Below are 576,716 nucleotides of genomic sequence, written 5' to 3'. Positions count from 1 at the left end.
TTAGCTTATTCTAGGGGTAGGTTTCATTCTTTTACTAGGGTTTTCTTGTTGGTTGATGTGCCAGTTTGAATGTATTATGTCCCCCAGAAAAAATCATATTCTTTGATGCAATCTTGTGGGGCAGACATTTTAGTGCTGATTAGATTGGAATTCTTAGAGTGCTTCCATGGAGATGTGCCCCACCCAACTGTAGGTGATAACTCTGATGAGATAATTTCCATGGAGGTGTGGCCCCACCCATTCAGCATGGGTCTTGATTACTGGAGCAGTATATAAGCTCAGACAGAAGTAGCAAGCTTGCTACAGCCAAGAGGGACACTTTGAAGAAAGCACAGGAGCTGCAGATAAGAGGCATTTTGAAGACGGCCATTGAAAGCAGACTCTTGCTCCAGAGAAGCTAAGAGAAGACAAATACCCCAAGTGCAACTAAGAGTGACATTTTTGAGGAACTGCAGCCTAGAGAGGAACGTCCTCGGAGAAAGCCATTTTGAAACCAGAACTTTGGAGCAGATGCCAGCCACATGCCTTCCCAGCTAACAGAGGTTTTCCAGACACTACTGGCCATCCTCTAGTGAAGGTACCCAATTGCTGATGTGTTACCTCGGACACTTTATGACCTTAAGACTGTAACCGTGTAACCAAGTAAACCCTCTATATAAAAGCCAATCCATCTCTGGTGTTTTGCATTCCAGCATCATTAGCTAACTAGAACAGTTGGCTTTGTTCTCTTTGTCTTTTGGTGTTTGGTTCAGTTTATTCTAGACCTCTAGCATAGCTTCTGTTTAACTGATCAAAATTTTTCCATTCTTGTTATTCTGGTTCTTGCCCTACTACCTATATGGAACTTTTTTTCTTTTTTTTTTGAGAAGGGTCTACCCAGATATGATTGCCTCCAAACAGATTTTCAGATCTCAGGAGGAGAGTGTAATCAGTATCAAGCTTCCTTGAAGATGAGACCCAGAAGGTTGTCAGACAAATTCACAATTGTAGTGGGAGATTTCAACACCACCTTCTCAGTAATTGATATTAACAAGTAAACAGACTCCAGTTACATATGTGCTGGACTAGTTGATCTTATCACACAAGTTAGTGATGCTTTGATCACTTTTCCTCAGTTTTCTCTTTATGCTTCATTTTGGATAGTTCTATTGCTATCTTCAAGTTCACTTATCTTTTCCCTTGAAGTCTTTATTCTACTGCTAATCCCATTTAGTGCTATTTATTTTCAGGTATTATTATTTTAATTATAAAAGTTCAATTTGCATTATTTACATGATCCATTTTCCTCACATCATGTTCCAGTTTTTCTTTATCTTCTTGAATGTGTGGAGAGTATGTAAAAAGATGTTTTAATGTATTTAGTTGTTAATTCCCATCATTTCTATTACTGCTGTCTGTGGTTTTATTGATTTATATTACTGCCAATTCTGAAATCATATTCTCCTTCTCTATATACCTAGTAATTTTTTATTGGATGCTGGTTGTTGCAAATTTTATATTCTTTTTGCTGCATTCAATTGCATTCTTTTAAATTTTGTTGAGCTTTTTTCTAGCATGCAGTTGCATTGTATGAAATCAGTCAGATCATCTAAAGCTTTCTTTTAAACTTTGTTAGTATGGGTTCAGAGCAGCCTTTAATCTAGGGCTAATTTAGCCTGCTACAAAGGAGATATCTTTCTTAGAACTTTACCCATTACTCTTTGTATTATGAGGTGTATCCACACTCTGCTGAGAACATAAATTATCCCAAGACCTTTATGACCTCTACCTATTTCTCAGTTGTTGTTTCCCTGGTCTTAGGTAGCTTTGGTCCTAATGAGCAGGTCAGTATTCAACTCTCCAGGCAGCTCTTTCTTTGCAGTTCTCTACTCTCCAATATTCTAGATAGCAAATTCTAGCTTCCTTGTCCTCCTTAAATTCCAGTCTCTCTCTGTTCAACTCAATGAGACTTCTGGACTCTGATTGGCTTTTCTTTCCTTGTATTGTAGACTAGAGACTCCCTTCAGGCTGTACACTAATACAGTCATAGCACAATCATTGCTCTTTTCCCTCTTTCAGGGATTTCTCCCTTTTACTGCATGTTGTTCAGTTTTCTTGTGGTAAATCCCATATCTCTTACACAATGACAACTAGACTCAGAAGGTAAAGATTTTAAATTTAATTATAAATACTATTTTACTAAAGCAAATTATCTTTGTCATCTGTTTCTTAATTGTAGATTGTAAACAGTTTTTAAAGTTTTAGTTCCTATTGAAAACACTAACCAATGCAGTCTTTGTTTAGCTCTCATCTATTTGTTCTTTTGTGTTTGCCTTCAGCTATTAATCATTCAGTGTATATTCTTTAGGTGCATAGTGTATGCTCATGCAATATCCAATGGGTTTTAGCAGCAGCACAGTATTTATTCATATGTTTTTTTAAAGGACATTCTGAAGACTGTTTTACAAGGAAATTTTGAAGCTAAGGCTTCTTTTTCTGTGTAAATTCTCAACTTTCATCTTGCCATCTTACTCATTCTTCTTTCAAACACAAAAACCAGAACTTCTGCCCTTTGGAAGGGAATAAAGCTGAGGTGATCATTTAGTGTAAATTTCTACTATATGTGGAAAAGGGGACCTAAAATATGGAGAAATCTATTTCCACTTATGATTGTACCATTTGGAAGGTTTTGGAAAAGATATATTACCAAACAGACACATTCTGATTTCTTACCTTGGAAAAAACACAAAAAGCATTTGAGTCACATATTGGAAGGATAGAGCACTGGCATAACTGGTCATGGCAGGAAAATCCATCAAATCTTTGGAAAAATCATTTCTTTTTGTAGGAGTAAGTCAAGCTTTCTGTCCTTGGGCACTTTGTAGAAAGAAAAGTGGGTAATGTAAAATATAGTGCTTTCTTCTTTAATACATACCTTCATATTTCTTTTTATTAGCCTAACAAATCTGCTCTGTCTCTTGGTCTACTTGATTTTTAGCCATATCACTATTTTCCATCCTTGGAATTTTTTTCTGCTCCTCTGCCAGTTTGTCTACTCTGCCTTCAAAATTAGTGTTAAGATCATTTCTATTCTAGAAGCCTTCCTAGGACATATCCATTTCACTCTAGGTCCCTTGACTTAATATTTCTTCTTGATAATAATTGATAAAACATGCATAAGTAGGTAAAATGACTCAAGGGATCATAGCTGATTACACATAGGCATGGAATCTTAAAAAGTGTCCTAATGTTAGACAATACTTTTTTAATGAAATAAATAATAATGAGGAGGATATAAGTTCTGAGTTGTGCCTTTGTCTCTAGGATTGAAGAGAAAACACTAAATAGAAAACACTAAATTATTTAGTCTGGCATTCTTGGTTCCCCTGAATCTGATTTCAATCCTTTACAGGCTTTTCTTTCATTTTCTCCTTACATGTACCCACACTGAAGCTAACATTTACTTCATGTTTTCTTAACTCTGGACCTTTGCTCATCTTCCTTTGAAGACCATTTTCACTTATTTCTGTATTTTGAGAAGCACTTCCAACACTATCTTTTTTTTGAAAACCTTCCTAGTACCTTTATCATTAGTCAAGATTTCTCAAAATTATGGGCAGTTGATTCACAATAGCAAATGCAATATCTTTCCATATCCTGGACTTTAAATTTTTCTAGGCCTAGGAAATTATTTTCATTTAAAGATCTAGATTTTCAATAGCTTTCAGTGATATTTACTTTATCTTTTGAAGAATAATCTCCTTCTTCAAAAGGAGAGACAAAAAAAAATAGGGGTCTTCTTGTTTGTTTTGTTTTTGTTTTACGCTGAAAGTCTAGGCATTTAAGCTTTAATTTCTACCTTGAGCTTCCACCATGAATTCCTATACCAGTAATTATTTTCTTCTTAAAATTGTATTTATAGATTCTGATTTTATTTCTGCAAGATAAAATTGTAGGTAAGGCCAGGAAAGACTGTCAGACACATTTTTGAATTTACTGGTTATGTGGATAATTAGATCTGGTTAAATTTGCTGTCATTTTCTACATTTTCTTATTTCAGTTTAAAATGTATATACTTCTTTCGTGCAATGGTTTTTTTTTTGAATAAGGTCTCATGAAATAAAGGAAATAAGATTTAAAAATATTTAATTATTTTTCAATCTTTGTGCTTATATTAACTCCATAGTCTACCTGAAGCATCCATCTACCCATAAGATATTAAGATGATGACAGCAGGAAGGAAAAGAGAATAAAAGGGTTCGTCATCAGCTGTTGGCATTCAAAGAAGATTTTTCAGTATGGTCATTTGCTGAAAATCATATTTTTGAAAGAGAGAGGATTTTATGGGTTCTTTTCTCTCATCCTTCAAATGTCATATAGTTTGGATACTGAACTGAGTGCCAGTCGACCTGCTATGGGATCTGTTCTGTCAGGGGCAATAAGGGGCATGCAGGGTGGACAAACCAGACTAGGAACTAGCATCATATGGCAGAGGTCAGAACAACCTGCTGGGACACTCAGAGTTGAGGGAAGACTGACAAAGGCAGGGGGTGCTACAGGACTCTGACCAAGATCAGAGAGATCAGGTTATGAGTTTAGCTTTGAGGACCAGCTGGCCAAACAGCAACCCATTAGTCAAGAACTATCACCCCAGACACTCAAGGAGCCAGAGCACACCACCCCATCCCTTTTACCTCTAGATCATAAAACTTACTTACCCCATGTACTACATGCTGAAGCTATCTTGAAAATGATCAGGAGATGGAGACAGAAATTTGAAACTAGGCAGCTTTGCCTAAGAAGTCTGAGAATTACCTAAAGGGAGATGTTTTAATATCTCATCAGAATGAGTTTATCAGAGTAGACATTTAATTTTATATTCCTTGTATGACCAGCAATTGGGAACTTGCGAGAAAGAGCAGATCAGTTATAAGCAAAATTAAGGTGCTCCATTTTCTCTACATAAAAGAGAAGTATGGACAATTTTGTGACTCTGTCACAGTTACTGTGTAGTAGACCTTATGCTAAATTCTTGGAGTAAAGCAGTATATAAAGAGCCTTAATTACTCTCCTTATGGAGATTACAGTACAATGGGCTAATAAGTCAATAAACAAGGTAAGAAATAAATATTGTGAATCATGATCAATTTTACATAGAGGTAATGATGCAAGTGGAGGTTGGAGTCAGGAAAATGTGGAACTTAAACTGAGTCTTGAAGACTGAGTAGGCACCAGGCAGAGTTAAGGGAAGAGCATTCTAGTGAGAAAGAACAGCTCGTGCCAAGACCTCTAACCTGTGCCCAAACCAGGATGGCTACAGTGGTGTGAGAGGCAGTTGGAGAGGAAGACACAGGTGCCCAATCAGGCCAAGCTGTGGAGCCTCTGGGAAGAAGTCTGGACTCCAGCCTGAGTGCAATGGGAAGACCTTGAAAGATTTTGAACAGATGACTGAGAGAGATGATTAATATTTTAAGAAGATGACTATATGGATTGAGCATTGGGGCCAGGGAAGCAATGAGTATAAAATGATTTGGGAGGCTATGTCAATAGTTCAGGCCAGGTATGACAGTTGCTTGGACCAGGATGATGGCAGTGGTGAAGAAGTGAAGCAGACACACCCAGGATGTTCTTTCTTCTGCTGAATTCTTGAAACCCCAATTGCTGTTTCACCTTCTATGTCTACTCAGCTTTCCTTCAACAGCTTTGACTCACTCTTTTGTAGCATAATGGGGCAGGATTACTGTAATTTTAAGGAAAGAGCTTAAAATTGAATATTACACTTCTCAGTTTTTAAAGCCCTTTGGTCATTTGACTATGAAGAATTTCTCACTGGTGTCCTTTTCTTTAGGTTCCACTCTGTGGATATTTCCAGGAACTTCTTTGCCATACCACATCCCACCCTTTACTGGGTTATGATATCTATCTCTGATGAATTACTACAATTCCTCAATACTGAGTTGTCTTAAAATAAATTGAAACCAGACAAAGGCACAAGATAAGGGCTTTTACTATCATTATCAGAGATCAGGGAAGCTGAATTATAGTTCAGAGATTTCAGGTATTTCCGTCTCTCTACTCTAATATACCAGAAAGAAAAAAGAATATTTATATTGACTCCATAGTTACAATTATTCATTAAGTCATAACTTCTCAGTTAAAACCTCTCCCTCTCATTTGATCATTCTCTCAATCTTGAGGGATATCTGGGTGATGATTCTTCTAATTTCTTCATTCTGAAAAAGTGCATTGACATTATAGGGCAGAGGCATGAAACTGGTTGTTCTTGAGAAGACTGGTATTTATGGGTTTCAGGGATTATCTGACATAGGAACAATCCGGAGTCTTTAAGTCTCTGGAAAACAGAGACACAAAAAGTTTTAAAAAGGTTTAATAAGTAAAACTTTTACAGAGCCCAAGGTATCCTTTAGGGTTTCCAGTAGCACTCTTGGTTGGTGCTTGCCGTACTATGGCAGTTTGCAATATCTGACTGAAACTTGGATAAGAGTAACCTCCAGAATGACCTCTCCACTCAATTTGAAATCTCTTAGCCATTGAAACTCTGTTTATTTCTTCTCCCCACTTTTTGTCAACCAATCTCACAATGTCAGGGCCAGGCTCACCCTTGGGAGTCATGTCCCATTTTGTCAGGGCCAGGCTTATCCCTGAGAGTCATGTCCCACATTTCCAGGGAGACTTACACCCCTGGAATTCATGTTCCACATAGCAGGGGAGGTCACAGTTTGCCTTAGAGAGAGAGAGAGATCAAATCTTAGCAACAAAAGAGGTTCTCTGGGGGTGACTCTTAGGCATTAATTATAAGTAGGCTTAGCTTTGAGATTTACAAATATAAGTATCAAAAAGGTAAGCCTCAAGATTCAGGGCTTGGCTTATTAAATTGGGAGCGCTTATTGGTTAAAAGAATATCAGGTGGGACAGTTTAATAGTTCTACTTTTTCTCTAGTCCCTCAAGAGACTTCAGAGATACTTCCTCATTTTCTGCTCCCAAATAATCTGAAATGCATCTGGGAATGACATTAAATTGTACAGAATATTAAGATTTTTTTCCTTATTCTAAGTTACATGTCAAAAAAAGCTGAATGAAGTTGTTTAAATAAACTTACCAGGAAGGTTATGTTAGATGGTTTGTTACTGAAAATTTAAATTTTGAACAAAATAAACATCTCTTCCTTTGATGTCACACAGAAGTTAAACTATTAAAATACAGATAATATTATCTTTTACACTGTATTCTGATTTACCTTAGTATTAACTAGATCAGCTTCATTAACATCTCTAATGGAAGTCTGATCTCTTTTTCAGTTTCCGTAACAGTTGCTGTATGGAGTAATGCTGACTTTCAGAGCTGGAGAACTCTTAATTCTGAGTCTCGATGTCACACAGATACTTAAAGTTCTGGGGAACTACCAGGTCATACAAAGAGCAAAGCAACTCAGAATTTAGAAATAACAGTTAAAGCTCAAGGGTAAATGTTGACTGCTGTAAGAGCTTACAATGTAAGCCTTAATTTTCCTATAATCAATTTTAAATGAAGCTACTTTCAGAAATAAAAACATAAGACATTTGTCTTATATTGAGAAAACGTACCAGAAGTTTTGCCCTGTTTCACCTTTACACAATTACCAGAGTTATGTTAATTAACAGATAAAGCGTAATTTATATATTTATCTTGCTTCTCTTTTAAAGTCCATTTTTTTTGCAGGTGAAGTTCTGACTGATAGCTGACCACATATACTTTTAGGGAAGCATGAGAGCAAAGTAATGTGACTGACAAGTAAATTTGGTTGTTCCCATGATCTGTAGCCATTTTCTGAGAATAACTAAAACCATGACTAACACTATCATACCATTGTCTAGCATCGTACATGTCAGTATCAGGATATAACATGAACAGTGAGAAGTGTCAGGTCTTTAGGAATTTATGTACAATCTCTAAATATATGAATAATATTTCACCCATAGAAATTTAGCTAACAAAAGAATAGAAAATCCCCTTTAGTCACTGTAATACTTCCCAAACACCTCCTATGAAATATGTTAAACTATTTTGGCACCTCACTTTTACAAGGTGAAAGAACAAATCCTTTGTAACAGTTTTCCTTTAAAAGAAGACTTGTCTTCTGAAATAAGGGATATCATAAGGTCAAAATAAACATTAACAAGGACATTACCCTGATATAAAATCTTGTCTTCTAGACAGAGTACTCAGATGGTTAAGAAACACTTTTATAACTTTTCATTAAGAGCAGACTGAAAATCCACATTATTTTAACAGGGAGGAAACTAAACTGTAATTTTGCACAAAGACACAGTTTGACACAAAAGCCTTTTAAAAAAATATATTATAAACAGCCTTATCAAATTTTTGGTCAGCATTGACTATAACAAACAAAATTCACTTTTATAAACCTACAACTTTTCATATTCATTCAGGGCTTGTGGTAAGCAATGACTACAGCTAACAAAATTCACTTTAATCAGAGAATATAATCATTTTAGTATGGAAAAATAATAAAAATACTTTCCATCCTACCAATAATCTTTATCTATCCAGACTTCATTCAATTAGAAATAAATTTGATAACAAATTTACAAAGCTCTTTGAATTTGTGTACTACCTTCCAGTAACAGTATTCATGAAGAGAGAAGAGACAGAGATACTACAAAATAATGGAAGAAGGAAGGAATTTATGTGTGGTTTGGAACACAGCCAAACATTTGTATACTTTATTCTCACAGCATATTACAATGTACCTAAAATCTCTCAGCCCAATCTGGCACTACTTGCAAAGGTCAGAAGAGCCCTAATTCGAAATGTAATTAGTTCTTCAATAATTAAGGGATTTTTCTCTAGGAAAAAACTCAATTTTTTCTCAACATTATTCCTATGTATTAAATAATACTAGTAATATGTTAGTTCACAAAATTAAGTTATGGCTTTTTAAATGAAAACTAGTTCAGAGCTCTATTTATTCAAATTCTTCTTTCTTATTTAAAGGTCTTACAAGTGTCATCTCTTCTGTGAGGTCTTTTTAGGTCATTCTTTATCTATCTCCTTTTAAAATTCTTCCAGCATTTCTATTCCTTTATTACTACTTCCTTGTACTATGCCCTTGTACAAGTATATTCTAACTAGAATATAAACTCTTTGAAGCTAAGAATTATGTCTTCCCCATTCATGACAGCACTTACTAACAAAAATAAACTGACTGACATTAACAAAGCCACTACAAATATGAATTCTTCCACATACTGGGGTAACAAATGGCAAAATGATTAAAAAGCCAGATTTTTTGATATCCATGTAATCAAGGTTATGGAAATCTCATTTATATTTCTTACAAAACTGATTTCTTAAATAGGACATATTTGAAGTATCAGCATATCTTTCATTACCAGGTACATTGCTCAGTTTGTTCAATCTGTCTAGTTAGCCTATTTTTAAGAGGAATTTTGAGAATGTATTTATAATATCAATTGTTTAATTTGCCCAAGCCTAAATCCAGGAATACTTTTCCATGGCTCTCAAGAACCTTTCATTTTACCTACTGAAATTTGGCAATTAGATTTTATTCAATTACTCCTATGCTAAGGCCATTTATAAGCACTTTTTATGCCTACCATTTCTAATCTCCAGGCCCAGCTGAAAGACTTCTAACACCTCCCCTATCTTTCTGTACCCAGCCCTTCCCTCATAGCTGCCTTAGGTGGTCAGGCCCTAGGTGTACCTGTTGAGCTTGGTTTAACAAGTTTTAAATGAGGGCAGAGGGATGACAATTTCTATGCCCTTCTTTTAAATATTTTTTATTATTAGATCTATTTCACTTAAAGCTGTGACCTGGACAACTGGAAACGGTCTTTGCCTTTTCCTCAAGGCAGCTCTCTAGCAGCCCTCTGCTGCCTTAGGGAAACTTCAGGGGCTGATTTCTTTCTAATGTCCAGGTTTGTTTACAGTAATTACAAAAACTAAGTCATTGAATACTGCTGCCCAGAGGGTTTTTTCTTTTTTCCCCCTCTGGGACTCCAAGAGTACTAATTTATATATAAAGGTGTGTATTTATCTTTAAACAATTTGAATAGAACTCTTTAAGATTTTTTTTTTTTAATTTCCTATTACCATCCAGAGGTATGAGAATATACATTGAACAGGCAGACAGACACATATAGAAAGTTAGTCACAAGAAACAAACACAAACACAGAAGTACTTTTGAGAGGGACAAATAAAGGATTGAATATATATTATCTGATCCCATTTCTGCCCATTTGCAGAACAATTTTAGAGCCACTCTCAGGTTATTTCTCCCCTGATTCTAAATCATATTGAGGCCAGATTGTGTTACAGAAATAAACTTTTTTTTTTCTTAGACTCATAACTAAAATCTTTCCAATTTTTCAACACAGCACAAAGATTCCCATTTTAAAGGATTTCTGTCATCAGTAAACAATTAGGAATACTTGACCAATACAAATGCAGGAACACAAAACTAACAAATTTAAATACACACTTAACACTTCACTATATTTATGTAACACACCAATTAATAACTAGACTGAACACACTAACAATTAAACAGGCATTAAAAACCTAACACACCTGGTAACAATTAAACAAGCATTAAACACTGTACCTATGTAACACACTGACTAACAGTTAAACAGGCCTACTTAATTTCATTGAACACCAATTAATTGTTGGATTACTTATTTTCCAGGAGTAAACTCAGCAGACAAACTCAAGTCAGGGCCTCAAACCCCATGTAGAATGGTACCCAGAAAACAGAAAGGTGTAGAGGTCAGACAGGGGGATCTTTCTGGAAGCAACACCCAGGCCTTCAACCCTAGGTCTAGGGGACTTGAACCTCAGAACTAACTTTCCAATCCACTTTTGCTCCTTGATGACCCACTCACCCAGTCAGACATCTGGATTTGGAACTGGAAATAGTTTCTCTCATTGAAGCTTTCTAAAGCACCAAAAGGGTCTGGAGTACCTGCAGAAGAGAGAAAAACTCGAATGTCGAGCTTCTAGACTAAAGAAGCAAAACACATGGTAACCATGCTTACCTGTTCTACTGGGGCCCCAGAACCTTGGGCAGTTGGCCTCCTTGCTTCTTAGTACCTTTTAGTCCCCCTAGAGTCACCAATTGATGCTGGACAAAGGCACAAGAAAAGGGCTTTTACAATCAATATCTGAAATCAGGGAAACTGAATTATAGTTCAGAGATTTTGGGCTTTCCCCTCTCTTTCATAGATAGAAAGAAAAATGAATGTTTATATAATGACTCATTAGTCATAATTATTCTCAAATCATAACTTCTTGGCTATGAAATCTCTATGTACTTCTGAGATGAATGCCAGGAATCACCTAAAATGAAGAAACAAGCTGCTGCAGTAATTTGAAAGAATTTTACCATTAATGCTACATAAAGTGTGGGCACATAATACCAATCTAGCAAAATTGTTTTTAGGATTATAGGTTATATGAATAACAGTAGCCTGAGGATGATGATGAAAATGAAAGTGGTGCTGCTGATTGTATTATTATGCTAATGGATTGTCATATTCTGTGGCTGTGGGATCAGGAGAGGCCCAGATGTGTCTTTCATGGTTGTCTTCATTTGACAGAGGTGCCTTGGCCTTGTAATCACCAGAGTCCCAGAAGTGACCGTGAAACCTTGTGGTCTTGAACTAGAATGAACAAACCTTGTAGGTGTATAGTTCTGCCAATATGTGGGAACCCATTTGTCCCATTAGAGATCCCCACCCAGTTTATACATCAAGAAACACATTGTAGCAGGACACAGCTCATTCTACTCCAATGCTTATAAGACAATACAAGACAAGATACTTTCTGATTGCAGAGCTACCAAACTATTAATTATACCTAGAAAACATTATGCTTTTTTGTATTTCTGTTTGCTTATCTGATTCTTTTGCCTGGAATGCCCTTCTCATGTAAAAGAGACACTTAAATTTCTGCTCAGCTAATCTCAGCTCAAGTACTGCCTACTCTTTCCTGACTCTCCCCTTCTCATCTTATCTGCTGCACCCCATATTGAAGTATTCCTCCTATATTCTGCATGCATCTCATAAAAATTCCCATTATAGAATTCTTCACTCCAAGTTGTAATTTCCTGCTTTGTATTCCTGTTAAATTGTAAGTTCACCAAAGGCAGTCTTCTGATTTTTGAATCCCTTAAATTCAAACAACTTGCTTGACCCTTATTGAGTACCCTTATTGGGTACTCAAAAATTATTGAATGAATAAAAGAAATACATATGCCATTGTGACTGGAATTCCTGCAGTGTATTTGAGCATGATGGGTTAAATTCTTAAGTTTTCTATTAATAAGCTTAATCTGTTGTTTCTTCACTGCCTCCCCCTTCCTCCTTATCTTTCTGACCTGCTCTCTTGCTATGTCTGCCTCACACTATTTCAGCCACACAGTCTGCTGTTTCTCAAGTTACCAGACATGCTTTACTTTGCAGTGGTTGTTCTTTATGCCAGGAATGTGCTTTCCCTGATATCTGGATGGCTTGCGCTTCACCTCCTTCAAATCTTTGGTTATTCGTCACTGTCTCAATGGTTACAAACCTTTCCCACACCCTGCACTCTCGATACCCCGACAGTGTTCTATTTTCTCTCTTTTTATCCCATAGCACTAATCATCTTCCAGTACACTGCATAGTTTACTTATTTATTCCGTCAATTTGTTTATTATGTCTCCTTGTGAGAATGTAAACTTCACAAGTGTTGAGATCTTTGCTTGCTTTCTTCACTGATCTGTCCCCAATGCAACAGTACCTGGTGTGTTGGAGGCACTCAATATTTGTTGAATAATTAAAGTGTTGATATTCAAACACATTTCTACATTTCTGAGGGGATTCCCCAATAAGACATTACCTTGTATTAATAGCATAGTATAAAGTAATCCATTGGGTTTTCTAATAGATATTTAGGACCAGAAGAAATGAGATAAGGGCAGTACAGTTCAATGGGGGAATGAGAAATGGGAAGATTTGGACATTATCACATACTAAGAAAGGTAATCTGAAGAAAGGTTTCATGTGTGAGAATCCATGAGTAAACAGTTATAGCTTTAAAATATGGGAATGGGGAAATAGAATAGACAAGGTGGTGCCAAGAGGAGGAGTTCTATGGTTTGTAAAACAAATCTAGGCTTTTTCACAAATTTGCTTAGGTTAAACCCTACCTAAAATATTTGCTTTCATCACAATTTTCATTTGAATAGGTTAGCTGCATTTCAGGTATTGGCATATTAGACAGTGATCCAGTAAGGTCAGCTCTACTAATCACAGCACAAAATAGAAAAAGCATATGTTTCAGCTTGATGAACTTACAGAGAATTCTTAAAAATTTTATTCTAGAGCAAATGGACTCCACAAAGCAAAGAGGGTCTTAGGCAACATGAAAAGAGAGCTCAATGTTTTTGACCAAACGTTATTTAGACAAAGTTGAATTGAAATAATTAATTTATAATATGTAACACCTATTGCATAAAAAGGAAAGATGAGTAAAGCCTATTTATTATGTTTGTGTGTATATATGTGTATGGTATATTGTCCACCATTATATTGTCATGAAGAATCAAAACTACCTCAATATAGCAACATTTTCTCTTGTATTTAAGGGTCCGTTTTTGTTATACTTTATTTTTATAAGAATTGAAAAATAATTAATATTTAACATTCAGGAATCTTTCCTTGTCACCTATAGTATTTTAAGCATATGACACAGAAAATCATAACTGAGATATGGAATTGACTTGTATTGATATCTAAGATAAATGGAAAGAAAATATATCAAAATATATTTCAATAACTATACCATATGCTGATCTATGATGTTTTGACTTCCAAAAGAAAATTATATCTTTATCCTACAGGTTTGAGAAATCTATGAATACTCTAGGTTTCAGGTGCATGGTACAGTGCATCCTCCTTGGATTAATTTTGCTAATATGTCTTATTCAAGACTAAACAACAGTAATGCTCCATGTTTTTCATCACCATTGCAGAGGTAAAGATTAATATGATAATATTTAAAAAGAAAGTATTATATCTTGGAATGCTGAAAGTTCTTATTTGTTTTCTCTCTTGTTAATAAAAAGAAGCACTTTGGAAAAACTTATCTTTATGCTTCTGATCATAAGCTGATGGCATATTAAAGACATGAAAAAACATTTTCTTCTGAAATGTAGTGTAAACATTTGGACAGGTACACCAAATATATTTTCTTTCCTCTTCTTAAGTACTGTTTATAGAGACCACATTTGTAAAGTGTGTGCAGAATCATTTAGAAAATAAATCTATGACCACAACTTTCTGGTTCTGTAGAAGGGCTAAACCAGAATTCAGGTGTTCTTGCATGTTATATGGTGGGTGGCATGATGTTTATAATCTGCTTTACAATATTCCAACATAAAAAATGTGATGTAAATGTGTGTTCACTTTAATCTCCACCCTAGGGGCAGTCAGTTTTCCTAATCCAGCATTCACTCTCCAAGGTTGGTCAACTAGCATTTAATTAGCAAGGCCACACTTCAGAGGCACTATTACAAGTGCTGGAGTTTTCATTATCCCCAACACCAAAGATTACCTAATTACCATATTAGCGGTAGGCTTTCAGTGGCAGAATTAATCGCTTGTTAATTAGCATATGGGTGATATGAATGAGTTATGGTGGATGAAAGTAGTTTCAAAATATTAGATGGCTAAAATATTTTAGAGACATTCCTCATCTTATATAAACAGGATATAAAATTTTAGTAAGCCTTTCACCCTTCATGTTTCTTAATGACACCTGAGACTTGCTTCTGAAATGTTCTGGTGTGCTGTCATGACTTTGGAGAATTCTGATTGTCTGAGGCTCACCATCAGGTTAACTGAAACCTACTTCCATAATATTTTCATACATGCCCTCCCATCCCAGAGAAGTTTTTTTGCAATGTGTGGTTAAAGCACTTAAAGAGTCAGAGAGCTGGGACTTCATTAAACTTCTAGAACAGGTTTCAAAATTATTTTATGCCTGCTTGCTAATAAATGTATGTATCTATAGTTATGAATTACTTGTGTTCTTTATGATATGGTTTGGAGCATGAAAGGATGTCTAGGTCATCGATCCTTCCATTTATATATTTACCGTTTCACTTATTTATGCATTTAGTGAATATTGCAACAAACAATTATTAAAAATCTATTATTTACAAGGCATTGTGCTCTTTGCTGGAAATATAAAAATGGAGAAGATGCAGTTCTCCTAGGAGTTCATGTTAGTGGGAAATACACACAGATCCTTACAGATAAGTGCAGAGTGTTATCCATAGTGCATTGTAGAAAGCATTTTACACTATTGAAGGGAATCGAGGACTTCTTCCAGGAAAAGGTGACTTTAAAATCATCGTACTGGACAGAATGAATTTGGTTTATTAATGGAATAGGAATGGACTGGGTAGGAAAAACCAAACATTGGAGATGAGAGACGCACGGTTCAGGGCAATATGTCTAGAGATGAGGCCATAGAGATGGGTACAACATGGTCATGGAGGTCTGTGTGCTGTCCATGTTGGAGAGCTTGAACTTTACCTTCAGACTCTAGGGAGCATCTGAAGGACTTTAAGCTATAGAGATACAAGTCAAATTTGCATTTTAGATATTTGACAGCTGTATGAAGGAAGACTTGTAAAAGGGTATTTATTTAAGAAGCTGTTGTAGTGAATGAAGCAAGCAATTATACTAGGAATTAACTGGAAGCGATAAATTTTAGAAATATTTTAAGACAGAAATTTTGTGATTTGGGGTAGTGAAGGAATGAGAAGAGTTGAGGATAATTATCAGGCAGTACCTGAAAAAATGAGGTGGCCAAAGTTGCCCAGGAGGAGTTATTGAGTAAAATTAGCAGTGAGAAAAAGAATAATTATCAAGAACACCTGCATTTAAGTTCTGATCAAAGAAGAGCAAGTAAGGAGGTGAAAGTGTAGTAGAGAGGAAGGGAGAAAACTACAAAAAAGGGGGTATTCACAGAAACCCATGTGAGTAGAGAGACTCCGGGTGATCAGCAGTGTCAAAAATAGTAGAGAAAGTCCACCAAGAGAAAGGCTGAGACGTATTAATGGATTTGGCAATTATGAGGTCCTGGGAACTAGCAATGGGTTAACTGCTAGGCACCTAGGGAGCACTTGATCAATTTGTTTTGAGTAAATGTTATAATGAATTAGAGAAAGGGAAGTGAGGAAGTAGAAACATAAAGTGTGGATTAATTTTTTGAGGAGCTTGGAAAAGACTTGGAAGAAACTCTCTGTGCAATAACTAGAGATGGCCGAGAGGGTGAAGGAAGAGCTTTTCTAACAAGAAAGGCTTAAGCTTGCTTTTAGGTGAAGGGAAAAATGGTAGAGAGAGAACAAACATTGCATGCAAAGGAAGCTAAATGATGACAAAGGGAGCAAAATCCTGGAGGGAGGGAAGAAAGGAAGAAAAAAGAGATAGGATTTAGGTAAAGGATTTTGTCTTGAGTAGGAAGAGACCATTTCATCTTCTGAGAACAGAATAAAAGAAGCAAGGATAAATATGGGCTTAAATAAGGAGAGCTTGAGGTTGAACATGAACTCATGTGATGCCAATGATTTTCTTGATTAAATAACAAGGTCAGCTGCTGCGAGAGAACAGGTGGGCCTTGAGTAGTTGATGGATTCTTAGGTGGAGTAGTTTTTGGTGATCACAAGAGTTTTGCTGTGGTCTTGAGAGAAAGTCATTGATGTGAATTGAAGTGAGAATCATTGGAGTAAAGGCAGCTCTGAAACTGTGAGATGAGTTTGTTCCTAGGATTACAGTAAACATAGGGTGGAAAGAAAAAAGAGTGGAAAGAATCTAAGAAACTCAGTGAATGAGGAGGACATTCCTATTTATAACGGATGAATATTTCTTAGAGTTGGATGGCTTTCTCATATTAGTTACTAACATGAGGTCATGCCAGGCAGTGTTATGAGGGCTTGATAGCTGTTTACTCATTTAATCTGTTGCAACCCTCTGAACTAGGCATATTATTATTCCATTTTTTCAGTTGAGGAAACTGTGTCCTAGAGAGAGAATGTAACTTCCTAAGGTGACACAGCTTTATGGCGGAGCTGGAATATGAGCCCAGGCAGGCAGTCAGTTTCCAAAGCCCAGACTCTGTCAATTTGCCATACTGCCTTCACAAGGATAGAGAAGGAGTGGTGTGGAAGTGGCAATGGGGAGACTCTACTATCAGCACCCTAGAATTTATGTAGCCTCCCCAGAGAGTTAAAGCATGACAGTGCAGACTGTTCTTTTTAAAGGTGAATCCATAAAGGGGATTATAACAGAAGAAGGATTCTGGAGAGTGGAAGGGCTGGGGGTGGCAGTAGTTTATAAAAGTGAGACATTGGATATAACCTGTTTTCCATTAAAGCATCGGTTTTATGAACTATGGTATAACCACATGATAGAAAATTGTATAGTAATCAAAATGTAGAATGTTTAATGACATGGAAAATGCTCATGATGTATTCACTGAAAAAGTTGGTCACAAAATAACGTACACACTTGGAACCATTTTCATAATAAACAACTTTGTATGCATAGATCTGGTCAAGGACCACTGGCTGAGAAGAGGAGAAACCTACTCAATAAAGGGCATGGGGAATTGTTGCATAGATACCATGATCAGTTTTACAGATGCAGGGACTGAATTATCACAAGACCTTGTGAGAACCAGAGCTGAAAATCCACTAGGAGTGGGTATTCTACTATCTCAGTTCTCTTGTTTCTGGTTTCTGTGTTTCTTTCTGTCTCGACCCATCACACACATCAACTTTCTCTGCCTATAACACATACCAATATCAATGGCAACTGCCATTATCATCATGAGGCTCTGGGTCTCTGCTGAAATTTTAAAGACAGAACATGAAGAGAATGCAATTGGTTTTTAACTAGTGAAGAATTGGCTTTCTGATCCAATCGAAGATGACCAGGAGCCTGGGATCATGTGGGAAAGCAAAGCCTCCGATTCTGCCTCCTGAGCTGGGGCTGTGGATCAGGGAGGTTTTTAGAGGAGGTAATTCTGGATGAGACAGGCAATAAATGTATGTATATGGAATCAGTGCATATCTCTGGGCATTAGTATTCCTATGAATGCTTTTTATTTTCTTATTTCTGTTTTTCTATATTTTCTATGTTGTCTGACATAAATATTTGGTATTTTTTCATAGCAATAAAAAGTATTACTAAAGGAAAAATAGTGGTAGGATATGGAGGAGAGAAAGTACAGAGCAGTAAGTATTGAGAATGTTGAGAGTAGGTGGAAATAATTGACTTCAAATATGTTTGGTAAAGTTTGTTTGTGAATAACTGACTCAGAATTCTAGGTAATGTCTGACTGAATCTCAGAGGACTGATGAGGGCTGTCTTGAGGCTTCAGAAGAGTTATGAGGACTCTACTTAGGGTGATGGTTTACAGGAGTTTGGAAGTGGACCCTCCTGTTATATGTTACAAGTAACGAGTATTGCCTCATGAAGATTGCTAAAGTTATTGAAACTAATAATACAAAGTCTTGTATATATATATATATATATATGTATATATGTATATGTGTATATATACATTCTCATATTCTCATTTTAAAGCATCTTATTCTAAATCATTCTAAATCAAATGTTTTAAAAATCAAATATATGCTTTTGCAAAATAAGAGAATAAATTTAAAGAACTGATCATTTTTCATCAGCATGTTGCATCATTTGTGGGTGTAGATGTTTTCTTTGGTGTTACATCTTTTGTTCACTTATTTCTGCTGTGATGTTTGGCTTTGATGTTACTGTGTGGGAAACATCACACGGGAGGAACATGGGTAAAGAGTAAAGTGGAAATTATCTTAATCAATTGAGCAGAATAATTTCAGGATCATACCTTGGTAAGAATTTAAGTAGGATTGCTAAAGTCCTGTTGTGACTGGGAAGAGATGCTTTTGAGACCATCAAAAATACTATTTAACACATTGTGAAGCATTTTTAAACCAGGAATTCAAAATTTTACATTTATGTCTTTTATCTTCATATTATTCCATTTAAAGTGAGGATGAAAGTTACTCTTTCATCTCAAAGAATAAATGCAAAGATCAAAATCTATGAAAAATTTATAGGCTATGTCCGTTACTTGTATATAACACCCCCTCCTCTGAGATGAATACTCATATATTGCCTCCATGCACCATAATTTTATAGATTCATCTGGGTTTTGTCTATCTGACCTTTGCCCCATTTCTTGGATATTTACTTCTTACTTGTAAGTCTGTCAGTTTTCTTTCTCAAATTAATTCACCATCAAGAAACATTTGTTGAGCATCTTTTAATTATCCAGTGCTGTACTTGGTACTCAGGATGCAAAGATGCATAAGGCATACCTTGGACTTCTTAGACATCTGAAACTAGTGGGAGAAATATACTTGACAAAGATGCCCAAAACACAATGTGAAATTGCTAAGTAGTGCTACATCCCAAGTGTCATAGGAGTACAGAGGAAATACCAACTCATTTTTCCTGAGAAAGTCAAACTGTTTGAAGAGTAAGGGCCTTCTGTGTTGGTTTAGATGCATATTTCTTGGTTTGCCTTGACAGTTGGGTTTAAGCCTGTTGTCCCAAGGTAATTATTAACAGTCCCCTCTTTTAGTATCCTGGCATGAAAGGTAAATTATATGGTCACCCTACTCTTAAAGGTTGAAACTAAAGATGTAGTTTGGATCCAGGTTATAAAAACACATGTGTGCCCAAGTGAGCAGTTTAAATTGAGTTCCACAGGTTTGGGGAATCCTGGTTTCATCAGGCAGTGATGTGGTTAGTCATCTGTTTTAAAAGACAGCTCAGGTGGCAGTGTGGAGAATGGATCTGAGGAGGATGCTTGAAGAAAATAGTTTAGGTTGTCATTGCAATCATTCATGTGTCAGAAAATAAGAGCCTGAATTCTGACAGTGACTAGGGGAAAGGAAAATGGAAATCAAGGAAAAAACAGTCTTGAGATAAATACTCCCTTGTTAGTTATAAGATTACATTAATATGTTATAGTTCATTGTGGTTTAGAATTAGTACTTTTGCTTTCTAAATTATGATTGATATTATATACAATATCACTTTTAAATTCCTGTGATTATTTATGATAGTTATTCTAGTGTGGCTAGCTGACAGTAATTTTTTTTGTTTTGTCTTTTATTATTATTTTTTAAATTCAATTTTATTGAGATATATTCACATACTGCTCTAGTTTGCTAATGCTGCTGGAATGCAAAACACCAGAAATGGATTGGCTTTTATAAAAGGGGGCTTATTTGGTTACACAGTTACAATCTTAAGGCCATAAAGTGTCCAAGGTAACGCATCAACAATCAGGTACCTTCACTGGAGGATGGCCAGTGGTGTCTGGAAAACCTCTGTTAGCTGGGAAGGCATGTGGCTGGTATCTGCTCCAAAGTTCTGGTTTCAAAATGGCTTTCTCCCAGGATGTTCCTCTCAAGGCAAAATGTCACTGTTAGTTGTACTTGGGGTATTTGTCCTCTCTTAGCTGCTCCAGAGCAAGAGTCTGCTTTCAACGGCTGTCTTCAAACTGTCTCTCATCTGCAGCTCCTGTGCTTACTTCAAAGTGTCCCTCTTGGCTGTAGCTCCTCTTCAAAATGTCACTCACAGCTGCACTGAGTTCCCTCTGCCCATAAGCTCATTTATATGGCTCCAGTGATCAAGGCCCACCCTGAATGGGTAGGGCCACACCTCCATGGAAATATCTCATTAGAGTCATCACCCACAGTTGGGTGGGGCGCATCTCCACAGAAACACTCAATCTAATCAACACTGATGACGTCTCAATCTAATCAACACTGATAACATCTGCCCACACAAGATTACATCAAAGATAATGGCATTTGGGGGACACAGTACATTCAAACTGGCACACATACCATACAATCATCCAAAGTGTACAATCAGTTGTTTATAGTACCATCATATAGTTGTGCATTCATCACCTCAATCTATTTTTTCAACATTTTCCTTGTACCAGAAAAAGTGAAAATAAGAATATAAAATAAAAGTAAAGAAGAACACCCAAAACACCCCCCCACCCTATTTTTCATTTAGTTTTTGGTCCCCATTTTCCTACTCATCCATCCATACACTGGATAAAAGGAGTGTGATCCATAGGCTTTCACAATCACACTGTCACCTCTTGTAAGCTACATTGCTATACGATCATCTTCAAGAGTCAAGGCTACTGGGGTGCAGTTTGATAGTTTCAGATATTTACTTCTAGCTATTCCAATGCATTAAAACCTAAAAAGGGTTATTTATATAATGCGTAAGAATGCCCACCAGAGTGACCACTCGACTCCATTTGGAATCTCTCAGCCACTGAAACTTTATTTCGTTTCATTTCGCATCCCCCTTTTGGTCAAGAAGATGTTCTCAATCCCACAATGTCGGGTCTAGATTCATCCCCAGGAGTCATATCCTGTATTGCCAGGGAGATTTACACCCCTGGGAGTCAGGTCCCACACAGGGGGAGGGCAGTGAGTTCATCCGCCGAGTTGGCTTAGCTAGAGAGAGAGGGCCGCTTCTGAGCAACAAAGAGGCACTCGGGGAGACTCTTGGGCACAGTTATAAGCAGGTTTAGCCTCTCCTTTGCAGTGACAAGCTTCATAAGGGCAAGTCCTGTGACAGAGGGCTTGGCACATCAAACTGCTAGTCCTCAATGTTTGTGGGAGCAAGCTGATGGTAAGTTTTGCAGGTTTGCTTTGTGGAGGACCTAATTCAACTCAATACAAGAATATCCTTTTATTGTTCAAAGAAGCTTTGTGATTTTTAACCCTCATGATAAAACAGTAGTTTATTAACTGAAATAATTTGAACAAATTTATTCCATATCTTAAAATCTAAAGGTTTATCAGTTTATTCATTTTCCTTCCTACATACTTGTATGCAAAATTCTCACATTTACCAGTCTCAGCAGTGTTTGTTGGCAGTGAGCAGGCAGCTGTTTAACACATTTATGGGAGTCATAAATCCAGCTGTTTTCGTTTTCCATTACCCAAGTTCCTATAGTAACCAGTGACATTCAGTGCTGACTTAATGGTTCACACTGCACTAAAACTGCTTTGGCTTTTACTCAGATGAGTTTCAATTGCTTTAATACCCTCTAATTTCCTACCTCTTACATCTTTTCATTTCATACCCATCCTGTTCCAATCCTTCCCTCAACATGTTTCTTAGTTTGAAAATTTAGCAGTCACAGTTTTCCTCAATGTAATCACCTATTTCAGATATAGTGTTGAAATTCACTAAACACATGAATGCATTTTAGAGACTCTAGATGCCAACAGGTTAACCAGCAGCAATTCTTATAACATGGGTTGATACCTTAGGGATTTAATATATCTTTTAACTTGAATCACAGGAAAATTAATTGAGCTCTGTTGTGAGCTTTATGATTAGATTTTGCATTTGAAAACATTCTTATTTTTTTGTAATATAATTTGACCTTCCTTAGGCATGATCTTTTGCTGTTTCATAAAAATAGTGAAATAACTTTTCCATTTGCAACATTTAAGTATCAGGAATGTGATACAATAATTATACAAATTAGTACAAAAATCAATAGCTAATCTAGTCTTTCATTCTCACCTCCTTTATAAAATAATTTGCCTACTCTTATTTTTTAAGTTTATGTACCTCACATAATAAAATGACAGAATATTTTCTCTTGATCTAGTGAAATAAGTTGGGTCAGACAAGCATGGTTTGAATGTGAACTCTGCCACTTAACCAACTGTGTGAATTGGATAAGTGACCACCTTAGTTTTTTTAACTGTAAAAGAAATAAGACTAAACTATAGCCCATAAGGGCCTATGTGGTTTGGTTTCTGCTAGTCTCTCAGATCTCATCTGTGGCACCCTTCACTCCCTGTGACTCCCTAGCTCACTCCAGCACCCTGGAGCTTGCTGCCTGTTTCTTAAACATGCCAAAGCTCACTTCTACTTCAGTCTTTGCTTTTGCATTTCCTGGGTCTGAAATGCTCCTTCCTGGTCCTGTAAGCTGGGCTCTCTCATCACTCAGGTCTCAGCTCAAATGTCTTTTCTTTACCCAGATACTGTGATTAATATAAGACTGTTATTTTCTTTATACTGCTTATTGCTAGCTAAATTATGTTGTTTGCTTGTTTATCATCTTCCTTTTCCCATAAAAGTTTTATGAAGGAGAGATATTTACTGCTTGGTTCACAGCTGTATCCCCAATGCTCAGACAATGCTTAGCACATGGCAGGGTCTCATTGAATATTGAATGAATGAATGAATGGATGGATGAATGAATGAATGCTTACTTTTGCAGGGGTGTTGCAAGTGAAGCACTTGACACAGGATAGATGGTTACAGGATGGCATTTATTTTTACTGGTTATGCATATTCATTTATTCAATTTGCTCTTGAAAGTTGACAAGTGGTTATTGTGCAGAAATTAACTCAGTTATCCAGAAACAAAAGATCTTTATAAATAAACCTTCCTCACATTAGCTAACTTGGAGTCTGCCATCTGTTTCTTTTTGGAACTCTGACTGATGCATCCTCTTCCTTCACCAGATGAAAGCTTGCTTGTTTTTAAAATATTCTGCAATGTGTTTTCTGATATAACTTTTCTGGAGTACTCCTCTTCACTATTAGGTAGAAATAACTACTCTTTCCTTTATTGTTTTGATGTTTCTTATATACACTTGCCACAGCACCTACAATACTTTATCACATGGTGTTAAAATATCAGTAATCTTTACTAGACCATTCCCTTAAGGTCAGGGCTTGTGTCACATTTGTCTTGGTATCCATAATGCCAGCCACTCATTCATTACTTGTTGAGTGAATGACTCTGAAAAGTACCAAGTATCATATGTATTCCAGGGATTCATAGTTTTATCGTTAATGCCAAGACCTCAAATCCAGACTCACAATGCTGACTTTAGGGTTTTCAGTGGATTAGAATTTATTCTAAGAAGGTGATATTGATATGACACAATGCTACATTAGCTAAGGAAACAAGGGAAATAGATCAGGCTATTTGGTTCCAAACTGTGCCATTATTAATATGCAGTGAGGGCAATTAACAACAATAAGGAAGGTGGTAGAGAAACAATGCAGGAAAGAGTTGGAATGGCTGACAATATTTGAAATTTCAATACCAAATATATGTCAATAAATAACTAAAAGCAAGTCTTCTAAAATAGTGAACAAAACTAATTTATCATTAACAAAGTTTTGTGCTAAAATATTGGTCTTTCTGGTTTAGAATGAGGTTCCAGTTCTTTTCAGAAGGTATAGGCTTTGTCCTCTTCTTGAAATTGGTCCTACCTTTTATTTTACAGTTGGACCATCAAAGGGCAAACAACCACAATGGAATGTGTTTTGTAAAAATGATATGCTAAGGATGGTTATGAGTTTTGCTCCAGTTTTTTAATTAAATTCTGTTAGTTATTTTAGACAGAATTATATCTTTGCTATATGTAAGCAAGCTAGCAACAATTTAAATATACTCTAGTTGTCTAATTAATAGCTTAATGGTCCTAGCATTACTATTAGCAGGAATATGCACTATTCTCTGCTGCTTTTTTGTAAGGATAGAAAAGTAAATTAAAATTCACCTGCAGGGAAGAAGAATAATAAGAAAGCAGTTCTGTTACTTCGTTAAATGTTTTCTAAAATGAATTTACTCAACATATAATTCAAATAATTCCCCTTAATCCTACCAAGTCTTCAATGAGAGTCTTGTTACTGGCTTCAAATCTTCCAGGCCTAGTGCACATGAATGTGTACAGATAATTTTATTATTTTTTTCAGGGAATGACCAACATCTAGTAAGCATGTGAAGGCTTTAGTAGTAACCCAGTGAAGGTTTTAGAATTAATATTTCACAGAATTCTAAGTGTCAGATCTGTGCCTTTGAGACCTCAAAAGGTTAATATGTAACGACAGAGCTGGCCCTGGGCAAGGAAAAGTAGTTATGTTATGAGGGGAAAAAAAAGGCCTATCTGCCAAAATATATTTTCCCCATTAGCATAAGCTGATGTCTAAAATTTCTGTATTGAACATCACTAATTTTGAGTTAAAATAATCTCTCCTAATATGTTTTGATATAAGCATTTAACCTCCAGATAGTGAGATCCTATTAAGCAAGAAGCAACAATGAACTCATATGTACAGATTAGTTTATAAGTGAGAGTGGTGCTCCCTAGAATTCATCCCTGGTCTTCTCTCTTTCCACTCACATTCTTATGAATGAGCATTCTTTTTCACTCCTGCAAAAATGTTAGTATTTTCTAAGGGTGTCCTGAAAGCCATCTACTTCAGAATCACCTGTAGTGCTTCTGTTTTTGCTTCCTGTATTTTGGAACTCTGTTGTTAGGTACATACATGTTAATAACATAATTTTTGAGGCATTGGCCCCCTTAGCATTATAAAATATCCTTCTTTTTCCCGAGTGACAACTTTACCTGAAAGTCTATTTTGCCTGATATTAGTTTAGCCACTCCAGCTCTATTTTATGTTTTCCATACTTTTCCTTTCAACTTATTTGTGTCTTTGAATTTTAAGTATGTCTACCATAGACAGCATATTGGATTGTGTTTTTAAATCCATTCTTCAAATATCTGTCTTTTAACTGGAATGTTTAATTCACTTACATTTAATGTAATTAGTGATAAGGATTTATGCCTGCTCTTTTGCTGTTTGTTTTCTGTATGTCCTATGCCATTTTTTCCCCTCTATTCTTCCATAACTTTCTTTCTATGTGCTAAATAGATATTTTATAGTGCACAGTTTTAATTTCCTTCTTTCTTTTACTAAGTTTTTTTAATTATTTACTAAGTGGTTACCCAGTTACAACTGACATCTTAACTTATAAAAATCTAGGTTGAATTAATAGCAGCTTACTTTCTATCTGAAAAGTCCCTTGATTTGGAGTCTGGCACATATTGGAAGGCAGACTACAGATTCTAAAAGAGTTCCATTTTTCTCCACACCAATTGATCCATGTAAACCTGGGTAGGGAGAGTGACAAATACTAAGAAGATACACATCAGTCATATACTGGATCTGTCCCTTTTGATTGAAAGGATTGTGGCATCATCAGAAATTGTTGCTGTTTCTGTTTGTGAATTTATCAATGATTATAATGCTGGGGAGAAGTGTGACTTCATTCATCTCAAATGTCTTTCATATAACACATACTGTCAAAGACTTTATTATGAAAGCGATATTTTGCAGTTAAGAGAAGGAAGGTTGAGTGAACTGATTTTGAGTGGTCTTGATTTTTGTAAGCTCTAATTTGAAATCATAAGCTGAAAAAATGAAAGTGCAGTTGGGTGAGGGTACTTCAGGAAAGTGGAAATGGTTTGAGGCAAGTGCTATGGAAAATTCAGTTGTGGGAAGAAGTCAAGAGATGAGTTAAAAGGACTAGACACATTTCTGAGTGTTACAGATGCTCACACGGTTGCATGTCTTCTAATAGTAACATTGAGGATCTCCCCAGGGAAATGCTACTCAGTGGTGCTGGAAGTGGAGGCAGAGGATCAGTATTATTCTGAATTTACAAGAACTTGAGTCATAACTTAATGTTGTGTCTTGTGTTTATGCCTTTCTTTTAGTAAGTTTTTTGAATTAAGTTGAAAATTATATTAGAAATTTAATTATATTACATTGACAATTATATTAGAAATAAGAATGATTTGTTCAAAACAATACCACTGTTATGGTAGAATTTCATTCCCTGTGGCACTCAGGTGGAGAATATGCTTTGGGTAGTTTTCTTCTTGCTGCTTCTATCATCAGAGATGATGATGGGCCTTATTAGGCTCAGTATTTCGAGTGTGAAACACATTCTCTGTAGAAAGGTATAATACATTAGCAAATGGCCTCCCCACTAAATGGAACTGAACCACTTTCACAAGAACTTTGAGAGTACAGTAAAATGCTGTCTTAAGTCACTAACATTAAAAATGAGATTCTTCACCACCACCCTCAAGGATGGTGGTATATATTTCTTAGTAGAACTTTGAGACTATTATTTATATTTATCTTTTATTTATTTTTTCCTCCTTAATATCTGCCATATTTCTGTGGGTTTTTTTTTTTTTTTTGAATTTTTCCTTTCATGAAATTTTTCTTTTTAGAAGACTGAATAGCAAATTGGTTGGGGCAAAATAGTGCAAAAGTCACAGAGGGCTGCTTCTAAGCCACTGAAACCGGGATTTTGAAAAATGCGTTTGGAATTCTAATGGTTGTTTATATGGCACGAATTACAGTGAAGATTTTGTCATAGACTGAATTAGATTAATCCATGAATAGCTGACTTGTGATTGATAAAATGGGTACTTTGGAGCACAGATGTTTTGTTTGTGCCATGTTGACAAATCAGAGAATTGTCAAATCTCTATTTCACTATTGAAAAATACAGTCTGAATGAATATCTATAAAAATACTCACTTTGAAAAACAATAACGCTGATTTAGATTTAGTAAAACCAAATTCCAAATATAGGCTACTTTTCAATTACTTGACTAAATTAAATATTTTTTTCCAAACTTTTTTTATGAAGCTGAATATCAAAATATCCTCCATCTAATGCATTGGTGAACACTCCATTTGCCCTTGGAATCTTAAGCCCTGTGGAATTTTCTGCTTCCCTCAATTAGTATATCATATGTTTAGGCTAAGATTGTAAATTCCAGCCTGATGTGAAAGTTAATCTTCACCTCCACACCTCGACCTTCCAAAGTTATAAGTGCTTCAAGGTGGAGGATTTTAATGAAAGTACCTTTTCAGCCTTAGCTTTGCATCCACCCTGGCACTGGAATACCTATCATTGGCAAGTTGAAAAATTTTAAATCATGAAAGATTTACATGAATGATGTAGGTTTTGAAATGTTTTATGGCATGTTCATTCACACTAAATCAGCCTTTGCCTCTTTAGACTTTTCTTTCAAGACATTTATGCAAATCCAAAATGACAGGAATGGATTTAAAATGATTTCAGCATCTGAAGATTAGCAGAAAAAATGACAGATTCATAAAGCACTGTACTTTTTCTGAGGGTGAAAACTTTGAGACATCCTGGGCTGGAGCAGACTGGAATGAGAATAGATAAACAGATTGAAGCTATTAATTTCACCTTTGTTACTGAAGTAGCTCAATTCCTTACTCCCAGGATGTCCTCCCATTCCTTCTATGGGCACTGGAAAGTAATACCATTCTGCCCTGGTCAAAGGTTTTATCTTGTGTTCTCCTTATTATATTGTGTTGAACTAAGCATGGTAAAATTTTACATAGTAAATTTTTACTGTGTGACAAAGTGTTGAACAGTTACTTGATGAGCTTGACACAGCTCTCCAGAGAAACTGACTTCTCATAAAATAATAAAAAACAATTTTGGTACATATTTCCTAGCTATTTGATAAATATGTGATTACTAGGATATAAATCAAAATTTGTTTATTGGTGCTCTTTCTGGATTTCAGACATTTTGTTTCCATTTTCTCAGAGTAACTCCCTCCATCGAAAGATGCAGGGAAGTAAAGGGCCGAATTGTCAGTGAAAAACACTGTAAAGTGCTATGGAGAAGAATTACAACTATGGTGGTTGTGGCAGATTGTATTTTCCAAAGACAGCAGCAGCAATATCTCTCATCGTCCACTCTCTTCTGCAATGTGACCTTGACCTCTCCCATCAAGAGATGGAGTCTAATTCTATTTCTCTTGATTCTGATCTGGCCACAGGGACTTGCTTACAGCAATAAAATGAGGCAGATGTGATGCTGCAAGATTTCTGAGGCTAGATCAGAGGAAGTGTAACAGATGCTGCCCTGGAGTCCACTTGGAATCCACTCTCTCTTGGATACCCCCTCTCAGAATGTTTCCTTTTTGAACTCAGCAGCTTGAACTTCTGTTTGACCTGACACAAATGGAGTCCTTGATCTAACTGCCACACCTCAGGTAGTTCGTGTGCCTTAGAGTGCTTTTCTTGGAATTTTCTAATACCTCTCTGGTGCTGGGGATAGGCTGGATTGGGAATGCTGTTCATATGGGATACCCCAGGTTAGATATCCTGTCTGGATCTCATTACTGTTTATCCACACATGGGGTTGGCCAGGATACCTAAAGGTGCTCTAGGAATTACACCTATTGAGTTAAGCAAGAGCCTTGTGGCTAGGTCCAGTTTTTAGGAGGGCACCTCCTAAATGAGCAAATCACTCCTGCTCATCAGGATTATATTCCTTTCATGGGATAATGTAATACTGGCCTGTGAGAATGGTGCTGACAAGGTGATTTGGGGTGATGCACACTCACATTGGACATAAGATGGGTCCAGGTCTCTGGCTTAGTGACAGTCTGTCACTGACCCTTGGTCTTGAATTGCCATCCATGTTGTAACAGGCGCCAATCTATAGCACTGTGGATCTTAAGCTGGCAGGATGAGTGATGGGCATACCTCAAGCCAATGGGACTGTTCTCACTCTGCCTACAGCAGTCAACAGAAAATTGTGAGAGAGATGCATGCCCCATGTGTGCAACACACACACACACATATACAGAAAAGGCAAGGGAACAAATATCCAAACCATTGTCAAGTTATAAAGCATGCAACAGAATGAGATTGAGGTCTTTATGAGGTTGAATAATGAATAAAGTACAAATTACTGAGTGAGAGAGCTAAGAAGAAGACATTGAGCTTAGAAAGAAGAATGTTTGCATTTATTATCTCAGTGTCAAGGGATGACAAGCTAGATTATGAGCATAGAGGTGGATAGCTGAAGTGGAGTGGACTGCAAGTCATTGAAGCTTCCAAAGAAGTGGAGGGACCCAGAGTAGTAGCTTTAAATGTAAATAATGACATTTCAAATAGAATCCAAAATTAATTAAACATATAATGTCCCACATGAAGGCTGTTTCTCCTGTATACCAGTCTTAAAAGCAACTTAAATGCAACTTAAGTGCAACTATTAGCCAGAATTCTAGAATTTGGCATGAAAAAATAAGCTTTAAAGGATTGTATTTGATGATAAATAAACAAGAAACATGCCAGCCATGTTTAAATTTATGATTTAAATAATATTTCTACATTTGAAAATAAAAATAATATTGAGAATGGTGTTTTATTCCCATGTGACTTTTAGACTGTTTGTACCCTCAATATGTACTTTCTGCAGCAATAAATCTCCTTCTTGTGGACTGAACTTCCACATCAAGGGAAATGTAACATTTTAATTCATAAGTGAATCACTCATCTTATTGTTTTTAGATATTTTAATACTTAAAAGTTAAAAAAAATTTTTGCAACAAGTGTTGCATATAGTGTTATAATAGTTTCTTATTAAGAAAATAGAAATTACTATTTCTAATAGTAACTTCATTCAGTAGCTAATAATAAATAATTAAGTATGATTTGGAAATGAATAAAATTTCATCCCTTCTACCAAGGCTCAATTCCTCATTTTCCTCTTAGGTAATAACAGTACTTGTATATGTCACTGATTTGAAGAAGGAAACAATAATAAAAATAATTTAATTTGGTTCCTTTGTCTAGAAAGTACTCAGATAGGTACTTTACTACATCTAGGGAGGCATAGTTCCTGTCTTTTAAGACCTAATGGCTGTTAATTCTGTGACTAACAGCTCCAATGTGGGAATAATTGAAAGCGATCTCTGTACATTAGAGAAATGACCCATTGAAACCAAGATACATTATGACAGGAAGAATTTGGAGGCAGAATAACTACAAAGTTAAGACTCTCTAAGCTCAGTTTATAGCATAAAAAGACTCAGGAACTGTAATAAAATATGAACTATAAAATGAGCCAGCAGCATAGGGTTATATTCAGGAAAGCAAAGAGGATATTAATAAGTAAGAAGAGAAGGACAATCTTGTCTTAGCAATGAATGCATTCTTGATGATTATTAAAATGTCTGGTTTTGACCTCTGCATTTTAAATAGAATTGAATACAACTGGTGGGCTGGACAAAAGGTTAGAGAAGGACTTGTTAAATTTGTGAAGAGATTTAAATTCAGAGTGACTACACATCCCAGTTTATGCTTGTATTTGCTTGTTTGTTTGTCTGCGTGATTATCATTGAATGACAAACTGCATGGTCTTCCATTTCATGACTATTCTCAAGTAGGCAAAAATAGTTATAAAGAAGACATTCACAGGCTTTTCTCCATCTCCCCAGTGAGTTAAAATAAAGAAGCTGAGAAAATGATAAAATGCTTTTTTATATAGCTCCAGTCTGATTGTCTTGCAGTTCTCTGATTAAAACTCCTCAATGGTTCATATTTACCCAAAAATGAAGTTCAAAATGTGTAACACGGATTACAAGCCCTTTGTGGAACTACCTCTTCTTGCCCTCTTAGATTCTTTAACACTTCTCCCCCCACTCTTAGTTCTCCAGTCAACTCTTAAGAACCTTTTCAAACTAACACTCTTTCTTGTCTGGGTCAACAAATGTGCCCTTCTGGAATATTCTCTCATTCTATGACTGACACCCAGCACTTCAGTTTAGTAACTCCTAATTGCCCTAGCATGCTCAACCCATACGACTTTCTTCAGAAAGCAGTTCCTGGGCCACTAACACTTGGGTCAGGTGTTATCCATTCTAAGTACTTCCATAGCACTGTGCACTGACTACATTCATGGCACTCATCCCAACATGTTTTAATTCTGCATTTTCTTGATTGAATTAGACTGGCAGCTAATTAGACTTACTGCTCCTTGAGTACATGGCCTGTTGCATACTCAGTGCCTAGCACAGTATCTGGCTCATAATAAGCCCTTAGTGAGTATGCTGAGTCAGTTTGTTGAATCGGAGACACTCTCCAGTATAAAGAGTCTCTTGTTTTATAGAAAGTACTGGTCAGATCAGAACAAAAATAAATTTGAACTATTATCTGTAATTCTGGGTTGATCGATCATAGCTGTTTTTAGGCGTTATCAAGTCCAGCAGTGACTTTGCCTCAGACAGTGTCTTTCTTGCTTTTCCTTAAAATACTCAGTCTAACTAGGTGATATAAGATACTACCTTGTGTGCTTTGTGAATTAACTCAATTCTCACAACAACCCTTTGAAATAAGCATATCATTATACCCATTTTACAATTAAGGAATATAAATCCTAGGAATATTGTAAAACTTGTAATAGTTCACATAACTGCTAAGTAATAGATCTGGAATTTGAACCCAGGTAGATAAGCTCCAAGTCTAAACACTTAACCACTATCCTGTTAAAGCTATAGGGTTAAAAATAAATATTTTTATTAATAGATTAAAGAGAGGCACTTCTTACTTAGAAGTGGAAATCTCATCTGAATATGGTGAACTTACCTATGCAACAGAATAAAGAAAACTTAGTATGAATAATCAGAGATTCCAGGGGTTGGTGAACCAGGCCTACACTTCCAAGGAAGAAATCTACATGTGAAGATGGTAGACATTATAGATGGAATAAAATGGTGCATCACCAAACCTGTGTCCATTTATCCATCAATCCATTAATTTAATAAGAATTAATTGAAGTCTTTATCACATAATATGTGTATGTTCCAACACTAAGCACTGTGAAAAATACAAAATATATAATGTGACCCATTTCCCATAGTCTCTATTAAGAAATAGCATTTTAAATGTGAATAAACATAAGTGTTTTGGGATACTGTTTGATTTTGCTTTAAGATTAGGAGGGTAGTATTGATAACATAGACAGTATACCCAAAAAGTATAGCACAGAGTAATCTTTTCTCCACAAAGTAGTTACTTGAGTTAAGTATAGCTTCCCAGGTAATTTTTAAGCCCACTAAATTTTGAGAACCACTGAGACAATAATATTTAAGTTTTTTTTTGTAGTTAAGTGTTATGTTATACAATAAGGTTTTTGACTTTTTTTTTTCCCAGGTGTGGGTGGCATCCATCCCTTTGGTAGTCAAGTGAAACCTATGAACTTATTATTGAAAAACTTTTCTTAAAATGAATGAAATTTCAAATGTAGGGTTGTAAAGGAAACCAATTATAATGAAATGTATTTCTTTTCATGAACCTCTAGAGGGTTCCCAGGTTAATAACCCTTGTGTAGTTTGGATCAAAGAACATTTGGCAGAGCACAAGTGGGATATAGTCATGGTGGTGGAAGAAAAGGCAATCTTCAAAATTCTTCATTAAGTTTCTAAATTGTTACTTAAGTAGTAGTTATTTTAAAATCTGGTTGCCCAGACATGTTCTGGAAGTGGAGGGATAATAGTGAAGTAAGTTAATGATTAGGAAAACAATATCATTTATGGAGAATCAAATTATTTAGTATTAAAAGACCTGGCCACAAATTCCTACTTTGCTGTTTATTAGCTGTGTTACCTACAATACATTAACCTCTCTGAGCCTTAGTGTTCTTATCTGTTGAATAATAATGCTAAGAAATGTCCATTTATAAATGAAGATGAAAAGAAATATAACAACTCAAAACAAAACAAAACAAAAGACCAGCTTAAAAAAGTGCTAATTACCATGGTAAGTATTGAATAAATGAAAGCTCTCATATCAATTATTATTATTGTTATTATTCCTCAATTAGTAATGATTCCCCTACACAAAGCCAGCAAAACCAGTTTTATTATTTCTCATTATACTAGATATGGGAATCTTGCTTCGTTTGAAGGCTAGAAGAAAGTTTTGGATATATCATTATGAGCCTTACCAAGTAATTTATTGATAGATGCAATTATAGCTTTGTAAGTAAAATGATTTAACTTTTAAATAAATAGTTTATGTACAATCCAATGTAGCACTGACTTATCCCAGAAAGGAGGCTCACCAAATCAAACATTTCCAGTCTAGAAAGGTCTAACCCATAAAACATTTCTTTGTGTCCTAGAACATTTTACTTCATATATTCAAAGTAATGAACCCAAGAAATTCATTTTGACAGTATAAATAATACTTTCTTATTTTAGAAATCTGGAAAATATAAAGAAGAAAAGGAAATCATTCTTTACCACCTTACCGATATATTAAAAAACTACTGTTAACATTTTGATGTATATCTAAATTTGTATATGTGTAAATAAATAAATAAGGCTCTAGCTGCCCAATTATTTTGTAATTTTCCTTCTTCTACTTTTATATCATAAACATGAGTATCATTCATCCAAAATATAGCACTTAATAACTTCAATTATGTGTCCATATATTTGAATATTCTATAATTAACCAATTCCATATTTTATACATTTACATTGTTTTAAAGGATTAAAAAAACCATTGGAGTGAATGTTCTTGCACCTATTCTTTGTGAATGTCTCTGTTTCCTTACAATAAATTCCTGGAAAGTTTGGATCATTAATAGACCATATGAATTCTACTTATAGGTGACTGCTACATGAAAAAAATATCTAAGAAATCTGATTTGGCCTACATTTTTGCACAGAACCTACTTTGACTGAATTCAGTGAAAAATAAAGGTGTAATTGAATGGCCAAAAGTTTTACTACATATGGAAACTAAATATTTGATTTTCTGTTTTAGTGTTCCATAGATAAGACCTTTGTTCATCTGGACTGCAACCGGGACAGAAAATCTTCTTCATGGCCATGATCATTATTATAATAGCTAAAGTTTACCAAATGCTGTACCAGATGCTTTTTATGTATTATTTTAATAAAGCCTCCAAATAACCCTATGTGGTAGATATTGCTGTGTCTGTTTTGCCTAGGAAAAGCAGCTGAAGAAACTCCAATTTCTGAAGTCTCCCAGTAAATGGCAGAACAATCTAAGGCAGATTCTCAGTATTCTCAAATCGATTCACAGCTCAGATGAACTAAGATCTCTCTTCATTTGGCCCCCCCCCCCTGCACCTTCCTCCATGTTCCTCCCACCTCAAATCTGTACCCATACTTACTGAAATGATGCAGATTTGCTGTTAAATACCTGAACCATGGTAGCGTGTGACAGGCACATTTAACATCTATGCATTGGAGGAAAAGTAAGCTATGGCCAACCTTGCCCATGCCCCTGTCCCTGATGCTTCCTGGCAAAAGACTCTGTTCTATACTCTTTCACTCTCTTACTTTAGGACTAATCCAGATATTTTGTAATTAGAATTTATGTGAAAACATCACTGATGATGCCTGGGGCAGAGAAATATAGGTCTTTTATTTTCAGTTCAGAATGAGGAGCATATGTGTTTGATAAAATCTTGTAAACTTGACAAGCACCTCATTATAATTCCTAAAGAGCAATGTCAAAAGAAAATAGCCAGAAGATCAGATGTATTGTACAGAAATAAATTCTTTGCAATAAATAAAGGCAGGCAAAGGAAAAATATGCATTAGGAGAAAAAGATTTACACAATATTTTTGTTTTTTAAAAAAGTGTTATGAGGTATATGGATGTGTCCAAGCAATGCCAAATCCACAAATGAAGTTGTTCATTTTGATTTAAAAAATTAAGTACAGGGTTTGCATAACACCTTTCAAATAACTATTTCGGCATAGTTAGCCTGATTTATCTAGATTCAATTATTGAAAAATATATTTTATCCTAGTCTTAGGAAATATATTAAAAGGAAGTTTTAGATTTCAAAAGTGTACATCAGTCTTCAATATATTAGACCCTGCTCATACTTACAGAGTTTATGTTTTTGTCAAACCAGTAGGCTTAATGAAAAATGTCTACTTTCTTAAATTGATTTAGGTTTTAAATATAAATTTTAAGCTGGTATTTAAAGGGATTGTTTGTTTCTATATCTCAAGAAAATGAAAAAGATGGATTTCTAGAGTTCCTATTTATGTATTTATCATAATACATAAAAGAGAGAGAGTTGGAATTTTTCCCATTGTGAGAATTGTTTGCAAACCATGTGATGAGTGATGCTTGGCTAACTGTGGTGGTTCCCCAATAACTACTGAATAAAATTCAGATCTTCTGGAGTCAGAGGTGTTGTGTAGTGGATTTGGGGGAATGACATTTTGCTTTTGCCATATCTAAGGTATAGCATGATATTCTGGTTTATATGTTGAATGTGGCATCTGGAGCTGGAAAGAGTGGTTAGAACATAAAGAAAGAGCACCCATCACAATTCCTGGCACAGAAATAAATACTTTCTTTTTCCTCTAAAAGTCCCCCCCCCCTTAACTACTTAAATTAAGTATTAGGCTAAGAAGGGGAAATCTCTAGAGAAGTTTGTTATCACATAGGATGAAAAGTAGAATTGAAGATGGCAAAAGAGGAAATGAAATGCTTACTCTTGTCTCTCTCCATCTCACAAACCAATCATCAAGAGTTAACATAAAAAAGGAATTGTTATCTGGCATTCTTTGATAAGTAACAAATTAGTCTTATGTATAATTGTACCTCAGGCTTCACAAAAATCATATGTGAAATTATTTATTATTACATGATTAGCAGAATTCCTATAACAGTAGGCTCAGGATGATTAGGAGACAATCCTCCATGGGTGTCTTACATTTCTGCACATTTTGTATGTGAGTCACTGTTCCGGTTTGCTAGAGCTGTTGTTATGCACAATACAAGAAATGGGTTGGCTTTTACAAACGGGATTTATTAGGTTACAAATTTACAGTTCTGTGGCCATAAATGTGTCCAAACTAAGACATCAACAAGAGGATACCTTCACTGAAGAAACGCCCACAGTGTTTGGAACACCTCTGTCAGCTGGGAAAGCACGTGACTGGCATCTGCTGGTCCTTTGCTCCTGGGCTGTGTTTTGAAATGGCTTTCTCCAAAATGTCTCTGGCATCTGTCATAGCTCTGTTCTCTCAGCTCCTCTGTATCCTTTCTTCTTCCTCCAGGACATTTCTCTCTAAGCATCTGGGGGTCCTCTCTTAGCTTCTCTGGGGCAAACTCTCGGCTTCATCTCTTAGCTTAGCAACTGCAAACATCCTTCTGTCCATATCTCCAAGCATCAGCAAGCTTCTGTGTTGGCTCTTGAGTTCTCTTAAGTAATCCAGTGAACCAATCAAGACCCTCCCTGAGTGGGTGGGGTCCACACCTCCATGGAAATAATTTAATCAAAGGTTTCACCCACATGGGTGAGTCACATCTCCATGGAAACACCCAATCAAGGGGTTCTACCCAACAAGATTGGGTTAAAAGATCATGACTTTTGTGGGAGCGATAACATGTCCAAACAGGTACAGTCAGTAAGTGAGCTTTTTTCCAGATTGTTTTTTCAAGGATGACTGCATAGCCATCAGCCTTGCAAAACAGAGATAGTCTCCCTCAAGAGTAAAGGATAGGCATGATTTCTGACCATTATAAAAGACTCTCTTTCTATAAGCTTAGATTTCCTCTCCTGTAACGTAGCTGACTGCATGTGCTTGCATTCATCTGAGTCCATCCTTACCTCTCCATGGGACTTGGGAATAGGGGAACTGCAGCAAATATGCTTATGTTCATGCTGCTTGCTGTGCCATGAGTAATAAAGTTCTTTGTTTCTGACCCAGGAGTCTTGTTTCTTCTGCTAGCCTCTACAAACTTGGGAGGCTAACTTGTTTTCAAGTAGGGTAAAATCTTAAACACTTCATAGTTCTTACAGATAAACAACTTAACTGTGCAGCTTTTGGTAAAATAAAAATAATACTCAATTTACAGAAAGGTGAATTACAACTTTTAAGACATATTCTGGATAAAGCAAAGTGTATCTATACTGACTGGATTCATATTCTTGTTTTTCTGAGTTCAAAGATCATGTATGGAAAAATTCTGCTATTTGTTGGGATGGGAAGCAGACATAAGGCAGTGTGCATTGCGTAATTGCTATATAAGGAAAGATATCTGTATATTTTAGCATTCCTTTGTTATGCTGGATTCCTGCTGGCTCTATAGAGAATGGATGTTTATCACAAGTTGCAGCTCAGATGACCCTTCAGCCAGTAAGCCTTTTTAGATCAACCTAGCCAGAAATGTTTATCTGTTTTAGGAATACCTGCAACTTCTATCTGTTTCTGAACCCAAATTTTGGAAACTCATAACTTTTTGTTGTATATTATAGCTTGCAGTATGTGACTTCTAATTTTTATTACATAAAATTTTGTCTTTCTTCCTACATTTTAAATTCATTGGATTTTTAGTCATTGTTTGACTCATATTTGTAAGCCCTGTAACACATGACACATTCCTTATTCATAGCAAATACTCCAAAACTCCACCACTTAGTGATCTATCTATATCATCTATGTGCTTGCTCTATCTATCTATCTATCTATCTATCTATCTATCTATCTATCTAAAGACTTTAAGATCATATTGACTATAACATTTCAATGCACCATATTGGGAAAACCAGGTTGCATGATGGCTATTGCAATAATCACATGTAATGCACCACTTGGCAAATGCTAGCAAGAGGTTACAAAATTCTAAAATGCGTAATTAGAGACAAAGTTTGCTTTTTGAATTAGCATGTAGTGGTTGATCTATCTTTGATATTTCCAATACAGCTGGAAGCAGTCTTATGTGAATTAGCCACAAAGGGAGTTTGGTATCAGTTTTTACATTTTTAGCTTTGTTTTAAAATATATGTTTAATTCTCCTGTACCACAGTCTGTTAGGGTTGATTTTTATTAAGTTCCTTGAAAGGTAGGGCCCATGTTTTTTTTTTTCATTTCACTTCTGCATAACTCATTATGCCCATCAAGTAATTTCCAAATAAGTGTTTAATCAAGAAAATTAAAAATATTTGATTTATTTGAATTGTTAATATTAGTTATTTGGTTATAAAAAGTGCATATTCATTATAGAAAATTTTGGAAGTAAAGTTAGGTAGATAGACAGATATAGATAAAGATATAGATATATAAAGGCATAAAAAACACCAACAGTACCAATGCCAAGTAGCCACTTTTAATGTGTTAATGAAACTATTGCATTTCTTTTATTATCCTATGTATTTCAGGCTTTTCATTACCATATATATTTAAAGAATAAAATCATTGTTTATACTGTTTTGTAATACAATTTATATTTAATTAATACTATGTTCTGTATACTTTCCTATAGCATTCAATATTTATTAGTTGTTGGCTGCGTAGTAAGAATGTAGCACAATTTCTTTAAATAATTACCTAATTTTAGAAATTTAATTTCTTTCTCATCTATTTGTCATTGAAACACTGTTTTGAAGAATATCATCATTCAAAAAATTTGTGTATATCCATTGTCATTACCTAAAAATAAAATCCTATAAATGAAATTTCTGGGTCAAATATATGCATACATTGGGTTTCAGAAATAAGATACTTATCTAAACTACTATTAGCAGTAATAACTATTAATAAGGTATTGACATTTTAAATGCATATGCAGCCAATAATGGAAAATAACAGATGCAATCAAATTATAAAATTAGATTCACCTGTCTACTCCTTGTCCAACCTTACAACACATATATATGTTTTCCTGTTCTTATTTTGTATATGAGTACCATTCTACCATTTACTTTGTCTCAAATAAAACTGGTGAATCTAACTTACCAAATAATTTTTAAAATATCAGTATTTTTATGGATTGAAGTGTGTCTCCCGATAGGACATGTTCAAGTCCTGATCCCCAGTTCTGTGAATATGAACATATTTGTAAATAAGATCTTTGAAGAAGTTATTAATTAAGATGAGGCCAAACTGGATTAGGGTGGACACAATCTAATTTGACTGGTGTTCATATATTATATGTAAACACACAGATAGGTTAAAAGTAGAAGGATAGGAAAATATATACCATGCTGTTTTAATTTCCTGGCTGCTAAAACAAGTAAGACACACTGTTTTGGCTTAACAAGAGGAATTTGTTGGCTCATGATTTAAGAGACTAGAAGGCTTGCTTCCTCTTTGGGTTGGTATCTTCTGGCTAGCCAGCAATCTTTGGGGGTTCCTTGGCTTTTCCATCACATGGCATTTTCTTTCTGGGTCCAATTTCCTTTGCTTATAGGACTTCAGTCCTATTGGATTAAGGGCCAGCCTCATTCATTTTGGGCACACCTTAACTAACAACATCTTCAAAGTTCCTTTTTTACAAGTGGGTTCATATCCATAGGACCAGAGTTTAGGACGTAAACAAGCCTTTTGCGGGGTAAGTGATGCAATCCTCAGCACAAGCTAACACTAATAAAAATCAAGTTACTGTATTAGTATCAGAAAAAAAATTTCAAACTAGAGACTGTTACCAGAAATAAAGGATATAATTTTATAATGATAAAGGGATCATTTTATTAAGAGGACATACAATTCTAATTAGAGCTTCAAAAACATGGAAGCAAAAACTGATAGAACTGCAAGGTGAAATAGGCAAATCCTCAATTATAATCAAAGATGTCAATACCCTTCAATATTTGCCAGAGCAATTGAAGAGAAAATCTGTAAGGATTTGGAACTGAACAACACTATCAACCAACTTGACAAAACACATAGAATACTGCACCCAACAACAGCACAATACACAATTTTCATATTCATGAAACACCAAGATAAACTGTGTCCTGGACTATAAAAACATTCTCAATAAATTAAAAAGATTCAAATCATATAAAATATGTTATATGACCACAAAGGAATTGAATTAGAAGTCAGTAACAGAAATATCACTGGGAAATCACAAACATTTTTGGAAACTACATGGCACATTTTAAAATAACCCATGGGCCAAATAGAAATCAAAGGAAAATTAGAAAGTATTTTGAGCTTAATGAAGATTAAAACATCATGTTTCAGAATTTGTGATGCCACAAAGGCAGTAACTCAGGGGGTATCTATAGTACTAAACAACTATATTAGAAAAGGAGAAATGTCTCAATCAGTGTCCTCAGCTTTCACCTTAAACAATTAGAAAAAGAAGAGTAAAAGAAACCTTAAGATAGCATGAAAAAGGAAATACAAGAAATAGAAAATATCAGAGCAGAAAACAATAAAATGGAAAAGTAGCACAATAGAGAAAATCAATGAAATCAAATGCTTCTTTTTTGAGAGGATCTATAAAATTAATAAATCTCTAGCTAGATTGATGAGAAAAAGAGATTACAGAAATTACCAATATGAGATTCTATAGCATTAAAAGGATGATAAGAGAATATTATGAACAATGTTTTGCTGACAATTTGATAATTTAGGTGTCCTTGAAGCCAAGAGCTATTGAAACTCATCAAGAAGTAGATAAGCTGAATAGCCTGATTAAAAGAATTGAATTTGTAGTTAAAAGCCATGCCACAAATAGAATTCCAGGTCCAGATGTCTTCACTGGTGAATTCCAAACAATTAAAGAAGAAATAATATCAATTCTACTTGACACTTCTAGAAAATTGAAAAAAGAGGGAATGTTGGAGGGAAAACTGATTTTTGACAAAGGTGCTAAGGAAATTCAATGGAGAAAGGAGGTTAGTATTTTCAACAAATGGTACTGGGAAAGTGCAAATCCATATACAAAACAAAATTTAAAAACTATGAAGATCATAGACCTAAATGTAAGACTATGAAAATTATGAAATTTAGAGACAAAAAATTGGAATAAACCTTTGTCACCTTGAGTTAGGAAAGCATTTCTTAGCTATGGCACCAAAATCATGATCTGTAAAATAACAACTTGATATGTTGGACTTCTGAAGAATTAAAAACTTCTCTTGGAACTACATTGTTAAAAGAATGAAAAGGCAAGCACAGAATGGGAGAAAATGTTTGCATATATCCATTTATTCTGAGAAAGGGTTTATAGACAGAATATATAAAGTACTTTTAAACTCAATACGTAAACAAAAACCCAATGTAAAATTGGCAAAAGATTTGAAGTTACCCTTCACATGATAAGATATACAATGAAAAATAGACACATGAAAAGATGCTCAACATCATTAATTATTAGGGAAATGCAAATTAAAACCACCATGAAATACTATTAAGCCCCTATGTGAATGGATAAAATTAAAAAGACTGACCATGCCAACCATTAGTGAGGATGTAGAGAAACTGGACTTCCATACATTGCTGGGGGGATGTAAAATGGTACAACTTTGGAAAAGAATCTGAGAGTTTCTTAAGAAATTTAAAATATACCTTCCATATGATCCAATCATTCTCCAGATATTTACCCAAAAGGAAAGAAGCACATGTCGATACAAATACTTGTTCACAAATGTTCTAGAAGCTTCATTTAAAATAGTCCCAAACTAAAAGTAATCCAAATATCCACAACAAGCGAATGACTAAACACATTGTGGTATATCCATATCATGGAACACCACTCAGCAATAAAAAAAGGAAAGAATTGTTACACACAACAAAATAGATGATTTCCAAAATAATTATGCTGAGAGAAAGAAGCCAGACTGAAAAAAAAATACATAATGTATGAATCTATTTTTATAAAATCCTGGAAAATTCAAACTATCTACTGTGATGAAAAGAAAATCGATGTTTGCTTGAGGATGGGAGGGGTAGGGAGCAGATGGGAGGACTATAAAGGGGCATGAAAAAACTTTTGGGGTAAATAGTTATGTTTATTATCTTTTTATGGTTTACAGGTGTGTAAGTATGTTGAAAACTTTCAAATTGTATACTTGTCATTAGCATGTGATCATGTGCTGGAGTCATGTAAATTTCTACCTTATGATTTTAGTTTAAATCCTTTTTAAATAAGTAACTTTAAATAAAAGTATCTCTATAAGCAAGTCATTTTGAAGACTTAGCTAATGATCTGATACAATGAAGAAAATGATCAGAAGATATGCTCATCTTGGAGATGTCTCATTGCCATTTATACTGTAAGTTGGCATTTAATCCTTTTGGAATTTAAAAATATTTTAAATGTGAACAAGTTCTGGACAAGTGTTTGCATATCATTAAGGTCATGCATTTATTACAGAGTAATGCCTAGAATATTCTTGTGCTGCTATGCAGGAGAGGAGCAAAATATCCCAAGGTCCCTGCTTGGCAAATATGAAGAATAGAGTGTTCAAAAGATCCAGAGAAGGACAGTGTATTTCTCATGAGGGGTGATTTTACAAACTGACAAATCTAGGACACTCTCTTTGACTTTACACAGAACCAGAGTGAGGCACTAGCTAGCCTGTTTCTGTCCCTCATCTCTGACATAAAGAAGAAGAGGATCAAAAGTCTAAATCCTCTGTGCCCAGCCAGACAGATACGTTGTTGTGATGGACATCTCATGGCTATTCTGGAGACACCAGTTTAGGTTCTTCTGTTCCACCCTATCCTGATGGTTGAGTAAAATGTGATTTTTTTTTGTCATATTAATTTTATTTGGTCAAAATACTGACAAAATTTATATTGAGTGTGAATCATACTATGAGAAACTGGGTTATCAACTTCTGTTAGATTGAGTGAATGCCCACAATTTGTTAGGCATATGTAGAAATAAAAGTCTTTAAGATTTTCACATTGCAAAAATGTCTGAGGAATATTTTTATGAGCATGTTATTCTTTTCTAGACAAACTACTAATGATGACAATAGTATTTCTGTGTGTGGATGAGGCTGAAAAGACAATATAAAACTGTCACCTCTACACTGTGTACACCTGACATTTGCCCTTTCTTCATCTGGTAGCTGCAATTTGAGTATCCTGTTAGTTTATTCTGAGCCTTGGCTAAAGAATTTCCTTTATAGCTGAATGTCATTTTGATATGTCTATCACTGTTTTCCACAACTGCACCAAGTTTCTTGGAGATTTTAACAGATGACTCAGAAAGCTTTTCTTTAACCTTTCCTGTTTATGATGACCTCTCTTTGGTTCACTTACATAATAGCTGTTAGGTTCTCCAGCTGTTGTTTTTTCTTTGAAATTCTCAATCACCTCTTGGGGTTACCACATGGTATGAGCTTCTGAACTCTTCAGTGCTGGAGTGGCTGATTACTTTTCCAGAACTCATTACAGCTTATTTTATATTTCCATGTAAAATGGCATCAAAAGAAAGCTCAGTAATGAAACTGTTCCAAAACTGATCATGGTGATGAATGCACAACTGTTTTATGATACTGTGAGCCACTGCTTGTATACTTCGGATGGATTACATGGTGTGTGAATAGATCTCAATAAAATTGCATTAAAAAAAAAAAAAAAGAAAGCTCAGGACTCTGAAACAGTTGTATATGTAGGTCCAGGTCTTACTGCTGGAAAAAAAATGAGAAATGCTGCTGCTTCACAGATCAAGTTAATTAGTTTTGAAGCTGGTTTGGGGGCTACAATTTCCAAAGGAAAGTTAGCTTTATGATTTCAATATGAGACCAGAAGCTACATTTTAGTTATTCATTCATTCTTAATCACCACTTTGGGTCAGATACTTGGGCTTCAGTAGAGAGGAAGATAAGAATCTCAATTTATCATGGTATCATTACATCCAGTTATTTTATTCTTGACTGTCTCTTTTCCACAGGAGTTCAATAAGTTTATTGGGTTGGATTACTGCCTCTTTCCAGAATTTGTTTCTCTGAAATTGTCAGTTTTTTTTGGTCACTCTCTCCTTTCAGAATTTGATAGAAATCATGCCAACTTTCGAGAAGAAAAATTCAATGATAAAATCCTAGACCCTTGAAGTTGTAAGGTCCTTCCAAGATCTCTGATACAACTTTCTGCTCTTCAGTGGTTTCCCTGAACATGAGGGCCATATTGTGTTTCCTGCTGGAGTACTTACAAGAAAATGGGTGATTACTGTCTTACTAGTGATAAATTCCAATTCTGAAAGCTTATTAGAAAATTCTTTCTTCTACTGATCCTGAGTCATCTTCTCAGCTACTGACTTGAGTGAGACCATTTGGAGTTGATCCAATTGGCATAATGCTTCTTCTGCATGAAAACCCTGTAAATTGTTATTGTCATTGTTGTTTTTGTTGTTATTTGCCTTCTAAAAACCCACAGTCCATAAAGTCTCCACATTTAGCCAGGCAGCAAGCTCTTCTGATTTGTGTCTAATGATCCTTGGATTTTTTCACTTCTTTTTTTTTGTCCGTTTCCACAATAATTACTTTGGCCTATTCTAGTCCCATCTCATCATGTCCTTTTAATTTCCATTAACCTATTCCAAATTTTCAAAATTATCATCTAGCCATAATATAATTAACAGGATAATATTTGAAACACATTTCTATATCATATTTCACAAGGACTTATATGTTTACACTCCATTTCTTATGTGATCCACTCCAAATGCGCAGGCCAGTATTCAAGGCTTTTTATGAATAACCCTTCCCATAACTATCAAAATAATCTCTTGATTCTCTTGACTCTTCTCAATGTGTTCCTGCTGCTGCATGCTTTTCTTTTCCTATTTCAATCTGTAAAGTCTTAGTAGGGGTAGTGTTTCCCAGCACCATCTTTGGAAACAGACAGAACTTTGATTGACGTCTGTCTTTTCCAGGTGTGACCTTGGCCAAATTACTTGGTTTCCTGGAACTTCAGTTTCCTCATCCGTAAAGTGAGGACAGTGATAACAGATTTTACCTCACTATATTTTCATAAGGATTAAATGAGAAAAATGTAGGAAAAATGCTTGGCAAAGTGTTCCATGTTTAAAATAATAAATTGTAATGTTTTCAATCATGTTATTATTATTTCTGCACATTTGGCAAGATTACAATTTTATGTCTGTAAATCTTATTTCTGTTTGGAATTTAAAAGTTTTAGAGGCAAGAATCAAACCTTAAATTTCTTTTGAACTCTCCATAGCAATGGAACAATGCTGTCCACATAGCACTAAATTAAATCCTGTATTTAACAAATACTAGAAGGTAATTTTTCTTAAAATAAGGAGAGTAAGAGCAAGAGATATAGTGGAAACTTGACAGATGCTACAATTCAGATGTCACTCTCTTGTATCCTTATTAAGACATGTACAGATCTTTATTATAAAGGGGAACATTTATGTGTCATTAGGGCATGGTAGCAATATTGAAGCTGTTTGACAATAATATGGTCAGGGCATCAGTGCACCAGTTACAGGATGACTAATGATGTCTGCCTTTGGTCACATGGTGCAAATAATGCAAAACGCCTCACTGAGGAGGTGTTTTGAAAGAGTTCACTTTTGAGAATCACTGTGATGTATGTTACAGAAAAAGGAGTTAGAGGCTGTGATGTTCACAAAAATGTGTGTTCTGCAATGTGTTGATCATTGCATCTTACTGTATAACAAGTTCTACTTTAGCCATGATCTATACCATCATTTAATATTTAGGCAATGTAATTTAATATAATATAATGTAGAACAAATTTTGCTTTGATATAGAAATCAAGGTAGCATATTCACATATGGAGTATGAGCTCATCATTAATGACTATAAAGAATATTTAGCTTCATATTTGTCTAGCTAGCACAATGAGGTTTTAAAATTATTACCTGGAGTCTGTCTGCTGTACATCATTATTTTCACTGCTTGTTACGTGCCTTTTTTTTTTTTTTTAACCTCAATCCAACTTTTAAAGTGAATTCATTCATTTAGCAAGTATTTACTGAGTTCCTACTATACAAGATACAACATTAGGAGCAGGGGCGATGCTAGGAAACAACAGAGACACAATCACTGCCTGAAAGAACTTCAGTAATTATTTAATTTTATTTAATTACAACTAACATTAAACATGCCTTTACTTACAGAAAAGAAGCAACATAGACTATCTATAAATGATACCAGAAATAAAAAATTTAAAAGTCTAAAAATAGTAACTTGAATTGGCATCTTGTTATATCCCCAAATCAATATGCCTTTTAGAAATTTCGATTTGAATTACAATGTGTATTTAAAATCAGAAACATTATTACATCAAACAAGCACAAATACACAGTGAAATAGAATTAAAAATTGAGTGCATTTTTTTGGAATAAACTCTTTGTGTTTGAGGCATTTTACAATGTGTTTTTATGGCAAAGGAGGGTTCCTTATTTATCACACAAATTAAGATAGATCAATTCATAATACTTCTACATTTTCAGAATTCTTTGGTTATATTTATTGATCTATAAATTATGCCTTTAAATTCTGTAGTTTTAGGAATTAAAATGGAAATAAGCATTACTGATTTAAAATAATTTTGTAGCTGCAAAAACATTCTTTCAATTTATTTCTTTGCAATATTTCAATTTTCCTCTAAAACTTGAAAAGTGATGAGGCAGTTAATATTACTCTATAAAGCTAGATTTTCATGTGTTCATTAAATGTTATGTAGAAGATAAAGGGTTCTTTTTGTAGTGATATGCAGTGTCAATATTTTTCCACATAAACCAAGATGCTAAGACGTTATCTAATTTATAGAACCAATTTTATGAAATAGTAGAAGATTTTTATTAAATGTAAATTGATTAAGTAGTTAAATCTCTTAATGGCTATGTCAGAATTGGTTGAACAATGACCAATTGTCAATGTTTGTGACATTTGTTATTCTTTATTTTCTATTCCTTAAAAGTTAGGAAAATAAATAATGAAAATGTTTTCTACAGATTTTGGTTTACTCAGCATTCAAAAAGAATTCTCTATCATATATCGAGTCTTCTAAACACTAGTGGGGGTTATTTTTCAGGCTTGGCCTGCAGAATGAAAATATACCCTTGCAATGAAAATAAAATGACTATAATAATTCACCTTTTTCTTTTGGGGGACTTCGTATTTCAAATGGTGGGGTCTTTAGGCTAAGGTATTTCCTAGTGAATTAGATGTATACTTGGGAGTGAGAAATTTTATAAAATTCATATGTGGGTTTTCTAATTCTGCTTTTTCTGGATCTCATATAATCTCTGGTGGTATTACTTGAAAATACAAGTTACTATGTATTGTGATATGAATTATAAATTATTTTGGCTATATATTTTTTTCCTTTTCAATTTCTTTTTTATAGGCTCTTTTATTTTTCCCTGAACATCTTTGAAAAGGAGATAATATTTTCTCCCTGCCCTGCCACCCCCCAATTATTGACACTCTCAATATCTCCCTAGAGATGATCTATCTCTATATTACGGAATTGAACACTATCCAAGTGAATTTAATACAACATAATTATGTGAAATGTTATCCCAGTTTTTCTAAAGAGGTTGATCCTCACAGGATCCTTTAGAAATAGACTGAGAATATGAATTTGCAACTTCATATTTCTCATCTGATGTTTGAGATGTTAGGCCTCCTTTCCAATCCTCCATACAATTCTAGCATTTCAGAGTACCATATTGTGTAATTTAAAACTACTGAGTTAAGGCTTAACTCAAATATAATTATGATTTTGTCCACCAGTGTGGGCTTTTTCCCAAAATTCTTTTCCTACAAGTTTAGTCAGGTCTGTATGTAATAAAAGGATTTTTATTTTTATGTAATGGAAATGATCAGAAGGTTTATGTGCAAATATGAGATAAAGTTGTCCTGGGATGTAATAGTTATTATACATCTGGCAACAGGGTATCATTATTGACAAAAGACATCAAGAATAAACTCCAGTGTGAAATATCAGCCAATCTACTGGGATAGGCGGGCTATGTTTTAGGCACTGGGTTAATAAAAAATATGTGACAAAATTCATAAGAATGACAATAAAAATATTTTAATTCATGGAAGGCTTATAGGCCTTTGCTTATGCTATATTTTTCCCTGTCTGAGATACTCCTTGATTTTGTGCTGCTACCTGCTCAAATTCTTATTTTCTAAGGAATCAGATACCCCATCCTACAACAGTCTTTTCTTGCTGCTCCAGCACTCTAGAATATATTTGAAGGTCTTTTTTCTTATTGTTGTTGAAAAGTATTACTGAGAAGAAATATTGGGAAACTTGTCATAATGTTATTTTTTTCCCTCAGTACACTACTGTCATAAAGCAACATCACTGGTGCTCCACTGTTTTACGTTAACTTTATGTTTATCATTGATTATTTTGAGTTTGTTGAAGTCTAGTAATTCTTTCCTTTTGACAACTTATTTTGCCTTGACAGTTTTGTAAATGTTCTTAATTCCTGGTATGATTCTCATGAAGAATGCCTTTTGAATGGGGCAATTTATAGACACGGTTATCTACTCTGTGTTGCCTGGGTTTTGAAGATGATAAAATTCAGACCTGATTGTCAGTTATATAATAGACACATATTCTGAAGTTCTTTGGAAAATGTTTCTGTAGTTTTCTACTTTGGGAATGAAAAGACATGAGCAATCATTGTTTTATGTCTTTGAAAGCTGAATTATACAGAGTGCTACTATGCAATAAAGTCCTTTTAGCAAGAGTCACAAATCTTTACAAGTGCTTTAAAACTAAAATAGTTAAAATATTCTCAAACAGAAATGTTCAAGTGCATAAAGGTACATTCTTAAATAGCTACTAGTTGGACTTGATTTAAGGCACAATGAATACTGAATTATAGAAATAATGATCAGCAAGTGACAAAAGTCTTTGTATATAAACAAAAAGAAGTCAGTTCTTAAGCCTGCCCACTTTAGCTACTCGTGACACTAGGAGAATCACTTAATCTCTTTGAGCCTCTGTTTCCTGCTTTGTCAGTTAGGAGACTTAAACTAATAACCCAAACATAACTTCTCATTCTAAAATTCTCAGATACTTGGATTCTTTCAAATGGTATTTATTTCAGTGAATAAAACAGAAAGTAGTAAAATGAGTACGTAACTATCTAATATTTACTATCACAAAGCGAAGCCAGTTAAGGCAAGCTTAATAAATCTTCTAATAGATGATGGCTCCATGATTTTGAATGTTATTTGCTCATGAAGAAATTCAGTGAGACATGAAACATAATGGGTTCAGGACAGAGAATGAGAATTCTGTCTTTTCATCCCAGCCTTGCACAGAATATACAAGTATCCTTTGAATATAACCATCTAAGCCATGGCTTTATGAAAATAGTTCTTTTTCATTGGTTTAAACTGAGAATCATGCCAAGGACTCCAGTATTGATGTTCTTAATAGAATCACCTTCCTCTTCTGTTCTCTCATTCTACCTTCTGTCCCTCTTACAGAATTTACCACCTTTTGCCTTTTATCATGCATAGATTTAGTATGTGTCAATCTCCCTAACAGATTGAAATTAAAGTATGTTTTGATTACTTTTTTACTCTCCACATTCTTTAAAATTGTTCCTACAGATAGTCACTTAGTAAGCGTTTATCGAATTGAGTTTGTCTGCTTTGGATTATATGTCCCCCAAAGATAAGATTGAATTTTTTTTTATGTATTCATGGGATTATGTGATCTGTGAGATCAAACCAAATTCAGAATGGCATTTCCAGTAGCACCTGTGATCAGGCGTGGGTGGCTGGGATGAGTGGAATAGTCTACTGCTGTCTTCCAATCCAGGGTTTCAGTTGAGAGGTGACCAAAACCTGTGGTCTTAAGCCTGCCAACGCCAAGACTGCAAGGCTCATTGTTTCCACTATATTGTCCTTATGATAAGATGCTATCTGACATTTTCTTTATTATTTTCCTAGATCACTGAATTTTCTGTACTTTAGTTGTAGAATGACTTTTATTTAATAATTTAGATTCTCAGTAGGGAGCTAGGGGAAGGTAAAAAAGCAATGCTTTTCAAAAGTTCATGTCAGAAAATGAATGCAGACAAAATGTGTCACTAAAACTAAAGCCCAATCCGGGGAATTACCCTAATAGAAATCTGACCTGCATCCTAAATTTAATCCCAATTAACAGATCTTTACTGGTTCTTGGTTTTATGGTTCAGCCAAAGAATAAGATGATAATTCACATGTGTTATTAAACTGAAAGAATGGTCTGATGATTAGAATGAGGAATTTGAATGTCTGAGCAGTTGCCACTACTCAGAATGCACCCACGCTGAGTACACGCCAAGTGCCTGTAAATTACTATGACTACAATTGAAAGCACAATTAAATTGCCTTTGAGAACTAAGGAAACCTTGAACTACTATGTGTTCTTCAAGTCATTAAATGGCAGATATTTTCACGACAGTTTTGTCAATCTGAAAAAGAGGAATAAATCAGAGCTACAATTATTGTGATAAAAGGTAATTCTTAACAACTGAACTGGGTTTGAAGAAAGCACAAAGAAATCAAAGGTGCAAATTAAATTTCCTTAATGGTAAAAAATTTGCATGATATCAAACAGTGAGTTACCCTATTATCTGAAAAATAACCTCATTGCTATGTACCTTAGTCTACCTTTCTCACATTTCATGATAATTATTTCTTGCCTTGGAACATTTGCTAAGAAAAACATTCAACGCTCTCCAACAGAAAGATCACAGATACATTTTTGAAATTAAATTTTTGGATGAATCAAATAAATTTTTGATTTGTGCTATGTGCTGATTGTTTTGCTGACATGATTCCATGATTCCAGCTGATCTGTGACAATCACAAGAATGTTAAATCAAGTCAAATAATCAGATAATAGTGGAATAATTAGAATATTTTAATAGAGCTTTTATGCAGATGTGTTATTAATAATAACATCCAGAAGCAGTTCTTTTTGGAAACTTTTATTTTTGTAAACATTAAAAACTAATAGTTCTTGGACCAAATAACCAAGATGTTCATAAAGCAAACTTCCCAATTACTCTTTTGTACAACCCCGTGCCATTTCATTTTTCCATCCATTTTATTCTTTAGAAAGGAAAGATGCTCAATATTGAGGATGCTAGTCAATGCAAAGGTGAAAATCCAGGAACAATTGTGTGATTTTTATCCTCAATTTAGTTCATCACAGATATTAGAGAAAGATCAAGTTTACATTAGATATAAGATAGCTAATAGGGGATTGTGTTTAATGAAAGGAGAAAATGTGCAATATCATATCCCAAACCGTGTCCTCTGTTAGAATAATAATAACCATAATAAAAATCGTTTAAAGAATAATCATTATTGTTATAAAAATAGTTAACTTCTATTGAGCACTTATGTGCCAGACGCTGTGTTCAGATTGAAATATGCAAAAACCCTCTTAACAGCTCTGTGAACTATGAAGTAGTTCCTATTATTATCCCCATTTTACTGATGATCAGATCAAGATACAGGTGCGTGTGAGTATGTGTGTGCATGTATGTGTTTATATATGTATGCATATAGATGTTTACATATATTCATTCATGCACAGTGGAATAATCAAACTTACATATATTTTGAAATCTGCATTAATATGGAAGTATGTTAAATAAATTTTACAATTCAGTAAAGATATGATTCATATACTAATACTATTTTCAGATATTCAGGTTGCTACAATTTTTTCTGTTTAACGATTCTATGATAAAGATACTCATACACTTGTTCAGTTGTGTTTTTTATTAGTTTAAGTGGAATTGCTCAAAGAGTTGCATTCATTTAAATTTTGATACATACTATGAAACTGCTGTCTAGAAAGACTTTACCAATGTCCACTCCAATAAATAATGTATATGAGTGCTCATTTTTCCCAGTTTCTTACCAGAACTTGGTATTACAATCTCATCAATTTTTTTTTGAAGCTGTTTAATAAAAATTGGTAGAGGATCGTGATATTACTTTGAGTTGTATTTCTTTGGTTATACATTAAGTTTATTTTTTCATGATGTTCACTAAGGATTTTAAATATTTATTTTGTGAAATGCCTGCTAAAGGGAGAGATTTTCCTTCTTTCTTTCCTTCTTTCCTCCCTCCTTCCCTCCCTCGTTTCCTTCCTTCCTTCCATTTACATCACTCTGGACTTATGGATTTTTTTTTTTTTTTTTTTACTATGGGTTTTAGTGTGTTGCTCTCATTATTTATTTGGATGCTCAAATTTTCCCAGAGTTGGCCAGTGGGAGCCCTTTTAAGCTAGCTCCTGTGTCTTATTGATATTTGTCAGTATTTTTTAAATCATGCTTTTACTTTTTGGCACTACAAAATATAGAACCAATAACAGAATAAGAAAAATCACCATTTGGCAACCATCAGTAATGATTGTTTTAGGCAGAATCATTAAAGGATGCTAAAACTAGTAAGTGAAGGTGTGATGAGAACCTTGATGCTTACAAAGACTACATTACATAATCTCAAAATATCTCCACACCAGATAGTTATGAATTACAAATGGAAAATTAGTAACTTTAAAGTGAAGCAACCTGGCAGAAAACACCTAAATCAAATGATTAAAGTTAACATCACCAGTAAAAGGACAAATACGGATCAAGTACCTCCTGATAGGATGCACTGAAAAAGACATCTACACGGTTATAGTCCTTCCCAAAAGGCATAAACTCAACCTAATCTTGAGGAAACATCAGACAAATCCAAAGTGAGAGATATTATACAAAATAACTGGCCTAGATCCTTGAAAAATGTCAAGGTCATGAAAGACCTACAAAGACTGAGGAACTGTTCCAGATTTAAAGAGACTAAAGAGACATGACAACAAAATGCAACATTTGATCCTGAATTAGATCTTGGACCATTTTTTTTTTCCTGCTATGAAGGTCTTATCTGGGATGCTGGTGAAATTTGAATAGTCTCCAAATTAGTTCTGATTTTGTTGTTTTCTGATTTTGATAATTGTAACCATGGTTATATAAGAGAACAACTTTATTTTTAGGAAATACACGATGAATTATTTAAAGATAAGTGCATTGTGTCTGTAACTTACTCTCCAATGGCTCAGAAAAAAAATGTGTGTGTGTGTATGTATGCATGTGTGTGTGTGTGTGTGTGTGTGTGTGTGTATGTATGGGGAAGGGGGAGAGAGAGATAAGAGAATGAGAAGAAAGCAAATGTGGCAAACCATTTACTTTTGGGGTAAAGGTACCTGAGAATTCTTTGTACTATTTTTGTAAATTTTCTGTAAACCTCAAATTATTTCAAAATAAAAAGGTGTTTTTTTTTTTTTTTTAAGTTGATTGTCTTTTACTCTATTCTGTTTTCAGTCAGTTCTTATTGATTTGTATGTCCTGATTTTTAAAGAGTAACATAATGTTCTTTTGTGGAATCAAAATGTTATGGGTTTTCCTTTTGCTGAAATTTCTAATATGGGCTTCATTTTCTCTATAGTCTGGGACATGCATAGAGGATCAAACTGGCATTTTGATCTCCTGCTTACTTTTTCAGTAAATATAAACCTGAGAATCATGACCTAATTTGAGTACACTTATTCTTAAGAAAGAAGTAACTTAAATTTTTCTATTTGTATGTTTAGATTTCTCTGTATAGGCTATATGATATTATTCTAATTATATTAAAGTCATTAAAATATTAAAAGAGCCAAACATATTTAACATATTACTGATTTAATACCAGATACTGATTTTTACTTGTGCTGTATTCAGATAAAATTTAATGTCTTCTGGTGCTATCAATGATACTGTAGCTTTGATTTATGCTAGGAAACTATGTTATAATTCAGCTATCATCAGGTTCTTCCAGCACTTCCAATAATCAACTTTACAGATGGGGTTCAGGATAAACCTGCCTTATATTCAATTTCACACTAGAGAAAGTAAGACCATAGAGTATTTTAAGCTGTAAGAATAGCACGTTTTCAAGGATGAGGACTTATTTTAAAGTTTTTGGATTGCATTAATGCAGGATAGACCAACCATCCCATTAAAGAAAGTCAGAGGTGGGGCAGATGTGACTTGAAATTTGTTTTTAGTTATCAACTCCCCACTACTTAGAAAACTTGGGGCTATGCTGGGAAAAGGTATGGGCATATAGTGCTGAGGAAGGGTAAAAGTATAGAGGAACACATGTTCTCAAAAAGTAGAGCTTAATTAGAAATTTTAAGAAGAATACATTATATTATGCAACATAGACCACAATTAAATGTAATTTATAGTGACGTAAAAATAGTTCCCAATGTAGCAAAGACCAGCTATAAAAAATATTGAGTAAAGCCCAAGGTAGTGCTGATGCTTTGTGAAGCTTCTAATTGTCTTCTGAATCCATCTTTGGGTGATTTAATTAACCTTTATAACCCAGTCTTCAGCCAAATCCCCAGACATAGCTCAGCTGCTACAGAATTATGATCCTGTTCAGCAGTGGGTCACTGAATTGAATGATGCAAGTTTGCTAATTCTAGGTCTTTTTTCCTTCCCAGGGACTGTGGAGCAAAATGAACCATAAAGAAATTTTGGTGATCCGAGTGTTGTGTATTTTCAACAGTTTTCACTTCTCTTCCTTTATAATTGCCCTTTCCCAGAAAAAATAAGACACATTATTTGTAAAAATCTACTGGAAAACTCAGTAAATATATTATTTTTATTAATTTTTTTTAGAATGGAATAAATGGAATACTTGGGAGGTATTTTAAGATTATATAAAATAATGCAGTATGAATTCTCGATACTATTATTGGAACCAGTTAAGCCCTCTTAGTCTTGCCCCTTCTTCCTGGATTATATAGCATATGAAGAAACAGTTAGAATTAACCAGAGTAAACTGCTAATCCCCGAGTGACATGGTGTTTTAGAGAACCAGCTTGGCAAACATTTTGAATTATACTTTAAATTTCTTTTGGAGAATAGCATTGCACACTGTTATAAAACTAGGTAGGATAACTACATATTTCCAACTTCCCATCTCATTTTTCCTCCTGCATAGACTTTTGAAACCAGATAGTAAATATGGCTAGGTGGGGTTTTCATAGTTAATATCTCCTTAAGGAATAGGAATCACGTGTATCTGATTATGGCTGAGTAATGGCGAGAGTGCATTTCCCAGCTGCTTCTGCATGTAACTAGAATATGAGCTGACATGTCTCCCCACCAGTGTGCTCTTTCATGCTTTCTCTGTTTGCCAGTTTGATGCTGTCACCAAATGAAGGAACAGAGTTTCTGTCATCATAGGTTCCAAAATCACTGAGCAGAGCAGAGCCTTATTGCCTGAAACAACACTACCTAGGAATGTCAATGTGAGTTAGGAATAAATTATTTTATGTTGAGATACTACTAGCATTATCCCAACTAATACAGAGGGTAATTGTTAATAGCATGAAAAAGTACAGTTGAATTTAAAATGAAGAGAGAAAATATGCAGAAATAAAGTAAAAAAACAAAACAAAACAAAACAGTAAAGAAATAAAAAAAAATTGTATAGGGCAATGGTTTTACAATGATGTGAAATAAGAAATCAACATAAAATTGATGGAAGAAATAAAATCAAGTATTCTCCAAATATGCTTTAGTTTCATAGGGCTGCTGTAACAAAGTGTCACAAACTGGGTGGCTTAAAACAACAGAAACTTATTATCTCACAGTTTTTGAGTCTTGAAGTCCTAAATCAAGATTTCATCAGGGTCATGCTCCATTTGAAACCTGTAGGGGAGAATCCTTTCTTGCCTCTTCCTATCTTCTGGTGGTTTGTTGGCAATCCTTGGCCTTCCTTGACTTATAGATGTAGCACTTTAGACTCTGCCTCTGTTGTTACATGGCCATCTTCTCTCTCGTCAGTCTGTCTCTGTGTCCAATTTCCCTCTTCTTATAAGGATGCTAGTCTTACTGAATTAGGGTCCACCCTAATCTGGTTTGGCCTCTTCTTAACTAAGCACATCTTCAAAGGCCCTACTTCCAAAAAAGGTTGCATTCATCGGACCCAGGGTTTAGAAATTGAATATATCGTTTTGGGGACACAATTCAACCCATAACAAAATATGAATGGACTGATTATTTCCATTAAAAGGTATATTGCTAGATAGTGTTGGAAAACCAAACCTGGGTGCATACTATTTACAAGAAATAAACTACAAAATGATGAATAAAGATTGACAGCAAAGAGGTCTTGGGCAAAGATATATAGGACCAGGTAAATGTAAACATAAAAAAGGTAAAACTAAGATTAAGACTACTAAACAAGAAAAAAAGGACAATATATAATGCAAAAAAAACACACATGTTTTTGAAGACATTGCATTAGTAATAAACATGTATGAAATGTACTTGGCAACACAGGAAACCTTTGCAATATTACAGTCTTATTCCCTGTTCATAAGTCAATATAATTGAAATAGTTAATGAGAAATTGAACAAAATGTTTTAACCACTTGAAGTTAGAAAACACATATCTAGATAGCCTTTCCATCAATGAAGAAACTTAAAAAATAGAAAAATCACACAAAAAACAATGGAAAGGAAAATGGAATATGACAAAAACTGAAGGCAAGAAATACCTTATAGTTTTAAAAGCCTGCTTATTAAAGAAGAGAGAATTGAAATAGAGAAATTAAGTATTCGTCTTAGAAAATTAAAAGAAAAATGCACTGGCTAGGAATTCAAGTTATGTCATGTAAATTCCATGCCCATGGGAACTTAGTCTATTTCTTTAAGAAGTAATTCCAGAACCTAGAAGAGTTCATAGCTCACAATAGGCTTTAAGTAAATATTTGCCATATGAATAAACTATAGGAAACCCAACAACACCAATAGTTTTCATTACTGAGCATTTACAATCACAGCAATCTTATGAAGGTAGGTACTATTAGTGTCCAATTAATGGAAAATGGAAGCTTACAGAGGTTAAATGAATTGCTTCCTGAAAAGCTATCAAGTATCAGCACTGGGACTGGAACTAACCTCTTTGTCTTATTTCAAAAACTCATGAACTAAACCACTATTTACCAGAGAATGACAGAACTTGTTTAATTTTGTAAAAAGAGAGGATTACATTTTTTCTAATAATCAGGGTACATCAAATTTTAATATGCCTCACATGTCCAGTCATATTTAAATATTGAACTCTGAGAGTCCAGGTATCTAATCAAGAAAGGCTGAGCTTAGCTGACTGCTGCATTTTATGTCCCATCTGCAAGGAGCATGGGTCAATCAACAAACTTAATTGAGGGGCTGTATTAGTCTTCCATGTCTGTTGTAATGAATTAGCACAAGCTGGTGGCTTAAACCAACAGAAATTTATTCTCTCATAGTTCTGGAGCCAGAAGTTCACAATCAAGGTTGGCAAGGCCATTCTCCCTTTGAAGGTTCTAGGTGAGAATCTATTCCTTTCTTCCTATGTTTTCTAGTGGCTGTTGACATTCTTCAGCATTCCTTGGCTTGTGGCTACATCACTCAATCTCCGTCTCTAGCCTCACTTTGCCATTTCCTCTCTGTGTGTGGATATCTCCTTTATAAGGACACTTGCCATAGAATTTAGGGCCCACCTGGGTAATCTCATCTCAAAATCCCTAACTTTATTATATCTGCAAAGACCTTTTATTCAAATTAGGTAACATAAATTCCAGGGATTAGGGCTCAATATCTTTGGCCATTACTCATCTACTACAGGGACTTATCAAGACAGTTACAGGCTTTGTGACAGAAAGGAAGCACAAGAATTTGAATAGTTCAGATAAAAACTGCTAAAGGAATTGAGAACAAAGGGGAATCCTTTGGTCTCAGCTTTTGGGGAAAAACTTTTATGAAAGGAGAATGTGGGTGCACTATGAAGGCTGCATAGGATTTTGAGGAGAAAGGGTGAGCAAAGACCTAGAGATGGTTATGTCTAAGGTGAGTGTTCTAGTTTGCTAATGCTGCAGAATGCAAAACACCAGAGATGGATTGGCTTTTATAAAAAGGGGGTTTATTTGGCTACACAGTTACAGTCCTAAGGCCATAAAGTGTCCAAGGTAACACATCAGTAATTGGGTACCTTGGCTGGAGGATGGCCAATGGTGTCCGGAAAACCTCTGTTAGCTGGGAAGGCACATGGCTGGCATCTGCTCCAAAGTTCTGGTTTCAAAATGGCTTTCCCCCAGGATGTTCCTCTCTAGCAAGCTTGCTCCACTTCAAAACGTCACTCACAGCTGCACTGAGTTCCTTCTTTTTGAGTCAGCTCATTTATATGGCTCCACTGATCAAGACCCACCCTGAATGGGTGGGGCCATGCCTCCATGGGAATATCTCATCAGAGTCAACACCCACTGCTGGGTGGGGCACATTCCAGGCAAATCTAATCAGCACCAAAACATCTGCCCCACAAGACTACATCAAAGATAATGGCGTTTGGGGGACACAATACATTGAAACTGGCACAGTGAGTTTTGGGACAATGAGGAGGTCTGTTTGGAAGGATATGGTAAATATTACTCAGGTCAGCCAATATTCACCTACTGTTAAATAATTGATATCAAAGAATCATCTTTTGAAAACTGAGCATGAATTGTTACAATAAGAAGGCATTCACCAATAATTTCTGTTCTTTTGCAGATGTGGAAGTAGCAGTTCAGAAATCCCAAATGTTCCTCCATATGCACACTGAGAAGGCCCTTTGTCTCCCATATTAGAACTCAAAATATGCATTATCAATGAGGAGTCTCTGAAATCCTCAAGAGTGGAATGTGGTTGAAAGATACAAAATACCTTTATGAATATTTAGGTAACATCTAGGGATTTGAGAACTAGAGCCTCTGTTTGTGAAAGATCATCAATCTCTACTGATGCTGCTTCCTTCTAAATATGAATACTCATTTACCTGAGTTCTTTGCACAATGTTTTCAGATCAGTCCTATATCTCTCAGCAGCTGAATCACTTGGGGCTGAGAGAGACTCTGGTAACTTATCTTTGCAAAAGATGTATTTATTTTATTCTGGAATATCATCATTTTTCTTCATTCTCACTGACATTTTGTCCATTATATTCTGAGTTTGCCCATAAAACAGAAATAAATAGCTCAGTATTCTTTAAAGACAAAGTGCAAACTGAATAAATTTAGAAGCCACTTGGTACTCCTGATGCTGATCAAACTGTGCCTTTCTTCTATTTTCTCAGTTCTCCTTTATTCCAAAAGGAGACTATTTATTTTGGTCCATGGAGAGAGTTCTTGGTATCATGAATGAGCCAGAATAATTACAAGTAATAGCTGGATATCACTATAGCCAAGTAAATGCATCACTGAAAATCTGATTTACTCTCTGTTTTTTAAGGTAAAACAAAAAGCCCTTTAAGAGGAAACTTACATGTGTAACTTAGCATTTTAACTTTTAAAAATCCTGCTCTAGTATAAATTAATTGTGTGTGAGTGTGTTTCTGAGGAAAATATATTCTCAGTGTAGAGGTCTACAGTGTTTTCTGCTTTATTTTCACAGGGTGGGGGGAATCATCATTCTCAGGAAATTCTGGCTCCCAGTCACCTGTCAAATGGAGGATTCTTTTGCAGCAGCAATTTCACAGTGAAACTCTTGCTGTCTACAAGGATCAGAGTACTTTTACAGGAAGTGGAATTCAAGAATATCTTCAAAGCATCTTCTAGTCTTTCTTATCCCTCCTTGGCTTCTGAAGAATGGGACCCTGCTGCTTCTTTGAATTTTCCCAAGGTTCACTTCTGACCCTGAGACTTAGGTGGGTATTCGATCACCCAGGCGTAAGAAGGTGGTCAGGGAGTGAGAACAAATAACCTAGCTCCCTTGTGACTCTGATTTATGTTCTTGGATATTCCCTGCTGTCTTAGCCTACTACCCAATAAAGTTAAAAAATGATCTAAAGAAAATAAAGTTGGACAGCATCAGTTTTATGTATAAGAAATTTTAGAATTTAAACAATGCCAGAAAGGATGGGAACAGAATTTGCTAAGGGTAGAAAATGCTGAAAAACTGATGGCCAATTACAGGATAATTTCCAGTATCTATGTTTGCTCTGCTAATATGGGAATCTGCATAAAGTTTTCAAGGAGATTTCACACACAGTTTTCCTTCCATAATGCCAAGCTTACATATGAGACTAAGTATTATCTGATAGTTATGCTGTATTCTCCTTGATTTCACAGGCTACAAACTCTGCTGTGTGAGACATATAACTTAAAAAAATATATTTCTAAAATTGATTAATTTCTATCCTGAGCCATATTCTTTGTGGTAGCAGAAACTTCATCCTAGTCATTTCAAGATAAACTCATTCAATTAGGGATGTCTTAGACATTTTCATATTTTCCAGGTCAGTTCAGGGTTTTCTCTCTTCCCACTCTGTGGTGGGCAGAATTCTAAGATGGCTTCCAAGATCTCAGCCCCTGGTGTACACACGTGTTCTCCCAGTTATTCAATCAAACACTAATCTAGTTACTGCTTTGAAGGGATTTTGCTGATGTAATTAAGGTCCCCAATTAGTTGACTTTAAGAAAGGGAGATTATTTAGTTGCATAATTATCCAGGTGGGTTTGATCAAGAATTATTTAAATTCTGGGTCTAGCAGTCAGAGACGTGAAGCTTGGAAGGGATTCCAAACAAGGGAGATCTCCATGGCTTGCATTAAAGATGGAGGTGGCCACATAGCAAGGGATGTGGGCAGTCCCTAGGAGCTTAGAACAGCTCTGGGTGGCCTCTAGGAACTGAGAGCAAGTAGCACCTAGCTGACAGCCAGCAAGGAACAAGGACCTTTTTCCTTATAGTTGCAAGAAACTGATTTTCACCAGCAACCTGAATGAGCTTAGAGGCAGATTTTTCCTCAGTCTCCAAACAAAAGCTCATCCTGGCAGATACCTTTCAGCCTTCTGATACCCTGAGCAGAGAACTCAGTCTTTCTGTGGCAGACTTCTGACCTACAGATCCATAAGCTAATAAATGAGTATGATTTTAAGCTCCTAAATTTGTGGTAATTTGTTACTGCAATAGATAACTAATGCACTCTCTTTTCTCAGAGGTGTTGCTTTAGTTTCCTAGGCTGCTATGACAAATAATACACACTGGTTGACTTAACAACAGGAATTTATTGTCTCATGGTTTCTGAGGCTAAAGTCCAAAATCAAGTTGACAAGACTGTGTTTTCTACCCAAAGTCTGTAGTGCTCTGGTTCTGGCTTGCTGCAATACTTGGGGCTCCTTGGCTTGCATCTCTGCCTCCCTCTCTTTTGTCTGCTCTTCACTTACCACTGACTTCCTGCTACTTCTTTGGGGCCTTCTCTTTGACTGACTGCATCCAAATTTCTTCCTCTTATAAGGACTTGAGTAGTATACACCCTGATTCAGTTAGGCCACACCTTAATTAAGCAACATCTTCAAAAAGTCCTATTTACAGCCACATACAGGATTGGTTATTAAGGCTAAGAACATGTGTTTTGGGAGGGGAGGGGGGAGTACATGATTCAGTCTACCACAGGGATCATGTGAATTCCAATAGACCAACAGAATTTCCTGGTCTCAGTACAGGAGATGAATAATATCAAGTCTTCAGATACAACCAGTCCATGCTGGAAACCCATTGCTACTGCATCTTCTACAACTTCCCTCTTCCAGCTCTTGTCAGCAATTCTTCAACACTGGTGTCCGTTGGTCATTCTCAGTCCTGCCTATTCTCTGGTTATCAGCACATGCTTGTATCTGCTGCTGTGTCCCCCTGTCCTTACCTCTTGCCTCTTTGAGCTGATCTCTTGGGTCTCCGAGAGGTTGCCCTCAGGATGAGATGCCTGGAATACTCATGTAGGTATTTCAAATCCATCTTCCTCACCATTCTGGGCATGGAATTTCTCTACAAGGCTGGAGAAATTTTTGGATCTTTATTGGGAAGAAAAATAAAGTCCCCGCTACTCTAAAAACTCCTGACTTATTTGGGGTTGTATCATTCTTGGCTCTCCATCTCTTCCATCACCATACCAGAATTTTAACTCAGGAGATTATCAGGGTCAATTCCCTTTCTTAGCGCTCCTCACCAACATCTAACTCCATGGCATTCCTCTTCAGCATTTTCCAGGAAAATTTTACATTTTCTTAAATGGGAAAAACTTGGACAGCAAGTATTCTTCCAGTTATATTTATCTTATCTCTGGGCTTTGATGTATTAAATTTAAAGCCATTAAGTTGAGTCCTTTGATCTCTTGTTCTGCTGTGGCAACTCCATCTTAGAGCAATGAGTGCTGCATAAGTTTGATGAGGTATAAAAGAACTAGAGAGAAGAAAGGAACAGATCAATTGATGCTTTGACTATTCTCTTCTACATTTTTTTAGAGTAAATTAAGAAAGGTGGAGCTATTTACAAAGGACCCCAGGGCCTAGTCCACAATTAAAATCACATAAGAATAGTGACTGAAGTTCTAAAAGTATTCATTCTGGAACAACATATTTAAAGCAATATTGTTTTAGAAATGATAAAGAATGAGTTTAACACATCATTTCATAATATTTTTCAAATCCTAATATTTTATTAAGACTTCTCAAATATTTGAAAACACAATATTTTCTTTAACAAAGATTTTTCAAATTTTACTCCAGTAATATTCAATTTTTGAAAGTACAACTGATAAAGATGAAGCTTTGAAAGTTCTGAGGAAATTTTTCTAAACTTTCTAATTTTTAATGGGCTACTCTAATATATTGGGTCATCCGCGTTTTTCCTAGCCTGAGAGAATATTTTGTATTAAATAGTGAATATAATTGAACAAAATAATATGAGGATTTATAGAACAATAAAGACTTGTTGATTGTTTATAATTTCAACTATTAATGCTAGATGTGTATTCCTAATTTGCCTTTGTTTTTAAAGGGTATTTATTAAATTTCAGCCTATGTTGTATGTTACTGGAAGTTTAAATTGTGTTTAAGTCAAAGATTTGCAATTGATCTATTTATTAAAAAAAATTAAAGTTAAGTGTTTTAGATTTTAGTTTTTCAAAATTTGTTTTTATAAAAGTAATCTAGTTTAACATATTCCACTGGTCTATAACCCAGTTTATGTTTCTAAGTTTTGAAAACTTGTTAGCTTAGGTGAGATTTGTGTTAATAGGGCTGTCTGTCACAGACATTTTTTTAAATATTGAAAATGAGTTGCTAGATCAGGTTTAAGTGCTTTTGTATAAGCATTGAGCACAAATTAAAATTGACTGACAAATATTACAATTTACTAATTAGAAATATGGTTTCTGTATATGGTAAGGGGTAACGTTTGTGAATAGCAAATTTTAGCAACATTGTCTTATTCAGGCTGTGGTCACTCTATTAACTGGTGGATGTGGAGGTTAAATGCATCAGATTTGCCACTGGAAATGCAGCTGGCTTGGTCTGCTACCACTTATTTATCTTTTACGGGCATTTTTCATTGGTAGTTACGTAGCAAGTTAAATTCATAGGAGACATCAGGGATACAAGAAGAACATGGGTCTAGAAATTAGGAAACATATTATATTAGAATCCTTGCCACTGCAAATGTTAACTTATACAGGTCAAAGAAACAACAGAAGTTCAAAAAGCTTCAGGAACAGCCTGGAACAGTTTCCAATGATGTCAACATTTATTTTCTCTCCTTTAAGTGAAGCTTTTGTTTCAGAGCAGCAGCATCTCAAAAAGAGAGTAGACTCTTTAAAGAACCCTCAGAACTTTGCTTGAATCACAAATCTACCCCCAGACCAATCTCTGTGACCTGGAGGTGGGGTGGGTTATTCTGATTGATAGATGGAGTCACATGTACTCCCTCTTGTTGAAGCAAAGCACCCACCTAATTTACAACTCTACCCAAACTGCATCAAGTGGAGGAGATGTGGTTACCAAATGGGAAAGATCCCGATAACTAGGTCTTCTCTACTTGAATTTTTCTGTAGCTCTTTTATTAACTAGAATTGTGCCCTAGAGCAAGTCACTTAAATTTTCTGCACCTCAGTTTCCTCAGCTATGAAACAAAGTGTTGTGTGCTAGGGGTTATATTCCTCCATCTTTCCATCTATCCATTCTTCATTCAGTGAGAACTTTCTGCCAGGCACTGTGCTAGTTGTTAAGAAATCAAAGAAAATTAAATATGGCCCCTCCCCCATGATTTAGTGTGGGGGAATAGACAGAAGTTAAATAATGACAATGCATGCAATCTTAGGCATAATTATATGGAACACCGATAATGATAGTTATCATTCAGTGAGAACCAATTAATTGCTACTACTGTTCTAGACCTACACCATTACCAGATTTGATCCTCAGATTACATGACAAGGCAAGTACTGAACTAAAGTACATTAAAGAGGAATAAACTAAGAGGAATTATACAAGTTACTCAGAATCAGATGGCTGGAAGTTTTGAATTAATGCCAGATTCCTGTTTCTTTTCTCCACAACATAAGCAGAGAGGGAAAAATTCTTTACTGGCAAGGACCAAGGAAACCTTCACAGAAGAGATGACATTTCTACTGGGTGAGATGATAAGAACTTGCAAAGTGGAGAAGAGACAAAAACATAGAAGTGCTTGTCTTGTCTGGAAAACAGTGAGAAAATGATCCTGCAGAGAAAAGAGTTAGAGCCTGCTGAGAAACCACGGGAAGCAGAACTAGAAGAGGAGTTGGCTGAGAACATGTGAAGGGCTTTGACAAAGGATGTTTGGACTTTACTTGTAGGAATTGGAGATAACATAGAGGGTTTTCAGTCAGGGAATTGAAGAATCATATTTTGATTTAGATATATCATCTGAGGTCCTCTGGTGGTAATATTTTTTTTTAAATTAAATTCAGTTTTATTGAAATACATTCACACACCATACAATCATCCATAGTATACAATCAACTGTCCACAGTATGATAACATAGTTATGCTTTCATCACCACAATCTATCTCTGAACATTTTCCTTACATCAGAAAGAACCAGAACAAGAACAAAAAATAAAGTGAAAAAAGAACACCCAGATCATCCCCCCATCCCACCCCATTTGTCCTTTAGTTTTTATCCCCATTTTTCTACTCATCCATACACTAGATAAAGGGGGTGTGATCCACAAGGTCTTCACAATCACACTGTCACCCCTTGTAATCTACATTATTATATAATTGTCTTCAGGAGTCCAGACTCCTGGGTTGGAGTTTGGTAGTTTCAGGTATTTACTTCTAGCTATTCCAATACATTAAAACCTAAGAGGTGTTATCTATATAGTGCATAAGAATGTCCACCAGAGTGACCTCTCGACTCCATTTGAAATCTCTCAGCCACTGAAACTATTTCATCACATTTTGCATCCCTCTTTTGGTCAAGAAGATACTCTCAGTCCCATGATGCTGGGTCCACATTCATCCCTGGGAGTCATACTCTGCATTGCCAGGGAGATTTACACCCCTGGGAGTCGGGTCCCACGTAGTGGGGAGGGCAGTGAGTCCACCTGTTGAGGTGGCTCAGTTAGAGAGAGAGAGAGAGCCACATCTGAGCAACAAAGAGGTACTCAGGGAAAGACTCTTAGGCACAATTATATGCAAGTTTAGACTCTCCTTTGCAGTAACGAGCTTCGTAAGGGCAAGTCCCATGATCGAGGGCTCAGCACATCAAACCGCCAGTCCCAATGTTTGTGACAACATCAACACCAGTCTAGGTGAGGATGTCCAACACTTCCGCACCTTCCCCCAGATCCTCGGGGCTGGGGAGGGGGTGGCTGTAAATATATTTTTTATTATCTGCCCAAATTACTCTGGGATGTTGTCACTATTTCACTTCAGCCTATACTAACCTACCGTATCTCACTTCCTATTAAAAGTTTCTGGTGGTAATATTTTGTCATCTCATGCATTTTATTGGGTAATTTAAAACAGAAGAACTTGAAATATTAGTGTGGAGAACAAATTTTGTAGGTTTTATTACTTATAATGTCTGAGTTTGTAATTCTATAATGTCTTTCATATACGAGTTCTTATGCTCTCTTTTATTTTTCCCTATAACAATCTTCCCCTTGGTTGGTATTTCCTAAGCACAATATGAATGCAGAACATTTTAAGTTTTGTATTGGTACGTGGTCACCATGATTATTCAAATTTTTCATGAAAAAACTCAGATTCTGAAAGTTCTGGCCTGTCTGTAGTAATACTTACATTTGGGCTCTTGTTTTCAATTCAGTGCCCTTTTTATAGAGTACGTTGCCTCTGTGTTTATTAGTGAAGAGGATGATCTAAGTGTCCTGAGGGCCAATGTCTCCATTGGAAAAGACAATATGAGATGAGGATGATCAGAGTAGCTGTGCTTATCATACAAACTGCCATTGCATCAGTCTTATTTATTTTTAGAATGTGGACTATCATGAATTAAACGGAATAAGCAAATCAACTCACTGTATATTAACAATGCTGTTAAATTATTTTTGACTCATTTTGTCTGAGATGTAATTACATTTTCATGTTAAACCATTATTCATCTAAAAACACCCTCTGGTCCTTCTGGTGATGTCTCATTCATTACAATATTTTCTTTGAGTGTATCATATAAAAATTGTACTTTGGTTTTTATGGCTTTTCTTGAAATGATATTAACCCTGTGGCCTGGCACTGAAAATGCCTTGCCACTTTAAATAGATTTGACAATGTCTTGATGCATTTAATAAAGAATGGTCCTTCAAGATCCTAAAATTGCATGAAAGTAAAAGTTCATATGCTTCAAAAAATTAAAAGCACAACACAAGTCTATTGTTGTACTTTCATCTATTTTTCATGGTAGAAGGCATGGAATACACTGGTATTTTCATTTTAAAGGGAAGTTTCACTTTATTTAGATAACCAAATTTATTTAAGTTCTCTTTTTTGATCCTTTTTCTTTGACTTTCATTTCTGGATACAGAAGCTAGGTGACAATTCTAGTATCACAAATACATTGCAAGTCATATTAGGTGCAATATTAGATAAACACATTCAAAATTTAGGAACCATGTTTAGCATGTGGAATGGTTAGATCAAATTCATCTTGGAAAAAAAAAAAACATCCCCCTCTCAGAACTTATATATATGATTAGGCTTAATAAATGGCCTCAGGTCAATATACCTTACAGTCACATTGGGATTTTTTCTTTCAATAATTCTGTCTCTAGATACTTAAAGCCAATTCCTCCTTGGTTTGATTCCCAGTTTCACTATGTTATTCGTTTCTTGGTTTTATTAGATTTACAAATGTGCCCATGATTTACATGCAATTATATTTGCTCTGTAATTCATGGTGCTCAATGGGCACATTACAATTTCTCATTGTTGGCTGAAGGAGAGTTTTCTGTATACAATTATGCTTTATCACCCTTTGCTGGTACAGGAGTTCAGATAAGGTGATGGAATAGAGGTATACAGGGTTTTTTGATATTATATAATGCCCTTGCTGACTCAAGGGAATTTTATACATTTAGCAATGAAATTTTCTGTTCAGTGCCCAAATAAGCTAGGAAAAGCTAATCTTTAAACAGTATTGATAAGAGAAAGGCTGAGTGTGTGGAAATTATTTCTACCTAAGGGCATGGTAAGTAAAATTGAAGGGAGAAAAATGAGTTAAGGAGTATTGGCCTGGAACCTGGTTAAAAACTGGGTCTGATTATTGTACTTTGCCAGGTTAATGCTCATTTGGGAATAAGTGTTCTTCTGAAGAGACTCATGAAAAAGCAATGAACATTTTCATTCCTGCTTGTAAAAGTTTCTCAGACTCAGGAAGACTGCCTGAAAACTGCTTAGAATGAATTTTGAAAAATGCTTTCCCTTTTATTCTGGGAAATAATGGGAAGAGTCCATACTTGAAGAGCAGGAAGTGACACGGTAGAATACTGTTTACCTAAGGAAGTAGAACTGTTTCAATACATTTTAGAAACAGCTTAATCGAGGCATAGTTGCAAAATAAAGTGCACTTAATTAATGGGTACAGTTTTTAAAATATTCAACATTGAGTCATGATTTATAAATATTTTTTTTCACATTTGTGGCTTGTCTTTTTATTCTTTTAACACTATCTTTTGAAGAGCAGACATTTAAATTTGGTTGAAGCCCAATTCGTCAATTTTTCTTTTATGAATTGAATTTTATTGTTGTATCTAAGAAATCTTTGGGCATCCCAAGGTCACAAATTGGAGTTTACTTCTTGCGTATGGACGTCCAATGGTTCCAGCACCATTTGTTGAAAAGACCCTCCTGTCTCTCCTGAATTGCCTTTGCAAATTTACTGGAAATCAGTTGTCCTTATATGTGTGAGTCTATTTCTGGACTAACCATTCTGTTCCATTGGCATGTCAACCTTTACATCAATACCACACAGTCCTGATTACTCCAACTTTATTAGAAGCCTTGAATTAGGTAACATTAGTCTTCTGACTTTGTTCTTTCCCAAGTGTGCCAGTTTGGATGTATTATGTCCCCCCAAATGCCATGTTCTTTGATGCAATCTTGTGGGGGCAGACATATTAGTGTTGATGAGGTTGGAATCTTTAGATTAGGCTGTTTCCATGGAGATGTGACCAACCCAACTGTGGGTAATACCTTTGATTAGATTATTTCCATGGAGGTGTGGCTCTGCCCATACAGCATGGGTCTTGATCAGTTTACCACAACCCTCTAAAAGCTCAGACAGAAGGAGCTCAGTGCGGCTGCAGCTAAGAGAGACATTTTGGTGAAGTTTGTTGAAAGCAGACTTTTGCTGACGCTTTAGAGATACTAGCCCAGAATTTGCCCCCAAAAGCTAAGCCTAGAGACATTTTGGAGATTGCCATTTTGAAATGCAACCTGGGAGCAAGCAGATGCCAGCCACATGCCTCCCGAGCTAACAGATTTTCCAGACACCAATGGATTTTCTCCAGTGAGGGTATACTCATCTTTATGCCTTGGTCTGGACACTTTCATGGCCTTCAGACTGCAAATTGGTAACCAAATAAACCCCTTTATAAAAGCCAATCTATTTCTGGTAATTTGCATAATGGCAGCATTAGCAAACTGGAACACCATTAGCAAACTGGAACACAAATAACTTTTCCAGGTTATTTTCCTTTCTATGTGGATTTTAGAATGAATTTTTTAATTTCTACCAAAAATCTTATTGGGATTTGGATTGAGATTCTATTGGATCGATATAGATCAGTTTGGGGATAATTGACATGTGAATAATATTGAGTCAACTGACCCATGATCGTGGTTATCTCTCCATTATTTTAGGTCTTTTAAAATTTCTCTCAGCACTATTTTGTAGTGTATAGATATTGCACACATTTTGTCAGATTTATTCCTGGGTACATCATATTTTTGTGACTACTGTAAGCAGTCTTTCTCTTTTAAATTTCAATTTCCAGTTGTTTGTTAACAGTAGATAGACATGCAATTGAGGTTTATATATTGATTTATTTTTTTTATCCTGAAACCTTGCTATTAGCTTTTAGTAGCTAGTAGCTATATAGACTACATTGTATTTTCTATTATAATTCAATAATTTTACACTAATGGTTTCATCTGTTACTGTGTTTGATATTTAGGGGCCATCAGCACTTCATAGTTACTTCATCTAAGCTTGCTTGTGGAGAATTTAACAAACACAATAATTTACATTTAGTTCTCTAACAAAGTAAGCTATGATGCTTATGAGTTATGGCTGTTAAACCAAATTCAGTTAGGAATAACATAACCATCTTTGGCCAGAGAACCTGACTAACTCAAAATTTTAAAAAGCTCTTTATATATTGTTAATGCTCAATAAATATTAAATATTACTACAGTTAAGTGGGCTTAAATCTTCTTCCCAATATTGATTTACCTTCATATGACAATTTATCTTCTAAAGAAACAGAATAATGCATTGAGGAAATCATAATGCCTCTCTCTTAGATCATTATTTTCTGTTCTTTGTCCTTTGGAAAATTATAAAGGGCTTTAGTCAGGATTAGTGACAGTACTTCTACTTTTATCAAAGTACCTTTTTATGAAGGTGTTTGGGATATTTTTACCCAAATAATTTCAGGCATTAAAACTTTGTTCTTGTAGGATGTTTACAGAGAGCTATTTGTGCCAATAAACAACTTTCAGAAGAAATCTGTTCAAAGACAGATTTACATTGCAAGCATTCTTTTTCTTTGTCTATTTAAAGAAATGAAAATGCAGAATAAATTAATTCTAACTTGCATAGAATTTTTCAGGTAAATAGTTTCTTTTAATCACTCTTAAGGAAATAGCATTGTAATAAAAAGGCTTTTTAAATCAATTATTAGGCAATTAGGTAAGGATTTCTTTTGTGTAATCTTTCTTATCCCTTAAATCTTTATTAGACATCCTTCCCTGGTGCTCCCACAACTCCCTGTTCTTATCATGGAACTGCTTTTTTTTTGTGTTGGGATTTCCTGTTTCCAGGTTGAAAATCTCTCCAAGCTATTAGCTCTCTGTGTTCAAGAGCCTCGTCTGTCCTTCCTCCTACCTAGCAGAGACTGGAGACAGAAGGCATTTGACAAATACTACTATGTGAAATAAATTGCTTTAAAACATGTTTTTATAAGTATCTAGATTCTATGAACAATGTCAAATCACTAAGTCATTTAGAATTGTAGTGACCTAATTTTTATGCATTTAAGCATTACAAGTAAATTCAAATATTAGTGTGTGAACTGAGTAGAATAATTTTAATTTAAGATGTTTTTATGCTCAGGGAATGAAATATTTTTAACATCAAAGGTGCCAACACTCAAAATGGAATGTTAGTTAAGAATACTTTACTCTCCTAAATCACTATCTGTGATTAGCATATTGAAAATTGTTACTGCAGCATTTCTTCATATCATGCTACTAAATATGCAAATATCAATGATAAACGCATTTCAAAGGAATAGAAAGTAGATAAATTCATAACTAGCTGAATTTGTTTGTTTATAGTTCTAGTTAAAATTAAATGGAAATGAGTTTGAAACCAATATTAAAAGGGGGTTTATTCCTATTTGTAGATTTTTTTATTCATGCAATCTCCCCGATATAGAGTTCAAGGTAATGAGAAATAAAGGGTAAATTCTCATCTCCTTTGATTACCTAACATTTAGATCGTCTAATTCTTCTGATTCTAAATTTGCCAGACAAAGGAAGATTTTGCCTTTTTAAATTGATATACTATTGAACTGTGATCTAGTCATATAAGCACAACCTTATAAATTTCAAAGAGAATTTAGCTCTATGTCCAACCTCTCTATTTTACAGCCATGGAAACTGAAGGCCAGAATCACATATTATGTTTGGAAGTTATCTTTAAGGATTTACAGTTTATTTAAGTCTGTTTGACAAAATCTTCCAAGGTGAATGAAAAAATAAAAGAGAATAAAACCCCTTGTCTGCATGAGACAAACTCATATATAACTCAAAATCTCAATCAGGATGAATGTTTATTTGAATAATGGAATTTATTTGAACTTGAATGGCCAAAGGAAGAATTATTTATTCTAAATCATAAGAAATTGGGCAAGGAATAAGATACTAGAAGCTTTGGGAATATTACATGGGGTTTATTTCCATATTGCAGAGCAATGGGTAACAGGGCTGTTTTAGTTTCTTAGGCTGCTTAAAGCAGATACCATGAAATGGGTTGGCTTAAACAATGGGAATTCAGTACCACACAGCTTGAAGCCAAGAAGTGTCCAAATCAAGCCATTATTAAGGTGATGCTTTCTTCCTGAAGACTGACTGTCAGCAATCCTTGGGTTCTCTGCCACATGGCAAGGCACATGGTGGCATCTGCTGGTCTCTCTTCTCTTCCTGGTTTCATTGCTTTCAGCTTCTTGCTTCTGTGACTCTGTGTGTGTGTGTGTGTGTGTGTGTGTGTGTGTGTGTGTGTGTGTGTGAGTGTGTTCATTCCATTTGTAAAGGACTTAAGTAACATGATTAAGTCCCATCCTGAATGAGGTGGGACACACCTTAACTGAAGTCCCCTCATCAAGAGTTCCTAATTACATTAGGTTTATACCCACAGGTAGATTTAAGAACATGGTTTTCTGGAGGTACAGAAAGCTTCAAACCACCACAAAGGCTTAAAGAGGGATTGTATAGATGCATGTCTTGGTTTGGGTTATCTCAGAGAAGGATTTTGCTGAGTTTAGAGTTTTAGAAGGTGGTTCTAGAAAGAGGAGTTAGGGAGCAGTGAGGGAGAGATAGAGAGGGAAAGCCAATGGGCAGGTATCTTATCAAAATTGCTGCTGTGAGTAATGAGTACTAGAGTCCACTGGCGTACAGAATGCATCTCAGACATGTCCACCTGATGGTAGGTGGCAAAACATTTATATACAGAGTTGATGAGGGCTGTGCTTCAGGGTCCCTAATTGCTCCATGCTTCCAGGCTGCATTTGTGGGCAGATGAGCAGTCTCCTGAAGCCTCTGGGAAAGAAACATGATTCACACTTCAGGTAGGATGCTAGTGGTGTGAGGTGAGACTGAGTCCACAAAGCATTGTCCAGTAGAGCCTTCTGAAATCAGAAGTGGATTGATGTAAAGTTTCAGCAGCATCTTCTATAAAATGAGAACTTTATGCACTACAGAGTCCTAACACAATAAAGTGGAATAGAGATGAAGTAGGATAGAGAAGAGGAGGAAAGTAGCAATTAGATTGCAGTTTCTGAGCAATAAATAAGTTCTAAATCACTTTTGTGCTGCCTTACTTTTTGGTTTCTGGGATTTATCCTTGTAGAGTGAGCAGATTGCCAAAGTGAAAGTTGGAATAGTTTACAGTGATACCCATGGGGCCATTTAGTTTATATTAGAAAAGTAGAAATTGACTCTGAAAAGTATGCTGAAATAAAAAAGGAGAAAATATCAAAGAAGTTAAAAAAAAAGGGAGAGAGAGAGAGCTCAAAAATAACAGAAAAATTAAAAAAATTAGAAAATTGAGGTGGGAGAGCTAAGGAAAGAAATTGAAAATAAAATATAAGTATTACAAAGTTTAAAACATAGTAGGGGTCATGCCTCAATAAAGATGGTAGAGTGAGACATTTAGGGTCCCAGCCCTCCAGAGAAGTTTGAGCAACCAGCAAGATCTGGCAGAATTATCTCTTTCAAAACTACAGAAAACAGTTAAAGGACTTCAGTAATAAGGCAAGCACTGGATCAAGAGAAAGGCCACTTAAAAGTGGTAGGAGCTCATGAACTCCTGGCTGCCCCTTACTGGTTCCCCTTACTGGTTCAGAGTGAAGCCATCCTGCACTCCCAGTGCAGATTGCTGGTCCTCAATTCTAGAGGCAGCAAAGTAATACTAGAGTACATTCTGGCCCAATATGTATGGTGGTAGCCTGGTGATTTGCTGTCTCAAAACTTGCCCTGCCTGTAGAAGGCAGCTTACAGAGTGCTGCTGCAGAACAGTATGGGAAAACAGTCAAGTGGCTGCCTGGGGCAAGGGATGGCTGGCTGCAGGACATGCTGTACAGTTCCCAGGACCATGAAGAAACTGTTTCTTAGGGGAGATGGGACATTCATATCTATAAATATGGAAATTCTTGGGGTAATATGTACATGCCCAAGACAAGATGCATATGCAGAAAAGGATCAGGGCAGTCCCTATGCTTTGGCCTGGAGCTATTTTCTAAACTCATTGTATGGATAAGTTCTGAAGGAGACCATAGCACAGGTCCATGCAAAGGCCAGGAAGGCTGTTTTCTTTCTTTCATCCTTTTTAACTTTTGGTGGCTCCTGGCATTCAATGACAGCTCTGTTATAACACCAGCTGGATACAAGCTTAAGGAACAGATAACTAAGAGTCTAAATTCCAGTAATAACACATTAAAATATCAAAATTACCAAGTTTTGACAAAAGATTACAAAACATATAAAGAAACAGGTATGATAGCCCATGAAGTGGATTGATAGATACAAAGGGAGACATATGTATAGAAAAATAGATGGATTGAGAGATTAATGGATAGATGGAATGATATGGCAAATGTGGCAAAATGTTAAAATTCAGGGATGTGGGATCTAGGAAGTTAGGGTTATGATATAGTTCTCTCTATGGGGTTTGTATTATTTTTATAACTGTCCTGAAAGTTTGAAAGTATTTCAAAATAAAAAGATAAAAGAAAAACATATAATAAGCAGTAGAAAGCAAAATACATGATGAAAGAAGAGTCAGTGATGACTTATAAAAATGATAATAAAAGCTCATAATTATGGATAATACTAGATACCAGGAGCTAACTCTTGTAGGTTTGTTGAATTCTCACAAGACTTCCATTTGCTAGTATTATCACCTGGGTTACACATATGAGGAAAACTTGATACAGTCAGTGTATCCCAGCTACATCTTTCTTCAGAGTCCAGATTCTATAAAATAAATTCAATTTCCATACAATTTTCAGCCCTGTATCCCCACTACTAGGTGATATGGAACCAATAACATGCTTGAGAAAATTACATGAACAAAAAAAAGGAAAGTAATTAGCCATAAGGAACAGAGGGGGTGTTACAATACTTGTGTAATTGTTTCTGAATTAGAGATTGGAATAAACACAGAAAAGCAGTAATATTTTCCATATATGAGAGAAGAACTGAATTTACAAATCTTACTGGAACATTTTGTTCCAGGAACAACTAGAACAATCAACTCTAAAGACTAGAATGTAAAAATTAATAATGAGGATTAAATAAAGAGTACCATGGTCATCTATCAGAAAAATGCCTTTACCTTCAAGAGGGAAAATTGAAGTAAAATTCTGATTCCTCATAGCAATATGCAATGTCAAGAGACACTGGAGCATGTATACAGAATTCTGAGGTTATAAAATTATGATCCAAGAATTTAGTAGTTAGCTAAATTTTCATCCATGAATAAAGACAACAGGAAATCATTCTTAAATAAGAAAGCACTCAGGGAACATAATATCCATGAAAGATTCTAGGGGAAAAATCTTAATTATGAATCTTGTCAACCAACCACTATCTATTAGCTTTTGCTATGGAACAAATCACTCCAAAACTTAGTGATTTAAAATCATAACACTTTATTTAGTTTATGATTCTGGTTATAGGCTGAGTAGATCTGATCTGGCCAACTTAGCTTATCTCTGCTGGGTTCTTGTGCATCTGGCTTTTTGTTGCATGTCTTCTGGCAGCTGGATGATCTAGGATGGCCTCATTTATGGTTGGCAGAGTGTTGGCGAGGACAACAAAGGTGACTGGGTCACATGTCTCTCATCATCCATGAAGTTGTCCTAGACTTCTTTGCAGATGGAGGTGCAGCAAAAGTACCTGCTGAGACCTCAGCTAATAAATTTCACAAAATCATTTCTACTCATCAAAGCAAGCCGCAAGACTGACTAAGATTGAAGGGATGAGAAAATAGACTCCACCTCTTGTGGGAATAAGTTAAAAGTACTTGGCCAATTTTGGAATCTACTATCCAACTGAAAAATGTAAATAAATAAATAAATAAATAAATAAATAAATAAATGAAACACTAGGAAATGGGGACACTATAGTATCAGGAACTGGATTCAAGCATTGAATTCATATAAATATAGAAGTAAAAGTAAAATGTTATAGTTATTATGTTAAGAAATCAGAATATAAACTCTGTAAGTATAAAAATAATAAAAGTAATAAGGGGGGAAGAGATTTTAGGGTAAGTGGAAATGTCTATCTAATTTTTCTTTTAGTGTGGAGACAATAGATACTGTCTAAATTTGGTAATTTATAAAATTGAGTTTTAGACATATTATTTAAAGTTTTGAACATAACTGGCTTAAAAATTAAGAATAGATTTTTAATCTTCCCAGTTACTAGAAGGATACAATCGAAAATACACACCACATTGCAAAAGATAAGCAACAATAGAACAAAGGAAGAATTAAAGTCTGAAAATAAAACATAGTATGCAGACTCAAGAGCAAATATATTCACTGTTATATATATACAAATGGATTAAACTTAACTACTAAAAAGTAAAAGGCTATGCTATTGGGAAAAATTATCCAAACCAAGTATATCCTATGTACAAGAAACAAATTTAAAACAAAATTAATTACAGAAGATATAAAAGAAAGAGCAAATTTACACCAAGGTAAATGTAAAATATGAGAACAGGGGCAAGATGTCAAATAAGGTTGAAATAGATATAAAGAGGTGACTTCCTAATGAGTGGTTAAATTTCACACTAATGGTGTTTTGGTAATAACATATTGGCACTAAATTGTGGTATAAATATATGTTTTAAAAAACCTCAGAAAAGAGGATAAATTAAAAAAAAAATACACTATAAAAGTAGAAGACTTTATTTCCTTTCTCTCAGCCTATATCAAAATTTGTAAAGATGTTGAAGAACAAATAGACCAATGTTAGTATGTAGAAGATCTGACTTGACAATGATTGAGGTACATTTCATATACTCATTTATATGTATATATTGTGTATGTGTGCCTGGGTATATAGCTTAAAATCAGATAATTCACTGTTTTCAGTCAACTATAGGATATTTGTGAAACTTGATCACATATTTGGCTATTAAAAAGGGTCTATACAACAAAACATTTGGGAATTTCTCTTCTTTCAATGTCTTAAAACTAGAGAATTAGTTTGAAGTCCTTGGTAAAATTTACCACTTTTTAGGCAAAATTAACTCTGGAAGAGAAAGAGAGCAGAAACATGAAAGAATTAGTAAGGTGGGCGTGGTAGTTTGAAACTGTATCTATCCCAGAAAAACATGTTCTTAAATTTAATCCATTCCTGTGCATGTGAACCTATTGTAAAAAGGACCTTTTGATGAGGCTACTTCAGTTAAGGTGTGATCCATTTCAATTAAGATGGGCCTTAATCCTATTACTGGAGTCCTTTATAAGTGGCATGAATTTCAAACAGCAGAGAAAGCCACAGAGGGATCAGCAAGAAGCTGAAACTGACAGAAACTGGAGGAGAAAGGAGAGGCCAGAAGAGACAGCCATGTGCCTTGCCATGTGACAAGCTAAGGACCAAGGATCACTGGCAGTCAGCCCCAGAATACTAGTCTTTGGGGAGAAAGCATTACCTTGATGATGCCTTGATTTGGATTTTCTCTAAGCCTCAAAACCATAAGTAAATGAATTCCCATTATTTAAGCTGAACCATGGCTTGGTATTGTGCTTGAGCAGCTCAGGAAACCAAAACAGAGTCTGGTACCAGGAGTGGGGTGCTGCTATTGCTAATACCAAAAATGCATATATGGCTTTGAAATTGGGTAATGGGTAGAATCAGAAAGAATTGTGAGGTGCTTGATAGAAAAAGCGTAGATTGCTTTGAAGACACTGTTGGTAGAAATATGGATGCTAAAGTTACTTCTACTGAGGCCTTAGAAGAAAATGATGAATTAGTTATTGGAAACTGAAGGAAAGACCATCCTAGTTTTATAGCAGAGAACTTGGCAAAACTGAGTTCTGACATCATGTGGAAGGCAGAACTTGAGAGCAATGAACTTGGATATTTAGCTGAGATTTCCAAGCTAAGTGTGGAAAATGCAGCCTGGTTTCTCTTTGCAGCTAACAGTAAAATGTGAGAGGAAAGGGGTAGCTAAGACTGAACTCCTGGGCACTAAGAAACCAGAAGTCAATTGTTTGGAAAACTGAACTTCCAGAAGGTGAGTCCCCAGAGAATAGTGCTCCATGTGAGGGTTCAACTGAATATGGAACTAGTCAGTCATTTTAGGGAAAGTCAACTTTGGAAATGCGGTTATGTAGAAAGTATCTATGGAAAGCTGTACTGTGAACTATGTAAGGCTGACAAATTTTTTGCATAATTTGTATGAATGGAACCACTGCCAGTCTGGATTAAAAGGGACAGTGAAGGAATAAATTAAAGGAAGAATGACTTCAATGGCAGAACCATGGAAGCTGAGAACAGGACTGAAGAGATTTCTTTGGGCCAAGAGTGTGGGCCCACCTATATGTGTGGAAAAGGTGGGTCTGCCTTGGAGAGAGTGGGCCTTCCACCCTGTTGTTCAGGAAGAGTGCTGCCATCCCAATGCTCAGAGATGGTGGGGTGCCCCTGCATTCACAATCTGGCCACCACCCCAGTGCTCTGAGAGCATGGGGCTTTTACCCCAGTGTTTGTGGAGAGCCTCGCCACTGTCCAAGCACTTGCAAGGGGTAGAACTGCTGATCTATCAGGCCCAGAGGACAAAGCATTGATCTACAGATGATGCTCAGACCATGAAATGTAAAGGAGCTTGCCCCACTGAGCTTTAGATTTGTTTGAGACCTGTAATTTCCTTACAATTTCTTCCTGTTGGAATGGGAATGTCTATTATATGCCTTTCTCTTCACTGTATGTTAGAAGCAGATAAGTTGACTTCTCGATTTTATAGGTCCACAGAAATGGAGGTGAATTGTGCCCCAGGACAGACAGCACCCATAACCAATTCTGATGAGACTTTGTATATGCAGCATTGTTTCTGAAATGACTTAAGAGGAACCATTGCATGCTATTTGCTTGAGAAGCACAGGAAACTAAAAGAGTGGTTAAAAATGCTATACTGAAAAGTAAAAAGCACCTGGTTCAAATATGTTTTGCCTGAATTCCTTCACACCTTTCAAAAAATAAATATTACACCATGTTTTAGTTTCCTAGGTTGCTTAAAGCAGATACCATGAAATGGGTTTACCACGAAATGTGTTGGCTTAAACAATGGGAATTTATTAGCTTACAATTTGAGACTGAGGAAATGTCCAAATCAAGGCACATTAAGGTAATGCTTTCTTCCCAAAAGACCAGCTGTCAGCCATCCTTTGCAAGGTTCATGGAAGCATCTGATAGTCTCTCTTTTCTTCTGGGTTTCATTTTGCTTTTCAGTTTCTTGCTTCAATGACTTTCCTCCGTCTGTATTCATTCTGTTTATAAAGGGCTCCAGTAATAGAATTAAGTCCAATCCTGAATGAGATGGGCCACACTTTGACTGAAGTAGCCTCATCAAAAAGTCCTACTTACAAACAGTTATTTCTAGATTCTGAGATGCTGAGCTCTCATGTATAACCTGGTCATTCCTTGAACTTTGGGTATCTGTGTGACACCTGAGACTCAGAGCTGGAGTACTGTAGCTATGAACATAAACATTACCCCATACAGTAAATGTTAAAGAAGCTGAAAAAGAGATGAGACTTCAATTAGAGATATGAACAAAATGGCCTTGGTTAGGACCAAAGTAAATCAGACTAAAGGGTAAAGGATGATATTATCTTAGTTTCAAAACTTTTATTTGGTGGAAAATCTTTTCTGTAGCCTGCTATATAATTTACCTTATATGGTAAGTTTATTCAAATACCATAATTATGTGGAAACTTGAATAAAGAGTGAGAGCTGGCTGATTTGTACAGGTTAATGTGAAGCCCTGCTACATCTCCGAGTAAGTTGGGCAGAAGATGAAAAAAGTATTTAAAAAGCCCCCTTGAGAGACTGAGGGGGGAATGTGGAAATATTAAATGCACCCACCTGGAGAATTCCTTATATTCTTGCAAACATTGGGAAACTATCAATTTAGTAGGCCAAGCTCTCAATCTTGGAGCTTGCCCTTATGAAACCTGTTACCAAAAGGAGAGGCCAAGCCTACTTATAATTGTGCCAAAGAGTCACCCCCAGAGAACCTCTTTTGTTGCTCAGATGTGTCCTCTCTCTCTAAGCCAACCTGACAGGTGGACTTGTCTCCCCCCACTACCCATATCTATGTGGGACATGACTCTCAGGGGTATAAATCTCCTTGGCAATGTGGGACGTGATTCCCAGGAATGAGTCTGGATCTGGCATCATGGGATTGAGAAAGCCTTCTTGGACCAAAAGGGGAAGAGAAATGAAACAAAGTAAAGTTTCAGGGGCTGAGAGATTTCAAACGGAGTCAAGAAGTCATTCTGGAGGTTATTCTTATGAATTATATAGATATCCCTTTTTAGTTTTTAGTGTATTAGAATAGCTAGAAGGAAATGCCTGAAACTGTTACTGCAACCCAGTAGCCTTGATTTTTGTAGGCCGTTGTATAACTATGTAACTTATACAGTGTGACCCTGTGATTGTGAAAACCTTGTGGCTCACACTCCCTTTATCCAGTGTATGGACAGATGAGTAGAAAAATGGGGACAAAAAGTAAATGAATAATAGGGAGGCTTGGGGGGAATGGGTTGTTTTGTGTGTTCTTTTTTACTTTTATTTTTCTTCTTATTTTTATTTGTTTTTTCGGAGTAATTAAAATGTTCAAAAATTGATTGTGGTGTTTAATGCAACTATATGATGATTTAACTATATGATTGTATACTTCGTATACTTTGGATGATTGTATGGTATGTGACTTGATTGTATGCTTTGGGTGATTGTATGTATGCGACTGTATCTCAATAAAATTGCAAGGAAAAAAAATAACTTACTTATAATGGGTTTATACCTGCAGGAATGGATTACCTTTAAGAACATGCTTTTCTCGGGTACATACAGCTTCAAACCACCATACACTAGCGTGGTCATGTCTTCAAGTACAGGAAAACAAGATAAAGCTAAAGTTCTGCTATTAGCAAAAAATTGCCACCAAAACCTGACAATGGTAGCTCAGAAAATAAAGAAGACCAAGCTTATTAATGAACTTCAAAGCAAAATTATACATAAAGTATTAGAGAGTAGAATTTCACAGACTTTTAAGAATAGATGCAGTTTTTTTTCACTATCTTATATTTGTCAGAATGACACAAAAACCAGAACCCTCCAAAGGAAAGTTTAATTAACTTGATTACATGTTAAATATTTGCCTTTTGACTTATTTTCTGCTGAAATCTTGACTATTAAATTCTAGCATAAAAATATTTTGAACAAGATCAAATGTCATTTATACAGATAAAAAAGGCAAAAACAAAAAAAATAAAATATGGGAAGTGCTAATTTCCCATTTAAAACAAAAAGTCATTATAAATTAATAAAGGAATGATCATCAGTTTTATTTTTTAAACATTTTATTTTGAAATAATTATAGATTAACTGTAAGTTTCAAAGATTACACCATACAATTTACCCCAATGATTATATTTTACCTACTATAGAAAAATTTCAGAACCAGAAAACTGACTGGTAGAATATGTGTGAATAGTTCTGTACCATTTATCACATGTAGTAGTTCTTATAACTACCCCTGCAATCAAGATACACAACTGCTCCATCACCAAAATGATCTCTCCCTCTAGCCCTTTACAATCTACACAAAACCTGTACATGACTGCTCATAGAAGCTTTATTTGTAATAGCCAAAAACTGGGAACAACCAAAATGTCCTTCAGTAGGTGAATGATGAAACTGTGGAACATTCATACCATGGAATACTATTCAGTAATAAAAAGGAACAAATCATTGATACATGAGACAACTTGGATGGATCTCAAGGGCATTATGCTGAGTGAAAAAAACAATCTCAAAAAACCACATAGTGTAATATTGCATGTATAGAGCATTCTCAAAATGACAAAATTATAGAGACAGGGAATAAATTAGTAACCATTAATTTGATTTTTAAAAAGGACACAGGATAAAAGTTTACTGGGAAAGAAATTGAAATTGGCAATCAGCATCTGAAAATATGAATTGAATGCAAATTAAAATACAAAGAGCCATGATTTTTCAAACTCTTAGACTGGCAAAGATGACAGAAAATTATACTACTAAGTGGTTGCAGGGTTCAGGAAACAGAAACTTAGACATTGTTAGAGAAGATGAGCTCCTAAAATTTGCAGTGCCCAGGACAAAAGTACAAATGGAAGCTCCCAGCTTCCAGTCTTCCCCTTTTCTTGTCCTACTCCAGTGTAATCCCATACCAGAAGGGGCCTTGCAACACATGTGTGGACACTTTAGTCTGTGCATTTAAGCTCCATTCATCCACCCTCACCTCTCAACAACTATCCTTCGGCCTCCCTCAAACCTGGGCTGTGCACTTGCATTTCACCCTGAGAAAGAAAGACCCAGAGAAAAGGCTTTTTCTGCTCTTGGAAGCAGGTTCAGGGCTGTTGGGGCAGGGAATTTTCAGGTCCCAGGTACTCTCAGATCATGATCTAGAAGAGAGTATGTGGGCTCTGGGTGGGCATATCCCTTTAACTCTGTGGTTTCCTTTGATTGTGGGCAAGGGCCACAGTTGAAAGCAGGGCTAGAGAGGGGACCTTCTTAGGTAGGACTTGGGACAGGGACCTGGTTGCCTAGAGATAAGGGTGGACATGAGTAAAAGTATAAATTAGCATCTTTATGGGCAGCCTTTCATACTTTCTATCCAAAATTAAAGCTACCTGAAATCCATTAACAGGTAGTTAAATTATATAGTACAGTCATACAAAGGAGTACCATGCAGCTATTTTAGATATTAAAGTAGGGTGATAGTGTATCATAAAGTATGACGCTAAATAAAACAACCACAACAAAGACCTAGGTGCAGACCAGTGCATTTGTGATCATACTATACACGTTTCTTTCCATTTCTACCACCCTAGCATATTATAGCAAGAGTTTCTATGTGATTTTCTTTTTCTTGCTTATGATTCATTTACATCTCAATGGTGGCTTTCTTTCTTACTTCCAGAACACAGATGTGTGTAGAAGAATAGATATCAATTAACAGACACTACCTTGGAGAAGTGAGATTTGGAAGTCAGAGAGAAGAGGAAGCAGGACTTTGATATTTTATACCCTCCTGCACTTTTCTACATGGAACATTCATTATTTTATTATCAAACATAACAGTAATAACTCGTGAAAGGAGATAGAACAAGTATTATTTTTCTTTTCTTCTTACAACTGAGGAAACTGAGGCTGAGAAGGATTGGGCTTACTCATGTGACAGTGATGGAACAAAGGCCAGCTGAGACAAGTGGGTGGAGATATATAAAATAACATCTTAAAACTCAATTGCTCCAAGAATAATTGACTTTGTGAATATAGTAATCAATGAAGTGTATACCCAATTTTCAATTTCAGTGAATCCTGGACCTAAACGGTGGTTGATCAGGGAAAGCTTTACAATTTAGAGGTGTGCCCTGGGTGTGATATGGGATGAGAAAGGAGAAGGTTGAAATATTTCTTTTTTTCCATTCCTTAGGCCTAGTTATGAGTGATTTTTTTATAGCCAATATTGGGGATACAGAAGGTGAAGAAAGAGACAAGGATTTTCTTCACTATTCCTGGAGAGTTATGAAAGGAAGGATAAAGGCCATCTTCCAAGACAAAATTATTATCTGGCTTTACCAAAATAAATAAAATCACAACTGTAGGTTTTAAGGTTGTGAATTAAGGTGATGGAAATGGAGAAAATAATTGAAATTTGGTGGATTACAAAGACTTCTAAAGAAACCCTGTTCTCTCTATTGACAGGGAGAATTCATATAGGCTATTTATTTCAACTTCCCTGCTTTTAAAATATAAACAGTGACTGGAATTTCAGAACAGAAAATATTTACCTTCAGAAAACAGACATTCAACTTTTAATTCCAGAAATAAATATCATCTGAGCATTCCAATACATATACCATCATAAGATCATGTACATATACATGCTTGAAATCAAAGACTGCCTTTTGGCTAAGAATTCCTTTTCCCTTTTGCACTTAGTTTGTGTGCAAGAGAAACAATGTTTCCAGTCAAATGCATAGCTTATCCTTGAAAGGAGAAAAGTCTACAGTAACAGCAATTTATCCCCTGAGTGTAGTCTTAATGGTTTTCTATGGATGTGGTTTTGTTCTAATCAACCCTGGAAATTCTGGAAAGAAGTGCATTAACTGGTCTCCCAGGATCTGATTTTCTACCCTGTCAACAGATTAGTCAGTATACATTAGTCAGCGGCCAGCTTTGACCATTGTGGTGGATAGTATTACTAAATCCACTTACAGTGAATTACTGAGAATAAAAAATCCATTCTTTTTTATAGTCAGGCATTTGATAATAGGCATTAAAAGACATCACTTTGATTACTGAGGTGGTGGATCAAGTCCATTTTACCCTGACCCCTGCTAGTATAACATCTGTTAATTTATCACCTCTCCCCCAATATGACTGCAGTGCTGATTAACTAAGCATGTGGCCCTCCTATTTGGTGACTCTAGAGAGCTCATATATCACTTAGCACATCAGAAAGCATGTTCAATTGCTTTTGCCTTCATTTATTACCCCACAGGACAGAAATGACTCTTAGCTTTCCTGATTAAAACACTGTGACCATGCTTTAAGTTTAATTGTATACATTGCTAGTTAATAACGAGCAATTCCCTTGGGCATAAACTTTTAAATCTCATTTAGATTGGCTCTGTATTATGAGAGAAGCTCCAGCTTGGGGAGGACAATGGTCATTACATCTTCCGTCTCCAGCCATATATAATTCATCCTAGAAATTCACAGAAAAACCAAATCCATGTACATTTTAGAGACACAATCCCAAATAAATTCCTGCAGAAATATACTTAATTTGAACAAAAAATAATGTAATTCTGCTAATTCATGTATAAATAAATCAGGTTTATTTACTTGGAAACTTTAAGAAACTTGGAAAGGGAATAAATAATTCTGGAAAATGTGATCAGTTGCAAACATTATGATCTCTGAAACTGGTGACTTTACCTTAATGGATAGAAAAAAAGACAGTAAGTACATGCAAGTCTGGAGGATGAACAATCTGAATTGTTAAATGAACTTAAGCCATTTTAATGAAGTTTTTTTTTAACATTCTTGGAACATAGTTTAAAAGACATTTTTATTTATGATTACCAATAAATATGAGAGTTTTAATGGGATTTTGGACCAACACTATTATTTTTAGCATTCAAGAGTTATTTGCATTAAGGAGCTCTTTTATTAGTTTTAAAATTTCCTTTGTTGTATAGGGAGCAAGTCCAGGGGACAGAGAGTTCTTACAATCAAATCTTCATCAGAAGCTGGTGTAGATCTAGAGATTTCTAAGTATATGTCCAAAATATTGACAGTATGTGATGTGCACTTACATTTACAGATAAAATGAACTTGATAGTAATCTACAAAATATACATTTTTAATGGACATACTTTTGGTGGGGTGATGTAAGTGGATTAACAAATTGTGTTATCTGATTAAAATTTTGACTTACTGAGCCCTCCCTTTTATCAGCTGATTTATTTAAATATAATGGAAGGGTATGGGATTCTTGTTGTTGATGTGGTTATCTCTCCTTTTCATTTTTTATTATTCTTTATGTTTTTTTCTCTTCTTTTCTTGTAGAAGAAATGGAAATGTTCTCATATAGCTTGTGGTGGTGAATGCATAACTATGTGATTATACTGGGAGCCACTGATAGTTCACCTAGGATGGATTGTATGGTGTGTGAAAAAAGCTGTTTTAAAAATAAACAGCATATACAAGTGCTGGAGAAGATGTGGAAGAGGGAGAGATATAGCTATTCACTATTGGTAGGGAAGGAGAGTGGTGCAGCCCCTCTGGAGGACAGTATGGTGGTTCCCCAGGAGGCTGGGTGTAGGGCTGCTATATAATCCTGCAAGCCCATTATGTGGCATATCCTTGGAAGGACTGAAAGCAGGGTCACAAATAGACAACTGCAGTCTGATATTTACTACAGCATTATTCATGATTTGCAACAGATGGAGGTGGCCTAAGGATACATCAATGGATGAATGGAGGGGCAAACTGTGGTGTATACATATAACAGAACCTTGAGTGGCTGTAAGAAGGACTGAAGTCACGAGGCATGCAACAAGGTGAATGAATCTTGAGGACATCATGTTGAGTGAAAGAAGCCAAAAACTAAGGGACAAATATTGTAAGGCCTCACTAATACAAACTAAGTATAATGAGCAAATGCTGAGGATTGAATTTGAGAGCATAGGTTATCTGGTGATAGAATGGGGGAAGAGATTTGGCAACTGATGATTAAAAAGTACAGAATGTTCAATAAGGCTTATTGTAAAGGTTCCTAGATTGTAAGCTCTTACAGCAATCACATCTATTCATGAGCTTTAACTGTTATTTCTAAATTATGAGATGCTGTGGTCTTTGTGTATAACCTGGTAGCTCCCTGGAAATTTGGGTATTCTGTGTGATACCTGAGACTCAGAGTTGGAGTTCGGCAGCCCTCTAAGTCAGCGTTACTCCATACAGCAACTGTTAAAGGGCTGAAAAAGAGATCAAACTACAATTAGAGATATGAATGAAGTGGACTTGGTTAGGAATAAGGTAAATTAGAATACAGGGTAAAGGGTGATCCTGACCGTATTTTAAAACTCCAACTTCTGTGCAAGATCAAAGGAAAAGAGATTTATTTTGTTCAAAACTTGTATTTTCTTTAGTACACTATCTAATTTAACCTGTTGGCTCAGTGTATTTAAACAACATGGAACCTAGAATAGGGAATGAGGTCTTGTTATTCTGTACAGGCTAATGTAATACCCCAATACATCCCAGAATATTTTGGGCAGAAAATAAAGAAGTATTTGCAAAGTTCCCTTGAGGGACTGGGGGAAAATGTGGAACTATTAAACTTCCCCACCTGGGGAATTCCTGCTGTTCTATTAATCAATAGGGGATCCCAATTTAATAAGCCAAGTCCTCAATCTAGAGGTTTGCCCTTATGAAACTTATTTCTCCAGTGGAAAAACTAAGCCTACTTATAACTATGCCTAAGAGTTACACTCAGAAAACCTCTTTTGTTGCTCAGATGTGGTCTGTGTCTCTAAGCCAACTCTGCAAATGAATTCATCACCCACCCCCTACATGGGATATGACTCTCGAGGATGTAATTCTCCCTGACAATGTGGGACATGACTCCCAGGGATGATCCTGGTCCTGGCATCATGGGATTGAAAATACCTTCTTGGCCAAAGGGGGAAAAGAAATCTAACAAAAAAAAGTTTTAGTGGCTAAGAGATTTCAAATGAGTAAAAGGTCATTCTGGAGGTTATTCTTAAGCACTAAATAGATACAGCTTTTTAGTTCCTAGTGTATTAGAATAGCTGAAAGAAAATACCTGAATCCATTGAACTGTAATCCAGTAGACTTAATTATTGGTGATGATTGAATAAGTACATAGCTTTTATCATGGGACCATGTGATTGTGAAAACCTTATGACTAACAGTCCCTGGATCCAGTATATGAGCAGATAAGTAATAAAGACAAAAAAAATATATAAACAATAGTGGGGGATAAGGGGTATGGGATGTTTTGGGTGTTCTTTTCTATTTTTATTGTATTTATTTTTATTATTTTTGAGGGGAGTAATGAAAATGTTCTAAGACTGATTTTGGTCATGAATACACAAACAAATGATGAGACAGAGCCATTGATTGTTTACTTTGGATGGTGTTCTAGTTTGCTAATGCTGCCAGAATGCAAAACACCAGAAATGGATTGGCTTTTATAAAGGGGGATTTATTTGGTTACACAGTTACAGTCTTAAGGCCATAAAGTGTCCAAGGTAATGCATCAACAATTGGCTACCTTCACTGGAGGATGGGCAATGGTGTCTGGAAAACCTCTGTGAGCTGGGAAGGTATGTGGCTGGTGTCTGCTCCAAGTTCTGGTTTCAAAATGGCCTTCTCCTAGGACATTCCTCTCTAGACTGCAGCTCCTCTTCAAAATGTCACTCTCAGTTGCTCTTGGGGTGTTTGTCCTCTCTTGGCATCTCTGGAGCAGAAGTCTGCTTTCAGCAGCCATCTTCAAACTGTGTCTCATCTGCAGTTACTCTCTCAGCTTCTGTGCATTCTTCAAAGTGTCCCTCTTGGCTGTAGAAATCTCACTCCTTCTGTCTGGGCTTATGTAGTGCTCTAGTAAACTAATCAAGTCCTTTGCTGAATGGGCAGGGCCACATCTCCATGGAAATTATCCATTGAAAGATTTCACCCACAGTTGAGTGATCACATCTCTAAGGAAGCATCCAATCAAAAGTCTCCAACCCAATCAACACCAATATGTTTCCTGCCCATACAAGATAATGGCATTTTGGGGGACATAATACATCCAAACCAGCACAGATGGTTTATATGGTGTTTGAATATATCTCAATAGACTAGCCTTTATAAAATAAAAAAATAATTTAAAAAGAGAGCTTTGGTTATAAGCAAACAATAAATGTAAGATAACTCCTTTGTTAAAGAAAATAGTGCATCTACAAGTGTTAACCTCTAGTCAACATATTAATACAGCATAGTTTAAGAGGAAAAAAAAAAAGAATCAGGTCAGAGAGGGAGCCAGGGGCCAGAGAAAAGCCTTATAGGCCATAGTAAGAAAAATGGAAACATTCTTCTAGAATGCAGATGGATCATTTTCCAGAATAGATCACATGTTAGTTCACAAAATGAATTTTAATACATTAAAAAATGTTGAAATCATACAATGTATGTTCTCTGACCACAACAGAATGGAGCCAGAAATTATTAACAAAGAAAGAAATGGAAAATTCTCAAAACTGTGGAAATTAAACAACATATTCCTAAATAACCAGTGGGTTAAGGAGGAAATCACAAGCAAAATTAGAAAACATCTGGAGGTGGGTGAAAATGAAAACAAAACATATCAAAACTTATGGGAAACAGCAAAGACAATGCTGAAAAGGAAATTTACAGCTTTAAATGCATACATTAAAAAAGAAGAAAGAATTCAAATCAGAGACTTAATCTCAAATCTTAAAAGAATAGCAAACTAAATCCAAAGTGAGCAGAAGGAGGGAAGTAACAAGTAGTAGAGCAGAGATAAATGAAACAAAAAACAGAAAAACTAAAGAAAGAATCAATAAAACCAAAAGTTGGTTCTTTGAAATGATCAATAATATTGAAAAAACCTTCAGCTAGACTGACAAAGAAAAAAGAGAGAAGGTACAAATAATGAAAATCATAAATGAAAAGAGGAACATTACTACCAACCTTGTTGAAATAAAAAGGACTATAAGAGGATACTATGTACAACTGCATGCCGACAAATTAGATAACCTAGATGAAATGGACAACTTCTTAGGAACACACAAACTACCTACATTGAATCAAGAAGAAAGAGAAGATCTCAACAAACCAATTATTAGTAAAGAGTCATCAAAAAACTCCCAACAAACCTCTTGTTGCTCACATGTTCTCCCAGAGGAATGTATCTCCCTGGTGACATGGGACATGACTTCCAGGAAATAAGCCTGGCCCTAGCAGTGAGTGAGTGAAAATGCCTACTTGACCAAAAGGGGGTAAAAGAAAGGTAACAAGCTGAAGTCACATTGGCTGAGAGATCCCAAGTAGAGTCCAGAGGTTATCCTGAAGGTTTCTCTTATGCAAGCTCCAGACATCCCAAATGGCCACAGTGTGCCAGCCTCTTACCAAAAGTAGTCCCCAAATACCTAGGTCACTATCTGAGATTCTGTAAAAGATTCACTCACTAAATTTTTTTTTTTTTCATTTTTATTGAGATTGTTCAGATACCATACAATTATCCAAAGATCCAAAGTGTACAATCACTTGCCCCTGGGTACCCTCATACAGCTGTGCATCCATCACACTTCATTTTTGTTCAATTTTTAGAAACTTTTCATTACTCCAGACAAGAAATAAAGTGATAGATGAAAAAGGAAAAAAAGAAAAGGAAACTCTAAACCTCCCCTATCCCTAACCAACCCCCCTCAATTGTTGACTCCTAGTATTGATATAGTACGTTTGTTACTGTTTATGAAAAAATGTTGAAATACTACTAACTGTAGTATATAGTTTGTAATAGGTATATAGTTCTTCCCTATATGCCCCTCTATTATTAACTTCTAATTGTATTGTCATACATTTGTTCCGGTTCATGAAGTGATTTCTAGTATTTGTACAGTTGATCATGGACATTGCCCACCATAGGATTCAGTTTTATATATTTCCATCTTTTGACCTCCAACTTTCCTTCTGGTGACATATATGACTCTGAGCTTCCCCTTTCCACCTCATTCACACACCATTTGGCACTGTTAGTTATTCTTACATCTTGCTACCAACACCCCTGTTCATTTCCAAACATTTAAATTCATTCTAATTGAACATTCTGCTCATACTAAGCAAGAGCATCTACATTTCTTCCACAAGGCAGGAGGGAGAGTCATAGAAGGTAGAGAGGCAAAAGAAAGAGGAAACAAAAAAATGACAGCTAGAAAGCAGCAAAAGGAAAAATAACCTTAAATCAAAGTAGAATAAAGAATCAGACAATACCACCAATGTCAAGTGTCTAACATGCCTCCACTATCCCCCCCTCTTATCTGCATTCACCTTGGTATATCACCTTTGTTACATTAAAGGAAGCACAATACAATGATTCTATTAGTTACAGTCTCTAGTTTATGCTGATTGCATCCCTCCCCCAATGCCTCCCCATTTTTAACACCTTGCAAGGTTGACATTTGCTTGCTCTCCCTCGTAAAAGAACATATTTGTACATTTTATCACAATTGTTGAATACTCTAGATTTCACCAAGTTACACAGTCCCAGTCGTTATCTTTCCTCCTTTCTTGTGGTGTCTCACATGCTCCCCACCTTCCTCTCTCAACCGTATTCATAGTTACCTTTGTTCAGTGTACTTACATTGTTGTGCTACCATCTCCCAAAATTGTGTTCCAAACCACACACTCCTGTCTTCTATCACCCTGTAGTGCTCCCTTTAGTATTTCCTGTAGGGCAGGTGTCTCGTTCACAAAGTCTCTCATTGTCTGTTTGTCAGAAAATATTTTGAGCTCTCCCTCATATTTGAAGGACAGCTTTGCTGGATATAGGATTCTTGGTTGGCGGTTTTTCTCTTTCAGTATCTTAAATATATCACACCACTTCCTTCTTGCCTCCATGGTTCCTGCTGAGAGATCTGCACATAGTCGTATTAAGCTTCCTTTGTATGTGATGGATCGCTTTTCTCTTGCAGCTTTCGGGATTCTCTCTTTGTCTTTGACATTTGATAATCTGATTATTAAGTGTCTTGGCGTAGGCCTATTCATATCTCTTCTGTTTGGAGTACGCTGCACTTCTTGGATCTGTAATTTTATGTCTTTCATAAGAGATGGGAAATTTTCATTAATTATTTCCTCTATTATTGCTTCTGCCCCCTTTCCCTTCTCTTCTCCTTCTGGGACACCAATGATACGTACATTATTGTACTTCTTTCATCCTTGAGTTCCCGGAGACGTTGCTCATATTGTTTCATTCTTTTCTCCATCTGCTCCTTTGCATGTAGGCTTTCAGGTGTTTTGTTCTCCAGTTCCTTAGTGTTTTCTTCTGCCTCTTGAGATCTGCTGTTGTATGTTTCCATTGTGTCTTTCATCTCTTGTGTTGTGCCTTTCATTTCCATAGTTTCTACTAGTAGGTTTTTTGAACTTTTGATTTCTGCTGTATACATGTCCAGTGCTTCCTTTACAGCCTCTATCTCTTTTGCGATATCTTCTCTAAACTTTTTGAATTGATTTAGCATTAGTTGTTTAAATTCCTGTATCTCAGTTGAAGTGTACGTTTGTTCCTTTGACTGGGCCATAACTTTGTTTTTCTTAGTGTAGGTTGTAATTTTCTGTTGTCTAGGCATGGTTTCCTTGGTTATCCCAGACCAGAACAGGCTCAGGTCCCAGAGAGAAGAAATATTCAGTATCTGGTTTCCCTGCGGGTGTGTCTTAGAAAATTGCTCCACCCTTTGATGCCTCAGTCACTGTGCTTTTCTGCCCAGCAGATGACACCTGTTAGCCTATAATTCTTGACTGGTGTGAGGAGGTATGGCCGTGTTCCACCAGACTCTGGGGTCTGGTTCTGAATGGAAAGGGCCCCACCCCTTTCCTCCTAGAGAAGACAGACCCCTCAGGTGGAGGTCATTAGCATTTCAATGGTCTTGCTCTCTGCTTGTGGTGTCTCCACCCTTCCCAGAGTCACAGCCCTGGAAACTGAAAATGACTGGGGCTTTCTTCACTGAGCCAAAAAAGAAACAGATAGTCCGTTCAGACCCAGTCCAAGACAACCCTCTGGCTCTCCCAGGTCAGTCATCACCCAAAGCCTCTGTCTGTTTTTTGGGGCTGCGTACCTGTAGTGAGCAGTTCACACTTGCTACTTAAAACCCCAGTTGGAGCTCAGCTGAGCTGTATTCGCTTGCTGGGAGAGAGCTTCTCTGTGGCACCAGGAGGCTCCGCAGCTCAGGCTATGGGGGAGGGGGTCTCCCGACCTGGTTCCGCAGGTTTTACTTACAGATTTTATGCTGTGTTCTCAGGCATTCCTCCCAATTCAGGTTGGTGTATGATAAATGGATGGTCTCGTTTGTCCCCCCGCAGTTATTCTGGATTATTTACTAGTTGTTTCTGGTTTTTTGTAGTTGTTCCAGGGGGACTACTTAGCTTCCACTCCTCTCTATGCCGCCATCTTGCCCGAGTCCTCACTCACTAAATTTTATCTCTCAGAAACTTAAATCCATCAGAGTGTCCCTAAACCAGACAAGTACTAAAACCCAGAGGCAACAGCCTCTTTAAGATCAACTATCATATGCAGCCCCTTCCCCATATTGTTGATGCCCCCTTTCAATATGAACAAGTTAGGGTGCTCACTGCTTAGACACCCCTGAAGATGGAGAAAGAGATTAAGTGAGAGGAAGGAGTAGCAACAACCAAGATAAGATTTAACAAAGGCCTATGAATACTGAAACTTTGTATAAATAAATAAATATAAATATATATATATTTAGGTGCTGGGGTGTTGGAATAGCTGGAAGAAGGTAAATGACATGGTGGAACTGTAACCTCTAACATCCTTTGAAATTTGCTCTATAGCTACTCATTGAATTGGGCTTTGAAAGTCTTCACCTTTCTATGTATATTCTATATTGCATAATAAGGAAAGAACTGAAACTGTGGAACTGCAACCCATAACAATTTTTGAAATTACCTATATAACTTCTTGTTGATCTGTACATGGAAAGTTAACACCTTTATGGATATATGTTATATTTTACAGTAATGGAAATGGCTGAAGTTGTGGAACTGTGACCCATGACATTCTTTGAAATTTGCTTTCTAACTACATGTTAAATTGTATTTTGAAAGTTATCACTGTTATGTAAATATGTTAAAGTTCACAATAAAAAAATGTATTGAAAAAAGAAGGTAAAGAATAGACAATTTGAAGAGGAAAGGTAGGAACTACAAAAAGACAGGGACGATCAATGAAATAGGGAAAGAATCAGAAATATACAATAGCAATAGAAACCAAAGGAGATAGGTTTCAGGAAAGAAAGGACGGACAACATCAAGTGCCAAAGAGAGCTAAGATGGTGGGAGAAGACTGACAAAAGGCTCATTTGATAACTAGGAAACAAACGATGCCTTATGGTCTTTAAAAATAAAGTATGGAAACAGAGAAGCACATTTGAAGGCAGAGTAAAAAATGCTTTACTATCAATTCAAGTGATTTTAAAAAGATCACACTGAGAGAAAAATTTTCATATACAATGGTGAAAAAATTCCTGATAGAATGGAAAAAAAAGTGTTAACTATGAGTTTACAAACCTGTGTTTTAGTTTTGACTCTACTGTATCTTGTTTTGTGAGCTTAAGTAATTCATTCAATTTCTCTAAAAAAAAAAAAAAAAAACAGAAAACCTCCCAACAAAGAAAGCCCAGGACAAAATGGCTTCACAGGGGAACAGTCCCTAATTTATTCTACAAGGCCAAAATCACCCTCATATCAAAGCCAGATAAAGATACCACAAGGAAGGGAAACTGCAGACCAATATCTCTTAGGAATATAGATGCAAAAATCCTCAAAATCATACAAGCAAACTGAACCCAATGTCATATTAAAAGATGGTGATCAAGTGAAATTTATCCCTGGTTTGCAAGGTTGGTTCAATATAAGAAAATCAGTTAATATAATATACCACCTTGCAATAATGAAGTATAAAAACCACATGATCCTCTCAATTGATGCAGAAAAGGCATTTGACAAAATCAAGCACCCCTTCTTGATAAAAACACTTAGAAAACTAAGAATAGAAGGAAATATCCTCAACACTATAAAGGGCATATATGAAAAGCCCACAGATAACATCTCATTTAATGGTGAAAGACTGAAAGCTTTCCCTCTAAGACCAGGAACAACACAAGTATGCCTACTGTACAATGTTATTCAACATTGTACTGGAATTTCTTACCAGAGCAATTAAGCAAGAAAATAAATGGCACCCAGGTTGGAAAGGAGGTAAAACTTTCTCTATTTACAGATGATATGATTCTATATACAGAAAATCATGGAAAATCCACAACAAAGCTCCTACAGCTAATAAATGAATTCAGCAAAGTGGCAGGGTACAAGATCAACATTCCCAAACCAGTATTGTTTCTATACACAAGCAATTGAGCCATCAGAAGAAGAAACCAAGAAAAACATTCCATTCACAACTAGAAGAATCATTTATCCAGAAATAAATCTAACCTAGGATGTAAAGGACTTGTGCACAGAAAACTACAAAACCTTGCTAAGAGAAATCAAAGAAGACTAAATAAATGAAAGGATATTCTGTGTTCATTCATGGATTGGAAGACTAAATATCATTAAATGTCAATCCTACCCAAAGCAATTTATAGATCCCATCAAAATTCCAACAACCTTCTTGACAGAAATAGAGAAGCCAATCATCAAATTTATACATAAAGGTAAGGAGCCCCAAATAGCTAAAGTCATCTTGAAAAAGTAGAAAGAAGTTGGAGGACTCACACCTTCCAATCTTAAAACTCATTACAAAGCCACAATAATCAAAACAGTATGGTACTGGCATGAGGAGAGACATATAAACCAATGGAATGGAATCAAGAGCTCAGAAATCCACCCTTACATTTATGGCCAACTGATTTTTTTTTAATTCAATTTTATTGAGATATATTCACAAACCATACAATCATCCATGGTGTACAACCATTTGTTCACAATACCATTATATAGTTGTACATTCATCACCACAGTCAATTTTTGAACATTTTCATTACCACAAAAAAATAAGAATAAAAATTAAAGTAAAAAAGAACACCCAAAACATCCCATATCCCCATCCCTGCCTATAATTCATTACTTTTTGTCCTCATTATTCTACTCATCTGCCCATACACTGGATAAAGGGAGTGTGAGTCACAAGGTTTTCACAATCACATGGTCACACCATGTAAGCTACATAGTTATACAATTGTCTTCAAGAATCAAGGCTACTGGGTTGCAGTTCAACAGTTTCATGTATTTCCTTCTAGCTATTCCAGTACACTAAAAACTAAAAATGGATATCTATATAACACATAAGAATAACCTCCAGAATGACCTCTTGATTCCATTTGAATTCTCTCAGCCACTGAAACTTTATTTTGTTTTATTTCTCCTCCCCTTTTTGGTCCAAGAAGTTTTTCTCAATCCCCTGATGCCAGGGCCAAGCTCATCCCCTTGAGTCATATCCCACATTGCCAGGGAGATTTACATCCCTGGGAGTCATGTCCAACATGGGAGTGGGGGTGGGGCAGTGTGTTTACCTGCTGAGTAGGCTTAGAGAGAGGCCACATCTGAGCAACAAAAGAGGATCTCTGGGGGTGACCCTTAGGCACAATTTTAAGTAGGCTTCACCTCTCCTTTGCAGTAACAAACTTCATAAGGGCAAGCCCCAAGGTTGAGGACTCAGCTTTCTAAACTGGTAGTCCCCAATGCTTATGAGAATATCAGTAATTCCCCAGGTGGGGAAATACATTTCCACATTTTCCCCCAATCCCTTAAGAGGGCTTTGCAAATACATTTTCATTCTTTGCCCAAATTACTCTGGGATATATTGGGGCTTCACACTAACCTGTACAAACCAAGCAGATTTCATGCCCTATTCAAAGTTCCATGTAACTATGGTGTTTGAATAGACTGACCATACTGGTTAAATTATATAGTATGTTATAAAAAAATATAGGTTTTGCATCTCATAAACATCTCTCCTTTGGTCTCACACAGAAGTTGAAGTTTTAAAATACCATCACTATCATCCTTTACCTTTTAGTCTGATTTACCTTAGTCTTAACAAAGTCCCTTTTGTTCATATCACTAACTGAAGTCTGATCTCTTTTTTAGACTCTTTAACATTTGCTGTATGGGGTAATGCTGACATTCATAGCTGCCAGTCCCTTGCTCTGACTCTCAGGTGTCACCCAGATACCCAAAGTTCCAGGGACCAACCAAGTTATAAACAAAGAGTATGGCCAACCGATTTTTGACAAGGAGGCAAAGACCACTTGATTGGGAAAGAATAGTCTCTTCAACAGATGGTGGTGAGAAAATTGGATCTCTATTTGAAAAAAAAGGGGGACCCCTGCCTCACTCTTTATAAAAAATGAACTCAAAATGGATCAAAGACCTAAATATAATAGCTAGAACTATCCAATTCCCAGAAGAAAATGTAGGGAAGCATCTTCAGGACTTTGTGTTTGGCAATGTTTGTTGGACTTTACACCCAAAGCACAAGCAAAAAAAGAATAAATAGATAAATGGGACTTCATCAAAATTAAAAATTGTATACCTCAAAGGACTTTATTATGAAAATAAAAAGATAATCTACACAATGGGAGAAAATCCATAAGGGTTTAGTACCCAGAATCTATAAAGAAATCCTTCCATTTAACAAAAATAGACAAACAACCCAATCAAAACTGGGGAAAAGAGTTGAAGAGACATCTCTCCAAAGAAGTTATACATATGGCCAGAAAGCACATGAAAAGATGCTCAGCATCTTTAGTCATCAGGAAAAAGCAAATCAAAACCACAATGAGAGAACAATTCACACCCATTAGAATGGCTGCTATTAAAAAATTGGAAAATGACAAGTGTTGGAGAGGATGTGGAGAAATAGGAACATTTATTCATTTCTGGTTAAAATGTAAAATGGTGCAGCTAGCTGTGGAAGACAGTTTAGCAGTTCCTCAGAAAGTTAAGTATAGAACAATCATGACACACCAATCCCACTACTTGGTATATACCCCAAAGAATTCAAAGCAGGGACTTGAACAGATATTTGCATACCATCATAGTGGCATTATTCACAATTTCTAAAAGGTAGAAGCAACCCATGTGTCCAGCAACCAATGAATGGATGGATAAATAAAATGTGGTATATATAGACAATAGAATATTATTCAGCTGTAAAAAGGAATGAAGTCCTAACATATGCAACAATGTGGATGAACCTTGAAGATATCATGTTGAGTGAAATAAGCCAGACACAAAAGGATAAATATTGTCTGATATCACCTGTTTGAAACAATTAGAATAAGCAAAGTCATAGAGTCAGAATCTAGAATACAGGTTACCAGAGGATAAGGTAGGTATAGGGAATGAGAAGTTAAGGCTTAAAATGTACAGGGTTCCTACCTGGAATAATGGAAATGTTTTGGTAATAAATGGTGGTGATGGTAGCATAATATTGTAGAGAAAAAAAAGAAATGGATTTTATTCTATATCTATGGAGCCATTTGATGACTTTGAGCAGGAGAGTGAAACAATCTTATTTGCATTTTAAACATGTCAATCCAAGTGTCTGTGGGCATAGAGTGTGAGTGGAGCAAGAATTAAAAAACAAAACAAACAAACAAAAAAACCCCAGCAAAACCAGTTAGGAGATTCTTAAAGTATTCTAAGACAGAAATGCTGGCGGCAGGACTAGGGTGGTGGCAGTGAGAGAAGTGATTGGGTTATTATTTATATGTTGATACATCTGATTATAGAACTGATAGAATTTGCTGATGGATTGGATATGGTGGTGGGTTGGTGGAGGAGGGAAAGACTCTATGGTTTTGGAGCAGACTAATGAAGTGGATGTTGCTCCCCAGTTTCTGAAGCAGGAACACTTCTGATACTGGGGTAGCAAATCAACAGTTCTGTTAACATTTCTGTTAAGTTTCAGTTGTCCATTAGACAAGCAAATGGAGATGTTGGGTGTGGCAACATTTATGAAACTGTCAGTTAAGGAAGAGTCCAAGCCCAGATATATTTCTGGGCCCGAATTGTCCAGTTGCTATATAAGTCCTCAGAACTGGACAAGTTCACCTGTGGTGTAATTTTAGAATAGAAGAGTGGAGCATGGTGGACAGAACCATTCAGAAGTGAGAAGAGGAGAAATCATCAATGGAGGCCAGTGAGATACAGGAAACCAAGTTTAATAGATGTTATCTGAAATAGGATGATTATAACTTGTTTGAGCTATTCTGAGATATACAGGAAGAGGTAGTTTGTTCACAGAAACAGAAGATACATTTTATGTACCTGGACCTTGTGTCCTGGTTTTTCAGTTTCATGGAGAGGGATGGAGACGGGTGGTATTTGTTTCTCCCCTCTGCTATGAAAATGATTGAATTCTACCCTCTGAGGGTACCTGAATCATTCATTACAAAGGCCAGGAGTATAAATAGTAGCATTGCCCTATTAGATAAAAATAGACCCTACTTAAACTTTAGCTGTTGTTGTTGAGTAAAGTGTAAGAAAGAGCGAGTGAGGACTCAAGGAAGCCCATGAGAAGGCCTCTGCAGTGTTCTAGGTCAGGGATAATGGTGGCTTGGGCTAGGGTGATTGTGACATTCTAAAAGGTCTTGGAATACAGCCGTGCTAGCCAACCTGGAACGAATACGATTTATTCTAATGCCAATTGGATTTAGTAGTTTTAGCACCTAAAGATGTTCTTCTAAAACAGAATTTAATAAAATAGCAGTATTTCTCAAGGAGAGTTAATCTGTTCTTTGGAATAAATTGCGTGTTTTTAGCCAAAGAGTTGTCTTAAAGAATGGTACACACAGTAGAATATAATTTCATATGTTTTATGTTACAACTCCGGTTTGGCTCCATTCCTTTTTCTAGGAAACTGGAGATATCCTTCTTTAGAAAAGGCACTTTAAAGACTCCCTCTTTGTTCTGGTCTAGGCATACTCTTCTTCTGTAATTTGAGTCTGTGTCACTCTCCAGGATGTTTGGTGACCCAGGGTGGTTCAGTGACCGATGAGTGTTGCATTGATTCATGCCCTGCCAACTTCCTTACATCACTATGGATGCAAAGAATTCTGCCTCTCTTACAATTGTTCACAGCTCAGTCTTCACAGTATATTAACTGAATTTCTGTTTCTGTGGTTATTTCTCCTGTGCAACGGTAAAATGCATTCAATGAAAATGTTTATGCATTCCACTTATCAAAATGCCTGCCAGAGGTGAGAGGGGGTTATATAGGAAACCTCCATGGAATTACTTGAGACAGAATAGCTTTGTGATTGATGGATCTGATATATATCTGTTGCCTATATGATTGATAAAATATAATTGAGTTCACCATCCCACTTTGCAGATATATATGCCTCTTCTTTTCCGACCAGGTACAGTTTTGCAGTAAATTACTCAATAGCCTGATAAGTAGTTAAAGATAAAAAGTAAAATCATGAAGTGGCTCGGGCATCTTTCCTGTCTTCTACCCATACATTTACTTACATCTTTGTTTCTATCTTGTGGTCAGAAACAGACAAAGCCATTAGGTGAAATGCTGACAAAATGTTTGCCTCTTTTTATTTACTTTCTTCTGGCTAATTCTCCAATTTAGGGAAAATACTAGGTATGCCCAGTGACATGCTTAATATCAAAAATAAACATTTGTCAAAAAACAGTGCATGCACTGTTTCAGTGCTAGAAGTATGTGGATAAAACCAAGGACTTGAAAGTAGCTTGAATATGATATTCATTAGGACAATTGTTTAATAATATATAAAACCAGTCAGTAACTATAGAGTAATATATATATAATATATCTAAAATGTCTTTTTGACATAAAACATAAGAAAAATTTCAAGACAATTTATAAACTAGAAAACTATTTGCAAAAGATATGACTAAACATTACTATTATTAATATAAATTAATATAAATGATAACATATATAAATACATTATTGATGGGTAATTCATAAATGGAGAAATATAAATGGCCAATACATATAGAAATATTCAACCTCACTAGAAAACAAACATTAAATTAGAATTCAAATTCAAATAATAAAAAATCAAAATTACTAAAGTTTATGTATATACGTATATATATGTATATATATACACACACATACACATATATCTACCCTGGTTTATGATGATACCAGGAAATAGGTACTGAATTAAATTTTTTGGAGAACTACTTGGTATATAAATTAAAATATCTTTGGGAATGTGCATCTTTTCTTATCTGATAAATCCACTATCAAACACAAGCTATAAAGATGTTCATTGCAGCATTAATTATAGTAGCAGTAAAAGAGAAAAACATCTCTAAATGTCTACCATATGGGATTGCTTTAAAAATCCCTCTGATCAGTGGCTGAGAGATTTCAAATGGAGTTGAGAGGTCATTCTGGAGGTTACTCTTACACATTATATAGATACCCCTTTTAGTTTTTAGTTTATTAGAATAGCTAGAAAGCAATACCTGAGCTGTTGAACTGCAATACGGTATCCTTGATTCTTCAAGAGGATCATATAATTAAATTGTAACTTATACAGTGTGATCACGTGATTGTGAAAACCTTGTGGCTCACACTGCCTTTATCCAGTGTATAGACAGTTGACTGAAAATGGGGACAAAAAGTGAATAAATATGGTGGGGGGAGTGGTATGGGATGTTTTGGTGTTATTTTTTTACTTTTATTTTCTTATTTTATTTTTTGGAGTAATGAAAGTGTTCAAAAATTGTGGTGATGAATGTTCACTATATGATGATACTGTGAACAACTGTACACTTCGGATGATTGTATGGTATGTGAATATATTTGAATAAAATTGCACTAAAAAGGATCAAATTTAAAAAAATCCCTCTGGTGAGCTCACAGAGTGGAATATGGTGCAGGTATTAACATGCTGTTAGGAGTTACTTAATTATATACAGAAACATACCTGATATACAGTTTGGTGAAGAAAGTAGGTTTCAAAACACTATATTAAGTATGACTGTGCATGTGTATTTTTATGTGTATGTATGTACGTGAAAGAGAGAGAGAGGGAGAGAGAGAGAGAAACATGCAAACTTGGCTGTGAAGCCAGACTGGGCTCACATCCCAGTTCCATCATTTTTGAACTGTTTTATCTTGAGCAAGTTATTTAAAATCCCTGTGCCTTAATTTCCTTATTCATAAGATGGGAATAAAAACAATACCATTCTCATCTGATTCTTGGGAGGATAAGGTAAGTTTGCTTATGCAAAACATTTAGAAGAATTACTGGCCCCAAATAAGCATACCAAAATATCATTTCTTATTTTTATCACCAAGTGTTAACATTGAGTATTCATTCATTTAACAAACATTTATTATCTTCATTGAGGGCATATTGTAGGAACTGTGCTCTTAGCAGCACTAGTGAGGCATTGGTGAACAAAACAGATGAAGTTCCTTCCCTTAAGGAACTTATATCTTATTGGAGGAGATAAATAATACGGAGATAAACAAATGAATACATAATATAAAGTTAGGTGGTGATAAGTGAGGTAGTGATAAGTGTTGTAGAGTTTTAAATACAGCAGAGTAAAAGGAGAGGGGACATGGAAGGGTGTTTGAGATGGGGTGCTCAGTGAGGGCCTCTCTGAGGAGGGGATGTTTGAGTAGAGACCTTGTCCAAGTGCTGAGTGAAGGCCTGTATCTGGGTGAAGAACATTCCAAGTCAAAGGAAAAACTGAGAATGCCCTGTGGTGGGAATGTGTTTGATATGTTGTAGGAACCGCAAGAAGTCTCCTTGGCTGGAGCCAGAGAAGCTAGGAGAAGAGTGGTGGGTAATTAGGTAGAGATAATGAGAGACAGACCTTGGAGCCTGGTCCTTGGGGGATACGTAGGCATGGAGGGTAATTTAGACTTTATTTTAGGTGTACCAGGGAGTCAGTGGAGGGCTCTGAACAGATCAATATTTTACAAAGATCACACTTCTTGCTTTGTATAAAATGAACTATCCTGGGGCAAGAGTGATTAGTGGAATAGAGGATTATTTAAATTGTCTTCTTTTTGTCCATCTATATTTCCGTATTACTTACAATGGACAAGTATTGCTTTGTTACAAAATTAACTTGTTTATTTTGTTATTTATAAACTGTTTAATGAAGGTTTTGGATAGCAGTTAGGCACATGGGATAATTATTGCTTTTCTCCAACTTTCAAAGGGGACTGATCTTATTGACATTACAAGATCTTCATGTCTCTTGGTGTTTTTTTTTTTTTTTTTAATTTTGGAATCAACTCTTAAACGTTATTTAGGAGAAGTATCCTTTATCTGATTTAGAAAGCACTTCAATCTTTTATTTTCCTTTTTGTAGACATCTGTCTATCATTGCACAAAGGCATCTTCACATCCACTGCAGAAAACATCACTTTTCATCACCTTTTTGCTTGGTTTTGTTTTCAAGAGCCTAATACAAGAAATTCCATTGCTGTCAAAAACACCTTCTCTCTGCAGTTCAGTCAATGTGAACAAGCCATTGCTGATTTTTCTAGACCAGTGGAAACTATGGTAGTTACTGCAGAAAAATAAAACATTTGAGCTATTTGAGCTACTATATCATCATCTGCTGTCTTTGGCAAAAAAAAAAAAAAAAAAGCAAGAAAACATCTCTCATGCTGGCAATGAAACATGGCATGTCACAAAGATGGGACTCTTTATGCCACATTGCCTGTGAGAACTGATGGTAGTGCTTGATCACCACTTGAAGAGCGTGGTTTGTAAGTAATAGTATCAGCACTTAGGCATTTACAATTGTGGAGTGGGTGTCTTTCTCATTGTCATTTTTTTGAACAGCTACTTCATATCTGACATGGATGCCCTTAGCCCAAATTCTTAGAAGCAAATTTAAAAACTATTCAGTTTAAAAAAACACACACACACACCTTATGGTTGATCCCCTGTCCTATGTATGCATGTGTTTAAAAATCAAAAAGGTAAATGAATAAAAAGAAGTTACATATTATGATCTGAGACACTTTAGATAACAGTGTTTTAAGTACATATAAAAGTATTATACTGCATATCGATATATCTTTAGAATAATGATAGTAGCTAATAATTTAAATTCAGATGAAATATGAGGGTATATTTGGAAAGATCTCTTTGTTTAACAACCATTTTCACACAAAAGGGTCTACTGCTTGCCCTGGACACTTAGAGAAGGGCAGAGGGACTGAGTCCTGGAAGATTCTGGGTAGATAAGAGAGATGACTCCGAATTCACCCTATTCTTGTTCTTTCTTGTTTTAGAGCACAAAGCAGTGCTAAGGGTGTTACATACATTATTTCACTTAGTCCTCTCAATAATCTATGAAGTAAGGACTATTATTATTCCTACTATACTCATGGGAAACATAGAAACCAAAGAAGTCACATAAATTGTTCAATGTTGCGCAACTAATAGGTAACAGAATAGGTGTGGAAACCCAGGCACTACAGCTCCAGATCCTACATTCACAATCGCTTTGCTGTTTGGTCTAGCAATATTCACATGTACTATTCTTGAAAGAAAAATATTGGAACTTCTATAATCTATTAATCACATCATATGCAGTAATTGCATTATTGGAATAAACACCAAATAATGACATTATTCATAATTTTTCTAGAATTCAGATTACACAGGTAGAATCTATTTACAGGCTTCAGTCACATAATTGTTTTTCATTAGCCAAGAAGATATTCCTGAAGATGCATACCTCACTTGGTTTCTTTTTAAAGAAAGATTTATCCCAGGAGCTACTCGTCTTCAATAAAATGCACCGCACAGTATTTAGGCTACCTGAGTCACTTGTGAATGGAGCTAAGGCATTAAAAAAAAGATATGTTTTTGCACTTTCCTTTGAACAGACTGAATAAGCTTCTATTATTGTCTCTTTGGTTTAGGAACCAGCTAGACCTACACACACATGCTTTCTCAATATACTCTAAACACACAAAGGCCCATTAAGCTCATGTATTATGTTCAGATGGATAATTAGAGTAATCAAAATCTACTCACAGCCTCTGCAGAATCATTTTTGACTAAAGCTACTAGCAACTGAATGTTTCTATTTAGACCAAGAAGAGAACGTGAATTTATTGCTTGTGGCAGCTCTTGCAGCAAATAAAGCCATTGCTTTTGTGCATGCTTACAACTTGTCACAAGTATGGGCAGAGCTGCTGTATGAGCCATGCTAATAACTGTCTGGGCAATGTGGTTATCCATTTAAAGGGAGCAACCCTGTTCTTATTAGTTTCTAAATTTACTTTAACTTTCATTGGTACAGATTAAAATGGGAATCTTGCTGACTATTGATTTTTTTCTCTCTAGAATTCATTTTTAAAGACTTTGCTGTTATTTAACTAAATATTGCTGGTTAACTAAAGTCTTGGCTTTTATAGACTCAGGAGAGCAGGATCTAACATAAATTAATCATGACTTAATTGACTGAACTAATTCAAGTTCCCTCCAGTCCACTGCACAACAACATCTTTGTCTTCCCAATGAAGGCTAAATGGTGCATTGCTCCAGGATATCAACTTTTACATCTTCAGCACAAGGGTTTTATTGAGAACCAAAGTTTCAATTTCCTTGGAATTATCTACAAACGTCCTCATAGATAGGAAGACTAAATTAATTGACCTTACATATAATACACAGCAGAGCTGAACTATTTCCTTTTATTATTTATTTTATGCATAGCCTACCATTTTTATTTGGTATTACTGTTATACACACACACACACATGCACACACATAAAATAACAACAAAAATAAACTCAATTGCAGTTTATATCTTTCAAAGAGAATTTAAAAAGTGCACTGAAGTCCTATTGCTACCACTGTTTTACTAATAAAAACAAAAGCATTTAGCAAAATTAGATAAATCATCTATGATAATAGTTTTCTCAAAATATGATTCAGCAGAATAGAAAGTACTGATGATACTGGGGAAGAAATTGTTCAAGAAAAATATGTTTTCTGGTCTTGAGTTTCCTAAGAATAATATCAAGAAGTCTGTCCTAGGCAACACAATAGTATGTAAAAATATAAAATATCCAAGTTCTTGATATTTTTACCTTCATATATTTTACCTTGAAAATGACCCACTAAAATTGTAGCCACCTTTAAGACTAAAAAAATCATTCACTCTTCCACAGGTGAGAGAGACCTACATGAAGAAAAATTGAATTTAGTGTATCTTTTATCTGCAAATCAGTTCTGCATTCATTTGAATACATGAAGCCTAAAAGAATGAAGATGAAGAATTTTATTTTATTAGAGATTAGAACAGCTATGCAAAAACTGGATATTTGAACAGCTTTTTGTTGTGCTTTCTGTGTTTAATTTTTTTTTAATTTAATTTTTTATTTGTTTTGTTTGTTTGCTGGTTGGTTGATTTGGTTCTGTGTTATTCCATTCAGGGTCCTCTCCCAACAGTGCTGGTTGCCCCTCTCTTAGAGCTTGCAAACAATTTAGAGTTACTAGAGTAAACTGAGTTCAAGGATGTCATTGGTTCCATAGTCGCTGTGATTGTAAGCATTAAAACATCAAACTACAATAGGAATTGACTGAGAGCAGTCCCCCAAAGGTCAGGGAATAAAGGACAGTAAAATGCAAATAATGTTTAAGCTTTAGTGAGATTTTCTTTGTATATCTCATAATATGTTTAGTATATCCTATTGAAAACCTTCTATAATATAAAATAAAAATAAAAATATGTGTAGTCAAGAGCTAAGAATTCTAGATGTATTTCTGCCACTTACTATGTTAACTCGGGCAAACCTAACCCATTTAAGCCTCCTTATCCTCATCATAAAATGAGATTTATGTACCTTATATGTTGGTATGATAAAGTGAAGCAACATTTAAAAGTACTTCATAAACAGAAACCATTATCTATTTGTGGTGGTTCTGTTTTGCCTTTGAGATGATAATAAACACTTATATTCAGACATACTTCAGTTATAAAATTACCCCATCAGAGATTAGTCTGTTTTAAATTTAGTGAACAAAAGCAAGCCTGCCATATGTGAACTGGTAGGTTTCTTATGAATTTTGGGTCAAGGGTTTTCTACATGTGTGTGATAGGTTAAGTGGCAAGTAAGACCTGCCACCCAACTACTGAAGTCATGATTTCTAGTACATATAAGAAATTTGTAGAGATAGCATTAAGTGTTTCCCCAACCACCTTTCCCTCTCCCCCCCTCTCCCCATCTTCCTCTATTGAATCTGCAGAGACTTTCCTATTTAATGTATGCAAATCTCAAAGGTGAAAGGCCAGATGGAAGCTGCAGACCTTTTACTGATTCTTGTTGAACTGCTGTGGCTGGTCTCACTATAGCATAGCTACTTCTGGTTTCCCAAGGTCACGATGGAGCACTGAGAAAGGTTAGAAGACGTGACCAGGCAGTAGGATGGTGCCTTCCTTAACTAGTTCCTTGACGCTGAGACAGCCGGCTTAAAATAAAGAACTTGACTTTTCACACAGTTTCATTTCCCTTAAGCTACAATTCTAACCAGATAATATCAAGTTTATATTAAAAAAAACAACATTTTTTCATATGTTGGAGTTTTCTGTATGGGGTTTGTATTACTTTGTAACTCTCCTGTATGTTTGAAAGTATTTCAAAATAAAAAATTTAAATATAAAAACCAGTGTGAAAGTCAATAGATGATCAGACACTTAATGTAATGTTTCAGAGATGACAGGTGGCGTTTGGAAAGTTTTGACAGGAGGGTAGGTGAAAATGGGAAAAAAAATGCCCTCTTAAGTAGACCAACATTTATAGGTAGTTATAAACCATTGTTTCTTAGATAACAGTAAGACTAAAATTGAATGCTCAAGTCCTTCATCTTAATATTAAAGTTTCTTTATATTGAAATTGATTTAAGGATTTCCTAAAATTGAATTAAGCAATTTCCTAAAATTAAATTAAGCAATTTCAAAGTTAGATACATATATGACTTTCACCTTTTAAAAAGCTTGACTTATTTTAAAACTTCAGCTTCTCTCTACTTCTTAACCATATTGGGATATTAACTCCTTGTGAGTATCTCAAACATATAAAAGTGATTAGTGTCATTGCCACTCTCCCACTGTCATTTATTAAGTTGAATCATATGAAATTGTTTTTTCAAGTAAAAAATGGTTAAATATTGGCAATTTCATATGGTTCAACATAATATCTTTGTTTCTACTATCTATAATCCCTTGTTGTGAAGGATTCTTGACAAATGGCACAAAGGGAATTTGACAGAAGCTATAATGCAATTTATTTAATACCCTTAGATCTATGAGTATTTTTAAATTGTTTTTACTTGGTTTCTTGAAAAGTTTATTATTAAAAAAAGGTTTATGTTAATGATAAGGACATATATTTTTGTGTTGAAATAAGAGAATGCATTTCTTCTACCTTCCAGTATTTTGAATATATTATATATTCTGGATTAAATATATTTAAAGTACTTTCTATTTCCAACACTTAATATTTTCCCTAAGGAATATTTTCATTATAAGGTTTATTCTCTTATATGTTCATTTTGGCTACAGGTCATTAATTACTGATAGAGAGTGTTATATTTTACAATTTTGGTGGTAACATTTAATTTCCTAGGAGTTTGTCTATATGATATGACTTATCATTGACAAGCCGAAGTATTTCTTTACATATCTTGAAAGCAGATATAAATGTTTGTGTGCTTTAATACAGCTGCATGTAATGAAACCTTAAATTTAATTTTAACTTAATAAGGTAGATGGTTTTTTATAATTGAAATGTCTTTTTCTCTCAATTAGGAATATTCCTGATCTTTAATTATATTTCATTGAAGAGAAGAAAAATAAAAATCAATTTATCTTCTGACACCTAGAAGAAAACTTTGAATACTTTCCATCAAACACTTAAAGAAGTTTCTAATAAAATCAATTAGAATAATTTGAAACTGACCAATTTTAATTTAAATTTCTCAATTTATAAATTGACTTTCATACCAAACCATGATACATAAACATTATTGTCGTATGACTGAAAGTTTGTTGAAGAGCTATTTGGATGTTTGAACTGAATATGGAAGGGAAAAAAAGAGGGACACCCAAATCCTTTCTGAGTTGATATTATTTTGTATTTTTATAACTGGATGGCTGGTAGAATAAAAAAATATTCTCTCAAGTTTTAAAATGCATTTTAGAAGTAACCACATTTACTATTGCTGATGAAATCCAGAGAATATATAAAGGAAAAGACAAGAGAATTGAATTCAGAGAAATGTAAACTATGGTTTTGCTCAGAAATACCCTTTTGAGCAAGTTTAGAAAGCTATACTTAGTTTAAGCATGTTGTACTTGAGATGCTTGATACGTAGGTATCTAGATATCCAAGTATAGATATAGAATAAGCAGTTGGACATAATTTCATTGCAGTACCAGCATTATCATTATCATCATCAATAATAATAATATATAACATTTATAAGACACTTGCTGTCAACTCTGGTTCTTTGAACTTTGAATTATCTCAATAGTGCCTGTGATGTAGGTACTATTATAATCTCCATTTCACAGATGAGGAAACTGAGACAAGGATGAGCAGCTTGCTTATGGTCACACACTGAACTGGGATTTGAATCAAGTCAGATGGACCCCATAATCTACCATTTTAACCATCATACACATGAAACTCTTGGAGAGGAAGGGGGTAGAAATGGAGATATTTGTGAATAGACTTGGATCCACTTACCACCTGCATCTGTACCATGTACTTCCCTTCTTTCCTGTTAAAGTTAGTGAACTGTCTCTGGGCCCATGAGAAGACAATTTTCTCTACTTGGTCACTAGATCCCTTGCCTTGAGTTTACTCAAGGACTTTGCTCCTGTAGTTTTAACTTATTTATTCTCATAATCAATACTCTCTCTTCAATCTGTAAATTACAATCAACATAAAAAACATATTGCAGTATCTTCCTCTTAAAAACAAACCCTGGTCCCCACATATCCCTCCAACTCCCACAAAACATGTATTCTACACACTGTCTCTGCTTTTCTCTCCTTCTACTCTCTCTTAAAAAATTAACAGACTTTAGGTTTTAGAGCAGTTCTAGGTTTACAAAAAATTGAGCAAAAAATATGAGAGTTTCTACATACCCACTCCTCCATCTGCCAGTTTCTCCTATTGTTAAAATTTTTAATTCATGTGTTAACATTTGTTACAATTGATGAACCAATATTTAGACATTGTTATTAACTAAAGTCTGTAGTTTACATTAGGGATCACAACTTGTGTTGCACACTTTTTAACAAATGCATGTCGTGTAACCCCCATTACAGTATTATACAGAATTGTTTCACTCTCCTAAAAATCTCATGTTGCACCTATTTATCCCTCTGTCTCTCCCCTTGAACTCCTGGAAGCCACTGATCTTTTTTACTCTCTCTATAGTTTTGCCTTTTCTACAATGTCATATAGTTGGAATCATACAGCATTCAGCCTTTCAGACTGATTTATTTTGCTTAGCAACATGCATTTAAGGTTTCTCCACGTCTTTTCTTGGCTTGATAACTCATTTCTTTTTACTGTTGAATAAAATTCCATATTATGGATGTGCCATAGTTTGTTTTTCCATTCTTCCATTAAAGGACATCTTGGTTGTTGCCAATGTTTGGCAATTATAAATAAAGCTGGTATAGATCAGATAAGTTTACAACTTATTTGGGTAAAAACAAGGAGTGTGACTGCTGAATTGTATGTTAAGCCTATGCTTAGCATTAAAGAAACTGCCAAACTACCTTCCAAAGTTGCTATACCATTTTGCCTTCCTACCAGCAATGACTGAGCATTCCTGTTGCTCCACATCCTTGCCAGCATTTGGTGTAGTCAGTGTTTTGGATTTTAGCATGCTAATAGGTGTGTAGTGATATCTCAGTGTTGCCATTTTCTTTTTAATTCACTAAAATAAAGCTTTGCCTATCAATCAACTGAAATTGCTTTTGTTAAAGTCACCAATATTTTCCATCTTGATAAGATCAATGGCTAATTCTGGTTTCTCAGCTTAGACATTCTCAGCAGTATGGACAGCTGATTACCCCTCTTTTTTGAGATTCTTTCTTTGCTTATCTCATGGAAGACTATTCTCTTTAGGTTTTCCCCCTATTTTTTATTCTCTTTTACTGGATTCTCCTTTCCTAACCTTTAAACAATGAAATAATGGCCTTTTCAAATCCACATCCTCTTTCTATATAATCTGATATAGTCCTGTGATTTTTAATACCATCTTAATGCACATGACTATTAAATTTATATGCCCAGTCCCAACCTCTGAGCTTCAGAATGATATATCTGCCTATCTTACCTATATATAAGCTCCATTTAGATGTGTAGTAGGCATCCCAACTTAATTTGTCCAAAGAAGAATTCTTGGTTTTGCCCCCATCATACTTTCCCATGATCCTGCACTTCTCCCAGCCTGTGGCAATAAATGTTGCCACCAGTTGCTAAAAATATATAGGAGTCACCATTGACTTCTCTTTTCCTCACATTCAATCCATCAGCAATTCCTGTCAATCCAACCTTTAGTATATTTCCCAAACTTTAATACTTTCGCCTTCTCCATTATTACTACCATATCACTAGTCTTCTAAATGTTCCTTTTGTCTCTAATCTTATCCCTGTAAAAATCAGTTATTTTGAAACATGTAACTCTGCTGCTTAAAATCTTCTAATCATTTCCCATTATTCAAAAATAAAATTCAAATTATTTTCCATCACCCCTGAAGCCCTAAATTATCTGGCCCCTACCTACTCTTGCAACTCTTCTCTAACCTGTTTCTTCTTCTCTGTCTACTTTAGTTGTTTTCCTCCAACATTCTAAGCTCATTCCAATCCTCAATCTTTACACTTGCTATTACCTCTGAAATTCCCTTTATGTTTATATTGGGTTGCAAGCCTGAGCCCTTTGCACCCTTCATCTCTCAGTTCAAATGATACTTCATTAATTGGGCTACAGTGATCCAAGTAACCCACTCACTCCAATTTACTGTCCATTTCTAACATATTCTTTCTTGTATTCTTCTTGCTCCTTAATAATCATATTGCATTTTATTCATTGTTTGATTGATTCATTCCTTTTTTGCTTGTTTCCCTACAACTACACTGTTAGCACCAAGTGTATAGGGGCTTTGTCTAGGACATAGTAAATGCTCAATAAGTATTTGCAGAAGGAATTAATTACATTAATTCATGTAATACTTTAGAATTGACAAGAGATTTTTATGTAAATAAAACTGAAATCCAATTAACAATTCTCAGCAAGAAAGGCAGAATATTGTCTCCTATCCTAGAGGCCCAACATAAATATGGTTTAAAAGATCATCTATTCCTATCCTACCCACTGTTACCATTAGGAAGACCTTGGTTTAGAGAGATTTAATTGACTTGCCTAAATGATAAGGAGGAGTTCAGATGGCACTTATTCCTAAACCATCTGTTGTAAAATTATTCAATGCCTTCCTGATATCCCACTTTTGATGGCTTACATTGTGATGTATTTTAGAAAAAGTACCAATAGCATCCATAAATTAACCTCTTTGATTAAAGCAAAGTATATTCAATATTAAACTTGACAAGATTAAGCAGCTGAAGAAGTAACATACTTGAAGAAATAATAAATAAATTTATGACTCTTCAGATTGGGGTATTTCTCAGTCTCCATGTCTGAGAAAAAAAAGAGTAAAAAATTAATCCAGTTTTGTTTAAAATGGTTTTTTATTGTCTGTTTTTTTAAATTTTTTATTAAAGTTAATTAAAAAAAATGAAAAAATATGCAGAGGCCCCCTGAGGAGCTGAGGGAAAATGCAGAGGTGTTGGGCTCCCTTACTTGGATGGTTGCTGATGTTCTCACAAATATTGAGTACTGACTGTTTGGTATGCCGAGCCTTCTATCATGGGACTTGCCTTTAAGAAGCCTGTTACTGCAAAGGAGAAGCTAGGCTTGCTTATAATTTTGCCTAAGAGTCTCACCTTGAATCCCTCTTTGGTGCTCAGATGTGGTTCTCTACTTCTTACTAAGCCACCTCGGCAGGTGATCTCACTGCCCTCCCCGTTACGTGGGACCTGACTCCCAGGGGTGTAAATCTCCCTGGCAACACAGGATATGACTCCTGGGGGATAAATCTGGACCCAGCATCATGGGATTGAGAACATCTTCTTGACCAAAAGGGGGATGTGAAATGAAGTGAAATAAAGCTTCAGTGGCTGAGAGAATACAAATGGAGTCAAGAGATCACTCTGGTGGACATTTTTACACACTATATAGCTAACACTTTTTAGGTTTTAATGCATTGGGATAGCTAGAAGTAAATACCTGAGACTATTAAGCTCCAACCCAGTAGCCTTGACTCTTGAAGACAATTATCTAACAATGTAGCTTACAAGGGGTGTCAGTGTGATTGTGAAAACCTTGTGGATCGCACTCCCTTTATCCAGTGTATGGATGGATGAGTAGAAAAATGGGGACAAAAACTAAATGAAAAATAGGGTCAGAAGGGGGGGTGATGCAAGTGTTCTTTTTAACCTTTATTTTTTATTATTATTCTTATTCTTTCTGGTGTAAGGAAAATGTTCAAAAATAGATTGGGGTTATGAATGCATAACTATATGATGGTACTGTGATCAATTGATTGTATATTTTGGATGATTGTATGATGTGTAGATAAATTTTAATAAATTAAAAAGAATTAATCCAAGAGTACCAGGGATTCCATCACTGATCAAGCTGATCAGAATGCAACCATACTCAGATTTAACGAATATTTATTGAATAAATATTGAATAAATACTATGTTATATGTAAGTGCTGCTTTCCTTTGCCTATGTTATCTCATTTAATTCTCACAATCATTTATTTCATTATTTTCATAATTTTTGGTTTGAAAGCCTTGTACAGCAAGTAAACTGTATCTATAGGATTTGTACTAAAGTCTTCTTAATTCATAATGAATTGCTCTCTACGTTCTATTTTACTGTCTTTGCACTATCAGGAAAATATCTGTGCAATATAATTAGAGTAAAGAATTTTGACATCTTGTCAACTGGATTGTAATGTACCATAATGTTGTTCTAACACCCAGTTTCTCAAGCCAAAAAACCCTGAATTTATCCTTCATTTCTCCCATTTTCACTTAATGCATTGCTAAATCATGATTGTACTACCTCTAAATTAGGTCTCAAATTGGTTCACTGCTCTCCATCTCCTCTATCATTGTGCTAGCCCAAATCCAGTCTTTAAACTGCACTAACCACTGCCTGCATCTCCACTCTTGTTGCCTTACAAATTATTCTTTGTAGGAAGTAATTAGAATTATCTTTTAAAAACCAAAAGCATATCATAGCCCTCTCTTCAAAATAACAAACTAAATCAAAAACAAACAAAATTAAAAACAAAAACAAAAACAAAAACAACCCTCTATAATGACTTACTATTGGATTTAGGATCAAACCAAACTCTCAAGATGACCTACAAGATATCACAGAGTCACCTATTCCATCTGTCTTCTACTGCCACCTCTTCTTCCCTGGGTTCCAGCTAAAGGGACTTTTTTTTTTTTTTTATCATACTCAAGTATGCCAAGCTCTTTGTGGCCTTGGAGTCTTCCCTTTGTTATACCCTTTTCCTTCAATGCATTCTCCATCATTTTGTTTTTCTATTCCTGGCTTATTTTCTTAATTTTGGCCTCACAAATATATTTTTTTAGAGAGACATTTGGTGACCCCTTCTAATAGTGTGCCCCTTGCCCCCAGTGGCCCTACAGTTACTCCTAAACACATCACAGTGTTTTCTTTTTTTTTTTTTTTTCCATTTGGCATTCTTTCGTGTAATTCATTTTTTTAAATTAAATTCAGTTTTACTGAGATGTATTCACATACCATATAATCATCTATGGTGTACAATCAGCTGTTCACAGTACCATCATATAGTTATGCATTCATTACCCCAATCTATTGTTGAACATTTTCCTTACACCAGAAAGTATAGGAATAATAATAAAAAATAAAGGTTAAAAAGAACACCCGAATCACCCCCCCTTCCCACCCTATTTTTCATTTAGTTTTTGTCCCCATTTTTCTACTCATCCATCCATACACTGGATAAAGGGAGTGTGATCCACAAGATTTTCACAATCACACTGACACCCCTTGTAAGCTACATTGTTAGATAATTGTCTTCAAGAGTCAAGGCTACTGGATTGGAGTTTACAGTTTCAGGTATTTACTTCTAGCTATCCCAATGCATTAAAACCTAAAAAGTGTTAGCTATATAGTATGTAAGAATGTCCACCAGAGTGATCTCTCAACTCCATTTGAATTCTCTCAGACACTGAAGCTTTATTTTGCTTCAGTTTGCATCCCCCATTTGGTCAAGAAGATGTTCTCAATCCCATGATGCTGGGTCCAGATTCATCCCTGGGAGTCATATCCTGTGTTGCCAGGGAGATTTACACTCCTGGGAGTCAGGTTCCATGTAGCGGGGAGGGCAGTGAGATTGCCTGCAGAGGTGGCCGAGCTACAGAGACAGAGAGGGCCACATCTGAGCAACAAAGAGTCACTCAGGGGGAGCCTCTTAGGCACAATCATAAGCAGATTTAGCCTCTCCTTTGCAGCAACAAGCTTCATAAGGGCAAGCCCCAAGATAGAGGTTCAGCATACCAAGCCACCTGTCCTACAGTTACTCTTAAACACAACATGGTGTTTTAATTTTTTAACATTTCTGATCATATTTTGGTTTGTCTTTTTTTCTTTTCTTGCCTATTTTCTGCCTTTCTTAACAGAAGAATATAAGAACGTGAAGTCAGGATCTTCTCTGTGTTATTTACTGTTGTATTTCACACCCAAGAATAGTGCTGAATACCTGTTTCTGGAATGAGTGAATCAAGAAGAGAAACATAAAAATGGTGTCATGAGAAATACAAGAATCTTTAAAATTTGTGAGTTTGCCTCCTTCACTTCATTTAACATCAACTCAGAAGATTAAGTCCCTAGTACTTAATAGACAATGAAGAGGAAAGGACAAATTGATTCTTAGGGAGCAATTTTGGTACTTAAGACAGAAATATGCCTTAACTGGTGAATAACAATCATCCATCTAGCCATGCTTGTAGAAACATCTTTTAAAAAATCCTTTCTTCCTTGCATTAATTCAATAATGTTATGATTTATTTTTCCTACTGGGAGTGAATTCCATTAGAAAATGACTCATATTGGTAATCTAGCCAGATATATCTCCCATTGTATATGATTGCATTGATGATATAAATTCAAATCACTTTGGATTTAATTGCATTTAATAAATTTTTTTCACAAAGAGATCGTAGACAAGGTAAACTAAACCTAGAGCTGATGATTTGAAAAGAATAAAATAAACCACTCTCTAGCAAGAAAGAAGGTGCAAAAACCAGTACTTGTTATAAATATAGGACATAGATTGTTACATTATACAGTTTCAAAATATCAAGAAAACACTCTAACTTTTAGCATTAAAGTAGAAAGCTTAGATAGAATACATAATTTTCTATAAAAAAACTGAAAGTATCAAAATGGTTTCAGAAAGTGAAAACCTGAAGAGAACAATAACTATTAAAGACATTGAGTCAGTGTTCCATTTCCTGCCCCCATCCCAAGAGCATTTTATAAAACTTTAAGAAAAAGTAATGGCAATCTAATTCAAGAGGAATAGATCTTCAAAAGCCTTCTGAAAGGCTGGTATAACTTTGCAACAGAACCTTTAAGAAAAAGAAAAATTATCGGCCAACAATTATGAACATAGGGGCAAAAATCCTAAAAAAAATTATTACCAATTTGAATCAAATAATACATAGAGAGAGACAAAGTACACCTGAATCAAGTAGAGTTTAACCCCCAAATGAAAGAATTGTTGAATAGTTGAAAATACATTTAAATTACTACAAACCGAACAGCTAGCACAATAATTAAAGTGTAAGTATTAGAAGCATCCCATTTAAAATCAAGAATAAGTGAGGATGCCAGCTCTATGACTTCTGTTCAATATTTTATTCAAGGTACTAATGAAGTAAGATTTTTTTAGGAAGTAATAATGATAGGAAAGGAAAACTATAAAGCTATTATTTGCTGATGAAACGGTTGCTGATATAAAAAATTTTAATAGTATCAATAGATAAAATAGTACAAAGGACAATTTTCTATGCACTGACAACTGATTAGAAAATGTATTTAAAAAAATACTTTTCACAATATCAACAAGACTTATGAATATAGTCTACAAAAAGACCTGTATGGAAAAATACATATAAAAACCATCACTAACAGGACATAAGAGAATACAGAATAAATGAAGAGATTTATGGATGCTTGTGTATGGGGAGATGCAACATTGTGAGGATGCTAATTCTTCTCATAATAATTTGTCTATTCAAAATAATTTCATTAAAAATCCAAACAAGATCTCTTCTGGAAATGTATCTATGGAAGACTAAAGAGGTCTAAAAGAACTAACAGAATTTTAAAAAATAAACTCTTTTCATCAAAACACACATAAAAGTGTTTCAACAATTAGTGTGAGTCTCAAAGAATTATCACTAAACAAACTAATTTAGGAAGTCATTTACACAGATCAAGTGATTAAGCATTATTTACACATCATCAGCCACCCTCATACTCTCCCCCACCAGCAGCTACCTTTCCAAAGCTAACCACTTTCTGACTCCTAACACCATATTTAATTTCTCCTCTTTTGGAACTATATTTAAATGATATCACAAAGAATGCATTATTCTACAATTGACTGCTTTTCCTCAACATTATGTCTGTAAGATTCAGCCATCTTTTATGTATAATAGTAATTTGTTTTCAATGACATACAGTTTCTGCTTTTTACAAGTAGATCTCAATTCATTTATCTATTCTACTAGTAATGGATACATGACTTGTTTCATGTTTTGAGTTATTGCAACAATACTATTATGAATAATTTTGTGCATGTCTTTGATACACACATACACACCCACATATACACACACTTCATACTTCTGGTATACATCCAGGGATGGGAAGGGATTTGGAGGTTACAGAGTATGTGTATGTTCAACTATAGTAGGTACTGCTGAACATATTTACAAAGTGATCATACAAAATTATATCCCCAATTGCAGAGTTCCCATTATTCATGAGCTTGTCAGCACTTGGTATTGTCTGCCATTTTAATTGTAGCCATTCTTGTGGGGATGTAGTGGTATATTATTAAGGTTATAATTTGCATTTCTTGAATAATGAAATTGATAATTTGGTTAGTGGCTGCTTAGACATCTTATTTTGTGGAGTGTTTATCAAATCTTCTTTTTGCCCATTTTCCTTTGAGGTTTTCTGTTTGTTATTTTATTGATTTATTTGAGTTATGTGTTTTTTTCTGGAAACATCCTTTGTCAGTTCTACATTTTGCAGATATTGCCTCCCATTCTTTGCCTTCCTTTTTATTTTGTTAATGATAACTTTTGATGAATAGATATTCTTAAATTTAATTTAAAAAAAAACAGTAAACCTAACAATTTGGAATTGAATGATTGTGTGTGTGTGTATGTGTGTGTAAGTTATCGGTTCAATGTTTTTTAATTTCAATATTTATTGAAATATCATATAAGTACCATCTCTGTCATAAATTAAGGCTCTGCTCTGTCTCTGAACTCTGCATCAGCTCCATTGGCTATTTGTTTATCCTTGCACAAATGGAATGCTGTCTTAATTATTGTAATGGTAACAAGAGTCACTGTATCTAGTTGTATATGTACTCCAATTATGTTCCTCATCTTCAAAACTATCTTGATATTTTTGGCACAATCAGCTCGTCAGCCTCTTACACCCATTCACCTTTCCTCTACATAATAACACAAAACCTAAGATTCTCATTGGTATTGTGTTGTATTGAATCTGTACTACAATTCATAGGAGAATTAACAGTTTTACAATACTGAATCTACAAATCCTTTAACATGATAATTCCTTCTGATTTATTTTGGTCTTTGATTTCTCTCAATATTTCATAGCGTTTTTTCTAGAAAAGACTTACATATCTTTGATTAGATTTTTATCTAGATATTTGATGTTTCTAAAATACTGTTGTGTATTTTTTGATACTGTTGTAAAAGGTGGTTAATTTTAAATTTCATTTTCTAATTTTCAACCTTTGTTATATAATTAATTTTCATATATTGATCTTGTATCCATGGGTCTTGCTAAAGTAGTAATTTGTCTGTAGATTTTATTAATTCTCTATGAACACAAACATGTCATTTTTAAATAATGAAGTTTTATTTCTTCCCTGGAATTTCCTTAAGCCTTTCCCAAGAATTAATCCCTTATTGTTCTGGATATGAATTCCAGTACAGTATTAAAAGTAGTTTTGACAGCATAGCATCCTTATTTCTAGTGTCAGGGGAAATCTTTCAATATTTCACTATTTAGTATAGAGTTGAAAGTGCTTTGGAGATAACCTTTACCAAATTAAGGAAGTTTGCTTTTATTCCTAATTTCTTAATAGTTGTTTTTTTTTTTTAATCATGAATGGGAGTTGAATTTTATTAAATGCTTTCTCTGCTCTCTATTTTATATGTTAATATGATTGATTTTCAAATTGATTGGTTTTCAAATTTTAAACCCTTATTAAATTTCTATAATAAACCCGCTTGCATCATATGTATCACCTTTTTTATATGTTGCTTTTTGTTGTTCACTAATATTTTATATAGTTTTTTTTTTTCATTGTTTTGTTCATGAGACAGGGCCTATAATTTTTCTTTCATTTCTTGTAACATCCTTGATAGGGTTTGGTGTTAATGTTTACCACCCTCATAAAACAAGTTTGAAAGCATTACTTCTTTTGTTATTCTCTGGAAAATGTTGTTTAAGATTGGTGTTATTTATTTTTTCCAAAATGTATTGTGGATTCACATTTGAATCTAGCTGGAATAGAATTATTTGTGTAGGGAAATTTTTATTGATTAAATCTCTTCTCAAATTTTGTGTTTTTCCCATGGGCCCAGTTTGGTAAGATGTGTTTTTTAAGGAATTCATCCATTTTATTTAAATTTTAATAGTGATTGTTCCAAATTACCTCTTACTACCTTCTTAAAAATTATGTGATTTGGAATTGTTTGTTTAACATTCGAATATAACTTTTTCTTCCATTTAATTTTAACCATTTAGTGTACTTATATTTACCTTGTTTTGTTAATGTGATGTATTGAATTACTTTTCTTGTGCTGAACTTCTTTCGCATACCTGGGATAAAATTCACTTGATCATGTTGTATAATTCTTTCAATGTGCTATTGAGTTTTATTTGCAAGTAAATTTTTTTTAGTATTTTTGCATCCATAATCACAAGAGATATTGGTCTTTAATTTTCTTTTCTTGTAGTGTCTTTATCTGGCTTTGGTATTAGGTTGATGTTGACCTCGTAGAATGAGTTAGGTAGTTTTCAATTTTTAGAAGAATTTGAGCAGTATTGGTATTAATTCTTCTTTGAATGATTGGCAGCTTTCACCTGTGAACCATATGGTCATGGGCCTTCTTTTTGGGGAGATTTTTTTTTTTGTCACTGACTCAATCTCTTTACTTGTAATTGGTCTGTTGAGGTATTTCTTCTCAAGTCAGTGTAGGTTGTTCATGTGTTTCTAGGAATTTGTCCATTTCATGTCGGTTATCTACTTGGCATATGGTTGTTCATGCATCCTCTTTTGATCATTTTTATTTCTGTGGGGTCAGTAATAATATATCCCCTCTCACTTCTGATTGTATGTGTTTACATGTTTTACCTTTCTTTCTTTGTCAGTCTAGCTAAGGGTTTATCAGTTTTATTGATCTTTCAAAGAGCCAACTTTTCATTTTGTTGATTCTCTCTGTGGTCTTTTTAATTCTCAATTTCATTTATTTCTGCCCTAAACTTTGTTGTTTCTTTCCTTCTGCTTACTTTGAGATTAGTTTGCTGTCCTTTTCCTAGTTCCTCCAGGTGAGCAGTTAGGTCTTTGATTTTAGCTCTTTCTTCTTTTTTAATGTGAATATTTAGGGCTATAAATTTTCCTCTCAGCACTGTCTTCACTGTGTCCCAGAAGTTTTTTTTTTTAATTTTGAAATAAATTCAAAGTTACATGAATAGTTGCAAAAACAATACTAGCCTCATACACAGAATTCCATCATACCCTGACCCCCTCCCCCGATAGCTCAATCCACCAACTTTAACATGCTGTCACATCGCTATTTGTTTCCCTCCCTCCCTCCCTGTCATCCATCATCTGTTGCTCTATCTTCTGAACATATGAGAGTTAGCTGCACACATCCTTGAACATACACTATAATTTACATATGTACTTCCCATGAACAAGAACATTCTTTTATGTAATTCCATTAAGTGCAGCTAAGAAGTATAAGAGATTCAACAATGATACAATGCTTACATTCTATATTTCCTTTTCCTTATGTCTCAACCATGTCCCTTCGAGCCACCTGTCCTCCACCCTCCAATCCCATCCAAGTTCATCCTTAGCATTCAATTGTCGTCTAGTTAGACTGTCTTTTTTTTTTTTCTTTTTTCAGTTGTGGAAACATATATACAGCCTAAATCTTCCCATTCCACCCCCTCCCTAGCCTTCCATTAGTGGGATTAATCACATTTAGAATGTTGTAATGCTCTTTCCCACCATCCATTACTAGAAATTTCCCTTCACCTCAAACAGCAACCCTACACTCCTTTCTTAACTCCCCATTGCCCCATCCCCCATTTCTCTTAACCCAAACTCTACTTTTCATCTCTATGGTTATATTTTCTGATAATTTCTTTGTGTTTACTGTGGGGCTTAAAATTAACCTCTTAAATCCCTATCAATCTTGTTTTTCTTTGATACCACCTTCCCTTCAATAGGGCACATAAACTATGTTCCTATACTCCTTCATTCCCCCACCTTTATATAGTTGTCTAAAATTACATATTTTACATTGAGTTCAAAACCACTGATTTGTCTTTAGAGTTTGTGTAGTTTTTATCATGCAGGAAGTAAATAGTGGAGTTATAGTTCAAAAATTATTCACTTCTATTTGTATTCCATTGTGGTTGGAGAATGTGCTCTGAGTATATTCAATTTTTTTTTTTTTTAATTTCTTGAGGCTTGTTTTATGTCCCAGCTTATGGTCCCTTCTGGAGAAAGATCTGTGATCACTAGAGAAAAATGAGTGTCCTGGTACTTTGGGATGTAAGGTACTATATATGTCTGTTAAAATTCTCTATATCTCTTTTTCCTTTCTTCGTCTCTCTGTTGGTGGGGCTTCCTTTAGAATCTGAAGTAGGGCAGGTCTTTTATTGGCAAAGTCTCTCAGCATTTGTCTGTCTGTGAAAAATTTAACCTCTCCCTCAAATTTGAAGGAGAGTTTTGCTGGATAAAGTATTCTTGGCTGGAAATTTTTCCCTCTCAGAATTTTAAATATGTCATGCCACTGCCTTCTCGCCTCCATGGTGGCCGCTGAGTAGTCAGTACTTAGTCTTATGTTGTTTCCTTTGTATGTGGTGAATTGCTTTTCTCTTGCTGCTTTCAGAACTTGCTCCTTCTCTTCAGTATTTGACAGTCTGATCAGAATATGTCTTGTGGTGGGTTTATTTGGATTTATTCTATTTGGAGTTTGCTGGGCATTTATGCTTTGTGTGTTTATGTTGTGTAGAAGGTTGGGGAAGTTTTCCCCAACATTTCTTTGAATACTCTTTCTAGACCTTCACCCTTCTCTTTGCCTTCTGGGACACCAATGAGTCTTAAGTTTGAATGTTTTATTTTATCTGTAGTATCCCTGAGATCCATTTCGATTTTTTTGATTTTTTTCTCCATTCTTTCTTTTGTTCTTTCATTTTCTGTTCTGTGAACTTCTAGGACACTGAGATGTTGTTCAGCTTCCTCTAGTCTTGTATTGTGAATATCCAGAATCTTTTTAATTTGGCCAACAGTTTCTTTTATTTCCATAAGATCATCTATTTTTTTATTTACTCTTACAATGTCTTCTTTATGCTCTTCTAGGGTCTTCTTTATGGCACTTATATCCTGGGCCATGGTCCTCTTGATGTCTTTTAAATCCTTTGCCATGTTTTCTTTCTTTGATTGTAGTTCTTTGATTAATTGTGCGAGGTACAATGTTTCTTCTGAAACCTTGATTTGTGTGTTTGGAGCTGGATTTTCCATATTATCTGGTTTTATTGTATGCATTAAGATTTTCTGTTGTTTTTGGCCACTTGGCATTTGTTTTGCTTGATAGTGTTCTTTCAAGTTGTAACAAAAAAAAAGGATATCGATCTAATTTTTCAGAGACACAGTTTGGTGACGTACACTTTCTCTAACTAACCAGCAGATGGCATCTGTGAGTCACCTATATCCCTCAAGTCAGTTCTCAACCTTTTTTCCATGGTGTGTGGGGAAATGATTCTTGTGGGTTCAGTTGGAGAACTCAGTTTGGTTGTGTTGCTGAAGCCGTCCGTCCTGAATGTGGGGCATGTGTACAGGTGGCCAGGGAGGAAGGGCAGTTCTACTGTTCAAATCTCCCGGGTTCCAGGAGATTCAAGGCTGCCACAAGAGTCTAAGCCTTCAGTTCAGTTCAGCCCCAGACCCTCTCTCTCGCTGTCCCACAAACCATCGGACTTGGCGTAGCCTCTCTTGGTTCTCCGTGCAGGTCCCCCCTCCCAGCCGCGATCCTTCAGGAGCTCAGCCAAGGGAATGCCGTGCTATGACATCAGTGTGTGCCGTCCCTTAAGGGAAGCCCTGGGCCGCCGGGCTGTGCCACGGGGGCTCTCAGCTTGTTTCAGAATGCAGAATGTCTGAGGCTGTCTTTACTGCAATGCCTTGCAGGCTGAGAACAGCTGAGGTTTTCTCCACAGAGAGCGAGCAAGGGACAGAAAAACTCTCAGATTCACCCGTCAGCCAGAGATAGCACCAGATTATCTGGGCTCCCTATCCTGAGACAGATATGTCCCCTGACTCTCCCAAGGTCAGTTGTCACTAAAAGCCTCTGTCTGCTTGTTGAGGATTCGCTGTCTGTATTGAGCAGTTAATATTAAAACCTCACTTGGAGCTGGGCTGAGAGAGTGCACGGCATGGCTTCTGTGAGGGAGGGGCTCTTGGCTCTAGGTTCTCGGCTCTCAGCACAGGTCCGCAGTTTTACTTACAGATTTTATGCTGTGATCTCAGGCATTCCTCCCAATTCATGTGGGTGGATGTTGAGTGTACAGTCACATTTGTCTCCCTGCTGTTATTCCAGGTTATTTACTGTTTTTTTGTTCATTTATGAATTGTTCTGTGGGAGACTAAGTCTTCCACTTCTTTCTATGCTGCCATCTTCCCAGAATCCCCATAAGTTTTGATATGTTGTGTGCTCATTTTCATTCATCGCAAGATATTCACTGATTTCCTTTGCAATTTTTTCTTTGACCCACTGATTATTTAATAGTGTTATTTAACTTCCATGTATTTGTGTATTTTCCAGTTCTCTGCCTATTACTGATTTCCAGCTCCATTCCATTGTGTTCAGAGAAGATGCTTTGTATAATTTACATCTTTTTAAATTTACTGTTACCTGTTTTGTGACCCAAGATGTGGTCTAGCCTGGAGAATGATCCATGTGCACTTGAGAAGAATATATATCCTGCTGTTTGGGGGTGCAGTGTTCTGTATATGCCTGTTAGATCTAGTTCACTTGTCATATTATTCAAGTTCTTTGTTTTGTTATCAATCTTCTCTCTGTATGTTCTCTCTATTGATGACAGTGGTGTATTGAACTCTCCAACTATTATTGTAGAGGTGTCTGTTTCTCCCTTCAGGCTTGGCAGTGTTTGTCTCATGTATTTTGGGGCACCAACATTTATGATTGGTATTTCTTTTGGTGGGTTGTCCCTTTTATTAATATAATGTCCTTCTTTATCTAAAAATTTTTGACTGAAAGTTTATTTTGCCCAATATTAGTATAGTTATTACAGCTCTTTTTTATTATTTTCATTGAATATCGTTTTCCAACCTTTCTCTTTCAACCTATTTGTACCTCTGGGTCTAAGGGAGTCTCTTGTAAACAATGTATAGTTGGATCAAGCTTTTTTATCCATTTTGCCAAGCTGTGCTTTTGATTGAGGATTTTAAGCCATTAACATTCAGTGTTATTCTGGTAAAGGCAATATTTACTTCAGTCATTTTGTCCTTTGGTTTTTATGTATCATACCTTTTTTTTTTGCTCTCTTTTCTTTATTGCAAACTTCATTTCTGTATAATTAATTTTTGTGATTTATCTGACTGATCCCTTTCTCATTTATGTTTCTGCATATTTTTAAATACCATTTTTGTGGTTCACTTGGGTTTATATCATGCAGACTAAACTACTAATTTGAAAAGATACCAATTTAGATTTAATAGAATAGATGTTCTCTGCTCCCATATCCCTCTTTTCTCCCTCTATATATTGCTTTTGTCCCAATTTACCACTTTAAATTTTGCATCCATTATCATATGATAATAATGATAAAAATCAAATATGCCTTTTTCTTGTTCAATTATATTTGGACTCTTGTAGGAATTAAAGAATAGAGTTGCATTTTGAGGATACAGTACCATCAGGTTTTGCATTTATGCTTTAGTTGCCCTTACTGATAATCTTCACTTCTTCACACTGTTCCACAGAACTTTCTCTTGCCTTTTCCATTCAACCTGCAGAACTCCCTTTAGAAATTCTTGTAGGACAAGAACAGGTCTTTTGTTGACAAACTTTCTCTGTTTCTGTTTATATGTGAATATTTTAAACTCTTCCTAATATTTGAAGGATATTTTTGTTGGATAAAGAATTTTGGGCTGGCAGTTTACCTTAAATATATTACCTTAAATATATTATACCACTGCCTTCTCACCTCCATGGTTTCTGATGAGAAATCAGCACTTAGTCTTATTAAGGACTAACCACTTTTCTCTTGCTGCTTTCAGAATTCTCTCTTAATCTTTGGCATTTGACATTCTTATTAGCATGTGTCTTGGAATATGTCTATTAGGACTTATTCTGTTTGGAGTACATTGCATTTTTTGGACATGCATATTCTTATCTTTCAGAGGAGTTGAGAAATTTGGGGCCATTATTTCCTCAAATATTCATTCTGTCCCTTTTCCTTTGTCTTCTCTTTATGGGGCATCCATGATGATATTTGCATGCTTTGTGCTGTTTCTTAAATCCAAGAGACACTGCTCAACTTTTTCTATTCTTTTCCCTATCTGATCTTCTGACTGTATGTTTTCTATTCTCCTGTCTTCAAGTTTGCCTATTCTTTCTTCTGCCTGTTCAAATCTGCTGTTGTATGCCTCTAGTGTATTTTTAATCTCTACTATTGTGTCTTTTATCCCCATAATTTTTGTTATGCTTCTTTCAAATTCTTCTTAATGCTGACATATTGTCTTCTTAATATTCTTTTTCTCTTTATTCATATTTCTCTTCATCTCCTTGAACTGATTTAACAGATTTATTTGAACATTTTTGATTAGTTTTTCCAAATTCTGTGTTCCTCTGACATTTTAATTTGTTCCTTTGACTGAGCCATTTCTTCTTGTTTCTTAGTATGGTCTGTAATTTTTTGCTATTATCTAGGCTTCTGATTATCTGATGAATTAACTCTAAAGGTCAGTTTCTCCCTCTTGTCTAAGGTTTTGTTGTTGATTATTTTGTTTTAAGGCTCTTATTTGATGCTTGGTACAACTTATTCTAGGCCTTTAGAATAGCTTGAGTTTAAATGACCAGATTTTCTCAAATTCTTCTTCACCTGATTCTTGCCCTGGATAGGTGGTGCAATTTTTAAGATTGCATTATTTTAGCACTTGGTTCACCTTCAGGAGAAAACTTCCTTTCCTCAGTTACTTCTCCAAAGACCTTGATCTCTTCTGTTTGTTTTTGTGAAGAATTTGCTCCCCAGCTCTAGTGATTTCTTTGACTTCTCTCCCTCCTTTAGTGCCCCATTTTCCTTATACTTTCCTTTTATGGGACCCTCTTGTCTTATGGCAGTTCAATTTAAACTGTCCCCTCCTTTTTTTTCTCTCTGTGTGGCTTTTCTGTCTCCAGTTTGTTCCCTGTTAGTGTATCCCACCCCAGGGAGCCATATGGATATGTCCAGAAAGGCTGGTCACACCAGAACTGTCTGCTTTGTGCTTAGGTGGTCCAGCCAGCAGAAACTGGATTTCTGTTGAAATCTAAATTTCCTCCAGTGAGATTGCTTAATAGATTGTTCTCACCATACAATGCAATTATTTTAGCTATTGTAGAAGACAAAAATTTTTTACAGTATATTTAGTTATAAACCAGGTGAATAAGCTATATAGTGTTCAACAAAATTTTTTTACTGTTTTACTAAAGTTTTAATGGGAATAAAAGAGGGAATAAATGTGTCACATTTTTTTTGGGCAGTTTACATACCTTCCGTGACAGCAAAAGTGATTGTAACTTGCATAAAGAATACACTTACGAACATTCCACTGCCTCCTTGGTGGTTGGGGCAGTGCAATTAATAAAACAACAACAAAATGACCATTATCTTTTAAGTAGGTGTCAAAAATTAGTTTTGACAAAGAAGATGAAAGGAGCATTCTCTAACTCTTGGATGCCGGGAAGCAGAGTTTTTTAAAATCAAAAATGAGGCTTTCTACTGCAGTCTTCCTCTCTCTCTCTCATATATATATATGTAATATGTATGTGTGTGTGTGTATATATGTGTGTCTATATATGTGTGTGTGTGTGTATGTATATATATATATATATATATATATATATATACTTCCCCTGAAAGCCCTTTTGTATGCTGTATGCAGCACTCCTCAGCAGCTTGTGTTCTGCCCTAGGTCACTGCAGACTTGGGTCCCTGTCCCTGGATATGCATGGGGTTCTAACTCACTGCTGCAAGTGGCTCTATAGGCTCTGTCTGCAGTGCAAGGGACCTGGGCTGCAGCCTCTGAGAAACTCCCAATCTGTCTGGGAATGAGTGAGGTGGAGGGAAACAGGAGTAGATTGATGGGTCCAGGATGGAAATTTACTATCTGATATTTTTTCTTTTTCTTCAATTCAGCATTTGTGGAGTCCTTCTCCAGACTCTACTGTCCTCCAGCATTCTAAACAAGTGGGATTTGTCCTCTTATTCATTGAATCTCTGGGGAGGTGTTTTCACGGGATGTCTTATGTTGCCATACTGATGTCACTCCATTGTCTTTCTTTTAATTGGTTTATTTGTTCAATGTAAAGTTAAAATAATTCATTATGAATACTATTTTAAATTTGTTTTCATTTTTGTCTCACCTCTTCTATTTTGCTTTAATTGTTTTGCCTTCAGTTAACAATGTTATTTCTTAATTATTCCAATTTTTCTTCTATTAACTTGTTGATTTGGCTACATGTTCTTTTCACTATTTTAGAAGGCACTGACAGTCCCACTTCTCAGACAAAGCAAGGTCCTTCAAATATTTCAACTCTATTTATTCCTTTTCAAACCCTGGTGCTATTGTTATAGAGTATTTTAATGCTATATGTATATAAACTCCCACCAGTCATTTTAAAATACAATTTGCATTTATATTTTCCCACATATGTAGTTTTTCCATGTACTTTCATTCTTTGTTGAATTCCTTGTTACTACTTTGCATCATTTACTTCTGCTTTAAAAACTTCCTGTAATATTTCCTTTAGTTTTACTCAGGCAATTCTGAAGCAATCAAGCAACAGGGATGAGAGTGTAAATTAGTAATTGACAAATTTTTCTAAATTTGAAGATGTACATAGGCTACAATCTAGGAACTCTACTTCTCAATATATAATTGTAATGATTTATTTCCTTTAAAAGAAAAGAAATATGAAATGAAAGTGACAACCTTAATATCAAATCTAGGTGGTAAATAACTCAGTCTTTCTGTATGTTTTGAAATACTTCTGTTTTTAAAGAGTTTTAAAAAATCTTTCATCCCTTCAACAGTTAAAATTTAGTTATTATGAAAATTCTCTGCTTATTAGCAGTGCATTGCATAAAGATGCCAATAAACAAGGAAGGAAAGACTCATATATCTAGTATTGGCCATAAGTAGATGGGCTATTGGTCCGTCTTTGGAATTTGATCCTAGTGTATGGAACACTGCAGCAGATTGTGTGATTTCTTCTGTTATGCTTGGCAACCAGAAGAAATGGAAATGACCTTAGGTAACTATTTCTCTTTAAGTTATTCTCTGCTAAATTTCTTCATTTGAAAAGTAATAATAGATTTTTATAAAGGATTTTTGTTAGGGAAAAAGAGTTGATAAATAATTGTGGTTTTTTAAAAAGTAAACATTTTATAATAACATAATGTAATGTACTTTTTTTAAGTTTGTCCAACAATGTGATTCAAAATTACCTTTAATTTTGTTTTTTTTCCAAATATTTCTAAGTCAAACACAAAAAGGTATACTATCTCATAAATGCAGTAAAAATATTCAAAATTATTTTAATGATACTATTAGTGCTCCTTGCAAGAAAGACAAAGAAATGAATAAAAGATCTATTTTACCTTGAAAGTTTAATCCCTTTTTGTTTAAGTTTTACTTATAGCTTTATAAGGTAAGAATTTTAGGAACCTAGAATTGTTTTTAAAAAAAGATTCAGCAGAAGAAGTTGGGATTCTCATATCAAACAAAAAGAAGGGGTGATACTAATAAATGAGATTATAGTTTAGACACCCTTTTATTCCCTTTTGAGAACAGTGATTCCAGGCTGAACCTTAAAATCAAAATAACTCTGTGGTGGATTGGTAATATGCAAAGGGGCACATGGGTACGTAGTATGTTTTCATCTTAATCTTCACAGTTACTTCCAAAAGCAGTATCATGTGAAGTGAATGTGAAGTTACCCTCCATAAGCCTGAATCAGAAGGAAAAAATTCTTGTTGCCCCAGGCTCCTGAGGATCATAATAGTCTATCCAGTGTTTTGTTGATGGAGAATTTGACTTGTGAAAACTTTTTAAACCCTTAAAGAAAAATATGATGTTCATTTTATGTGACATTCCTTTTTTTTAACTTCAGTTTTTTTGAGATATATTCACATACCATACAATCATCCATGGTATACAATCAACTGTTCACAGTACCATCATACAGTTGTGGATTCATCACCCCAATCTATTTTTGAACATTTTCTTTACAACAGAAAGAATAAAAATAAGAATAAAAAATAAAAGTAAAAAGGAACACCCAAATCATCCCCCCCCAGCCCAGCCTATTTTTCACTTAGTTTTTGTCCCCATTTTTCTACTCATCCATCCATACACTGGATAAAGGGAGTGTGAGCCACAAGGTTTTCACAATCACACCATCACCCCATGTAAGCTACATAGTTATACAATTGTCTTCAAGAATCTAGCTACTGGGTTGTAGTTTGATCATTTCAGGTATTTGCTTCTAACTACTCCAATATACTAAAACCGAAAAAGGGATATCTATATAGTGCATAAGAATGCCCACCAGAGTGACCTCCCAACTCTATTTGAAATCTCTCAGCCACTGAAAGTTTATTTTGTTTCATTTTGCTTCCCTCTTTTGGTCAAGAAGATTTTCTCAATCCCACGATGCCGGGTCCAGATTCATCCCTGGGAGTCATATCCTGCATTGCAAGGGAGATTTACACCCCTGAGTGTATAGTGACTTATTCTTACAATAATTTTTTTTAAACTCCTAGAAACCCTTTCCACTGCTCTTATGTAGGCCCTTGCACACTTGTAGGTAACTTAAACTATCTTTCAATTGATTTATCAGCTTGAGACAAATGCAATTAATGTTTACAAGTATTTTAAATAAACTGAAACATCAGTACTCTCTGAGAGAAATATTGAAAGGAGCTTTAAACATCATCTTTTCCACAACTCATTTTACAGAAGAGTAACTTGAGAATTTGATAGTTCATGAGACTAACCTGAGGTCAGGACCTGGATTCACAATGTAAATGCAAAATGCTCAAACACTTGGGATAAGCACCATAGAAAAAGTAATTAAATGAATGCAGGGTTTTGTCAGTAGGCTGAAAGGTTGAGGTTTCTATTGGGCATTAGGCCAGTAGTTTTGAGCATCTTAGGCAACGCACTGTGACTTATCCTACCATGGGGCACTGTGCTTGTCATATATTAGGTGGTCAGTACAAGTTCAATGCATGCATGAATGACTGGCTCTTGTAGACCCCAAATGCAGCTAAAATGATTTCTGTTTTAATGGTTTTATCTGGAATTATATTTTAGACATGGGGATTTGGTTGAACCCCAAGACCTTTTTCAAATACATTTTCTAAACTCTCTGTTTCCTAGATATGATACAAAGGCTTTAGAAAATTCTTGTCTATGAAACACTTTTAAGTGGTCTCTTTTGGATATAACTGCTATGATGTCTTTAGAATTGAATGAGCCTTAAGTATTTGAGATCTTGTTTGTAATGAATAATGAAGGTGAGAAAAATCACTGAGTAATGTACATCTTGCTTATTTGATGTTGGAGCACTGTTCCCCATGGTTTTGAGTAGTTGTAAATGTTTTTCAAAATTAAGAAGAGCAGACTAGCCTATTTACTATGGGATCTTTTTTTCTGCAGATGGATCAAAAGGATATACATCAAAATTACCTGTATTGCAGAATTAAAATGCCTGACTTGTGCAAAAAGTATCAATGCCTTCAATCATTAGTAACATGATGGCAGTTAGCCCAGCTTGTGAAAAGAAGGTCACAGTTTTGACTGTGTATGAGACACTGAAACTAGGCAGCAGCATCACAAAGATAGGAAAGATTGTGGACAGCATGAAACACTCCCCACCCCTGACCATATAGACACAATCTAAAAAGCATAAAGAAACCTTGAAATTGTCACATAGTAAGTGAACATTTTTGAAATGGAACTCTTCTAAAAATGCATGTTTCAGAAAAGATACACTGAACTTTAAAATTTTCTTACAAGTGTTAGTAGATACTTTATTTGCCAAGAATTATAAACTGGAGATTTTTTGAAAACTGAGATTTTGCTACTTCTAAGAGAAGCCTCTAGTAATTAACTATGTGAATGTTTGTATTTATTATTCTGGCAAGCCTATTGCTTGATATCATAAAAGATAGACTTGTCTCTTTCTTACCTCAAATACAATCTAATAGCAAATTCTGTCAGCTTTTCTTTCAAAATATACCTGCAGTCTGATCACTTCTCACCACCTACACCCTTCCCATCACCCTGATAAAAACCATACTGTTTCTCTTAATTGGTCATCCTGCTTCCATCTTTGCACCCAGCTCTCTACAAGCCTGTTCTCCGTTATGCAGCCAGAGTGATTCTTGTAAAGGAAATCAGATCATGATATTCCATTTTCAAGATTCTCCAATGGCTTTCTCCCTTACTCATGTAAAATTCAAAATCCTATCCACGGCATACAGACCCAAGCACTCCTCTGATGTAGTCCCATCATACTGTCCCTCTGTCACTCTGCTTCAGCCACACTGGCCTCCTTGATGTTCCTCAAAAGCACCAAGCAAACGTCAACCTGTAGCTTTTTGCTGCCTAATAGTTCATTCTTCAGCCACACCCCAGCACTAGCGCACTTTATGCACTGAGGTCTCTACCTCGTTGTCATTGTCTCCCCAGAGAGGCCCTCTGTATCCACTCTACTTTGAAACAGCAACTGTTCTTCACTCACTATCCCCTCACACTGCTCTTTTTTTACCCATAGAATTTATCACCCGTCTTATGGGTTAAATTATGTCCCCCAAAAAGACATGTTCAAGTCGAAACTTGTGCCCTGGAATGTGACCTTATTTGGAAATAGAATCTTTGAAGATGTAATCAAGTCAAAATGAGGTCCTACTGAATTAAGGTGGATCCTAATCCAACATGACTGGTGTCCTTACAAGAAGAGGAATATTGGTCAGAGACATACAGAAAAGAGAGAAGATGGCCATGTAATGACAGAGGCAGAGACTGAAGTGCTGCAGCTGTAAGTCAAGAAATGCCCAGGATTGCCAGCAAACCACAGAGCTAGGAATAGGCAAGGAAGTATTCATCTCCTACTGGTTTCAAGGGAGCATGGCCCTGCTGACACTTTGGTTTCAGACTTATAACCTCCAGAACTGTAAGGTGATAAATTTCTGTTGTTTTAAGCCACCCACTTTGTGTTATTTTATTATGACATCCCTAGGAAATTAAAACACCCATTCACATGTATGTTTATTTGTTTACTGTCTGTCACCTTTCATTAGTGTGTCAATTCCATGAAAGGCTCTAGCTTGTTCACTACAGAATCCCCAGTGTGTTGTATTTGGCACATAATATGGACTCAATAAACATGTGTTGATAAGTAAATTGGTAATCTAAAAACATTTATTTATAACTGATTGTCTATAAGGCACAGTGATTGGCACCTGTAATATAAAGACAAGGACAACAGTTCCAGCTTTTAAAGAGCTGATGGCTTAGTGGAATAAACAGATATGAGCACAAATTAGTACACAGTAAGATTCTTTCTATAAAATTAATTAAGTACAAAATGCTATGGGAACCCTGAAAATTTAACAATAGTCTGTTAGGGAGAAGGGATATATCAAGAAAAATTCTAAGCAAGAGGTGTTTATTTGATTAAAGACTTAACAGAAAAATACAAATGTTTTCCAAAATATTTCCAAGAAAATTTAACATAGTTTTCAAGACAATGTATTGAAGATTTGTGAGTATAGGCATTTTTATTTTTCTTTCTAAGAAAACACATCCTATGGAAGCTTGACAGCTGGTAGCATAATGGAACTACTGATTTAAATCTTATTCTCAATGTAATTTTCCCTTTTCCACATTATCTCAAGGACCTGACAGTAAAGAACATGCCCACCTTTATGTTAAGACCTAGGGTTACCCAAGATTACACATTTCTTTGTTTTTTTTTTATTTTTTCTTTCCCAAATCACCCTACAGTTGGGTCTAAGGACTACATTATATTGTAACTAGCACATATGACTATAAAGAGATAATTCATTCAGGCTCTAAATCCTATTATAATTCTATCTCCACCCTTCAGTGTATCACCTCTTGAAATAAGAAAATATATTCACAATGTACTTTAATAATTTAACCTTATTCAGACATAGTTATTGCACATTCATGCATAGTTATTCATACATAATTATTATACATAAACACATGAACAATGGACCAAAAGGACCCAATTTAAAACAGATTTATCAACAGGGACTTATGATCCTATATATTTTATATGGTTTTCTTTTAATATATTCTACTATATTTACAGCACCAAAATAGTATTAATAGAGCATTTTACTCAGGGAATGGAAATACTCATTGCATAGAATGACATGCTAGAATGATAGTCATTAAAAGGGGATTCAGTCTACTTTGGAGAATCACTCAGGGCAAAACATTAATTGCAGGTCAACATTTCATTTTGGACAATGAAGTAAATATTAGTCTGAAGTATTCAGTAGTAATTAAGAGGGATAAACTTCTTTTTAAAACATTGTAAATAAACACACTTTCTAGAGAGTCAGCATAAAATTTCTCAGTTATTTTCAAAGGTCCTGTAAGATGGTATTAATGATATATTGTGGTAGTCCATTCCTATATAGGTCATTAAGTCATTCTGATTCATTTAAAGTAAAGTCACAATGGCCTGAATCATTGAATTTCAATCATAAGCTTTATTCAAACAACATAATTGACCATTAACATTCTCATTTACTTCAGGCTTACTGTAGGTTATTTTGAAAAAAGTATCTAAAATCATTACCAGGAAGAGAGACATTAATCTCTTCTGCATTGCAGTTGATCACCCTTGAGTGATGCTTTTGCAATCTAATGAAATAGCAGTGAAGGCTATTGCAAAGAACAATTGACTTAGGTTACAGGAGAGTTGGATTCTATAACACAGATTTAGACAAAATGACAAATTTCTTTGTGGATCACCAATTATAAATTGGGAAATGACTTGATTCATACCTGTATCAGTGAGAAATGGGTGAATTTATATGAAGTGGTTTGCATTTCTCTCATGAAAGATAAGGCTGGCATAAATTCAAAATATCAGTGTTCCAAAGTAATTAGTTTCACTGGCCCCTGAAGTAAGAATATTCATGCATCATTATCAAACTAGACATTCAGAAGCTATTGAGTACTGCTATAAAAATAAGTCATGCTGATTCCAATACTCTTCAAGCACTTTGGAACCAAACTGCCTTGCATTTTTCAAGTATTTGGATTCTATGTTTTGTAAAACACAGCTTATAACTTTCTGCAAATTAATTCTTTGTAAATATTTCAAATACTTCCTAAGTCTTGTCTAAGACCAAAAAAACTCTTTAGAACATCAACCTACTAATGATGTGAAAATATATCCTCAATAAAAATATTTTCCTGGTTTATTTCTATTTCTTAAAATAGTTCTTTCACTGAGCTTAGAACTATTTTGAGTGGGGCTTCAGCGCAGCTTCCAATTTCATTGATTTCACCTAGTAGTTATTCAGTACACCTTAATGGATCACTTAAAAGAAGCAGTCCAAACATGGCCTTCAGTAAAATGCATTAGTTGGAAATGTTCTTATGGCAGTCTAAATGATTTTTTTTTTGCATGTTATTCAGTATTTAGATTTTTATATTCTGCTGGCCATATAGTTATATACCTAAATTATACTAATTGACTTGATCAACTCTTAGAAACTGATTAATTCAGAAACATTATGCCTCTGTGTATGTAGATGAAGCAATCTTGAAAACAGTTTGCCACATTTGTTGTGATGGGGCAAGAGAAATCCATGTTTTGCATGATTGGGTCTTAAGTTAGTCATCTGGGTAGCTGCAAAGTGGATGGTAGAAGGAAGTCAGAATCTGTGGGCTATTGATGAGGTTCTCAAAAATACAAAGTTCAGAGATAAAATCCAAGTTGGGAATTTTAGGACCATGAATCATGTTTCAACTGTGAAATGCAGATGACTTTTACCAAGTTCCTACGAAACTGCTTCCTGCCTGTGCAGCATTTGTTATGAAGAGATGCCTTGTGGGTCTCAGAGTCTGCCTTAGACGTACCCCTTTGGCAAGCTCTGACAATCACAACCTAGAGTGAAGAATTAATTAGCACCTTTTTCCCACTAAAATAGTCTGTTTTTCAATGTCTTGCCTTGACTAAATGTAAATAACCTTTTCTACCTTTAGTGTTTATAGTAAATTATGGTTCTTGAAAAGTTGAGTAGCTCTTTAGCAAACCTGTGCAATTGGCCATTTGGTGAACACATTAATTAATGAAGGGAAAATAGGAAATTGCCATGTTGTTTTAAGAGTGACTGAAATTCATAGAAAGATACCTACAGATACAGAAGATGAGATGTTTTCTAATGAGAACTAAAGAATCTAGAACTTTAAGGACTCAAAGAAAGTTATGTCATCAGGAGAGTCAGTTTTGTTCTCCATTTTGGAGGAACAAACTTCCCTGATTTTAAATTCCCAGGAAAGCAGCCTACTTTGATAACATCACTTTATTGAAAAGAGTGGGTACAGCTAGGTGCAAACTCACAAATCAACTATGTCTTTATTTAAATGCATTTTGACCTGGGAATATTCACCTCCAGTTCTGCCATTAGCTTGGGAGCTTGTGTGAGCCAGTCCCAGGAGGTTCCTGAATAATTACCCTGAAAGAGGTTTAGAAGAATGTCTATTCGAAGCATCTCCAGGTGAGATCATCCCAAATGGATTCAGCCCAAACCGAAATGCTATCCCCATTGAGAAATTTTTCTAAAGTTCACCATTAAAGTGTAGTAAACAGTAAGTGTGCACTATTTTAATCAGACAATTGATAGGCTAGGATTTTTTAGTTCTTTTTAAAAAGGGAAAAATTGAGAGAATATGTCATAAAAGTTGTAATTGTGAACATTATATTTGAGAGTATTTATATATGTTTGTGAGGAACAAAGGAGTAAAAATATCATTAATGGCAGTAATAAAAATAACAATAGTAATGATGATGATGATAGCTAACACTCATTGTGCATTAAGTATTTGCCAGGTACCCTTCTCTTCATACTCATTTAATCCTCACAACAAAATACAAGCAGATGAAGAAGCAGAGGCATAAGTAGGTAAAATAAATTTTCTGAAGTCACACAGCTAGTGAGGTTCAGACCTGGCACTCAGACATAGTCTGGCTCCAGTTAAACATTATGCTATAAGATTAATAATACAGAGAGTACTGGACATGCTGCAGCAAGAGGAGGGGGGCAGATTTATCTAATAGCAAGGATGGTGGCCAACATGCAGTGAACATTTATTAAATCCCAGGCATGATGCATTTGTTTCATTTACCCGTCACAACCACTCTATGGGGTTAGACTTTTATTCCCATTTCACAATATAGGAAACTTTGAAGAGGTTAAAGATGCTTCCCCAAGGCCACACAGTAAAGTAGTGACAAAGAAAGTACATGAATTCTGGTCTGTTTTCTAAATGACTATACTCTATTGCTTACCAATAATAATGATAATTATAATTGCATGTTTAAGACTTAATTGTTAGATGCTACAATGTTAATTCATAAGATTCCGACTATCCCGGCCCTTTTCACATTTGACTATATGTATTTGAATGGTGGGATTCATTCATAAGGACCACTGCTAAATATTAATTCTATTACAGGAATTTGAATAACTTATAATGTTGCCAACTGTCTCTACATAATGCATTTTGAACTCAATATTTACTTGGTTGCTTTAAACTGTATATTTAGGGCTAGAGGAGAGAGCAGTAAACACAAGGATATGACTTACAGAGAATCCAATTATTTTGTGGCTCCGTGAGAACTTTCTTTCTCCTAGCAGATGGACTCTGAGTCCTGAACTTAGGACTAACTGCTGCTACTCAGCCTATGGCATATCCTGCCATCTTCAAAGTACTGAAATATGCCCTGATTGGTACACAGTTTTCCTCCCGAATCTTGACTCTCCACATTTACCCAGGATGAGTTCCTAGTCTCAGATTTCATTCTGTGGTAAGAATTTTCCATGCTTTTATATAGTCATTGTAAGCAACTTTTAAAAACATCTGCACAGCATTCTTTTGGATGGTGTGCCTTTCTTTACTTAGCTGTTAGTATGAAATTATCTCATCTTATTCTCTTAATAAATCAATGATAAACATTTTTGTGCATAATTTTCTTATTATTGTATTTATGATTGTTTTCTTAGAACAGATTTTCAGAAGTGGAGCTTTACTGGGGCCAAGAGCAGTAAAATTTTTAAGACTTTTAAATGCTGATTGCTAAATTGTTTTCCAAAAGGGTTGTACCAATTTACCTGGTCATGATCAATCTATGAGAGTGTCTGTTTTACTGTACTCTCAACATATCAAAATTAAACAATAGGAATCTTGCTCATAATACTAAACCAAATCAAACTAAAACAGAAACTGGTAGCTTTTAGTTCATACAGAATTGAGCCAGTGAAGCAATAAATGGATTGTACAATCTATTCTGGAGATTTGCATTAATTATGGTGCACTGAATATACACATTCCTTGGCTCCCTGGAGAAATCTGGATAAAGTGGGAGGAAAGGAATAAATATGGTATAAACCTATAAGTTATCAGGGGATGGGAAATGACAATGCATGTTTAGAAGGTGGAGAGTTAATATGAGATATGGAAAGGGAATGCCAAGGCAAGCTAGATAGTTTCTGCTGGAAGGGCTCTCACAATGGAGGCAGGAGGTATAGCAGAGGTGGGATGAAAACGAGGGGGTTGAATAGAAAGTAGCTTTAGCAGGATGGCCTCTTCCCAGTCCTTTGCAGCCAAACAGCTGCTTCTCTTACTCTCTGTAAGAGAATAGAGGTTTATTTGTGGAGAAATGGAACTGGAGAGTCTCCATACCCAGGAACACCAAAGTACAGAAGGGAAGGGGAGAGGCTGGTAGTAAAAAAAGGGCTAATTAGTGGAAGTCTAAACACTTATCATCCATAATACAAAGGACACTGTTAATGTCTTAAATTGATAACTCAAGAAATAGCATTATAACTCTATTATTTATAACCAATAGGTAAATGTCAGGAAAAATAGCTAAAAAATTTAAGGGAGAGATATTAATGGATAAGAAGAGGTGAGGAAGGGATTAATTGTTTTAAATTATAGTTAGACTTTTAAAATTTTACATGTATTATATTTTTCTGCATATATATGCAGAAAAAGAAACTTGGTAATACAGGCTATTTGCCTGAAAGAACTGATAGACCAGCATTTATAAAACTGGGGATAGTTCCTGTGGTAGACTGAATTATGTACTCCTGCAAAAGACATGTTTTTAATCTTAATCTGTATTCCTGTGGGTGTGAACCCATTTGCCCATTTGTAAATAGGACTGTTTGTCAGTTAAGGTGTGGACTCATTTGTGAATACGATCTTCTACGCTCTTATTTAGGTGTGACCAAACTGAATAAGGGCAAGGCCTTAACCATTTGAAGAGAGGCATTAGGAGGAAATGTAGAGGCAGCCAGAGGAGCCAGAAACCAGAAGTCAATGGAAACCAGAAGAACAGACATAGGCAGAGACCAAGGACATCATCATGTGTCAAGGAACCTCAAGGATAGTGCAAGCCAGCTCCAGAACACTACAGACTTCAGGGAAAGCATAGCCTCGCCAACACCTTGATTTTAGACTTCTAGCCTTCAAAACCATGAGACGATAAATTCTTGTTGTTTAAGCCATCCCATGGTGTGTGGTATTTGTCATGGTAGCCTGGCGAACTATGCCGGTTCCTTACTCCTGTGTCCTAGGGGTGGGACGGAGAGCCGGCGACACAGCTAGTTGCCTGGGCTGCTGTAAACCCTTCCACAGAGCAGAAGGAGAGTGAGACTAGTCTTTTACCAGTCCTGAGTCTCTGGTTTCTTATGTCTCCTTCCAAGTAGAGAGGCCAATAAATTAACTAAGTGAAACAACACGAATATATGGAGACATAATGGATTTTTAAACTCTGAAACCTGCTGTAATGGTCACCAGAGAGCTCAGAAGTATCTTGAAAGGTTTCTCTCTGTTAGGTCTGCAAGATCAAGTTTGTCCTTTTATACATCATTCATGTCCTTTCCCTCACACCCTCAATTTGGTTCAACCTCAGCAAATGTTTTTCAAACACCTTCCTGAACCCTCTGATGAAGGAAGTCTACCTAGAATGAGTAGGGCTGCTCCTCTCACACTGTTTACCCTGCTGGAATGGGTTTGTCATTATGGTGCCATTTTGAGAAGGTGAAGGTCCTATTTCCAGGGTAATCAGGAATGGAGTGTGACCAGCTTTGATCTTTAATTCTCATATGCTCTAGAAGTTATTTTCTCTTGAATTTAAAATAAGACTAACCATTCCAAGGTTTTTCCCATTTCCTTCCTGGTTTTTCTCTTCCTCTCTAAGTTTCAGCAAACTAATGCAGTTTTTCCTGAATTTATTAACTCAGAACCTAGATGCTATTCCAAACATTTTATAAAGTAGTTTCTTCTTTTATAAATAATTTCCACTCTGTATATTCAGTTTGTCATATGACTGTAATTTTAAAAAAGGAAATCATCTGTATAAAATCAAAACTGTATATTCTGGATATCTGTCTCCAATATTGTTATGCACTTGGTTGTACATAAGAATTCACCTGAGGAGCTTATTAAAAATTCAGGTACCTGAAATTATCCCTAATTTTTAATTGGCCTGGAGCAGGTTCTAGGGTATCTGCATTTGTAACAAGTACTCATGATGATTCTGATACAAATGGATTGTGAAACATTTGGAAACAGTAACCTGAGTTTGAATTTTCTTTAGAGGGTGAGAAGGTAAAATGACTCTTCCTATGCAGAAAATATGCCATACTTGAAAATATGCAGTTTATCTAGCATGAATATGTGGGAATATCCAACCTACATGTGGAAATAAAATAAACAGTTCAGTTTCCAAATTATAAAAATCTAAATTGAGACCAAGAATAAAATAACACCAGTTTTATGAAACTCTCTGAAATCCTCTAAAATGAAGAGGAAAATAAGGATCACCCCATATTTATCAATCAAGTTAATATTTGCCTAATAAATGAAATATGATTGGAGATTTACAAGAAGCCAATATAATGGACTCTTTTAGAGAAAACCTTCATTTTTATGAAAGTGATTAGGAGAAAATACTACTGGCGCTAATTAGAGTTGAGGTAATTTGAAAGATACAAAATGGGAAAGATGAATAATATGTTAATTTTAATGATTAAGGATAATTTAACATGCTTCTAATAATTGTGATGTTTGTTATGCCTGGTTGAACATAGGGACTTTTTCTCCATGCTTCTAACTTCATTTCTTTATGTCTTGAAATATCTTAATTCTCTTACTCTTTAAAAACCAGTGATCCTTTCTGGCTAAATTTGTAAGAATGAGGGCAGAGTGATTTTGTTAATCATGCCAACTACCTCTTTTGTTCAAGTGCCAGCACAGGCTATGAAGCAGCCAAACTAACATGACCAATATGAACAGAAACGGTTCTTTTCTGATTGACCTTTCAGGGCATCTGCATTTGTCCAGGATGGAGACTGGAAATATTATACCCATGGAAGAACTGTGATTGAGATCAGCCTTGCACATCATTTTCTCTGCTTCAAATCATATCAATTTCAGTCTTCAAGCTGTAAATGACTGAAGTTTGGCATTCATTGATTTCAACTGTGTTGATAGTGTGCTTTGATATTATGCTGTGAAATACTTAATAGGCAAGGTTCTAAATTTTATCTTTCAATTTCCTGTGCCAAAATAAATAACCTGATTGGAGGGTGTGCTGGTTTGAATGTATTGTGTCCCCCAAATGCCATTATCTTTGTGGTCTTGTGGGACAGACGTTTTGGTGCTGGTTAGATTTGCTTGGAATGTGCCCCACCCAGCTGTGGGTGGTGACTTTGGTGGGATACTCCCATGGAGGTGTGACCCCACCCATTCAGGGTGGGCCTTGATCAGTGGAGCCAAATAAAACATGCTGACTCAAAGAGACTGACTGGAGTGCAGCTGTGAGTGACGTTTTGAAGAGGAGCAAGCTTGCTAGAGAGGAATGTCCTGGGAGAAAGCCATTTTGAAACCAGAACTTTGGAGCAGACACCAGCCACGTGCCTTCCCAGCTAACAGAGGTTTCCCGGACGCCATTTGCCATCCTCCAGTGAAGGTACCTGATTACTGAGGTATTACCTTGGACGCTTTGTGGCCTTAACACTGTAACTGTGTAGCGAAATAAACCCCTGTTTTATAAAAGCCTATCCATCTCTGGTGTTTTGCACTCTGTGGCATTAGCAAGCTAAGACAGAGGGTGAGAACCTAGAAGACTCAGCCAACTGCCAGGCAGTGTCCTCATGGTGGAGCATATAGGAAAGGATGGAGTTTAGCCTTCAAAGGTAACCAGAGGGATGTTTTCTCAAGATGCTTGACTTCCATTCCTCTATTAGGAAATTCTCTGAAGGCCTGCTGTCTGTCACATCATTATCTTGAAGTGTATCTATAGTAGTGTAGAAAAGAAATTCGTTTTTGCACAGCTCAAGAGAAGTTTCCATTAGCATTATTTCTTGGATATCAGACTTGGGATTTTTATTTCAGCAAAATCATATAGTCACAGAACTAAAAATGTAACTTCTGTTTTAACATTGAGGATAAAAAACAAACAAACAAACAAACAGAAAAAACAGCAATATGTAGGTGTGACTTGTCCAAGAAGTTGTCTAGGTGGCTTGAACTATGTAATTTGTGAGGTCTTAAGCTCCTAGCAAATGCTGTTTTTGTAACAAGACACTGTTTGTCAGATCATCCCTAATGTCTGTAGGACTTAGGAATCAAGTTGTATCTTGATTACAGTATAGAAGTTGGAATTTAAGTGCTAGTTCTAAGTATAAAGAATAAAATTGTGATGTTTTTGCACCTATACATTTTTAAATCCCCAGATATTTGATCAGTCTTAATTGGATTCAGTATTATACCAAAGGACTTGTAAAAGACAGGAACCCTGGCTTTCCATTTTATACCCTGAGGCAACAGGGCAAACATTTAGTCTTGGATGCCACTGTTGCACTTAGTCAGATGCTGATGGAAGTGGCACTTAATCCCTAAATGGAAAAGATAGGACCCAGTTTCTTTCAGAACTTACAGGCTGTTGGACTGGCTCCATTACTCTTTTCTACGACATCAATATAAACCAAACATTGAGTTGAGTTATGAGAATTCCTAACTCTTGCCTCTTCTCTTTGTCTAGCCCTTCTTTCTTCTGGATTGGTCCTGGGAAGTATGCCAGTTTGGATGTATTATGTCCCCCAAAATGCCATGTTCTTTAATTCAGTCTTGTGGGGGCAGATGTATTAGATTTTAGTGTTGATTAGGTTGAAATCCTTTGATTGTTTCCATGGAGATGTGACCCACCCAACTGTGGGTAGTACCTTTGGTTAGATTATTTCCATGGAGGCATGGCTCTGCCCATTCAGTGTGGGTCTTGATTTAATCATGGGAGTCCTATATAAGAGCTCAGACAGAAGGAGCTTGCTGCTGCAGATTAGAGAGACATTTTGGAGATAGCCGTTGAAAGCAGACATTTGCTGACTCTTTAGAGATACCAGCCCAGAGTTTGCTCCAGAGAAGCTGAGAGGACAAAATGCCTCAAGAACAACATTTTGAAGAATGTACAGGAGCTGAGAGAGGAGCTGAAACACAACCTAGGATCAGCAGATGCCAGTCACATGTCTTCCCAGCAAGCAGAGATTTTCCAGACACCATTGGTCTTACTTTGCTGAAGGTACGCTTGTGTTGATACCTTAACTTGGACAGTTTCATAGCCTTCAGACTGTAAATTTGCAACCAAATAAATTTCCTTTATAAAAGCCAATCCATTTCCAGTATTTTGGATAATGGCAGCATTAGTATACCAGAACAGGAAGAAAGGGAGGTATCAATACAGCTTGTTTATGATTTACTCATATCTCGAGTCTGTCTTTGGAGAAGGCTCACTCATTTAAACAAAAATATCCTTGTGTGTCCTCTTTCTTAGAACAGAGAGCTAGTTCTAATTAGACTAAAGCAAGAGAAGATCTGGAAATTAATTCTAAGTCTTCTGACTCTTGGAATATTGTCCTTTCCTTTTTGCTTTCACAGCAATGTGCTTATACTTTGAAAATGGATTTTATGCCATTGTCTCTTAGACTGTTCATCAGTGTCCTCTTCTAGATGGTGAACCTTTTGAAAACATGGACTGTGAATATCCAGAGCCTGGAAAGTAGCATATACCAGTTAGTATTTTCATGTTAATTGAACTTTGTAGATTTGTGCAAGTAAATTAAATCAACTAGCAATCTGGTGAATGCAATTTTGCCCCCTCCTCCTCCTTGTCATTGTCATCTCCATTGTCACCACCACAACTGAACATTTGAATGCTGTGATGGTTTGAAGCTATATGTACCCCAGAAAAGTATGCTCTTAAATGTAATCCATTCCTGTGGGTATGGGCCCATTTTAAGTTGGACCTTTTGATGAGGTTTTTAAGTTAAGATGTGCATGGCCCAGCCAATCAAGATGAGTCTTAATCCTATTACTAGCATCCTTTAGAAGAGAATGAAATTCAGACTGAGAGAGAGAAAGCCATAGAAAGCAAGAAGCTATGTCAGCAGTACCTGGAAGAGAAGGGAGAAACCAGGAAACACCGCCATGTCCCTTACCATGTGACAGAGGAGCCAAGGATTGCTGGCAGCCAGCCCCAGAATGCCACAGTCTTTGGGGAGAAAGCATTGCCTTGATGATGCCTTAATTTGGACTTTCCTTTAGCCTCAAAACCATAAACTAATAAATTACCATTGTTTAAGCCAACCCATTTCATTGCATTTGCTTGAGCTACCTAGGAAACTAAAACAAAAGCTATCTCTGTGGACCTTAGGCACTGGAACTGTGAGGCTCCCCCAGAAGGTCTAGCTCTCTGCAAGTCCTCAGTCAACATTCATGGACACTTACTCTGGGGAGCTCTCACCCTGACAGTTCTTAATCATTTATAAAAAGTATGCTTCAACGTATGATAAATGTAATAGACGGCTAAGAGTTTTTCTCCTTAGAGAATCAGTCAAACTCTAGATCTTGTACAGATCTTCTCTTTCTGTTCACTCATGCTCATTTTGAATCTGATCTTATCTAGATTGTATTGTTTTGCCCATGATCCTGCCACTTAGAGTTTTTCTTGATTACTTACTGAGATCCTAATTTATTTATTGAGCTTTCAATTTGTCCTGGCTCACTGGCTTCTGACATTGGTTTCATATTCTGAACTAGTGGTTCTTGCACTGGCCTTCTCCATTACGATATAATGTACAGTTGTAACCTCTTGACTGTCCATAAAGTTTTTATTTCAGTTTCTAGTATCTCAGCCTAGCCACCAGTCCTGGTTTTTCTGTCGTATGTTGATTACTCCTTAGAAAGGACTGAGACTATGAAGACACATGATGTAATTCCTTTTATCCTTTAAAAGAATTGCAGCCTGGCTGGAAAAAGAAAGCCTTAAAAGACTCCTAAAAATCTAGCATATTCCAGGTATAGTGTTTTGTATTCATTTTTTTTCTCATTTAAACCATATCACAAGCTTTTGTTGGAGGTTACACTATTTTATTGTATAGATTTTGAGACTGAGACTCAGGAAGCTAAGTGACATTTTCAAGGGCACACGGGATTTGAATCTAGGTCTGACTATCTTGAAAATCCATGTTTATTTTACCATTCTGTGTTAGTTACTAAATAAATCACATATTTTAATATTTCTGTTTTATAGCTAAAATATTTTATACCTTTCAGTTATATGTAGAAATAGTTAATGATGAAAAGCTTTTGAGTCAGTAGATCAAGATTCAAGTTGCATTAGACCAAAAGAAAAATATCAGTTTTTATTTAATCCAGTGAGCTTTAGTTTCTTATCTGAAAAATAGGGATGATAGTGCCTGTTTAAGATCTGCTCTGGTGTTTGTATGTGCTATGGAGGGAGGACAAACATTGAACCCAAGCTGCTGTCATAACATCACACTGATCCCTACTGTCCTGTTTTTTTTTTCTTTTGTTTCTTCACTTTTTCTATTTTTGTTTAAAATATGGTAAAAATCTGGCCCTCAATTCTCAAAGCAAAGAAGAAAAAATAGGGTAGCATTTTTTAAGAGGTAATACCTAGTAATGTATTTAGCTGGTATGGCAGTCTTTTTAAAAAATTTATAAATTCCACAATATCATCCTGATGAATAGTACCAGCGTTGTCAACCCACATTTTTATGTTTTGTGAAAGAGGTTTTTCTTCATTAAGAACTGCCGTGGGGAGTTTTCCTAGCATAGCAAATTGCTAAATAGATATTTCAGAATGTACATTTCCTGACTTCTCTACTGCTGCTACAAAACAGTAAAGGGTGTTGTGAGTTTTTATCATAGCACTGGTAATTTAACACATGCTATTGTTACTTCAGTTTCCAATGAACCATATAGGGTATTGTACCATTCATAGTCAGTTTTTTTTTCATCTTGTAGAGAAATTCCTTAAGGGATTTAAAAAATAATGAGGCATTATTTAAACATAATAAAACATACAGATATTCAGAGTACAGCCAGATAAATTTTTATATGTGTACATACTCTTGTAACCACCATTCAGATCAAGATATAGAACATTTCCTTACCCCAAAAGAGTCTCCCACGTCCAAGGGGTAGCCACCTGTTTTAGTTTTCTAGGCTGCTCAAGCAAATACCATGAAATGGTTCGGCTTATACAATGGGAATTTATTCACTCATATTTCTGAGGCTGAGAAAATGTCCAAAGCAAGGCATCATCATGGTGGTGCTTTCTCCCCAAAGACTGTGACATCCTGGGCTGGCTGCCAGTTATCCTTGGTTCCTCTATCACATGGCAAGGCACACAGTGGTGTCTCCTGGTATCTTCTTTCTCTTTGGAGTTCTACCTCAGCTTCTTGCTTTCTATGGCTTTCTCTCTCTGTGTCTGAATTTCATTCTCTTATAAAGGACTCCAGTTATAGGATTAAGACCCATTCTGATTGAGGTGGACCACACTTTTAATTTAAATCCCTCATCAAAAGGTCCTACTTACAGTGGGTTAATATCCACAGGGATGGATTAAATTTATGAACATGTTTTTCTGGGGTACATTCAGCTTCAAACCACTACACAGCTATCTGACTTCCAGCACCACAGGTTAGTTTTGTCTGCTCTCATACTTCATGTAAGAGGAGAGTCAAAGAATATGCTCTTTTGTGCTTGACGTCTTGAATCAACATAACATTTTTGAGATTCATCCATGTTTTATATATATCATCTGTTTGTTCTTTTGTTCCTGCTGTGTAGTAGTCCAATGACTGAAAATACCACAGTTTGGTTACTTATTCCCTTGTTGATAGACTATGGATTCTTTCTAGTTTGTGACTATCATAATTAAAGTAGCTATGAACATTCTTGTATCAGTGTTTCTTTAGATATTTGGTTTACTTTCTCTCAGGCATATAACTAGATTGGCATTACTGTGTCACATAGTAAGTGCATGCTTAACTTTATTAAAGAATGCCAAAGTGTTTTCCAGAATGACTGTACATTTACACTAACACTGCTAATGTCTGAGTATCCAATGCTCCACATCATTGCCAATGCCTAACATTGATCTTTAAACTTAAAACTAGATTGTTATGCACTGATAGAAACTATAGTTGGTTCCACTACAAACTCATGTTCTCCAGTCTATACTTATCTCTCAGTATTGCACAGAAATTATTCTATATAATTCAACAGTTCTAGTCCTATTTTCCCCAAACTATTCAAACTTCCCCCACTCTTTTGAGACCTTCCATCCCACTGTACCCAAAGTCTCAGGAGAGAGTTCTGAGGTCATGCAAGAGCTCCCTTGACTTCTGATGTGTAAATGCATCATCTATCCACACCTATGCTCACTTCTTTCCTGTCAATTCAATGGAAAAGGTGTTCCTCCTGCTCTCTAAGACAAAGTTCTAGATCTTCTTTTGGATCTCGCCTTCTCTCAACTCCCTAAGGATGTTGTTCTATCTATTCTTCCACACATTAAATTGTATTTCTCCAATGGCATTTTTATTTCAGTATAAAATAGTCCTATTTCTTTTATCTGTACACACAAAAAATTCTTCCTTCAATACTTCTTCTGCCTCTAGCTACCACTTTTTTTTTCCTTATGTCATGGGAAAAACTTTTGAAAAAATAGTCTGTACTGTTTTCATGTCTTATTTAGTTCTCTAGAATCTGGCTTCTACCCACACTAACCATTGACCCTGTTCTCCAAGGTCACAAATGACATTTTAGTTTCCCAAATCCAATGTGTTCTTTTAAATACTTTTTAATTGTCTTTGTAAAAGAGACAAGACTGTACTTGACACCGTGGTCCATTACTTTGGTATTGAAACTCACTTGGTGGATCTCAAAACACAAAATCACTCCTAACTCTCCCCCTATCTTTGAAGTAATTCCCTCTCCGGCTCCTGCATAAAATTTTCTTCATCTGCTTCCACATTCCAGCCTCCAAAGTTGGTGTTACTCAGGAGTCCTTACTTGGCCATATTCTCTGCTTGCTTCATACTTCCAGAATATATCCTTTTTCTCTTAGTATTGTGTCATTGAACATTAGTTTGGAGAAAACAAACAAACAAACGAACAAAAAGCCGTACTCATGTGTATTGGTTCTGCTACAAGGATAGGAGTTCTAGCTTTTACAACCTGGGCTCTAATTGGACATCTATTAATTTTGTCCTATTTGACACCCTTTTCATGTCTCCATAGAGTCTATTCCAAACTTTCACTTTTTCTTAAATCCTTGCTTTCAATTTAATTTCCTGTTTTCACTGGGTAGAAGTTAGGCCTCAGTCATGTAATTTACCTTGTAACAAATGCAAAAGAAATTTAAGTACATGGTGAAGGTATTATGTGGTGAAAGAATTGAATGCAGAGAGGTATCTTTCCCTTTAAGAATTTAAATATTGAATACAAAGCTTTTCACCAAACCTTTCTTTGGAAAGAATACCGCAAGCATGCTAAATGTTATATTTGCTTAATTAAATTAAGCCATTAAACCTTATTATATCAGAAAGCTCAAAAACAATTTAATTAATTACTAATGTTTGAGCTTAACACATTTTAATGTGAAAGTAAGAGGTCCTTTAAAAGCAATAATTCCTATATAAGTAAAAAAAATTGAGAGTATAACATTACTCTTGTTTTTGCTTTCATGCTGAACTTATCATGAAATTAAGGTTTAGTCAATAACTTTAAAAAGAAAGGCTTAGAACTTGCACAAAGACTGCAAAACCAATTTGGTTTTCAGCTGTAAAATGGAATTGTCTTCTTAAGCAGTGAGTACGACAGACTTTAATGATGGTGGCTTATTCAAATCAAAGTATTGACTGTAACATGGCACCAATTGTCCCTGTAATTATAGCTATAACATTGATAGTGAAAATATCTCTGATATTCTACAGATGACAGATAACAAAGGCACTATCTCTCTGTTTCTCATTACAATGATTCTGACATATGACATGAATTACAGTTATTATAACACTAGAAGCCTAGGGGCTTAAATTTGGAGAAGTAAGCACTTAGAATTTTTATGCCAGCAAGACATTTAGCCTGTAAATGGCTTCAGAATTGAGTTTGAGGATTTTAGATTAACAGAATGTGATCTAGTTAAAGCTGGAAATTATATTTTTGAGAGTGGGCTTTTGTACTCTTAGGGAGTTTGAAATCTACATAAATGAGAAACAGGCACACAAAAACATCCTTTCACAACCACCTTTGAATGGGAAGAAATACGCATAGTGCATTATTATAGAGATCCGATAGCCCTGTAAAATTAAGGTGTAGAAATACAGTCTGCAAATTTCAGGTGGATTATACGTTTTAGGATGAAATTTTAATTTGCCATTTTATGTCCGTTAAGGCATTTTCCAATTTCACCTTTTCACTTTTTTTTTTTTTAAATACCTTTTCACTTTTAAAGTACTACTTAAATAATTGCCAAGGGAGTGATCATAAGTGAGAGTATTGTTTGGTTTTCTGGTAGGGGATAGAACAATCTAAAACACATGTATCTTCATAAATGTCCCCAAAGCAAACTTTTCAGTTAAAGGTGTCCCAGCCTGAGGGTTACACTTTGAGAGCTGAACTATATCTTTAATATGTGTTTCCAGTGAAGCCACCACTTTCCCTTTGAAGAGCCTGAGAAGACCCGAGAACACCCATGCACAGTCCTTGGAGGATGTATCTTTCCTTGCCACCTATACTTTCCATCTGAGGCAAGAACCTGCTCGCTGCACCCTTCTCTTTCCAGTTTGTCTTTGTACTCTCACCACTCCAAAGCCTTTCTCTCACAAGGCATCCTGTCCCAGTGCATCTTTTTCCACTTCTGTGTCATTTGGGGTGTGGTAGGCAGAATAATTGTCCCCAAAAGATGGTAAGAGGGACTTTGCAGATATGATTAAGGTTAAGAACCTTGAGATGGGGAGATTATCCTGGATTATTCTGGTGGGTTCAATCTAATCATAGGAGTCCTTAAAAGTTCATGATGGACAGATCTAAGATGGTGGCATAGAGAGGAGTGGAAGCTAAGTAGTCCCCCTGGAACAACTGAAAAAAAAACTAGAAACAACTAGTAAATAATCCAGAATAACTGCAGGAGGACAGACGTGAACATCCAATCATCATACACCAACCTGAATTGGGAGAAGTACCTGAGATCACAGCACAAAATCTGTAAGTAAGAACTGCAGATCCAAATCGGGAGACCCCTCCCCCATAGCCCGAGTTACAAAGCCTCAAGTGGTGCCAGAGAGAAGCTTTCTCCCAGTGAGCGAATATAGCTCAGCTGAGCTCCAACTGGGGTTTTAATTAGTGAGTGTGAACTGCTCACTACAAGGTGCGAATCCCCAACAAGTAGACAGATGTTTTGGGTGACGACTAACCTTGGAAAGCTGGAGGGTCTCCTTAGACTAGCTCTGTTCCTTTTTCAACTCAGTGGAGAAAGCCTCAGCCATTTTGAATTCCCAGTTCTGTGACCCAGACAAGGGTGTGGCACAGGCAGAGAGAGACCATTGAAATGCTAATGGCCTCCCCCTAAGGCATCCATCTTCTCTAAAGAGGAAAGGGGTGGGGCCCAGCTTTACTGCCTGCCTTTCATTCAGAACTTACACCAGTCAAGAATTATAGGCTAATCTTTGCATCAGGCAGACAGTGTCCCTGCACGGCCCAGCGGCCCGGGGCTTAGCTTGAGGGATGACGTGCACAGTCTTCCCTCAGCAGAGGTCCTGGAAGATCACAGCTGAGAAGGGAGGCCTGCTTGGAAAACCCAGGGACCCTATGTCAATGCCAGTGGTATGTGGGTCAGTGACAGAAAATCTGGGGCAAAACTGAAATGAAGGCTTAGACTCTTGCAGCGGCCTTGAATCTCCGGGAACCTGGGGGATTTGAATATTAAAACTGTCCTTCCTCCCTGGCCACTCATACACACACCCCACATTCAGGGCAGACGGCTCCAGCAACGCACCCAAACTGAGTTCTCCAACTGAACCCCACAAGAATCATTTCCCCACACACTACAGAGACAGAGTTGGGGAGAACTGACTGGAGGCATATAGGTGACTCGCAGATGCCATCCGCTGGTTAGTTAGAGAAAGTGTAAGCTAACAAACTGTGTTTCTGAAAAATTAGATCAGTATCTTTTTTTTTACAACTTGAAAGAAACCTATCAAGCAAAGCAAATGCCAAGAGGCCAAAAACAACAGAAAATCTTAATGCATATGATAAAACCAGACGATATGGAGAATCCAACTCCAAACTCCCAAATCAAAATATCGGAAGAAACACAGTACTTAGCAAAATTAATTAAAGAACAACAATCAAAGAACGAAAACATGGCAAAGGATTTAAAGGACATCAAGAGGACCATGGCCCAGGATATAAGTGCCACAAAGAAGACCCTAGAAGAGCATAAAGAAGACATTGCAAGAGTAAATAAAAAAATAGAGGTTCTCATGGAAATAAAAGAAACTGTTGGCCAATTTAAAAAGACTCTGGATATTCACAATACAAGATTAGAGGAAGTTGAACAACAGCTCAGTGTCCTAGAAGTCCACAGAACAGAAAATGAAAGAACAAAAGAAAGAACAGAGAAAAACATTGAAAAAATCAAAATGGATCTCAGGGATATGATAGATAAAATAAAACATCCAAACTTAAGACTCATTGGTGTCCCAGAAGGGGAAGAGAAGGGTAAAGGTCTAGAAAGAGTATCCAAAGAAATTGTTGGGGAAAACTTCCCCAACCTTCTACACAATATAAACACACAAAGCATAAATGCCCAGCAAACTCCAAATAGAGTAAATCCAAATAAACCCACCGCAAGACATATTCTAATCAGACTGTCAAATACTGAAGAGAAGGAGCAAGTTCTGAAAGCAGCAAGAGAAAAGCAATTCACCACATACAAAGGAAACAACATAAGACTAAGTTGTAACTACTCAGCGACCACCATGGAGGCAAGAAGGCCATGGCACAACATATTTAAAATTCTGAGAGAGAAAAACTTCCAACCAAGAATACTTTATCCAGCAAAACTCTCCTTCAAATTCAAGGGAGAGCTTAAATTTTTCACAGAAAAACAAATGCTGAGACTTTGCCAATAAAAGACCTGCCCTACTTCAGATTCTAAAAGGAGCCCTACCAACAGAGAAACAAAGAAAGGAGAAAGAGATATAGAGAATTTTAACAGACATATATAGTACCTTACATCCCAAAGCACCAGGATACTCATTTTTCTCTAGTGATCACAGATCTTTCTCCAGAAGGGACCATAAGCTGGGACATAAAACAAGCCTCAAGAAATTAAAAAAAAAAAATTGAATATACTCAAAGCACATTCTCCAATCACAATGGATACAAATAGAAGTCAATAATTTTTGAACTGTAACTCCACTATTTACTTCCTACATGATATAAATTACATGAACTCTAATGACAAATCAGTGGTTTTGAACTCAAGTGTAAAATATGTAATTTTAGACAACTATATAAAGGTGGGAGAATGGAGGAGTATAGGAACATAGTTTACGTGTCCTATTGAAGTGAAGGTGGTATCAAAAAAAAAACAAGATTGATATGGATTTAAGAGGTTGATTTTAAGACCCACAGCAAACACAAAGAAAGTATCAGAGAATACAATCATAGAGATGAAATGTAGAGTTTGGGTTAAGAGAAATGCAGGAAGGGGCAATGGGGAGTTAAGAAATGAGGGTGGAGTTGCTGTTTGAGGTGAAGGGAAATTTCTAGTAATGGATGGTGGGAAAGAGCATTACAACATTCTAAATGTGATTAATCCCACTAATGGAAGGCTAGGGAGGGGGTGGAATGGGAAGATTTAGGCTGTATATATGTTTCCACAACTGAAAAAAAAAAAAGTTTAAATAGATGATGATTGAATGCCAAGGATGAACTTGGATGGGATTGGAGGATAGAGGACAGGTGGCTCAAAGGGACACAATTGAGACATAAGGTAAAGGAAATATAGATGTAAGCTTTGTATCATTGTTGAATCTCTTGTACTTCGTAGCTGCGCTTAATGGGATTGCATAAAAGAATGTTCTTGTTCATGGAAAGTGTACACGTGAATTATAGTGTATGTTCAAGGATGTGTGCAGCTAGCTCTCATATGTTCAGAAGACAGAGCAATAGATGGTGGTTGATAGGGAGGGAGGGAAAGAAATAGCGATGTGACAGCATGTTAAAGTTGGTGGATTGAGCTATCGCGGGAGGGGGGTCAGGGTATGATGGAATTCTTTGTATTGAGTTAGTATTGTTTTTGCAACTGTTCCTATAACTTTGAATTTATTTCAAAACAAAAAAAAAAAAAGCAAAGGACAAAAAAAAAAAAGTACATGATGGGGGAATGCAATATGCCATGATAGAAGAAAGAGAGAAATTTGAACTGGGAGAGGGACTAGCCTCACCGTTGCTAAGATGAAGGAAAAGGGCCATGAGCCAAAGAATATGGGTGGCCTCTAGAAGCTCGGAACTGCCCTCAGTTGATATTCAGTAAGGAGATGGGAATCTCCATCCTACAAATGTGAGGAACTGAATTCTAACAGTCTGAAGGAACAAGAAAATGGAGAGCCTTCTGAAAGGAATACAGCCTTGTCAACACTTTGGTTTTACCCCAGTGAGACCTGTTGGAATTCTGACCTTTAAAGCTATAAGATAATAAATTTGTTTTATTTAAGTCACTATGCTTGTGGTAATTTTTTAGGACTGCAATAAGCAACTAATACACACGGTCCCTGTACCATCACACTCTTTTATTTTTTAATAATAATAATAGTATTAACTAAAATATTATGTAACATTTATTGAGCACTTACTAAGGGTCGGGCATTGTTCTAAGCACTTACGCTTATTAACCTGATATAATTCTCAAATGATACTACAATAGTAATTTTAAAGAGGCATAAAGAGGTTAGGTAACTTGTCTACAGTCACATAGCTATTAATGCAGGAGTGAGAAAAACATGGTATCCTGAGACCATCTTACAATGATCCTCCCTGTCTTCCTTTGCAGTTACTTACTGTAGAGGTAGCTTATTTGCACATTAGCTACATACTAATTTATACAAGTGGGCTTATTTTCCTTTCTGCTTGTGCAGTACCCATATGAAGGAGGCAAGAGGAACAAAGCTAGAAAGACAAATACAGCCATACAGGGTCATAAATACAAAATCTTGTTTTTTAATAATGGTGATTCTACTTTGTAATTCATTATTTGTGGGGACAGTGATATTTAGCTATTAAGCCATGGACCATTCACTATTACTTTCTATTTATCTGAGTGACCTTGCAGCTTCTGATTCTGTGAATTTGTACTATTTCCTGCAATCCTCTGTGTCAGGCCTGTTCCGGCAGCTTTGACGTGTCCAGTCTGTCTCTTCCATCTTGGATTTTGGAATATACAAAAGCTCCCTGTTTTAATAAAATGCTGATAATGATCAATCCAGCCAATCACTTGATAACCTATATCACAACAACTGAACCTCCCTCCGAAGACAAACCTCCAGGTGCGGAACATATGAGGGTTTATGAAAAACATGAAGGAAGAAGTTCCTTGTGAAACGGTGTGAGTTTTGTCCTGACTTGACTGATTTAGGAAAGTATGTGAAATCAGTGAGATGCATCTTTCTTTTTTGATTATCTGGTATGTTTAGGTAACACCTAAGGCAATTGATCATTTTATTTGGGGTGGGAGAGATTATTTAATCTTTTTATTCAGATCATGTAGATGTTGGCTGTACCTTAGAATCACCTGAGCAACTTTATTTAAAAATTCTGACATCCAGAGAGCACCTCAGAGCCATTCTGTTAAAATCTCAAAGGGTGGAACTCAGACACCTAAGTGCAGTCAAGTTTGAGAATTACTGACATAGATCAAATGATGTATTCATTAGCTATAGTTTCCTCTCCTCAGTAAGCTTTATTAGTTTATCTGGATCAACTAATATACTATGCTTGTTATTGGTTTCCTCATCACCACTTGGAGTTTGTATGACCTTGGTCAATTTATCTCACAATTCTGAGCATCATTTTGCCAATCTAGAAGTTTGAGATGATACCATGTTTCCCTCAGATGGGCTTTGGGCATTAAATGAGTTAGTAACATATAGCCAATTTCACAGTGTCCAGAACTTACTAACCACCAGTGAATAAGGTTTAATGAATTGACGTCTCTTCTAGAATTTTCCTGTGAGAAAAATTGAGAAAATAGTCACTCAAATCATTTTGTGTTTTGTGGTTTGGATAAAGAATCCAGATTAAAGCAGACTACTATTGTGAATAATTTTCCAGGATTTGAAATTAGATAGACCTAGATCTGAATCTGAATTTGCTATCTGTGTCCTTGGAAAAGTTACTTAATCTTTCTGAGCTTCAGTTAGCTCATTTATAAACTAAGAATAAAATTCCTATGGTTGTTGCAAGAAATAAAATAGATGTATGCTAAATGCCTACCATAGAAGACAACTTGTAGCATGATCTCCTGAGATGCTATTGTTATTTTATAATTATTATTTCTCATAATAATAATAAATTTAGCATTATTTTTACCCCTGCCATTGAACAAGCTAGTGTTGTAGTACTGAAAGCAGGATTGGCAAAAGAATAACGAGTATGAGAAAAGGAAGATGATATAATCTGTGACTTTTGCCTTTGTTTATGACACTCAGCACTTTTGCTTTTCCTGTAGTTGCTGTTGGTAAGGATGACTTGAATTACAAGGTTAAGTAGTTAGAGAAAAAGAAATATCTAACAATATTATGGCCAGTGAGGAATACACATCATTTAAGAGATTATCCACCTCATAATGAGTGAATGCATGACTCAAAAAAATTGAACTCATAGAACTGAAGTATAAAGATATGAAAATAAGTGTTCCTGGTAGACATAGACATGAGCAATTATTTTTAAATTTTTATTTTTACTAAGATATTTCCCTTTCTGATACTTCACAATAACACTCAAGATTTTTCTTTTCCATTGAAGCTGCAGAATGGTTGTTTTAACATGAAAAGATTGATTACAAATTATTAAAACCTTCTCTAATTTTAAGACATGGTGATTTCTTTTCATAGTTTTCATAGTTTTTATTGTGCATTATATTGAGTGACTAACTTTTTGCCTTTAGAAATACTAGATTTGCTGAATTAGCTAAATATTCACTGCATAATGCATTATTTCCAAATTTGCAAATCAAATACGATAATTTTTCAGTCAAATTTGGAAATATAATTGTATCTTGATGTGTCACAAGATCAAGTAAAATGTTTCCTTTTATAGCTAGGAGCAATGAGTTATGTAGTTTCATACAAGTTCTATTAGTTCTCTCTAAATGATAAACTGATGGGGTCAGTAGATCTGTTATAGACCAGGCTTGGGATTTCAGCAATGGTGACTGGTGGAAGGAGACTCTAAAAAAGGCAACAAGGCCCTGGGATTTCCCAAATAAAACTAACCAAAGCTGGCGAGTTACATGCTCAGCATTTTTCCCGTATACCTGCACTATTCACTCCATGATATTCATTTTTTTCCTTTTAACTTTTTACTTTGGATAGAGGCGGGGCAAGATGGTGGACTGGTGAGCTGTATGTTTTAGTTACTCCTCCAGGAAAGTAGGCAGAAAGCCAGGAACTGCGTGGACTGGACACCACAGAGCAATCTGACTTTGTGCATACTTCACACAACACTCATGAAAACGTCGAACTGCTGAGATCAGCAAAATCTGTAAGTTTTTGCGGCCAGGGGACCCGCGCCCCTCCCTGCCAGTCTCAGTCCTGTGGGAGGAGGGGCTGTCAGCTCCGGGAAGGAGAAGGGAGAACTGCAGTGGCAGCCCTTATCGGAAACTCATTCTACTGATCCAAACTCCAACCATAGATAGACTGAGACCAGACACCAGAGAATCTGAGAGCAGCCAGACCAGCAGAGAGGAGACAGGCATACAAAAAAAACAACACGAAAAACTCCAAAATAAAAGCGGAGGATTTTTGGAGTTCTGGTGAACATAGAAAGGGGAAGGGCAGAGCTCAGGCCCTGAGGCGCATATGCAAATCCCGAAGAAAAGCTGAACTCTCTGCCCTGTGGACCTTTCCTTAATGGCCCTGGTTGCTTTGTCTCTTAGCATTTCAATAACCCATTAGATCTCTGAGGAGGGCCCTTTTTTTTTAATCCTTTTTTCTTTTTCTAAAACAATTACTCTAAGAAGCCCAATACAGAAAGCTTCAAAGACTTGCAATTTGGGCAGGTCAAGTCAAGAGCAGAACTAAGAGAGCTCTGAGACAAAAGGCAATAATCCAGTGGCTGAGAAAATTCACTAAACACCACAACTTCCCAAGAAAAGGGGGGTGTCTGCTCACAGCCATCATCCTGGTGGACAGGAAACATTCCTGCCCATTGCCAGCCTCATAGCCCAGAGCTGCCCCAGACAACCCAGTGTGATGGAAGTGCTTCAAATAACAGGCACACACCACAAAACTGGGCGTGGACATTAGCCTTCCCTGCAACCTCAGCTGATTGTCCCAGAGTTCGGAAGGTGGAGCAGTGTGAATTAACAAAGCCCCATTCAGCCATCATTTCAGCAGACTGGGAGCCTCCTTACACAGACCAGCAGCCCAGAACTGCCCTGGGGGGGACGGCACTCACCTGTGACATAGCACAGTCATCCCTCAACAGAGGACCCGGGGTGTGCAGCCTGGAAGAGGGGCCTACTTGCGAGTCTCAGGAGCCATACGCCAATACCAAGGACTTGTGGGTCAGTGGCAGAGACAAACTGTGGCAGGACTGAACTGAAGGATTAGACTATTGCAGCAGCTTTAAAACTCTAGGATCACCAGGGAGATTTGATTGTTAGGGCCACCCCCCCCCTGACTGTCCAGAAACACGCCCCATATACAGGGCAGGCAACACCAACTACACAAGCAAGCTTGGTACACCAATTGAACCCCACAAGACTCACTCCCCCACTCACCAAAAAGGCTAAGCAGGGGAGAACTGGCTTGTGGAGAACAGGTGGCTCGTGGACGCCACCTGCTGGTTAGTTAGAGAAAGCGTACTCCACAAAGCTGTAGATCTGATAAATTAGAGATAAGGAATTCAATTGGTCTACAAATCCTAAAAGAACCCTATCAAGTTCAGCAAATGCCACGAGGCCAAAAACAACAGAAAATTATAAAGCATATGAAAAAACCAGATGATATGGATAACCCAAGCCCAAGCACCCAAATCAAAAGATCAGAAGAGACACAGCACCTAGAGCAGCTACTCAAAGAACTAAAGATGAACAATGAGACCATAGTACGGGATATGAAGGAAATCAAGAAGACCCTAGAAGAGCATAAAGAAGACATTGCAAGACTAAATAAAAAAATGGATGATCTTATGGAAATTAAAGAAACTGTTGACCAAATTAAAAAGATTCTGGACACTCATAGTACAAGACTAGAGGAAGCTGAACAACGAATCAGTGACCTGGAAGATGACAGAATGGAAAATGAAAGCATAAAAGAAAGAATGGGGAAAAAAATTGAAAAAATCGAAATGGACCTCAGAGATATGATAGATAATGTGAAACGTCCGAATATAAGACTCATTGGTGTCCCAGAAGGGGAAGAAAAGGGTAAAGGTCTAGGAAGAGTATTCAAAGAAATTGTTGTGGAAAACTTCCCAAATCTACTAAACAACATAAATACACAAATCATAAATGCCCAGCGAACTCCAAATAGAATAAATCCAAATAAACCCACTCCGAGACATATACTGATCACACTGTCAAACACAGAAGAGAAGGAGCAAGTTCTGAAAGCAGCAAGAGAAAAGCAATTCACCACATACAAAGGAAACAGCATAAGACTAAGTAGTGACTACTCAGCAGCCACGATGGAGGCAAGAAGGCAGTGGCACGATATATTTAAAATTCTGAGTGAGAAAAATTTCCAGCCAAGAATACTTTATCCAGCAAAACTCTCCTTCAAATTTGAGGGAGAGCTTAAATTTTTCACAGACAAACAAATGCTGAGAGAATTTGCTAACAAGAGACCTGCCCTACTGGAGATACTAAAGGGAGCCCTACAGACAGAGAAACAAAGACAGGACAGAGAGACTTGGAGAATGGTTCAGTACTAAAGAGATTCAGTATGGGTAAAATAAAGGATATTAATAGAGAGAGGGAAAAATATGATAAACATAAACCAAAGGATAAGATGGCTGATTCACGAAATGCCTTCACGGTTATAACGTTGAATGTAAATGGATTAAACTCCCCAATTAAAAGATATAGATTCGCAGAATGGATCAAAAAAAATGAACCATCAATATGTTGCATACAAGAGACTCATCTTAGACACAGGGACACAAAGAAACTGAAAGTGAAAGGATGGAAAAAAATATTTCATGCAAGCTACAGCCAAAAGAAAGCAGGTGTAGCAATATTAATCTCAGATAAAATAGATTTCAAATGCAGGGATGTTTTGAGAGACAAAGAAGGCCACTACATACTAATAAAAGGGGTAATTCAGCAAGAAGAAATAACAATTGTAAATGTCTATGCACCCAATCAAGGTGCCACAACATACACGAGAGAAACACTGGCAAAACTAAAGGAAGCAATTGATGTTTCCACAATAATTGTGGGAGACTTCAACACATCACTCTCTCTTATAGATAGATCAACCAGACAGAAGACCAATAAGGAAATTGAAAACCTAAACAATCTGATAAATGAATTAGATTTAACAGACATATACAGGACATTACATCCCAAATCACCAGGATACACATACTTTTCTAGTGCTCACGGAACTTTCTCCAGAATAGATCATATGCTGGGACATAAAACAAGCCTCAATAAATTTAAAAAGATTGAAATTATTCAAAGCACATTCTCTGACCACAATGGAATACAATTAGAAGTCAATAACCATCAGAGACTTAGAAAATTCACAAATACCTGGAGGTTAAACAACACACTCCTAAACAATCAGTGGGTTAAAGAAGAAATAGCAAGAGAAATTGCTAAATATATAGAGACGAATGAAAATGAGAACACAACATACCAAAACCTATGGGATGCAGCAAAAGCAGTGCTAAGGGGGAAATTTATAGCACTAAACGCATATATTAAAAAGGAAGAAAGAGCCAAAATCAAAGAACTAATGGATCAACTGAAGAAGCTAGAAAATGAACAACAAACCAATCCTAAACCAAGTAGAAGAAAAGAAATAACAAGGATTAAAGCAGAAATAAATGACATAGAGAACAAAAAAACAATAGAGAGGATAAATATCACCAAAAGTTGGTTCTTTGAGAAGATCAACAAGATTGACAAGCCCCTAGCTAGGCTGACAAAATCAAAAAGAGAGAAGACCCCATATAAACAAAATAATGAATGAAAAAGGTGACATAACTGCAGATCCTGAAGAAATTAAAAAAATTATAAGAGGATATTATGAACAACTGTATGGCAACAAACTGGATAATGTAGAGGAAATGGACAATTTCCTGGAAACATATGAACGACCTAGACTGACCAGAGAAGAAATAGAATACCTCAACCAACCCATCACAAGCAAAGAGATCCAATCAGTCATCAAAAATCTTCCCACAAATAAATGCCCAGGGCCAGATGGCTTCACAGGGGAATTCTACCAAACTTTCCAGAAAGAACTGACACCAATCTTACTCAAACTCTTTCAAAACATTGAAGAAAATGGAACACTACCTAACTCATTTTATGAAGCTAACATCAATCTAATACCAAAACCAGGCAAAGATGCTACAAAAAAGGAAAACTACCGGCCAATCTCCCTAATGAATATAGATGCAAAAATCCTCAACAAAATACTTGCAAATCGAATCCAAAGACACATTAAAAAAATCGTACACCATGACAAAGTGGGGTTCATTCCAGGCATGCAAGGATGGTTCAACATAAGAAAATCAATCAATGTATTACAACACATTAACAAGTCAAAAGGGAAAAATCAATTGATCATCTGAATAGATGCTGAAAAAGCATTTGACAAAATCCAACATCCCTTTTTGATAAAAACACTTCAAAAGGTAGGAATTGAAGGAAACTTCCTCAACATGATAAAGAGCATATATGAAAAACCCACAGCCAGCATAGTACTCAATGGTGAGAGACTGAAAGCCTTCCCTCTAAGATCAGGAACAAGACAAGGATGCCCGCTGTCACCACTGTTATTCAACATTGTGCTGGAAGTGCTAGCCAGGGCAATCCAGCAAGACAAAGAAATCAAAGGCATCCAAATTGGAAAAGAAGAAGTAAAACTGTCATTGTTTGCAGATGATATGATCTTATGTCTAGAAAACCCTGAGAAATCAACGATACAGCTACTAGAGCTAATCAACAAATTTAGCAAAGTAGCGGGATACAAGATTAATGCACATAAGTCAGAAATGTTTCTATATGCTAGAAATGAACAAACTGAAGAGACACTCAAGAAAAAGATACCATTTTCAATAGCAACTAAAAAAATCAAGTACCTAGGAATAAACTTAACCAAAGATGTAAAAGACCTATACAAAGAAAACTACATAACTCTACTAAAAGAAATAGAAGGGGACCTTAAAAGATGGAAAAATATTCCATGTTCATGGATAGGAAGGCTAAATGTCATTAAGATGTCAATTCTACCCAAACTCATCTACAGATTCAATGCAATCCCAATCAAAATTCCAGCAACCTACTTTGCAGACTTGGAAAAGCTAGTTATCAAATTTATTTGGAAAGGGAAGATGCCTCGAATTGCTAAAGACACTCTAAAAAAGAAAAACGAAGTGGGAGGACTTACACTCCCTGACTTTGAAGCTTATTATAAAGCCACAGTTGCCAAAACAGCATGGTACTGGCACAAAGATAGACATATAGATCAATGGAATTGAATTGAGAATTCAGAGATAGACCCTCAGATCTATGGCCGACTGATCTTTGATAAGGCCCCCAAAGTCACTGAACTGAGTCATAATGGTCTTTTCAACAAATAGGGCTGGGAGAGTTGGATATCCATATCCAAAAGAATGAAAGAGGACCCCTACCTCACCCCCTACACAAAAATTAACTCAAAATGGACCAAAGATCTCAATATAAAAGAAAGTACCATAAAACTCCTAGAAGATAATGTAGGAAAACATCTTCAAGACCTTGTATTAGGCGGCCACTTCCTAGACTTTACACCCAAAGCACAGGCAACAAAAGAGAAAATAGATAAATGGGAACTCCTCAAGCTTAGAAGTTTCTGTACCTCAAAGGAATTTCTCAAAAAGGTAAAGAGGCAGCCAACTCAATGGGAAAAAATTTTTGGAAACCATGTATCTGACAAAAGACTGGTATCTTGCATATATAAAGAAATCCTACAAGTCAATGACAATAGTACAGACATCCCAATTATAAAATGGGCAAAAGATATGAAAAGACAGTTCTCTGAAGAGGACATGCAAATGGCCAAGAAACACATGAAAAAATGTTCAGCTTCACTAGCTATTAGAGAGATGCAAATTAAGACCACAATGAGATACCATCTAACACCGATTAGAATGGCTGCCATTAAACAAACAGGAAACTACAAATGCTGGACGGGATGTGGAGAAATTGGAACTCTTATTCATTGTTGGTGGGACTGTATAATGGTTCAGCCACTCTGGAAGTCAGTCTGGCAGTTCCTTAGAAAACTAGATATAGAGTTACCATTCGATCCAGCGATTGCACTTCTCGGAAGATCGGAAAGCAGTGACACGAACAGATATCTGCACACCAATGTTCATAGCAGTATTATTCACAATTGCCAAGAGATGGAAACAACCCAAATGTCCTTCAACAGATGAGTGGATAAATAAAATGTGGTATATACACACGATGGAATACTACGCGGCAGTAAGAAGGAACGATCTCGTGAAACATATGACAACATGGATGAACCTTGAAGACATAATGCTGAGCGAAATAAGCCAGGTACAAAAAGAGAAATATTATATGCTACCACTAATGTGAACTTTGAAAAATGTAAAACAAATGGTTTATAATGTAGAATGTAGGGGAACTAGCAATAGAGAGCAATTAAGGAAGGGGGAACAATAATCCAAGAAGAACAGATAAGCTATTTAACGTTCTGGGGATGCCCAGGAATGACTATGGTCTGTTAATTTCTGATGGATATAGTAGGAACAAGTTCACAGAAATGTTGGTATATTAGGTAACTTTCTTGGGGTGAAGTAGGAACATGTTGGAAGTTAAGCAGTTATCTTAGGTTAGTTGTCTTTTTCTTACTCCCTTGTTATGGTCTCTTTGAAATGTTCTTTTATTGTATGTTTGTTTTCTTTTTAACTTTTTTTTTCATACAGTTGATTTTAAAAAAAAAGGGAAAGTTAAAAAAAAAAAAGAAAAAAATCTTTTTACTTTGACATAATTTCATGCTTACTGAAAAGATGAAAGATTATGCAAATAATTCCTGTAAACCCTTTAACCAACCCCCCCAAATGTTAAGACTCTACCACATTTGCTTTTCCCTCTCCCTCTCTCTCTTTCTCTACACACACAGAATCACACACTCACACACATTCACACCACACACACATATACAATTATAATTTTTATTCTGAAACATTTGAGAATATTTTGCAGACTTTTATACTATATTTACAAATTTGCTTTATTCAAGAATATATGGAAAATAGTTTCAGAATTGCTAACCTATACACTGTGAAAAACAAACTTACTAGCTGGAATTCAATATTTGTTTACAGCTCTATAAATATCACGGTCAAAAGTGGTTTGGTTTTTTCTTTTTTCTCCCTTCAGGGAGGTTATGCTATTCACTTGAGATACAGTTTAACTAATTTATTTTGGCTTTTCAGAATTTTCCCACATCTAGTTGATTTTAAAAAAATTATTATTCTTGCATGTGTGAAATATTAACATGGTTCCATGGCCAATTGCCAGCCCCAGAATGTCACAGTCTTCAGGGAGAAAACATCACCTTGATGGCACCTTGATTTGAACTTTCTTTTACCCCCAAAACCATAAGCTAATAAATACTCAATGTTTAAGTCAACCCATTTCATTGTATTTGCTTAGCAGCCTAGGGAAAAAAAAAAACATATTTAGCAAAAGTTTTCTCTCAGTTTCTCAGTTGTCTTTGGAATTTTTGTGTATTTGACTTATAAAAAATTTTTTAATTATTTTTATGTAGTAGCATTTGCATGAAATTTATCCTGTCTTTTTCACAGGATTGTATTGTGGCACAGAACAGGAATTCAATAAATCTCTGTTAGACAGAATGAAAATCTACATAAAAATTAAAAGGGAACCTTTCTTGGAAAAATTATCTTAATTTTTACTTTCCAAGTATGATCTAGAGGAATTCAAAGTGTTTTCAGAAATTAAATAACTAAAAATAAATATGAATACACTCTGTTATGTAGTGAAGGAAATATTTAAAATCTATTTCACCAACCATCTTGCATCATTATTTATTTTAAAAAGTCAAACCATCCACCCATGGTTTTGTTCTACCACTCTCCTGCTGGAAAGTGTCTCCTTTCTTGTATGTGGCTTCTTCTTGGAGTTTTCTAATTATTGTTTTCCCTTTGTGAACATTTGTAAAATTTTGCATGATGTCAGTTCCAGAGAAAATTAAGACCACCTTGGGAAAGGCCACCACTTGTATTTTTGATGTGTTATTTGAATCTTAAATATCATATTACTCTGGCCCTTTCCAGGTTGTAGAGAAAATGGGAAGACCAAGCAAATGTACATCTCTAGATTTCAGGTTCTAAGATAGCAGCTGTTGATGAAGGCTGGGATGATAAAGAAAGACCATCACTAGTGTCCACATCCTTGACAGTTTTAGCCTTTAGGTCATTTCTTTGTTCTCTAAGAAGTTCTCTAATTTTAAGACATGGTGATTTCTTTTCATAGTTTTCAGTTTTTATTGTTCATTATATTGAGTGACTAACATTTTGCCTTTAGAAATACAAGATTTGCTGAATTACCCCTGCTCTAAAAATCTCAAAGCTTTACCTTCACTTCCTAAATGCTTTTACCAAGATAGTATACTTGTGCCAGTATTTTTCCCTGATAGCCACCTATACTCTTGCCTGGGTTTTTAAAAAAGTACATTTAAAAACAATAATTGCAAACTTTTAATAATTCCTTGCTAGGTGCTTGGCTAAATTCTTTATGTTAAGGACCTTATTTTAATCATCAGGTAATCCTATAAAGTGAGTATAACTATAAAGTTATTTTCTGAGGATCATATTAGATACCCATCTAAAGTAACAGGATTGAGAGCCGAGATTCAAGCAGAACTCTGTTTGACCTGGGACTGAAGGTTCTTAACTGCCCATTCATCCATTGAGAAGTCTACAGTTTTTGGTGGGAGTAGCTAATATGTTAAACTGAATACATCAACAAATGCTAAGTTAGTTAAAGATAAACTTTTGTTTAGAAATCTCATAGTGACAATAAGCTATTCAGGGATGAAAAGGCATTAACCTCTATGTGAGCCATGGAGGTAAACCAAACTTATAGGACATAAAAGCCAAACCAAGAAGAACTCAAAGGAATTCCCTAATGTGAAGCTTTTGAATTTACCACTGGGTAGAACCAAATGCACAGACCTCTTTTCTTCCCTTTAGGCTATGCTCATATAAACCAAATATAATATGTAACTGAATTAGTCTTCATATTTATAGACAAATCATAAACAGATTAAAGTGCAAGTATTACAAGAATGAAAACTATAAATCGTGGGAATAATTCTATCAGCAGATAAATGGCACCCGTATGGCAATATAATACCACAGTGAAATTAAGTGCTTCTGAGTCATCTGACATGACTGATTCTGCTTCTCTTTAATGGAGTTGAAATCAGACTGTCTGATTAATCTTTCACATGGCTGCCTTTCCAGCTATGTCAGGTACTATCAAATTTTGGAATCATCAGCCCAAATCTCTTTTGCAGTAGTTCATTTTAGGCTTTATAAGCTAACAGAGATGTGCCTATCACAAAATATAGGTGAATACTACTTCCTTTCTTTTCTTCTCCTTGCAGCCATTGTCTCTGGAACCTTGATGTGTTCAGGATATCTGTTGTACTGATCTGCCTCTTGGCATAAGCTGGTTTCAGGCATGAAAATGCAAAAGCCTGTATGAAAATATTGTAAGTGGAATAAACTCACAGTACCCATTAAATATATATACCTGTCTTGAATCTCAAGAAAAAATAGCTTCTCTTCTTTTTTTGTCTTTAAAAAATATGAATTACTTAGAAACATGACAGGCAGGTGGAAACTGCAATCTCAATTCTATAGAATTAAATTAAAGAATTTTTTTACTGTGGGTGTCACACCCAGATAGGCCACCATAAGCTACCTCCCTTGGGTGTTTAATTTAAATGTTCATTGTCATTATTTTTAAGACCTTTTATGTAGAAAATAGTAACCTTGAAAATCCTATAATGAGACAGATTGCCAAAGTTTACATACGAAAATTCAGCAGCTACTTGTTTTCAAATATAGTCAGAATTGTGTTAGCTAAGTATTTAGTACCATAAAATTGAAGTGACTGGGAATCAAGTCACTGAGAATTAGGATTCTCTTAAAATCAACAAATATTTATTGAGAATGTACTTAGTATAAGGCATGGCAACATAATGATTTCTATTTATTGCACACAGATTTATTATACACAAGCATTATTTTGGAATGCTTGTCCTAGGCAAGAAATGAAAGAAGATACTGATCTCTGCTTTCTTCCTTGCAGCTGAAAAGCTGGTGGGCAGATCCACAAAGTTATGACTTGGCTCATGAGTAAAATATTGATATGGATAGTCAAAAGGTTTGAAGAAAATTTAAGTTAAATTGAGATAGTTATTTTTGATCTTCATTGGAATACAAATGGAATCTTATTACACTTTATCAACTCATTTCTCTATTTTTTTAAATGCAATTTTATTGAGATATATTCACACAACCTATAATCCATCCAATCAGTGGCTAACAGTATCATCATATAGTTGTGCATTCATCACCACAATCAATTTTAGAACATTTTCACTACTCCTAAATAAAGAAAAAAAAAAAAAAAGAAAACCCAAAACAGCTCATACCTCTTATCCCTCATTATTTATTTATTTTTGTCTTTATTTTATTACTCATTTGCCCATATACTGGATAAAGGGAGTGTCAGTCACAAAGGTTTTCACAATTGCACAGTCACATGATAAAAGCTATATAGTTATACAGTCATCATCAAGAATCAAGTCTACAAGATTATAGTTCAACAGTTACAGCTATTTCATTCCAGTTATTCCAATACACCAGAAAATGAAAAGGAATATCTATATAATGCATAAGAATAACCTCCAGAATGACCTCTTGACTCTATTTGAAATCTCTCCACTGCAGAAACTTTATTTTGTTTCATTTCTTTTCCCCCTTTTGGTTAAGAAAGCATTCTCAATCCCATGATGCCAGGTCCAGGCTCATCCCTGGGAGTCATGTCCCACATAGAGGCGAGGGTAATGAGTTTGCCTGCAGAGTTGGCTTAGAGAGACAGGCCACATCTGAGCAACAAAAGAGGTTCTCTGAGGGTGACTCTTAGGCATAATTATAAGTAGGCTTAGCTTCTTCTTTGCAGGAATAAGTTTCATAAGGGTAAGCCCCAATATTGAGGACTTGGCTTATTAAATTTTGAGTCTGTAATGTTTCCAAGAACATCAGGAATTCCCCAGGTGGGGAATTTTAATAGTTACACATTTTTCCCCAGTCCCTCAAGGGGACTTTGCAAATACTTTTTTATTTTCTGTCCAAAATACTCTGGAATGTATTGGGGTATTACATTAACCTGTATAGAATAACAAGATCTCATAAACTATTCTAGGTTCCATGTAATTATGTTGTTTAAATAAACTGACCAAACAGGTTAAATTAGATAGTATGCTGTAGAGTAAATAAATTTTGTACCAAATAAACCTCTCTTAAATAACAGTTAAAACTCAGGAATAAATGTGACTGCTGTAAGAGCTTACAATATAGGAACTTTTGCAATAAGCCTTATTGAACATTCTGTACTCCTTCATCTATTTGTGAATTTTCCAGCCTTCTGCCTGTTGTTGATTTCCAACTTTCTTCCATTATGATCCATGAAAGTTTTTTGTATAATTTTGATCTTTTTAAATTTATTGAGACATGCTTTGTGTCCTAATATGTGGTCTATCCTGGAGAATGATCCATGAGCCCTTGAGAAAAATCTGTATCTTGCTGTCTTGGGGTGCAGTGTTCTGTAAATGTCTGTTAAGTCTAGTTCATTTATCACATTATTCAAAATCTCTGTTTCCATATTGATCCTTTGTCTAAATGTTCTAGCTATTGATGAGAGTGGTGTATTAAAGACTCCAGCTATTACTGTAGAGGTATTTATGTCTCTCTTCAGTGTTATCAGTGTTTGCCTCATGTATTTTGGGACACTCTGGCTCGGTGCATAAATATTTGTGATTGTTACATCTTCTTGATGAACTTTCCCTTTTATTAATACATAGTATCCTTTTTTGTCTCTTTTAATTGCTTTATATTTGAAGTCCAATTTGACTGATATTATTATAGCTTCCCCTGCTCTTTTCTGTTTGCTGTTTGCATGAAATATCTTTTTCCAGCCTTTTACTTTCAACCTATTTTTGTCCTTGGGTTTAAAGTGTGTCTCTTGTAGACAACATTTAGTTGGGTCTTGTTTTTTTTAATCTATTTTGCCAGTCCATGTCATTTGATTGGAGAGTTTATTCCTTTAACATTTAATGTAAAGGCAGTACTTTTGTCTACCATTTATCTTTTGGATTTTATGTGTCATATCTTATTTTTCCCCCTTTATTTTTGCCCTTGCTGATAATCTTTATTTATATAAGTTTCTCCAAACCTTTCTTTTCTTGCTTTTCCTATCTGCCTGTAGCCCACCCTTTAGAATTTCTTTTAGAGCCATTCTCTTGCTTGCAAACTCTCCTTGTCTGATAATACATTAAACTCTCCATCATTTTTGAAGGACAGTTTTGCTGGATATAGAATTCTTGGTTGGCAGTTTTTCTCTTTCAGTATCTGCAATATGTCATGCCACTGCCTTCTCACCTCCATGGTTTCTGCTGAGAAATTCATACATAGTCTTATCAAGCTTTCCTTATATGTGATGGATTGCATTTCTCTTGCTGCTTTCAGAATTCTCTCTTTGTCTCTGACATTTGACAATCTGATTCGTAAGTGTCTTGGAGTAGGTCTATTTGGATCTATTCTGCTTGGGGAACACTGTGCTTCTTGGATATGAAATTTTCGGTCTTTCATAAGAGTTGGGAAATTTTCAGTGATTATTTCCTCCATTACTATTTCTGCCCCTTTTCCCTTCTCTTCTTCTGGGACACCCATAACACATATATTTATGTACTTCATGTTGCCATTCAATTCCATGAGACTCTGTTCATATTTTTCCATTCTTTTCCCTATCTGCTCTTTTGTGTGTAGGAGTTCAGATTTCATGTCCTCTAGTTCACTAGTCCTTTCTTCTGCCTCTTCAAATCTGCTGTTGTATATCTCCATTCTGTTTTTCTCTCTTCTATTGTGCCTCTCATTCCCATAATTTCTGACATTTGTTTTACCAAGCCTTCTAGTTCTTCTGTATCATCACACAATGTCTTCTTTATATCCCTTATCTCTTTTGCCCCATTTTCCTTAAACTTATTGATTTGATTTAGAAGATTTATTTGAACCTTTTAAATTAATTATTTCAACTCCTGTATCTCATTTGGAGTGTTAGTTTGTTACTTTCTGCTTCCTGTTATGACTTGTGTGTGTGTGTGTTTTTTTTTTTTTTTTTTTTTTTTTTTTTTTTTTTTTTTTGCTAGTGTCTAGGCATCTGATTTCCTTGATTTGCTTATGCTGGGGTCCTTTTCTCTCAATATGTCATGCCACTGCCTTCTCACCTCCATGATTTCTGCTGAGAAATCCATACATAGTCTTATTTTTAACTTAGGGTTTTCTTGTTGTCTGGATTCATTCTCTATCTGTTCTTTGACATTCCATTCAACTTATTCTAGACCTCTAGCATAGCTTCTGTTTAACTGGTCAGAATTTTTCAGCTCTTGTTATTCTGATTCTTGCCTTGCTTATATGAAAATTTATTTGATAAGAGTCTCCCCAGATAGGAGCAATCCCAATCAGATATTCCCAGACAAGACAGGCCCAGAACTCAGGAAAAGAGTATAATCTGTATCAAGGATCCCTCAGGAGGAGACTCAGCAGATTTCCAGTCTTTCCTGTGAAGCCTGTTGATTCTGTGCTTTTTCTATCCTGCCCAGCATGTGGTGCTTGTCAGCCCACAGCTCCCCACCAGTGTAAAGTGGTATGGTGACTTTAATTCTCATCAGTCTATGTCTCTGTCAGGAGCATGGTTGAGACAGAGGCTGATGCAGGGGGTGGCCTTAAACTGTTTCTGTTTCCCAGTCCCCAGGGCCAGAATTCTCTGAATGAGAGCCACGACTTGTGCTGGGCCCTATCCCCTCTTTCTTGTGGCAGATACCAACTTAGGGAATTATCTCCTTCACCTGACTAGCTACTTTTTCTCTCAGATATTCCTTAACTCCACCCTTGCCTGGGGCAGTGCTAACAACTGAAAAATTCTGCTGCTTTCTTCATGCTAAAAAAGTGCCCCTTTTCTTGGGCACAACTATTTTCTAGTATTCTGTACCCAGCCAACCCTAGATGCCTTTTTTTTTTTGAAGTCAGCCCTGCCTCCTCTCTGCCAAGGAGAGAGCTCTGGGTTCCTTTATTGCTTTCTTCAGATTTCTGTGTGCTCAGAGCTTGTATTCAGCAGTCTGAATTTGTTCATTAAAGCCACAGTTGGAGCTTGGTTGAGCTACTTTCCCTTGTTCCTAGTAGAGATTGCTTCTTTTTCCCATGGGGAAGTGATTCCACATCAGCCTCCTGTGCTGGGGGAAGGATGCCAGTCTCCACAGATTGGGACACTTACTTACAATTCTGTGATGTGATCTCAGCCGTTCCACAAATTCCACACTGGTGTACAATGTGTGTCTGGTCATGGAAGTCCCCCAAATAGTTGTTTCAGACAGTTCCTGACTATCTACTAGCTGCTCTAAAGGATGAATGAAATTCCACACTTCCCTAAGCCACCATCTTGCCCCACCTTTCATTTTTCTGCTACCAAGAATGTCCCTGAAGGAGGGTGGCAGCTAATGTCTGTCTGTCTGGGGCCCTCTCAGCTGTGATAGTAAGTCCATCATTTCTGAAGAGGGATTTGGTTGACATAACACAGCACCTCCATAGTGGGAGATTTTAATGTGTATCTTAGAAATTGATAAAACAAGAAGAAAACAGAATCAGTATCAATATGGGTCATTAGGACAACATGATTAACACTACCAAGCTAATATCAGTAGAATGCTGCACCTAACAACAGCAGAGCACACATTCTTTTCAAGTGCTTTCAGAACATTTACCCATGCTGATTTTAAAATATTGTTTAAATGCTGAGGAATAATGCAAGAATTTCTTTCCACAGATTTAAAGGAGCTGAAATTATATAGAGTATATTTTCTAACCACAGTGAAATTAGCTAGAAACTAAAAACAAACTTATAACAAAAAATCCTCCACATATTATGATATTAAGCATACACTTCTAAATAACCCATGAGTTAAAGAGTGGTTTCAATAATAAATAAAAGTCAAGTTTTGACTGAAACTTAATGAAAATATAACATATCACAATTTGTAGAATGTTTCTAAAGTCATTATCATAGGGAAATTTTCAATCTTAAATGTAAATTCAGAAAAGAAGTCTGACAAAGCACCCAGCTCAAGAAGTTAGAGAAAGCAGAACAAATTAAACTCATTTTAAAATATGGTAATATTGCTGTTATGTTAAAGGTAGTTTTTTTTTTTCTTTTAGAGATATGTGCTGAAATATTTCAAGTAAAATAATTTTATTGCTTGGATTCACCTCAAAATAACTCAAAGTGGTTGGGGAGAGTAGTTTTGATAGACATGCATGTAGAGGGCTATAGATTATATAAGATAGGTCCTGTTTAAGCAGAGTAATTGGAAAATGGGTTTCATGAAACACAGAAGGTTATAAAGTAAAAGCATTTTGGCAGAAACTAGCCATCATTCAGTTTCAACGGAATGAACCAGGGACTTTAATTAGTAGTTTATGGTAGATTATGTATTTTCTTTCAATATATGTCTATGGCTCCTAAAAGAGATGACACCATTTTTTTTTAAGGAACTGTCATTCTGAGGCTGATGGGAATGCTTATACCATGTGGTCTATTTGACTCAAGTACACACAGATTTGAAACAAGCTAGACCACATATTACAATAGTGTATATCTAAATATTACATGAAAATTTTTGGAGAAATTGATAATGTTTTAACTGATGTTTTGTAATTTAGGGTCATTTGAGATGTTTTGATTAATTATCTTGAAACAAAATAATTTCCTATTTTTGCCAAAGCATATTATCTCTTATACTTGTAAATATTTCAATATAAGCCACTAAGTGTAGAGGTAAGAAGGCACATAAATATGTTGAGGAAAGTATTAAATTCAAAGAACTAATAAGTATTCCAACACACTGAGATATTTATTCCTTTCCTTAAAATATTTATGACCTAATTTTTAATGCTAGAACATTCTGTTATTTACACAAGCATTGACTTCCCTTTTATAATGAAAATTAGCTTTACTGATGCATATTCTAGTTTTCTGAATATTTCCGATATCTCTGAGGCAACCAGGAGTTCAATGCAGTTTGTATGAAATGAGTTCTTTGAAATTTGTTGTTTCCCTTTTGACTTTTCATGGCCAATTTGTATGAATGTGCCATGTCTAAAAAAAAAATTTATAGTTTTTATTTGGGAGGGTACAGATTTCTCTAGGTGATGATTAGACCAAGTTTGTTGATTGTGTTGTTAAATCTTCAATAACTTTGCAAGATTTTTGTTTTTGTTTACTATTTGAACTATCATTGCTTGAGGTGGACCATTGTGATTGAGGATTTGTCAATGTCATTGCCAAAATGACAGATTTGCTTTATTTATTTGAAGCTAAATTGTTAGTGATGTACACTTTTTCATTATTATATCTTCTTGATAGAGTTTTCCTTTTAATACTATTTAGCATCCTTTTTAAATTCTATTAATCTTTTTTGTCTTAAACGATATTCTTTATATAATATAGTTGTACCAGTTTAATTTAGTATTTGCATTTTGTGTCTTTCAAGTAATTTTTTTCAACTTTTCAGAAGTTTTTTATGTTAGTAACATAAAACTTGATATTTTTAATAAAATCTGATATCTCTATATTTACTATTGTGTCATATAATATTTTATTTCACATTTTTCGCATCTATCTTCCTCTCTTGTGCATTAAGGTCTATGAAATTTGAGACCATATCTTAGCTTTGTATATCCATTTTCTATGGTAGCAGGCAGTAGTAGACCTAAAATAAATATATTCCATGATCTATTTGTATCATTTACCCCATACTTCTACTTGAAAATCTCTCATCATTTGACCTTTGCGTTAGCACTTTCTTCTTCTTTGGCCCCTATTTTTTAACACTTCCCTTTCAGCTTTCATGGGTTGTTCTTCACCTTGACTTTTTTTTTATATTCATTTTATTGAGATACATTCACATACCATGCAGTCATACAAAACAAATAGTACATTCGATTGTTCACAGTACCTTTACATAGTTGTGCATCTATCACCAAAATCAATCCCTGGCACCTTCATTACCACACACACAAAAATAACAAGAATAATAATTAAAGTGAAAAAGAGCAATTAAAGTAAAGAAGAAAACTGGGTGCCTTTGTTTGTTTATTTGTTTGTTTCCTTTCCCCATTTTTCTACTCATCCATCCATAAATTAGACAAGGGATAGTATGGTCCTTATGGTTTTCCCAAACCCATTGTCACCCCTCATAAGCTACATTTTTATACAATCATCTTCAAGATTCATGGGTTCTGGGCTGTAGTTTGATAGTTTCAGGTATACACTACCAGCTATCCCAATTCATTAGAACCTAAAAAGGGATGTCTATATTGTGCGTAAGAGTGCCCACCAGAGTGACCTCTCAGCTCCTTTTGGAATCTCTCTGCTACTGAAGCTTATTTCATTTCCCCCTTTTGATCAAGAAGATGTTCTCCATCCCACGATACCAGGTCTACATTCCTCCCTGGGAGTCATATTCCACACTGACAGGGAGATTCACTCCCTGGGGTCAGATCCCATGTAAGTGGGAGGGCAGTGATTTCACCTGTCAAGTTGGCTTAGCTAGAGAGAGAGGGCCACATCTGAGCAACAAAGAGGCATTTGGGAGGAGGCTCTTAGGCACAGTTACAGGGAGGCCTAGCCTCTCCTTTGCAGCAACAGTCTTCCCAAGGGCAAGTCCTGTGGTAGAGGGCTCAACCCATCAAACCACCAGTCCCCTAGGTCTGTGAACACATGAGCAACCATCGAGGTGGGGCAGGTCAATACCCCTGCATTCTCCACCAGCTCCTGAAGGGGGCTCTGCATATTTTTTCCCTGTTTCTTTTTTTTTTTTAAATTAGCTTTTTTAAAATCAATGGTATAAAAAAATTTAAAAATTTAAAAAATTTAAAAAAGCATACAATAAAAGAACATTTCAAAGAGACCTTAACAAGGGAGTAAGAAAAAGACAACTAACCTAAGATAACTGCTTTACTTCCAACATGTTCCTACTCTACCCCAAGAAAGTAACCTGATATAACAACATTTCTGTGAACTTGTTCTTACTATACCCATCAGAAATTAACAGACCATAGTCATTCCTGGGCATTCCCAGAACATTAAATTTACCCACATAGCTTATCTGTTCTTATTGGATTATCGTTCCCCCTTCCTTAATTGCTCTCTATCTCTAGTTCCCCTACATTCTACATTATAAACCATTTGTTTTACATTTTTCAAAGTTCACATTAGTGGTAGCATATAATATTTTTGTGCCTGGCTTATTTCGCTCAGCATTATGTCTTCAAGGTTCATCCATGTTGTCATGTGTTTCATGACATCTTTCGTTCTTATTGCCGTGTAGTATTCTATTGTGTGCATATATCACATTCTATTTATCCACTCATCTGTTGAAGGACATTTGGGTTGTTTCCATTTCTTAGCAATTGTGAATAATGCTGCTATGAACATTGGCTTGCAGATATCTGTTCGTGTCACTGCTTTCAGACCTTCTGGGTATATACTGAGAAGTGCAATGGCTGGATCGAAGGGTAACTCTATATCTAGTTTTCTAAGGAACTGCCAGACTGACTTCCAGAGTGGCTGAACCATTATGCAGTCCCACCAACAATGAATAAGAGTTCCAATTTCTCCATATCCCCTCCAGCATTTGTAGTTTCCTGTTTGTTCAATGGCAGCCATTCTAATTGGTGTGAGATGGTATCTCATTGTGGGCTTAAATTGCATCTCTCTAATAGCTAGTGAAGCTGAATATTTTTCCATGTGTTTCTTGGCAATTTGTATTTCCTCTTTAGAGAACTGTCTTTCCATATGTTTTGCCCATTTTATAATTGGGCTGTCTGTACTATTGTTATTCAGTGGTAGGATTTCTTTATATATGCAAGATATCAGTCTTTTGTCAGATACATGGTTTCCAAAATTTTTTTCCCATTGAGTTGGCTGCCTCTTTAACTTTTTGAGAAATTCCTTTGAGGTACAGAAACTTCTAAGCTTGATGAGTTCCCATTTATCTATTTTCTCTTTTGTTGCTTGTGCTTTGGGTGTAAAGTCTAGGAAGTGGCCGCCTAATACAAGGTCTTGAAGATGTTTTCCTACATTATCTTCCAGGAGTTTTATGGTACTTTCTTTTATATTGAGATCTTTGATCCAATTTGAGTTAATTTTTGTGTAGGGTGTGAGGTAGGAGTCATCTTTCAATCTTTCGGATATGGATATCCAACTCTCCCAGCCCTATTTGTTGAAAAGACCATTATGACTCAGTTCAGTGATTTTGGAGGCCTTATCAAAGATTAGTCAGCCATAGATCTGGGAGTCTATCTCTGAATTCTCAATTTGATTCCATTGATTGATATGTCTATCTTTGTGCCAGTACCATGCTGTTTTGACAACTGTGGCTTTATAATAAGCTTCAAAGTCAGGGAGTGTAAGTCCTCCCACTTCATTTTTCTTTTTTACAGTTTCTTTAGCAATTTGAGGCATCTTTCCTTTCCAAATAAATTTGATTACTAGCTTTTCCAAGTCTGAAAAGTAGGTTGCTGGAATTTTGATTGGGATTGCATTGAATCTGTAGATGAGTTTGGGTAGAATTGACATCTTAATGACATTTAGCCTTCCTATCCATGAACATGGAATATTTTTCCATCTTTTAAGGTCCCCTTCTATTTCTTTTAGTAGAGTTATGTAGTTTTCTTTGTATAGGTCTTTTACATCTTTGGTTAAGTTTATTCCTAGGTACTTGATTTTTTTAGTTGCTATTGAAAATGGTATCTTTTTCTTGAGTGTCTCTTCAGTTTGTTCATTTCTAGCATATAGAAACATTACTGACTTATGTGCATTAATCTTGTATCCCGCTACTTTGCTAAATTTGTTGATTAGCTCTAGTAGCTGTATCGTTGATTTCTCAGGGTTTTCTAGACATAAGATCATATCATCTGCAAACAATGACAGTTTTACTTCTTCTTTTCCAATTTGGATGCCTTTTATTTCTTTCTCTTGCTGGATTGCCCTGGCTAGCACTTCCAGCACAATGTTGAATAACAGTGGTGACAGCGGGCATCCTTGTCTTGTTCCTGATCTTAGAGGGAAGGCTTTCAGTCTCTCACCATTGAGTACTATGCTGGCTGTGGGTTTTTCATATATGCTCTTTATCATGTTGAGGAAGTTTCCTTCAATTCCTACCTTTTGAAGTGTTTTTATCAAAAAGGGATGTTGGATTTTGTCAAATGCTTTTTCAGCATCTATTGAGATGATCATTTGATTTTTCCATTTTGATTTGTTTCCTTATATTGAACCATCCTTGCATGCCTGGAATGAACCCCACTTGGTCATGGTATATGATTTTTTTATGTGTCTTTGGATTCAGTTTGCAAGTATTTTGTTGAGAATTTTTGCATCTGTATTCATTAGGGAGATTGGCCAGTAGCTTTCCTTTTTTGTAGCATCTTTGCCTGGTTTTGGTATTAGATTGATGTTAGCTTCATAAAATAAGTTAGGTAGTGTTTCATTTTCTTCAATGTTTTGGAAGAGTTTAAGTAAAATTGGTGTCAGTTCTTTTTTGAAAGTTTGGTAGAATTCCCCTGTGAAGCCATCTGGCCCTGGGCATTTATTTGTGGGAAGATTTTTGTTGACTGATTGGTTCTCTTTGCTTGTGATTGGTTGGTTGAGGTCTTCTGTTTCTTCTCCAGTCAGTCTAGGTTGTTCATAAGTTTTCAGGAAATTGTCCATTTCCTCTACATGTCCAGTTTGTTGGCATACAGTTGTTCATAGTATCCTCCTATAATTTTTTAAATTTCTTTGGGATCCACAGTAATGTCACCTTTCTCATTCATTATTTTGTTTATATGGGTCTTTTCCCTTTTTGATTTTGTCAGTCTAGCTAGGGGCATGTCAATCTTGTTGATCTTCTCAAAAAACCAACTTTTGGTGTTATTTATCCTCTCTATTGTTTTTTGTTCTCTATGTCATTTATTTCTGCTTTAATCCTTGTTATTTCTTTTCTTCTACTTGGTTTATGTTTGGTTTGCTGTTCATTTTCTAACCTCTTCAGTTGATCCATTAGTTCTCTGATTTTGGCTCTTTCTTCCTTTTTAATATATGCATTTAGTGCTATAAATTTCCCCCTCATTACTGCTTTTGCTGCAGCCCATAGGTTTTGGTATGTTGTGTTCTCATTTTCATTCATCTCTATATATTTAGCAATTTCTCTTGCTATTTCTTCTTTAACCCACTGATTGTTTGGGAGCATGTTGTTCAACCTCCAGGTATTTGTAAATTTTCTAAGTCTCTGATGGTTATTGACTTCTAATTGTATTCCATTGTGGTCAGAGAATGTGCTTTGAATAATTTCAATCTTTTTAAATTTATTGAGGCTTGTTTTATGTCCCAGCATATGATCTATTCTGGAGAAAGTTCCATGAGCACTAGAGAAGAATGTGTATCCTGGTGATTTGGGATGTAATGTTCTATATATGTCTGTTAAATCCAATTCATTTATCAGATTGTTTAGGTTTTCAATTTCCTTATTGGTCATCTGTCTGGTTGATCTATTTATAGGAGAGAGTGATGTGTTGAAGTCTCCCACAATTATTGTGGAAACATCAATTGTTTCCTTTGGTTTTGCCAGTGTTTCTCTCTTATTTTGTGGTACCTTGATTGGGTGCATAAACATTTATGATTGTTATTTGTTAATGTTGAATTGCCCCTTTTATTAGTATGTAGTGGCCTTCTTTGTCTCTCATAACATCCTTGCATTTAAAGTCTATTTTATCTGAGATTAATATTGCTACACCTGCTTTCTTTTGGCTGTAGTTTCCATGAAGTATTTTTTTCCATCCTTTCACTTTCAATTTCTTTGTGTCCCTGTGTCTAAGATGAGTCTCTTGTATGAAACATATTGATGGTTCATTTTTTTTGATCCATTCTGTGAATCTATATCTTTTAATTGGGGAGTTTAATCCAATTACATTCAAGGTTATAACCATGAAGGCATTTCTTGAATCAGCCATCTTCTCCTTTGGTTTATATTTGTCATATATATTTTTTCCTTCTCTCTGTTAATATCCTTTAATGTACCCATACCGAATCTCTTTAGTACTGAACCTTTCTCCATGTCTCTGTCTCCTTTCTTTATTTCTCTGTGTGTAGGGCTCCCTTTAGTATCTCCAGTAGGGCAGGTCTCTTGTAAACAAATTCTCTCAGCCTTTGTTTGTCTATGAAAAATTTAAGCTCTCCCTCAAATTTGAATAGCTTTGCTGGATAAAGTATTCTTGGTTGGAAATTTTTCTTACTCAGAATTTTAAATATGTCATGCCACTGCCTTCTCACCTCTGTGGTGTCTGCTGAGTAGTCACTACTTAGTCTTATGCTGTTTCCTTCATATGTGGTGAATTGCTTTTCTCTTGCTGCTTTCAGAACTTGCTCCTTCTCTTCAGTATTTGACAGTGTGATCAGAATATGTCTCAGAGTGGGTTTATTTGGATTTATTCTATTTGGAGTTCCTTGGGCATTTATGGTTTGTGTATTTTTGGAGTTTAAAAGATTTGGGGAGTTTTCCCCAACAATTTCTTTGAATACTCTTCCTAGACCTTTGCCCTTCTCTTCCCCTTCTGGAACACCAATGAGCCTTCTATTTGGATGTTTTATATTATCTATCATATCCCTGAGGTCCATTTCAATTTTTTTTGATTTTTTTCCCCATTTTTTCTTTTGTTCTTTCATTTTCCATTCTGTCATCTTCCAGGTCACTGATTCATTGTTCAACTTCCTCTAGTCTTGTACTATGAGTATCCAGAATCTTTTTAAATTTGGTCAACAGTTTCTTTAATTTCCATAAGATCATCTATTTTTTCATTTACTGTTGCAATGTCTTCTTTATGCTCTTCTAGGGTCTTCTTGATGTCCTTTATATCCTGTGCCATGTTCTTCTTCATGTCCTTTATATCCTGTGCCATGGTCTTGTTGTTCAACTTTAGTTCTTTGTTTAATTGCTCCAGATACTATGTCTCCACTGATCTTTTGATTTGTGTGCTTGGGCTTGGGTTATCCATATCATCTGTTTTTTTCATATGCTTTAAAATTTCTCTTGTTTTTGGCCTCTTGGCATTTGCTTAACTGGATAGGATTCTTTTAGGATTTGTAAACAGATTGAAATCCTTATCTCTAATTTGTTAGATATACAGCTTCATGGAGTAAACTTTCTCTGACCAGCAGGTGGTGTCCATGAGCCACCTGTTCCCCTCAAGCCAGTTCTCCCTCGCTTTGTCTTTGTGGTGAGTGGGGGAGTGGGTCTTGTGGGGTCCAATCGGTGTACCAAGCTTGCATGTGTAGTTGGTATTGCCCGCCCTGTATATGGGGCTTGTGTCTGGGTGGTCGGTGGGGGGTGGCTCTAACAATCAAATCTCCCTGGTGTTTCTGGAGTTTTAAAGCTGCTGCAATAGTCTGATCCTTCAGTTCAGTCCTCCCACAAGTTTGTCTCTGCCGCTGACCCACAAGTCCTTGGTACTGGTGTATGGCCCCTGAGTCTTGTGAGTGGGTCCCTCTTCCAGGCCATGCACCCCCAAGTCCTCTGTTGAGAGATGACTGTGCTATGTCACAGGTGAGTGCCACCCCCCAGGCCAGTTCTGGGCTGCAGGGCTGTAGGGGCACTCCCAGTCTGCTGAAAGGATGGCTGAATCCACCTTGACTTTTTTTTAATACAATTTTATTGGGATATAATCACATAACATACAATCATTCAAAGTGTACAATCAGTTGTTCATGGTATTGTCATACAGTTGTGTTTTCATCACCACAAGCAAACTTGGAACATTTTCGTTTCTCCAAAAAATAAAATAAAAATTAAAATAACAAAGAACATCCAAAACATCCCATTCCTCTCTTCTCCCCATTGTTCATTTACTTTTTTTTATCTTCATTTTATTGAGATATATTCACATACCACGCAGTCATACAAAACAAATCATACTTTCGATTGTTTACAGTACCATTACATAGTTGTTCATTCATCACCTAAATCAATCCCTGACACCTTCATTAGCACACACACAAAAATAACAAGAATAATAATTAGAGTGAAAAAGAGCAATTGAAGTAAAAAAGAACACTGGGTACCTTTGTCTGTTTGTTTCCTTCCCCTGTTTTTCTACTCATCCATCCATAAACTAGACAAAGTGGAGTGTCGTCCTTATGGCTTTCCCAATCCCATTGTCACCCCTCATAAGCTACATTTTTATACAACTGTCTTCGAGATTCATGGGTTCTGGGTTGTAGTTTGATAGTTTCAGGTATCCACCACCAGCTACCCCAATTCTTTAGAACCTGAAAAGGGTTGTCTAAAGTGTGCATAAGAGTGCCCACCAGAGTGACCTCTCGGCTCCTTTTGGAATCTCTCTGCCACTGAAGCTTATTTCATTTCCTTTCACATCCCCCTTTTGGTCAAGAAGATGTTCTCCGTCCCACGATGCCGGGTCTACATTCCTCCCCGGGAGTCATATTCCACGTTGCCAGGGAGATTCACTCCCCTGGGTGTCTGATCCCACGTAGGGGGGAGGGCAGTGATTTCACCTTTCAAGTTGGCTTAGCCAGAGAGAGAGGGCCACATCTGAGCAACAAAGAGGCATTCAGGAGGAGGCTCTTAGGCACAACCATAGGGAGGCCTAGCCTCTCCTTTGCAGTAACTGTCTTCCCAAGGGTAAAACTTATGGTAGAGGGCTCAACCCATCAAACCACCAGTCCCCTATGTCTGTGGTCATGTTAGCAATCATGGAGGTGGGGTAGGCGAATACCCTTGCATTCTCCACAGGCTCCTCAAGGGGGCACTACATCTTTTTATTTCCTTGTTTTTCTTTTTTTTTCTTTTTTTAACTTTCCCTTCTTTTTTAAATCAACTGTATGAAAAAAAAGTTAAAAAGAAAACAAACATGCAATAAAAGAACATTTCAAAGAGACCATAACAAGGGAGTAAGAAAAAGACAACTAACCTAAGATAACTGCTTTACATCCAACATGTTCCTACTTTACCCCAAGAAAGTTACCTAATATAGCAACATTTCTGTGAACTTGTTCCTACTATATCCATCAGAAATTAACAGACCATAGTCATTGCTGGGCATCCCCAGAACGTTAAATAGCTTATCTGTTCTTCTTGGATTATTGTTCCCCCTTCCTTAATTGCTCTCTACTGCTAGTTCCCCTACATTCTACATTATAAACCATTTGTTTTACATTTTTCAAAGTTCACATTAGTGGTAGCATATAATATTTCTCTTTTTGTGCCTAGCTTATTTCGCTCAGCATTATGTCTTCAAGGTTCATCCATGTTGTCATATGTTTCACGAGATCGCTCCTTCTTACTGCCGCGTAGTATTCCATCGTGTGTATATACCACATTTTATTTATCCACTCATCTGTTGAAGGACATTTGGGTTGTTTCCATCTCTTGGCAATTGTGAATAATGCTGCTATGAACATTGGCGTGCAGATATCTGTTCGTGTCACTGCTTTCCGATCTTCCGGGTATATACCGAGAAGTGCAATCGCTGGATCGAATGGTAACTCTATATCTAGTTTTCTAAGGAACTGCCAGACTGACTTCCAGAGTGGCTGAACCATTATACAGTCCCACCAACAATGAATAAGAGTTCCAATTTCTCCACATCCCGTCCAGCATTTGTAGTTTCCTGTTTGTTTAATGGCAGCCATTCTAATCGGTGTTAGATGGTATCTCATTGTGGTCTTAATTTGCATCTCTCTAATAGCTAGTGAAGCTGAACATTTTTTCATGTGTTTCTTGGCCATTTGCATGTCCTCTTCAGAGAACTGTCTTTTCATATCTTTTGCCCATTTTATAATTGTGATGTCTGTACTATTGTCATTGACTTGTAGGATTTCTTTATATATGCAAGATACCAGTCTTTTGTCAGATACATGGTTTCCAAAAATTTTTTCCCATTGAGTTGGCTGCCTCTTTACCTTTTTGAGAAATTCCTTTGAGGTACAGAAACTTCTAAGCTTGAGGAGTTCCCATTTATCTATTTTCTCTTTTGTTGCCTGTGCTTTGGGTGTAAAGTCTAGGAAGTGGCCGCCTAATACAAGGTCTTGAAGATGTTTTCCTACATTATCTTCTAGGAGTTTTATGGTACTTTCTTTTATATTGAGATCTTTGGTCCATTTTGAGTTAATTTTTGTGTAGGGGGTGAGGTAGGGGTCCTCTTTCATTCTTTTGGATATGGATATCCAACTCTCCCAGCCCTATTTGTTGAAAAGACCATTATGACTCAGTTCAGTGACTTTGGGGGCCTTATCAAAGATCAGTCGGCCATAGATCTGAGGGTCTATCTCTGAATTCTCAATTCAATTCCATTGATCTATATGTCTATCTTTGTGCCAGTACCATGCTGTTTTGGCAACTGTGGCTTTATAATAAGCTTCAAAGTCAGGGAGTGTAAGTCCTCCCACTTCGTTTTTCTTTTTTAGAGTGTCTTTAGCAATTCGAGGCATCTTCCCTTTCCAAATAAATTTGATAACTAGCTTTTCCAAGTCTGCAAAGTAGGTTGCTGGAATTTTGATTGGGATTGCATTGAATCTGTAGATGAGTTTGGGTAGAATTGACATCTTAATGACATTTAGCCTTCCTATCCATGAACATGGAATATTTTTCCATCTTTTAAGGTCCCCTTCTATTTCTTTTAGTAGAGTTATGTAGTTTTCTTTGTATAGGTCTTTTACATCTTTGGTTAAGTTTATTCCTAGGTACTTGATTTTTTTAGTTGCTATTGAAAATGGTATCTTTTTCTTGAGTGTCTCTTCAGTTTGTTCATTTCTAGCATATAGAAACATTACTGACTTATGTGCATTAATCTTGTATCCCGCTACTTTGCTAAATTTGTTGATTAGCTCTAGTAGCTGTATCGTTGATTTCTCAGGGTTTTCTAGACATAAGATCATATCATCTGCAAACAATGACAGTTTTACTTCTTCTTTTCCAATTTGGATGCCTTTGATTTCTTTGTCTTGCCGGATTGCCCTGGCTAGCACTTCCAGCACAATGTTGAATAACAGTGGTGACAGCGGGCATCCTTGTCTTGTTCCTGATCTTAGAGGGAAGGCTTTCAGTCTCTCACCATTGAGTACTATGTTGGCTGTGGGTTTTTCATATATGCTCTTTATCATGTTGAGGAAGTTTCCTTCAATTCCTACCTTTTGAAGTGCTTTTATCAAAAAGGGATGTTGGATTTTGTCAAATGCTTTTTCAGCATCTATTGAGATGATCAATTGATTTTTCCCTTTTGACTTGTTAATGTGTTGTAATACATTGATTTTCTTATGTTGAACCATCCTTGCATGCCTGGAATTAACCCCACTTTGTCATGGTGTATGATTTTTTTAATGTGTCTTTGGATTCGATTTGCAAGTATTTTGTTGAGGATTTTTGCATCTATATTCATTAGGGAGATTGGCCGGTAGTTTTCCTTTTTTGTAGCATCTTTGCCTTGTTTTGGTATTAGATTGATGTTAGCTTCATAAAATGAGTTAGGTAGTGTTCCATTTTCTTCAATGTTTTGAAAGAGTTTGAGTAAGATTGGTGTCAGTTCTTTCTGGAAAGTTTGGTAGAATTCCCCTGTGAAGCCATCTGGCCCTGGGCATTTATTTGTGGGAAGATTTTTGATGACTAATTGGATCTCTTTGCTTGTGATGGGTTGGTTGAGGTCTTCTGTTACTTCTCTGGTCAGTCTATGTTCATATGTTTCCAGGAAATTGTCCATTTCTTCTACATTATCCAGTTTGTTGCCATAGAGATGTTCATAATATCCTCTTATAATTTTTTTAATTTCTTCAGGACCTGCAGTTATGTCACCTTTTTCATTCATTATTTTCTTTATATGGGTCTTCTCTCTTTTTGATTTTGTCAGTCTAGCTAGTGGCTTGTCAATCTTGTTGATCTTCTCAAAGAACGAACTTTTGGTGATACTTATCCTCTCTATTGTTTTTTTGTTCTCTATGTCATTTATTTCTGCTTTAATCCTTGTTATTTCTTTTCTTCTACTTGGTTTAGGATTGGTTTGTTGTTCATTTTCTAGCTTCTTCAGTTGATCCATTAGTTCTTTGATTTTGGCTCTTTCTTCCTTTTTAATATATGCGTTTAGTGCTATAAATTTCCCCCTTAGCACTGCTTTTGCTGCATCCCATAGGTTTTGGTATGTTGTGTTCTCATTTTCATTCGTCTCTATATATTTAGCAATTTCTCTTGCTATTTCTTCTTTAACCCACTGATTGTTTAGGAGTGTGTTGTTTAACCTCCAGGTATTTGTGAATTTTCTAAGTCTCTGATGGTTATTGACTTCTAATTGTATTCCATTGTGGTCAGAGAATGTGCTTTGAATAATTTCAATCTTTTTAAATTTATTGAGGCTTGTTTTATGTCCCAGCATATGATCTATTCTGGAGAAAGTTCCGTGAGCACTAGAAAAGTATGTGTATCCTGGTGATTTGGGATGTAATGTCCTGTATATGTCTGTTAAATCTAATTCATTTATCAGATTGTTTAGGTTTTCAATTTCCTTATTGGTCTTCTGTCTGGTTGATCTATCTATAGGAGAGAGTGATGTGTTGAAGTCTCCCACAATTATTGGGGAAACATCAATTGCTTCCTTTAGTTTTGCCAGTGTTTCTCTCATGTATTTTGTGGCACCTTGATTGGGTGCATAGACATTTGCGATTGTTATTTCTTCTTGCTGAATTGCCCCTTTTATTAGTATGTAGTGGTCTTCTTTGTCTCTCAAAACATCCCTGCATTTGAAGTCTATTTTATCTGAGATTAATACTGCTATACCTGCTTTCTTTTGGCTGTAGCTTGCATGAAATATTTTTTTCCATCCTTTCACTTTCAGTTTCTTTGTGTCCCTGTGTCTAAGATGACTCTCTTGTATTCAACATATTGATGGTTCATTTTTTTTGATCCATTCTGCGAATCTATATCTTTTAATTGGGGAGTTTAATCCGTTTACATTCAACGTTATAACCGTGAAGGCATTTCGTGAATCAGCCATCTTTTCCTTTGGTTTATGTTTGTCATATTTTTCCTCTCTCTATTAATATCCTTTATTGTACCGATACCGAATCTCTTTAGTACTGAAACTTTCTCCAAGTCTCTCTCTCCTTTCTTTGTTTCTCTGTCTGTAGGGCTCCCTTTAGTATCTCCAGTAGGGCAGGTCTCTTGTTAGGAAATTCTCTCAGCATTTGTTTGTCTGTGAAAAATTTAAGCTCTCCCTCAAATTTGAAGGAGAGCTTTGCTGGATAAAGTATTCTTGGCTGGAAATTTTTCTCACTCAGAATTCTAAATATATCGTGCCACTGCCTTCTTGCCTCCATCGTGGCTGCTGAGTAGTCACTACTTAGTCTTATGCTGTTTCCTTTGTATGTGGTGAATTGCTTTTCTCTTGCTGCTTTCAGAACTTGCTCCTTCTCTTCTGTGTTTGACAGTGTGATCAGTATATGTCTCGGAGTGGGTTTTTTTGGATTTATTCTATTTGGAGTTCGCTGAGCATTTATGATTTGTGTATTTATGTTGTTTAGAAGATTTGGGAAGTTTTCCCCAACAATTTCTTTGAATACTCTTCCTAGACCTTTACCCCTTTCTTCCCCTTCTGGGACACCAATGAGTCTTATATTCAGACGTTTCATATTATCTATTTTATCCCTGAGGTCCATTTCAATTTTTTCAATTTTTTTCCCCATTCTTTCTTTTATGCTTTCATTTTCCATTCTGTCATCTTCCAGGTCACTGATTCGTTGTTCAGCTTCCTCTAGTCTTGTACTATGAGTGTCCAGAATCTTTTTAATTTGGTCAACAGTTTCTTTAATTTCCATAAGATCATCCATTTTTTTATTTAGTCTTGCAATGTCTTCTTTATGCTCTTCTAGGGTCTTCTTGATTTCCTTTGTCTCCCGTACTATGGTCTCATTGTTCATCTTTAGTTCTTTGAGTAGCTGCTCTAGGTGCTGTGTCTCTTCTGATCTTTTGATTTGGGTGCTTGGGCTTGGGTTATCCATATCGTCTGGTTTTTTCATTTGCTTTATAATTTTCTGTTGTTTTTGGCCTCGTGGCATTTGCTGAACTTGATAGGGTTCTTTTAGGATTTGTAGACCAATTGAAGTCCTTATTTCTAATTTATCAGATCTACAGCTTCGTGGAGTACACTTTCTCTAACTAACCAGCAGGTGGCGTCCACGAGCCACCTGTTCTCCACAAGCCAGTTCTCCCCTGCTTAGCCTTTTTGGTGAGTGGAGGAGTGAGTCTTTTGGGGTCCAATTGGTGTACCAAGCTTGCGTGTGTAGTTGGTGTTGCCTGCCCTGTATATGGGGCGTGTTTCTGGGCAGTCAGGGAGGGGGGGTGGACCTAACAATCAAATCTCCCTGGTGATCCTAGAGTTTTAAAGCTGCTGCAATAGTCTAATCCTTCAGTTCAGTCCTGCCACAGTTTGTCTCTGCCAATGACCCACAAGTCCTTGGTATTGTCGTATGGCTCCTGAGACTTGCAAGTGGGCCCCTCTTCCAGGCTGTGCACCCCGGGTCCTCTGTTGAGGGATGACTGTGCTATGTCACAGGTGAGTGCCATCCCCCCATGGCAGTTCTGGGCTGCTGGTCTTTTTAGGGAGGCTCCCAGTCTGCTGAAATGATGGCTGAATGGGGCTTTGTTAATTCACACTGCTCCAGGTGTGTGCCTGTTATTTGAAGCCCTTCCGTCACACTGGGTTGTCTGGGGCAGCTCTGGGCTATGGGGCTGGCGATGGGCAGGAGTGTTTCCTGTCCACCAGGAAGATGGCTGTGAGCGGACACCCCCCTTTTCTTGGGAAGTTGTGGTGTTTAGTGAATTTTCTCAGCCACTGGATTATTGCGTTTTGTCTCAGAGCTCTCTTAGGTCTGCACTTGAGTTGACCTGCCCAAATTACAAGTCTTTGAAGCTTTCTGTATTGGGCTTCTTAGAGTAATTGTTTTAGAAAAAGAAAAAAGGATTTAAAAAAAAAAAAAAAAAAAGGGCCCTCCTCAGAGATCTAATGGGTTATTGAAATGCTAAGAGACAAAGCAACCAGGGCCATTAAGGAAAGGTCCACAGGGCAGAGAGTTCAGCTTTTCTTCGGGATTTGCATATGCACCTCGGAGCCTGAGCTCTGCCCTTCCCCTTTCTATGTTCACCAGAACTCCAAAAGTCCTCCGCTTTTATTTTGGAGTTTTTCGTGTTGTTTTTTTCTATGCCTGTCTCCTCTCTGCTGGGCTGGCTGCTCTCAGATTCTCTGGTGTCTGGTCTCAGTCTATCTATGGTTGGAGTTTGGATCAGTAGAATGAGTTTCCGATAAGGGCTGCCACTGCAGTTCTCCCTTCTCCTTCCCAGAGCTGACAGCCCCTCCTCCCACGGGACTGAGCCTGGCAGGGAGGGGCGCGGGTCCCCTGGCCGCAAAAACTTACAGATTTCGCTGATCTCAGCAGTTCGACGTTTTCATGAGTGTTGTGTGAAGTATGCCCAAAGTCAGATTGCTCTGTGGTGTCCAGTCCACGCAGTTCCTGGCTTTCTGCTTACTTTCCTGGAGGAGTAACTAAAACATACAGCTCACCAGTCCGCCATCTTGCCCCGCCTCTCTCTTCACCTTGACTTTTGTATTGGGGTTTCCACAGTTCTGTCTTTAGTCTTCATCTATTTTCACTTTACAAATTATCCTTGGAGAATATTATCTAAGCTCAAATTTTCAATTCTCACTTTCATGTTCAAACTACAAAATTTTTATCTCTGATCCAGACTTCACTCTTGAACTATAGATCCTTATTTCCTATTGCCCCTGAATACTTCCATTTAGAGATGCCATAGTCATCCTAAGTACAACTGTACAAAGCAAAAATTCCCATCCTACTTTTTCAAATGTGTTCCCTTTCCTTTATTCCCTGTGTTGATGATTTTTATGACCATTCACTCTGTGCTTAAGTCAGAAACCAATCCATCATTCGATATCTCTTCCTCTTTATTACTATTAGTTGCCAAGTCTGTTGCTTCCTAAATGATTCCTGAATAGGTCTCTTTCTCATCACCATGGTCTTGATCTTAGTCACACCCTCATTATTGTCTCACAAAGACAATTATATTAGCCTCCTTCTCTGACCCTCCAAATTTTATTTTCCTCAGTGCCTCAACAGTACACAATACAAAGTGCAAATTTGACTGTCACTCATCTGCTTGCTTTCAATCCTATGACAACTATCACATTTATCAGAACTATAAATTTCATAGTATGGTGTACAATTCCATGCACGTGCAGCCCCCTCCCAATCTTTCCAGCATTATCTCCTGCATGTCCTTTCACTCTTAATTGTACATATTCATACCAAACCATTTCTATTTCTTGAACTTTCCATGCTCTATCTCAAATCCATATTGTGTTAAATATTGCTGTCACTGACGGTAATCAATTCACCTTTCTTTAACACCTGGTGAACTTTTATTCATCCTTTCTGGCCAACTTCACCATTACTTCCTAGAACCTCTAACTATTTTCCTGAGGCTAGACGTGGACTTTGTTTCCAGTGTTTACACCTTGCTTTGTGTAAATATCAGTTTGAATATTTAACACATTGTATTTTGGTGATTTGTTTGCCTATGTGTCTCTAACACTAGATTCTGAGCTTACTGAGCCCATGAATGGTGTCTTTATTGATAAAATAGTAGCTATTAGATAGTATCTGTTCAATAAATGTACCTAAACAGATAAGTGTCTGATGGATCTTTAGAAGAAATTGTTGATAGTAATATACGCAAGCATTCTAAGTCTCTTCCTTAAAAGTGAAACACAGGTTGTCATTCATTACTCCAGTTGTGCCCCTAAATGGGTAGGAAGATTACCTGGAGATGTAAGTGAGAAGTCAATACAGGATTTGAAGTTTTAAAACATGACTGCAAATTTTTGACAGGTGTAAGGGTAGGCTTGTGACTAGGAGGATGTGTCAGGAATATGTGAATATGTGACTTCCAAGTTTAGGCCCTAAAAGGCCATGGCACTTCCACCTTGCTCCCTGGGTCATTCTCCCTTGGAGCCAGCATGCAAGATGTCAGATTATCCTAAGAATGATGTGCTGGGAAGGCGATGTGCACGTGCTTTGGTGAAGAGCTCCAGCTAAGTCCAGCCTTTCAGCTATCCCCAGAAAGTCACCAGACATGTGGATGAAAACCTTGTAGATCAGCCCATCCAGCAGCCAAACAGCACAATGTGCCCTCTATGGATGCCACATGAAATAGAAGAATTATACAGCCAAGGCTTGCCCAAGTTCTGAGCTATTAAATCAAGAAATATAATAAAACTGGTTGTTATTTTGAACCATTAAGTTTTAGGGTAATTTCTTACTCATTCACAGATATCTGAGTTAGAGTGGGGTACTTTTAGGAGCAAAATTATTTATTTCCACTATATGTGATTTCAAAAGGAAAGAGATTATGAAAACTAAAATTTAAGTCAGAAAGAGAGCTATAATCCGATGGACGGTTGTTCTAAGAAACCCAGGAGCCAGGACACCTTGAGTAAGAACCTTATAGAATGTTACACTGATTTTAGTGGGGCTTCAGGGAGAGCTGCATCAGATGCATGAAGTGACAAGGACAGCAACACAGACTGGGGCAGCAGTGTTTGGAATTCCATGGCTCAGGATCAGTACCAAACAGTGTCCAGCTCAGGGGCAACTAAGGACAACTAATCCAGAATTGGAAAGTCCAGCTAAAGCTACAAGATTAGAAGGTTGTAAAAGGGGAAGTAGGTGTCTATAGCAGCATCAAGAGAACTTAAAGCCCAACAAGGGAATGCCTGAGCTGTAATGGGAGGGGAAAGCCTGGGGTGATTCAGTACTACTGCTGCAAGGTGGTGCTGGGATGCAGTGGATCTGGTCTTGGAGCCTGGGCATCTTGGCTATTCCCGAACCCCATCTGGAAGGCTGTATCTGCGTCTCTGGCCTCATTAAGCCAGCAGCTAAAGCACTGTTTGCTGGCAGAGACTCTCAGCCAAAGACCTCCCTTTACTAGGTTTATTGTTGCCCATTCGCCTTTCTCAGACTAATGGAAAGTGGACACATTTATTTTTCTGGAAAATTTTCTTAAATGTTTAGAAAGAATGTATAACTCTATAAGTAACGCTACCTAAATCATTGAAAGCTATTTAATTACTCTGCCTCCTTTGGTGTTTTCCCATTTATATTTCTTCTTTAAACAAAAAACATAAATATGTCCTGGTTTTTAGAGATATTTTTTATAAACCTGGCAAATGGCTGTGGGTGTTCTCCTCTGAAGTCTCTCTCTATGAAACATGAAGTTAAAAGTTAATCACAAATCAGAGTGCCATAATTTCTCATGGTCAGAGCACAAAACAACATCACAAATACATACAAAACTCTTAACTCTGGTCTAGAAATAAATTATCTAAAATTCAGTTTATACTGAGAGGATAAAGGTAATGTTATTTGTGTTTCCTGGGCCAGAGAATGATAAAAACACCCTGGAATACATGAATATTCTCAAGACAAACACATTTGCTTCAGACTCAGAAAAAAGTGCAGAGATGTTTAAGCGTTTGTAGCAAAACTGATATATATGCAAATGATTAGTGGAGTCTGAACTTTGGAACTGGTAGCAAACTTGAAAATAAAAATGAATGGCTTACTACAGATTATATTGCTCTTAAATCACACTAGATCGTTGGAGCTCTTTTCTCTAGGTAAATATTTTTAGATGATATTACAAAAAGCCTCCTCTAATATCAGTCATGAAATAAATTGCATTATTTGGATCTGGAAAAACCTGGATTCAAGTTAAGTTCTGCCATTTACTGGCTGCTGTTGTCTGGTAGACACACAATCTTTCAGAATGTCCATCACCTAATCTCTAAAATGGGGCTTGCAAATAATATGTGTCACATACCACAGGATTACAAGGACACAGAGAACATTTACATAAAAGATATATATATATATATACACATACACACACACATATACACATATATATACTACAAAATACTCTATATTTTATATAGACGATATATCTAGAATTATATTTTTAAATCATGATCTATTTTTTTTCTCCTCAAATTCCAAAATTATAGAATCCCTGACCTAAGCATCATATCTTTCTTTAACAGGGGTACTTAAACATTATTTGCTAACTGATTCAGATAATAAGTACTTGTTTTATTTGTTTGTTTGTTTGTTTTGGAGTATCTTGCATGGTAGAATAAGTTTGTAGATGTCACCATTTGAAATGACATATGGTCCCTGAAAAATAAATCCTGCAGCCACTAATCTTCATTGATTGTTTTCTGGAGAAAATTTATTCTCCATTCATGGCCTAACTCTTGAATCATTGCAGTTCACTTATTCATTCACATTATCATTCATAGAAGACATTTTATTAAGGCTCATGCCACATTCCAGGCACTGGATTATGTAAATATGATGCAGCCCTGAACTCAAAGAAGCATCAATTTATTAGGTAGAAAGACAAACAAAAAACAACTAAAATGCAATACTGTAAGTGCTAGGATATAAGTATACAGAAGAAAGGTGTGAAGATGGCTTCCTGGGGAAAGTGACTTGGCAATTGAGTCCTCAAAAGTGAGTAGCATGTGCAGTTAGCTAAATGAAGCAGAAGGGTGAGGAGCTGGGGAAGGAAAGGCCAGTTGTAAGGAGGTACTTTCAAGGCAGGAAAGAGCATGTGTTTCCCAGAGGAAGGAGCATTCGTAGCAATAGAAATGTCAAATAATGTCTATGCCAGTAAAATCACTGGGACACTCATCTGCAAGACCCTCTCTTCCCTGTTATGAGTAGAGAGAGGAAAACACATGCAGAATCAATGGTAGGAGCACAATGTGGCTTGAGCAAGACGGGGAGAAGCAGAGGGCAGATCATGCAGTGCCATATGAAGAGTTTGAATTTTTCCCTGAAGGCTATGGATAGCTATTGAAGAATGTGAAGCAGGGCTGTGACTTGACAGGGTTTGAAATTCACAAGAATTAAAATCTGATAGCTGTGTGGAGAGTGGATTGAACATGACCAAGGGTGGAGGCTATTGCGGTGACCTGGGTGAGCCAAGCAAAGCCCTGAACTGAGATATTGCCAGTGGGAACAAACTCCAGAGAAGCTCAGGGAGTAAAGGTTGCCTCTCTTCTTAAGAACTATCAGTGACTTTTCAATTGCAATAAAATAAAATACAAACTCCTTACCATGACTTTAAAGTCCTTGCAAAACCTGGCTCCTATTTAAGTGACAATAGATGGCAATATAACAATGCTCACAGGCATCAGCGTGCCTGGATTTAAATCCCATCTCACCACTTATTATCTGTGTGACCTTGTGCAAATTACTTAACCTCCTTGTGACTTAGTTTCCTAATTACTATAATAAGGATAAACATCACAAGGTAACCATGAGTGAAAAATATGATTATCTGCTTAAATTCCTACCACAACAATTGGAACATGAAAAAGCTCTCAGTAAATGCTAGCTAATAAACACCTAAAATCATGCATTCGCTCCATCATTTACTATACTCCAGCTTCACCAGTCTTCAGACAGATACTAGAACACAGGAAGACTTCTCCAGCCTTGGAGTTTGGGCCTTTTTGTACTTTAACCCTCTTTGTACAATGGGCTGGTTCCCTTGCATCTTTCAACTCTTGGCTGGAATACCTCCTTCTCACAGAGACCTTCCTTGGATGCTAGATTTAAAATATACACCCTGCCATTATTCTTCGTCATAGGAAACCTGTCTATAGTCTTCATACCATTAGCAGAAGCTTGAATTATTTATTTTCTTACTTGTTAATTGTATTTCTCCCCAACTGGACTATAAGCTCCCTGAGAATTCTCTGTTCTCTTGCATAACTTTGTATCCACTGATCCTAGCCCAGTGTCTGATGCCCAGTAGGTTTCAATAAATAAATGTTAAAAAGAAGCAAAGTACAATTTATAAATTTGTGGCGAGTATGGATGGATGGTAAGGGACAAGTTATCAACAATGACTGGGAATTCCAGCAAGGGAAACTGAGTGTCTTTTCCAGGTTACTAGACACACACACACACACACACACACACACACACACACATACACAATTGAATATGGGAGTCAAAGAACTTTTGGTGATGAGAAGAGAGAAGCATTTAAATATATACCAATTTTTGGATACAAGTGCAGCTGCAGAGAAGGCATTTGGATATCTGGATCCTGGGACTGGATCACAAGAAGAGAGATTTGAATTTGAGATAGAGTCAATAAATGGTTGTTGTAGCCATGGAAATGATGCACTCACTTGGTAAGGGCTTTCTCAGTGAGGAGAATCAGGAGCTTGGTATGGAAGGCAGCACCACTCGTCATGATACAGATGGGGTAAACAGGGGCTCTGGTTAACATAAACATGCAAACAAACCGGGAGGGAGTGGTATCATGGAAGCCAATGAAGGAGTTAATTCCCTAAAGATGGCCTGATATTTCAGGTTTTCAGCCCTTTATTAAACCTCAGGATTCAGGAGCTCTTTCTGAAGTCTCACTATATCCCTGATGCCGTCCTGTCCTTAAGCAGGCCCATTACTCTGGGCTTTTGCCTGCCTTGGTCCCTGGGCATCCCTGGTCCCCATCTTTCCTCATTCTTTCCCTAGGTTTCATTAGGCAACATTCTTTTTCTCTCATTATTAATGTTATGAAGATTTAAATTCTGAGGTCTAGAAACTTACTTTTTGCTTTCAAGTCCTTTTCATTCTAAGACCACAAAAAAGGTTTCTAGAATATACAATTAAAGTTTCCTCAGATGCATTCACTCAGGGCCAGAGTTCTTCCTATGAGTGTGAACTTTAGGTCTTATTCCTGACATGCTTTGCCTATCACTGAGTTAAGAGAACACAGGCATGTACACACAGTGCATATACACAGACAGGACCTGTTTGATGGTTTGTTTTCCCAAAGCATGCCACATGAGCTAGAGATGTTGAAACTAGGTAAGTCAGCATGGGAGGCTGCATTGAAGAAAACCAGTAGGATTTTTTTGTTAAGAAATTTTTGTGATTATATTGAAACAAATGTGGTTTAAAAATAAATCTGAAACAGATTGTGAGGAAGGAAGTTCCGCCTAACTTCATCACTGTATTATTACATGATAACTCTTGTCTTATGAATGATTTTTGAGCATCTTAGATACAAAATCTGTTGTCTAACAATAGCCAAAAACACTATGTGAAGACTCAGCTGCCTGTTCCAACTGAAATTTGTCATCATTCCCAGAATTCCATCCAGATCTGCCTTAATTCGATGATTGAAGGAATTAGCTGGAGCACCGAGGAAGAGCTGGCAGAACTCTTAGTAATTAATAACTTTACATAATAAAGTTGATGCCTACTTGAACTAAGACCTTTGTTTGTTACTGCCCAACTTCTCTTTTCACCTCTAGCCCTTCTGAATATTTGTGCAGAGCAGCTTAATGCTAACAAAGCAAGTTGCAGGAATGAGTGCAGCATCAACATAGAAGAAACAGAAATAAAGGAAAATGAATAGAGGCTGAAGTAATTGTGCATACAGCTTTTTTTCTTTTTTTAAAGGACAAGATTATATAAAAGAATACCTTACACTTGCCATTATATGAAACCAGGAGACAATTTTTGACTCAATAGGCAGGAAATTAGACACTAGATTCTGGTATTGTTAATGTGACTTTCATACTTGAGTCCCAGCTCATTGTCATGAAAGTCACCTCTGCCTGTCCTGGAAGTATAGCTTTCATGACATTTTTGCTGAGCTACCCCTCTAGTCATTTAGTCATTCATCCTAATAGTCTATGGCAGCTCAGAGGCTACATCACAAGGTACAGACTTTCTGCTTCTGCAAATGAGTTCAACCACTTCAAAAGCCACTCCCTTTGTTCCTTGATTTCTTTTTGAGCTCCTAGCAACCACCATTGTGCCAGATTCTAAATTTAGCTGCATTACATGCATCTCTCTGAATCTCCAAATTACACTCCATCAGTGCACAACTGAAATTAAACCTTGGACTCGTCAGTCTACATAGACCGAACTATGGTACACTTATTTCTTTACACATGGAAGCCTTACTAAAGTAGATGCCCAGGAAGAAAAAGGCAAAACTGAGGTCTGTTACAAATAGCGAAGCTGCTAAACCAATCATCTGTTACTTTCTAAATATCCCCCTTTCTTCGCTCTTGGTTACTAAGAAATTCTTACAGTAAATTTCATATCTGATTTCTTAGCACCTCCCAAACAAATCCTAATTTCTAGTTAGATTGGCTCATGCAACCTGATAAGTTAAGTCAGGTGACCTCTCTTTAGAAAAATTTAACAACGCAGCAAATTTTGCAAGGCAACAAAGGCATTTATTTGGGGCCTTGGTATTGATTGTTAGACGCATTTAAGCTTCATAAAGAATTATACCAGTTCTTGTTAGAATTTGTCTGGATTTTCTCAATCCTATAGGAGAAGAAAGACTGGGAAGAAGTCTAATACTGAGCTGAAAACCCGAAGGCCTTGGTAAGTCACATGCCAACCAGGCTTCTGACCAAGTTGACGCCAAATGTGTGCATACTTGTATCAACTTCCTTTTCAAGATTTATATGCTAGAAAGAGATTTCCAAGGTCATCACCTTAATTTTCTTACCTCCGGGAAAACTATGATAATCTAAAATCTCTGACAGATAAGAATTTCCCCTGGTTTTCAAGATATTGAAGGAATAAATTGTCAGACCTTCAATAGGAATTAGTTCCAGCATTTCTACATTCAGAGGAACAGAAAATTCACAGGCAATTTCTTGGATCATCTTATCTGAGCAAGGCAATTATAAAACAAATATTTAGAAATATTTTTTGGGAACTTGACAGTGCGGCATTTAGAAATCAGCAAATATAACAACAAAACACATCTCCTTTACACTGTTGTAAGTACACATTTGTGACGTGAAGCACATAGGAAACACTGAGCAAACATTTGATGACTGAAAGATTTATGAAATAATTGCATATTGGTCGCTAAGGCAACCCGGGGGGCACATTTATGGATGTACAAGTAGCCCCCTGCTTCACTTCTTACCTCTTAACTGTTTCCAATGATGCTTCCTTCCAGTCTGTCATCTGGACTGCTTGGAAATTCACACTTTTCTTCCCTTCCCTTCCCTTCTCTTTTCTTTTTTTTTCTTTTGCAAGGGGTCTTGGTATTGTAGAAGGGGCACTTCCCAAATCTAGGTTCATCACTTGGTGCAGCCAATAAAAGTCACACCAAATGGGGATTAGGAGGGAAAAGTGTTTATTTACACTGGTGGGAGGACTGGGGAAGATTTCCCAAATCAGCCTCCCAATATTTCTTAAGATGCATGTTCTCCATGTAATAGACAAATGACAATTACTGTCATTCTTTTCCACATTCAGCAAATATTGGGTCCATGTTTTAAGCACACACTTTACTTGAGTCTAGAGATAAAGAAAAAAATACCCCTATAAGTACTGCATAATCTAAATGGAAGATATATAGGTAAATAAATGCAATAACTGCAGTAAAACCCATAATACTGGACTCTTCACAACTTGGGTTTAACAATCATACTTTTGGCTCTTTGAATGTTTCTAAGCCCATGACATGGAAACAATATTTATTTTTTGAGACGTTGATTCCCTGTGAGCTTTGTGAGCCTAGCATAGAGGAACAGGTCAGGTACTGAATGTGGCTGGCTCCATCTGACATCTCCGTCTCAGCAGATCTTTGCTTACCATGGTGTGATCATGACTTTATGCATGCAAGAACTCTCTGGAACTGTGATATTTGAAAACTAGGGGGTGAGGTGGGTGGTGGCTTCTTTGGGAGCCTATATTAGGTATCCCAGCTGAATAAATAATGGAGAAAAATAAACTCATTCAGGGTAGCCTAGACAAACTTCACAGCGGGGAAAGCTCAAGAAAGCCTTTTCAGGTACATGACTGGAAAGAGGTACTTCAAGTTCTGGAAATCTAACATAGGCAGATGCATGGAAGCATGAAATCTCCCAATAGATGACATATAAATGGCTCACTATGGTTGGTGCACAGGGCACAGGTAGGAAATGTTTTTGGAGGATTCATTCATTTGGTAGGTTGTGATGAGCAGTTGCTAAATTTCAAGTTGGGGGAAAAACAAGATAAGATGTGCTTTTAACATCACTCATGCAAAAACATTCTGAGAAGGAATGCTTTTTATGTTTTATTCTTTTGAGGAATTTCTTTCTTTGAGTTTCTTCAGAAGCAGACCTAAAGCAAGGATCTAAGAAAAAGAAGTTTTAAAAACACATATTTATTTAGTTTTCGGATGTGATCCCAGGAGACTGTGTATAGGTATCGGAACAGGGAAGCAGGGAATTCAAGCCAGCCAAGAGCTTGTTATCAGGGAATTTACCCAATTAGGTCCTTGAGAACTTATCCCACTGAAGAACTCTGAGAAACAATATAAAACACACATTTAAGAGCTTTTCTACCCAAGGGACACAGAAATGAATATATTTATACACTAACTCCACTAGTCATTGATTGAAACCTACTGTGCTGGGAGAGGGTTGTTAGGGTTAATTCTGGATTTCTCAGCAGGTTACAGAGTGAACTTCAGTGGCCACAAAAAGCCTCCTAGAAATGAAATGTGGGTTCCAACAGGTGGAAGTCATGAAGGTGGTAAGGGCAAAAGGCTATGGGGTGAACTCGGGCAAGATGGAAGCTAAGTAGTCCCCCTGGAACAACTACAAAAAACCAGAAACAACTAGTAAATAATCCAGAATAACTGCGGGGGGACAAACGAGACCATCCATTCATCATACACCAACCTGAATTGGGAGGAATGCCCGAGAACACAGCATAAAATCTGTAAGTAAAACCTGCGGAACCAGGTCGGGAGACCCCTTCCCCCATAGCCCGAGCTGCGGAGCCTCCTGGTGCCAGAAAGAAGCTCTCTCCCAGCAAGCGAATACAGCTCAGCTGAGCTCCAACTGGGGTTTTAAGTAGCGAGTGTGAACTGCTCACTACAGGTACGCAGCCCCAAAAAACAGACAGAGGCTTTGGGTGACGACTGACCTGGGAGAGTCGGAGGGTCGCCTTGACTGGGTCTGAAGGGGACTATCTGTTTCTTTTTCAGCTCAGTGGAGAAAGCCCCAGTCATTTTAAGTTTCCAGGGCTGTCACTCAGGGAAGGGCAGAGACAGCACAAGCAGGGAGCAAGACCATTGAAATGCTAATGACCTCCACCTGGGGGGTCTGTCTTCTCTAGGAGGAAAGGGGTGGGGCCCTTTCCATTCAGAACCAGACCCCAGAGCCTGGGGGAACACGGCCATACCTCCTCACACCAGTCAAGAATTATAGGCTAACAGGCACCACCTGCTGGGCAGAAAAGCACAGTGACCTGAGGCATCAAAGGGTGGAGCAATTTTCTAAGACACACTCGCAGGGAAACCAGATACTGAATATTTCTTCTCTCTGGGACCTGAGCCTGTTCTGGTCTGGGATAACCAAGGAAACCATGCCTAGACAACAGAAAATTACAACCTACACTAAGAAAAACAAAGTTATGGCCCAGTCAAAGGAACAAACGTACACTTCAACTGAGATACAGGAATTTAAACAACTAATGCTAAATCAATTCAAAAAGTTTAGAGAAGATATTGCAAAAGAGATAGAGGCTGTAAAGGAAGCACTGGACATGTATACGGCAGAAATCAGAAGTTCAAAAAACCTACTAGTAGAATCTATGGAAATGAAAGGCACAACACAAGAGATGAAAGACACAATGGAAACATACAACAGCAGATCTCAAGAGGCAGAAGAAAACACCCAGGAACTGGAGAACAAAACACCTGAAAGCCTACATGCAAAGGAGCAGATGGAGAAAAGAATGAAAATATATGAGCAACGTCTCCGGGAACTCAAGGATGAAACAAAGTACAATAATGTACGTATCATTGGTATCCCAGAAGGAGAAGAGAAGGGAAAGGGGGCAGAAGCAATAATAGAGGAAATAATCAATGAAAATTTCCCATCTCTTATGAAAGACATAAAATTACAGATCCAAGAAGCGCAGCGGTCTCCAAACAGAAGAGATCTGAATAGGCCTACGCCAAGACACTTAATAATCAGATTATCAAATGTCAAAGACAAAGAGAGAATCCTGAAAGCAGCAAGAGAAAAGCAATCCATTACATACAAAGGAAGCTTCATAAGACTATGTGCGGATCTCTCAGCAGAAACCATGGAGGCAAGAAGGAAGTGGTGTGATATATTTAAGATACTGAAAGAGAAAAACCACCAACCAAGAATCCTGTATCCAGCGAAGCTGTCCTTCAAATATGAGGGGGAGCTCAAAATATTTTCTGACAAACAGACAATGAGAGACTTTGTGAACGAGACACCTGCCCTACAGGAAATACTAAAGGGAGCAGTACAGGGTGATAGAAGACAGGAGTGCGTGGTTTGGAACACAATTTTGGGAGATGGTAGCAATGTAAGTACACTGAACAAAGGTAACTATGAATACTGTTGGGAGAGAAAGATGGGGAGCATGTGAGACACCACAAGAAAGGAGGAGAGATAATGACTGGAACTGTGTAACTTGGTGAAATCTAGAGTATTCAACAATTGTGATAAAATGTACAAATATGTTCTTTTACGAGGGAGAACAAGCAAATGTCAACCTTGCAAGGTGTTAAAAATGGGGAGGCATTGGGGGAGGGATGCAATCAGCATAAACTAGAGACTGTAACTAATAGAATCATTGTATTATTCTTCCTTTAATGTAACAAAGGTGATATACCAAGGTGAATGCAGATAAGAGCGGGGGATAGGGGAGGCATGTTAGACACTTGACATTGGTGGTATTGTCTGATTCTTTATTCTACTTTGATTTAAGGTTATTTTTCCTTTTGCTGCTTCCTAGCTGTCATTTTTTTTTGTTTGTTTCCTCTTCCTTTTGTCTCTCTACCTTCTTTGACTCTCCCTCTTGCCTTGTGGAAGAAATGTAGATGCTCTTGCTTAGTATGAGCAGAATGTTCAATTAGGATGAACTTAAATGTTTGGAACTGAACAGGGGTGTTGGTAGCAAGATGTGAGAATAATTAACAGAGCCGAATGGCGTGTGAATGAGGTGGAAAGGGGAAGCTCAGAGTTATATATGTCACCAGAAGGAAAGTTGGAGGTCAAAAGATGGAAATGTATAAAACTGAATCCTATGGTGGGCAATGTCCATGATCAACTGTACAAATACTAGAAATCACTTCATGAACCGGAACAAATGTATGACAATACAATTAGAAGTTAATAATAGAGGGGCATATAGGGAAGAACTATATACCTATTACAAACTATATACTGCAGTTAGTAGTATTTCAACATTTTTTCATAAACAGTAACAAACATACTATATCAATACTAGGAGTCAACAATTGAGGGGGGTTGGTTAGGGATAGGGGAGGTTTAGAGCTTCCTTTTCTTTTTTTCTTTTTTCATCTTTCACTTTATTTCTTGTCTGGAGTAATGAAAAGTTTCTAAAAATTGAACAAAAATTAAGTGTGGTGATGGATGCACAGCTGTATGAGGGTACCCAGGGGCAAGTGATTGTACACTTTGGATCTTTGGATAATTGTATGGTATCTGAACAATCTCAATAAAAATGAAAAAAAAAAAAAAAAGGCTATGGGGTGGAGCACCAATATCATCTGCTATAAGGGTGATTCTGAGGATACACTGACAAGGAAAAATCTGCTTATATTTTTACAAATCTATCACCACAACTAGAAAGATGTATGATACATGAGAGGTTCAGTAGCTTTGAATTTTCTACTCCTTTATATACTCCCCTACATTGTTGAGCTTTTACTACTTTCAAGAAGCTTTTGCTTATTTTAACATTATTTGATTCTCATATAAACCTCTGGATATATGTAAGGCTGACAGAATCATCACTGTTTTGTAACAGATGAAGAAACTGAGTTCAAAGGAATTAAGCACTTTGTGATATGTCTATAGTAAAAACAGATCTTCTGATTCCTACTGTTCTTTCAACTGCAGTAAAAGAATATTTAGCTCGCCCTTGGCTTTTTCAGTGGTGATTCATTAAAAAATTAAAGTTATTTTTATTGCAATTCAGAAACAATTCCAGTATTTATCACTTGCCAATTATTTTTCTACTAAGGAAAAATATACCATGCATGAAATTGTCTCCTTTTCTTCCTGGGGATGTGGGCCATAGATTTAGGGCAAATATGAAGACTGGGATTGGGAACAGTTGATCATGCTGGGTAGGGTCACTGGCTTAGGAGATGGATCATGTCACAGTAAGAGACAGATGAGTATTATGGAAACTAGATGGAAGGGTCACTGAGTGGATCAGGGCATACAGCAACCAGGCAGTCAGAAATATAGAAGGGAGGATATTATATAATCAGTGGGTCAGAAACCAAGTTGGCACACTGGAATAAGAGCCCAAATAGCAAGGATGAAATAGGTGATCAAAGGTTTGGAGGGTGAGAGATAAATCAAAATATTCTGAAAAATGTCAAAAGCATGACAAAACAAAGGCCAGTCATTAGGTAATTAATCTAGACAAGAGAAAATGGGATTAAACCATAGAAAGAATCAGAATTTTGTGGGTAGTATGTGAGTAGTATGGTGTGAAATTAAGGTAACAGAATTTAAGACCCTAAAGTTTCAACACTTTCTGGAAGCTTCCTAAAAATCTTCCTGCTTCCCAGCAGAAAGCAATTCCATGAATTGGCATTTGGGAATAAAACTGTTTTATTCACAGTTCAAAACATTTTTTATATATTCTGTTTCACAGAAAATAGATCATGTATAAAAGTAATGGGCTTAAAATGATTACTATTAGCTGTAAACTTTCATTACACTTTTAATTAGGAGAGAAGGTGTTAGTAATATTTTTCAAAGCCATTATTGGTAAAGAAACACTCAGGCCAGACCTAAGCTCAAGAAAGTGGTTCTTATCTGTAGCACTCACAGACAATTGAAAATCATGCAAGGTGAGCATTCATAGGTAGGAGTTACTAGGTTGGTTTGTTGGTTCCGAACACAAGAGTATTGGCTGCAACACACTTTGGGCCACTTCAGCTCAAACAGCTTGTTTCTGTAATACTGGAAAATAAATATTTTAACTTAAGACTTGAAAAAGACAAAAAGGGTTGCTCAACAATTATTTAGCCCAAACTGTGAAATGAATTATTCCATAGTTCATGTAAGAGTTACCGGAAACATGAATATTCAGCAGATTATAAAAAACATGTAGTGCAATTTTGATGGAAGCCTGCCATCTGTCCTTAGGCAGTTTGTTGTAAAGGTCTGTTTCCTGATATAGTTTGACCATCAATTCTTACTTCATTTGGCCTGATTCTTGCCCAATCACAATTTCTTTTCTGTGTCCCACACTCTGTGCCATTTGTATGTTAGAGTACTCATCTGTGTGTCATATTGTGTGTGAATTATCAAACAAATTGCATAGAACCCTTGGTTCCTGTCTGTAAATTGATTAAACAAATCCGTTCCATCTTTACTTCTGACCTCCCTCTTTTCTCTTTGGCTTCATTCAACTTAGTTTCACTGCTTCCCTCCTTTCTATTCCCCTCTATTACTGGTGCTGTGTGAAATGAAGGACTGAGGGGTGCACAGAAGAAAAGTTTTCACTGAGAATATTTTTGAACTACCAGTATAATTTATTCTAATTGTATAACTTTCAGGATGATTTTGCTTACTCCAATATCCCCTGAAAAAAATGTTTTCAACTTGTAACTACAAGACATATATTCTCCATATGTGCATTGCAACAATCTTTGTGTTTCGTTGAGCTGCATAGCTGTTTTAGAAAAGGAGATTTATGGTGCCTGGTTTTTGGCATGCAAATAGCATCTCCCTGAATTGATGTATCATCTGAACATTTCTCTCCATTCCTCATAAAGCATTGTAATTTCTAAGGTATCATATCAAACATCCTCCCAGTTAGCTCAGGATTCTATTCTTTGGCTTACTTTATATTGCCCTCTAAATTTTTCATGGGCTGAAGATATCTCCATACTCTGTTGATTTCCAAATTCTTCTAGGGTTAATGGAGATGCTTTGCATAGGAAAAGCTACCTTATTAGGAAAAGGTTCAAGTTCAGTTTAGTTTGAAACCAGCAAAACAGTTTATCTTCAGTTGAAAAGATGAACTTAAATGGATAGATAAATGAAGGATTTTTGTCTCCAATGTGTTGAAATTTCAGGTTGATCCTTATGGTGTAGAACTGCCAAACCTGACTCAAGGTGATTGGACAGAATCAATGTTTTTAGAAGACTTAAGCCTTAAGAGGCTATATTTTAGTGTTTCCATTGTACTATCACTGGGAAATTATGTTGTATGTTCAGCCAGAGGGTTTAACATAAGATAGCTTTGGAATGAGCATGTGTTCCATTTTGTTAATGCCTCCATTCTGCAAAACACCAGAAATGGATTGTCTTCTATAAAGGGAGTTTATTTGGTTACAGAGTTACAGTCTTAAAGCCATGAAGTGTCCAAGGTAAGGCATCAACAATAGGGTATATTTGTTGATGGCCAATGGCATCCAGAAAACCTCTTTTAACTCTGAAGACATATGGCTGGCATCTGCTTGCTCCCAGGTTGCATTTCAAAATGGCATTCTCCAAAATGTCAGCTTTCAATGGCCATCTTCAAAATGTGTCTCTCAGCTGCAGCACCTTCTTCTGTCTGTGACCACTTTTCTAGGACTCCAGTGATTCAATTAAGACCCATCCTGAATGGGTGAGGTAACACCTCCATGGAAATTATCCAATCAAAGATCTCACCCACAGTTGATTGAGTCACATCTACATGGAAACATTCAATCAAAGGATTCCAACTTAATCAACACTAATACTTCCACAAGACCGCATCAAAGAACATGGCATTTTGGGGGACATAATACAGCCAAACTGGCACAGCATGGATTGTCATATTTACTTTAAAATCCCATTTCAAATAAAGTCTACATGTTTATCCCTTTCAGAATAAACAAAACAAGTTATACAAAAGATATTTGTAGGTATTGGTAAGAAGTAACATTTTAAACAAAACATGACATATAATTATGTGTTTTACATATGTTACCATAATTTAAAAAAAAGTGACAACACTAAAAGTAGATCAGATTCTAACCACCTCCACAATAATTAATTGTTGAAGACATGATTTTTAGTAAAAACTAGAAATCAACAATAACTACCAATGTGAATCAATAAGTTAATAAATCTGTAAATCAATGTGGAGAAATTGCCAAGAGTTTTCCACTGTCCCTCCAGATCTGCTCTCTGCCCTTCTTAACTCTGCTCTCCACAGTGGGGGCTGAGTTGTATGAACTCATCAAAGGGCCTGCTTGACCTCTGCCTTGTGGTCAGATTCTTTGAATAATGTGGAGCACTAGTAGCTCAGAGGGAGGGAGGAGGGTGAGGTCAGGGTACTTACTTCCCTAGCCCCCTCTCTGTGGGGTTGCCATTGATTGGCTGTTTTTCATAACAAAATGTCACAGTTCCTGCCAGTCTATCTATACAAGTCTCTTTTTCTCCCTTTCTGTCTCCAAATTTGGGTCACCTCCTCTCTCCTGTTACCCCTTAGGGGTAGTAACAAAATCTTGTTGTTACTAGTCCCTGGATACTGCAGTATTCCTTAGCATTCTGCTATATGTCTCCACACCTTTGTACTCAACTTCCTTAAATTACCTATTTTGAATATAACATCACTTTCTGCCAAAACCCTGAAGGATATAGAAGATATTGGGCAGAATGAAGAGAAGCACTCCCAATATTTCAATTTATTAGGTGTATAAACTTAGGCAAATTATTCATCTTATAAACTTAGGCAAATTATTCATCTTCTTTAAGCCTCACTTTTCTCATGTGTCAAGGAGGATAATTCATTGCTATTTTTGTTAGGCAGAATAATGGGCCCCAAAGATGTCCACTTCCTGAGCCCAAGAACCTGTGAATATATATTATGTTACATGGCAAGGGCAAATTAAGGTTGCAGTTGGAATTAAGGATGCTAATCAGCTAACCATAAAATAAGAGATAATCCTTGGTTATCCAGGTGGGCCCATTGCGATCACAGGGGTCCTTAAAGAGGGAAGCACAAGAGGCAGAGGAAGAGCAGTGTGATGTGAAAAAGACTGGTCCTGCTATTGCTGGCTTTGAGGATAGAGGAAGGAGCCACAAATCAAGGAAGGTGGATGGTTTATAGAAGTTGAAAAAGGCGAGGAAATACATCATCTCTTAGAGACTCCTAAAGGAGAGAGCCCTGCTGACACTTTAATTTTGACCCACTGTGACCCTTTGCAGACTTTTGACCCCCTAGACTTGAAAGATAATAAATTTGTATTGTTTTAAGCCAACAACTTTGTGGTATTTTGTTATACCAGCAATAGAAAATTAGCACACTATTTTACTGCTTGTTTTGAGAATTGGATGAGATAACACAAAGCCCAGACACTGGAGTTAGATAGATGTGTTTTAAGCCTACATATTTCAAAATAGTAACTGTTACCTTGATTGAGTTGCTTAACCTCTCTTAGTTTCCTTACCTGTATGTAGGGAGATAATATCTGGAAATAGTAAATTTTTGTGAATTTCTTCTTAATACTTCCTTATACTTGATAATTTTCCTAGTTAGTCAGAGCTATACTCATTGCCTCTAGAATTAGAAGTGTATTGCAAATGAAAGGATCTTCTACCCCTACGTGGGACATGACTTTCAGGGATGTAAATGTCCCTGGCAATGTGGGACATGACTCCCAGGCTCCCAGAGATGAGCCTGGCCTTGGCATCGTGGGATTGACAATGCCTTCTTGACCAAAAGGGGGAAAAGAAATGTAGCAAAATAGGGTTTCAGTGACTAAGAGATTTCAAATAGAGTCAAGAGGTCATTCTGGAGGTTATTCTTATGCAAGCTTCAGCCAGATATTACAAATTGCCATGGTATGTCAAGCCCCAACCGACAGTATTCCTGAAAACCCTAAAGAAAACCCAGGGCTCTATCTAAGAGTCTATAAAAGTTTTACTTATTAGGTTTATTTTCCAGAAACTTAAAACCTCCATATTGTTCCTATGCCAGAAAGCCTTGAAACTTTGAGGTACCAATCTCTCCCAGAATATCAGTCAGTTGCATTCCTTTACCCCATATTGTTGACACCCCTTTTCAATGAGCAAAAGTTAGAATGGTCATTGCCCAAACATCCATGAAGATCAAGATGATGATCAAATGAGATGGAGGAGTTGTAACAGAGAAGTTAGGATTTAACAAATGACTATCACCACTTAATCATTATATAGATATTTCTTTTTAGTTTCTAGTGTTTTAGAACAGTCATAAGGAAATACCTGAAACTGTGGAACTGTAACCCATTCTATACTTTGAAATTTGCTCTATAACTATCTGTTAAACTGTATTTTGAAATGTTTCACTTTTCTGTATATATATGTTAAATTTCACAATTAAAAAATGTTTTAAAAAAAATCAAAGGATCTTGATAATCAATAGGGAAGGATTGAAGGAAGGTTGGGAAAAGAATTTATGCCACAATAGTAAAGTTGAAAAATAAATAGAGATAGAGTCAGACAACACTGCCTTCACTCCTTGAAGTCTAAAAGAGGACCTCGAGGATGGAGGTTGTGGGGAGGGAAAGGGGAGGTCTGAATTGGGGGGAGGGGGAGGTAGGAATGTGGGGAAGAGGAGCAGTCTCCCATCACCAACACTGATAGCTCCAGGGAAATGCGTGAAAAGGGTACCATCTGCAGCAAGCTACACTTCACCGTTCCGTGGAATGCTTGGGTCAGCCATGCAGAAAAACTGAGGTGGCTGTTTTGTATTCCGTGCGACAAAAGCCTTCCACTGAAGGAAAACCACCCATGATGATCCAGCAGAATGATGCTTTTCTTGAATGTAGTCTTTGCAGAAATTTGTATGAAATAAACTGTGTGGATGATTCTTTTCTCCAATCACCAATTCCACTGGCTTAACCTAAGCACCTCATTATCTCCAGAGTGCGGAGTCTCTGACATCGGGAAAAAAATGTGTATGGAGCTGAAAGGAAAATCCTGGCTCTTGTCTCAAGATTGAACAACAATGAAACAGCACCAGCCTACACCCCATACCACCCTCCACCATGTAAATGAGGATATAGTAATCCAAATACCTTAAGATTGTTAGGGGATTAAATGAGGTAACACACATCAAGTTCTTTTCTGAGGTTCTGGCAACAGCAGCACCAACACAAGGAACTTTCACTGAAATGTGGTTCCCTGGCATTCAAAAGAGTTAAGTTTCTTCTTCTTATTTTCTTTTATTTTGTTTCTTTTTTTCTTTTCCTTTTCTTTTTTCTTTCTTTCCTTACTTTTTTTTTTTTTTTTTTGCTAATGAAAACACTATGTATTAAAGGCAATAGGCTCAAAAGGGTGTACTTTAGAAAAAGACCTTTTCCTACTCCCAGCTTGCAATTTCCCTTCCAGGAGGCATTCACTTTCACAGATTCTTGGATCTTTTCAAAGCTTCTATATATTTATAAATATTTATTATTGTTTTCTCAGCACATCATACTGTTTTTCCCCCAACTCTTTTTATTTAATATATGTTAGAGTGTTTTCCATACAGTTATCTATAGTCCTAGTTTATTATTATGAAAGTGACTTGTAAACTGAACAGTTTGATAGTACTAGTTTTCATTAAGCCAATTGTATTTATCTGGGAACTAATTTGGTCCTAATAGGATTTTTATTTCTATTAATATTGATTATGATTCCAAATTCACATTAAGAATTCTTTCACTTTTGGTCCGATAGTTTGTAGATTTTAGCAGTAAATGCATCATGTGGTTTTAACCAGTTCTTTCTATGCTGGCTGTTTTTAGACTCAGAAATATCTTCCTCGTTGTAGAATTGGCAGCAAGCAAAAGGTAGACAAGGCCTGTTATATGCATACACTTGTAATAATTGCCACACTTTAGATTATTTACATAGGACCATGTTCATTCAAATAGACTCTTTAATTGCCAAGCAATGAATATAGACTAGAGAACCCATTTTAATCTATGACTGTAGATGGATGTTAACTCGGGGTTTGTTTTTATAAATGCACATTTCTTCCACAGTAAGCAGGATGAGCAGAAAAGTAGGAGGTCTAACCAGCTGCCACAAATGTGGGCCCTCAGGGCCTGATCACAGAGGCTGGATGGACTTGTCTGTCCTGTGCAAGTCCAACTTCTGCTTGGCTCCCTGCACTGCAGTCACTATCTTTTGGGCTGACATCCAAATTTGGCACCATTTATCTACATGAACAGGTGCTGCCATAAAATGAGCCACATAAAAAGCAAATGCTATGGCAGAGCTCAGTGATTTCTCACTTGATGTTTGTGTAGAGGGTATGTTTGGAGACAGCCAGGGTTTTTCTGCAGTCCAAAGAAGTCAAAGAAACATTTCCCAGCGCAGAATAGCTTAAACGTCTAGAAGGCTTGATGCTAAATACCTTCTTTAGAAACACACCTCTGAAGTCTGTCTGGATTTCAAATCTTAGAAGGATGAGAGCACTTTAAAACTTTTTGTTTAGAAATCTCTTATGAATTTCCAAGGACTGAATGACCCTAGTAGAGCAGAGGAACCATCCATTCTGAATAAACACTCATTTTCCAAGACATGTCCTGTTCATCTTGTTACCTCAACTCAAAAGACCAGATCTCATCAAACTCTAAGAAAAGAGGATAATGCCATATTTTAGGGGCAAGGGACACTTCAAAAATAAGTATAATATCCTTATATCATCACTTCCTGACTGTCAGTTATCACAAAACTAAAATATCTTGATCTCTTAGGAAGGAAAAATAAAACAAAAAGAACTGCTAAATTCTTTGGAAATAAATCTCCAAATTTTAATATTTTACTATTTAAAATGGATACTTTTTAGATTAAATGAAAACAAAAATTAAAATGAAATGCAAAAAATCAGAAAACTATTAATATATCTCAACTTATGTCATTCACATAAATAAAATGTTATCATGTAAGGTGATTGTATGCCATAAATGCAGTTTCATTCTGATTTCTACACATGAGTTTTGCGGTTTTTAAAGAAGTATAGTCTCTCTTTTAGCCACATGATGGTGATGCTATCTTTGACATTTTTAACATAAATGTAATAGCTAGAGTGACCTGCCCACCCCCAAGAATTGTTTAGTGACAAAGAGACAATTAGGATAGCAAGTTAAATACTCCAACATTCTCAAATATTTCAAACAGCATCTCCTGATATTGTTACACATCTTTTACAATACAGCCTTTCTCTCAGAGCTGATACCTATCCCTTTGTTTAAAATAAACAAAGAAAAGCTTAAAGTTGTCATATGTCCCACAGTTGTATGTTAATATACAATGGAAGAATCTTTGATGAAAAAACATTTATTTGCACATTGCTAAATACCTTATGGTTTAGAATGAAGGTAAATTAATGGACCCCCAGTAGCATGCAGTCACAAAAATGGAATTACTTTTTCAGTTGTCTGCTCATTGCAGTATTTAGGTGTCATGAAGTCACATCCACTGTCTTCCCAAATCAACCTTGCCTAGAAGGACAAAATATTTTATGCCTCATATTATTCCATTCATTAAATATGATTATGAGGAGACAGACATGTTGAAAAGGATGAGATGTGGTTTGATATCTGCTTTCTGGAAGGTGAAAATAGATGCGTCTTTAAAGGTATTCTCCAGATAGCAGTCTGTTCCCATTCTGTCTTTGAATATTTCCTGAAATTTAATATCAACTTTGCTTTGGGAGAGAAATGCCATATCTGGTGCTTATGTTCATGTCTTTAAGCAAGAAGCTCAATTACTGTTCTTATTACACTTGTTATATAATTGATTGGGAAGGGTCATCACCAAAGAAGGAAAAGAGATATATTTAGAGAGCACCTTTTCATTGTAGTCCCTTTTTTCATGGATTGATATAGTAATGAGATTGCTTTATATTGGGGATCTGTCTCTGGCCCATTATGATCTTAATGTGGTCACAGAACTGGAGCTTTATGATTTTTATTTCTAACTACATTTTCTTCTTTTACAACTCTGCAATATTTCTATGGACACAAGAAAATGATTAAAATTCTGATTATTAATATGAACAAAACAAAAGAGAACATCTTCAAAATTAAAATTCAGAGAGAAATTGAATCCCATAATAGAGTATTCATTTATATTCAGAGTATGCTAATAATCTTCAGTCTTTGTGCATGGCATCTAAGAATTCAATAAATCACCTTAACAACAGGACCCAAAAATGAAAAGGCAAAATAGATTTTTCCAAGTTAACCACTTGCTGCTATTGATCAAAACTTGATCTAAGTTCATATACCATTGACAAGCTGCAGATGGGATTTTATAGATTTACCAGTGTTAATGTATTATCAGCCAGTGTTTTGGTAATGTTTTCTGTTAGCTGTAGCTCTTGTTTATAACATGAGCAAACACAGTGACTATTGTCATTCCTTCCTCTGTTGTAATAATCATGCTCCAAAGGATGAGCAGCTTTAGGCAAGGAGGCGATTCATGTCTTTATTTGCCAGACAAATGTAACTCATTTGCTAGCATGAAGTACATTGGTACTTCCTGTCTTGCTGCTTACTTAAAGCCAGCTTCATTACCAACCATATTCAATACTGTTTGCTTCAGCGTTGGGGTATGAAGATATCATTTCAGATATAAAGTTCTCAAAAACAAAATGATGACAGAGAGTATTACTTTTAATGGTTGTTTTTGCAATGGATCTAGAAAACTGTATGAGAAAACACACACACACACACACACACACACACACACACACACACACAGATTTATAGTCCTTTTTTTTTAACCCCTTCTGAATGTAGGGGGTCGGTGTTGAGCAAATCAGTAAGACTCGGGTCAAACCAGAGTTGCAGGAATATCTAGGGTGGTTGAAGCCAGGGTGAGAAGATCTTTCATCTGCTGTAAGGTATCCTAGAAAACACAGAACATCTTTCCTTTCCTGTGTCCTGGCCTAGAAAGTTTATACTTGTAGACTTGAATAAATTCTACAGGGGTGATTTCCTGGTGACTGCCAAATCAGACATATGATAGAGGCTGGAGAAAAAATTTATTTCTTTTGAAGTTCTCTTCCCGCTAACGAGAATTGCTAGAGTGCTGGAGTATGTCAGAAGATAAGCAATAGTCTTTAAACAATGAGATGAGATCAATGTGTTGGTGATATTAAGCAGGGATTGGAGCTGGAGCCAGTCTGGTTAATATCTTCTGAAGAGGGCATGTGGCTCTTCATATTTTCAGGACATGCTATATGGTGGTTATATGTTTGTGTCATAACTATAGGCAAAAATTAACATAAGTTATCTAAAAAGAGAGCATGTATCTTCATACTTTTATCTTTTAACTCTGTACCTCCAAAGTGGAAAAGAATTTGCATGTTACAATTTTTTGATCCACTTTCCAATCTTCCTAAATACTATGCACAGATTAATCTCCATAGAGCACAATTCCGTTTATGGCAATCTCTTGCAAAAACAGCTTCCCGTTGCCTGCACAATTATGCCCAGACTTCTTGGTCTGTCCCTCACCTTGTGAGTTTCTTGTTCAAAACTACCTTTACAGTCTTCTCTCACTGTTCACCTTAATACAATTTCATCTTATAATATCCTATGCTCTGTGTTCTAGTTAGCTAATGCTGTTGGAATGCAAAACACCAGAAATGGATTGGCTTTTATAAAGGGGGTTTATTTGGTTATAAAGTTACAGTCTTAAGGCCATAAAGTGTTCAATGTAAGTCATCAACAATTGGGTACCTTCACTGAAGGATGGCCAATGGTGCCCAGAAAACCTCTGTTAGCTGGGAAGGCATGTGGCTGGCATCTGCTCCAGAGTTCTGGTTTCAAAATGGCTTTCTCCCAGAACATTCCTCTGTAAGCTGCAGTTTCCAAAAGTGTCACTCTTAGTTGTCCTTGGGGTGTTTGTCCTCTTAGCTTCTCCAGAGCAAGAGTCTGCTTTCTGCAGCCATCTTCAAAATGTGTCTTGTGGCAGCTACTCTCTCAGCTTCTGTGCATTCCTCAAAGTGTCTCTCTTGGCTGTAGCTCCTCTTCAAAATGTCACTGTCAGCTGCACTGAGTTCCTTCTGTTTTTCAGCTCATTTATATGGCTCCAGTGATTTAATTTATACCCACCCTAAATGGGTGGGGCAACACCTCCATGGAAATTATCCAATCAGAGTTATCACCCACAGTTGGGTGGGGTGCAACTCCATGAAAACACTCAAAGGATTCCAAAATCTAATCAACATTAATATGTCTGCCCACACAAGCTTGCATCAAAGATAATGGCATTTTGGGGGACATAATACATCAAACTGGCACACTCTGACAAAACTGATGGTTTCCTATATTTACACATTCTCACCCCATTTTGTTATTTTCATTCCCTTTCTTAGAATGCCCTTTCCTGATGTTACCTCTACCAGAATGAAGCTCTCTTTCCCTACAAATGTGGCCCCTAGAGTCCTGATATATATTTAAAATTTTAGGAGACACCTGAGATTATTTGACAGGCAGTATCTTAAGAGGCAGGTAATAGGGCATCTTAAACCTCTCTCAATGGTGCAAACACTTTACTCATTATAATGGATTTTCTAAATTCAATCTCTCTCCAGTGAAACACATAAACCCCATAGACTGTGTGATGGAAGTGGGGATAGTTGGTGGAGGAATGGAACATTATTAGGACAGATAGGACTAATCAGAAGTTTTCACTCTTTGCAATAGAGCTGGGGTATCTGATACAGCAGCCTCCGGCACATATGGCTATTTAAATTCAAAATATTTAAAATTAAACAAGAGTAAAAGTTCGGTTCCTCAGTCACACTAGCCACACTGCAAGTGCAAAATAGTCACGTGACAGTGCAGATATAGAATATTTCCATCATCATAGAAAGTTCCAAAGGATAGTCCTACTCTAGAGAATCCCTGACATTTGCCACTTTGGGCCTGTAGAAAAGATTTCTGAGACATTCCTTTTAAGAATCCTTGTTTCCTTTGGTTTTCCAAGTAAGCTATAAGCAGAATCTTCAGATGTAAAAAATATAGTAAAGTACTTATGAGTTTAATAATAGGTGAAATAAATGTTTCCTTTTTCCATAGGGGACAGTAACTGGTCCTGCAAAATTTCTCTTCATATTCACAAGGGTATACTCTAAATCTAGAAATGGGAAATAAAATGAATCAAGAAAAATAGTTGTCTGTTTCCTAGGGCTCTCATAACAAAGTACTACAACCTGGGTGGCATAAAACAACAGAAATTTATTGTCTCACATTTCTGAAGGCTAGAACTCTGAAACTGAGGTGTCTGCAGGGCCATGCTCCATCTGAAACCTATAGGGGAGGATCTGTCTGTGATAATTAATTCAACTTGATCAGTTTATGGTATCCAATTGTTTGGTGAAACACTGGTCTAGTTGTTGTTATGAAGTACTTCATAGATGCAATTAATACCTACAATCAGTTGACTTCAAGTAATGATGTAGGTGGCCTCATCCAATCAGTTGGAGGTTTTAAGATCAAGAACTGAGGGTTCCAGGGATCAGAAAGAATTCTGCTTTAAAGCTACATCCTCTACTCCTTCCTGAGTTTCCAGCCTAAAAAATTCGGGCACAAGACTTTAACATCACTCTTACCAGGATTTACAGTGCCTGGACTGCCCTATGGTATTCAGACTTGCCAGACCCCCAACTGCATGAGCCAATTCCTTATAATAAGTCATATGTATATATGTTCGTTCTGTCGGTTCTGTTTCTCTGCAGAACCTCTTCTGGTTTCTGGTATTTGCCATCAATCCTTGCCTAGAGGACTTCAATCTCTCCTTCAGTCATCACGTAACATTCTCCTTTAAAGTAGGTCTCTCTGTATCCAATTTGCTTTTCCCAAGGAAATCAGACATATTGGTTTATGGCCACCCTAATGCAGCTTGGCTCCTCTTAGCTAATAACATCTTCAAAGACACTATTTCCAAACAAGGTCACATTCACAGGACCAGCAGTTAGGACTCGAGCATTTCCTTTTGGAGAATAATTCAAACTACAACACCTATATGCCAATGGTTAGGGAAGGAAATATGCTTTTGTTCTTCTCCTTCTGCATGTGTATGTGGGGGTGGGTGGGTGGGGTATTTTTATGTTTTTTGTTTGTTTTTGTGAGAAGGGACTTCTTACAAACCTCTAGTCTCTTGCTTGATCTTTTTGCTCATTTCTCCCCTGATGAGGTGAAATGAGTTGTGCGATTGTGAATTTATGAGTTTGAGATAAGGAACTGGATCTCTGGAACTCAGGACTTCATTTCTTTTCCTTTTAGGGGGTCAGATGCCTGAGGGAAATAACTATTCAGGAGTGAGATGAGTTTATAGGGTAGGAATGGATAATATTTGTTTGATTTTCCTGGCTGCTAGACACAAATACCATACAATGGGTTGACTTAAACAGCAGGAATTTATTGGATCATGTTTTTAAGGCTAGGAGAATTCCAAAATCAAGTTGTCATGAAGGCGATGCTTTCCTCCAGACAACTGTGGTGTTCTGGGGCTGGCTGCTGGTGATCCTTGGTCCTCAGCTTTTCTGGCACCTGACAACGCACAATGTGGCCTCTCCTGGCTTCTCAGTTCCATTGACTTCTAGCTCCTAGATGCCTCCTCTGGCTTTTTCTCCGTCTGACTTTCACTCTGTGTATAAAGAACTCTGGTATTCTGGATTAAAGCCAACCTAATACACTTGGGCCACACCTTAACTGAAGTGACATCTTGAAGAAATCTTATTTACAATAGGCTCACACCCACAGGAATAGATTAAGTTTAAGAAAATGTTTTTCTGGGATACATAGCTCTAAGCCACCACAATATTATTCAGATTTTGAAATGCTTATTAAGATTTTTGTATTGTTCCCCAAAAGTAAAGGAAATCCTTAAATTGCTTTCAAGAAAGGAGTGATATTGTTATTTATCTTTGTAAACTCATCAGCACCTGTAACAGTATGTTGTCCAAGGCAGGCACACAGTAAATGCTCATTGAGTAACAACTGAGTAATAAAAGAGGAGATAGACTTCAGAAATGTGGGGGATTGAAGAACAAGTTAATGGTACTACAGGGAATCAAGCAGATGAATCAAAAATGTGAAACATTCTGTAAGACAATTGACTGAGTTTTGCAAAAAAGTTAATACCATGAGTAAAAAAGGAGGATTGAACGCTCTTGGTTAAAAGATACTTAAAGATACTTAAAACAGCCAAATGTTATACATCGCCTTTAATTTTAGAGATATCTTTTCCTATTGAAACAAAACGAGACGTATCCATGAGTTAAATTATACTGGACTATCTTGGTATGATTGTCCATGGCTGAGCCTACTAAAGCAGAAAATGTGAAATTGTGGCATAGAAAGAAACTGCCATAAATGTACTAGGTAGACACATAAGTTCTGGAATGGCCCCAATCTTAATGAGGTATTAAAGTTTCTAGGTATATGCCTTTTGTCTCCTCTTCATGAGCTGCACTGACAACCGAACTTCTAGCGGATATTGTTCTGGAAATGTGGATGCACTGGAAAGCATTATGACTCATTCTTTGTTTGCTGGCTTATCAGTAGACCAAAATAAAAGTAAGCCAAAATAGAAGCAACCTTGAACTGAGGTCCAACTTGCCATTCTTCATCACCCTTAAATCCAGGCTACAGAGTTCAAAGATGACACCTTGCTGGTCTGATCAGCTGGCAATTTACAAAACTTGACTTGAAGCATTTCGTTTCATCAATGCTCTGGCTGATAAATTCCTTGTTTAGGTCCACTTTTCTTCAGTGCAAGTAAGGCTAGTAGTGTTTGGCTCTAATAGAAAAGTTTATTCTGAATGAAATTAGTGCAGTCTGACCCTTCCAGTGTTATGGGCGAAATGGAGTATTTGGAAGGCTTGTGCCATCTCCTAAAATTCAGAAAGGCAATGATCATCCTAGCCACACAAAGGGAAAGAACAGGGCAACTCTAGAGTTCAGAGGAATAGGCGTTTGTTAATCTTGTCTTTCAAGTGCTGCCATCATTGTTTCTCAACCTCAAAATGTCCTAATTTTCCATTTCATGAAGTTTGCTAAAGCTGCTGGAATGCAATATACCAGAAGGGTTTCGCTCTTTCAATGAGGATTTATTAAGTTACAAATTTACAGTTCTAATGCCATGAAAATACCCAAGTTAAGGCATCAAGAGAAAGATACCTTCTCTGAGGAAAGGCTGCTGGCATCTGGGGTTCCTCTGTCACATGGGAGGGCACTTGGTGATGTTTGCTAAGTCCTTTTCTCATGGGTTATGGTTTCAATGGCTCTCTCCAAAATATCTCTGGACTTCTCTGTGTGTTTTTCTCTCTCTTATCATTGTAAAGGACCCCAGTAAAGGGATTAAGACCCACCTGAGTGGGTCTCACTCAGTTGAACCAAAATACCACCCACAAAATGTCTGCCCCCACAGGGATGGATTAAAATAACATGGTCTTTTGTGGGGTACATAATAGCTCCAAACCAGCATAATCATGAAATAGAGAATGTTTACATTTTTACATTGAGATAGTGGGTTGGCCAGATTGAGCAAACTAAAATTAAATAGCATTGTGCAAAATGATAAGAGCTAAAAGGCAATGTGGAACACTATTAACAAAAGTATATACTGAATAGAAAATTCATATTTATTTTCTCATGTGATCATCCTTGATTTAGTCTATATTTTTAAAACTAGGATTCAAAGTTTGATCCCCAGTTTCACCACTAAATAGTAACATGGATTTAGGTAAGTTACTTAACTTCTTTGTTCTCATTTTCATTATCTATAAAATGGGGAGAATAAATGTAGTACATACCACTGGGGGTTGTTATATGGATTGAATGAGTTAATATTAGTGAAGTGTTTAGAACAGTACCTAGTGCTTAGTAAACACCATGTAAGTGTTTGATAAGAACATAAAATAAGAGCTGCGTGTCCTAGTTTGGACTTAACTTCTCTGGACTGGCTTTTTCATTTGCAAATCAGGAATGATAATACTTGCCTTATATCTATTTAAGAATAGAATGAAATAATGGATGTGAAGTGGTAGTGATTTGAAATGCATAAATATTACAGAAATGTAATCTATTTTTCTTCTGTGGCTTGCTCGCCTTCTTGGTACTGCTTGGCAGAACCACTAGGCATCATGTAATAATTAAATCTTGTCATTATTCTCCAGGAGTAAACTAAGCACAGATTTCCAGATAAGATGAAGCACATTTCAAATTGAACACCACCATTTTAGAATTGATGTCCCAATTTTTTTTGGGGGGAAGTATACCCCTTACCCCAAGCTTATGACTCTTACATCAAGTCATTCATGAAAAGTTTACCCTTAGACTTTAGTACCAGCTGCTCTGGAGGATGACTACTGATCCCTTTAAGTCCCAGAGCTCCCAAAAGTGAATTCCAAAGATATACATAAACTACATTTTATATCAGATCATCCCAGATAACCATCCCACATTTGGTCAAAATCCATCCAGTGTTTTCACATGACATGTGATATGGCAGATTTATATACATGATCATCTTTTATCATATAAAATTTTTGAGGCCTCCTTTAGAAAACAGATTCAGATACTTAGTCCAGCCATTAAGTATCCTTTTGTGTGAGGAACATCCATCAAGACAATGGGAGGATGGTGTCCCAATCCCAACCTTGCCATTAGTGTCCTACAGCACTAGCTAGACTTCAGTTTCCCATTGCAGAATACAACACATATACATAAAGTGATAACTTTCCAAGTGCAATTTAACAAGTAGTTAGAGAGCAAACCTCAAAGAATATTATAGCTCACAGTTCCATGGTTTCAGCCATCCCTTCAATGTGAAATACAACATATACACAAAAAGGTAACAACCCTCAAAACATGATTTAACAAATTGCCATATAGGAAATTTCCAAAGTTATTATGAGTTATAGTACCACAGCCTCAGCCATTTTCCCACTGTGAAACACAACATACATACAGAAAGGTGCTAGCTTTCAAATTACAATATAACAAGTAGATATAAAACAAATCTCCAAGGATGCCAGGTATTACAGTTCTACCATTTCAATTCTTTCCTTCTAGCTATTCTAACACCTTAGAAACCAAGAAAAAGAAAATTATATAGAGGTTCAGTATTCATAATCTTTTGCCGAATTCATTCTTTTTTTCATTAATAATAAATTTTATTTTGAAATAAGTTCAATCTTACAGGAACAGTTGTAAAAACAGTACAAACCCCCTACATAGAATTCCATCATACCCTGACCCCCCTCCCCTGATACCCTGATCCATCACCTTTAAGATCCTGCCACACCATTCTTTCTTTCCCTCCCTCTCTCCCTCCCTCCCTCCCTAACACCCATCATCTATTATTCTATCTTCTGAACATATGGGAGCAAGCTGCACATATCTTTGAACAGGCAATATAATTCACATATACCTTTCCCATGGACAAGAACATTATTTTATGCAATCTTATTAAACGCAGCTAAGAAGTTCAAGAAATTCAACATTGATATAAAGCTTACATTCTATAGTTCTTTTTTTTTTTTTTTTTTTTTCCTTGTGTCTCAGCTGTGTCCCTTTGAGCCTCCTCTTCTCTGACCTCAGATCCCATCCAGGATCATCCTTGGCATTTAATTGTCATCTATTTAGACTGTTTTATTTTTATTTTTTTAATTTTGGAAAGATACATATAGCCTAAATCTTCCTATTCCACCCCTCCCTAGCATTTCCTTACTGGGATTAATCACATTTAGAATGTTGAAATGCTATCACCTTCCGATCATCCATTTCTAGAAGTTTCCCTTCACCTCAAACCAAAACCCCTACTCTCATTTCTTAACTCCCCATTGCCCCTTCCCCTACTTCTTGGAACCCCTACTCTACTTTTCATCTCTTTGGTCATATTCTTTGATACTTTCTTTGTGTTTACCATGAGGCTTAAATTTAACCTCTTAAATCTATAACAATCTTGTTTTTCTTTGAAACCAACTAACTTCAATAGGATATGAAAACTGCATTCCTATACTCCTCCATTCCCCCACCTTTATGTAGTTCTTGTCAAGAATTACATATTTTACATTGAGTCCAAAACCACCGATTTATCATTACAGTTTATGTATTTTAGATCCTGTAAGAAGTAAATAGTGGAGTTATAAATCAACCATACAGTAGTATTGGTCTTTATATCTACCATGTGATCTTTACTGGAAATCTTTATTTCTTCATGTGGTTTCAGTCAATTGTTTAGTGTCCCTTCCTTTCAGCCTGCTTAGGACTGATCTACTGGTGATGAAGTTCCTCAGCTTTTGATTGTCTGAGAATGTTTTCATCTCCCCCTCATTTTTATCTTTCAGGTGTTTGTGAATTCTCCAAGTCTCTGATGGTTATTGACTTCTATTTGTATTCCATTGTGGGCAGAGAATGTTCTTTGAACAAATTCACTTTTATATTTTTTATTTTATTAAGGCTTGTTTTTATGTCCCCGCATACAGTCCATTCTGGAGAAAGATCTGTGATCACTAGTGAAGAACGTGTGTCCCAGTGACCTGGGATGTAATATTCTATATATGCATGTTAAAAATCTCTATATCTCTCTTTCATTTCTTTGTTTCTCTGTCGGTAGGGCTCGCTTTAGTATCTGAAGTAGGGCAGGTCTTTTATTAGCAAACTCTCTCAGCATTTGTTTTTCTGTGAAAAATTTAAGCTCTCCCTCAAATTTGAAGGAGAGTTTTGCTGGATAAAGTATTCTTGGTTGGAAATTTTCCTCTCTTAGAATTTTAAATATGTCATGCCACTGCCTTCTCGCCTCCATGGTGGCTGCTGAGTAGTCATTACTTAGTCTTATGTTGTTTCCTTTGTATGTGGTGAACTGCTTTTCTCTTGCTGCTTTCAGAACTTGCTCCTTCTCTTCAGTATTTGACAGTCTGATCAGAATATGTCTTGGAGTGGGTTTGTTTGAATTTACTCTATTTGGAGTTCACTGGGCATTTATGCTTTGTGCATTTATATTGTGTAGAAGGTTGGGGAAGTTTTCCCCAACAATTTCTTTGAATACTCTTTCTAGACCTTTACCCTTCTCTTCCCCTTCTGGGACACCAGTGAGTCTTAAATTTGGATGTTTTATTTTATCTATCATATCCCTGAGATCCATTTTGATTTTTTCAATTTTTTACCCCATTCTTTCTTTTGTTCTTTCATTTTCTGTTCTGTGCTCCTCGAGGAGGTTGAGTTGTTGTTCAGCTTCCTCTAATCTTGTATTATAAGTATCCAGAGTCTTTTTAATTTGGCCTACAGTTTCTTTAATTTCCATAAGATCTTCTATTTTTTAATTTACTCTTGCAATATCTTCTTTATGCTCTTCTAGGGTCTTTTTTATGTCTTTCATATTCTGTGCCATGCTCTTCTTCAAGTCTTTTATATCCTGTGCCATGCTCTCTTTGCCTGTTTGTAGTTCTTTGATTAATTCTGCCAGGAAATGTGTGTCTTCAGATCTTTTGATTTGAGTGTTTGGGTTCGGGTTCTCCATGTCATCTGGTTTTATCATATGCTTCAAGATTTTCTGTTGTTTTTGGCCTCTTGGCATTTGCTTTACTTGATCTTTAATCTGTTAGAATTGCAGCTTGGTGACATACACTTTCTCTAACTAACCAGCAGATGGCGTCCATGAGTCACTTATTCCCCTCAAGTCAGTTCTCCCCAACTTTGTGGTGTGTAGGGATCTGATTCTTTTGGGGTCCAATTGGTGCACTTAATTTGGGTGTATTGTCAGTGCTGTCTGCCCCCAATGAGGGGTGTGTGCCTGAGTGGTTAGGGAGGAAGGGCAGGTTTAACAATCAAACCTCCCAGGTGTTCCCAGAGATTTAAGGCTGTTCTCTGCCACTGACACAAAAGTCCTTGGTATTGGCGTAGGTTCCCTGGGATTTCCAAGTGGTTCCCCCCTCCCTGCTGTGCTTTTCCAGGACCTCTGTTGGTGGCGGGGGGTTGTGCCATGTGACAAGTGAGCGCCGGCCTCCAGGGAAGCCCTGGGCCGCTGGGCTGTGTAGGGGCATTCCCAGCCCACTTCAAAGATGGTTGAATGGGAGGCGTTAACTTCCCCCTTTCTGCACAGCTCCACTCTCCCAGCTCCGGGACAATCAGCCGTGGGTGTATTCAAGGCCACTGTCCATGGCTGATATTGTGTCATGTGAGTGGTGCTGCGGGGAAGACTCCCTGTCAGGCTGGGTTTCTTGTCTTGGTTCTGTGCTGTGTGTTCGGCCCTGGGCAGGAGCAGCGCTGCCCGCTGGGGTGACGGCTGTGAGGCTGGGCCTCTCGGCTGGGCTCTGCACTGTATGCTCGGCCCTGGGCAGGAGCAGCCCCGCCCACTGGGGTGAAGGCCGTGAGGCTGGGCTTCTTGGCTCGGCTCTGCACTGAGTGCTCGACCCCGGGCAGGAGCAGCCCCGCTCGCTGGGGTGATGGCCGTGAGGCTGGGTTTCTCCCCTTTGTTTCCCTGGACCTGAGACAATCTGCAGTGGGTGTGGGAAGGGGTATCCTCCATCCCAGACACTGAAGTGCTAGTCCAGACTGCTCCTGTCTTATCTGCAGCTGTTCCCAGCCTTCTCTCTTTAAAAAAAAAAAAAACAAAAACCCCAGCCCAGCATCTCCCCCCACTGCAGCGTGGCCGACGGATCAGCCTGCTCACTCACTCATTTCAGAATGCAGACTCCTGGTTTCACCAAACACACGTTCCCTGTGGCTTTAGCAGAACTTGTCCGGCTGGTGCTACTTTGGAAGTGGTGTTCTGGGTCCTTTCTGGTTTTTTATCTAGTGTTTTCCATGGAGGTGTTTTTTTCTCTGTCTCACCTAGTCACCATCTTAGGTTCCTCTGCCAAATTCATTCTTGTCTGTTGTTACCCCTTCCTGTAGCTTAATCACTTTCTGATGTTCAGGGATGTCTAGGCAGTGACCACCCTAACTTGCTCATGTTGAAAAGGGGTGTCAACTTTATAAGAAAAGGGGACATATCTAGTTGATGTTCTTGAATGGGCTATTGACTAAGATTATTTTTTAGTTACCCAATATCACTGAGAAGAATTTCTTTTTTTCTATTATATAGCAGAAACTCTTAATTTAAGACATGATCATGAAGTTTATTTAATAAACTACTTCCTTATATTTGGACTGGAATCAGTTCAAAGAAATGTAAAATGTGTGGAGCCAGGCTCCAAATCCATCTCCCTTCAAGAAGGGGACATGGCATCTGTCCCTTGCTTGTATGTTGCACCCTTCACTAGACTTGCATTTTAGAATTGCCCAGAGGCTGCCAGAGTGGTTGTAATTCTGCTTTCAGGTAAAGGAAACTCATAACACTGCTGAGTGATTCATAAACTTTATCAACAAATGGAGTTAACATATTTCACTTCCTAGTCTTTGCATATGAAGATGTTCACCAGTTTTCAATGTACAGTAAGGTAGCCTGCTAAAATGCTTTTGTTCAGTTCTGTGTATCTGAAAATAGCAGTGTGTTCTATGGATTATTACTGTAGTGGCACTCTGTATGAAAAATAAAGACTTATTGCCATAAAAAAAGCCAAAATTACACAATTTGCTAATTGCATATGACAAAACTTGAAATTACTTTATTATGGGAATGAAAGGCACAATAGAAGAGATGAAAAACACAATGGAGACATACAATAGTAGATTTGAAGAGGCAGAAGAAAAAACCAGTGAACTGGAAGACAGGGCGTGTGAAATCTTACACACAAAAGGACAGGTAGGAAAAAGAATGGAAAAATATGAGCAGGGTCCTAGGGAATTGAATGACAATATGAAGTGCATGAATATACATGTTAGGGTATCCCAGAAGAAGAAGAGAAGTGAAAAGGGGCAGAAAGAATAATAGAAGAAATAATCACTGAAAATTTCCCAACTCTTATGAAAGACATAAAATTACGGATTCATGAAGCACAATGTACCCCAAACAGAATACATCCCAGTAGACTTACTCCAGTACACTTACTGATCAGATTGTCCAATGTCAAAGACAAAGAGAGAATTCTGAAAGCAGCAAGAGAATATGATCCATTACATAAAAAGGAAGCTCAATAAGACAATGTATGGATTTCTCTGCAGAAACCATGGAGGCGAGAAGGCAGAGGTATTACATATTTAAGATACTGAAGAGAAAAACTGCCAACCAAGAATTATATGTCTGGCAAACTGTCCTTCAAAATGAGGGAGAGATTAAAATATTTTCAGAGAAATATACACTGAGAGAGTTTGTGAGTAAGAGACCTGTGCTACAAGAAATATTAAAGGGAGTGCTAAAGGCCAATAGACAGGACGGACAGGTTTGGAGAAGAGTATAGAAATGAAGACTATTGGAAAGGGTAAAAGGGGAGAGAGAGAAAAAATATGATATGGCAAATAAAATTCAAAAGACAAAATGGTAGAAGAAAGTACTGTCCTTACAGCAGTAACACTAAATGTTAATGGATTAAACTTCCCAATAAAAAGATATAGACTGGCAGATGGATTGAAAAACAGGACCCACCTATTTGCTGTCTACAAGAAACTCATTTTAGACACAAGGACAAACATAGATTGAAAGTGAAAGGCTGGAAAAAGATATTTATGCAAACAACAACCAGAAAAAAGCAGTAATAGCTATATTAATATCAGAAAAATTAGACTTCAAATGTAAAACAATTAAAAGAGACAAAGAAGGATACTATATATTAATAAAAGGAACAATTCATCAAGAAGACATAGTAATCATAAATTGTTACATACTGAGCCAGAGTGCCCCAAACACTGACAACACTGAAGGGAGAAGTAGATACCTCTACAATAATAGTTGGAGACTTCAATATACTGTTCTCATCAATAGATAGAATGTCTAGACAGAGGATGAATGAGGAAACAGAGAATTGTACTATAAATGAACTAGACTTGACAGACATTTATAGAACACTACACCCCACAACAGTAGGATACACATTTTTTCTCAAGTGCTCATGGATCATTCTCTGGGATAGACCACATGTTGGGTCACAAATCAGGTCTCAACAAATCAAAAAATATTGATATTATATAAAACAAACTTTCTTAGACCATAATGGAATGAAGTTGGAAATCAACAACAGACAGAAGGTCAGAAAATTCACGAATATATGGAGGCTAAAAAACACAATCTTAAACAACCAGTGGTTAAAGGAAAAAATTACCAGAGAAATTAGTAAATACCTTGAGCAAATGAAAATGAAAACACAACATATCAAAACCTATGGGATGCAGCACAGGCAGGGCTGAGAGGGAAGTTTATAGCCCTAAATGCCTATATTAAAAGAGAACAACAACAATAACAACAAAAATAGACTTGGCAATATTAACTAAATTCTTGTGGCTGACTGTGCAACTTGTTTTAAATAAAGAGGCAGAAAGTTGTTAAATATGCCTCAAGCCTCTTTATCATGAGCAAAATATTTTGGTAATATCAATTGAATATAGTTATGAAAAGCAAACTGGTAGTTTGGAACAGTTATGTACCCCCGAAAAGGCCATGTTCTATTAATCCATTCCTGTGGGTGAAGTCCTGTTGTGAGTGGATCCTTTGGGTTAGGTTATTTCAATTGAGATGTGACCCACCCCATTCAAGGTGGGTCTTAATCCTTCTAATGGAGTCCTTTATGAGAAGATAAAGGACAGAAAAAGCCAAGAAGCTTAGAGAGAAAAGCCCCAGAGAAGCTAAGAGAGGACCCGCGTGACACAAAGAGGAAGCCACTGGAACCAGAAGCTGATAGCAATGAAACATGGTAGTGAAGGACCAGCAGACGCTGGCCATGTGCCTTCTCATGTGACAGAGTTGTCCCAGATGCTGGCAGCCTTTCTTCAGAGTCCAGGTATCATGCTGTTGATGCCTTAATTTGTAAATTTTCATGGCCTAAGAACTGTAAATTGTAAGTTTATAATAAGTCCCGATTGTAAAAGCTAACCCATTTTTGTATATTGCATTCCAGCAGCATTAGGAAACCAAAACACAAGCCAATGTTCAAAAGATTTTAAATAAAGTGGTTTTGAGTGGTTTTGTGAGGTTGTCTTCGAGGTCAATATTTAACATACATTTTTCTTGATTTTCTAGTATTATCTGGGAAACACATTTCCCAGCCACTAGGGAAGATGAGCTCCTCAGTGTTCCCATCACTGTAGCGCCCCTCACTGGAGTGGGCACATCCTCATTCCCAGGCAGGGCAGTTTCCTGTCTCTGTAGTCTATGTTAGTTTTGGCACTTCACTGTGAACAGTATGAAGTATACTTACGACACCTGACCTTCTGCCCCCCCGTGGGGGTATGCTCAGGGACTTGATAGCCTCCCTACCATCTGGATGCACAGACTAGATATTTTTAGATGACAGAAACAGAGGCTATGCAGTTTCTTTGATCTGCTTTCCTTGCTTTGGCGCCCTGAGCAAACTTTTTGTATGATTTGAGAGAAGAGGCACATATTGGGGTAGAGCTACAAATAAGCAGCACAAAGGCGCTACATACTGTTTGGAGATGTATGTGACCTTGGGGTATGGGCTAAAGTGTAGTTTTATCAGATTCTGCTCATTCTTCCCGCAGTTGCACTGCCAGAGACACTCAGCAGGAAGAATGTGGGAACCATTCCATTCCATTTCCTCAATGGCATGATAGTGAGAAGCAGAGGGAGTCTTGCCAATTGATACAGAGATGTGGGTTTCATCAAGCCAAGGGATCACACAGAACTGAATCTGAGACCAAATGCATGCATCTACTCCATGAGTCATTTGTCTGGGTTGCCAAAGCAAAGATAAAATACACACCAAGTCCAAAATCTGAGCAGTTAAGTATATAGATTTTGGAAACCCAGAGGGTCATCCCAGATGAGTAAAGTTCGTATAATGGATAACATATCTGGGGTCATCCCAGGCAGCAGAATGTAATGTGGACCAATGAACCAGAGCCACTTTGAGGCTGAAGAATGTCTAGTTGCTTCCTAATTGTATTCATTTCAGAAAGTCATGAATGAGGTTGCACATAACAAAAGGTTAATATACCAGTGGGGAACAAATGCTTCAGAATGATCATTTGCCAGGCTCTCACTCATTCTTTATGTTGGCATAACTTTTTTACTGATAGGTAGAAGTGCTTAGCTCCCATGAGCAGGTTCAATCCAGCCTTGTCTCTAGAACCAATCCATACCTTAGAAGGAAAAAAAATAAGCCAACTAAGGCTTAGAATCAAATCATTCAATCTCCAAGTCAACTCTTTATGATTTTTCATGTTCAATACTGGACTTGTTATTTGTTGAAAGATGCAATTCCATGTTGTCTCTAGCTTATGGATAACTCTGTGTTTCCCTCTAAGAAATCTTGCCTTGGTTTTTTTACTCAACCTTCCTAATTATAGGACAAGAACCTTGCTTACTCTAGTCTGCCCAGGTTAAGTCTGGTCTTGCTGAGAAGCCTGATTCTAAATCCCAGCACAGGCATTGCGCTGGCTTAAATTTAAAAATATCATCTAGCCTCATATTTCCCATATCAGGAATGACGATGAAAACGTATTACCTTCATTTATGTCTGAGTCTTGTGTGATGTCTATTAGCCTGGAGTTTCTCCCAGCATCTGTATCAACTTCAGTCACTGTGTTTACTTCCACTTGGTGGCTTTTCCAGCTGGCTACATTCTATTATGGTGAACCAGAGCATCCCACTCATGTAAGAGATAGCATTAAGTTGCCTTCTATTTATTTCCACTTTACATAAACTTGAGGATGACCTCTTTTGATAGGACTACATAGGACCAATATCTGGCTGGCATAATGAATCGGAATTTATTACATTGCTATTCATGCATTTTGCCCTCATTTATTCAACAAATATTTATTGGGAACTGATTGTATGATAGATTATTGGGATAAAGAGGTGAATTTGGACACATTCTCTGTCTTTAAGCAGTTCACATTATTGTGAAACAGGCTTAGAAATAGACAACTTGCTGCAATATGACAAATGTTTATTAAAGTGGTAAGAAAAGTCTATGCGGTTAAAAAGAGGGGAGCTGGTTCCCACTGGAGAGCGCGGTACCAACACATGTTATTTGAACATTTTTGCTTATGATGCTTTATTATTTGGAATAGCAAATGAATTAAATAATCCCTCCATGATATTGCACATTTCTTTATAGACCTAAAACCCATTTCCTTGCCATATTTTAAAAGGGATTTTATATTTTCTAAAATTACATGCTCTCTTTATGCTTGTGGTATCCTTGTAATCTTTTCAGTTTTAAATATACCTTCATCAAATATGGTTTACATGCATTCTGGGTTTTTGAGTCTGTAGTTAACTCCAGTGTCAACAGCTTTGTTTTAATCAGTGAAGGAAATATTTATGGAAAATAACATAATGAACTTTTGCATATTTTAGTCACTCTGCTCAATTTTAAGCAGTAGTTCCATGACAAAACTGGAAGAGATTTATCAGTATAGCATTTTTTGAATCAAATGGATGCAGCAGTTTTCTCCTAATCTTTTCAAAATTGCCTTATTTCTTAAAAAAGTTTCCTTGCATTTCAGAATATAGATAACTGTGCAAAGTCATCTGGGGAGCAGACCAAAATCCCAATTCTAAGCTGGGAGCCTGTGACCTGAGTTAATTAGATACCCATCCTGAGATCTCTGTACAGTAAAATGTGCTAATTGCATTGCCTTATCACAATATAATGATGCAATTAACTTGTATCACCAGTATGGGCTGATTGTTAACACACATTTTATTTCAAAGATATCAATACCCCCAAAGACCAGCACTCATTCTGTCTAGCAAGATTTGACAAATAATTTTGCTGAAATGTGCTTTTTAGTGGATATTCAACCTCTCGTGACCATAAGCTTTACAAATAAAAGTTCTCATCATGAGAAGAAAACAAAGGAAAATGACTCTCTCTTGAAAATTTTAACCAATTTACATACTCCTTTCTTGCTCAGCTATTTTACATCTAGTGATCCTAGTTCAGCAAGGATTTTCTTCCTTCTTTTGGGATGCTTGCCTTCAAGCTCCTGCACAACTTTCCTTCTTTCCAAGTTACTGGAATCTAGGTAGAGTTTTTTTTTCTTGGTTGGTTGTTTGTTTGTTTAGTAGAAACTATAAAAAAATAGCAATATCCTATGCTTGTATGGGTAATAAATTTATCATAATTCAGTGGCCCAAATAGCACATTTCTGTTCTGAGGCGTAAATAGTAAACAACTCCATCTGAACTTGTTTCTTCCCATAGACAAAAACATCTGTATATATACTATACATACATCTGTATATACACTACATCCACAGAATTGCATCACCAATATAAATTGCCATTTATATGTCAAGGGACCATAAAGATTGTTATCATAATAGTCTTTACCTATTGTTTTGAAAAAAAATGGTGCCAAAATTAGTGTTAAGAATGTAATGGCATATTTGAAGTTAGCATTTTCTTGATTGTCCAGATGTGGAGGAAGATTCTTTAAACATACACACATACACACACAGACACACACATACACCCCTTTGTCTTCTTGGCTCTTCAAGAAAGCAATCATACAATTTAAGCACATGCATTATACTTCTTTTTCATCTCCTAACAAGATCACTGTGTTTTATTTTAATATAATTATGCTGCTATTTCAAAGTGACCACCTCCTCCATCTGTTTTACACAGTGACTGCACATTCAGCACATAGATAGACTTGGGTGAATGAAGCATCTCAGGAGCTGCTCCTCAGATAAGCCTTTCCAAAAGACTGCAGATGCCAAGCTATTTCCTTTCATCAGCCATAATTTCGCATATTCTTACTTTTCAGGTGCTCTGAATTCAAATCTTAGGAACCCATTTGTTTTGGAATTTATTTGGTCAATTTTCCTTTTCTGATTAAAAATAAAAGAACACTACATTTTTCTTGTGATTTCCTTGCTGCTTTTCCAGTATGATTTGTCTTTATGTGTTGTTCTGGGAAAGGTTGTCTTGGGTCATTTCTGTCATTTCATCCACAGTTGCTCCATATTCCACATGGTAAATTGAATAATATCTCCCAGTTTAAACATGTTCTTGGTCTTGATCTGCATTCCTGGTTCTGAATCCATTGTAAATGAGATCTCTTGAAGATGTTATTTTTGTTAATGTGTGCCCAACTAAATGAGGGTGGGTCTTAATCCAGATTACTGGAGTCCTTTATAAGTAGAAGAAATTCAGACATAGTAAGAGGAAGCCATGGGCAGGGATCAATGAAACCCAGAAAAGAAAGAAGACGACTTGGCCATGTGATTGGAAATTCAAAGAACCAAGGATTGCTGGCAAGCCAACACCAGAATGCAACTAGTCCCTGACCACTGGGAGAAAATGGAAGAAAATGGGAGAAAACATGGTCTTGCCCACATGTCTTGATTTGGACTTCTGGCATCTGAAACTGTGAGCCAATAATTAATATTTTTTAAACCCAAAGCAAATTTGATATATTTTTCATAGAAGCCTGGCAAACTGAGACACTCCATAACATGACACCCTGAGAAATGCATTGCTTTATGAATGATGGTAGAATAAAAGAAGATCCCTTTGAGAGTATATGAGGTAAGTCCTATAAACAAGGGTTTTGTTTGTTTGTTTGTTTTTTAAATTCAGTTTTATTGAGATATTTTCACATACTATACAATCATCCATGATGTACAATCAACTGTTCACAGCACCATCTTACAGTTGTGCATTCATCACCCGGATCTATTTTTGAACATTTTCCTTATACCAGAAGGAATCAGAATAAGAACAAAAAATAAAAATAAAAAAAGAACACTCAAATCATCCCCCCATCCTACCCTATTTTTCATTTAGTTTTTGTCCCCATTTTTCTACTTATCCATCCATACACTGGATAAAGGGAGTGCGATCCACAGGGTTTTCACAATCACCTGTCACCCCTTGTAAGCTACATTTTTATACAATCATCTTCAAGAGTCAAGTCTACTGGATTGGAGTTGGTAGTTTCAGGTATTTACTGCTAGCTATTCCAATACATTAAAATTTAAAAAGTGTTATCTCTATAGTGCATAAGAATGCCCACCAGAGTGACCTCTCGACTCCATTTGAAATCTCTCAGCCACTGAAATTTTATTTCGTTTCTTTTCATATCCCCCTTTTGGTCAAGAAGATGTTCTCAATCCCACAATGTCGGTCCAGATTCATCCCTGGGAGTCATATCCTGCATTGCCAGGGAGATATACACCCCTGGGAGTCAGGTCCCACATGAGGGGAGGGCAGTGAGATCACCTGCCAAGGTGGCTTAGTTAGACAGAAAGGGCCACATCTGAGCAACAAAGAGGCACTCAGGGGGAGACTCTTAGGCACAATTATAAGCAGGTTTAGCCTCTCTTTTGCAGTAATGAGCTTCATAAGGGCAAGCCCCAAGATAGTGGGCTCGGCATACCAAGGCATCAGTCCTCAATGTTTGTGAGAATATCATCAACAATCCAGGTGAGGAAGTCCAATACTTCCACATTTTACCCCAGCTCCTCAGGGGGGCCCTGCATATATATTGTTATTCTCCATCCAAATTACTTTGGGACGTGTTGCTATTTCACTCTAACCTAAACAGACCTACTGTATCTCACTTCGTATTCAAAGTTCCATGTAATTGTGGTGTTTGAATAAACTGATTGTAGAAGTTAAATTGTTTAGAAAATATAGATCTTACACCACATAAACATCTCTTCCCTTGGTCTCACATGGGAGCTGAAGTTTTAACACACAGTTTCAGCCTTTACCTTTTGGCCTGATTTGCCCTAGTCTTAACCAGATCTGCTTCATTCATATCTCTAATTGAAGTCTGGGCTCTTTTTCAGTGTTTTTTTTTAACAGTTGCTGTATGCATTAATACATTCATATCTGCCGAGCTCTGGCTCTGAGTTTCTGGTGTCACACAGATACCCAATGTTCCAGAGACGAATCAGGTTATACACCAAAGGACCAACATCTCAGAGTTTGGAGATAGCCATTTCAATTTAGGAATAGATATGACTGCTGTAAGAGCTTACAATCTAAGGACCATTACAGTAATCATTTTCCTGTTAGGCTGTGCTCTAAGATTCAATTCTGAGTTTATACATTGTAGTTAGTTCATATTGGTGAGGCACTATAGTATTTGCCTTTGTTTCTGGCGTATTCACTCAAAATGCTGTCTACAGGATCCATTCACCTCCTTTCATGTCTTACAACTTCACTTCTTCTCATAGTTGCTCAATATTCCATTGTATGCATACACCACAGTTCACCATTCTGTTCCTCAGTCATTGTACCCTTAGGCCACCTCCACCCACTGCAAATCAGGAATACCGCCTTCATAAACACCAATGTGCAAACACCCATTCATATCTCTACTCTCTAAACATGGGTTTTAAAATCCATTATGTCATTTTATCTTGGTATCATAAATCATTAAAAGTAAATAATTATAGAAGGGAAATAATTTTCTTCAGCTCATATGTAGTAGCAAAGAATAAACAATTTCATGTTGAATTGTTTTGTTACTGCCCATAGGTACTTAAACATAGTGAAGTACTCTATGTTTCAGTGTTGATGGAGAGACTATCTCATTACCAATCAGAGAGCTGTGGCTTTGAGTATATTTAAACAGCACCTACTTGAATCCATATATTATTAGCTGATTTTGGAATAAAATGTATTAATTACGGTGAATATTTCATATATTTCCTAATACAACTGAGGTATCATTTTGTGCAAAGAAATTCACAAAAGATATGCCTATTTCTATCTTAAGGACTCTGGAGGAGGAAATGAGGTTCTTTTCTCAAGAGGTGGATGCTGTGCTGGCTTCTGCCACAACTTTCCCTCGTATTATAGGAGGCAGAGACACAGGAAATGAGAGGTAAAGAAAATTACTGATGCTTTGGGTCTGTAAAACTTAGAGGAAACTGCCCATATTTACAAATTACACATGGATAAGATACTTAGCCATTCAGCCTACTCAGCCCTGAGACTATGTGTGTGTGTGTGTGTGTGTGTGTGTGTATAAACACACTTGACAATATTGAAGACTCACCCAGTCACATACCTGTAGCTTTAGCTCCAACTGCATCTTGTATATTTAAGGAGCAGTTTTGTCATATGGATGCTCAACCCCAGTAAATATCCCTAGTATTCCATGGGAAAAAACATGCTACATAGAAAACAGAAACTTGGTTATGCATACTAATGTCACTGTCTTGATCAATACACATTAGTAGGTTTCCTTCTCTACCAAGTAAATATTATATTAAATTTATTAACAGGTTTTGGGGGCATTTTTGGTGATTTTTATTCCTACTTTGGTGTTTTTTTCTTCTTAGTCCATGTTGTCTCACTTTGCAAGTAAGCATCCTTGTCTTAGGTTCACAATCAGCTTTTCTTCATTTTACCCTAGTACAAAATATTAATTCCTCCATAGCCATCAATAATGTACCATGAGAAACAATAATGGACTCTGATACCAGAATCATCTATCTTCAAATTAATCTTACTGATTATGATGGATACTAAACAAAAAGACAAGAAATAAACAGAAATATCATAGGAGATCATTTGAATCTGAGCATTTAACATTCATTTCATTTGTGCGTATGTTTCTCACCTCAAATGCGTGTCTTTGGAGAGAAAGATGTACTTGATGGGAATGATGTATACAACATGTTCTATTGATTCCCCCTTCTATAGTATCATTCATCTATCCACTCTTTTCCATTTCTTATGCTTGTTCTCCAAACTGCCATGCAGACTATGACATCAGATTTCTACACTATTTTCTCATTCCTGTCTCACATTTTGATACCAGCATGATCTTCCAAAAGAATGAAATTGATTAAGAACTCCCAAAATAATTATTTTCAGAATAAAATCAAAGCTCCTAAATGTCAGATATAATATCCTTCAGAATTTGGATGTAGTCTCTATTTTCAAAATTAATTCTAATTACTTGGTTTAAGCAGCATCTTTTGGGTGGAATGGCCTCCTTCACACCTTCTCATTCCAGATAATCCTGTTCTTCAAAGCTCAGCCCACGTGCATTCCTCACACATGGAAAACCTTTTAACCATGACTCTCTTAAGGCAGGTACAGCTTTCCTACTTGTGTTATAATTATTCATGTACATAAATTATTCTTCCTCTTAAGCAGTAAGCCCATTACAGACAAAATCTGCCTGAATCATCTTTGTATATCCATAGCATGGTGCTTTGCACTTAATGAGCCCTTAATAATTACTTGATGAATAAAAATGAAGTGGTGATTCAGGTGATGCATAGGGTTCTGTAGTGGTCCATACCTTGCAGTGGCTCTCATAGGTCAGAAACAAAATACATATAAAGATCAGCCTCAAGTGTTTCAAGAAAGGTTACATAGGAGGTATCATTGATAAATTTATCAGATCTGTTCTCAAGCAGATCACAGTTTAGTTGCATAGTGGTGGCAACATGCATTAGAGTAACAAATAATAGAATGAAATACATTAGGGTCCAGTAAGTGCTATACAAGTATGGAGAAAGAGGGAAACACTGCAAATCTTCCTGAGTAGGAGTGGTCAGTTAAGGCCTCACAAAGTTGGGAGTTTATGAATGATGCAGAATTGATAGAATTTGAGTAGACAGAGAGGAGATGGGAGTGATCTTCAGAATTGAATTATTGGTTAGAGATGGATACAGTGAACGAACAATAAAAACCAAAAATAAACATGAAAAAGCATGCTATTTGGTAAGTTAGATGTTCTCTTCCATAAGGTTTCAGATCCTGTTCCAGAAATAGTGATTACTTAGGGTCTGGGGTGTTGCCAGATTTGGATAAATATCAAAGGAACTTAATTTATTTGCACCCCTCTGCTCGAGCTGCTTCCAGGATTCAGAAGTTCCATATAAGGAGAGATGGTCATTCCTTTTGAGAATAAAATCAAATTTCTAGAATTTGAATTTATGTGACACTTCTATTCTTTCTACAAGCAACAATTCAAAATAGGCATTAAACACTTCTTGAGAGGTAGAAGACCAGGGACTGCATCAAGGCTTATTTAAGGATGTCCTCTATAGGGTAGCCAATATCAACACATGCTTTTAGAAACCATAGGCTTTTGGGACACTGGGAATTATACTAGCAACTGCCTGCCTTTTTCACTGGCTGTCACATACATGTAGCAAGACTTACACTATTTTAAAAATATCTGTTCTTTATAAGTTCCAAGTAATATTAATAACGCAGCACATGAATAATTGATTACATTTATTATACTTAACATTTCTAGCAAATCCCCATGATCCTCAAGGAGATCAGTAGTTAATGTGCCTTGAAGAGCTAAAAAAAATAGTGAAGTTTCTGCAATTTGATTAATTGACACTCTAAGGACATGACCTATTCACCTGCTGAGATGCTAACTATGCACAGGAGAGTGCGTGTGAGAGCAGAATTATAATTACTTGGGATTAGGCCAAGAAAGGGTTCACTATCTAATTTAATGGGGCATTCAACAGCTTACCGAGGGATCAAGGTTTGATGACTTTATTTTAATCATTAATTTTGTAATGATTCATACAACGTATAGTTCCTCTAAGACATAGCAGTAAATTTATAATATTGAAAAGTCACTGACAAGAGCCCTTGATTTCTTTCATCTGTTCCAAAATTTTCATAGGGTGGAAATTCTCACAACTCCATAAACACTTAACTTTTTGCCTTGTCTCTCACTTTCCTTTTTATTTATTTATTTATTTAACTTAAAGTGTCTCTTCCTGCTCTACTGCTGTGTGTCCAGGTCCAATTACCCTGCAAATCCCAAATGGAAATGTCACTTAACCATGAACACATTCGTGATCTACGTGGCAGGAAATAATCTCTCCCATCTCAGAAATCTCTTGATACTTGATCTCTCCCCTGTTCTTCTGTGATTTCTAGCTCCTCTTATGATTGTTTCTGAGCTGCTTTTTCTCTCATTATATACTGTAAGCTTCTTGAGATTAAGATCTGTGTCTGAATCTTCCTTGAGTCCTTTCTTGTATACAGATGTGAAGGAGCCATCCTCCTCTCCCTTGTTCTTGCTTCTGCCTATGAAGGAAGCAAGTCTCAATATTATTGTCTGCTCTCAGGGAAGTGTTACCTAGAAAAGAAGCTTTCGTCTTTTTCTGCTCCTTACTTAATTCCCATCAGGGGAGGAGCGGAAGTATATTTGGTGGAGCCTGGCTTTCTTTAAGTCACTTTGATTCTGGAGGAGGGAATGGTTTACACAGTGCCTCTATCTGACTAAGAGAACAAGGAAAAGGACAATAGCCATTAGCATTTCTTCAATTCAGAGGCTAAGAGTAGGAAAGCTTACCTTGTCCTCAGGCCCAATCCTTGCCTATCAATCCACCTTCACTAGGAATTCTGTTTGTGTGTGTGTGTGCCTGTGTATGTATGCGCACATATGTTTAATAAAATAGCAGCCCCCCTGTAGCTCTTTGTTTCTGTTCTCTACTAATTAGATCCTAGAAATATGTCAGGGAAGTGATTTAGGTTCTCCTTAACCTTCAATGGACTTAAAAGTTCTATCTTTTAAGTGTTTGTGCTTGTACTGTATGTTTAGCAACATTCTGAAAGTATATTAATTGCAGTTTCTAAAGACCAGAATAACATAAGGGAATACTGGGTGAAGGGCAAATGAAAACTTTCTGTAATTTATTTTTGCAGTTCTTCTGCAATTAAAAAAAAATGTTTAATATTGTTACTTCCTGATAGAACACATGTTTAGTTATTATACTTACCTTGGACAGGATGCTTGAAGTCAGCCAAGAAGATTCTGTTACATAGTTACAGGCCTGCAAAATGCATAGGCAAGAGGATAAGTGAAAATTTCAGACCCTAGACTTCGCTGGCTATCCCTGACTCACTAAAATAAAAGCAGAATGAGATGATAAAAGGCCTAAAATTCTCCACAGAGAAATCTCATATCTCAACATTTTGTTAACCTACAACTTTTTGGGGGATCATTTACTGACAGACAGTCTTTTCCCAATTACTTTATTTGCCTTTTCAAACCGAATCCAAAGCACTGAAATCTTTGTTGAGAGAAGTTAAATATTTAGAAGTAAATTGCTAAGGAGAGGACAAAAAGAGAAGTTTGTATAAATAAACCTCACTAACTTTAACTTTTCCTTGTAAGAACTACCTGTTATAGGCAAAATGAAGAGGAAGAAAAGCATTAAAACACAGAATTAATTAATTTTTAAAAACCCTTAGAACTAAAGAAATTTATACATCCCACATATATGGGGGAAAAAACTGACATCTGCAGTTGATCCATTCATTAAAATACGACAATCTGTGCAGCCCATTTCTGTAACTCCTTTGCAGACTGGCTTAACTTTTCATTCTCATAAAATTGGAGATGGGCTGTTTCATTTATTGGTAATTGCAGCAGAAGCAGAACGGTCCTGTTTGCCAGTCCACAAACCCTGTAGACGTTTATCCACTCATGGCAGTGCCAGTCTGCTGCATTATTTCAGTAAGAGATGATCCTTGATGAAAAAACAGCAGCTGTTCACTGAAAATAAACTTGTTTCTGTTTATGCTGTCAGCAGAAAGCTGTTTTAAAAAAATCATTAGATGCATCATGCTGTTGCAGTATGTTAAATTGTGCAGCATAAAGCAACATTCTTGAAAGACAAGCACCACATTACCTCTATGTCTTTGCACATAGATTTTCTCTTTGTTCTGAATTATTCAAATACAGGTAAGATTGGTGATCTCAGGTGTTCAAACAAATATTACTGATGCCAAGGTCATGGGTTGAAGCCCCTTCCAGGTTAGTGAACTCTACCCAAAGGAAAACATGGGAAACATTACTCTAGGATCAGGAGACCTGGTATTGATTCTGGCTCTGCTAACCACAAACCATCCAAACTTGAATATGTCTCTTGATCAATCTGAGCTGTAATTTTTCCATCTGATCCATGTGGTCTTTTAAGCTCTTTCCAATCTATCATGCAATTATTCTATCGTTGGCATTTTTTGTTAGTTGTGAGAATACATGCAACTGATAAAAATGTATTCTGACCCAAGGTAAATTACACAAAGCACTGCTTTACTAAATGGTCAATAAAGATTATCTTCTGTGTTAAAGGAATGACACATTTGTTTTCTTTTGTCAACTTACGTATCTGGAGGTGGATTTTGAATTTTTCCCACTGATGGAGATAATTAAAATAAATTATGGTGGATCTATAGGATAAATTACCATATCATTTGTGTGGTATTCATTAGAAAATTAGATAGCATTCATTAGCAAAGAATGTAGTATATCTATATGAACTGACATTGAGCATCCAAAACATTGTTGGGTTAAAAAAAAACAAGTGGAATAGTAGGATATGTATAGTTTGTCCCATGTTTGGAAAATAAAAATATGCATGTATATTTATAATACATACATATATAATCATGTATATTTATACATGCATACATATTTATACAAATTAAGGAATAAAATTCACCAAAATTATTAAAAGTGGTTTTCTATGAGAGAGGGTAATACTTTATGCTTTATAGTTTTGTGATACTTAAAGGTTCATAGTGAGATTTATTAAAAATCAGAAATGGCTAAAATATATTAAAATATTTTTAGTGAGAATATGGTACTTAAATAATTAATATTATTGAGGTATAATGTAAAGTGTACATTTTGATGTGTTTTGAGAAATGACCCTGAAAAGTTGTCTAGAGCCTCTTGTAGCCAATCTGCCCCACCCCATCTTTGGCCCTAGATAGCCACTGATCTTATTTCCCAATTAATCTTACTTCTTCTAGACTTTAACATTAGTGGAATCATACAGTATACTTTTTTTAAAATTATTTTTATTTTATTTTTTTAACATAATGAGAAAATTAAAAACAACACACAAACAACAAAAAACACCACATTTCAAACTGAACAAAGCAAAGGATTAAGAAAAACTATCAACTAAAAGTAACTACTTTACATCAGCACCATGCTCCAATGCAACTTCAATGCAGTTGATGAAAGAACATTTCTAATATTCTAAACTGTACTGTTAACTCAGGCTATGTATTTTTGTACAGGTCATATGTATTGCTGCACACTCCTGTGTTCTAATTTTCCTGTCTTTTCTTCTATTTTCATTTACACTACTTCATGCCCAACTTACACATTTTCAAATATAGACTTCTCTGTTGAATATTATGTGTAGAATCTGCTAGAGTCAACAGCATCAATTACTGAATCTTTTCAATTACTCTAAATAGGAATTCCTGTCCCAATAGCTACCCAATATGCAGCGGGAAAACCCAGTGCTAAGAAACCTCGTGAATGAAACCTCACTTCAGTTAGAACCTGGGAAGAAAACAGATTCAGACCAGGTTCTCAAAGCCGACTAGATTTCAGGCGGTTCCTTTAAATGCACGTGAGCGTGAGGAAGTGCCCTGCCACCCGCCCACTTCACTAAGAACATCGGGTTGCTAAGAGACAGGCTTCAAATACATTGGCATACAGTATACTTTTAAAAATCTGGTTTTTTTTATCAGCATATTGATTTTTAGATTCATCCGTATTGTAGTAGTTTGTTCCTTTTTACTGCTGATTGCATTGAATGAATATGCACAATTTGCTTTTCCATTCACCTCATGATGGATATTTGTGTTATTTCCAGCTCCTTACTATTATGAATAACTCTATATGCATGTACAAGTTTTATTTTTGTAGGCATATGCTATATTTATCTTGGACTACACTTTTTGTGTTACAAGGTAGAGGTATGTTTGACTCTGCAAGAAACTGTTTAAACAGTTTTGCAAAGTGGTTGTACCATTTTGCACCACCATTAGCAATTTATGAGAGTTTCAGTTGCTCCATCTCATTGTCAACACTTGGTATTGTCAGTTTTTAAAATTTTAGCTATTCTTATAGGCTCCTACTTGTACCCCCTTATAATTTTAAATTTTATTTCCCTGCTGAGGAAAGGTGTTGTGCCTTTTTTCCATGTGCTTATTGATCACACATTTTTCTTCTGTTGGGAATAGTCTGTTCAAATGTTTTGTCCATTTTTTCTTAAATTAGATTAACTTTTTATTATAGAGTTGTAAGAACTCTAAGTATTTATTTCTGCTATGTGTGTTGCAAATATTTTCTGGTTGTCTGTGCATTGCCTTTGTATTTTCTTAACAATGTCTGTGTGCCGGTTTGAATGTATTGTGTCCCCCAAATGCCATTATCTTTGTGGTCTTGTGGGACAGACGTTTTGGTGCTGGTTAGATTTGCTTGGAATGTGCCCCATCCAGCTGTGGGTGGTGACTTTGGTGGGATACTCCCATGGAGGTGTGACTCCACCCATTCAGGGTGGGCCTTGATCAGTGGAGCCATATAAAACATGCTGACTCAAAGAGACTGAACAGAGTGCAGCTGTGAGTGATGTTTTGAAGAGAAGCAAGCTTGCTAGAGAGGAACATCCTGGGAGAAAGCCATTTTGAAACCAGAACTTTGGAGCAGACGCCAGCCACGTGCCTTCCCAGCTAACAGAGGTTTTCTGGACGAACTTTGGAGCAGACGCCAGCCACGTGCCTTCCCAGCTAACAGAGGTTTTCTGGATGCCATTGGCCATCCTCCAGTGAAGGTACCCGATTGCTGATGCGTTACCTTGGATGTTTTGTGGCCTGAAGACTGTAACTGTGTAGTGAAATAAACCCCCATTTTATAAAAGCCTATCTATCTCTGGTGTTTTGCATTCTGCAGCATTAGCAAACTAAAACAGTCTGGAAGAGTTGAACATTATACTTTTCTGTTCAATTTATTATTTTATTTTAAGGTTAGTGCTTTTTGTGTTCTAAGAAATCTTTGCCTACTCGAAGGTTGTAAAGACTATCTCTTATGTTTTCATCCAGAGTTTTTTTTTAATAATTTTAGCTTTTGTGTTTAAGACTTTTAAAATCAGAAATATTTTTAGTGAGAACATAGTACTTTTAACATAAACAAAGCAGAATTTTACAAACCACTTCCAAATTTATCTCTCGAAAGGTAGTGTTGGCAAAAGGTCTGAGTTATAAAAATGTATCTGGGACCATCTTTCTCAAGGAGGAAAGCTGCAGTTTTAATTTGACTCTCACCTAGTTAATGTCAATTCAAACATTTTCTAAATTCTCACTATGTGCCCCACAATGTGCTAGTTGTTGGAAATAATAAATCCTGCAAGATTTAATCCATAGCATGGACAAGTGAGGGCAAATATAAGTAAACAGATAATTACAATACATCTTATAAGGTCCACAAAAAGGCAAAGGGGATGTCTTATTGGTACTCATAGTATGCATATATAAACCAAAATTAGGGAGAGCCAGGGTTTCCTGGGTGGGTTGTAGAATCCAAGTCATGACTGTTACTAGGTGTATTACTTATTCTTGTGCAGAGCATACTATTTGGAAAAATGGAGATGAAGAGAAAGTGATTTATCTTATCATGTTCTCAATTTAAGTTTTTTGCTGTAGCTTTGGCTGGTATAGAGGCCATTATAAATCAGTCCACCTATAACCCAGTGCTTTTGGTGTTTTTCATGTGTCTGAGACTCACACAGACAAATGAATACATTACAGCCTGTCTTTCAGCAAGAGGGCACCGTGAATGAATGCACAGCTTCTGCTTGAGTCTCCCTTTTCCTTTTGGAGTTGCACTTACCTACCTTCTCTTCCCCTTTATTTCTACTTGTCTATTTTTCCTCAGCTTGGCTCTAGGTAAGGGATTCTATTCATATCCAGTGATTTTGTGGCTGCCTGCCACCCTTCTTCTGTGTCTGGTCTCCTTAACAGAGTCAGGATGTGGCTGGGAATTCCACCTTTCTCAGTATTTAGGCTCTAGAATTAAATTGGACACATGTAAAAAGACACCTTTTAAGATCTTCTATTGCTTTGTGATTTTAGTTTTATTAATTCACTTAAAATGATATATTTATCACCTACTATGTGCCTGTTATGCACAGTGCAGGGAATTAAACTGTGACTATAAGGGACCCAGATGCTGCCCTTATAAAGCTGACAGTGAGGTGGGAATGGATGACCTTGAACATATAATTAGAGGTATGATGCATACTGTATGGATAAATGTCGTGATATAGAACACATCAGAAGGCCGGAGAACTGACTGAGACTTGAGTAGGCAATAAAGCAGGGACAAGAGAGAACCAGGAAGAGATACCACATATGAAACAGCCCTGGGGGAGAGAAGAGCACAGTGTATTTAAAGAGCAGAAAGAGGGCCTATATAGTCACAATCTATAGATAGGGGACAGGGGATAGATGGAGTCAGGCCAGATCCCCATGGAAATCTGAACAGTTAAAAGGCCATGAGCCTCTAAGGAGACACCAAAAAAACCTTACTTAATTAAACTTAATACATTTCTGTGGGTATAAACTCATTGGAAGTAGGAGCTTTTAATGAGGTTACTTTAGTTAAGGTGTGGCCCACCTCAGTCAGTTTGGGTTTTAATCCTATTAATGATTTATAAGTAGGATGAAATTCAGACACAGAGAGAAAGCCAGAGGGAGCATCCAGAAGCTGAACATCAAAGGAACCCAGAAGAGAAGGGAGAGACCTGGAAACACTGCCATGTTCCTTGCCACGTGACAAGCTAAGAACCAAGGATCCCCAGCAGCCAGCCCAAGAAAGCCACAGTATTAGAGGAGAAAGCATCACCTAGATGATGCCTTGATTTGGACTTTTCCTAACCTCAAAACTGTGAGCAAAGAAATGCCTATTGTTTAAGCTGACCCTTTGCATGGCGTTTGCTTGAGCAGCCAAGGAAACTAAAATACTTTCCTCAATTGGCCTTATTTTCAGGCTTATATAACAAGAAGTCTTAAGGTAGGACAGCTTCAGGTTTGGTTAATTCAGCAAGTCACATTATCAGATTCATTCCTTCTTTCTTTCTCTCTCTTTTATTTTCCAATGACATTCCCAGACTTTCAATAATTACCCTCATGTATGCAAGATGCAAGATGCCTATATTGCTTCGGGCATCATAGCCCAACATACTAATATCCAGTGATGTAAACAATGTTTTTTCTATGCTTCTTATTTAAAGAAAGAAGAAATTATTCCCATAATCCCCCAGATAACTTTTCCTTTAATCTCATTGCCCAGAATGGGTCACAGCCTCATTGGTTTTCTATACTTGTCACTGATTAGGGGAATGTGACCAGTATAAGTGGAGTCATTTGAGGAATGGGTGGAGAGCAGTAAATGGAGACATTGGATGTATAACTCCTTCTAATAGTTACTCTGTGATGGGGAGGAGGGAGATAATTGGTAGATAGAGTAGAATGTGGGTTCAAGACAAGTCAGAATTTCCCTGAATGTTTGCAAACAGTTCAACATTGGGATGGTACCAGCCTAGAAGAAGGGGAGAATGGTTATTGGGTGAGCCACTAATAGTGTCTGGGTTAAGGATTTTGTACTTTATCAATAGGGAATTGGAAAATAATTGAAAGGGTTCAAGTATAGAAATAATGTAATGCAGTTTTTATTTGAAGTATAATCTTTTCCAATGCAAAAAATTATCCCTGAGGCACAAAAGATGACAGAGGAAAAACATTTATGAGTCTGATAGCAGCACACATGGACATGATGATGGATTGGACTAGTTGGGATAGAGGAAATGTTCATAATCGAAATATATTTAGTAACAAAAATAAAAAGAATTGTGATTGATTGCAGTTGGAAGATGAGGGGGAAGGTGAGGTCAGTTTGCCTTTGAGGTTTCTGGTTTGGATAACCGGTTAGAAAGTGGTAATATTTGCTAATAAGGAAAATCTGAAGGTATAGCGGAGTGTCACGATGGGCTGACTATTATTTCAGGTTTGGTCATACTGAATTTGAGAAGTCTTTAAGATGCTCAAGTAGAGATATCTGGTTGTCAGTATAAATCTCTACTCAGGCAAGGCTGAGCTATAGTTGTAATTTTTATGCAATTTTATTGAGATATATTCACATACCATAAAATCATCCGAAGTGTACAATCAGTTGTTCATAGTGCCAACATATAGTTGTGTATTCATCACCACAATTTTTTGACTATTTTCATTACTCCAAGAAATAAAAAGAAAAATAATCATAAAAATAAAAATAAAAGTGAAAAAGAACACCCCAAACATCTCATACTCCCCCCCCATTATTCATTCACTTTTTGTCCCCCTTTTTCTAATCATCTGTCCACACATTGGATAAAGAAAATGTGGGCCATAAGGTTTTCACAATCACACAGTCATCTTATATAAGCTATATAGTTATACGATCGTCTTTGAGACTCAAGGATACTAGATTGCAGTTCAATAGTTTCAGGTATTTCCTTCTAGCTATTCTAATATACTAAAAACTAAAAAGGGGTAGCTATATAATGCATAAGAATAACCTCCAGAATTGCCTCTCAATGACATTTGAAGTCTCTCAGCCACTGAAACATTTTGTGTAATTTCTCTTCCCCTTTTTGGTCCAGAAGGCATTTTCAATTGCATGATACCAAGTCCAGGCTTATCCCCAGGAGTGATGTCCAAAATTTCCAGGGAGATTTTCACTCCTGGGAGTCAGGACTCATGTAGGGGGAAGGGCAGTGAGTCCACCTGCCAAGTTGGCTTAGAGAGAGAGGGGCCATATCTGAGCAACAAAGAGGTACTCAGGGGGTGACTCTTAGGCACAATTATGAGTAAGCTTAGCCTCTCCTTTGCAGGAGTGAGCTTCATAAGGGCAAGCCCCAAGATTAAGGACTTGGCCTACTACAATGGTAGTCCCCAATGCTTGTGAGAATATCAGGAATTCCCCAGGTGGGGAAGTTTAATATCCAATTTTTCCCAGTCTGTGCCTGTTTGAATGTATTATGTCCCCCAGAAAAAGCCATATTCTTTGATGCAATCTTGTGGGGCAGACAGAATAGTGGGGATTAAGTTGGAACATTTGAATTAGGTTGTTTGCATGGAGATGTGCCCACCCAACTGTAGATGATAACTGATGGGATATTTCCATGGAGGCGTGGCCCCACCCATTCATTTGGTCTCCCTCATGTAAAAAATTCTTATATTTGTACATTTAATCACCATCATTGACCACTTTAGGTTTTGCTAAACTATACAACTGTGTAGCCAAATAAACCCCCTTTTTATAAAAGCCGATCCATCTCTGGTGTTTTGCATTCTGCAGCATTAGCAAACTAGAACACAGTCCCTCCAGGGGGCTTTGCAAATACTTTTTATCCTCTGCCCAGATTACTCTGGGGTGTATAGGGGTTTCATGCTAACCTGTACAAGCCAACCATATCTCACACCCTATTTAAGGTTGCATGTAATTGTGGTGTTTGAGTAAACTGACCATACAAGTTGCATTATATAGCATGCTACAGAAAATAACAGATTTTCCACCAAATAAACATCTCTTCCTTTGGTCTCACACAGAAGTCAAAGTTTTAAAACACAGTCAGTATCATCCTTTTCCCTTTAGTCTGGTTTACCTTAGTCTCAACCAAGTCAATTTTGTTTATATCTCTAATTAGTCTGATCTCTTTTTCAACTTCTTTAACATTTGCTGTATGGAGTAATGCTGACATTGATAGATGCCAACTCTGGCTCTGAGTCTCTGGTGTCATATGGATACCCAAAGTTCTAGGGACCAACCAGGTTATACACAAACAGCTCATCATCTCCAAATTTAGAAATAACTGTCACAACTCATGAATAGATATGACTGCTATAAGAGCCTACAATCTAAGAACTTTTACCATAAGCCTTCCCCGGATATCCTATGCTCTCAGATTCAATTCTCAGAGTTTGCACATTATAGTTAGTCCATATTAGTGAGGCATTATAATGTTTGTCTTTTCAATTCTGGCTTTTTTCACTCATCATACTATCTTCAAGGTCCATTCATCTATTTGCATACATCACAACTTCATTTCTTCTAGCCGCTGTTCAGTATTACATTGTATGAATAAACCACATTTCAGCATTCCATTTATAATCTATGTACCCTTAGGCCACCTCCATCCATTGTGAATTGTGAATTCTGCTGCCAGTGTGTAATGTCCACTCATGTCCTGCTCTCAGTTCTTCCAAATATATATCCAATAATGGGGTTGCAGGACCATATGGCAACCACACAGTTAGCTTCCTGTAGAACCACCACACTGCCCTCCAGTTGGGCTGTGCCATTCTGCCTCCCTACCAACAGGGAATAGGTACATCCCTCACCACATTTTCTCCAGCACTTGTATTCATCTGTTTATTTCTTAAGCAGTTGTATTCACATACCATACAATCCACCTATGTAAACAATCAATGATTCCCAGTATAATCACATAATTATGCATTCACCATCATAGTCTATATGAGGACATCTCCATTTTTTCTACAGAGAAAGAGGAAAAGGAGGAAAAAAAATGAAGGATAAGAATAAAAAAGAGTGAAGAAAAATAAAAATAAAATGCAATGAAAAGGTCAGACAACAATACCACCGCCAAGAATCCCAAATCATTCCCTTAAAACCCCCTCTTATACTAGCTTTGGTATGTTACCTTTATTACAATTAGTGGAAGCATCTTACAATGTTACCATTAACTATAGACTCTAGCTTGCATTGAATGTGTTTTTTCCCCATACCATCCAATTTTCAACACCTTTCAATGTTGACATTCATTTGGTCTCCCTCATGTAAAAAATTCTTATATTTGTACATTTAATCACCATCATTGACCACTTTAGGTTTTGCTAAACTATACAACCCCAGTATTTATCTTTTATCTTTCCTCCTTGTGTCATACATGCCCTTAGTCTTCCTCTTTCAACAATACTCACACTCATGTTTGTTCAGCATACTTACAATATTGTGTTACCATCACAGATACTATGCTATCCATTCCATTTCTGGATCTATATAATCAACCCTGTTGAACTTTCCATACTTCTTCAGCATCAAATGCCTGATCTCTAACCAATTTCTATCTCCTGATAACCTGTGTTCTCAACTCTCAAATTTCACTCATCAATATTGGTCCATATTAGTGAGACCATAGAGTACCCTTATTGATAGTCTTCATTTCTACACTCTTCTCCAAAACTCTCTTTCCTGTCTTTTTATGTCTGTCTGTAGTGCTCCCTTTAGTATTTCTTGTAGAGCAGGTCTCTTGTTCACAAACTCTCTCAGTGTCTGTTTGTCTGGGAAAATATTTTAAACTCTCCCTCATTTTTGAAGGACAGTTTTGCCAGATATAGAATTTTTAGTTTGCAGTTTTTCTCTTTCAGTTTCTTAACTATATCATACCACCACCTTCTCACCTTCCTGGTTTCTGCTGAGAAACCCACACATAATCTTATCGAGCTTCCTTTGTATGTGATGTATTGGTTTCCTCTTGTTGCTTTCAGAATTCTCTTGTTGTCTTTGATATTTGATAATCTGATTATTAACTTTCTTGGAGTTAGTCTACTTGGATCTATTCTGTTTGGGGTATGTTGTGCTTCTTGGATCTGTAATTTTATCTCTTTCATAAGAGATGGGAAATTTTCTGTGATTATTTCCTCCGTTATTCTGTCTGTCAGTTTTCCCTTCTGTTCTCCTCCTAGGACACCCGTGACATGTATCTTTGTGTACTTCATGTTGTCATTCGATTCCCTGAGACTCTGCTTATTTTTTCAATTCCTTTCCCTATCTGTTCTTTTTTGAGTAAGATTTCAGATGTTCTGTCATCTAGTTCCTGAATCCTTTCTTCTGCTTCTTCAAATCTGCTGTTGCATATCTCCACTGTGTTTTTCATCTTTCTGTTGTGCCTTTCATTCTCATAAGTTCTGTATTTCAAACTTTTGAGTTCTTCCTTATGTTCCCAATGTCTTCTTTATATCCTTCATCTCTTTCACCATATTTTTCCTCAGCTTGTTGATTCGATTTTTGAATTGATTTAGCATATTTGTTTGAAGATCTTTAATTAATTGTTTCAACTCCTGTATCTCTTTTGAAGTGTAAGTTTGTTTCTTTGACTGGGTCATATCTTCATTTTTTTCTAGTGTGATTCAAATTTTTTTGTTGTCTAGGCATTTGGTTTCCTTGGTTACCCCAATCAGATCTTCCCAGACCAGACAGGCCAGGTGTCAGGAAGAGGATGTAATCAGTATCAAGTTTCCCTGAGGATGAGACCCAGAAAGTTGTCAGGCTTTCCTGTGATGTATCTAGATGCTGTGCTTTTCCTATCCTGCCCAGCAGGTGATGCTTGTCAGCTCATAGTGCCTCACTGGTGTAAAGAGGTGTGTTGCCTTTAATTCTCAGTAGACCTTGTCCCTGCCAGGAGCTGAGTGTGTTAGAAACCATGAAGCTGTTTCTGTTATTTTTATCCCCCCCTTCAACTCTAGGCACTATGGTCTGAGCCGTGCCCTGCCTCCTCCCCCTTTACTTAGGGAATATAAGTTCTTTAGGGATTTACTTCCTCCACTTGACTTTTTTCTTTGACTCTCTGACTCTCTTAACATCACCCTTGCCTGGATAAGCACTAACAATTGAAAATGTGAGGTTTTCTCTAATGAGCTACTGAGAACGAGAGAAAAAAGGAAAAAAGAAAGAAATCTCCTTTTCAGAGCCAGTTATCAATGAAGAACTGGAGTTTGTGCCCAGTTCTATGGGCCCCCTTTTCTTGGGACATAGTCTTTTTCTAGTATTCCAAGCTCAGCCAATTCCAAAAGCCTCCATTTTTATTTCTTTATGTATTTTTTTTCCATCAGCACTGCCTCCTCTCTGCCGGGAGAAATCTCTGGGTTCCTTTCCTGTCTGCTTTGGGATTATCTGTGCTCATATCTTGTATTCAGTAGTACAAATCCATTAATTAAAACCACAGTTGGAGCTTTGTTGAGCTACTTTCCTTTCTTCCTAGTGGACTGCTTCTTTCTCCCATAGGGAATTCTTCTAACTCTGCCTACCATACCAGTCAGTAAGAGGTGCTAGCTCTGAACCTTGGGGAGCTTTACTTACAGTTCTTATGCTGCAATCTTAGCCATTCCACCTATTCCAGACTGGTGTACAATGTTTGTCCAGACACAGACGTTCCCCAACAGTTGTTCCAGACTATTTACTAGTTATTCCTGGCTATATTCTAGCTGTTCCAGAGGATTGAATAAATTCCACACCTCCCTATGCCACCATCTTGCCCTGCCTATAGATGTACTTTTGATGGTATTCACTATAAAACTGCAGTCAAAGACACAAAAGTGGATGAAGACCTCAAAGAAAATATAGAATGAGAAGAACAGGATACATAATGGAAGATTGAGGGGCATCAAATTTCAGGGTTTACGGAGAAGGGTTTCCAACAAAGATTACAGGATAATGGCTCTAAGAAGTTGGAGGAAAACCAGGGAAATATTGTGTCATGCAAATAAGATGGAGTGGTCTTCTGTGTCAAATACTTTTGATAATTCCAGTAAGATGAAGGAGGAAGAGTAACCAATTGATTTAGTGATATAAAGTTCATTGATAGTATTTATTAAGAATATTTTTGGTAGAGTGGGGTCACAATTCAGACTGGAATGAATTGAGTAGTCAATGGATAGTAGGAAGGATTCCCAGGGGAAAAAAAAAGTATTGGATATGATTATTTGTAGTATTGTTCATATAATCAAGGGAAAAGTTTTCCTTGTCCTTAAATTTTCATGCTTGGCAAGGTAGGGTATTAGTCAATACCCAAAGGGGTCAGGCATGCAAAAATGAGATGAAAATGCAGCATCTTCTGTGAATCACAATCAAGATGTTAAACTAATAATCTTTCTTCCATAAATTATTTATTGAGGCTATAAATTCATAATCTAATCAATTGTTTGTTAAAACTTAACTGTAAGAATAACCTGCTGCACAATTTTTGGACAAATAATATCACACAAAGAAGAAAACTAAAAAAAAAAGACACTGTTATTGTAGTACTCCTTTAGAAAGTTTAGCCTGCTTGAATTTCTAAATTGATATTCTAACAGAAGATGATTAAGGAGACTCTTTCAACCATTGGAAAGTACATCTGATAGCACTGCACAATAGATTCTGACATTGGACTAGATTACTGAAGTGTGGACTATGAATGGAACAGAACAGAGGTGAAAGCATCATCGTTAATCAAGATGCTTCGTAGATGACTGCTTATTGGACACACAATTCATATGCTCCTTCATTCAGTTTCATGTAATAAACTATATCAGCAACCTGATAGGTTGAATTAGCATACTGTTAATAAGACAAATTATGCCCTATGTTGAGAAATAATTTCAATGAGACTATTTGTGATTTTATGGGTGGTTGAAAATGAGACATTTTAAAATAATTCATTTTGGCTAGGAAAGTATTACTATATTTTCTTATCCTTTTCTAAGGTTATTCTACTAAATGGGAAGACACTTCAGATAAGATCTTGCTTTTGAAGTAATTTTTAATGGAATATAGCTCAATATTAGCTGGATTGACCTTGGTTATGGAATTGGCAAACCAACTCTAACAATCTCTATAACTTCTACGGTACAATTGTCTATCATTTATGTACTTTTCTTCCCTCCTCATCCCCTGACTGAGCAGAGTGATGAATAGGATACCCTGCAGTCTGCAAAATAGCTCTAATGAGCCAGGCCCATAAAGAATTAGTATCATGATCCTCACATTGTTTTACATCATCTGGAAGGATTACTCCAATAATTTGTCATGAAGAAGTTCCATCTTTGTTATTTCTCTGGAGAGTGTTAATTGAATGTAAAACTCCCTTTTCATTTATTATTTGCTTTTAGCATTTGCATACATGTACAGGAATGCATTCTCTATTGTTAGTCAAGTAAATACAGTAATGCGTTTATGAAGTGTTCAAATCAGAATCCATCCCAAATATTATAAACTTGGGATCTAGTCATAGCTTGATGAATCGTGTTGGAGCTTTCAATGAATTGGCAATTTCCACTTTTAAGCAGTTTTCTAGGAAGAAAAAAATATGAATAAGACTTTAAATGAGTATCTGATCATCAAATTATCTTGTATTTGCTGCAGCGAGATTAATTATAATAAAGCCACTTGATTTAAAATGCAGGTCTCAGGTTGAATCTATTTCAACATAATTGAAAAATGTCATTGAAATGATTTTCATGTTATAATTATCATTTTACATAGAATATTCTTAAATATTCCTAAAGACAGTGGTTATCAATTATCCTCAAGCTTTCTTTAAAGAAGAAATACAGGAAGTCTTGTTTCACGATTATGTTCATTCAGCTACAAATTTTTCTGGGTGTCCTATTTTCTTACCTTCTACCACACAAACGCTCCTGGCTTCAACTTACCTCTTTGTTTTCTCCTATGTCACTATGTCTTTTAGGCAACCCTTTTATCTCGGCCGTCCTTGCATGCTGATTTCCTTGGGATTATTCTTAAGTCCCTTTCTGTTAAATCAGCCAACTTTCCAGAGGTGATTGTATCTACTCTCATCTTCTTTTGGAAGGAGAGACAACATGATCTGGTAGTTATGGAGTTATGCAGGGTTTGGGTTTTGGTGTAGGTCTATTAGCAGCAGAATTATTTGAAGCAAATTCAGTATAACAGCTTAGCTTCTCTATTTCCTTATCCACTGAATGTGGAGAATTATAGTATCTTCCTTACAGGATGGTTGTGAAGAGTAAATGAGATAGTGCTTGAATTGTGCTTAGCACAGTGCCTGACACACATTAAGTAATGGCTAATTGTTAATGGTTTTTATTCTGTTTTATTCATATTAAAGTATTATTCATTCACTCCCATGATTTAATTTTCCATTTGTAAGTAGATGTTCCAAATCTTTGTCTCCATTCCTGCCTCACTCCTGAAATCAACCCTTCTATCCAATTGCTTACTAAATACCTTTAGTTGGATATCTTCAGATAAGCTTAAGTTTAACATGTTCAAAGCAGAGTTTGTTATTTTCCCTACTCTTCCCTTTGCTTGGATAATTTTACTGTGTTTTTTGAGGGGGTAGTCCTTGTTGACTCTCTACCTCGACTCTTCCCACATGTTCCCACAGTAATTTTTATTTCCCTATCATCGCACTTAACACATAGAGTTATAATGGCCTGTCTGTATCTCCCTCAAGTCACTAGCACTTAGCTTAATTCTTCAGCATAGAAGGTGCTTAATAAATGCTTATTGAACTGATGGTGACAGATAATTATCAAAGGGCACTGCCCCTAAGGAACACACAGTATAATATGAGAGATAAAAATGTAAATTAATAATTATGATACTGTAAAAACATTTTGATAGAAATAAGAACAAGGTATGCCAGGTTAGGCTGGGTGGGGATCCTGGGAGTAGCTGGCTCAGGTGGCTGCTCGATATTGATATGGCTTTGGGTTGTTCAACATTATAGTGCCTAAGCCACTGTTGGAGCCCTAGAGAAGTGTATAGTTCCTTCTGAGAAGATTGGTCAACACTTGAACTAAATTTAATACAGTAAGTGGAGGGGGTTATTTGATAGGGAATTTGAGAAGGAGGAGAAGAGCTGTACTGGGCAATTCAGACTTAGAAAAACACCCCATTTGCAAAAATAAACAGTTTGGTGTAGTTGAAATAAAATGTTTGTCTTTGAGGTGGGGGGGATGCAGCTGGAAAATTAGGCTATGTGTAGATATTTGGACTTTATCTTATGAGCAACAGAAGGCTCTTTAATAAGAAACTAAGACAAGGAAAAGACTGTAGTGAGTGTGGGGGTAATATTGGCGATGGAACTTTTAAGCCTAATCACAAAAGTGAGGACAAATGCCTATCCTGTTTTGCTCACAGACTGGGATACAGCCTCTAGGGGGGATAGGTAAAGGACAAAAAAACAAGCCTCCAATTTTAACTTAGTTAAGTAATGAATAGCTTTATCAGACCTCACATTAAATTGATTTCAACAATGGAAGTTTCAGGGTTAATGAGCAACACTTATGGGAGTGAATGAATAATACTTTAATACAAATAAACCATAATAAAAATCATTAACAATTCCAGTACTTAATGTGTGTCATATGTCTAGGAAAAGAAATATTTTGCTCAGAAAATATAATGAAGGGTGGTAGGAAGGTAGGATTTAGGGGAGGATGAATAAGCTTATTGATGCGGGTGACTACCCTTGTAGCTATCTTGCAAATGAATTACACTTTGCACTCCTCCCACCTGTGTCCTCTTCAAGGTAGTTTTTGACCAATAAGCAGATTCATAAAGGTTTTCAAAACCCATTGCCGTATTTCAATAGCAGTAGGGATTTATTAGCCGGCTGATGTTATTGCTTGCTTTCGTAATTTTTTTTTTTCTTTTGGTAACAGCATATTGATTTTCTTTGGAGAAGTATTTCCCCTCATTTCAAATGGTTGTGGTGGACTTCACTTGGTCAACAGATGGGTGTAGGAAACAAGCTTAACCAATCTATTACTAGAATTTAATTTTAATGACATGACATAAAGAGAGGAAGGGTTAAATCTGATTTATTTCAGTTTATGGAGCTCTGGAAAGACTTCTCATTGTTCCTGTTCCCTCAATTACCAGAAATGTCTTGTTCCCTATACTTGTCAATATGTGGTTTTCATATTTCCATTCTATTCTGTGAGTTGTTTCATCCCTATGCTTCCATAAAATTATGTAGGTATAGAAGTTACCAAGAATTTATTTCTATTGGTGGCAATAACTGAAAGAGGTGTTGAGCTTTAAAAGCAGTATGGTGTAGTAGCTTTCAGTGCAAGGTTTCCAGGTGCATTGTCAGGGATAAAATCTTGGTTACACCACTGGCTGCAATATGATCATGGAAATTTTTCTTAACTCCTCAGTTTCTCTGTTTCCTCTTCTGTAAAATGGGGTGACAATAATTTATACAAGGTGTTCCGAACAGTGCCTAGCACATAGGAAGTACTCAGTAAATAAACATCTGCTCAATGCTAAGGCTATGCTGCCATTGTACGTCAACATTTGATTTTGAGCTTCTTGCAAGCAGGGAGCTTGTTTTAGCCATCTAATAATCCTACTTCTGAGTCTAGAAGGTGCTCTTTTTCTTTCTCAGTGGCTACACTGTGATGTAACTTTCTGAGGTTTGTTTTTATACTTGTGTTGTATTTGTTGTATTGATGTCTACACCGAAACCTGATATCCATTATAACGTTATTGAGAACTTAGTATAAGGGTACAAATCTGCTCTTTCTCCTGCGTTCTACAGGACACTCTTGCTTTAAATAGTTATAAGCGTGTGTAATAGGTTTTCATTGTTTATTTCCTTCCCAGTTAATTGTGTTAGAATACATCTATTGAACAAGCAAAAACACACCAATGGTTCTCAACCTTGCCTACACTTTAGAATCACCTGGAGAACTTTTGAAAATGCTGCTTCCAGGTCACTACACCAGACCAATATAACCAGACTCCCTGGGGATGGAACCTGGATAGCAGCATTTTTCCTAAAGCCTCCAGGCGATTCTAATATGCAGCCAGAGCTCAACTGCTGCCGCTTGAACTCCATTAGACAGTCCTCATAAGAAGCAAATAGGTCTGAAAAATACAGACTTTTTTTCCCTCCTAGTAAGCATATGCAATTTTCAACTTGAGGATTTCTGAATTTGGGCTGAGTAGTCTGGCTGTGGTGTGTTTGTAACACTGAAGAACAGAGTAATACAACTCAGGAGAAAGGCTATTTGTTTCCTCCATTCCCCTACCCACCCCCCTTTCTTTCATCATTGGGATACAAGAAACCATATTGTTTTATTGAGAGCAGATGGAATTGGAGGAAGCTGACTTGATAATTTACTGTATTTGGGGGGTTTGTGATGTTTTTGTGAACACCTCAGTCTCTTAGAGTCCAGGGTCTGTAAATAATCTGATTCCATTTATAGACTATGTAGTCTTGGCTATAGCACACAACATAGTCTATAAAATGTTCTTAAATTCTGCAATCCAAATGATTTCTGTCTAAATTTATATTACTCAAGACCCTTGGGGGCATGGCTTTGGATTGGGACAGAGAGGTTATTAACACAAACACATACACATGTGTTTAAATCATTTGTGTCTGTTGGCCCTATTTTTCTTCTCCGATACATAGATTACATTTAAAATCTTAACCACTTAACTTTTCAGATATTAAAAGACAGCTATCCCATTCTCTAGCATTAACATGAGCAGTCCCATATATGTCATGGTTTCACTAACATTTGGTATGCTCAATTTCCTGGTTAATTGCACTTGCTGCATTGACCAAGAATTCACCAAGTTACAGGCCCTGTCCAAAGTGCTTAATATCTATTAATAATATAGTACTCATAGAAATGCTATGGGGAAGTTTTTAATTATTTTACAGATGAGGAAGCTTAGGTATAGATATATTAAGACATGTTTAGAAATCTGTCCTAGGTCACCCAGTTACTAAATGTTGGATTCTATACGAAAATGTTCCCATTTAGCAAAAGTTGTCTAAATGAAACCAAAAAAACACAAATAAAAAACGGTGAATCCTAATGTTTACCATGGACTATAGTTAATGGTACAATTATAAAAATGTTCTTTCATCATTTGTAACAAATGAACCACACTAATGCAAAGTGTTAATAATAGGGTGGGTTTTGGGAAATCTGTATTTTATGCATGATTTTTCTGTAAACCTACAAATTCTCTAATAAAAAAAATCTGGCAAGTGTGAGCTTTCAGTCTCAATCATTACATTATAATGATTTATATTCCTTGTAGCAATATATAATTGAATCTGTAAAAATGTAATCAAGGTACTAATCCATTGTAGGATATGGGTGGGAAGAAGGAAGTTGTCTTAAATTAGTTGAAAGAGAACTTCTCAGTTTTGGGTCTGCTACAGAAAGCAGGAATTTGTGTAGTTATTTTTCTCCTCTGAACAATTCATGGAAACCTTTGCTACAATATTATGTATTGTGACTAGCATGCCTAGAGAAATGAATTAAATATAAAATCTACAAAACCTTATTTAATCTGTAATATAAAATCATACACCATTTTAAGTCCTCTAGCAAACAGTTAAAACTACTTACATAATACTTACATAATACTAATTTCATTTTGATCTAGCTCGTGTGTGTATCATCTTTGAAAGACAATACTTCAAGACATGACATCTAATGTAGGAGTCCCCAGTGTTCATTGTACCTGCAGGTTAATCTTTTATTTAATGCCTTAGGAACTCACAGGCAATGAGGCGGGATAAATATATCAATCCCAGGACATCTGAAGTAACAGGCAGGGGAAGGCTGTACTCAGTGGTGCAATGTTTCAGGAGAGAAGCTAAGCCTACCAGAATGTGCACCACTGATTTTAGGCAGCTGGCCAATGCTTAACTCTGCCTGAGAAGTGCAATTTTATTTTAAATCATCTATTCTTATGACAAGGCCAAGAGCAGCATTTCCACCAGCTTCTACTTCTCCATCAATTATTACAATGTGCACTTCGGAACCCTCAGTGTAGGAGCCTGCATTTGCATATTAGTGGAGAAGCAAAATATACTAGTTCCTTTCATCTTTGGAAGGTGGGACAGAGAGATAATCATGGTAGCAAGGACAAGATGTTTCCTAGACTTTCAGTTCTAAAACATACCAGCCTAGGCAGATAACATTTGAATCATGATGTCAAAATACAGCAAAATGATAATACATTTCGAAATCAGCAATTTAGAGTAGCAGACAAATTATGGAGATGCATTTTTCAAACACAAATGACCTCATTTGGATCCAGCCTACACACTGAAGAATGGAACACATAGATTTGCAACACACTTAGCTGAAATAATTAACAAAGCCAGTATCTCAACTAAAAATAAAGACCGAAACTACATCAACTATTTCAATGGGACTAATCTTTTGAATCTGTCCACAAACCATCCAGTTTTTTTTCCACAGAATTGTTCAGATTAGAACAGTTATTCACATTTTGTGCACATGCAGCCAGAGTTAAGGGTGATGAGGCATAATTCAAAGAGCAACTCAAACACAGCTAATAAAGTCTTCAAGGGAATGAGGAAGAATAAAATTATATTTACATTTTCTCTTGATTCCTTCATACTGTATACATAATACCTCTATTCCCCCACTCTGATAGTCCATAACATGTCAAACTCGAAGTTTGTGTCTTTCATCCCAAGTCTGCTTGACTTTCCTGCCTCACATTGTCCAGTACTGAAAGACCTTTCTTCATAAATCTTAAACAAGCAACACCATTCTGTCCTTAAATCTCTTCTGAAATTAATATATCTTACTACAAATTGGGGGATCCATATACTCTTGCTTTTTCTACCTTTGATAATATTTCTGCAAGTTAAAATTTTTTTTAAATAGTTTTTTTACACTGGTCATCTCCAATTTGTATAACATCTAATTGATTTCTATTTTTGTTTTAAAATTTATCCTGACCTGAGGCTATTGAAAATCATGCAGTATTAGACCTGATATAAGCCATAGATGTCAGTAGTCCAGTCCTCTGTTTGTTGCCTGGGCACCTTCAAGGCTGGAAGCTTACCACGTCACATATGTTTAAAAAATATGCCTTTTAAAAACCGTTGTCAGTCATTCATATATTTCTTCTCTTATACATAGATTAAATATAAAACCTCATCTACTTTACAACTCTTCACATACTGGAAAAGAGTTATATCCTTCTCTGATTTTTCCTTCTTTAGGGTAAACATGGCCAGTCCCATACATGACATGGTTTCATGAACGTTCTACATACTCACTACTCTAGTTACTCTCCTTTGAAACCTCTCTGATTTTTCCACATGTGTGTTAGGCATGGAAATGTTCCACTAATATCCTGCTTAAACCTGCTACTTAGTTGAGGGGAATTAGGTGAGAAGAGAGGCTCCAGCTGATCGTTCCTTCAGGGTCTGCTTCACCAGCAGAATGTTGCCATAATCAAGTTTGTGCTCTTCCCGGGACTGAACTAGGCAGAGGGATAAAGGCCAACACAGTTCTGTGCAAAGGAGGGGAGTCTGATGGGCAGTATTTGCCTCAGAGTACCTTACCAGGTTGGTAAAGGCTTTGTCAGTTTGACTTTTCCCTCTGCCCAATACTGCTTTCTTCCCTCTTCTTTTCAGAAATTTGATCTTTAAGAAATAGTTTGTACTCCACAATTATTCTTATCTTCTGTTTCCAGAGAACCTATCTGGGGCAATATTCCTTTCTGTTTATATACCTTTTTGCTAGATTAGTTCATAATACTTTTTGAATGAAATACAGACTTTCTATGTATTTGTGTTAAATATGAGTAAAAAAAAGTATTAGGCCCTATTCTTCCAGTTTGTTTCCCATTGCTCGATTAAGGTAAAAGAAGTCATTTCTTAAATAATTTAATTGTAATATAGGATAAAAACAGAAAGGTTCATGTATGAGCGCACTTCAGATAATGAAATAGAATAATGTCAGCACCCTAGAAGACGTCTTTGTGCCTTCTCCAAGTCACTACCCTTAACCTCTCCCTGAAAGATAATAGCTCTCCTGATTTGAACATTCAGGATTAATTTAGATTTTTTTTAGTACTTACATATAAATTGAATCTTAGAGTAGAAATTTCTTTGCATGAGGATTTGTTCATTCAATGTTATGTTTGTGCAGCAACAGTTTATTTTTATTGCTGTATAGTATTTTATTTTATGACTATAGATAATTTATCCATTCTATTGTAGATGTACAGTCAGATTTTTTATTAGTTTTTGATTATTTAAAAAATGTTGACGAATATTTTTATGTTTTCTGGTTTACTCAGTAAGGATTTTTGTTGACTATATGCCTAAGAATGCAATTAACGAGGTCGCAAGATATTTGTATGTCTGTGAAAGGATACTGTCAATTTTCCAAAAAATTGTACTAATGTGCACTTCGACCAGCAGTGTATGAGAGCTCCAGCTGTTCCGTGTTCTCACCAAAGCTTCTTACTGCCAATCTTTTTAATTTGTTTGCAGTCACTTGACAGCTAATGAAATAGAGCATTCAGAGATTAATCATTTGTATTTCTATTTTTGCAAGCTTCTAACATCATTTGCCTTCTTTACTTGATCATTGTTTATCTTCCTTGAATGCCCATGCTTTTTATATGGCTTTGATACAAACACTTTGTTGGTTATGTGTATTAAAAATGTATTCTTTCATTCTAGGGCTTGCCTTGTAACTCTATTAATGTTGTCTAAAAATAGAAAGAATTAAATATATAGATAGATAGATAGTCTAATTTACCAACATTTTTCTTTTAGTTACTGTTATTTGTGTACTGATAAATTATACCCTTCCCCCAAAGTCTTTAAGACATTTTCTATATTACTTTCTAGAAGCTTTATTGTTTATTTCTCACATTTATGTCTACAATCTACCTAAAACTGGTTTCAGTGTATGGTTTGAGGTAAGGAATCAATATTCTTTTAAAAATATAGGTCTGTAACTTATTGAATTTATTGGAAAGGTAGTTTCTTCCCCCCAATGATTTGCAGTGCTATCTTCTATCTTTAGTTTGTGATTAATTTATTTTTATTAATCATAAATAGATCCTGAATTTTATCAAATACATTTTCTTTTCTTATGAAATGGTCATGTGGTTTTTCTCCTTTAATTTATCAATGTGATGACTCCAACTGATTGGTTGTAATAATGATAAACCCACTTTGCATTTTTGGACTTAATTCAGTTTGTTTGATATCCTTTTCATATCATTGGATTCAAATTGATTTTTTTTTCATTTTACTTCTGTGTCTGTATACATAAGAAAATTTCACCTGTAATTCTTATTTTCCTGTAATGTTCTTGTTAGGTTTTTGTATTAAGAGTTGTGCTACCTTCATAAGATGACTTGGGAAATATTCCTACCTTCCTGTTCTCTGAGTTTATAAAAAAATGTTTTCATTTATTCCTTAAATGTGAGGCAAATGCATCTATTAAAGCTATCTGGGCTTGGAGTTTTCTTTGTGGGAAAAATCTTAATTATAAACTCAGTTTTTTCAACAAATAGGGAACCACTCAGATTTTCTATTTCTTTCTGTGACAATTTTGGTAAGTTCTGTTTTCTAGGATTTTTCCCCCATTTCATCTAGCATTTCAAGTATCATATAATTTTTATAAAATCTTCCAAGAACATTTCTTATGGCTGTAGGAACTGTAGTGATGACCCCATTTTCTTTCCTAGTTTTGTTTTTTTGTGCTTCCTCTGTTTTTTTTTTTCCTTGACCTATGTTTCTAAGGTTTATCAATTTGATTTTTTTGAGACCCAACTTATGTCTTTGTTAATCTTTTGCTACTATGTGTTTTTATTTATGCAAATTATTTTTGTTCTTATCCTTATTATTCCCTTCCTTACACATTTTTAGGACTAAATTTGTTGTTCTTTTCCAGCAATGAGAAAATCAAGCAGCTAGAATTTTGTTTCTTGAAAAGAAAGTTTATTTAATTGCTTGCCCCACTTTCTTCTGAAGTTTCTAATTTACACAATGAAATCTATATTTCCCTCTTAGGCTGGTATAGATGCATCTCAAGTATGGTATATTTGAGTTACATTTTAATTTAGTTCAAACTATTTTTATTTCTATTTTATTTCTTCTTATTTAAAAGTACATAGCTTAAATTCCAAACATATATATATTTTAGCTATCATTTGTTGTTGATTTCCAGTGTAATTATGTTATGATCAGATAATATTCTCTACAAGTTCCTAGTTCTCTGAAATGTATTGAGACTACTCTGTGGTCCAGGATATGATATGCTTTGTTAAATTATCTGTGTGTACTCAAGAGAAATGAATATTTTGCAGTTGTTGGGTACAAAAATTTGTAAAAGTCAGTTTGGTTAATAGATTATTCAAAATTCTATATCCTTACTGATTTTATGTCTATTTGTTCTATCAGTTACTGAGAGAAGTGTGTTAAAATATCCAGCTATGATTGTGAATCTATTTCTTTTATTTTGTCAATAGTTGTTTCATATATTTTTTTAAATTGAGATTGTTCACAAACCATACAATTATCCAAAGATCCAAAGTATACAATCAATTGCCCATGATACCATCATACAGCTGTGAATCCATCACTACAATTAATTTTTTTCAATTTTTAGAACATTTTCATTACTCCAGAAAAGAAATAAAGACAAAAAAAGGAAACTCAAATCCTCCCATACCCCTAACCAACTCCCCTCCATTATTGATTCATAGTTTTGGTATAGTATATTTGTTACTGTTGATGAAAGAATGTTAAAATACTACTAATTGTAGTATATAGTTTGCAATAGGTATATATATATTTTTTCCTATATGCCTCTCTATTATTAACTTCTAGTTATAGTGTCATACATTTGTTCTAGTTCAGGAGAGAGATTTCTAGTATTTGTACAGTTAATCATGGATATTGTCCATCACAAGAGTCACTGTTTTATACATTGCTATCTTTTAACCTCCAGCTTTTCTTCTGGTGACATATGTGACTCTGAGCTTACCCTTTCCACCACCTTCACACACCATTCAGCACTGTTAGTTATTCTCACAACATGCTATCATCACCTCTGTCCATTTCCAAAGGTTTAAGTTCACCCTAGTTGAACATTCAGCTCATAATAAGCAACTGCTCCCCATTCTTTAGCCTCATTCTATATCCTGGTAACTTATATTTCATGTCTATGAGTTTACATATTATAATTAGTTGATATCAGTGAGACCCTGCAATATCTGTCCTTATGTGTCTATCTTATTTCACTCAATATACTGTCCTCAAGATTTCTTCATCAACCCATTTTTTTTAAGATGGTTTTGTTCACATACCATAAATTCCATCTTAAGTAAACAATCATTGGTTCCCTGTATGGTTACATATTTATGTATTCAGCACCATTGCCACTATCTGTATAAGGACATCTACATTTCTTCCACAAAGAAGGGGGAAGAGTCAAAGAAGGTAGAGGGACAAAAGAGAGAGAAAAAAGAAAGAGAGAAAGAAAAAAATGACAGCTAGAACGCAACAAAAGGAAAGATAGCATTGAACTAAAATAGAATAAAGAGTCAGACAACATCATCAATGCCGGGAGTCCCATAGAATTCCCCTACACCCCCACCCCCCATATGCATTTAGCTTTGGTGTATTGCCTTTGTTATATTAAAGGAAGCATAATACAATGTTTCTGTTAATTATAGTCTCTACTCTGCATTGATTGTATTTTCCCCCATCCCACCCTATTTTTAACACCTTGCAATGTTAACATTCATTTGTTCTACCTCACATAAAAACATATTTGTACCTTTTATTATGATCATTGAGCACCCTAGGTTTCACTGAGTTATACATTCCCAGTCTTTATCTTTACTCTTTTCTTCTGGTGTCCCACATGGTCCTACCCTTCCTCTTTCAACCATGCTCACAGTCATCTTTGTTCAGTGCACTTACATTTTTGTGCTACTATCTTCCAAAATTGTGGTCCAAACCTCTCATTCCTGTCTTTTCCCTTCTGTCTGAAGTGCTCCCTTTAGTATTTCTTGTAGAGCAGGTATCTTGTTCACAAACTCTGTCATTGTCTGTTTGTCAGAGAATATTTTAAGCTCTCCATCATATTTGAAGGACAGTTTTGCCAGATATAGGATTCTCTTTCAGTATCTTTAAAATATCTCCCCACTTCCTTCTTGTCTCCTTGGTTTCTATTGAGAAATCTGCACATAGTGTTATCAAGCTTCCTTTGTAAGTGATGGATCGCTTTTCTCTTGCTGCTTTCAGGATTCTCTATTTATCTTTGACATTTGATAATCTGATTATTAAGTATCTTGGCATAGGCCTATTCAGATCTATTCTGTTTGGGGCGCTCTGCGCTTCTTGTATCTGTAATTTTATGTCTTTCGTAAGAGACGGGAAATTTTCATTGATATTTCCTTTATTATTGCTTCTGCCCCTTTTCCCTCCTCTTCTCCTTCTGGGACACCAATGACATGTACATTCCTGCATTTCATTTTGTCCTTAAGTTCCCAGAGACATTGGTCATATTTTTCCATGCTTTTCTCTATCTGTTCTTTTGTGTGTAGGCTTTCAGGTGCCTTGTTCTCCAGTTCCTGACTGTTTTCTTCTGCCTCTTGAGATCTGCTGTTGTATGTTTCCACTAGGTCTTTCATCTATTGTGTTGTACCTTGCATTTCCATAGATTCTGCCAGTTGGTTTTTTGGACTTTTGATTTCTACCTAATGTATGCCCAGTGTTAATGGTTCATTTCTTTTGCTGTATCTTCCCTAAACTTTTTGAATTGATTTAGTATTAGTTGTTTAAATTCCTGTATCTCAGTTGAAGTGTAAGTTTGTTCCTTTGACTGGGCCATAACTTCATTTTTCTTAGTGTAGATTGTAGTTTTCTGTTGTCTAGACATCTGGTTTCCTTGGTTTCCCAGACCAGAATGGGCTCAGGTCTTAGAAGAAGGCAATAGTATCATGTCTCCCTGAGGGTGTGTCTTAGAAGATTGGTGCCCCCTGTGAGGCCTCAAGTCACTGTGGTTTTCTGCCCAGCAGGTGGTGCTTGTCAGCCTGTAGCTCCAGACTGGTGTAAGGAGGTGTCGCCCATGGCTGTTTTCCCCCAGGCTCTGGATCCAGTTCTGAATGGAGGGTGATTAGTAGAGCTGGGTCCCACCTCTTTCCTCTTAGGGAAGATATCCCTCTAGGGAGAGGTCATTAGCATTTGAATAGACTCTCTGCCTGTGCTATCTCCACCCTTGTCTGAGTCAGAGTGCTGGGAACTGAAAATGGCTGAGGCTTTCTCCACTAAAGGGACAGAAAGCCCCTTTCAGGGCCAGTCCGTGGCCACTCTCCAGTTCTCCAAGGTCAGTCATCACCAAAAGCTCTGTCTGCTTGTTGAGGATTCATAGCTTGTATTGAGCAGTCCACACTTGTTAATTAAAACCCCAGTTGGAGTTCAGCTGAGCTGTGTGCTTGCTGGGAGAGCGCTGCTCTCTTGCACTGTGAGGCTTTGCAGTTTGGGCCATAGAGGGAGGGGGCTCCCAGCTTGGATCCGCAGTTTTTACTTACAGATTTTATGCTGCGATCTCAGGCATTCTTCCCACTTCAGGTTGGTGTATGATGAGTAGACAGTCACATTTGTCCCCCCCTGCAGGTAATTCAGATTATTTCCTTGTTGTTCCTGGTTGTTTATTAGTTATTCCAGGAGGACAAACAAGCTTCCACTCCTCTCTGTGCCATGATCTTCTTCCATCTCTGTTTCATATATTTTTAAACTAAAGTATATGACAGACAAATTTGGGGTTATCATCTTCTTGACAAAGTTATCTTTTTATCACTTTTATCATTAGATTTTTTTTTTGTATTTCTGGTAACACTTATTGCCTTAAAATATTTTTATCTGATATTAATATACCCAAATTAATTTTTAGTTTGTATGTGTACGATACATTTCTCCCTTCTTTTACTTTCAAGCTTTGTATGACTTTTTTATTACAGTGTGACTCTTGTAAAGGCACACAGTTGGATTTTATTATTTCATATGGTCTGATTATCTTTTAATCATAGTATTTTTTCTACTTACATTTATTTTAAATGTTGATATATTTGGGTTAAAATCTACCATCTGTGTGTTTGTTTTCTATTTATCCCATCTGTTCTTTATTCTAATATTCCTTTTTTCATCCATGTATAGAAGCCTACACTGTCATATTTTTCATTGTTTCATTTCTTTCATAATTTCTTTTGAAAAATATGTCATGTGTCTTAATGTTGTTTCTTTGAATGTAATGCATCTTTAATATTTAACTGTATTTAAGTTTTTCTCCTTGTATTTGGTTTTCGGGACTTTTATTTCTGGTATGATTTCTTTGATTTAACCTTTCTGGAGTTTGCTGAGTTTATTTAATATGGGATTGATATTTTAAAATTACATTTTGAAAATTATTTGCCAATATCTTTTCAAACATTTTCTCTACACCATTCTTTCTGAGACTCTGATTACATATGTGTAAGATAATTTGACTGGATTCAAATGGTTTCTTCAAATATGTTCTAGTCTATTTATTAATTTTTTACCTGTCTTGGTATTTACTAATCTTGTTTTCTGCTATGTATAGTTTGTTGTTCATTCATCCAATAGACTTTAAATTTCATATCCTGTATTTTTAGTTTGATTATTTCCATTTTATTATTTTTATTATATAAATCCCAATTATCTATTGAGATTGTCTTTTTATTCATTTTGTCCATTTATTTCCATTTTATTTAGTATATTTTAATATTGTTTTCATTGTCTCTCTCTATGAACATGTGGATAATTTGCAGATTTGCTTGTATTATTTTTTCCCTTTGTCTATCTCTCATGTTTCATGAATCTTTATGTATCTCATGCTATTTGATAAGTATGCCCTTGCACAAAATTCTCATAGAGACAGAAGTTGATGTCATTTATTCCTGGAAGTTTTACCTACCCCTTAGTCTTTTAAGTTGATACTGTGAAGGGCTGATACCTCAATTCAAACAGACAGTGAGCTGGTTTGGGATTGGGTTGAGATTTTGATTAAGCTTATTCTCCCCTTGGTCTCAAATGTCTCGCAGGAGAGACCTGTTGTGTGTATTTTATAAGCTTTCCCTATAGTGGTGATTGATCTCTTAAGTATTGTGGGACTGCAAAAGAGTGTAGTCTGCCTTCATGACCTCAGGTGTAACCATTCCAGTCTCTGATTGAGGGTCTGGCCATACACTGTTTCTTCCTTCTTGATAGTTCTGCCTCTTGGATGCCTCAAGGTTAGCTCTTTAACCTCACATTCTATGAATATTTAAAATATAGAAATGTACTGAGAGAGAGAGACCTGGCCTGTGTTTCTCGTAGGCTCATCTCTCTAGCCTGACTTTGTATATGTGAAAGATTTAACTCTGTCTTCCTGGGCCAGCTCTCTAGCCTTCCATGCCATGCTGACACTTAATGGATATTCTATGGGATAAACTGATCCTGCAATTGGGGCTCCTTTAGGTTCCATTCTACTATGTCCACCTACTTAGCCTTCAGTTCTGTTGCTCTCTGTTTTCTCTGGTACAGATCGTATACCTATGTCAAGCCTGATATTCAGCACTTGTCCAGGTTTGACAAATGCTTCCAGGGAAGAAACTGGCTGGTGATCTGAGCTTGCCTATGAAGGGCTTTTTCCTCTCTGGATTTAATTTCATTAGATTATCTTGGTTTCTATAATTCTCTCATATCTTTAAAATTTATTTTTAAATTTATCTCATCTTTCTTAGTTATTGCAATAAGAGCAATGGATTGTTGCTTCCTCCTGGAAGCATAACTGACATTAGTCACAGAGGTTCTGGAAGGCCATAGTCCCTGATTACAGGCCCCTGCCTCAGTAACAAAATGTAATGTGTACATTTTCAGGTAGGCAAAACACAAAGATGTTAGACTAAGTTTTCGAAGGATATTTCTCTGGGTGTATAATTCTAGGCTGGTAATTTTTTTTTCAGCACATTTAAGATTTTGTTCCATTATTTGTGACTTCTGTTGTGTTTGTTAAGATGTCAACTGAAATGTCATATTATTGCTCCTCTGAGTAATGAGTCTTTTTTATTGGCTTCCTTTAAAATGCTCTCTTTGACTTTGTTTTACAGAATTTTTATTATGATGTGCTAGGTGTGTTTTTTCTTCCTACTTTGTCTGGGAGTTGCTGAGTTTCTTTCATCTGCAAGTTGATGTCTGTTTAGGGTGACAGAAGACTACTCTCACATTTGGTGTTTCACTGAAAGGACTCAAGGGACTAAAAATATAGTTGTACTCTTGGCTAAGACTTACTACAGTGACACAGTAAGGATATAGAGCTGGATCAGTAAAGGAAAATCACACATCTGAGTTTGGAGAAATCCAGACACAGGTTTCCTATACTTTCTCCTTTTCATCCTGGGACTTAACACAGGGATGCTTTTTTTCCAGCAGTGAAAATGCAACAGCATGGTAAGATGTTTCTACCCAGGGAAGCACATCTCAGATTCAGAGTTCAAGGTTGTTTTTTTGGGGTGTGGGGTGAGGGGTGTGTGGGGGGGGCTGAGGGGAGAGGACTCATCATGTAGTCACTCTCTAATCACCAAAATTTTCAGAAGGAGAGCATGGATTCATCATAAATTACATTATTTGTACAAGCAGGCTGGCACAGCAGGCCCAACTTTATTACTTACAGAAAGTTTCAAAAGCCAAGCTCTCAGACAGTAGCCTAGGCCTTCAAAAGATCAGGCCTGCTGTTTAAACACTTTTTTGTACAATGTCTTTTGTTATTTTTAGGACATTTTCAGCTATAATAATTTCAACTATTGCTTTTTCCATTCTCTTTCTGCTCTCCTTCTGAGACCCTAATTACATTTAATCAAAACATTTGACCATATTGCATATGTATCTTATGTTCTTTTCTATATTTTCTATTATTTTATTTTTCCATGCTTTAGTCTGTATGTTTTTTTCCTGACAAATCTTCCATTTGTTCTTACTTCAACTGCATCTAATTCTGCTGTTACTAGAAGAGCATTTACTGTGCATAATTTCAGTTATTCTTATAATCTTTCAATTATTATTTTAAATACTACATTTTCCATTTGACTGTTTTGAAAGTTGTTATTTTTCTGCTGAATTTTCCCTCATCTAATTTTTTAGTATATCAGTTGCAGATATTTTAAATTCATGTCTGATAATTTCCATATTTGGATCTCCTATGGGTCTGTTTTTATTGTTCTCTTGGTTTGGAGTCATGTGGTTTTCTCTTCTTTTATGAATGGCAATTTTTGATTGAATGCTGGATATTGCGTATAAAAAGATAGAGAAGGTTTGAGGGACCAAATTTACTTTTGCTCCTGGCAGCCCTTTAGAGTAGGGGAGATCACCTTAACCCAATCACAAATTAAAATTACTTGAATTTAGGTTCCATTCTTTGTAGACTGATCTATTTCTGAATTGTCCTTCCTCTTGGAAGTAGCCTTAGAAATATCCAACCTGAAACCTGGGGTGTTTACTAGGGCCTTTGTTCTTTTTTGAGTCCAATGTCCAATTTTTTGTCTCCTTAGCCCCATGATATTGTCACAAACTCTGCTCAGGATCTCAGCTGCTGCCTCTTAGCTGTTGCTTTAAAATCAGTAAATACCTGGAAGGAGAAATTTCACTGAATATGTGGCTTCCCTCTCTGGTCTTTTTTCTCTCTGGATCTTGGCCTTCAGCTTCTTGCTACTTTGCATTCTCTCCAATGCCTTCAAAACATACATGCACATACACACAAACACATTTTTCCCTAGCTTTCCTAGTTGTCCTCTGTAGACATATTGGTCTGCAACAAAAGAAGTCAACATTGCTAGAAGAGCAGAGGAGCAAAATATCCTGAAATTGTTCTTTAACATTTTTTAAATAAATATGTGTTAAGCATATATTCCACACTATGCAACATGATAGGTTCTGTGGATACAGGAGTTCTCACAGTCTCTGTCCTCATGCTGCTTACAGCTAGTGGCGAGTTACGAGTTTATTAAGGTATATACAAGGGAGAACATATAACCAAGGCCTTATTTCCGTCTGTCTACGAAGGCTTCATTAAGAACTTGATATTTACATTGTGACCTGGGTAAGAGGTATCCAGAGAAAAGGGGATAGGTGGGATAAAGGAGATATTCCAGTGGAATGTCCAAAAGAGCCAGCTAGATCCAGTTCAAGTTCCTGCTTTGCTGAGTAAACTTGTGAAACATATTTTATTTATTAGAGCTTGATTTCCCTTGGCTAGATGTTGTGTTAGTGATACATGGATACAGGGCTATTGTGAGGATTTGATTATATGAGGTTTGATGTGTTAATAAATTAAAAGAAAACATCAAATTGTATTTATTTTCTAGCTAGTTAGACATCAGTGTTTGTCTAGCTTTGATTTGATTCAGCATTACCAAATGAGGCAAAATAAAGTGGCCATTAGTTCACCAAACCTATGAGGCTCTTTCAGATTCTATTTTTGAATCATGTTAAAAACCTTCACATGATATGTTCATATCCAAGGCTCATGGTTCTTTTTCGAATTTAAAACTTGTGATAATGGCATCATAAGAAAGTGATAAATAATTACCACCCCTATAAATCTATAAGAAACCTTAATTGACTGATTTTTAGCCAGTGCTTTCTTGTATACTTAACTGAACCACAAATGTATTTCCCACTCCTGTGTCTGCATTTTTTCTCATGTTCCCTCATCTAGGAATGCCTACTCTCTTTCCCTAAAAACCAGAATCTACAATATTCAGCTATTGCATTAGTATTTTGAAATCTCCATATTGTTTCTGTTTCTTCTAGTTTCTGTTAGCACATATTACCTAATCATGTACTTGGTTTTGAATCATATAACTACTTATATGTATTTTCAACTAATGAGTATATATCTGATTTATAATTGGATTGTGAGTTTTTGTTGTGTTTTTTTTTTGTTGTTTGTTTTCTTTTTTTTTTGTAGGCATGAAGGCTTGCCATTCATGTTTAACCTTACCCAGTTACTTCAATCCTGCTCATATATTTTGTTCCATGGTGTTTTACTTCTCTCTTTCATCTTTACTTTGTGGCTACACCTGAGAAACAAAAAATCCTGGGTGAGTGGGCTCAGGGAAGCAGGGCCAAGCCTGAGTGCTAGTACCACTATAGAGGTGAGCTATTTGAAATCAAGGGAACATATCAAGTTTACACGGATTTGCATGGTTCTCATTGTAGAATGATTCTAATCCGAAGAGTTCTCCTGTTTATCTAGGGATGCGCTGATATGTAGCTGCTTCAAGGGCCTTTATACTTCTTTTAATACTGAAGAAAGCGATGTCTGTGGTGAGTGTTCAATACACATTTTTAGTTGAATTATTGAGCTTCTTTTCAGACCTTTCTAAAAACATAGATACATCCATTTCTCATTAAATATGAAATCTGTTGAACAGAGATATTTATTTTAATTACTTTAATAGATTATCCAATGCACCAGGCCTGTTGTAGCATTTACCAGGCCATGTTCAGATTTAAGTGTTGGTGATAATTAAATTACATGGTAAAAACATTTTATAAACACTGCCTAGCCATTTGTATATTTCCAAAGCATGTAAACAACAATAAAGCCCTGTGGTAAAGAAGTTGAGTTTTTCAGAAGTATTTGATTTTGGAGAACTTTTGTTTTCTCCTGAAAACCTATCAATATTTCACAGAACACTAATGCTCTAAGGAATACATTTTGGGAAGCTTAGGATAGGGTAATATCGACCTCCTAGCTACATACTGTCAAATCTCTTCCCTTAGTTTGTGTGCTCTTCTTCCCAGCACCCCACCCCCCCATTACTTGGTTTTAACACACTGTGGAAGCATTATCCTTAAAGTGCATGGAATGTCTAAATGCCTCTCACTTACTAAAAATTCCCAAGGAGCTTTACACTGTGTTTAGATACAGATTCTGTTGCCTGGATTTTTTATTCCCTCATGACAACTGTATTAGTCTCCTATTACTTCTGTAACAAGTTAGCACAAACTTAGTGGCTAAACAATACAAATTTATTATTGTACAGTCCTGGAGATCAGAAGTCTGACTTGGGTCTCAGTGGGCTAAAATCAAGGTGTCAACAGGGTTGCTTTCCTGTCTAGAGGACATTACATGCATTATCACATCTCCTTTTCTTACTTTCTTTTCAACTTTTAAGGTCACTTGTAATCACATTAGGGTATTGACATCTCTGGGGGTCTGTTATCCTACTAACCACCTTAACCATTTTATAATATATTAAGTTATTAGCCTTAGAATTCGTAAACACACCAATAATATCCCTATAGAGGTGTTGATTCAATAGCTGTGGTCACAAAATTCTTGCACTAAATCATTACTGATTTTCAGATCTTGAGCATTTCCTGACTGTTCCCTGGCCCTTGTATTCTGGAATTCTGACTCATAATGGAAGAAAGAAGGACTATATTGCATTATATTTGCAAAAAATAAAGTTATTCTAGTTATTATTTCAGAGAGAAAATATTGGAGCAAAGGCTCTGTTATCATAATTGGTTAAATTGGTTAAGTTCATTTTTAATCTAATCACCTATTTAGAATTAGTTTGAAACTGCATTAAAACTTACACTTACATGCATTATATGAGGTTAACTATGAATATGTTGATTCAGATACTGCATAGGAATACATTTTAATACCTAACCTATTGTGGTAACAGTTGTTAATAAAAATGAAAATTAAGTTGTTTATTTTCAAATTACCATGGCCTAGGCATAGTCTTCATTTGTTACTTGTCACTGGACCACAATATATATATATTACTTAATGTACAGTATATTTCATGTACACTTTAGTTTTAGAATGCGCCAAGAAGGCTTAATTCAGTTTCCTATTTAAAGTACATCACGGGGACAATAAAGTATATTTTTCTTTCCAAGACCAAAATGATAGTGTAGTATTGAGAGTCCCTCTGCAGCTGCAAGCTTTGAGCAAAGGGCCTTGGCTACAGCAAAACCAAAGGGGATTGGAGAATGAGGGCAGAGGAGTAATAAAGCCACATTTATTGCTGATATGTTCCTCAAAACACACAAGTCAGTTCACAGAGTCTTCCAGGAACAACTGTGTAAGGTTTCCCACTTGCCCCCAGCCTTCTATGCTTATAAATCCTGGTAAAACAAGTATCATGTGTGATTTTCTTTAGAATACTTATCTAGTGCTATCACTAAGGTTGGATGTTTACATAAGGGAACCAGCAGCAGGAAATATTTGGATTGAAGTTCTGATATACAAGAATGGAAAATCTTTCTGGTTAACAATGATGTGGGCTCTAGTAGGAAGATGTAGGGGTTATAGCACATAATATAGCATTTTTAGACATCATTTAGCTGCCAAGTGGTCTGTGTCAGTGGGCAAGTCACTCAATAATTTTGCATACATTTCTTCCTCTACAAAATGAGGAAGCTTATCCCTAAGGTCTCTGCTAGTCCTTATATCCCATAGTCCTAATTATGAGAAATTTCTCTATTTCCTAAGAATTATGCCTGTCTGTCTTTATTAGATAAGGTGTTTAGAAAATGGACTGCCTTGTATTTTAATTTCACCATTCCTGTATATTAGTTAGATGCCCCTGTCTAGTATATAAACATTTTTTGCACAGAGACCATGTGTTATACATCCTTTGTATTCACTATAGCAATAAGAAAAACAGATATTTAATACTCATTAAAGTGAGTTAAACTAATTCCAGAGATTGTTTATGAATGATTGTGTTTTATACTTGAGATATTTTAAGATATGTTTTTATATTTAAGATTTAAACTTTTAATTTCCTATGTAGCATGTTTCCCATAGACCCAGAAATAGTCATAATTTTGATTGTCTACCGTAAGCTAAGTGTATTTTAAAAACTTAATGCTCCTGATGATTAATAGGGACCAGAAAGTCTACCACCATTTCTCATTACTTTTACTTTAAGTACTGTTAGACCTAGGGAGCATTTCAGCTGTAAGGACAAACTTATGGGCCTGGAAATGTGGTCCAGTAGAAGATAAATGCCACAGATGTATATTATTCACCCTGGAAGGTCAATGATTGCTGCAGCACTGACAGAGAGGGGTGAAAGTAGAAAAGAAAAAAATGTCATGCTGTAGCAAAGGAGTTGCAAGTGACTAGAACATATTTATGATTTGGGTTAGGATGAACATACAGATACTGAGGTGCCCGAGAGCAGAGTTCTGAATCAACCTGTTAGAAAATGAGCTGATTATGGAAGATTATTTTTTTCTTGATATTTCATGCAGTGCCAGCTCCACCCAAGAGTGCAGCTCTAGTAGGTTGCTGCTTAACTTAATTAACAAATATATGTAGGAAAAATGGAAAATATTCAGTGTACAAGCTATAAATATCTTGAGATATTAGTAATCTAAAAATGAATAAAATTTAATGGCAGAAGGGAAGAAACATCCATCAGTTGTGATTTTCCTTGGTAGGAGAAAGATGGTGACCACCATATAACTCTTGAATAAGCCTGGAAACATAGTCTGGATGACAAAGACAGCTGCAATGAGAATTTTTGCTCGTTTAGGTAACATTAAAAGAAGAGAGAAAATGCTAAATACAGATAAGCCCATTTCATCAGGAGGTGCCATAGGTTAGTTTGAAAAGAATTAAAACTCCAGATTACAGCTAAGATCGAGGAAGACATCTCCAGATTCCATCCCTGGTAGTTGAAAAGCCAATAATAAGAAAAAATCTTCAGATGATATGAGAATTGCTCCTGAAATAGTTCAAAGGAAAAGAAACCATCAAAACAACACCCACATGCATCATGCAAATTTTTGAAAGGTCAAAGATTTTCAAGAAGAAAGATAACACAGTAAAATGGCCTGCATTTTGAAAATTGCCCTTCTCACCTCATTGCCAACAGCCACAGAATGTTGCATGTATTTCTACCACATTTTCTGAACTTAGATAAAGGGACAAAAGAAAGTGCCAACTTAAAATTAATTCCCAGATAGCAATGAGAAATGAAACTTCTAAATATGTGTTTTTTGTATACTTACTAAATAAGCCATCACATTATCTTCTAGTTGCGTTTTATACCTGGATTTATTTGGGCTGCCCACTCTGCTATGAGATCAAGCACATCCTTATCAAACAAGAATAGTGTTAATATGCCATATCATGATAAAACAAGCATTAAAAGAAAAGATTAAAAGTTAGATTAATGTGAGTTAAAACCATAGATTATGTACTATTTTCCCTATGCTTTTTTTAGTTCATTGTTTCAGTTATGTGATTTTATACCACTAACACACATGTTCAAACTTACTGCTAGCACACATGCTAAAACTTTTAGTACTCAGTATTTTTTACATAGGAAGTTGAAAATAAGATTCCTTTTATGATTATACTAAGATTGCTAAATAGTAATTTTTTATCAGATTTATATTTTTAAAAAGCAAACTAGATTATAACTTTTTCTCAGCATTTATTTCAAGGCGTATGCAACTTTAAACATAGGTATTTGACTGACTAAATACTCTCATAATGTGAATAGTCTGAAATACGTATTTAATAATTTAGACTTTAATAATGTTTTTTCTTTTTCTAATGCTGGAGATAGAAAAAATTCTAAAATTTATCACCAGGTATACAGAAAGTAAAATGTTAGTAAATGTAGACCTAAAAAAACCCATATTTTTGAAAATCATTTTCAATGATTACAGGATGGCATTTCATGTAAGCTAGAGTCACAGTCTTTTCTCTCAATAAATGTTTGAATGTTTGTTAAATGAAGAAATAAATTAATTCTATTTTTAAAATAGAATTTAAGAAATTTTAGAAAAATCCATCCATTTTCAAACAATGCACACACATGCACGCACATTTATTTACTGCCTTAGTCTGGACACCCAATTATATTTAGTGGACTTAAATAATGAAGTTAAATAATGAAGCCTTGCTAATCTTACAGAACTACTTGCACAAATGTTTTATGAAAAGTTTGTACATATACAATTATTTTTTCCAGTATTTGTCATTTCTACACTCATAAATATAGCTTATAGATGAGAAAATATGACTAATATCGTAGAAAATTATCATAATAATGCACTAATATTGAAGTAATGTCCATCCTATTCAGCTAAATGAGCCAGGATGAAGGACATTTCAGGAAAAAGTCAACTGGAGAATGTGTTGGTTTATTTCATGTGTCAACTTGGCTAGGATATGATGTTCAGTTGTTCGGTCAAGCACTGACCCACTTGCTATGGTGAAGGTATTTCATGATGGGATTTGCATCTATAATCAGTTGATTACATCTATGATCAACAAAGGAGAATGCCTTCAGCAATGCGATACGTCTCACATCCAGCGTTGAAGGTCTTAAAAGCCAGAACTGAGAATTTCACAGGTCAGAAGAGGACTTAGGACTCAACTCCAGCATTGACTCTTGTTGGAATTTCCAGCCAGTCAACTCCCCCTGGACAATTTGAACCAAGGATTTTGGCCTCACGTTTTTGGGAATTTCTAGCTTGCAGCCTGCCCTACGTAGTTTGGCCTCCGCATGAGGCTGTATATATATTTACAGTATTTGTCCTTTTGGTTCTGTTTCTCTGAAGAACCCTGATTGACACAAAGAATAACTTGATTACTACAGAAAATAATCTGATTTTCCCCTCCCTCCTTACTGTCACCTCGACCACATTTCTGCTGTCTTTTGCTGCCTGTGCTATTTCATTTCATTTTCAAAAATGAAAAAAAAAAAACGCCACATATCCTAAAAGGGTAGCTGCTAAACAAATTGTCACAGGCTAACCTTTGGGATTAATTGACATGCAGATACTGTGGAATTATTGGCCCTATGAGAAACTTTAATAAAGAAATTGACTCTGAGCTCTGTACTAACACATTTGTCTTATCAAAGTCCTTTAAGGGAGGACTAGACTCTCCATTAGGCTGTCAGGTAAAATTACCAGGAACATTTGTATGATTGCTTTGTCATCTTCAATTTTTCTTAGGCTCAACTAACTTTACAGTAGGCCTAAATGAGAGAGAGATAAAGGAAAAACACTATTAGAATCTAAGAAGAAGGAATAATGGCAAAAAGAAAGATGAAGTTTGCAATTCTTGGAATTCTTACAGTTATTTACAATTGAATCAGTATGTTGAGAATCATAGTCATATAACTAGAAATGAGTTTTAAAATTTGTATATCCTTTTTATACATTGACTGTGTTCCTTAATAGATGTGTTAAAATTGGTTGTTTATAAATGAACTCATGTTTTACTATTGGCTTGCATTAGAATTTCTGAATTCCTTACATTATTTTTTCAACAGCACTGATTGAATTCATTATTCTTTGACCTTTAACTCTGAAAATTTTATCTCTCCAGACATTCTGACAAGTATCCAGTGATTTGCAAGAAAATACTTCATCTCACAGCTTGCTATAGAAAGGAATATTTTTTTTGTAAAGCACTAAGTGAATATTAAATTCCTAAATTTATTTTGTTATTTTGAAATTAGGTATGTATGGTTCTCTTTGGCAAGAATATGTTCTTTTAAATGAGCATTAGAGATCAATGAAAATTTTCCTTATGACTTGTGAAGTATTTCCTGAAAAATATAAAGAAGCTTTAGTATGGTAAATGTAAAAGGTCGGCAACTTTATGAAGTTGTAAAACAATTTATTAGAATATATAAAAGGCCATACTAGCAACAAGGGTACACTTTCAAAACTAACTCAAATAATAATGGGCATGATTAGTTCTAATTTTGCCTTCTGGTGTCATTATCTGAGTAAAAGCTCTGTAAATTCAATGTACTACCATTATTTAAACCAGTAAAATGTAGAAATACACTCTAGGGTTTGTACATTAATAACCATGGAGTGTGATTACACACTTTCATTTAACAAAATTTTAATTTTTAAAGTACTTTAGATGATTGCAAGTTACCACAATATACATTCATTAATTTACTCATTTATTCAAAATCTATATTTGTTTCCTATTGCTGCTGTAACAAATTACCACAGACATAGTGGTTTAAAACAACACAAATTTATTATCTTACAGCTTTGAAGGTCAGAAATTTTAAATACCCCTTAAGGGCTAAAATCTAGATGTTGGCAAAGCTGCGTTCCTTTTGGAGTCTCTAGGTGAAAATCCATTCCTTGACTTTTCTAATTACTAGAGGCATCTGCATCCCTTGGCTTTTAGCCCCTTCCTTCAATTTCAAGGTATGCACTCCAATCTCTGTTCTTGTTGTCACATTTCCTCTTTGATTCCTACTCTCTTGCCTTTCTCTTATGTTTTTAAATGCCTACTGCTTGCCAAACCTTGCTAAATGCTGGCTATATACTGTTAATGAGGAAGACGCAGTTCATTTCATTGGATCTTGATTTTGGTTGAAGAGCCAGACAAAAGAAGTGTAGGGGTGAGAACATTTATCAATTGTACTTAGATGTTATCTTCTCTAACTTACCTATACTTATGAATCCATCTTCTTGAGTTGTGATGATGATATTTTAAAAGGTACTTTATCTCTGTGACTTTTGGCTTAAATAGTCTACTTTGGATGAATAGCTCTCTTTTGAGTAAATGTGCCTTCTTTCAAATTTTCTCTTCTCTCTTTCTTCCTATGAAGGGGACTGAAATGGAGGATGGGGCTTCATGACCTCTGAGAAGTAGGAGAGGAAGTATTGGGTTCAGTTGATATCCTCTGCCTCCTCAGCAGTCACTGCTGTGATGAGCTGATCTGGTCTAGTTTGCTAGATACATTGATTTCTTAAAAGATGAGGCTGTTGAATTTATTTTTGGTTCTCTGGAGAGTTTCAAAGCTCATCAAAGCAACAGTTTATTGGCTCTGGAAGATGCTACATATATTGTAGACTCATGTGGTACCCCAGGCATCCTACATCTGGACCCCCACTAGGTAGTCCATCTTGCAGGTATTTCCACTGGTATTCACGTCTCTCTTTAATGACTCCAGAAGTCATGTCAGCATTCTACATTATCTCTGGGGTATGGGGTAGCTTTTGGGTCCTTTCAAGAGATTTGAAAGGTGAGGGAGTCTCTATCTCTCTCTCACTTTTTCTTTTCCTTCTCTTCTAACCGTTACATGATCTTAATCTGCTGGAGTTGACATAGGACCATCTAGTTTGACAGTCTTGTCCCAAAGCGCCATTGGGAAAGTAAGACAAAAACGCTCCCTGCTTTTACATTTTCCTCATTCTATCTAACCCTTTCTTCCTTTCCGTACAGATGTCCCTTGTAGATGGGAATCTTAATACACTCCCCATGCCTTCCTTTCCCTATACTCTTTACCACTTCTTCCCGCTCTGGGTTAGATGAATCTTCTTTGGCTAATGACAACACCTGTTGCCAAGTCCACAAAGGATGGCTCTTAATATGTTGTCAGGAGTGAAAGAATTTAGAATCCTTTCCTCTCATTACTTTAATAGCTATTTTTTTTCCATAATGAAGTTTTTAAAAAATCATGTTTGATAGTGAAAGATGAAATATGAACCCAATGTTCTTATTAGCTTCAGCCTTCTCTCTAATTGCCACTCATTGATTTGATGAGTGAGAAACTGCAGGGCAAAATGATTGTCAGGATTTGAAAACACTTTGAAACTACCACAGAATATCCCTGATTGTTATATAGTATAAGATATTTGCAAATTGTTATGAGTTAATAAGGGGATGATTTTATGTTAGGCAATCAAAGAATACCTTTCTGAAAAGTGATACTGACCTGAAACTGAAGAGAGCTGGCATTTAAGCATGAGGGAAAGTGCATTTTGCTCAGAAAGAAAAGCATGTGCACAAGTCTTGAGGCAACAAGTAGTGTGGTGTGTTCAACAAACTGCACCAGAACACTTTGTTGGGAAATTGCTAATAAACTTGCCACAGGTACTGGGGAAAAAAAAAAAAAGGTTAGCCTGACAAGAGTGTAGTAAGAGTGTAATGAGTGGATGAGTGGGAGGATAAGCTCAAGATGAATTTGAAGAGATAGGTAGAGAGATCAGATAATGAAAAACCTTATAAGCCATGGTCAGAAATGTCAATTAGATTCTTTTTTATTATTTTTTTATTAGAGAGGTTGTGGGTTTTCAGGAAAATCATGTATCAAATACAGGATTCCCATATATCACCCTATTATCGACACCTTGCATTGGTGTGGTTAGTTTGGCATTTTTGATCTGCCGTATCAAGCATTCTCTTTACTCCCAGAGGGGCAAATCTCCCTGGCAACATGGAACATGACTCCAGGGTTTGAGTCTGTACCCAGCATCGTGGGATTGAGTAAAATTTCTTGACCAAAAAGGGGAAGAGAAATGAAAAAATGTAAAGTTTTTCTTTTTTTTCTGGCTGAGGGATTTCAAATGGAGTTGAAAGTTCATTCTGGAGGTTATTCTTATGCATCACAAAGGTATCTCTTTTTAGTTTTTAGTGAATTAGAATAGCTAGGAGGAAATACCTGGAACTATCAAACTGCAATCCTTGATTCTTGAAGATGATTGTATAACTCTATAGTTTATACAGTGTGACCATGTGATTGTGAAAACCTTGTGGCTCACACTCCCTTTATCCAATATATGGACAGATGAGTAGAAAAATGGGACAAAAAAGTAAATGAGTAAGTGGGAGGAATGGGGGAGATGGGATGTTTTGGGTGTTCTTTCTTACTTTTATTTTTATTTTTATTCTTATTTTTATTTTTAATACTTTTTTTGGAGTAATGAAAATGTTCGAAAATTGATTGTGGTGATGAATGCACAGCTATATGATGATACTGTGAACAACTGATTGTATGCTTCGGATGATTGTATGGTATCTTACTATATCTCAATAAAATTGTGGAAAAAAAGAGTTAATTGATTTGCTTATTTGGATACAATCTAAGCTGCGGACATTACTTTTTCTCTATGATCCTTCTCTCTCACTGACTTTAAGAACCAAAGTAGAATAGGGACAAACAATAACAAACTGATAAATTTAAAAGAAGTTTTTTTTTTAATTTTTGGCAGACTGTAATGTGATTGGGAACAACTTTTATTTTATCAGGCGTCTTAGAAACTCTGTTCCTTTCTTGTCATTTTAATAGAGTACATACATCTAGTAGGTAATCCCTGGTTCATTTGTTTAAAAAATCTATTTTTCTTAGAAAAGAGATTAGTCTGAAATATGTGCATGAAATTGTTTTATTTTCCTCTCATGTTTTTTTCTTTTTTTCAGAAGTTGTGGGTTTACAGAACAATCATACATGAGATACAGGATTCACATATAACACTACACCATCTACACCTTGCATTAGTGTGGAACATTTGTTACAATTTATGAGAGCACATTTTTACTATTGTATTATTAATTAAAGTGCACAGTTTAATTTAGGGTTCATTGTGTATTGTAGGTCCATGGATTTTTAAAAAAATTTTATTCTGTTACCATATACACAATCTAACATCTCTGTTTTTAATCATATACTGATATATATTTCACTGTTATTACTTGCCCTCCAAATGTCATGCTACCATCACCACCATCCATTACCAAAACATTTCCACCATTCCAAATAGGAACCCTGTACTTTTAATTTTTTTTAAGTTTTTAAAATAATATTTCTTATTGTAGGCTATAACATAGAACTTTCCAAGTATTATTTAACAAGTAGCTATAGAACAAATTTCAAAGAATGCTATGAGTTACAGTTCCACCATTTCAGTTCTTTCCTTCTAGTTATTCTAATACCCTAGCAACTAAGAAAAAAGAAAATTCTGTAGAGATTCAATATTCATAACACTTTATTAAATTCCATCTAGTCTGTTGCTACTCCTTCCTCTAGGTTAATCACTTTCATGAACTTCAGAGATGTCTAGGCAATGACCACCCTAACCTGTTCATGTTGAAAAGGGGTGTCAACTTTATGAGAAAAGGGGATACATCTGGTTAATGTTCTTGAAGAGGCTATTGCCTCTGGGTTTGGGGACTTAGCTTTTATAGGAATTCTCTGAAGAATTCAAGTTTCTGAAGAATGAATTTAGTGAGTGAAACTTTTATAGAGTCTCAGACAGTAATCCCAGAATTATTTAGGGTTTTCATGACTACTGTTGACTTGGGCTTATCATACTGTGGTTGTTTGGCATATCTAGATGAAGCTTGCATAGGAGTAATCTCCAGGACAGCCTCTTGACTCTATTTGAATTCTCTCAGCCACTGAAACCTTATTTTGTTGCCTTTCTTTTCCCCCTTTTGGTCAAAAAAGCACTCTCAACCCCTCAATGCCAGGGTCAGGCACATTCCCAAAATCCATGTCCCATGTTGCCAGGGGGACTCACTCACCTGGGGGGTCCTGTTCCACATTAGGGGGAGGGTGATGAATTTATTTGCAGAGTTAGGCTTAGAGAGAGAAAGTGCACATTTGAGCAACAAAAAAGGTTTCTTGGAGGTGACTCCTAGGCATAATTATAGGTGGGCTTAGCCTCCCCTTTACAACCATAAGTTTCAGCATAGCAAGCTCAAGATCGAGGGCTTGACTTATAAAGTACGGGGTTCCTAAGCTCACATAGGATATGTTACGTCCATGATAATCCATCTACAGCTCACATTTTCATCACTTAGTTGTACAATCCTCATCTCTCTCCATTTTAAACAATTCTCATGACCCAAAACATCCTATGGCTCTTTTCAGCCCTTAATTATTTGTCCCTACTATCTGTGTGGTACTAGTATGGTATTCCTATTATAGTCCCTAGTATACAATAGGTAGATTTTTCCCTTATACCATTCTATTGTCAACTGTCTAGTGCCATACCTTAGAAGTATGATATACTTCTAAACTTCTAAGGTATGACACCCTATTCATTTTAACCTTTAACTTCCCATTATCCCCATCCCATCCCCCAGTAGCCTATATTCTAGATTCTGACTATGAGTTTGCTTGTTTAAATTGCTTCAAATCAGTGGGATCATACGATATTTATCCCTTTGCGTCTGGCTTGTTTCACTAAGTATGATGTCTTCAAGATTCATCCATGTCATCTCATGTATTGTATCAGGGCTTCATTTCTTTTTATGGATGAATAATATTCCATTGTATAATATATACCATATTTTATTTATCCATTCATTGATTGAGGGACACTGGACTGCTTCCATCTTTTAGCAATTGTGAATAATGCTGCTATGAACATTGGTGTGCAAAAATCTGTTCAAGTCCCTGCTTTCAGTTCTTTTGGGTATATACCTAGTGTGGGATTGCTAGATCATATAGTAGTTCTAGCCTTAGCTTTCTGAGGAAATGCCAAACTCTCTTCCACAGTGGCTGCACTATTTTACATTGTCGTTGGCAATGAATGAGTGTTCCTATTTTTCTTCATCTCTACAACACTTGCTATTTTCTATTTTTTTTATTAGCAACCATTCTAATGTCTATGAAAATGTATCTTATTGTGGTTTTGATTAGCATTTCCCTGATGGCTAATGATGTTGAGCATTTTTTTGAGTGCTTTCTGGCCATTTGTATTTCTTTGGAGAGAAGTCTATTCAAGTCTTTTAAAGACAGGATATAGTTGGGTCATGCTTTTTTTCCAATCTGCCAATCTCTGCCTTTTGACTAGAGAGTTCAATTCATTCACTTTTACAGTCACTACTGATAATACAAGAATTTCTTCTGCAATTTTGCTATTTAACCTTTCTATGAATAACTGTTTTTGTCCCTTACATCCAATAATTACTTTCATAATTATTTGGTTTATTTTGTTGTACCATATTGAATTGCTTCTCATTTCTATTTAGATATATTTTTCATCTATTTTCTGTTAGGTTATCCTGGGTTAAAATTTAACACCCTAAATATATAGCAGTCATATTTGGTTTGATAACAACTTAATTTCAATAGCATGCACATATACTTGTCCTCTACCCCTGTCCCCTCACCCTTTATTTTTGAACTTGTTACCTCTTTTATCTTTGTGCACTGTATGCCCCAAATCATAGATATATCATTATTTTTTATGCATTTGCTTTTTAGCACCTGTAGGAAGTAAGAAGTGGAGTTACATACCAAACAATACAATACAACAATACTGGATTCATAATTACCAAAATGGTTACATTTACCACAGGTCTTTATTTTTTTCTGCTGCTTTGAACCACTGTCTAATGTCTTTTCCTTTCAGTCTGAAGAACTTCCTTTAGCATTGCATTATGGCAGGTCTAGCAGTGGTGAACTCTCTCAGCTTTTGTTTACCTGAGTATGTCTTAATATCTCCCTAATTTTTGAAAGAAAGTATCACTGGATATGAAAATATTGGCTGACAATTGTTTTTCTTAAGCACATTAAGTATTTCAACACACTGGCTTCTTACCTTGATGGTTTCTGATGATAAATTGGCACGCAATCTAATTGGGACTACCTTGTATGTAACTCATTTTTCTCTTGCAACTTTCAGAACTCTCTCCTTGTCCACTGCATTTTGTAATCAGTATATGACAGGGTGAATTTTTCTTCAAGTTTACCCTGTTTGATGTTCTTTGAGCTTCTTGGATGTGCATTATAATGTCTTTTGCTAAGTTTGGGTAGTTCTGTGTCATTATTTCTTTGAATATTCCTTCCACCCCTTTATTTTTCCCCCTTCTGGGACTCCCATATGCATATGTTGATGTGTTTGGTGGTGTCCCCAAGTTGTCTTAGACTATTTTCATGTTAATAGTTCTTTTTTTTTATTCTACTCCCCAGCCTGACTCATTTCAAATGGCTTGTCTTCATGTTTACTGATGCTTCCGCCAGAAGCAATCTGCTCTTGAAACCCTCTTGGGCATTCTTCATTTCTTTTATTGTGGTCTTCAACTCCTGTAGTTCTGTTTGGTTCCTTGTTAAAATTTCTGTCTCTTTACTAAGTTTCTCATATTGCCCATTCATTGTTTTTCTGATATCCTTCAACTCTTTCTCTGTACTTTCCTTCGTCTCCTTAATAATTTTTAAGATCATTTTTGAAAGGTTTTGTTTGGTATGTCTTCATTCTCATCTTCTTCATTGGTGTTTTATGGATTTTAATCCTCTTTCCTTGGATGGCCCATCATTTCCTGTTTGTTTGTTTGTCTTGTACTCTTGTTGCACACTGTATATTTTAATATTTAAAACTCTTAACTCTGGGATTAATTCCCTGAGATGTCTGTTTCTTGATTTTTTAACCAACTGGTGCTAAGACAGAGATTTTCTTGAGCATTAGCCCTCCAATAAGAAACGTCTGCCCAAGACAAATGCTGTGTGAAGGGTTTTCCCTTTCTTTCTGGGCCTCTGTTTTATCATGGGTTTTTGCTTTTTAGTTGGTTGGAGCTCCCCTGTTTACAGGATTTTAGTTGTTGCTTCTGTTTCCCAGGAGACACAGCTTCCTCTCCCAGGTCTGTGAAGCCCACAGACCTTTGTCCCAGATTAGCCACCTCTACAGTTTCTTATACTCCTTTCATTTTCTCAAGCTGCTTTTGCCTGGAGGGCGCCTTTTTGGGAGGAGAGTCACCCCAGAGGGGACTTCCCAAGTCAGTCTTTTCTAGCCCAAATGGGGCCGGGGCCCATGAAGGGGGTGAGACTGGCTCCAAAGTGCCCTAGGGAGGGGATCAAGAAGGGAGCCAAGTGAACCCCAAAGCCAAGCTTTCCTGACTGGCCCAGGAAATGCAGCCATTCAACTAACTGTTCCCTGCAATCCTGAGGAAGTACTACATCTTCAAGTCTCTATTTCCACTGCCCTAGGGTAGGTTGAAACAATGGCTGTTACCTCCATCTGGGGGGCTAAACAATGGTCACCCTCTGAGCCTGGCTTCCAGAGATCCAAATTCACCAATCAAAAACTGTGGTTAGTGATCAGCATTGGGCACTCCTGTTCTTGGGGACAAGGATTTTTATGTCCCTTTCTGACACCAGCTAGCTAGCCAGGAGTTGGACCCTATGGCAGCCTGCCATAGGGGATGGGCACAGGTAGCTACTGCACACTGAGAGCAATTACTCTTCTTTACTGAAATTTATCAGCCTCTTCCTCCTGTTCTTCCCTGGATGTTGTACAGTGTTCTTCTCACCTCCAGAGTTTCAAAATAGTTGCTTCAGATAGTTTCTTTCGGTTTAATAGTTGATTTGGTGGAAGGACTGCATCCTGCAGCTCCCTACTCTGCCATCTTCCCACAATGTGGATCAGGTTTAACTATGAAATGAAGCCAGTTGAGAGTTTTTGACTGTTTTATGACATTATCCTCTCTGTGTTTCAACAGAGTCATTTGTATTATTATCTAGAGTAGCTCTTTTCAATAGAAATTCTGTGAGTCACAAATGAGAAACACATTTAATTAAGTTTTCAAGTAACTACTTTGAAAAGTAAAAATAAGCAGGAGAAATTAATTTTAATGATATATTTTATTTAACCCAATATATCAAAAATCTTATTTCAACAGGTAATAATAGAAAAATACAAATGCAATATTTCAGGTATTATTTTCATACTAAACCTTCAAAATCCTGTACTTATTTTATGTAGACTAGCCATATTCAAGCACTCATAGCCTCCTTTATCTATAGGCTAGAATACCAGGAAGCACAGACATAGAAAGTATATTGGGTAAAAATGAGAGGGCAGGAAACAAGTTAAGGGTGATTACCATCTTCTGGGTAAAAGATGACTGCGAACAGGACAAGATGGTGGCAGTAGAGATGGAGGTGAAATGGGAACATCTGCGACTGATTACCTGTGGGGACTTAAGGAAGGTACATATCAGGGAGGACTCATTGATTTTAGCTTAAATAATTAAATGGCTTGTAATATTGTTTACCGAGAGAAAGAAGGCTTGAGTTGAATAGAACCATTTTTAATGGAAGAGTAAAAACCTGAAAGAGAACTAATTATTCTAATTTTGGAAAATAAGTGACTGGAAGCAGTTAAGAATAATCTTCAAAGTTTTGGTTTTTGAACTGTATTTCACTTATTATTTTTTTCCCCTTTTTGTTCTTTCACAAATCACCAAAATGAGACATGGAAAGTAAAAAGTTAAATCATAAAATCCTTCTTTGACAAAACTAGAAGACACCTGATATCCCCAACCAAAGCTAGTAAACATTAAATAAGGATGCAGAATGATATAGAGAGGAAACCTAGGGCTTGGGGCATGCCTGGGATTGCTAAGGAAATCAATACAAATGGTGCCTTCCAGAATTGTGCACTCAATCAACTAGGTTTAATAGTCCTGTTTACAGACCTCATTATGCCTTGTCAGAACTCACTTCACCGAACTTAGTGACACACACTGAAATGCAAAACAAATGATGACTCATTTGCCATATTTGGAGTGGGATGTGCAGACTTGTGTTGGGAAATTCCCTGGTCCCAGCTTGGTTTCAATAAGAAGTAATCCAGATAAAGATGAACAAGTAATTACAAAGATGTGCCATGCTTACAGGAAGCCACCTGTTGATGAGGCAGAGGTAAGCATCAAGACAATTGCACTGGCATTGATTTTAGTCAACTGGATAAAATTCAGACCAACAATCTCGTCTCTTAAAGAAATTCCTATCAGCCTGAAGAATGTCCTTGTCTGTTCTCTCAACCTTAACACAGTAAGAAAGCAAACAAACAGAAACTCTAAAGAGTTCAAAAATGAGTTGTCAGAACAAAGATCATACAAGAGGAACAAGAAAATAAAAAGTAAAGGCATATTAATAACACTCATCAGTAAAACCCATCCAAAAAGTCTGATAATTTTTACCAAATACATTTTAATTAAATCTAAAAATGTTTAAAGTCCAAGAGTTCAAGGGAAAGATACAGGAGTTCACAGAAAATACAGATGGACAACAGAAAGTGAAGCAACATGTGAGCAAAGCTCAAAAGAGGAACAGGAGAGAGAAGATAACTCTCATATGAATGGAAGCCAAATTGGAATCACCACCTCAAAGAGAATAGATGTTGCAGAAAACATAAAAGTAACAAGGTGGTCAGGATTGAGAAAAGTAAATGAAATGGAAATGAAATGAAGGAAAAAAGTGTGGACACTTAATACAAAGGAGGTTGAATATATGTAATTAGTGTCCTTGAAGAAATGAAATATAACAGAGTGGAAAATAAATTAAAATTAATTTTTAATTGCAGAAATAAAATATTTAGTTCTATATATTGAAAGGGCAACATATATCTCAAGCAAATTGGACACAGAATATTTAAGGTAGAACTGATTAATTTTTACAAATTTCAAAGATTAAGAATGTATCTTTGTTAGCAAAGCAAAAAGAATGTTAAATATGAGTGTAGAAGCATGTTTTCCCTCATAGTTCTCTATCACAATATTTCAGGCTAGAAGAATTTGAACAATGTTTATAAAGTCTTGAGGGAAAATTGTATATTCAATTGAAAGGCTCTTCAAGGACAAAGGCATAAAACAAATATGTTTTGAAGATGCTGGGACTCATGAACTTTAGTTTCTTGGATCTCTGATTGGGAAAACAACTATAGAACAAATTTCATCCTAGAAAACATTAACAGAGAATCTATGTTCAAAGAACTAACAATAAACATGATATTATTTATCTGTAGAATTGAAATATAATTAAATGTGAGGATTAGGTTTCCAAAGTCAAATATAAATATTACAGATCCTGATAATGTAGAAATGATTATAAATAACAAAATGCATGAAAAATGGCCAGGGAATCCGGGAGATATTGAAGTATGCTGATTTCCTCCTCTTTTATTGTCAGTGGCTAAAAGAGCTGATTAAAATATGATAAAGAAAACAATGGAGATATAAAGATATGAAGATAGCTAAAGGGTTAAAGGAAACATTAAGAAAAAATATATTATCAACTAAAATGGGAATGTGGATGTGTGGGAGGAAAGGAAAAGTAATGCAAATATGCTAATTTAATTTTTACACATACAGGGGAGTATATTAATCAAAATTATAGTTATAAATGTAATTGCTAGAACAAAATATAATCATTCCAAATTATCAGAAGACAAAATAGAAAACAAAGCATATAGTGAAATATGTATTAAATGAAGAATCTATAGTAACAGAAAAAAATGATATGAAATAATACATAGGAACTGAGAGTAAATATATCTGCCATCTGACCGCTGCAGAAGCTACAAGATTCTTTCGGCATAGCTGTAGAAGTCAGGCTGTCACTTCTACTGCATTTCTACTGGTCAAACCAGTCACTGAGTCCAGCGCAGAATCAAGGGAAGGGAATTAGATTTCACCTCTAAATGAGAGGTGTAGCAAAGAATTTATAACCATTTTAATCTACAGTGTTATATAAATGCAAGTAATCATTATTTTATTAACAATGTAGTATATAAATATATATATTGGATTACATGCTATAATTGGAGAGTTAACATGATTAGTTCTACTGAAAATCAAAGATAATGCAAACACCTTTACTCTGTCTTCAAAGATTATGACTAATTGTCAGAAATTGGATAATATTTTATATTAACCCTTACACACATCAAAACATCAGAAAATATTCACCTCTGCTATGAACAGTTTAAATGACAAGGTTTATAGACAAAAAGTAAAAAGGAAATAAGGAAAAAAAATCAGAGGCACATTTGTGATGCTGGGATTTTGCCTTCCTTTATAATGACCTTGAAATTTAAACTTTTCACACCCCAGGTGGGACTTCTCTAGTGATTGAATATTCATGCAATATTCCACAGTCCCTCAGATAAATGTGGCAGGTTTCTGATTTCAGCTGGTTGAGTAGTAATGGTAAAATGTGTAATAATGGTATAAATATAATCTCAACTCTTCCAAACTCTTGGAAGATGAAAATTATAGCTTTCTCATTATATCAGTGACTGTCACTACAAACAAACATATACTAGGGTAATGTTTTTCTTTTTCAATAAAGGTTATTTGGTAATACCTATTTAATAAGGGGAACACAAACCTATAGCTTTTGAAAATAATCTGCAATTTCCCCCCAACATAAACTATTGAACATCTGAACCTGTTTCACAAGCATCTCAAGTACATTATTTTTAAAATGTATAGATCTGCATATCATATCACTTTTGTACACAGAGGGCAAATAAGGCCATGAGCAAGAGTCCAGTGTTTTGTTTGGATCTGTGAATTTAAAAATAGAAGTAATTTTCATTAAAATCATATAATAAAATTCCTGAACCTGTCATTTTTGAAATCGTATGTTCAATTTTTCTCCCTCATGATGTGAGCCTGCTTCACCTTTGACAATACACACATTTTATTTTTTTTTAATTGTAAAACCTCAAAAGGTGATTGGTAGTGCCACCAATTTATGATTTCCAACCTGAACGAGTTTTTACTATAACAATTTGTGTTGGTTTGTTTTTAGCCCTATTTAATTTCCTTTCTTAATTTCCTTACAGGTATTTTAGAAGTTTAACCACTGTCCTCATTACCCAAGCTCAACCACATTTATTCTCAGCAAACAAAAGATCCTTAACTAAGAAAAACAATTCATCAATACTTCAATTTCTCTTCCGATTCTCTTCTATGACAGTCCTAAAAGTGTGGTCAGTGGACGACTTGGAGTCATTGACATGCTTTCAGGTGCCCGCCATGTTCAAAATTATTTTAACAGAATTATTAATACATCCTTTCCTTCTACACTGTTTTGATATTTGCAGTGATCATGGAAAAGCAATGGTGGGTGAAACTGATGGTGCCGTAGTACAAATCAAGACAGTGGCACCAAACTCTAATTATATTCTTCACTGCCATGCACTTGCAGGAAAAGAAAAAAAAAAAAAAAAAGCCAGTTTAACTTAAGAATGTCCTTGACAAAGCAGTCAAAAAAATTGATCTGATTAAATTTCAACCCTTGATAATACTTTTTATTTTAATATCATGAGTGACAAAAATGGGAAACATGCATGGAACACTTCTGCAGCATACAAAATCAGATAATCTCCTTGGAGTAAATAACTTATGTGATTGTTTAGTCTGTGAGGTTAACTAGGCACTTTTTTAATGGGACATCATTTTTACTTGAAAGAACAACTGATAGGCAAAATAAGGCCATTGAAACTTGGATATTTATTTGGCAGACATTTTTTCAAAATAAACAAAGTGAGCCTTTTACACCTCACGGTTATAATTTGTTGTCAATGACAAAAATGTGAGATTTCAAGTGAAAATCAGGAGTTTGGACAACTTGTATCATCCACTCTGAGCTTGACAGCTTCCCAAAACTTAAATACTTTTCTGATAGATTGTCAATGGTAATATTAATAGCTGTAATTGTTTTTGTATCATGTAATGGATGAATATTTTTCAAATGACCAATACATAGAGGTAAAAAAAAGAAAAATACATGAGTAATTGATCCATTTAAAGTAGAGATAGACTAAAGGATTTAATATAAAAGGAAAAGTTCATTGATGAGGTCTCAGATTCTACACTGCAACTAACTTTTAGGAAACTACCACTTGTTGAGTTTTAATGTAATATTAAAGTGCATCCAAAAGTTTCTGAAAAGACCATTAAAATATTCTTCTGTTTGAGGCCGTGTTTTTCTCCTATACTTCCACTACAAGAACATATCATACTAGAGAGTTCTGATTATGTGCCAAATGCTGTGTCAGACCCTGAGAACACAGGCTTGAACCAGACAGATAATATTCCTGCTCTCACTGAGCATACATAATCATTTCTTGCTGTGTCCCTAAAGTAAAAGTAGATATACAATGATTATTGATTTGATTTTTAAATAGTTGATTCTCTGGCTACACAGTCTCAGCTAGTTTTTCTGATTTCTCTTTCACTATTTTGTACCCTTTCCTTTTAAAAGTTTGTTTCTGATGTTTTTAAATATATTTTCTTTCTGGTCACTTGTTAACTTAAACATATTCCCCTGTCACCAATATGCTTTTGGCTTTCAAACATATATTGCTAGATTTGACTACTTTTCTATAATTCAAACTTGAATTTCTAATTATCTGCCTTACTCTTTTACCTACAAATACTAACAATTCTTCACACAGGAAGCATCCTCACAAATGCTTCAACAGATGAATGGAAAATTAAAACGTGCTATATATACACAATTGAATATGATTAGGCTGTAAGAAGGAATGCAAGTCCCATAGATGCTACAACATGGATGAACACTGAGGACAATATGCTAGATAGAAAAGGACAAACATATGAATTTGCATAAGTAGATTATGCAGATTCATAGGCACAGAAGACAATTACAAGATACCAGGGGGCAGGGAGTGGGTGTTGGGGAGTTAACGTTAATAGGCACAGGGTTTCTGTTTGAGGTGAGGGAAAAGTTTTGGTAATGGATGTTGGTGATGGTAACGCAACATTGTGAATGTAACTATTACCACTGAATTAATTGTACATTTGAAAGTGGTTAAAATGGGAAATTTTATGTTGTATATATATTACCATAATAAAAAATTTAAAAACCCCAACATATAACAAAACAAATTAAGTTCTCTAGCTCTGCTCCTTTTTCATGTCAAAGCCTCCTCTTCTAGTAAGAGAGCCATATGAGTAAATTAGTCGATTCTGCCACTTAAGCATATCATGGCCACATTTTTCACATCAAAATTGAGTGACACAGTCTGTTACGTTTGCAGGTGTGTGTGTGTGTGTGTGTGATTTTATTTTTAAATGAACTCTTCCCATAAAATCAAATACTCATAACAATATTTGAGAAACCTCAGTCAGCATGTGGAAATCAGCAAGGTAGCCTCAGGATCTGGAGATGTGTACGCTCAGAATAAAAGTAGTAAAAAACAAGCACAAAACCTCATAAATGGGCCACTTCGCTATCTTCAGTAATACTTAAGTGAAGATATCTTGGTAAGTGCTATCATTGGAGACTTGAGAGATAAAAAATCTAACTGAAAGATCAGAATGTATCCACAGAATAAGAAAAGATGGAGCTCAATCATTTTCTCATCTGATTGTCAGAAGTATTGATGTGATAAGCATTAGTAGATAATATAAAAGTAGGTAGAAAGAATTTGTATGTATTTAGTCAATACAGTGTGAAAGAAAGAGAAAATGGATCTGATCAACAGATGTTTAATTCACAAAGGAAATATATTTTTGTTGGGAGGCAGGGATATTTCATTAGGCTTCTCTGAGACAAAACAAAATATCACTTAAGACAGTCTAATTTTCTTTGCTCTAATTCTATGCTTATCAAGAAAACTTGAGGTTTTGTATTTAGAAGTTTGGTACTGGTAAGAGTTTCCATAGATAATGGACATGAGTATTCCCTTTTGGACATAAACAGACTAGCATTCTGGTATATAAGGACTTTGGTCTTAATCAATTTAAGCACAATGCTTGACATAAACTATACTCAGCAAACATGAGTAGAATGAATTAATACATGAAAAAAGTATATATAACACTTTGTGTTCCTTAAAATTGATGTGGATAGAATAAGTAGAAGGAAATTTTCTTTGGTAGTCATTTCACCATCTTTTCTTCAATATAACTCACTTGGAAAGTAGAGTTACTAGATTGTTTAATCATGTATTTCATTGTTGGGTAGGACAGAATAAATGAATTAGCAGTCTGCCTAGGATAATTATGATAAGGGAACACTTTGGGGAAACTAAAATTATTAATACAGATTTTTAAATCAGGGATTGGTATTTCTTTGTCAGATATTACTTTTCAAGGCTAGGATACTCAGGCATGTTGTTCAGCAGACATACTGATTCCTAAGAATGACTCAGACACTTACTACATGCAAGGACTCTTAAGATTCCACTCAGGAAAATATTTTCCACTTGGAGAAATCATTTACATAATTAACTCTGGAAAGCACTAGATCCCCATGTGTTCTTTTGTGGTAAGAAATATAAGGGATAATTGCAAGAGTCATTTTTAATAAGATAGAGTTGCATTGCTGCTTATTTTTCAGTGTTACATTTTTGTAATTTTTCATTTGAAGAAATTTCTGCTGCATTATACCAATGTTGCAATTTGCTCAAAATTCAACAGATTGCGCCTTCCAAAGAACCTAGCTATCAAAGTATAATATTCCTATTATTAAATCTTCCTATTATGATGAATCTATTCTAAATGAGCATACACTTATTGAAAGCCTTTTTCCCCTCTTATCTCTGTAGTCATTTTCAGTAAAGACTACTCTTATATCATGAGCTGATGGAAATGGTTTTCTGACTGTATTGCTTGGTGAGGGTTATGAAAGCTTTCAGTTAATTACAGCAAATGCTGCTTGCAGTGAATCCAAGGGGATTAGAGAGGAAAAAAATAGATACACAAAGCATTTTCTACCTGTGTGTAGTACTTGATTTCATCCTCAAAATTTCAACAAATGCAACGAAGTGTAACTCCAAAAAGGGGTGGCAACTCTACCTTGATTAATTCTCACTCTTCATTTCCTAGAAGAATCATCTTACGTTCTGTGGACATGTGAAGCATTGGGCAGCACTTTTTACCAAGTAGGCTTAAAAATATCTCATCATTTTCTCAAAAAGGATTAAGTTAGAGCTGGCCAGAAACCAAGAACTCTTTTCATTATCTATCTTAATGTAAGAGTATTTTTTAAGTGTGAAAATTTAAGGGCCACCATATAATTGCCGAGAAGAAAGAGATGATTGTCTTCTCCTCAATTCTCTCTGTAATCTTGTATTTGGTTTAGTTGTTTATTTACCCTGGGTATAATTGGATGCATTATGCCTGTGTTCACCTAGTGGAATCAAATGGGAAGAGTTTCCCTTGTTCCTTCTTAGAGAAGATGCTACAGCTCAATGTAGTCCAGAGGGCTGGGCTGGTTTCTAGAAGGTAAGACTGTTAAATAATAATATTGACATTTTTAATCACCTTTGGGTGATTGGATGAATTGACAAAATCATTAAGGCTGAGAACTGCTGTGAACCATTGATATCTTTCTTGAGTGTTCTATATCCATTTATTATTTGTAGAACACCTTTTAAAATATTGGAACATAGAGTTATATGTTGGTATATATAATTAGGTCTTATTGGTTTTTCAAACTCAGCTAAATCTAGCCCCCCCCCCCCACCACCATGGTTAGATAAACTCATAAGTTTCTCTTCATTGCCTGTTAGTTTGAGTTACAGATAATTGTAACCAAACTATACTTGGAACTAATCAATTAAAAAAAAAAAAAACATTTATTGACCATCATCTCATTTATCTAGTTAACAAAATTTTTTAGATCTACCGTGAACCAGATCCTGCTAGTAACACACAAACACACATCCACACACACCCACACACCTACACACCCACACACTTCTTTTCCCAGCTCTTAGTCTTGCAGTGCAGATACATAAAAAGTTGATGTAATAGAGGGATGCACCTTAAAAAGGAGGTGAATCTTACCAGGGTGGATTTGGGAAGTCCTCATAGAGGAGGAAATGTGTGAGGTGACACTTAAAAGAAACTAAAGGCTTACCAGGGAGACCAAGGAATGGGAACCACTTCAGGCAGCTGTTGAGAAACAAACAAATAAACATATACACAGAAAAAGATAAGGTTATAGAGGCTTGAAAATACACAATGGGTCAGAGATCTTGGAGATTATGAGAGGAGCAGTAGGGCAGAGTTCAAATTGCAGGGTCAGAGAAGGTTCCAAGTAAAACAAGGGCAGGGGGTTTTACAATAGAAGGCTTTATAGACTGTGTTAAGGACTTGGGACTTTATGATGTAGGAGATAAGCAGGCACAACAGAGATTTAAGTAGGCAATTTGTATATTAAAAATTGTCGTTCTCGATGCATGGTAAAGGAGGGATTGGTGTAGAAAGCCATGATCCAGACAAATTATTCAGAAAGCTGCTGATGTACTTCAGGCAAGGGATGATGAATAAAGTTTTGGAGCAGCATGGATGGAAGGGTAAGATACAACCTAGTCTATGTGTTTAGCTCAAAACTAAGAACTTGTGATGAACACAAAATGCTTCCAGCACGAAGAAGATACTTATATATTACTTAATATGTAATTATAAAATTACTTATATATATCTAATTATTAAAAAGCAAGAGAGAAAACTGGTAAATATATAAAATAATGTGGCATAAATATACAATATGATAAAAAATATGAAAAATGGTTTTGTAATTTGAATATGAAAAATGGTTTTGTAATTTGAATAATTCTGTAATCAATGAAGCTATAATGTGAGGTATGACAGTGGCTGCAAAAAGTATTTCTAGAATTTTCTTGCCTATTCTCTGGTCTAAACTTTCCCCTGATTTCATTCTACTTTAGAAATAAACAGCATCACCTTCTAGACAAAGTTATAGTTTAGGATATGACAAGGAGGATGTGGAAACTAAAGAATGGGTGGGATTTAGATGAAAAGTTAAAGAGATTTTTAGTCAAGGGCCAGTATAAGTACAGGTACAGTAGTAGGAAACTGTATGGTTTGTGGAAGGGGCAGGGAAAGTAATTTGACCAAAACTAAGAGTTTGAATATGGCACTAAGTTGACTAGATGATATGCACTCTATAGCATTTCAAGATCATGAAAGCCTGGCTCAGGAATTCACTTTAGCTAGAAGATTCATACTTAAAACCAACAGATTTTGCCTATTGTGGTCACTGGCCATTTCATTTCAATCAAGTTGTTCATTTATTTGCATGCTGAGTACTTTAATTTCAATAAACCTGTGCACAATTACATTATGTGAGCCTGACTAATAAATTGTGATTTTCTTTTGGCTTTCTTTTCTTTCCTTCCCTCCTTTTTGTTTCAAGATTTTTTTTAATTAATGTTTAAAAATATTTCCCTAATATTTTGGATTAACCAATAATTTAATGAACAAATTACTACATTGAGAATAGAATATTAATACATGAAATACCTACCATTGAATTGTGGGAAGCTGAAGGATCTCTTTGTAGTACACTGTTCTAGTTTGCTAATGCTGCAGAATGCAAAACACCAGAGACGGATTGGCTTTTATAAAAAGGGGGTTTATTTGGCTACACAGTTATAGTCCTAAGGCCATAAAGTGTCCAAGGTAACATATCAGTAATCGGGTACCTTCACTGGAGGATGGCCAATGGCGTCTGCTCCAAAATTCTGGTTTCAAAATGGCTTCCTCCCAGGATGTTCCTCTCTAGCAAGCTTGCTCCTCTTCAAAACATCACTCACAGCTGCACTGAGTTCCTTCTCTTTGAGTCAGCCCATTTATATGGCTCCACTGATCAAGGCCCACCCTGAATGGGTGGGGCCATGACTCCATGGCAATATCTCATCAGAGTCATCACCCACAGCTGGGTGGGATACATTCCAAGCAAATCTAATCATCACCAAAACGTCTGCCCCACAAGACTACATCAAAGATAATGGCATCTGGGGGACACAATACATTCAAACTGGCACATACACCTTTAAAAATGAATAAAAACATATGTAGGTATACAAATGTATGGTCTCTCTTGAATTATTTCTTTTCAGAGTTTAGGCACAGTCTGCATTTCCTTACATTTTTATCCCACAATATTTTGTTTGCTTAAAATTAAAAATAGGGCAAATGGAAAAAGTTCATCACACACAGAGAGATCTGTATATTATATCTTTATTATGTGATAATTATAAAACAAGGTAAATGTAGAAATTATATAGACAGCATAGCTGAAATCTAAAGTAAAAGACTCCCTATTCATTCATTCATTTATAACATCCTAATATATGAATGCACCTTCTTTTTGGCATTTTCCTCTGAATGTATGCATGTATTTTACTCTACCCTCTTCTCCTCTAAACCAAATCCCTCATCCTTTCAGTCTCTAAGTCCATACCCATAGCTCCCATAATCAAAATTTTGATGAATAAGGGCACAAATTGACACAAACTATTTGGTATGCTTTTCCTGTCTCTTACCACTGACGTATGTTATTTCAGACTGAGCAATTTCTTGGGAGGAAAGAAAACAGCATAGTCTTTCCTCCAACATGAAATGGCATATCTATTTTAGTCTAAACTAATCTTGATCCTGATAAGATAAGACTATAAATTAACCAATATGTCCTTAGAGAGTTTAGACAGCTGGAAAGAAGTTGAAATCTAAGTATGAACAAAAATATTCTTCTTTCTTAGGTAAATGTGAGCAAAATATTTAAGTCTTCCTGAAATACATACCTGACTCTGAATTACAGAGAAAAATTGAAATTTTAGTAAGCCAATGCTTAAACCAATTTCTCAATATCTGTTTTTCTTTTTGGTAAATTTTTAGTGTTATATAATTTCAATATTATAAGGAACTTTTTTTTTTTCCTATTAGTCTCTCTTTCCTCCTATCTATAAAAAAATTATGAGATCATACTTAAGATTTCCAATTGCAATTCAATACCTTCCTTCAGGGTACATTCTAGTCTTACACTTTTACTTATTTAGAATTCCATTCTCCAGGCTTCCGTTATCCTCAATATACTAACAGGTTTTGCTCTCAGATACAGATAATATGTGGAAAGTACTTTCTAAATAGTTAACTGACACCACTCTTGTAAACTTACTAACTAGGGTTCAGTACTTGTTTAAAGATGCTTTTTGTTTTAGATAAGATTTTCATATAGGGAAATGCCCAAATCATAAGTATACAATTTGATGAGTTTTGACAAATTTATACATCAGTGTAACTCACAATGCTATCAAAATAAAAACATTACCATCACCCCAGAGGGTTACTTTGTGACCTACTCAGTGAATCTATATCCTTACAAGAAGCGATTTATGTGCATAGATTAGTTTGTAATGTTCTATAGATTCATGAAAATAGAATCACATTGTATGCACCCTTCTGTTACTGGTTTCTTTTGCTGAGCCTAGTATCTGTAAGATATTCTTTTTATTTCTTAATACTATTCCATTGTATGAATAGAACTCAGTTTCTTTAACTGTATTCCTGTTGGTGGGTATTTGGTTGATTTCAGTTTCTGGATATTAAAGCTGTCATACATTTTTACAATACTTTTATGAACATGTTTTTATTACTCTTTGGCATAGAGTAGGTGTGTGTTTAACTTGATGAAAGAAAGCAAATATTATTCCAAGTTTTATTTTTATTTTCAATTGTATAGTTTCATATAAATTTAATGAGTTCTTTTTGCTCCCTATCACTGCCAATATTTGACATTTTCATTCTTTCTATTGGATGTGAAGTGAGCTCATATTGGTTTCAATTTGCATTTCCCTTATAATTAATTATATTGTAAACTTATCATATGCTATATTGTCCCTTCATTATCATCCTTTGTGAGATGCCCATTCAAGTCTTTTGTCCATTTTTTCTGTTTGTCTTGTTTGTTTTTCTATTATTGTGTTGTAGGTGTTCCTAATATAGTATTTATTCAAGTCTTCTTCCATATATATCTATTCTCTATTTTATCCCAGTCTTGGACTTGCGTATGTATTTTCTTAATGATGTCTTTTGATAGACAAAGGTTTTTAATTTTGATGGAGTCTTATTGTCTAATTTGATCTTTTTTTTTTCCTTTTATAGCTAATGATTTCTATGCCCTAAGAAATCTTTTGCCTAAGTCACAGAAATATTTGTCAATTTTGTTCTTGCCCTTTATACTTTTTGCTGTAAGTTTAGGTCTGTAATCCATCTTCAAATTATTTTTGTGTATGTTGTGAGATTTTATTCAATTTACATTTAATGCAATAATTAATATATTTAGATTCAGATTTACCATTTTATAATTTATTTTCTAGTTTTCTGATATTTTATTGTTGCTTTTCTATTTTTTTCCTGCTCCTTTGATTTAATCATATGTTTTATGTGTGGGCATTTTAATTCCTCTATTGGATTTTTAGCTATAAGTCTTCGCATTATTTTTAGTGGTTTCTTTAGATACATAATATACAAGCTTAACTTAGCATAGTCTACTTAAGTTAATATTGCATTGCTTCATGTAAAATGTAGTGACCTTGAATAATAGTTTCATTTACCTTCCCCCTTCTTTTGTGCTATTGCTATATGTATTACAGCCATATGAACTATTGTGATGGCTTGAAGCTGTACGTACCCCAAAAGATCATGTGCTTAAAGCTAATCCATTCCTGTGGGTATAAACCTATTGTTGGTGGAATATTTTCGTTAGGGTATTTCAGTTGAGTCATGCCCCAGGTGGATCTTAATTCTCTTATTGGATTCCTTTATAAGAGGATGAAATTCACAGAAACACACAGAAGCAAAAAGAGACACACAGAAGACGGAGAAAAAGACACAGAAGCTCAGAAAGAAAGCCAAAGACAGAGCAGCCATATGCTGAAAGCAATGAAAACTGGGCGAGAAGAGACAGTAGAAGCCGCCATGTGCTTTGCCATGTGACAGAGGAGGCCAGGGTGGCCTGATTGCCTGTTGATGCCTTGATTGGACATTTTCACAACCTCAGAACTGTAGGATTGTGAACTAATAAATCCTCATTGTTAAAAATCCAGCCCATTTCTGGTATATTGCATTTAGGCAGCTTTAGCAAACCAAAACAGGTTTTAGTACCAGAAGACTGGGTTGCTGCTACTTGCAAACCAAAAATACTGGACTGGCTTTATAAACGGGTAAGGAGAAGATTCTGGAAAAATTGTGAGGAGCTTGATAGAAAAGGCCTAGATTGCTTTGAAGAGACTGCTGGTAGAAATATGGACATTAAAGATAATTCCAATGAGGCCTCAGACAGATATGATGAATGTGTCATCGCCAACTGGACGAAAGGTGACCCTTGTTTCAACGTGACAGAGAATTTGGCAAAATTGAGTCCTGGTGTCAGTTGGAAGGCAGAATTTGAAAGTGACATGCTTGGATATTAAGTGGAGGAAATTTCCAAACTAAATGTCGAAAGAACAGGCTGGCTTCTCCTTGCAGCTTATAGTAAAATGTGAGAGGAAACCGATAAGCTAAGAACTGAGCTCTTGGGCACAAAGAAACCAGAAATTGGAATATTCTGAGCTTCTGGAAAGCAAGTCTCCAGAGAATAGTGTCCCAAGTAAGGATTTAACCAAACATGGAACCAGTCAGCCATTTCAGTGCAAGTCATGATTAGAAATGCATTTATCTAGGAAGGATCTGTGGAAAGTCCTACTGCCTGATAGTTGGGACCCCTGTGTGCTGCATGAGAAACTGACAAGTTTTTTGTGGAATATATGAACAGAACCACTGCCAGTCTGTACTAAAAGGAACAGAAAAGGGGCAGAATGAAGGAAAAGTGACTTCAGAGACAGAATCATGGAAGCTGAGGTCTGGGGCAAAGACACCTCAGGCCAGGAGAGCATGACCCATCCACGCCTGTGCAAAAGATGGGTATGCCCCAGAGCTTGGAGAGGGTGGGCCTTATGCCCCTTTGTTCAGGAAAAGTGCCGCCACCCCAGTGTTCAGAGAGGGTGGAGCATGTGTCTTGGGGATTAGGAGAGTCTGGCCACCACTCCACTGTTGTGAGGGGATTGAGCCTGTGCTCTGTGAGTTGCAGAGAGTCCAGCCACCACCCCAATGCTTGGAGCCCTGTCCCAGAGTTAGGAAAGAGCAGGGCTGCTGCATACATGACTTTAGAAAGGGTGGGGCTGCCACTCCATCATGCCTGGAGGACAAAGCATCATTTTATAGGTGACTTTCAGAACTTGAAATTTAATGAAGTATGCCCTGCAGGTTTTTGGAACTATTTGGGATGCATGACACTTATTTTCCTTCCAATTTCTCCTATGGCAATGGGAATGTTTACTCTATGACTGTCCCTCCTTTGTACATTGGAAACAGATAACTTTTTCTAAGTTTCTCAGGTCCGCAGCCTGAGGGGAATTGTGTCCCAAGAGAGATCACATCTATAATTGATTTTGAAGACACTTTGTACTTAATATTGTTACTGAAATAATTTAAAGCTTTTGGGGTATTGTGATGGAATGAATGAATAAAGAACATATCTTTATGGTATCCAGAGGGTGGAGTGAGATGGTTTAAAGCTGTATGTACCCCAGAAGATCATATTCTTGAAGCAATCCATTCCTGTGAGTGTAGGTTATTTCAGTTGATGCATGCCCCAGGTGGGTCTTAATCCTCTTACTGGAGTCCTTCATAAGAGGATCAAATTCAGAGAAACACACAAAAGCAGAGAGATACATGCAGAATACAGAGAACATGACATAGAAATTAAGAAAGAAAGCCAAAGATGGAGCAGCCAGAAGCTGAAAGCAATAAAACCTGTGAGAGAAGGACCAGCAGTTGCCACCATGTGCCTTGCCATGTGACAAATGAGTCCAGGATCACTGGATCACATGTTGATGACTTAATTTGGCATTTTCACAGCCTCAAAACTGTAAGCTTGTAAACTAATAAATCCCCATGTTAAAAGCCAGCCCATTTCTGGTATATTGCATTTTGGCAGCTTGAGTGAACTAAAACAACTATAAAACCTACAATAAAGAATTGTAATTTTTTATTTAAATTTGTATGTTATTTTAAAAAAATTAAGAGAAGAACAAAACTTCTTTTTATGCAACAAATACATTCCAAGGCCTTCACATGAGATGAAAATCACTCAATAGCAAACCCCATTATTTACTAAGTTTCTTATATAAACATACCTATCACACGTTTTTTATAAATAAGGCAAATACACACTAGTAACAATAAGTAAACAAAATTAATCATAGAAATAATTTTAATAATTTGTAATTTTCTCTCTCTGCCTTTTATTTATTTTTCATTGCCAATCACATATTCTTAATTAACATGTGTTGAATTTGTGTAAAATGAGGTCATACTGTTTATTATTTTATGTTGAGTCCCATGTGTAATATTTCAGGTGTGTTTTACTTCTTTCTATAGCTCCACATTTTATTTTGCTTTTCATTTTGAAGAATTTTTTGGTAGGATATTTTTTTTTTCTCTTTCAGCATTTGTTTGATTTCCTATTGCTGTCTGTTTTCCTGGTGAGAAGTCAGCATTCATGTGTACCATTATTCCATATAGCTGCTTTCTTTAGCTAGTTTCGTGATTTTCTCTTCATCTTTAATTTTCAGCAGTTTAATTATGATGTGCTTAACTTTGGTTTTCTTCCTATTTATTCTGGTTGAGTTTCATTGACATTTTTGGATCTGCAAGTATGTGCTTTTTGATTTTGGTTTTTACGTATTTTGGAAGTTTCCTGTCATTACTACTTTTTAAAATACTTTTTTTTTCTGCCTCGTTTCTCTCTTCTTCTCCTGGGACTCCAATTACATGTATGTTAACCTCCTTGATATTGTTCCTCTGGTCACTCAGCCTCTTTTCATTATACTCAATCACCTTTTCTCTCTGTTTCTAGATCAGATAGTTTATATTGGACTTTGTTCAAGTTTACCAACCTATTTAGTTAGTTTCCCGTATTCTGCTTCTCATGTGTAAATTCCCATTTGGTACTTTTTAGAATAGTTTTCCTTTCTTCACTGAGATTTCCAATGTCTTTATGCATTATGACCAGATTTTACTTAAGGTTTTGAACCTAACTCAAATAACTGCTTTAAAAGTCTTGTCTTTTAATTCCTACATCTGAGTCACTTCGGAGTAGGCATCTATTGACTGTTTTTTCTCCTAATTATGGGTTATTTTTCTTTTTCCATGCTTAATTTTTAAATTTTATTCTAGACATTGTGGATGCCATATTTTAGATTTTTTATTCTGTTATAATTCTGATAATGAATGATATTTGTTCTAGCAGGCAAATAGCTTGGCTGGACTCAAAGTAAATACAGACCTCTGATGTGGGCAGCAGTCAAAATATCTGCTTGTTTCCTTTAGACTGCCAGCTGTATCTTTTCTTGGAGTCCCTTCCATAAGTGCACAGTCAAGAGGTAAGCCAAAGACATTACAACAGAACTGATTGCAGTTGAATTTAAAAAAAAAAAATAATTTATACAGAGTTTACAGTTACTATTTATTGTAGAGTTAGTCTGACACAAACTGTTTTGTCATTACTGAAAGTGGAAATTCCATTTTGTATTTTTGAACTTCGTATGTACTTTTTTGTGTCTTTCCACTAGCATCATTTGTGAAATTTGTTAATATTCATGTAGAGATATTTTGTTAATTCTCATTGCTATATAGTATTACATTTCAGAAATATATCACAATTTCTTTTCCGTTAAACTGTTAAATTTTGGTTGTTTCCAGTTTTCCACTATTTTGATTAAAGCTGTAATAAATGCTCTTGTGAAAGTATTTTGGCCTGTATGTGCAAGAATTTCAGGGTCATTGGGTTTATTTCTATGTTGTAAATGATGCTGACAAATAGTTTTCCAAAGGAATTGCAACAATTTGCACTCTAATTGTGTAAGAGCTCCAGTTACTCCACATACATCCTCACTAATACTATTTTCAGTCCTTTAAATCTGAGCATTTCTGGTTATGGTATAATGCTATATCATTGCCCTGATGAATAATCAAATTGAAAACCTTTCCATATGCTTATTAGCCATTGAATGATCTCTTTTGCAAAGAGCATATATGCCTTTTAAAAAAAAAATCCATATTTAAATTTTTTTTTTTAATCCTTAGGAGTTCTGCAGATGTCCTACATGTAAGATTTTTATCAGATTATGTAAATTGCATATGCATTCTCTCAGTCTTTAACTTGTCTTTTTACTTTCTTAAAGCTGTCTTTCAATGAACACAAGTCCCTAGTTTTAATGTAGTTCAAATTATTACTAGTTATTTCTTAACATGAACACATTTTGTGTCCTGTTTAAGAATCTTTGACTATTCCAAGGTATGAAAATATTCTTTTTTGTCTTCTTCTAAAACTTTTTGTTTTTTTCCTCTGATATTTACATTGACATCTAACTGGAATTGATTATTGTGAATGGTGTGATCTGGGGGTCCATATTCTTTATTTTTTCTTGCGTACCCAATTATTTGAGCACCATTTACTGAAATAGCCTGCCATTCTTCACTGCTTTATAATAGCATCTTTGATGTATATCCAGTGAGTCTGTATATGTGTCTTTGTTTTTGGAATCTATTGTCACATTGATCAATTTTTCTAAAACCATGCTAATATAATATAATATAATATAATATTTATCATAACTTCATAATGAATTTTCATAATGAAATTCATAATGAATTTTCATATCTGCTGGAATAAATTCTACAGATTCTCCCCCCCCACCCCCCAAGATTTCCTTGTCTCTTCTTGGCCCTTTACATTTCCACATACGTTTTAGAATAATATAAAAATTTAACTGCCTAAGTATATTTTCAGAAACTTAAATCCACCAGAGTGTTCCTATGCCAGTCAAGTCCTATAACCCAGAGGCAACAGTCTCGTTCAGAACATCAACCTGATGCAGCCCCCTTCCCAGTAATGTTGACATCCCTTTTCAATATGAACAAGTTAGGGTAGTCACTGCTGAAGCACCCCTGAAAATTGAGGAAGTGATTAAATGAGAGGAAGGGGTAGCAACCGGCAAGATAGTATTTAACAAAGGATTATGAATACTGAATCTTTATGAATGTATATATTTTTAGATGCTAGGGTATTAGAATAGCTAGAAGGAAATAACTGAAATGGTGGAACTGTAACCCATAACATTCTTTGAAATTTGCTCTATAGGTATTGTTAAATTGTACTTTGAAAGTTATCACCTTTCTGTATATATCTTAATTTGATAATAAGGAAAGAACTGAAATGTTGAAATGTAACCCATAACATTCTTTGAAATTACATATATAACCACTTGTTAAATTGTACTTTGAAAATTATCACCTTTCTGTATATATGTTATATATCACAATAAGGACATAGCTAAAATTGTGGAACTGTAACCCATAACATTCTTTGAAATTTGCTAACTACTTGTTAAATCATAATTTGAAAGTTATCACTGTTCTGTATATATGTTAAATTTCACAATAAAAATGTATTAAAAATTGTCATGGTTATAATTTATCAAATAAAAAGAGTTTCTGGAAAATTTTCTAGACATGAATGTAATGTAGTCTGGAAATGAAATTGCAGCTTGAAAATCAATTCTAGTTTTTGTTCATTATAAAGTCTTTAAATAATTTTACCCTGATTTTATATATATGAAAATTAAAAATGCTTACAATAATTATTAAATAAAATTTAATACTAGGAAAGAGATTTTGGAGTAAAGAGCGCACTGCATGAGTATTCATTTAGATTTTCTTTCCTATTTATGTGTACAAAAATCTAGTAGTATCTAAAGACCTAAATTTCTCTAGCATTCCTAATGCTAAAGAAAGAAGAAATATAAAAGAGATGCAACTTTTTCAAGGAAACCAAAGTAATTACCAAAGTAATTAGGAAACAGGTATGGTCAACTCCTAATTATAAGGAATCTGGGGAAATAGAGGTAAAGGAAATACAAATTGATTTTCAGCTCATGCATTAGTTTCACCTACTGGTCACTATGGCCTTTGCCAACAGGAATTTGATCTGACATTTGCTCATCAATCTCTTTAATGTTCTCTCCTTATCTTTTGTTGGAAATTGGCAAGAGAACTGGAAAAAAACTAAATAATCACAACAAATTAGGTAACAGAGAAAGAGCCTGCATTCTTCTTTCAGCAACTCAATGATGTAGAAACAGACACAAAACGAGCAGATAATTGCTAAAAGTCACACTTTGTTAATAGGAAATTCAGGACTACTGTCCTGTTCCTTTGGAATTCTTAAGCTAATATTCATTCTTGGGCTTAGTTAGTAAAATCATGACTCCTTCCATGTTTTTTAGTAATAATATGTAGCATTTTCAAATAGAAAATATCAACATGCACCAATGTGCTTGTCTTTCATATTTAAACATGACAAAGAAGAGGAGTTTCACTGCAGTTGAAGAAGATAAGCAAAGACAACTCAAGAAAGAGCTTGATGGATTATGTTGCAGAATACGTGACAGAAAGAAAAAGCAATTGCAGGACGAAACCACTACTCCAGCTAGGAGAAAGAAGTGAAGCTATTAAACTCAGGCTCATCAGCAGTGACCAGATTATTTCTCACGGGCTGAGAAGAAGGAGAAAAAGAATAACACAGAAAGAGGGGATAACAGAACTTTGAAATACAAAGCCTGAAATGACGGGATAGATATGTTAAGTTTCTACTGATTTTAAGCGGAAATAATGAAATAATAGCCCCAAACTGAGAAAACTAGACTTTTGTTTTTAACAAAACAAGTATTTTAGCATGATTATTTTCCAATATGATTAAATATTTCATACCATTTGAGTTTAAGAAATGAAGTCCATATTGTTAGTGTGTATAGGTATTTATTCTGCACCTTCAAAATTTTCCTCTGTGAATCTTTGGTATAAGCTGCTCTAAGGTAATGGATGGATAATTACATCTTGGACTCTTTGACTACACAATTTTCAAATTTTGTGTTGAGTAATAGAAATATATCTTATTCAGGGTTACTACTTTAAGTGATTAGTTGAAGCTTTTGTTAAGGCATATCCAGGTCACCATTTTTATTACTATTAATGTTTTTAACTTCTATTTATCTGCCTAGGAAATAAATTGTTGCCTGTAATTATTTGGTTATGTTAAAATTTGTTTAGTGGATTTCCACTATACTTATCATTCTTTTTATATTACTTATAGGATATCTGCAGAGAAAGCATCATGCCTTAAATTAGAGGCGTATACTTTAGCTTAAAAAAAAATCAGCAAAATAACATCAATTACTTTTGAAAAACCATTAGCATAATATGTTTAATTAGTTGTGACAAAATACAATATGGCAAAAACAGAATCTGAATTGAGTGGTTTGGTATTTTCAAGACAACAATTTTGTATGTTTTCTTAGAAATTTGTGGAGTTTAGCTATTACCTAATTTACTTAAGTACTGCTTCAATTACAGTTATAAAAAGTAAACCTGGGAGGAACATAAGATGGCGACTAGGTGAGACAAAGAAAAAAACACCTCCGTGGAAAACACTAGATAAAAAACCAGAAAGGACCCAGAACACCACTTCCGAAGTAGCACCAGCTGGACAAGTTCTGCTAAAGCCACAGGGAACGTGCTTTTGGCGAAACCAGGAGTGTGCATTCTGAAACGAGTGAGTGAGTAGGCTGAATCCCTCGGCCACGCTGCATTGGGGGGAAACAGTGGGCAGGACTTTAAAAAAAAAAAAAAACTATATATATATATATATATATATATATATATATAACAGAAGCCCGGGAACAGCTGCAGATAAGACGGGAGTGGTCTGGACTAACGCCTTGGTGTCTGGGGTGGAGGATACCCCTTCCCACACACACTGCTGATTGTCTCGGGTCCAGGGAAACAAAGGGGGGGACGCAAGGCTTGCAGCAGTCTCCCCAGCAGGCGGGGCTGCTCCTGCCTGGGGCGAGCACATGGCGTAGAGCCCACCCAAGAGACCCAGCCTCACGGCTGTCACCCCAGTGGGTAGCGCTGCTCCTGCCTGGGGTGAGCACATGGCATACAGCCCAGCCGAGAGACCCAGCCTCACGGCCGTCACCCCAACAGGTGGCGCTGCTCCTGCCTGGGGCCGAGCACAGAGCGCAGAGCCCAGCCAAGAAACCCAGCCTTGCAGCTGTCGCCCCAGTGGGCAGGGCTGCACCTGCCTGGCTGAACACACAGCACAGAGCCCAGCCGAGAAACCCAGCCTGACAGGGAGTCTTTCCCACAGCATCACTTACATGACACAATATCGGCCGTGGACAGTGGCCTTGAATACACCCATGGCTGATTGTCCCGGAGCTGGGAGAGCGGAGCTGTGTGGAAAGGGGAAGTTAACGCATCCCATTCAACCATCTTTGAAGTGGGCTGGGAACGCCCCTACACAGCCCAGCGGCCCAGGGCTTCCCTGGAGGCCGGTGCTCACTTGTGACGTGGCAAGGCCCGCCCCCCCCAACAGAGGTCCTGGAAAAACACAGCAGGGAAGGGGGAACCACTCAGAAATCCCAGGGAACCTACGCCAATACCAAGGACTTTTGTGTCAGTGGCAGAGAACAGCCTTAAATCTCTGGGAACACCTGGGAGATTTTATTGTTAAACCTGCCCTTCCTCCCTAACCACTCAGGCACACGCCCCTCATTGGGGGCAGACAGCACCAACAACACACCCAAATTAAGTGCACCAATTGGACCCCAAAAGAATCAGATCCCCAGATACCACAAAGTTGGGGAGAACTGACTTGAGGGGAATAAGTGACTCACGGATGCCATCTGCTGGTTAGTTAGAGAAAGTGTATGTCACCAAGCTGCAAATCTAACAAATTAAAGACTCACAGATGCCATCTGCTAGTTAGTAAGAGAAAGTGTACGTCACCAAACTGTTTCTCTGAAAAATTAGATCGATATCCCCCCCTTTTTTTTTTGATACAACTTGAAAGAACCCTATCAAGCAAAACAAATGCCAAGTGGCCAAAAACAACAGAAAATCTTAACACATATGATAAAACCAGATGATAAGGAGAATCCAGCTCCAAACACACAAATCGAGATTTTGGAAGAAATGTTATATCTCGCAAAATTAATTAAAGAACTACAATCAAAAAACAAAAACATGGCAAAGGATTTAAAGGACATCAAGAGGACCATGGACCAGGATATAAGTGCCATAAAGAAGACCCTAGAAGAGCATAAAGAAGACATTGCAAGAGTAAATAAAAAATAGAAGATCTTATGGATATAAAAGAAACTGTTGGCTAAATTAAAAAGACTTCGGATATTCACAATACAAGACTAGAAGAAGCTGAACAACATCTCAGTGTCCTAGAAATCCACAGAACAGAAAATGAAAGAACAAAAGAAAGAATGGAGAAAAAAATAGAAAAAATCTCAATGGATCTCAGGGATATGATAGATAAAATAAAACGCCCAAACTTAAGACTCATTGGTGTCCCAGAAAGGGAAGAGAAGGGTAAAGGTCTAGAAAGAGTATTCGAAGAAATTGTTGGGGAAAACTTCCCCAACCTTCTATACAATATAAACACACAAAGCATAAATGCCCAGCGAACTCCAAATAGAATAAATCCAAATAAACCCACCCCAAGACATATTCTTATCAGACTGTCAAATACTGAAGAGGAGGAGCAAGTTCTGAAAGCAGCAAGAGAAAAGCAATTCACCACATACAAAGGAAACAATATAAGACTAAGTAGTGACTACTCAGTGGCCACTATGGAGGCAAGAAGGCAGTGGCATGACATATTTAAAATTCTGAGAGAGAAAAATTTCCAACCAAGCATACTTTATCCAGCAAAACTCTCCTTCAAATTTGAGGGAGAGCTTAAATTTTTCACAGACAAATAAATGCTGAGAGACTTTGCCAATAAAAGACCAGCCCTACTTCAGATTCTAAAGGAAGCCCTACCAACAGAGAGACAAAGAAAGAAGAAAGAGATATAGAGAATTTTAACAGACATATATGGTACCTTACATCCCAAATCACCAGGACACTCATTTCTCTCTAGTAATCACAGATCTTTCCCCAGAAGGGACCATAAACTGGGACATAAAACAAGCCTCAAGAAATTAAAAAAAAAAAATTGAATATACTCAAAGGACATTCTCCAACCACAATGGAATACAAATAGAAGTCGATAATTTTTGAACTATAACTCCGCTATTTACTTCCTACATGATAAAAAATACACAAACTCTAAGGACAAATCAGTGGTTTTGAACTCAATGTAAAATATGTAATTTTAGACAACTATATAAAGGTGGGGGAATGAAGTAGTATAGGAACATAGTTTATGTGCCCTATTGAAGTGAAGGTGGTATCAAAGAAAAACAAGATTGATAGGGATTTAAGAGGTTAATTTTAAGCCCCACAGTAAACACAAAGAAATTATCAGAAAATATAACCATAGAGATGAAAAGTAGAGTTTGAGTTAAGAGAAATGGGGGAAGGGGCAATGGGGAGTTAAGAAAGGAGTGTAGGGTTGCTGTTTGAGGTGAAGGGAAATTTCTAGTAATGGATGGTGGGAAAGAGCATAACATCATTCTAAATGTGATTAATCCCACTAATGGAAGTCTAGGGAGGGAGTGGAATGGGAAGATTTAGGCTGTATATATGTTTCCACAATTGAAAAAAGAAAAAAAAAAAGACAGTCTAACTAGATGACAATTGAATGCTAAGGATGAACTTGGATGGGATTGGAGGGTGGAGCACAGGTGGCTCGAAGGGACACAGTTGAGACATAAGGAAAAGGAAATATAGAATGTAAGCATTGTATCATTGTTGAATCTCTTATACTTAGCTGTGCTTAATGGAATTACATAAAAGAATGTTCTTGTTCATGGGAAGTACATACGTGAATTATAGTGTACGTTCAAGGATGTGTGCAGCTAACTCTCATATGTTCAGAAGACAGAGAAATATATGATGGATGATAGATAGGGAGGGAAAGAAATAGTGATGTGACAGCATGTTAAAGTTGGTGGATTGAGCTATTGGGGAAGGGGGGTCAGGGTATGATGGAATTCTGTGTATGGGGCTAGTATTGTTTTTGCAACTATTCATGTAACTTTGAATTTATCTCAAAAAAAAAAAAAACAAAAGTAAACCCATGGGGCAAACACCATAGGCAAATTTATGACTTCTAAGAAGGCAGGTGACTAGTTTTTATTTTTATTTTTTTTTACTTCTTATTTATCTATTTATTTATTATCCCCTAGGGCCATTGAAATTGGCAAGGAAAAAAAGACCTAGTCCTTTATAAGGAACTAAGTTATTTTAGCCTATTAACAATAATTCTAAATAATTTCTTAATTCCTTTCATAATGGCTTCCACACCACTGCTTTTATTATTATTATTTCTACTACTATTATTATTTTACAACTATATCTGGAGGTTACCTTTATACTTAAGATTTAAAGAATCAAAAAATCATGAAGAAAATATGCTTTGTCTTTCTATATTTTTATTGTTTTTAAAGACTTCTGCTTGATATTTCAACAGATTTAATTTTGTCCCATATATCTGGAAAGATTTAAAGGATAGAATGGATTAGTAGAAGTTGCTCTTGTAATGAGAGATGTGAAAGTACAATTTTCAAGCCAAATTACTTTCAATAAAAACATCTTGCTACACTAAAATGATATTTTTTTTCTGAAATTAATTACTACTTGGAAAATCCTAGCTGTGACTATGAACTTGATGTCAGGCATTACTCATCAGTAGCAAAATTCCTTGCCAAGACAATAAAGTGGAAGTATCATATATAGTTGTTCGAGGGATTAAGCATGAGATGCTTAAATCTGTTCATGATCCAAAGTAAGTATGTAATAATAATATTTTTGTTATTGTTATGCCAAAATATTAATTTTTGTAGACATCCAAGAGTAGATTTGGTGCATCACAGTAGTAACATATTGGAATTTTTTTTTTTTGCATTCATTTATTCAATTACTAAGCAACTCTTCAAATGCACAATTTGCTAGACACTGCAATAGGTGGGGATAAAATAGGATGCTTGAAACAGGCACTGCTCAGAGTGTTTACTGAGTGTGAACATCTTATAACTTTCTAGGAGATTTAACTGACACTAGGTACCAATGTAAGTCTTGAGTTTCAATACACATAATAGAAAAGATATTGGACAGCAGGAAAAAACTTGAATCTTGGGTTTTCTAGCCAAATGTTGGCTCCTCCATGAATATTTGATTTTCTGAGGCCTTGAAACTCTTTTCCAAGTCAAAATATAGGCCAGAACTCTGAAACGTTCTTTTTAAACTTCTGATCTTGACAAAACATGTCTTTTTTAAATTAAAAATACAGGATAGTCTGAGGTGTAATTAGTTAATCAACTGCACCTATTTAAAATGTATAATTTGGTAAATTTTGACAAATTTCTACATCTGTGACATCATCACCACAATAAAGAAACAATTAGCATAGGCATTCTTCTAGAAGTCACCTACTTCCCTTTTTAATCCTCTCTCCTGTCTCTTCCTACCCTTCTTCCTCAGGCATCACTGATATGCTTTCTGTCATTAGAGATTCATTGCATCTGCTAGAAATTTATATAAATGGAATCATACAGTATGTATTCATTTTTGTCTGGCTTTTTTTTCACTCAGAATAATTATTTGAGATTCATCCATGTTGTTCTAGTGTTAACATGGATATACTGTACCACAATTTGTTTATCCATTTGCATATTGATGATGGATGTTTAGGTTGTATAAAGTTTTTAGCTATTAAAAATAAGGCTTATATAAACATTCATGAATAAGTCTTTTTATGGATATATGCTTCTTTTCTCTTGGGTAAATAAATACATTGAAGTTAAATACCTGGGCCATATGGTAGATACATGTTCAAGTTTTTAAGAAACTGCCATACTGCTTTCCAAAGTGTTTATACATTTTAAATACCTACCAGCAGTGTATGAGAGTTCTATTTGCTCTGCATCCTTGCCAACACCTGTTATGGTCAGTCATTTTAATTTTAGTCATTTTTAATAGGTGTGTAGTAGTATTTCATTATGCTATTAGTTTGTGTTTTTCTAATGATTAATGAGGCTGAGCATCTTTTCATGGACTTATTTTCCATCCATCCATATTCCTTGGTGAGGTTTTTTTGATAAAATCTAAGCATTTTTAAAAATGCTTGAGTTGTTTGTTTTCTTTTTGTTGAGTTCTAAAAGTTCTTTTTATATTTTAGATAGAAGTGTTTTATCAGATAACTAATTTGCAAATATCTTCTCCCAGCCTGTCTTTTCATTCTCTAGACAATGTATCTCAACTAGCCAAAGTTCTTGATTTTGTTGAAACCCAGTTGATTATTTATTTCCTATGATTTTGTGTCTTTGGTGCTATATCTAAGAAATCTTTGTGTAATCAATCAAGAAAATAATCTATGTTTTTTCTATCAAGTTTTATTTTTAGATTTTACATTAAATTTTTAAATTATTTTGAGTTAACATTTGTATCTAATGTGAGATATGGATCAGGGTTTATTTTTTTGCATTTGGATTTCTAATTGGTCTAGAACAATTTGTCGAAAAGACTATTATTTCTCCACTGAGCAAGGATGTTTTGGCTTCTTTGTCAAAAATTAATTTACCATACATGTGTGGGTCTGTTTCTGGACTTTTATTCTGCCCCATTTATCTCTATACCAATACTGCATAGATTGATTACTAGAGGTTATATAAGTCTTAAAGTCAGGAAGCATTGGTTCTCCAACTGTTTTCCTTTTCAAGTTGTTTTGACTATTCTAGGTAACTTGCATTTCCATGTAAATTTTCAAATAAGCCTAATTTCTACAAAAAAGTATGCTGGGATTTTGATAGATATTTGCTTGAGTCTATTTTCAATTTGGGGAGAATTGACATCAATACATATTGAATCTCCCAATCCATGAACATTGTATATATCTCCATTTGTGTTGGTCTTCTTTAATTTTAGTCAGTATTGTTTTGTGGTTTTCTCTGTCAGGTTCTACAAATATTTTTCCAGAATCATCACTAAGTGTTCTATGGTTTTGATGCTATTATAAATTATAGTCTTTCTAAATTTCAATTTCTGATTGTTCATTGCTAGAATATAGAAATACAGTTGGTTTTTTTTTGTATATTGATTTGTATACTGCGACTTTGGTGAAGTCACTCATTAGTTCTGGTAGTTATTTGGTAGATTCTTATTTTCTGCATAAATGACTATGGCATCTGTGAATAAATACAGTTTTACTTCTTTCTTTCCATTCTGTGGCTGGTACCTACCACAATGTTAAATAGAAGTGGTGACAATGGATATCATGGCCTTAATCTTGATTTCCTTTAGGGAATGGAGAGAATTCAGTCATTCACTATTAAGTTTGACGTTAATTGTATTTTTTTTAGGTAATATTTATCCAGTTGAGGAAGCTCCATTTTGTTTTAGCTTTCTGCAATATTTATCCATTCCTACAAATATTCATGAGCTTTCTTCTGGGATATGACTAAGTTACTCAGAGACAGTTTTATGATTACTTTTAAGCTTTGTTGGGTGGGACTGGAGCAGACTTAATCTAGGGTTAATTTAACTCCACTTCTGAGAGAAAACCTTTCTGAATATTCTATCCAATACCCTGCAAATTTTGTGGTATTTATTTAGCCTGGTGGAAATATAAACTATTCTTGGCCTTGCCTTATGTGAGATTCAGGGAGTGCATCCTCTAATCAGTTTTGTTGTTTCTTTCCCCAATCTTAGGTAGTTTCCTCACTTTGTGCTGAATAATACTCAGCTGAAAACTCAGATCTCTGGAGTCCTCTCTCACTGCAGCTCTCTTCTCTCAGTCACCTTTGCCTCTCTGCTTCCCCAGTTGAGCCTCCTGAACAGAAAGACAGGAGCTCTCCTTTGTTTTCCTTTCTCTGAAAACTATTTCTAGCCAAGAAGATGGGGGCAATCATAGTACTTACTTCCTTTGTTTACCATCTCTTGGACATGCCTGAGATCCAAAATATTGAAAACTGTTGTTTCATATATTTTATCCAGTTTCTTAAACTTGGTTCAGGCAAGAAGATAAATAGTTTCTATTTCTCAGTCTTGGCTAGAAGCAAAACAAAACATAAAGTTTTAAAATGAATTGTTTAAATTTATGCTAGATTATTTTAAATTTACATCAAGTGAGGAATATATTTTAGAATCCTAGGGAAAGAGGGGTCTTATTAGCTTCCTTTTATATTCCTAGATATTTATTTTTTTTCTTTATGGCTATAATCATAATAATAAGCAGATGGGAGAAATCAAATGCTTGATAAAGAAATGGACTCTTTTTATAAGAAAAGAGGGAGTCAATGAAATGCACCAGTATTAGATAAAGTTGGTTTTCTTTCATCAGTAACTTTATCTGATTTCTCTCTTTTCTACTTAAACTTCTCAGGAAAATGCTGGTGAATGAATCACAGTTGTGTCAAACCTGGAAACTCCAGTAAACTTGTCCAATTTTGATTAATGGCTCCATCATCCACTGCCAGCCAGGATTCTACTAACATTAATTTTAGTAGGAACAGTTGGTTCTGGAATACAGGTACAGCCTGTTCCTGCCATATGATCTACCTGTGATATAGTTATAGAAGAATGATGGTTTAACTCTTTCAAATGCTATAAAAAATGAAGTCAGTCTTCAGAAGGATAAATGGACCATAATTTTGTTTATGCTCTTGAAAAATATCTTGTTTTATTTTGTACACTTCTTCCTTCATGCACACCATCATTTTGGTGCAGTGAAGGGAAAAAGAAAGACAATTAAAATGACTTTAGTGGAAAATGGTCATAGTTCACAAATAGAGGAACCACAAATTAGTAACCAATGTTTACATATTTCTAAGATTAAAAACATTCATCTGTGAGCAGGCAACCATTAACTGTATTTTTATAGAAAATATCAGTATATATTTTCAAACCAATAACTCACTTTACTCTTATTGTGATTCAGAAAATCATACTATCTTCACTAATGATTTCTATCTTTATTTTCCACCATCATTGTTTTAGGTAACTTTCTTATAATTGTGCAGTATATAAATGAAACTGGAGGGATTATGCATTAATAAATACTATAGTCTTATAATGATTAATAAGGCATTACATATAGTGCTAAAACTAAGAAAAATGCAGAGTTGAAGCTTCATACTGGCTAGGAACTTTACATTCATCATATTTATAAAGGAGTTTGTTGAGGATCAGAAATGCATGACAAAAGTTAAAAAGATCAGAGAGTACTTTCCATCTTTGGCAGAAATGGTCTAGAGGAAAGCAGAGAACTTTTGGAGCTCATAGATTGAGGTACAAATCCCAGCTCTATTATTTACTCTGTATGTGGTCTTGAATTATTTATTTAGCTTTTAAAATCCTAAACTGTTTTAGTTTCCTAGTTGCTAAAATAAATACCATACTATTCATTGGCCTAACAACAAGAATTTATTGGCTCACAGTTTCAGAGGTTGGAAGTCTTTCTTTTCCCCTAGGTTGGTATTTTCTGGCTGGCCAATAATCTTTGTGGTTTCTTGGCTTTTCTATCACATGGCCATGAACATGGTGGTGTCTTCTTTCTTTTCTTCATTATGTCTACATCCACCTTTTGGCTGCTGCCTGTGGCTTTTCTCTCCATCTGATTTTCATTCTGCTTATAAAAGACTCCAGTAATCTGGATTAAAGTCCAACCTGATTCAGGTGGGCCACACCTTAACTGAAGTAATATCTTGAAGAAATCTTATTTACAATGGGTCCACACCTACAAGATTGAGGACCAAAAACATGAATACGTTCCAAACTGGGGTATACAATTCAACCTTCTTATGTCAAATTGGGGAAGATATTTACTAATTTATAGGACTGTTTTGAGGACTAATAAGGGGATATGTGGTATAGTACGTTTTGAATATTTTTCACCCCCAATATGTTACCTTGTTTTTTTAACAGTATTAGACAATATCAGAGTATTAAAATTAAAAATGTTTTACTTTAAATTTACATCAGGCACATATTCTTCCAATGGATTTTTGTGATAATCTATTTTCCATGAAAATCATTCCAATGTCATAACAATTAGAACACATTTATTTACACATTTAATAAAGTACCTTTATTGATGTAATAAAGTTAATGTACTTGAAATCAGGACAGTACTAGAAGTCTAAGATAAATGAGAAACATGGATGTGAAGGCATGATCCTTGGAACCAGAAGAGTGTATTCAAATCCTGCTCCATCATTTCCCAGCTTAGTAGGACCTTGTCCAAATGACATTATATGCAATGGCCTGGTGATATTATTATTTGGCATCATAATGCTTTTCAGTTTTGGGGGGATGTTAAGTGTTGTACCTCTTCCTACCTACAAAAATAACTTCCTCTTAGTTTTGCAGTTATGGCAAATTAGATACGGTGTGTGAGTAATACCTCACCAATGGTGAATTGCTTTATGCAAGTTCACTTCCTTTTATTCCAGAACTAAAGAAGCTATTTATATAATGTCTAGCTTGAAGATTCAGTTTATAAACATTTTGTTCTGAGCATGAAAACATTGTTTCTTTAAAATATTTGATAGTGTGTGTCAGTATGGAAACAAGATGACTCTAAAGCCATGCTGAAATGGCACAGGGATTAGAGTAAGTATAACCATTTAGAGAGAAGGTTTGTTATAACTCCCTATCCTTACTTGCAAATAGAGCTTTGCCATTACTTTAAATCTTTTTCTTTGTAGGAAGAGCTAAATTTAATTGGTACATCAGATCCAGAATACTGGAAGATAGCTTTCCAACAGACTCTGCTGGCAAGCTGCACTCAGGCTAATTTATCCTTCCATGACAATTATTCTGATTTCCCTGACTCTTCATGACTTGCCAACTGATGATACCCACTAGCCTACACCTGTAGACACCTGCTGGTAGAAACAGGAATACTTTGAAAAGTCTGCCTGTGGAGAAAAGCATATCAATTCTTTCTACTTGGTAATTTAAGTTGTTTTTATTGCATTCCAGTTTCTAAGTCCTTGACCTATATTTCTTATGTTGCATTTTCTATGTACTGAAAAACAAACACCAAAAACAAAAACAAAGCATCAAGGGAGCACTAAAAACAACCTGGAGCATTTTATGCACAGTGTAAGGAATCCTCAATTATTCCTGGAAAGTGAGAATGTTAAAGGGATGATTTACATTGTTAGGAGTATAACCAGGCACTAAATAAAGCTCTATTCTGTGGCTAAGTGATTGGGTAGGAATGGTAAAGGTGGTGATGAGAAGCTTCTAGATGTGGGCTATTTGCTAGGGCTTTTAACCAATGATGAAAAAAAAATGCTACCATTTTGAAACAGAGGTAGTTCATACCAAGGTTTCTTAACTACAATTATTAGATGTAACTTGAGCTCAGTGACTTATTTGTTCAAATTTATCTACTGAAAATTTACTGCTGCCTGTATTTCATAGAGATAAGAGAGAAAACAATTAGAATTAAAGTATATGCTCTAAACCAGCATCCACTCTATGATGCTGTTTCTCCTATAGCCAGGATTCACAGGTCCAGGAATCAAGGGGTGGAAACTGGAGTGATGCCATGTACTATTGCCCCTGGTGATCCACTAGAAAAATATTTGCTTCCTGTCCCTGTAACCTTCAGCTCTGCTGGTCTACAGTTTTTAGTTCCAAAAAGAGAAGTGCTGCCTCCAGGAGACACAACAATGATTCCATTTAACTGGAATTTAAGAGTGCTACTCAGTCACTTTGGGCTCCTCATGCCTCTGATTCAGCAAAGATGGGATTCTCTTATCACTGATGCCAGTGCATCAAACAAACACTGGCTTGACTGGCACTGTGAGGATGTTTCATGGATTTAAATCATCAGTAAGTTGATTGCATCTATAGTAGATTACATATACAACCAATGAAGAAAGTTGCCTTTAATAATAAGAGAAGTCTCATCTAATCATTTGAAAGCCTTAAAGGGAGAATCAATGATTTCAGCAGTCAAAAGAAGAACTTCCATCTCTACATCAGCCAGCCAGCTTCTCCTGGGGAACTCACTGAAAACCTCCACCAGAGTTACCAGCTTGTGGCCTGCCCTATGGAATTCAGACTTATCCATCCCCAGTTGCACGAACCAATGCCTATAATAAATTTCATAATATTTATATTATGAGGAATGTACACACACATATACATGCACACACATCATGTCTGTTCTGTTTCCCTGGAGAATCCTGGTCAATATATCTATTAAATGAAGTAGTGTTATTGTTTAACTTCATTGGAACCTGAATACTATTTTAAGATTAGGGGATTTGGGTAAATGACAACAATCAATAACAGGAAGTAATGAAAGAGTACCTGTTTCCATTCAAAATCTCTCTCTGTACCTTGACTTTCATCACTGCTTAACCAAATTATAAGTGAATACATTACATTAATGAGAAGATGGAAATTACAAAGGAAATTTTTCTACCTGCAAAAGCAGTAGGTCCAAAGAAATGGTTGTTAAACTAAATATACAAATAACATTTTATTCCTCTAAACCATATTTTAAAACTAAAACAAACAAATACAAAAGCATAAAAGGTCTTTTTTTGGTAAAAAGGGGCTCTACCCCAATCAAGGTGGCAGAATGAGAATGAGTTTTCCTAACTGGTAAATTTGAAAGTACTTCAAAATAAAAAAGTTATTTAAAAAGGCTTTTCATTCCATTTGTCACTGTAAAATATCCCCTACAAACCACAGCTCCCTATTAGAGACATACTAATTACAGGTGACTTCAAAAGAGGAATGTGGTATGTAGAGAAATGGGTTGAAACTGGCAAGAACTACTTGGGTTTAATGTTTGGGCATGAAGTATGGCAATAGCTGGAGAGGGTGCTCAGATAGTGTAATGGCAAAATCAGAGGGCTGGAGTCAATCTATTTGGACTGAAATTCCATCTCTGCCACTTTAGCAGTGTAATCATCATCAAGCTAATTAAACTTTTTTTGCTCAGTTTTTTCCATCCATAAAAAGGGGATGTTGAAAGATTAAATTACTTAGTAAACAAAAGGAACTTACAGCTGTGCCTGTTATACACTACACTCTATACACTATAACTACTAGCACTACTACTCATATGAAGAAACTAATTCCAAGGTGCTATCAGAGGTCATTGAGTAGGGCAATCTAGCACACTGTTTCAGAGAAACTGTATGTACACAGAAAGTCAAAACCCAAATGTAGTAATGAACATAAATGGCATGTCAGAAAATGAACATACAGAGAATGAACTTCATGAACTTGAATTTGTAAAAAAGAAAAAGAAAAGAAAGAAAGAAAAAAAAGAATTCTTTGCCTGAACTTACACAGGGGGAAATCTGGCATATGAAATCAGATTTTCAAAACAGACCCATGGTTTATGAGTTCTGCACTACAAGGCCCTCTATGAAACATCTAGGCTAACAAAAAAAGTGGGGAATTTTCTAAGGTGCAAATACCTTTATTATAACAATCAAGGATTGTTTTTCTAACAGTATTTAGCAGTATTTTATTGGGAGCATAATGGATATTCCAGCTGGGGTCTATTTTATAAATCTTTTGTCTATTTTGACATTACCTGCTACTTTTCCACCACCTGTCACCCATTCTATCTCAACTAGAACATTTCTACAGACTGCTATCAATTATTTTCTAAAATATATTTTTATTTATTCTAGAGAACAGCGATAGTACCTGTGGTCATTTCGAGCTATGTGCCCTAGAAAAACACGTTCTTAAACTTAATCTGTTCCTGTGGGTGTGAATCCATTATAAGTAGGACATTTTGATGAGATTACTTCAGTTAAGGGGTTGCCCATCTCAATCAGGATGGGTCTTAATCCTATTACTTGAACCCTTTATAAGGAGAATGAAATTCAGACAGATAGAGAGAAAGTCATGGGAAGCAAGAAGCTGAAGTTCAAAGGAACATGGAAGAAAAGGGAGAGGCCAGGAGAGGCCACCATATCCATTGCTGTATGGTAGTGGAGCCAACAACCAAGAATCACCAGCCATCAGCTCCAGCACACCAGTCTTTGAGAAGAAAACATCACCTTGATAATGCCTTGATTTGGACTTTTTCTAGACTCAAAACCATGAGCCAATAAATTTTCATTGTTTAAGCAAATCCATTGCATAGTATTTGCTTTAACAACAAGGAAATTAAATCAGTTCTTTTATTTCAATTTAGAGGGGAGAGAAATTCAGTCTTTACTGGAATATATCAAGTTCAATATACTGTGGTTAGGAAGCTATCAAGATTTTGAGTTTGTATTTACTTGTGAGATTAGCAGCCTTTTTAGGTGAAATGTGGATTACACTTTTTCAATGTTGAAAAAATACCATCTTACCAAGAAAATATACAATAAAGACTGAGTATGATACTGTTAGTGACTAGTTCAGGGGATAGTGTTCCTTTTCATTACTGATAAAAGCTTTCCCCACCTCAAAATATTTTTTCATTTAAAAAAATCTTGTTAAGCATCAAGAACTTGATACTCTGTCGAAAAAAAGACTCAATACTTATACAAATCTCTATGGGAAAAAGTATAATCTTATTTAATACTATTTGCTGCTGTTATCCATTATTCCTTCATTTTTAAAAATACTCATCCTTCACATTTGATGTATCATAAATGTATATAGCACTTGCCTGCACATGTCCTAGGTTTATATGTTGAGAAACAACTAGTTTAAGCAGAAGTAAAAGTTGAATAAAGTTTCCATTAGCATACTAAATATGACCTATTTTTACCTTATGAAAAGTATTATCTGTTTGATTTGAAGAGGGTATGGTGATGAAATGTTAAATGAGCATCATTTTTAAATGTTAATTATTCATACTGAAAAAAATAGGTTACATGTGTAATATGTTAAAATTAGAATTATTTGGATGATGCAAAAATGAGATATAAAGGAGCTTAAAGTAAGATGATACATTTTAAGTTCCTACCTACAATGGAGGACCAGAAAGGAGGGACATGCTATGTAACATGGTAGATCCCTGGATACTCTTAAAATAACTATGTTGGTTGGATCATAGGTTGGAACATAATGGAAAAAAAATAATTAATGGAGATAAAAAGGATACTCAGGTGAATATAGTGGATTGCAATTCAATTCCATCTCTAGCTCCATCAGTGTGTCTCTGTGGTACAGAGACTGGAAAGCTAAAATTGATGTTTCCTGAACTTGTTTTCTAGGAGGTTCTGAATGTAATCAAGTGTTGGCCAACCCGATGCACTTAAATGTGATTTAGAAGGCAAAAGTGAGGTGGAGGCTATACTTCTACTCTTTCTGCATTTTCTGTTTTTGAACACAGTCAAAGAAACATTTGATTTCCGTGGCAACACTGGCAGAGGTTGTAGGGTCCGTTACTAGTTTTAGAGCTGGGAAGACACAGGGCTATGAGAATCTATTTTGTTGTTATATATCATAGCAGACATGTCCTGGTTATGGAAATTGCAACTGCAGTGATTTCTTGGTATTGGCAGTTTTATGGTGTGCGTCTGGAGCTTGTAGCTTCCTGATATAGGACTATTGTGTAGTTTAGGAAGAGCTTCCTGAAATCTCATCACAGTCTTCAAAATTCTATAGTCATTCAGTACACTGTATTAAATGCTACCTGCTTATCCTGGCTGGAGGGAATAATTTTTCCAATCCATGAAATTAATGGCCATGTAAACCATGGCCAATACTGGTAATGGTTGTAGTAACAGACTCTAAAGAACACGTCTTTGAAATTTCGTTATGTTTGGAGTTAATGATGACTCCGTTAACATCAGAAAATGAGACACTTGTAATTCCTGTTACACTTTGGTAAAACAATTACTTACATATGGTCCTCTGGGATAAAGTATGTATTAAAGAATGTTTTGGCAGATTTGGTTGATGCCGCAATAAGCCATTGTGGTGAAAATGTGGAGTACAATGTCTATGAGCTGAACTGGCTGTCATTAACTGCGATGGAAAGCAAAAATAAAGAAAAATACAAGATTTTAAATTTAGTCCCAGATCATGAGCAAAGGACCAGGGAGTTTAAGTGATTGCTCTAAAATAATCTTTTCTCTCTTATAGTCACAATTCCTGTGAGTTGACAAATTACTAGGCAGGTTGAGTTAACAAAACTGCCAGGTCTCCCATGTGAAAGTTTGAACAGTGGTTGGAAAATGGTGGGATTTGAGGTATTGGAATGGGGAATTTAAATGGATTTGGATGGCTCAAACTCCCAAACATACTGAGAATATCTTGCCACAGAAGTTGTCTCTTGTCTCTTTCCTTATGAGGTTATCCCTGCTTTCCTGTAAAGCCTTGAAATTACCTTACCTTAGAGACACTTTGCAAGTGATGTGATGGCGCACATTTTGCTTGCTTTATTACCATTTTCCTGGAAAAATAAGAACAAAGTATGATACAGGTGAAAACAAAATATTTGCAAGATATTATGTTGGCATATACTTGCGGGTGTACGTGGGAATGGATTCTTAGGGTACTATAACACAGAACAAGGAACAAACACAATTTTAAACTGAGCAAAATTCATTGGTGTGGACTTAGAGGAGATCCAGAACTTCGTCTGTGGCTCAAGAATGTGACAATAGCCTAATTGTTTGCTGGCTGGTCAGTTGAAATGTGGACTCCCTTGTCTTATGCTAAATGAAGTTGAGATGGCAGAAATTCCTAGGTGAGATAGAATGGGAGGAATAAAAATTCTTAGGAGAAAGGTAAGTTGGAATGAACTTCTTATATGCAACCACTCACCTTTTTTTTTTTGCCTCCTTACAAGAGGATCAGGGGATACTTACTTCAACAAAATTTTGAAAGATAAATTTGAGATGTGAAAACTTGCCCTACAAACATATATTTTTAAAAGAAAACAAACATGGAGTTCATTAAAAAGGGAAATCAGTTTTCTTCTTTGATCAGAGGACATTCCTTTGCTTTAAAAAAGATTGAAACATAATTTTTCTATTAATTTACTCTCTTGACAGTGGGAAAAATGGGGTCCTGTTAAAAGGTGAATATGACTCACAATTAAACATGGTTAAATTTTTCATTTTCTTGTTTTTATCTTTTCATTATTGAAACTGTATCAGAGTATAGAGCATCTGTATCTGTAGGGCATTTTGGAGCTGATGCATATTTTATCATTAAATTAAAAGACAAAACTTGAGTTGATATAGTAGCTTGCCACAAATAAACTGGACTGCAAAAAGATAAAATAGTTTTAGAATAAGCTAAAAAATAAAAATCATAACTCTTTTCCTAAACAGTATTTTTAATGCTTTATGGTAAACATAGACCAAAGTCACTAAGAATTAGGACTCTTGAATAATATAATGATGAATAAACTTAACAAAGTATCAAGTAGAGGTAGGGCAAGAATATTAGTTTTTGGTTTGTTATATTGAGGCGTAATTTGTACATAATAAAGTTAACCAATTTTAAGTGTACACTTCAATATATTTTAACAAAACATAATCACCACCACAATCATGATCCCCCAAATTTCTATCACCTCCCAAAGCTTCCATGGTACTACTTTGCATCCAATCTTCTTCCCTAATCCCCTGACCCTTAGTAACCACTGATCTGTTTTCTATCACACTAATTTTTTTTAGAATTTCACAGCAATGGATTATAGTATGTAATTGTCTGGCTTCTTTCACTTATCGTAATGATTTAATGAATCATAAATTACTTGATCTTGCAAGGGAAAATATATACATATTCCACACACTTACTACATTAATTACTTTGAGCATCTACTTAGATAATATTTCTAATTTATTTGTTATCTTTCTTTTCAAGCAAATATACATGTCTACTTCTCTGATGAGTTTTTGCATATCAGTAACTTGTTTCTTTTCATTACTAATATTTCTGTCTATTGAGTTAGGACTTCATTAATTATTTTCAGCCATGTTAGGTAGTTTCAATGTACTGGTTTTACTCATATGTTGTTAAATATATATCTCTCTAAATATTTGATATTTGTTGATGCTAATGTAAATCATATTGTTTTATCAATTTCAATTTTCAGTTGTCTGTTGCTAGTATATAGACATTCAATTGGATTTGGAATATTGATCTTTGATCCTTTGATCTCAAATTAATTTAACTTATTAGTTTTAGTAGATTTTGTAGGTTTTCTGCAAGATAATCATGACACCTGAAGATGCATTTTTATTTCTTACTTTCCAACCTGTATGCTTTGTATATTCCTTCCTTCCTTCCTTCCCTTTTGCCTTCCTTTTTTCCTTCACTCTTTCCTCCCCTCCCCCTTTCTTCTTTCCTTCTTTCCTTTATTTCTGTTCTTAGTATTTTGAATTTATGCCCCTTGCGTGACTGGGAACATTGGTACAGTATGGTTAAAGCAAATATTCTTGCCTTGTTCTACATCTTAGTGTAGTTTATATATATGTGTGTGTGTGTGTGTGTGTGTATTCAAACTTGCCCTTTGTATCCTTGATATAAACCACATTTGGTCACAAAATATTAACCTTTTTATGTATTGCTGGATTCAATTATCTAAAATTTTGGGCATCTATGTTCATGAGAAACATTAGGATCTAACTCTTTTATACTGTCTATGGTTTTGGTAACAAAGTAGTACTGGCCTCACAGTGTTCTGTCTGTTACTATTATCTGGGAAAGTTTGTGGAGAATGCAAGAGTGAAGCCATGTGGTTCAGAATTTTATCTGTGGTGATCATTTTAACCTCAAATTCTATTTATATAACCCATATGCTATTTAGGATATTTATTTCTTCTGAAGTGAGCTTTAGTATCCTTACCATTTAAGGAATTTGTTCATATCATATGTTATCAAATTTATTGGTATGAAATTGCACATTATGTTCACCTAGTAGACTTTCAATTTCATAGCATCTATAATGCTAGCTCCTCTCTCATTATTTACACTGATCAATTTGGTTCTAGGTTTATTAATTTTATTGTCTATGCAAAGAACCAGGTTTGGTTTCATTGATGTTCTCTATTCTGTTTTCTATTGTATTGCTTTCTCTCTTTTTCATTTTTATGTCCTTCATTTTGGTCAATTTCAAATAAATTTGATCTCCTTGTTTTTCAGTCTTAAGTTAGAAGTTTAATCATTGAGTTTCAACTTTTTTTCTTTCCCAATATGTGTTTACTGCTATAAAATTTCCTCTAAACACTACCTTTTATGCATCCCATAATTTTTAAATTATTTTGCTCTCATTTTCAATTGTTTGAAAATAATTTCCAATTTCCCTTTTGATTTTGTTTTTTTTTTAAATCCATGGGTTACTTAGGATGTGTAGTTTAATTTTCCCAAACATTTGTGCATATTCAATATATTAGTAACTTATATTTTAATTCATTCGTCATTAGATAAAATATTTTATTAGTTCAATCCTTTTCAATTTGCTTTTTGTGGCTTAGAATATGTCCTGTTTTGAAAAGGTGCATTTGAAAAGAATGTGCATTCTTCAGGTGTTTTTAGGTTGAGTGTTATATAATGGTCAGTTAGGTCCATTTAGTTGATATGTTTTTCTTCTAAAGTCTTACTAATTTCTGTTATTTTGTTCTGTTAATCATGGAGAAAAGGAGAGAGATATTGAAATCTCTTTGGATGTGCCTATCTTATTTTTTTAATTCCAGCAAGTTTTGGTTCATCTGCTTTGATCTTTGTTATCAGGTGGTATGGCCTTAGGATTGTTATTTCTTCTTGAAGTATTTACCCCTTTACCATTATTAAAACACCCTCTTTATCACTTGTTCTTCTGTGTAGTGTGAAATCTACTTTGCTATTTAAAAAGCCATTTGAATTTTCCCTTGATCAGCATTAGCATGGATATCATTTCCCATCATTAACCTGTGACTTTATATTTTTAGGATAGGTTTCTTCAAAAAAGTATCTAATCAGTTCTTGCATTTTTATCTGACATGAAAATCTCTGCCTTTTATTTGTAGTATTTAGATAGTTTATTACTTGATTTTAGTATGTTTCAGTTTAAATCTATCGTCTTACTATATATATTTTCTTTGTTCCATTTATTCTAGGTTATTTTCTCTCTTCTTGAATTTTGGTAGAATAGTTGATTAATTTTGTGATTCTGTTTTATCTCCATTATTGGTGTATTTTTATTGACTGCTTTAGGTTTTACAGTACACATTTTTAACTTATCAGAGCCTAAGTTATTTATGTATAATGTAAGAGCTTTAAAACTGTACTTCTGTTTACCATCTCCCAATCATTCTGAAAAATTTACTATTATTCTTTTCTTTATTCCTCTGTAAGTAATGTGTCTCTTTACTCCCTCTAAGTGATTTTCAGGGTTTTGCTTTATCAATAGTTTTCAGCAATTTGCTTTTGTTTTGCTTTGGTGTTTTTTCCTTCATGCTTAATCTGCTCAAGATTTGTTGAATTTCTTGGACCTTTGTTTTTATATTTTTAATCAAATTTGGAAACTTCTCTACCATTAATTCTAGTTACTCTAATTATACTCATGTTAGCTTGTGTGGTATTATTCCACAGCTCACTCTTACTCTGTTATTTTTTTATGTTGTTTTCTCAACTTTAATTTTAGATAATTTCTGTAGCTATATCTTCAAGCTCTCTGTACTTTTCCTTTGCAGTATCTAATTTTCCATTACTCCTATCCAATATATATTTCACATATATTTATTATTTGTTTTTTAGGTCTTCCATTTTACTTGTCATCTTGCCCTGATTTCCTCTATATTCTTTATGCATTAGGTATCTTTATAATAGCAGTTTAACCTCCTTTTCTATTAATTTCATTATCCATATCATTTTTGAGTCTGTTTTTGTTAATTTTCTCTCATTGGTATGGTTCACAATTTCCTATTTCTTTGCATACCTAATAAATTTTGTGGAAGTCAGCCATTGTCAATTTTATGTTCATGAGTCCTGGACTTTATAATTGTTGTTTTTATTCCTTTGAGTATTTTCTGGGGCACAATTAAGTTACTTGGATTCATCTTTGATAGCTTTGATAGCTTCATCAAGGCATATCCAAATCAGATTTTTGACTGGGCTACTTTGTCTCTTTTAACAAGAAGGCAATCCCTTCTGAGAACTCTACCTGATGCTGAATGTATTAACAGGTCTTTCCCTATATCTGGTGTAAATGCAAATTGTTCCCAGGAATTTTTTATTCTATTGCTTTCAGTTGTTCTTTCCTGGGCTTCACACACACACAAAGATAGCAACTCAGGCAAAGACCCAAGGAGTACCTTCTGCAGGCCTTCACAGTTCCATCAAGGTTCAGCTCTCTCCTCATCACTGCATTGTTCTGAAAACCTAGTCTCAACATTCCCAAACTCCAAACTTTGTCTCCTCGACAATCAAGAGTGCAGTATCTGATTAAATTCTCTCTCTGTGTGTTACATCTGGAAAACTGTCTCCAGGCAATGAGCTCACATCCATTGTTTTCCTTACCTCTGGAGTCACTGTTCTGTGCTGCCTGTTTCCAAGGTGCGAACACCTTTGTTTCACAGTTTTTCCTGTTTTTCTAGTTATTCAAATGAGAAAGGTAAATCTGTTCCTTGTTATTGTCTCACAGACAAAACAGCAGTTTGGGAATAGAACCTATTTAGAATTAAACATAATTCATTTAAAGGTTAATTGAATGTAAATATAAACCCACCATCATTGATTATAGTTCCACAATTTTTTCTTTTTTTTTTTCTTTATCATTTGCAGGAAAATATTAAGATCAGTAATAGCATATAGATAATATCAATGTAAATTCAATTTAATACTAAACATATTAATTTTAAGTCATTCTTGTAATATTAACAATTCTGAAACTGCCCAACATAACTTTGTGAGTTTCCAAAGTCAAGAAGTAACTTACAATTTAAATTCAGAGGGAGTCATATAGAACATTGTAGAATCTTGCTATCAATATATTCTGAAATATCCATATATTCTTGCTTTGTGGAATAGCATAATATCAAACAATTTCTCCTACTATGTGCTGAATCACACACATTATTAATTTAAAGTATCCCTTTTGTATTTTGTGAGTAACTTTATGTGCCAAATGGAAAGATAAGAAGGGAACAAACCATGTAGGGATATTTAGGCCATTGTAGCAATTGGAGTTTTATTATAAATATAATAGGAAACTCTTAGTATATTGAAAATGAGAAAGAGACATGCTATGATTTACATTTTAGGAAGGACACACAAGCTCCTATTTGTAGGAGAATAGGCTAAGGGTGAAAGCAAGGTAAGAGTGGCTTCTAATAGGGTAGTAGCTGTATAAGCAGTGTCAAGTGGTTTCTGTTCATGATTCAAGATTCTGTTCAGTGTAAAGATTTCAAAGACATAAATGAGAGATTCTGCTGATGGACTAGATGAGGGTGCAAGAGAACAAAAAAGATTTGATGACTCCCCAGTTTTTGGCAACTGGATGAATTATTGTACCATTAATTGATATGTTGTAAGAGAAAATCAAAATCTCAGCTTGGGGTATATTAAACTTCACCTGCTTAGTAAACATCTAATTGTAGGTCAAATGGATGATGGATTTGGGATTATCTTGATCAAAACTAGACATATATTTTGGAGTTATTCACATATAGTAGCCACAGGAGAAGTGGTGAGATATCCTAGGGATTGAGGGGAGATAGATCTGGGAAGATGATGGAGGACTCTAAATTTGGACATTGTTGAAGAAGAAGATTTGTTAAAGGAGGCTACAAAGGGACAGTCAGAGTGGTGAGAATGAAGAGTAGGAGAAGCTAGTGCTCCACCAGCAAGTGAAAAAAAATTTTTTAAAAAGAAGATATCTTTTGTGTTAAATGTTACTAAGTACAGTAAGATGAGTTTTGAGAATTAACCCATGCTTTTGTGAATAGAGGTCTTTGGTGACCTTTACAAGAGTGGGCTTAACAGAAGGCTGTATCCAAAGTATGATTAGATTGGAAATGAGAAGACAGGATGTAAGAAGGGCTCTTCAGAAAAAAAATTCTCTATAGCATGACACAGAAATGGAATGGTAGCTGGAAAGGGACAGAAGTAAATGGAGGATTTTATTTTATTTTATTTTGAAAGGGAGATAAAATATTTTTAAATCTTGATAGGAGTGGCCCAGAAGAAAGAGAAAAAAAATTGATGATGCAGGAGGGGAAAGAATAATTTCAGGATCAAGTTTCTGGAGTTAGAAAGAGGTAATCCAGTGAGTGACTAAAAGGTTTGGCCTTACATAGGCTAAAAGACAGCTTGTCTATTGAAAAAGGCAGAGGAAATGGGCACAGATTCAGTTAGATTCCTACATTTAGTGGTGGGAGGATGTGGTAATTCACTTCTGATTACTTCTATTTTCTCAGTGAAATAAGAAGTGAAAAGCAGGAAGATATTGTTCAAGACTGTTTGAGAGTGGAGAAATAGTGAAATAGTCCTCTTGGAGAGTTGGACAGGCAATTGCCCAAATATCTGTGCTTGGATTGCATGGCTGATTTGAGAACCCTCGTCTTGCTGAATGCTCCTAGTAGAGAACAATAAAGCCACTTTGAGATATAGATATTGGAAGTCCACTAGGCTCAACTCCTTGCTAATTCCCATGACTGAAATATTTGCTTCAGCAAAAGAACAAACTACTGCATGTCATGGACATTTGAATTTGTTTATGGATGGCTAGAAACCTAATTTTTTAAATCAAGGGACTTTTGGGAATCTTTTTTTCATCAGCAGTGTCGAAGAAACTTGGAGTTTAAAGCAAGTTCTACATAATGTGATATCTGTCTGCAATGGTCCACTAGGGCTGTTTAATTTTGCTTTGCTTCATGAAAGGGAAAAGGAATACAAAAACCACCTAAAGTTTAGTTTAGGATATGATTGGGTCAAGTATTGAGCAGAAGCATGTTTTTTTCTGATAGATATGTTCTGCTATCAATAGACACTGTTTGGTTTTTTCTTTTTTTAAAAAAGGAATGCCTTCACCTTAAAAAGCTGCTATGTGGTGGGGTGTGCTGGTTTGGATGTATTATGTCCCCCCAAACACCATTATATTTGATGTAGTCTTGTGTGGGCAGGAATGTATTGGTGTTGATTGGGTTCAAGACTTTATTGGATGTTTCCATGGAGATGTGATCACTCGACTGTGGGCAAGATCTTTCAATGGATAATTTCCATGGCGGTGTGGCCCTGCCCATTCAGCATGGGCCTTTATTAGTTTACTAGAGCACTATATAAGCTCAGACAGAAGGAGCGGGCTTGCTACAGCCAAGAGGGACACTTTGAAGAATGCACAGGAGCTGAGAGACGAGCAGCAGCTTACAAAGCAACATTTTGGAGATGGCCTTTGAAAGCAGACTTTTGCTACAGAGAAGCTTAAGAGAGGACAAATGCCCCAAGAGCAACTAAGAGTGACAGGTGAAGGTGAAAAGCAATAAATGAATAGGACATCAATATTTCATCCTAAATTTTTGCTATGAAAGAAAATGGAAAAACTGTACCATGTTCCACTTGAAACATTTAGAATATATAATACTTATTGGATACTTTTCATTTGGGTTTTTGCATGCAAGTACACATGCCAGCATGAGAGTGACATGTTTTGTTCAAAAGAAGACTGTCAAAAAGGACCAAGGAATATGAATGTATGTCAAGAAAAAGATATATATGCAAACAGATAAGCAAGGGAAGCATGATAACATACCAGTGAAAGTAAAAGGAACAAAAAAGAGAAGTGATGCTCTTGAGGGCATATTAATGACCACTCAGGCAGATAAAAAACCTAATGGGGCCTATGTGAAATATTCTATTTGCTTATTGCCATTAATTGCAAAGGATCGTGCTACTATATTAGGTACTAGTTGAGGGAAAGAAAATAAGGATAAATAGTTGAAACTATATGGATTGTATTTGAGGAGAGGACATTCTAATAGAGAAAAGAAAGCCATTTGTTTTGTTTTGTTGTGTTTGTGTAATATTGATATCAACCTGGCACGAAGAAAACTAAAGCAGTGACAAGACCTCTTCAGACATCTGTTGGAAGTAATATTCTGCTGAAAGCAAAGAATTTGCTAAATTTTGCATTCATGATATCTTTTCCTGAGAATGCTTCCTCCCAGCAGTATGTAAGAGGTGGGTGAGGGCTGTTTTCCTGTTCTTTACTCTGATAAATAAGAATGACTGAAGAAGCAACATGTTTAGGAAGCACGCACACACAAGATATATATATATACACACACACATATACATATATTTCTATGTATATATTTATACAAGACTATATGTGTATTTATCTATGTGTGTTTTTGTGTGGGTAGAATTGATCCTCATTATTTGTGGAATTCATAATTGCAAATTTTCCTGCCTGCTAAAGTTTATTTGTAACTACAAATTAACTCATGGTGCTTTCCCAGTCATTCACTAACATGTGCAGCACACTGAAAACTTTGAGTAGCCTGACATGCACATGCCCAACTGAAGTTGAACATGGCAATGCTTTGCCTTCTTGTTTCAGCTTTCATACTGTAGGCAAATGTCCTTTCTGCAATATATTTTGTGCCATATTTTACCCTTTTTTTGGTGATTTTGCTAATTGAAATTGCTCCCACACATAGTACTGAAGCACTGTCTAGGGTTCCTATGCACAAGAAAGCTGTGATGTGCCTTCTGGAGATAATGTTTGTCTGCAATGTGCCTTATGGAGAAAATGTGTGTGTTGGATAAGCTTTGTTCAGGCATGAGTTACATTGCTATGGGCCATGAGTTCAATGTTAATAAATCAAAAACATATTTTGAGTAAGATGTGTTTAAACATAAACACACATCAAACAAAGTTATGTATTGTTGGTTGATGAAAATGTTTTGACCAAAGTCTCACAGGAACCTAATACTGTATTTCCCCAGGAGCAATGGTTCAGTATTTGCTTAATTCAGGGTGTCATGACTTTACAGAACATTAAGGGAAATAATGAACATAATATTTATATATATACACCTATATATATATAATCATACACACAAATATCTTTGATTTACCAGTATCCAAGTACATTCAAATTAAATTATCATAGAGTTATCACTTTACACACATCAGACTGATAAATATCAGAAGGATCTTATTGCTGAGATGTGTCAAGAGGATACAGTTACAGCTAATTCCTGGTGAAAATGTGAATTGTTAAAGCTGTTTTGAAAATCAATTTGTCAATATCAATTAAATTTAAAAGCACACATAGTCTTTGGACAAGTAATATCACTCAGGAACTCTACCCCATGGAAATGAAACCACTACCAGTTTACTTTATCTGTACAGAATAATTGTTGCAGTATGTTAATAGTAATAAAATTTGATATAAAGTGAATATTCACTAATAGGAAACACTTTTCTAGCTGACTGGGAAGAATTTCTCAAGGTACTTAATATGCTTCCATTATTGTCCAATAAAATTTAAAGAATGGCTATGTTATTCAAGTGTATGAAGTACATAAATATGAGGAATTATGAAAGAGTATATCTTACTTTGCTAGGCTGCTATGACAAATACCACACAGTGGGTTGGCTTAAACAACAGGAATTTATTGGCTCATAGTTTTGAGGCTAGAAGACATTCACAAGGCTTGCTTTCTCCTGAAAATCTGTAGCATTCTGGTGCTGGCTGCCAACAATCCATGGGTTTCCTTGGTTTATATTTCTGGTCCCATCACATGGTGATGTCCTCTCTTTTCTGCTATCCTGACTTCCACTGACTTCCTGGTTGTCTATATAATGCCAACAATAACATGGATTAAGACCCACCCTCATCCAACTGGATGCAATTTAATTAAAAATAATGTCTTCCAAAGCTCCTATTTATTGTGGGTTCACACCAACAGAGGCATGGATTAAGATTAAGAACATGTGTTTGTTGGAGTACCTACTTCAGCCTATCACAGGGTATAAATTAAGTTGTAACATGAGTTGACTGGACAAGTGAAATTGGGGATATCTGTAAGGAATATGATTGATAAATGATATTAAATGATAATATACTAAGTGTTGATATGACCCATGTAAAACCAATAAGAGTGATTTTTAGAGGCATCCTCTAAAAAAATATTTATTGAATGCCTACATATGCCAGACTCTCTTCTAGGTACTGGGGAAATGGTGGTAAATAAGTCAGCTCACAGAGGATTTTTTCTGTTGTGACTTGCCACAGGGCTCTTTTCCTTATTTTCAATTGGTCAACATTTTTATTAAGACATGGATGAGAGTACCTGAAAAGAGGGAAAGGTGGTGATTACTTAATTGATAGAATTAGGATTCATAAATGTTTTCAATGGGTCTTTAAACCACTTTACTAAAAGGCTAACTTTAACATTGTTAAAAATAAGGTCATATTGCTTGAGAAACATCTAATCTCCAAATAAACAATGGAAGAGAGGTGGCTTCATAAGTATACAAACAAGCTATTTCAAAGTTTAGGGTACTAGAATCTCATAAAATTAGGAATACGGAATGATTTTCAGAGGAGTGAAAAAATACAATTAATATTGCCCTAATAGAGTTATGTATATTATATAACAGAGGAGACTCACATTTTTGTTATATATGAAAAGATATTGAAAGTAGTCTAAACTCCAGTTGTGGTGTTTAACTATATATGCAAAACTATGTTACTAATGGAAATAAAACAGAGTTTCCAGAAAGATGTAATCTAAATGGTGAACAGAATAAAATGGGATGTATCTGAGAAGCAATTGGGATGTTTAATCTGGAGAAAAGATATCTTTACACATTTGAAGATCCCTTAGATGGGTGGGATGTGTTTTAATCCTTTTTAATCCTTGTTAGATAAAATTATAAGGAATATATGTGATTTTAACATAATGAAGAACAAATTGTTCATAATAACCCAAAATGGAATACAATAACTCAGTAGGTGTGAATTTTCCATCATTAGGGGCATTTTAGTGGATGCTGAATGGTCATTTGCGTAGATGTTACATAGAAAGCATGTGGTGTAGGGTAGGAGGAATTGGATTCGGGTTCTCTGAGTTCCCTTCTGGTTTTGAGAATCTCTGGCTATGATCTTCTTTTGATGCATATCACAAGAAGTCAATGCTTGTTTGCTAAAAAATCTATTTTGAAATGATTTGTAGATTTGGTTTAAGCTTTAAGAGTAGTAATGAAAACAAAAGCTTTAATTAAAAAAACAACCATTGTTGAAGCATGCATATTTTTTAATTTCCATATTCAGTTTAATATTTCCTCTATTTTATTATTTTTCAGAAGGTTTAAATTTTATTATCAGTTTACAAGAAATAGATATTCCTAACAAATAGGTAGTCCTAATAAATATTCCTAAGCTATGTGCTTTATACATAGGACTGACAAAAATAAACAAGATTTAGCTCCATGTACCATGAGACATCCATTTTTAATAAAAATTCATACAGTCTGAGTGATAAATATGTGTGCCTTGACACACACATACATATATGGTAGCATTCATGAGTATTTTATGTTGCTTATTATGCTAGCAATTTACCTGCCTGCTTATTTTAACTCAAATTAAGTTACAACCCTTTTTATTAGATGGCATGTTACTTAACAGTTTTGTTGGCTTTAAAAAACAGTGATTCTCTTGTAAATCAATACATTTTTACTAAGGTTGCAGTCATTTAATTTGTGATTTGTTATTTGACAGAATTTTAATTTTCTATTCAAAGCTGCTTTATAAAGCAATATGTTTAAACTTCAATTTCTGAAATCACATATGATTTATTTGTTGGTGAATAACTACAGTGAATTTATATTTTTACTAGTTGATGAATAGAGTGTTACACATGGATATGAGTTGATACATGTAGAAGTTCTTTAAAAACTTCAAATACTGTAAGAGATTGATGTATGCAAGCCATATCATCTTTCAAAAATTTTTATCTATCAGAAATAGAAATGAGATATTAGGGGTGAAAAAATTCTGGTATTTCCCTTAAAGTTATTACTTCTATAGGAAACTATATACCCCCACAATTAATATTCATCATTATAGTTCCAAATCTAAAGCATGCAGATATGCAAGAGAAAAGAAATGAGGTATAGATATTAGAATGGGAGAGGTAATATTATAATTTTCTCTAGATGATAAAGTATCTTTCTAAAAAAAGTAATCCAAGAAAATAAACTAGAAAACTATTAAAATTAAATGATCAGTTCAATCAAGTTGCTGTACATACTGTTGAGCAATCAAGTATCGAGGTGGTCAATTAGGAAAGAGTGCCAAACTGAGCATAACAAGCAAGAGCAATTATTCACTTACTGTGATGGTGCAAGGAAGAGGCAAAAGAGATACAGGCTCTCGAGTGTTCATTTTTCCCCACCGAGATATCAGATGGGGTGAATTTTCCCCATTATAGAAGAGCCCTGTATAAAGGGTTCCAGCTTCTTTATGGACCCATAGAATGGGGGTGGAGGGTGAGATAGAGCGTGAAGGCCTAGAAGTGTAATGGTACCAAGTCAAAGTGGAGGAAAAGGCCTCAGCCAAGGACTGCAACAAGGAGGTCTCAATGGAGGTGTCTGGGAAGTGCCTCAGCAAGGAATCCCATAAGGAGGCATCTGGGCTAGGAGCACAGGCATGCTTATGAGCATGGCTGGCTTGGGTAAGGGAGAGGAGGCTGTGTCCTTGTCTGCAACTCCCTCCAGAAAACTGCAATACACAGACTGTGTACCAAGTCTGGTGTGGGGATACAGAGTGCCCTGTGGGGTCTGCAGACAAACTTTGATAATTGCCTGTTAGGCCCAAAAGATAGCAGATAGAAAAGTTTGTCCTGGAACCAGACTCCTCATATACAAATTAAGCAAACTATATGTACACATATATTTCTTTACATCAGCAGAAATCGGTTTAACTGATATTATGAAAGGTTATTTCACATTTAATTAAAATAAACTTAACCAGAACTGTGCAATAGCAATATAAAGAAAACTGTAGAATTTGCTGAAGGACAAAAAGTAAGATCTGGATAATTGGAAATGGATAATGTGTTCATGGAAGGGAAGACATCTAACACTATACTATTATTAATTTCCCTAAATTTGACCCATATATATAGGCAATTGTAGTCAAAATCCCAATGGATGCTTTTGGGACTTAATTAATTTAAAAGTCCTCTATAAAGATACACTGTATTAGAAAATCCCCTAAATTACTTTTTTTAAATGCAATTTTATTGAGGTACAGTCATAGTCCATATAGTCCAAACAAAGTATACAATCAGTGGCTCAGAGTATCATCATATAGTTGTGCATTCATCACCACAATAAAATTTTCATTACTCCAAAAAAATAATAAAAATTAAAAAATAAAAATAAAAAAGAACACCCAAAACATCCTACATCCTTCTGCCCCATTATTTATTTATTTTTTTGTCTTTATTTTATAACTCATCTGCCCATACACCAGATCCAGGGAGTCTCAGTCATAAGGTTTTCACAATCACATGGTCACACGATAAAAGCTATGGAGTTATACAATGATCATGAATAATAAGGCTACTGCCTTACAGTTCAACAGTTTCAGGTATTTCCTTCTAGCTATTCTAATATACTAGAAACTTAAAGAATATAATGTTTGAGAATAACCTCCGGAATGACATCTCGACTCTATTTGAAATCTCTTAGACACTGAAACTTTATTTTGTTTCATTTCTTTTCCCTCTTTTGGTCAAGAAGGCATTTTCAATCCCATATGCCTGGGAGTCATGTCCATTGTGGCAGGGCAGGGGTGGGGGTGGGTGGTGAATTACTCCAAATTACTTTTTAAGGCTGCAAAATATGTTTAACACTTTAATACAGATTTGCTATTTTGATGTTTGGGATTTTGTTTATGAGGAAGTCATTGGAAAGAGTTGAAGGACCAAGTTACCTTGAAGGAAAAAATTAAAGGACTGTATGATTATGAAAAGAAGAGAAAGAGATTAGGAATCAGTTCTAAAAGGTTGGGTGGGAGACTGAGAGGAAATTTATTTGTTGAGGGGTTGTGGTGGCTCGGAGCTATGTACCCCAGAAAAAACGTGTTCTTAAACTTGATCCATTCCCATAGGTGTGAACCCATTGTAAATAGGACATTTTGTGAGGTTACTTCAGTTAAGGCATGGCCCACCTGACTCATGATAGGTTTTAATCCTACTACTGATGGCTTCATAAAGAAGGTCAGAGACAGAGAAAGCCACAGGGAAACATCCAGAAGCTGAAGTCAATGAATCTGAGAAGCCAGGAAAGGCTGCCATGTGCATTGCCATGTGACAGAAGAACCAAGGACCAAGCACAGCCAGCAGCCAGTCCCAGAACAACATGAACCAACAACCATTGTTTAAGCCAACCCACTGCATGGTATTTGCTTTAGCAGCCAGGAGAAGTAAAACAGGGGTAGTCCTAACTATGTCAAATTTCACATTTTTATAATAATTTATTTTTAGATAAGAAATTATTCTCATTTGATTGTGCTCTGTTTTCACTCCCTGTGTCAAGGTACTATGAAATGGAAAAGATGTGGTTATATTACTTTAACATCTGAATTATTTATTTTATATTTCTTTATGAAGCATTTCAAATACACTGAAAAGTAGGAAAATAATGAACACTCATGTACTCAACATTGCAAAGTGTCAATATTTCCTTCCTTACTTGATACACAGCTTTAGCTAAAATAACCATTTATTTTACACAAGCATGTGCACATGTGTATTGTAGAAAGAAATACAAATGAATGAAAATGAGAAACTTAAAACACCATGTTTTTTCTTACAGTTTTCTACACACATGTTACTTTATTTAATTTAAATTTTTACCAGAATGTGCTGATAGGGTATTTGCTCTTTTGTAATTTGCTTTTTTGGGTAATTATTCCCATATTTATTTGAAAATAAATTTTTGTCTTAATAATATTTCAACAGATGCTTTGTCTAAACCAATATCTACCAAACGCATGTTGCATATTGCTGTCATGTCACTTAAATCTCTCCTATTCTAGCATAGTACCCCTTTTCTTGAAATTTTATTGAAACATATATATGTATATATACATATACATATATAGACATATATATGTATAACATATGTATTCATATATATATAAACATACACACACACATGTATCAAACAGGAAGAATAATCACCGTGAAGAGTAACTTAGAAGGATTAGGAGAAAGTGATTAGTAAGCTTCTATTAAAATATGGTGATCATAGTACTCCTTTATAAGGGACAACACATGAACAGACACCACCATTATATTAATACCATGCATTTTTAACTTAAACATTGGAGATTTTATAATTATTAGGTATTCATAATTTGAAATATTTCCATCTCTGTTTTTCAGAAGCTATAAAATGAGGATATTTTATCTGATCTTTTCATATCAATAACTAATACTGTGAGCTGCTATTTCTAAAAACACATCTTAACACATATAAGGGAAAGAATAACTATTAGCCTCCTAGGACTAATGTGTAGGAATAGTGATTAGATTGTCTCTGCTTTACTTTGTGAGAGCTCATTTCATTAGTTTAAACTGGCTATTTGTATCATTTTATGGTTAAAGAATTAAGAGATAATGTGTAAGTACCTTTATATTGTAAGAACATAAAAATGTGGGTTTGAAAGTGTGTTTAAAAATAGAAAAAGTTAAATGTTTGAAGTAGTAGCTTTTTTCTGTAATAGCTCAATATTTCAAGGATCAAAAAAAAAAAAAAAAATCAAATGCCCCTTTGCTGTTTATAACAGCTTACTTATAAAACAGGCCTGATATCTTGGAGTTAAAATTAGCTGGTAGTTTCATTCTCAATATCTGGTTGCTTTTAGCCTCTTGTTCCTGAAGAAATCAGATCAACTGAAATAAGATAAAATTTTTCTAAGAAGCATTTCAAGACCTTCCCTTTGTCCTAACCATTTTGACACCTATTTTCCTGGGAAATCTAATAGAAGTCAGATACTAGTCACCAGCATTAGAGGATGGGTTAATATTGCAGGCTCTAGAGTCTTGTTTCCATAGAAATGAAGTTTGGAGGGTGAAAATAGGAGAAAGATTTTAAAACCACTGTGTCCTTCCACCAGTGAAAACTGGTGTAGATGTGTTTTCATGCTTGCAAGATAGGAATGATTGAATAGTTCTATCTGATGAGCTTTCCATTGTCTTCCAAAAGCCTCTGGAGGGGCATGGCAGGGGGGATAAAACTTCAACACCATAAATTTTGAGTAGGGAAATATGGACATAATAATTGATAATAATTGACTAACAATGACATATGAGGACCACAATTTTTCCTAAGATGCCAGATATATCGTAACTTTAATATATTTCATATGAAATTTGTGGGTTAGTCACTTGAGAGATGCCAGAAAGATGACATTTTAAAGCTTGAATTCAATAATTAGAACAGAGAATAGAAGCATTTGCGTCTGTTCTAAGATTGAAGTCAAACATTGAATGTATATAGTCCTTATCTGATAGCTGATTTTAGGATGTGAAATCTGTGAAAGCAATTGCAAATAATTTGTATAAAGTTTAATTATGGAAACTTAACGTTGTCCTATTTGTAAATAGAATCTCATTGAAGTTTGTTATTAGGGGATCACATTACACTTTTTTATACTATACTATTGAGAGTTGGAGAATGGGAGAAATAAAATCTAAGTATCAAATTTTCAGATGACTAGCATGAAGGTAAGAGCACAAAAGATAATAATCTCAATACCTTTGTCTTTGACTATCACCCCACTTTATATTATTTCTCTGAGATATAAAATTGTAGATTTACCCATGGTTCTTCTTTGCATCAGTTTCACAAGACTGAGGGAATTACTGGTTGGATAATTCCCAGATGTTCTTACTAAGGAAAAAAAAAAAGCTGTTCAACAGCAGTATTGGGTTTGTGTTGAGCCAGTACATAACTTTTTTCTTTTCCTTAAAAAAACAGTAGCTCAGTTGCTGGTTTTGATTATTTCTGTATTATATTTACTGGCAGCTTATATTTGGTGTAATGAAAACACAGCAGCCATTGACTGAATATGAGTGATATATTCATTAATATTTGGGACTATAGAAAGCCAGGCAAAAACAATTCAGTCAAATTAATGCAAAATTTAAAAATAAATGTTACCCAGGTAAAGTTTCTATCCATATTTGTAATCATTTAAAACTTGATTTAAAGTAATTTTGACTGCTATCATATGTTTGGTTAAAACAAAGAACATGTTTATTGTTGAAGTTCCAAAAGGTAGATCTCAAAATTTCATAATAATTATAATTCCCAAAGAGGAGATATAAAACAATAGAGCAGAACTAAAGTTCAGAGAAAAAAAATCACTGATCATATAGTATCAATGAAACCTAATGATATGGATTCCTTTTACTGTTCTACTTTTGGCCTTTCATGATCATATTATCCCCCCCATTTTGCTTCACAATGCTATCACAATCCAAAATTATCAGACATTCAGTAAGCTTGAGCCAAGTATTTTAAGCCTGCAGCTCCAGGATATGAGAGTATTCAGTTATAGAGGGACATCTGTAAGTGGCTTCTGGTTGGAATCTGCATGGTTCTGTGTTTAAAACTGGAGCTATCACAAAGAAATCTGTCTCTTGTACTCAGTGTGGGAAATAATAAAAGAAATTTCTCCACTTTTTTTTCTTCACTAAAGTGGTTTGACTCTTTTCCAAATAGTTAGTTCTTATCAATCTTATATAATCTTTAAATGTATAGATCAGAAACAATGCCAAATGTGAGAGAGAGCCCAGATCCTCAAGAGGGAGAATAGGTCCTTAAGTGTCATTTCTCCTCCTCATATTTCCTAAATATAAGGAGGAGATACTAAATACTTCTTGGCATTTCAATGCAGGCCCTAAACGAACTAATCTCTGCTGAGCTCATTAAAGTTGTCTCCTGACACTATTCCTCCAATATCCTAAGATTTCCCATTTACTCACTTATTCAACAAAAATATATGAGCATATACAAAACTATGTATGCAGTATACAGTAGTGAACAGGCAAAGACCCTTTCCTAATGACATTTATTTTCTAGTTTATATAAATATAACCAGATAAATAAGATTATTTCACGTAGTGATAAATACTAATAAGAAAGTAAATCCAATCTAGTTAAATAATTGGTTACTGGATTGAGGAACAGACACTAGGATGTAGCCTTTTCAAGTCGATGACTGTTCTAGTTTGCTAATGCTGCCAGAATTCAAAACACCAGAAATGGATTGGCTTTTATTAAACGGGGTTTATTTGGTTACACAGTTACAGTCTTAAGGCCACAAAGTGTCCAAGGTAAGGCATCAATAATAGGGTGCCATCACTGGAGGATGGCCAGTGGTGTCCGGGAAACCTCTGTTAGCTGGGAAGGCACGTGGCTGGCATCTGCTTGAACCCAGGTTGCATTTCAAAATGGCATTCTCCAAAATGTCTGCACCAGCTTCCAACTGCCATCTTCAAAATGTCTGTCTGAGCTCCAGCTCACTATGAGCTCCTTCTGTCTGAGCTTATATAATGGTCCAGTAAACTAAACAAGGCCCATGCTGAATGGGCAGGGCCATGCCTCCATGGAAATTATCCAGTGTTATCAACTATAGTTGGGTGGGTCACATCTCCATGGACACTGAACCAATAGGTTACAACCCAATCCACACTATTATGTCTGCCCCCACAAGAATGCATTAAAGAATATGACCTTTTCTGGGGGACATAAATATACAAACTGGCACAATGACCTATGAATAAAATCTGAATAATGAGAAAGAGGCAGCCCTGAAGGGAGTGGGTGTGCAGAGGATCTGTGGAAAGAGAACACAAGCAGAGAACAAGTCCTGAGATTGAAAAGATGTTGCCATGTCCAAGCAATAGAACTAAGACTCATGTGACTGAAGTATAGATAGGACTGGAGAGTTTGGAAAATTACAAGTCATGCAGACACAGATATATGGCATATGGTCCATGGAAGCTAACATCAGCATCATCCTGGGAGTTTCTTAGGCCTCAATCCCACCCGCACCCCAGACCTACTGATTCAGAATCTGTGTGGATGATCCTGGGAATCATGCTTTACCAAGTTTACAGCTAACTTTTATGCATCCTAAAGTTTGAATTAGCACTGGTATTTGTACAATTTGAGGAGTGATTATTTAGGTGATGATTTTGGAATTTAGTTTAATTGAAATGAGAAACTTTTGAGGATGGGTTACAAGAAAGACATTGTGCCACTTAAAAATGAAACAGAATGTTGGATCTGTAGAGAGGGAGGAGTGGAAGAAGAAAGACAAGTTTGGAGGCAATTTCAATATTCAAAATGATAAATCAGTTTGACGTGGACTAAGTTAGATTCAGCAGTGAAAATTTTTGGTTATTTTTTCCTGAAAAGATTGAAAGATGGGTTGGATGTTTAGTGAGAAAAATATTAGGACCAAGGAATGTTTAAAGAGTTGGTGGTTGATTTCATAATTTAGTGAAATGTAAATGGTTGAAAGAGGAAATGGAGATGCACCATAAAGTAATCACGGCAGTGACATCATGTCATCTTTGCCATATTCTACTGATTAGGGAAGAAGCATAGTTGCAAGCTACTTTTGAAAGTGAAATATCCAGTTAAATATAAAATCAGTTGAACATATGATTCTTTTTACTTGATGAAGGAGCTTCTTTATTGTAGTCTCACTGGACTGTAACTCAGTAGTTGAAAACAGAGAAAGGATGGTTAAGTGAAGGAAACTATGAGGACAATTACCTGCACTGAAAAGTAAGCACCATAAAAGTATAGAAATCTAATTTAGCTATTGGAAAAACTCCTTAGCAGCTGTTCACTCCTAATCAGCTTCGAGTTGTAAATGAATAGAATAATAAGCACCATTAGAATAATTCGCTATTCATCAAAGATAATAAACCACTTAGAATAACAAGGTTGAAATAATAAGCCAAATCTTAAATCATGGAAAAGCAATGGGGGGAAGAAAAAGAGATTCTCAAGGGAATTGAGATTATTGCTATTGTGAGCTAGCTACTGAGCTCCCCTATTGTGTTGAGTTGTGTATTGACCTGCTCTGCTCTCCACCACTACATCCTGCTCAATACCTCTCCAGCGTGTTTGTAGACCACCTGTAGCAGACTCACACAGAATGCTTGTTATAAAAGAGAGAGAGAAAGAGAGAGAGATAAAGGAAGAGAGAAAGGAGCTTTCCAACTGTGCGAGTCAATTGATTTCTCTGATCCTCTTCAGCTCTCAAATTCAGCATATAAAAATAAAATATATGAAACATATATATCTTTAATACCTAAAAGAGAAGTTGTAGAAATTAATTAGCTGATTTCAGTAAAGCATTTTTAATAGTGTTTTCTAAATGATAGGGCATAGATATGAAATCTTAGTAAAATTAGCTTCATCGTCATCCTGAAATATTTGAGTTTCTTTAAGCACAGCCCTGAAGTAAAAATACTAGCGTTAATTTGGAGAGTTTTTGCCTCCTATTAATTATACCATGTTTGCGTTCCTGAAGAGATATATCGTTAAAATTCCTATAAGTGATATATAATTTTGAGAACTTAGTGTTAATATAATACTTGAGAACTGAGGGTATATTCCTTTAAAGGAAACACACAGAAAATTTTATCTAATGAAAAGCCCTCTGAGAAGCAGGAAGCACTTTCAGCACCTGTCACATGGCTCAATATATATGTAGTAATGAAGCACATTCACTAGATTATTTGGCCCTGAGTTGCAGCTTTGATAGTAAAAACCAAGTTCATTTTATAGACTAAATGGATGTCAGTACTAATTTCTGCACAGTTTAACACATAATGGACTAAACTGAAAAAAATGATTAGCAAAGGAAGCACTTTTGGTAGTTTAAAATTAGGAAAATATTTCTCATGCTTGAAACTTTTTCAAATACTTGTCATAAAATGAGGCATTCATGCATGGGTTGTCAAGAATAGAGATATTAACTAGCAAATAATAATGTTGTTGACATATGTTAGCATCTGATATGACCTAATAAAGAAAAAATATATACTATAATAGCAATTAGACTGAGCTTTGATTTTCTTCTCTATATATTAAGAAGTCTATTGGTTGAAGCCCTGAAAAATTTTCTCATAAAAGTATGTTCAATGCCAATGTAAGAAAGAAACCTCTTCCCTGAGCTTTCACAGACTGAACACAGTTCTATCTAAAGAGGTTATTATCAGGAGAAAAGATGTACACTAGATGAAGTTTATCTTTACTACCTCCAGCTTTCTAAGCAGTGCTTTTTACCACTAGAAGCTTATATGAAAAATTCATGAATAAGAAGGTCTGGAAAGTAAAATATCTAGAATGGTTGGGTGTGTCTACAAATAAAGACAAGCAGAATAGGTGCTCATATTTTCCTCCCTCCCTCCTTCCCTCCTTCCCTCCTTCCCTCCTGCCTTCCTGCCTTCCTTCCTTTGTTATCTCCATTTCCTTGAGAATTCAGTGGGGATATCATGCATTTCAAATGCAGCCAGAAGAAAAGGACAGAGTCCCAAGAAATAGACACAGGGCATTTAGCCAACCAGCACCTTGGGAATAGCAGGAATTGAGGGACAACAACTACAAAACAGAGTCCCTTTTGGAGGGTCTGACAGGCTCCAGAGATGTATCTTGCCCATTCAAAGAAAAAGCTCATGAAAGAAATACACTAAATCTCTGAGGGTGGGAAGTTTAATGAGAAGGGGATTTGAGCCAGACCTAGAAGGATCAGTAGGAAATCTTACATAGAGGAATTCTATTTTGCAAATGCAAGGAAGTATACAGAAGATTATGTAAAATTCAGTGTGTCTAAACTGTTAGATGTGTGGTAGGCAGTCACAGGAGATGAAGTTGCATCCATTGGGATGTTAATGCCAAGATGAAGAGTTTGGCCTTTATCTTGTTTAAATGGAGAATATTTAAATATTTTTGAGGAGCCCAGAACAAAGACATTTGCATTGGTTGGGCAGTTTCTCCAATTCCATAGCAAGAAAAGATTGAAAAATAACACTGAGAACATCTCTTAAATATTCAACAAGTTTTTAAATTACTCTTACTATATTTAGATTTTGTGACAGGTGCTTGGCATATTGGTCCTGCCATGATGTTCCCTGCCAGCTGGTGGAGGTAATGAGATCAGTGATGAGTACAGGTGTCAAGTGCTGACATGATGACGCATAGAAGAGACATTTGACTGGGTCTCATGGGGCTTGGGAAAGGTTTCCTCAGATGTTTCATTGACTGAAACCTCAGGATTGCCACTACTTGTTTAATTTTCTATGTAGAGTCTTCATTTCATGGTGTCCATTCAACCACCCTCAACAAACTACCTTTTTCCATGAATATTTTTCAAGTCCTAGGTCTAAATAAAATAAGCACTTCAGGACTTGTGTAAATAAATATATGAGCAGCAAGTCTTTACTGTTAAGATTCCAGGACTTATTCTTAAGAGACCATATACTTAGCACCTCTTACAGAAGAGTATCCCAAGGTGGTTCATTCCCATCTGAGTGGGCTTCATCTTGCACCCAGTTTTTTCCTTCTTGCACAGCATGCCTGTCTGTTCACAGCTTTGTATGAAAGAAGAGAGACTTGCTTTTTGTTCTTTCTCCCTAGGAGGGTTACTAAGACAGATTGTTATAGTTTCCCCTTCCAGAGTTAGTTATACCTTAACAAACAGCACATTATTTTCTATTTCATGTATTGACTCAAGCTTCCCTAGAGTCCCCAACCACAGGAATATTGCAGCATCACTAAAAGTGGGAAAGCTGTAATACTGGTGTCCCTAGGTAACTTTGCTGAAATTATTTCTTCCCACATTCTACCCCTTAATTCATTGTCAAATCAAGCATGACACAAAAGGAGAAAGTTCAGACTCACTCCAAGGAGCAGCAAATGATTGAAATCTCAAGAATCAGGGATAGCAGCAATGATCTAATTTCTGCAACTCTGACCCCAGCTTTAAAGGTAATGCCAGCTGGTGCAATGGTGGAAGCACAGAAGCTTGCCATGGAGTTCTTATCTTTGCACAGCTCAGTGACCTATGGGGACTGAAGAGATTCTGTGGTGCCACCTTAGTCATCAGTGATTCTGAGAAATAAACAAATTATGAAATGTATATTTCAGCAATAAGACAGAGTTAATTTCAAAGGGTTCAAATGAGCAAATGAGGAGACTTTGAGGAAGGGACAGTTTATAGAAGTATGGACAAAAACAAACACAGTTGTTGAGATATTAAGATGCCTAGAGCTGAAAGAGCAAGGGAAAGGAATAGCATTGTCAGAGCCCAGTAAGAGCTGGAGTTGTGGAGGAGAGGCTGTTTGGTGGGAGCTGTAATACCGGAGAGCTGCAGCTCCTGCCAAAGACATGAGGCTGAAGCTAAAAATGCCCAGCTCCTCTCTCCTGTTTCCCTCAAATCTCCTGCAGGTGCCTCTTTGTTTGCTGGATCCATGAGGAAACTAGCTGACAAGAGAGCCCAGATGATGTAATTGGCACTGTCACCATCCATTGTGCAACCAGGGCAGAGTTTTGGGAGGTGGTTTAATGGAGACTAGCCTATGCAACACAGAGTCCTTGGGGCTTCTAAAGAGTAATATGGGGAAAATGCCTGGAAAGGACTGACTGACTATAGCTAACCTGCTAGAGGTGGTATGCTGTGACTGAGGTGACATTTATATGAAAGGGCTGGTGAAGCCTGCGATATTCTGGCTATCTAATACTTTTTCTGAGAATAATGATTTCTAAATCAAATGTCTACTGAAGTGGATGGCCCCCACCTCCACAGAGGAAGGGCCACAGTACCTATGCCCCTCACACATAATATATCCCCACTTATTTTGAGGAGTCCCTAAAGATATCATATGTGTGAAGTCTGTCAGTTTCAGTCACCATGGCCTTGTTTTATACTTTGGCTCCACTTTTCCAAACCACTGTCCCCTGAAATTCTGCTTGAAGAAATTGCACTGTTGCCACCATCCATTATGAAAAGACTGATGTCATTGCCAAAGATATTATGTCTCCAGAGGCTTCTAAGACCAGTAACCTCTCTGGAGACTTGGAGGGTGTTGAAGTCAGTGACGGATTTGTGAAGCAGCAGAAGGGGGAAACTTGGTGGTATTCAGTCTCATGGGACCCTAAGTAGCAAACCGAGTGCAGAATCTTTCTCTAAGGAGCTTAGAAGCAGACCATGGGTCTTAGTCTCGTCCCTCTTGCTTCTCTCCAGCCTGCTCTGTCTTGTCTCCTCACTAAAATATCTCTTCTCAGTTTTTCTTTATAGAAAATCAAGAAATCGTGTGTGTGTGTGTGTGTGTGTGTGTGTGAGGGAGAGAGAGAAAAAGAGAGAGAGAGAGAATGAGAGAGAGAGGGAGGAGAGTTGTGTGTTTTGAGTGAGGATATATTCAACAACAGAAGACAGACATAAATGCATAATTACTTAGGGAGTCCTTTGTGCTAGAAAGACCCATCAACTGAAGAACCCCAATTACTTTTTTTTTGTGTCATGTTTCGGTTGGTTCCTGTTTCTGCTTGGAAACCTAGTCTGACACCATTTAAAGCACACCTGTCAAAGTGAACATAAGAGAATTATATTAAAAGGAAACCAGCAATTATTATCATTAAAATGTGGACTAATCTTTATAGTCTACAGTTCCATGGTAAGTATCATAAGAAATGTCTGAAGTACGTTTAAATCTTGAAGTCATATCTGAAAACCTGGGATCCAAAAATTCACTACATCTCCCTTGATGGGTGCTATGTCCCTGTAATATCAACTAGTTTTATTATTTTTCTGTCTCTCAATGTCTCCAATATGCAAACTAGGGGACCTGTCATAAGTGAGTTATGAAAAGGCAATGCTCAGACTATGTGGACAAAATTACTCCTAGATTATTCATTTCCCCTAACATAGGTGTGCTAATTATCATTTTAGTTAAATGTGTTTCAATCCTTTGGAATCAGAGTTGTTTTTGCATGTTATTGGAAGACTAGGAGAGAAGTTGAAATGTTATTTAACTATTACAATATGCATACTCTGAAATTTGTGTTGAATCACTAGTATTATTTTTTAAATGTAGAAAAATTTAAAAAATCAAAGGGAGTATGTATAAAATAAAACTAATATAATTCTAGTTTATCTCTAAACATGGTGATTTTTCTTAAGACATAGGCAATATATTATTAGGGAAAAAGTGTTGTCCCATGGCAAACTATTTGGAATCTTTCAAAAATAAAATAAATTCCTTTATTTACTGTCTTATTATGATCAACATGTATTGCTTATCTATGGATTACTTTAACAAAAAGTACATGTATCAAAATCTTACTTACACACAACCTTTTCATACTTTTATTTAACACAGATTTACCATATTTTCTACTTACCAGATGTCTATTTTGTTAATTTCTAAAATGTCTTTGTCTTAGCAAACAGATAATATTGAGGAGAGTTTGCTTCTTCTTAATGATTTGAGGTAATTTTATGGGATTTATTGATAATACTGTACTATATTTCGTGATCTCCTAGAGTTATTGTTTTTCCCTACATTAAATGATCCCTGAAGCTTTGGTGTTTTGTTGCTGCCTTTCTAGCTGACATTACCAATCACTGTTCTTTCCAGCTTAGCCACTGCCATTCCTCTCTTCATTTTAACCCAGTAAACAAAGTCTATGTGGGAGAATCAGGTGGTCAATCTTGATAATCAGTAATCTTAATCCTATTCTTTTGTATTGCCTTCTGTGATACTACACTGTCTAGATTTTTCTCCTACTTCTTTTATAAATCTGCTTTGCTAGACCATCTATTTCCATGTTGCAGTTCCTCAGGTAATTTGTCTGAAGCCCCTCATTTCAGACATTTTTCATGCTATACTCTCCTCCAACATTATCCTATTTATGGCTTGGCTTCTGGATCATTTATATACAAACAACTTTTAATGTAGATGTCTAGATAAGTCTTCTCTGAGCTATAGATCTGAGCTATGGCAGCATCAGAATATTATATCCGTCATATTATATTTGTAACAGTTCTCATCTGCTTTTTTAAAATGTAAACTGTCAGCAAAATAATTTCAGAAAGATAAGGAGAAAATGTTTCTCTTCCCTATCAATACAGAAAAACAGATCCTATTTTGCATCAAAAACTAGTTATGATGAAGTCATATAATGAGATCATTCAATTCTAGGATCAATAGATTAATCTGTTTTATTCAATGTGGCTATATGGTGTGGAAAAATGTGTAATTGTATTCTGTTTTCTGTTAATAGTGACCTTAGTAAAAAGTGATTTTTTTTGATGCCTAGGCATCAGAAATTTATTTCTCTGCCCTATAAAAAGTAACTCATCAGTTGCTTAACTTCAGAACATCTTGCCCTAACAACAATATTTAAATTCACATCTGTGATTTTCTGAAGGCCTAAGCATTTGTAATTTTTTTACCTGAGGAAAATTACTTTGGAATTTCCCTCTTTTCCCTTTAGCCAAAGAACATAATACGTAACTTCTGAAAATTTTGGAAATATGTGTCATGAATTCATAAATCACAAATCTTAGAATTGCAAGACATATTCTACATATTTAGCCTAACTCTGTTACTTTATATATGAGGGAAATGAGGTCCATGAGTGGTGAAATGGCTTGCCTAAAGTCATCCAACTATTTAATGAGAGAAGTCTAAATACAAGTCACCTAATTCATATTCTTTTTCTCTTTCTACCATACCTTATCTGTTACCTAAAATTTTGTTTCTGCTAGAACAGCATAAATAGTTGCCTTAACTCACTTTATCAGTTCATGAAGTCATAATAATCCCTTTTTTAATGTCTCAAGTCTAGACTTAATATCTGGCATGTAAAGTTGTAATCAGCAAATGGCAAATGGTTTTTAATTTCAGATTTATGAAACTATTTCATAAAAAACAACTAATTGTTCTATCCACTGTCAGCATGCAATTGAGGAAGATTCAAAATGACAGGGATCCATTCCTTAAAGTGGGAGAAAACCACAAGTTTTCAGTCCTCAGGTACAGAACTCCTGAAAGAATTGAGTGTCAGCTGCATTTAGCTAAGAAGGGTATTAGATATTATTAAGTGCTTAGGATATAGAATGAGAGAAGAAATGAGACAGAGATAAATGAAAGGCAAGAAACTTTTATGATTTTGATAAAATAAAATGATTAGAGCAACAGTTTATCTTCTTGCAGTTAATTTGCTTTACCTTGTGTAGTGAAATGAATCAGCAGATTACACCTACAGCTCCCTGTTCTTTCTAAATCTGATTTTTTTATTTTTTTTAAAATTTTTCCTGTATGATTCTTAAGTAGGTGGTAGAGTTCTTGAAAAACTAGAAACAGACTGGGGATTCTTGGGTGAGAATTAAATAATGCCTTTAGAATATTTTTGATACAATCATTTTTAATTTTAATTATTGCTTTTATAGTCTTCTATTGCTGTCTCAAATAATTGAAACACTAAGTGCAGTGACTATGGCACTCCTCAGCTACAGAGAAATAAACCTGGTGATTGGACTAATACACTGCACCAGAGTTTATTTACTGGCGATAATGAAACAACAGTCATGAAATTGTTGAGTCATAACACCATGATTTAAGAGATAATTGTGACCATAAAGAAAGAAAACAAGCATATTTTCTACTTCCTATAGGTAAAAACCAGTAGCAGGTGATTCAATGCTAAAAGATCTCTTTTCCAAAGCTTTGTTATATACTCAGTAATTCACAGCTGTATTTTTTGAGTAACTGGAAACAAGACCAAAACAACAAGTGCTTCATTAGTTTTCCAGCCTGAGTCGAAACTGAATAGCTCCAAGGTGGCACCCCTTTGTGAAGAAATCTGTAACTTAACCTTGCTTTGAATTGTTTGGAACTTCCTATGGATTAGAGGAATTTTGACATTTTATAGATCAAATAAATGTTTTATGATTTTCTTGAGAAACATGAAACATTTGGCACTTACAAAAAATATACTGTAATTTTATTTCAAGAAGAGTTCTATAGTGAAGTTCTCTGGAATATTTGACATACTTGTTATGTGCAGGCAATTACGGAGTATATAGGCTCACATAGGATGTCTATTGGATCTCAGCCTCTTAATACCATTTGAACTGCCCTGGGACATGTGCCTAGGTTGGAGCAGGCATTTGGGGAGATGAGTCTCAGGAAACTTATGGAAGGCTTCTGCATCTCTCAATTATGAGAGATACAGATTTCGGGATTCAAATTCAAGCTTCATCATTTCTGTCTATGTGATCGTGGGCAAATTACTTTACCTCACTTTGCCTCTGTTTCTTCAGAGTCCAGGTTAAACATGAGCCTGGAGGAGGAAAAGTGATGTGACCATATGAAGAACTTTGCTGGTGGCTGATGGAAAATATCTCCTATGAAATAAACATTCCACAGTTTTCAGAAAGAGACAAAAATGTCTCAAAACTACCAGAGTTTACAAATTTTAAATGTTCAATTGCAATTTTTTTAAACCCGAACTGAGGACAATTAAGCTCTAGGCAATTTTGAGATACTATTTTCTGAAGACTTCCCATCAGGCTGCCACGTGCCCTGTGAGGCTGAAGCTGACAGTCTTACTTTACCTCTGTGAATTCTGCTTCAGCTAGTGTCGTATCTGTTTATTGCTGCCTCTTCTTCTTTCTAGGACTCAGAATCAGGTTTAGTTAGATGAGGCCTTACTAATTCAGTAAAACTCACCTTCTCTCAGTCTTCAATTATTTTATCCAATTCCTTTCTCTCTTGGTCTTTTTCTACTTCCTTGCTCTCATCTCACTGACAGCCAGGTTGCCATATATAGCTGTGCAGTTTGTGCACTGCACAAAGGCATCTGCCCAAAGTGGGAGGTGGGGATGTGTGGGTTGGGAGGCAGCTAAAGGCTGAAATCCAGCCTGTGTTCCTCGGACCAAGCAAGGTTCCCAGGATGGGGGGGGGGGGGGGGGACGGGGTGGCGAGAGGCATGGATGCATTTTTCTAATTTTCACAAATTAATAAATTGCAGATTAGAAGTAGCTTCTGAGACAACTTGAATATCTTTTAGTTGAGGAAGGGTTGTGACCAAAAAATAAGTTTTTAAAATGTAAAAGCAAGCTAGCTAGCTAGCTAACTTAAAATGCCTGAGGTTAAAAGAGGAGGGTTAATTTATTATATAGCCGTATATGTTTTCTACTATTTGGAGTTTCTGATTTTCAGCTTTCATTTTCTTTCCTCAGACTGGGGAAAGGCCAAAAGTCACAGATAACATCTTAGCTAAAATCCAATTCCTTGGGGCCTCTGCAAAATGTTGCTGCTGTACATTTAGCATTTTGATGGACACCAGAAATACTTTGATGAAATTTCCCTGGCAGGCCTATGATGCTGTTATGAAAGGAAAATATTTAAACCTTTAGTTGTATGGTGAGCTCTCTTGAATTAACTGGTAAGCTTCCCATAAAGCTGTTTCACACATCTATAAAATGATGAAAATTAGGCTTGAACTTTTTGGTATTTTGAAATGTAGTATTTGGCTTGCAGATAAGATCTTTTTATTCAAACCATGAAACCTCTTGCATAGAATTAAAGACTAGTATCTTAAATTTCTTATCTTTGGCTGCATTTTTAGATATTTTTGGAGCAGCAGAGGAAAGCATTTCAAGACTAATAGCTCTAGCAAGTGGGATTCAACATTTCTTCCTGACTCCTTGGTTTACAGAGCACTTACTATCAGCTGCAAGAAAGAAAGGGAATTTTAACCTTAAAATATCAAAGCTGCACTCCAGCACTGAGATTCCTGACAATTGAATGAGGATTTTCTCCTCATGTGTCATAGTCACCTTAGTGGTTCTGATACAGTGACTTCACAAGGAATGGCTCACATGGATGGTGACCAATTTGCAGGAGACTCTTTATTTTTTAATTCATAATCACTGATGGACCTTGATATGTTTGAAGCAGAGGATAGCCTTTTGATTCTAAAACTTAACTTTTCTTTTTTTTTTTTTTTTGCTTTGTGACATAGGTGCAGCAGTTGATTTTGACATTTTTTGCCTGCCATTTAATGTGGCATCTTAAGACCTAAGAGTTATCAAAGACCAAGGCATTGTTTACAACACAATGCCAGACTCTAAATTATGTGGATGATTTATACTTATCTACATACCTTAGAGAATTGAGGTGACTAAATAGATAGTGCATCAAAATATTTCCTTTTAAAGAAGCATTACCTTTGGAGAATTTGAGGAGAATCTTCAAATCATCTACAACAAACTACCCATTGTATTATTGTGCAAAATTTCACATTCTTCTACATGTATACTGTTAGTCACAGATTTTACTGCCAGTAAATATGCGCACATAGTTCATGGAATTAAAGGGGAAGATTTTTATTTTTCTTGCTACATTCTTAAAAACTGAAAATTAAAAATATTTGCAGTATTTTATTTTTTCATTTATATTCTAGAGAAATATAAAGATAGTTTTGAAGAATCATTCATATGTGCTTTATTTCACAAAGTGTACGCATTAGGTTTTATCTTCTGGATGAATGACATCACTTCCAATTGGAACTGATATTTCTTAAGGTAACTCAAGGGCATTTGAAATTGTCAAAAAATCTGGATTTTTTCCAAAAAAATTTCATGAAGATAAATAGAGGTGCTAAGTGTTACACATTTGTTAATTTTTAAATATTAATAGAAACTGTAAATCAAATAACAGTGTCAATTGTTACCAGTACATCTTTTATTAGTAGCTGTTGAGCAGGTCATTTAGCCCCAGAAATCTGCTCAGATCCTTTAAACAATCTTTAGTTGTGAGTAAATATGGGAGTGATGATAAAGACATGTCAGAGAAAAAAAAGGCAAATAAATAAAAGCCATCAGAGTAGCCAAGGTCCATAGAGCTATATAAAATATATCAAACTTATTTTATTACTACCAATTAGATACAGTGTTCTCTTACTAAAAGATTTTATGTGAGACTTCCTTGCCTTTCTGTAAATTGTAAAACATTCATACGTCTATAATAAATATTCCGAATTTTGTGGAAGACGCTTCGTGACAGTTATTAGATGAGTGAATTTCAAACAAAGCTTCTGAGGAGTGAGAAGTTCAATTGTACAAAGAGCACTACTTAATAAATTCTATCATGCTCTGATACAGAGATAGAATGTGTTCTGTGAACTTCCTTCCAAACTGAATATCTCAAATTCTATAATCAAACTAGAATATTCTGATTGTTATCTGTGATTAGAGCTTCTGTGAACCTGGCAGGATAAAAATGTTAAATTTTCAACCAAACCATTAGGAAGAGAAAACTTGAAATGGTAATAAGTATCCACCCATTAGAAGATTTGAATCTAAATTTCTCAGGTCAAGAACTGAATACTAATTTAGTTAATCATAATTACCCTGAATAATTTACTCCCACACATACACAGCATGAAAAAAAAAATCATCTCATGATATAATGAATTCAGCTAAATTTTGTGTGCCAATTAACTTCAATTTTTGTTAAAAACATATCTATTCAGTGCCTAATACATTCTTAAAAGACCAAAAGCTTTAGAAGAACAAAACAAAATAGAAACCTTAAAGAAACTAGAGCTTTATCTATGTTAAAAGCTTGCTGGACTGTTTTGAACTGTACGGCAGACATGTATGGGAATTAAACAATGTCAGAATAAGCATTGGAGGTGCTAGAACTCATGATTTGCATGTGATAAAGAAGGATATTAGCACCTTGAAATAAAATGGAACAAATGTGTTGTCTGCCTTTGGTCGTGGGGTTTTAACTAGTTTACATGTTGTTTTGGAAGCTATCCTTTTTTTTTTTTTTAATGCTGAAGTTCAACTGTTGAGCTTTGACCAAACATTTCATGATCTTAAAAACATCCATGCTTGGACTTCTTAATGAATCTGACCTGTTAAATAGTGTGACTTATATTCACAATCTTTTCTAATTTCTCTAGCTGCTTGTTCTTGTAGAAACCAGGTGGAATACCATGCAGTTTTTTCCCTGGTAGGCCCAGATATGAGAACAAGTTCTGTAAGATCTTAAAACTGTACTGAGCAGAGAGTCTTACTATAAATTTGTTAGATAGATTGACACCTTTTACCTTCTATTCCAGATTAGTTGCACAGAGGAATGTGGGGAATAATATTTGAGAGTGGATATTTTAAGGGAAAGAAATAATAATTAAAATGTTGACAAAATCTTTATCCTTTTGTATAAATATTTATTTATTTTTGGTATGTATTTTCCTTCTTTCCTCCCTTCTTCCTTTCCTTTCTTTCTTCCTTTGTTCCTTTCTTCCTTCTTATTGGCTGGATAGACACTTCATGATCAGTTTTCTGCATAGGGTTAAAAAAAAAAAGATAAATTGATTGTGGATTTGAATTATTGCCCAGTGTTCTTTCCATTCTTATGACTGATTTGAAGTCCATCACTTCAGGACTTTTCCTTCCAGAAATATTATATATTGAAACCATCACATAATTGTAACTTTAAGTATATAATATTTCTTACTTTGGAGATGTTATTTCTGCCCTATGTATCTTATGGAATTATTGTGATGATCAAAATAAGAAAAGATTTGCGCTAGGGCCTTGCAAACTGTAAAGTAGTGTACTCCTGTCTAACATAAGAATCATTTCTTGTGATTATTCCTTTCTAGTGCAGGTTATAATTATGGTGTATAAGATTTCCTTCATCTAGGTATTAAAGACAATGAATCTTTATTTCATTATAGTTATTTGCCAAACTTAACACTCTCTCTGGGTGGTTGTCTTCCTTTATTAGATTCCTTGGAAACTAATTCATGAATTACTTGCCTCATGGTTTGAAAATAGAGTTGCAAATTTGGCCCTGAGTTTTGATTGACATATGTTACTTAAAGCATGAGGGCAGTTGTCTACATTTGAAATAAACACAAACCTGAGGTTAGTTTTGGTATAAGAATGACATAAAACCCTGTGCACTTTAAAATGGCACATTGACTATGAGACTTAAATCTATTAGGAACACCTGTTCTGTGATTTAAATAAATGAGACATCTTACTTGCCTAAATGGGACTTGGCTGGGTCAGGGACACTTGACTCTTCTGTCTCTGAAATAGCAGAGTTCTCTGAGAGGATGACACATGCAGATGTAGGTTTGGTTCTTGATCTTGCTACTGATTTACTGAATGCCCCTCAATCAACTCTGGGCCAATTGTGTGTTCTTCCAGCCAGAACCAAGAATAGTTATCTAAACATAGACTATAATGTATTTAAATACTGGTGTCATTTCAGATATTAAGAAATTCAACAAAGTAAATAAAATGCCAATAAATATTTAAAAATTAAACTCAAACCTTCAAAGGCAGATTTATTTTTGTCCTAGTAATTTTTAGCAAGCACAAGCCACAGTCTCCTGTGTGGCAAGAAAGTTTTCATAGACTTGCTATAGTGGCACACTCTAGCTGGCTATAAGGCTGGCAAGAGTAGACTGTTAAATTTTCAAGAATTTTGTAAGCCAATGGTTAAATCATTTGTAGCTTTCAGTTTGCTATGACAGTAGTATTTACACCAAAGAAACTGGCAAAAGCTACCAATAAGAGCTTCCTTTTGTTTAGTTTTGCTTTGTTCTGCTTATTTCTGAAGTGCTAGTTACTAAGCATTTATCAGCATACCATTGGGCTTAGGTCACCTCTTCAGTAATAGAGTAGTTTCTTGAAAGCTGAAATAAATGTCTACGAACAACAAATATTCGTCAAGTGTTTTCTGAATGCACGGCATGTTCTTATCTCATTCTACTTCTATAACTTTATTTATAAAAAAGGAATAGAATGACTTCTCTTATACAAATGCTTACTGAAATAAAAAGGAGAGTTTTCAGGGACTGGGCAAGATAGAAGAGACATTTGTAGGCAAAAACTGCTGCTTTGAAAGCTCTGCCTCTCTCCTGCTTACTGAGAATAACATTTGTTCTCTGAATCACACAGCTTACAATACCCATTTTTCTACTGCAAAGGAAATGTTATTTTTACTTTCTCTTGTTCTTGAGTTTTCAGTTCAATTTATTGTATCCCTAGTGATATAGTATAGGAGAGAATATGACATGATCCCTGCCCTGATTAAACTCATAATCTAGTAGGGATAGCAAATGTTATCCCAATTAGTTATTTACATGTAGGTATGTATGCATTTAGGCACATATGCAAGCATGGATTTATGCATGATCATTTCACCATGTTCAAAAACCCAAGTTAAGATAGTTTAAGAGAACTATACATATTTTACAGTCATAATATAATGCAAATAGAATGAGGCTCAGAATTGTTGTTATTTGAATTGTGAAAATGACTCTTAAAACAAACAAATTTCAAAAAAAAAAAGGGCATAAACAGTTGGCTATGGTACTTGGTCCATGAAACAGCTGTAGCTCTACTCCCCTTAGGTATCTAGCCTTGGTGCCGGATCTTGGTGCTCTGATCTTTGTAATACATAGTTTTCACTTAATGGCTTAAAATAGTTGCTTGATTCCATCTTTCATGTCTGAGTATGTCTGCTCAGTATGAAAGAGTAGTGGCAAGGGAAATGCATGTCCCCTGGCTTTTAAGGAAAATTTTCACAAATTCCTCACAACAAGAGTTGTGAGTCTGCATACATCTCATTGGTCAGAACCTAGTCACATGGGCGCACTTAGCTACAAGGAAGTCATAGAAGTGTAGTCTCTTAGCTGGATGGCAAAGTATACAGTGATTAAAAATCAGGTTCCCATCATGTGAGAAGAGAATGGATATATAATGACTTGAGGGGATTAGCTATGTGTGGCAATTCTGCTACAGGGCCCAGGGGACTGGTTACATGAGGAAATCAAAGTGTATTATTTGGGACATGGATATTTACTCATGGAATAGCCTACTGAAAGAAACACTAAAGAAAGGAGTGTTTCTTATCACTGCCTGAGGAAGCACAGTTGTCTGGGTCAATTGACCAGGTCCTGAACCAGTAGCACTGGCAAAGGGCAGGGCTCTGGGGACAGCTAGAGCACGTGGCACAATAAAGATCACATCTCAGCAGGTTTCCTGAACTTTGGTGAGCAGTGTTAACTGGGGCACTGGATCAGTAAGGGAAGTCAAAATAATTTTAAGTACACTAGAGAAGGTAATGAACCACAGCCATCTTTCAGGGCAGCTAGCACTAAGACCAGCCCTCCAGGACTCCTTGGCTGTGAGGAGCAGAATCAGTCCTGCTTTACATGCAGACACAAGCAGGACTGTATCTCAGGCCGGTGGCTGAAGGCTGCACACATCGAGGGGGTGGGGTCACAGAATGAGTGGGTCTTTCCTCATGGGGCAGGTAAGGGCTCAGAATGAGGTAATTTAGGCTATAAATGTCTGTTGTGACTGTACTCATCCCTGAATTGGTAAAAACTGAACATATGGATTGCAGTAGAATTGAAACTGCAAACTTTTGACTCTATTAAAGAAAATTAAGGGGAGCATCTCCCTTTGTCCTATGCTGTCTGACTTAGTTTTTGTTCTTATTATAAATGCCAAATATCATCAATTGAAATTGAGAGGTGAATCTGGTCCCTGTTTAAGTGCCAATGGAAATACAAGGATCCAAGATTTGTTTAACTCGTCTTCTTTTTTAATAAGATGTTAAATAAAAACTATGAACTTCAGACAAAGGATTTGATTGAAAGTCTCCTATGTGTTTTGTTTTGTTTTGTTTTTCTCCCTCAAATAGAAAATTCTGTGCGAGAGTCAAGTACCTGGTCTGAACATAAAATCAGACTCCCTTACACTACCATGCTGAGACTCAAAGCTTAGTAAAATATTCATTATATATGTATATATATTGTTCTGGTTTGCTAATGCTGCCATTTTGCAAAATACCAGAAATGGATTGGCTTTTTTAAAGGAGGTTTATTTCATTAGACAGTTACAGTCTTAAGGCCATAAAGTGTCCAAGGTAAGGCATCAATAATAGGGTGCCATCACTAGAGAAAGGCTATTGGCACCTGGAAAACCTCTGTTAGCTGGGAAGGCACGTGGCTGGCATCTGCTTGCTCCCAGGTCATGTTTCAAAATGGCATTCTACAAAATGTCTCTGTGTCAACTTCTTGGGGCAAACTCTGGGCTAATACCTCCAAAGCATCAGCAAAACTCTGCTTTTCAACAGCTGTCTTCAAAATGTCTCTATAAGTTGCAGCAGCGGTGAGCTCCTTCTGCCTGAGCTTTTATGGGGCTCCAGTTAACTAATCAAGGCCCACGCTGAATGGGAGAGGCCACACCTCCATGGAAATTATCTAATCACAGTTATCACCTACAGTTGGGTGGGGCACATCTCCATGGAAACAACTTAATTCAAAGGTTCCAACCTAATCAACACTAATACCTCTGCCTCCAAAAGATTGCATCAAAGAACATAACTTTTTCTAGGGGACATAATATATCCAAACTGGCACATGTATGTATCATATATATTATATGTGGTGTATGTCTTTAAGTATGTTTGTGTGTATATATATGTATATAAATGCATACACCATATACATATACATATTATATATATATTATAAATATATATGACTTCAGAAAAGTTAGACATAAATCTAAACTCTCCTTTGATTCCATATCCAATCTTAGGATATGTATTCCTTAGTCAGTATTGAGAGGCAACCCTAGTTTCGAATTTCAGCTTTCACACTCATTGCAGTATGACTTGGGACAAGTAGTTTGGCAGCTCTGTTTCCTCATCTATGAAATGAGAATAATATTAGTATACCCATTTTTCTAATTTTGCTCTATGGTTTCATTCATTCATCTATCCAAAAATGTTAGGTGAGCTCCTACTATATGTGTGACAGTTTGGAACTGTACGTAACCCAGAAAATCATGTTCTTAAAGCTAATCTATTCCGGTGGGTATAAACCTATTGTAAGTAGGATCTTTTGGTTAGGCTACTTCAGTTAAGGCGCGACCCACAGTGGCTCTTAATACTCTTACTGAATCCTTTATAAATGAAATGAATACAAAGAAAGAGAAAGAAAGTCATGGAAGAAAGAAGCTGCAAGCAACAAAACCCAGAAGAGAAGGGAGAGACCAGCACACTGCCATGTGCCTTGTCATGTGTCGGAGAAGTTCAGGGTCACCAGCAGTGCATTTTCAGGAAGAAAGCATCATCTTGATGATGCTTTGATTAGGATATTTTCATCGCTTCAAAACAGTAAGCTTGTAAGCTAATACATTCCCATTGTTAAAGCCAATGTATTTCATGGTTTCTGCTTTGAGCCACTTAGCAAACTAAAACAACATGCAACACACTTTTCTAGGTGTTAGAGAAACCCCTGCAAACAAAAGAGAAACAAATATCTGTCCTCACAGAGCTTACTAACTAATTGGGAGAGATTAACTGAGATGGTCCATTTAAAGCACTTACGCATGTTTTCTGCAATATAGTAAACCTAAGAAGACTAGCAGCTATTTTTTTGTTATTTGTGAAATAACTAGATGATTTCAGAAAGTCACTTCATTGGAGTCCTACAATTGTTCTATCATTATATTTGCTTTGAAGCAACTACTATTTTCTAATTATCTAAAGCAACAAAACTTCTTAACAGAAATGTGAGATAGTTTGCAAGGAATTCGTTCAAACTTCATTATTATTTCTGTTTCTTTATTTTCATATTGGGCTAAAAACAAATGTATTAGAATGGAATATTTTATTTTTCAACTGAAGGTAAGATTGGAAAGATTGGAATACATGTACTCTCCCCATCAGAACTACTTTATATTAAACACTAACTCAAGTGCTCTATTTCATGTTTTTGATTGAGAAGATATTTTTCATTCATGTTTCAATTACTATATATTGTATACTTTATTGCTTCCAGACTACTTTCATTGCTATGAGATTTTCCTTTATTTAATAAAGTAAATCTATGATAACTTAATCTCAGTACATACACTATATTAAGATTACACAATATCATGCGATCTAACTTAATTTCTTTAATAATTAAAATGAATTTCACAAATGTTTATTTACATTCTCTTTTGAGATTTAGAAAGTAATATTTATAGCAATGTAAGTGATTCTAATTTTATTGTATATGTTAAAATAAAAATGACAATCTGATTTGTAATATAATCTAGTAACTGGATGAAACTCTTAGGAGAAAACAAACAATAGACAAAAATAATATTACATGCACTTTATTACCCAGTGTAATAGAGTCATAGTGTATAGTCATCTTCTTATGTGTGGAAAATACAGATTAACTTTTTATTGCTTAATACATTTGTGAGGTTCTTCATAATTATTATGGAGCATACATTAGAGGGAATATATTGATATCAATATTATATTAATATTTTCAAAGTGTCAGAACTTTTAAAGGATTTGATAATTTCCTAAATTGGATTTGACAATTCCCTAATAAAGAAAATTGAAATAAAAGCTTCTTCCTTTCCTCTTTACAGACCAAGAAGGGGGGATTAGTCTGTACTTTGCTGGGCCACCAGCTGGTCTTGAGAGTCATTAGTCTTGGGAAGATCGACATGGTCTGGGCATTCCTGGGTTGGCACTTTTTATTTTTGAAAGAATGAATTGAGAATATTTTATTTAGTTCAATATAAATAACATTTAAATTAATCACATATCCCATCAATGAAGTATGAAGTTTCAATCTGATTTAACCACCATTCTTCTTAACTACGAAAATTTTAAGAGTTTATGAGCGATTAAATAGCTAAAACGCATTGGAGAGACCATTTATTGGCACCCAAGCAACCCTCACTATTTTCATTTTGGGTGATTTTAAACTAACAACACCTGTGTGGCATAACTTTATTAGGAAATTAGAAAAAAAGGAATTAAACAGGAAACAAAAATAATCATATAAAATTTATAGTATTTTTTGTACTGTAAGTATCAAGTGTTGAGCTACTTGATAGTTCATATAACTGATTATGATGTTTGTAATTATATGAAGCCTTGGTTTAATCACTAACCTACCTTATTAAGAAATTGGAAAACTCATTAGTGATATCGGCAAACAGAAAGAAAATCTGAGTCTTGGCCTTTATCCAAAATAGCTCCTTTTTTTATGGTTTTCTGGGCTTCACATTTGCTCTTTTCCATTCAAACACCTTCTTTTCTACACAGTTAAATTTCTATGCTATATAAAGGGGTCTTTCAGAGTTTTCCTGCATTTCCTTAAGTAATCTGATAGTGTAAAAGGTTTTCTAATACACTACACTACCACAGTGTTTCTGTTGTTCCCATCCTTTTATGTCTTTGACAGCAAACTTCTTTCTGTGTTTGAGAATTTATTCCAATTACTTTTAGAAATGATGACATTGACGAGCCACAGGTACTCCAAATCCCAAAGATCAAATTTGAACTAGAAATTTTTTATACTCTTTTAAACCTGTTTGTCTTTTTAAAATATAGCATTAATGAAAAGAAAATTAAAATTTAAAGAAGATTAATTGTAATATATCTGAGCCAAAGTAAATTTTATTGTGCAAGTGAGAATGAAAGTCCAAACTATAATAAGAACTTTTATGGTAGTTTTGGATACATTTTCTCCATGAATACAGGGCAAAAAGTAGGTAGGCTTGCTATAGGAAATATGTAGTTTGTATCAGATTATTAAACACTGGAACCTTAGAGACTGTTATCCCTAACTTGCCTGATAATAACCAATGTGGTGAATTGAGTTCATACTGGTTTGCAAGAGATTGTGCACATCTCTTTTCAACTCCACATTCAGTGACTTCACATTGGTAGCTTGAAATCAGCCAGGTTGGGAATATTTACACCACATATATCAGCAAATGCCTCAGATCAGTTTCCCTCTCCTGGATAGCCATGCGGAGTGAGTTGCTTCATGGTACATCACGAGAACACAGGCTCAGGGCACAATAGCAACCTTCAGCAAATGGCTACTTTAATACTTATACACTACAAAGGGTCCAATAGATCAGGGGAAGAGATAATATCATGACCAGTCTCCCAGGGTGGCCAAAATCACTCCAGGTCAGGGCTGGTGGATGGCAGATCCTCATTACCAACTTCCTGGCATTGAAGAGAGACAAATATAAACATCTGAGTGTGGCATTTATTCCCCCTAGGAGGGAGCCCCGCCACTGAGACTTCCTGTTTTGATTAGCATCTTGGATTTCTTGTTCCCAGTTTCCAAGTTTAAAGTGTGGCTGAGACATTTCATTAGACTTAAGGTCTCCCTTAAGGTTATGAAATGGAAATGAAACAATGTAGCACAATAGAAGAGGAGGCAGGCAGGGGTCAAGAGGGCTGGGAGATAGCTGCTCGGAGATAGCTGCTGAGCATGTGTCCATGACATCCCAGAAAGCTGGTTATTCAATTTACTAGCATACCGGTGGTAATACCCTAAGAAAAGATTGGAATGCATAATGTTTTTTTTTTTATATAGAAAAACAAGTTTTTCTAACTCTTTTTTTTTAAAGCAGCCAAAAAATCAAATTAGTGGCTTGAATTTGAGAATTTTAAATGTATTATTTTTTATATTAAAGAAAGATATAGATTCCTTCATGAAACAACCTGGGAATGATACTGAAGATATAGTACAAAAGAACCTGGATGAATAGTACCAGAAGTACAAGTCTAGGGAATTCTACCTTCTCAAAAGAAAAGGAGGTAAGTTTAAAAATACCTGAGTTTTTTTTTTAATCTTCTATGGGTTAAACTTTGTTTTAGTAGTTCAGGCATAATTTGCATTGTAATAAAATTGTGTTCAGGTTTATGAATTTTGGCAAATGCATCCACTTTTGTAACCAGTTCATTGTATAGAACATTTCCATTATCCCAGGAAAGTTCCTTCACACCCCTTTCTGGCCAATTCTTTTTTTTTTTTTTTTTTTGCTTAAGCCACGTTTATTGAGGAATGATAAACATATAGTGAAATTTACCCTTTTTAATTATATGGTTTAATGTGTTTGGACAAATGTATGCAGTAGTGTAACAACCACCACTATCAACTTATAGAACATTTTCATCTCTCCAAACGGTTCTCTCATGTCACCTTTCTGTCAGTCCCATATTTGAGCTCCAGTTCCTGTCAATGACTGATCTCATTTCTGTCTCATAGTTTTACCTTTTCCTGAATGTCATATAATGGAATTACACAGTATCACCCTTTTGTGTTGGGTTGTCCTTTTGCATAATGCATTTTATCATTCTTCCACATTGTTGGGGATATCAGTCATAAATTCCTTTTATTCCTGAGTTGTATTCCATAGGAAGAATGTACCATAGTTTGTTTTATCCATTGCCCTGTTGATATCACAATAGTCTTTTTTGTCTTTAAAAACATTGAATTTTTTTTAATCAGAGAAGTTGTAAGCTTCCAGAAAAATCATACAGAAAGTACAGACTTTCCATGTAGCACCTAATTTCTCTAATATTAACACTTTGCATTTTGTGACACTTTTATTATAACTCATGAATCAATATTATTATAATTATACTATTAACTGAAGTCCATAATTTACATCTGGGTTCACTATTTGTGTTATATAGGTCTATGGTTCAAAAATTTTTTTACTCTGGTTATATGTATTATATACGGAGACAGAAAGATAAATAGGAACTCATTGAGTCTGTAAATATTTTTGGGTATAATTGACATCTTAACAATATTTGTTCTTCCAATCCTTGGGTATGGAATACCCTTAAACTTATTTACATATTATTTGATTTCTTTTAGCAAAGTTTTATCATTTTCTGTGTATAAGTCCTTTATCTTTGGCTAAATTATTCCCAGATATTTGATTCCCTTAGTTGCTTTGTAAATGGATTTTTCTTCTTGATTTCCACCTTAGCTTGCTAATTACTAGTGTGTAGAAATACAACCGATTTTTGTGTGTTGATCTTGTACCCCACCACTTCGCTGAATTCGTTGATTAGCTCTAGCAGTTTTGTTGTAGATTTTTTGGGACTTTCTCTATATAGGATCATGTCATTAGTAAATAGTGAAATTTTCACTTCTTCCATTCCAATTTAGATACACTTTAGTTCTTTTTCTTGCCTAATTGCTCTGAACTTCCAGTACAATGTTGAATAATAGTGATGACAGTGGGCATTCTTGTCTTATTCCAGATCTTAGAGGGAAAGCTTTCAGTCTTTTACCATTGAGTATGATGTTAGCTGTAGGTTTTTCATATTTGCCCTTTATAATGTTGAGGAAGTTTTCTTCTATTCCTATTTTTCTAAGTGTTTTTATCAAGAAAGGGTGCTGTATTTTGTCAAGTGCCTTTTCTGCATCAATTGACACAATCAAGTGGTCAGTCATTACCTTTTGGTTTATTCGTGTGTTCTATTACATTAATTGATTACCTTATGTTGAACCAATCTTGCATAGCTGAGATAAATCCCACTTGATTTTGGTGTGTGATTCTTTTAATGTACTGTTGGATTCAATTTGCAAATATTTTGTTAAGGCTTTTTGCATCTACATTCATAAGAGATTGGTCTTATAGTAGTTTCATCTGGCTTCGGTATTAGGTTGATGTTGGCCTCATAGAATTAGGTAGTGTTCCTTCCTTTTCCAATTTTGGAAGAATTTGAGCAAAATTGATATTAATTCTTCTTGGAATGATTGGTAGAATTCACCTGTGAAGCCATCTCCTCCTGGGCTTGCCTTTGTTAGGAGGTTTTGATTCAATCTCTTTATTTGTGATTCATCTGTTGAAATCTTTTCTTCTAGAGTCAGTGTAAGTTATTTGTGTGTTTCTAGAAATTTGTACATTTTATCTAGATTGTCTAATTTGATAGCCTACAGTTGTTCATGTATTCTCTTATGAATAAGATCCTTTTTATTTCTGTGGGGTTAGTAGTAATTACACCCCTCTCTTTTTTATTTAGTTTATTTGCATCTTATCTCTTTTCCTTTATCAGTCTAGCTAAAGATTTCTCAATTTTATTGATCTTTTTAAAGAACAATGTTTGGATTTGTTAGTGTTCTTTATTGTGTTTGTGTGTGTGTTTTTTTTTTTTTTTAAGTTCTCTATATCATTTATTTCTACTTTAAATGTTGCTATTTATTTCCTTCTGCTTGCTTTGGGTTTTGTATGCTGTTGTTTTTCTAGTTCCTCCAGATGTGCAGTTAGGTATTTGATTTTAGCTCTTTCTTCTTTTGTAATGCAAGCATTTAGGGCTATAAATTTCCCTCTCAGCACTGCCCTCACTGCATCCCATACATTTTCATGTGTTGTGTTCTCAATGTTATTTATCCCAAGATATTTACCAATTTCCCTTGTAATTTCTTCTTTGACCCATTGACTGCTTGAGTGTGTTATTTAACTTCCATCTTTCTGTTGATTTTTCAATTCTCTGCCTGGTACTGTTTTCTAGTTTCATTCCATTGTGGTCAGAGAAGATGCTTTGTATAATATCAATCTTTTAAAATCTACTGAGACCTGTTTTGTGACCCAATATGTGGTCTATTCTGGAGAATGATCCATGTGCAATTGAGAAGAATGTATATCCTGCTGTTTTGGGGTAAAATGTTCTGTATATGTCTGTTAGGTCTAGTTAATTTATTGTATTATTCAAGTTTTCTGTTTCCTTACTGATCTTCTGTCTAGATGTTCTATCTATTGATGAGAGTGGTGCATTGAAGTCTCCAACAATTATTATAGAGGTATCTATATCTCCCTTCAGTTTTTCCAGTTTTTTCCTCATGTATTTTGAGGCACCATGTTTGGATGTATAAGTATTTATAATTGTTATTTCTTCTCTGTGGACTACCCCTTTTATTAATACATAGTGTCCTTCTTTGTCTCTTTTAACAGCTTTTGTTTTAAAGAATATTTTGTCTGACTTTTTTCCATCCTTTCAATTTCAGACTATTTATGACTTTCGGTCTAAGGTGACTCTTTTGTAAATCTCATATAGTTGGATCATACTTTTTAATCCATTCTGCCAATCTGTGTCTTTTGATTAGTTTAACCCATTAACATTCAATGTTATTGTAAAAGCATACTTACTTCTGCCTCTTTCTCCTTTGGTTTTTGTGTGCTATATCTTTTCCTTTATTGCAGCCTCCTTTTCTCTATAGTTGATCTTTTGTGTTGTATCTGACCTCTTTCTCATTTCTGTATATTTAAGAATATTTTCTTTGTGGTTACCTTGGGGTTTGTATTATACAACCTATGTCTATAACCTATTAATTTGAAAAGATACCAACTTAACTTAAATTGCATATGCCTTCTCTGCTTCAGTAAACCTCCTTTTCCTCCATTATGTTGTTTTGTCTCACATTACCTCTTTATATTTTGTATTTTCATTATTAAGAAGTATGACTTTTTCTCATTCAGTTAAATTCTGACTCTTACAGGAATTAAAAGGTAGAGTTATATATTGAGAATGAAGTACTATTGGATTTTGCATTTATCCATTTAGTTACCTTTACTGAAGATCTTCAGTTTTTCACTCTGCTCTAAGTCACTCTCTCCTGTCTTTTCCTTTCAGACTGAAAAATTCCCTTTACCAGTTCTTATAGGGCAGGTCTTTCGTTGGTGAACTCTCTGTTTCTGTTTACCTGTGAATGTTTTAAATCCTCCCTCATTTTTGAAGGACAGTTTTACCAGATAAGGAATTTGGGGCTGGCGATTTTTCTCTTTTAGCACCTTAAATATCTCATACCACTGCCTTCTCACCTCCATGGTTTCTGATGAGGTATCAACACTTAATCTCATTGAGGATCACCTGTATGAAATGCATCACTTTTCTTTCGCTCCTTTCAGAATTCTGTTTATCTTTGGTATGTGGCATTCTGATTCGTACATGTCTCAGAGTCGGTCTTTTAGGCTTTATTCTGTTTGGAGTGTTGTGCACTCCTTGGACATGTATATTAATGTTTTTTTTTTTTTCCCTAAGAGTTGGAGAATTTGGGGCCATTATTTCCTCAAATATTCTTTCCATCCCTTTTCCATTCTCTTCTTCTTTTGGGAGTCTCATGATACATATGTTTGCATGCTACGTGCTCTCACTCAAGTTCCAGAGACACTTTTACTGTTTTTTACTATTCTTTTCTCTATCCATTCTTCTGACTATATGATTTTGTTTGTCCTGTCTTCTAGTTCACTGATTCTTCTGCCTGTTCAAATCTCTTGTGTATGCCTTTAGTATATTTTAATCTCCATTATTGTGAGTTTCATCCCTATAATTCTATGCTTCTTTTCAAACTTCCTAATCCTCCTTTTGCTCACACATTGTCTTCTTAATATCCCTTAGCTCTATATCCCACCATTAGTTTATTTCTATCTATATTTTCCTTTATCTCCTTTAACTGATTTAGGAGATTTGTTTGAAATTCTTTGATTAGTCATTCCAAATTCTTTGTTTCCTCGTAAGTTTTAATTTGTTTCCTTAACTGAGCAATATCTTCTTGTTTCTTAGTATGGCTTGTGATTTTTTACTCTTGTCTGGGCTTCTGATTACTTTGATGTGCTAACTGCAAAGGTCAGTGTGCTAGTTTGGAATTGTTATGTACTCCAGAAAATGCCTTGTTCTTTTAATCCCTTCTATTTTTTTTTTTTTTTTGTTGTTGTTGTTGTTGTTGTGAAATATAACATATATACAGAAAAGTGATAACTTTCAAACTACAATTTAACAGGTAATTATAGAGCAAATTTCAAAGAATGTTATGGGTTATAGTTCCACCATTTCAGTTATTTCCTTCTAGCTGTTCTAATACTCTCAAGAACTATTTTTGAGTGGGAAATTTTGACTAGGTTATTTCCATGGAGATATGACCTACCCATTTCAAGGTGGGTCTCAATCCTTCACTGAAATCCTTTAAGAGAGCTCTCAGAGAGAGAGCTCAAAGAAGCTAAGAGAGAAAGAAATTGTTCCAGGAGAAGCAAGAAAGACCCCCAGAAACTGAGAGATCTGTTTTGAAACCAGGGCCTAAAAGAGAAGGACCAGCAGATGCCACCATGTGCCTTCCCATGTGAGAGAGGAACTCAGATGTCATCGACCTTTCTTTAGAGAACCTTTAGCAAACTAGCACAGTTTCTCCCATTTTACCTAGGATTTTATTGTAGATTGACTATGTGTTAAGGCTCTTCTTTGACGCTTGGTTCAACTTATATGGAACCTTAGAGTAGCCCATGTTTAACTGTTCAGATTTTCTCAGTGTCTTTGTACCTGATTCTTGCCTTGGGTATGCAGCACAACATTTAAGATTGCTTTTTTTTTTTTTTTTTTCATTTTTTTCCTTCACCCTGCTTCCCTTAATGTTACTATCTTACATAACCAAGAATAGGAAGTTAGCATTGGTACAACATTGAATTGCAGACATTAATTGAAATTTCACCAATTTTTCACTAATGTGCTTTCTTGGTTTCAGGATCCTATACTGCACTTTTTAAAAACTTTTTTTATCAAAAAATTAAAACAAACAAACACATTTCAAACAAAACAAAGCAAAAGATTAAGAAAAACAAACAACCAAAGATAACTGCTTTGCTTCTAACATGTTCCTACCATACCCCAAGAAAATTTAACAGATCATAATAAGTTTACTCTTTTATGTGCAGTTGTTTCACTTCCAGAACAAAGCTTCATTCCTTTCTTCCTTCCCTGAGACTCCTAATCTGTTCTGTTTAATTTTGTGCAGATTTTTTTTTCCCCAGCTCCTAAGATTTGTTTAGATTCTCTCCCTCACACAATGCCTTCTTTTCATTATACTTTTCAGTTCTGAGACTCGCCCTGGAGGACCAATTACTTAAAAGAATGTAAATAGGGGACAAGATTATTTTTTGAAGGGAATTCTACTGATTTTATTTAAATTGTCAATGACCTGCTGACTGCTCTGCCATGACTTTTTCCAGGTTCTAACACACATCTAGCTCACAGAAGCTACTCTATAAAGAATTGCACCACCACTCTCTTCCAAATAATTTTTGACTTGAATTAAATCACCATTATCCATGTTTTTGCTTTCAGCAACAATGAGACTTTCTAACTTCCCCCCAATTAAAAAAAATATTATTCGATCTCTTCATATTTTTATATATCTGTGCAATCCACCAAACAAAAGAATGCTTTAACAATTGTCCCTACTCTCCATTGAGCTAGTGGGGACAGAATTAATCTCTCAATTAATGGGTATAAAAGTAGGTCCAGGAAGATGTACACTTTTAGCACCTTGATAATTTATTAAATTACATGAGCATTATGCAAAGACTTGGGATATGGAACAAGGGGGAATGAAAGGGCAAAATATCCATTAAACTTCAATCCAATAAAAGAGTTTAAAACTTAGAATAACATAAATCTTGGAAGAGAGGGCGTCTCAGCATTAGTGTTTCTTAATTGAACATAAGTAGTTTTGGAAGAATCTACTGAATTAGAATTTTTTAGTTGCAAGAAAGGTCTGCTTAATTCAGAAACTCACATGATTGAGGCCGGTGCCCCTCTTTCATAGATTGTGACTTAATTGACATGGAATGAGACCTGGGTGTTTGAAGTGTAAAAGTTCCCCAGGTAATTTTAATACACAGCAAAGTCTGAGAACTATTGCTCTAGAGCAGGACGTTTCAAAATTTCCTCACCAGAAGATTCACCGAAGCACTTGTTAAAATAAAATTTCCTGGGCCCTTTGCCAAGACTCGCTGGATTTGACTCTTCAGGAGAGGGGCCTGGAAAACCCTGTGTTTGTCAGGTGATTTGTAGGCATCAGGAAAGTTTGGCAAACACTATCCTTTTGCAGTCACCAAGGCCAGAAGGTATCATATGACCATGACCCTGGAGGGGTCATGGATCTGCTTTTAAACCAATCACTCTGTACCAGGGAAGAAGGGTCACATGACACTCTTCTTTGGAACCATTTTGAGGAAGAAAATTGGAGAGGAAAACTGGTTCACCAAAAGAATGAGGGAGTGTGAGTTTTAACTATGAGAATTACTTTAAGGGAAACTTATATCTTCATATTACCAATGTAATGCTGACTTGTTCTAAAGGTATTGAAGATTTTGGGTATATTGGTTACTACATTATCCTTGTATATACTTCTCTTTCAGATGTTATTGATTTTTTAAAAGGTGAGGCACTTGAGGGAAATACTAGTTTTGTTGAAAATCAACACTTTTTTTTTTTGGTCTATCTTCCCATACTTACGACTATGGCAGGAATGATATTTTATTATATTAGTACAGATTATGATTGGGATTAATATTTGGCTTTATATGGGTACAACTAGAGCAGTTCAATAGCTGCCTATTTGGTTTTTCATCCTTTTTATTTCAAAGCTTTGTCTGCTTAGGAACAATGCTTGTGATATTTGGAGAAACAAAACAAAGCTAAACCAGCCAACATTACAAACACAAACTTTGCCTTTTTTCTACCTAATTATTTTGTTTCATTTCCCTTCATCAGAACATGTGCAAACTGTCTTTGAAGGTATTCAGGAAGAACAGATAATATTTCCCTAAGGGTCATACGGGAAAGCTTTTTACCTGCTTATTTTACAAAGTTCTTTGATTAACATAACCTCCTCTAAATCCAAGTCTAAGGTAGTCAGATTTATGGCTTAAAATAACTCTCAGTGCCTTCCACACACTTCTCCCTTTCTTTTTGCCCACAATTACAGTTTTGAGTTTTAAAACATTGTTTGTGTTACTATATGCACAAAACCTAATTTATTAATTTTATTTTTGCTTTAGCTGAAAGTTGTGTGGCTGAGAAAGAATTCCAGTATTGGACACAGATCATCCTATAATTAGGGAATTTCCAGAAACTTTTTTTTTATCATGGTATAAAATACTTTCTTTGAGAAGAAGAAATAGGAATAGACTATGCAGTATCTGATTAATTTCTGAACAGCTTTTATAATTTTTAGACATTTTCATTGTCTGTCCAATTTTACAAAAAATTTGTAAAAATATTTTTATTCTGTAGATATACTCTATAATTGCATGTTACCTTACTGACACTGTGCTGATTTTTATGCATAACCTACAGAAAGATATAAAAATTTGAATAAACATTTTGGAGAAAACCTTCAATTGTAGCAAGCTTAAATGACAGAGTACATTACAATGTTATAACCCTAAGTGCCAGGAATTCTTCTGGCACTTTGCACATATTTATAATTCATAGTATAGCTGTAAGTTAGATGTATATAACTGTTTCCATTGTAGGCAAAAAATTCCATTGTAGCTAGTTCAGGTAGAAGGATTTGTTACATCATATTAAGTATCCCACAGAATCTCTGGGAAGGCCAAAGATTCAGGTTTTAGATATAATTGTAATTATACTGCCAGACAGGTCCGGGGGGGCAGGCATATGGATTAACTCTGACAATACCCAGGCCCTGATGCCGGCATCCATCACTTCTGTCCCTGGAAACTAAATAGCTCCTGCCACCCTCGCTATAATGATTCCACAGGGTACTTCTTTCTTCATATAATTCTCTTCAAAATCAGAGTTTCCCACAGGTGCATCTCATTGGCAAAGCCTAGGTCACATGACTACCCTGCAAGGGAAGCTGGGAAAGTGAACCTTTGTCTCTGTCTTGGAGACATGAGGTTTAAGATGTGGAGAATTCTCAAAATAAAGGAAAGGTGTTTTAAAGATCCTGACAGCCAGATATGTTCACTGGAATTAGTATTAGAATCCCCAGGTGAACAGATGAAAAACTCAGGCTCAATGAATTTCTCAAAATAACTCAGCAAAGACTGACTTCAAGCTAAATTCCACATGACTACAAAACCCAAAGCCTCTGTACTTTGCTGAAAGGTCTTGCTGAATTGATCTAGATAAAGCCTTTTTTATTACAATTTTAACACAAGGATATCCTTAATGAGTTATAACCTCATTTTTCAACATTTGTTGAGACTTGATTCTGGGTTAGGCAATGAGCTAAGTACTGGGATGGCAAAGATAAAAAAGATATAAGACTGTTTTCAAAGAGCATATAGAATGAATCTGAGAGTTACTCTTATTTTGATGTATTATAAACTCTGTGATGAGGTCTTCTACAAAAATTTCAGAATGATTACAGTTAGGATTAGTTTTGATATATTTATATCTATATGCATTTCCTGCATTCTGAATTTCACTTTACCAAATCTGGAATGGGGAAAAAGAAGAGTGTGAGTTAAATTAATTAAAATTACAAAATTTGGGATGGGAGTTGACTATCTTGACTTAGGTATTTAACAATATTAAACTTACTTGGATTAATGGAAAACTAAGTATATGCCATTAAATTTGAGTTAGATCATAAATAATTAACATTATTGGCTAATTTTCCCTGATTGGTTCACACTGTTTCTAAGAAACTTAGTTCCAAAATTCATTTTAAAAGTGTGCTTTTGTATCTTGGGGAAAACAAGAGAAACTTCTAAATGGGTATCCAAGTAATAGTTATTAATAACAAATATTCTCTGTATTTAGATCCCCTGTATTTCACAGTGAGTTGAATCAAATCAAATGAAGTATACACTGAAATCTAAATTAATTAGTTGAAATCTAAATTCACCAATATGCTTACACAGGCATGCATGCTCTTAAAATGAATTTTGAAGTCATAAAGAGATAAATTTTAAAAACTGTAGCAAGGTCTTTTTATATAATTTTATTGGTGAATATTCGGTTTTCTTAAATTGATTTACCAAAAAGGTCAATCAATTTTAATTAGTTTGTATTTAGGAAAATGTTTTTCTTAAAACAGTGGCATTTTATTCTAATTAATAAAGTGGATTTAATGGTCTAAGAAAACCAAACATTTGCCAGATGTGATGGAAAATATGCAAAGGTTGTTCCCTAATTATTCCATTTCCATTGAAATTCAGTTGGGTGGGAATTTGAGATTTCTCAGTTATAAAATACTACCTTAACATAATGGTATAGAGTAAGGTAAGTATTATTTTTAAAATAAATTGTTCTACATGTGAAAAAGTTCATTGCAGTGTAACTATTTCTTTAATTTTATTTTCTGTTTACAGTAACCATATATTAGGCTCACAAAATAGTTATTTCTACCTTTTGTTGGATTTTCCTGATCTCATTAGGCCCTTCTGGGAGGTTCAAGAAAACAATTACATCCTTCCAAAATATCACAAAAGTATGAAATTGTTAAAGAACAAGAGGAAAATAATCTTGTATTTAGAATTTAAAAATGTAATAAAGTGCATTTTAAAAATTCTGTTAAGAACTATTGTCCATATGGAATATCATTAAGGGAATCTTTTAACCATTTTACTTGCTCTTTTAGAGATATAGAGAGGAGATATGTATTTGAATTTTTCTTTTCTTTTCTTTTTTTAATGGGTAGGAAATTTGGGTGGGAAGAATCTACTTTTTCTCTAGGTTTACCCAATAGAACCCTACTTATTTAATGGATCATGAACAGAGCAAGTAATTGCACATTTAGTTTTTGCCTTTCATTAAAATTTCACTTAAGTATAAAAAGCACAGATGAGTCAATTTACAGCTATAATTAACTATATATAAATGCAAATGGCAAACCTACATATAGAATATATTATGAATTTTAGTGTGCAATTACGTTCAAAGTGCTCCACCAAAATACATAATGTTGTACTCTCAGCATATAATTATGAAATTGAGGTAATTTTACAGTATTGGCATATGTATACAATTTCTTCACTGAAGTGAGAAAATCCCAATGCCATTTTACCATCTCCTTTTCTTTCCTATCTGATTAGGTTCCCTTTAAAAACATTATTATGTAGAGATGAAACATTTTCCCCAATATCATGGGACCATATTAATGCTCTTCAAAGTCAGGTGAGTAAGAGAGTTTTTTTGTTGTTGTTGTCATGTGAAACAGATAAATATGGTGAGAACCAAACAAATTTGCAAATTGTTCGTACCTAAGCTGTAAATAATATTTCCAGTGATATTATATCAGATAACTGTTGAAAGAGAAAAACAAAACAAGGCAAAACAAAAATGACAGTAAAAGCTCTACCCGTTGGGCAGCTTGCACCTGCTTTACTCAGCATAAATGACAGGACATTGCTAATTTTAGATTTTCCCTGAATGCTGGCCTACATTATTCAGCAGCAAAGTAACCTTGATCTCAGAGGAGAAAATAATTACAATAGGAAAAAAATTAGATGTGTTGGAAGTAATAGTCATCCTAAGTAAACTTCCCGCATTAAATAGAAGAATCTGCTTTTGTAACTGAAATATGCCACTTCCTGTCATTGCTGTTTTTACTGTTGCTGTTGTTTGTTTATTTTCATCCCTACAGTCACTTACACTCTACTAACTGAATGACACAATTAAAAAGTCATCTATGTGTCCCTTGAATAGATTATGCCAATTGTATTTTGAATTCTAATTATGAAATTTAACTAAACATCATCACATGATATATTTTGTGAAAAAAATATTTGTATAAAGGCTAATTGGGTGTTTTGGGAAAACTTGATATGGTAAGTTTCTGTCAAATTTATGCAAACACTGGTTAACCTCTAGAAGATTCTGCCCACAGTTTGCTTAGCAAGAATAGTCAATGTACTTATCATCAAAATTAGATGGGAAACCTCTGATTCCATATATTTTTATGTTCTGATTGCATCTCTTTGATTATCTTCTGCTGAATATTCTCACTCACTAACACTGCCTTGAGTTTTCACCTGATATTTCAGCTATTGACTCTACTTTCCCTAGTTTGTCACCTTTTAATGATGATGTTACTTTAGCTCCCCATAACATCCTGGGGGTGGAGGGGAGAAATGTTTCTAGCTTATCTCCTTGTCCCTGTTGCCTAGGATAATGCCTAGAACATGTTAGAGGTTTAATAAAGACACATTTATGTTTTTTTTTTCCCAGAAATATCAATGAGAACTCTTCATTTCTCCTTCTTCCCATTTTCTTTTGGCGGTGCATTATTTAAAGTAGTTTCTAAGAATCAGGGATTTTTGTTTTATTCTGTTTCACACCTATCCCTTAGAACAGTGCCTGGTATACAGTAGGCATTAAATAACTATTTATTGAATGAATGAATGATTAAATAATTTACTATTCATAGTTTCTAAAGCATTCTATATGAAGCCAGAAAGCCTGAATTTTGATGGCAGTGCAATAACAATTTCAAGAAACTTTTTAAAGGGAAAAGCTAAAATAATGTGCAATTTACTTTCAAATTCTTTCCTGTTGTTTAGCAAACTTTTGAGTACTGGCTACACATACCTTATATGGTGGAGGTTACTGCTGAATAGTTGAAATATACATGAATAAATAACATTTCAATTCAAGATCAGATTGCCATGGGATCCTGAAGTGACTACTTCTAATGATGATGTTGGCTAAGGTCCAAATGCAAAATATCAGAGTTATTTAATGTACTTGTTGGCATTTAATCTGCTAATTATTTTTTAAAGAAAAAGTCCTTGACATTTCAAGAAGTTATTCCTAATCATTGCTGCTAAATTGTGCTACATTTCTCCTTGCAAAAAATCACATTTAAGACTGTAGCAGCAGAAATTGAATAAATATTGTCATTTAAATGCAACCACCTACTATGGATAACAGCCCACCCTGGTTGAAAAAAGTCAGCCCAGGAATTCCCGTTCCATAAGAGTCAACCACTATTACTTTAGGCAATAGGCTGCACATTCTTTGGAACATACACTCAAGATGACAACTATGATGACAGTGAATGATTAGCAAGAAGTTCTACGTATCTTAGTTCAAGCTCTCATCCACAAATTAGTGACGCAGAAATGATTCTTTGCAGAAATCAAACCTTAATATCTTAATTTTCTTCATCAAGTTATAGTCAATTATTATAGCATCATAAAATTGTAGCCAACATTTTAATGCCAATTCCATTCTCAAGCATAGACTTAGAGGAAAACTTTCATAATCAAAACTAATAAATTTCTGGCATTAGAAATTCAACATGCATCAATGCATCAATAAAATGACTCTTAAGGGATATCAATTAACTTCAAATATATGATGCTTATTTGGTTTTTATTCAAATAAAATACCATAAAAAATAAGAAAACTGGGGCAATTTGAACTGATGGATTTTGATGATATTAAGAAATTGTTTTTTTTATTAGTTTGAGAATGACAGTTTAAAATTTTTATACAGGATCTATTTCTTTCAGAGATTCATACTGGCATATGTACAGATGAAATGATATGATATCTGGGATTTGGTTCAAAATGATCCAGTAAGGAGATGGAGAGAGTGGGTACAGGTGTAAATGAAATAAAATTGACTTTGAGATCATAATCATTAATGCTGGTCATGGGTCCATGGGGTTCGTTACAGTATACATTCTTCTTTTGCATATGTTTTGCTTCTCCATAATAAAAATGTAAAACAAAAAATAAAAACAAAATTAATTTTGGCATGAAAGAGAAGTCTGAGTAAGGAAAAAAGTATATGCTTCATTGTAAGGTCAAAAGAAATTAAATCAGCTCAGAAAGACTTTCTCTTCCTAACCTATACTGCATATAGTAACAGAACTACCGTTTTAGGCAAATATTTTCTATTTCTTCTGTAATTTTGTATGCCTAACTAAATTAGCAGTTTACTAAAGGAAAAAAATTTTTCTTAAAAGTTTTTTTATATCCCCTACAATATGTAAAAGCAACAAGCATATACTTGGTTGAAAATGTGTTATTTAATATGTTAATAATTATTAAGCTAGGAAAAGTAAAGCAAAATGGAAACATAGGATAAAGATTAAACTCAAGGTAATGGCAATGGGTGAACACATTAAGCAGTTAGAATACATTAAGTTCTTGAATAAACCCTCAGGAAGGGTTTGTTATAGTAATCTACCCTAAACCCCAAAGAAGCAAACAAACCAGAACCAAAATCTCAAAAAGGAGATAGTGGGTAAAAAGGAAGAAATGTAAACAGAAGAGAAAATTAGCTAGAGGGCATCTAGAGATGCTGATAAAATACGTTAGGTAGAAGAAATGGAAAAATAATATTTATTTAATGTCTACTATGTTCCAGGAACAATTATAAGTAGGTCTACAGCAGCAACTAAAACTAAAATCCTGCCTTCACAGAACTGCCTTTAAATACTTTAAGCAAACAAGTTTTAAAAACATTTTTTTCTGTGGGGGAAAGGGGTGAACATTTAAATTAAAACACTTCAGGAAGTAACAGCAAACATTTATTAAATGTACATGTTATTCAATGTCTGTGTAATTTAATTTCACTTACATTGGTCCAAATTATGTGATGCTTGCAAATTGTTGTGTTACTTGGGAAATTAATTTAAAATTTAAGAAAAACATTGAATGAAGCTAGAAATCTTAAATAAAAATTTTTCTGCACTTAAAATCTCATCAGCCTAATAGACAAATTTTATAAGTAAAATCTATCATTCACTTTTATATTCTTTATCATAAATGCTATTTCGATATGTGTTAGTTGTGCAGACTATTTTTGGTTTATTCTTTTTTTATGTTGAGTCTGGCATAGCTGAGGTTTAAAGACTCATTTACCATTGATGCAAGTGATTAGTACTGTTTTAAAAATCCCTTGGGGCACTATTTCTATATCCCAGTGTCTTTACAGAGTTATTATCAATTAATGGGTCAAAAGATCAGTCAGGAATTAACTAATATTTCTTTGCCAGCTATTATTTGTAATCCAATCCCCAGTCTCAGGGAACACATGGTCTAGTGGGGGCCTGACTTGACCCTTTATCCTTTGATTCAGCTTCCCCCCTAATCTACTCCAAGGGTGCTAGGGAATACTGTCCTCATGACTGTAGCACCTTATAAGGTTCACGCATTTAAAATACATAGTTCAGTGGTTTTTATAAATGCCATGGGTTGTGCAACAATCACACAATCTAAGTTCAAAACATTTTCATTCCCTGAAAAAACTCGATACCCATTAGCAGTCGCTCCCTATTCTCCTTTAACCCCAGCCTTTGGCATCCCCTAATCTGATTTCTGTTACTACAAATTTGCTTATTCTGGACATTTAATACAAAGAGAATTATACAATATGTTGTCTTTTGTGACTGGCTTCTTTTACTTCCCATAATGTTGTGGCATGTCATAGTACTTCATTCTTTTTTATGGCTGAATAATATTCCATTGGATGAATACACCTTATTTGTTTATCCATTCATTGATTGTTTACTGTATGGGTTGTTTCTACTTTTTGACTATTATGAATAATACTGCCATGAACATTCATGTAAAATTTTTAATTTCTCTTGAGTACATACCTAAGAATGGAATTGCTGGGCCATCTGAATACTCTATGTTTATTATTTTGAGAATGGTCAAACTGTTTGTCAATGGGGCCTCATCATTTTACATTCTCAAAAGCAATGAATGAGGGTTCGGATTTCTTCACAACCTTAACAGCACTTGATATTGCCTGTCTTATTTATTATAACCGATCTAATTTGCATGAGAAGGCATTTCATTGTGCTTTTGGTTATCATTTCTCTAATAATGCTAGATGTGATCATATTTTCTTGTGCTTATTGACTATTTGTATATATCCTTTGGAGAAATGTCTATTCAAATTCTTTGCCTGTTTTTAAAAAATACGTTGTCTTTTTATTGTTAGAATGAATCCTATGTAACTCCATATATAAGTTCCTTATCAGATATGAGTTGTAAATATTTCCTCCCATTCTGTGGGTTACCTTTTCATTTTCTTGCTGGTGTCCTTTGAATCGCAAAAGTTTTTAATTTTGACAAAGTCAAATTTATCTGTTTTTTTCTTTTATCACTGTTTGAGAAGTTAAATGCTGCAACTTATTGTTCACTTTCAAGATTCTTTTGGCTATTCTGGATCCCTCACATTTCCTTGTGAATCTTAGCATTAATTTATTAATTCCTGAAAGAAATCAGCTGGAACTTTGATAGGAATTTTTTTAATTTTAGATAAATTGGTGAGTATTGCCATCATAAAAGTATCATCTTCCAATTTATTATCATGGGGTATCTTCCTACTTACTTAGATCTTTAATTTCTTTCAACAATACTTTGTGGTTTTCATGTTCAATTCTAGCACTTCTTTTGCTAAATTTAGTCCTAAGTATTTTATTATTTTCCATGCTGTTTTAAAAGACATTGCTTCTTTGATTTCATTATCTGATTGTTTGTTATATTTTAAAGAAATACCTTTGAATTTTGCATGTTGATCTTTTATGCTCAACTTAATGAGTTTATTTATTATATCTAATAGGTTTTTACTAATTGATGCTTTAAGATATTTTCCACACAATCACACAATATAATATAATCAGCACACAGAGAATGTTACTTTTCCTTTCCAAACTGGATACCTTTTTTTTTTTTTTTTTGGTCATTTTTCTGGTCTAATTTTCCTGGAATCTAGAACTTCCAAAGCAATGTAGAATAAAAATGGTTAAAATGGATATCCTTGTGGGTTTTTGTTTGTTTGTTTTTATCTTAGCAAGAAATTATATGGTCTTTCACCATTAAGTGTTTTGCTAGCTGTGGGTATTTTTTATAATTTTTATTTGCAAACACTTCATAACCTCCAAACATACACTCCCTATTCTTTACCCCATCACCTGATAATCTCTAATCTACTTTCTATCTCTACCAATTTGCTCTTTCTGGTCCTCTCTTGTTAGAGATACAATATTTGCCCTCATGTGCCTTGCTTATTTCACTGGTCATAATTTTTTCAAGGTTATTCAATGTTGCAGCATGTCTCAGAACTTCATTCTTCATTATTGCTGAATAATTTTCCTTCGTGTGTATGCACAATGCTTGCTTTGTTTATCCATTCATGTGTTGAATGGCAGGTGGGTTGCTTCTACATTTTGCTTATTGTAAATAGTGTTTCTATAAACATTGGTGTACAGGGATCGGTTTGAGACCTTGATTTTACTTTCTTTGGTTATATACTTAGAAGTGGAATTGCTGGGTCATATGATAATTCTATTTCTAAATTTTGAGGACATTCCATATTGCTTTCCATGGTGTATACACAATTTTACATGCCCACCAATGATGCACTAGAGCTCCAATTTCTCCACATTGTCTCTAACACTTGTTATTTTCAGTTTTCCTTAATAATAACCATCCTTGTTGGTGTGCAATGATGTCTCAATGTAGTTGTGATTTGCATTTCCCTAATGCCTAATGAGTTGAGCATCTTTTCATGTTTATTGGTCATTTGTACACCTTCTTTGGAGAAATGTCTATTCAAGTCCTTTGCCCATTTTTCAATTGGGTTGTTTGTCTTTTGTTGTTGCCTTGTATAAGTTATTTACATATTCTGTATATTAAGACCTTATCAGATACCTGGTTTATAACAATCTTCTCTCATTCTATAGGTTGTCTCTTCACTTACTTGATAATGTCCTTTGATGCACAAAAGTTTTTAATTTTGATTAAATCAAATTTATCTGTTGTTTTTTGTTATTGCTTCTACTTTTGGTGTCATATCTAAGAATCCAATAACAAATTGCAGGTCATAAAGATTTGCCCCTATGTTATCTTCTAAGAACTTCACAATTTTAGCTCTAATATTTAGGTTCTTGATCCATTTTGAATTAATTTCTGAATATGGTGCAAGATAGGAGTCTAACATCATACTTTTGCATGTGGATATCCAGTTTTTCCCAATATCATTTGTCGAAGAGACTATTCATTCCCTACTGTATGAATTCAGCACCCTTGTCAAATATCAAAAGCTGTGGAATTTTGGTAGATACCCCTTATTAGGTTGAGGAAGTTCTCTTCAATATATAGTTTGTTGAGTGTTTATTTCAGGAAGTGGTTTGGATTTTGTCAAATGATGTTCTGTGTCTATTAAGATGATCATTTTTTCCCTTTATTCTATTAACATAATGTGTTATACTCTATATAATATATAATATAATGTAATATAGTATAACATAATATAATATAATATAATATAATATAATATAATATAATATGCAATCATACATTTATTGATTTTTGGATGATAAGCTAGTCTTACAATCCTGGAATGAATCCCACTGGATCATGGTTTATAATCCTTTAATATTTTGATGGATTTTTATATGTTGCTAGTGTTTTTTTGATGATTTTTGTGTGTCTATATTCTTAAGGGACATTGGCTCATAGTTTTCTTTTCTGTAATGTCTTTGGTTTTGGTATCAGTATAATACTGGCCTCAAGGAATATGTTGGAAAGTGCTTTCTGCTCTCCTATATATTTTTTGAAAAACTGTGAAGAATTGGAATTAATTGGTTAAATATTAGGTAGAATTCACTTGTAAAGACATTTGAGCATGTGCTTTTCTTTGTGGGAAGTTCAAATACCAATTCAATATATTTAGAATTTCTATTTTTTCTTGAGTCATTTTCAGTAGTTTGTGTGTGTGCCTTTCTAGGAATTTGCCCATTTCATGTAGGTTTTCTAATTTGTTAGCATGTAATTTTTCATAACATTCCCTTATAATTTTTTTTTCCTGTAAGTTTGGTAATAAGGTCACCTCTTTCATTCCTGATTTTACTAGTTTGAGTTTTCTCCATTTTTTTCTTGGTCAGGCTGCTCAAGTTTTGTCAATTTTGTTCTTTCAAATACCAAACTTTGGGTTTGATTGATTTTCTTTCTTTTTTTCTTTTTTTATTTTATCAGTTCTCTTTTTCACTTATTTCTGCTCTAATCTTTATTATTTCCTTCCTTTTTGCTTCAAATTTAATTTGGTCCTCTATTTTAGTTTTTAATTCCTTAAGGTAGAAGCTTAAGTTACTGATTGAGATCTTCTTTCTTAATATAGAAATTTACAGCTATATATTTCCCTCTGAGTACTGTTTTAGTTGCTTGCTGTAAGTTTTGGTATGTTATGGTTTTGGTTTCATACATTTCGAAGTATTTTATAGTTTTCGTTGTGTTTTTTCCTTTGACCCGTTGATTATTCAGGATTAAATTATTTAAGTTCCACATATTGGTGAATTTCAACTTTTCCTTATGACATTGATATCTAATTTAATTCTGTTGCAATTGGAAAACATACTTATATAATTTCAATATTTTTACATTTATTGGGGCTGTCTTGTGTCCTGTCATTTTTTTCCTATCCTGGAGCATTTTCCATGTGCATTTAGGAAGAGTGTGTATTATGCTATTGTTGGGTGGAATGTTTTATAGTGGTCCAGCTGGTTAATAGTTGGAAATAATTCAAGGCTAAAATTTTTGTGTTAATTTTATCTAACTTTTCTACTCATTATTGAAAATGTGATGTTGAAGTACTTAATTATTATTGCCAGACTATTTATTTCTCCTTCAGTTTGTAATTTGTTACTTCATGTATTTGGGGCTCTGTTGTTAGATGCATATATGTTTATAATTGTTCTGTGCTCATGACACATTGACATTTTGATCATTATGAAATATTTTTCTTTACCCTTCTTGCAGTTTTTCTTTTAAAGTCTATATTAACACAGACACTCCAACTTTCTTATGGTTCCTGTTTGCATGGTATTTATTTTTCTACATTTTAACTTCCTATGCTTCTATCTTTGGTTATAAAGTGTGACTCCTGTAAAAAGCTTATAGTTGGATCTTGTTTTTTATATCCAAACTGTTAATCTCTGACTTTAGATTGGATTGTGTAGTCCAATCTGCTACTTTTCTTTTTATATAACTCAGGTCTTCCACATTCTTCTCTTCCTTCTTTACAGCTTTTTTTTTTTTTTGTATTAAAGGATTTTTCTAATAATAAATCTTAATTATTTTAATATTGTTTATATTTTTTGGATTACTTTCTTATTAGTTGATCTCAAGCTTATAAAATACACCTTAACATATAAAAAATCTACTTCTGACTAATAATGATTAATTAAGTAAAATACATAAAATTTATCTTACTTAACTCCATTCCCTCTCACCCCTTGTTTGCTATTATTATTATACATAATACATCTACATTTGTTATCAATACAATTCATTGATATTCTTAATTTATAAAATCTATGTCTCTTTAAAAAGTTGATAGCAGACTGGATAATAGATACATATTTATAGAATTAACTTTCTTATATAAACCTTTTCATTTATGATTACCTTCATTTTCTTCTGTGTATTTGAATTACCACTGGTGTCATTTGCTTATTCCAATATAGCTTTATTCCTAATGATCTCTTTTTGCTGTTATTTTAAATATATATTACATTTCAATATGTAATATATATGTACTTTTAAGCAATCACTTTATAAACACATTAAGATAAAAAATAATAAGTGTGCAATTACACTGTTATTTATAATTACTTTATACTTACTTTTCCCAGCACACTTTTTTTTTTTTTTGATGTGTTTCAAAAAGTAATTTGCTGATGTAACTTGCTTTTAGCCTGAAGGAATTCCTATAGTATTTCTCATATGGCAGGTGTATTAGCAATAAATTTGCTCAGCTTTTGTTTATCTTGGAATGCCTTTATTTGGCTTTTACTTAAGAAAAATAGCTGGACATATGCCTTGTGGTTGGCAGGTTTTTATGTTAAGCATTTTGAATATATCACCCAATTGCTATCTGTCCTAAATTGTTTTTGATAAGAAGCCAACTGTCAAATTTATTGGGGTTCCCTTCTACGTGATGAGTCTTTTTTCTTAATGCTTTTGAGATTTTGAGATTTAGGCTTTTTTTGTGTATATAATAATGTGTCTGGATGTGGATTTCTTTGTGTTTATCCTACTTGGAGTTAGAGTTTCTTGGATGTGTAGATTAAAATTTTCTACTAACGTGTGAAATTTTCAGCCATTACTTCTTCAAATAATTTTTGTGCTCCTTTCTTTCTCTTTCTTCTTATCTTCTCCTTCTAGTATTCCTATTTTATGAATGTTTATAATTGTGACTAATGGTGTCCCACATTTCTCTGAGACTCTGTTAATTTTTCTGAATTTTTTTTCTCTCTGGTCTTAGATTACATAAATTCTTTTGATATATCTTCAAGTTTGATGACTTTGTCTTCTGCCAACTCTAATATGTTGATCCCCTCTAGTAAATTTTTTTAATTCTAACTTTCACTTCAAAATGCCCATTTGCTATTTTTAATGATTTCTAACTCCTTATTGATATTCTCTATTGAATGGGACATTTTCATCATATTTTACTTAATTTTTTAAGATATGATTGCTTTTAGATTGTTTAACATATTAGAGCTTCTTTGAAGTCTTTTTTGGCTGATTACATCACCTAGACCCTCTCAACAACAGTTTATACTACCTGCTTTTTTATTTATTTATCTTTTCTTTTCTATGTTTGGGCCACACTTTCTTGTTTCTTTGCATGTATTATACATTTTGTTGAAAACAAGACATGTTACTTAATATACTGTAGCCACTCTGGATACTGATCCCCCACAACCACTTGGAAGGTAAGCATAATTGGTAAAACTCCCTTGTAATCAATTAGACAATGAATTAGTAATTTAGAAGGTACACTTGAGCATTGGTTCTACAATTCACTTTAAGTAATATATTTTGGAGAAGTCAACAATAATCTACACAGGGAGGTGTTCATAAGAATGTTCATAATATTAATATTTTCTGGGGTGAAAGTAGGAGGAAACAAATGCAAATCAACTGGAGAGGGGGTAAATTAACTAGAATGTTTAAACTGCTGTGTAGTATACAGCAAATATTATTTTAGAATTGCACAGTGGTGGACATGAAAGATTATCATTCTTTTATCAGGATTCTCTACCATATATGGTTGTAAAATATTTGGCAATAATAGAGTAAAAAATAGAATGTATCACTTCCACCAGACCTGTACTGAATTTTTTGTTTAAAAATAAAGTACATCAGCCTGGAGGAGAGTGACTCCAAATAGAAAATGTATATATTCAAATGATTGAAAAATGCCAAATAGGGTTAATGTGTACTTACATATAAATGCAGTGGAAACCCCAAACATATGCTATTAAAAAGACATGGAATTTAAATATAAAGACATAGATGGGTAAAAATTAAAAGGATGGGAAAAGTTACAACATGAAAAAACTAACCATCACAAACTGTAGAGACTATATTAATATGACACAAAGCAGTCTTCAGATCAGAGAATATTAGCATACTTAAATTAGACATTTCTTTATAATAAAAATATCAAAGTATCAGGAAGAGATTTAAATATATGTGCATCTAATAAGAGCACTTCAAAATGAATGAAGAAACAAGGACAGACTAGAAAAACAGATGCTGTCGTATCCATAATAAGTATAGTTGATTTTGGCATTCCTCTCTTGATAGAAAAATTGCACAGAAAATCAGTAAAAATATAGAGGACTTCAAAAATATTGCAAAGCAACTTCACTAATAAAAATTAATAGAACACTATATTTAATACCTACAGAGTACAACATTCTTTTGAAATGAAAATGGAATATTCACAAAATAGTATGCTGAGCCATAAAACAAATCTTAATGACTCAGAAGGATTGACTTAATAGAAATGTGTTCTTTGAAGAAAACAAATATAATTGGAAATGAATAAACATATACCTGGAATATTGCCTATTACTTTGTAGAAGTTAAACAGTACACTTCTAAATAACTGATGGGTCAAAGAAGAAATAACAAAACATGTCAGAAAAACCTTGAATGGAATGATCATGAGATATAACATAATAAAATGTATGGGACACAACTCTATCAATGCATATATAAAAATTTATATTTCTAACACTTTATTTTAAAAGGAGAAAGGTTAAAATCAAAGATCTAAATTTCCAAATTGAGAAGCTATAAAAGAAGAGCAAATTATAACCAAAAAAACAGAAGCTAAGAAATAAAAAAAAAAATAAGTGAACATCAATACAATAGAGTATTAAAAAATAAATTAAAATTATTGGAAATAAAATTGGGCCCCTGAAAAGTAGAATTAAACCAGTAGGCCTTTAGCTTGACTGATGATGAAGAAAAGAGAGAAAACATCAAGCAATAATAACAAAAATGAATGAGGTGGGTGTGGGTAGGGCAAGATGGCAGTGTAGGGAGGTTTGGAATTTCATTCATCCTCTAGGATAGATAGGAAATAGCCAGGAGCTGTTTGGACAATGGATTGGACTTCCATGACCTGACACACATTGCACAACAGTCTGGAATGGGTGGAAGGGCCGAGATCACAGTGCACAACTATAAGTAAATCTCCCATTCTGTGGAGGCTGGCACCCTTACCCCACTAGCGTGGCAGACTGGTCTGGAATCAGTTCCCTGTGGGGAAAAGAAGCAGATACTTTTCTCAAGAGGAAATACAAATGGCTCAAACACATATGAAAAGATGCTCAACTTCACTAGTTATTATGGAAATGCAAATTGAAACCACAATGAGATATCGTCTCATATCTACTAGAATAGCCATTATCAAAAAAACAGAAAATTGCAAGTGTTGGAGAGGATGTTGTGAAAGAGAATGGAATGTAAAATGGTGCAGTCACTCTGGAAAGCAGTTTGGTGGTTTCTCAGGAAGTTAAGTATAAATTGGGTATGATTCAGCAATTCCATTACTAGGTATATACTTGGAGGAACTGAAGATGAGGACATGAACAGACATTTATACACTGATGTTTATAGCAGCATTATTCACAATTGCAAAAGAGATAGAAACAGCTCAACTGTCCATCAACAAATGAGTGGATAAACTAACTGTGGTATATACATATGATGGAATATTATGCAGCTGTAAGGCAGAACAAAGTCATGATGCATGCAGCAATGTGAATGAAACTTGATGGCACTATGTTAAGTGAAATTAGCTAGAAACAAAAGGATGAATACTGTATTCATTATTATGGACTAAATAAAATGAGCAAACTCTGAGAGTTCAAGTTAAGAACAAAGGTAGGAAGAGAGTAGAGATTGGGCATTTGATACTGAAGTAGTACAGATACTCAACAGGTTTAATTGTTAAGATACAGAAATGGATATCACAATACTATCTGATGGTAGCATAAACTTGTAAGCATAATAAACAAAGCTGAGTGTGAGTATAGTTGAAATGGGAAGGATAGAGCCATGTATGATACCAGAAGTAAAGATAGAGAATAAACACTGGGATTGTATAACTTAGGAAAACCTCGAGTGGACAATGAGAGTGATTAAATTTAGAAATGTTAAGAAAATTTTTACATGAGGGAGAACAAGTAAATTTCAACATTGCAAGGTATTGAAAATGGGATAGTATATTGGAAAAATACAACCAATGCAAACTAGGGTCTATATTTATTGGTAACATTGTAATATTATTTCATGTATTGTAACAAAGGCCATATACCAAATCCAAATGTCAATAGAGGGAGATATAAGGGAGGGGTATGGGTGTTTCTCCTTTTTTGTCCTTTTAAAATTCTTTATTCTTTTATTTCTTTTCATCTTTTTCTATCTTTGTGGAAGAAATGGAAATGTTCTCATATAGATTGTGGTGGTGAAGGCATAGCTATTTGATTATACCAGGAGCTATTGATTGTTCACTTAGGATGGATTGTATGGTGTGTGAATAAAACTGTTTAAAAAAATAAACAGAAAGATACAAGTGGTAGAGAAGATATGGAGAGAGAGATATAGCTATTCACTGTTGGTGGGGAAGTAGATTGGTGCAGCCTCTCTGGAGGGCAGTCTGGTGGTTCCATAGGAGGCAAAGTACAGTGTTACCATACAATCCTGCAACCCCATTATTTGGTATATACCTGGAAGAACTGAAAGCAGGGACATGAATACACATTTGCACACTGGTGTTTATGGTGACAGTATTCATGATTTCCAATGGATGGAGGTGGCCTAAGGTTACATCAACAGGTGAGCAGAAAGAGTGAACTGTGATGTATATATACAATGGCATATTGAGTGGCTAAAAGCAGGAATGAAGTTCTGAGGCATGTAACTAGGTGAATGAACCTTGAGGACATTATATTGAGTGAAATAAGCCAGAAACAAAGGGACGAATATACAAGGCCTCACTAATATAAACTAAATATAATGAGCAAATGCTGAGAATTGAATTCGAGAGCATAGGTTATCGGGGTAGAATATGAGTAGAGATTGGGCAATGAATGATGCAGAAGTACAGTATGTTCAATAAGGCTTATTGTAAAGGTCTCTAGATTTTAAAATCTTACAGCAGTCACATCTATTCCTGGGTTTACTGTTATTTAAGAGATGTTTATTTGGTACCAAATTGATATTCTCTGTGGCACACTGTCTAATTTATCCTGCATGGTCAGTTTACTTAAACAATGTAATTATATAGAACTCAGAATAGGGAATGAGATCCTGTTGTTCTGTATAGGCTAATGTAATACTCTGTGCAAAGTTTCTGTTCTGGTTTGCTAAATACCAGAAATGTACTGGCTTTTATTAAGGGAATATACTAGGTTACAAATTTACAGTTCTGAGGCCATAAATGTGATGAAACTAAGGCACCAACAAGAGAATCCCTCCACTGAAGAAAGGCCAATGGCATCTGGAACACCTCTGTCAGCTGGGAAGACATGTGGCTGACATCTGCTGGTCCTTTGCTCTTGGGTCTGTTTCAAAATGGCTTTCTCCAAAACGTCTCTGGGCTTCGATCTCTCTTCACTTCTCTCCCTCAGCTCCTGTGCATCGTTGCTTGTTCTCTCAGGGTGTTTCTCTCCAAGCATCTGGGAGTCCTCTCTGAGCATCTCTGGGGCAAACTCTGGACTTCATCTCTTAATTTAGCATCTCCAAACATCTTTCTGTCACATCTCCAAACATCTTGGTCTGTGTTGGCTCTTGGCTTCTCCTGGTAGCAAACTCTGGGTTACATATCTAAGTTTCTCTCTAAAATGTCTCTCTCAGCTTTTCTGAGCTTGTTTTCTCTGTGAACTCTCTTAAAGGACCAAGTGATTTAGTTAAGACCCACCCGTAATGGACAGGGCCACACCTCCATGGAAATGATCTAATCAAAAGGTCTCACCTACAGTTGGGTGGGTCACATCTCCATGGAAACAACCTACTCTAAAGTCCCCACCCTAATCAAAAGATTAATAAATCTGCTTTGTTGGGGACAAAATAGACTCAAACTAGCAGACTGCACCCCTTGGACCCCCAAAATGCATTTTCCTTCCAAATGCAAAAATACATTCATTCCATCACAGTATCACAAAAGCTTCAATCATTTCAGTAACAATATTAAGTACAAAGTCTTATCTAAATCAATTACAAGCATGGTTTGTCCTAAGGCAAAATTCCACTCTGGCTGTGAAACTTAGAACAAGTTATCTGCTTCAAATATGCAAAGGAGGGACAGTCATGGGATAAACATTCCTACTGCCATAGAGAGAAATTAAAAGGAAAACAAGGGACCCAGGACTGAGATAGTTCCTAAAACCTGCAGGGCATACTTCATTAGATTTCAAAGTCTGAGAGTCATTTATAGAACAATATTTTATCCTTGGGGCTTGAGAAAATGGAGTCTGACCCTTTCCAAGGAACTTCGCAGCAGCCCTGTTCTCTCCAAATGCTAGGATGATGGCTCCAACATATCCAAATATTGGGGAAAACCCCTTGTTCTCAGCTCCACTCTCCTCAAACATCTGGGTGACATCCAAACTCTCTGCCATTTCCAGCGCACACTCTCAACCCCTTCAGAAGAGTGGGATGGTGTTCAGGCTCTCTCCAATCTGTGGAATGTGCTCTGTCCTCTCTGAGGCCTGGGGTGGCAACACACTTCCTGAGCATCGAGGTGGAAGGTCTGCACTCTGCCTCTAGGGAAAACTCACCCTTTCCATGTGCATGGGTAGGTACACTCTCCTGACCCAAAATTTCTTGGTTCCAGACCTTAGCTACCATGGTTCTGCCTTTGAAGTCATCTTTCCCTCAATTTATCATTTTTCTGTCCCTTTAAATCCAGACTGGCAGTGGTTCCAATTATGCAGATCTCATAAAAATTTGTTGGCTTGGCATGCTGTATGCAGGGGTCAAAATTGTCAGACAATAGGACAATCAACAAATCCTTCCTGGATAACTCCATCTCCAATCCTGGCTTGTACTAAAATGACTGGCTGGTTCTAGTTTTTGTTAAAACTTCACATGGGGCACTATCCTCTGGGGTCTCACTTTTTGGAAGCCCCAAATTTTCCAGACTATAAATTTCTGGTTTCTTTGTACCCAAGAGTTCAGTTCTCAGCTTATCTCTTTCCTCTCATATTTTACTATAAGCTGCAAAGAGTAGCCAGACTGCATTTTCCATATTGAGTTTGGAGATATCTTCAGTTAAGTGTCTCAGCTTGTTGCTTTCAAATTCTGCCTCCCATCCAACACCAGGACTCAATTTTGCCAAGTTCTCCACCACTTTAAAATATGAATCAGCTTTCTTCCAGTTAGCAAAGACACATTTATCATTTCTGTTTAAGGATTCTGTTTCTTTGGAATCCATATTTCTACCAACAGTCTCTTCAAAGCAATCTAGGAGTTTTCTATCAAGGTCCTCAAAATTCTTCCATGATCCTATTCTTATCCATTTAAAAAGCTATTCCAACATGTTTGGTATTTGTAACTCAGCAGCACCCTACTTCTCTGGTACCAGTATCTGTTTTGGTTTGCTAAAGCTGCTGTTATGTAAAATACCAGAAATGGACTGGCTTTCATAAAGGGGATTTATTAGGTTACAATTTTACAGTTTTAAGGCCATAAAGGTGTCTAAACTAAGGCAGCAACAAGAGGATACTTTCACTGAAAAAAGGCTGATGACATCCAGAACACCTCTGTCAGCTGGAAAGGCACATGGCTGGCATCTTCTGGTGCTTTGATCCCAGGTTTTGGTTTCAAAATGGCTTTCTCCAAAATGTCTCTGGGCTTCTGTTTCTCTTAGCTTCTATCTCTCAGCTCCTTTGCATCCTTGCCTATTCTCTCAGGGCATTTCTCTCTAAGCATCTAGGGGCCCTTTCCTAGCTTCTCTGGGGGCAAACTCTGGACTACATCTCTTACCTTAGCATTTCCAAATGTCTTTCTGTCTGCATCTCCAATCATCTGGGTCTGTGTCAGCTCTTTGCTTCTCCTGGGGGCAAACACTGGGCTACATATCTTAGTTTCACTCCAAAATGTCTCTCTCAGCTTCTCTGAGCTCCTTCTCTCTGTGAGCTCTCTTAAAGGACCCAAGTGGTCTAATTAAGACCCATCCAGTATGGGTGGGGTCAAACCTCCATGGAAATTATCTAATCCAAAGGTTTCACCTACAGTTGGGTGGGTCACATCTCCATGGAAACAACCTAATCAAAAGGTCCCACCCTAATCAAAAGACTACTAAGTCTGTCCCCACAAGATTGCATTAAAGAACATGGCTTTTGTGGGGGATATAATAGAGTCAAACCAGCACAGTCCCCTTGAAGGACTGGGAGAAAATGTGGAAATATTAAACTTCCCCACCTGGTGAATTCTTGATATTCTCTGAAGCATTAGGGGCTCCCAATTTAATAAGCCAAGCCCCCAATCTTGATGTTTCCTCTTATGAGACTTATTTCTATAATGACAAAGCTAAGACTGCTTATAGTTATGCCTAAGAGTCACCCCCAGGAAAACTCTTTTGTTGCTCAGATGTGGCCTCTCTCTCCCAGTCAACTCTGTAAATAAACTACAATTCTACCCACGATGTGGGACATGACTCCCAGGAATGTATGTCTCCCTGGCACATGACTCCCAGGAATGTATGTCTCCCTGGCATCATGGGACATGACTTCCAGGGATGATCCTTGCCCTGGCCTTGTGGGACTGGGAAAGACTTCTTGGACCAAAAAGGGAAGAGAAATGAAACAAACTAAAGTTTCATTGACTGAGAGATTTTGAACAGATTCAAGAGATCATTCTGAAGGTTATTCTTATGCATTATATAGATATTTCATTTTAGTTTTTAGGGTATTAAAATAGCTAGAAGGTAATACCTGAATCTGTTGAACTGTAATCCAGTAGACTTGATTCTTGATGATAATTGCATAACTATATAGCTTTTATCATGTGACCATGAAATTGTGAAATCCTTGTGACTGACACTCCCTTTATGCAGTGTATGGGTAGATGAGTAATAAAACAAAGACATGTATTAAAAAATCCTGAAACATTAAAACATAGAAAATATTAATCTGTACTTGGTAAAAGAATTGACTCATAATTAAAAATCTTCACATAGACTTCTGCCTTAAGTCATGATGGAGTAATTTGTACCAGTCTTGCCCTCTGTGCTTGTTTGCATCTATTATATCCCGCGCAAAAACCATGCTCTTTAACGCAATCTTGTGCAGGCAGACTTATTAGTCTTCTGATTAGGATTGACCCTTTTGATTAGGTTGTTTTCATGGAGATGTGACCCACCCAATTATAGTTGAGAACTTTTGATTAGATAATTTCCATGGAGGTGTGACCCTGCCCATTCCAGGTGGGTCTTAATTAGATCACTGGAGTCCTTTAAGAGAGCTCATGGAGAGGGGAAGCTCAGAGAAACTGGGAGAGACATTTTGGAGAGAGGCTAGGATGTGTGTTGCAGATTTTGCCCCCAGGAGAAGCAAAGAGCAGGCACAGATGCTTGGAGATGCTTAGAGATGCAGACAGTGGGACATTTTGAGATGCTAAGCTAGGAGATGAAGCCCAGAGTTTGCCCTGGAGAAGCTAAGAGAGGACTCCTGCATGCTTAGAGAGAAACACCCCAGGAAAACCAAGCAGAGAGCTGAGAGAAGCTAAGAGAGCCAGAAGCCCAGAGACATTTTGGAGAAAGTCATTTGGAAACCCAACCCAGGAGCAAAGGACCAACAGATGCCAGCCATCTATCTGGCATCTGCCTTCCCAGCTGACAGAGGTGTTCTGGATGCCACTGGCCTTCCTTCAGTGATGGTATCCTCTTATTGCTGCCTTAATTTGGACATCTTTATGGCCTTAGAACTGTAAATTTGTAACCTAGTAAATCCCCTTTGTAAAAGCCAATCCATTTCTGGTATTTTGCATAGCAGCAGCTTTAGCAAACCAGAATACCCTCCTACAATAAACTAGAAAACTCAACTTGTATATGAAATAGATATTTTTGCCCTTGTTAAAATAGTCAATTCATGGCTATGATCTTGAAAAAGAATCATCCAAGGTGAGGGGACGTCACCATAGATCCCATAATCTTACAGCTACAGAAATTGAAAAGATTATAAGGGAATATTATGAAGAATTTATCAAGTAAATTTGAAAAATTAGATGAAATTAAATAAAAATCTTATAAAAAATTCTACACAAAACTAGTTTGCAAAGTGACTGTATTATTTAGGATCCCCTTCAAAAATGTATGAGAATTCCGTTTACCCAATATCCACACCAATACTTGGTATTGTCAGTCATTTTAATTTTAGCTATTGAAGTGTGTGTGTAGTGTTAAATCATTGTGTATTATGGTACATTTCCCTGAAAACTAAAGAAATGAGTTTCAAGCCCTACCTTATCCCATATGAAAAATTAACTCAAAATGGATCTTCAACCAAACTATAAAATCTAAAACTAAAATTTCTAGAAAATAGAGGTAGAATTCTCTGGGTGTCAGCAAAGATTTCTCAGTGCAAACAAAAAGAGCACAGACTGTAAAATAAAAAGATAAATAAATTGGACTTTATTAAAACATCCTCTTCCAAGGATAACAAAAAAGCAAGCCAAATACTGAGAGAGAATGTTTACATTGCCTATTTCTGATAAAGTGCTTGTATTCAAAGTATTGAAAACTCTTAAGTCAAACAACAAAGTGAGAATGGGCAAAGCATGACCAATATCTTTAGTTTTATAATGTCTTACAAAGTTAAACATACCCTTACCATATGATTGTACTTATAGATATTTACCCAAAAGTAATAAAAACATGTGACTCTACAACAACTTGTACCTGTTCATAGCAGTTTGCTCAAGAGTGGCTAAGTGGAAGCAGTCCATCTGTGCATCAACTGATAACTGGATAGCAATTGTGGCATAGTCATTCCATTGGATACAACAAAGCATTAGAAAGGAATAGACTGATACACATAAAAAATGGATGAATCTCTAAAAACTTTAGGCAGAGTGAAAGAAAGCAAGAATAAAAGCATAAGTACTGCATGATTCTATTTGTATGAAGTTATAGAACACACAACAATAATCTATAGATTGGGAAATAAGATCAACATTTACTTGATTGAGGAATGAGTTTGTATTTACAAGTATGTATGTGTTTGTCAAAATTAATCTCAATCCACACATTTTACTTGATTGTGTTCTATTGCAAGTAAATTATTACTCATTAAAGTGGATTTAGGAAGCAATAATGTTCAGAACAAAATGAACTCAAACAGAACCAAAGGAAACATAATAAAAAGTTAGCTTAGAGGCAACCACAGTAAACAGTTTGGGGTGTATTTTTCCAGAAATATTATACATATATGTGTGAAGTCATAAGTGCATAATTAAGTTTTTTAAATATCAAGGAGATATTTTTGTGCATGAAAAGGAACATTTTTAACTTTGTTTTTTTATGGTGAATTTAATAAAATTATTTTTAAAGTCTCATTTCTTTCACTATCTGAAAAGAGAAGGCAATGATAATATATTAAACATTGTTCCCTCTACCTTCACTCTTTAGTCAATTCTAACAATTTGAAATTATAGGAGGTCAATACATAACTATTAAATTGATATACCATATGTGTCTCTTCAATCTCGCAACCAAGAGAATCAGAGAGTACATTTTGTAGGAGGAGCATGTGAACTGGAATAATCAAATCTTGACAGAATTGTTTTTTAAATTTATGCAGCAAATCAGGATTTTCAAAAACACTTTGCTTTACCAAACTTTTTATAACCTGACTACTTGATTTCTAAGAATTAGTCTTCCTTCAAAAATCAGTAAGCAACGTAAAGCACCATAATTTTAACCACTGATTTATGTAATGATGAAAAGTTTATCTATTCTTGGAAGATGAAACATAATCTGATACAATTTTTGTAAATGGTTTGCAATGAACAGATTCCATCTTGCTCCTCAAGAAAATGATTTTTTATCACTAAATTTCCTTGTTATATTCTATACATATTTAACTGAAGAAAAAAATTCAATGATGAATAGACACTAAAGAATAAAATCAGTTATCTATACAAAGAAAATAGCTTCAAAATGAATAAAAGAGCAAGTCACTCACATTTTTATGAATATGGGGAGTCTGAGCCATTTTACTTAATTATTTGTTAGATTGTGAAGATATACTCCTTTGTTATGTGTCTCAAGAATTTCGTCCCAAGAATTTCTTCTATTTCCCTGTGTATGCATGTTACTTAACAATAAATAATGCGTATTTTTGAGAAATGATGTAAATTCATAAATCCAAATAACACATACCTTGAACTGAAGAAATAAATAAAACCTAATTAGATATCTGATAAACCAGATAAAACCTTAACTCTTTTTTTTTTTTTTTTTTTCAGTCTGGGCTGTATAAGACAAAACTGATGGAGACATATATTTCTTTTATTTTTCATGTGATTTTACAAAGTGACAGTTCAAGATAGGTATGTATGAATAACTTTCTAGGATCACAAGATGGATGATTAGTAAATAGAGTTAGAAGTAGATAAGAATTCTTAGTCTATCAAAATTATCTAAATCACCTAATTCAATTTGCTTCCAAAATTGTATTATCTCCCTTTGTATTAATTTACTGTTGGGTTTGTGAAAGAATCATGGCATTAAACAATATTGCCTGATGAAAAAAGCAAGTTTGCTTTATATAAAAGCAGTGTCTAAATTGAGCATTCACTGTTGGTCATCCTCAGTCATTGGGGCATATTATTGGTGATACCTTGAGAGGACTGTTGAAATACTTGTGTTTTGAACAGAAGCAGACACCAACTGTTAAAAGAACAAAGAATGGCCTACGTGACTAGAGGGGGAACTATGAGGAAAAACTTCAGATTTGTGGAGAGAAAATAGGCTGTAAACATGTATGAAGAATTATTCATAGGGTAGAAGACTGGAATAGAGTTCAACCTTCCAACAGAATCAATACACAGCCCATAAATTTCGATATAAAACTCAGTAGGTGCAATATCCAATGATCTCTCATCCATATCCACCCAAATGTTTCATCTATTTTTGCATCAAGGGATTGAGAAATAAAATGGAAATTTGTATTTTTATCTAAAACATATTTAGCAGCATTGTGTTTAGAATGATTGCATATCTTACAGGATGAAACTACCTTAAGGACACTTTTAATATTCAATTTTGAGTCAAATTTCCTTTTACTCTAATCTGCAATACAGCCTATATTCATTTTCTAATTAATGGTTATGTCCAAACTCCCATATTGCTCTGTCAGATAGTGTATTACTGTATAGCAGAACATCTTTAATTCTTATAGTTTTGTGCTGGTCTGAATGTATTATGTCCCCCCAGAAAAAGCCATATTCTTTGAAGCAATCCTGTGGGGCAGACATATTAGTGGCGATTAAGTTGGAACGTTTGGATTAGGCTGTTTGCATGGAAATGTGCCCCACCCAACTGTAGGTGATAACTCTGATGAGATATTTCCATGGAGGCATGACCCCACCCATTTAGGGTGGGCCTTGATCAGTGGAGTCATATAAATGAGCTGACAAACAGAAGTAACTCAGTGCAGCTGTGTCTGACATTTTGAAGGGGAGCTACAGCCAAGAGAGACACTTTGAAGAAAGCACAGGAGCTGCAGATAAGAGACAGTTTGAAGACAGCTGTTGAAAGCAGACTCTTGCTCTGGAGAAGCTAAGAGAGGACCAATATCCCAAGTGAAACTAAGAATGACATTTTTGAGGAACTGCAGCCTAGAGAGGAACATCCTGGAAGAAAGCCATTTTGAAGCCAGAACTTTGGAGCAGATGCCAGCCACGTGCCTTCCCAGCTAACAGAGGTTTTCCGGACGCCATTGGCCATCCTCCAGTGAAGGTACCCAATTGCTGATGTGTTACCTTGGACACTTTATGGCCTTAAGACTATAACCGTGTAACCAAATAAACCCCCTTTTGTAAAAGCCAATCCATTTCTGGGGTTTTGCATTCCAGCAGAATTAGCAAACTAGAACAACTTTCCATTAGCATATTAAACCACAATTATAATACTCTCATATTGCAAATATTTTGATGATTTTACCACACAGTATCATTCCTTTCTGCCTATGGTGGAAAGAAATACTTAACTACGTTTTTAAAAATTGAGTTTGGCATGTTTTTTTATCCCCCATTAAAAATTTCATTTTAAAATTAGTGTTGACCAATTAAAGATAAGGATAACTGAAAAAAACATCTTCTCAAATTCATGCTGCTCTTGCTTCATATTAGAAATTAGAGGTAAAATACATTAGTTTTATGTACAATGTAAGTTTTTTCCTAAATAGTAGCACATAGACAATTAAACCTGCTCTTTTCAACAGTGACTATTTTATCATTCAAAATTGTCAGAACTGGAATTTAGACTTTTTTTTAAGAATTAACTACACACTGGGAAACACAAATTAATGATCCTGATGCAAAATCCCTGAGGATTCTGAATTGCTCTGTTGGTCCTTCACTGGCATGGCATCTAATGGTCTCTTGCTATCTATAGTTTGCACCTTGAAGAAATAAGATTATTTATGCCAGCCTTGTAAATAAGTACACAACAATTTATCAGCACAAAAATTGTTTTGTCAGCTTGTCTCATCCTATAGTTTTGCCAGTTAATGAACAATAACTTATTTTTCCTTAGTAACCTAGCATTAATCACTGCTTGTTCTCAGCAAATGTCGGCAATAGTACAGGCTAAGTTGACAGCAGTGTAGTATAAGCAGTATAATCTAGGCAAGTTAGAATATTATTAGCATTTATTTGTTCTTTATTAAATGTTACAGGCATTATGCCCACAAAATTCTGTGTATATTTGGCTTATATAGCATAAATATCCCCACACTTACAAATAAATACGGTATGTTGAACCCATGCATTTTTATCCCTCCTCCTTCCCAAAACTCCAGTAAAACTGTAATAAAGTAATAAAAAAAAAACTTATGTCAGTAAGAGAATAGGGAACTAAAGCAATGATAGCATTCTGGAAATTGCAAAGAAAATGGAAGAGTCTGTAATGACTCATTCAGAAAGTCTCTACCATGCACTTCTTAATGCAGGATGCTGAGGTAAGAAGAGTAGAACAGTTTAATCATCTGAAGTGTTAGAAACCCTTCCCTCACAAAGATGGATTATTTTCTAGAGCTGCAGAATCATATATGTTTGGATTGAAGTTGAAGGTGGAAGTGAGTTTCAATACTTAAATAGAGTGGGATTACACATTCACCTTTACACTAAACAGTAAAGCTCTCTACCTCTGGATTTCTTATTATATTCTTATTTTTGAAAGTTACTTCCATCTGGGTATTTTCTGACTTGTAGCCAAACCATCCTGGCTGATGCAGAAAGTTTATTAGCCATTTACAGATTGGTGTTAGAAATTGAAAATCTGCTTCAGTAAAGTTAAAGTGCTTTCTCCCCTTAGAAAATGGCAGGTTTGATAAAGGCACATGGGCTTAATTTAAGTCACACTACTACTCCTTCAATGTGGCTTATTATGCTGAGGGGTGAGAAAGAACAGGAGTGTTCTTCCATGACTTCAGGCTTAAATGCTGCTGAGAAAGTAGGAGTCTGAGTCTGGATGTGTTATTGATCCTGGGTTCTTCAGAAAAGCAGTAGAATCCTTCTGCCTTTGTCCATTGCCTACTTATTTCTAGCTGTTTATCCTACTATGTGCAATCAAATTATATAATGAAATACTAATACTAGTTATTTGTGTAACAATAATTGCCTTTTCTGCACATTTATTTGTGAAGAAATTATACATAAGCATTTCATTAAGTATCATGGACTACTTTTATCCTCTTCCTTAGCTGATTATGAAACTCATTCTCTTTGTGTATGTTCATACCAGGTAATTTGTTCTAATGCTTAAAAAATTAAAGAGAACTTATGGTCCATGACATAACCCTTGGTGATTTATAGCAGTAATTTTCAAATTGCATCCAGCCCTACAGTTCTGCAGAGGCGGCTAAAGGACTTTGGGGGATGAGGGACTGATGTGTTTATGTGTATAAGTGCATGTGTGTGCATGTTGTGTATGCATGTATGGGTGTATATGGGTATTTGTATGTACGTGTACATGTGTATATGTGTTTGAGTGAGTATATGTCCTTGCATTTGTAGGCATTTGAATATGTGTAACACAATATATAGAGGGTTTTTCAAATGGGTGTTGCTTCAGGAGACCTGTCTCTTTCTTTAACCAGAGCAATTGTAATCACATCTGTTTTGTTTATTAAGTGTCTTATAAATTTGTGTTTGGAAAAATAATGTTAAGGAAAGATTTTTTAAAAGGTAAGAGGAATATGACCAATAGCCAAAATCAAACTATTCATCTAGAGTAATGGGAACTTATGCAACTTAAATCAACATACAATCTCTCCATTTAATTTTACTAAATAAATTCACCCTCTACTCTCTCAAACATTTTTTGTAAGCAAGATAGCTTTCCACGAATATCCATGTTTGCATTCAGTTTTCTTTTTTTTTCTTCCCTGGATCCCCTTCTGGAAGAATTTTAATATGCAGAAACATTGGCAAAATTCAAAGATTGGAAAGACAAACTAAATGGAACAGGGTTGGATAATGCATTTAATGCACAATAAACCTTGGAATAATTGAGTTGATCCTAGTTCAGAAATGCTTTGGTCTAAAAAATTCCTCTTTGTCTGTATTCTGCCTATGTGCAAATGCTTTCATGGAAATCAAGGCCAAATCATTTGGCAGAAGTATCTTTACTCACTACATTTTGTCATTTTATTAGTAACTCTGAAGCCCTCCCTGAATTCATAGAATTTTTAAATAATTTATGCATTTCCTGATTATATTTGGACACTAGTGGAACTCTACTATCCATATAGAAATAGTGATGAATATAGAAAGATACAGTTTGAACTTGTTTTCAGACATGTGGCAATATGGAAAAATTAGACTGCAATGATTATGCATACTTTCAGAAATTAAATAACAAAATGGAAATGTGACACACTCATAAATAAATATGTACATTGCACTGTATTTTCAGGTTTGGGCTGTCTGGATTCCACAGAGTTGGACCTCTGCTCTCAGATCTTGAGCTTGTCATTAGCACCACCTTCCTTATTGACTCATCTTCCCTTCAAAGTGCAACCTCCTGCTCTCTCTATCAGTAAATATAACTCTTGGGTCTGGTTTTCTGTGTCATGAATGGGCAATACTTCTGCCATTTGCATGGTAAGAATTTTAGGTACAGTTTTAGTTGGGACTTTGATGTGACATATACGCATGAAGCTTGAACTTGTAAAAACTCACAAAAACTGTATAAATGACTTTAATGATGGCATTAGAGTTCCTTAGGGTTCAGTCACAGGCCATCTTCTCCTTTCACTTTGTATTTTTTCATAGATGATTGAATCCATTTCTCTGGCTTTGAAAATTTTCTTTAACTTGACAATTCCTTAATTATTATCACCAGGCCACCCATTTTTACTAAACACCAGATCTATATATATACTTGTTTTTTTTAACTCAGTTTTATTGAGATGTATTCACATACCATACAATCATCCATGGTGTACAAACAACTGTTCACAGTACCATCTTATAGTTGTGCATTCATCACCCCAATCTATTTTTGAACATTTTCCTTATACCAGAAAGAATCAGAATCAGAATAAAAAATTAAAGTTAAAAAAAAAGAACACTCAAATCCCACCCCCCTGCCATCCCACCCTATTTTTCATTTAGGTTTTGTCCCCACTTTTCTATTCATCCATCCATACACTGGATAAAGGGAGTGCGATCCACAAGGTTTTCACCATCACACTGTCACGCCTTGTAATCTACATCGTTATACAATCTTCTTCAGGAGTCAAGGCTGCTGGATTGGTGTTTGGTAGTTTCAGGTATTTACTTCTAGCTATTCCAACATATTAAAACCTAAAAAGTGTTATCTATATAGTGCGTAAGAATGTCCACCACAGTGACCTCTCGACTCCATTTGAAATCTCTCAGCCACCAAAGCTTCACTTTGTTTCATCTCACATCCCCCTTTTGGTCAAGAAGATGTTCTCAATCCCATGATGCTGGGTTCAGACTCATCCCCGGGAGTCATATCCTGTGTTGCCAGGGAGATTTACACCCCTGGGAGTCAGGTCCCACGTAGCGGGGGGCGGGGGGGGGGCAGTGAGATCACCTGCTGAGGTGACTTAGTTAGAGAGAGAGGGCCACATATGAGCAACACAGAGGCACTCGGGGAGACTCAAGCAAAATTATAAGCAGATTTAGCCTCTACTTTGCAGTAACAAGCTTCATAAGGGCAGGCCCCAAGATAGAGGGCTCAGCATACCAAGCCATCAGTCCTCAGTGTTTGTGAGAACATCAGCAACAATCCAGGTGAGGAAGTCCAACACCTCTACATTCTCCCCCAGCTCTTCAGGAGGGCTCTGAATATATATTTTTATTCTCCACCCAAATTACTTTAGGATGTGTTGCTATTTCATTCTAATCTATACAGACTTACCATAGCTCACTTCCTATTCAAAGTTCCATGTAATTGTAGTGTTTGAACAAACTGACTGTAGAAGTTATATTGTTTAGAAAATATACATCCTACCCCAAATAAACATCTATTCTCTTGGTCTCACATGGAAGTTGAAGTTTGAACACAGTCAGTTTCAGCCTTTACCCTTTGGCCCGATTTGCTCGAGCCTTAACCAGATCTGCTTTATTCATATCTCTAATTGAAGTCTGTGCTCTATTTCAGCTTTTTTTTTTTAACAGTTGCTGTATGTGTTAATACTGATATTCATTTTTTGATGCTTCCACCTGTATATCTCATGGGAATCTCAAAAACTTTAATGCCCCAAACTGAACTCTTGTTTGTTTTTCTAATAACTGATTTTTTGGGGGGTTACCCATAACAGAATATGACCTTTTTGTCTTCCAAGCTTGTCATGTCAGAAATCTGGAAATTATCTTGATAGATCTCTTTCCCCCATTTCACACATCTAATCGATCAATATCAGTCATCTAAAATTTCTCATGATATCTTCTTATATCACCCCCAGCTAAGTCACTATCATCTCTTACTTGGACAGATTACAAATATAAATCAGACCACAGAAATGTTTGCTGAACTTCTTCTGGCATTTCAATCTTTTAACCATGTGCTATTGTCCTACAGCTCTTGGAATCTTCTTTCTGGATTTTTTCTTCACTCTTTTTGTTTCCTTGTGTTTAAGTTCGGGCAATTTTTATTGACATTTTCAAGTTTTCTGATTCTTTCCTTGCCTGTATCACATCTATTGATGAGCTTATTAAAGAAGCTTTCCATCACTGATAGTGTATTTTTTAATCTCAGCATTTCCATTTAATTCTTTCTTACACTTTCCGTCTCTCTTCTAAAATTCCCCAACTGTTCATGTATGTTGATTACCTTTCCCAATACATCTTTCAGCCTATTATTTATTATAATTATATAGTCCCATGAGATATAAAGCAGATCTGGTTAAGGCTAGAGCAAATCGGGCCGAAGGGTAAAGGCTGAAACTGACTGTGTTCAATATATATAATTATATATTATAGTATGATAATTCCTACTTAGTATTCTCTGACCTGGTCTGTTAATTGTTTTGTTTCTTAATAATATGTCATTGTTATTGCCTTTTTCTTTTGAGTCTCAAAATTTTTGGTTAAATGCCAGACATCATGTATAGAACAGGAGAAACAAAGGTAAATAGGATTCATACCTAATAATGGCAACTTCTCGTTGCAAGGTGTTAATATGGGGGATTTATTTAAACTAGTCAGAAGGTGAGCTTGGTTTGGATTTTGTTGTTGTCATGTTGCCTTCAGTGTTCCCCAGAGACATTTTTTTCCCCTTAAATCTGTCCACAGTTCCTATAAGAAAGGCGGTGAATATTTAATTTATAGATGAAGAAACTAAGGATCACAGAGGAAAAAAAAAATGTGCCTAAGTTTATAGAACTAGTGATAAAGCCAGCTGCAAGCCCAGTTGTACTTCAAAGCCAGTTCTCTTTAGCGCTATCTGCATTGCCTTCAGAGTTTTAGACCATATATCAATACTTATGATAGGAACAAAGTTCATGCTAGGTAAGAAATTATAGGAGAAATTCTAGCTGATCTAAATGAGTGTAAGTAACGTGCCTCAAATTTGTTACATATCAGCACACTTAGTGAATGTACTTCCGTCATATTTAATTGATCACAAAAAAATAGGAATGGACCTGGAAGTCTGGAGGCTGTAAATTACTCTAGTTTTCTCAAAGGGAGATCAATGGAGATAATACACTATAGACTAGTGAAACTGGCGTTAACCAAGTATTAATACTACAATAAGATTTGAATTTATTTGTTCCCCATGAACAAGAGTAGGTCAATGAAAAACATGAGTTATTTAGTTTGTTTTCTTTAAAAATGGTTGTGGGCCCTCTGCAGAGATAGAACAGACCTACAAATAAAATTTGGTTCAAATGTTGAGACTGATGATGCTACCCAGTTACAACAGGATATGAAAAGGTTTCTTTCTCACCTAATGAGGCCTTCTGGGGAGATGGATTAGTGTTTCAGTTCCCAAAATGGCTTGAGAGAACAAGGAAAGGAAACCTGCTTAGGATTTTTATGGTGGTTTGGGAATGGGACCAGTTTGAGGGTTCCCAGGCAAGGTTTGAATTTCTCACCAGCAACATAGGAACACCTGGGCTTTCTTAGCAGTTTGTCCATATGTGGGGCAGAAGAGGAAGTGGGAGAGCTGAGGCTTAAAAACTGTGAGCAGTCAAACATCAAAAATGGAGTTAAGCTCTTTATTTCAGTCATGAGACTACTAACAGATGAGTGAATGATAAAAATATTTTACATTTTCCCCTTAGAATATTTGCTTTTGCTTTTCTTTTTCCTGCTATGTTAACTTCAGTTCTACCAACCGAGGTTATATGTTAAGTTAATTTTTTAACTCGGAGTATTCTGGGACATGCAGTAAGGTGAATTCAAGCCCAATTTCATATAAGGGCAGAACTTTGGCTACAGGTTATCAAAGGGGATGTTTTAATTTTTCTATGCAGCTCTCATAAACTTCTTGCCAGTAGGCAAAAATGCATCCTTCCACTGAATATGTAATCCTTTCTAGGGTTCTGGATTTAAATGGCAATTTCAATTTCAGCTGCTCAACTGACTCCTGTTTCTTCAACAACCTGTAAAAGCCAAGGCTCCAGGTTCTTGACATTGGCAAACACCAGCAGGCAATCAGAGTTACAAAACTTACTTACCCTTTTCTTTTCCTACTTCTTCTTATACTTGGACTCTGGACATTTAGAAATGTGTTTGCTTATTAGTTAGACGAATTTTTTAGGTTTGATTTAGTTTACAGGTTTCTATTTCATAATAATGTTATGTCTTTCCATTACATTACATTGCCCACTTAGACAAGGCATAGCTAATTTTTAATAAACCATTTAATATTATTTATTCTTGTATATAAGAAGAAATGCCAGAGAGATTATAATAGAGATAACAGTTGAATAGTTTACTCAGAATGCTAATAAATCATGCAACAATCTGTGAATATTTATGAAATATTGGAATGGGGAATAACAAAATGTAATACAGAAAAGGAGTGATAAATGCAAACAATGTGGGTCATATAATTTTTCAAGTGTTTACAAATTTAGGGTGCATGTATATAGATGGGGAAAATTAATAATATTTTACTGTCTCTTTACTAATTTATTTGAGAAGTATTTTGGGGGGGGCACCAAAAATGTATCAGGAAATTCTGAATCTTCAGAGTACAGTGGTGAAAAATGAAGTTATACCCTTCATAAATCTGACAACATGAATAATTTTTATGTACAATTGAATTTTTATTTTATAGAATTTAATAATTTGGCTCTTTATTTTCATCCTGAGAAAACCTTTCAAATGATTCTTTAAAAAAATAAAACCAAATATAATTAAAATGTGAAATATTAATTAGTTCTTATTTAGGGTGATTAGGAAAACATTTTAAAATAAAGTCACAATGACCTTTCCATCATCAATGTTTAATAAACATTTTAATGACTGAGGAAATTTAATTATCCAGTTATTAAAAATTTTCTTTATAAAATTTTATTAACTTGTAATTTATAGAATACATCAAAATATTACTTGCTATATTTGCAGTTTTTTCAGCATAAGGCTCATTTAATATTTACTGTCTTAAAACTTAATACAATAGTGTTTGATCATGTCAAGGATAATTTTATATCATTGATACAATATGTACATTTTTATCCTTCTGTTGCCTCCTATTTGATCAACATCTTAAATGTCAAACTAAGCTGGAATTCATAGAGTCTGAAAATAGTCATTCCAGTGAGACCCCACAAATGCTAGGCTCAGGTTTTTCTTTCTTTTCTTCAAAAAGAAAAAAATATTATTTTTCATTCTCTATTAGAAAATGCTAGTCATTTGTTGATGTTTAAGGTGTTAACTTACATCATATCCTCAAAAGTGTTCACAATCTGAGTACCTACCAATAAAAAAATTATGGTCAATTGAATTATCAATTGCACTCCACTATTTTATGATTACAGGATCAACTCAGAGCAGTTAAAAGATTCAAATAAATAATTTCATTCTATTACAGCAACCCTGTAAATAATTTCATAGTTTTCAAGGGCATAAATTAAAAAATGAACACAGGAAATATCTTGTCATCATTTTTTAATCTACAGTAAATGATTGGGAATATTGCACAGGCAAAGTGTCATGATTGTTACATTGCAGCATCCTATAATTTGAAAAGTTTTGGAAACTCAGATTAACTTTAAATTTATTTATAATTGATTCTTATACCTACTGAAATGCATCCTTTGCTATTTCATAGTGGAACTGAAGCTTTTCTGGGCATAACTGTCACTATTGAGGTTCAATGAAAGATCATACTCAGTTTTTTCTCATCCATGTACACCTGGCATATTTGTTTTTGTTTAGGTAATTAACTTAGAGTTTACTTGCTTTTTCTTTTTTATGTATTATTTTCTTCTCATTTGAAATTTTGTTTCTCCACATTTCATGTTTCATCAGAGGTCTAATATTATTTTTCATTCTCTACAGGAAAATGCTAGTCATTTGTTTATTTCAAGTCATTTGTTTAATTCACAATGTAGAGAATGAAACCATGTGAGATGAACAGAGTGATCAAAATTATTTTAAATCTTTTTTTTTTTTATATCTTTTTGTATCTAGGAAGTAAGGTGTCACTTGAGGTTTCTAAACTTGAGGGATTACTCCCAATTGCCCTTTGAGTAGTTCAGACTGCAAAGTTCCCATGCAGCTGATAGTATGTGTCAGTATTTTATTCACATGTAAGCATTTGTCTTAATTTTGTGTCAGCCATTTGTTCTCGCTACCTGTATTCGCTTGCATGCTGACTTTATGAAGTAAACACATTTTCTATATGAAACTACCAAAAGAGATAGATGGGACCTACTTGTTAAAATACAAACTCAATTCTTTTAATGAGCATTCTGTGTCTTTTTCTATCTTTAAGACTGCAAAAGATAACCCATTTATAGGTCATTTAGGCGAAATCAGTCACATGAATATGAGAATTTGTAGTCCTAAGACAGGGTTGATCTTTTCCTCAGTCGGCTGTCAACTCTTGAAATACTTTCTATTGCTTGGTTAAAACTTCTGTCCCCATCTCTGAGGGTCTGCTTGCCACTTTGACCCTTCCCTGGAGACTATGAGGAACTTGTGAAAATCCAGAGGGATTTTCCAGCAAAGCAAAAGGCTTCTAGGACCCTAATTCAGGATCTATTCTGTTTGGTGCTTTTTGCATAGTAATTGTTAAATATGTTGAATATTCTCCCTGGCTGTAAGACATACAGTCCTAAAATAAGGCAAATTCTAACTCACTGTTGATGAGCTGACCTAGTATCCCCATAACTATTGTAAAATGTAACAATGAGGGTAAACCAAAAGTTGAGTGAATACACCCGGAGATGCTTTATTTGCAAATTCAGATGCTCTTTGTATTCTGAAATAAATGAGGTCAAGTATGAAAAAAGAAAACACTGAACAAAGTGCCTGGGACAGAGTCAATCAAAGAATGCTTATCCCCTTCCATCTTTCCTGACGGAATACTGGGTTCAAAGAGCAATTAAGGTGATGTGAAGTGCCTAGATAGATAATAAACCTAGTTCTTTCCAAAAGCCAATATATATATTTATATATATATTTATATACCACCCAAGTACCAGTGGCAACCCTTTTCCCTGCAAATCCTGGTAAACTTGTTAAGGATAAGTACATTATGTCTTCTGCTTCTGATGGCATGGCTATCACACCCATTTCTAGATCTGTGTTTTACAAAAATTAATGTACATAAGAATCCTTTGGGGTACTAGTTTTTTTTTTAAAAAAAAATTCAAATTCTTGGATGGGCTGCCAAGAGATAATTATGCAATGGGACTGGAGCTGGATCTGAGAATGTGCATTTTAAACAAGCACTCCAGGTTTAAGGAACTGTGCCCCAGATGATTCCCTTATTCCACTAGAGACACTAGTCCATCGTGTTCCAACAGTCACCGTATGAGTTGAAGAAATATACCTCCATCCTGTGTGTTGTATACCACCTGTATAATTAGACCATAAAGCAGAATTGCCTTAGTTTTCAGTTTCCACCAGTCCTCTTAGTAACAAATGCCTTTCATTTACCTTGTTTTAAAATACAACCACATCTCTCCCTAGGGATTTAGTTTGAGTTTCTTGGAGCCAGGCTTGTGCTTATGGGAATGCCTTGAGATTTTTTCCTCCATTATTTGTGGACTTAGAAATATTATTTATTATATTTAGTTAATATTTTTTATAAATAATAGTTTTTAGTAACAATGTGTAGAATTTTATTAAATGTCATTTTTACCATTTATTTTGTTATTTTTTAAATAACAAAAAAATTTAGAACAGTTGTACTTTTACAGAAAAGTTGCAAGGGTAGTGCAGATAATTACCATGTACTCTGCACCTAGTTACCTCTTCTGTTAATATGTCACTATGGGAAATTTGTCAGAATTAATGAATAAATGTTGATACATTACTACTAACTAAAGTCCATACTTTATTCAGATGCCCTTTTTCTGCTCCAGTGTCCTGTACAAGATACCACATTACATTTAACTGCCATGTCTCCTTAGTGTCCTTTAGACTGAGTTTCTGATAACTTCCCTGTTTTTGGTGACTTTGTTTGTGGAAGAACTGCCCCCAAATTTGTAGAATGACTTTAATTTTAGGTTTTCTGATGTTTTTTTCTCATGGTTAGATTGGGTTATGGAGTTTGGGCAGAAAAACCACATAGGCAAAGTATGATTCTCCTCACATCCTCTCAAGGTCACATGAGCTATCACTGACAGTATTAACCTTGATCACCCTTGAGGTAGGTTTCTTAGATTTTTTCATTCTAAAGTTACTGTTTTCCTCACTTTCATACTGTGCTGTTAAGAAGGAAGTCAATGTGTATAGTCGACACTTAAAGAGTGGGAAGTTATGTTCCACCTCCTTGTAGAGAGAATATCTACAAAACTTATTTGGAGTTCTGTATAGGAGATTTGGCTATTCTCTGATATTTATTTATTTCCTTGATCTATCATTTGCTTATATCTGTATGGACTCTTGGATGGTTATTTTACATTTTGGGGTATAATTGAAGACTCTTGGAATTTGGGATATAATCTAATACTACATTGTTTATATTGTTGCCCAAATTGTTCCAGGTTTGGCCTTTGAGCGCTCTTTCAGTTGGCTCCCATGCTCCTTTCACATATCCCCATTGTTTCCTTTTTGAGCACTTTCTTACTTTCTGACACTACAAGATGCTCCTGGCTAATCATGTATATTTCCTGCTCCAGGCTCATCTTGCATATTTACTCCCCCAGACCTCTATTTGGCCACTTCTCCAAGAAGCCTGGTTTCCTTATATTGGAGAGTGGAAATAGATCTGGGCGCTGGTGTTTGTGTTGCATGACTCTAAGCTTTCTTGGTGGACAGCAAGGAAACAGATGTATGTATAATAACCTGCATATATAAACATATCTATAAATATTTCTGTATGTATCTATCTGTATCTATATTAAGCTAAACATGATTACACAGTGATGTCTCCAATGCTGATCCATTACTGCCTGGATCATTCTAGCCTTCCTCCTTTGTCTATGTGTAACTTCCCATTCTGACAGTGGTAAACCTCCCACCATCTGTCATAGATTTACATATTTTTTCATTTTCACTATGCATGTATACTGGTTTGAGAATTCCGAACTCATATCCCTTTGGAAAATAATTTTATCAACTAGAGTACCATGTTTGTGTACAGTTCCTTTTGTCTTTAGTCTTAGTCTCCACTTATTTCCAAAGTTGCTTAGGCTAGCACCTTTTCCCTGCCACCTCTTGCAATGAGGTTATATCATTAATTTGTAATACTGTTAAATTCATTTGTCACAGTTTGCTATCCATCCTGGGATCTCTGATCAGCTCACTGATTTTTTTAATTTGCAAATATTCAAGATTCCTCTTTGTGTTAAAAAGTTCTCTTGTTTTGACAAATGATTATTATTATGTATCCATCACTACAGTATCATACAGAATACTTTCACCGTCCTAAAGAATTTAATATGTTTCACCTATTCAACACTTCCTCCTCCCCCAATCTTGGAAGCCACTGAAATGTTTACTGTTTCTATAGTTTTGCATTTTCCAGAATGCCCTTTAAATGGAATCATACAGTGTGTACCTTCACAGACTGGTTTCTTTCACTTAGTAAAATGCATTTCAGTTTCATACATGTTTTTGCATGGTTTGACAGCTCATTCATTTTTTTTTTTATTGCTGAGTAGTGTTCCTTTTCAAGGAGCTGACAAATTCCTTTTATTGATAAAGAAAATCTAGTAGGCCCAATATGGATGTGTCTATGTGAAGCCCCATGTCAGCCAAAAAAAACGAACCAAACAAAAACCTAAGCAGGTTACATTTCCTGTAAATGCCCTGCCTCTCAGAAGACCAATTTAAATACAGCCAGATCTTTGTCAGTTATCTCAATTATTGCCAGCTAACTTCCTCATTCCAATACCAACTAACTTCCTCATTTCTAAGCCCCTCACTTTGTAAGTCTCCACGAAGTAAAATGGGAAATTAATGTCAGCCAACCAGAACATTTCCCAATTATTTCCGCAGTTGCCTTGTATGAGCTTCCCTTTTCCAACCTGTCCCTGGACCTTCCTTCTACTTTCTGAAAGGAATGCTGCCTGATTCATGAATAGCTCAGTAAAGCTGTGCAATCCTAAATTGCATGAAAAGTTTTTCTTTTAACACCATTAACCTATTGAAGGACATCTTAGTGGCTTTCAGTTTTTCATGATTATGACTAAAGTTGCCACAGATATTCATTACAGTTTTTGTATGGAAAAAAGTTTTCAAATCAGTGGGACAAATACCTTGGAGACTTGTTATTGGAGCATATAATAATACTATAGTTAGCTTTATAAGAAACTGACAACCTGTCTTCCAAAGTGGCTGTACTATTTTGAATCCTCACTGTTACCAGACTTAGCCTCCAGGTTCTTGGCCAAGACATGAGAAAGAATTCAAGGGCACAGCACAATACAGAGTAAGCAGGCAGAAAATATATTAGGTACACATGTGAGAGTGTTATCCAAGTTCCTTTGTTATGGGAGCCCCCCAAGGATGAGAGGAGATATAAGCAAGTGAGAAAAGTTCATTGAAAAGGAAAGACAGTACACACTTAAGGAGTAAGAGTCGGTGTGCTCAAGGTAGAGTCATGCCAGGCTGTTTGACACGTGGGTTTTTATTAGTTTAAATAAAGGGATGTGGGGTTAGAGACGTTGGCACATTGGGTCAGCGATGGTGTTGGATTTGGGGGAGAAGGACACGAGCTGTTTCTCATCCTGTGTTGTTTCAAGCATGTCTGTCTTGCTTTAGTTTGAGTGATTAGATTTAGATATTGATGTGCAAGCTTTTATGTGCAATGTCTTCTGACTTTTTCTTAGTTGATTCTCAGGAATGTCAAATTTTGTCTTTTGAAGACAGAGTCACTAACTCACTGGGCCACAGTGTTCTTGAAGCTATTCTGTTATTTTTGTAAGCAGAATTGAGATTGTCTGGTTAATGTCCTGGGAACTAAGTACAAAGAGTAGATTGCTAAGCTCAGCTAGGGTAAGCATATTTTTCAGTTATCACTCATTAGCAATAAATGAGAGTTCCTTTGGCTCTGCATCCTTGCTGGGAATTGATATTGCCAGTTTTTTTTTTTTTTTTTTCCCCTTGCTTTTTGTGTATTATTATTATTATTTTAGTTTAGCCCTTCTAATAGATATATAGCAGTGTCTCATTATTGTTTTAATTTATTTTAATCAATAAATGATGTTGATAGTCTTTTCACATGGTTATTTGCCATTTTTTATCTTCTTTGGTGAAGTGTCCAGATATTTTGCCCATATTTTAAGTTGATTGGTTGTTTTGTTACTGTTACATTTTAAGTGTTCTTTATATATTCTGGATACAAATTCTTTATCATATATGTGATTTGTAACTATTTTCTCCAGTCTATCACTTGTCTTTTCATTATCTTAACAGTGTCTTTTATAGAGCAAAAGTCATTAATTTTATTAAAGTCCAACTTATCAATTTGTTTTCATGAATTGTGCTTTTGATGATGTCTCTAAAAACTTATCACCAAATCCAAGGTCACATAGATTTCTTCCTATGCATTCTTGTGGCAATTTTTGTAGTTTTGCATTTTGCAATTAGGCCTATGGGGCATTTCCAGTTGATTTTTCAAGGTGGGAAGTCTGTTCCTACTTTCATTTTTTTTGCATATGGATGTCTAATTGTTCTGATGTCATTTGTTGAAAAGACTATTCTTTATCCTTTGACTCACCTTTGTGCCTTTGTAAAAAATAAGTTAACTATATTTGTGTGGGTCTATTTCGAGGCCCTGTTTTCTGTTCCATTGATCTATGTATTTATTCTGTCACCAGTAGCATACTGTCTTGGTTATGATAGCTTCATAGTAAGTCTTGAAATCGGATAATGTGAGTCCTCCAACTTTGTTTTTGTTTTCCAGAATTGTGTTACTTCTAGGTGTTTGACTTTCCATAGAAATTTTAGAATCACTTGTTGATATCTACAACAATTTTTGCTCTGGAATTTTTATTGGAATTGTATTCATTCTTTAGACAAGATTGGGAATAATTGACATCTTAACAATATTGAGTTTTAGAATCCATGAACATAGAAAATTCTTGTGAATTTCCAGAGCTCTTGAAAAATTTAGCTATAATTTTTAAAGTATAAATTAGGATGTGTCTACTAGGCATTTTATAAAATATACTATTTTTTTGTTTGCATTTTGTCTATTTTTCTTGTAAACCTCAATTGTAAGCTGGTTTAATATAGTACATATCTCATAAACTCATAAGGATTAATTCAGACAATACATATTAAATTCTTAATTGAGGGCTTAATGCATGGTAGGCACTCAATAGAGCTAGTTAAAAATGTTTTAAAATTATTATTATAATTGGAAACTTATTTTTTTGTTTTATCTTTGGTTTCTTTAGAATTTATTTTTCTTGTTTATATTATTGCATGTTTTTTAATCCATATTTCCCTAATTTTCAAAATCAATTATACTGTATCTTTCCACTTCAGGTTAGGTGAAATTGAGCATTTAACATCCTTTCACCTCTTATCAACATACTCTTTATTAATACACAAGAACTTTAAACCTCATTATGGTTACATAACCAGTTGAATCATACAGTTATTTTTCCATGAATAGTATCTTAAAATGTGCATTCTTTGAGCAATACAATTATCCAAACTAACTACATTTACTTTTTTAATATTTTAGTAGTCAGTCTTTGTTGCAACAGCAAACATTTCCAATATCTCAGTTTTCTACAGTAAGTATTTATTTCTTGCTCACTTTATGTGAGGGCTGTTGGTTGACAGTGTTTTTGTTGTGTTGTCTGGTCTCCATTGCTTTTACCTAGGCTCACCTTCATGTGTCTTCTGAATATGGAACCCAGGCTATAGGAGAAGCCACCATAGGGTATGTGCTTTTCACCTGGTGAAGAGTAAGAGCAGGAGAGAAAAGCCAACCATGCAAGACCATGTGAAACTTCTACTTGGACTATTCATACATCAGGGCAACTCATTTTCCTTTGTTCCAAGGAAGTCACAGGCCAAGCAAAAGGTCAATGGAGAAACATATTACTGCTACATGGGGTGGGCAGGGAGGGAATAATAATTTTGAATAATAATTTTGAATAAATAATATTACCAACCACAACTGTCTAGCATAAAACCTCTTCTGAAAAAACTTTCCCCATCTTTTTTCTTGTCTTGGCCAAAGTACCTCAGACCCTTGCATTTTTAAGGAAGCTGTGAACAAACTGGGATACTAAAATTTTCTTCTGAAAGCTTGTTTAGATGATTATTGCTTGGATCCAGGAAGAGTGGTAACAGAAGATGGAAGATGAAAAAGACTTAAGAAACATATACATTTAACAGTGCAGAGGAAATGAAACTTCCTTAAAATACTAAACAAAAGTCAGAGTAACAGAAGCAACAGTGAGCATTTAGAAACAGAAATGTTTACTGAGCCAAAAGCTGCTAAGGTATGTTGGAAAGAATCACTTAACATTAATAAGGAAGACTTCATTTTCTTTTTGAGAGCACTTTCAAGAGAGTTATGGGGAAGATAATTTTTCTAGAGCAGATGGATGAGTAAATGAGAACAGAAGGAGCATAAACAATGAGTGCAGACAATCTTTCAACATATTTGACTGTGACAAAGAAAAGAAGAGCCAAGGAACAAGTGTATCAAAGGAATTCCTTTTTAAATATGGAAGCAACTTGAGTATTATTGGGAAGGAGGTTAGGAAAGAGAGATCAATGTCAGATCTGATAGGTTATAAATTTTGGAGCCATGCTGTTAAAGAGGCAGTATGAGCTACAGAGCCTAGAGAGACAAGGAAAGACAGCTCTTTCATTGTAACAGAAGAGAAGGAAGAAAAGATGGGTGTGAATGTAGAGAAGTATAAACATGAGGTGTCACAAAATGATGTCTTCCTTTCGATAAAGACCAATGGTTCCATGAAATGAGGCATATTCATTTTGCTATGCTTTTGTAGGACATGTGAAAAAATATTTGAAAACAGTTGCTAGAAAGGGCCAACTAATGAAAACATTTCTTGGCTTTAGACTCCAGTTGAGTTTAGATACCACAATTGGGTGATTTTTTTTTTTTTTTTCAATTTATACTCAAGATTCTAGATATTGTGGAGTAGAGAATGGGAAAGTATGATGTACCAAAATTTAGGTGATATTAAGCATCATATCTGTAGATATATAAGATCCATTTTGGTACAAAAAATGCTATTACCTAATGTTAAAACATAGCAACACAAAAATCAAAGTTTTGTAAAAATGGGCTACTCCTTATACAATAATGTTTTTATGTGCCATCAAATAGGAATGAATTGTTTGAACATTCTCTAACATTTTTATTTTTCCCTAAATTGATTTCTATCTTTATCATTATAATTCCAACTCTCTTTTATTTTGTCATGTTAATTTCAGCTCTAAGTTATGGGGCATATAAAGTGAAGAGTAATTGTAGTATTTCCATCTTTCTTATGGATTTTATATTTTATCTTAACATGCAATGTTTTAATATTCCCTTAGATGCTTTGGGCACTTAATTTTATTGTATCTGCTATTTAAATTGCTATTCTGGTATTTTGGTGCATTTTCCTAATTTGTCTTTTATCACCATTTCACTTTTTACATGAACAAAAACTAGAGAATAGTTTTATTTTTATTGCAAACATACACAGTCTTACAGCAGAAATTCAAATAATGCAGATTAAAAAAAAATCCATGAAAATCCTTAAAAGCAAAATGATGTTTGTTAATATTTTGATTAATATCCTTCAAGATCCCTCTCTAAAATTTCACATAAAAGGGAATATATTCTTCATATTGGATTTAATTTAAGAGCATTATGCTCATTTTTAAATGCCAATAAATATAGATCTACATTATCATTTTAAGAATTGAATACACTTCTATTTTATGGATTCCAAATTTCTTTAAATCTTTTACTGGTGGATAATTAGGATTTTCTCAGTGTTTCACAATTATAAACACTACTATTATGAATACTTTGCATACATGTTTGCACCATTTTTGTTTGTTTGTTTAATAAGGTAATTTCCCAGAAAAGGAGTTATGAAACAAAACTTCTGTGCATTTCTAATTTTGATACATGCTGACTAATTTTCTTTTTTATTTGTCTCTTTAAAGTGGTAGAATTTGTCTTTTTTTTTAAACTGAAATGTTTATCCTATAACATGGGATTTTAATCCCCCCTTTTTATGTTTCCCTACTGAAGTGTTTGACCTTTTATTATCTTATCTTAAACTTTCTGTATTTTTTTGCTTTTGTGCTGTCTCCTGTAGCTTAAAATAGTAACATCAACAATAACAGTAACACCAATGTAAATTTATATGTGTCAGGCTCTATACTAAAATATTTTTATTATGATACTAGTTGAGAACGTGTTGACTGCAGATAGCATAATATCCAACTGACATTTGAAAGTTGCTGATTCTACTTCAGCAGCTCTTTCAAGTCATGCTCAATCCATGCTCTTCCCTCTGGGTAGAAGATGGCTACATCTTCAGCCATTAAGCTTATACTCAAGGTGACCATTTTCTCTTTCAAGAGTAAAAGCGAAAACCATTCCAGGATCCCCCAGAGACTTTACTTTATGGTACTCGCATTCCTATGCACACACATTCCTTTTCCCCCTTGTAACAGAAAAGGAATTGGAGAAAAAAAAAGGATTGAAAAGCAATTTTATCACCTCAAAGAAAACACATTACTACAAAAATCTGGGGTTTTCAAATAAGGAAATTGCAGGGAATGGATATTGTACAAGCAATTAACAGGTCGACAAATTGCAAAATATACATTATCTAATGTACTATTTGTAACAGTCTTAGGTAAATATTTTTATTTTCATTTTGCAGCTGAGGAAACAGAGTTACGAGGGTTATTTACAGCTGCCTGTGATCACACAGCTATAGGTATTGGTATCACACAGGTCTGTGGGATTCCAACCACTTTACTCCCAACCAATGTCTATTATATCATAATACAGATATAAAACATCTTCATTTTGTTCTCAGTCTATTAAGAAAATATGCATTCCATTTTAATTCTGTCGGCAGTTATCCTTATTTTAAAATGTGTCCTGAACCTATATTTTTTTGTAATAAACTTTGAAATAATGAGAAAATATAAACCTAATTTCACCTAAGTCCAGTATTTAGTAACTTTTAATTTCTTTCTACTCCTTCCCCCAGTAACTTCTACTTTGAGTTAATATAGTTCTGGATCTAACCCCAGATTATTAATATATTTAGGTTAGAACCTCTTTTTGCTAAGAAAGTTGGATATTTGAGTTATTTCAAAGCTATGTGCAAACTATTAAAAAATTCTTTCATGTCTGAGTTTTGGAACTTAATTGTAAAATAGGTGAAGCTTTATTTCTTTGTGTGTTTCTGTATTCTTTTTTTTTTCCTTTCCTTTAGGTTATTTGTGTATCCTGGTCCCAATTCATTATATTAAATTATGCAATGTAAAGCAATTCTGAGTCACTTTTAATATACGCTTTAGTACAATTATGCGGAAAATCATTCTTCTATGGCATACATATATTATTTTTTCAAATACTTGGAGAATGGAATGATTTATGATATGAAAAACAATATGTAACTTAAATATCATAGACTTAATAGAAGATCAATTCTTTAATGTTACCCTGACATTTGCAGTTTATGTGAACTTTCTTGATTCCACTTTTTTTTTTGGCCTAAAACAAAATAATTTATTCTTTCACTTACAGGTCCGTGGAATAGCATCAGACAGCTGGTTAATTGTGGCAGCTCTTTGCTACATGTATTTTTCTGGGTCCCAGACTGTGCAGGTAGTGGCTATTCAAGGAATAGTCTTCTCAAGATAGCAGCAGAAGAACAAGACACGTCCAACCATAAGAGACCATTTCAAACATCTGATCACTTTGAGTCCACTAACACCCACCCCATTGGCTAATTCAAGTCACATGGTATGTCAGTTTGCTATCTGCTAACACAAATGACATACAATGAGTAGACTTAAACAACAGTCATGTATTAGATCCCAGTTTTGAGGCTAGGAAAAATCCAAAATCGAGGCATCAGTAGGTGATGCTTTTTCCCCAAGGATTATGGCATTCTGGAACTAGCTCCCAGTGATCCTTGGGCCTTGACTTTTCCTTCCCATGGCAATGCACGTGGCAGCATCTGCTCCTTTCTCTTCTGGGTTCCATTGGTCTAGAGCTTCTGGCTGTAGCTTCTTCCTGTGTCTTCTCTCTCTGTGTGACCTTCTCTATAAGGCCTCCAATAATAGGATTAAGACCTATCCTGATTCAGTTAGGCCACACCTCAACTGATGTGACCTCATCAAAAGGTCCTACTTACAATGGGTTCACCCCCACAGAATGGATTATGATCTAGAATGTGTTTTTCTGGGGTACATAGCTCCAAACACCACATATGGCCAAACCCAAAATCAAGGGGTAGGTAAGTGCACTGCCTACCACAAGGCCAGAGCAGGGTGTGGCTGCATAACGTAACTTCCGAGGAGTAAAGAATTGGGTTCAATAATTCAATCACCACATTTACTTATGTAAAAACAAAATTTGTGGAAGGGGAATAATGCTACCCCTAAAAAACTTCTCCCAGGTACTTTGCTTTCCTTGCTGCCTTCTCTTGGCCTCTGCTTCTCAGTTCTCTCTCTCTCTCTCTTTTTTTTTTTTTTTTAATTCAGTTTTATTCAGATATATTCACATACCATACAATCATCCATGGTATACAATCAACTGTTCACAGTATCATCATATATCTGTCCATTCATCACCCCAATCTGTTTTGAACATTTTCCTTACACCAGAAAGAATCAGAATAAGAGTAAAAAATAAAATTAAAAAAAGAACACGCAAATCACCCCCCTCATCCCACCCTATTTTTCATTTAGGTTTTGACCCCATTTTTCTACTCATTCATTCATACACTGGATAAAGGGCATGCAATCCACAAGGTTTTCACAATCGCATTGTCACCCCTTGTAAGCTACATTGTTTTACAATCGTCTTCAAGAGTCAAGGCTACTGGGTTGGTGTTTGGTAGTTTCAGGTATTTACTCTAGCTGTCCCGGCCTGCGGGACGATCAACCGAGGCTCCAGCTCCTGCGAGGGAAGAATGGTATGGGACAAGAGACACGAAGAACAACAGCAAGACAGGTTTCTGATCAAGCTGCAAAACTTTATTGAAGAGGCAGGGTATATATACTCTAAGGTAGAGGGAGTGGCTAGTACGAACAGGTGGCGGCCTAGGATTGGTGGCTGCAAAGGCGGGTGGCGGTCTAGGATTGGCTGCTGCTGTTGCTAGGGCGGATGGCAGATGTAAGGCTAGCACAGAATTGGTGGCTACTGTTGCTGGGGTAGAAGGCAGGTAGTAAAGCTAGCACTCTAGGTGCGAATCTCAGGTGCGAACGGCTATCACTTCCGTAGAAGGCTGAGGGCAACTTAAGCCGCTATTGCATCAGCCCTAGCGGTCATGTTGCATATCTCCGGCATCGCTGAGGGTGGATTTTATACATGCTACCTTAATCGTCCCCAACATCTCCTCCCTTTGTTTTTCAAAAGGATGGAGGAAGAATGCTGATCGAGCACTCTTTTGGCATTAACCTGCTGGGGGAAATAGAGGCCTCATTCCCCAAGTTGTTTGTGGCTCTGTTTTTCTGGGGAGGGGAGTTTTTGGCAGAGCAAAACCCCTATGCAAATGAGGCATATTTCTCAAGGAGCTTGAAAATGGCCTTTAATTGCTTTGGCCCTCCTTTGCAGTGCTTTGCCTCACACCCAGCGGTACCAATCATAGCATACGCTAGAAGCATACTTTCGAGTTATATGCTGCTCCCGTAGGAGGGGGTTTCTTACCTGTAAGGGTGGGTAGCAGTCAGATGATCTGGATCCAAACCCTGGTCAGCGAGGTGAAGCCGGTGATAATGCACTTGAATAGGCTTGCTTAGGGCAGAGTCAAGTTGATCCTTAACTAGCTGTATTATTCTTTTCATGGCCCAAGGAGCAAAAGATATTATAAGGATTATGGTTATTAAGGGGCCTAATATAGGAAGGAGGTAAGGGAGGATTCCATTAAGCCCCCAGGAGATACCCCCTTGGGTTTCTCGCTCACGTTTGCGATTTTCAATTCCTTCCCTAAGTTTGGTCATGGAATCCTTAACTATGCCAGAATGGTCAGCATAAAAGCAACATTCCTCACCTAGCGCAGCACAAAGCCCTTCTTGCTTAAGGAAAAGCAGATCTAAGCCTCTCCTGTTTTGGAGAACAACCTCCGATAGGGACGTAAGGGATTTTTCAAGATGGGTAATGGAGGTTTCAATGCGGGCTAAATCTTCGTCTATAGCAGCTCTTAGGTGGGAGAAGCCTTGGTTTTGGAGAACGATAGAGGCAATTCCGGTGCCTAGGCCAGTAATACCTAAAAGAGAAGCAATAGTAACAACTGTAACAAGTTCTCTTTTCTTTCTCAGCGTGGCTGGGGATTGCGCGACCAAGTGGTGATAAAGGTCTTCCTCTGTATGAAAGAGGACATGGGGTAACACAGCCACTAAGAGGCACATTTCCCCTGTTTCAGTTAGGGCTTTTGCTGATACGCAAGGAGTAAGCCCCATAGAAGAGCACAGCCATTTTGCCCCTGTTGGGGGGATATAGAATTTACCAGGCGATGGAGAGGACGACTGTGCACAGACTGTTTTTAAGGAGGCAGAAATATTACCAATACAATGCCCAGAGTGAAGAACGGATTGCATAGTGAGACCGACTTTTCTTGCATTCCAAGGGCATTGGGAAGGATTGTCTTCATTAGAAGTATTAAATGTAACATTAAGAGCTATAGCATCATAACAAGGAGGCTTGGCAGAGAAACACAGCCAACAACTACGAGTAAAATTAGGCTGGGAGGAGTTTAGAGAGAGAAAGGTGGCTTGGAGCAGTGGCCAAAGCGGGCTATCAAACGATATGAACGGGCTTGAGGATGACAATATTGGAATGTTAGTAAAAGGGGGGATAGTGGGGTGAATTTTGGAAAGATTTGTACTGGGCGTGCTCGGGACAGGAGAGGTAGCTGGAGGCGCGAGCACTATATTTGGTCCAATGGCAGAAGGTTTTTGCTGTACTGCTTCCTTTTTTATTACGATAAGAGTTCCTGGGTCGGTTGATGAAAATAAGTAGATTCTAAAGCCCCATGTCTGACCGTTTAACCAAGAGTTATCAGTGGGGAGTTGTACGGTGAGATTTAGTTTTTCACAGTTTGAGTCACCAAATGTAGATAAGGTGGTGCGTTTACCGAGTGTGCAGCCAAGGGGGGACCATTTTAAAGTTAGGTAGTGATCAGGGGCGGAAGGTTTCCAATTGGTAGCTAATGTTTCACACCCCCAGTATGCACAATAGTACTGGTTGGGAGTATTGCAATATTGTTTTCTGGGGTTGGAGGCCGGGAACATGTAATATTGGGCTTTGTTAAGGCATGGTGTGCCGTCTGAACATTTAATTAGATCACTGGCATAAACAAGGAAGGAGGGGCGTCCTGCTGTAATTTGGGTTTGCACAATTTTGGAAACTTCCCATCGTGCTAGGGTCCATTTCCAAGGCTGGTGGGGATTGGGATCAAAGATAGCGATACTTGGCTCACTAAGCATACTTTGCAAGAGAAAATGTAAGGTGGCAACTTTAAATAGCAGTAGGCTTAACAAAACCATACTAATAGAGGCTATTGGCTCTTCTTGTTAAGGGAGACAAGCTAGCAAAGTAATACACCCTACGACGCACAAATATGCTATAGCAAGCAGGAATCTTTCTAACGGATTCCAATCTTTTGGGGCAACGGTTGCTAATCCAGCTGCAAACAGCAAAGCCAGAAAACCAATTAATAAAAGCCAATAGTAATTCAAGTGGTAATTCATGTGATTAGTGATGGAATAAACCTGTAAGCAGGACTTCTTTCCACTTCCGGTTGTGTGCGGGCTGGTCGTCTCCGGATGGGTTATAGCAGGAGTTATTGATGCGCTGGAAGAGAGAAGAAAGATATTTTTCTCAGGGAGAGGCTTCTACCCTGGAAAGGTTATCATTAAGAGGAGGGGAGGGAAGTGTCTCAGGGGTTTGTTTCGGCAATGAGGAATTAATATGTTTTATCAGCCATTCTGGAAGCCAATGAGGACCTTCCCTTTGTTGATCATATATGCAAGCAGAGCCTCGTCCCCAAATAATCACGGGGTCAGGCCCATTCCATTCTGACGTTAAGGGGTCACGCCACGTAACAGTGGCTTGTTGCGTTTGTGTTCTGGGATGCCAATGTCTGTCAGCTGCAGATTGTCCTTCATCATCCAGAGTTAGGAAGTTAAGAACAAAAAGAGCATGATGTAAAAGGTCTTGAGGTCATTGTTTTGTGAGATTGAGAGTGCTTTCGGCCAGGCGGCACAGGGCATTTTTTAAGGTGCGATGTGCTCGTTCTACTATTCCTTGCCCCTGGGGGTTATATGGAATTCCCGTAGTATGCTTAATTTGTAATTGTTGACAGAAGGTTTGAAAATTTTTTCCAGTATATCCAGGCCCATTGTCTGTTTTAATGATTTTAGGTTGGCCTAAAGTAGTGAAGCAGTGTAGTAAATGAGAAATAACATGCTTTGAAGCTTCTCCTGTTTGCAAACTAGCTTGAGAAATGGCCAGGTTGCTTACAATTATAGCATGTTGGAGGCTTTGCTTGTGCCGCGAAATTTTTGTGCTGCGTTGCAAAATTTTGAAGAGTGGCTCCAATAGCTATTCCAAGGGTTTGAGTGGGCCCGATGCCAGAACAGAGCTTTATGTAATTATTAACATTGGTATTACGAAAGGGACGGATTGCTGCTTGGCAGGCAGCGTTAGCATTCTCATAGGCCAGGTGTTTGATAAAATCACTTTCGTTTTCGCTAGCCCCAAATAAACGCTCAGCCATGTTTTGCAGGCGGCTAAGGAAATCGGTATATGGCTCATCAGGCCCCTGTCTTAATTTAGCGAGAGAGGCAGTGGCGGCGCCCTTTTGCGGAAGTTTTTTCCATGCTCTAAGTGCAGCCGTTTGTATTTGCGCTAAGAGACCTGGGGGGAATTGAGCCTGCTTATCATTTTGATGGTAGGGACTTTGACCTAAAAATTTATTTAAGGTCCAAGTTTTAGAAGTGGTCTTATGGGCATTACGGGCGGCATATTTTTTACAATGCTCCTCATAATCGGATTTCCATAACAGGAAATCACCGCCAGACAAGGCAGCTCTGGCTAGCTGGAACCAATCATTAGGAATAAGTTCCTTTTCACTAAGGCTTTCCAGCAGGGCGAGCGTGAAGGGGGCGGTAGCGCCATAATCATTCACTGCCTTTTTTAATTTCTCTAGATATTTTAGACTAAGTTTTTTATATTTAGCTGTTGAGGTGGAACTAGCTTCCTCCTGCTCTCCTTCGCTAGAGTCGGGGGAATCTGATTTATTACTCTCCTCGCTATCGCTACTAGAATCGCCATTTTTGGAGCTGGCGACACCATTTTGGGAGCCGGCGGCGCCATTTTGGGAGCCGGCAACGCCATTTTGAGAATCTTGAGTCTGACTACGCGTAACCGGAAAAGCATAGGCGCGGTGAATACAATGGAGGCGCGATGAGCGGGCATTTTCTGGAAGCGAAAGGGCTGCAATGCTTTGAGTTGCCGACCGGAGGTCGGCGAGCAGATCGGCGGCATGCTGCCGCTCCTGTTTAAAAGTTTCTCTAAAATTATTGGCGTGTAGCCGGAGATTTTCTGTGGCTTCTTCTAAAGCGCGAAACTGAGATAAGGGCATGACTGGATAAAAATGAGAATATGGTTTGGGAAAATCGGGTGCATAAGGGGGTGGCCGAAACGGAGGAAGGGAGTTATTTTCTAAAGAGGGAGAAATTTTAACCTCCGGTTCCTCCAAAGAGGGAGAAATTTTAGCCTTTGGGTCGATTTCGTGCTGATCGGGCGACAAACTGACTTGACTGGTTGGGGTATTTGGCCTATCCCTGTTAGAATTTTCATTTAAGGGATATTCAGGCATGTTAATAATTACTGAGCCGCACACTGAAGCAGGGTGAGAGTGCTCTCTCAAAGCTTCCTCCCCTAATTTACAGAGGTTTTGAACGTCTGGAGCTGAAGAGTGGACTTTTAGAATTTCATTAATTAGGTTCCAATAAGAAAAGGCAGTAACCAGGACCTTTTCAGGACCAAAAGTTCGAAAATAATCTTTTAAACAATCTCCAACTCTTAGCCAGCACTGGTGGTCTATAGTACCTTCTCGAGGGAACCAAGGGCAGGTTTTTAAGAGGAAATTAAAAAAGCGCATGAGATCTTTTTTCTTTACTCATGTTCCTCATGCCTTGAGTGATTGCTTAACTTGACTAACATATAATTCGTGTTGGGAAATTCCTTGTCCCATGATGAGGGTGGGGGCTTACCTTTTGTTGCTTTCTTTTCTTCTTCTTCTTTCCTTTCGCCGACACTAATCGACTGGTGAACAGATCTGTCTCGCGAGCGTGCTTCCCCGCGGTGATCCCGGGTGCGGTGAGTGTGAGAGCTCTCTCCTTGAGTGCGGCGTTCTGTCCCTCACAAAGCTCGAGCCCCACGTTGGGCGCCAGTTGTTCCGGCCCGCGGGACGATCAACCGAGGCTCCAGCTCCTGCGAGGGAAGAATGGTATGGGACAAGAGACACGAAGAACAACAGCAAGACAGGTTTCTGATCAAGCTGCAAAACTTATTGAAGAGGCAGGGTATATATACTCTAAGGTAGAGGGAGTGGCTAGTACGAACAGGTGGCGGCCTAGGATTGGTGGCTGCAAAGGCGGGTGGCGGGCTAGGATTGGCTGCTGCTGTTGCTAGGGCGGATGGCAGATGTAAGGCTAGCACAGGATTGGTGGCTACTGTTGCTGGGGTAGAAGGCAGGTAGTAAAGCTAGCACTCTAGGTGCGAATCTCAGGTGCGAACGGCTATCACTTCCGTAGAAGGCTGAGGGCAACTTAAGCCGCTATTGCATCAGCCCTAGCGGTCATGTTGCATATCTCCGGCATCGCTGAGGGTGGATTTTATACATGCTACCTTAATCGTCCCCAACACTAGCTATTCCAATATATTAAAATCTAAAAAGTATTATCTATATAGTGCATAAGAATGTCCACCAGAGTGACCTCTCGACTCCATTTGAAATCTCTCAGCCACTGAAGCTTTATTTTGTTTCATTTCGCATCCCCCTTTTGGTCAAGAATATGTTCTCAATCCCGTGATGCCAGGGCCAGATTCATCCCCAGGAGTCATATCCTGCTTTGCCAGGGAGATTTACACTTCTGGGAGTCAGGTCCCCCGTAGGGGGGAGGGCAGCGAGATCACCCACTAAGGTGGCTTAGTTAGAGAGGGCCACATCTGAGCAACAAAGAGGCACTCAAAGGGAGACTCTAAGGCACAATTATAAGCAGGTTTAGCATCTCCTTGCAACAATAAGCTTCATAGGGGCCAGCCCCAAGACAGAGGGCTCAATACATCAAGCCATCAGTCCCTAATCTTTGTGAGAACATCAGCAACAATCCAGGTGAGGAAGGCCAACACCTCTGCATTCTCCCCAAGCTCTTCAAAGGGGCCCTGAATATATATATTTTCATTCTCCACCCAAATTACTTTAGGATGTGTTGCTATTTCATTCTAATCTATACAGACCTACCATAGCTCACTTCCTATTCAAAGCTCCATGTAAGTGTAGTGTTTGAACAAACTGACTGCAGGAGTTATATTGTTTAGAAAATATAGATCCTACACCAAATGAACATCTCTTCCCTTGGTCTCACATGGAAGTCAAAGTTTTAACACGCAGTTTCCACCTTTACCCTTTGGCCTGATTTGTTCTAGTCTTAACCAGATCTGCTTTATTCATATCTCTAATTGAAGTCTGTGCTCTATTTCAGCTTTTTTTTTCTTTCCTTAACAGTTGCTGCATGCGTTAATACTGACATTCATATCTGCTGAGCTCTAGCTCTGAGTTTCTGGTGTCACACAGATACCCAATGTTCCAGAGACCAATCAGGTTATACACAAAGGGATCAGCATCTCAGAGTTTGGAGATAGCCATTACAATTCAGAAATAGAGTTGACTGCTGTAAGAGTTTACAGTCTAGGGACCACTGCAATAATCATTTCCCTGTTCGGCTGTGCTCTAAGATTCAATTCTGAGTTTACACATTGTAGTTAGTCCATACTGGTGAGGCATTTTACTGTTTGCCTTTGTTTCTGGCGTACTTCACTCAACATGCTATCTACAGGATCTGTTCACCTTGTTGTGTGCCTCATAGCTTCACTCCTTCTTGTAGTTGCTCAATATTCCATCGTATACATACATCACAGTTCACCATTCTGTTCCTCAGTCAATGTACCTTTAGGCCACCACCACCTATTGCAAGCCATGAATACTGCCTCCATAAACACCAATGTGCAAATGTCCATTCATGGCTCTGCTTTCAGATCTTCCAAATACATACCCCATAATGAGGTGGTAGGACCTTATGGCCCCACATACTTAGCTTCTTGTGGAGCCACCAGAGTGACCTCCAGAAAGGTTACACCATTCTGCCTCCTCATCAACAGTAAATAGGTACATCCCTCTTTTCATGTTTTCTCCAGCACTTTTACCTCTATTTATATTTTTTTCCTAAAATCTTATAGAGATACAGTCATGTAACATACAACCATTCACAGTGTACAAGCAGTTGTTCATGGCATCATCACATAGTTGTACATTTATCACCACAGTCAGCACTTGATCATATTGATTATTATGAAAAATTTCTTTTTGGTGAATATAAAAAAGATAATAAAAATAAAAATGTCATACAATTCAATATAATAGTAAGGACAGAAAACAACACAGACACCAAGAATCCCACATCCCTCTCCCATATCCCCCTCTCATACACATTTGACTTTGATATATTGCCTTTGTTACATTTAATGGAAGCATATTACAATGTTACTGCTGACCATAGACTCCAGTTTGCTTTGATTATGTTTTTTCCAAAATACCATCCCTTTTTCAACACTCTGCATGGTTGACATTCATTTGTTCTCCCACATGTGAGAACATTTTTATATTTGTACATTTAGCAGCAGTCATTGGCCACTGCAGTTTTTGTCGTTATCCAGTCCCAGTTTTCATCATCTATCTTTACCTCTGGTGTCATACATTCCCCTATCCCACCTCTTTCAGCTTCACTTGCAGACATCTTTGTTCCATGTAGTTACAATATTGTGCTACCATTACACAGTATTATGCTATCTATTTCTGAATCTATACAATCAATCCTGCTGAACATTTCTGTAGTCCTTCAGCATCAAATGCCTGATCGCTACCCTCTTTCTATCTCCTGGTAGCCTATGTTATCAGTTTTTAAATCTCAGAGTTTGCTCACTAATGTTAATTCATATTGGTGAGACCATACAGTATTTGTCCTTTTGTATCTGGCTACCTTCAGTCAACATAATGTCCTCAAGTTTCATCCACACTATTGTAAGTTCCATGTCTTTGTTCTGTCTTATAGCTGCATAATATTCCATCATGTGTATATACCACAGTTTGTTTATCCACTCATCCATTGATGGACATTTGGGCTGCTTCCATCTCTTGGCAATCATGAATAGTGCTGCAATAAGCATCGGTTTACAAATGTCCATTTGTATCTTCACTTTCAGTTCCTTTGAGTATATATGTAGAAATGGAATAGCTGGGTCATATGGCAAATCTATACTTAGCTTCCTGAGGAACCACCACACTGTCTTCCAGATTGGTTGCACCATTCTACATTCCCACCAGCAATTAATAAGTGTGTCTCTTTCTCCACATCCTCTCCAGCACTTGTAATTTTCTGTTTTTTGGATAATGGCCATTCTGGTAGGTGTGAGATGATATCTCATTGTGGTTTTGATTTGCATTTCCCTAATAGCCAGTGAAGTTGAGCATTTTGTCATTTGTTTTTGAGCCATTTGTATTTCCTCTTCAGAAAAATGTCTGTCCATGTCTTTTGCCCATTTCTTAATTGGGTTGTTAGTCTTTCTGTTGTTGAGTTGTAGGATTGCTTTATATATTTGGGATAGTAAACCTTTATCTGATATGTGGTTTCCAAATATTGTCTCCCATTGTGTAGGCTGCCTTTTTACTTTTCTAACAAAGTCCTTTGATGTACAGAAGTGTTTGATTTTGAGGAGATCCCATTTGTCTGTTTGTTCTTTAGTTGCTCACGCTTTGGGTGTAAGGTCTAGGAAACCACCTCCTATCACAAGATCTTTAAGATATTGCCCTACGTTTTCTTCTAAGAGTTTTATGGTCTTAGCACTTATGTTTAGGTATTTGATCCAATTTGAGTTGATTTTTGTATAAGTTGTGAGGTAGGAGTCCTCTTTCATTCTTTTGGAAATGAATACCCAGTTGTCCAAACACCGTTTATTGAAGAGGCTGCTCTGTCGCAGTTGTTTTGGCTTAACTGCCTTATTCAAAGATCAATTGTAGATGCGAGAGTCTATCTCTGAACACTCAATTCAATTCCATTGGTCAGTATCTCTGTCCTTATGCCAGTACCATTTTGAGCACTGTAGCTTGTAATATGATTCAAAGTCAGGTTAAGGTGAGACCTCCCATTTCATTCCTCTTTCTCAAAATATTTTTGGCCCTTTGGGGCACCTTGCCCTTCCAAATAAATTTGATTATTGGTTTTTCTATTTCTGCAAAGTAAGTTGTTGGGATTTTAATTGGTATTACATTCAATCTATAAATCAGTTTAGGTAGAGTTGACATCATAATTATATTTGGTCTTCCAATCCATGAACATGGTATGTTCTTCCATTTTTTAAGGTCCTGTTTGATTTCATTTAGCAGTTTCTTGTAATTTTCTTTTCTATAGGTCTTTTGTGGCCTTCGTTAAGTTTATTCTTAAATACTTGATTCTTTTGGTTGCTATTGTAAATGGATTTTTTTAAATTTCTTCCTCTTGTTGAACAATACTTGTGTATAAGAACACTGCACATTTTTCATGTTGGTCTTGTAGACTGCCACTTTGATTTATTCATTGATTAGCTCTAATAGCTTTGCTATAGATTTTTCTGGATTTTCTACATATAAAATCATGTCATGTGTAAAGAGTGGAAGTTTTACTTCTTTCTCTTCAATTTGGATGCCTTTCATTTATTTTTCTTGCCTGATTACTCTAGCCAGAACTTCCAGCAGAATGTTGAACAACAATGGTGACAGTGGGCAGCCCTGTTTTGTTCCAGATCTTAGATGGAAAGCTTTCATTCTCTCCCCATTGAATATGATGTTAGCTGTGGGTTTTTCATGTATTGCCTCTATCATGTTGAGGAAATTCCCTTCTATTCTTATCCTTTGTAGTGTTTTCATCAAGAAAGGATGCTGAATTTTGTCAAATGCCTTTTCTGCATTGATTGAGATGATCATGTGGTTCTTCTGCTTTGATTTATTGATGTGTATTCCATTAATTGATTTTCTTATGTTGAACCAGCCTTGCATACCTGGAATAAACCCCACTTGATCGTGGTGTGTAATTCTTTTAATGTGCTGCTGTATACGATTTGCAAGTATTTTGTTGAGGATATTTGCATCTATATTCATTAAAGAGATTGGTCTAAAGTTTTGATTTTTTGTCTGATTTTGGTATTAGGATGATGTTGGCTTCATAGAATGAATTGGGTAGCTTTCCCTCCTTTTCAATTTTTTTGAAGACTTTGAGCAGGATTGGTATTAATTCTTCCTTGAATGCTTGGTAGAATTCACATGTGAAGCCATCTGGTCCTGGGCTTTTCTTTTTTGGGAGCTTTTTGATGACTGACTCAATCTCTTTGTGGTTGGTTTCTTGAGGTACTCTATTTCTTCTTGGGTCAGTGTTCGCTGTTTATGCTTTTCTAGAAAGTTGTCCATTTCATGTAAGTTGTCCAGTTTATTAGCATATAGTTTCTCATAGTATCTTCTCATTATCTCCTTTATTTATTTCTGAAGGGTAAGTAGTTACGTTTCCTTCCTGTTTCTGGTTGCATTCATTTGCATCTGCTTCTTTTTTTTTTTTTTTTTTTTTGTTAGCCTAGCTAGGGGTCTATCAATTTTGTTGATTTTCTGGAGGAACCAGCATCTGGTTTTGTTGATTCTCTCTATTTTTTCCTGTTCTCAGTTTCATTTATTGCTGCACTGATCTTTGTTATTTCTTTCCTTCTGTTTGCTTTGCAGTTTATTTGCTGTGCTTTCTCTAGTATCTCCAGGTGAACAGTTAATTCCTCAATTTTTGCTCTCTCTTCTGTTTTATTATAGGCATTTAAGGTAATAAATTTCCCTCTCAGCACCACCTTTGCTGCATGCCATAAGTTTTGATATGTTGTGTTTTCATTATCTTTTGCCTCAAGGTATTTACTAATTTATCTTTTAATTTCTTCCTTTACCCACTGGTTTTCTAAGAGTGCGTTGTTTAGTCTCCATATATCTGTGAATTTTACAATCTTCTGCCTGTTATTTATTTCCAACATCATTCCATTATGATCAAGATACTGTTTTTATAGTATCAATATTTTTAAATTTGCTGAGGCTTGCTTTCTGACCCAGCATGTGGTCTGTATTAGAAAATGTTCAATGAGCACTTGAGAAGAATATGTATCCTTCTGTTATAGGGGCAGTGTTCTATAAATGTCAAGTCTAGTTCATTTATCATACAATTCAACATATCTGTTTCCTTGTTGATCCTCTGTCTAGATGTTCTATTCATTGATGAGAGTGGTGTATTGAAGTGTCCAGCTATTACTGTGGAGTTATCTACTTCTCCTTTCAGTGTACTCAGTGTCTGCCTTATGAATTTTGGGGCACTCTGGCTTGGTGCATAAATATTGATGATTGTTATGTTTTCTTGATGATTTCACCCTTTTATTAATATATAGTGTCCTTCTTTGTCTTTTTTAATTGTTTACTTTTGAAGTCTACTTTGCCTGATATTAATATAGCTACTTCTGCTTTTTTCTGGTTGCTGTTTGCATGAAATATCTTTTTCCAACCTTTCACTTTCAGCTTATTTTTGTCCTTGTGTCTAAGGTGAGATTCTTGTAGACAGCATATGGATGGGTCCTGTTTTATATTCCATTCTGCCAGTCTGTGTCTTTTCATTGGGTAGTTTAGCCCATTAACATTTAGTGTTATTATTGTAAGGGTAGTACTTTCTTCCATCATTTTGTCTTTTGGATTTTATATGTCACATCTTATTTTTTCCTATCTCTCTTTTTACCCTTCCTGATAATCTTCATTTCTATGCTCTTCTCCTAACCTCTTTCTCCTGTCTTTTCCTATCAGCCTGTAGCACTCCCTTTAGTATTTCCTGTAGTGCTGGTCTCGTATTCACGAATTCTCTCAGTGTCTGTCTGAAAATATTTTAATCTCTCCCTCATTTTTCAAGGACAGTTTTGCTTGATATAGAATTCTTGGTTTGCAGTTCTTCTCTTTCAGTATGTTAAATATATTATATCACTGTCTTCTCACCTCCATGGTTTCTGTGGAGAAATCTGTACATAGTCTTATTAAGCTTCCCTTATATGTGATAGGTTGCTTTTCTTTTGCTGCTTTCAGAATTTTGTCTTTGTCTTTGACATTGGACAATCTGATCAGTAGTGTCTTGGAGTAGGTCTATTGGGGTCTGTTCTGTTTGGGGTGTGCTGTACTTCTTGAATCTCTAATTTTCTGTCTTTCGTAAATGTTGGCAAATTTTCAGTGATTTCTTCCATTATTCTTTCTGCCCCTTTCCCCCTCTCTTCTCCCTCTGGGACACCCATAACACATATGTTTGTGCATTTCATGTTGTCACTCAGCTCCCTGAGACCCTGCTCATATTTTTGCATTCTTTTCACCACCTGTTCTTTCATATGTGTGAATTCAGATGTCTGATCTTCCAATTCACTGATACTTTCTTCTGCCTATTCAAATCTACTGTAGTATCCCTCCATCCTCCATTAGGCCCTTCATTCCCATAAGTTCTGTCATTTGTTTTTTCAAGTTTATGATTTCTTCCTTATGGTCATCCAGTGTCCTTCTTATATCCTTCATCTCTTTTGCTATGTCTTCCCTCATTCATTGACTTGATATTTGAATTGATTTAAATTTGTTTGAACATCTCCAATTAGTTCTTCCTTCAGCTCATTGAATTGATTTAGCAATAATTGCTTCCACTCCTGTATCTCAGTTGTACTATTAGTTAGTTCCTTTGGCTGTTCACATTTTCATGTTTCCTAGTATGGCTCATTATCTTAGGCTGTCTAGGCAACTGACTTTCTTGATTAGTTTATTCTGGAGCTTGTTTTCACTCTGTTACCTAGGATTTTCTGGTTGGTTGGTTTTGTTCTCTAACCTTTCATGTTTGTTCAGCTTATTCTAGACCTTTAACTTAGATTCTCTTTAGTTGATCAGAGTTTTTCACCCCTTGTTTTTCTGTTTCTTGCCCTGCCTCTATGTAGACTTTCTGTGTGGTGATCTCAGATATCATCAGCCACAGTCAGGTTTTCCTAGTCCAGAGAGGCCCAGGTCTCAGGAGGAGGGTATGGAGTTGCCTTGAAAATGAGACCCTCCTGTGAGGTCTTTAGACTCTTTGCTTCTCTTATTTGTCCAGCAGGTGGTGCTTGCCAGCCCACAGATCCCCCACCATGTAAGGAGGCAGGGAGCCTTTGGATCTCCAGGTGACCCTGACCCTGTTGGGTGTGTGGCTGACTGAAGCTAGTTTCTGAATTCCAACCCCTGGGATCTGAGTTCCCAAAAGGGCTGGGAAGTTGTGGTGTTTAGCAAATTTTCTCCACCACTAGACTTATTGCTTTGTTTCTCAGAGCTATCTTAGCTCTGCTCTTGCCTGGACCAAAATTGCAAGTCTTTGAGGCTTTCTGTAATGGGCTTCTTAGAATAATTTAAAAAAAAAAAAAAAAAAGAGAAAAAGATATTTTAAAAAGGGTGAAAGGAAAAGAAGTGCCCAGTATGGACTATTTACAGTCCTTGCCAATCTGACGGGCTATTGAAATGCTAAAAGACCAGGAGTTGAGGGCAATTAAGGAACAATTAAAGAAGCAGAGAAGCTGGCTTTTCAGACAAGGGCTCTCCCTCCCTGGATTTGCATATGTGTCTGATTTCTGTTTGAGCCCTGCCCTTCTCTATATTACATTCACCCAACGCCAGAGTCTCTGTTTTTATCTTGTTTTCTGTTTTTTTTTTTTTTTTTGCTGTTTTGCTGTTTTGCTAGCCCTATCTCCTCTCTGCTGGACTGACTGCTCCCATATTTTCTGGTGTCTGGTCTCAGTTTATCTATGGTTGCAGCTTTTGTTCTCCCTCCTGGTTTCCAGCACTGATGGCCCCTCCTCCCATGGGACTGTCAGGCGGGGAGAGGTGCAGGCCCCCTGGCTTTGAGAACTTACAGATTTCACTGATCTCAGCTGTTCCATGCATTTGTGAGTGTTGTATGAAGTTTGTTCAATCTCAAATTTCTCTGTGGTGTCCAGTCCATGCAGTTCCTGGCTGTCTAACAACTGCCCCAGAGGAGTAACTACAACATATACCTCACCACTCCCCCATCTTGCCCCCCCCATTTCTTTTATTAAATAAATATGTATTGAGTATCGACAGGAATAACAAATGTCTGTATTGGATATACTGTATGCACTGTAAAATATCCTAGTAGAGGAAGAATAAATGTGAGAAAAAACTTTGTCCTGTGGGTCTAACAATCTGAAATTATTTGTACTGAAAGATGAGAATGTCTAGAATAATTTATGATATGATCTGTGCACACTCCAGCAGTAGATATATAAGTGTTGGGATAATGCATATGAATTAACATTATTATGATGATGCACCATACAGTGAGTTAACATGAACACCAGACTTTGGGAGTACTGGGTTAGGCATCAGTTCTGTCACTCTTCAATTGTGTGAACTTGCTTAAGGTGCTCAACTTCTCTGAGATTCCATTTCCCAACCTGCAAATCAGAGATAATAATACCTAACCAAATGGGTTAATTTTAAGATAAAATAAGATCAAGAACATAGAAGTATCTAGCATAGAATTTATATTAATTTTCTATTGCTATTCTAATTGCCACAATTTCACAGCTTAAAACAACACTAATTCATTGCCTTACAGTTCTGTAGGTCAGAAAACCTACCTTGGTTTAGCCAGGCTAACATCAAGGTGCATTGCTTTCAGGAGACTTTGGGGGAGAATTCATTCTCTTGCCTTTTCCAACTCAGTCAGGTTGTTTGTAGACTGCAATTCCCTATAGTTGTAGGACTGAGGTCTCCTTCTACTTGCTGGCTGTCAGCTAAGGGATGTTCCCAGTCTCTGAGGCCACCCACACTCTTTGACTCATGGCCTCTCTCCTCCATTTTCAAAGCTATCAATGGCAGGTTGAGCTCCTCTCATCATCAAGCCTTTCCTACCTCTTCTCTCATTGTCCCTTCTCTCCATCTCTGCCTTCTGTTTTCTTCTACTTTCAGGACTAATGTGACTAGACTGAACCTACCTGATAATTCCAGTGTAACTTCCCCAGCTCAAAATCAACCTTTAACCTTATTCATATCTGCAAAATCTCTTGTGCCATGCAAAGTGACGTTCACAACAGGTTCTGGGGGCTAGAACCTGGTCATTTTTGATGGGGGACCACAGAGAATGGTTTTCCTTCTGTTTGAAAAATAACATGTGGTATAAGTATAATTGAGTGAGAAATATAGTAACATAGGGAACATAAATTTACTGTTTTCATTGTAAACACAGTGATATCCAAGATTAAACAATAAACAAAATCACCATTACAGGTAATCTCTACATAGAGATATTGGAAAGCCTTCAATAGGCATACGCTTAAAGTCAACAGTGATGCAGAACTGATGGAAGCTCATTTATAGGGTAGTAGGAATTGTTGCTTAAAATTGAGTAATAATAAAAAAATTCCTAGTCTGTAATATTTTAGCAAGTAGAGGCCAAGATATAACTATTTTGCATAAAACCGGTATTTACCTAATGTTACTTGACCATGAATTGACTGTTTTGGATAAAGTACTAATTTTATGGTCTTCCCAATAAAATAGAGGATTGCTGAGAATGCTTCATGCTTCAAAATATGCTATCCTATATTAAATAATAATTACATTATAAAGATGGATTCATATATGTTAAATTTTCATCAAAGTGTAATTTTGCCTACTCAAGATAGGGACACTTAGTTTGGAGCAAACATTGATGTATTTCTCTAAGATTTTTTCCACAATAATTAAGTTTAAGGAAGATGATCAGAGTTTGATGAGTTGACCCACTGTAGATGCTCAGTTGACATACATTGGATTCAACATTCATCTTCATTTTAAAACAGGTTTAGGGTCTTGTTAGCTTTTCACTTAATTCTCAAGATATTTTTGTTCTTATATTTTGTTTATGTATGTCTTGTTTTATTGGCTGAGTTGTCTGGGAAATAGAGTCACATCTTTATTCTTTACAGAACTGCATAATTCAAACTAATAACACCATAATCATTTGATTTACAATTTACTCATAAGGGAGAGCTGCCAAATACTCATTACTAGTAAGGAGTATTTATATTTTCAGGCTGTAAATCAACAAAATTTTCATATAAATATATCATTAAAATATCTTTTTTTTTTTACATCTAAACTATTCATAAAGGAGAAAGTAAAGCTTTGAGATTAAGAGCACAGAGTTATGATCAGACAGACCTAGACTTAAATATTAAATTTGTCATATATGTAGATTTAGCCTTTTTATGCCTCAATGTCCTCATCTATAAGGTGAAAGTAATCCTATTAGCATGTAAAGTTATTGTGAGAGAGCCTAATATATGATACTAATCATAGATTCATTATGGTGATATGACCCATGAAAGAAAGGCAAAAATAATAAAACTGATACTCAGAGAAACTCAATTGCTCTCTCAAGGCCTGGAAAGATTAAGCTAAGGCAAAGACCCATTCTTGTGACATTTTGACAAGTGGATTGAAGTGTAAAATAAACAACCACTTAATCAAAAATACTCTTTGCCCATACCTGTCTCTTCAGTTTAGTGAGGTTTAAACTGGAACAAAACCAAAACAATAGCAACAAAATAACAATACCACCTAACACATCGTGGGTTAAAAATATCTCCTAACATTCCCAATTTTTCTCTTCACTCAATCACCTATCATATAATTATTAATGCATTTCATTTATAATTAATAATTTAATTTATAATTAAAGCATTTATTTATTAACTGTTATGTAACTCCTCCATGCTCAGTATTGTGAACACATACATGGACAAGAGAATAAACTTCTAGTCTGAAATAACTGTGTAGTGCCAAATAAATAAAGTGATTAGAAGAGAAGATGATAAAACTATAATAGAAGCAAATGTATAAATCTGAAACAGGAAGAAACAATGACCTCCAGTTTGAATGTCAGGGAAAATCTCAAAGAGAAGAGAACATATCTTAAAGAATGATTGTTGTAGGTAAATAGCTTTGTGCAAAACCAAGAAGTCTCTTTTCAAGACAAACTTGATTGTTCTTCCTGGAAAAGTGTTACCAAACTTTTTTCACAAAGTAATTGGTAATGTTTTTTTACAGTAAACAGATGAGGCTGCTCACAGCAGAAGCAAGCATCTTGTGGGTCTGAGTTTCAAGTGCATCAGGAGATCTGCACTCAGGTATGGACCTAGGCAGGGCACGCACGCCAGGGCACAATGGTTGTGAAGTTCTGGGTTGTAGTATAGGATGACAGCATTGGGGAACGGTGGTATAAGTCAGTAAATAATGGAGTTTTGATTTCTTCCTAATATGAAGTGTTGACCAAGTGTAGTATGCAGGATGCTGATCCAAGAATATCCTTGGGCTCAGTGCTTTTGTAAGCAAGGGGAAGGAAGCAAAAAACAGAGAGTAGGAGAAGTGAAGCTGTGGTGGACACCTAACAATGTCTTCCATCAACTCCAGCAGGAGCCCTGGGGTTAGATCAGATCTTTAATGTAGTCCCAAATTAGACCAAGTTGGCCAGGACTTCATACTTATATGGATCTGACTTTGGGTCTGGGCCTCCTCTGGACAATCCTGCAGCAGCTGAGAGCTGCGGCACAAGTCCTCCTTTGAAGAGAATCTGGGAGGAGCCTCACAGCAACCACGTGAAGTTTTAAATCATGGGACTAAAGTGACTGTATTTGGTTATAACATAGCCAGCACATATTGAGAATGTACACTATGATAGGCATTGGGCTAAACATTTTTTCATATATTGTCTTGTTTCATTCTTAAAATAACCCTATGAGGTAGGTATTAATATGACAGGATTACTATGAACTACGAGAGCAGGTAAATCTTTCCTTATATTAGGAATTTCATATTTTATCTTATCTTCGTCATTTAAACAGTTCTTTCTGTTTTTCTTTCCCTTGTAAAAGGATCATTGCCTTAAGGATTTTTCCTAGTAATTAATTCTGCTCTTTATATTCTAGTAATGTTTGAATCTTATTTTTTCCCTAAATTTGGTATGTATTTTAAAGTTAAAATTTTGATATTTATATCCTTTATTTAAAATAATACTGACTGAAAAATTTAGCAACAGGAAAAGAATGGCCTCCAGACGCCCTATTAAATTTGTGTGTCAATTATCTCTTGATTGTGACTTAAAACAACAAGTCTCATGAAATTTTGTTAAGTCTGATGAAACAAGGGGCTGGCATGGCATTCAGCTGCTCTGAACTAGGCATTGGTCATTTCGACTGCCTTATGGCCAGGCTGGAACCTGGCTAATCTTCGACTGGATGGCTAACCTGACTGAGGCCTCCCTTCAGGTGTTCTATCACTCAACAGGCTAGTCAAACTTGTTCACACAGCAGTTGCCAAATCCCAAAGGAACTCTTGCACTGCCTCCTAGGGGCCCAGGCTCAGAACTCACACAACATTTTTTTCTAACTTAGTCACACGGCTAACTCAAATAGTAAAGAAATAGACCCACCTCATGACAGCAGGAGCTGCAAATAGGCAGCTAATTCTGCAAATTGCTACAGTATGAATTCCCAGTTTCTCTATGGTTCTGGAAAAAAATTCAGCAATTAATTTTGATTCATACTCTTTAGCTATCTTGCCACCTCACTATGAAAGTAAAGTCTAATGAGTCACTAAAGACCATAACTAGTTGGTTCTTTCAAAAATAATTCCTTTCCCTCTCCAACTAAACAACTCCTACTTCTCTTAGTCAAATTTCCATAATCTAAAAATATGACAGCCCCAAATTAAAGCTCCAGCCTTAGCATGAATTTATTCCACATACTTTATGATTGCTAGCTTTGGTTAATTCCTTAATTACTATTGTAGGCAGAATCATGGCCCCTAATTACATGACAAAAAGGATTTAGTAAATGTGATTAAGTCAAAGATCTCCAGGTGGGGAGATTATCCAGGAGGGCCCAAACTAATCACATGGGTCTTTGTAAGTGGAAGGCAGGAGAGTCAGAGTCAGAAAAGATGTGATGACAGAAGCAGAGTCATAGTAATGCAATATGAGAAAGCCTCAACGGGCCATTGCTGGCTTAAGTGGAAGGGTGCTATAAACCAAGGAATGCTGCAACCTCTAGAAGCTGTAAAAGGCACGAGAACAGATTCCCCTCTAAGGCCTCCCCTCTAAGGCCTTCCAGAAGAACTCAGCTCTGCCGACACCTTGATTTTATCCCAATGAAAACCATTCCAGACTTCTGACGTCCAGAACTAGAAGATAATAAATTTGTATTGTTTTAAGCCCTCAAATTTGTGGTGAATTTTTCTAGCAACAATAAGAACTAATACAATTACTAGCATCAGGGAACCAAAGTTTACAAACCAGGCTATACTTATGAATGTTGATTTTGAAATTGAACATTTGAGCCACTTATTTTTATAATTGTAATTCATTGTTTCCCTTCATATTGCAGGTCTCTCATACAACTTATCCTAGGTTGTTTCATGTTTACGTTAAATTTCTCAAGTAATTTACTGAAATATAATTAAGATTTCAAATTTAAAAGCTCTAGAAAATTAGGGAGCTTGCTTATTCATTTTTATTTAAATATTATGTTGAAACACCCTGAAGTAAAACAAGCCATATTTTGCTCATGTGTCACAAATGAGCCCTCATAAGAAGAAATTCTATAAAGAAATCCAAAAGGCTGTCCCCAACATGATATTTCAACTGTACCAAATGGCTCCAGGTGCCCACCTAGCTACTAGCTCACAGAATTTCAAGACTATTGCCCTAAGTGGAGCAGGAAAATAATTGGCACTATTAACAAGCTCTTTAAAAAATCAATATAGCTATTCATTTGATACTTATAATCATTTGGGGTAAAACATGCTCAATATATGTAATGTTTCCTCATATTTCAAAAAGGCCATATTCATCATCTTTTCACAGTTTCCCAATTGATTGACATCCTAGACAAGTGGATCTAAAAGTGTGGTCCCCAAACCAGCATCATCAGCATCATCGGCGATCTTGTTAGAAATGTGTTTCCTAAGATCTCAGCATACACTTACTGAATCCCAAACACTGGGAAGTGGGGCCATCAGTCTATGCTTAATAAACCTTTTAGCTATTCTGATGCATGCCAAAGTTTGAGAACCTATGTCCTAGACAAAATTGAAAGATCACAATTGTGACTAACAGTTGTTAACAATAAATCACCATGTACTTTGGTGGAAATATATCCTATTCATCCAGAAATAGACAAGCAAGTGATTCTGATAGGCTGCAGATTACATCTAGAGAAAACACTGAGGAAATCATTAAAATCTAGACCAAACTCTTGTAGCAGCTGCTACAGTCTCCTGTTTCTGGTTCACAAACATAGTTGTACAATAGAATCATCATCCAGGAATCATGTTAAATTGTATTTATTTTTTATTTTTTAATTCAGTTTTATTGAGATATATCAACATACCAAATAATCATCCATGGTGTACAATCAGCTGTTCATAGAATCATCATATAGGTATGCATTCATCACTCCAATCTATTTTTGAACATTTTCCTTACACCAGAAAGAATAAGAATAAGAATAAAAAATAAAAGTAAAAAAGAACACTCAAATGATCCCCCATCCCACCCTATTTTTCATTCAGTTTTTGTCCCCATTTTTCTACTTCCATCCATACACTAGATAAAGGGAGTGCAATCCACAAGGTTTTCACAATCACATGGTCACCCCTTGTAAGCTACATTGTTATACAGTCGTCTTCAAGATTCAAGGCTACTGGGTTGGAGTCTGATAGTTTCAGGTATTTACTTCTAGCTATTCCAATACATTAAAACCTAAACAGGGTTATCTATATAGTGCATAAGAATGTCCACCAGAGTGACCTCTCAACTCATTTGAAATCTCTCAGGCTCCAAAGCTTCGCTTCATTTCATTGCGCATTCCCATTTTGATCAAGATGTTCTCAATCCCAGGATGCTGGGTTCGGACTCATCCCCAGGAGTCATATCCTGCTTTGTCAGGGAGATTTACACCCCTGGGAGTCAGGTCCCACGTAGTGGGCAGGGCAGTGAGTTCACCTGCTGAGGTGGCTTAACTAGAAAGAGAGGGCCACATCTGAGCAACAAAAAGGCACTCAGGGGGAGGCTCTTAGGCACAATTATAAGCAGATTTAGCCTCTCCTTTGCAGTAATGAGCTTCATGAGGGCAGGCCCCAAGATAGAGGGCTCAGCATACTAAGCCATCAGTCTTCAATGTTTGTGAGAACATCAGCAACAATCCAGGTGAGGAAGTCCAACACTTCAACATTTTCCCCCAGCTCCTCAGGGGGCCCTGCATATACATTTTTATTCTCTGCCCAAATTACTTTGGGATGTGTTGCTATTCATTCTAAACTATACAAACCTACCATAAATCACTTCCCATTCAAAGTTCCATGTAATTGTGGTGTTTGAACAAACTGACCGTAGAAGTTATACTGTTTAGAAAATATACATCCTACACCAAATAAACATCTCTTCCCTTGGTCTCACATGGAAGTTGAAGTGTAACACACAGTTTCAACCTTTACCCTCTGGCCCTATTTGCCCTAGTCTTTACCAGATCTGCTTCATTCATGTCTCTAATTGAAGTCTGGGCTCTTTTTTTTTTTTTTCAATAGTTGCATATGCATTAATACTGACATTCATATCTGCTGAGTTCTAGCTCTGAGTTTCAGGTGTCACACAGATACCAATGTTCCCCGAGACCAATCAGGTTACACACAAAGGGATTGACATTCAGAGTCTGGAGATAGGCATTACAATTCAGGATTAGACTTGACTGCTGAAAGAGCTTACATTCCTGGGACCATTACAGTAACTGTTCCTCTGATAGGCTGTGCTCTAAGATTCAATTCTGAGTTTATACATTATAGTTAGCCCATATTAGTAAGGCATTATAGTGCTTGCCTTTGTTTCTGGCATACTTCACTCAAAATGCTGTCTACAGGAACCATTCACTTCTTCTCATAGTTGCTCAATATTCCATTGTATGCATACACCATGGTTTACTGTTCTGTTCATCAAATGATGTACCCTTAGGCCACCTCCACCCATTGCAAGTCATGAATACTGCCTCCATAAAACCAGTGTGCAAATGTCCATTCATGTCTCTGCTCTTGGATCTACCAAGTACGTACCCCATAATGAGGTTGCAGGACCTTATGGCCCCCACATACTTAGCTTCTTGTGGAACCACCACAGTGACCTCCAGAAAGGCTACACAATTTTGCGTCCTCATCAACAGTAACTAGGTACATCCCTCTCTCTATGTATTCTCCAGCACTTTTACCCCTGTTTATATTTTTCCTACAATTTTATAGATATATATTCACATACCATACAATTATCCACAGTACAGTAAGTTGTTCATGGTATCATCATATAGCTGTACATTCATCACCACAGTCAGCACTTGAACATGTTGATTACTATTAAAAATTGTTTTTTAGCAAATAATAAAAAAGATTATAAAAAGAAAAATAAAATGTCAATACAATATAATAGTAAGGACAGAAAACACCACCACTACCAAGAACTGCATATTCCTCCCTTATATGCTCTTTTCATACACAATTAGCTTCGATATATTGCCTTTGTTACATTTAATGGAAGCATATTACAATGTTACTGTTGACCATAGACTCCAGTTTCCTTTGATTATGTTTTTTCCCAAATGCCATCCTTTTTTCAACACTCTGCATGGTTGACATTCATTTGTTCTCCCACATGTGAAATCATTTTTATATTTGTACATTTAGTAACAGTCATTGGCCACTCTAGTTTTTCCCAAGTTATGCAGTCCCAGTCTTTATTATCTATCTCTACCTCTGGTGTCATACATTCCCCTATCCCACCTCTTTCAGTTTTACTCACAGACATATTTGTTCAGTGTACTTAAAATATTGTGCTACCTTCATACAGGATTATGCTATCTATTTCTGGATCTATACAATCAATCCTGCTGAACATTCTGTAGTCCTTCAGCATCAAATGCCCAATCTCTACCCTCTTTCTATCTCCTGGTAGCCTGTGTTATCAACTTTTAACTCTCAAAGTTTGCTCATTAATGTTAGTTCATATTGGTGAGACCATACAGTATTTGTCCTTTTGTTTCTGGCTAACTTCAGTCAACATAAAGTCCTCAAGGTTCATTCACATATGTTCCATGTCTTTGTTCTGTCTTACAGCTGCATAATATTCCACCATGTGTATATACCACAGTTTGTTTATCCACTCATCCTCTGATGGACATTTGGGCTGTTTCCATCTCTTGGCAATCATGAATAATACTGCAATAAACATCAGTTTACAAATGTCCATTTGTGTCTTAGCTTTCAGTTCCTTTGAGTATATACCTAGCAATGGAATAGCTGGGTCATATGGCAAATCTATACTTAGCTTCCTGAAGAGCTTCCACACTGTCTTCCAGATTGGTTGCACCATTCTACATTCCCACCAACAATGAATAAGTGTGCCTCCTCCACATCCTCTCCAGCCCTTCTAATTTTCTGTTTTTTTGGATAATGGCCATTCTGGTAGGTGTGAGAGGATATCTCATTGTGGTTTTGATACGCATTTCCCTAATAGTCAGTGAAGTTGGGCATTTTTCATGTGCTTTTGAGCCATTTGTATTTCCTCTTCAGAAAAGTGTCTGTCCATGTCTTTTGCCCATTTTTTAATTGGGTTGTTTGTCTTTCTGTTATTGAGTTATAGGATCACTTTATATATTTGGGATATTAAACCCTTATGTAGTATGTGGTTTCCAAATATAGTCTCCCATTGTGTAGGCTGCCTCTTTACTTTTCTAACAAAGTCCTTTGATGTACAAAAGTATTGGATTTTGAGGAGATCCCATTTGTCTGTTCTTTGGTTGCTTGCGCTTTGGGTGTAAGACCTAGGAAACCACCTCCTATTACAAGATGTTTAAGAAATTGCCCTACATTTTCTTCTAAGTGTCTTATGGTCTTAGTGCTAATGTTTAGGTCTTTGATCCATTTTGAATTAATTTTTGTATAAGCTGTGAGATAGAGGTCCTCTTTCATGTTTTTGCAAATAGATAGCCAGTTCCCCCAAAACCATTTATTGACGAGGCTGCTCTGTCCCAGTTGCTTTGGCTTGACTGCTTTATCAAAGATCAGTTGTCTGTAGATGTGAGTCTACTTCTGAACTCTCAATTCAATTCCATTGGTCGGTGTCTCTTTCCTTATGCCAGTACCATGCTGTTTTGAGCACTGTAGCTTGGTAATATGATTCAAAGTCAGATAGTGTGAGACCTCCCACTTCATTCTTCTTTCTCAAGATATTTTTGGCTATTTAGGGCACCTTGACCTTACAAATAAATTTGGTTATTGGTTTACCTATTTCTGCAAAGTTGTTGGGATTTTAATTGGTATTGCATTGAATATATGAATCAGTTTCAGTAGAGTTGACATCTTAATTATATTTAGTCTTCTAATCAATGAATACAGTAAGTTCTTCCATTTTTTTCAGGTCCTATTCAGTTTCTTTTAGCAGTTCCTAGTAGTTTTCTTTGTATAGGTCTTTTGTGGCTTTCTTTAAGTTTATTCCTAAATACTTCATTCTTTTGGTAGCTATTGCAAATGGATTTTTTTAACTTCTTCCTCTTATTGCACATTACTTATGTATAAGAACACTACAGATTTTTGTGTGTTGATCTTGTAGCCTGCCACTTTGCTGTATTTATTGATTAGTTCTAATAGCTTTGCTATAGATTTTCTGCATTTTCTACATATAGAATCATGTCATCTGCAAAGAGTGAAAGTTTTACTTCTTTCTCTCCAATTTGGAAGCTTTTTTGTTTCTTTTTCTTGCCTGATTGCTCTAGCTAGAACTTCCAGCACAATGTTGAATAACAATGGTGACAGTAGGCGCCCCATCTTGTTCCTGATCTTAGAGAGAAAGCTTTCATTCTCTCCCCATTGAGTATGATGTTAGCTGTGGGTTTTTCATATATTGCCTTTATCATATTGAGAAAATTCCTTTCTATTCCTATCCTTTGTAGTGTTTTCATCAAGAAAGGATGTTGAATTTTGTCAAATGCCTTTTCTGCATCAGTCGAGATGATCAGGTGGTTCCTCTGCTTTGATTTATTGATGTGGTGTATTACATTAATTGATTTTCTTGTGTTGAACCAGCCTTGCATACCTGAAATAAACCCTACTTGGTCTTGGTGTATAATTCTTTTAATGTGCTGCTGGATTTGATTTGTGGGTACTTTGTTGAGGATTTTGGCATCTATATTCATTAAAGAGAATGGTCTATAATTTTCTCTTTTTTTGTAGTATCTTTGTCTGATTTTGGTATTAGGGTGATGTTGGTGTCATAGAATGAGTTGTGTAGCCTTCCCTTCTCTTCAATTTTTTGAAGAGTTTGAGCAGGATTGGTAATAATTCTTTCTTGAATGCTTGGTAGAATTCACATGTGAAGCCATCTGGTCCTGGACTTTTCTTTTTTGGGAGTTTTTTGAAGACTGACTCAATTTTTTTTTACTTGTGATTGGTTTGTTGAGGTCATCTCTTTCTTCTCAGGTCAATATTGGTTGTTTATGCTTATCGAGGAAGTTTTCCATTTCGTGTAAGTTATCTAGTTTATTAGCATACAGTTGCTCATAGTATCTTCTCATTATCTCCCTTATTTCTGCAGTGTCAGTAGCTATGCTTCCTTTCCTGTTTCTGATTGCATTTATTTGCCTCCTCTCTCTCTCTCTCTCTCTCTCTCTCTCTCTCTCTCTCTCTCTCTCTCCCTTTTTTTTTATTGTTAGCCTAGCTAAGGGCCCATCAATTTTTTTTTTTTTATTTTCTCAGAGAAACAGCTTCCTGTTTGGTTGACTCTCTCTTTTGTTATCCTTTTCTCAGTTTCATTTATTTCTGCTCTAATCTTTGTTATTTCTTTCCTTCTTTTTGCTTTGAGGTTAGTTTGCTGTTCTTTCTCTAGTTCCTCCAGGTGGACATTTAATTCCTCAATTTTTGCTCTCTCTTCTCTTTAAATATAGGTCTTTAGGGCAATAAATTTCCCTTTCAGCACTGCCTTTGCTGCATCCCGTAAGTTTTGATATGTTGTGATTTCACTGTTATTTGCCTTGAAGTATTTATTAATTTCTCTTGTAATTTCTTCCTGGTTTTCTAAGAGTATGTTATTTAGTCTCCATGTATTTGTGAATTTTACAATCTTCTACCTGTTATTTATTTCCAATTTCATTCTGTTATGATCCAAGAAAGTGTTTTTTATAATGTTAATATTTTTAAATTTGTTGAGACTCACTTTGTGACCCAAAATGTAGTCTATCCTAGAGAATGTTCCATGAGCACTTGAGAAAAATATGTATCCTGCTGTTGTGGGGTGTAATGTTCTATAAATGTCTGACAAGGCTACTTCATTTATCATAAAATTCAACATCTCTGTTTCCTTATTAATCCTCTGTCTAGATGTTTTATCCATTGATGAGAATGGTGTATTAAAGTCTTCAACTATTATTGTAGAGTTATCTATTTCTCCACTCAGTGTTTTCATTGTTTGCTTCATGAATTTTGGGGCAGTCCAGCTTGGTACATAAATATTTGTGCTTGTTATCTTTTCTTGATGAATTGACCCTTTTATTAACATATAGTGTCCTTCTTTGTTTCTTTTAATTATTCTACTTTTGAAGTCTAATTTGTATGATAATAATATAGCTACTCCCACTTTTTTTCTGGTTTCTGCTTTCATTTGCAGCCTTTTTTTGTCTTTGAGTCTAAAGTGGCTTTCTTGAAGACAGCATATAGATGGGTCCTGTTTTTTAATCCATTCTGCCAGTCTGAGTCTTTTTATTGGGGAGTTTGATCCATTAACATTTAGTGTTATTGCTGTAAGGACAGTACTTTCTTCTACCATTTTTTCTTCTGGAATTATATGTCATGTCTTATTTTTTCCTCTCTCTCCATTTACCCTTCCTGATAATCTTCATTTCTTTGCTCTTCTCCAAACCTCTTTCTCCAGTCTTTTCCTATGAGCCTGTAGCACTCTTTTTAGTACTTCTTGTAGCGCTGGTCTCTTATTCACAAACTCTCTCAGTGTCTGTTTGTCTGCAAATACTTTAATCTCTCCCTCATTTTTGAAGGACAGTTTTGCTGGATATAGAATTCTAGGTAGGCAGTTCTTCTCTTGCAGTGTCTTAAATACATTATACCACTGTCTTCTCGCCTCCAAGATTTCTGCAGAGAAATCTAAACATAGTCTTATCAAGCTTCCCTTGTATATGATGGATTGCTCTTCTCTTGCTGCTTTCAGAATTCTCTCTTTGTCTTTTACATTGGACAATCTGATCAGTAAGTGTCTTGGAGTAAGTCTATTGGGGTCTATTCTGTTTCAGGTGCACTGTATTTCTTGAATCTCTAATTTTCTATCTTTCATAATTGTTGGTAAATTTTCAGTGATTATTTCTTCTATTATTCTTTCTGCCCCCTTTCCCCTCTCTTCTCCCTCTGGAACACCCATAATATGTATATTTTTGCTTGTCATGTTGTCACTCATCTCCCTAAGACTCTGCTTGTATTTTTCCATTCTTTTCACCATCTGTTGTTTTGTGTGTATGAATTCAAATTCCTGGTCTTCTAATTCATGGATCCTTTCTTCTTCCTGTTCAAATCTACTGTTGTATCCCTCCATTGTCTTTTTCATCTCCTCCATTATGTCCTTCATTCCCATAAGTTCTGCCATTTGTTTCTGAAAGTTTATGACTTCTTCCTTATGGTGATCCAGTGTCTTCCTTATATCCTTCATCTCTTTTGCTATATCTTCCTTTAGTTCATTGACTTGATTTTTGAATTGATTTAGGAAATTTGTTTGAACATCTTTAATTAGTTCTTTCTTCAGATCATTGAATTGATTTAGCATTAGTTGCATCTCAGTTGAACTATTAGTTTGTTCCTTTGGCTGGTCTATATTTTCATGTTTCCTAGTATGGCTTATTATCTTGAACTGTCTAGGCATCTGACTTTCTTGATTAGTTTATTCTGGAGCTTGTTTTCACTCTTTTACCTAGGGTTTTCTTGTTGGTTGGCTTTGTTCTCTAACCTTTGGTGTTCAGTTCAGCTTATTCTAGGCCTCTAACTTAGGTTCTATTTAGTTGATTGGCGTTCTTTACTTCTTGTTTTTCTGTTTCTTGCCCTGCCTCTCTGTAGCCTTTTTGTGTGAGGGTCTTCTCAGATATGGCCAACCCCAGTCAGGTTTTCCTAGACCAGAGAGGCCCAGGTCTCAGGAGGAGGACAGGGAGTTTCCTTGAGAATGAGACCGTCCTGTGAGGCCTTTAGACTCTGTGCTTTTCCTATGCTGTCCAGCAAGGGGTGCTTGCAAACCTGCAGCTCCCCCACCAGTGTGAGAAGATATGGAACCTTTAGTTCTCCTGATTACCCTGACCCTTCAGGGGTGTGGCTGACTGAAGCTAGTTTCTGAATTGCAGCCCTTGGCGTCTGAGTTCCCCAAAGGAAGTCTGTCCCTGGAGCTGGGCCATGCCCCCCTTTTCTTGGGATGTTGTGGTCTTTAGTGAGTTTTCTCTGCCACTAGACTTACAGCTTTGTCTCTTAGAGCTATCTTTGCTCCGCTATTGCCTGGTCCCAAAGTGCCAATCTTTGAGGCTTTTTGTAATAGGCTTCTTAGAATAGTTATTTGAAAAAAGACAGAAAAAAGATTTAAAAAAAAAGGAAAGAAAAAAGAAAAAGAAGGGTCAGTATAGACTATTTACAGTCCTTGCAGTTGTGATGGGCTATTGAGATGCAAAAAGACAAGGAGTTGAGGGAGATTAAGGAACAATCAAGAAACCAGAAAACTGTCTTTTCAGAGAAGGGCCCTGGCTCCCTGGGTTTGCATATGTGCCTGATTCTGTTTGAGCTCAGCACTCTATATTATGTTATCTCTGGCTCCAAAGGTCTCCTTTTTTTTTTTTTAATTGCTGTTTTTGCTAGCCCTGTCTCCTCTCTGCCATGCTGACTGCTCCCAGATTTTCCAATGTCTGGTCTTAGTTTATCTATGGTTGGAATTTCTATTCAGCAGTCTGAGTTTGTTAATCAGAGCTGCAACTGCAGTTCTCCCTTCTGGTTCCCAGCACCGATGGCCCCTCCTCCCTTGGGATCATGCCTGGCAAGGAGAGGCATAGGCCCCCTGGCTGTGAGAACTTACAGATTTCACTGTTTTCAGCTGCTCCATGCATTCATGAGTGTTGTATGAAGTATGTCCAAACTCAAATTCCTCTGTGGTGTCCAGTCCACATAGTTCCTGACTCTCTACCAACTGCCCCAGAGAAGTAACTAAAACCCATACCTCACCACCCTGCCATCTTGCCCCACCTCAAATACCTGTATTTATTTATTTATTTTTAATTAAAAAAATTTTTATTTACTGAGATTGTTCACATACTATACAATTATCCAAATATCCAAAGTGTACAAACAATCAGTTGCCCCTGGTACTATCATACAGCTGTGCATCCATCACCACAATTAATTTTTTTCATTTTTTAAAGCATTTTCATTACTCCAGAAAAGAAATACAAACAAAACAAAAGGAAACTCAAATCCTTCCATTCCCCTAACTAACCCCTCTCCATTGTTGACTCATAGTATTGGTATAGTACATTTGTTACTGTTGATGAAAGAACGTTAGAATACTAACTGTAATTAGTTTGCAATAAGTATATTTTTCCCTGTATGCCCCTCTGTTTTTTTTTAAGGTTTCAGGATAGTATTTAATTTTCACATATTTATATTCATCTTATTTGATATCACAAAACAGTGGCCATGTTATAAATTTTACAGATGAGGATATTGTTGCACTATTCTCACCATACTTAGGTTGCAGAATAAATCTGAATACAGATCAATACTTCTTCTTCTTCCTCCTTTGTATATTTACAAACATACCTACATATAACCCTTGCTATTCAAATTTTTTTTTTCTGAACCAAGGAACTAAATGCACTGAGATAATTTTGTTTTATTTATAGGAATTCTCACTGTAAACTATACAAGCTTAGGGATCAGAGAGTAAATATATGTATATATATATTGCCAAACCCTCTAACTGAACTCAGAAGCTAAAATGGTTCAGTATTTTCCATTAACTATGCAATAAATAGCAAATCTTGCATCCACAATTAATGTTCTTTTGTTTCAGTGTTTGAAATGGAAGTTAATAATTTCCACTTAAATTTAGTGGTTCAATGACTACAATAACAGATGTCTCTCCATATATAGACATTTTCACCAGCACTTATCCCTATATGCCTCTGCTCTATATATCCCATGCCTATCTCCAGACAATGGCATCTAATCTATACCAACCAATAAAAGGTAATTGAGAATACACATTTTTTAATGGTCTCAAAGAGTATTCCTTTGGATTTTAAAAGAAGTCTGTATTTTTAATTATTCTTAGTCTAATTCCTGTTTTATCAATTAGGAAACTAAGAGTCATCTTACAAGTTAAGTGAGATGACCACATTTACAATCAGCAAGTCAGAAAAGTGAGGCAAGTATCTTCATCTTCTGACTTCTAGTGTTTCAGAAAGAATACCATACCATAAACCTGAGTTATCCATTTGAAATAGAGTGAAAGAAATGGTTGCATGGAATAGGATGTGACACCAAGTATGTTTTATCCTTCATAATGTCACCATTCTGCAATGTCTGTTTATTCCTCTCTGAAATATGGAATTAAAAATAATTTAATATAGGGTTGTGTGTTTTGATGACTATGATGACAATAAAGCCAAACTTATATTCAGTGGTCACTATATGGCTTAAAAAATGCATCTACATCTAATATTACAGAACCTTTCTCCATATCTCTCTCTCCTTTCTTTGTTTCTCTGTCAGTAGGGCTCTCTTTAGTATCTCAAGTACGGCAGGTCTTCTATTAGCAAAATTTCTTAGCATTTGTTTGTCTGTGAAAAAATTTAAGCTCTCCTTCAAATTTGAAGGAGAGCTTTGCTGGATAAAGAATTCTTGGTTGGCAATTTTTTCCTCTCAGAATTTTAAATATGTCATGCTACTGCTTTATCGCCTCCGTGGTGGCTGCAGAGTAGTCACTACTTAGTCTTATGTTTTTTCCTTTGTATGTGGTGGATTTCTTTTCTCTTGCTGCTTTCAGAACTTGCTCCTTCCCTTCAGTATTTGACAGTCTGATCAGAATATGTCTCAGAGTGGGTTTATTTGGATTTATTCTATTTGGAGTTCACTGGGCATTTATGCTTTGTGTATTATGTTGTGTAGAAGGTTTGGGAAATTTTCCCCAACAATTTCTTTGAATACTCTTTCTAGACCTTTACCCTTATCTTCCCCTTCTGGTACACCAATGAGTCTTATATTTGGAAGTTTTACTTTATCTATCATACCCCTGTGGTCCATTTCAATTTTTTTTTTTTATTTTTTTCCCCATTCTTTCTTTTGTTCTTTCATTTTCTGTTTTGTTGTACTCCAGGTCACTGATTCGTTGTTCAGCTTCCTCTAGTCTTGTACTATGAGTATGCAGAATCTTTAATTTGGTCTACCGTTTCTTTTATTTCCATAACACCATCTTTTTTTTATTTACTCTTGCAATTTCTTCTTTATGCTCTTCCAGGCTCTTCTTCATGCTTTTTTATCCTGTGCCATGTCCTTTATATCCTGTGCTATGTTCTCATTGTTTATCTTTAGTTCTTAGATCAATTGCTCCAAGTACTCTCTCCTCTGGTCTTTTGATTTGGGTATTTGGGTTTGGGTTATCCATATCATCTGTTTTTTCATATGCTTTAAAATTTTCTGTTGTTTTTGGCCTATTGGCATTTGCTTAACTTGATAGGGTTCTTTTATAATATGTACGCTAATTCAAACACTTCTTTCTAATTTGTCAGATCTACAGCTTGGTGGCATACACTTTCTCTAACTAACCAGCAGGTGGCATCTGCAAGCCACCTATTCCCCTCAAGCCAGTTCTCCCCAACTTTGTCTTTTGTGGTGTGTGGGGGTCTGATTCTTGTGGGGTCCAATTGGTACACCAGTTTTGCATGTGTAGTTGGTGCTGTCCACCCTGAATGTGTAGTGTGTGTCTGAGCAGTTAGGGAGTGAGAGTGGCTTTAACTATCAAACCTTCCAGGTGTTCCTGGAGATTTAAGGCTGTTCCAAGAGTCTAAACCTTCAGTTCAGTCTCACCACAGATTATCTCTGCCACTGACCCACAAGTCCTTGGTATTGGTGTATGGTCCCTGGGATTTCTGAGTGGGTCTCTCTTCCAAGCCATGCCCTTCTAGGGCCTCTGCTGAGGGAAGGCTATGCTATGTCACAAGTGTGCCCCAACCCTCAAGGGAAGTTCTGGGCCACAGGGCTGTGTAGGGGCATTCCCCACCTGCTGAAAGGATGGCTGAATGGGGCATGTTAATTTCCCCCTTTTCACACCACTCTGCCTTCCTAGCTCTGGGACAATTAGCTGCCAGTGTGTGAAAGGCTTCTGTCCACACCAGATATTATAGCATGTGTGTGCTGGAAACACTTCCCATCACACTGGGTTTTTTTGGTGCAGCTCTGGGCTATGAAGCCAGTACTGGTCAGGAGCAGTCCCAGCCTGACAGGAAGATGGCTATAAGGGGCATGGGTTTTTTCCCCTTTTGGCTAACCTCTGCCTGCCTCACTCTGAGACAGTTAGCAGCAGGTGCACAAAAGGCTATCATCCATACCAAATACTGAGGCATACTCACAGGTTGTGGAGATGCCATTTCTGCCACGCTTCCCTGCATGGTTCTTGCTGCTGTATCCACAGCTGCTTTGGGGTTTTTAAAAAAGAACTAGTCTGACTCCAAATGCCAACCCACAGTTTCCCCACACCGCAGTGTGGCTGCCGGATATTCGGCAGGCTTACTCAATCATTTCAAAATGCAGACTCCCGGTTTCACCAAGGCACTGTCTCTGTGGAATTAGCAGACCTTGTCCAGCTGTTGCATCGCTGGAACTGGTGTTCTGGGTGACTTTCTGGCTTTTATCTAGTATTTTTCATGGAGGTGTTTTTTTGCCTGTCTCTCCTAACTGCCATCTTCCAGAGGTCCAGATCCACTGATTTTACTTGCAGATTTTATGCTGCGATCTCAGGCATTCCTCCCAATTCAGGGCGGTATATGATGAGTGGACAGTCATGTTTGTCCCCTCGCAGTTATTCTGGCTTATTTACTAGTTGTTTCTGGTTTTTTTAGTTCCAGCGGGACTAGTTGGCTTCCACTCCTCTCTATGCTGCCATCTTAGATCCCTCTGTATTTATTTTTAATATGTAATATATACACATATAGTAAAATATTCAAAAAGTACAAATGGGTGCACATTGTAAAATAGGTTTCAGTCTTCCTTAACTTCTTTCTGCCAATAACCCCAACCATTGTTACCAGCTCTTCATGTGCACTTTTCCATAGCTATAATGTTCACCTACAGGTATATAAATTTTGAAAATAACAACATACTATTTGCACTGTACTGAATCTTCCTTTTTCATTTACTATAACACAGGTAACCTTTTATAAAAGTACCTAAGGAGCTGATTCATTTTGTCTAAGAACTTAATATCATTGCATTCTGTCCAATACTTTTTAATAATTTAACTTTTCCTCTGTTTATGGACATTTACAATTTTACTATCATTTGCTATGACAAGAAGTGCTATAATACATGTTCTTATAAATTTTCCATCATTCACATTTGCAAGTTTATATGTAGGTCAAACTCCTTCAAGGTGGAATTGTTGGTTCAAAGGACATTTTTAATATTGGTAGATATTGTCAAAAGTGCTCTTCATAAAAAATTCTACTAATTGAGTCTCCCACTTAACATTTCCCCACATTCTTCTCAATTATGTTTCCTGACATCCTTATCAGCAAAGCATATTACCAAAATTTTTTGGTATTTGAAAATCAGAGAAAAAGAGGATAATTTGTAGTAGTTTTATGCTTCATTTGTTTTATTATCAGTAAGCTAGAGTATTTTTTTCTTATGTTCAACAGCTATTTCTATTTTAGCTGAACTATCAGCTCCCATTCTTTGCCCATTTTTCTGTAGAGACATTGCATGACTTTTCCTTATTGGTTTGTAATACTCCATGTATTATATATATTTATATATTATGGAATATATTATAGAAACTCTTTAAGTATTATGGAAATCTGTCCTTTTTTTGTGATATGAGTTGTAAATATTTCTACCAAGTAAATCACATTTTTTTTTTTCTTTTTCATGGGACTTGTTTTATCATTTAAATTTTAAAAAATTATATAATCAAATTTGTTATTGTTTTCTTTCATGGTTCTGAATTTTGTGTCATACTAAGAAAGGCCTTTCACACACTGAGATTGGTTGTAAAAGAATTTTTCCCCATGTTTTCTCTTAATATTTTGTGGAATCATTTTCCATGTTTAAATCTGGAATTAATTTTTGTATGAAGCATGTTTTAAGACTTGAATTAGCTTCAATTCAGAGAATTAACTGTTGTCCCAATGACATTTGTGGAATAATTTTGCCATTCAACCAAATGCTACTTTTTTAATATGCTATATTATCATGTCTATTAATGTTGATTTTTTGAAAATTCTGTGTTCCTCTCATCTATTCATGTATTCATATGTCAGTGCTACACTCTTTGAATTATCATAACTTTAAAAGTATTTTAATCTGGCCCTAGGCCAGTTCCTTTCCCCACACTACTTTTATTATCTTCTTTTTTGTTGGGATAGTCTTTCATTATCCATACTTGTTAATTTTCTCTACTCATTTACTTCAGAATTAACTTCAAAAGTAATATAAAATCCCACTGGCATTTTTATTAGGATTGCTTTAAATTTATAGATTATTAAGTAGAATTATACCTTTATGATAGTGGGCTTTACAATCAAGGTTCTCTTTTTGTCCCCAGTAGTCTTTTTTTTTTTTATGTTGTTTTTTCACACTCCTTTCTAACTATTACAGTATTTCTTGTTGCTTCCACTGCTATTGGGTGGTTTTATCCATTACATATCTAAGTTTTTTTCTCTTAATTGAAGTAGTAATAATTTTTGTAAATAAGTTTGTACCTAGAAATCTTAATGAATTCTTTTGTTGTTTGCTGCTGTTTTTCAGTTAGTTCTCTCAGGTTTCCAGTTACAGAATCATATCATGTGCAGATATTGATAATTTTACATTTTCATTTCCAATTTTTGTACCTCCTATCTCTATGTCCTCTTGATGACAACGTTAAGTTAGAGATGATTGTGGATTCCCTTGACTTGTTCATGAATTTAGTGCAGAAGGTTCTAATACATCCCATTAATCAAGATGCACGTTTTTGACTTAAGATAGATATATTTTATAATATAAATAAAAACTACATAAATAAATATAAATATAAATATAAATATAAATAAGTATGGTTACATGGGCCCAACTAATAGTTAATGAATCAAAATCTTCAGATTGTTTTCCAGTGCTCCATATTATTATCATAAAGGATTAATTTAATTGGGTACAAAAAGCATTGATTTTAACTACTGTACTGCCTTTACATGTGCTTTGTCAGACAGCTCATCTCTGTCCCTAGACTTCAGGTCACTTTAATCTATAAGTATAGTCTTCCTCTCAAGTACATTCCAAACCAAAATTTTAGACTTGTGCCAATTTAATTCTGCCCTCTTTCTACTGCTCATAACAAATTCTCTGCCCCGCTTGCCCAATTTTTCAGGCCTGATCTCTCCCCTGACACTGGCAATGGGAAGGGGGCATGATAAATTACTGAAGGCTTCTTTTCTCTTTCAGTTCTTCTTCCACTTTCTCCCATACACATCCAAGTTTGGTGTTTGCTCTCGCAGAATTGTGAAATGGGAAAGGGGGTTGATCAAAATGGAAAAAATTCTCCTTGACTTGACTGGTTCCATTTTTGTTGTTGTTGTTCTTTCCTTGAGAACTGAAACCTTTCCTCATGTCGTCCATTAAGGCAAGGCTACAGATTCTTGTTCTATTATGGGGTGTATTTGGGTGTCCTTCAGAATGTCTCTGTCTTTGTGGGGACTCCACATAGCATAGTTTTCAGACATGAGAAATGTACTGACTAATCTTTTATGGTAAGCATCAACTCCCTGTTTCACCAGGAGCTTATCCCACTATATCTCACTCTTCACTCTTTCAAGAAGCCCCTAGGCAGAGTCCCACAAGGCATTTCAAGCTGGTCATCAGCCTCAATGTTCATCTTGTCCCCAGTAATCTCATGCATGATTGCCTTGGGTCCTTGGTGTTTGGGCTGCACCTCAAAGGGTCAATACACAAAATTACACAGCCAGGATTCAGGCATCCATTTCTTTATTCATACATGTCTCCAAACTTCATGAGCACATATCAGAATTTCCCAAGAAATCTCTCTCTACCCTATGTCCAGATGCCCCAGGGTGGACCTATAAGTTTCTGTAGTTTAGCAAGAATCCATCCATAATCTGGCTTAGATGCCTGTCTTTCCTTGTAGAGATACCAGTCTCCATGGGGTGGTTCTCTTATAGTTTCTTTTATTCAGGTCCATGGCAAAGAGAGGAAAAAACCAAAGCTCACTTGCCTTAGGCCTGTGAACCCCTACCTTGATGATTCATATTTGAAAATTTTATTCTTCAATAATATGAAGGCAAAAAAACTAGGTGTGAATAGCAAGGCCCACTACATCGCCTTAACTATCTATAAGCTTATAGTTGTTCATTTATGTAGAACTTCAGCCAACATTTATTTTTCAACATTTTAACCTGAAGTGGGAAACTATCCAGATAATCTAATGCATGAAGACATGTTCAAAAACATGTAAATAGCAAAAAGCTTTGAGAGACATCCAAAGTTATATTGACTGAGAATGACTTTGCCAATGCTGCTGACATAGCATCATAATTTCTGGTATTTATCATAGCTAATGTAACTTAAAGTGTTTTCTCTCATGTCTCACTGGTAGAGCTGGTAACACTGGTTGCAGAAGCCTATGTTTCAGACAAAGCACTCTCTCAATGACTGATTAGGATCACATATTACAGTTTAGAGTTGGGTTGGCATTCATATCACTTTTATGATTTTCCTTGATACTGGGAAGGCATATTACATGGTAAAATCTCACATGGAAGAACCAGTGTTTAATTCCATTCCTTAACAATTTAATTTGTATTTGAAGATACCTCTTGTGAGAAAAGTAAGAATTCATATTTAAATCTATTTACTTTAAAGCTGTGTCCATACTATTTATATAGTGATGTCTTCTATGGTTTGTAATTGAAGCATGTTTGCTTTGTTTTTAAATGTGTATATATACCTACAAACCAGTTGGAAAGAGAATTACCATTAATAGGAACAGGATGATATTTTGTATCTTTTAGCACAAAATAAAATAAGTCAATAATTATTTAATTTGATCAATATCAACTTTAATATTGTCAATTTAAGTCCGTTTTTTTTTTTTTTGGAGGGGTGTTACCAAATTTGATTCCAAAATGGAATACAATTACTCAAAAATTATCACCTGCTACTATTTTTTATATTTAGTAACTGCAGCTTAACATACTAAATCTCTAATTATTAACAAACTGAAAGGGTTATATTGTATATTTTATTGCCAGAATTGAACCATTTAGAGAACGTTGATGTCATGTCAAAATGCTCAGAGTGGATGATTGGCAATATGCTCATTTAAAGCATTTCATATATATGTCCTTATGGATTGAGACACTTCTTAAGAAATCAATGTAAAATATTAATTCCCTTAGAGATTTTTTCTGAAGGAAGTAATGTCTATAGTATGAATTCAAACTTCTGAGTGAATAAAGCTTTAGCTAATGAAAGTATCAAAAAATTGTGAATACTAATCCTCACAAAAGAAGATACAAAATGAGTGTAGACCTTCCTCAGGGTACACACCCCTATAGAGCTGTGTAGCATAATGTAATCATTATGAAATTAGGGATCTGTATATATTCAGCTTCATTTCATTATCAAGTGATTTTATAATCTTTTGAAATGGTACAGTAAATTAAAATGATCAGTTGCAAGTAATTTTTTTAAATCCTTCTTAATGATTTGAGCCAAAAAGGGAGTTAATTGATAGAGGAACTCAAAACTAAAATAACAGATCTCTGCTGCCTTCTCCTGGTACTTACATCCACTGCTTAGAAACCCCAGAGGAAAGATGGCATTTTATTTAAAACAGTCTCAATAAATATCCCAAGTCAGATAGTTATTGGTAAAATTGGAGCATATTCCTGTTCTTGTCCAATCAGTATGGAGAAGAAAAGCTTAGTTACCAGTTCACCTGTTGGAGAAGTGTATGGTAACAGTTCCTCCCAAACTGTAACAACTAAGAGTATGTAGTTCTCCAAAGGAAATATGACTTCTGTTATCAATGAATATTGAATAAAAACCATTGCTGTTGTGTATGAGTCACAGTGTTACAGCATTTTTTAGCACCGTACCATTAAATATGCAACAGACTTCTAGGTTTATAGGGGAGAAAAATTAGGAAATCTGTGAATGATATCAAATAAGCCAAATGACAATAATTTTAGTTAGCAAAACACTGTACCAGTGTAAGTATTATTCTAATGTTAATAATATATATTAAATAAAAATATTTACTTTTAAATAGCATTCATCCTTTCTATATTTTTTATAATCAGAGAAAAATGCATGTTCATTGTAAACAAATGAAAAACTATGGAGAAATGAAGAAGTAATTAAATTCAAATATAATAGCACCACCCAGAATGATTAAACACTGTTGAAATGCTCTTGAATATATTATTTCTTATATGTAATATTTTTAGTGGAAAGTTTGGCATTGACTTTACCCTTTTGTATTTAAAATCTGATAATTTCAGGCTACATAATTTCACTCCAAGTGCATACCATTTTATCTACATCCTAAAAATAATAATTTTCATTATAATTTAGTTCTGAGTATTTTCTAAATTTCAGTATAATTTTTTCTTCTATCTTCACATTATTTAGGAGAGGTTTTTTGTTTGTTTGTTTTTGGTTTTATTTTGTTTTTATTTTTGTTTTTGAGGGAAGCAGTCCCACCCTAGAATTCTGGAAATGGCTAAAAACAGGACACCTGGCACTGGACAGATAAGATTCACATCAGGATTTTTAGTTATGTATACTCCCAGCCTGGGGAAGGAGGACACTGTACACCATGCAGGGCCACATGTGTCTTATACTCAGAAGCAGACTGAGCTAGCAGGGGCTGTGGAAGGCAGGCCTTGTTGTAACAAGAGGGTGGGGTAACCTCTAGTTCTTGAGGGAGGATGTGCTTGGCTTGTTTGAATAAATTTTGGGGCTAGCAGAGGAGTCAGACTCATTGGTTGAGAACCAGGTGGAGTGCAGCTAGTCTGGCTGATTGGGGATCTAGCCAGATGTGGCCCTTTCCCACCGGGTGATGGCCATATCTGACAAAAGCAAGGAAATTTGTGGTTAGGCTGTTAGGGCCCTATGATACTCAAAGACACAAGGGGACACATGAAATTTTAGTCCTTACAATACATCTTCTCTTTTGGTAAGTTTAAATCTTTTTTTTTTATAGCTAAATTTTACTGAGATATATTCACAAACCATACAATCATTTGCAGTATAAAATCAATTGTTCATAGTACCATTATATAGTTATACATTCATCACCACAATCAATTTTTGAACATTTTCATTATCACACACAAAAAAGAATAAGAATAAAAGTTAAAGTAAAAAAGAACACCCAAAACATCCTGTACCCCCATACCCTCATTTACTTTTTGCCCTCATTTTTCTACTCATCTGTCCATACACTGGATAAAGGGAGTGGGAGCCACTGAGTTTTCATGATCACATGGTCACACACTGTAAGTTATATAGTTATACAATCATCTTAAAGAATCAAGACTATTTGGTTGCAGTTCAACAGTTTCAGGTATTTCCTTCTAGCTATTCCAATACACTAAAAACTAAAAAGAATTATCTATATAAGGCATAAGAATAACCTCCAGAGTGACCTCTTGACTCCATTTGAAATCTCTCAGTCACTGAAACTATTTTGTTACATCCTTCTTCCCCCTTTTGGTCCAAGATGGCTTTCTTAATCCCAGAATGCTGGGTCCAGGCGCATCCCTGGGAGTCATGTCCCACATAGGGGGAGGTCAATGAGTTTACCTGCAGAGTTGGTTTAGAGAGAGAGACCACATCTGAGCAATAAAAGAGGTTCTCTGAGGGTGACTCTTAGGCACAATTTTAAGTAGGCTTAGCATCTCCTTTGCAGTAACAAACTTCATAAGGGCAAGTACCAAGATTGAAGGCTTGGCCTTCTAAATTGGTAGCCCCAATGCTTGTGAGAATATCATTAGTTCCCCAGGTGGGGAAATTTAATATTTCCACATTTTCTCTCAATCCCTCAAGGGGGCTTTGCAAATACATTTTTATTCTCTGCCCAAATTACTCTGGGATGTATTGGGGCGTCACGCTAACCTGCACAAGACAACCAGATTTCACTTCCTATACAATGTTCCATGTAATTATTTGGTTTGAATAAACTGACTATACAATTTAAAACATATAGTGTGCTACAAAAAATATTGATTTTGCACCTAATAAGCATCTCTTCCTTTGGTCTCACACAAAAGTTGAGGTTTTAAAACACTGTCAATATCATCCTCTACCCTTTAGTCTGATCTTCCTTAGTCCTAGTTATGCATTCACCATCACTATCTGTATGAGGACATTTCCTTTCCTTCCACAAAGAAAGAGGAAGAGATGAAAAAAAAAGAGAATATTTTTAAATGAAGTTTTTGAAGTTTAACTTTTTGTTATTATTTTGGACATAGAATGTGCTCTTATCTGATATCAGTTTTTGAAATCTATTGCAACTTATTTTATGACCTTTTCTGTAGTCCTTCTTATAGGTTATATGCATATGACAACATATTAAAATAATGTGAAATCTCTGATTCAGGGTTTCAGATGTTTCTTTATATGTATGAAAATTAAATTCCATTTAAAAATTTTGGACTTAAGTTTTTCTATATTTTGTTTGACCATTTTAACCTTATCTTTTTGTTACCAAGCAATGGGCTCACTGCCCAATGTACATAGAATCCAATAGTGTGACCCCAGAATGTTGAGAAAAGAAAGAGTTTTATTTGTGCAGGTGACCAGCAAGGAGACAGAAAGGCAAGGTTAAATCTGTCTTCCAGATCCAAGAACTAAGGGAGATTTAATGGATGGAATCAAAGGGAGGTGGGGCCAATGATGGGATTCAGGTTGGCATATTCTGATTTGTTGTTTATAGGGCTGTCTATATATGGTAGAAATATGCCAGAATCTTCCTTCTGAGTCACCCCTTGCTTTTTATTTGCCTCTGATGACTCCTTATCCCTGTAATCTTTGTTCTGAGGAAGGTGATTTTTGTTCCTAGTGTCTCAGGGGTTGTTCAAGGGGCAAGAGCACAAAATGTCTGTATCTATGCATGCTCCATCAGCAGCTGAGTTTGACTGCAGCTAAGTTTCATGGCCTATAAGACAAACTCAGGAAAGAATTTTAGTAATGAGAGATGGAGAAATTCTGATAAGCAGCAGGTTTTGGCCTGAATCTTGATTTTTAGTTAGGACTCCTGGCTATCTGCCTATGGTTTCATTTTGACTTGTGAATTCCTGATCTATACTGGCAGAGTATATTCAAGTCTCAAACACAGGTAAGGGAAAGCTTTTTCTTTTTACCAACATCCATGGCAAGCAGGAGTGGTTGGTATCCCACATTGGCTTTCATTGCCTCCTCATTTTCCCATTTGGAATTACTTGGATACTTTTATTCAGCACTTTGTTGTACCATATTGCTAGAAGAGTAGATGCAAGAGTCTTTTAATGAATAGTTTTACTTTTGCAAACTGCCTGACATGCTCCCACATGTCTTAGGGCAATGGTTCTCAAATTGTTTAAGTTTCCTCGGTTGCTCCAGCAAATACTGAAATGGGTTGCCTTAATCAATGGGAACTTAAGAGTTTTGAGGACATGGAAATGTCTAAATCAAGGCATAATCAAATCAATGCTTTCTTCCTCAAGACTGGCTGCCATTGATCTTTGGCACCTCTGTCACATGGCAAGGCACATGTTAGCATCTGCTGGTCTCTTCCTTCTCCTCCAGGTTTCATTGATTTCAGTTTCTTGCTTCTGTGGTTTTCTCTCTCTGTATTCATTCCATTTATAAAGGATCCCAGTAATAAGATTAAGATCCATCCTAAATGAGGTGAGCCAGACCTTAGCCTCATCAAAAAGTCTGACTTACAATCCACCCAGAGGAATGGATTAGATTTTAAAACATGTCTTTCTGGTGGTACATACAGCTGCAAACCACCACAGCGTTCCTCCAGCCAGCATCATCATCATCATCTAGCAACTTGTGACCGTAAATTATCAGGCTCCACCCCAGACATACTGAATCAGAAAATCTGTTGTGGGTAGCAGCAATCAGTGTTTTAAATATCCCAAGTAATTCTGATTTCTACTCATGTTTGCAAACCAAGATCCTATTGTGTACCTGGCCAAAAACCTGCCTTGGGACACAGTGTCCATTACTTCACAATCTGCCTGCATGAAACCTCACTTATCCTTCAAAAAGAAATGCTGAGAAAACAAACCCGGTTTTCTTCATCTTTTAACATCTCATGTAATTTTCAAGGTAGCAAATCCTAGTTCTAATAAACTTGATTCATTAGAGCATGAATATGGTATTAAGTGGCGCTAAATCTCTTATCTTCCCTAACTTAATATATAATATTTGATGTCCTGTTTTTTTAAGAAAAATTTTTCAGAGATAATTCGGAAATTATCTTCTCTTGTAACCCACTTTATTGATGTCAGCACTTAAAATTAAAAATAGGTAGAAAAGTAGGGTGGACCATAACATGCTAATGTGAATGACTTTTTTTTCTGGGTTCTTAATTTTTTTGTCTTTATTAGAGCAGTTGTGGATTTACAGAACAATCATGGCTAAAATATAGAATTCCTATATACCACCCTACCACCAATACCTCACATTGGTATGAAACATTTTTTACAATTGATGATAATCCATTTTTATAATTGTTATATGAATTAAATCCATTGTTTAACTTGGGGTCCACTGTGTAGTGTAGTTCCATGGATTTTTTTTAAAAATTTATTCTTTTACCATATATACAGTGTAACAGTTCTGCTTTTAATCTTATTCAGGTATATATTTCAGTGCTGTTAATTGCATTCATGGCGTCGTGTTCCCACTAATCTGTTACCAGAACATTCCAAATTGGAACTCTATACTTTTAAGCCTTAATTTCGAATTCCCTATCCCAACCCTGACCCCTGGTAACTTACATTCTAGATAAATATATTTATAATTTTTACATCTTCTTATTAAATTGTCCCCTTTATCAGTATACAATGACCATCTTTCTCATTGCATACTTAAAGTCTATTTTATATGTTCTTAGCATAGCTGCCCCAGCTCTCTTTTGGTTCCTACTTGAATGGTATATGTTTTTTTTCCCATCCTTTCACTTTCAACCTGCTTGTATCTTTGAATATAAGAGAGTCTCTTGCAGATTGCGTCTAGTTGGGTCATGCTTTCGTTCCAATCTGCCAATCTCTTCTTTTTGACTGGAGCGTTTAATCCATTTACATTTAAAGTCATTACTGATAATACAGGACATTTTCTGTCATTTTGCTATTTATCTTTGTATGCCTTATACTTTTTCTGTCATTCATATACATTAATGCCTACTTTCATATATATATATATATATATATATATATATATATATATATATATATATGGTTTATTGTGTTGCATCATATTGAGTTATTGAGTGCCTTATCATTTCCATCTGGACATAGTTTTCATCTATTTTCCTTTAGGTTACCATGGGTTTAATATTTAACATCCTTAATATATAACTATATTTGGTTTAATTACAACCTAATTTCAATAGCATTCACATATACTTTCCTATATCCCTCTCTCTCTCCACCTTTTTTTGGTAATTGTTACCACCTATATCTTTGTATACTGAATGTCTAAAGTCATAGATTTATCATTACTTTTTATTCATTTGCATTTTAGCACTTGTAGGAAGCAAGAAGTCGAGGTACATATAAACCCAGTGTGCTGGGTTTTCCCTGTCTTTCTCTACTTCTGTCTTGTTCTGGGTTTTACTTGTTAGTTGTTTTGGAGTTCCCCTGTTTGCAGAAGTCCTCTGGTTTGCTAGAGCTGTTATGCAAAATACCCAAAATGGATTGTCTTTTGTAAAGGGGATTTATTAGGTTATAAATTTACAGTTCTAAGGAGACAAAAGTGTCCAAACTAAGGCATCAACAAGAGGATACCTTCACTAAGGAAAGGCCAGTGGCATCCAGAGCACCTATGTCAGCTGGAAAGACACATGGCTGGTGTCTACTTGTTCTTCGCTCCTGGGTTGTGTTTCAAAATGGCTTTCTCCAAAATGTCTCTGGGCTTCTGTCTCTCTTAGCTTCTCTCAGCTCTCTTCTTGGTTCTCCTGGGGCATTTCTCTAAGCATCTGGGAGTCCTCTCTTTGCTCCTCTAAGGCAAACTCTGAGCTTCATCTCTGAGCTTAACATATCCAAACATCCTTCTGCTTGCATCTCCCATCAACTCCAAGGATCTGGGTCTGTGTCAACTCTTAGCATCTTCTGGGGACAAACTCTTTCCAAAATGTCTCTCTCAGCTTCTCTGAGCTCCTCTCTATGAGCTCTCTTAAAGGACTCCAGTGATCTAATTAAGACCCACCCTGAATGGGAAGGGTAACACCTCCATGGGAATAATCTAATCAAAAGGTCTCACCTACAGCTGGTTGGGTCACATCTCCATGGAAACAACCTAATCAAAAGACTAATAAGTCTGGCCCCACAAAATTGCATTAAAGAACATGGCTTTTGTGTGGAACATAATAGATTCAAACCAGCACACAGGAGTTTGGTTGTCTCCTCTGTTGTCCAGGAGACAGACTTCTCTCTCCTGGGTGTTTGAAGTTGGCAGGACTTTGTCCCAGACTATCTGCCTGCATAATTTTTTATACTGCTGTCATTGTCTCAAGCTGTTTTTGCCTTGATGGCAAATACAGGAAAGGGAGTCACCCCACAGAGGACTTTCCCAGGTCTGTCTTTCCCAGCCAAACAGGGCCATGGACCCATGAAAGAGGGTGTGGAGACCAGCTCCAATGTTTCTTGGGGAGGGTGTAAGCAAGAACACTAAGAGCTTCTTCAATGGCTCCCAAAAGCTGAGCTTTCCTAGCCTTCCAGCAAATGCCTCCCTTCAGCTAACTCTCCCCTGTAGCCCTGAGGAAGTGATGCATCTTTAAATCTCCAACACCTCTACCCCTGTGTGGGGAGGGTTGAATCAATGGGTGCCTCTGCCTTTGTCTGGGGTGGTTTAAAATAATAGCTGCCCTTAGAGTCAGGACCCAGTGGTCCAAATTCACTAATCAGAAGCTGTGATCAGTGATTGGCTGTGCCCACTCCTGGTCTTGGAAAAGAGGATTTGTATGTCCATCTCTCTCACCAGTTAGCCAGGAGCTGGACCCCAAGGAGTCCAAATGCAAGAGTGGGGTATGGGCACTGGTTGCTGCCTCATGGAGAAAGCAAATTACAGTTATTCACCAAAGTTTATCTACCTTTTCCTCCCACTTTTCCCTATATGCTGTACAATGTTCTTCTGGCCTCTGGAATTTCCTGGATGACTGTTTGTTTTGTTTTGGCCTGTTTGTTTTAATTTTTTAGTAGGGTAGGACACCTCTAGAGTAATGGAGTAAAAACTATGGTTTAGCTTCAGTATAGAACACATTCAGTGTGTAGACTCGGGCAAAATTGTAAGTAATATTGTCATGACCTATATAAGGAGAAACTTTATTCAAAATTTTGATACAAAAATTCAAAAGGATTTCTGTAATAAGAGGAAGGGAACTTGGTAATAGGGAAAGGGGGCTATTTCCATAGGAAGAATGCTCCTATTTTAAGATGCACAAGCATTTTGAAGGTCAGACAGAAGGAATTCTATTTTATTGTGAGGTGAAAAGAAGACTAGAAAGAACCAGGTATGGGGGAGTGAGTGATATGATTGGACAGTAAGTCAGAGAATGTCTTCTCTTTTAGTCAGCTGAATCCTCAGGAGGGGCACTTGAGGAGGAAGTATGCTGGCTCAGGCTGAGGATGGGTCAAAGCTCAGGGATCAAGGAAGGAAAGAAGCTTCAGAAGGAAAGAAGTTTGGTCATTGTGTATTTTGTCTAAATTGGTCAGCAGGTACAAACAGTTCAGCTAATCATTTATGAGGTAAAGAATAGAAATTTTGATTGTCTGTTTGACTTTATCATAAGTAAACAAGAGAGCATCTATGAGTCTTATTTAAGTCATAGGGGAAATTCTGGTTCTTTGCAGTAAGCCATTTCCTGGCACACAAATGTTTGTGGGGGTTAGGGATATCTGAACCTTACCTGTTTCCCAGGAGCACAGGGCTCAGGTAAAGTTTAATGTTATCTTATATAACTCAATCAGTACAACATTACTCAGAGGATGAAAAGGAGAATTGAAAAAGTTAAATTGTGTATCCAATGTCACACACTCCTGAGTCCAGATTCAGATTTAGGTGTATCTAATTCCAAAGCCACTTTCACTTAAACTCCCCCCTTTTCCTTAACTACCAAATAACAGATTCCTCATCAGACATAAAGTGAGTGTGATTAGATGGCCTTATCTACGTCCTTCCAAATATAGATCAACTGTGATTTTTCTTATATAAACCAATCCATCCAGAATATTTTTTAAGCCCCCAATATAGTTTTGTAATTTTCTTATTTATTTACTCACTTACTTTTTGTAAATGACATTTTCTTACTGGCTTAGGTGAGAAGAAATCTGACATTATGCTCAGATTGTTTTAAGGAGTTGAAGGCCATTGTAATTCTGATACTTTGGGCTATGTTGTTTTCCTTTCACTGTATTGCCTTTGACCGACTGGTTACATCTTTTGAAAGTTAGATCCAGGAAATCAGCAGTTATTTGTATTATACTTTCTACAATGCAATTGCTGTTGGGTATTGTAAATATTATTATTTAAATTAAAGCTACAGTTTGTTGAGCATTGCTAAGAAATATTCTCTGGTGTTCATTATTTTATATAAACTTTGTCACACATTGGTTTGTATGTGAAGGGATAAAACAGAATATGCATTTGGCCATGTTTGATAAAAATTTTCTTAAGAACTGAATATAATAAGATAGAGACTGTAGGGAAATTAATTCTTGCCTGGTAAAAATATCATATTTTGTGCTGCCCATACCTATTATTCTATTTAAACTACCAGCCAGAAATCTTCCTGTGGCAATATAAATATGATTACAGTGTTAGATTAAATAACTGAGCTATGGTGGACACTTGGAATTACTTCATTTTGGTTATGATAATTTTTTTAAATGCTTATTTTATTATTTTGTCATTGTTGAACTATTTTAATTAGATCTTGTCCAGTTTACATTATTAAGGTTCTAGTACTGTGTAGGAATAAAATTTAAAAACAATAACTTTAAAACATATTTAATAAGTTCCTTGTCAATAGAAATTACAAATATTATCTATATCATTCTAATCTTATTGTGATTTTTTTTTAAATGGCAAAACAGAAAATACAGTTTAAAGGCACACATGTATGTTTTTTCCCTGGGAAAGAAAAAGAATTTAAATATTACTGTGAAGTTTTAAATATTTAATAATACAAATAATAGGATAAAATAGCATCTGAATATGTATCAATTATATTACCATATATCCTTTAGAAACTATAGATACAGAATTTTAATTAATGAAACCCTCCACTTGTAAATAACTTCAAAATATAAGACTTGTCAATTGTCACTCAAGTCAGATGGAAGAAATAATAACTATGGTGTCATTTCAGTCTAGTTTAACATCAACAGAAAACAATATTTAATAAGCTATAGCATTTGAAGGATGGTTTTGGACTTCTAAAAAATATTTATAACATTTGTTAATTAATGCCGTCTAATAAACTATAACCATGACCTTTCAACTACAAGAGTAGATTTCTATTACTACATTCAACACCATATTAACATTTTAGCTTAAAGCCCATCAATGTTTCTGTGACAATGACAACAAAAATTTACTTTTAAATTGTAAGTTTAAATTATTAGCATACTGTTACTGGAAATAAATTTAAATTCAATTTGTAATAAATTAAACTATTTAGAATCAGGTTGGAGAAAACTAACACAAGGCCCCTGCCTTCACTCAATTGCTGCCCTGGCCTTACCTCTCCAACTTGCTGAACCCCTCCAAGGACTTGTGTGTGTGTTTTAACATTCTAGGAAGTATTTATTTCATTTCTGACCCACAGCTATATATCAATATTTTTGGACTAGAGAACTGATGGAACAACCATTTCTTATCCGTACTTGACCAGCTATCCTACTGTGGGGTCTATTATATTAGAATCAAGCTTTTGAAAGATTTGGTAATGAAACATTGACAAAAGCAAAGCATGAGTTATTTTATTATTAAAAGATTTTTCTTTAAAATTATTTCTATTTCCCTGCATAGAAAATCTCCTGGGATTCAGGACACATGTTTGTGCTGGTTTGGAGCTCTTATGTACCCCAGAAAATGCTAAGTTCTTTTAATCCATCTCTGTGGGTTCAGACCTGTTGAGGAACAATTTGATTGGATTGTTTCAATTGAGATGTGACCCAGCCCATTCAAGTTGGGTCATAATCCTTTACTGGGGATCTTTATGAAAGGATAAAAGGCAGAGACATTTGGAGAAAGCTTAGAGAGATAAATGCCCCATCATTGCTAAGAGAGAACCCACAGATGCTCAGAGAGAAAGCCACTGGAATCAGAAGCTGAAAGTAATGAAGCCCAGGAGCAAAGGACCAGCAGACATTGGCCATGTGCTTTGCTATCTGATAGAGGAACTCCAGATGCCATCAGCTTTTCTTCAGAGAAGGTATCCTCTTGTTAATGCCTTAATTTGGACATTTTCATGGCCTTATAACTGTAATTTGTAACTTAATAAATCTCCATTGTTAAAAGCCAACTCATTTCTGTTATATTGCATTCTAGCAGCTTTACCAAATCAAAACAGTGTTAATTACCAATATCTGATTGAAGGGTAAAAAGAGTTCAGAATAAGTTCTATGGAGTATTTCAAATTATAGCCTTATATTAATGTGTCATTTTACATGTTTTACTCAGAAATTTTCTTTTTCACTTGAGAATATGTTTTAGAAATATGTATCAGTAAACATAGATCAAGTTCAGTTTTTAATGCTAGCATTCCATTATATGGTATACTATATGCATTCCCCTGGTAGCAGTAATTAAAGATATCTTTTTCAATGTATTAAAATTAATGTATCAATAAACATATTTGTTCTTATATCTTTTGGTGCCTAGACTACTATTTCTGTAGATAAATTCCTCAATGTGACATTCCCAGATCAAAGATGAGGACATTTACATTTTGGTACTATTAAACTGCCCTCCAAGAAAAGATTCTATAATCTTATACTCTGTGGTGGGTCAGTTTTCTTGCTTTCCTGTGAAACAGATTGTGACACAGATGAGTGTACAGACAGGTTACTGGGGAGTGCTCTCAGGAAAACAATCCTTTAAGGGATGAAGGCAGCAGAATTGGGCACAAGAAGAATTTGAACCATAATGCAGTTATGATAAAGGTCTCAGATAATCCCACAGGGAATTCTGAAATTGGATTGGCCCTTCAGGAGATGTCCCAAATTGAGGCAAAAACTAGGCTTTTGTAATTCTCATATCTACTAGTCATGAGAAACAAGGTTTCTTACCTAGGGGCATAACCTTGGGTGAGACAGCCCTTTTGTCCAAAGGCAATTCCTGGGGAAGGAATTGGATATGAGCCCTCAGCAGACAACACTCCTTGCTTGAACAATGAATGCCTTTGTTCTAGAAGGTGACATCTTGGGGTGGTGGTGGAAGGGGTATGCACCACAGTGCACACTAGGGTCTGCTCCTTGTGCCACTCAGATGTAATTACTTCACTTAATAAATTTCACTTAATAAGGTCTCCACACTTGGGAACAACCTCTCCAGGATTCTGGTTGGTCTCCTTTTTTGATAAAATGTATGTAAAGAAGATTAATGGTACAAACTGCAGCTAGCACTTCTGCTAGTGTAGGTGACTTACCTGGTGGGATTACCTAAAACTTCATTCCTCAAGGGTCTGAGCACCTGGTCACCATACCCTTCTGAGTCCATGGCTATACCATTGGCCATGTATCATTGATTCTTGGAAAGGGAATATCAAGAGACACCCTAGTGGACCTCCTTGGTAACAATTATATACTTTCTGGCTTCTATTGTATGATAGCAGCCATGTCTCCATCTAATGGTCAGAGTCAATTATCCCTGCCAGATGATGTCTTCCCTTTCCTACAGGTTTCTTGGCACAACAAGACTGAAATCACCAGGAGGCAGGCACAACTTATAGCCCTTCATTGCCACTCTGTGTGGGTTGTAGTGTGGTAGCAGTCATTTAAGCTCATATCATGTACTGAAGTGACACACTGTGAACCAAGTTTGGACATATTTCACCATTTTTCAGCTGGACATACCTCCCATCCCCTTTCCCCAGTCATTGGTATGAGCTGAGGGAGTGATGCCAGTATAACAATGTTAAGTGACATGGGAATCTGAGCCACCAGTTTGAACATCTTACTTGTGCCCTTCTACCCTGATCATGACCCATATCCATTTTACTATGGATTGATGCTGGGTCCTCCTACCTTGTTATGCATCTAAGAGACCTCAGTTCATAATGGGAAGTTCTGCTTACACAGTTACTTGATGTTTCATGGTCTGTACATTTTAGGGTACAATGGCATGCCAGAAGCTGTTTCCTAGATGATATATAATTCTCAGCTGCAAATGATATGGCTTTGCTCTAGAAGTCAAGGGTCTATACTATGATCCTCCTGTGGGGTTTTCTCTAAACTCCATACTGAGTCTTTTCTGATTATGAACACCTCTAAAACTATATTTTCCTATGTTGTATGGCCCAAGCCTCAGTGTTGATTGCATGGCAGCTTGAACTTTCTGAAGATTCCTTTCCTCTTTGGGCCCCACTTGTTATCAGTACCCTTCCATCTCATTCACTGAAATGGTTGGAGCAATATCCTAAAATGCAGAATATGCTGCCTCCAACACCCAAAGAGGCCTTTCAAGTGTTGTGCTTCCTTCTTAGTGGTAGGGGGTGCAAGATACAATATTTTGTCTTTAATTTGAAGGGGATATTCTGTCATGTCGTAGAGCACTGGACCCCTAAGAACTTCAAATGGTTTTGCAGGAGTTGGACAGGGTTTATCACCCATCCTTTGGAGGGCTTGTATCTTACCAAGGCCTCTAATGTACTTGCCACCTATGAGTCATCTGGCCTGATTAATAGGACTCCATTGCTGTAGTACACTGACGTGATATTTTTGGTAGGTCCAAATGGTCCCCATCCATTTGGGAAATAAGACAGAAGAGGAAGAATAAACTTAACCCTGGGACAGACTGTTGACTCTTCCATGTGAATACAAAATGCTTTAGGTCTGGTTCTCTTCCCCATTAGGGATTTAGAAGGCATTTGTCAGATAAATAGCCACATAACATTTACCTGAAGCTATGTTATCTGAAAAGATACATCTGTAATAGCAACTATAGTTGCAGTGATTACTTGGTTGAATTTGTGCTAGTCTACTATCACATTCAAGGATCCATCTAGTTTTTGCAGGAATGTACTTTAGATCATTAGGTATTTGCCTGAATCCAACAGTCTCTGAAATGTCTAGGTGTATTTCTTTCCCCCGATATTCAGTTATCTGAGTAAATTGCTGTAGAGTCATAATGGCAATCATTACTGCCTGAGTTCAGAAACCTTGTAGGGTTCTTCTTCCTTTGAATCAGCTTCTCTGCCTAAAAATTGACTTAGGTCCATAGATTAAATAAGGCATTTTTTGTTTTTATTAGGGTGGCTCACCTCAGTCTCCTCAATAACTTCTGCTTATACACATCGAGCAAATCCTTGTTTAACTGCTATTATCTTGCCCTTAGAAACACTCTATTCTAGTAATCACAAGCTTAATACATATGGCTTCACAGTATATTTCAAAATCTATTTTACTTTTTGCAAAATATCTTGGTATTAAATACTTCTCTTCCAGGGGAACATTATATTCCTTCAAAAATACTTTCAGAGAGTTTTATTAGACTTTCATTGAATATATAAATTAAATTGAGAAGTAACATTTTAAAAAGCATTGATTAAAGCTCTATTGTTTTCTTTATGTATATTTTATACATGCACCTTTGTGTATGTTTATGTGTGTGTATATGAATATGAATATGAATATGTGTGGTAGGTTAAATTATGTACCCCAGAAAAACATGTCCTTAATTTTAATTCATTCTTGTGGGTATGAACTTATTATAAATAGGACCTTTTGAAGATGTTATTTTTAGTTAAGATGTGGCCCAACTGAATGATGTTGGGCCTTAATCCAGATTACTGGAGTTCTTTATAAACAGAATGAAATTCAGACATGAAGACTGAAAACCATGGGGAAAAGCCAGAGTCAGTAGAGACTGGAGGAGAAAGGAGAAGACATTGAGGCATTGCCACATGCATTGCCATATGATAGAAAAGCCAAGGACCAAGGATCAACAGCAGGCAGCTTCAGAATGCCAGTCTACCGGGAGAAAGCATTATCTTGCTGATGCCTCAATTTTGGACTTCTCCTAGCCTCAAAATTGTGAGCCAGTAAAATCCCAATGTTTAAGCCAACCAATAGTATGGTATTTGTTTCAGCAGATGGGAAACTAAGACAGTGTATATCTATCTATCTATCTATCTATCTATCTATCTATATAAAAATATATATTCCAAGATAGTTTATATTTTAGTTGCTTTAGGGAATGGTATACTTTTCCATCACATTTTGCATTGCATATTAATAATAATTAAGACAAATATTGGTTTTAAGACACACACACATATATATATAAATAATTTCTAAATTGTTCTGGTTCTAATAATTTTAAAATTTATTCTACTGATTTTCTAAACAATCTGTTGAATTGTCTGGGTATAATAAAAGTTTTGCCTCCCTCTTCATTTATATTTATAGGTCTTTATTTTTTTCCCTTATCACATTGCATTGGGTAGAAGAGCTTATACTATATTCATTATTATTTAATTGCAGACAAATTATTTCATTACTGTTTTTGGAGGTTTTTTTGTAGTATCTCACCAATAAGAATTATTCATGTTTTATTTTCCAGGAAATATTCAAAAGGGAAATTTTCTTTTTTACAGCTTTGCTAAGAGCTTTTATCAATTTTGGGAGTTGAATTTTATCCAATGCTTTTAAAGCAAGGAACCATTTCTTTTCAATTCCCTTAAACTGTTAGTGTGCTGGATTAAATTAATGTTTTCTAATGTTGAGCCATTCTGGTAATTCCAGGACAAGCTCTGGTTGGTAATGGGTTCTTCTTTATGTACACTTTTAAATATTTATTGAAGAATTGCCAAGTCACACACATTTTAAAGTAAAATTTGTCTTTAATTCCACTTTTTTATATCACATTACTTAGTTTTGGTATCAGAGTTATCCTCACTTCATAAATGATTTAGGAAATCACCCATTATTTTCAACATTCTAGACAAAGTATAGATATTATCTGCTCTTGATGGTTTTGTAGCTCTTGCAAGTCAAAGAGTCAAGGCCTGTTAACTTCTTTTAGATATCCTTGGGTGCCAGTTTGGATATATTATGTCCCCCAAAAAGCCATATTCTTTAATGCAGTCTTGTGGGAGCAGATTTATTAATCTTTCTGATTAGGGTGTGACCTCTTGATTGAATGTTTGCATGGAGATTTGTCCCCACCCATTGAGGGTAGGCCTTGATTAGTTTACTGGAGTCCTTTAAAGGGAGCTCACACATAGAGCAGCTGAGAGACTTTTGAAGAGGCCTGCTGATGCTTAGAGATGCTTGGAGACATTTTGAGACGCTAGCCCAGAGTTTGCTCTGAAGAAGCTAAGAGAGGAAAAAATGCCCCAAGAGCAGCTGAGAGAGTCTTTTGGAGAGAAGCTAAGAGCTGACACTGATGCTGATGCTTGGAGACATTTGGAAAAAGTCATTTTGAAACCAGAACCCCAGAGCAAAGGATCAGCAGACGCCAGCCACATGACTTCCCAGCTAATAGAGCTTTTCCGACTGCTATTGGCTGTTCTTCAGTGAGGGTATCCTCTTGTTGGTGCCTTACTTCGGACACCTTTATGGCTGCAGAATTGTAAATTTGTAGCCAAATAACCCCCCTTTATAAAAGCTAATCCATTTCTGATATTTTGCATAATGACAGTGTTAGCAAACTGGAGCACCTTGTATGTTTATTTACTTCAGTTCTTGGTTATATCTCATTATATTTACTGCTTAAATAACTGCTCAGAATATTTTCACAATAACTATTATTCACACAAAAAAAATTCCCACTGAGTCCCATGTTAGCATTTATCAGAGTATAAAACTGAGTTTACAGAACTTTCTGACTTGATGAAGTATATACACAGTCAGAGTTTGGGCCAGAACTGGATTCCAAATTTCCATTCTTCCAAATAATTACTTGTTCAATTAAGGTAGGCAATAATATTTTGTGGGAATAACATTATAAGTGTTGTCAGGTGGCTTCCATTATTAAGTCTGCCACTATCAAACAAGCCACTCAATTTTTAAGAAGATTTTTGCCCTCAAATATAAGAAAATATATAATTTGTATTAAGCAAATTTTGGAAATTCTTTCAGTCTAGAATTACAGGCATATTTCTGACTCAAAATGTTATTTTATATACATACATCTAATGTGTAAGTTACTTTATAATGGGAAGTAAATCTTTCAACAATAATCAAGTTTCTTAAAATATGGAAATTTGTGTAAGAAAACATCTGTTGTATTTTATAAACAAAATTGGAAAACAGTATTATAAACCCTGACTTATAAGCATACTCAACTAAAAGTAGCATGGTAAAATGCAGCAAAATGACCATTTTTTTTTTCTTTCCACTGCTGACTTTTTCAAATTAATTAATTTTGGAATATTTTTTTAGAAACTTAAGCATATATATGTGAATAAAAGATGCACTTACAAGATAGTACTTGATTATCCAATGTAGAATCAATAGATTCATTATTTAGAATATCATAGATTTGTTTACAATAATTTGTCTACAATAATTTCCGGTAACTGAGGATTTTTTCCAAACTAGTATAAAATTAGATACAATATCTTACTGGAATATTTTCACTTAGTTAACTCTTAAGCGTTCTTTACTTAATGTTTTCATTTGCTTTTCTGTTCATCATAATTTAATACATGTATTTTAATTTCTATGGCTATGCAAATTTCTCTAAAATACTAGCTTTCAAGAAAATAATGCCAACTTGGGAATTATGTGTACCTTTCCTTGAAGGAAATTTAATTAAAACCATATATTCCATAAAACAACAGCAAATTTACATTTTTGCTCTTTAAATCCATCTTTGAGCTAATAAAAATAGTTCAATATTTAATTTACAATAAATACATATAGGAAAGTTGGGATGAGAAAAAAACACTAATTTTTATGCTTATATCCCAGAGGAAATTATTAACCTATCAGAGAAAATGTTTATACTCTACACAGTTTATAGAACTTAATTTTATATAGTGCATATCAATTTTAAGATTATTCTCAAGGACATGGAAAATTATAAGGTTATTTCTAAGAAAATTCTGCTGCAAATAGGTATTTTTCACACTTTATTTTCTAATTATGTTTGTAATTTTCATCTTTTTTTGCTTGATTTTAGGCTTTCTCTGAATCTAGTTTTATCAGAAAGTAAATTTAATAGGGGAGTTCAGTGTTCTCTTCAAATAAGCATTATACCAGCTTTTATATAGCAAACATTATAATTTATATCATGGTGATGTAAGATCTATCTACTCATCTTTTGTCCATTCCTAGGATTTATAAAATAAATAGGGACAGTGAGCAACCCATGGTATTTTAGCATTAAAGCAATAATTTTAGTATTAAAACTATACTTCTATAGATTTTGCAAATACACTTACAACTATGATTCTGGAAAGTGAAATATAAGGAAAATATTTGAGATTACTTTATCACCTAACTGGTAGAAAAACAATAAATCACCCTAGACAAAAAAAAAAAAATAATGATGATGAATGAATGGGAAGAAGGAAGGAAAGAAAGAAGAAAGGTAAGAAGGCAGACAAATCCTCAGTGATAGTTGTTGGATTGGACTTGATTGTAGAGGAGCTAACTTTCACTAAACAGGGAATGCATTTTGACCCTATATGTGTAGTCAGAATAATATACAGTAATATGTATGTATGTTTCTGTGTAGATCATAACTAAAAATTTGCTACAATTCTCCAGAGCAACTGATGCATGTTACCTTGAAGGGTTTGAAAATTAACTTTTTACTCTCCACCCCCACCTCTCCCACTAACTAGGTGTATTGTATTAGTTTTCTGTTGCTGCTATAACGAATTGCTACATAATTTGTGGCTTAAAAGAGTGCATATTTATTGCCTTACATTTCTGGAAGTAAAAAATCTGAAATGGGTCTCACTGTGTTAATATACAGGTGTGGGCAGGGCTGAGCTCCCTTCTGAAGGTTCTAGGGGACAATTCATTTTCTTGCCTTTTCCCAGCTTCTAGAGATTGCCTGCATTCCTTGCCTCATGAGTCCTTTTTCCATCTTCAAAGCCAGCATTATGGCATCTTCAAGTCCGTCTCTGACTGACCTCTTGGGTTCCATATTTAAAGGACCCTTGTGATTATATTGGGCCCACCTGGACAATCCAGGATAATTTCTTTTTATTAAGGTAAACTGATTAGCAGCCTTAATTTTATCTGTAACTTTAACCTCCTATGCCCTGTAACATAACTTACTCACTGGTTTGCAGAATAAGAATGCATGTCTTTAGAGGTGGTCCAATATTCTACCCACCACATCAGGTTATTATGGCTTGTCATAGCATCACATTCTTAGTAACTTTTAAAGCACTCATGAGAGTGTTAGCTATAAAAGAATCAAGGAAACATATTAGAAAGAATGCTGGGTTGGGAGTCAGGAGGTGTAGATTCTAGTTTTAACTCTTAACCCTTGAAGATATGCATTGCTTCCTCAAAGTCACATTAATTTCTGGGAACTTTAATTTCCTGATTTGGATTAGGTAACCCCTAAATTCTCATTACACTTTATAATAACAATTGCTATGTGGAGAAATGAAACAAGGTATGGCAAAAGAAAGAATGTCAAGTTAGAGATTCATAGAATTGATACAAGTCTCCAAAGGGGGAACACAGCCAGTATTTTGACTTTCAGAATCAGAAAGAAAGAAAACAAATACCGAGTATGCATGATTTTGCCATTGAGCCATGGACTGAGCTGGGTAGGTGACCCTTGTCTACCTGGACAACCATCTCTGCAGGAAGCCACACTGGCAAACTATTCACATGCATCCCACAGACTTCCCTATCAATGGCAGGGAGGAACTTGGGGGTCAGTTGTGTTTTCTGATTGCTCCAAATTGCAGTGCATAGTATATGAGGGGAAGAAGGAAGTGAGAAGCCTACCATGGAGGAAGTATCTTCAACTTGGACTACAGAGAGGGCTAAAGCCCAAACCATTCAGACAAGGTCTGTGGTAATTGAGAAATCTGAAATAAAAATTGTAGAACAAACACACCTCAGCATTCAAAAGCTGAAAGGAGTCACAGAACTCTCATGGCATTTTGTATGTGGCCTTTATAAATACATCATTAAATTTCTCATTACAACTTTCTAGTAAAATTCTTGTGCTGTATTTTAAGGATTTTTGAGACTTCTTGGAATAAGGAATGACAGCAAGAAATGTTATATAAAATAAAATAATTAGTAATTAACGAAAATTGCACATACATACTAGCACAGTAAGAATTATATGTGTGGGTAGGCATTAAATAATATTTATCATCTCTGGCCTACATAATTAACACACAATTGAAACTGAAGATTTATTAAAATATAACAAATATTGAATTAAATTTATTCTGAAAAAGAAACTAACACCTTTGAAGAATTCATATTCATGTAAGGGACATCTCACAGATAAAGGGCTTTTGTTAACAAGTTAGTAACAGTAGAGATTAGGAATGTCTTTTCTCTATGAGTGATAGGGATAACAGGATCCTGAAGGACATGTTCAGAGTCATAAGCTGTTTGGAAAACAGTCAAGAATAGAGTTGGAGACCTTGGGAACAAATCAGGTTATCTGTGGGCATCCTGAGCCTTCTGTCATGGCTACATGTTCATAACCAGGAGTTGTAGACCCAGGAGTCCAGGCGGCTACTCAAGGCTAATTCTGAGATCTATAGGCAAAGTCATGCTCTCATATATACACTATAAACAAAACCATGTTCAATGACTAGAACTGTAAGAAATAGCCAACTATATTTTCCTGTGTCCAGAGGGTATAATAATGCTGGAGGAATAAAAAAGAGGACGATTCAAATTTGTTTCCTCCACCCTCAAAAGTAGTTTACAAATAAATTGTTATTTCCCAGTATTTCCTCTATCAAATTGCACCATACATTCTAAAGGAAATTTAAGAACAAAAAAAGATAAAATAACACTTGTAGGAAGCAGAACAGACTAATAAAACTCTAACCTGAATTTCTTTTCAAGGAAACCACCTCAGGATAGAAATAGTTGAATATGATAGAAAAATGAAAAACTGAAGATGCCCAGATGGCTCCCTTGTAGGGCCTTTGTATTGCATGATTTATGGACTGAGAACTGGGGCTAGCTCTGTTAAGTGTATATTCAATCATAGCAACAATAAGTCACAATGATGCATTCATTGATGATCATTCAGGACTGTGGGTACCTATTCTTTAAAGAAAATCCATACATATGAAGGTCAGCATTTTTTCAAATGGATCATTTTAATTATTATCTCTTACTATTAGAATTTATTGTATAGCTTGAGACTCACAAAGGCATTTATCTGCTAGCATCTGGCATCAACAGTAGCCCCATTAATTTAATGATTTAATTGATAAGGCTTATAGACAGAGGCTACCTATTTATCACTCAAGGAAACTGTATGCTTTCTGTTTAACAGACGGGTAGCCAAAATGTCTAGGCTAGTAATTTAGAACAAGTTGCTAAAGGAGTCACAATCATAGTCTTGATCCCTGAACAGACCAGTTCTTGACTTATAGCGCACATTTTTTCTATACATGCCTTTTACCTAGTCTTTTAAAGTTGTATTCATGAGACATTGTTAGTGCTTTGTCTTAAACATTGTTTTCATCACCACTGAACACAAAGTTTACAAACATGTTTGATGAAAAATGCCCCCATAATATCATTTTCATAAATGAAAGCACATTCTTAATATTTTCTCTACCTTAAATGGAGACTATCAAAGGGAAAACTATAGAAAAATTGTTAGGAAATTTAAAACTAAATAGCAAGTATTATATAAACTAGTTGATGCAGTTCCAGGTGGTTATAGATTGTAGTGTTTTTCTTCCTCTTAATCTCAGAAAGAAACTTTTAACCTTTAATGTGATCAACTTTAATTTGACAACAAAGAATGTTATTTAATTCTCATTATGTGCATATTGTTCATTTCCTTTGACAAAAATTGAATGAATTAATTGATGCTATGATACCCACTGATATAAAATGAAGATATGTACAGATATGATTAGTGTGTATTTATAATAATGATAGGTTGCTTTTGATTAATGCTATATTAGGATATAGCATGTGTCTGTAGAAAAAGAAGCTTACAACTACTATCTGATCTTCCTCAAACAGGTGTTAGGGTTATCTTGAAGAGATGGGGAAGACAAAATGCCAACTCTTATTTCTCTTAAAAAAGGAGGGTGGGGAGAGAAATGTAATGAGAAAGGATTTTGCTGATAAAGAATGACCAAAAGAAGAGGAGCTGCCTGGTTGCTGTTAGGAGGATAAACAATACTTTGGGACATTGAATGCAAAAATAACAGAGAACAAGTTGGAAGAAGGAGCCCCTTGGCCATCTGTTTGTCTTTATACTTAGAATTAAATACAAATTATTGCCTATATTAGTATTGTTACTATATTACATGCACATACACAAGATAAACATTAAACATAATCTAGTGCACTATTCAGGCAAAGAAAACCAGAGAATGATCTGTCTTGAATTGGTGATAGGAATCCAATACCAGAAGGTATCATGGTCAAATATTTGTACATAGACTTTATTTATTCCTCTCATTTATCTCATGAGTTGTTTGTTATGAGACATGCTTGAATTTCTAAAGGTCCTTCCCTCCTGATCACGAACCAGATTCCAATCCAGTATGAAAAAGGTCTATAGACTTGTATCTTCAAAAGTATGTACATTTTCACCCATTTGCTCATTTCAGCAAAAATTTATTGAAGTCCTACTCTGTACTGGATCTCGTACTAGGAGTTGTGGATACAGAATATCCAGAAAGACTGACATGGTCAGAAATTCTCAAGAGTTGCCATGGCTCCCCAAAATATGAGTATCAAATACTTTTCTCCTACTGCATACCAAAAAGAATGGATTTCGGTGATTCATGTAAAACTGAGGAAGTTATTTCCCTTAAATATACAAACAAGGTTCATGTAAGGAGAAATATCGTTGGCTTCAAGTTATACATGTAATGAGTGAAATGCAAATTGAAACAACAGTTTAATAATACTTTGCATTATTTTGCAAAAACTAGAAAGTCTAATAATATCTTATGTTTACAAGAGTGTGGGGCAAACAACAATCTTTGTGTATTATTGGTGGGATTTTGGAAAAGAAGTCTGTTAGTCCTTGTGTAATTAAGATTGAATAAACCCTATGAAACTGCCAATCCACACCTAGATATAAACTCCTAGGTATTTGCCAGGTTGGCAAATAAAAATACAGGACTTCTAGTTAAATTTGAATTTTAGGGAAACATATTATATATATATAATATATTATATAATATATATAATATATAATATATAAAATATATATAATATAATATAATATATAAATATAATATAATATATAATATTATATGTAATATATAATATATATAATATTATATGTAATATATAATATATATTTAAATATAATATATAATATATGATGACCTATGTGATATTTTAATTCAATGTTTGGAGATTACTTATACTAAAAATTATTCATTTTGTATCAAAAATTGAAATTAAACTGGGTCTCCTGTATTTTATCTGACAACTGAAATCACAGAGAAACTGTCTTCAGGTCACACGGACTTGTAACAGGCTATTCATTGCAGCATTTTTTTGTGGAAGTCAGCATTGGGGCTGCTTAGATACCCATATGCCCACACTAGGGAAATAAAAAAAAAAAAAAAATCACAATTCATTTGTTGTCAACCTTCTTTGCTTGCTTTAAATATTTCTTTTCTGTAATAGCTTATACTTGGTGGTTTTTTTTTATTGTTTTTCACTAATCTAAATCTCTTCTTTTAATACATTAATTCTGTGCATTCATATTTAGACTGATGTATTCCATTTTATTCCTTCTATATTTTTATTTTTTATTTTAGTCTTTATTTTCCTTTTATTTCATTCTCCAGGGTTTAGCAAAGTTGTTATACATTTCATTTCTTTCTCTTGTTAATTTAGATATTCTTTTGTATTTTTTCATCCCTTCAATCATTGCTGCCCCTTTTTCTGCTTTGTTAATCATTAAGTAACATAACTTTCCTTTGATTGGTGGACAAAATACAAACTATTTCCCCCACCAACATACGTTTTCTCCTACTCACAACTCATTAATTCTTCCTTACTCTCCTCTTCTGCCCTTTTCCTCATTAATGGATGCTTTTTACCAACCCTCCCCACCCCCCACTACTCAGCCAACTCTAGCATTGTGACAGCATAGTTTAGTATTTATTGGTTTTCACAAATCCATATGCCTATCAAGTGACGTTTCTTATTCACATGCTGTATTTTTAAGCTCTTGAATTTGCATTCAGTGTTGCAGTATAGTTTCTTTTTCAGCTGATATCTCCTACTTGTTCACTCAGTAGGCATAGTTACCCGTATTTCCTTGAGCATAGTTATAACAGATGCTTTAAAATCCTTTTATGTTAATTTCCAACAATTGCTTCTTCTCAGAGTCCAGCCTCCTTGGGTCACCTTACTCTTGAATATTGGTCACATTTTCGTATTTCCTTGTTTTGTAGTTATTTTGCGATTTTTAAAGTGTTCCTCTGAGGAGTATTGTGTGTTGTTTTGTTTCAGTCTTGTCTGCCTTGTGGAGTAATATAGCTGATACAGAGGTTCTTTCCACCTTAGACTGATTGCCTGGAGTCTGTCCATACATAGGTATTTCAGTCATCAGCCAGAGATTTGGCTGTTTGTCTACAGAATTTGTACTTTCCCATCTAACTCTCTGCTAGGATTTTTCCCCTCACTTTTCAGCTGCTTTGTTCTCTCCAATCTCTGTCCTGCTTTTTCAAGCTAGGAAGACTGTAGAACTTTTACCTTAGTTTTACTCATCTCTGGGTGGTGAGCTTTGGGAGCAGATTACACCTCAAGGTAAAGAATTGTGGTGTGACAATCTGGGATTCACCACTTCCTTTCTGACCAATTCCTGCCTCTCAGAGCACATCTCCAGTACAATACATTTTTCCAGGAGTTGCTTAGCTCATGGAATTTGGCATGGATTGATGGTGAAAGGCTTGCTTGCCAGCCATGCTAGAGATTACCTCTAACCAGTTTGCCTTGATACCACCATCACCATCACTACCACCTTTAGCTGACTTCAGGCTGATGCTTCTGTTTAGCATGGAGTGGAGCCGGAATGAAGCAATATGTTATCTGCTGAGGAAAATGTGGGGGGTAGAAAACAAAACCCAAAAAGCTGCCCATACAGCCCATCCCACATTCATGATGTGTTGCCATTTTTCACTTTATCTGTAACATCTATTCCTATCCCTTCACACATCCAGAGACATATAAATGGAAACAACCACTTTCTGTTTCTTTAAATGCTACTCTTTTTTTTATTACTAAGAAAAGAATACAAGCTATCATGCTAATTTGACATTTTCCATAGCAAACTTCTGAATGCAAAAATAGAGGCCAGACAACAGCAGGGTAATATCTCCAAAATCTGAATGGAAATAATTATTACAAAAGAATGCTGTATCAAATTAGAGTATTCTTCACAATTAAGACAGAAAATACATTTGAATACATTAAAATACTGCAAGTTTAGCGCTCTTAAGAACTCCCTGAAAGAAACATTGAAGGATGAATTTTCAGAAACAAGAAAATGAGTACAAAATGAAAGAGTAACAGTAAAACCAGAGTAGGCAAACAAACAAAATCAGGTTTTGGCAAGTCAACTACCATTTTCATAAATTCAAATTTAGGTAAATATTAAAATAAGTTGAGCCTAAAATGTAAAACAAGAATAACACAGCAAATGGAAAATAAGTGATTTATAAAATATTATAATTTAAGTGAAGGGTAAATATAATAATTCAATTTAGACTTTATTAAAAATGTGTATTTCATGTTTTAATGCATTTAATTAGAAAAAAAGAAAGCCTGAAAATTAATGAGGTTAGTATTTTAAAAAAATGATGCAAGAATCAGAGCCCATCTTTCAGAAAGGTGTTTCTCCATCTAAGTCTGAAAGGAGACTCACTATGCCAGAATCATCTCTGATGCTTGTAAAAATGATTATTGCCTGCCCCCACCCTATATATTTCAATTTAGAAGTTGCACTATAGGTGATTATTAGGTATACTGAAATTTGAGGGCCACTTCTTTAGGAAAATAAGTTATTACCTCTAAAGATGCAAATCTTCCTACAGGGCTTTATTTTCCTTGAACTCTTTAATTAACTGCACAGTATGATAGGGTGTTGAGTGTACCCATCAGAAAATGGACACAATCAGAGAAGTAATTCTTGAGAAAATGAGTTTGCCAGGTATCCACTGATATTTGAAGTGAATGAAATCACACATACATAACACCCACAAATAGTCATGCCATGGGAAACTGTATCTCAGAATCTGCCTTGATTGTTGGATCTGGGAATATAAGTTCCCTGATAACAAGGTCCTTATCTATCTTCTACAATTTTTTTTAATCACCAGTGCTCCTAAAGAGTGACTGATGCATAGAAAAACCCATGAAGTTTTTTTGAATGAATGAATGGATGAATGAATGCCACATCGATGGCCTCTTACATGGATTTAAGTATCCAATTAAAAGAACTAGAAGGCAATATATTTACAATGATATTTTAAGTATACTAGAATTTTGGTTGAAAGTCCTAGGTTTTCAGCTTGAATGTCAATGACTAGATTTTTGTAAACTTTCATAGCAAGCCTTCCTTCTAAGTACAAAAAAGTATCAAAAGGAAAAATAATGGACCATATTGCTATCACAAAGATTACAATAAATACCTTTGACAAGTTCATTCTTTCAAGAATACTGATTACCCTTATGTTGACCAAATGTTCACTGAGCATAATGTACTGAACATTTGCACAAAAAAACTAAGAAATTATTTAAGTTTATCATCTGTATTAGTTAGGGTTCTCTAGGGAAACAGAATCAACAGGAGATATCTATAGATAAAAAATTTTATAAAAGTGTCTCACATAATTGTGGGTATGCACAAGTCCAAATTCCATAGGGAAGGCTACAAACTGGCAACTCCAATGAAGATGTTTGATGAACTGCTCAAGAAACAAACTGGCAACTTCAATGAACTCCTCAGGAAGTGCTTTGCTGGTCAGCCAAAGAAGTGGTGAAGGTCTTCTATCTGTCTCACTTGAAAGTATTCAACTGATTGGATTAAATCCAGCTGATTGCATTCTCTGATTGTGAAAGACACACCCTTCATTGATGTAATCAGTCACAGCTGCAGCCAATTGACTAATGATTTAATAAGCCAGCCTTCTGGTTTATTAACCAGCCACAAATGTCCTTGCAGTAATGGTTAGGCCAGTGCTTGCTTGACTAGACAACAGGGTACTATCACCTGGCCACGTTGAGACATGAACTTAACCATCACAGTCCAACCCTTGTCAACTTGACAGTTATACATATTGCTTGAAACCATGCTTCATCTCTAAGTGGAGAACAATAACAGGTATGTATTTCGCCAAACAATACTCAGCTGTCCTGCGTACAACCGGAAATGCCCTAAATGTCTTCACAATAAGGTGAAAGTCCTTGGGTGACATTAACTCTTAAAATTGACTTCCTTTAATTTAAACATCATGACAAAACAAGGAGGAAATATTCATGCCGTCATAGTCCTCATTTCTATAACTGGTCACATGGTAGTAGTTCATATTTATCACTACCTTCTTTGACTATCCATTCCATGTTCTCTTTTCCCTCAGCAAGCACTTCAGCTGGCCATGGGTCTTTGCCTGGTGTGGTGACCCAGACTTTCATTCCTGAAATTTCTTGGTCATTAGTAGTCCTTCCTGGATTGGGTTGTTGCAGTTTTCCATCGACTTTAATCACAGGGCATGGTAGTACTAAGAAATGCCCTAGGGGATCTCCTGGTATGCCAGGAAAACTCTTCTTTACCTCCATTGTGTAGTTGCAGTGCTATTTCCCCTTAATAGGATCAATTACCCCAGCCAGTACAGTAATCTCCTTCCTTGCCTGTTGATTCAGAGGCATAAGAAGTCCAAAGTGGCCAGGTAGCAGTCTTAACTTCCAATTCAATGGAATTATTGTTGTGTTCCCTGATGGAAGGACTCTTCCTTTTGGAACTAACACTTGTAGACTGGCAGAAGTAAGCTTGCAGGGACAGAAAGCAAAAATATTCCTAGTGGATCACTAGGAGTGATAGTGAGTGGTGCCACTCCTGTTTCAACCCCTTGATTTCTAGACCCATGAATCCTGGCTATGGGAGAAACAGCACCATAGAGTGGACACTGATTCAGAGCATATGCAGCCTCCTGGAGAACACTGCTCCAGCCCTGCCAGGTATTGCCACCTAGTTGGTGCTGTAATTGAGACTTCAACAGGCCATTCCACCATCCTATCAACCCTGCTGCCTCTGGATGATGGGGAACAAGGTAAGACCAGAGAATTCCATGATCATGAGCCCATTCCCCAACTTCATTTCTTCCAAAGTGGATTTCTTGGTTAGAAGCAATGTTGTGTGGAGTACCATGAAGATGGATAAGTCATTCTGCAAGTCCGCAGGTGGTAGATTTGGCAGAAGCAGTTTGTGCAGGGAAGGCAAACCCATATCTGGACTATGTGTCTATTCCAGTAAGCACAAATTGATGCCCCTTCCATGATGGAAGTGGTCCAATGGAATCAACCTGCCAACAGGTGGCAGGCTGATCACCTCAGGGAATGGTGCTATATTGGGGTGTCGGTCTCTGCTGCTGGCAGATTGGGCACTCAGCTGTGGCTGTGGCCAAGTCAGCCTTGGTGAGTGGAAGTCCATGTGGCTGAGCCCATGCATAACCTCCATCCCTACCACCATGACCACTTTGTTCATGAGCCTATTGGGCAATGACAGGAGTTGCTGGGGAAAGAGGCTGATTGTTATCCACCAAACGGGTCATCTTATCCACTTGATTATTAAATCTTCTTCTGCTGAAGTCACCCTCTAGTAAGCATTTACATGGGACACAAATATCTTCATGTTTCTTGCCCACTCAGAAAGGAATATCCACATAACTCTTCCCCAGACTTCTTTGTCACCAATTTTTCAGTTATGTTCTTTCCAAGTCCCTGACCATCCAGCCAAACCATTAGCAACAGCCTATGAATCAGCATACAAACACACCTCTGGCCAGTTCTCCTTGCAAGCAAAGTGAACACCAGGTGCATGCTCAAAGTTCTGCCCACTGGGAAGATTTCCCCTCACCACTGTCCTTCAGGGACTTCCCAGAAAGAGGCTGCAGTGCTGCAGCTGTCCACTTTTGGGTGGTGCCTGCATATAATGCAGAACCATTTGTAAGCCAGGCCCAAGTTTTCTCTTCTTCAGTCCACTGATTTTAAGGAGCTCCCCAAGATGCCATTCCTGTGGGCTGGGAAAGAGAACGTAATGTGGAAGGAGTGGGGGCCATGGGCATTTGGGCCACTTCCTCATGTAATTTACTTGTGCCTTCAGAACCTACTCAAACTGACCTCCATAAGCTGCACCTCTGACTGATGAACCAGAGAAATGTGTTGGGTCTCCTGGAATTAATGTCACTTCTGAACCAGTGTCTAATAATCCCCAAAATATCTGATCATTTCCTTTTCCCTAATGAACAGTTACCCTGGTAAAATGCTGTAGGTTCCCCTTGGGAAGGCTGGGAGGAAGATTAACAGTATAAATTTTTGCCAGTGTAACAGGGTCCTTCCCCAAGTGTACCCGGCCTTACCCTCATTCAAGGGGCTCTGGATCTGTAAACTGTCTCAAGTCTGGTAATTGATTAAGGGGCCATGACTCCCTGTTTTTGTTATTCAAGGTAGACTTTTGTTCATGTAATCTGGAATTCTGCTTATGCAGCTCCAACAAGAATTTAGTAGACTGCCCATCTATTCTACTGCTAGGTACTCCATGATCTACTAGGCCATGCCATAAGTCTCTACAAGTCAGATTATATTAACTGCTGCCTTGAGCTTCTTTTCCATTGTGGTAGGCATACCCACCTGGTCTTTGACAATTAACTGCTGCCATGTGGCTTCTGCCAACTCGGGATCCAATTATCTCCACTGTGTTTAAGGATTCCAGCTCAGTGATAGCAGTTCCCACAGTAATATCTGACCTACAGAGAAGGGCAGCTACAGAGCTCTTTGAGGATGATGGAGCTAATCTCACAAATTTACTCCTCACAGTCCTGGTAAAAGGTGTGTACTCTGGACATTCCAGGGTTCTGTTAGCAGGTCTTTCATGATAATCCACTCTAACATTCCAATCTCTCTAAGCCTTTCAATCTTGTCCTCTACATTATACCAGGGCAGCTCTGGCATTTCAACCTCAGGTAATGTCTGCCATTTTTTGATCCATTTTCCAGCCAACCACCAAACAGTTAATGCCCTTTCTAACCCCTTGAGCTACAACATTGAAGGTAGACTCTGCTTAGTGAGCCCAAATCAATAAATTCAGCCTTTGTATTCCAACTTTATATTCCTTGCATCATTATCCCACACCCTTAATATCCATTCCCACATATATTCCCCTGATTTCTGTCTGTATAAGTTGGAAAATTCATACAGTTCTTTTGGAGTATAGCATATTTCCTCATGGGTCACCCTTTGTACCTCACTCTTCAGGGCCTTTTGGGACTTTAGTCTAGTTATAGGTCTTGAAACAAAGACTGGTGTTGGGAGTGGGTCATTAAAAGAATTAGAAGTATCCCTCAAGCCATTTATCTCAGGACATTCTGTGCCAGTTTCATCTTATGAAGGAGGATTAATCTCTCTAGACAGAGGAGTGAGGGCTGCTTCCTCAGGGAAGGTGATTACAGGTTTAGCAGGCACTGAAGGGTTGATCTCTTTAGGTGGAGTTGGATGGCATGCTTCTCAGGGCAGACTGGAGCTTGGAAGCTGTTTCCTCAAAGCATGTCTCCTCAGGGCAGATTGGGGGATTGGGGGGGGGAGCTGATTCCTCAGGACAAACCACTACAGGGTTTGTCCTGAGGAATCCAGGGTTCCAATGTCCTCACTGACAATATTATCAATCCGTATGTCCCCATCCCAAGTTTCAGGATCCCATTCTTTTCCAATCAATGCATTTACTTTAATAGTAGACACCCTCCAAGGTTGAGACTATAGTTTATGTTCTAAATCTGCTACTCTCACAATGAGACTCAGGTTCTGGTTTTCAGAAATCTCAAGTCTGTGGCCATAGGAAATAAGATTTTCTTTCAGGGCACACTTAGAAACCTTTACATCTGTCATATAGCACTTAAGTTTCAAATTTGAAAACTTTAACTTGTCCCTTTGTCTTATAATTTATCCATCATATCTATGGGCAACCAGAAAACATCCTTATACACCTTAACTCTGCAAAACTCTATTAAGGTGTCAAAAACACAGTCACCCAGAGCTGTGCTTCATACAAGAGTATGATTAGGAGAATCAAATGGTGATAGTTTGTGTATCTCCATTGCCAGCTCTTGCCATGGACTGTCAGTGCCCTCTTGATTATTGGAAATGGAGTCATCAGTGCCTTTGGATCTATTCAGAGTAGAAAATCAATTCTAAAAGCCCATTTCAGAGGAGCTAAGATGGGAGCATAGAGAGGAGTGGAAGCTAGTTAGTCCCCTGGAACAACTAATAAACAACCAGGAATAACTAGTGTACCAGTTTGATTATTATGTCCCCCCAAATGCCATTATCTTTGATGCAATCTTGTGTGGGCAGACATATTAGTGTTGATTAGATTTTGGAATCCTTTGGGTGTTTCCATGGAGATATGATTCAATCAACTGTGGACAAGACCTTTGGTTGGAGAATTTCCGTGGAGGTGTTGCCCCACCCATTCAGGATGGGTCTGAATTAAATTACTGGAGCACTATATAAGCTCAGACAGAAGGAGCAAGCTTGCTACAGCCAAGAGGAACACTTTGAAGAATGCACAGGAGCTGAGAGACTAACTGCAGTTTACAGAGACATTTTGGAAACAGCCTTTAAAAGCAGACTTTTGCTCCACAGAAGCTAAGAGAGGACAAATGCCCCTAGAGCAACTGAAAGTGACATTTTGAGAGAAGCTACAGCCTAGAGAGGAACATCCTGGGAGAAAGCCATTTTGAAAGCATAACTCTGGAGCAGATACCAGCCATGTGTCTTCCCAGCTAACACAGCTTTTTCAGATGTCATTGGCCATCCTTCAGTGAAGGTACCTGATTGCTGACGTGTTACCTTGGACATTTTATGGCCTTAAGACTGTAACTGTGTAACCAAATAAACCCCCTTTTATAAAAGCCAATCCATTTCTGGTGTTTTGCGTCCCAGTTTCATTAGCAAACTAGAACAACTAGTATACAATCTGGGTTAACTTTGGGGGGACAAACATGATTGTCCACTCATCATACACTAACCTGAATTAGGAGGAATGCCTGAAATTGCAGCATAAAATCTGCAAGTAAAAACTGTGGACCTGAGCCAAGAGCCTCCCCCCCCATGGCAAACTGGAAAACCTCACTGTGCTAGAGAGCAGCACTCTCTGAGGAAGAGAACATAGCTCAGCTGAGCTCCACCTGGGGTTTTAATTAACAAGTGTGGACTGCTCAATTCAAGATATGGATCCTCAATAAGCAGACAGAAGCTTTTGGTGATGACTGACCTTGGGGAGCCAGAGGACCTCTTGAAAGGGAAGGGAAGCCCAGAGGTCTGGGTTCTGTCTCTGGCCAACAGGTGAAACTGAGGAGGGGATGCAGTTTGGCCCTGAAGGGAGGATTTCTGTCCCTTTTTTCAGCTCAATGGAGGAAGCCTCAACCATTTTCAGTTCCCAGTGCTCTGACTCAGACAAGGGTGGAGATAGCACAGGCAGAGAGACTACTTGAATGTAAATGACCTCTCCTCTGGGGGTTTATATTCCCTAAGATGTAAAAGGTGGGATCAAGCTCTACTACCCATCTTCCATTCAGAACCAGACCCCTGTGGGAAAACAGCCATGAGCCATGCCTCCTTACCCCAGTCTTGAGCTATAGGCTGACAGGCACCACCTGTTGGACAGAAAAGCATAGCAACTCAAAGCATCAAAAGATGTATCAATCTAAGACACCCTCAGGGAAAAGGATACTATTGCCTCCTTCTAGAGCTGAGCCTGTTCTGGTGTAGGAAAACCTGATTGGGGTAACCAAGGAAACCAGATGCCTAGACAACAGAAAACTACAACCTACATTAAGAAAAATGAAGTTATGGTCCAGTCAAAGGAACATACTCACACTTCAACTGAGATACAGGAATTTAAACAACTAATACTAAATCAATTCAAAAAGTTTAGGGAAGAGTGGCAAAAGAGATGAAGTGTAAATTGAAAACACTGGGTGAACATAAGGTAGAAATCTAAAGTTCAGAACAACTGGCAGAATCTATGGAAATGAAAGGCACAACACAGGAGATGAAAGACACAATAGAGACATACAACAGCAGATCTCAAGAGGAAGAAGAAAACACTTGGGAACTGGAGAACAAGACAGCTGAAAGCCTATACACAAAAGAACAGAAAGAGAAAAGAATGGAAAATTATGAGCAACATCTCTGGGAACTGAATGACTACACAAAATGCAGGAACGTAAGTGTCATGGGTGTCCCAGAAGGAGAAGAGAAGGGAAAAGGGGCAAAAGCAATAATAGAGGAAATAATCAATGAAAATTTCCCATCTCTTATGAAAGACATAAAATTACAGATCCAAGAAGGGCAGCATACCCCAAACAGGATAGATCTGAATAGGCCTATGCCAAGACACTTAATAATCAGATTATCAAACATCAAAGGTAAAGAGAGAATCCTGAAAGCAGCAAGAGAAAAGTGATCCATCACATACAAAGGAAGCTTGATAAGACTATGTGCAGATTTCTCAGTAGAAACCATGGAGGCAAGAAGGAAGTGGGGTGATATACTTAAGATACTGAAAGAGAAAAACCACCAACCCAGAATCCTATATCTGGCAAAACTGTCCTTCAAATATGAGAGAGAGCTTAAAATATTCTCTGACAAACAGATGACAGAATTTGTGAACAAGATACCTGCTCTACAGGAAACACTAAAGGGAACACTACAGACATAAAGGAAAAGACAGGAGTGAGAGGTTTGGAACACAGTTTTGGGGGATAGTAGCATAGCAGTGTGGGTACACTGAACAAATATGACCATGAGTATGGTTGAAGTGAGGAAGGTTAGGAGCATGTGGGACATCAGTAGGAAAGAGGAAAGATAGAGACAGGTACTGTATAACTCAGTGAAACCTAGGGTGCTCAATGATTGTGATAAAAGGTACAAATATGTTTTTACATGAGGTAGAACAAATGAATGTCAACATTGCAAGGTGTTAAAAATAGGGTGGGATTGGGGGAAAATACAATCAATGCAAACTAGAGGCTAGAATTAACAGAAACATTGTATTATGCTTCCTTTAATATAACAAAGCTAAATGCATATGGTGGGAGGGACATAGGGGAAGGATCTGGGTCTCCTGGCAGTGGTGATGTTGTCTGACTCTATTCTACTTTAGTTGAATGCTATCTTTTCTTTGTGTTCTTCCTAGATATTATTTTTTTCTCTCTTTCTTTTTTCTCTCTCTTTTGTCTCTCTGCGTTCTTTGACTCTTCCTCCTTCTTTGTGGAAGAATTGGAGATGTCCTTATATATAGATTGTGGTGATGGTGGCAAATACATAAATACCTGACTATACAGGGAGCCATTGACTGTCTACTTAGGATAGAATGTATGGTGTGTGAACAAAATCATCTTAAAAAAAATGGATTGATGAAGAAACCTTGAGGACACTATATTGAGTGAAGTAAGACAGACACATAAGGACAAATATTGAAGGGTCTCACTGATATGAACTTATTATAATATGTAAACTCATAGACATGAAATATAAGTTACCAGGATATAAAATGAGACTAAAGAATAGGGAATGGTTGCTTATTATGAGCAGAATGTTCATCTAGGTTGAACTTAAACATTTGGAAATGGACAGAGGTGATGGTAGCACATTGTGAGAATAACTAACATAGTGAATAGTGTATGAATGTGGTGGAAAGGGTAAGCTCAGAGTCACGTATGTCACCAGAAGGAAAGTTGAAGGTAAAAGGTGGGAATGTATAAAACAGTAAATCTTGTGGTGGACAATGTCTGTGATTAACAATACAAATATTAGAAATCTTTCTAGAAAAGAAAGTATGACACTCTAACTAGAAGTTAATAAAAGAGGGGCATATAGGAAAAAAATATACCTATTGGAAATTATATACTACAGTTAGTAGTATTTTAATGTTCTTTCATCAACAGTAACAAATGCATGATACCAATACTATGAATCAATAATGGAGGGGGGGGTGGTTAGGAGTATGGGAAAATTTGAGTTTCCTTTTTTTGTCTCTATTTTTTTTTCTGAAGTAATGAAAATATTCTAAAAATTTAAAATGTGATGCATGCAAAACTATTATGGTAACATGGGCAATTGATTGTACACTTTGGATCTTTGGATAATTGTATGATATGTGAACAATCTCAGTTTTAAAAAGCTCATTTTAAGATTCTGTTTCTCAAGAACCACTCCTGGTACCAAGTTGTATTAATTAGGGTTCTCTAGGGAAACAGAATCAACAAGAGATATCTACAGATATAAAATTTTATAAAGGTGTCTCACATAACTGTGGGTATGCACAAGTTCAAATTCCTTAGGGCAGGCAGCAAACTGGCAACTCTGATGAAAATGTTTGATGAACTCCTTAGGAAACAAACTGGCAAGTTCAATGAACTCCTCAGGAAATGCTTCACTGGTTAGTTGAAGAAGTGAAGGTCCTCTATCTGTCTTGCCTAAAAGTCTGTAACTGATTGACTTAAATCCAGCTGATTGCATTCTCTCATTGTGAAAGACATGCCCTTCATTGGTGTAATCAGTCACAGCTGCAGCCAGTTGACTGATGATTTTACAAACCAGTCTTCTGGTTTATTAGCCAGCCACAAATGTCCTTGCAGTAATGGTTAGGACAGTGCTTGCTTGACCAGACACCTGGGTACTATCCTCTGGCCATGAACCTAACCATCATATCAACCATATTTACATCTTTTCTCTAATTGCAATTTCTTTGTTATATCCTACTACCTTCAATATTTTCCTTTATGTCATTAACTTGGTTATCTGCTCTGCCTTACATATTCTTACCACTTCTAATTTATTTATTTATCCTCAGTGTGTTGTATGTATTTTTATTTTTTCCTTTTTTCCTGCAACTTTCCTTTTTTTGTAATATTTTGTTGATTTATAATCCTGTCAACATCTTATTTTAATGTATTAGTGATATTAATATAGTATAGAATGACATGCTTGGGAGAAATTTTCTTTTTTTGTTATTTTAAAATATTGTCCATCAAAATTAACTCTTCACCTGTTTTTTGTCTTATTTGTTCCTTTCCCTTTATCCTCCTCCTCCATCTTCTCCCTGTCTTTCCTTTTCCTCCTTCTTCTTTTTCTTCCTTACTGCATTATTTTTACATATTTTCCATGACATTTTTTTTTCCTACCTCTCAAATCCCTTGTTCTGGTAACATTGAATGTGTGGTCCGTCCTGGGTCACAATTCCCCTCAGTCTGTGGACCTGTCATACCTAGAGAACAAGTTGTCTGCTTCTGATATACAAAAGAGGGACAGGGGTAGGATAAATATTCCCATTCATAGGGAAAAATTAGGAGGAAAAAAGACTTCATGGATCCCAAACAATTCTGAAACACTGCAGGGCATACTCCATTAGATTTCAAGGTATATGGAAGGATGTTTTGTTCTCTGGAACCTATGGAGTGACAGCCACACCCTTTCCAAGTGCTTGCACAGCAGCCATGCTCTCCCAAAACACTGGGGTGAAGGCTCAAACCTTTTCAAGAATCCAGATGATGACCAGATTGTCCACAATCTCCAGGGCACAGGCTCAACACTCTCAGAACAGTGGGTGGTGGCCAGACTCTCCACAATCCCCAGAAGTATGGTCCACCCTCTCTGAAGAATGGGTTGTCAACACTCTTCCTAAACAATGGGACAGACAGTCAACCTTCTCCAAGTCTTGGGGCATACTCATCCTTTCCACACATTGGGATAGGTCCATTCTCTTAGCCTGAGAAGATGTCTTTAGTCCATACCTCACATTCCAAGGTTCTGACCTTGAAGTGAGTTTTCCTTCCATCTGTCCTTTTTCAATCGCTTTTAGTCCAGGGTGGCAGTGGTTCCATTTATACAGATCACACAAAAAACTTGTAAGTTTTTAATTTAGTACATAGGGGTTCAACCCATCAGAAGAAACAACTTTCCACAGATCCTAACTGGATAACTGCATTTCCAATTGTGACTTGCACTGAAATGGCTAACTGGTTCCATGTTCAGTTAACCCTCATATGGAGCACTGTTTTCTGGGGTGTCCTTTTCTGTAAGCTCAGAATTTTCCAAACTATCAGTTTCTGGTTTCTTTGTGCCCATGAGTTCAGTTCTCAGCTTACCCTTTTCCTATTGCATTTTACTATAAGCTGCAAGGAGAAACCACATGGCACTTTCCACACTTGGCTTGGAAATATCTTCAGCTAAATATGCAAACTCATCACTCTAAAATTCTGCCTTCCATCTGACATCAGAGCTCAACTTTCCCAAGTTCTCTTCCACTTTAAAACAAGGGTCAACTTTCTTCCAGATTCCAGTGACACATTAGTTATTTTCTTTAAGTCTTCATCAGAACTGCCTCCCACATCCGTATTTCTACAGCCCCTTCAAAGCAATTTAGGCCTTTTCTATCCAACACCTCATAATTCTTACAGCCTCTACCCATTACCCTATTCCAAAGTCATTTCTACAGTTTTGGTATATGTAATAGCAGCACCCCACTCTCCTGTTGCCAATATTTGTTTACCTTTCCTAGGCTGCTGAAAGCAATACCATTGCTTAAGCAATGAGAATTTATTCCCTCATGGTTACAGTCCAGATAAATGTCCAAATCAAGGCATCATCAAGGCAATGATTTCTTTCCAAAGACTGGCTGTCAGTGATCCTTTGTTCCTCTGCCTCATGGCCAGGCATGTGGTAGCACCAGCTGCTCCTATCCTTCTCTTCTGAGCTTCATTGACTTAAATTTCTTGCTTCTGTGGTTTTCTCTCTCTCTCTGTATTCATTCCATTTGTATGGAACTCCAGTTATAGGATTAAGTCCCATCCTGAATGAGGTGGTTCACACCTTAACTGATGTAGCCTTGTCAAAAGGTCTTATTTGTGATAGGGCCACACCCACAGTTATAGATTAAATTTAAGAATACCTTTTTCTGAGATACATACAGCTTCAAACCACCACAGTTAGACAATAAAAATTCAACATTTAAATTATTTTTTTAAATCTGTATATTTCTTTTACAATATATATCCTGTATGTATTTTATGATTTGGATTTACATGTACACATTCATCAAATTGAAAATTGTTTATAACAATATGCAAATATTCAGAATAATTCAAAATACTGAAGTCAAGTGACTTATCTAACAGATAATAGTAATGTGATGATAGATATTTTCAGCAATTTGTCCTGGCTTTTGCACAGATTTCTCAGAAGCATGGTCTTTGGCAATCAAAATCAAGTGTTGAATTGTAGATATGCTGAATAATTTTTCTGTGACTTTGAATAATCCATTTATAGTTTTTTTTTTTTTCCTTGAATGAATATAGTTTCCATTTCCAGGTTTGTTGTGGGGACAAATGACAATACTGTAAAGAATACATTGCATAACAGGAGTCTTGTAAAATACAACTCCATTATTTAAAATTGCTAACATCAATTTTGCACTGAGGCTGATGGTCTGAGTACAGACCTAATATCACTTAACAAAAATTATTACCAATTTAGGGCTTATATGTCAGATCTGGAATGTCTAATATGTTTCAATTCATATTCTAATGCTTATTGATTGGTTGTGGCTTCCAGGGGCACTGTATTAAAAAGTGTTCCAAGGCTTCATCCAGATTCAGAGGAGAAGAGTTTGATGACTAATTAGTGACTTCCCATCAGAAAATATTATTATTTTTCTCCATAAAATCAAGAATGAGTCACAAAATTGTAACTACTATTGACATAATTCTGGCCACAAAATATCTAGCATTATCAGGATTATTAAGAAGTGATAAGCACAAAGGAGAAGAGATATATTTCTGACAAAGTATAAGTTATTAAAGGAAGAATTTCCTATTCACATTTGATGTCCTTGTTTCTTCAAGGCCAAAGAGTTCTGTTTTAAACTGTCTGGCTTATATGCTCACTTCTATACATTTCTCTATACATGTAGAATTAATGAAAGGACTACAAAATGTAATATGGGGACTATACGAGAGACAGAGATTAGAAAAAGTAATGCAAGAAAATGTGTATTTGGGTTGCACCCTCTAAAGTTTAAATGTTAATGTAAATCATTTTCATGCTGAGAGAGGATGTTTCTTCCACCAAATATAGAAATTTGGAATGTTTTCAAAAATAATAAATTGAACCAACCAAAAAAGAAAAAAAGAAAGCCACAGGTGCAATAAATGAAGACTATACCAACATCTGAGAATGACAAGAGGGATTTGAGGGGGTGATGCCATCAATATGGCAGTGTAAACAGCTAATGAAAACTTCTCTCCAGTGATTCAATGAAAAAAGGTAAATTCTGAATTGTATGAAACTCTGGAGGAGGATATAGACTGGAGAAGGACTGTGCAAATGCCAGATTAAAGAAAGAGAAGAAATATCAGGTAGGAAACTTCCATCTTCTCCCTCCCTCTCACTCAGTCTCAGGGTGGGAAAGGCACAGAATCAGCAGATAGGACCCCTCCCACCACAACACAGACTAAAAAATCTCTCACAGCAGTGAGACATACCCTCACCATTTGAAGACCAGGCTGGGGACAGGGCCCAGGTCAGGGAGGTACAAAGAGACTGAGAAAAAGTGGACAGAGATGGTGTTTCCAGCCCTGGGTCTGAAAGCCCTTCCTCCACCCTTGAGGGAAGCAGCAGCCAGTAGCCATTTCCTTGCATGGGGGATGGCCAGAGTACTGGGTCAACTGAGGGAGTACTTCGCCAAAGGTAGAGCTCCATGTTGAGCCAGATTTTGGCCTGCAGAAGTGAGAGCATAGGAATCCCACAGTTTTAGCTCACCTGTGTAGATATAACCTACTATTCTCAGAGGCAAAGAAGCTTCTGAGGCTGTTTAAGTTACCAAACAGCACCATCTTCTGGAGATTCCAAAGGTGCAAGGGAATTGAAAAACTTTTAAAAGATGCCCTGGACCTTTTCTTAGGACCACAGGATCTGGTCAACATATCCTGTATGGACCCAACCCTATTTTGGCTGAGAAATACAGAAGACCCAACTATTAAAGTAAGGTTCTAAACCAAACCCAGGTCTTCTGGGCCAGCAGAAGGGAGAGCATCACTGGAAGTGAGCTGATTTGTATTACCACACACAGTGAACTTTCTGGGGTGCCCAGTGCCTTCTTTCCATCTCTGTGGCAGGCTATGGTGGGCACATGATTTGGGGGGGAAGGCAAGGGGACAGAGCCAGCCTGACAACGGGTTAGTGAGAGAAACAAAGAAAAGATAGAGATCAACCTCCAGAATAAACTAATCAAGAAAATCAGATGCCTAGACATAGAAAATCATGAGCCACACCAGGAAACACGAAGAAATGGTGCAAAGGAACAAACTAACACCTCAAGTGAGATTCAGGAGTTGAAACAACTAATTAAAGATGTTCAAACAAATCTTCTAAATCAAATTAATGAATTGAAAGAAAATGTGACAAAAGAGATTAAGGATATAAATAAAACACTGTGTGATCATAAGGAAGAATTTGTAAACTTGAAAAAACAAATGGCAGAACTTATGGGAATAAAAGTCACAATAGAAGAGATGAAAAACACAATGGAGACATATAACAGCAGACTTGGAGAGGCAGAAGAAAGGATCAGTGAGCTGGAGGACAGGACATAGGAAATCCTGTACACAAAGGAACAGATAGGGAAAAGAGTAGAAAAATATGAGCCGGGTCTTAGGGAACTGAATGACAACATGACATTCAAGAATATATGTGTTATGCATGTCCCAGAAGGAGAAGAGAGGAGGAAAGGGGCAGAAAGAATAACAGAGGAAATAATCAATGAAAATTTCTCTACCCTTATGAAAGACATAAAATTACAAGTCCAAGAAGCGCAGTGTACCCCAAACAGATTTGGTCCAAATAAACCTATTCCAAGATACTTACTAATCAGATTTTCAAATGTCAAACACAAAAAGAGAATTCTGAAAGCAGTGAGAGAAAAGTAATCCATCACATACAAGGAAGCTCTATAAGACCAAGTGCAGATCTCTCAGCAGAAACCATGGAGGTGAGAAGGCAGTGGTATGATATATTCAAGATACTGAAAGAGAAAAACTGCCAACCAAGAATCCTATATCCAGCAAAACTGTCCTTAAAAAATGAGGGAGAGTTTAAAATATTTACAAATAGGCACTGTGAGAGTTCATGATAAGGAGACCTCCTCTACAAGAAATACTGAAGGTAGTGCTACAGAAATATAGGAAAAGACAGGAGAGAGAGGTCTGGAAAAGAGTGTAGAAATGAAGATATCAGGAGATAAAAAAGGGTAGAGCAGGCATTTGATGCTGAAAGGAGTATAGAATGTTGAAGAGGACTGATTGTATAGATCCAGAAATGGATAGCATAATATTGTGTGATTGTAGCACAATATTGTAAGTACACTGAACAAAGATGACTGTGAGTACGGTTGAAAGAGAAAGGGTAAAGGTATGTATGACACCAGAAGGAAAAATAGAAGATAAATACTGGAATGGTAAAATGTACAAAAATTAGTCTGAAAGCAAATGATAATAATGAATGATCCTAGATAATATCTAGACAATGACCCTAGACAATCACCCTAGATTAATATCTCCAAATCATTAAGGGGATATATCTCTCTACCCATGAATAACCTTATATTCAGCTGAAGTATCATTCCAAATTTATAGCAAAATTCAAAAATTATTAAAGAAAACGTAACAAACAAGATAAAAGAAAAAGGAAAACTAAAGGATTAAGATAATTTACTATTCACCCACCCACCTTGAAGAAACTACATACTGCAGGACAAAGAAATACTGAGATGGAAAGAGCAAGAAGAATGACTAAACAAATCTGTAAACACTTTGGTAAATAAGATGATTGGTTATACAGGAAACTTTAAAAACAAGATGGAAATATAGTATTCAATAAATTCTCAGAATTTTAAGAATCCTAAAGATGAACATACAAATTTATTTACCTTAGACATAATTAACCAGGAGTATATCTAAAATTTCAAAAATAATATAAATAGAATGTATGACTCCCAAGCAACAAATGTTTAAATAATAAAAAGGGAAGAAAATAAAAATCAATAAATACAATAAATGATGTAAAAAGACAAAGAAGCAAATAAAACCCATTGTCTACAGGAAATACCACATAAAATATTAAATATGCATCAAGTTTTATAAATACTCATAAGATATGTTAAATAAATCAAACTCCCTTGAAGAAGGACAGATATTCCCAAGTTGGGTTTAAAGAAAACATCTGCTATATGTTGTTTGAAAGAGCTATAACTTTATTTATGTTTTTAAGGATATTTTCTGTCAATGTAGTTAAAAATTATTTGACTGAATAAGACAGAAAGTCGAAAGAGATAGAAAATTACATGCCAAGAAAATGACCATGAAGTAACAGCCAGCACAGCAATTTTAATATCAGACAAGTATGTTTTAAAACAAAATCAGAATTAAGCAACATTTACCTAATGCTAAAATGCAAATTTAATAAAGAAGCTACAATAATCATTAATCCACATGTACATAATAATAAAAAAATAAATACCTAGCAAAAATTGATAGAAATTGTATTCAAAATCATATGGCCAAATTTAATTCAGTTTCATGAAAAAGGTAGACACACCAAATATTAATAATGACAAAGTAAAGTTTAACAGCACAATTAAAACACATACTGAGAATTCACATTGCAAAAGGAAAGTGGACACTTTTTTTTTTTTTTAGTACACATAAGGCATGTATAAAACCAATTCATATCCCAGGCTGCAAAGCAAATATCTACAGGTAAAAAGAACCAAAATTCCATAAAATATATCTCTAGCCATAGTGTGATAAAATTGGAAACAAATTACAAAGAGACAGCCCAGAAATTCCTATATTTTGAAAATGAAAACAAAAGAAAAATAATTTTTAAAATCTTATATACAAACTCTTTAAAAAGGGCAAAGAAGAAATCATCAAGGTTGTATTTGGAACTGAATAGCAACAATGCCACCATAAATGAAAACCTATGGGAATGTCCAAAATGGTATTTATAAAAGATTTATACTTCACATTTTAAAACAAGAATAACTAATTTATTAAAAATAAATTGTGAATGTCATTAGTGCTGTCTATTGAATATTTCTGGTCTTTATCCTTCTGGACACACAGTAGGATTTTGCTTTCTTGTCCTTGAAGTTAAGTTATAACCACATGATTTTTTGGCCAATGAATTATGAGAGTAACAATGCAGTGTGCCATGTTTGAGCAGAAATTTAAATGCCAGTATCTGAGGTAGCATACCCCCTTTGCACTGCTACCACATTTGTGAAAAAATATGTCAAGACAAGACTCCATCAGCCTGGATCCTAAACAGTTCTGAGCAGAAACTCCCTGTAAATTAACACTGAATATACAGCATAAGAAATGAACTTTTGTGTGTGGGTGTTTCATGAAGATTCAGGAGTTGATAGGCATAATCTAGACTACCCTGCCTGGTACAGACCTCATTCAACTTAAAAAGTTAAAAACAGAACAACAGTTCTGGAGAAAGTTAATAAAATATAAAAATCTCTAGCAAGATTGATTAAGGATCAAGGAAATAAGATGAAAATAAAGAATATTAAGATTTTAAAAAGGAATCAATTTGCACATGCAAAAGAGCATAAGCAATCACAGTAGGATACTATGAGACGTTTTATATTCAATATTTTGAAATACATTGAAGCAAATTATCCTAACAAAATATAAACTAGCAAAATTGATTCAAGAAAATAACTGAATCAAATGGAAGTCCTTAAAGAAAGTGAATTAGGTTTTGAAAATATCCTGCAAAAAGGCACAAGATCTAGATGGTTTTAAAGTCAAATAAACCTTCAAGCAAGAGATAGCATACTATTTAAAGTGTTTCTCAAAAGAGCAAGAGAATTTTGCAACTCAAATTATGAAGCTTTTCTAATCTTGTTACCAAAAATTTGATAGGAGAACACATCAAAATAAAAATTGTGGAACATATTTTAGTTTTGAAAGTATTAATATTTTCCTAATTAGTGACTTTGAATAACCTTAGCTTGGTCATATTCTTTCTCATTGATCACAATCCTAACACTCCCTTTGTGTGCTGCAAATAGATTAGAGTTAAACTGATGTACTGATCCACTAGGCCTTCCTGAAGTGGGGCACCAATGGAGAGAAGAAGTTTAGGGTGAGCTCTCACATCCAGCTTTTGATAGCCTACTCTTTCTCAAAGAGTGATTTTTGAATATTAGCATTTTCTGCATGTGCCAAGATCTTAAAAATGATTAGAATCACTGTCCTCTTGCCTTGCATCCAGCCCAATTCACATATAAGGAATACAATTGTTCTTAGGTGTTGACTTTTGGTACAATTAGTAGTGAGTCTGAGTTGTAAAATTTTACATTAACTTCTAGTATGTTAAACTCAAATATGTAGTAAATGTGACATGATTATCACTGGAGCTTTGCTGTATTATTTTAATTTGTCAATTGTAATATTAGTTTTTCACATGAAATATTTAATCCTTAATTCCATAGACCATAGCCCAAATCCAAGCTTCTCTATTCTGTTCATGAGACTCTCCACTCTTCATACAAATTGAACTGGTTCTCATTGCTTGCTCCAGCCACATCGAATGACACACAAAGTCAGTCTAGAGTTTCTCCTATTGGAGGCATAGCTTGGAAGCTGTTGAAAAAAGTAAGTTTGTGTGTGTTTAATGGTTCACTTTTCAAATATTTTTCATGGTAATTAAGTTATGAGTCCAAAGGATTGAGAGTGTGTACATAAAATCTCAGGTAGAATTCCTCAGCCTCATTTGCAAATAATGCTTTCAGTTTGCGTCTTACCTAGTTGAGTTTGGAATGGATACAGGTTACAAAAAATTTAAAACCATAAACTGTTTCTATTTGTAAATCAATGCTATTCATTAGCATTGACCTTAACAGTCCATGTAAGTTTTCATGCTATATACTCAGTATTACAATTGTCTTTTTACTGAGAAAATGCTTCAACTACATTTTGTTTCCAGTTCAATTGATACTGTGTTTATATACTAGAGACACCAAGTGTAAATTTAATATTTGTATACTTTTGTAACCCACAATAGAGTATTTTTATTTTAATGAAGTCTTTTTAAAGTTACATCTCAGGGAGAAAACATTTGGATTTTAAGACATCTTATATCCTAATAAAAAAAAAACAAAAACAAAAAACAAAAAACAAAAAATACTTCTCAAATTGATGCCACACTGGATAAATGTTTTCACCAATGCCCAAACTAGATTTTATTTTTACTCATTTTGAAGGACAAAAATGATAATGGAGGACTTTCAAATTTCTTTTTAGCAATATGAGTTGTCTTTATTTTATGCTGTAAGGACTAGGAATCTTCACTTGAGAGGTGAATCTAACTCAGATTTCATTCAATCTCAGGTCAATGTTTTTTGGCAGGAAACTCACTTCAGATGTAATTCTATCAGCTAAAAACCCACAGGAGTCCCAACTCACTGAACACATTTAATAGAATAATTAGCTTTGATGTAGATTGACATTTTGTTACCTGGATTTGTCCATGCAATTTTTATTCAAAAGTTGATGTCATATCTACAGTGTAAAACCATGTGAAAAAATTGAAACTGAGTGGAAATCTGGCAAGTTTGGAAATTTGACAATTTCTGAAGAAAAGTAATGAAATGCTTTTCTGGGAGAATTTCACATTACTTTTGCTGCATTCTCTCTCCACCTAAACCCATTGTGCTCAAAAGGGATAAATTTTGTAAGTACATAAAAGAAATAAGCTTCTTTGTAGCTTTGATTTATTGTTGTTATTTTAAGTGAAAATTCCATATAATTTACTATATTTATTTCTATGCATACTAATACATACAATATAAAATATATTCTGAAATTAATTTCAAAATGTTCATCCCTAAGAGACTGTTAATGGCTTTTAATCAGCGTGGCTAAAGAGAATATAATTAAGATATTCAGTATGAGGACATTTCGGGGACTTTTAAAGAGTATTCTTTCCTGGATAACTGAGTTTTTTTCCCTACAAAATTGTGCTTGATGTCTCCTTCTTGTTTCAGGGGATTTATGCTGAATTCATAGTTTTTGTAGTTGTTATTTTTACTTAAGTATTATCAAAATATATTGAGTCACTGTATTTCATATAACCTCTGTTCTATCACTATTTCATGCCTATCCCCTCAGCTGCCAGTAACAAATGCTAACGCTCTGATGTGTGTTCCCGCATAATGTACTCCATGGTCACTTGCCTATATGCAAAGACATGCACGTGCTCACTATTTACATAACTTCATTTGTACACCTGTTTTTTTCCTGTTTTAACATAACTTGTCCATATTATATGCACTTCTCTGCATCTTGTTCTTATCTCTTTTGGGCATGATATGAAAATCCATCAAGTCAGTTGTTACATATCTAACTATGTAGTTTTTAATGTCAGTATAGTGTTCCATGGTGAAGATATCAGTCTATCATGATTTACTCAACCAGTCACTTATTGACAAGAGTCACTGTGTTTCCAATATTTTATCTCTACAAACAATACTCCAACATCTTTATGTTTGGATAATTTTTTTCCAATAAAACAGATTTAGGGGCAAATTGTATGGTCAAAGGATAATGATACTTTAATAACTATTTGAATATTGCTTTCCAAAAACAGTATAACCATCATTAATATATAAAATAAATATGTCTGTTACATATCCACCAGTTACTATATATGCTCTTCTTGACCCCATTGACACCAGCTACTGGAATTATTCCTTTCCAGTTTTTTAATCTGATGGTTATAGAATGTTTGTTCATTGTCACTTAATTTATATTTCTTTCTCACTGCTTGGGAAATTGGGAATATTTCCATACATTTATTAACATTTGGACTTGCTTTTCTGTGAATCATCTATTCATACTATTTGTCCCTTTATTAACTCCAGTATTTCTCCTTTTGTTATTAATTTGTAAAGTCTAGCATTGCTTTACAGGCAGATGTTAGAGCAGGCAATATTCTTACACATGTTTTGGACTGTTTCAAAATTAATACTTAGAATTCTCGAAACATGACTTTTAACATTAAAGTGTTAATCATGGAATAATGCATGCATTTTTAAATAATTGTCAAACAATTTATATGCATTAACTTTCCCTCTTGCTCTTCTAATTTCCGGAAGTAAACACTGGTAAAAGTTGCAGTGTGAAGAGCTTCCTTTAGGCATTCTTTAGAGCAAATCTGCTGATGACAAATTCTTTTAGCTTTTCTTCATCTTGGAATGTCTTTATTTCAACTTCATACCTGAAGGATACTTTCTCTGGATTTAGAATTCTGGCTGCTTTCAAGATTTTTTCTTTATCTTTAATTTTTAGAAATTTGATAAGGATGTGTCTGTGTATAGATTTCCTTTGTGTTATCTTGTTTGTGGTTTCCTCAGCTTATTAAATCTGTAGGTTCAGAGTTTGCTTTTTACTAACTATGGGGAAAATAGTCATGTTTCTTCAAATACTTTTTTTCAGTTTCACATTTTCTTTTCCTTTCTTTCTGGGACTCGATAAATTAATCTTTTATTAGATACTGTGTTATTGGCTCCTAGGACTCTGAGCCTCAGTTTGTTTTTCTTTCAATAGATTTCTACTTTGTTTTTGTTTAAACTGTATTCTTCCTATTGATCCATCTTCCAGTTCATTAAGTCTTTCCTCTGTCATCTCCATCCTGCTATTGAGCCCTGGTATAAAGCTTTTTAAATGTTTGTTATTGTATTTTTTAATTCCAAAATTTCCATTTGGTTCTTTGTCTTTATAGCATCTACTTATTGTCTGATATTTTTAAATTTTTATTTGTTTCAAGGATGTTTGTAATTGTTCACTGGAGAAATTTTTAATAGCTGCATTAAAATCATTGCCCAGTAATTCCAACATCTGTGTCATTTAGTTTTGGTATCTGTTGATAGTCTCTTCTCATTCAAGTTGAGCTTTTCCTGACGTGGTGGTCTTTTTGATGTTTCAGTTTGGCTAGGCTATAGTAAACAATTATTCAATCAAACACTAAGTGCTGTGAAGGTGTTTTGTAGATGTGATTAAAGTCTACAATCAGTTGATTTTAAGTAAGTGTAATTTTTTTAGGTAATCTAGACAGACTTGATTCAATCAGTCAAAAGGCTTTATAGTCTTCCCTAAAGAAGAAGAAATTCTGTGTGTGGACAGTCACTTCAGTTCATGTCCAGTTACTCTGGTATGCCTTCCTGAAAACCTGCCCAATGAATTTTGGGCTTGCCTGGCTAGACCCCATGATCTTGTCAGCCAGTTCCTGCTTCTCTGGTTGAACACTGACTGGTACACCTGATTCTTTGTATGCCAAGTAATTTTGGACTACAACCTGGACATTTCATGATATGTTGTAAGAGTGTGGTTCCTTCTTAAATCTACTTTAGCCTGTTGCTAACTTGTTTAGGTTAAGAATGCATTTCTGTGGGTTATGCTTCATAAGTCAAATTAGTTAAAAAAGTGTCTGCAGTACTATTTGGTATGACTTACTGTGGGTTACCTAGATGACACAACCTCAGCACCAGCTGGGGAGGGGGAGGGCTGCCACTTTAAAATAGAAAAGCATTGAAGTCAGAGTCCCACCTACAGTATCTTCTAAAGAGGGGCAGAGAGTAAAGAAATGATAATAGAAAGTTATGTGAAACATCAGAGTGAAAAAAAAGAGTAATGGACAGAATAAACATATAGGTAAATGTAATAGACTGCTCTTCTTCCCTTTAATTCTTTAAATTGTGGTTGACCATTAAAAGAGAAATGTATAACATTGTTTAGTGTGGTTCTCCGTGTATGTAAAGGCAATATTTCATACAACTATTTCATAAAGTGGGGAGAATAAATGGGATGTAAATGGGATAAACTATCAGCATTCTGCTTGAGATGGTAATATTTTTGTATATACCTATAGACTTATACTGCAGTCCTAGCAATCACAGTCCTAAGTATTTGCATTAGAGAATTTAAAACTTATATTCATACACAAAAAAATACCTGTAAATCATAGATTATAGAAGTTGTATTCATAATTTTAAAAACTGGAAGCAGGGAGGTGGTGATGGCTTTAGTGGGACTATCGTGGCAGCTCGGATTGGTCAGAGGGCCTTAAGGGAGGTGGTCTCAGGATGCTGTCCGAGGTCTGGGACAAAGGCCAGAGCCTTGGCTCTGGTGCACGAACCTTCGCGTAATGTCAGACATTTAGCTTCCTGCGGGATACTGATGAGCAGAAGTCTTCCACTACATACCGCAATTGTACCTAAGGAGATACATGCAAGAACTTTCTTCAAAATTGCTGCACCACTAACAAACAAAAGAAAAGAATATTCAGAGAGGAGAATTACAGGATATTCTATGCAGGAAATGTATGATGTATCAGGAACGGACGTTTATAAGCATTTTGTTCCTTGGTGCAAAAATTCAGATGTTATATCAAAGAGATCTGGATACTGCAAAACACAATTAGATATTGGGTTTCCACCCATGTTGGAGCGATACACCTCAGTAGTAACCTTGGTGAAATTACATTTGGCAAAGGCATCCTGTATAGATGGGAGACTTTTCAATCACTTGGAGACTGTTTGATGTTTTAGCCCAGGTCTTCCTGGCTACCCAAGAACTTGTACTTTGGATTTTTCAATTTCTTTTGAATTTTGCTCACTTCTACACTTTCAGCTTGCCACACTGTTTTTTTTTTTTTTTTTTCCTATTTTGAAATAAATTCAAAGTTATAGGAACAGTAGCAAAAACAATACAAACCCCATACACAGAACTCCAGCATAACCTGACCCCCCTCCCCTGATACCACGATCCACCAACTTTAACATGCTGTCACACCGCTATTTCTTTCCCTCCCTCCCTCCCTATCTATCATCCATCATCTATTGCTCTGTCTTCTGGACATATGAGAGCTAGCTACCCACATCCTTGAACAAACACTATAATTCACATATACAATTCCCATGAACAAGAACATTCTTTTATGCAATCCCATTAAACGCAGCTAAGATGTACAAGAGATTCAACATTGATACAAGGCTTACATTCTATATTTCCTTTTTTTTTAATTTTTTCCTTATGTCTCAACTGTGTCCCTTTGAGCCTCCTGTCCTCCATCCTCAGATCCCATCCAGGGTCATCCTTGGCTTTCAATTGTCATCTATTTAGACTGTCTTTTTTTTTTCTTAATTGTGGAAACATATATACAGCCTAAATCTTCCCATTCCACCCCCTCCCTAGCATTCCATTAGTGGGATTAGTCACATTTAGAATGTTGTAATGCTGTCTCTTTCCCACCTTCCATTACTAGAAATTTCCCTTCACCTCAAACAGCAACCCTACAGTCATTTCTTAACTCCCCATTGCCCCTTCCCCCATTTCACTTAACCCATACTCTCCTTTTCATCTCTATGGTCATATTCTCTGATAATTTCTTTGTGTTTTCTGTGGGGCTTAAAATTAACCTCTTAAATCCATTACAATCTTGTTTTTCTTTGATACCAACTTAACTTCAATAGGACACATAAACTATGTTCCTATACTCTTCTTGTCAAAAATTACATATTTTACATTGAGTTCAAAACCACTGATTTGTCATTAGAGTTTGTTTATTTTATATCATGTAGGAAGTAAATAGTGGAATTACAAATCAAAAATTATTGACTTTTATTGTATTCCATTGTGGTCAGAGAATGTGCTTTGAATGTATTCAGTTTTTTGTTGTTGTTGTTGTTGTTGTTTTTTAATTTATTAAGGCTTGTTTTATATCCCAGCATATGATCCATTCTGGAGAAAGATCCATGATCACTAGAGAAAAATGAGCGTCCTGATGATTTAGGATGTAAGGTTCTATATATGTCTGTTAAAATTCTCTATATCTCTTTCTCCTTTCCTTGTTTCTCTGTCAGTAGGGCTCCCTTTAGTATCTGAAGTAGGGCAGGTCTTTTATTGGCAAACTGCCTCAGCATTTGTTTGTCTGTGAAAAATTTAAGCTCTCCCTCAAATTTGAAGGAGAGTTTTGCTGGATAGAGTATTCTTGGTTGGAAATTTTTCTCTCTCAGAGTTTTAAATATGTCATGCCACTGCCTTCTCACCTCCATGGCCACACTGTTTTTTGATGGAGTTGTAAAGCAGATGGTAGCTGCCTTTGAAAGAAGAGCATGTAAGCTGTATGGTCCAGAAACAAATACACCTCGGGAATTAATGCTACATGAAGTTCCTCACACATAGAGGAGAAAGAAGAACCTGTGCCACCTACTTCTAAGTTTATTCACATTTAGAAAGGACTTTCATCATTAAATTTAGAAGTCAGAAAGTATTTGTTAAACCCAGCTTTGATTATAAACCTGCACCATTTAAAATTTGCACATAGAATATCGAACCACACGTACATAGAAATATTTTCTTCATTCAAGTATAATTCAAAGCAATGTGTACATCAGCATGTTATGCATTTACAATAATCAGATGTCATCACTGTTGCTAGAATACTGACATCCCTCTTCAGAGCAGAAATCGAAACTAAGTTTAAACTTTTTAATTATCACTTTACTTGAAAGAGGTTAGTTTAGAAATTCATGCAGTATGTATTATATTAACCATATCACACTTAAGTTATTAAATTCACACTGTGTAACTTATTGTTACAGGGGCTGCACTGTGGCTTAGCTTATTTGCCTAATTGTTAGATATTTTTAAACTTTGACTTAAAAAACTGTCGATAAAAGTCCCCTGGCACTTTTGATATTTTCTAATTGTTCTTAGGGGGGGCTAGTATTCAGTACCATAGTGAGGTTAGCTTCCAGATACATAGTGAATATAGTTTTTGGTGAATGGTCCAGACTTTAAGCGACCCTCTCCCAGGTACTTTGGCTGTTCTTTCAACAATACTACTTGTGTGTCAAATTTTGTCTTCAGCAGATGAAGATGGTTGATATATCTCTAGCACTATGCATCCCCATTTTCTATTTATTATGTTTACTCACTTTGGTATTTCAAACTATTTGTTTTAAACAAATCAATGTAAGGACAGAAGTGGTAACTTAATAAAGGTAATTTGTTTATTTTTTGGGAAAAAAGTAAAATAAATAAAATAAAAACTGGGAGCAACCAAGATTTCCTTCAACAAGTGAATGATATATGGAATAGAACTCTATTTAGTAATAAAATGGAATGAGCTATTGATGAATAACAGAATGAGTGAATTTTAAGCACATTATTTTTGAAATTAAGAGTAGCAAAATCATATGTTGTATGTTTACGTTCATATGACATTCTGGAAAAGGCAAAACTGTTGGCAAGGAAGACAGCTCAGTGGTTTATACCAAGTTTGGAGAGTAGGAGGGCTTACAATGAAAGAGAAGCACAGGGACATTTTTATGGTGATGGTATTCTTCTGAATGGTACTCAGGTGGTAAGTACATGACTTTTCGCATTTGTCAAAATCCATACAACTTTACACCACAAAGATTGGAATTGGAATTCAATACGTGAAAATTTACAAAATCAACCAGGATGTTGGTACATCTTGGGATAGAATGTAGACGGTTGCAAGTGAATAAAATGCTATTCCAAACATGGAACATAACCTCACTAAAGTAGTGGAAAAAAACAAAAAACAAACAACAACAACAAAGCAAGAGCCCTCCTAAATAACTTTGGAAAACAGTATTTTGGCTGGAAAAAATAGGCTAAACCCAAAAATAAACATATAAATTCTATACTGTAGTTGGCAAATTCATTTCTCACAGGGGTAAGGGTTGCCAGTTCTGAAGCTGGCTTACCTATAAACCAGGTTTGGACAATTAAGTAAATAAATGGGAAATAATGGGAGGTAGGTTTCCTCACTGTTAAGAGAAAAAAGTTATAAATAAACAAGAGGGAAGGCTAGAATGAACCCTGTGGTGCTGGATTAGAGTTGGAGATATCAGTGTGAACTCATGTTTTTTTTATTTATTTTTTTGCCAACATTTTTATTAGAGAAGAAGTAAGTTTACATAAAAATCATGCATAAAATACAGAGTTTCCATATACCATCCGATTATTAAATACCTTGCATTAGTATGGTACATTTGTTACAATTCATGAAAAAACATTTTTATAATTATACTAGTGACTATTTTTAATATGTACACATGTTGACAGATACAGAATCAGTTATAGATATGTGTGCCTACATATTTTTATACACACACATATATTTCCTGGCTCTTTTCACTGAGAAGTTCTAGGAGAGTGGCATATCATTAGAGTACTCCTAGCAACCAGATTTGGGTTTATAGGTACCATTCTACAGTAAAAGGATCCAGAGATGCTTAGAGGAATGACATAGTAAAACTAGGGCAGGGAAAATATGAGACAAGTTTGGAACATTTTATAGTACTAGAAGGTACGAAGTGCTTAAAAATAAATAAACATAGATGGGAACATATAAAAAAGACTTAGAAGCTAATGTGAAAGAGTTCCCAATGGCAAACCTGGAACAACTAAAGGAACAAAATAAATGGTATGAAATTGGGTGATAACCCAAAATATAAAATAAATACCTATGAGCCCATAGTAATATAAATGTATGATTGAAAAAAATAAATGAGGAGAAAGGACAAATCTTCCTTACAGAAAAATTCCAAATAATATACATAGATACCTCCCTCTCCCCTGGAGTAGAATTTAATTCCCCCCTCCGTGAGTGGGGGATGGATTTACTGACTGTAATGGTTAGGTTCACTTGTCAGCTTGGCCAGGTGATGATGTCCAGGTGTCTTATCAGGCAAGCTCTGGTCTATTACTGCAAGGACATTTGTGGGCTAGTTAGTAAACCAGAAGGCTGGTTTATTAAATTATCAGTCAATTGATTGCATCTGTGGCTGATTACATCAATGAAGGGGGTGTCTTCTGCAATGAGAGAATTCAATCAATTGAATTTAAACCAATTAGTTGAAAACTTCTAAGGAGAAGAGAGAGAACTTTCATTTCTTCAGCCAGTCATTCTCTTCTGGGGAATTCATAGAAGACCCTCACTGAAGTGCCAGCTCGCAACCTACCCTATGGAATTTCTCTTCTTCAGTTAGCCAGCCCCTCCTGGGGAGTTCATTGAAGACCTTCATCAGAGTTGCCAACTTGCTGCCTGCCCTACAGAATTTGGACTCATGCATCCCCACAGTTGCGTAAGACACTTTTATAAAATCTCCTATTTGCAGATATCTCCTGTTGATTCTGATTCCCTAGAGAACTCTGACTAATTTCTGAAGGCTATGGAAAGGAAAAAAGACTAATTTTGTCGAGGAGACATCTGGCAGACACCACCTTAGCCAAGCGATCAAGTTAACATCACCATTTTATATTGATATATTAGTGAAGGATATATCAGGTTTATAGATTGGAAAGTCAATTTTGAAAGATATGATTTTCCCTATAATTTGTCTATATGTTTCAGGTTATTCCAAAAGAATATCAGAATGATGCTTTGTGAAAATTGAAAATCTGATATTAAAAAGTCTGCTGGAAGGAAAAAGATCAAGAATGGCCAAGACAATTTGGAAAACTACTCATAAATTTTGAAGATTTAAATATGATTATCAGGGTTATTATAAAATACAGAAATTACAACCACATAGTATTGATACAGGGATAGAATATTAGACCACTGGGAGAGAATATAGATCCCAGAACAGATCCACAAATACATAGCTATGACAAAACTCAGATTGCAAATTGTTGAGGCTAAAATGTGCTGGGTGAAATGAATCCGTGTGAAAAAAATATTAACTTTGACCCCTGCTCAGAGCATGCAAAAAATTAATTATATATATGTCATGTAACCTTAAATATAAAGTTGAGACAATGAATAGAACACAAATGTAGGATAATATCTTAATGATCTTCAGGACAGCAAAAATTTATTATGCAGGCCATTAACAAGCATTTATCATAAAGGAAATGCTTTATAAATTGGAACTTCAATTCATCAAACAAAACCATTAACAAAATGAAAAATCAAGCTGCAGATTGGGAGAAATAATTTGTAATTCATGGTTTTTAAAAAAAAGAAAAGTTTTTATCCAAAATGTATAAAGACCTCCTTAACTTTAAAAGGAATAAAAATAAAATTATCTAATCAAAAAACAGGCAAAAAGCTTGAATTTTTAAAAAGAGAATTTATTCAAAGTCAATAAGCATATGAAAAGGTATTTAACATCATTTCTATCAGGTAACTGCAAAATAAATCCATATTAAGATATCAATATGTGCAGAAGACCAAAAACGACTGACAACATGACAGTATCAAGTATCGGAGAAGATGTGGAACAAAAGAAAATGTTTTATGCAAGGGTGTTAGAAAAGGTATTTCTATTTACTGTGGGTAGTTGGATGAGTTCATTTCCTAGGATTTTTTTCTAGCTTTAATATTCTGTGAATGATGGATACGAATATTATTTTTTATCTAATAAAACTTCAATCAGCTGCAAAAGTCCCAGTATTCTCTGGCACTACAGGCACTCAGAGCTCCTTGACCAATGGATATCTGGCTTTAAACTCAACTCCTGACATTTTCTCTTTTGCACCTTTCGCATCCTAGCCAAGTACATCACATCTGTTCACAAAGTTTTGTGTTTCAACATATATTTTCCCTCTATCTGGAAGATTTTTCCCCTTTTCTAGCTTCATATTCCTCCTCATCTTCCAAGACCTAGTTCAAACCTAGTCTTCAATATGCAGCCTGTCCAGACTCTCTCAGACAGTCACTGTACCCAGAGGATTTTGCAATTTCTCTATTCTAATATTGCATCAGTTAGGAACTCTTATCAGCTCTGAATTCATTTTTCCAGGAAATACTTTTGTATTTCTTAAGCTTAGTGCACTGCCTGACAAAATTTTTTGTTTCATTTAAATAAGTCTAATAATTGCTTTTGATAATCAAAGTTACATATTTGCTGCTATTTTTGCAATCAGTCCCAATATACTTCTTTCTTTTTACCACCATTTTTCTTCCTTTATAAATTCTGTTATAGGTTGAATAGTGTGATGGTTTGAAGCTGTATGTACCCCAGAAAAACATGTTCTTAAATTTGATCCATTCCAGGGGGTGTAAAACCATTGTAAGTAGGAACTTTTAATGAGGTTCTTCAGTTAAGGTGTGTCCCACCTCAATTGGGGTGGGTCTTAATCCTAATACTAGATTCTTTATAAGAGAATGAAATTCAGACAGAGACACAGAAAGCCTCAGAAGCAAGAAGCTGAAATCAACCAAACCTGGAAGAGAAGAGAGAAACCAATAGATGCCACCACAGGCCCTACAATGTGTCAGAGGAGCCAAGGATCACCAGCAACCAGTGTTTGCAAAGAAAGCATTGCCTTGATGGTGCCTTGATTTGAACATTTTCCAGGCCTCAAAACCATTAGTGAGTGAATTCCCATTGTTTAAGCCAAATCATTTCATGGTATTTGCTTTCAGCAGCCTAGGAAACTAAAACAAATAGTGCCCCCCAAAAAAGACATGTTCAAATCCTAACCCTCAATCCTGTGAATGTGTTTGTATTTGGAAATAAGGTCTTTGAAATTGCTTATTGGTTAAGATGAGGCCAAACTGGCTTGGAATGTTCCCTAATCCAATATGACTGATATTCTTAAAAGAAGAGGAGAATTGGACACAGACAGACAGAAGAGAGAATTCCAGGTGATGAATGAGGCATAAGATGGAAGCCCAAGGATTGCCAGGAAACCACCAGAAACTAGGAAAAGGCAAGGAAGGATTCCCTCCTATAAATTTCAAACTTGCTGCTTCCAGAACTGTGGGACAATGAATTTCTGTTGTTCTCTGGTTTCTGCCATCTGGTATGTGGTACTTTGTTTCAGAAGCTCTATGAAACTAAGACAGATCCTTTCTATCTGTCAACCTTTAAAAAAAAAATTTTGAAAGTGTATGGATGCCCAATCATAAAGGTAGGATAATATTAGAATAGTTCAGAATGAAATCTATTCACATCTATTTCACATGAAAGTGAAAATTAAATCCCAAATAACTTGAATAAGCTGAGGATAATGTTGAGAAAGACAACACAGGATTATGGTTTCACAGAAGACAAAATCAATGAGTGAGTGAACTAATGAAAGTTATTGGACTCTCAATTGCCTTATATCTACATGGAGTAGTGATGTAAGTTTCCCAGAAAATTGTGGAAAGATCACCAAGATAAGCTGTTAAAAAACCATATTATCATAGGACCCTCCACTTTGTCTCATAAGCCAGCCATTTATTAAGAGTTACATACACAAATAAGCAATTTTTCTCTGATTATGGAAGAATTAAAATAGTGCTAGGAATTGACACAGGAATTTCAGGATGACAAATTTGCTGAAAGGATATTTTGAAGAAAAAAATGGAGCACTGGCATATACACTTTCAAACATGTCAATACCATACTCACTTAGAGGGGGAAAAATCTGTTTATTATTAACTATCCATGATCATCTGCAAGAATGAAAACACACAATTGCATGTACTGAATTTCCTGAAGTATCAATAACTCTGGTGTGCTTGCAAATAATTTTTTTAAGGTACACAGTATTAAAATTCCCAAAAGCATGAAATTATAAATATTTCAAAAATAAATACAGTAATAAAATGATGTAGTACTATTTTCAGAAAGCACTATAAGAAAATAGACTCTGTATATCCTGGTGTACTTACAGGCCTATTTACTACAGTGATCACAAAAGGACTTTTCCTACATGGCCAACAATTATACAAATTCTTATTGTTTTACTTTATAAATAAATTCACTGGAATGGTGATTGCAATGTCATGTTGGCGTACTGACCTTAGACTTCATTCTTAAAAATGCATTTATTTACTATTAAATTTTGTTATTTGCAATACAAGAAAAATAATGGATGAGGCATATAATTTTATTAAATATGCTGTGGCTTATTATCAGTTTGAATGTAAACACAGAAAAAATGACAACAGATAATCTATTCTAATTTAAGTGTTAATTGCTAATCATTATTTCATGACAGCCCATGAGACTTAGCTTGCCTAGGAATGTGTGTTTGTCTGATACTTCACCAGTGTGTAGCACCTTCTTCTTCACGTTGACTTGGTGAATCTTGCACTTGCCTCTGACAAACATATTCTACTTCTTGATTCTGGACAGCTGCTCCCTGATGTTAATGCTAATAAACTAATTACAGAGAACTCCCAGACTCTGTCCCTAAATCTTCAGATTTCAAACACGTTATTTGTGGTAAGTTTTAAGGTTAATGGTTCAACATTTGACTCAGTCTCACTAAAATTAGAACCATACAATAATGTAAGTAGTATCTCTCTAATTTAAGACAATTTTTTAAAGCTCTTTAAAAATGCAGTGAGAAAAGAGAAGGGATTAAATGTTAGATCTTCAGTATTACAACAATTCACTCACATGACCATGGGGGCTGGCAAGCCTAACTCGTAGGCAGGTCGGAGGCTGGAAATTCCAATAAGACAGTGTTGGCAAAGTCTTTAGTCTGAGTCTGTAGGAGAGGCCAAGGATTAATGCAGGGTGTAGCCCTGAGGCAGAATTCTTTCTGATTCTGTAACCCTCATTTCTTTGCTTTTTACAGCCTCCAACTCATTGGATGAAGCCCACCCATACTATTGAGGGGCATGTCTTTTACTTAAAGTCAACTGACTGTGATGCTAATCCAATCTAAGAAATATCTCTGCAATAACATCTGGGCCAGTGCTTGACCAAACAATTGGATACCATAATCTAGCCAACTTGCCACACAAAATTAACTACCATAGCTGTCTAGCTAAAAAAGCAAGTTAAAGTTACTTTAAAGGTGTTAGAAAAGAACTGGTAATTATAAAAGTAGCATATTGTGAGATAATGAGTTTCCCATGTAGCAGCAATGATCAGAAATGATGAAGACCTTGAGCTCCACCCTCAAGTAGTCCTGAGTTCAAGCCAATAAACCCTTCAAGAAGGAGAACATGTGTTCTTTAAAAATCACAACACTTGTTAGGTTTTACATGGCATAGAAAATATTTGCACAGATCATACATGTTATTTTAGTTGTTAATTTAACCAGTGTTGGAATTTTATATAAACATTGGTGTAATTTATTTGCTCATCTTGGAAATGTGGGCCAAGCATTTTCATGGAAGTTATCTCTTAAGAATAGATCTAAGACACCTGTTTTATTTTCCTAGACTGCTGAAAGCAGATTCCATAAAATGGGTTGACTTTAACAAAGAGAATTTATCTACTCATGGTTTTGATGCAGGGAAAATGTCCACATCAAGGCATCCTCAAGGCAATGCTTTCTTCCCAAATACTAGTTACTCATGATAGTTGGTTCCTCTGCCACATGGTAAGGCCTACGGTGGTGTCTGCTTGTCTCTCCCTTCTCTTCCAGGTTTGGTTGATTTCAGCTTCTTGCTTCTGCGGCTTTCTATCTGTTTGAATTTCATTGTCTTATAAAGGATTCCAGTATTTGGAATAAGACCCACCCTGATTGAGGTAGGTCACACCTAAACTGAAGTAACCTCATCAAAAGATCCTGCTTACAATGAGTCCACATCAACAGGAATGGATTAACTTTAAGAACATTTCTGGGGTACATACAAATTCAAACCACCACAATGCCTTTTTGGTACTATAATTTAATAGATTTTTAATTAATTGGTTTTTAATTTGATTAATTTAGGTTATTTCAATAACCAAGTAGCATATGGAGAATCTGTACAGGTTAGGTCATCTAGATACATTCATCGATACTGCTGCTTGTTCTATGAGAGAAAGAAGAAGATAATGTAAATATTTATTCTAATTATCCAGGGGTAGTGACTTCTAGTTGTCTCCTAATATCTGATTTGCCCTCTTCCACACCATTACAAATTTAGTTGGGCTTGTAACTTGCCAAAAAAAGATTTCATTTCCCAGTCTCCTTGCAAGTAATATTAAGTCCTAGTCAATTGGGGTGTAAATAGAACTGCTATTTGGCAGCTTCTGGGAACTTTCCCTCCTGGAATGGAGGGTAGCTCTAAGCCACTGCAATACATTGCAGAACCAGGCTGCTTAGTTTTGAAGACTGATTTCCCCACCTCCTAGTTTTGTGATCTTGTTTAAGTTACTTAACATCTTTGTACCTCAGTTAAAAGTAAAATGGGAATGTTGACATGACCTTCTGCATAGTGTTATCGCAGGGTTAAATGAGATAATACATGCAAAGCCCTAGTTCGATGGCTGGCTCCTACTCAGTGCTTAGTAAATGTTAGCTATTATCATATTGTAAAGCCACCCCTCATTTTTAGTGAAGTTGATATAATTTTTAAATTATACTCACAATGTGATCTCTAAGAGTTATCATATTAAAATCCACACATAGCTATGATATAAACTATAAGGAAGTTATAAATTAATATCATTTATGATATAAATTATAAGTATATAATATTTAATCATGTAATGATATAAATTATAATTGTATATAATTTAGGATATAAATTTAAGATTTATTATGATATGAATTATAAGGTGATTCAGACAGAAAACCTCTGTTCTGCTGCTATTTCTCCAATCTCTGCCAGGACACTTCAGGGAAAAATGATATTGAATGGATGTAAGTCTGCATAATGGCCTTCCTTCCACATTTTCAATCCTAGTCATTTGAGTTAGAATGTCTAAGTGAAAAACAAACAAAATTCAACAAAAAGAAAGCAAAACAACAATTAATCGCAAGCAGTCTGTTCATCCCTCCACAGCTGAATTTTAAAAACCTTGTACTGGGGAAAACTGAAAGATTTCTCTATTCCCTAATCTGATAGATTTAAATTTAACTTGTTAAATTGAAAAGTTTTAAAATTATTTTTAAAAATTTTAACATTTTACATGCAAACTCTTTCTATGAAAGTCTTCCTGTGTGCAAAATACTTTCCTAAATCTCATTGGCTTTCTGGGAAACATCTCCCCTGGAGCAGGGAAGCACCCTCCTTAGCCTTACCTCACTGTTTGTTCTCCTCTTCCAGGACTTAGTTCACTGTATCTGCTCCAGGCCAGCAGATCACAGGGCATCTGAATCATCTCATCAGGTCCTTCACTGAGCTGCCCCACCCTGTTACTTGCTCAACACTTTGGCTTCAGTCCCTACCTTATCAGCCTCACTGGGACAGTTCCCTGAACTACTGGTGCACCACCATTCCTGCCTGATTCAGACCAAATTGGCCTGAACTTAATGCACCATCCTTCCTTTGCTGGAGTCCTGCCATGCCTTTGGGTTTCAGCTTGTGAGGCAGAAGGACCTCTCATTACTCACTACTAGTTTGGGTCTTCCCATACCAACTGAAAGAATCTTCTCCAGTCTCTCTAAAGCAAGGTTTCTCAGCCTTGTTACTGTCAAGATTTTGTGCCAGATAATTCTTCATTTTGGGGGCCTGCATTGTATGACAGTCACCAGCACCCCTGACCTCCATCCACTGGATGCCAGTAGCACCTTCTTCACCCCCAGCCCAAGTCCGTGGTCACATTCAAAAATGTCCCCAGGCTTTGCCAAATGGGCCCTTTGGGGACAAAATTATGCTCACTTGCACTCGAGAGAAAACACACACAATCCTCAAACCTTACTTTCCGAAACATTTAAATTATGCCAGAAGTCCTTCAAATTCTTTTGCTAGCTTTAGTATTTTGAAAGTCAGTAGAAACTTGCAGAGTATTTTCTATTTCCCATCTATGCATATCCTTTTCCTGAGGAAATTATTCCAAATGTGCTGACTTGACTGAAATGACTGAGGAGGGGGTACAAAGGAGATAATTTCAAGGCTAAAACATCAATTAATATTTCAAAAATATTACTCTGATACATGTATCTGTTCTCTTTACAGCCCAGTCTTCTGTATTGATAGGAAAGATAAATGTGCTTTTAAATGATTTTTGGAAGGAGTTAGGAAGTCAAATGATTTTCCTCATTGGTATACTTTTCGCACAGCACACACCACATATCACCTCAGGATGTTACTGTGCATTAGTTTCATGCCTATTATCATCAGGTTACAAAGTCTATCTCTGCTCTCTGCACTGCTTTCTTCCATTTAGCGACTTTCCCATCCCAGGGCTGTTTTAGCTGTGAATACAGCTGAACTGCCTTGATTTTAAGACACCCTTTGCTTCAAATCTCATATCATTAATGCATGTGGGCTGTTGTATGTACGCCAGAGCACACTCTAACTCCTTTCTTTCATTGACTGGAGGAGTTGCTTTATATTAACATCTCTTTTCCTACTTGTGAAGCTTTCTCTTAGCTTAATTATTGTTCTAATGCTACCATCTACTTCCTCTTACTTGGTATAATTTTTAAATGTATTTTCCTTCATTTGATTCTTTTTTTTCTTTCTATTTACTTATTTTTGTTTAAATGAGAAGTATTTGGGGTTGTCCCAAAATTCTAATCCTTATGTCTTTTATGATTGTTATTACATTTAGATCACAGAAACTCTTTTAACTCAAATTGTTATTTTCAAAAAAATTGTCTTTATGAATCCCAACAATAATGTTGCTCAAGTGAAACATGTGGGAGTCATTCTTGACAACTTTTTTTCTCATAGCTTAGATTCAGTTTATCAGGAACTTGTGATGGGTTGATATTCAAAATATATCTATAAATCAATGACCTCTGCTTTGTTCTCTGATATTTCCCAAGTGCTGAACCAGTGTCGGGCAATAGTAGATGCTCAATAATATTTTCAGAATGAATGAATATATGGATGAAAATAAAGATGCTATTATCAATTGATCCTACTCAATACACACACCTAGCAATGCTAATTATGCTAGAATTTATTTTTGCCTACAAGAAATAACAAAAAATATTATAGTCAACTGCAATCAGATTAACCATCCTTTTATTGCTTATTAACAAAATACAAGCAATATCTTTGGATAATCAGTAATTATGGTTACAAATTCAAATATTTCCTTACCTCTTAATGGAAAAAAAATCTTAAATGTACACTGGTGATTTAATCAAACCAGGAGCAGCTGTTAACGTTTGGCCACAGTATTCTCTAGGACTGCTTTTCACGTATCTTTAGGTTAAAGAGCTCTGAACAGTGTTCCTTCCAAATTTTTTTTCCTCTGAATATAAAAAGCAGACAATTAAGCTCTACTTAACATTCTTCTTGTGACTCCATACGTTTTTCCCAGGGTTACTTAATATTTTCCTCTGTTATTTGTACATGTTATTTAAAAATCTGAACTGATCAGAGAATTTTCTGTATAAGTACACATTTATTTAAGCATTTCCATATTTTTCCTCCCCCTCAGAAAACTTGGTGCCTAAAACCTGGAAGGAAATAAATAATAAAATAGTAATATGTATTGGGAAAGTCATAATTATATATTTATGGACATCCAACTTCTTTGATTCTATTTTCTCTTTTGGATATTTGTACATGAAACCTGGCACAGTGTTCATTTGAAAAAAAGACATTTTGCAAAATATTTTCTGCAACATTGGTGCATAGTTTTGCCCTTTCCCGTGTTGTCTCTTACTGCTATTGACACCTTAGGTTACACTTGGGCCTAATAATTGTTTTGGTCAGATTACAGTCCAGTTTAAAGGTCCCCTTGCTCTTTGCTTTGGGTATGGACAAGATTCATGAAGAGTTTTCTAGGCAACTTTGCTTTAGCTGAATGAAGGACCTGGCAGATGTTTGAGTAGGTAAAATGTTCCATCTACAATTTGTGCAAAAATTGAGAACTTCTTGTGGAACTTACCATCTGTATACATCATCAAGCCAGATGGCTTATCATACATTCCTGAATCGATGCTACATCTCTCACTCTCTCTGTAAAATGAAAATTATCTCCATTTGCTTTATTTGCTTAGAGAGCTAGTCACCTGTTTGCCTTCCATATTTGCCAGTCTCAGCAGAAAATAGTTTGATGTAAATGTTTAGTTTCCTGTCCTATTTAAATTATGAAAGTATTCCTGGTAGTAATTGCTTTACCTAGACCCTAAAGTAAATGTCAAGCTAAATTGCAAACACAAGTTTCCATCAAGAGTAACATTTCAACAAAAATTTCTTTCATATATATATATATATATATGAATCACAAAATAAGACAATAAAATGGCCAAGTATCTTTTAAAATTAAAAATGTGCTAATATTAATGATAACCATTAGACAGTGAAGGAATTTAATCAACTAAGGCACTTGAGAGGGGAAAAATGCCTGTAGTAATTTGCCCATGTCATTTTGTAATTAGAATTCATTTAAATAAGCAAGTATGTAAAATGTAATCAAAATAGTTTAATAAGTGCTTTAATAGAACTGTGAAAATTAATGACTTCAATGGGAACTGATTAACTTGCCTTTTCAAATATTTAAAGTAAGATTTTGTACTCCATCTTCTAAAATCCAGTTAATATTAAACTGCTTCATTTATAATGTAAAATGTAGTGTGACCTGTCATCAAAATATACATAGATACATTTCCTAACATAAAAATATAAGGACATGATAAAAAGGAAAACAAAATGGACTTAAATATGCATATATTATAACCCAGGGTTTGTTGTAGTCCAGTTGGAGCATAAATAACTATATTTTGTTTCCATAAAATGGTAATAGTTTCCAGAAAGAAGACACTTGAAAGGTAGTTATCTCAGAGGTGAATAACTTTACAGTAAGTTTAATAACCAATAACAGAAAAGAATCAGAAATCCGGGTAAATGATTATCTGATAATGGCTCTTCATAAAGATGCTAGCAATGTCCTTGGCATTCTCACCTGGTCATTACATGTATGAAACATAATTGCATTTTGATTACAAATCTATATTTATTAAAATATATAGTTGTTTATAAAATCTTCTGCATTTAATCTTATTTCATTCAGTGGTACATATTTAGAGTGGCTTCTCTACTGGAATGATTTTAGCTTCTCATTTCCAGTTTTTTAAGGTCATTCTTTTAAAAAAGTTTTTACTTATTACATTCTTCAAAATATTTCAACCTGGTTCTTTCTGACAGAATACACGATTGACTAGAAATGCTTCCTCTAAATAGTGAGGATGCCTAAAAGAATTGAGTCTCAATGAGCGTGCAAAGTATTAAAATCTATAGCAAATGAAGAAAAAATAAAATTGTGCAAATGATCCAGGACAAAATAGGACTGCTGTCAAAGAAAGTGTTGCTGTGGCTCAATTTTTCTTTTATTCCATTGACTGTTTTTACGTTAGTTATACATATGCAAAGAAGGTCAAATTTGCTGTGCTGCTACTGTCCACCAGAACACTTATAGAGAATATTAGAGTCAAGAAATTTGATTATTTATATATTTTTTAAAAGATTGAGGTAACATGTAATTAACATAGTACATAATACATACAAAGGGAAGAGAGAAAAATTTTCGGTTGATAAGCAATTTCAAGGAAGTTTAAAAGTGCTCAACAAAATATAAAATCAAAGGATGCATGGCATAATCAGTATTTTTTCTTTTTCCTCATACTTCAGCTTTCAAAGTCTTTGACACATAAGAGAAAACGTTATCCCTGGGATAAGGAAGGCTTTACTTTTCTTTGGAAGTTTTGTTTTAAAAAAATTATCCCCATATAGTGTACCTCTTTTCTCATTGTTTCTTAAATTAGTTAGACTTTGACACCTGCTTTTCTAATTGAAGAGAACAGAGAATGTATTCCAGAACATGTTAATGAAAGGGCAAAATTATGTGTTATATGTTAATATATATAATATATGATCAAATATATATATTATACACAAAGATATATGCACTGGATATATGTGTGTGTTCATATGAACATATATATGATCTCATCAGTATATTTGTATTTCATTGGTTTTGTAACTTTTTCATGAAAATTTACTTTATCACAGTTATACTTTCCCTCAGACTCAAGTTACAATTGCATAATATTTCTCTACAATGCTTTACTCTACATGTTGAAAATAAGAGGTAGATTCTTATTAAATTGCCTACATGTCCTTTTGCTTTATTCTTACAGTGAGCTTTATTTTCAGATTATATTTACTATTCTATAGGGCCATATTTAAAGTCTATATAACTATTAAGGTCATTATTTATGTAGTTGCAATTCTTCCCAATGTGAATTTTATTTTTATAGAAATAGTATGTTACTATTGACTTTGAATATGTTTGCAATTGTATCAGAATAACGGAAAGAAACTTTTCAGAAAAACAAAAGTGAATGAGAATTCTAAAAACAACCTCAGGGGGTAAACAGAATCATAAAAAGCAAGGCTTATATCAAAGTAAACATCACTTCAGTGACTAACATACTGAAAATTACATTTCAGAATAGAAAAAGGATAAGAATAAGAAAGTTTATTTTAGTTACTGTAGGAAAAAGTATTTTAAAAACTTTTGCTGTTAACTTTTTCAATGGATATTCCTGTTTCCAATTCCCAAAAATAATCCAGTATAAAATATATACAGGATCAAATGTTTAGAAAGACTTTAGTCATGCCGGACATAGGATATTTGCCCTACAACTAAAATTTCTTGTCAGATAGATTAAAAAATGTATGGTTGATTCTTTCCCTCCAAAGGCATATAGAGAACACCCTAGAAATGCATCACATAAAAAAAGCAGGGGGAGGAAGATGGCATCTTCTGGGAAGATGGCAGAGTAGGGGGCTCCAGGACTCCCTCCTCTTTGAAAACAGCTAGTGGACAGGCAGGAATTCTCTGAAACCACTGTTCAGGGGCTCTGGAGGCTAGGTGAGCACTGCACAGCTTCTCAGGAAGAGCAGGAGGAAGGGGTACTTTACTACTGTAAAGAACTGTAACTGGCTCCACAGCAGCTTCTGGTGCCCATCCAACACTCTCCCACTCTCAAGATGGGCTGCCTCCAGTCTGGTCCCTGGCTGGCCGCTGCAGACAGAGAGGAATGTGGCATTTCTCTACCCCAAGAAAGGGGATGGGGTATGGCCAAGCACTGATCACAGCTTTTGATTGGCAAATTTGGATCCCTGTGTCCCTGCCTGAACTGCTGTTTCAGCCCACCTTGGGCAGGGAAGTCCTGTGGTCATTGTTTCAACCCTGCTGCTGAAGCGGGGAGATGGTGGAGGTTTAAAGACACAGTGCCTCCCTAGGGCTGTGGGGTATAGTTTGCTGAAGAGTGCCACAGGGTGGGCAAGCCAGGAAAGTGCAGCTTTGGGAGTAGTCAAAAAGCTTTCTGACTTCTTTCCAGACCCCCTCCCCAGGGCTTTTTGAGCCGCTCTGGGCCCCCTTCATTGGTCCCTGGCTCTTTGGGGCTACTAACTTGGAAAAGACCTCTCCAGGGTGATTCTCCTCCAATAATTTTCCCTCTGGGAAAAAGCAGCTAGAGGCAATGAAAGGAGTGTAAAAAGAAAAAAAAAAAAAGCTATGGATACAAAACAAAAACGGACAAAACAGATAAAGAGTCCCATAGAAGGAACAAAAGAAAGGAAGCTTTCTCCTGGGGGTGAAACAGTTGTACAAATAGCACAATCTTAAAAATTGTAGCACATATCCAGGGCAAGAATCAGAGGAAGAAGAGCTAAAAAATTCTGATCAGATAAACATGGGAAATTCTAAAGGTCTAGAATAAGCTGAACCAAATGTCAAAGAAGAGCCTTTATACAAAGCCAATCAAAAAACCCTAGACAAGAGAGAGAAACTGACCTTCAGCATAAACTCAAGATAATCAGATGCCTAGACATCTGCCTAGACATGCAAAAAATTACAAGCCATGCTAAGAATGAGGAAGATATGGCCCAGTTAAAGGGACAAATTAAAATTTCAGAGGAGACACAAGATATGAGAAAACTAATGATGTTCAAACAAATCCCCTAGATCAGCTCAAGGAGATGAAGAAAAATATGGCTAAAGAGATAAAGGATATTAAGAAGACACTGGGTGAGCATAAAGAAGAATTTGAACTTATGAAAAGAAATATAACAGAAATTATGAAAATAAAGGGCACAATTAAAGAGATTAAAAATACACTACAGGCATACAACAGCAGATTTGAACAGGCAAAAGAAAGATCAGCAAACTGCAAGACAGAACAACCGAAATCTTTAGACAGAAGAACAGATAGGGGTAAGAATAGAAAACATTGACAGGGTCTCAGGGATTTGAATAACAGCATGAAGCATGCAAATCTATGCACCATGTTGTCCCAGTAGAGAAGGAAAAAATAGAAAGAACATTTGAAGAAATAAGAGCTGAAAGTTTCCCAACTCTTATGAAAGGCATAAATATGCGTGTCCAAGAAGTACAACATAATACAAACAGAATAAAATCTAACAGCCCTTCTCTGAGACACATACTAATCTGAATGTCAGATGCCAAAAACAGAGAATCCTGAATGCAGCAAGAGAACAACATAATTAAAAGACGGGCAAAAGACTTGAATAGACATTTTTCCAAAGAGGTAATAAAAATGGCTAAAAAGCACCTGAAAAGATGTTCAACATCAGTAGCTAATAAGGAAATGCAAATCAAAACCACAATGAAATATCATTTCATAACTACTAGAATGGCGATTATTTTAAAAATACAGAAAACTATAAGTATTGGAGAAGATGTGGATAAATAGGAACACTCATTCACTCCTGGGGAATGTAGAATGGTGCAGCTGCTGTGGAAGATAGTTTGGCAGTCATCAGAAAGCTAAAGATAGAATTGCCATATGATCCAGCAATCCTACTTCTAGGTATAAACCCAGAGGATGTGAAAGCAGAGACTTGAACATTGGCACACCAATGTTCATAGTGACATTATTCACAATTTCCAAAGGTGGAAGCAACCCAAGTCTGCAACAACTGATGACTGGATAAAAACTTATGTGGTATATACATATGATTGAATGTTATTCAGCTATAAGAAGGAATGAAGTCCTGATGCATGTGAAAATACGGAGAACCTTAAGGAAATTATGTTGTTTGAAATAAGCCAGCCCCAAAGGACTAATATTGTTTAATTTCACTGATATGCTCTAATTGTAATAAGCAAATTCATGGAGTTAGAATCTAGAATATAGGTTACCAGGATATAGAATGGGGGTAGAGAATGGGGAGTTGATGCTTAATTCATGCAGATTTTCTATGTAGGTTGATTGTAAATGTTTGGAAATGGAAAGTGATGATGGCAGCACATTATTATCAGAATAACTAACAGTGCTGCATTATGTTTGTGAACGTCATTGAAAAGGGAAATTTTCTGTCATGTATGATACTAGAAGGAAAGTTAGAAGGTAAAACATGGGACTGTATAACACAGTGAACCCTGTTGTGGACAATGGACTGTGGTTAATAGTTTAAATATAAGAAGGTTCTTTCATGAATTATAACAAATGTGCAACACTGTTACAAGCTGTTAATAACAAGGGGTATATGGAAAAATTCACCTAATGTAATCTATGGACTGTAGTTAACAATAATATTTAATATTCTTTCATCAATTGTCTACCAGTTTGGATGTATTATGTCCCCAAACACCATGTTCTTTGATGTAACCTTGTGGGGGCAGCTGTATGAGTATTGATTACGTTGGAATCCTCTGAGTGTTTCCATGGAGATGCGACTAAATCAACTATGAGTGAAATGTTTAATTGGATAATTTCCATGGAGATATGGACCCTGTCCATTCAGAGTGGGTCTTGATTTAATCACTGGAGTCCTATAAAAGAGCTCACAAACAGAAGGACCTCAGAGCAGCTGAGCGAGACATTTTGGAGAGCAGCTGAGAGTGACATTTCAGAGAGCAGCTAAGAGAAACATTTTGGAGAGCAGCTAAGAGAGACATTTTGGAGACTGCCATTGAAAGCAGACTTTTGCTGACACTTTGGAGATGATAGCCCAGTGCTTGCTCCAGAGAAGCTAAGAGAGGACAAAACTCCCCAAGAGCAACATTTTGAAGAATATGCAGGAGCTGAGAGAGGAGCTGGAACACAACCTGGGATCAGCAGATGCCAGCCACATGCCTTCCCACCTAACAGAGGTTTTCCAGAAGCTATTGGCCTTCCTTTCATGAAGTTATACTCCCTGTTGATGCCTTAATTTGGACATTTTCATGGCCTTCAGACTGTGAATTTTGTATCCAAATAAACTGCCTTTATAAAAGCTAATCCATTTGTGGTATTTTGCATAATGGCAGCATTAGCAAACCAGAACAAATTGTAACAAAGTTACCACACTAATACAAATTGTCAACAATAGAGGGTATTGTATTTTTATATGACTTTTTTGTAAACCTACAACTTCTCTAATTTAATAAAATAATAATTCAAAAACAAATATATAGTTTATACTAAATTGTGCTTCTAAACTAGGATACCAGAAAACTGCTTAAGATTAGGACATCTTAACCAAGGATCACTGTCATCATTATGTCAAAATAATAATGTAAGAAATTTATGATGCCTAAAACATGCAGTATTTCAGAAAACAGAGATTCATGAACAGAACCTAAAATTTCTTTGTTGATAAGATGTCTATCTGTATTCAATAACCTACATGTATAATGTGATTATCTGTACAGTGGAGATACATATTTGCTATCTTCCATTCTAGCTTCCTTACAAGAAAGAGTGAGTTGGACATTGATTCATCAATGTTTTCTGTAGTTTCAAACACATTAGTTTTGAGAATTATGGTGTTTTGGTTTGTTTTTATGTTTTGGATTTTCTCATTATTACTGAATAATGGGCTATACCAAATGACCACCATATTTTGAAAGCTTACCCATGAACTATAAATATAGAAGCTAATATTCCTGAACAGATGCTCTCAGTTAATTATAGTGTAATAAAAAGTTCAGATCTCATTGGTGAAACTACACAAGTAATTGGCTTAATCAATCCTTTAACAGTAGTTAGCATGTATATAATCTTATTCTTTCTGCCCCCAAATAAACTACATAAATATCCAATCTGAGCAGTTTAATTTGCTATATAATGTGAAAGAAAAATACAATTTCTCAATTGTTGAAAGAATATATGGGAAATAAATACTTTTTGAATAGATAACATTTCCTTTCTTTATATGTAACCACAACTAAGGGATTCTTTTTGTTATTTTTTGTTAGTAATTTTTACATATATCATGGATGATATAATTTCCAGTGAAGAACAGGTTATAAGTTTTACTTTCTCAGCACTCTAACAATCAGAAAATTTATAGAAAAGATTTCAGATATGTACAGACTTGGATGTGATTGTAAAGTTAAAAATCAGCTGCTTACATAGGAACATAATCCTAATCTATATGTCAACATATCTTTACTTAAATCTAAGCAAAGAAAACACTGATTGACACTATGCAATTTCTTCTTTGCTCATCACAAAGCATGAGATTAAACTATTTTAGGAATTCTTTGTTTATAATCTCCTTTGGTTACTACTAATGGGTAATTAACAAAGGAGCTGGTATGCTTGGTTTTGAGTAGTCAATTGATTTAAAGTACACCTGTTAATATATCTTATTTGCCATCTTTTCCCCAATCATTTTCCTTGACTTGACTTATAAACCTACAGATGTTGAAGTTCAGCTTTAGGTTCTCTTTATAGCTAACAGTTTTCTTTTTGCATATTCGGTCTCTCACCACTTTGCAATCTTATTTATCACTATGGCTTCTCTTACTGTCTATAAAATAATGAATCCTAAATATATATTTCAGTTATCACACTGCCAGTACTATAATTCAAAAATTCTCAAGACACATTTGGTTACTTCCTGTCCTTTGTCCCCAGATATTTAATCTAATATTCCTGTTAATTCTACCTCCTAAATCTCTCTTACATTTACCCCCTTTTCTGAATCTCCACTGCTACAGTCTTAAACCAAACTACTATTCATCTCTTGCTTGAACTGCATGGTAATAGCTTTAATTGATTTTGTTGTAGTCTCTTTTACCTGCCCCAATTTATTCTCTACACTTTCTCTAGGATAATAATTACAAAACTTAAATATGATAATGGAATTTCACAACTTAATAGTCATTAATGCCTTTTCAAAACTTAGGACACAATCCAAAACTCTTCAAGTGGTGCCATATAATCTGATATCTACCTTCCTTGCCAGCATCTTTACCCACCTTCCCCAAACCCTTACTTTCTACAATACCAGTTTCCTCTTACAATCTCTAATAAGGTGCAGTCATCACTGTATTAGGGATTATGTTCATGTTTTTTTTACTCCATTTTGTTTTTTCTATTCTTTGTAAAGTAAACTCATACTTTTGGGGGCTCAGATTAAATGCCATTTATTAATTGAAATCTTTTCTCACTCACCAGATTTGGATAAATTCCTAGTTATTATGAATGCTCTCCAATTCATTTGTACCATTTATTCAAATTATAATGAAATAAATTGTACAATATGCAATTATTTATTTCATATCTGCCACCTTAACTAGAATGTAAGATTCATAAATAAGGAACCACAATCCTCTTTATTCACTATTGTGTCTCCAAGCCTAGCACAGTTCCTTACCTATAGAAGTGTAAAAGTTTTGGAAGGTTGAGATGTGGTGAATGTATTTTTCATATGGGGAGAAAATGTCTTTTGGGATCAAGAGGGTAAATTGTTAAGGATTGAATCATCTCCCCTACAAGTCCTAACTTCCTGTCCTGTGGAGTGAACTCATTTGTAAATCAAATCTTCAAAATCCTGTTAGTTTAGATGACACCAAACTGGATCAGGGTGGGCCTTAATCCAACATGACTGGAGTCCTTATAAGCAGAGGAAATTTGTACCCAAAGTCAGTAGGAGAAAGGAAGAGACAGATAGCTTTGGGACAAAGGTAGAGCTTGAGTTATGCTGGTGAGCCAGTGCAAGAATGCTATAGACTTTAGAGAAAAGAATGATCCTGCAGACAGTTTGATTTTGGACTTCTAGCCTCCAAAACCATGATAGAATAAATTTATGCTGTTCAATCCAACCAAGCCCTGGCAAACTAAGACAGAGGGTTGAAGGAGAGCTACAATGGAATAGAAGCCAGGAGTCAGGAATAGATGAACTCAAAATTAATTAAAGAGAAAGCTAGCAATAAAAGACAAGATCCTAGGAAATTCTTATGAATGGGGTTGAAAACAGTTTTGCTTGAGTTTACTGGCCTTGAGACACATTCAGGTTGGGCATGGTGCATAGGGTGAAAGGTATGGTTTCAAGGGGAATATAAAAATACCATCAAGTCCATGGCCCAAGAAAAAAGACATAATTACTCATTTTTTTCTTCAAATTTTGAATACCTTCTGTGAGTTATATTACAGTTTCATATAGTCCCCTATTATAGCTCTGTTTTCCCTATGGAATCCACATTATTTGGATTATTTTATGTGCCCTAGAGATGGCAGAGAATTCAGGTGCCACCCTGATGCTTGAGGAGGGTGGGGCTGAGAACAAGGTGGTCTCCCCAATACTTGGATATGTTGGAGCAGTCACCCTAGCATTTGGAAAGAACAGGGCTGCTGCACAAGCACTTGGAAAGGGTGGGAGTTTCTCAAGCCCTGAGGATAAAACATTATTCTATAAATGACTTTCAGACTTTGAAATCTAATGGAGTTTGTCCTGCAGGTTTCCAGAACTGTTTGGGTCCTGTGATCCCTATTTTCCTTCCATTTTCTCTTTATGGCAATGGGAAAATTTATCCTATGTCTGCCCCTCCTTTGTATATTGGAAGCAGATAATTTGTTCTAAGTTTCACAGGTCCACAGACAGAGGAGAATTCTGTCTTAGGAGAAACCACACCTGTAACTGATTTTGATAAAAACTTTGTACTTATTTATTGTTTCTGAGATGATACAAGGTTTTGAAATATTGCGATAGAATGAATGTATTTTGCATATGGAAAGAACATATCTTTTTGGGTCCAGAGGGTGGAGTGTGCTGAATCTGTTATGTACCTCAGAAAAATCTATGATCTTTTATTCCAATCTTGTGGGAGCAGACATACTGTGGGAGGAGCCTTTTGATTAGGTTGTTTCCATGGAGATGTGACCTCACCCATTCAAGGTAGGTCTTAATCCCCTGCTGGAGTACTCCATGAAGGGATAAAAGGCAGAGACATTTGGAGAAAGCTCAGAGAAACTAAGAGATGTACTTGAGTTTGCCCCTGGGAGAAGCAAGGAGAACCCACAGGAGCTGAGAGAGCTATTTTTGAAACCAGAAGCTGGGAGATCAGCAGATATCACCATGTGCTTTCCTATGTGACAGAGAGTCCCTGAATGCCAGGTGACTTTCCTCAAATAAGGTATCTTCCTCTTGACGCCTTAATTTGGACACTTTCATGGCCTTAGAGCTGTAAATTTGCAACCTAATAAATCCCCATTGAAAAAACCAATCCATTTCTGGTATATTGCAGTTTGGCAGCTTTATCTTACCAAAACACTTTGCAACCTGTATTACTCACACTTTTAGGAAATTAAAAGTAAAGTATGCAGAGGGAATCAATTTGGAATACTGTACTAGGTTGAGAAAATATGACTACATTTAATTAGTGTTCTACTGCTCACAATTAAGAATGTATTCAGTTGCCTGCCAGAAATCATATTTCCCTATGATCAGGGGACATGGTTTATTTTTTCTCTTTTTATACCCTGGAATATAAGCATAGTACATTGCTTATTGTGTTGATCTTGACAATAATCTTCTTTTGATAAATATGAAGGCATTCATTTCAACTGGCAGTATTATGAAATATTACTTTTTATTTCTCTAAGATATATAAGATATGTATTTATTCATATAAATATATGAAATAAAATATTTAATTCTATCTTCTAAGTGATATTTAATGCATTATTTTACATGAAGAGATTTTTGTCCTGACCATTTTATAAAGATGTACATTACCCTTCGAAATGCCAGCATCTGACAGTTGTGAACTCCTTACTTTGTTGAACAAGCTCTAGTTCTGGGAAAATACCAAGAGTGTACAAGTGATTGACCTTTAAACAAACTTTGCCTTCTATTGGAAATTTTATGTCTCTGGCTGAGCTTCTTTCTAAAGAATTTTATCTATCCTAAATTATCATAAATGTAATACTGTTTGCATTGTCAAATAATGTTGCATTCTGTCTCTATATAAAATATCAGACTATGTTGTAATACCTTGAATTTCCTGACAGCTACATAATTCACTTAGTCATCATGCAGGTACTGTGGTATTTTTAATTTACCACAGTATTTGTTAATTTGATCACTATTAATTATATATAAAAGCAAATTGATCAAACGCTATGCCTGTATTTCTTTTATTTCCCGATAATGCTTATTAAAGATGTGTCATTTTCGACAAATCACTTTCCTTCTCTGTGTCTCAGGTTTCTTGTTAGTAAAATGAAGGGTTTTGGATAACAGCCTATTGGTCTTCCTTCCATTGTTGTCATACTATGTCATGTATCCTCAGTAGGGATGATATTATCCCCAAGGGCATGAGCTTTTTTTTGAGTGGTGGAATTTTACATGTCACAATGGTTTGTTGCCCTCCAAGTGGCCACCATATATAAACAGATATATGGTAAATCTGTGGTTTTAAAATTCTTGAGCTGAGGAGAGAAAGATTAAGATTAGTAAGTCTAGAAATGATCCCTAGGAGATGATAATTAATGAAAAAAAAAAAAAAAAGATTGAGAAACACTATGTGGTTACTTCACGGGCTTTGACAAAATCATTTTCACAACTCCTTTTCAGCTCTTTTCCACTGCCATATCATCATTTGGTGAATCATATATATCATGTGTGGATATGTATATATGTGTGTGTATGTGTGTATATATCATATGTATATATGTGTGTATATATCATATACACATACACACATATACATAGACACACATGCATAAAGAGTGATCGTTTTCAGTTCAGTGTTTGTTTGCCTGTAAGCATTGCTTCTGTCTTTCAGATCTTATTGAACTCTAGGCCAATAAGAAATGACTTGAACTCTAAAGAGAATTACACTCAGAAATAATTTTATTTTATAAACTTTTATATTTTATATAGATTATAAGACATGATTTAAAAATAGAGCAAATGATGTTTTCACAAACATTGGGGAATGATGGTTTGATGTGCTGAGCCCTCTGTCTTGGGGCTGGCCCCTAAGAAGTTTGTTGCTGCAAGGAGAGGCTAAACCTGCTTATAATTGTGCTTAAGAGTCTCCCACTGAGTGCCTCTTTGTTGCTCAGATGTGGCTCTCTCTCTCTAACTAAGCCACTTTTGCTGGTAATCTTGCTGTCCTCCCCCCTACGTGGGTCCTGACTCCCAGGGGTGTAAATCTCCCTGGCAATGCAGACTATGAATCCCGGGGAGGGGGATGAGAAGTGAAGCAAAATAGAGCTTCAGTGGCTGGGAGATTTCGGGTGGAGTCTAGAGGTCACTCTGTTGGACATTCTTACGCACTATATAGATAACACTTTTTAGGTTTTAATATATTGAGTTGGCTAGAAGTAAATATCTGAAACCACCAAACTCCATTCCAGTAGCCTTGATTCTTGAAGACAATTGTATAACAATGTAGCTTACCAGGATGAAAGTGTGACTGTGGAAACCTTGTGGTTCGTACTCCCTTTGTCCAGTGTGTGCATGAATGAGTGGAGAAGTGGAGACAAAACCTAAATGAGAAATAGGGTGGGGTGGGGGGTGGTGATTTGGGTGTTCTTTTTTTCTTTTTATTTTTTATTCTTATTCTGATTCTTTCCGGTGTAAGGAAAATGTTCGGGGATGGATTGGGGTGGTGAGTGCGCGGCTATGGGATGGTGCTGTGAATAGTTGATTGGGCACCATGGATGATTGTATGGCATGTGAATATATCTCAATAAAACTGAATTAAAAAATAGAGCAAAAATTGAGGATGATTTGAGTTATTACCTAAATAAATATCTAGGAACAACTTTCCTTTAAATATTAGATACAAATTATACCATCCCAGTGAATATTCTTTCTTGTTATGTTTGAATCAAACATTATGGAGACAACAAAAGCTTGTGTATTTATTTAGATGATTTTAAAATCAGAAATAAAATATAAAATATTTCCCTTTGCTTTCTGTGTGCCATAAAAATGCAAAAGAAAGCCCAGCATTTGAAGCCAGTGATGCAGAATAATAACAGATTTGTCATCAAAACATAACCAGTTTTCATCCAGACTTTACAGAGACTCTACTCTTGAAGATTTTGTACTTTAAACCTGAGAAGTGGATTATGTATTCAAATTATGAATTTATTACCACTGTGAATTCCAAGAGCCCAGGACAGAATGGAAAACCTACTATTGGCTACGAACTGCAACCATCTGTAGCTCCTAAGTAGATGGCCTCATGAGCCACCACTTCCCAACTCTGTAGGAAGCCCTAATTGCAGCACTCACACTGCCCAGATACAATTTACTGACAGAATACAAATTTCCAGCAAGCATCAATTTATCAGTGATTGGAGTTGCTAACCAGAATAAGCACTTTTCATGTTTCTGGCTGTCATTGTACAATTTTAAAACAATTCTTGTTACTCTCTAAAATAACTAAACAAACAAACACATCTTAAGTTATATTCTTAATGAGAAAGGACTGTTAGACTTAATTTTACTACTCCAGCATATTTTAAGAAAGAGCCTGGCTTCCTTAGGTTAATTTATCAATGGAATGTATTTACTTCCTTAATTCTATCTCACAAGTAACACAGATGACATATATAAATATGTGCTCTACAGAAAGGGGAAAGGGGCCTGTCTAAATATGATACCATAATAGATAATTGCTTTGTATAGAATTTAAGCTAGTAATTTCTGAATTAACTCATGAGAATAATAGTAAAAGATTAGAAACTTTAAACACAGAACCCATTTTCACCTGAAGAAACCAACTATATTTGGAAGAGTCAGCTAATGATTTGCATGATTGCCTTTGGCATTTAGTAAGAGTTCCTGACCAGTTTTACATATGAACAAAAAGGCTTGTATATTTAGTGTTACAAATATAAAATAATAAAATAATACTTGATAGAACCTTTTAATCTTAGTGCATAAGTCAAGCAGGTATTACCAACATGTATTGAAATTGATTTAAAAGGCATCTTCTAAAAAACAAATTAATTTAATCAATATAAATAAAGACCATGATACTTGTTTTCCTGATAATTTTTGTTGATTCTACTTTGATTACCTATATTCATTATTAATAACCAACAAAAGTTTTATTGACATGTGAGTGGAACAATATTAGTACATTTTATATATCAAAAATAAATTAGTATAGGTTAACTTTTCCAGAGACTGTTTAAAAAATGGAAATTGAAAATTTGAGTTGTATTCTAGTTTTTGCATTGTGATGGAAGTTATTTCTTTTCTGTGACTTTGTCCCTATATGCCACATAAAAGAAAGAACCAAAGTAATTATTTGTTAATACAGGTAATGTTTTAAAATCTTATTTTAATAAACAAAATGTCTCAGGTACACTCAACTAAGTGAATGATTTCCCATTACATTGTGATTGTGATGATATTGTATACACACATACACACACATATATAGTTACAAAGTACTCAATATAAATACATAATGAGCAAGGTAGGCAGAATAATGGCTCCCCAAAGATGTTCACATCTTAATCCCCAGAACCTGTGAATATGTTGTGTTATCTAGGGGGTGAAATTCAGTTTGCCAAAGAAATTAAGTTGTGAATTAGTTGACCTTAAAATAAGATTATCTTGAATTATCTGGGTGCGGCCAAGGGAGTCACAAGGGCTCATAAATGGGGACATGGATTGAGGACAACCTCTAGAATCTGTAAAAGGCAAGAAAGTGGATTTCCCCTAGTAGCTCAAGAAAGGAATTCAGCTCTGCCAACAACTTGATTTTCACGATATTTCTGTATTTTTATTTGCAATTTGTACTACTATTATTATTATTCTGAGAGATAGCACTAAATCCTCAGGTTTGGTTTTTGTACTATATCTTATGCAGCTAGTATAGCTTGTTTAGTTTTAGTATTACACCCCAAAGAGCTGGTGTAAAATGTTTTTAGTCTTAATTTATTTTTATAGATTAATAGAGGGATATTTTTTGAGGGATGTTTTCTAACAATCTTATTATAACAATCTTATTATCATAGGTAAAACATAAACTACCCAAGACATCATGGTCTGACTCACTGGTACTATTATCTCTGAAGCAAATTGTGTATATCAGAAGCAAATGTGGGAAATTTGAGAGTTTTTAAATCACTCTTTTGTGAGCATTTCAAAAGGTGAATTAGCCCATTTGGAGGATACTGTTCTTTCTTTTCAAATATATAACAAGCTTGTATATTTCTATGTATATGCATGCACTGTGCATTTTAGATTTACCAATTAGTACCTGACCTTTTTGTGTTATATTTTTTGCTAAATAGAGCTGTTATGAAAATAAGGTTTTTTTTCTGGTGTGTACCTTTGTTTGCTAAAGAAGACAATTTGCACATAAAATAAAGATAAAGCTTCTGTTTTACTTGTTCTCTCCTTATAGGGAAGTGCTGATGTTAGCAATTTTTAAACAGTGAAACAGCTGCTCCCCTTAATATATTTATTCTGTTACAAATTCACTTATATCCAACAACCTTGAGGAAAGGATAACATACTGTACATTGCTCAAAACTACACACAACCATTGAAATATAAAATATGAAAGTTATCTGATGAAAAGTCAAGCTGTGAAACTGGGGTTGACCCAGGCAGAAACATCAATCTCTCCATAATAATGTAGTCAAGATGGCACCAGGAACCTCTAGGGGAGTTTCCAACTGTAAATTGCACGTTGTCAATATTCAACACATCTCATCCTTATTTTGGCCAAAGGTCAGTATACCGGACTTCCTAGACATCTCTGGAGCTGACAGTGCAGCTGTAAAGTAATCCAAACTTACATGCAAAAAACGATAGTCTCTTCTTTTCTTCAAAGAGAAAACAAAGGGATAGAATCAATTATCAGTTATCTAAGGTTTATTGTTAAGGGATTCAAAATTGGAATCCGTCTATTGACGCCATGGCCCTGAATCTTCTATTGGAACATGCAACCTCTTAGAAAAATGTGTGCAATTGACTAGAATTTAAAAAATAAATAAATAAAACCTGTGTGTGTAGTTTCTTTTGACAGTGTGATAAATATTTGTAAAGATAACAGACACTTGGCCTTTTTCCACTCTTTCTGAGAGCACTGAAGTCACATACTTATCTCAGACAAATCTTTTTCTTCTTCTTCATCATCATCATCACCATCGTCACCATCATCATCATCATCACCTAATCTATGCAAAATTGCAAATGCCCAATAAGAGCCCTTGCCATTTGGCAATCCCCCCCACCCCCAAACACATTCATGTCAAAATAGGAAACGGTATCATAAAATTTGAGAATTAGTTTTTAATGATAGAAGATGAAGTTATCACTAAAAATACAAGGCTGGTTTTTATTGGGGCTAAAGCAACAGTGGGATTCTCAATTTACAATAGTGTACAACTTTACCTCTGTAGAACATACAGTCTAAGAAAGGATAGTGTGTATATAGGTATTAATTCTTGGGGGCTGGGTTTCTGCACATTATAGAACTCACTGGCTTAAATGTATTCTTAATTTTATCAAAGAGGAAAAAAAATAAGTTATAGGCAGACTCAGTATGGTATCATGGAAACAAAATATGTGCTAATAGTAACTGAATAATTTCTAAAGCAATAATTTAAGCCAAGCAGAGAGAATGTCTTTCTATACCCTGTCCCTGGCCTCTGACTTCTTCATTTTGTATTGTCTTATTCCAAATAACACTATGTACTTCTAACATTAAGCCATTTGTTCCTTGCCTTTGAGAACTGGAAGCCTTATTTGTTCTTGATCTCTACTTCAGAAAAAAAGAAATGCACTCACTGTGACTTTATGAGAGTCCATAATATTCCTTGAACAGAAACAGAAAAGAAAAATATATTTTAACTCTAACATTGGTGAAAACGTAACTGGTAATATAAAAAGTTGTCTTTCATTTTCCCACTTTTGCTTGTTAGTTGATTAAAATATACTTCTTATCATTTTAAGATCCCATGGGGGCACTGAAGTGGTGCAGCCCTTTACCTTTACTCTGGGTCATGGTCTGGCCTGACATGATTCTCATTTTGTGATTTTAACAAAAGTTGGAATAACTGGCATGAAACACCCCTGTTAAATGAAGGAAGCTCATTGCAAAACAGTTTTCTGATCTCTCATTCAGTGTATGACATCTTTCTTAAATCCCTATTTGAAAGATGTATTCAAAGGACAAAAACGGAATCATAAACATGGTATTCTAAAGTAGATATTTATTACAATGCTATTCCTCTTTCTCTGGGCTATGCCTTCTCAACGTAGAATCTTAGGTCCAGTTAATTACCTCCTCTGTAACTGTTTTGGGTGCCTACCATTTCTTTTCCTTCCTAGTTGCTGTTATTACTTACCAATGAGAAGTGTAAAGAACATCAAAATTAGTTACCCTTCTCCTGGGTGCTAAGTATATCTTGAAGGAAGAATTCATACCTCTTTCTGGTAAGTCATGAAGGGGAGGCTGTGGGAAATGATGTAATCTAAGAATAAGATCTCCTACATTGACAGTTGTCTGTTACATCCAGTTTTAGATTACATTCACTCACTGAAGTCATTCACAATTTCTATTCCTGTTGGTAGTGCATTTTGATAGATGCTTCTATGTAATTTGACCCATCCACAGGTAGATCTGTCTAAATTCAGACGTTGAGAAGCTGCAGAATGTCAGAGCTGCAGATATCAAGAAAAGAGGCACAAGGGGGATTTAAGATAAATTTTATACTGTACTCACAACTGAGAGATTCTAAGGGATGAAGACCCATCACCTGATATTAATGCTCTTATTTATTTGTTTGTTCTTTTATCCATTCAACAGATACTTATTTATTTATGTATTTTTTTGTTAGAAAACTTGTGGGTATACAGAAAAATCATGCATAAATGGAGGATTCCCATATACCACCCAATTATTAACACTCTGCATTGGTGTAGTATATTTATTATAATTGATGAAAGCACAGTTATAAAACTGATGAAAGTATAGTTATATACTATTAATCATGGTTCACTGTGTTGTGCATTTCCATGAATTTTTTTCAAACAAGTTTATTCTAGTAACATACATGCAACCTAAAATATCCCTTTAATCACATTCAAATATATACTTCAGTGTTGTTAATGATGTACACAGTGTTGTCCTATCACCACCATCCATTACCAAAGTTTTTCCATCATCTCAAATAGAAACTGTACATTTAAAGCCTTAACTCCCTGTTCACAATTCTCACCCCTTCCCCTGGTAACCTATATTATAAGTATTCTAGACTCTGACTATGAGTTTGCTTTTTCTAACTATTTCATATTAGTGAGATCATACAATATTTGTCCCTTTGTGTCTGGTTTACTTCTCTCAACATGATGTCTTGAAGGTTCATCCATGTTGCCACATGTATCAGGACTTCATTTCTTTTTATGGCTGCCATCCCACAAATATTTATTTAGTGCTTACTATGTGATAGCTATTGTTCTAGGCACTAGATATACAGTGCCCTCATGGAACCTACCTTCTAGTGATAGAAGACATTCAATAAAAGAAATGCATACTTATTTTATATAAATAAATGAATAAAAGAAGTATATAAACATATACACATAAGTGAAAAGGTGATGATTATTGTGGAGAAAAGTAAAATAGAGAGGAAGGACAGGGAAAACTGGAGTGGAGATTATTGGTTATTGGGCAGAAAGTCCTCATTGATAAAACCTGAAATCAGTAAAGGAGCAAGATTTGTGGCATTTTGAGGGAAGACTATTCCAGATAGAGAAAACTGCAAGGACAATTTGGCTTGGCTCAAAGCTTAAAACTTTCTGGCATTGTTGCTCTACTGAAATCAGCAATAACAGGCTATAAAAATAACAGGCTTTATCCCTTAAAGACAAAGTTGTCTATAAGGGATTTGCATTTTGCTCTATTTTAATCCATAAAACTACTGACAAAAAGCACAAATGCATGATTACATTTTAAAATGATTTTTATTGTAAAATATTTCAAAGCTTCAGAAAAATAAAGAGAATATTCCAAATATCCATGTACTTACCACCTATCTTTTAAAAAAATCTTAAAATTTTGCCATGTTTTAAAAATTATTTTAAATAAATAATGTATCAGAGAGAGTGAAGACATTTGTGTATCTGTGTTATTTAGGGTTCATTGCCACGAATAACAGTTAATATCTAATAAGGCAAGAAAGGAGTTTATTGAAAGGGAATGGGTGATTTGCAGAATTGTTGGAAATTAAAGAGAGGCAGTTTCAAGGCTTAGCTGTTGTTGATTTTTTCTGCTTGAAGCCTCAGGATAATAAGTGATCTTTCTTTTACTCAAAACTCCTGTAAGTTCATTTGATACAAAGATGTACAGTCTATCTTTCTAGTGGAAAAAAAACCTTAAATGATTTTTCATTTTTCATAAGAAACAAAGTATAAAATCTTTGGTCTAATATTTAACGTTTTCAGTAATGGGACCCCAACATCTCCTTCCAGGTTTATGTTGATTTTCTTCTATCCAGACATTCTTATCCAATTATACTGATCTTATTTCCCTTTATTTTATTTTGCTCTTTATTCTGACACTTTAAAGGATCCCAGTCTCATTTTGCCCATCCTTCACATTTTTAAATATTTCTGGACTACCCTAAGACAAAGTATTCCATTATTCTTTAAAGTTAATAGAACTTATTGTCTATACCATTTATTTGGCAAGTTTGCATTTGTTTCTTTGTTATATTTCTTACATTTTTATAATGTTTTTATTTTTCATTTTTAGTCTTTAACCCCTCTTATGTGGCAGGAATTTTTTTACTTCCAAGGACCTAATGCCAAGCTCTGCTCAATATTATTTGTTGAGTATTTGACCTGGGAGTCCCAAGGCCACTTTCTGTTGCTCACCTGCATCTGTAATATGATATGTGTTGAATCTATGTCTGTCATGAATAATGAGTCATGGCCTATTTTTTCCACTTAAATGGTGAATGTATTTTTGTTAAAAGAACTTAATGTTTATTATTCTGTTTTCTTGTTTCATTTGCTAGACTAGAAGGGAAAATTGTAGATTAATAGGGATAAGAAACAATATATAGAAACTATATATATGATTGTTTTAGTAGATTAAAAATATGACACTCCATTTCGTAATGTGCTTATTTAAAAACAATCATTCCATTTTGTCCAGTCCATTCTTCTCAGACAATCCTAATTTCATTGTATCCTGTCTTTACAAACTATGTATTAAAATGTCTTCAGCATATCATTTCACATCAATGAGAGAATGTGGCACCATTCACCTGTGGAAGATGAGAGAAGAGGGTGGTCATGCTTCCTTGGGTAACAACTTAAAAATCCAGCATAACACTTCCCAACTCAACTCTGGCTGTATGCTTTTCTTATGTAATGCTGTTTTTAAATCTGCTAAGCTATTTTTTTAATCTAAACCAGTGATGCTATTAACAATTTATATCTAATTGGCATTAGACTATTTGGGCTTTCATGTTTTAATATGTAATCAGAACACATAGTTAGAAAAATAATCTTGGTTTCCTTTGAATTTGGCATTGCCTTTGTTCTGTTACTATAATTAGACTTTAAGAGGACTTAAACTTTAATGTGCATACAAATCATCAGGAATCTTGTTAAAATGCAGATTCTGATTGAGTAGGACTGGAATGGGGCCTGACATTCTGCATTTCTAACAAGTTCCTGGGTGATGCAGATGTTGCTGATCAAGGGTCATACACTGAATAGCAATGACTCAGAGAATTCCAGAAAAGAGACTTGACTTGCATTTCATCTCAAACCTGGCCATTTGACAGCTCCCATATTAATAATTAAAGTTAGAACTGAGAACAAGGCCAGAAATAAATATGATATATTATAATGGTTGTTAAGTAAACATTATATCATATCTGAGGCAAATTGAAATTTTTTTCCCACACAGTCCTTTTCTTGCAGCCAAACTGTCTTTAACACTTTGGAATATTTTCTGAATTAGCATGTAATAAGAAATAGGCCTCTGAAAGTTAAGAAATAATAATGGAAGTAAACCCTTTCATTGAAAAGCTCCAATTCCCATGTTAACTTCTCATTCACAGCCTAATTGTAACCCAATTAGAAAAATTAATATAAGTCGAAACAGCTGGAACAGAAAGTGCTCAGAGTGAAGTGTACCCTCTGCACTCATTATTTGTTGGAGATCATTACCCAACTCTACACACTGTGCAGATATTTAATATGATTGGGCTAATTTATATCTGAAAAGAATAAGAGCACCTTTTATGTAAAGAAAAGAAGTGACCTGTGAGCTCTGATTCTTTAAACAATCTATTATCTGATGTTTCAAGTGTATGCATGTGGTAAAACTAAGAAATGTTGTTAGTCTTTCAATATCTCTCTGCAGCATTTCTTTTACCTTTTGGTCATGGTGTTAGTTCACCTTATGAGTTTTGCAACTGGAGATCCACAGTGACAACACTGAGATGTCCTGTGTTCATTTTTATGTGTGTGGTTAGTGTTGCAAAGAGCACAATGCCTTGGTATGAATTTTACATTCATAATTATTTAAATATAGTCTTGCATTTCAAGAGACCCTCACATTGAGGGAAGTCCCACATTATTATAGCATATTATTTAAAAACACAAGTTCTGCAGTTAGAAATAATTATGTAATCTCTCCAAAATTCACCTTCCTCAAGTGTAAATGATCGATAATAACAGTATCTACCTCACAGGTTTCCTGGAAGGATTAGATGAGATAATTCATGTAAAGGATTTGGATTATTCCAGGGACATGTACCTACTCATTAAATGTGAGCAATATTTATGAATTGGACACTGGTACTTGATTATTATGATTCATAATCTCTCAACTTCAAGTTAAACTCCTAGAAAAGTTAAGTACCATTGTCATTTATTGATTGCCCAGTATGTATATACAGGACATCTTAGCATCTCAGCAGGTGCAGCTACAAATATACTGTGGAATCCATGAAAATAAGTAAAATAAGTGACAGGAAAAATAATGCTTTATATATATGTATAACTGTATATATATATATATATATATATATATATATATATATCATCAATATGAATATGATCTAAAGCATTAATGAAGACATAGTTTTAAATTCTCTTGTTGTGCTTCTATTTGAAATGAAAACCCAAAGACATTACATTTTCTTGCCTGACATCATGTTTAATTGTTATTAATGGCTAAGAATAAGCAAACATAATAATGCAGTACAAAAAAAAAAAACTCATCAGTTCCATAGGGGGTTACTTCATGGAATTGGCCAGTGATTCACTGAGCACACTGATCAATTCAACCAACTTGTTTGACCTGGTTACTTGGTCTGGGAGCTTGCCAGGATAGTAGCCTCAAGCACTGCTCTGGTTTATACTTGAATGATAGTCTCTTGGTGGTATAACCATTTCAGAATTGGAGAGTGTATGTAGATTCTATAAGAGAGTGAGCTACTAGCTACATTTTGTAATACTACAAAAAAAAAAAAAAAAAACAAAACGATACAACAGCAAAGAAGAGATCTGCTGTGTGGAATATATATAATGTGTTACACCCACAGGATAAATGGGTGAAAATTCCAGTTTTGATATAGGCAGTCCCAAATCCAAAAGATTAGAAATAATTTATTCATCACTGTAATGAGATTTGCATTAATATAGCTAAAGGTAAAATTTTACCCCTTGTGTTTATGCTTCTAGACAATCTGGCACTGAAATTTTTTTGGAAGTTCTATTTCCAATATCCTCAGGGAATATGCATATTTAGAAATGTTCAGCTGCTTAAAAGTGCCTGGAAGCAATTCTGTATATCTTTCATGACTAATGGAAATACAAGAAAGAGAGAGGGAAAAAAAGCTGTTTCTAACTAGCTAAGCCTGACAAGTTTAGATTTATACTCAGCAAGGCTGATTATTTATAGCCCATTTATTTCCATAGAAACGATAGGACAACCAAATAGTCAATGAAATTTGATTGCTATTTTGAAGGTTGGTAAGCAAATTAGTTTGCACATTTTGTCTGAATTCAGTTTTCTTTTCAAATAAAGCTATTATTTTTGAAGAATTTAAAGAAAATAATAAAACATGGATAGTACAAATAAATGCATAATTCTTATTGAGGGAAAATAATTTCAAATAACTTTACTGAGGTTTAAAGTAGCTGGTGCTACTTTAAGGAACAATATATTCACCATTTAAAGTGAAAAGTAAGTCAATATTGAGATACTATATACTTACTAGAAAAAATCTAATATATGAAGCCAAGGAACAGATACCAGCTCTAAAATTTTCATTAGATTAAATAAGCATCCATACATGCAAATTTGTGAAAGCTAAATATATCAAATTCATTTATATGTAATACGTAATCAATATTAAATAAATATAACTGTTATTCCATTAAGTTTCAACCTTATCTGCATTATTTTGCAATTGGGACAGGACCAATAGTGTCACTAAAACTCTTAGCATCTTAAAGTTTTTATCTGGCTTAATGTTTCTGCTCCCTTCTTTAAATACATACAGACTATAAAAGATACCAAAATAAAAACCTGCAGATTTTCTGCAGGTCAAAAGCTGAGTCTGAGAAGTCCTCAAAGAATGTAATTGCTACAGGCTGTGGAATGGAGTTAAGGAGGGAAGCACGGAGACTTCCAGGAAACAAACTCCCTAGGAAAAGTAGAATTTGATTCTTTCAAATGCATGTTTGAAATTTCCTTCATCCCTTATTCTATCAACAACTCCATTAATTTTGTTCCTTGACTTCAATATGTGGTTAAAAGTCCTAATCTTTGAGCAGATTTATCTGCTGGATTTACCCAACTAGAGTCACTAATTTTGTGTTTTCTCATCCAATGACAGACTCTGTCTGTCTTTGCTTATGCTCTCCATTGTTGTTTAGAACACCCTTCCTTTCCATTCACCTACTGCACTTCTTGTTGGGGTTGAATCATGTCCCCCCACAAAAGGTATGTTCAGGTCCCAATCCCTGGTCCTGTGGCTGTGATCCCATTTATAAATAAGATCTTTGAAGGAGTTGTGCCCAGACTGAATGATAGTGGGCCTTAATCCAATATGACTGAAGTTGTTATAAACAAAGGAAATTGGACATGAGAAAGAAAGGAAGCTATGGGAAGAGCAAGAAATTGGAAGTCAACGGAACCTGGGGGAGAAAGAAGACATCATCATGTGCACTGCCACATGACAAAAAAGCCAAGGACCAAGGATTGCTGACAGCCTGCCCCAGAATGCCACAGTATTTGGAAAGAAAGTTTTGCCTTGCTGATACCCTATGTGAAGACCCAGGGCCCAGGGCCCCACCCCCTCCTCCATTATGAGATAGGTGCAGCCACCTACATGACCAGGCAAGAGGCCCCATGTCCGGGGGAAGAAAGCATTAAAACTCCCCTTCCCTCATCACTGCTAGTAACCAAATCTCATGAGACCTTGTTGTAACAAAATCTCTTGTCACAAACCTTTATAAGCCCCCCACCCCCGGCACTCCTCTCTCTCCCTCTCTCTCTCTCTCTCCCTCTCTCCCTCTCTCTCTCTCTCTCTCTCTCTCTCTCTCTCTCACTCTCTCTCTCTGTGTGTGTGTGTGTGTGTGTGTGTGTATGGAAGGCTGTAATCAGGAAGTTATGTCTCCTGTGTGTAAGTCCCTAATTAAACTCATTGGTAACTCAATGCCAGGCATGTTCTTTGGTCTTGGGGCTAATCTGGGTTGGAACATCTGAAGAGCCAGTCAGGAGACCAAGGAACCACCAGCTGTAATGGGCATGAGTCCTGGGAAACTGGACAGACCAGGGGGAATACTGGGATGGCCTGAAACATTCATGTGGGGAGAGGTGGCAACCCTCCTGGATAAGTGGAAGCCACCGAGGGAGTATGGTGATGCCCAGAACTCCCTGGCTGGATTGCTGGTTCTCCTGTAGTGGCCACAGGATGTTTAGAGTTTCATAAGAAAAGGGAGAGCCATCAGGCCACTGAAGCTATTACATGGCCTCTTTTAGGAGCTGTTTGCTTGGCCATGGAAGAGACTCTGGCAGTCAAAGCTGAGGTTTGCTGCCTAGAAGGGGAACTTAAGTAAGAAAGAGACATGGAGATAGCCCAAACAGATTTGAAGGATGCATTAAATGAGAGGCCACACCACATAGATAAAAGTTTAGAGACATTAGCATGTCAGTATGCTAGATTGAGAGGGTGCAAGCTGCCCAAAGAGGAAATCAGACTTATTGTGACTTCCCCTGACTGGGATCCCAAAGTAAGGGACCTGTTGATTTTTCTTCAGATGAGGATGAGCCCCATCTGACTAAGAACCTGAAATTGATGAAACTAAGCCTGCTTGTCCTCCAGTCCAGCAAAAGATCAAAGCGGAGCAAGTACAGCACCCTGATCCCCAGGCAGGGGAGGATATTGCTGCACTGAACTTTCAGATTCAAAGAAACCAGAAACTGATAGTTTAGAAAATTCTGGGCTTCCAGGGGGTGAAATCCCAGAAGCTATAGCCCCATTTGAGGATTTAACCAAACATGGAAACTGACTACCATTTCAGTACAAGCCAAGATTAGAGTTATCCAGAAAGGATTTGTGGAAAGTCCTATTGTCTGATGGCTTTGACACCTGTGTGCTTCATGCCAAGCCAGTGAGAGTTTTGAGAGAATTCTTTAGCTGCAGCCATGGCCAGTCTGGACTGGAGGGGACAAATGAACAAACTGAGGGAAAAATTTCTTCAAAGACAGAACCATGGAAGTTGAGGTCTGGAGTCAAGAGGTCTCAAGCTGGGAGAGCAGAGTGGCCCACACACATGGAAAGGGTGAGTTTGCCCCAGAGGTTGAGGGTAGGCCTTCCAACTTGATGTTCAGGAAGAGTGCTTTCACTCCAGGCTTCAGGGAGGGTGGAGCACATTCCCCTGGAACTGGGGAGAGCCTGGCTGCCACCCCACTGTTCTGAAGGGGTTGAGCATGTGCCCCACAGATGGAAGATAATCTGGGTGCTGCCCCAATGTTTGAGGATGGTGGTGCCAAGAAGGCAGTCTCCCCAGTGTGTGGATATATATGTTGGAGCACTCACCCCAGCATTTGGAGAGAAAGGGGCTGCTGAAAAGGCCCTTATTTCTAAGGAAATACTAAAAAAAGCACTAGCAAGGTCTAACACAAAATGAAACTGACCTAACTGCATAGTTACGTCATGTAATAAATTAGCTCTATTTGGTACAGCTGCAAACAAAGGGCAGTTACTTTGTTAAGCTCTCTATAATCAATAGTCATTTGACAGGTTCCTTTGATTTTTCTTACTGACCAGACTGGATTATTAAATGGGCTGTGGGTTGGGATTATAATGCCTACTCTAATTCTTTGATGGCAGCAGTCACTTCTTGATGGCCCCTGGTAGCTTATATTGACACACTATTACTGTGCATCGGGGGAGAGTACCTTTGCCTGTGACCACTTAACATATCCTCTTTGGAAGGTTTTGACCACTCAGCACCAGAGACAGAATTCCCCTATGGTAGTTTGCAAAGTGATATTCTGCAAAATATCAATTCCCAATATATATTCTAGAATAGAATGCTTTTTTTAATATTTCCTTAGACTTTTCCAGCCAGCCTGCATTTGCCTTCACATGGGAAGGACAACAATGGACTTTTACCATGCTACCACAGGGTATCTCCATAGTCCCACTGTTTTCCTTGGGCTGGTAGCCCAATATTTAAAAATGTGGAAACCGCCAGCAGACATCACTCTTTTTCATTATATTGATGATTTCATGTTAATCAATAACTCTTGCAGAACTGGAGACCACTGCCAAAGCTGTATTGGTCCACCTCAAAAGCTGAGGTTGGGCAATCAATCAGCACAACTTATAAGGGCTGGGGTACTCAGTCAAATCCTTGGGTGTTGTTCAGTAAGGTAAGAGCAAGACTATCCCTTCTGCTATTATTGATAAAGTGCAAAATTATCCTACCCCACATACTCCTGAACAGCCAATGACTTCCCTTTTTTGTTGGGTTATTGGAGATCATTTATACCCCATTTAGCACAAATCCTAAAACCTTTGTATGTCCTAGTCAGGAAAGGGAAAACATGGGAATGGGACTTACCACAGCAGCTGTCTTTGCAAAGGCTAAATGAGCCGCTGCACAGGCTCAAGCTTTAAAGAGAGGTGGACCCAGACATGCCTTATTAATTGGATGTGGCTAGTACTGGTATTGGCTTTACGTGGGGCTTGTGGCAAAGGCAACAGGCAAAACAAATTCCCCTGGCTTTTAGTCTCAGCTTTGGAAAGGGGCTGAGCTATGATATAGCTAGCCCCTTAGAAAAATAACTATGCACTGCATATAATGCCCTCCTGCAAATTGAAGGACTAACCCATTCCCCAGGAACTCTTATGTCCACTAATGGAAACTTAGCTTGTATATTGTTAGATCACCAGGAATTACCACTTATTCTTCCCCATAAATATATATCCTTTTGCCCATAGCACCTGTGCTGGTTTGGATGTATTATGTCCCCAAAACACCATTATCTTTGATGCAGTCTTGTGTAGGTAGAAAACATATTGGTGTTTGATTGGGTTGGAGACTTTTGATTGGATGTTTCTGTGGAGATGTGCTCACTCAGCTGTGGGCAGAATCTTTCATTGGATGGTTTCCATGGAGGCATGGCCCCACCCATTCAGCATTGGCCTTGGTTAGTTTACTGGAGCACTATATAAGCTCAGACAGAAGGAGAGAGCTTTTGCTGCAGCCAAGAGGGACACTGAGGAATGCACAGGAGTTGAGAGAGGAACTGCAATTTACAGAGACATTTGGAGATAGCCTTTGAAAGCAGACTTATGCTCCAGAGAGGCTAAGAGAGGATAAATGCCCCAACAGCAACTGAGAATGACATTTTGGAGAGAAGCTGAAGCCTAGAGAGTGAAATCCTGGGAGAAAGCCATTTTGAAACCAGAACTCCAGAATAGATGCCAGCCATGTGCCTTCCCAGCTAACAGAGGTTTTCTGGACACCATTGACCATCCTCCAGTGAAGGTACCTGATTGTTGATGACTTACCTTGGATACTTTATGGCCTTAAGACTGTAACTTTGTAACCAAATAATGCCCCTTATAAAAGCTGATCCATTTCTGGTGTTTTGCATTCTGGCAGCATTAGCAAACTAGAATAGCACCCTAGGGGCCTCAGTTGTAACTCATGGCCAATGTTGGGTTTGCATGGACTTGACAACTTTAGGTGCTACTAGCCTTTCTTGGACTGTGAGCCCAGCAAATTGGACTGCAGGGAACACCCTGCTGGCCTGCCAGAATTCAACATATTGTAAAATAAGACTGAAAATCTCAAATTTTATCAATTGTCAATAGCATCCCTTTGTGGGATTATTTCTGTGAAGGGGACCCCTGGGGTTCTGTTGTCTCTTATCCTACAATATCTGTCCTATGGTCAACGTAGTCTGCTGTGTCGGGGTGGATTGTGAGTACCCAGAGCCCATGGCCCCACCCCCTCCTCCTTAATGAGATACATGCAGCTGCCTACATGACCAGCCAACAGGCCTCTCCATCCCAGGGGGGGAAAAGCATTAAACTTCCCTCCCCTAATCACTGTTAATAACCAAATCTTGCGAGACCTTGCTGTTAGCAAATCTTGCAAGATCCTGTTGTAACCAAACCTCTTGACACCTTGTAACCAAATCTCATGAGAAATTCCACTGTCACAAACTTTGATAAGCACCCCCCATCTTAGCACTCCTCTCCTTCTCTGTGTGGAAGGCTGACTTTACTGTTCCCAATCTGCTGCAATTGAGAAGATTCATCTCCTGTGTATAAGTCCCTAATTAAACTCATGGGTAACTCCATGCCAGGCATGTTGTTTGGTCTTTGAGCTAATCTGGGTTGGAACACCTTGGTTTTGGACTTCTCCTAGCTTCAAATGAAGCCAATAAATTGCCGTTCTTTTAGCCAACCCGTCATGTAGTATTTTTTTTTAGAATCTAGGAAACTAATACACTACTATTTTTCCTTTTTGGACTCAGTTTTTGAAATCATTTCATAAAATCTGGATAGCTATATTATACTGTAATAACAAGTAACCCCCAAAGTCAGTGGCTAAAACATCAAAGTTTTGTTTTTATACATGCCATATTTCCAATGTGGGTTGTCCTGAGTTTCTGCTAATTGTAGTCCCTAATCATTGCAGAGGCCCCATCTCATCCTTTCAGGATTTTCACAGCAGGCAATAGGGAAGGAAATACCAAAATCATGCACTGATTCTTCAGGCTTCCACTTGAAAGGTCACACATGTGTGTATCATTGCTGTCAACACTTCATTAAACGAAGTAAGTTACCTGGACATTCCCTAACTCAAAGGAAGGATAGGATTGCAATCCTACAGTATTCCCTACAGGAGAAGAGTCAGATTACTTATGAACATCCCTATTGTTGTTAAGGCATTTAAAACTGTGATATATTTGTCTTGATATGCTCTGGTTGTGCAGTTTTCCAGTTCATATATCCTTAATAGCTAATCTATAGCTAATATTTTATTTATATATTTTTTTCAGTAAGTGTAACACATTATCCTATTCTTGAGGGGAATGGGAAATCAACCCTTCAACTGTTAGCTAACTAAGCATCCTTACTTAGAAATCCAGAAAATGCTTCAAGAATCAACAGGCCTTTGAGATGACTTTTTTTTTTTTTTGAGGGAAAACATTCAGTTTTTAAAGTCAGAGTTTAAAATAGCATTGAAAATATGTGGTAAAAGTGAACTGAGGAAAGGTCTATTGCCTGTATAAGTAAGTGTCCATTTTTAAGGCAGGGATAAAGTCAGACAAGTTGAAAATCTTGTCATAACATTGAAGAAGGAACCTAAATTTTCATACCAGATCTAAAAAGCATAAATTAGAAACCAGAAATAATTTCCATTTTGTTTTTCACTATGGCATTAAAAAAAACAAAAAAAACTTAGATTCCCCTGTAAGTGGGAAAAACTCGTCTCTGCCCAAATATAGACGACTACAGAGGTGCTAACGACACATATGATTATGTACTGAGAGAAGAGTAACATCTGCACATGGACAAAGATTCCCAAAGGCTGACCAACAACTCTGTCTAGCAGATAGTTCTAAGGATGGGAAAATGAGTTTCTGTTTTCACTTGTCACAGCTCCTCTAATGAACACTGTTTGGATATGACTGGCAATACCCCTCCCAACTGTACCCAAAAATGTTTATATATTAGTGCTATGGAGAACAGATGTCTTGTGAGGAGGTACCATATCTGTGCCCAGGATATAAAGCCCTTCTTCCTGGGTGCCTGCTGTGTGATTACATTATTTGCTTGGGCTTCAAACTGCACAATTTTGCAATTTGTTTCATTTTTATAATTTCACATTAATTTCAGTAAAGCTTGTAATGCCTACATTTTCATCTGACTTACTCTTCCTTATCATTTCTTTAAATGTATGAGAAATGCTCTTAGGTTAATGGGGCCAGATGGACATACGGCAAAACCACTATGGAATAAAATATACGTGAAGAGTTCTAAGAAGGGAAAGTCACCTTTGCAGGTGTAGAACAATTATGAGGCTTCTAGCTTTTCTTTAATGCAATTCAGAAAAAAAGCTGTTGTAAATTCATCATGTTAAAATACTGTATTGATCCTAATCTATTTCAATTTCCTCAGCATCATGAGCATAGTGGTTTCTTAGTAAATATTGCTTGATGAGAATGATAATCACAATTATGAGGCTGTCATTCATTGAATGATGATAAAGACCAGATAACTTGGCAATTTTATAGCCAATTCAGTTCCACTCTTACTGCCCAGCATACCTTTGGGTAAGTCAATGAGAATAGGCTTTAGGACAAAATTCTGTGGTGGGAAAGTCTTTCCTACTCTGACCCACTTCAGACATTTTAAGAAGCTCACATTCTTGCCTTTCTAGCATTGAATACCATACTACTATTTCATTTACACAAAATGCGTTAGGGTACATTTCTCATGTGTACTTTTATGCTAATACCATTTCCCCCACTATCTTTTGTTTAGAAGGAGCAAATAAGGGTTGTTTTAGTGATCACAGTAAGACAGGAAAATTGACCAATTTTTTACTTCTTCAAGTCTTCATCATAGGGCTCAGAAAGTAGTAGCCTTGCTTATTCAGAATAATAATGTTTGTATGACTATAAAAGACCATCATTATAAAAGTCAACAGAGAGAGTAGTTGATGAATACTATAATTTTAGATATGTTCTTGTTTGGAAAATATTCCCTTTACCTGAAATGCTTGCAGAAGCAAAACCCAAGGTACTAGTGTCTCTCTGAATTTTGATAGATGTGCAAATATGATCAACAGAATTATATTAACTATATTATATCTGCTTGAGCAGGTCCATCTGAAATAGATCATTTTAATATTTACATGTTTACTCCCATTATAAAAATAAAAAAAGAAAAGAAAAGAAAGTTACTTCATTTACTTAAGGTGATGTATTAAGTGCATATAAATACTCATAATATGACAGTAACTGTTTAATGCACTATGAATAAAATGCTAAAGAGTGAAATGGATTTTAGGATCCAATGGAAGATACAGCAAAACAAATAACCCCTTTACCATAGAGTGAGATGGATATCATATAAGAACAGCAAGGATGCCCTGTGATTGGAACTGGCCATGAAATATTGTGTGGTAAGGCTTCCCATAGAAAGTAATATTGAAACAGTGACCTAAAGATAGAATAGTTAAGAAAGGGTTGGAATGGAGTACAAATGTGTGAGAAGGGTGTATGTGTGTGTGCATGTGTTTCAGTCAGAAAGAACAAAATGATTGCTGAAGGAACGCAGGAAAGAGACAGTTATAAAAATCTGATAAGCTCTGTTAAGATATGCAAATTTTATCTAAGAGCAGAATCATCTGCATCATGTATAATGTCCAATGCGAGATGGAAATGGGGACTTGTTCAAAAATTATTAAGAATTTCAAGATGGCACAGTGGAACATTAACTAAGTCTGGGGTCCCTCGAAGAGAGGGACTCTGTGAACCCATGCAGCTGGTCCCATCTAAAAACAATGGGAAACCATGAAAGATTTTAAACATGAGAGTGTGAAAGGTCATTTGAGTTTTGTAAAATCCCTCTGGCTCTATCATAAGGAATGCCTTGGAATGGAAGCCATGCTCAAACCAAGAAGACTAGCATGGAGGCTATATTTTATATTTTTATAAAAATAATTCAGATGATAAATGATCTTGGCATGAACTACAGTAGTGGCCATCTAAATGAATGGAAGCATGGAATTTCAGGATGTATTTATGATAAAGAACACCGAATAAATAGTGATAGATTAGATGATGGAGATACAGTGATAAATTCAAGAATGAATCTTGAGCATAAGGAACACAGGAAATGGAGCAGGTCTAGGGCATCAAGTGCTGTCTCCATCTAATTGCAAATTGCAGTAATGAACTCTATATATACTCTGACATCAGAAAAGAGAGATATGCCAAAAACAGAAATTAGATAGTCATTGGTGTTCCTATTGGAATTTGAAATGATGTTTTTGAGCCAACCCAGAGATTGTACAGTGAGCAGAGAATATTGCTATGAACAGAACCCAGAGAAAAACTGACATTAAAAAGATAGGCAGAGGGAGAAAATATCCTGAAAGAAAACTAAGAAAGGACAAAAGAAGAAGGTGGAAAACCAGAAAAGTGGGTGTCATTTGGAAACATATGGAAGAATTTTCAAGGAGCAATGACTGCTCAGCAGTAAAAATGCTGATAAGATGTCTAGTAAGGAAAGAGGGAAAAAAAAGGATTGTGTGATAAAAATGTCACAGTGACCTTGGTGGAAGTGTTTGCAATACGGTGCATGTGTATGTGTGGGGAATAATGAAAAATAAATTTGCATAAACAATCAAGATTTTCTCTGAAGAGTTCAGAAATGAGGTGGGTTAAGGGGTAATAATAGGAAAGGCATGAAAAGATAAAGTGCTTATAAAATGTTGTACACAGAATAATAGCCCTGAAAGTTGTCCACATCCTAATCCATGAAACCAGTGGATGTGTTACCTTACAGAACAAAAGGCACTTTGCAGATATGATTCAGTTAAGGGTCTTGAGATGGGAAAATTACCTTGGATTATCCAGATGGGCCTAATGTAATCACAGTTTCCTTATGAGAGATGCAGAACTGAAAAGTCAGAGAAAATGAGAGGATAGAAGCAAAGATAAGATTGATGCATGCACTGCCTGGGGTCCACAAGGAAAGGGATGCAGACAGTCTCCAGAAGTGGAAAAGACAAGGAAAAAGATTCTCCCTTGAAGATTCTGGACAGAACTCTGCACTGCCAACTCCCTGATTTTAGCCCTGTAAGACCTGTCTTTTAGCTTCTAGCCTCCAGAATTGTAAGACAATAAGTTTGTGTTGTTTTAAGCCAGTAACTTTCTGGCAATTTGTTAAGGCAGAAATTGGAAACTAATACAAGAGATATTAGTAGAAAGTAAAAATGTAAATATATAAGTCAAGGAAGGAAAAACAATAAAGGGATATTCCTCAGAAGGGACAAGAGATTATAATCGGAAGGAAGTAAGGAGAAATGAGCCCTGGCATGGAAGAATGGAACCAGAGGATGAAGTTATAGAGAAGCCTGGGGTTTGTTAGTCTAGAAGAGGTTGACAGAGAGTGAAAAGAAGAGGGGAAGTAGTCAAATGGGAAATCTAAGAAAACAGAGATTTGAGGTAATGGGAGAATGGGTTAGCAAGCTTTGGAACAAAAACTGATATGATGGCATAGGGAGGTGTGGAATTTAGGTAGTCCTCTGGAACAACTACCATATAGCCAGGAACTAGTAGTAAATAGTCTGGAACAACAGTTGGGGGACATCTGTGACCAGGCACACATTGTACACCAGTCTGGAATGGGTGGAATGACTGGGATCACAGCATACAAACTGTAAGTAAAGCTCCCCAAAATGTGCAGCTGGTGCCCCTCTGCCACTGGCATGGCAGGTTGAGCTGAAACACTTCCCTGTGGGAAAAGTCAGTCTCCTAGGAGGAAGGGAAGAAAGCTCAACCAAGCTCCAATGAATTTGGACTACTGAATACAAGCTACAAGGACAGATAAACCCAGAACAAGCAGAAAAAGAACCCAAGGTTTTTCCTGACAGAGAGGCATGACTGATGGGGAAAAAATACATAAATAGATAAAAACAGAGGATTTTACAGTTGGCTGAGCTCAGAAAACTGAAAAAGGACTGTATGTCAAGAAAAGGGGGACATAGAACTGAGTACCAACTCTGGTTCTTGACTGGTAACTGGGGGGCTGGGGACTGGCTCTGCAAAGGGGATTTATTTCACTTTTCCTGTTTTTCCCTTTCATTCTAAGTAGCTCATTAAAGAAAGCCTCTGGCATTTTCAACTGTGAGTACTGACCCAAGCAAGGGTGGAGTTAAGATAGATGGAGAGACAAATGTAGGAGATAAATCCCTAAAGGGCTTGCCTTTCCTAGGAAGAGGGGGAGGCAGAACCCAGCTCAAGTGAGTGCCCACTCTTAGAGAATTAACCTAGGGCCTGGGTGGGGGGAACAGAAACAGCTTAAGCTTGGCTTCTGACACTCTCAGACCCTGGCAGGTACTGGGTCTACTGAGAATTAAAGGTAATACACCTCTTTATGCTGGTGGGGAGCTGCAGGCTGACAAGCACCACCTGCTGGGTGAGACAGGAAAAGCATGGCATCTAGAGGACTCACAGGACAGCCCGACAACCTGCTAGGTCTCATCCTCAGGGAAACCTGATACCTATTACACCCTCCTGAGACCAGGACCCATCTGGTCTGAGAAAATCTGATTGGGGTAATCAAGGAAACCAGATTCCTGGACAATAAAAAATTATGAATCACACTAGATAAAATGAAGATATGGCCAAGTCAAAGGAACAAACTTACACTTCAAATGAGATACAGAAGTTAAAACAACTAATTAAAGATCTTCAAGCAAATATGTTAAATCAATTAGCAATTCAAATTAACAAGTTGAGGGAAGATATGGCAAAAGAGATGAAGGACATAAAGAAGACATTGGGCAAACATAAGGAAGGGCTCAAAAGTTTGAAAAAACAATTGGCAGAACTTAAGAGAAAGAAAGGCACAATAGAAAAGATGAAAAGCAATGGAAGCATACAACAGTAGATTTGAAGAAGCAGAACAAAGGATTCAGGAAATAGAAGACAGGCTATCTGAAATCCTACACCAAAAAGAACAGATAGGGAAAAGAATGGAAAAATGAGTGGAGTCTCCGGGAATTGATTGACAACACGAAGCACGTGAATATACATGTCATGGGTGTCCCAGAAGGAGAAGAGAGAGGAAAGGGGTCAGAACAGTGAAGAAGGAAATAATCCCTGAAAATTTCCCACCTTTTATGAAAGACATACAATTTCAGATCCAAGAAGCACCGTATACCCCAAACAGAATAGATCTGAATAGACCAACACCAAGACACTTAATAATCAGATTATCAAATGTCAAAAACAAAGAGAATTCTGAAAGTATCAAGAGAAAAGTGATCCATCACATACAAAGGAAGCTCGATAAGACCATGTTGCAGATTTCTCAGTAGAAACCATGGAGGTGAGAATGCAATGGCATGATATATTTAAGACACTAAAAGAGAAAAACTGCCAAATAAGAATTCTATACCTTGCAAAACTGTCCTTCAAAAATGAGAGAGAGTTTACAATATTTTTAGACAAACAAACACTGAGAGAATTTGTGAACAAGGGACCTGCTCTACAAGAAATAGTAAAGGAAGCTTTACAGGCAGAGAGGAAAAGACAGGAGAAAGAAGTTTGGAGAAGAGAGTAGAAGTGAAGACTCTCAGTGAGAGTAAAAAGAGAGAAGGGGGAAATAAAATTAAATAAGATATGATATACAAATTCCAAAAGTCAAAATAGTAGACAGTAGATATTACCTTGAGTGAAATTAGTCAGAAACAAAAGGACAGGTACTCTATGGACTCACTAATATGTACTAACATTGATGAGCAAAATTTGAGAGTTTAAGTTGAGAACACAAGTTATCAGGAGACAGAAAGAGGTTTGAAATTTGTCATTTGATGCTGAATGAGTACATAAGGGTAAATAGAATTGATTGCATAGATCCAGAAATAGCATAATAGCGTGTGATGGTAGCACAATACTGTGAGTACTCTGAACAAAGAGAAGTGTGAGTATGGTTGAAAGAAGAAGGTTAAGGACAGGTATGATACCAGAAGGAAAGATAGAATATAGATAAAGACTGGGATTGTATAATCTAGTGAAACCTGGAGTGGTCAATGATGGTGATTAAATGTACAAATATAAGAATGTTTTAAAAAGAAGGAGAATTAATGAAGGTATTGAAATTTGAAGGTGTTGAAATTGGATGGTAAAAGGAAAAAATACAATCATTACAAACTACAGTCTATAGATAATGGTAACATTATAAGAGACTTCCATTAATTGTAACAAAAGCAATATACCAAAGCTAAATATCTATAAGAGGGGGTTATAAGGGAGTGATATGGGATTCTTGGTGGTGGTATTATCATCTGACATTTTCATTGTATTTTACTTCATTTTAATTTTTCTTTTATCTTTTATATTTTCATTCCTCATTTTTTTCTCCTTTTCCCCTTTGCAGAAAAAATGGAAATGTCCTCATTTAGGTTGTGGAGATGAATGCATAACTATGTGACTATACCAGGAATCATTGATTGTTTACTTAGAATGGATTGCATGGTGTGTGAATAAAACTGTTTAGAAAATAAACAGAGAGATACAAGTGCTGGAGAAAACGTGGAGGAAAGGATATACTTATTCCCTCTTGGTAGGGAAGTAGAATGGCACAATAGAAGAGATGAGGGCAGCATGGTGGTTCCACAGGAAGCTAACTATGATGTTGCCATATGGTTCTGCAACCCCATTATTGAGCATATACTTGGAAAAACTGAGAGCAGGGACATGAATGGATATTGCACACTGGTGTTTATGGTGGCAGTATTTACAATTCACAAACAGATGGAGGTAACATAAAGGTACATCAAGTGATAAATGGAATGGTGAAGTGTGGTGTATACATTCAATGGAATATTGAGCAGTGGCAAGAAGAAATGAAGTTGTGAGTTATGCAACTAGGTGAATGGACCTTGAGGACAGTATGTTGAGTGAAATAATCAAGAATCAAAAAGATGAACATTATGATGCCTCACTCATATGGACTAACTATAATGTACAAACTTTTAGAATTAAATCTGAGAGCATTGGTTATCAGGGGAAGTCTTATGGTAAAGGTTCCTAATTGTAAGCTCTTACAGCAGTCACATCTATTCATGAGTTGTAATGGTTATTTCTTAATTCTGAGATGATGAGCTGTTTATGTATAACCTGTTCAGTCCCTGGAACTTTGAGTATACGTGTGACACCTGAGACTCAGAACCAGAGTTCAGTAGCTATAATTGTCAGCATTACTCCATACAGCAAATGTTAAAGAAGCTGAAAAAGAGACCAGACTTTAATTAGAGATAGGAACAAAATGGACTTAGTTAAGATTAAGGTAAAACAGACTAGAGGGAAAAGGATGATATTGACTGTGTTTTAAAACTAACTTATATGTGAGACCAAAGGAATTAATGTTTATTTGGTGAAAAATGTATATTTTCTGTTGCATGTTGTGTAATTTAACTTCCGTGGTCAGTTTATTCAAACACCATAATTACATGGAACCTTGATTATGGAACCTTGAATAGGAGTTGAGATCTGGTTGGTTTGTGCAGGTTAGCATGAAGCCCTGATACATCACAGAGTAATTTGGGCAGAGAATAAAAATGTATTTGCAAAGCCCTCTTGAGAGACTGGGGAAAAATTGGAAATATTAAACTTCCCCACCTGGTGAATTCCTGATATTCTCACAAGCACTGAGGACTACCATTGTAGTAGGCCAAGGCCTCAGTCTTGGGGCTTGCCCTTATGAAGCTTGTTACTGCAAAGAAGAGGCTAAGCTTATTTTTAACTGTGCCTAAGCATCACCCCGAGAGTGAATTGGCAGATGAGTAGAAAACAAAAAATAATTGAATAATAAGGAGGGATGGGGGGTGTGAGATGTTTTCGGTGTTCTTTCACACTTTTATTTTAATTTTTATTCTTATATTCATTTTTATTTCTTGGAGTAATGAAAATGTTCAAAAAATTTGTTGTGATGAATGCACAACTATATGATGATTCTGTGAATAAGTCCCAGTGACAGGCACATGTGCATGACTGATACCTTGGATGATTGTATGGTATGTGAATATATCTCAAAATTGCATTTAAAAAATAAGAAGATTTGGAGAATATAGAGGATTTCCTGGAAATTTTGAAAATCATATAGAGATGTAAGCCCACACATATATAGTGGCACCCACCTGCCGGTTTATGTGACTTTTTATGAAATTGCTCAGCAACTGTGGTCCAGAAAAGACAGGTTGCTTTGGTCTAAAGGTGGGACATTAAGGCAAAGGAAATTATACCATTTGTAAGAATGTGGCTAAAATGATTGGTTGTGAGTTCTAAATCTAATTTGCCCTAAATGCTGCCAAGAGAAATTGAGAAACTTACTTGAGGAAACAGCTAGTAGTTTGAGACAAACTCATTGGTTTACTCATAAATTCCTATTCATCCTGATTTCAAAGCTTATGCTCTCAGCTACTTCATTATGTAGCAAAATTTGTAGGACTGTAAAATCCAATGGTAGCCACAGCAGAATAGAGGGGAAGAAACAAAGATGTAGGAATAGCCACAAACTGAATTATTATGTTCTCCAAAAAATCTGGAGCAGGTTATTTTAACACCAATTTGTAATTATTTAGCAATTCATTAATATAATTATCTAAGCTCCAGAATGTTATATTTCATTTATTAATACAGAATAAACATTTTTAGAAATATGATTTACTTTACCTGCTAATAAAGTAAAAACAATATTTTATTTGAATATACATTTTAACACAATAACTATAAAAATGCATAATCTGAATTTCCTCAGAATGGTTAATGTATATATTCAGGCTTGGAGAAAGCAAGTTTTATTCATTTTTGATCTGCTGAAGATCCCTATCTCTAGGGACCTAGTATACCATTTTCTTGATCAATGCCTGGTTCTGGTGGTGTGCAGCATACCTCCTAAGTCCCAGTGACAGGCACCAATCAGTATTGGACAAGTAATTAGTCCAAGAATTAGTGTGTGACCCAAGCTGGGCTAATAAGAATCTGCTGGGACTTTTCCCAGAAAAGCAATTTTTATTTTTCTCTTTGGCATGCCAACCCGGAAGGAATGTGTAAATTGGCAGCTGCCTAGGGCAGCTTGCTGCTTCTTGGACAGCATCTGAGAATGGAGTCAAACAGATCTGATATAGAGAGAAAGACAGAGTGTCTGTGACTCTATTTAATTCCTGGTTACTGGAGATAGTGCCATCTTTTGAGTTAATAAATTAATTTTGTGCTAATGATGGATTAAGTTGTGTTGATCCCTATAACCAAAATAACTGTGACTAATAAAAGGAGTAAGTGAAACTTTTTGCCTTTATCAAAGTTGGTATTCCAAATCAATGGAAAAACTCTTTTTTTTCCTCTTTATTAAAGACTTAGTATTTCTACTATTTCAACAGTGGTTTCACAAAAAAGATAATTTTTATGCAGTTTCAGGTGCAGTGCAAGCGTTTATACAATAAGACTCTTTGTCAACCTAAATTATAAAATGCAGAAGATACATCAGGAGATTATGTTAAAAAGAAATGAATGTATGAACATGGAAATCATGAAGTTTGGAAAACATAAGCACAAAGTCATCATTAGGAATTTGAGGAAATGGTGTTGGTTTTCATTTACCACTATGCTCATTTATCTGTCTAAATAGCCACACTACACAAAAGCATAATCAATTGGAAGGAAGCAACCAGTTTGGGAATATTAATCCTGTTTTTTAAATTTGCAAGTTTAAAGAGAAGAATTTTTCATACAGCTGATGGGAATTTATATTTGTATATCCAAACTATTCCTTACAGAATATTTTTTCCTCTTATTCTGTTCTCTTGTAATTTTTCTTTATTAGAGAAGGTGTGGGTTTGCAGAACAATCATACATAAAATACAGGATTCCCCTTTATCATCCTCTTACTAACACCTTGCATTGGTGTGAAACTTTTGTTACAATTGATGTTAGCTAATTTTTATAATTATACTACTAAATTAGCCTTATAGAATATTTTTCTCTGTGTATCTCTTTAACTACTACAAGATAAGGTAACACTGAATCATGTATTTACCATAGTTTTATTCAATTCTTAAAATAGGTTAGAATATTAAGGATAAAATGTTTGCATTTTAATGGCAAAATAATATTTAAGCTCACATAATTCATTCCTATTTTTTCTAGAAGCAGTATTTATTGCTAAATAACTGTGATTTAATTTCCCAATTAGCAACCTACTCACCAGTATTTATCCTAATAATAAGAATATCCTAATATCCTAAGAATATCAACTACCACATTAACCTTTGTCAGAAAACTCTCCAACATCCATGAACTGAAAATACTTAGGGATTTTAAGGATTTTATTTGAGACAAACTCATTGGTTTGCTGACTTGTTATTTAGCTGAATTCCATTTTCAGTGATTGAATTTTGTCATTGAGAGATGCAAGGTTTAAGAGTACAATGCAAAGAATAATGCAAAACAGAACATTTTAATGTGCAGCCAAATCGCTTGTCAAAGGAAAAATACAGTCTGATAAAAGACTATACTAGTTGGAAATACACATACACACACAAACATACAAAAACACACTAATCTAACAGCATAGCATTAAAGGAAATTTCAGTCTAAATGTTCTTCCACGAGTCAGTTAGGCAAAGGCACTAGATTATTTGCTGAAGGTTTTGATCTTGCTATATTAATTTTTGTATTATTTAATGCAATACTTTTAGTTTATGTTTATATTTACTATCACTATTAAATTTTTCTAAAATAACTTTATCTTTGTTTCACTGATTATGCCATTAATCTTTTATATTTGATAATTGTCATCTGTAAATATTAAAAATAAATACAGAGTCTAGTTTTCTGTTTATTTTAAAGTTGCATTTCAACATACCTTAACGAGACTCCATTGTGGGGAATCAAACAAGGGATATTGGCTATCAAACATGGACTCATATTATTCAGTGTAAGTTCCACTCAATTATTTTTCTTCTTGCTTCTGACCACAGAACAGTCATGGATAGTCAGATGATCTATTAATGGTTTATATGTCAGTCCTAGAGTAATAAATAGCTCTTATATAATGAAAAAAAAAGTGTCTGAACTTGAGAAGTCCTTCTGGCCACAAAACCTGGTCTCTACAGCTTTCAAGATGGCGTTTATCTCAATGAATTCATCAGTGTCTAGACTCTATATACACACAGGCTAATTTGTGGGAAACATTTGGAAGGTAACTATCTCAGAGCTGGACACATGTTAACTAAGTTTCATATGGGCTGATTGAGAAAAACCCAAATGCAAATATACTCATTTGTAATAAAAATACATATATGACAAGAACGCTGAAGTCAGCACTTTTCTTCCTGAAGTCAAATAACAAGTAAAGTCAAATTATAATCCAAATAATATTTTGTAAAGTGTAAAATGATGTAAATATGATTCTCTACCTACTGAAGGCAAGTTCTATCATGCCCTGAATTATCAGAAGATTACTTAGTGGGCATGGGGGAAGAAGAGGGAATTTAGAAGATACATAGTAAGTCTATTTCAGCTAGGTAATCACAAATACGTTCTTCACTTTAGGAAGCCTTGCTAAAGGAACTCAGATGTTGGATTCTACACAGCCACAAGTTCCTTTTCCAGGACGAAGCTCAGAGACATGCTGTTTATGCTAACTTTTAATTCTATTTCATACCAAATGTGTATACCATGTCCTCTGAAGGCCTTCCTTAGTGCTAATCTGATGTCTCCTGCATAATGCTGGAGTGGTGTTTGCATAACACTTAGCACAATTATGAGTATAAATTCATTTGAATGATTATTGAGTCAGACTGTTAAACTCTACATTCCAGAAAGTTAAGGGTCTTATCTGTTTCACACATTATTTTATATGCAATGCTTGACATGCAGTAAACATACGGTAATTATTTTTTTGTATGTTACAAATGATAGACATAATCTTACTCTAATTTTGGTGTTATGTATGCTTGATCTAATTGTGATTTATTAATCCAATTCTATAATATTACTCTTTTAAGATTACTGTGATTTGAATTTTGGGCCCTTTTACACAAGTATGATCTAATTAGTCACTCTAATATATGGCTAAATTTAGTGCACATGAATTTTGCAATAAATGTTTAGGACAAGCATACATTTTGAACTTCTCAGGTAACCCTTCTGTTTTTCCAGTGTACATCCCGTTGAAGCAACTGAATTCTAGTACAGAAAAATAATGTTTGAATGTATACACTTAACAATGGTTCTTTTTTTTCTTGTTTTAAATTTAATGAATTGTTAGAATATAATTTTATTCAATTAATTATGAATGTCAAAGCATCTAGCGTGTATATGTAGCAAGTTATACTTAAATATATATATATATTTCTGTGCAAATAAGATTCTATTTAATCTATCTAAAGGCCTAAAAGCACAAATCAATGTGTCTTGTTCAGCTAGAGAGCTCTCCAAGATGAATGAATGAATGAATGAATGAACAAATGAACCAGGGAGCACTATTATAGTCAATGTAATTTTTACATGTACATACTCCATGAAGATATCCAAATGTAATGACAGTTAAATTTGAAGTGTACTTCAACTCATATGTTTCTAAGTGAGTTTGCCTTATAACAGAGACTGAATTTTTTTATTAAACCAACTCATTGCTGAGGTTTATCCTGAGTTTAAATGTACAGAAATTCTCAAAGATGCAACATTTTGTACAGTGAAAGCTAGATTTACCAAAAGTGATTGTCGGATCAAACATTTTAGTGTTCTTGTGGAAACACATCTCCAGTTCCAGCATAGCTAAGCATAATTCAAGCCACAAATGTTTATTTTTACATGTTTCCAAGAATAGAGCAAATGAAATAGTCAAGGTTAATTTTTAAAAGACAGAAAGAAAATAAAGATAGTTATATAGTTCAACAGATTTCATTTTAACAGGATTTCACATTTATAAGGCAAAAAGTGCTGCAATGCTCTGGAAATAGTTAATTCCCAGCAGAGATAAACAAATAATACTATATAGGAAACAAAAAGCATTAGTTTGTTCATAAACAATTGGGTGAATACTGATGACTACCAAGAATTATGAAGGGGCTGAGATTTTAACCTAACTCATGAGAAAACACTTTAGCCTGCGGCGATGAATGTACAACTATATGATGATACTGTGAGCCATTGATGATTGCTTACTTTACATGGATTATATAATGTGTGAATATATTTCAATAAAATTTCATAAAAAATATATGTATATCATTTTGCATCAGATCCCAAGGCTCAATTCTCACATGGTGATGGAAAGAGGGCCAGATGATACCTGCACGTATAATAGGCTGCATTACCAGAAAGGAAACCTAGGCATAGGGAAACTCAGTCTTTTATAGTGGGCAGAAAACATGCCCATTCTTTGCACCAGAGGGAAAAATTATGTCTATTATTCTGGACTGGAAGGATGTTTCTTAGTTTTCCAGGACTACTATGACAAATAACATACAATGGGGTTGACTTAAACAACAGGAATTTGTCTCACAGTTTTTGAGGCAAGAAGTTAAACATTAAGTTATTGGTAGGGCTGACTTTTTCAGAGTCTGTAACATTACAGGAATCCTGAATCACATGGCAATCTTTCTCTCCTTAAGTGTGCTCTTCTGATTTCCACTGACTTCTGGCATATATTCCTATTTTCAATTTCCTTTGTTTACATTTCCAGTCATACGTAGTAAGGCCCACAGTCATTTAGTTTGGCATCATCTAAATAATCCTATGTATATCATATTCACAAATGAGCCTACAACTTAACTAATAAAATCTTCAAATGTCCTATTTACAAATGGGTCACACCCATCAAACTTGGGGTTAAGGCCTTACCATTTCTTTATGGGGTACATGATTCAATCCCCAATAGTATATCCTGCCTTGGCTCCAGAGAAAGAGAGACACCATCTCTGGTGGTTTGGGAGCTGTTATGTACCCCAGAAAAGTCCTTGTTCTTTTAATCTATCCCTGTGGGTGCAGACCTATTGTGGGTGGGATCTTTTTGATTAGGTTATTTCAATTGAGATGTAACCTACCCCATTCAAAATGAGTCTTAATCCTTTTACTGGATCCCTTTATGAGAGGATAAAAGACAGAAAAAGCCCAGAGATGAAATTCAGAGAAAACCCAGAGAATTCTGAAGAGAAAAAGCTCCTGGAGTTGCTGAGAGAGGCAGCCACTGAAGCCAGAAGCTGAAAGCAACAGAACCCAGAGGAAAGGAGCAGTAGACTCCAACCATGTGCCTTCACATGTGACAGAGGTGTCCCAGATGCCAATGGCCTTTCTTCAGAGAAGGTATTGTCACGTTGATGCCTTAATTTGGACATTTTCATGGCCTTAGAACTGTAAATATGTAAGCTAATAAATCTCCATTGTAAAAGCCAGCCCATTTCTGGCATATTGTATTCTGGCAGCTTTAGCAAACTGAAACACCATATTTATCTCCCAGGCTTGTTTGTTATACAAGTGTTCTCGAAAAGGTAATCTGGGACAAAGGGCAGTTAGTGCCTTGCAAGTAAGATGTGCAAAAATATTGAGCGACCTATAAAAATTTGTCTCCCAACAATGACTCTTTAAAACAGTTCAGGAAGGAAGGAGCCCCACAGGACAGTGTAAGAATCAATTTAGATTCTGGAATGATCAATAATGCAAGTACTGATTCTTGTGAGTAGTGAAGGTTGACCATTGTGAAACATACCCACCCATTTCTGGAACTCTGTTTCCACCTGATTACTGTCTTAAGACTTTCATTCATTTTCTGCAATGATTTTTTTTTTTTATTTTCAGAATAGAAACAGAATATACAGGTTTTGGACACCAAGAAAGGAATGAAGGAGTGAAAGGGGATTAATGGATTTGGAATAAAGAATATAGTGGCATCTCTGGAATGGATTTACCTAATTCTAAAAGAAACAAAATTCCATGAATGTAACTGTTTTTCACCCCCACCATATATGCCATGTACCTATTTAACCAAACAGAGTTAATATGTATAGAATGTGGCTCCAGTTTCTCTTTTAAGAAACATCAGGTTTAGAAAAAAATGCTAAGAAAACTGTATATTAAAATATTACAAATTCTGGAGTAAGAAATTTTCTGTTTTCTACTTCCAGGTCTTATTATTGACACATCTTTTATTTCTTCTCCTGTACTACCAACTGTCTCTGTTGAAACTTTAGAAATAGCAGCATCTTCAATATCATGTTTATACAAGACAGATTCATAGGAGAATTATGGTTGGCTTTTGAATTTAGGGAATTTACAGCCCCTTTTTTAAGCATTTATATTTCCCTTAATGATGATTCTGGGGCATGGCATATTTCATTTATTCATGCTTTAACAAATAATTATTGAGTACCTACTATGTGCTAGTGATTTTCTAGGCAAAAAAGTTCTAGTTTAATCTTATCAGGATGGACAATACCCTTTTCCTAATGGAATTTAAATTTAAGTGAGAGATAAAAACAAAATCACGTTATGAAATAAAAAGAATAAACAAGATGATATGATAGAGTAAGGGGGAATAGTGCCTACATGGTCTGAGAATGAAGGGCCTCAGTAAGGATGAGGCATGAGCTTGGAACCAAGAAACAAAGGAGTCAGCATTGTGAAATGCAATAGAAAGTGTAAGTACAAAGCCCCTAGAGCAAGGAAGGGGAAAAAAAGAAAGTTTGTGCACTTGTAGGACAGTGAATGAATGACAGGGAGATAAGAATCAGAGACAGCTGGGAGGACCTGAAGCCTGTAATAACAAGTTTGGATTTTATTTAAATACAATTTAAGTCATTGACGACTTTTACAGCTGGAAGGGTCATAATTTGACTGGATTTTTTCAAATACTGTGATTCTGCTTACTGTGTGAAAAATTTATTGAAAGAGCCAGAATTGGAGGCAGGAAAGTTGGTAGACTTAGAAACAGGTGAGGTAATCCTGACAGCACTTGCTGATTGATTGAATTAGGAAAACATGAACGAGAAAAAATTTTAAAAAAATAATGCTAGATTTGAGATGCCTATTAGATATCCTATTAAAGATGTGGAATAGAAAATTGGATTTACTATCCCAACTTATTAATCAGGTAGCCACCACATGTAAATATTATTTATAGCCATAGTATTAGGTGTAGTCACTTGGGAATGGAGAGTAGATGGAAAAGAAAAAAAAAGTTCTCTAGATTAAGCCTAAGGCATACCAGTATTTAAAGTTCTAAATTGGTGGAGCCTGGAAAGGGAGACTGGGAAGGAAGAGAGGGGAAGGAGGAAAGGGAAGTGTAGTGTCAAGGAATCCCCTAGAGGAAATTTCCCAGAAGGAAGGTTATGGAGATTTCAAGTAATGTAAGCATAAAGAAATATTGGCAAGAATTGGCAGCATGGTGATTTTTTCTATGGACTTCATTAGAACAGTCTCAGTAATTGTGGGGACAGAAGTCAAACTAAAATGGGTTGACAAGTAAATGCGAGGTGAGAAATTGGGGACACAAATTGTAGAAAATGCTCTCAACTTACTTTCTATGAAAATGAATAGAAAATAGCATGGTCACTGATGAATTTCTTTGTCCATTTGCTTGTTCTTGAACAGTATGATTAAAATTATTTTAGTAGGGGACATTAGATCAACTTGATTGTAATAATTCAGTGATGCATTGATGATTCAGAAGACAGTGAATAGTGTGTAAGATAAAATTTTGAGAAAAAGCAAAATACATTATCTAGAGCAAACAGAAGAGAAGAGATTTTGATAATATAGAGAAAGAGTAAAAGCTGATGAAGGATATGAATTTATTTTGGATTGTAGATGCCTTGGTGGAAAAAAAATAGTTCTTTCTGTGTTAGATTCTCTTTGCTCAACGAAATATAAAGTAAAATCAGTAACTAAGAGACAAGGATGGGAGGAACAGGAAGTAGTGAGAACTTGGAAGAAAGAGGGCAAAGTAACAATAGAAACATAGTAGGATTATTTGGCAGTGCTTTGTGCCCACTGGTGTTTGTAATTATGGGTTAAAGGGAACATTATCAGCACATTTGTAACATCCACAATCAACACTCCCATGCCCAGGAATAGTCAGCATCTTGGTGGTATGTACACAGATAGGAGACCCTACTTTCAAAAATGATGGAAGTTGAGTGGGCTAGTTGTGAATGTTTTCATTGGGGTCATTTTAACGATTGATCAATGTATACAAATTGAGTAAGAATGGAAGTGAAGACAAGAGAGTGCTGATGAATGAAGAAAATGAATAGAATACAATAAGCAAATTGGCTCAATAAGAATTGATGATAGGAAAGTGAGATGAGTAAAATAAGGCTTTTGAAGGTAGAGGATGTCCTGTTTAACTTGTAGATCTGAAAGATGCAGGCAAGGCATTATCTTCTGCAGAGAGCTAAATTTTAGTTAAAGTCAGGAGGTGAGGTGACAGAAAATATATGGTTTGTTAATTATTGATCTACAGCCTCGAAGGGTCATCATAAATGGGGTGAAAGATGGGATCAGATGAGAAGATATACAAGATGGCAAGGAAATTGATAATGCATAAACTGTGGAGCTTAGTTTTTGGAAATTACAAACAATTGTCATGATAAATAATGATAAACAATGGGTTTTGTAATGATTGTATCATTGAGCAAGGTGGGCCATTACTTCAAACAATACTGAAGACTGCATACTTAGCTTGATGCTATGGGTTTTTGGAACTGTTAGTCTATCTTATACCTAAAAATGATGTGACACTGTTGGGAAGGATGTGATAGCAAGAGAAGTGATGCCCCTAGATCCTGAGACAGTGGCTAAATGGTTTTATAGTGGTTAAAACTAAAAATTAAGGTAAAATAGACCTATCTTCAAATTCTAACTCCACAACTTACTTGCAAGGAGAGTCACATAACTTCAAGCCAAAGATTTTTCATTTGTTAAAACAAGAAAAATATGGACAAAAATAGGTCATTACTACTATCTTGGAGGGGTGTTGTAAAGGAAAAGACTAAATGAAATGAGGCATAATAAAGTACCCATGGAACATCTGTGTTTTATTTTTCTCTCCCTCCTTTCCCTTTATGGGGCCTCTGTCTACCCCACCTGCTACCACATTTGTGTGCAAACTCCATCATCAGTTAAGTAATAGCTATAAGTTAATAGTTGACAGGAGTAGTTTTCATTGTTTTTTGTTTGTTTGTTTTGTTTTTCTTTTTCTTTTTGTTTTTGTTTTTTGATAACTGGCTGTCTCACAGTAAACCCCCAAATAAGAATATTAATGAATGAGTGAATTTAAAGTACAATTAAACTGCATTTAAATGGTCACTCAAGAAAAAGAAAATTCCATAAAGTCTTCTATAATAATAGAATTTTGCTGATAAACAAGGGATATAGGTACAGAGAGACCTTCTCAGCATCACTCAAATCACATTTGGGAGATTAAGAAGGTGTAATCCATGCCTGCAAGTTCATGGAATACTTAAGCAAAATTTATAATTATAAAAATAATATCTTTTTTAAGTTGACCATGAAATGGGTCAACTTAAACAGTGGGAATTTTTTAGCTTATGCTTTTGAGGCTAAAAGAAAGTCCATTTAAGTTGATACTTTCTCTCTGAAACTGGCATTCTGGTGCTGGCTGCCAGTGACACTTGGTTCTTAGTTTGTAACATGGCAAGGAACATGGCGGCATCTCACAGTGTGCTGGTTTGAAGCCATTATGTACCCACAGAAAAGTCCATGTTCTTTTAAGCCATTCTTGTAGGTAAGACCTCTTGGTTAGGCTATTTCACTTGAGATGTGACCCACCCCATTCAACGTGGGTCTCAATCCTTTTTACTAGAATCCAGAAAAAGCCAAGAGAGCTTAGAAAGAGAAACTCGCAGAGAAATTTGGAGAGAGCTTAGAGAGAAAAGCCCCAGAGATGCTAGGAGAGGACCCACAGAAGCTCAGAGAGGAGGCCGCCAGAACAAAGAGGTGAAAGCAATGAAACCCAGGAGACAAGGACCAGGAGACACCAGCTGTGTGCCTTCCTGTGTGACAGAGGTGTCCCAGATGCTGGAAGTCTTTCTTCAGAGTCCAGATATCATCCTTTTGATGCCTTAATTTGGACATTTTCATGGCCTAAGAAATGTAAATTGTAAGTTAATAAATTCTCATTGTAAAAACCAACAAATTTTCTGTTATATTGCATTTTGGCAGCTTTACCAAACTGAAACAGATTTTGGTACCAGGAGTGGGGTGGTGGCCAGACTCTCCCCAGTCTACAGGGAATGTGCTCCACCCTCTCTGAAGACTGGGGTGGCAGCACTCTTCTTGAACAATGGGGCAGCCAAGCTCCCCTCATCCCCCAGGCATCTGAGAGCCCTGGGGTTGCAGTACTCTTCCAACAATGCAGTACTCTTCCAACAATGGGGAGGGAGGCCTGCTCAGGGCAAATGCACCCTTTCCACTGCTCTCCTGGACTGAGGTCTCAGCTCCAGATATTGGCTTCCATGGTTCTGACTTTGAAGTCATTTTTCCTTCAACCTGTCCCTTTTCTTTCCCTTTTAGTCCAGGCTGGCAGTGGTTCCCTTCATACAGATCTCACAAAAAAGTCTTCAGTTTTTCATGCAGCACATAGGGGTCCCAACAGTCACATGATAGGACTTTCCACAAATCCTTTCTGGATAGCTCCACTTCCAATCCTAAAATACTGAAATGACTGGCTGTTTCCAAGTTTGGTTAAATCCTCACATGGGGTATTATTCTCTGGGTACTCATTTTCCAGAAGCTCAGAATTTTCTAAACTATCTGTGCCAGTTTGAATGTATTATGTCCCCCCAAACTCCATTATCTTTGATGCAATCTTGTTTGGCCAGATGTATCAGTATTAACTAGATTGTAATTCTTTAAGTGTTCCCATGGAGATGTGCCCCACCCAAATGTGGGTGATGACTCTGATTGGATAATTTCCATGGAGGTGTTACCCCACCCATTCAGGGTGGGTCTAAATTAAATCACTGGAGCCATATAAATGAGCTGACAAACAGAAGGAACACAGTGCAGCTGAGAGTGATGTTTTGAAGAGGAGCTACAGCCAAGAGAGACACTTTGAAGAATGCACAGAAGCTGAGAGAGTAGCTGCAGATGAGAGACAGTTTGAAGATGGTCGTTGAAAGCAGACTCTTGCTCCAGAGAAGCTAAGAGACGACAAACACCCCAAGAGCAACTAAGAGTGATATTTTTGAGGAACTACAGCCTAGAGAGGAACATCCTGGGAGAAAGCCATTTTGAAACTAGAACTTTGGAGCAGAAACCAGCCATGTGCCTTCCCAGCTAACAGAGGTTTTCCAGACACCACTGGCCATCCTCCAGTGAAGGTACCTGATTGCTGATGTGTTGCCTTGGACACTTTATAGCCTTAAGATTGGAACTGTGTTCCCAAATATACCTCCTTTTATAAAAGCCAATCCATTTCTGGTGTTTTGCATTCTGGCAGCATTAGCAAACCAGAACACTATCAATTTCTGTTTCTTTGTACCCAAGGCTTCAGTTTTCAGCTTATCCCTTTTCTCTTGAATTTTACTATAAGCTGCAAGGAAAAGTATGACAGTTTGGTTATATTATGTTCCCCCAAAAGCCATATTCTTTAAAACAGTCTTGTGGATGCAGATGTATTAGTGTTGATTAGGTTGGAATCTTTTGATTGAATATTTCCATGGAGATGTGACTCAATCAACTGTGGGTGAAAAGTTTGATCAAATTATTTCCTGGAGACATGGACCCACCCATTCAGATGGGTTTTGATTTAATCATTGGAGTCCTACAAAAGAGCTCACAAACAGAAAGAGCCCAGAATAGCTGAGAAGGGTATTTTGGAGAGAAGCTAAGCCAGAAGACCCAGATGCTTCCTGATGCTGATGCTTTGGAGATGTTAGCCCAGAGTTTGCTCTAGAGAAGCTAAGACAGACAAGCCCAGAGACATTTTGGAGAAAGCCATTTTGAAACCGGAACCCAAGAGCAGATGCCAGCCACACACCTTCCCAGCTAACAGATGTTTTCTGGATGCCATCAGCAATTCTTCAGTGAAGGTATCTTCTTTTTGATACCTTAGTTTGGACACTTTTGTGGCCTTAGAGCTGTAAATCTGTAACCTAATAATACCTCTTTATAAAAGCCAATTGATTTCTGGTACTTTGCATAAGAGCAGCATTAGCAAACTGGAGCAAGAAGCCAGGCCACTTTCCACATACAATTTATAAATCTCCTCAGCTGAAAATCCAAGCTCTTCACTTTTAAATTCTGCCTTCCATCTGACACCAGGACACAATTTTGCCAAATTCTCTGCCACTTTAAATCAAGGGTCACTTTTCTTCCAGTTTTCAATAACACATTCACCATTTCTATCTAGAGTCTAATTGGAAGTACCTTTAGCAGTCATATTTCTATCAACAGTCCTTTCAAGCAATCTAGGCCTTTTCTATCAAGCATCTAAAATTTTTTCCAGAATTTTCCCCTTATCCACTCATAAAGCTGTTCCAGCATGTTTGGTATTTGCAAATTGCAACAGCACCCCACTTCTTGGTAGCAAAATCTGTTTTAATTTGGTAAAGCTGCCAAAATGCAATACAACAGAAATGAGTGGGCTTTTACAATGGGAATTTATTAACTTACAATTTACAGGTCTGAGGCCATGAAAATGTCCAAATTAAGGCAACAAAAGGATGATACCTGGACTCTGAAGAAAGGCTGCCAGCATCTGGGACACCTCTGTCACATGGGAAGGCGCACAGGTGAGGTCTTCTTGTCCTTGTCTCCTGGGTTTCATTGCTTTCAGCTCTTTGTTCTAGAGGCCTTCTCTCTGAGCTTCTGTGGGTCCTTTCCTAGCATCTCTGGGGCTTTTCTCTCTAAGCTCCCTCCAAACTTCTCTGGATATTTCTCTTTCTAAGTTCTCTGGAGTTTTTCTGGATTTTATTAAAAAGGATTGAGCCCTATATGGTACAATAGAAAAAAACAAATAAACATTAAAATAGGTATTAATGGAAGAATTGAGGGAGAAAAGAGTTAGACTTACAAAAACCAACTAGAAAAATAGCAGAAGAAAGTCCTGCGTTATCAGTACTTACTTTAAATATAAATGTTATAAGTTCTCCAGTCAAAAGGCAGAAACTGGCAAAGTGGATTAAAAAACATGAACCAACTATATGCTGTTAACAAGAAACTCAAAAGACACAAGTAGTTGAAAGTGAAAAGATGGAAAAAAAACATGCCATGCAAATAGTAACAGAAGGGAGCAGGGTTTACTGTACTAGCAACACATAAAATAGACCTTAAGGAAAAATAACAGTTAATGAGGGACAGAGAGTCACTACAGAATGATAAAGGGATCAATTCAATAAGAAGACATAACACTTATGAATATATATGTACTTAACAGCAAAGCCACAACATATACAGCAAATATTGATGATTTGCAGGGAGAAGTACTCAGTTCTACATTAATAAGAGACTTCAATGTACCAATTTTCAATAATAGATAGTACATCTACACAGAAGATCAATAAGGAAGTAGAAGACTTGAATGACATGCCAAACCAACTAGATCTAACCGACATACATAGAAGACTCCATCCAAAAGCAGAATACACATTTGTCTCTAGTGCATATGGATCATTCCCCAGGATAGACCACATGTTACGTCACAAAACAAGTTTCTGTTAATTAAAAAATATTGAAATCATGCAATGTATCTTCTCTGACCAAAATGGAATGAAGGTAGAAATCAATAAAGGTAGACCTGGAAAATTTACAAATATATGGCAATTAAACAACACACTCTTAACCAATGGGTCAAAGGAAATCACAGGGGAAATTAGGAAATATCTTGAGGAAAATGAAAACACAACATAGCAAAACTTAGGGGATATGGCAGAGACAGTAAATTATAACACTAACTGCTCACTTTTAAAAAAGAAGAGGAGGCGGGGCAGGATGGCAGACTGGTGAGCTGTATGTTTTAGTTACTCCTCCAGGAAAGTAGGTAGAAAGCCAGAAACTGCGTGGACTGGACACCACAGAGCAATCTGACTTTGTGCATACTTCATACAACACTCATGAAAACGTGGAACTGCTGAGATCAGCGAAATCTGTAAGTTTTTGCGGCCAGGGGACCCGCGCCCCTCCCTGCCAGGCTCAGTCCCGGGGGAGGAGGGGCTGTCAGCTCCGGGAAGGAGAAGGGAGAACTGCAGTGGCAGCCCTTATCAGAAACTCATTCTACTGATTCAAACTCCAACCATAGATAGACTGAAACCAGACACCAGAGAATCTGAGAGCAGCCAGCCCAGCAGAGAGGAGACAGGCATAGAAAAAAAGCAACACGAAAAACTCCAAAATAAAAGCAGAGGATTTTTGGAGTTCTGGTGAACATAGAAAGCGGAAGGGCCCTGAGGCGCATATGCAAATCCTGAAGAAAAGCTGATCTCTCTGCCCTGTGGACCTTTCCTTAATGGCCCTGGTTGCTTTGTCTCTTAGCATTTCAATAAGCCATTAGATCTCTGAGGAGGGCCCGTTTTTTTTTTGTTTGTTTGTGTTTTTTTTTTTTTTTTTAATCCTTTTTTCTTTTTCTAAAACAATTACTCTAAGAAGCCCAATACAGAAAGCTTCAAAGACTTGCAGTTTGGGCAGGTCAAGTCAAGAGCAGAACTAGGAGAACTCTGAGACAAAACGCAATAATCCAGTGGCTGAGAAAATTCACTAAACACCACAACTTCCCAAGAAAAGGGAGGTGTCCGCTCACAGCCATCATCCTGGTGGACAGGAAACACTCCTGCCCATCGCCAGCCCCATAGCCCAGAACTGCCCCAGACAACCCAGTGTGACAGAAGTGCTTCAAATAACAGGCACACACCACAAAACTGGGCGTGGACATTAGCCTTCCCTGCAACCTCAGCTGAATGTCCCAGAGTTGGGAAGGTAGAGCAGTGTGAATTAACAAAGCCCCATTCAGCCATCATTTGAGCAGACTGGG

General features: G+C 35.9%; 1 pseudogene; it reads left to right on the top strand.

The window, feature by feature from the left end:
• The first annotated feature begins 507,433 nt into the window (after positions 1–507,433).
• LOC119530809 lies at positions 507,434–509,555 on the top strand (annotated as a pseudogene).
• The last annotated feature ends 67,161 nt before the right edge of the window (positions 509,556–576,716 follow it).

This window comes from Choloepus didactylus, chromosome 4, assembly GCF_015220235.1.
Source record: "Choloepus didactylus isolate mChoDid1 chromosome 4, mChoDid1.pri, whole genome shotgun sequence".
Lineage (NCBI taxonomy): Eukaryota > Metazoa > Chordata > Mammalia > Pilosa > Megalonychidae > Choloepus > Choloepus didactylus.
Note: the sequence above shows the minus strand (reverse complement) of the source record. Positions and strands in the feature narration are given on the sequence as shown.